This window comes from Panthera tigris, chromosome B4 (genome assembly GCF_018350195.1).
Source record: "Panthera tigris isolate Pti1 chromosome B4, P.tigris_Pti1_mat1.1, whole genome shotgun sequence".
Classification (NCBI taxonomy): Eukaryota; Metazoa; Chordata; class Mammalia; order Carnivora; family Felidae; genus Panthera; species Panthera tigris.
The window spans coordinates 114,726,610-115,298,505 of NC_056666.1; the positions used below are offsets into that span (position 1 = coordinate 114,726,610).

At 42.5% G+C, this 571,896-nt stretch overlaps 4 protein-coding genes and 1 pseudogene across 19 annotated transcripts in view; 1 reads left to right on the plus strand and 4 right to left on the minus strand.

Annotated features, from left to right (window-relative positions):
* Positions 1 to 78,991: 78,991 nt before the first annotated feature.
* Positions 78,992 to 366,829, minus strand: TMCC3 (transmembrane and coiled-coil domain family 3). 7 transcript variants are annotated; one of them, XM_042992904.1, is made up of 4 exons: positions 366,797 to 366,829; positions 91,459 to 92,375; positions 87,496 to 87,631; positions 78,992 to 82,208 (listed from the first exon to the last, which is right to left on the minus strand). In XM_042992904.1, exons 1-4 carry the CDS (start codon positions 366,803 to 366,805, stop codon positions 81,906 to 81,908), a joined length of 1,365 nt encoding a protein of 454 aa, XP_042848838.1. In that variant the 5' UTR covers positions 366,806 to 366,829; the 3' UTR covers positions 78,992 to 81,905. The 7 variants fall into 7 exon arrangements, with proteins under 7 accessions (XP_042848838.1, XP_042848841.1, XP_042848837.1 ...); XM_042992907.1 differs by lacking the exon at positions 366,797 to 366,829 and adding an exon at positions 327,047 to 327,107; XM_042992903.1 differs by lacking the exon at positions 366,797 to 366,829 and adding an exon at positions 231,765 to 231,836.
* LOC102955130 lies at positions 293,335 to 295,624 on the plus strand (annotated as a pseudogene).
* Positions 366,830 to 458,551: 91,722 nt separating the features above from the next.
* On the minus strand, positions 458,552 to 487,829 carry NDUFA12 (NADH:ubiquinone oxidoreductase subunit A12). The gene is made up of 4 exons (XM_007085626.3): positions 487,659 to 487,829; positions 486,672 to 486,754; positions 483,292 to 483,379; positions 458,552 to 458,815 (listed from the first exon to the last, which is right to left on the minus strand). Exons 1-4 carry the CDS (start codon positions 487,742 to 487,744, stop codon positions 458,635 to 458,637), a joined length of 438 nt encoding a protein of 145 aa, XP_007085688.1. The 5' UTR covers positions 487,745 to 487,829; the 3' UTR covers positions 458,552 to 458,634.
* Positions 487,830 to 502,385: 14,556 nt separating this feature from the next.
* On the minus strand, positions 502,386 to 548,160 carry NR2C1 (nuclear receptor subfamily 2 group C member 1). 9 transcript variants are annotated; one of them, XM_042992911.1, is made up of 15 exons: positions 547,955 to 548,160; positions 543,568 to 543,626; positions 537,453 to 537,526; positions 534,564 to 534,794; positions 531,118 to 531,199; positions 529,075 to 529,254; positions 527,894 to 528,041; positions 527,683 to 527,773; positions 524,282 to 524,466; positions 522,150 to 522,315; positions 515,827 to 515,948; positions 509,452 to 509,591; positions 507,176 to 507,313; positions 505,722 to 505,827; positions 502,386 to 502,789 (listed from the first exon to the last, which is right to left on the minus strand). In XM_042992911.1, exons 3-15 carry the CDS (start codon positions 537,504 to 537,506, stop codon positions 502,615 to 502,617), a joined length of 1,818 nt encoding a protein of 605 aa, XP_042848845.1. In that variant the 5' UTR covers positions 537,507 to 537,526; positions 543,568 to 543,626; positions 547,955 to 548,160; the 3' UTR covers positions 502,386 to 502,614. The 9 variants fall into 9 exon arrangements, with proteins under 9 accessions (XP_042848845.1, XP_042848844.1, XP_042848843.1 ...); XM_042992910.1 differs by lacking the exons at positions 543,568 to 543,626; positions 547,955 to 548,160 and adding exons at positions 541,702 to 541,760; positions 547,219 to 547,477; XM_042992909.1 differs by lacking the exon at positions 547,955 to 548,160 and adding an exon at positions 541,702 to 541,760 and having other exon boundaries at positions 543,568 to 543,582.
* A 5,780-nt stretch (positions 548,161 to 553,940) lies between these two features.
* Positions 553,941 to 571,896, minus strand: part of FGD6 (FYVE, RhoGEF and PH domain containing 6) — a 115,597-nt gene continuing 97,641 nt past the window's right edge. For both annotated transcript variants that reach the window (XM_007085631.3, XM_015539087.2), the window contains exons 15-21: positions 567,502 to 567,604; positions 566,876 to 567,022; positions 565,939 to 566,041; positions 563,908 to 564,035; positions 558,828 to 558,956; positions 557,906 to 558,054; positions 553,941 to 554,492 (exon numbers count right to left, since the gene is read on the minus strand). In XM_007085631.3, coding sequence (XP_007085693.2) covers positions 554,456 to 554,492; positions 557,906 to 558,054; positions 558,828 to 558,956; positions 563,908 to 564,035; positions 565,939 to 566,041; positions 566,876 to 567,022; positions 567,502 to 567,604 — 796 coding nt within the window. In that variant the 3' untranslated portion in view covers positions 553,941 to 554,455. The remainder of the gene's footprint in view (positions 554,493 to 557,905; positions 558,055 to 558,827; positions 558,957 to 563,907; positions 564,036 to 565,938; positions 566,042 to 566,875; positions 567,023 to 567,501; positions 567,605 to 571,896) is intronic.

Below are 571,896 nucleotides of genomic sequence, written 5' to 3' on the forward strand. Positions count from 1 at the left end.
TGAATTATACACTTGAATGGATTTTATGGTATGTGGATTATATCAATAAAAAAATTGGAAAGAAGTAAAACTGTAGTCACAGACAACATGATTGTATACATAGAAAAGCCTATGGAATATACAAAAGAGCTACTAGAACTAATAATTTAGCAAGTCATAGGATACAGGGTCAATATACAAAAATCAACCCTACTTCCATATACCAGCAACAAACAATTGACAAATGAAATCGAAAGCAATACCATTTATAATGTATCCCAAAATATTAGAAACCTAGGAATAAACATGACAAAAAAATGTGCAAGACCTCTGTACTGAGAACCACAAAACATAGTGGAGGGAAATTTTAAAAGAAAGAAATGGAGAAAAAATTCATATTTATAGACAGGAAGACTCTATCATTAAGCTCTTCATTCTTCCTAAACTGATTTGTACATTCAATCCAATCCCTATCAGAATTCTAGCAGGCTCTTTTTGGATTTTGTGGGGGTTTTTTTGTTTTTTTTTGTTTTTTGGGGGGAGCATTTTTTTAGGCATAGACAAAGTAATTTTATTTAAAAAAATTTTTTAAACGTTTTTATTTATTTTTGAGACAGAGAGAGACAGAGCATGAGCAGGGGAGGGGCAGAGAGAGAGGGAGACACAGAATCTGAAGCAGGCTCCAGGCTCTGAGCTGTCAGCACAAAGCCCGGCATAGGGCTTGAACTCATGGACTGTGAGATCATGACCTGAGCTGAAGTCAGACACCCAACTGACTGAGCCACCCAGGCACTGCTAGACAAAGTAATTTTAAAATTTATCTTAGGGGTGCCTGGGTGGCTCAGTTGGTTAAGCACCCAACTCTTAATTTTAGCTCAGGTCACAATCTCACCATTCAGGAGTTCAAGCCCCACACTGGGCTCGATGCTGGCAGTGGGGAGCCTGCTTGGGATTCTCTCTCTCTCCCTCTCTCTCTGCCCCTCCCGCACTCACCCTCACACACTCTCTCTAAAAAATAAACTTAAAAAAAAAATTATCTTAAAAGCTGAAGGACCTAGAATAGCCAAACAATATGTAAAAAGGACAATGTTGTAAGACTTATTACCTGATTACAAGATTTCTATAAAGTTACAGTAAGCAAGATAGTGTGTTACTGCATAAGGATAGGCTAGTAAATAAACAGATTCAAGTCTACAAATAGAATGCCACATATGTAGTCATTTCATTTTTTACTAAGGCACTAAAGCAATTAAATGTGAAAGTTGTTGCTGTTGTCTTAAAAAATACTGCTGAAACAATTGTATATCTATTCGCTTTTTTTAAAAAAGAACTTAGGCCCTATTTAACTCCATATACAAAAATTAATTAAAGATGGTTCAAAGGCCTAATATAAAACCCAGACCCATAAAACGTCTAGAAGAAAACATAATTATAACTCTGGAGTAGGTATATATTTCCTGCATGGGGTACAAAAGGCACTAATCACAAAAGAAAAATGTGACAAGTTGGACTTCTATCAAAATTTAAATGTCCGTTCTTCAAAGACAGCATTACACCAAAGGCTGGGAAATATGCACCACCATGTATCTAGCAAAGGACTTGTATCAAAAATATAAAAACTCCTACAAGTTAATAAAAATTAAGTTATGAATAATAACTCACTGTAGCTAATAATATCTCAACAAAGTGGGTATAGAAGGAATGAACCTGAACATAATAAAGGCAATATATGACAAGCCCACAGTTAACATCATACACAACAGTGAAAAGCTGAAAGATCTTCTTCTAAGATCAGGAACAAAACAAAGATGCCCACTCTCAGCACTTTTATTCAACATAGTATTGGAAATCCCAACTAGTAATGAGAAAGTTGCTAGGTGCACCCATACTCAGAACAAACGCAGATATAGGATCCTGAGGGATAAATCCAAACTGCAGAAAAGCTTGATAAGCTATCAAACAACAAATAGATTTGTCTACCACGGCAGGTAAATGAAAGAAATAATTGCTATAAAACTGAAGGCTTTGATATTGTGGAGCTAACGAAGTTCACATTCCAAGTAAGTGGAACAATGAGGTCCTTAGAAACCTAATAGGAAATTGTTTCACAAGTTTAAATTTAAATGAAAAAAAAAAGTGAGAACATTTGGAAAATTTGAGCAAGAAAAGAATGCTCTAGGATATGGGGATTCTTTGAATAAAAAGCAGGCATTCCAGTATTGCTTTTTACATTTAATACTTTGTTGCCAGAGCCAGAAATAATGTAGAGGAATAAGCTTGTATTTCAGAATGTCAAGGGAAAAAAGTTATATGTCATATGGCTCAGTGGTAGACAAAACTATTTTTGTCTTCTTAAAATCTCACATACCTTCTCCTTTTCTCCTCTCTTCTCTCCTTTCCTATTTCACCATTCTACTTTTCCTTCTTGTTCTCTTTCATCCCCTTCATATTTTCTCTTTTTCCTTAAGGTCAGGTTTCTCAACCTTAGTTTCCTTTTTGACTCCTGAAGGAGACAATTAAGATATTCTTTTCCTGATTGCTCCCCTGCTCCCTATGAGATCTTAAGCCACAGATATCCTGTACATCTGTTTATACACTATGGCTCTTTGGAGGACCACAAACAATTCTAATATCTCAGGTTTTTTGCCCATCAAGAATTCATGCTCCATATAATAAGCTCGTTTAAGGGAAGGACAATGTTTGGTTTACCACTGTATACTCTTGTGCTTGATATAATTCTTGGGACATAGTAGGGAATCAATAAATAAGGTGAATTGGGTTAAAAGTGAAAAATGACCTCTGCTACAAATTTATCAGTTGACTGAACTAATATTCTTGGATCATTTTTAGACCGTGTTACCTACTACTGATTACTGCACAACACCTCCACATTCCAAGACTGTCTTCCTTGTGACTTGATGGAAACTTGGAAAGCACTCTAATCACAAAAGCAGTGCATTTGCAGCCGATTCCAAGGGTGGGTTACTTAATACAGCTAATTTCATATATCATAACTGATTTTTCTTTCCTAGTTTCAGTTTCAGATACTGATCACTTCCTAAATTTTTCACTGACTTCTGATGCTATGTAGCCTCTCTGGTACTTATAACCCATTATTCAAGTTTGTCAGTTTCAGTTGAGGTGCAAGAATTCGAGAATGAAAAGAAGGTAAAGGCACTGTAGGAGAGGGAGAAAAGAAATAGAGGTCATTAAACTTTTCTGTTTCTTTTTCATCTGTAAGAGCTCTTCTAGCTCTAAGATTCTGTGATCCCAATGGTTATGCTTTGAGTGGTTCAGAAAGCATTTTGGCAATCTGTGGAGATGTCACTAGTTGCCTCAAGATTAAGGTGGCAGTGCTACCAGCATTTGTGGGTGAGGCCAGGGATGCTAAACATCCTGCAGTACATGGGACTTTGGGCAGTTCAGGTCCTCGGAAAAGAGGACACCAGGACAGAATTAGATGTGCAAGAGATTTATTGGGGAGAATCGCTGTTAAGAATAAAGGAGAGAGGAAGAAGTAGGCCAGGAGTGCCTTCAGACTGACGCAGCTCTGCTACACATGAAAGGAGAGAGAGAAGGAAGCACGGTTAGGTAGGAAGAGCCTCAGGCTGCCATATGACTCTGAGAAAGTCTTAGCCAGGCTAATCGGGAGCCTAAGAGCAAAAACAGATCCCCATTTGACGTCCCAATCTGGGCAGGCATGGCCTCCCACTAATACCATCAGTGGGGAGAAATCAAGGGAGGTAAGGCTGTAGCATAAATGTTGTGGAGAATTCCCAAAGTATGGCACTAAAAGACTGTCAGCTAACCACACGCCTCACTGCAGGCACTCTCGCTCTCTCACTCTTGCTCTCTCTCTCTCTCTCTCTTTTATTTTAGAGATAGAGCATGAGCATGGGAGAGAGACCAAGGGAGAGAAAGAATCTCAAGCAGGCTCCACATGCCGCATGAAGCCTGACAAGGAGCTCAATCCCACAACCTTGGGATCATGACCTGAGCTGAAATCGAGAGTCAGATGCTCAACCGTCTGAGCCACCCAAGTGTCCCTCTTTTTTAAGGAAAACAAAATGACACTTTACCCAGAAACCTTTGCCTGTAAAGCAAGAGAACAAGGTGATATAAACAAGAACATTTGAAACATGCCAAGGTGATTATTTTGATGCTTTTCCTTTCTTCTTTCTTTTTCTTTTCTAGGTTAAAGTTGGAGGCAGAATAAATCTGGGGAGACAAGGCTTGAGATTAGAGATCCAGCATGGAAAATAAGATGAATTAACTTCCTGGGCTACATGAGTATTCACATTTCTGAGTTACAAGGGGTTTGTTTTTTCTTTTGACCTCAAAAGACATTTGGGAACTTTGGGAAAACTACGTGGCATCTTTTAAGTTTTGCTTATGATCGTCAAGAGGGATAGCCTCAAAATTTAAAAGAGGTGGCACCGTCTGGCTTCCAGTATCAATAACCTTATCACAGATCCACCCCTGTGGTTCTTGTTCAGACTTTTTGAGGGTCCCGCCTCACTGTCAACCTCATTCGCATTCATAGTTTTAGCATTATAGCTAACCATTTTTTTAGCTGATGGTCTGCAAACCTTTGCAGATGATATGAAATCTTCATGTCAACATTAACAAATGCTTTACTAGTGTCTCTATTTGACCAGCAGGTGCTTCTGCATAGGCCAGCTTGGGAGGAAATGTCTTGGCATAATTCTTAATTTGTATCTTGACTTTTAGAGGTAAACTAATGTCATTTTTAATCGCTGCTGGAGGCATTTTGCCAAAGGATTCCTTTTTGGTTCCTTCATCTTCATCATCTGCTTCATCTTCTTCATAGGTATCGTTTCCTGATATTTCTGTAGCTTTAAAAGACTTTGCATCTCTTATTTCTTATCCTCTTCATGATTTCTTCACTTCTGTTTTTCCTTTCCCGTCTTTCCAGCAGGTTCTCTCTTGAAGATCTGAGCTGTGCATCCTATGGCCACCGGAAAAGACCCCTTATACCACACTGACACATTTCTCCACTCATGTTCCGGGAGCAGCTCTTCTATGATTTCTCCAGATTCTGTTCCTGAGCTAAAGCTTAGAAGAAGGAGATTCCTGGGACAAACTACACCCCCATCACTCAGCCGGTCTCAGGGCCGCGACTACTACTCATTCTCCTCCTCCACTACCCATTCCACATCCTACTCTCCTTTGCCTGTCACCTCTGCGGCTCTTAGTGGCTTACCTGGGTGTGACTCAAATCCTTATTTCTTATGAGAATGTATTGGTAATTATACCCTTCTCAGGCAGGGATTCCTGCACATGTCCTTCCGTAGTTCTAAGTACGTATCAGGAGACCTTCAAGTGAATCACCTAGGGTCCACATGTATTTTTCCCTGTCCATTATGTGAAAGCAGCCCTTCCTCTTCCTGTTGATCTAGGTCATTTACTCTTGCCAAGATGGGGACTCCTCTTCTTGCCTGCTGGTGGCTGGACACAAAAAGTCCAAAGTGCCCGAACAGTAGCCATAGTTTACAGGTCAGTGGGACTCTTGTGTTCTCTGACAAAAAAAAAAAAAAAAAATGCACTAATTTTGGGGGACCAGAGTTGTGGGAACAGGAAGCACAGTCTCCCAATGACTCATTGAGATGCTAAAGTGGGGCCACTTCTGCTCCCTCCATCTTTTTCCTGGACCCATATTTTCTTCCTATTAGGGGCATTGCCAGTCAGAGGTCTGTGATATAGTGTATATACTGCATCCTGAAGGATGGCACTCAATCCTTGTGGACTGTTGCCTCTAAACTGGCACTGCGGCTGTGCCTTCAGTAGGTTGTCTAGTGCTCTTATCAGGCTGTCTGCTTCCGGGTAGCGCAGTAGGTGGTACAACCAGTAGATGCCCTGGTCATGAGCTTCAAACCCGCATCACCTTTCCTGTGAAGTGGTTCCCCCGTTTGGATGCTACGTTGAGTTAGATCCCGTGCCAGTGGATAGGGCCTTCTGTAAGCTCCTAGAGAGTAGTACAGGCTGAGGCTCTGTAGGCAAAATAGGCAAACCCGTACCCAGATAGGTGTTTGTCCCTGTGAGGATGAACTACTGGTCACTCCAAAATGGAAAGGGCTCAGTGTTGTTGACTTGCCACCAAATGGCTTGTTTATATCAAGTAAAATGCCATACCAGGAGCTTAGTGTTGGTCTCTGTTGCTGGCAAGTTAGACCTCCAGAGAGAGAAGCAGCTAGGTTGGCCTCGGTAAGTGGGAATTCACGCTGTTGGATTCATGTGTAGCCTCTATCTCTGCAAACATTGCCATTCCACTCGTGTGTCCATTGTGCCAGTTTTGGGGCAGACCGTGAGAAAGTGTGGCTAACATCGACTAGTAGAATCTTTGTATCTACTTGGTTGTTCCACACCTTTTTCAAGGTTGATTCTTTCCGGTTGGAATAAACATGGGATGCAGAAAGCTTCACCCTTTGCGACCACACTATTCTGTCTGTCCTGTCCACATGCCTCTACTCCAGAACTCCTTGTCTCCAGTCTCCCAGTCTTTTCTTTCAAAGTCCTGACCAGCTGACCAGGCCATTGCCACTGCCCAGGCAACCATAAAAATTCTCATCACAGGTACTTCTCTCATACAAAGTGGATGGCCAGCTATACTGCTTGAAGCTCTGCCCACTAGGAAGATTTTCTCTCTCCGCTGTCTTTTAGGGACACCACTGAATATGGCTGTGATGTGCTGCCATCCATTTTTTAGTTTCTACCCACATATCAAGCCAACCGATTCATAATCAAGCTTCAGCTTTTTTCTTCTCCCTCAGCTGGCCATACAGCCTGAGGGAGAGGTGCTGGTATAGCGGGTGATACGGGGGCTGGACTACTAGCTTATGCCGTTAACTCATGCCTTGGGATGTGATTTCGAATGCGTCATTTCCATGTTATGATGAACTGCTGTTGGGCCCATCAACTTTATGATTGGGCTTATCTGACAGAATTCAGCTCATGGTGGTACTTCTGGACTTGGTGCCTCACAGTCAAGCTTTCTGCCTCCACTGGGGCCCAATACCAAGCCAGTGGCTGTTTCTTGAGAGGAGTAAAATCTTCTGCTACAGATGGCCTGGCCTTGCTCCAAAATCCCAGAGGACTATCTTGTGATCTCCTACTGGGACTTGCTTTAAATTCCACACTGCTGCAGAGCCCATTGCTGGTGTAGGCTTCACTTAGAACTGGCAACCTTCCATGTCACCCGGGATATGAGCCAGAGTGGTATTGCGAGGTGTGGAATTTGTGCTTTTGGAACCCAAAGAGGCCGACCAGGCATTGTGCTTCATTACAGTACGAGATGCAAGATACAGAAATTTGTCTTTTCCTCTGGAGGGGATGTCTCCACATGCCACTGACTGTTGGACCTCTAAAAAATGTTACTGAATCTTCTTAGGGTTTATCTCCCACCCTCTGGACGCGTGTGTCTTACCAAGTCCTCTAGCCTACAAGCCAACTCTTGCTCTTCCTACTTAACCAGTATATTATTGGCATAACATATCTGTAATGGTCTACAGGGTATCCAGACAGTCCAGATCTCTTCAGACTGTATTACAATAGAGGGTAGAGGAATCAACATAGTCCTTGGACAAAACTGGAAATAAATATGATCTCTTCCACATGAATGTGAATTGCCTCTCATCCATATTTCTGACTGGAATATAAAAGAATGCATTCACCAAATCAGTGGCCACATAACCATGTACCTGAGGTTGTCTTAATGTGCCCTACCAATGACAGCATGTCCAACACAGCTTGAATTGGAACTACTACTTGGTTAAATTTGCTGTGGTGTTCTACATTCACCTATTAGTGCACAGTGGCACTGATCACCACCATCAACCCTGGGACACAGTATCATTTTTTATCATGTTAGCTGGCGTGGGGAACAATTTCAAAGGCTTCCAGTTGGCCTTCCTCACGTGAATCCATGGTGTGATGGTGACACTTTGGATCTCCACTTATCCTACTTCTCTCAGCAACGAGGTCCAAAGCTCCTTGAAATGACTGACATTCCCCTTCCCCCATGGTAAGTGCCCTCCTCAAGTAAGTGCCACGGGTCCCTTCGGGGAGTGATGAAAAATCATTACAATATACACTTTCCACAGTGTTGTAGAGCCCTTCTCGTAGCCACTTATTTTTTTTTTCAACGTTTTTTATTTATTTTTGGGACAGAGAGAGACAGAGCACGAACAGGGGAGGGTCAGAGAGAGAGGGAGACACAGAATCGGAAACAGGCTCCAGGCTCCGAGCCATCAGCCCAGAGCCTGACGCGGGGCTCGAACTCACGGACCGCGAGATCGTGACCTGGCTGAAGTCGGACGCTTAACCGACTGCGCCACCCAGGCGCCCCTCGTAGCCACTTATTAAGTGGACTCCAGATCTGAAAATTGGCTCAAATTCAGGAACCGAGCAACATACCCTGACTTTTTATTGAGATAACTGCCCCTCCATTCTTGCCTGCTGCTGATTATAGATGTTAAGCTGCACCCTTATTAGCTGCTTACCTATTTTGACCCTAAGGTAAGGTGACCATCTTGTCCAGTTTTTTCTAAGTTCCAAGAGAGGTCTTCTTGCTCTCGTAGGCTTTAGCTGTTTGTAAACAGCCCTCAGTTTCTCATTCTCTCTCTGCATGGTATCAGTGCGACTTAGGAATAACTGGCCAACTCCACTGCTTTCTAAGCATTGCTCTCCCCATGTCTTTCAAATCCCCAGAATGTCACACAGGCAAGGATGTCTCCACACTGGGAGAAAACTGTAGTTTGTTTTGTTTGACCTTTACCAGTTGTTTCGCCGTTTTGAAAAATTACATCATCAACAGCAACACTGATATTTGAATCACCAATACAATATGCCTGTATCTGAATTTGTGTATATATCTCATGTATATATATGAATATGCTTTCTTAGCCCTTATTTCAAAATGTAAATATAAATAAAATTGCTATCAATATTCCCTTGAGTACTGTTTTCTCTAAAATCTAAAATCACTTATTTTAAGCATGTGGAATTCTCCACATTCCCATTGTTGGTGGGAATACAAAACAGTATAACTTCTGTAGGCGGAATTTGGCAATATCTAGCAAAATTAAAAGTTCACTTTTAGGGGTGCCTGGGTGGCTCAGTCGGTTAAGCGTCCGACTTCGGCTCAGGTCACGATCTCACGGTCCGTGAGTTCGAGCCCCGCATCGGGCTCTGGGCTGACAGCTCAGAGCCTGGAGCCTGCTTCTGATTCTGTGTCTCCCTCTCTCTCTGCCCCTCCCCCGTTCATGCTCTGTCTCTCTCTGTCTCAAAAATAAATAAACGTTAAAAAAAAAAAAATTTAAAAAAAAAAAAAAAAAGTTCACTTTTACCTTTGACCCAGAATGGTACTTCTAGGAATCAAACCCAAATAAAACATGACAAAAATATCAAATTATGAAAATGCAAGGATATTCATTACAGTAATATTTGTTTATAGTATGAGACTTCTTTCAATCCACATGGTCACCAGTGGCGGATTGGTTTAAATACATTGTAGTAAAGCCACACAGTGGAGTATTATGCAGCTGTAAAAAGGTAATAACTCTATACGTTGTTACAGAATGATCCTAGGACATGTTAAGTTGGAAAAAAAAAAAAAAAGCAAGGTAGAGAATAGTGGTATGTAGTGTGTTCCTTTCATGTAAGAAAGGAAGGACAAAAAATAAAATCCTAAACTTTCTTCAGTTATATTTTTATTAATACTGATACTATTGTTTGGAAAATAGTTCTATGCATACATACAGATAAAGCAAGTAAGTGATTGTTAGTATCACTAAAGAACTATGAATTTTGGTGGTAGAGGAACAATATACAAATATAAAATCAAAGAAGTAAAATTTCTGTAATCTCACTGTAATCTCACACTTAAATTAGAAGCATTAGTATGTTCTTAAGATATAATTTTCTCTTTTAAAACATGTATTTCCTAGCTCTTTCCACTGAAAACAAAGCCTAAGAAAACCAGTCATTGCAATGAGTCCTCCTACCACCCAGGTTATGATTTAAAAACTAATTTCCTGTAAAAGGAACTGAAGAATAGCAGATTATGCCACCCTAAAATATGCCATTTAAGAGTAAGGATGGGGGCGCCTGGGCAGCTCAGTCGATTTGGGCTCAAGTCATGATCTCACAGTTCGTGAGTTCAAGCCCTGCCTCACGCTCCACACTAACAGTGCACAGCCTGCTTGGGATTCTCTCTCTCCCCTCTCTCTGCCCCTCCCCTGCTTGTGCTCACTCATACTCTCTCTGTCTCAAAATAAACTTTAAAAAAGATAATTTTTAGCTGAAGATGAGAAAAAGGAGAAAAAGGAAATATAAGACAAGCTCTCTGCCCTTTCCCTATTTGCCTAAAAGCAGGACAAAAACTTGTAAAAGTGTTCCCTCCCCTTCTTCTCTCCCACCCCATATACCAGAAAAGGCATCAGTCACCAGAGACAACTCCAGACCCTTACCATCCCGAAGAAGGCACCAGAAGTATCATATGGAATAATCTCTGCTAAAACTAGCCCTTATCTACCATTAGTTTGCACATAAGGACCTTCCCACAATTTGCCACCCTTAGAAGCCCAAAGTCCCTTTCCTTTGTCTTGTCACTTCTCCACAAATTATTGTTCTTTTCTAAGATGCTACAAATTCTAGCCAGTCGTTTTGAGTTACTCATCGCTGAGTACTCCCGCAAGGATGGATGGATGATGCACGTTTTAATAAGCTTGTTTGTCTTCCTCTTGCTAAGCTATCTTTTGTGTAAATTTGCAGGGCCTCAGTCGATAAGCCTATGACTGGAGGAAAATTCTTCCCTACAGAACCACGTCTCCTTTAAGAAATAGTTGACTCTAGGGTTGGGGTGGGAAATATAAGATGAGCCTGAAATATCTTTTCATACCCAAAAGCAAGGAAGTCAGCAAAGACTGTTCAAGTCGGGTTGGAAGAACTCAGGAGCCAACTTGAAGAGGCTCCATCTGACCAAAAATGAGCCCACTTAAGCATCATAATGAATAATGACTGAAGCGAATTAAAAATATCAAATACATTAAAATCCACGAGCGCATAATGACACTCAAAAGTAAAAATTTGTAGTGTAAATTTATTTGGAGACTAATTTATAAAGTCAAAGCAATTCAATTGAGCATTTGCATTGCCTTTCCTTGCAAATTGTATTTCCTATACGGATATGTGAAGAAATTTTTTTAAGATTTTATTTTTAAGTAATCTCTACACCCAACCGTGGGGCTCAAACTCACAACCCTGAGGTCAAGAGTTGCATTTCTTTAGATTTCAAATAATAAATGCAGAAAAAAAAAATTATAAAACTTAGGATATCACCATTTTGCAACTCTTCATGAAATAACAGACCAAGGTAATGATTATTAGTGTCTGCTAAGACCATTGGTAAAAGGCTGATAGGAAACTCGCAGAGGACAAAGTATGCTGTCAACACTTGAACCCACAAATCAACCTTTATATCAGAAAAAGAGAAACAGCCAGATATTGATGTGCTTTCTGCTATGACGCAATGAAAAGGGCATGACATTACCTGTGAAATATTCCTGCCCCCCCAAATCAAACCTGAATATCCTGAAGCCTCTAGATCTAACAGCCAGATTATAGTAACTATTACAGAGATAAAAGGAACATGACAAAATGACAACAGAGCGACACAATCAGCAAAATTCTGACTGTAAGAAATTATGTGACAAGTGACCCAGTTTCTTCAACAAATAAATGGTAGGAAACAAAAAAAGAGCAGAATCATTACAGACTGAGAGATTTAAGAGATATATCAACGTAATGCAATGTTTAAACTGATTCAGACAAACAAATCCATCATAAAAAAAAAAACATGCAAATCTGAGAAAATTTTAAACTCTGAATATATTATATTCAGGAATTATAGTTAAACTTTTGTTAAGTGATATAGTGGTATGTGATTATGTTTTTTTAAGTTAAAATAATTATGAATGAAACAATACATCTGGGTACTATCTGGGATTTGCCTTAAAATAATCTGAAAAGCGGGGGAGGGGCCCTGGGTGGCTCAGTCGGGTTAAGCATCTCACTTTGGCTCAGGTCATGATCTCACACTCCATGAGTTCGAGCCCAGCGTCCGGCTCTGTGCTGACAGCTCAGAGACTGGAGCCTGCTTCGGATTCTGTGTCTCCCTCTCTCTCTCTCTGCTCCTCCCCAGTTCGTGCTCTCTCTCTCTCAAAAATAAAATGAACATTAATAATAAAAAAAATGTTTAATGAAACAAATCTGAAAAGGTGGGGATATGATACAGCCCAATAATTCTCAAACTTTAGCGGACCTACAAATCAACTGGAGAGATTGTTAAAACACAGATTCCTGGGCCCTACCTCAGAGATTCTGATCCAGCAGTCTGGGGGGAGTCCACTGAATTTGCATTCCTAACAATCTCCCAGGTGATGCTGATGCTGCTGGTCCAGGGGTCACATTTCATTGGTAAGGATGAAAAAGACTGGTTATTGATAAGTGATCACTGATAAACCTGGGTATTAAACGTTCAGTTCCTTTTTTTTTTTTGTAATGGGTAAAGTCTATACCCATTGTGGGACTTGAACCCATGACCCAGACATCAAGGGTCATATGTTCTACCAACTGAGACAGCCAGGTACTCTAAGCACGTAGTTCATTGTACTTAATATGATTCTGAACCCAATTCCAATATGTGTATGGTGGGGAAGGGTGGGCTTCCCACACCACCAAGCAATTCTCCAGGTACCAGCTGAATGACCTACAGTTCAACTCAATTCTGACACTATCTACCTGGAGATAGCATCAGATTCCACGGGTTCAGGGGTCAGTCCCACAGGACTGAGTCCCCTACCCGATCCCCTTTAGCTGCCAATCACAAGCCTAGGTTATCACCTGTGCTTCTGGCTGACAGGCTATAGATTGGAGGTTCCCAGGACGCCCTCCTTGGGTTTGATGAATTAGTTTGCTAGAGCGGCTCACAAAACTCAGAGAAACTTTTTTTATTTTTATTTTTTATTTTTTTGAGAGAACGGGCAGGCAGGGGAAGGAAAGAGAGCGAGTGAGAGAGAGAGAGAGAGAGAGAGAGAGAGAGAGAAAGAGAAAGAATCCCAAGTAGGCTCTGTCAAACACAACTCAACACAGGGCTCGAACTCATGAACCATGAGATCATGACCTGAGCTGAAACCAAGAGTTGGACACTTAACTGACTGAGCCATCCAGGCGCCTCTGAGAGAACCTTTTTACTTGCTAGATTACTGGCTTATTAAAAAAAGGACATAACTCAGGAATGACCAGATGGAACAGATACACAGGGCAAAGTATGGGGAAGGGGCACAGGGCTTCCTTGCCCTCTCCAGGTGCACCATTCTCCCCACATCTCCACGTGTTCAACTCTTCAACCAAGACAGAAGCTCTCCAAACCCTGCCCTTTTTATGGAGGCTGTATTACATAGACACGACTGATTAAATCACTGGCCATTGGCAAGCGATTCACCCTCCAGCATCTCTCCCCTCCCCAGAGGGACTGAAAGTTCCGACTCTCTAATCACATTAGTTCCTCTGGTGACCAGCCACCGTCCTCAGGTGCTTTGCCACAGTCACCTCATTAATATTAACAAAAGTCACCTTTACTGCTCTCCTACCTTCAAAAATTCCAAGGATTTTAAGAACTCTACGCCAGAAACCAAATATCTGTGTATATGTGTACGCATGTGTGTGGATTGCAATATCACAATACTATTCCCCCTACTTTAGCATATGTTTAACATTCTCCATAATAAACTTTTTTCTATAAAATCCATATGCCAACACCTGACATCTTCATTATGTCTGCCAATTTTTCCCAAGAATCTACATATTGCAGTATGAATTTTTACTATAAAGTAACCTCATTTTATTTATCCTTTATAATACAGTTAGGGCATTATATATGTATATACATATGATATACAGGTAGGTTGCATTCTATACGTGTTCTACTTGAGAATGGTAAAGATGCGTTACAAATGTTTCTTATAAAGTGGAAACGGGGGCGCCTGGGTGGCTCAGTCGGTTGAGTGTCCGACTTTGGCTCAGGTCATGATCTCGTGGTCTGTGAGTTCGAGCCCCGCGTCAGGCTCTGTGCTGACAGCTCAGATCCTGGAGCCTGTTTCAGATTCTGTGTCTCCCTCTCTCTGACCCTCCCCCGTTCATGCTCTGTCTCTGTCTCAAAGATAAATAAACGTTAAAAAAAATTAAAAAAAAAATAAAGTGGAAACTCTGAGTCCAATAAGGGTGAAAACTGCCAAGCCTAAAGCAGTCTGTGGAAAAATGAAGGCTGTGGAGAAAAGCGAGCCCTGGTGGCTGAAAGAGGGGGGCTTCAGTGGTAACCAAAGCAGAGACTCAGACCCGCCAGGATTTCATTTTCCTAATAAAGAGGCTTAACTAATCTGAGGTATACCTGAGTCCTCCCAGGATGTGTTCCTTTTCACCATTTGGGATTTCCTGGCTATCCAAGATGGGAAAACGCATCTGGGAAAGCACATTGATTTTTCTCCAACCAGCAGTAGGCTAGTGATTAGCACTCCAGGAACTTGTCCGAGAACTCCATTTTCACTAAATGGCTGTCCAGCACAGACAAGAATGCAGCTGAGATCCGTTTGAGAAAGACAACCTAAGGCAGTGGCTGCACTTTGGACGCGTCAGGGGGACTTGAGAAAATACTGATAGTCCAGATCCCACCCTCGGAGATTCTGACTTAATGATCTTGGGTAACTCGGCATTGCAGAGTTTACGCTACCCAAGGGATTCTAATATGAGAGCAAAACTGAGAACGACTGCTCTAAGACTGAAGCAGTGGTTCTCGAACTGTAGAGGGAATCAGAACCATCTGGAGGGTGGCAGGTCAAGAGTGGGGCCCAATCATTTGTATTTTTGAACCTCTTCCCAGGTGGTGCTGGTGCCGCTGGCCCAGAGACCTCACTTGGAGAACAGAAAGCACTCTACCACATACCCTAAGCACAACGGTTGTCTCAAGGAAAAGCACTTGTGCAAATGAATTGCTAAACTTGTCACTTTTTTTTATAGAACACCATTTTTACTTGAAAGAATGCTGACACAGTGGCTATTTAGACTTGGGTATTTAGGAGACGTTTTCTCAAAAATAAAGTGAGCCAGTCGCTTCAAGGAAAACAAGTGACGATATCAGATGCCAATGACAAATTCTAGGTTTCAAGTGAAAACTGAAATTTGGAAAACTTGTATCTACCGTAATGAGTTTGAATACATACAAATACTTAAAGATTTTTGCAGGAAAATTGGTAGTGATATTAATGAATGTGATTTGGGGGATATTGTATAATGAAATGTGTTAACATTTGGAGAATCTGTATAACTCGGTGAACCAGTGTTTTCCAAATGAACAGTGCATGTTGCAAAATCACATATGGGTGACAGAACCATTCAAAGAGCAAGGTAGACCAACTGATTTTAATGTAACAGAGTAGTGTATGGTTTCAGATTCCACACTGCAACTAACCTTTAAAAACTACTACCTATGGAGTTCTGGTGTAGTACATATATCCACAGTTAGCTGGAAAGACCACTAAAATACCCCCACCCTTTTTCAACTACGTATCTGTATGGGGCCAGATTTTCTTCGTATACGTTAACCTGTAGGGGTGGAAAACCTATCCCTTTTTTCCTTCCACGTTCTTTGACTGGCCTAATAATTAAATTACCAAGAAGACATTAACAGGAGAACAACAAATTTAATTTTTGCGCTTAGAGGAACCCACAAAGACTTAAGAGACTCCCCAGCAGTCAGGTAACTGAGGCTTATATACCATTCTGAGCTAAGGAGAAGGGGACCTCAAAGGGGAAGAAGACAATTTCACAGGAAGATGAAAAGAGCAGATGTTTGGTAAACAAATGTCTGCTATGCCGTGCAGATAAGTCTTTTCAATCCAGAAAGTTATTTTTGGTAATAGCTGTCCTCCTGGTACAAGTCCACTATCTAAACTCTTTTAGGCAGTTAAGGGGGAAGAACAAGATCTTCCTGAGTCGGTTGGGTCTTGATTGTTTTTAGGCCTAAATAATCCACATGCCAAAGTAGCACATCCTAGGGCAGCCTGCCCTGAACCCCCTCAAGCCAAGGTGACATATCGCAACAGACCGAATGCAGAATCAGATATGAGAATCCCAGTTGCCTCCTATTAAACTGGACATGGCTCAGTTGGTAGAGCATTGGACTCTTGATCTTGGGGTTGTGAGTTCAAGCCCCATGTTAGTCATAGAGCTTACTTTAAAAAAATAAATGGGGGGCGCCTGGCTGGCTCAGTCGGTTAAGCCTCCAACTTCAGCTCAGGTCACGATCTCACGGTCCATGAGTTCGAGCCCCGAGTCAGGCTCTGGGCTGATGGCTCAGAGCCTGGAGCCTGCTTCCGATTCTGTGTCTCCCTCTCTCTCTGCCCCTCCCCCGTTCATGCTCTGTCTCTCTCTGTCTCAAAAATAATAAAATAAACATTAAAAAATAATAAAAAAATAAAAATAAATAAATAAATAAATAGGACTTCAAAGAGATCTGGGAAAAAAGTGAAATAATGTCACTCTTCTAACTTCTTTTTGCTTTGGCAAAGGATGTTTCATTTTCATAAAGTTTTATTTAGGTTAGGATGCAGTAACTTTATTATTATTATTTTAAAGTGAATTAATAGATATCTTTATGAATTCTCAACTTTAATTTCTAATAATACAAGTATTACTAGATATAGGCCATAAACACATAAGCTCATCGTGGTCCTCAATAATTTTTAAAAGCTTTAAGGGAGTCTCAGGACCAAACATGTTGAGAATGTTGTCAAATTCCAGGAATGTTCTGTTTCTTTACGGTGGCTACGTGACTGTGCGTTTTGCGGTTATTTCTTAAAATATGTATAAAAATGTTATGTACTTTTGGAAATGTTACATTTCATGATTTTTTAAATTGCTATTAAGGAAGCTGCCTCCTTGTTTAGTAGAAAGAGCAAGGCTTTGGAAATAAAAATTCATGATTCAAGTTCTCTTATCTGTTAATCTGTTGCATGGTTTGGGGACAAAAAAGAGAGAGAGAGAGAGAAAAAGTGGCAATCCCAGCTTCTGTAAAGCATGGAAGTGCTTTACAAACTGTACGTTGGCCATTATTATCACTACAGAGTAGCAACATGTATCAGTTGAAAAGTTTCTCTCTCCTAATGAACCTGCCTGTGACCTTTAAGCCAAATTTTGACTGCGAATTCCTTAGTGTTTTCCGTTTTCAACTTCCCGAATACTTGGGGTTAGATTCGTTGTGCAGTCTTATTAACTCTATGGTAAGTTTAGTTACAGATTACTTCTCCTCCAAATGGTATTTAATTTCTTGATTTATCTTTTTTAAATGGCCTCAACTTACATGTGTCTCAATATCGTCAAAGACCTCAACTGCTTTGTGGAAAAAGAGAAAGACAAGGAAATTTCACATAAACAATAAAGGGATACTGACAGGAGGCGGGAGAACACGGCCTGTGTGTGTCCTCTTCCTACAGGTTTTGAGGCAACGTCTGTGGCAATCGAATTTCCTTCTTCCTGCAGCACATCACCCTCAGATAAATAAATAAAGCACGGGACTTTCATTTCCAGGCAGTTGTCATAGCAACTTTTGACTATCCAGAGAAGAGGAATTCTCATATCTTAAGCCCTGACTCCAGAAGAGCCAAAAAGACACAAAGACTAAAGGGAACATTAAAGAATGATTTGCAAGATGTGATGAAACTGGCTGTCTGTTATTCAGAACTTTTCCACTAAATATATATACTTTTCTTCCCGACGTATATTTCCCCTTATAGATTTCAGAACGCAACAGCGTCAAGACTAATAACAGCTACCATTTCTCATTTATTATATGTCAGACACATAGAGCATTACATACATTGTGGTGTTTTTTTTTTTAAATACTCACAACAACACTGTAAGCGTGGTACTATTTTTGTCTACATTTTACTGACAAGGAAATCGAGTTTGCAAAGAGAGATGAAACAATGTACCCAAAGCCACACAATAGGTGCTCAAACGTACAGCCTTCAACACAGTTGAGCGCTTGCGTAAACGTTTTCTAGTTTTCTGGATTTCCTCCTGCTTTACAGATCGAATGCTCTGCCAGCTCCTTTGTTTCTGCCTGATCGGTAAATGCCCGCATGTCCAGGACTAAGGTCTGTGCGCTCTTTATCCAGATGATCTCTTCCAGCGCCACAGCTTGACATGCCTTCTATGTGCTGGTAATTCTCAAATGTATATATCCCACCCCAGACATCTCACATGCATTTTGGACTCATGTATGCAATTGCTTGACACCTGGATACCTGATAAACATATTAAAGGTAATAAATCTTGCACAGGTCCTGTCCTTCAGTCCTTCCTGTCTCTGTAAATGACAGCATTGTCCACCTAGATACTCAAACGAAAATCCCTAAGAGTTCTTGATTTCTCGTTCTCCCTCACCCCCCACTGCTAATGTAGAAACAAATTAGTCATATTTATACCCAAAATTGATCTCAAATCTACTTCTCTTTTTTTTTATGTTTATTTATCTTGAGAGAGAGAGAGAGAGAGAAGGAGCACACAAGTGGGGGAGGGGCAGAGAGAGAGGTAGATAGAGGATCTGAAGCAGGCTCTGGGTTCTGAGCTATCTACCCAGAGCCTGGAGAGAGCCTGACACAGGGCTCGAACTCATGAACCATGAGATCATGACCTGAGCCGAAGTCGGTGCTCAATCAACTGAGCCACCCAGGCGCCCCATGCCAAAACTTCTTTTAACTACCTCCTTATTTTTAGCTTTTCAAGGTGATTTCCAGGGGCGCCTGGGTGGCTTAGTCGGTTAAACGTTTGATGCTTCAGTTCAGGTCATGATCTCACAGTCCGTGAGTTCGAGCCCCATGTCAGACAGTGCACTGGCAGTGTAGAGCCTGCTTGGGATTCTCTCTCTCTCCTTCTCTCTCTGCCCCTACCCTGGCTCATGCTCTTCCTCTCTCCCAAAACCAATAAACTTTATTTTTTTAAAAAAGATGATTTCCAGTTATATTATTTTGTTGTAACTCTACACTGTTGCCTGAATCTCTCAAGACCCTAAGTTCGAGATGAGGGGAGAGGAGATACATTATCATCAAATGGAAGTGGAAGGGTCCCCGAACAACCACAAACCTACCTTCTCCTGCAAACTCCTTCAGCTTTTGGGGGTGTAGAACAAAAGACAGAGGCCACTACAGCACAGTGTTTACTCCCAGGAGTGAGGGTTCAATTCCTTGAAAGAAAAATACATATTTCCCCATTACATCCTTCCACACCAAGTTCCCAAGGTGTTCAGGAAGTTGTCTTGGAGCAAACATTATTCCAAAATGTTAACTTTAAGGGTAGAATTGACATTGTCTCTCATTTTCACTCATTAATTATCGGCACTCAAGTTATATGTAAATAACTTATGAACAAGGATAACAAAAGGAAGGCACAGGGTACCAAAACCTGAAGCATCAGGAGAGTAGCCTGTGGAAACTGTTAGATGGAAGGGAGGAAAAACATCTTTTTCCTGTACCTTCTAAGTTCTTGGGGGGGTGGGGGGGGGGACTTGTGAGAAGACAGATTAACAACAGAAAAGCATAGAAACACAGTTAAATAAGTTTTACGTGACACAAGAGCCTTCATAAGGAAATGAAGACCCAACAAAGAGGTTACACCTGAGTATTTTCATGTTAGGTTTAAGGCAGTGTGGTGAGTGGAGGAGAGGTGTGGCAAGACAAAGGGTATAGGCTTGAGGGACACTCAGCAAGGCCAGTTCATTCAGATTCCTCTGTGTCCCTTGTCTTCAGAGACAGGATGCTCCTTTTCTTGCGTGTGGGGAAGGCATACGAGGATTTTAATGAGGGTTTTATGACCTGCTTCTAGAGAAGGTCCTTCCTGCACAAGCTGTTTCTCAAATTTCTGCAGCTTAAAATAGACAATAAGCCAAGGGGCCATATCTTGCATTAGCACGTTCAACCACATCATGGGTGATTCTCACAGCTGAGCCCTCCCTACTGACCCAAAATTGGTTGTAAAGTCCAGTCCCTTAGAGGAGGGAATAGGCAAAAGGATGTTCTTCCACACAGAATACAGCTCCAATTTATACAAGTTTCCAAAGAGTCTGAATCTCAAATACCTCCCTCTACTTCTGGCACCAAAAAGAAGCATGCCAAGACCTGAGAGAAATAATTTGTTATAATTTGCATGTTAGTTGGCTTTCAGGAAGCTTGGCTCCTGAGCCTCTTAAATGTCAAGGATTTTAGCATTAAAACACTTAGCTTTCAACACTTTAGAAACTCTCAATGTTAATGTTTTTGTTTTGTATTTTAACTAACAATTCTTTGGCTGAAGTTTTTCATCTTCAAAGCACTTAACTTCCTAATAAGTTAAAAAAAAAATTGCAGGGGGTTGGAAGAGTTTGGGCCATAATAATAGGCTGAAAATTAATTTTACCCTTGACCTTCATATTGACTTGCTGTGACCTTGCAAAGATCATCTATCTTCCTGTGGTTTCCGTTGTTTCATTATAAAACATAAAAAATAATGTGCATGTTATTTGGGGATCATTGAAGAAAATGGACGAGTCTAGATTATTTGTAGATGTACTCAAATCAAATCCAATTATGTAAATGCTATTTTTAAATATCTTTCTAATTTAGTACTTTGTGATTTATAAGTTTCATACAGTGAAAACAAAATCTAATTTGATACTTTGTCAAAATCTAATATCTCTAGTTTCCTTTCAATTAGGGTGAAAGAGCCATAGTAAAATTGAAATAATAAAGAATCCAGAGTTAATTTTGTGTCTTCTTGCACTGCACAGAACCATGCCTCAGTCTGAAAAGTTCTTATTACTCAGAGTTCTATTCTCATGCCCATGACCTTGGATCTACAAATGCTACAATTTTATAAGAAAAGATATTTTTTAACTTCTTTTTCAAGTTTATTTATTTATTTTGAGAGGGATAGTGCGAGTAGGGGAGGGGCAGAGAAAGAGGGAGAGAGAATCTCAAGCAGGCTCTGCCCTGTCAGCTCAGAGCCGACGCGGGGCTTGAACTCTGGAACCATGAGATCATGACCTGAGCCGAAATCAAGAGCTGAGCCACCCAGTGCCCCTATATGAAAAGATACTTTATATCACAAGCAATACAGACCTCACAAAACCATTAAAACTGTACAATTTCTCCAGTAAACAAAGAACGCAAACTAAAATCAGACAACTTTTACACCTTGCCATTTGACAAGTATCTCAAAAGGATGGTTTTCAGCATTGGCTGAGGTGTAAGGAAACACATTTTCATATACACTGATGGGAGTATAAACTGGTAAGACCTTTCTGAGGACCAATTTAGCAATACCTATCCTAAGTTTCCAATTTGTCTTTGGACAGCACGGTGTTACAAACATACAACATCAAGTATCAATGGGAACGTAAAGGTGTCAGAACACTTCGACACCCGCTGGTGGGAAGAGAAGCTTGCGCGACCACGTTGGAACATTGTGTGATCAGGCTGAGCATGTGTGTATCTTATGACTCAGCAGTTTCACTCCTGCGCGTGCAGTCAAGAGAAACCCTTGCAGGTGTGTTCGTATCCTGCGGTAAGGCCAAGAAAGCTGGAAGGACCCCTACTGTCAATCAACAATGCAATAGAGACATAAACCCAGCAGTGAAAATGAGCGAATTACATCCATTGGCAACCACAGGGGTGATCTCAGGAACGTTGTGTTGTGAGGAAATAGCAAGTTGCAGAATAATGTATACAGCACAAATCCACTTGTGTGAAGTTCGGAAACATGCAAAACCAATTCATACCGCTGCTTAGAGAAACAAATATATGTGGGGAAACTGAAAACAAGATAATGAGAGACATAAATTCAGGGTGGCCATTTTTCCCCTGAGGTAGAGGAGGGCAGAGGAGGATGGAGAGGGGCTCACCGGGGGCTCTAAAGGTAACAAAAATGTTTACTATTTTTTCCTTGGTGATAACTTAAGGATGTTTGGTGATAAGAGTGCTTCTTTTTACTTTATAAACATTTTTTGTATCTATTCAGTGGTTAATTAAACACAAGTTAAAGAACTTAAAATTCCAGAAACCAGTGATAGTCAACATAAATAGAATGCTTTTGCTTATATAAAACTCTATACCTTGGGGTGCCTGGATGGCTCAGTTAGTTAAGCATCCAACTCTTGATTTCAGTGCAGGTCACAATCTCATGGTTCGTGAGATCAAGCCCTGCATCAGGTTCTGCACTGATTGTGGAACCTGCTTGGGATTTTCTCTCTCTCTCTCTCTCTCTTTCTCTCTCTCTCTCTCTCTCTCTCTCTCTCCCCCTCCCATGTTCTCTCTCTCTAAATAAATAAATAAACATTTTTTAAAAACCTCTATACCAATTACGCATATAAACAGCATACAAAGATGTCTGCAAGGACATGCACTGATGTATTGGTCATTATTATCACCTAGTGATTGAATCTGGATGGACTTTGTCCATTGTTTCACTTTACTATGTTGGCTCTTTTGTTCCCATAAAGACAATAAAGCTGTTTTTTTAAAAAGTATTTAACAAGTATTAGGATACTCATCAGAGTATTATATATATATATATATATATATACATATATATATATATATATATATGTTATATGTACATATTGTGTTGTAAAGAATTAAACCTATGCAAAGAGAGGTCTGGCCTTTGTTTTTAGCTTCCGGGAGGTAACCTCTAAGCTCCTAGAATGTCCTGCCTGATAAGGGTGCCTTTGCATACTTGGGGGCTTTGGGCCACACCACATCATCTATGCTAACACAGAATCAATGGTGGGGGCCTGGAGCCCTATGCAATCAGCTCAACGCTGAATGCTAGAAGCTAAGGTCAGCCATGCAAGTAGTAAACCACATCTCTGTGATCAAGCCCCAGTATAAACTCTGGACACCAAGGCTCAGGTGAGCTTCCCCGGTTGGCCACGCTCCATGCATCTTATCATGTGCATTGTTTTTGGGAGGAGTTAAGGCTGCCCACACCTCCACTGGGAGAGGGCAACTGGAAGATTCCCACTTGGGACTCTCTTGGACTCTGGCCCGTAAGCCTGTTCCCATGGTTGTTTTTAATCTGCATCCTTCCACTGTCATAAACATGAGCACAACAGCTTTCAGTAGTCCTGTCAGTCCTTCCGGCAAATTGTTGAAACAGGGTAGTCTTATAGACCCCTGAACTTGCAGTTGCTATCAGAAGTGAGAGTGGTCTTGGGGAGTCCCAAACTTTGTTCATAATGTTATATATTATATATTATAACAGCAAAACAAACAAACAAAACCTTGGAAGCCACCTAAATGTCTATCAATAGAAAATTAGTTAAATGAATTCTGATAATATCCAGACTTTAGAATACTACTGCCATTAAAATCCTATAAAAGAATGCTTAAATGATACATTAAGAAACAGGTACTTGGGGCGCCTGGGTGGCTCAGTCGGTTAAGCGCCCGACTTCAGCTCAGGTTATGATCTCACAGTCCGTGAGTTCGATCCCCGCATCGGGCTCTGTGCTGACAGCTCAGAGCCTGGAGCCTGCTTCAGATTCTGTGTCTCCCTCTCTCTCTGCCCCTCCCCTGTTCATGCTCTGTCTCTCTCTGTCTCAAAAATAAATAAAAACATTTTAAAAATTTTAAAAATGAAACAAGTACTAAGACAATAAGATTTCTTTTTTAGTGAAGTGTGTGTGTGTGTGTGTGTGTGAGAGAGAGAGAGAGAGAGAAAGAGAGAGGGAGGGAGAGACAGAGAGATTCTGTGAGGGATAAATCAGACACAGATTCTGCCTCAGAGTCCAATGAGAGCTATTTTTTTAGGGTGCACATATATTTATCCAAAATCTCCTGAGTTCCCTGTACCTGTACATGGCAGTCCCTTCTTTAGTGAACTTCTTTCCCTTTTACACAAACCACGCGGTTACAGCTACATTACCAAGTTCTTCATGGTCCCACCCCCCTGCCCTTAGTTAGTCCACAGCAGGCAACTGACCTAAGTTGGGCCTGTCACGGAACCCTACCCCCTGGCCACAGCTGACTGGTGAGGAACAGGTGAGTAAATTCCACCATAGAATTCTTTACAACTGAAGGCAGGAAAAAGGACTTGTCCCCACACGGTGAAACTTAGGAACTGCCAGTGGGAGTCAAGCTAGGAAACAATTGGCAGTGAGAGAAAATACTCAGAGACATGCAGTGAAGACAGTTAGAGAGTCAAGGTCATTTTTTTAAGCTGGATCCAGTTTTCCTGAGATACAACTGCTTCCCCTCCCTTTTGCCATATGGTTATAGAACCCTTCAGTTACCTGACTTACCTCAGTACCTTTCCAGTGGGTTTCCCTTTTGCTTCGGCTTTTTGAGATGGAGTTTTGTCACTTGCATTTAAGGGTCTTAATTAATAAGTACATTGGCCGTGTCAGAAGCATCGTATTTCTTTGACTTCTGTCTTTCACATCCCGCATCAAACAATCACCACATCTTGTTTATACCCGCACTTACTACCTCTCCAGCCACTTCAGCCACTTCTCTCCCTCTCGACTGCCATTGCCTCCGTTCAGGTCACCATCTTCTCCTCCTCCTCCCCTTTTTAATTGCAACAGCCTCCTAACTATCTTGCTATTCATTAATTCACTTATTCAGCAAATACGTGCTGAGTGCCCAGCATATACCAAGCACTTTTTCAGATGCTGTAGAGATAAGCAGTGAACAAAACAAAGCCCCTGCCTTCATGAGGGCTCTATTGTCATAAAACGATACAGTTAATATACAAACACGTGCGTAAAATAGTGTCTAACAGTGATAAGTGTTATAAAGAACCAACGGTCCCGTATTGCAGTAATGGTCCCCATCATGTCTTAGGTATTCCTCTCCCACAATGACTCTGGCTCAACTTTAGGACATGTTTTAGCCAATGTGACATTACCAAATGTGGTGTAACCAGGAGCTTAAAAAGTGTTCTTAGGGGTGCGTGGGTGGCTCAGTCGGTTGAGCGTCTGACTCTCGATTCTGGCTCAGCTCATGATCCCAGGGTCATGGGATCAAGCCCCGCGTCAGGCTCCACGCTGAGCACAGAGCCTACTTAGGATTCTCTCTCTCTCCCTCTGTCCTGCTCAGGCTCTCTCTCTCTCTCTCTCTCTCTCTCTCTCAAATTAAAAATTAAATGAATAGATAAATAAGTAAGTTTTGTATATCAGACTTGCTTTCTCTTGCTTTGAGAACACTTCTGCTACCATGTTGACAAGTTCCAACTGTCCCAGCCATTTCAGCTGTCCTCACTGAGATCCTACAATATGAGGAGAGTCACCTAGGTCATCCAGCTCCAGCCAAGCCAGTCCATGCCAAGAGAACTTCCCAGCCACCCCACAGGATGCTAAAAGGATAATAAACATTTCTTGTCTGAGGCCAGTAGGTTTGGGTATGTTTTGTGACATAGCAAAAAGCTAACTGCAAGAGCATTATAATGGAAGAGAGGGTGATGGGAAGTCACGGAGACCTCTGTGAAGATTTGAAGAGATACCATTGGAACAGACAGTTGAATGAAGAGAGGGACTGAACCATTTGGGTGGCTGAGGGAACAGAGTTTCAAGTGGAGAGAATAACATTCCAGGTGGAGGGAACAGTATGTGAAAAGAGCTTTGAGGCAGCAGCAATGTCTGGCGTGTTTAGAAATAGTAAGTTTGTCAGAATAACTTGGGTTTGGTGTTCCAGGGCAAAGAGCAATATGAAATTAGGTCAAAGAGGTGGCTGGGGATGCATCACATCCTACGTAGGTTTTGCGCTTTGGTAGGTCTGGCCAAACTGCCTTTTATTAACGTTGTAACAAATCACCATCCCACTGGTCATATGTTACTTATAATTAGCAAACAGGGTTATCAAGCTATGTGTCTTTGCCAATCGGATAGGTGAAGAGATGGTTTTAATTTGCCTTTTACTTACTATGAGTGAGGTTGAGTAATTATTCACACATTTCAGAGCCAATAGTATTTCTTTTCCGTGAACTGCCTATTTTTATGCTGGGTGTGCAGTCTTTTTGGTTCTTCACCTACTACGAAAACTAGGCTTTTGTCTGGGATTAGACCGATGGGGGCACACAAGGTAGGCAGCAGACCTGATTGGAGGTTGGAGGCTACTTTAATGCTCCAGGTGAAAGGCGATGGTGGTTGAAGCCAGAAATGGAGGGTCGAGGGGTACCTGGGTGACTCAGTCAGTTAAGCATCTGACTCTTCGGTTCACCTCAGGTCGTGATCTCACGGCTCGTGAGTTCCAGCCCCACACGGAGCTCTGGGCTGGGTCAGTGCAGAGCCTGCTTAGAAGTCTCTTTCTCCCAGGGGCGCCTGGGTGGCGCAGTCGGTTAAGCGTCCGACTTCAGCCAGGTCACGATCTCGCGGTCCGTGAGTTCGAGCCCCGCGTCAGGCTCTGGGCTGATGGCTCGGAGCCTGGAGCCTGTTTCCGATTCTGTGTCTCCCTCTCTCTCTGCCCCTCCCCCGTTCATGCTCTGTCTCTCTCTGTCCCAAAAATAAATAAAAAACGTTGAAAAAAAAATTAAAAAAAAAAAAAAGAAGTCTCTTTCTCCCTCTCTCTCTGCCCCTCCCCCCATTCACACTCTTTCTTTCCCTCTCTCTCAAAATAAAATAAACTTTAAAAAAAGAAATGTCCTCAAAAAAACTAAAAAATAGAACTATGACCCAGCAATTGCACTACTAGGTATTTATCTAAGGGCTACAGGTGTCCTGTTTCAAAGGGGCACATGCACCCCAAGGTTTATAGCAGAGCTATCGACAATAGCCAAAGGATGGAAAGAGCCCAAATGTCCATCGATGGATGAATGGATAAAGAAGATGTGGTATACATATACAATGGAGTATTACTCGGCAATCACAAAGAATGAAATCTTGCCATTTGCAATCACATGGATGGAACTGGAGGGTATTATGCTAAGTGAAATTAGTCAGTCAGAGAAAGCCAAATATATGACTTCACTCAAATGAGGACTTTAAGATACAAAACAGATGGGCCTAAGGGAAGGGAAGCAAAAATAATATAAAAACAGGGAGGGGGACAAAACATAAAAGACTCTTAAATGTAGAGAACAAACAGAAGGTTGCTGGAGGGGCTGTGGGAGGGGCGATGGGCTAAATGGGTAAGGGGCATTAAGGAATCTACTCCTGAAATCATTGTTGCACCAATGTAAATTAAACAATAAATAAATTGTAAACACACACACAAAGAAATGGAAGGTCAAGATGGTGACAAGCGGTCAGTGTCAGGATAGTATCATAATAATATCTAATATTCATTGAAAGTTTATTCTGTATTAGGCACTGTGGTAATGGCCCTGTGAGCATTTCCTCATTCTACTTTCCTAATAATTCTATGGGGGAGGTGCTATTTTCTTCCATGTACAGAAGCCAGGGAAGTGGATTTGAGTCCAAATCCCAGGAATTTCCCTGCAATGGCACACTCCTGACAGCTTCTCCAGCCTGTTGTCCTACAGTCCATGCTCTCTGCAGCCGAAGTGATCTTTCTAAAACGCAGGTCTGGGGGCGCCTGAGTGGCTCGGTCGGTTAAGCGTCTGACTCTTGATTTCAGATCAGGTCACGATTTCATGGTTCGCAACACTGAGCCCCTCCTCAGGCTCTGTGCTGACAGCGTGGAGCCTGCTTGGGATTCTCTCTTTCCCTCTCTCTCTCTCTCTGCCCCTCCCCTCCATGCATGTGCACACACACTCTCTCTCTCTCTCAAAATAAAGAAATAAACATTTTTTAAAAATAAAATTAAAAAATATGCAGATATGTTCTTGTCATTCTCTTGCTTAAATGCCTTTAAGTGGCTCCCCCAGCCCGAGGCAACCAGAGTCTACAGAGCTGTCCAGATGTGGCCCCAGTTTCCTGTTGCTGCTCTCCTGCCCTGCACCCTTCCAGCCCCTGACATGGAACTGCTCCCAGCCCGGAGCCCACGGTCCTACACGCCACCCTCACACCCAGTGTGGGGCTTCCATCAACAGCATCCTTTTCACTTCCCACTTGCTTCCCCAGACTAAGTCCCCCTGTCCCTCAGTCTCAGCTTAGACATTAACTCCTTTGGGAACTTCCTGGATTAGATGGTCCTTGTATGTTTCCCCCGAGGGTCCTGCACTGGCCCCTTCGCAGGACCCAGCATGCCAGCATCCATAACTCTGCCACAATCTCTCCCAACTGCACTGTAAACCAAACACACACAATGCTTGTTTTCCTCTTAAATATTTCTTCCATACAATGATTTTAAAAGGCAAAAAGGTTGACATTGCTCATACATCAAAGTATAAAACTGTATACACAAAAACCCTCTCTCCCCTCCTCCCACCTTTCCCCATGCACTTAGTTTTCTTCAACACGTAGCTTTTATAGTTTCTGTTTATCCTCCTGAAAAATGTTTATGCATATTCAAGACCACGTGTGTGTATTCATTTCTCCCGCAAACATTTCACACAAATGGTAGCATGCTATACACATTTTTCTATACCTTTTTTCACTTAGAATGTCTCGGGGATCTTTCTCTATCACTACACAAGAAGCTTCTTCTGTGCATGTACATGGGCTGGGGGGGGGGGGCAAGAAATAGATTTTGTTCACTGTTATATTCCTCATTGCCTCGTCAGAGGGCCTAGCACATGGCAGGAGATTTACAAGACTGTTGAGTTGACTTGAATTAAATTACAATACAGGAAATTGATAATAATAAGTGCCGAGGATATCCCACATGACTAATAAACAGGAAAAACATGCTCATCACCATTATTCTGCAGGGACGTGTGAATTAAAAGTGGTGAGGGGCGCCTGGGTGGCTCAGCTGGTTGAGCATCTGACTCTTGATCTTGGCTCAGGTCATGATCTCCTGGTTTTGTGAGATCGAGCCCCACGGTCAGGGCAGAGCCCGCTTGGGATTCTCTCTCTCCCTCTCTTTCTGCCCCTCCCCTGCTCGCTCATGCGTGCATGTGTGCTCTCTCCCTCTCAAAGTAAGTAAATAAATAAATAAATATCAAACAAAAATTTGTTTTAATAAAAAAATAAAAGCACAGTGAGAATTTACTACCCATCCACAGAACGGCTAAAATTTAAAAAATGAAATATCTGGTAAGAGCAAGTGCTAGAAAAGACACGATGCACCTGAGGCTCTCAAATGCCGCTGGTGACAACGTAAATCAATGCAACCACTTTGGACAACTGTGAAGAAGAAGCACTACAGCGGGACATACGCATGAGCTATGACCCACAACTCTATTCCCAGGTGTATTTCCAACAGAAATGCTACATGTGTTCACCAAGAGACACATACAAATAAGTACACAATAAAGGAGTAATGTTGCCCAAAAAAGGTTGGGTCTATGACCAGCTCCTAGGAGGTAACCACTAAGCCCTTGGAATGTCCTGCTTGATGAAGACTGTCTTTGTTCACATGGGGCCTTTGAGCCACACCAGAGGGTTGATGCCAACAACGTGAGTTATGGTTAGGGCCTTGGGCCATGTGCTATCAGCTTGACCTCTAGAAGAGCGATGGAATGGGGTGCTAGGTGGCTCAGTTGGTTAGAAGAGCGATGGACTAAGGACAGCCACACGTCAGTCTCCATGTCTTCATAACCTATCTCCAATAAAAGCCCTGGACGCAAAGGCTGGGATGAGCTCTGCTGGTTGGTGACAATCCATGCCTGTTGCCACACGCCAGTGCTGAGAGAAGTAAGGGCTGGGAAAGGCCAACTGGAAGCCCCCGCCGGAACCTTCCTAGAATCTGCCCTGTAAACCTATTCCCACTGCTGATTTTAGTCTGTATTCTTTCATTATAGTAAACCGTAATGATGAGTACAACAGCTTCTTTCCTAGTTCTGTGAGCCCTTCCAGTGGGTTGTTGAACCTGAGGGTGGTCTGGAGGGGGAACCTCCCCGATAGCAACAAGAATGTTCATAGAAGCATTATTCATGAGAGATAAAAACTGGAAACAACCCAAATGACCATCGACAGTAGAATATATACATAAGCTGTGACGTGTTCATACAATGGAATTCTCTGCAGGAAGAAAATAAAAGTACAAGTACATATGACAATATGGGTGAATCTCTCAAACATAATATTAAGCAAGAGAAGCTACACAAAGAAGTACCTAGTGTATGATTTTATTTATAGAGGGTTCAAAAACTAATCTATGGCGACTGAAGCCTGAATAAGGTTGCCTTTGGACTGGAGGAGAGAGAGGAAGCAAGCTCTCCAGTGTCTTTTCCTATAAGGCGCTCCTCTTGGTCATGAGGGCTCCACCCTCATGACCCAATCACTTCCCAAAGGGCCCACCTCCTAACGCCATCACCTCAGAGTTAGGATTTCAACATATAAATTTGGGGGGAGGGATACAAACATTCAGCCCATAATACCGAGAGAGGGCACGGGGGTGTTTCTGGGGTACTGGTAATGTTCTGTTTTCTGATCTGGGGGGTGGTTACATGGACCCATTTGCTTTGTAAAAGTTCATCGAGCTTGACACATGACGTGTGCACTGTTCTGTACGTATATTATACCTCAACAAAGTTTGCTTTTCTACATAGTCAATGTACAGTGTCAATGAAAGAAAGAAGGAAAGGGTGAGATGAGAGAGGGAGGCAGAGGGGGAGCGGGAGAGGCACAGGGAATCCCTCTCCTCCCTCCTTGTCCCCCATTCCCTGTGGGGAGGGGGGGTGGGAGGAAGGGCAGTGACTAATAGTAAGGGCCCACAAGGAGGCATAGTCACTGGAATTCTCTGCTGGACAGGCTCACAAAATGGTACAACCTCTCTGGAGAACGGGTTGACATTTTCCTACAAAGTTAAACATGCACTTACCATGTGATCCAGCAATCCCTTCCAAGGAGTCGCTCAAAAGAAAGAAAAACATGTGCACATAAAACCTTGTCTGCAAATGAGCAGCTTTACTCATTAGCTTAAAAAAAACTGAAAGAACCAGGGGTGCCTGGGTGGCTCAGCCGGTTGAACATCCGACTCTTGATCTCAGCTCAGGTCATGATCCCAGTGTCAGGGGATGGAGCCCCATGTCGGGCTCCCTGCTGAGTATGGAGTCTGCAAAGATTCTCTTTCTCGCCCTCTGCCCCTCCCCTGCTCGCGTGCCCGCACTCTCTCTCTCTCAAAAAGAACAAAAACAAAAATTGAAAGAACTTCAATGTCCTTCAAAAGGTGAATGAATAAATGAACTATGTATCGTATACATCCACATTACAGAATACTACAATTCTTTTTTTTTTTTTAATTTTTAAAAAAAATTTTTTAACGTTTATTTATTTTTTTGAGACAGAGAGAGACAGAGCATGAATGGGGGAGGGTCAGAGAGAGGGAGACACAGAATCCGAAACAGGCTCCAGGCTCTGAGCTGTCAGCACAGAGCCCGATGCGGGGCTCGAACTCACGGACCGCAAGATCATGACCTGAGCCGAAGTCGGCCGCCCAACCGACTGAGACACCCAGGCGCCCCCAGAATACTACAATTCTATTCAGCACTAAAAAGGAGCCCGCACAAACCTGGACAGATCTCCAGCGTTATGCTAAGTGAAAGAAGTCAGACTCAAGGGGCTACCCGCTAGATGATTCTGTTTATATGACATTCAGGGAAAGGCGAACTTCAGGGACAGAAAACAGACCACTGGTTGCCTGGGGCTGGGGGTTGCAGGAGGGGTTGACTACAAGGGAAATTATATTCAATTCTCTACAAGGGAATTATTTGGGGTTGGCTATGTTACGTAATGTGACTATGCTGCTGGTGGCAACTGAGAGTGTTTGTCAAAACTCAGAATGGTACACAAAAAAGAATGACTTTTGGGGCGCCTGGGTGGCTCAGTCAGTTAAGTGTCCGACTTCGGCTCAGGCCATCATCTCACGGTTGGCGGGTTTGAGCCCCGCGTCGGGCTCTGTGCTGAACGCTTGCTCAGAGCCTAGGCCCGCTTTGGATTCTGTGTCTCCTTCTCCCTCTGCCCTTCCTTCCCTCACGCTCTGTCTCTCAAAAATAAATAAATGCAAAAAAAAAAAAAAGTTTTTAAAGGATGAGTTTTAACTGTATGCAAAGCATACCTCAATTAACCTAAAAAGATATATAAAAATGTTCAAAGTTTACTTTAAAATGATAATAGGTGGGGTGCCTGGGTGGCTCAGTCGGTTAAGCAGCCGACTTCAGCTCAGGTCATGATCTCACCGCCCGTGAGGGCTGTGAGTTCGAGCCCCGCATCGGGCTCTGTGCTGACAGCTCAGAGCCTGGAGCCTGTTTCAGATTCTGTGTCTCCCTCTCTCTGACCCTCCCCTGTTCATGCTCTGTCTCTCTCTGTCTCAAAAATAAACAAATGTTAAAAAAAAATTTTTTTTTAAATGATAATAGGTGCCACAAGAGACATAAGGACGAAGCACAGAATGCGGAAAATTCATTTCCAAGTGAGAGTATCAGGAAAGTTTCAAGGAAATGTTCATACTGAAGCCAGGCCTGGAGTGTGAAGAACACCTGGGCAGTTACCATCTTGAGGAACGAATTTCTTTTCTTTTTTCTTTTTTTAATGTTTATTTATTTTTGAGAGAGAGAGACAGAGACAGAGTGCGAGTGGGGGAGGGGCAGAGAGAGAGAGGGAGACAGAATCGGAAGCAGGCTCTAGGCTCTGAGCTGTCAGCACAGAGCCCCACGCGGGGCTTGAACTCAAGAACCACTAGATCATGACCTGAGCCAAAGTCGGAAGCTCAACCGACTGAGCCACCCAGGCACCCCTTGAAGAACTAATTTCTAAACACGGATTTCTAGGAGAAAATATCAGACAGAATCCTATTTCTGCACTTTTGCCATTAACACCTCCCCCAGAGACACAAGCCGACTAAAATCTGAGTCACTTAGTCTGATCTACACGTAAGGACAGGCCAGTCACACTGACGCTGGTTAAGAAATAGTGGGGCGCCTGGGTGGCGCAGTCGGTTAAGCGTCCGACTTCAGCCAGGTCACGATCTCGCGGTCCGTGAGTTCGAGCCCTGCGTCAGGCTCTGGGCTGATGGCTCGGAGCCTGGAGCCCGTTTCCGATTCTGTGTCTCCCTCTCTCTCTGTCCCTCCCCCGTTCATGCTCTGTCTCTCTCTGTCCCAAAAATAAATAAAAAACGTTGAAAAAAAATTTTTTAAAAAAGAAATAGTTCGGGGGCTCAGAGAAGTAGAACTCTCGGGTCTCGAGGGAACTTCCAAGCTTCCTCCACAATATTTGCCCCTTGAGAGTAAGAAGGAATGACCCATAACAATAAAAGCTAATACTGTTTTTTCAAGTTTCTTTATTTTGAGAGACAGAGACAGCATGAGTGGGGGGAAGGGCAGAGAGAGAGGGAGAGACGGAGAATCCCAAGCAGGCTCCATGAGGCCAGCGCAGCGCCAAACCCACGAAACTGTGAGATCCTGGACTGAGCCAAAACCAAGAGTCAGGTGCTCAACAAACTGAGCCACCCAGGAGCCCCAGTAAAACCTAATACTCACATTGCCCTTACTATGTGCGATGGCCCTGCTCTGAACTTTTATATATATAAATATATAATATAATATTAACAATCATATATACGTATAAATATATTTTGTATGTAAAACCTGTATGTTTAATATGTATGCTTAAAATAATGGATATGCAATACATAAAATATATATAATTTATCCCTATAGAATGTAGATAGATAAGCATAATCCCTCCTCGCGGCAGCGAGGCGCCTGGTTGATAATTTTGTTATCAACCTCAGTCCACCGATGGGAAACTAAAGAACAGCTGCTCAGGGTACAGAATTAATGAGGGCGGAGCCAGAGCTCAGGCCGAGCAGCGTGGCCCCGGGGCGCCCAGGGTTCTAGCCCCTCTGCAAAGACACACACCCCCCGTCAGGCGAGATCCCGCGTGTGAGCCCTCGCTCTGGGCCTGGCGTGGAAGGAGGCACTCGCTTCCCACCCCTTCCACGGGTGCGAGCAAGAGGCCAGAATGGCCAGGAGATGTCCCTTTCTCCGCGGGGCTGCCGCGGCCCCCTGGGCGACCAGCGATGTCTCCGTCAAGCGCGAAGGAAGCCGGCGTCACCAGGTTGCCCCGGGGCAGTTCAGCAGAGCTGTTCACAAGCGCTAACGTGAGCCAGACAGCCTTCCTTTGCACCCTGGCTTCCCCCTTCGGTAACTAGGAAACCTGGAGCAAATGACTTCTTAACCACCCTCTGCTTCTGCTTCTTGATCCGTAACAGAAGAAAAATAAAACTACCCACGGAGTAAGAGAAATAACACAAGTAAAAACTTAGAATGGTGCCAGGCCCGGTCAGTGCTCCCAAAATGCTCTTGTGGCTAGACTGCTGCTTTTTGCAGACATTTCCCCTATCGTCCTGACACGGTGAAGGCCATCTTTTCTTCCCCCAGCTCTACTGAGATATAACTGATATACAACGTTGTGTAAGTGTAAGGTGTACAACGTGTTGATTCGATTCACTAATACACTGTGATTGACCACAGCAGTGGCTAACACCTCCATCCCATCCCATAATTACCTTTTTGTGTGTGTGGTGAGAAAATGTAAGCTCTACTCTCTTAGCAACTTTCTTTTTTTTATTTAATGTTTATTTTATTTACCGTTGAGAGAGAGAAAGAGAGCAGGGGAGAGGCAGAGGGAGGGAGAGAATCCCAAGCAGGCTCCACACTCAGCACAGAGCCCGACGTGGGGCTCGATGCCACAAACCAGGAGATCATGACCTGACCTATAACCAAGAGTCAAACACTTAATCAACTGAGCCACCCAGGCGCCCGTCTCTTAGCGGCTTTCACGTATATACTACAGGATGATTTGCTGTAGTCACCATGCTGTGCATTAGAGCCCCGGAACCTGCTAATCTCATAACGGGAAGTGTGTACCTTTGAACCAATCTCCACCTTTCCCCCACTCACCAGCCCCTGGTAACCTCCCCTCTACTTTCCGTTTCAATGAGCTCAGCCTGTTTTTTTTTTTAAAGATTCCACACATACATGAGCGAAAGCCACCCTTGCCCTTGCCCTTGCCCTTGCCCTTACCTGCTGTCTTTCCCTTCTCTGCCTCAGTCACAGGCCTTTTCCTGTCCTGCTGTCATTCTAGAGGGGCTTCCCCCCCCCCCCCGGCGTGAGCCAGGCCAGCGGTTTTCTTGGTGACTTCCTACTGCCCGCACGTTTTCTTTTTTCTGGCTCTTATCGTCTGCTTCGGTTCATAAATACAACATTAAAAAATCGTTGGCTCCTCGTCTTTTCCCACCTCACACAGCTGCAACGTGTCCCCCAGGAACAGGAGTCTAGGCCCAACTGCAGGCTGGGATAAGGAATAGGAAAATGACTTCTTTTGTGGTAACATTTTACTTGAAGCCGTTTTTAGGAGGGGAAGCCTGTACTTTCTGTTCCCTGCAGCGTTGTGTCAGGGCTATGATTTCAGGCCTTTTCAAGACCGCCAAGAGGCCTGACCCCTGTGGCAAATCTCTAAGTCAACTTTCCTACGGTGCACCACTGCTCCGGACTGGAGTTATTTCAATTCAACTTTCTCCCTGACCTGGAGGAAGACAAACATCCCAGCGTTGCTGTAAGTGTTCAAACTAAGTCCCGGATGCTGCTGATGAGAGAAGGATGTAAATAGCAGGGGCCGGGAGAGGAGCTGGATCTTCCCCTAGGTCATTTGCACATTGTCCGATGTACGAGAGGGAGGGATTGGGAAGAACCCTTTGAACCTGCAAGGATGTCCCCAGAGTCTGAGTTTTGAAAAATTCTACCTCTTCCTCCTCCTCATTTAGAATCTCCCTGCTCCCTAGGAGGCAGATAAAATCCCTTAACTGTCTCCGCATCTCCCCTTGCCTTCCTCATTGTCAAAATCAAACCATGGGGTCTTTAGAGAGTCTGAAAATTCCATATATTTACTTCCTCAGCCTCCCTTGCAGCCAAGCACGGGCATGTGACCTAATTCCAGGCAATGGAATGTGGGAAAGTCTGACAGAAGGCATCTAAGAAAGGTTTCTTTCCCAGTGGGAAAAGGAAAGACTGGCCTGTCTCCTTGTTCACCGGACAGGTGTCTGCCTGCACGGGACATCTTGGACGCATCTTGTCTTCATCCCTTCCTTTAAATGCAGGGCCCTTCCCCAGGGGCCAGGCCTCACCCTGTGCCCATTCTTAGAAATCCCAGTTACTTTACCTGTTATCTCAGTAACTCAACAAATGTTTCTCAGGCACTTCCCTTGTGCCATGTTCTACAGGGTAGAAGACAAGGCAGACAAGGTCTCTACTCTCACAAAACTTGCGCCCCTCGTGGACGGCCCCCGGCACAATACCATCAATGGTCCCCATTTTGTTTGTTTCCGTTTAGGGCCCCCCCCCCCCATCCCTGACACAACACTTCTGAAGTCAGACTCACTCCCTTCTCTCCAAAACTGACTTCCCTATTTCTGTTAGGTAATCCTAGGCTCAAAGTCATGACATTGTCTTTATCTTTTTGTTCACCCTGTTGCTAGCATACTTCATTTCTATTTAGCCATTCACTCTACCTCTACCGAATGCCAGGAGCTTGAGCTCCAAAGATACACAATCACAACACAGTGTAAGATGCGCAACAGTAGAGGTATGTCCAAGATGGATGGCGGTGGAAAATGTCTTGACTCTTCCATGGGAGCCAAGGGGGGAGCAAATAGGGAGAGTATGAGGCAACCGAACTGAAAATGAAACCTTGGATAATACTGATATGTAAAGGGCAGAACAGTGTCAAACGCAGCAGAGAAGTTGGCTGATGATAAGACCCAGGAAGGAGTTTCAGTTTTACAAACTAGGAGTCATCCTGGTAAGAACAATTTCAAATGGAGTGGTGGGTCGGTCTGGGGTAGGCAGAAGAATGAATGGAAGGGAGTGAGGTTATCCTCAGAAAAACCACCCTCCCTTCCAGAAACACCATCCTGATTTTCCTTTGGGACCACCCCATCCCTCTCTCAGACTCTGCTCGGGTGGAGCCGGCCCCACCTCCAGATCCAGGGCCTCGCCAACTCAGACCACCACATACGCACAGCTATGGAGATTTACTCAGGGATGGGCTCGTGACCAAATCCCAGCCGGTGAGAGGTTGGCCGCTGGAGCTCTGAGGAGAGAGCTGCTCTCGGTCTACACCAGTTCAAAACGCAGGCGCTCGTCTTGTTAGGGCTGGACCACCACACTAGTCCTTTGACTGGTCCCCTTGCCTCCTAAATCTTCATACTGACCAAAGCTCCCACATTATTCAAAAACGTTTGAGCACCCGTCATTAAGTTCCCGGCACCTAATGCTTCCTACTCCACAAGGTGGATCGAATCTCCCTTTCCTTGCACCTTCCTGTCATCAAGGCTTTACTTATCTTTCCGCCTCCTGGGTTGCCCACCCCTTTCCTTGCTACATTCAGACCCTTCTCATCTTTCAGTGTCCCAGCTCAAATGCTGTCTTCCCTGACTCTCGCTTGGTTTCAATATGAATTGACAGCGATTTTTAGAAAACATGACTGATTGTCTGGCTTTATTACCTCTCAGTTTACGTGTTAATTTTTTCCTCTCCCAAATTACCTCTGAAGGAAGTTGGAGACAAAGACCGCGTCAAAATTATTGGTGTACTGTGTAGCATTTATGACAGGGATCTTCTGCACAGTAGACATTTACACATTTTCACAGAATGACTAATAGACATTTCCCAGTTTGGCAGTGGGTGGCAGGAAACGGAGATGAATGTAAAACTACAGTTTAAATGATGAGAAGGCATGTGGTCAGAGGCAAGAGAGGGGAAAGCATTGAATGGATGTGAACAGCCAAGAAGACAGAGTTGTAGGAAGTCAAACTTGACAAGGCAAGGAGGTAAACCCCATACACAGGGCAGGCGCCATGAGGGCGCTGACCCGGCCGAAGGAATCAATGCAGCCACTGCCTTCATTGGCAGGGCCTTGAGCAACTCCAAGGGCGTAGAAGGTGGGAGAACCCTTGGGAGTAGCTCTCATTGGATTTAGGACACTTTCTCACTCTCTTCAACTCTCTCCAGAGATGCTATAGGAAAATAAAGGAAAGCTCCCCAAAACAGCTTCACAAGGAATGTGGAATCATAATGAATAACCACTTTTTTTTTTTAAGTTTATTTATTTATTTTGAGAGAGGGTGTGCGGGAGGGGAGGAAGAGCAGAGAGAGAGAGAGAGAAAGAGAGAATCCGAACCAGGCTCTGCACCCTGATGCGGGGCTCAAACCCACAAACCAGGAGATCATGACCTGAGCTGAAACCAAGAGTCAGATGCTTGACTGAGCCAACCAGGCGCCCCAATAACCATTCTTCGTAAGGTCCCAGAAGACTTCCCCATTGTAATTCTCACCTTACTTGTGATCCCCTTTTCCTGAAACATTCTCTTCACTGACCTTTTCATGGATGTACTCCTAATGGACTGGCCCTTCCTTCTCAGTCTCATTTGCTGGGTCATCTCCATCTCCCTGGCCTCTGAGCAACAGAGAACCCCAGGCCTTCATCCTTAGGCCTCTTCTTGTCTAGATTTGTTCTCAGGCCCCAGAGGATCGTATCTAGATGCAGGGCTCTTATGAGCTGATGGCACCAAATTATGTATGTCAAGCACTAACTTGTCTCCAGTCCCTTGCCTTTTAGACTTGTATATCCATTGTCTATGTTATATCTCCACTTGGAGGTCTAATAATCATTCCAAACTCCAAACTTGGTATGTTCAGAATTAAGTTTCAAACACACATACCACCACGATCACTACCACTAAATCCTGCTTTACCTGCATTCTTGGCCATTGCTATTAATTATGACTTCATGCTACCAGTTCTCAGGCACAACTCCTTGGGTCACCCTCACCTTTACTCTTTCTCATACCTGACGCTCAACCCATCAGCAAATCTGGGTGGCTCTGCCGTCAAAATAAAGCTCGATTCTGAAATGTCCCATCCTCTCCACCACTACCACCCAAACCCAGTCCATTTTCCTCTAGGCGATTATAACACCCTTGTAACTGGTCCTTGTGTTTCCGTCTTTGTTGCCTACAGTCTCTTCCTTCAAAGCATCCGGAGTTATCCTTCTGAAATGTAAGTAAAGGTCTATCACGCCTCAGCTCAAAACCTTCCAATGAAATTCTGACCCATGCTACAAGAATGAACCTTAAGGACATTACGCCTAGGGAAATAAGTCAGATATACAGGACAAATATCGTATGACTCCACTTAGAGGAGGTAGCCAGGAGAGTCAAATTCACAGAGACAGGAAGTAGAACAGTGGTTACCAGGGGCTGAGGGGAAAGGAAATGGAAAGTTATTATTTAATGGGTAGAAACTTTCAATTTGGGATGGCGGAAATGTTCTAGAGATGCACAGTGATGATGGTTGCACAATAATGGGAATGCACTTAATGCCACTGAACGGTATACTTAAAAATGGTTAAAATGGTAAATTTTATCCAAAAAAAATTGTAAAGCCACCAATGGCTTCCTATCTCACTCACCATCAGGTCCAAAGTAAGGTAAGGACCAAAGCCTACAAGGCTCTACATCCTTGGGTCCCTGCTGCACCTCTGACCTTCCCGGCTACCCCTCTCTGCTCCCATCAAACTGACCTCCTTCCGGTTTCTCAGTCAAGACACAGACACTTCCACTCAAACACACCATGCCCTGCCCAGCACTGGGACCCCTGCGTTTGCTGTTCTTTCTGCCAAGAATACTCCCCCCTCAGAAGTCCACATGGTTGTCTCCTTTACTTCATCCAGTTCCCGGCGCAGATGTCACCTCAGGCGCAGCAGTCCCTCACCAAAGTGTCACCCCATCCCACCTGCATTGTTCACAATCCCCCTACCCAGCTTTATTTTTGAAGCACTTATCAAAACTGACCCTTTTTTTTTTTTTTAATTTGCTCAGCTATGGTCTGACCGTCCCCATTAGAATATAAGCTCTCTAGGAATAAGGATGTTGTCTGACAGATTGCAGCTTCCTAGAACAGTGCCTGACATATACTAGGCTCTCAAAATGTATCTGTCAGATGAATAAATGAGTTTTACCTACGCTCAGCAAGTGCCAAGAGATGGTAACTAAGAGATTATTTAGATGCTTCATTTCCAGATAAGTAAAAAGGGTTCTCTTAGAGGAGGTGTGCCAGACCCAGTTGCTTTGTGGGTTTTGTTTTCATTTTGTTTTTCTAGTTGTGAAAAACATGTTCGTTATCGAACATTTGGATCACACCAGAAAGTAAAGAAGAAAACGAAAGCCCCTCACACAGTTCCTGCTACTGATATTAGAAAGTTTCACTCAAGGAGCGCCTGGCTGGCTCCGTCAGAGGAACAAGCAACTCGCTCTTGACTTCAGGGTAGTGAGTTTGAGCCTCACATGAGGTGTAAAGATAAATAAATCAACTTTAAGAAAAAAAAAAGTTTCATTCGAGTTTTTTAACATATGTGTTTTATGCATTTTTCTTAGCCTGGGTGCTCTGCAAAGCAGAAACAAGTACTGAAGTGTTGACGCTGTATTTGGAAAGTCCAAGTTCAGGGTTGCGGGGTGGAGAGAAAAGGGAACGTGAGGCAAGAGAGATGTAAAGTAATTCCCTGTGAGGCACTGTCCTGCTGGCCACCACTTCATGACAAGTCACGATAGAGTCCAAGCACGCTGCTGGGCAGATGTGTTCACACGGCGTGAGGGACTCTGGGAGGTTTGCAAAGGTTTGCATGTGAAAGTAGTCCAAGGAATGGAGAAACACGGGGAATGACTGCCTCACTCCTTTCTGTCTCCTAATTCCTATGGATCAGGCTTCACCATGTGGGACTAACTTTCCATATCTTCCAACTTACATCAAAGCGGCCCCTTAGTGGTGGCATGTGAAACCAGATCCCAGGTCTCATGGTGTGACATTTCAACAGAGTCTGGAAGTGAAGAGGCCACTTAGCGTCATGCACCGACCAACAAAGAAAGAAGGCAGTTGGGAGATTTTCAGAAGGCACACAAGATTCATATCAAATGCAGTATTTTAAACAAAATCGGGACCCTACCGGCCACACAGGTTATTTGAATCATTGAGATATAATCCACGTACCACAAAATCCACCCTTTTCAGGGGCACAATTCTGTGGTCTTTAGTGTATTCACAAAGTCGTGCAACCAGCACCACCATCTAATTCCAGAACATTTTCATCAACTTGAAGAAAGCCCCATATCTATCCGCAATCACCCCCCATCCTCCCTCCCCTCGGATCCCCGGAAATCACTAATCGACATTCTGTCTTTATGGGTTTGCCCATTGGGGCCATTTTCTGTAAATGTAACCACACAATATGTGGCCTTTTGTGTCTGGCTTCTTTCCCTTAGGATGTTCCCCGGGTTCCTCCATGCTGCAGCACGTCTCAGTGCCTCATTCCTTTTCGTGGCTGGGTAGTATTCCATTGTGAGGACGGACGCCTTCCAACTCTCCATTCACCCGCTGATGAAAGTCTGGGTTGTTCCACTTTTTTGGCTATTATAAACAATGTCGCTACGAACACTCACAAACAAGTTTTTATGTGGACATGTTTTCATTTCTCTTGAGTATATACCTAAGAGTGCCATATTTTCTTAGGTTTGTTTTTTGGCATATTTCTCCTTGTGTGTCCCAAACCGAACATCTAAAATGATATAAGGAGATAGCTCTGGAAACCCCAGGTTTTGCTGGTGTCATTGCTTCTGAATGCTGCTGTTTGGTGAGTTTCTTTCTTTTTTTTTTTTTTTAATTTTTTCTTAATGTTTATTTACTTTTGAGAGACAGAGAGTGAGTGGGGAGGGGCAGAGAGAGCGGGAAACACAGGATCTGAAGCAGGCTCCAGGCTCTGAGCTGTCAGCACAGAGCCCGACATGGGGCTCGAACTCATAAGCTCTGAGATCATGACCTGAGCCGACTGAGCCACCCAGGCACCCCGCTGTTTGGTGACCTTCTGATCTCATTCTGTAAAGTCCGTCTATTTTGTTGGGTGTGGTCACGGCAGTGTCTATTTAGCTTAGTGGTCAAGTTCTTTAAATGCCTGGAACCAATATATCATCCAGTTTTTGCTGAGGGCCTCTGTGTGCATATTGAGGGAATGCTTTCAACATTCAGACAGTGGAAGGGCAATTTACAACTCTGCCTCAGCTTTCACATCCTGCTTGCACAGAGCCTTCAGGTTAAGCAGATGGGAGAGCTTAGGCCTTTCTATGTCTCCCTGAGCATGCACACAGCCCTGGTCATATGCACAGCCACATGCACGAACACAGCCTCCTAGACTCCCAGAGATACTTGAAGCTTTGCAAAGTCCCTTATGGGCGCCTACGCATCTGGGCATCTCATTCTCCAGATTTTCCTTTTCAGCTTTTTGGTTGGCCTATTTGTTGGCCCAGTGTTATCCACCAACTAAGGCACCCATCAACGTTAAGCGTCATCTCTGATTGTTCTTGACAAGTGCCCCTGGAGAAAGGCTGTCCGCACTGGGAGGCCTCTGTGTCAAGTCAAATAACGACACAGTCTTGTGAGGGGAGTCTTCCAGGGAAGTCCACCAGACAGGTCAAATAATAACATTTCTCTGGGCATGGGTCTTTTAAGGAGCTCCAATCCTCTTCTGCTCCCTCCGGTGGCTACCAGGCTGCTGGTTTTCAACATGACAGTGAGGTGTTCATTTTCAAGGCTACCGAAGAACTGGGAAGAGCAAGATGAGAATAGGGCAAATTAAAATGCCACAAGGAAAAAAAAAAAACAAAAAAAAAATAAAAAAAAAATAAAAAAAAAAATAAAAAAAAAATAAAAAAATAAAATAAAATGCCACAAGGCTCACCGTTTTTATTGCAGTCCAATCATTTTTCTTGAATTAACATTCTCTGGTTGATTCTGACAATTTTGCCAGTTTTGTCATTGCTTTTATGAAAGAGAGGATTTGGGACATCTTTACTCTGCCATTTTGTCTGGCATCACCAACCCATAGAGTTTTATTTATTTTTTTTTTTCTAAGTAAACTCCAGGTCCGATGTGGGGTTTGAACTCACGACCATGAGAGTTGCATGCTCTCCTGACTGAGCCAGCCAGGGACCCCCTCCCCCATACAGGTTTTTTTACATTAAGAAAAAAAAAGTTTATTTACTTATTTTGAGAGCGAGAAAGAGCACAAGCAGGGAAGGGGCAGCGAGAAAGAGACAGAATCCCACGCAGGCTCCGTGCTGTCAGCGCAGAGCCCAATATAGGGCTCAATCTCACAAACCATGAGATCATGATCTGAGCTGAAATCCAGAGTCAGATGTTCAACTGACTGAGCCACCCAGGCACTGCACCCATATAGTTTTAAATATTAATTTATTATTATGTATGGCCATTTTCCATATTCTTAATCTCTCAAAAAATGAATGTTAACATATGCATAATGTATCATCTTATTGATATTTTACTTAATCATTCTTTTATATTGAACTTTTAGATTGTTTTCTATTTTGCCTCTCTATAGATAATGCTTTGGTCATTTTTTTTTTTTTTTTTTTTTACTACATCTTGGAATCCTTTCTTAATCTAAGTTGATGGATACAGGAATATGGGGCTAAAGACAATAAACATTTTTAAAGCTAAGTCAAAAAGTAATAGCCTCAAGTAACACAAAAGCTAACTAACAACTGGGATGTTTATTACTTGCATAACCAAGAAGTCTGAAAGAAGGTAGGGAGACTCAATGAAGTAGTCAAGAAATCAGACTCATTTTTTTTTGCTCCAACACCCTCAGAATATTGACTCTTTATCTATGTGCTTGCTGCTTCTGATGGCAAGATGGCTCCAAGTTTTCTGTTGTCCCACAAGCAAAGTTCAGGAAAGCAGAGGTGTATGAAGCCACAACAGGGAGAGAGACTCCTCGTAAACCACCATCTCTAATTAGGAAAGAAAATCTTTCCTGCAAACCTCCTAGCAGAATTCCTTACGGGTTATCTCCAATGTGTGTCACATAGCCATCATTAACTGTTAGGGAATCTAGGAAAACAAGGATCTGGCCCCTTCCAGATTCAATCATGAAGTAAGAGGTTTGTTATAGCTGCTGAACAATCAACTGTATTGGAGAGCAAAACTCACAATAGTGGGTGTATGACCAATCGCCCCAACCTTAAGAGTTAGAAAACAATAAGCATTTTTTTTTTCTTGTTCACATCTTGGAACAATTAAAGACTGGCTGAACTAGGCTGGGTTTGGCTAGACTTGCCTATGGGTTGGTTGCATGTGTGGTCATTTTGTTTGTTTTTGTTTTTACCTTTTAGTGTAAAATAAAATATGAATAAAGAAAACAATGCAAAACAAATGTATACCTTAGTGAATTCTTATAAGACAAACACCCCTGTAACTACCACCCAGGTTAAGAAATAGAACTTTGCCAGTTCAATTCCTTCTACCAAACTCTTAAAGGGTGCCTGGCTGGCTGAGTCAGTGGACCATATGACCCTTGGTCTCAGGGTTGTGAGTTCAAGCCCCATGTTGGGTATGGAGCCTACTTTAAAAAAGGAGCGGGGAAGCCACCTGGGTGGCTCAGTGAGTTAAGCATCCGACTTCGGGTCAGGTCATGATCTCAAGGTTTGTAGGTTTGAGCCCTGCATCAGGCCCTGTGCTGACAGCTCAGAGCCTGGAGCCTGTTTCGGATTCTGAGCATCCCTCTCTCTCTGCCCCTCCCCCTCCCTTCAAAAATGAATAAACATTAAAAAAAAAAAGACAAAAAAAAAAAACCCAAAAAACAAAACAAAACTCTCTCTAGTCACTTTGGTTGCCTAAAGCTTGTTCTCTGATAGATTCCTCAGGAAGTACTCATAGGAATAATATTCCCTAAGTTCCTGCATGTTCCTAACAGCTTGTCTGTGCCCTTATACCTGAATGTCACATTTTCTTAAGTATCCAAATATGCTATTCCATTTTTTTTCTGGCAAAGTATAGCATCAAAAAGTCTTCTGACAATCTTCCTTCCTTTATAAGCCACATGTTCTTTTGGCCTAGATGCCTAAAGAGATTTTTCTTTTTTGTAATGTCCAGAAATTTCACTAGTATATGTCTTAGTGTTGGCCATCCACTTCAATATTTTCAGATGCATAGTGTGCTCTTTTAGTAAGTACTTTCAAATCTATTTTATTTCAGAAAGCTTTTCTCGAATTAGAGCAGAGAGTATTTGTTCAAGTCTCTTGCCGCTGTGTCCTTATGTAGGGACTTCTGCTCACCGTATTTTAGATCTTCTTGTCCTGTATTCATTCAGTAGTGTTGTTTTTCAAATCTTTATCTCCTAGTTTTGTGTTTTTTTTTTTTAATTTCCCTTCTTTTCACTTTTTGTTCCTCTTAAGGCATTATCTGTGTGGCTATTCACTGGATTCCTCCATTTATTTTATTTCTGTGTTCTTCTTGATCTCTGTCCCTTCAGTTCTGAGTTTCTCTATTTCTCGTTCATTTTTTCTTTCATGTTTTATATCATTTTCTTCATGACATTTCTTAGTGCCTTTTAGCTCATTTTGAAATAGTTAAATTTCATTTTTCCTTTTTCTTTCTCATTTGTATAATGTTTATTTTTTTTAATTAATTTATTTATTTTTGAGAGAGAGAGAACACAAGCTGGGGAGGGGCAGACAGACAGAGGGACATACGGTATCTGAGGCAGGGTCCAGGCTCTGAGCTGTCAGCACAGAGCCCGACATGGAGCTCAAACCCATGAGTCGTGAGACCATGAGCTGAGCCGAAGTCGGACGCTTAACCGACTGAACCACCCAGGTGCCCCTAATGTTTACTTATTTTTGAGAGAGATAAAGAGAGGCCGAGAGAGTGGGGGGAGGGGCAGAGAGAGAAGGAGAGAGAGAATCCCAAGCAGGCTCTGTGCTGTCAACACAGAGCCCAATGCAGGTCTTAAACTCATAAACCGTGAGATCATGAGCTGGGCTGAAGTCCAATGCTTAACTGATTAAGCCACCGAGGCACCCCTCTTTCTCATTTTTTTAAGCAAGTCTTTCTGCCTGCTTTCATTATCTGGAAGGATATTATTCTCATTTTTCTTATGATAACTTGGCATGAGATTTGGTCTCAATACATTTCTGTTGCTCGTGTTTGTATGAATTAAGTATGAACTTTTAGAAGGAAGCTTTGTTCAGGATAAGTTTTCTGACTGCATAAAGTTACCTATTCTGTTGTTTTTCACATAGTGCAAGATTTGTAAGATCTTCATGTCATGTTCCCCTCTTCCTCTTTTACCCGGACCTTCTTTCCTTCATCTCTACAGTGCCTTTTCTGTTCCCAGCAGTATCCGCAAGGAAGGGAGCCCCACCTGGTGAGCTTCCAGAGTTCACAGGGGTTAGACTGCTCCAGACTTTCAGACCTTCCTGCGGCCCCCTGCACTCACGCGCTAACTGAAGTAGGCAAACAGTTTCAGCTGTTGTTCTAAAATTAGCCTGCTGAGCCTTCCAGGGAATACCTCTTGGATATTTTAGGGGGATTTTGTTCTCCAGTTTGTTAGATGCCCCGCTGCTTTCTTCTGCTTCCTCTTGCACAGATGCTGATACCATGCAGGTCTTGTGCTTGTCAATGACTTATCCTCAGCTGCTTGGTTCAGAGTTCACGGGGATACTCTCTCACCTGGTTTTGTTGGAAATGTCTGTGGATTTCGGTGTTGCTATTTAATTGTCTGTCTGCTCTTATATGGCCATTTGGCGAGTTCTAACACTATTCTGCCACCACGAGTTCATCTTCCCCAAACCCACGTGTTCACTCCGGGGCCCCGGCTGAGGGGCGGGTATACTCAGCGGCTGTAGGGTGGGTATACCCAAGAAGCTGCATTTCTTGCAGAAATGCAAGAGCACAAACTTGAAAGTGGAGGATGCTTAGACCTCTGTTTGCAGCACACATTTGTTAACATTCCTTTGGCCAAAAACAGCCACAAGGCCAATCGCAACAGCAATATGCAAGAAAATATACTTTGCTTCTAGGAGAAGGGACTACAAAATCATGCAAAGAACTGTGATGAGGAATTGGAAACAATAATGCAGTATCCCACACCAACCAACGGCATCTGCCCCAAAAGCTTTTCCTAAATCTTGCTAAAGTGCTTTCCAGAAATGGTTTGTTAATTCGACTTCCATCCTCAGGTATGACAGTGCCCCTCACACTACCACACCCATCATTATTGACGATCTTTACATTGTTGTTAATTTAGCAAGTAAAAAATGTATGTGTGGTTTAATGTTTGGATTACACTTCTTTCACTTTTGTGAGGTTTAGTATTTTGGGTATTAGTTTCGTAGCCATTTCTCTTTCCTCCTTAATGACTTGTCTGCTCCCGTCCTGTATCTATTTCTCTAAGGCCGATGTTGTTTTTCTTGTTGATTTATAAGACCGCGTTACATACTAAAGATTTTAATCTTTATCTTTCATATTTGTTACATGTATCTGTTCCAACTTATCATTTCCCTTTTGTATCATTTATCTAATTCTGCATAACAAATTGCCTTAAAACTTAGTGTTCTAAACAAAAAAAAAAACCCAAAACAAAACATTTACTATTGCTTACAAATCTGTGAGTCAGCAGGATGTATCTGATGACCCGGGCCAGGCTGGGCTGATCTCTGCTGGGCTCATTCATGTATCTGCCATCAGCTGGTGGCACAGTTAGGGAACAGGTGACCTAGGATGATGGTCTCACTCACATATTGGCTGCTGGCTTGCTGTCACTTGGTGCAACAGGGATTACTGGGTCACGTGACCGCCATGCCTTTTTATTTGTGTTGTTTCTTGGTATGCATTTAAACTTTTTATATATTCAAAGTCATTATTTTTTTCCTATGTGATTTCTTTATTGTTGTCATGCTTTAAAAGTTATTCCCCAGATCCAAGGTCTGATAAATACTCACTTAAGTTTTCTTCTACATTTTTGTTCTTTCATTTATTATCTTTAAGTCTTTAATCCATTGGAAATTGTTGAACATGAAGTAAGAATTTAAATGGTTGTTTTTCCACATGTAGTTAACCAATCATCCAAGCACTGTTAATGGAATAGTCTTTCCTTTTCCCATGGATTGATGATATCACCTTTTATCACAGAGTGGATTGTGATGCAGTCCTTGGATCTGGTTCTGGGTTCTTGCCTTTGCTCCACTGATGTGTCCCTCATGGTTTCTTGCATTGCCCAAGTCCATACAGGCAAAGGGTGGAAGGAACTCAGGGTTGGGTGAGTATCGCCATTTTGTCTGCAAATTAAGTTCATCCCGCATAATCCTTCAGAAGCCCAGGATTCAAAATGAGCTCTGAAAGTTCAGGAGAGAGTCACGGGGGGATCGATCCAGACCTCTCAGAGACCAGAAACCTTTGAGCAGAGGGAGGTCACTTAAGAAGATGAGTTTGTCCTAACCTAGCACTTGTTGTGAGAACAGAAGAGCTATAATTACAATCCTGATCAGAAGAGAAATGCTTGGCTTTTTCCACCATTATCTGAGGTACCCAGAATGCTCCCAGAGAGCCCTGTGACCACTACATGCACAAGATGTAACTGCACTGTGTGAAAGGGTGGGCTGCAGTCTTTCACCTGTGGCAGAATATATAATATTTATTGATTTTCCTCTGAGTAACAGGTTTAGCGAAGATTGCCAATTCTCTGGGGGGATAAACATGAAATGGATTCCCCCCCAAAAAAAATCTATCAGTTATGCTCTGTGAAACCTCCCTTTCCCACTGAGTAAGCAGGCTCCATTTGCCATTATATATATATATCAGTCTGATCCTATAACTTTTCATCATTTTAGTTATCAAAATGATTTCTCCTCAGTTATTAAGATTCAGCTCTGTTCAATTTAAAATTTCAATCTTCTATTTGATTCCAAGCCTTCCTCCTTGCCTCTAATGCAGGCTAGGCTGCAGGCTTTAGGGGAACTGGGGGTGGGGAAGGGAGCGAGGACATGGCCTACTGTCTCCCATTCCTCTCCTTCCAGCTTACCCCTCTGGCCCTGGGAAAAAAGGAAGAAAAGGCAAAGTTGAATCTGCCCTTTTGGGATCGCTCGCGCTGACCAAGAGGCCCCAGGGCCGCCCCTGCACTCAGTGGCAGGCAGCTTCTGGCAGTCCCTTGAGAAACCCATCTTCCTCCTCCCGCTTGCCCCCCAGCTGACAGCCTTGTGCAGCATTTCCCCAAGGCGCACCTCTCTGTCCAACATGTGGCCATCTTCCTGCACATCTACAGCCCCCCGACTCTGGGGCCTGTGAGCAGAAGGATCCATCCATATTCTTAACCAGGAGCTTGAGAGGCTAATCCCACTCACCTCACACCATCCTGTTACATTTTCATCCCATCAGCTTCCTTCTGACCCCAGCCCCAGGTTCCTGCAGACCTCAGAGTGGCACAGCCCTGGACCCTATACATCCATCTGGGCTCTTGATGCCTTAAACGTCTCTTAACATTTACTTTATTACACTTATTTTGACGACTTGAGTTGTTAAGTAGCTCGTTATAAGATCCTAAGATTCAACAGAGACGTGCAGTCACTTTCCTAAGACCCCCCAGCAAATCAGCACCATCCTCAAATTAGAAGGTACTTTCAGGGTATTGGACCCAGGTTTTCCCCATCAGGATAGGACTGCTCAGGCTTCCAGAAAGACAAGAGCTGAGAACCTGGGCTTTGCTGTCAGACGGATCTCAGGCTGAGTCCTGCATGAACTACCTCCTTGCTGGGCAATCTTGGACAATTTACTGAACTTAGTTTCCATTTCCTCAACTGTAAAATAAGAAGAATAACAGTATCGATCTTACAGTTTGTGTCGCTGAAATGAGATCATGCGAGCAAAGCCCAGTGCCTGGCATCCAACGAGTTCTCATTTATGGTCGTTGTTTCATTTTGGCTTTTGTTTCTGTTGTTTTAATTGAGGGGTAATTGACATAGAACTTGGTATTAGTTTCAGGCGTACAACTTAATGGTTAGGTATTTGTACATACTGCCAAAGGGTCACCACAATAACATCTGTCACCATACATAGTTACAGTTTTTTTCCTCACGATGAGGACTTTTAACATTTACCGTGAGGGGGCGCCTGGGTGGCTCAGTCGGTTAAGCGTCCGACTTCGGCTCAGGTCATGATCTCACGGTCCGTGAGTTCGAGCCCCGCGTCGCGCTCTGTGCTGACAGCTCAGAGCCTGGAGCCTGCTTCAGATTCTGTGTCTCCCTCTCTCTCTGACCCTCCCCCGTTCATGCTCTGTCTCTCCCTGTCTCAAAAATAAATAAACATTAAAAAAATTAAAAAAAAAAGATTTACCGTGAGCAACTTTCAAATATGCAATACAGTATTATTAACTATAGTCATATGGTAGTTACTGATGTTCTAAATCAGGAAATCTTGAGCCACCACTAAATCTGAATACGTCCAAATGCCGCTGCCTGGCAGATGGTTGAGTCATGCATTATCGGGGGTAAGTCCCACTCAGGGGATCTGGTGCTTTGCTGTTGCCCTTTCACCTCTGTGGGGACGGTTCCACGCAGGTGGTGACACAGGCTGGGAGCGGGTGCGAGGAGGGGCATCTGTGGGTTGGTACGTGTGTGCAGTCACGTTAATTTGCCCAAAGAAAATTATTATTTATGTTTTCCAGTTGCAGAGACCACATACTAGAAAACTCTTAAGGTATTATTTGATGTTTCTTAATACTTAGACCTACCGCTTTATGACAAATTGCCAAGCAGTGGTCAGGAGTCAATTCACATTGAAGAAGAACAAAGATTAGGAGACTATTGACCCTTGAAAAGAACTCATTCGTGGGATGTTCATTATTCACATTGCATCCAGTCTCAACCCACCCTCTGGGCTTCTTATTTTACATTTATTTCCAGATTAATAGCCCAATTAGAAACCTATTGACTAAGGCCGTACTAAAGGCAATGACCCTTCACAGCTGCAAGCTCCCTCGTTTCAAACCACCCTTAAAACCAAAGGCAAGTGGCATTGGCTCTCCCATTCCTGGGCTAACTCTGCCCCCTAGTGCTCACTCACACACTTGGGCACCAGCAACTGAGAGTCGCCTTTGTTATTTTTTTCCTCACAGGACGGGAACAGAGAAGGCCTGTCATCCCCACACCCGGTCTTTTCCAGCCCCTAACCCCCCTCAGTCTGTTCTGTGTAGATAATCAACCCAAAGGCTCAGATGTTTCTGTCCTGTGTATTTGAAATTAATTTAGCACACCAATCTTCTTATGTGTTAAAAAGCATTTCTCAGCAGGTTGGTGAGGATAAACCTCCGTGGGGGAAAGGGAAGGAGAGCTGTGATCGCTCTCGGACCTCCCCGGGGACCGGGGTGACGCCTGTAGCCAGGAGGTAGAGCCCTGGGCAGGCCCCTGACCCGTTCTGAGGTTTGGTTTCCTTGAGTGTAAGAGGAGGGGAGGAGGCCCCACAGTCTCGCGTCTGTTGCACAGGAGAACCAGGTGATGATTGTGTGGGAAGAGGGCTGTGGCTTTCAAGCCCTGCTCTTGGACTAGAAATTGACCTTTGTCAGCCTTGAACTTCCCATCTTACAAAAGGAAATGATGACTTGCCCTGATAGTCGCACCATTTACTTGTGAAGGGTAGCGAGTCCGCAGTGCTTTGCTGGGCACGTTCCAGCCGCCCCCGCTGCGTGGTCAGAGGGGGCCGCTGAAGATGCCGATTCTCACTAGTGCCGGGCAGGGAAGGAGGGTGGGAATCACAGACCTGCATTTCTGATGGCGTCCTGGTGAGACTTTGACGTCCCACTAAATTGTGAAGGCCGGGGGTGTAGTGGAAAAGAGACCGAGGGCCAGGAGGTCTGGGTTCGGTCTCCGCGGCATCATGAATTTTGTGACTTGGACGAAGTCACTTCACCTTGTTGGGCCTCAGTTTCCCCGTCTGTAAAAGGAGGCAGCTGGGCAGGGGATTCTGGAAGGACCCTTCTGACTATAGTATTCTGAGAGTCTGAGAGAAAACAGCAAGGCTCTGAAAAGAGTAAAATCTGCCCAGCGTAGGTCTTATTCCTCGAACCTCCTAGAAGAAAGACAGATTGTTAATTATTTGAGCAGCTAATTTTTCTGCAGCACTTCTGTGTGTCAGATCTTGGTCTAAGCTCTTCGCTTCCACGAACAGCTATCTGTAGCGTTATCTTGGTACAGAAATTATTAACGTGCAATTAATAATTAAGTGCTTTGGGGGAATGATTTCTAAATAGGAGCCTGATCAATAAGCCGGTTGTGGGGGGGGGGGGAGGGGGTGGGCATCTTCAGCTAATGAAGGGGGCTACTCCCTGTCTCTGCTATGAAAAGAAAAATGTCACCAAACATTACACGCAGCCTGAGGGGTACGCGTGGAGGGGGAAGGGGCTGCTGTTGCCAGGCAACTAGCTCCTCATCACTAATCATGTGCATAAAAGCCATGGGTCTTCGTTTTCTGCACAGCTAGTGGGCCTCTCCCCCTTCTCCCACCCCCTGCTCCCCACAGCTGGCCTTCGGGCTCTGGTTCCAGACACTTGGACCTTGAAATAGGCCCAGGACCCCGTCAGTAATCCAGGGCGGGCTCTGCTGCAAGAAAGCAAAATGCAGAAAGATTCTTTGTGTCCATCTTAGAGGAGAGGAAGGCCCAGCACCAATATTCCAGAACACCCTTTCCTCCACTACAGCCTTTTGAGTGAGCCATCACCCCAGAGGCTTGCTCAGATTTGAGGGAAATCCCTTTCTGACCCCCGCATTCAAGGAAGGCTCTTGCTGTTTGCCATGCGGATGCTGAACAAACACGTGGGTCCCTGGGCTAGCTTTCAATGCGCTCTGCAAACACTTCTCTCTGGATGCGGCCAACTGTCCAATTAGGCAAGCTGTAAGCCTCTCCCTCTGGGGATTTGTTGTCTTAAAGAGCAAGGCCCCAGTGTGACCAGAGAGTTTACAGAGCACATGTCCTACAGAGTAAATGCTCCCGCTGGGGCCCGGTCACCTTTCGGAAAAGGAGTGGAGAAGGCTGTTCCGTCCACGGAGTGCACGGGCAGGGGAAGAGCCGATATTATAAATAGGCGTTTGCATCCGTTTCCTTCCAAAGCACACGGGCACTCTAGGAGGACGGAGGACTGTCTGTGCTGTGGGGAATTGGGTTGTGGCTCTGGAATTGTCAGAGAGCTGCTTTGGTCGATTTCAGAGACAAAAGTCATAATAAGTATTGACTTAAAAGATCGCAGCCCAGAATGTGGAATGTACCGGCCCATTGACCTGCCCCAGTTCTACAGCTGTTCCGATCAAGTGTCTGCAGCTCAGAAAGGGGACGCGTCTCCCTCAGGAATCCCGGAAGCGTGGGCACCACCCCCGCAGGCCAGGCAGGCTGTGCTGCTCCTGGAGAGTGGTTGATGTGGGGACAATTTTCAGCCGCCTGTCACGGTCCTCTTCTCTCTCTCTGCTCCAGTCACACTGGCCTCCCTACTAGTCCTCAAAACACCCCTTGTCGGGCCTTGGCACTTGTCCCCTGGATGCTCCTACCCCAGGTACATAGATGACATGACACCTTCTCTGATGCCACCCTGTCTACAATAATAGTTCTGCCATCCCCGCTTACTCTCTCCACATTCCTTTTTTGGTTTATTTTTTTATTTGAGAGAGAGAGAGAGAAAGAGCACGAGCATGAGTGGGAGAGAGACGCAGAGGGAGAGATGGAGGGAGGGAGGGAGGGAGGGAGGGAGAGAGAGAGAGAGAGAGAGAGAGAGAGAGAGAGAGAGAGAATCCCAAGCAGGCTCCACACTCAGAATGAAGCCTGACACAGTGCTTGATGCCACGAGCCTGAGATCATGACCTGAGCTGAAATCAAGAGTCAGACACTCAACCGATTGAGCCACCCAGGCGCCCCTCCACATGCCATTTTTAATATTCTTCAAAGTACCTGAGTTCTCCTTCCTTCCTTCCTTCCTTCCTTCCTTCCTTCCTTCCTTCCTTCCTCTTTCTGTCCATTTTACGAACTCCTGCACCCCCGGCATCTGCCACAGTGTGTGCCCTGCAGCCAGCCCTCCACTAGCATCTACAGAGTCAGTCATGGACCCTGTGGCTCCATTCCGTTCCAGGAACGCATGGGGCTCTCACATTCTCACCCTCCAGGTGCCCGGAGCTCCTCTCTGGAGGAAGTGCCGTGTGACTTTCTGGTATACCTTTACAGATATTTTATGTTGATCCGAACAAGTACACATACAGAGCCATATTCCTCCCATCCATCCTTTGGAAAACAGTAATAGCAGAGGACTTTCCATTTCTACTACGTCTTGCTTTTTCCACTCTGTGTATCTTGAAGATCATTTCAGGTCAGTTCGAATAAAGCATCCTCATTTTTTTTCTAAGGCTGAGGAATATTCCGATGGATGGACTATTCCGATGTACAGTCATTTATCTGGTTCCCCACAGACGGATATGTAGGCTGCCTCTCGTCTTTTGTTTCGGCAGAGTGTTGCAAATAATGCAATATATGACACACTGCGCATATGCGATCACATCCAGAGGGTAAATTCTTAGGCGTCAAACTGCTGAGTCAAAGGGGATGGCACTTGTAGTTTGGATAGATACTATCAAGCCTCTCTCTACAGACATTTACATAGCACCTGTCACACAGCACAGAGCACATGCATCTACACCCCTGCCAACAATCTATGAGGGAGCTTATTCCCTGCAGCCTCACCAAACTTTCTTTTATCTTTGCCAACCAGAGAGTTGAAGAGTGATATTGCAGTGCAATCTCATTTTGCATCTTCTTATTGTGAATAAGGTTCACCATGTCTCCCTCTAAGAGGCGCGTGGATTTCCTTTCTCAGGAACCGCCCATTTTCCTACTAGATGGTTGGTCTTTGAAAAAACAATCGATCAATAGGAACCCCGACATATTAGAAAAATTCATCTTGACTGTGATGTAAGTCACAAATATTTTCCCCTATATGTCATTTGCCTTCGGATAAAACCATAGTTTTCTGCCTTACAGATTATGTGTAGTCAAACACATTCGTATGTACGTGTGAGAGACTGCCACCTTTTAGTTTACTTTTTAAATACTTTATCATGCCATTATGTGTTTAGCAGTATTCTTGGAAGCTGCATCTTTTATTGGTTATTTTTAAAGTGGTGCTTCCCAGACGGGGTTTTAGGATACACTCTTAACTCTTGATGACTTGAGACGCTACCCTATTCCTTGAAGAATCTCGAGATTCTGGGAAAGTGCCCAAACCGTGATAACCCTCATCTGTTTGATGTTGGCTTTTAGAAATCTCTGTTGCAGAGAGTGACATTTTTTTGACTCTTTTTCAGGATTCCCGAATATACCACCTGTTTCGGTCTTTAATCATCTCTCGGCTGGTTACAGGTGCAGAAGGTTGAAGCAGCTGGAAAGCATCTGTTTCCAGAAAAAAGGACCCCCTCCCTCATGCCACCTCCTTAACACACCAAGCAAAGCACACACCATGCCCCCACTGTCAGCTCAGTGGGCCTCCCCGCACCTGGCTTTTCCATGTCCTCCGTCATCAGGGTCCCCCACTCTCTCCCTCTCTCCCTGCCGTGACTCCTCATTTGCTGGCCTCCGCTCCAGGCAGGCTGGCCTTTCCTATCTCTTCCTTGTAGCCTGTGGGTGGGGCGGGGGGGGGGGGGGGGGGGGAGGGACTCACCCAGCTTTACTGGGGCCTGAGTAATGTTCATTCTTTTAAAGAAGATGCATACAGAGTTACCAGTACAAAATTAAATACGAAAATAAATAGAAGGAGAATATAACAAAAACTATAAAGTTTTAAAAGCTGGAAAACACCACAAAAACACAAAATACAGACAAATTACGTATTAGTTTGTATTAATTGTCCGACATGCTTCTAAAATACTTTTTTCCAAGGCGCCTGGCTGTCTCAGTCGATGGGGCATGCAACTCTTGATCTCGGGGTTGTGAGTTTGAGCCCCATGTTGGGTGTGGAGATTACTTAAAAATAAAATCTTTAAATAATAAGATTAAGAATAATAAAGTAAATTAGGGTCACCTTGGTGGCTCGGTTAAGCGTCTGACTTCAGCTCAGGTCATGACCTCGTGGTTTGTGGGTTCGATCCCCATGTCAGGCTCTGTTCTGACCACCCATAGCCTGGAGCCTGCTTCGGGTTCTGTGTCTTCTCCCTCCCTCCCTGCCCCTCCCCTGATCATGCTCTGTCTCTCTCTCAAAAATAAACATTAAAATTTTTTTTAAATAAATTACTTTTTGCCCCTCCTTTTTGGCTTCATACTCTTTGTCTCTTAATATGACGATAAGTTTGAAATACCATTATCCATAGGAAACATAGACTTCAGTCTTTTTTCTAGCAGGGCTGATCATCTAGAAAATGTACTTTAGCATCATAACATGTTATTGGCAGTGTCTTGCTAATACATAGCCCAGCATGTTAGAGTGTACGAATCGTGCAACTTCACATGCAGACATACTCACTGTTGTTTCAATCTTACAGAATTAAATCCACAGGAATCCGAGGAAATTCCACTTTTCACAATTTCCGTCAAAAAAGAAAGGCATGCATAGTATGTTTATATAGCTTTATCTGGTATATCCCTGACAAGGGAGAATTGAAATTTTGGCCAGAAGACAAAAATTCAGTCCCCCTTTTTACAGTTCTACGCATCTGATAACTGGAAGAATTTTTCCACGGACCAACAGCTGGTCCTACGTTTCCAACCTGTTTCTCCTCCGCGCCTCACATATTTCCGGAGGCCACCACTGTGGGACACATTGATATCTGAGACCACCACTAGCCCTGCACCTTGTTGTCACCAGGCCGGGCAAGTCAAGGCCGCGAGAGTCTTCCTAAACACCACTCCGACACCCTGCCAAGAAGCAAACTTAAGAAAACAACTGGAGGCCATATAAATCTATTGCATTTAATACACAGTAAATGTGTCCTCATCTCAATTTCCCCTTTGGTTGCTTTCAAAAATGCCCATGGTCGCAGCAAAGCGAGGGAGAGGGAGGATTCAACAGGGAGGAGGCTGAAATGGAAAGAGACTGATGTGGTCGTATAACTTGCAACTGATGTACCTCCTAAAAATTGTGCAGAAGCACATGAACATGACTCCCAGCCAGGACCGCGGCGGGTCTCCTGTGAGTGAGTGGCCTGAAAGCTTACACTTCCTTAGTTTCAAGACAGGGGCACTTCTGTCCCTGCTGTCCCCACCGCCCCACTGTCTGGCCCTCATTCAAAATAACTTCTGTACGTGTCAACATGGTCTTGATCTCCAGGGACAGAGACCCAAATGAAAGAAACTAAACGGAGGATATACCGGTTCCTAAACTGCCAGCCCCAAGAACAACCGGAACCAGTCCTCTCCACCTGTCCTCTCTCGGCACCTCACTTTCCATCTCGACAAGTACAGAATAAAGCTTCACCCTCACGGAGGCTTGATCTCCAGCAACTCCATACTTGAGTTGCATCGTGTGGCCACCCACCCAAGGGAAACTCAGGCTGGGACTCAGCCTGGGCCAAGTTCAAGGGACTCAGGCTGGGCCAGCTTGCCTCTCTAGCACTGTGGGGGAACACCTAGTGGGGAACATCCCCACTAGACGTTCAAGGCTGGATTAGGGAGGAAGGGAGGGGTGCTATGGTAGACAGGACAACGGCCCCTCAAAGATGTTCAAGCGCTAATCCCTGGAACTGAGAATGTGTTTCCCTACACGGCAAAGGGATTTTGTGAATGTGATTAAGTTAAGGATCAGGGCTTCTTGTTGTTGTTGTTTTGTTTTGTTTTTTAAGTAGGCTTCATACCCAGCAAGCGAGGCTCACCCACTAAGCCTTTTCTCTCCTCCCTCCGAGTCCTACCCTTCTGCTATGGGGCCTGTGTCCCCTGGATCCATAGGTTGAAATCCTAACTCTCGGAATCTCAGGATATTATAGTTAGAGTATGTGGACTGTATGTGGAGAGAAGATCTTTAAAGAGGTAATAAAGGCAAAAATGGGGTCATACCAGTGGCCCCTAGTGCAATGCGACTGGTGTCCTTATAATGAGAGGAGATTAGGACACAGACACGTACAGAGGGAAGAGATACAGAGATGCCGGTAGAAGACAGCCATCCCTAAGCCCAGGAGAGAGGCTTCCAAAGAAACCAACCCCGCAGACAGCTTGATCTCTGACTCCCAGCCTCCAGGATTGTGAGAGACGACATCTCTGTTGAAGTCACCCGGTCTGCAGTATTCGTCATGGCAGCAAAACCAGGCACTGCAAAACCAGGCAGCGGTGAAATCCTACCCCCTTTCTCACACAGCCTTTGGTTAGCCCAGCTCACGGTGCGGCCATTGTCTCCCCATTGTCTCAGAAGGCCTGGAGGCTGAGAGTCGCCAACAGTTTAACACCAGGATCACAAACCCTAACGCCTGCGGGCCAGGAAGAGAACTCACAGCAATTGACGTGGCTAAGTATAAGGAAGCCATAGAAAACCGTTCCCAAAAGTAGCTCCCTCCTAGTCAATCCTGTCGACCTTTAGTTTTCTCACCTCCCACTGAGGACAGATACAAGAAACATTCTTCTCTCTTCCTGTCAGAGCTGCGGGTCAAAGTGGCAATGGGAGGGGAGCTGGGCACCTGTCCTCATCCTCGGGTCCGGGAGCCTGCGAGGAGGGGCCGAGCTGAGCTGGCACATACACTGTGCAAAGGGCAGCCGCTGCTCAGCTCCAGCCCGTTGTCACCAGGGGCCAGTACAGGTACCAGGGCTGCTAGAATTTTCCGGGTTTTCAAAAGAAGCCGGAAATCTTGGTTTAAAACAAAAACAGGAAATCTGATTTTTAAAATACTGACAACTTATTCAAAAATCTTTTAAATCTCTGCTGGCTACTCCACACCTGTCAAGGATAGCTGCTCTCAAAACCCAGAAGTGTTGACAAAGATGTGGAGAATTTGGGGCTCTGGTGCATTGTTGGTGGGAATGGAAAATGGGGCAGCCACTGAGGCAAAGAGTATGGAGCCTCCTCCAAGAATTAAAAATGAGACTACCAGATAATCCAGCAACTCCAGTTCTGGATATATGCTCAAAAGAACTGAGAGCAGAGTCTCAAAGATATCTGCACAGCCATATTCAGAGCCGAAAGGTGGAAACAACCCGTGTGCCCATTGGCAGATGAATGGATAAGCAAAATGTGATACATATACACACACACGTACACACATACACAATGGAATATTCTTCCGCCTTAAAGAGGAAGGAAATGGATGACCACCTCCATTTCAATGAATACAATATGGATGAACCTGGAAGACATTCTGTTAATGAAATAAGCCAGGCTTATTGTTTTATTTCACAAAAAGACAATACTGGGATCTCTGGGCGGCTCCTTCGGTTGAGTGACCAACTCTTGCTGCAGGCTCAGGTCAGGATCCCAGGGCCATGGGATCGGGCCCTGTGTCAGGCTCTGTGCTGGGCCACTCTCTTGGGACTTGGGTCTCTCTCTCTCTCTCTCTCTCTCTCTCTGTCCCTGTCCCCTGCTCATGCACTCTCTCTAAAAGAAAGAAGAAAAAAATTGGGGGCACCTGGGTGACTCAGTCGGTTAAGCGTCCCGGGTCACGATCTCATGGTTTGTGAGTTCGAGCCCCGCATCAGGCTCACTGCTGTCAGTTCAGAGCCCACTTCGGGTCCTCTGTCCCCCTCTCTCTGCACCGCCCCCCACTTTCATGTGCTCTCTCCCTCAAAAATCAATAAACAGAGGGGAAAGTGGGCGATGGGCAGAGAGGAGGGCGCTTGTTGAGATGAGCACAGGAATGATGAGCACAGGAATGATGAGCGCTTGTTGAGATGAGCACAGTATGGAAACCAATCTGACAGTAAACTATATTTAAAAAAAACCCAAAAATCAATAAACATTTTAAAAAATTAAGAAAAAAAAATTTTAATTTTTAAAAATTAAGAAAACAATTTTTAATTTTTAAAAATTAAGAAAATTTTTTTTAATTTTTAAAAATTAAGAAAAAAATTTTTAATTTTTAAAAATTAAGAAAAAAAATTTTAATTTTTAAAAATTAAAAAAAAGACAAATACTGCATGATTCAATTTATAGGAGGTCCCTAGAGTAGTCAAAATTATAGAGGCAGAGAGTAGAGTGCTGGTTGCCAGGGGCTGGGGAGGGAGGGGAGGATGGGGAGTTAGTGTTTAATGGGACATAGTTACAGTTTTGTGACAGGAAGAAAGTTCTGGAGAAGGATGGTGGTGATGGTCGCACCATGGATGTACTTTATAGTACTCAAGTGTACGCTTAAATAGGGTTAAGACAGTGAATCTGATGGTATGTATATTTTATTAGAATAAAAATTTGGCAGGGGGGATCTTTGCCGGCTAGAACTGTTATTGCCAAACAAGACACATTTAAAGGCTAGATTCAGCCCATAGGCCACCAGTTTGCAAGCTCTGGTTTAACACTTCATTTTTTCCAGTTGTTCCATGTGTTCACGTCTTATTTACCCAACCAGAAGGTACTAGAAGGTGAAATTCTGTGGAAGTAGGAGCTGTGTCTTAAAGCCCTTTCCTATCCATCAGAGCAGGTGCTCAGGGCTCTGCAGTGGGCAAGTCACAGGTGCCCTGCCAAATATCTGATCACACACACAGACACACACACACACACACACACACACACACCTACTTAGCATAAAGTTGTGCAGCACACAGAGCGGTGCCCAGAGGAGCTGACTGTGGAAGCTTCGGAGTGGAGAAAGCACAGCCTTTGAAGCAGTGAAAGGAAATCCCTCGTGGAGACGGTGTCAGAAGAGACGAGGCCGAGTGGGTGAGTGAGTCAGAAAAGTGGGCCTTGTACGTTGCATTGAGGAGCCTCACCCCATCCCAGTGGGAGGGGAGGGCACTGAAGACCCTTCAGCGGGAGGTGACAGGACTGGATTTGCTTTTGAGATTAAGTCATGAGAACCAGAGCCCGGAACTCACACTCAGGAAACAGCTAAGCGCCCCTCAGCTACAGCCCTCCAGGGCCTCGCCTGTTCATGTTCAGACAATGAGGACGTGGGAACCCGGAGAAGCCTGAGGGGCTTCAGTGGGAGGGGCGACACTTGAATACAGGCCCTGTTCAGAGCGGGTTGCCGTGTGTGTGCGCGTGTGTATGCGTGTGTGTGCCTGTGCTTGTGTATGTATGTGCACATTGCATGTGCATGTGTGCGCTAGAGGGGGAGGGTATGGATCTCAGCAAGCTGACCGTCCACAGGTTCTGCCTATTTCCTTCCTTTATACCTTCGCTAATGAGTTCCAGGCCTGGTCAGTGAAGGAGGTGCAGCCAACAGATCATCTTTGCACACCACCCCCCCCCCCCCCCCCCCCCCGGGGAACCTGGAGGAGGTATTTACTGAGAGCCCTCGCTTTAACCTGATCCCAGACACCAGTCGCGAGCACTCAGTAACCCGTGGCAACCCCTAGAGGCTGCTACAGGCTCAGTTATGAGGATGGCTACCCAGGGAACCTGCGGGTTCCCCAGACACTGGAAAGGCTGAGCCGCGGGGATCGCGGGGCGCGATCATGAGCTGCCTAGGCATGCGTGGAATTCTCGCACTGACGAGGTCTGAAGGGAGAAATGCCCGTTCCCCTAAGACCCTTCTCTGAGGGAAAGATAAATCTTAGAAGAAATGATGTGAACAAACAGGATCCTTCTCCGGTGGCCAACAGGTAGTCACGGTGCACCGTTTAATAACTGCACGTTTATTAAGCGTATGTCTCTCACTTTGCTCACGGGCAGTTCTTCCAACACTGGGACTTGAAACAGTTTCTTCAGGAAGGACCACAAATAGTGGTGCCTCATAATGACTGGAAAACTGGAAAACACTGGCCAGAGCAGCCACGTGGAAGGGGCAGTTTGGGAAGTGGTGAAGTGTAGGGACGGGGACGATTATTTTTGGAGGTCTGGTGATTAGGAACCAGGTGGCCGCTGGGCTGCCGGGCCCAGGGATTTTGTACTTGGCGATGGAGGCTTCACTCTTTCTTCCCAATCTTGACCATTGGTACAAAGGCCAGGGTGCCCCGCGATTGTCATCAACATATACTCAAATCAAGATGCATTATGCATATGAACAGGGATGCTTCCAAAGGAGCCCAGAGCTCTGCACTGTCCTTTCTTCTCTCCTTTCCCTGCTCGGGATCTCATCTTCACACCCCCTCTGCCTGTGGAACAACTGGGATTCTGCGTGAGGCTTCCCCTAAGCAACCAACAGCAGCCACCAGAAACATCGATCGCTTCAAGACAAGTCTCAGCCCCTGCTTCCAACCAGATCGCTACTCCAACACCCGACGCTGGACTTCAGACCTCGGCGCAGGAGACGGCCGTAGCCCCTGCCTGACACGGGGCGGCCCTGCTATAGATGTCCCATGGGTGACCGAGAGAAGTCACCTAGAGGTGCGCTGAGAACAGAGAAGCTCAATGAGATGGAGCCCAAGAATGCCCCCCCTCCACTTGGGAGAGAAGGGTTCCATCCTCCCTGAGCCCCACATTCCACGTATTCTGCTCCCAGCCTGCTCTCAAATCACCCGTGCTCTGGGCTCCACCGGACCCCCCTCACCCCACCCACTCTCCAGGCTCAAGGCCTGCACGCTCAGCCAAAGCAGACCACTTGCTGCGCCATTTCTGCCTCCACCTGCACATTTGTTGGAGGCATATGCCATGTGACCATTCTGACGCACGTCACGTTTCAAGTGACCATTCTAAAACACCCACCGCGAAGGTACTCAAAGTGTGGCTTCATCTTAAAACGTAAAAGTAGTCCTGAGTGAAAAGGACAAATGAGGGATTGGATAAGGGTTCGTACAGAGAGATGGATATGTTATCTCTTGAACACACTACTCAGCAACCACCACCACAAACTCAATATTTAATCATTCGTTTCTTCCCCCAGCTACCTAAAAATATCCTTCACGCCAGAATAGCTGCTTCAGGATTGCCACATTAGTATGTCACAAGTTTGCTCACCCTGTTTTCTCCAGCTTCCCGATCCCTGAGTCAGTTAGAAATGCCTTATGGCTTAATTAGTGGCCACCAACAGGGACTTAAGCAAGAGAGATATTTATGACTTCACATCACAAGAAGTCTGCAGGTGGATGATTCTTAGCATTGATTCAGCTGCTCAGCAGAGCCAGCTGACAGGGTCCCAGCCTCTTTCCATTTTTCGACTGCCATCCTCAGCGCATTAGCTATGAGTTCTCACTCTTGTCACCTCATGGTTACAAGATGGCTGCCACAGTTCCAGGCATCATATCTTTATACAAGGCATGGCGGCGGGGGGCGGTGCGGGGGGAAGGAAAAGGGGCAGTAGTTAAGAGGCTGTTACAACTGTCCTGGGACAAACTGAATCAGAACCAACCTAGTGGTGGTTGAGATGGAAAGAGGACAGATTTGAGATACACTTAGAAGGCAGACAGGGCACCTGGGTGGCTCAGTCAGTTAAGCGTCCGATTTAGGCTTAGGTCGCGGTCTCAAGGTTCGTGGGTTCAAGCCCTGGGTTGGCTCTGTGCTGACAGCTCAGAGCCTGGAGCCTGCTTCGGATCCTGTGTCTCCCTCTCTCTCTGTCCCTCTCTGCTCTCACCCTGTCTCGCTCTCAAAACTAAACAAACATTTAAAAAAATTTTTCTTTAAGGCAGACTTGGCATGATTCAATCGTGGCAGTGATGAGGAAGATGGCTTCGAGGTTTCTAGCTTGGGTGATAAGGTAGATAGTGGTAGTGGTGGTGGTGGTGATGGAAGGAACAGATCTGGTGTAAGGGAAAAACAGTGATCTTGGTGTTTTTAGTCTGGTGTTTTAGTTCGAGGACCTCTAACATCCAGGTATAGACATTTTATAGAAAACTTAAAAATGAATCTGTAACTCAGAAAAGAGGTAGGTGCTATGTAATTGCGGTAGTATTTGTCACACTGGTGATACCGAAATCACGCAGAGTGTGTAGAAAGGAGGTGGGTTGGAGGTAATGGAGCCAGAGATCTCTGATACATAGAGAAGTAAAAGGAGACCGGGGCGGGGGTGGGGGCCAGGAAATTTCCTGAAGGAGGACAGAGATTCAACAAACAGGAAGAGATCTGCAGTGTTGAGTGATCCAGAGCTGTGAAATATATGCACTGGTTTTGGCTCTTCGATAGCTGATGACCTCACTGAAACCAGTTTATGGGAGGGAGGCACACTCCCTACAAACTCTACTTTATAGGGGTTTGAGACATCTTGGGAAATGAGGAAGTAGAGACTATTCCTGTTGGGGGCTTTATAGAAGAGGTATTCCTCTCTGTAAAAGGCAAGTAGTAAGGAGAGCCTGCAACATCTATTGTGCTTTTCTGTGTGACGATGTGATGGCTGGATCTGAGGCAGCTATCTTGTGACCAGTGGGGGAGACGTTGTTGATACACTGAGGTTAGCAAAGCAGAAGGATGGCATGAGGTTGGTCCTTGGCCTTCACTGAGCTGATGAACTAACCTTGTGGACACCTACCTCTCAACTTCTTTTTAAGTGAGAAAAATAAGAGGTCCCTGGGTGGCTCAGTCGGTTAAGCGTCCGACTTCGGCTCAGGTCATGATCTCACAGTTCGTGAGTTCGAGCCCAGCGTCGGGCTCTGTGCCGACAGCTCAGAGCCTGGAGCCCGCTTTGGATTCTGTTATCTCCCTCTCTCTCTGCCCCTCCCCCACTTGCTCTTTCTCTCTCTCAAAGATAAATAAACATTTAAAAAAAAGTTTTAAAGTGAGAAAAATAAGTCCTTGTTGCCGAAATCACTTTTACTCTTCCTGTGAATGGTGTGTTCAGCACACTGTTCATGAGATGTGATAAAAATGAACTTTATTGTTCCTCACCATCCCTGGAAACTACTTAGTGGAGATCGTATCTCCATACTCCTAGACGAAAGCTCTGGCAGATTCATGACTTTTTTCCTCACCCTTAGGTGACAGACAGTCTGAAGTCACTTTCAATAGCAAATGCAGTCACAGTTCTGGAATTCAAATGGCCCAAGATTCATAAAAATCCCTGCACCTGATTCTGCATCAAATCTCCCCTCCACCACCAGGCCAATGTGAGGCCCAAAGCCTGAGGTGGAGAGGGGCACAGAGCTGGCTTCTTTCGTTTTCTACCTCCTGCTTCTCCTCCTCCCACTCAACTCTTACCTCTACCAGTCTTCTAGGGTACACTGGTCCCTTAGGGTGGGGTGGTCTTTCCTGAACAGGTACTGCTGTAAGCTGGCTGAGGCTCTCTGGGCCAGGCAGATGTGAAAGCTTCTACAGGCTCTTAGAATATTCCCGTCTCTGAGGGCTCTTCTCTGCACGTCCCTTGACCTGAGGGGATGCATTTGTCCTGGGGTCTCCTTCCTCAGTCCCACAGGGATGCTGTGCTCACCCCTAGCTTCCTTCTGCTGAGATCCTCCTACCCAACACACACACACACACACACACACACACACACACACACACACACACACTGGCTCAATCCAATTCATATACCATGCCAGTTTCCCTCCTGTGTGGCCCATTTCAGACCGAGGGAAAACACTGGGCGTCCTGTGGCTGACCCCACCACAGCCCCCTCTGTCTGCCAGCCACAGGCCTCTTGAGCTTTCCCACTTGTCAGTCAAAACTCTCAAGACCTGCTTTAAGGTGAGGGCGGTAGGACACCTACCCCAGGCACTGCAGACGGAATCTGAAGGAAAAACCGTTCAAGAATGTTCTGTCTCTCCCTTCTCAAGCCTTTTGGGTTCCCCATTCCAGGAGTGGTTCAGGAGCTTCTGGAGAAGTTCTCAATCATTCTCTTTGGAAGTTCTGCACAGGATAGCCTGGCCTTGGAACTTGACCTTTTGTATTCTTGCTCAAAATTCTGGTTTCACCACCCGCCTCCAAAATGCTTATTAGAGAGAAAAATTAACCTCTATTGTCTTAGCTAAGAATCTACTACCCCGGCCTGGAAAGCAGCCAGAAAGCTTCGCTGTGCTGAGTGGCTCCGTGACTCTCCTGACACAATCAAGTCAAAGCTGGTAATTTATAAGGGTAAAAAAGTTGTAAATGTCCACCAACAAGAGATTAAACAAATGAAACATGTATATGATGGAAAATGACTCAGCCATTTAAAACAATACTTTGGAAGTATTCAAATATAGCAACATAGGGCAATGTTTCTATTTTGTTAAATTAAATATATGCAGGGGGAAAAGACTAACAGGAAATACGTAAACATTCAAAAGGTCAAAGTTCAATTTGGTTGAAAAAAGTAACACGTATATTACACACACACTGAAAGCAGAAAGTAGCAGGGCAGATCCAGGGGCACCGTATCTGCAGCTGCCTCGGGGGAAGGACCTGGGTGGGGAGGAATATTACTTCTAAAGTTTTCAACCATATACAGATATTCCTTTTTCAACTAAAGAAACCATAGTTTGGGTTCTTTAAAAAAAAAAAAAAAACTTTGACATTTTTGGAGAAAAAAAGATAATAACTTTTTTTTTTCTCGGTGGAAGAGAATTCCTAGACATTTTTAAAAAAACCCTTTTCTTCTTTTCCTCTCTATTTCTAAATCATTATGTATTACTAAAACACATGCACACGATACGATTGCTTCCCCTCTCCCTGTTCCCTTCCTGAACAACTGAGCTCTAAAGCCATGAGTGATGGATGAGCGCAGCAAGGTGGGGATCCTCCGGGGCCGGGGTGGAAGGCGCAGGGTGTGGTTGCAGAGATCAAGCAGGGTGATGAGGATACAGCATGGGGGTAGACTGGCGGAGGTAATGGGACTTCAGAGGGTCGAAGAGGGCTTCCTTGTATTTCCCAGCCTGCACAGGGAAGGGAGGGCATCCATGCAGTGGGGCGACCCAGCCAGAGTGTCTTAGTAGGATGGGAGGGTAGGCCAGCGGAGAGGCAGCTTGGTGATGAGCGTCAGGGCCCCAAACCACCCACGTGGGTGTGGGGCGGGCAGCAGAGATGGAAATGAGTTACACGTAGGGGCAGGCAAACGAGGGAGCATATTAGAGGCAATGAAAACCAGTGTCTCACTGGTGGAGAAGGGAGTTGCAAATACGAAAAGGAAGAAAATGAATAAATTCAGGGGTGTTGGATTGGGATCAGAGGTATTGGTGTGCACCATGGTTTTTCAATATATAGATAGATGCAGAAATAAGCATCGAACTAACTGTGTAGCTGTATGAATTTATAATACACAGAGACAGATGTTGTCTTAGCTTGGGATGCTACAAATAAAATATCACAGACTAGGTGGCTTAAACCATAGGCATTTACTTCTCAGTTCCAGAGTCTGGGAAGTTCAAGAGCAAGGTGTGACAGACCCCTGATGAGGGCGCTCTTCCTGGCTTACAGGCACCACCTTCCCACTCTGTGCTCAACTGGCTTTTCCTCAGCACAGCCATGTGGAGGGAGAGAGAGAGATCTCTCCTCCTCTTTTGATAAGGCCACTAATCCCATCATGAGGGCTCTACTCTATGACCTCATCTAACCCTAATTACCTCCCAGAGACACCATCACATTGGAGGTTATGGCTTCAACATATGAATTTGAGGGGATGCAAACACTCGGCCCATAAGAGATGTATGTGTATGTACATATATCATATCATATCATATATCATATCATTATACACAAGGCACATATCCATATACAAATGCTACAGGGATTCCCTCTTTCTGTCCAATGAGTGGGCCTGGAAGGGGTGATACCTCCAAAGAGAAGAACAAAGCTAGTACCCAAATCTTGGCTTCTAAATACTATTTTCCACTAAAAGAAACGCAGATGCCTCACAGAAATGACCATTTCCAGCTCTGGGAAGGGAAAGCACAAAATGAGCCTGGAACAGAAAGCAAGGTGTGGTCAAAGAATGATGAGGGCCGTCAGAAGGACACAAAGACAACTTGAGTGAGTCCTCACTAGCCAAACAGGGGGCAACATGTCATTGCAATGAAGACTAATACTCATGGGTTATAAAACTTTGAATAAAAGAGGAAGTCATGATTCCATACTGATACAATAAGTGAATAAATTGAAAGTTTGATGAAGACTAGGAGGAACATAGTACCTCCCCAAAAATACTTATTAATTACCAAGGGCGGGGGGGAAGCCTGGCAGACCCCCCCCCCTTAAACCAGTGACCAAAGCAAAATCATCAGTAATGGGATAAACCAAAATAGTGGCCCATATGACCGGGCACGATAACACAGTGTCATTTCTATGATGTTCTTGCCAAAGACGGATAATCTGAATCTAATCATAAGGAAATATTATACAACATAATTGGCCTGGAATGTTCAAAAATGCCAAGATCACAAAAGTCAAGGTGAGTCAGAGGAACTGTTTCAGACAGAAGGAGACAAAAGTGAATGCAACTCATAATTCTGAATGGGCCTTTTAGGCTATGAAGGACATTATTGAGACAACTGGTGAAACTTGAATGAGGTCCAAGGATTCGATGTCAGTAATATATGTTTCTAATTTCCTGATTTTTGATGGTCATATTGTGCTTATGTAGCAGAATATCCTTATCTTTTTTTTAAGTTTCTTTATTTATTTTGAGAGAGAAAGAGTAAGCAAAGGAGGGGCAGAGAGAGGGGGGGACAGAGGATACGAAGCAGGCTCTAAGCTGTCAGCACAGAACCTGATGCAGGGCTTGAACCCACAAACCGTGAGATCATGACCTGAGCCCAAGTCGGACGCTTAACTGACTGAGCCACACAGGTGCCCCGAGAATGTCCTTATCTCTAGGAATTGCAAACTAAAGTATTTGTAGGTGATTGGACATCAGATTGGAAAATTATTCTCAAGTGGTTTGGGAAAAATATAATTTTCTGTACTAAACAGCCAACTTTTTTCTAATTTTGTGATCATTTCAAATTAAAAATATTTTTAAAAGAACCAATAAATTCTATATATATATATATATATGTGTGTGTGTGTGTGTGTGTGTGTGTGTGTGTGAATTAAATATCCCTAAATATATGATATATGTGATTACATACTACATATTTTGTTAATGCACTGATAGCATACAAATATACTACATGTGGGGACACCTTGGGTGGCTCAGTCGGTTAAGCGTCTGACTTTGGCTAGGGTCATGATCTCACAGTTCACGGGTTCGAGCCCCACGTCAGGCTCTGTGCTGACAGCTTGGAGCCTGGAGCCTACTTCGGATTCTGTCTCCCTCTCTCTCAGCAACCCCCTCTTAAAAATAAATAAAATATTAAAAAATTTATATATATATATATATATATATATATATATATATATATATATATATGTCACACACACACACACACACACACACACACACACACACACTACATGTGGAAACATACAGTGCTGGGACCCAGAAGCAGAGGGGGACCTCCTTGTGCCAAAGGGGAGGCGGCAAGCCCCGAGGTTCTGGAGAGGTTCTGGAGAAGTGGGCTGCCCTCAAGAGGGCTGTATGACTGCAGCTGGAGGCCGGGCCCCTCCTATAACACCTAGACACCTCCTCCTGAGATCAAGCCTTCCAAACATCCCAGAAAACTCAGAAATTCAAAATTTCCAATATTCTGTCTCTCTGTCCTCAGAGATCGCTGAAATCCCAGAGACTCTCCTATTTCAGGATCCCCGACACATGCCACAGACGGCCTGGGGCTCTCGGGGTGGCCCCGTTGTGGCCCGAAGGTTGAGAGTCAGAGGAGGGTCTGAGTTCTAGCTCCAGCACGTCTAGTCTGGTGGGTCCTTCTTCCCAGGGCCCTGGTGGGGCTGGAGTCACAGACCCCGTAAAGCCCCCACCCCACCCCCCAAGCCCGATAAATGACAAGCTCAGTGAACAGGAACTATTTTTCTCTATCAGCTAAAAGTTTGTGTCTCCTTGTTTCAAGTCCAGAAATGTGGTTCACAATTCAGATAAAAGTGAAAAGAGCAAAAGCCAGCCTGGGGCTGGGCTCTGCCATGGGCTCTGTTTTTAGCCAGGGTTGACTTCGGACCCCAGCAGGGTTTTATGACACATTCTTTATGGTTCCAGACTTTCTTCTGGGACAGGGTGAGATACAGGGAGGGGGAGGGGAAGGTCAGGTATCGGGGAAAGTGACACCGAAGGGAAGTTTTCCTAGAAGTGCCACTGTTCTAGCTTGATATCCTCAGCCCTTTGCACTGGGAAGAGTTTCTGGTGGAAAGTCTGAGTAAACCCAGCCCACATTCAATAATATTTATTGAACACTAAGTATCTAGCGACGGCAGACAGAGAAAGGGACGCAGCCGCAGCCCAAATGCTCACGAGAGTGGGGAAGAAGGGGCACCTGGGTGACTCAGCCAGTTGAGCGTCCGACTGATTTCAGCTCCGGTCATGATCTCACAGTTCATGAGTTCAAGCTCTGCATCGGGCTCCGCACTAACAGCACAGAATCTGCTTCTGCCTCTGCCCCTCCCCCCCCCCCCACTCTCTCTCAAAAATAAATAAATAAACATTAAAAAAAAAAAAACCCAGAATGGTGAGGAAGGAAAGTAGCCCCACTAAGAGCTTCCATTTTTACGCTTGAGGCTTTTGAGCTCAGCGCCTCTGTTGAACACCACCCACGTGCTTGGCCCTCGGTGAGGTCCCAGGGCGGAGAGCCAGGTGGGTAGGATATGGCTCAGCCATGAGAAGCTCACCGTTTATTACAGGAGAGAGACCGACCCAAACACCTCCCAAGCATTAGGATAAAGGTGTTCTCACAAAGCGTTCCCTTGCAGAGAATGGTGAGGTGGGGGGAACCGTGAGGGGGTCTGGAAGATCACAGGCAGAAGGGGGCGCTCGCGCATTGCCCGGGGGAGTGACACTGCCAGCTGGGTTCACGGGGCCTGTGGGGAGTGGGAGGTGGGAGGATAGGACGAGGCCACGGAGCGCGTTTGGCTCTGGTACCCTGAGGACCTTCCTGGGCCCCACTCAGAAACTCAGACTTGACCCTGTGGGCAGTGGGGAACCACTGAGGGGTTTAAGCAGAGGAATAACGTGGTCCGATTTGCATTTTAGAAAGATCACACTGGCAGGCGCATGGGAGATGGCATGGGGTGGGGCAAAGCCAGACACCGGGCGTACCATTTTGGAGGCCCTTACAACTGTCCCGGGGAGAAATAATGGCGGCCGGAACCATGGTGGTGGCAGGTAGGGTAGACTGAAGTGGGCAGTTTGGGGGGTTACTTAGAAGGGAGAACTGGGGTTGCCTGGGTGGCTCAGCCGGTTAAGTGTCCAACTCTCGGTTTCAGCTCAGGTCATGATCTCGCTGTTTGTGGGTTCGAGACCCACTTTGGGCTTCATGCTGACCATGTGAAACCTGCTTGGGATATTCTCTCTCTCTCTCTCTCTCTCTCTCTCTCTCTCTCTCTGCCCTTCCCCCGCGTTCTCTCTCTCTCAAAACAAGTAAGTAAACTTAAAAAAAATATAAGGGAGAATTGACACCACTTGGTGATGCTGGTGAGGAGGATGGGCGGCTCTGAAGTTTCTAGTTGGGGTAGGGGAGGGGGTGGCGGTGGTGCCTTTAACGGCAGAACAGAAAGAGCAGATTTAAAGACATTTTTTTTTAATGCCTATTTATTTTTGAGAGAGAGAGCGCGCATGTGAACACACGCACTAGCGGGGGAGGGGCAGAGGGAGAGAAATGGGGACAGAGGATCGGACGTGGGCTCTGCATGACAGCACAGATTCCCTAGGCGGGGCTCAAACTCACACGCTGTGAGTTCGTGACCTGAGCCGAAGTTGGACACTTAACTGACTGAGCCCCCCAGGTGCCCTAGAAAGAGCAGATTTGATGCAAGGGCAAAAGAATGAGCTTGGCCGTATACTCTGAGGTGCCCTGTAGAGACCCATGTAGAAACGAAGGACAGGTAAGTAATTGGAAATACGGGTCTGTGGCTGAAAACAGAGGCAGCTACTCACTGCACGAGATGGCGGTTATTAATCAAGGGGATGGCAGCCGAATCGTGGGGGTCCGTACAGAGGTGAAGGGACACAGAGCAGCCGAGGAAAACCAGACAGTGGTCAAGGGGTAGCAGGAGAACCAGAAGAGGGGTGGCAGGGAAAGACTCAACGGGAGCACAACGCTCCAGACCGAAGGGAGCCTCGGCAGCGGCAAACGGGAAGGTACGGGCTGTGATGTGGGTGCCAGAGGAGCAGACAAGTGTTAGGTCAGTTCTGGGGGCTGGATGAGGTTTTAGTAGATGAAGAGGTCTTGGGAGAGAGGAGTAGAGACTATTTCTTTCTCGTTTGTTTTTCTTTTTGTTTATTTTTGAGAGCGCGTGCGCAAGGGAGGGGCAGAGAGAGGGGGGAACAGAGGATCGGAAGCGGTTCCGGGCCGGATAGCGCAGAGCCCGCTGTGGGGCTCGAACCCAATGAACGGTGAGATCATGACCTGAGCCACCCAGGCGCCCCGAGACTATTTCTTTAAAAGACGCGGTGGTGAAGGAGAAGAGAGATGAGGAAAGGCAGGATTCAGGTCACATGGGACCTGGTGACACAGGAGCAGGCAGGCAGGGGGCCTTGCAACGACAGTGATGAAGGGGAGCAGTGGGGAGCCGCGAGGGAAGTTAGGCAGGAGGAGTGGGCCTCCGGTGAGGGAGAGCTAGTAGGGAAGGGGGCTCCAGAAGGGAGTGTTGTCCTTGGCACTTGCTGTGGGGGAAGGCCCCAGGCCCCAGCGGGACCCACGGGCCTGGGCTCAGGTGCGGGGAGCAGCCGGCCTGAAAGGGGGGCAGGGGCGTGCCTGGGCAGGGGCCACGGGTGGGGGGTGCAGAGTGAGGAGCCCGCAGGGGAGGCCGCGTGTGCGCTCAGGGCTCAGCATCCTGCCGAGGGGTTACTCACTGCTGACTCAGACCCAGGTGCTCATTTGCATGTTGTTCATGTCAAGCCAAAATGAGCAGGGATGCCACGGGGGCATCGCATCCCCTTTCTGAACAGAACCGCCCCAGATCTTCGAAGCGCTCCTGCTGTGGTGCCGAGTCTCTGTGACTTAGACATATTTCCTTTGTAAAGGGCTCTGTTCAGTCCTGCCCACGTGGCTGTCTGTGAAATGGAGCTGAGGGGAAAAAAAAACCACTCAGGAAGTTCATTTCCTCCTTAAGGACATGGAGGTAAACTTTAATTTTAGGTTGAATGCTCCGAGCACAGCCCTTCCCGCTGCCAAGTATTTTCCCTTATCATCTATCTCCTCCCCCAGAATGTAACCAGGACGGGAACACTGTTTTGTATGCCTGTGCCTAGAACGGTGCCTGGCACACGGTAGGTGCTTGACAAACACAGGACGTGACTGAACGTCTCGTTCCAAGCACTTTTTCTAAACCTTGCAGCCCTTAGGCACCTCACAGTTTAGGAAAGACTGACTCTGAGAGGTTAAGCGTTTCCCTAGGTCAGGGCACCTGGGTGGCTCAGTCAGTTAAGCGTCTGACTCTTGGTTTCGGCTCGGGTCATGATCTCACGGTTCATGAGTTCGAGCCCCGTGTTGGGCTCTGTGCTGACAGCATGGAGCCTGCTTGGGATTCTCTCTCTTCTTCGCTCTCTGCCCCTCCCTCCCACTCTCTCCCTCTCTCTCTCTCCTTCAAAATAAATAAATAAACTTAAAAAAAAAAAGCCATTTCCCTAGGTCAATCAGACTGCAGGGAAGGGGCAAGTCCCTACCATTTCAAGCAGGACTTCCCACATGTGAAGCAATAGTTCAGAAACTACTTATGAGTTTATTAGGTGACTACTCCTGTGAAACCTATTCATGCTAACCCAACTCTGACAAGAACATCCCTGACAAGAACAAGCAAATGGACTGATTTCCACTCAAATATAAATAGCTTCCAAGGGGCTGAAATGCTCTGGCCAGCTGACTAGCTCAGTCTGTCCCAGTAGGACAGGCCTACTAAGGAAGCCAGACACCCCCCATCCCCCCAGTGGCTAGGAGCCCAAGCGGAGTTAAGTACTCTCAGGGAGGCCATGAACCAGCCCCATGAACTGGACACACAGAAGGCCCGTGGCCATTGGCCAGTCGGGGTGCCTGCCTCCACCAGGGCCAACAGCACACTGCTGGCCACTGGCCACCTAATGGGAGAGCCAGCCACCAGCCTTCAGCCCCCTTGTGTCCTTCCAGCTCTTCCTTTCAGGGAAAATACTTGAGCGACCGAACGATACTTAGGCGAAAATACTGAAAATACTCAAGCGACTGACTCATTCCAGCTCCATACCGGTTTTCGTCGATGCTCTCAGATAATTACATATTGTTGACAAGGGGAAACCCTACACATAGCAGGAAGTCACCTCGCAACAATTCTGACCGTAGTGTCTGGGGAAAGGCACCTCTCTGTGAATCCGGGCCTGTGTTTGGGTCCCTGCTGGCTTGAGCCACTACGCAGGGGGGTGTATGTGTCCTGCCTCTGACCTAAATTTTGGGTGTCTATTTTGTATTTCTGTTCCCTACAGCTAGAGGGCTTTGATTTCAAACCACAAGGGGAGCATGATGAGCAAATAGCTGTCAAAACCATTTTGGGGCGGAAACAGCCAATGGAAGGTTCGGTCAGCATCACTGCTTGTAAGTGGACAGTCCAAGAATCAGAGAAGAATCCAGGCCCCTGAGAGTTTCTTCGGTAAATGGAGTCCCTTAACTGTTAGTACAGGCTTTGTTTCTTCTTCTTTTTTTTCCCCTCTACTACTCAGTAGCTTATTTTCAAGCAGAACAGGGGGGAAAAAAAAAATCCAATCTCCAATGCCTGGGCCAGAGCAATCACCAGCAAAACAGCTGTTAACATGACTGACGCTCATTCCTGTTAACTGCTTTAGTTAAGTTAAAGGACTGGCAGGAGAGAAATTCTGGCTGGCTGAGCAAGGAAAAACATTTCAGAGGTAAGTCACCAAAGATAGTAGCAGATGTCATGGAGCACAGAGCAGAAGCTACCAGGGACTTGACCGTCTCTCAAAGCAAAGCAAAACAGCTGATAAATACTCAGCCAAGCCAACTGCCAATTATACAAGAAGCTCAGGAAGCCAGAGAGGGTGTGAGTTTATTATTTTTTTACTAAAAAAATTTGTTTTAATGTTTGTTTTTGAGAGGGAGAGAGACAGAGACAGAGCATGAGTGTCGGGCGGAGGTGGGGGGGGGTTGCAGAGAGGGAGAGGGAGACACAGAATCCGAAGCAGGCTTCAGGCTCCGAGCTAAAGTCCGACGTGGGGCTCGAACTCACGAACCGTGAGATCGTGACCTGAGCTTCTGAAGTTGGATGCTTAACCGACTGAGCCACCCAGGCGCCCCTAGAAGTTTCTTTAATTAATAGTTCACCATTCTCTTCATCCACAGATCCGTCACCCCACGTCTCTTCAAAGATCTAGGATGTTGCTTCAGGTAACTGCCTCCCCACAGGGAGCCAATCATGCAAACATGTAAATGTACGATTTGCAACTATAGCACTGTTGCAGTCTTAGGGTTACAAGTGGCTCCTAGGGTTCACAGGAGCCAGGAGCTAGTGAGCTAGAGAGCCAGTCGTTCAACCCCTTTTATTACGGCGCAGGGTCATGGCGACCAGGACGGGCTCCAGAGTGACACGAGTGTGGGGCTGAATAGACAGTCCTGCCACTGCTCGTGGCGTGATGCTGCTAGTCATGTAGCCACTCTGAGCCTGTTTCCCCATCTGTGAAGCAGGGATGATAGTCCCTCACTTAACGGGTGATGGAAAAATTACATGTGATCTAACAGGCAAAGCCTTTGGGCACACAGCATCGTACCCAGCAAATGCTCAAAGAATGTGAGCTGTTCTCCCACGTCTATGAAGGCCCAGAAAGGTGCTGTTGGGTATCGCCATGTGGGTCCTATAAATTTCGACATCTCACGGTCATACCTATCAGAAAGTAACTTTGTAAGGAGAATTTGCAGATAAGAAAAGCTATTATGTAACGTTGTTAGGCTGTAACTTTGTCAAGTTGTGGCTATGAACATCCTCAGGCATTTGAGGATGAACAGATTTTTTCTGTTGAGTCCATACGTTACTCAAAATCAGAGAGCACTGCTTTATTCCACAGCATTAGTATTGTTCCGTATTAGCTAGAACCCACTAAACTTTTCTCCCATTTCCATCTCTTTTTTAAGGAAATACAGACTTAGTAAAGCAACATTTGGGACTATGCTGGGCTGGACACACATGTACTGTAATCACTTCCGTGTTCTGTCTTTACCTCTTCAGATATCAGATAACAACGGGTGTGAAAACAACAGTGGACCCTGTAAGACTTCCAGAGTCCCATGCACTGTTTTCTAGGGCAGGGAACGGGCTGATCTATTACGGGCTCTCCCGTCATCTGAGAGCTCTAGTTCTTTTGTCCGTACAAGGCGGTTACTGGATGACCGGGAAATTGCCCACGGCCTGCAGTTGACTGGAAGCAGAGGGCTAACCAGGCAGGATCAGAAGCAAAAGCAACGAGAATCCCGACTCCCTCCTTCACCAGCGATGACCTTGGGAAAAGTACGTGTGCCTGACCTTCAATTCCGTCTATATAATGGGGATGACGGTGTGCCCACATCACAGGACTGGCTCAGGTGAGTTACTGCACTATAAAAAGAAGGTGCTTTGTAAACACCAGAGCACCAGACAAACGAGAAACCCCACTAACCAGACTGCTTCAGCCAGAGGACTCTGCTCACCGTGCTCTGGTCGTGTGCACACCCGAGCAGTGTCCGCACGGCCTCTCAGTCCAGCTCATCATGTCCTCAGCATCCTCCCACATCCCCCCTTTCCATAGCACCGGGACACCTTTCCTAGCATTCCAAGCACCGTGAAGAAACAATCCTTCTCTCTCCCACACATCACACACCAGCAACTTTCTACGGAATAGACGTCAGTTAGTTTAAAAATTTATTACAGGTGGTGGGGCCGGGGGGAGGGACGAATAGGTGAAACACAGAGGAATTTTAGGGCAGTGAAGCTATTCTGTGTGTTACTTAGTAGTATGGTCGACACACCCCGTTATGTATTTGTCTATTCCCATGGGACGTCAAAGAGTGAACCCTTGTGTAACTATAAAGTCATGAGTGATAATGATGTGTCAATGTAGGTTGTAGGCCGTCATTTTAACAAATGTACCCTCTGGGTGGGTGGGGGGTGATAGGAGGGAGGCTATGCATGTGTGGGGCTTGGCAGGGGGCAGTATACAGGAAATTTCTGTACCTTCTGACCAGGTTTGCCATGAACCTAAAACTGCTCTAAAAAGTAAAATCCATTAAAAAATTGATTACACACACACACACACACACACACACCCCTACTACTGAGATGGGCTCTGACAAATATGAAAATTTAAGAAATCTAACTCTTTATTTAACATCAAAGCTAACATCAAGTGTTTATTTAAAAAAATAATGGCACCTGCTTTGAATAGGGTGACAATCTACGCAGAATTTACAATTTTAGGCTGACATGAAACTATATGGTATCTCACCAAATGGAAATTCTAGAAAAGACCTCACAATAAACATACTAGTTTCCATTTTCAGAACTGCTAGCTACGGCCTAAACATATCTTAAACACAGAGCACGTTTTGTTGAAACATTTTTTCTCTTAGGACAAACACAGGAGACATGTTTTAAATAAATTAAAATTGCAACACATAAATTATTCCTAAAACAATCAAGGTACATTACTTTCCAGCTTCTTATAAACAGAGAATTGTACTGACTTTAGAAAATTATAGGTTAGTTCTGCTTTTTATCTTCTGGGTTACCAAACTCTTGTTAACTGTACCTTCTTTTAGCTTCATAACCATTTTTGATGTAAATGGCCAATATTATTCTTTTCAGTGATTTATCCTTTTAGACCAACTCCTTCCTTAGCACGTGTGTTAAACTTCTTGAAACATTTCTCTCCAGCTAAAGCCCTGAATCTTAAATGCCATTTCACCCTACTCCTGGCTCACTCCTCAAAATTATAGAAATATGCAGTAGAGGTTGTTTAATCACACATGCTCATTTTAATAAGCATACCGAAATGCTTTTCCAAACCAATACAATCATACTTAGATTCCATACAAAGATGTTCCTATTTGATGCAAAACAGTTTGGTATTTAAACTTCAATCCAAAAGGACAAAAATAATTAGTTGCTTGAGGGACTCCAATTCCCATCACAGTTATTGATCCCATAATTAAACCTGATATGCTGGAGAAAAGGCAGGGCAGTAAACATACCTAGCAGGGCAATATTCCAATAAAAACAAGAGTGACAGGGGCGCCTGGGTGGCTCAGTCGGTTAAGCGTCCGACTTCACCTCAGGTCACGATCTCGGGGTCCGTGAGTTCGAGCCCCGCGTCAGGCTCTGGGCTGATGGCTCAGAGCCTGGAGCCTGCTTCCAGTTCTGTGTCTCCCTCTCTCTCTGCCCCTCCCCCATTCATGCTCTGTCTCTCTCTGTCTCAAAAATAAATAAACGTTTAAAAAAAAAAAACAAAAAAAACACAAGAATGACAAAGTAGCAGGGCTAATTCCCACGGATGCTAATTGATGGAGAGGGATAACCGCGTTTGGGCCGTAATGGAAGCGGAGATCTCAGTCTGTCAACAGTTCATACTCATCACGTAAGCAAAACCACATGCTAGAAACCGGGGGCTGATCCTACTCTCTGTACAAAATCAGCAGTGGAGTACTTTTATTTACGGCTTCATTGTGGTTTGAATTGGGGTGGGCGGGGGGGGGGGGGAGTTCAATGTTTTGTTCTGGCTTGATCATACTCAAAATGTAAACTGGGATAACTGATTCCAATACCCACATAAGAGGATTTTTAGATTTTTGTTTTGCCCTCAGCGAACTATCATTATCTTGGTGATCATGAAAATAGTATGTCACAAAAAAATCCTGTGCTAGGATGCAATATCCAGTATCTTTTTTTAATTTTCATGTTTATTATTGAGAGAGAGAGAAGAAAAACAAGCACGAGTGGGGGAGGGGCAGAGAGAGAGAGGGAGACACGGATTCCTAAGCAGAGTCGTCAGCACAGAGCCCGATGCAGGGCTTGAACTCATGAACTGCAAGATCATGACCTGAACTGAAGTCGGCACTTAACCGACTGAGCCACCCAGATGCCCCTGCAACGTCCAGTATCTCAAAGCACTAAGTTTGCTGGGTGAGCAGGTGCCTGACCATCCCATGACTGGCTTCATCTTTACTACGAATGAAAGGTGGGGAAAGGGATTAGCTGACTTAAATGTAAATTAAATAACCAATTCCATGATATATCCCAGTTGGATCACTATTTTTAATTGAATAATGTATAAAATTTTATTTAATCTTACCCCTGTGCGGGAAAGGAAATACAATGGGAGGGTTTATTCCTTAAGAGAACAGTAAACCACAGAGGGTAAAGGTCTCCTTGGAGCGTATCAACTTATTAAAAAGCTTCATGAACTTTCAACAAGACTCTAAAATAAGCATGCCATGTAGGTTGAGCATACCCAAGTGAAAACAAAGTTATCTGACGTCTAACGAGAACTGGTGGACATACAGATTCTGTGCAAAAGAAGGCATGATCAAATGGGATGATTTAGACCCTAGATTTCAGAGCAGAGCCAGTTTCTAGCCGCTTCTGTTAACAGCTCCAGACTGGAGGGGGCGGAGTGTGTGGCTTTCCATTTCCTCCCCTACTTCTGCAGCGGAGAGGAGACACGCGGATGCAGGTCTGGGAAGCGTCAAAGCGAATGTCGAGTGGAGCGTGGTGGCCAGTGAAGCAGGCCCACGTCCTGGGTCCTCCCCTGCAACCCTTAACCTCAAAGGGCTAGAAATCTCTCTCCCTCTCTGTAAAAAATAACAGCAGTATCTACTTCCGCCGCAACCTCTGGCATATGCAAAGTGCCTCAGAAAGAGGTGCAGAAATTGAGAGGCGCCCACCAGGACCCAGGGGTGGAAGCTGCATCCAGCCCTCAGCCGAATGGAGACTGACGCCCACAGGTGAAGGAGAATGCTGGCCATTAAAATACAGAAGCAAAAGAAAGCACACCGTTCTTTCTCCCTCCCATCCCTGGATCTGGAACTCTTTTCTGTCCCCAGGGTTTGATGGATCACAGTGTATTTACAGCCAACTTGGCAGAACAAGGGCGAGTCTGATGGTGGAAGGGGACACGGCCATGAGATGGGGGTAGGGCTGCTGACTCCGTCTTCCCTGAATCCAAGATGCTTAACAGCCAAAGATTTCACGAAATGATCGTTACTGGTTTTAAGAAGCTTGAGTCCAGAATTAGATAGTGGGGACAGTTGAAGAAGTTTGTGAATTTACTAAAACCACTGAACTGTCACGTTAAAAGAAGAAAGCTTGAGTTGTCTAAGTCTCACACACACTGGACTTGTGCCAAATGCTCGACTGTTCCACTCTCTCAAACCATGGCGCACTGTCACATTTTTTTTTTCAGGAGATTTCCCCAAGAGCAGCTGTTCGCAAAATATTGCACTTAATTTAAATCCAGGCGATTTGATGTTTTCTGGAAGAAAATGTACACTAACATACATCTTTACGCCTTCAGAGAACAGAGCGGATGGCAGGAGGCAGGACTGAACAGCCGTTTCCATTAAAATCTTCTAACTTCATTTTCAGTAGGTACAGAGAGAAAGAGATTTAAAGGGGAGTATCATCTGGGCTGAAAGTAGTGAGTAGAATCCCTCAAGCAGGTTGAGGATGTTAACTTCTGAATGTTTTCACCTCAGGGGAAGAAGCGCGGCCCCTCTATTACCTGGGCCCTTGTCTCCAGGAAGATCCCGAGAGGTGACAGACAGCCTTCGCTTGGACACTGGATCAATCTATGTGATTCCGGCTGGTCTCACAGGGTCATAAGAGGACCTTCTCAGTCTCCATCCAGGTCGACTGCTCCCCCTGATCCGACTGCCACCCCATTAGACCACACATCCTATTTCCCTCCTGCTTCCAGAGCTCCTACCTCAGAGCACTTTCGCTTTATAAAAGTACAATCCTGTTGTCGTAAAGAAAAACAAAAACCCCACGACACGAGCATCATTTGTTTTCATTTGTGGAGTGAGATTTGCGATCCCTCGCAAGCCAGGGAATAGAGTGAATCACGTCCTCACAGGGGGCCTATCTGTGCTGAAATACAAACCTCCAGAGTAGTGCTTACTGGACCCTGATGTTCAAGCCATGGCTTGATGTGGGATTTGGAAGAATTTCTACATGCTTGAAGGCAAGGCATTCAACGGCCACTTCAGATAAAATCAACGTGTGGCTCCCCGGATGTTAGAAGGTGAAAGCCCCACTCATAAATCTTCGCATCTTACCATTTAAAGTGCAAGACAACATCTAAGTTAGACGTCTGACGGATCAACAGGCGTGTCGTAAGATTTCCGCGTTACTTGTGAGTCACGCACGACTGACCGCTATGGACACTGGGAACAGGTGGGGCCTATGGTCCTCTGGACAAGTGGACTGGATGACACAGGATTTTCTGTACTTTCAAAGGCCACGAGGGTTCACCGTGGCCAATGCGTGTACTTCCCCTCCCCAAGTCCTGCTACATCCTTGCTGCTAACAGGACTCAGGGAAAGAAATACAACCACAAGCAACAGTGAAGCTCGACTGTGATAGAGACTTAAGAGAGAGACAGAGACTTAAAATCCCTTTTCTTCTGGATCATTAATTATGTCAAACGCTCAATAACCAGAGGCTGGCCATGCTGGGCTAGTCAGGTGGGCAGAAGATCTGGTGTGATTAAGGCAGTGAGCGACGTGGGGAGAGCTCTGAAACAGATTCACATTCGCTAAGGATGGGGACTGAGCCGGCAAGTACTACCGTGTGAAGGGAACTGTAGTTATTTACAATGCACAGCCCAGGCCTGGTCACCTCTAGTCAGCACAACCCCGTTCATTTGAAAATTTGGTAGAATGCACAGTTTTCGTTAAAACATAAATCTGAAAGAACCTGAAGACAGGAACCCGCGGCTTCATCTGGGCATTAGGATCCTTTCTAGGGCACACAGAATATGGTCCCAGTTTTTACAAAATATCGCAAGAAGAGTCACGGCGAAGAAAGTGCCGAGAATGTGGAAGCGGCTCTTCATCATGGGCGAGACAAACTTGGCAATGGTAGACACACACACTAGGATGACAGTCATGAAGGCCAGGATCACGTTTATGCACCTCCCCAGGAGCACTTTGGCATTCACGGTGTCTGTCTGCAGGACTTGCTGCTCTTGCTGGTGGAGCTCCAGCTTAGAAATGCGAGTCTGGCAGGATTCCAAGGCTTCCTGTGGGCAAGAGGGAGAGCAAGGGTCACACGCTGTCGGGACCATGGGCGACACGTGAGCACATGCTCGGACGTGCACGGAAGCTCCCTGGCTCGGGACACTCGATGCTGAGGCAGCTTCAAACAGCCAAGCTGACGGTGACGATGATGACAAAGAACGGAAACGAGAATCCCAAGGCTCATTTATTCTGTTATTCACGGACAGGACGAACAACCGTAAAATACCATCAACGGGACTTACGGTTAAGTATTTTGAAACAAAGCACATAAACTATTGGCATCCGTTGGTATCATCAGGACCAAACCAGAGGAGGGGTAGGCCATTGTGGGACAGGCGACTACCCCCAGCCATGGAGTAGGTGGTGCCTGTTTCCACTGCTCAGTGGATGTATGCATCCACTTATATAGGCTGTGGAGGATGAAGGGAGAAGGGATGGGGACAGGACTGACCACGGGTGACTCGGCTCTCACTTGCTCTCTGAATGCTGTTACTCAGGACACTATCCACTGCTGCACATCCTTCCCAGAGCTCGTTCTTTCTAAGGCTTCAGTCGCTAAGACACAGAGGACCCCAAGTGTCTCTCTGGCCAAGTCACCTCCTCTGAGTTTGACTCATGTATCTACATGGCTCCTTGACATCCCCCTCTGAGCTTCTCAGAAGCACCTGGAATGCAACATGTCCAAGTGCGGATTCACATACCGCACCCTCTCCTGCACCTGCCATCGGTCCTGTTTCCCTTCTGGTGCTCCTTTCCTCAGAAAACAGCACCTGGCTCAGCCGGTTCCTCCCACCAGACACTCATTTCCGCTAATCCGTCCCCAGCCCTGTCGATGCGACCTACAGCATCTATCTTTAGGGGCCCATTTCTCTCCCCTCCCAGTCTCCAGCCCCCCCCGCCCCACTCACCATGCTCTGGCCATGCTGGCTTTTTAAAGTTTGGAAAAGGAGCATGTTCGGGACCTTTGTACATGCATATACTGTGCCTGAAACGTTTGGTTCCCCACTCCCTCCCCTCCTCACCGGTGGATCTCCCTCCCCTCTCAGGTCCCACCTAGGAAGCCGTCCCAGCCCCACCGGACGATGTGAAGTTTCCCCCAGCCCTCTCCCCCAACCAGAAGACCACAGCTGCACAAGGATGGGGACTAGGCCACCTGCTGTTACCCCAGCAAAGAGCCGGCCATGAAGCAGGGAGCAGACGGGCGCCAGGAAGGAGGCATGAGGCTCGTGAGAGGAAACTCTGTGCCTCTTGGGAGAACAGGACCTGACTAGAGGTGGTACAACGAGCCCCTTTTTAGTTCACTAGCCTACTGTCGAACTCGTTTCCCAACGTGTGCTTGCTTGGTTACAACACAGCCATCTTGTCAGGTTTTCAACAACCCTAACAGCTGTAACGCTGATTCGCTTTTCTTCCGCTGAATATACTCTATGGGCCAAAGAACAGAGTTCTCTGTTACTATAGTAACTTTCATGACATGGGTTACCAACAGAGAAGGTAAAACTCCTTCAGATTTTCACATTCTAAAAAAGCATTGGCCTCCTAAAAGAGCAGGCACGTGCCCCAGAGATCACGAATTCTTTTCAACTATTTGAGCTCACGGTCTCCTCTTTTTTAGACGCGGCAGGGAAAAGCGGACAGAACAAGACAAAAGACCAACATTTTTGGCAAATCCATTCATCTTTAATTGGGTACACACGCTACATATATAAACAGACTAATCCCAGAACTGAATTCCTTGGAACTGCTATCAAATTTTTTACCAAAAGAAAGATCCAAGAAAATTAAGTAGTGAGTTGCAAGGAATTTTAGTTACAGCACCCACTAAGTGATGGCCCCGTGATTCTTAGCGCTTCTTTGGATCCAGTGTTTAACTTAACTGGGGACAAGGACAGAGGACGGACTGAATTATGCTTAAGCCTGTTTTAATTGGGAATCCTAATAAAACAAAACTCAGTTTCTTAAAACAGTAAAACCCTTGCCTCCCCGCGGACAACAGCCACCCTCACCTTAGCAGCTCTTCCCACTGTAGAACCCTGCCTGTACGAACAAAACAAACGCGAACTGAAGATGAACTTGAGCGGGCCCGATTGTGAAAAGCCCCGAGGAATAGGGCTCCTCACCAATTTAACAGAAAACACAGCCGGCATTTATTTTTTGACTGCCTGCTATGCGTCAGGAAGATTTAAGTACTTTATATATATTATCCATTTAATCCTCCTGACAGCCTTTTGAGGTGAAGCTCACTGATGAGATTTCCATTTCACAGATGAGGAAACGGAGGCCCAGGGAGCTAACTTATCCAGAGTCACACGGTAAGCGGTAGAGCCAGGACTCTCACTATCTGAACAAAGAAGACTCTATAGTCACACAGACAGGTGTCCTCTTTGCATTTGTGAGCTGGAGACGAAACCAGAAAAATGTTCAAATGAACTACTCTATATAGTGAAGCTTGCTTTCTGAAGTCCCTCACTTTATCTTACTCGTTCATCTTTAAAGTATGTTTTTTTTAAAAAAAGAAAAGGAAAAAAGAACACTAACCCAAACTATCCCCTAAATAAGAAAACCACATATTTAGACATAATCCAGTGGCATCCCAGACATGTTCTAAAAACAGAATGTTTTAATAAAACTGACTGCACTGTTCACCCTGCAACACTTAACATTTAAATGGGTCACATTCTTTAAACCAGTCAATGGTGATGCTAAGTCTCCTAACCCAGAGCAAGGGCAAAACCTCCCTAGTGTCTCCCACACCTTGGTCCTCAGAGGTAGAAGGTTTCCCACCAGCTCCGTCTGATGCTCTGGATCCCAGAAACATCCAAGTAGATGCCTGGGATTGGCACAGACTCACAGCCTGCGACACAGAGAAGAACAAAACGTGGGCAGCTGAAACTCCAGCTCACACACTGTGGGGGAAAAAAAATCTCCCTTTATAAGTTTCAGTTTTCTCCCTCATAAAGTATGGCTGGAGAAAATCACCACTGCCTACAAAGACAAGTTGTAAAAATGGAGCTGAGCTCTACTTGGAGAGTGTGCTTTCTTGCTTTTTAATTATTTTTTTTTTGTAAAGTTTATTTATTTTGAGAGAGAGACAGAGAGAAAGAGAGAAAACAAGTAAGCATGAGTGGGGGAGGGGCAGAGAGAGGGAGAAACAGAGAATCTCAAGCAGGCTCTTTCCTATCTGTGCAGAGCCCGATGCGGGGCTCGAATTCACAAATCGTGAGATCGCGACGGGAGCTGAAATGAAGTCGGATGCTTAACCGACTGAGGCACCCAGGTGCCCCTACCTTTTTGCTTTTTTAAAAAAGATGATGACGGTCCCTGGGTGCCTCAGGCGGTTAAGCGTCTGACTCTTCATTTCAGCTCAGGTCACGATCTCATGGTTTGTGAGTTCGAGCCCCGCGTCGGGCTCTGCACAGACAGGAAAGAGCCTGCTTGAGATTCTCTATCTCCCTCTCTCTCTGTCCCTCTCTCCCTTTCTCTTTCAAAAATAAATAAACTTTGAAAAAAGAAAAAAAGAAGATCAATAGGAATGTAAACTGCTGCAGCCACTATGGAAAACAATATAGAAATTCCTTAAAAAATGAAACCTAGAACTCCCTATGATCCAGCAATTCCACTTTTGAGTATATACCCGAAGGAAATGAAACCAGTTTCTAGAAGAGAACCCCCATATTCACAGCAGCATTATTTATAACAGCCAAGACACAGAACAACCTAAGAGTCCATCAACAGATGAATAAAGAAATGTGCTACACATATACATAATGGAATACTATGCGGCCATGTCACTTGTGACACGTGGATGGACTGACGGCATGATGCTAAGTGAGGAGTCAGACGGAGGAAGACAAACAGGCCGTATGATCTCACTTATATGTGGAATTGAAAAAACAAACACACTCATAGAAACAAAGAACAGATTGGTGGTTCCTAGAGGCAGGGGTGGAGGGTAGGGGAAATGGGTGAAAGTGGTCAAAAGGTCCAAACTTCTAGTTATAAGATGAGGATGTGATGTGTAACGCAGCTGACTACAGTTAACAGTACTGTATTACGTATTCGAAAGCTGTTAAGAGAGAAGGTCTCAAAAATTCTCATCGCAAGAAAACAATGTGTTAATTATGTGAGGTGATGGATGTTAACTCACTTAGGTGATCATTTTGCGCGCGCTCGCTCGCGCTCTCTCTCTATATAAATCATTATGTTGTACACTTTAATGCAAAGTTGTATGTCAATTATCTCAGTGAAAGTAGAAGAAAAGAAAGAGACCCTCTAGTAGCAGGAAAAAAAAAAAGCACTCAGGAAGACTAGGGCTGTTTCGCTACAGTGCTGCCATCACATTAATCCTGAGACGTGCTTTTGTTTACACTGACTCAGCAACCCCTTCCATCCATCCATCCATCCATCCATCCATCCATCCAGATCCTACCGATCCCTGCCAAGTCCCACCCTCTCTGGACATTCATTCACATTCATTATTCAAGGACTGTCCGCAAAACCTCGTCCAAGTCACTTAACCTCTCTGCCTTAGTCTCCACAGCTGAGAAATGGGGAAAATAGTAAGAACTGCCCGAAAGGGTTATTGTAAGGAGGAGCTGGAGAGAGAAGGGAGGCATGGCAAGTGCTCTGCTAATGTATGGTATATGGTATGCACTCGAGTCCTTGAAATTCTTACAAATATCCAAGCTATTCTTAGTCTACAGATGAGCAAACATATCCAAGACTTGCTCAGGGTCACATAACTGGTAAATGGCTGACCTGGGACTAAAATCTAGTATCTGACCGCAAAATGACCAACCGTCCCACCCGTTCATAGCTTGTTGGGCACTGTGTGTCTGAATCCTGTGGCTTTTACTGTCTGGGTCACATAATTTGGCCCCTGTTCACGTTTGCTTGAGCCGTTTGGCAGGTTACCCAATCCTGACTCCCCATCTAGTCAGTAAGCTTCTTGAAGGCAAGGTTTGCCTCATATTTAAAAAGTTTTGCAATTTTGGTAGGGGTGGTAGAGGGGGCGGGGAGGGAGGAGAGGTTATAGGCGATGGGCTTGGGTAGATAATAAATATTTGTTAATCAAAATAACTACACAGAGAATAGCCTCTTTACTCAGTGACACCTAGAACATGAGCTAATGGGGTTAATAAGGTAGAGAATGTTTGTGCAGAGAAAACATTTTGCTGCACGTGCCAGGAATCCTGTCGGGTTTATGGGATAATGCATTTAGAGTTCGTTGAACGACTTAAAGGCTGGGAAGAGCCCGCGTTGAGTGCCTGACGGCGAAGGGAACGGTACCTGGATGTCCCGTGAGCGCTCATAGGCCTGGTAGGCCACCTTCTCCTCGATGCTGGCCAGCTCCTGCTTCAGGTTGGCTGTCTCGTGCTGATGCAGATCCGTCAGGTCGTGCAGCTGATCTTCCAGTCGCTCGTACCTTTGCAAAGACAGGAGCTGATTCTGAGTGTGACACTTCAAAGGTCTCCTGGTTTTCATTCCCCGGAAGACTATGCTTCCGAAAGAATACGTCCAGCTACAGGGAACATGCTTTTGGCTAACCGTGAATTCCAGCTAAAAGCACTGGTCTCTGTCACATTAACTTCTGCGTCCTCACTCCTGAGGTTTCACGCACACCGAAGTTGGCTTTCCCACCTCATCAGACAAGCTGAGAAATGGGGAAAATAGTAAGAATTGCCCAAAAGGGCTGCTGTAAGGAGGAGTTGCGGTGATGACACAACAGGCCTGATGCACTCACCAGTGCCGGTCAATGGACAGGGAGGGCTGTCTGGGGTCCGGCTCGAGACAAGGACCTGCTGGTGTCCCCCCACCACCCCTTCTGCCTGCACAGCGCCTTCTGGTTCACAGGCATGGCTCTCAAGCCCAGAGAGCCCGTAAGGAAAGAACCAACTTCTACACTAGAGTTAACTCCATTTCCCAAGGCATACTCTGATTCTGAAAACATGTTTCAATTCTTGGAACTTAGTGCTGATAAAAACATTAAACTCATTAGAAATTATAGGGGAGGCTGGGTGGCTCAGTCAGTTAAGCGACCAAGTTGTCATGATCTCAGGTCATCATCTCATGGTTTGTGAGTTCAAGCCTGGCGTTGGGCTCTGTGCTCCCTGCATGGAGCCTACTTCGGATCTTCTGTCTCCCTTTTTCTGGCCCCTCCCCCACTCAGGCACTCCCTCTCCCTCTCTCTCTCAAAAATAAATAAACTTTAAAAAAAATTTTTTAAAGAAAGAAATTATAAATGACTTACAAGTGGCATTTCCAAAAGTCCAAATCTTTTTTTTAATTTTTTTTTAACATTTATTTATTTTTGAGACAGAGAGAGACAGAGCATGAACGGGGGAGGGTCAGAGAGAGGGAGACACAGAATCTGAAACAGGCTCCAGGCTCTGAGCTGTCAGCCCAGAGCCCGATGCAGGGCTCGAACTCACGGACCGCGAGATCATGACCTGAGCCGAAGTCGGACGCCCAACCGACTGAGCCACCCAGGCGCCCCCAAAAGTCCAAATCTTAAGTAACGGAAGAACAAAGATTGTCATTCCCACCTCCCATTTCCCTCAAAGAAGAGGGATTTGTCTTATATTTGAAAACTTAGAATGTTTATTTGAAAACAGGAAGCACTATTTGGGTAATACATTAGCCTGGAATGACTTCTATCAATGTCAGTGTTAGATGCTTATATAGGTCACCTGACAGAATCATATGAGAGAGAGACAGAGGGAGGGAGACAGATTATATGTCAATTATACCTCAAGAAAAAAAGTGAGATCAAAAAGTAATTTCATGCAGGGGTTCCTGGGTGGCTCAGTCGGTTAAATGTCCGACTTTGGCTGAGGTCATGATCTCACAGTTCGTGAGATTGAGCCCCGTTTCGGGCTCTGTGCTGACAGCTCAGAGCCTGGAGCCTGCTTCGGATTCTGTGTCTCCCTCTCTCTCTGCCTCTCCCCCACACGCTCGCTCATGCTCTCTCTCTCAAAAATAAATACACTTAAAAAAAAAAGTAATTTAATGAAGATTTAATAATTATTCTCAGATAGGACTTCATAGGTACCCAATGTTGGTGTAAAAGCCTTTAAGGATCTCTTACAGCAAACGATACAGTCAGAGGCTAACCCTTGGACAATCACAAACATAACTACACAACAAATGAGGAAACTACCCTAAATTTATATAAGTGGGTATTTGTGAGTTGGAATAAAATTTGGATCTAAAGAGTAGTATATCCCGAACTATTCAGATGGAATTGAAGTCAGTATTTTCTGGAAAACCTGTGACTCAAAAATAGTTATGTGAGAAAGACACTAGAGTCAAAGATGTATGCTGAAAGTTTTAAAAAATGGTTTCATAGAATATAAGAGCTGAAAAAAGCCACATTTACAATTTAATACATTTAAAACCATTTTGAGATATAAAGTATGTAAGTTAAATTTAAAGTTTAACCTTACAATATGTAATGGGCTTTTAATATTTTTTTTTTATATATATTTTTTTAATTTTTTTTTTTTAACGTTTTTTTATTTTTGAGACAGAGAGAGACAGAGCATGAACGGGGGAGGGGCAGAGAGAGAGGGAGACACAGAATCGGAAGCAGGCTCCAGGCTCCGAGCCATCAGCCCAGAGCCCGACGCGGGGCTCGAACTCACGGACCGCGAGATCGTGACCTGAGTTGAAGTCGGACGCTTAACCGACTGAGCCACCCAGGCGCCCCTCTTTTAATATTTTTTTAATTTTTAAAATTCTTATTTATTTTTGAGAGAAAGAAAGACAGCATGTGAGCTGGGGAGGGGCAGAGAAAGAGAGACACAGAATCCAAAGCAGGCTCCAGGCTCTGAGCTGTCAGCACAGAGCCTGATGCAGGGCTTAAACTCACGAACCACCAGATCAGGACGTGAGCCAAACTTGGACGCTTAACTGACTGAGCCACCCAGGTGTCCCATGGGCATTTAACTTTTTCTCTACATTTTTATAAGTTAACATGTTCGTTTTGACTAAAAACAAAAAACAAAACAAACAACCACAATTTTGGGGGCGCCTGGCTGGCTCAGTTGGTAGCAAGCATGTGATTCTTGATCTCAGGGTTGTGGGTTCAAGCCCCACACTAGTACAGAGATTACTTAAAATCTTAAAAAAACAAAACAAAACAAAACAAACTTTGGGGAATCTTTTTACTGACAAACAGTAGAAAATCACTTATTAATATTTTTATTAATTAGTTATAGGCACATAAAATCTAGCCTATAAATACCTTTTAGAAGTAGCTAACATAGGGGTGCCTGGGCGGCGCAGTCAGTTAGGCATTGGACTCTTGATCTCGGCTCAGGCGATGATCTCATAGTTTGTGGGTTCGAGCCCTGCATAGAGATCTGCACTGACAGCGTGGAGCCTGCTTGGGATTCTGTCTCTCCTTCTCTCTGCCCCTCCCCCAATTGTGCATGTGCTCTCTCTCTCAAAATAAATAAACTTTAAAAAGATGAGCTAATATAAAAAAATAAAATTAGCTAATATAATCCACAAGATTTGAATTTATACTTTACTCTTAAGATTTCTTTTGAAAACTATTTATGGTGAAAAGTTTAGTGAGCAAAATATCGTACATAAAAAAAATGTACACTATATAAAAACTTGAAGATTAATGTGCCAAAGAAAATCTACCTTGTTGAACAATGCAGTGATTTCTTTTAAAAATGGTTATTTATTATTTTTGAGAGAGACAGAAACAGAAAGCATACGCGTGCAGGGGAGGGGCAGAGAGAGAGGTAGACAGAGGATCCGAAGTGGGTTCTGTGCTGACCTGATGTGGGCTCAAACTCACAAACCGCGAAATTATGACCTGAGCCGAAGTAGGACGCTTAGCTAACTGAGTCACCCAGGTTCCCCAACCATACAATGGGTCATTTACTTGACAGTTATCGTGGAGGAAAATAAAATACAGATCTACGAATTAGTGTAACAAAACTTTATGACAGAAGTCTACTGGAGCTTAAGAAGGAACTCCACGTGCACATGAGCTACAGACTATACAGCGACATTTTAACAGACTCACACAACTCTCTCTGAAGTATCAACCTGTACGTCACAAACTGTAAAGTTTAGAATCACGAAGTATGGAAAACACTACTGATTTTAAATGTTTTTTTGATCCACATCCATATCCATGGAAAACACAACCACGAGCGTGTCACTTCCAAGCAATCTCTCTGCACTTAGTAAGTCATGCTTCTAGAAGAATTCCAAGAGAACAGTCTGACATACCTGTATCTTTCCTCTTGCAGCGTCTGAGAAATAAAACCGTATTCTCTCTTAAACTGCACCTTCAGCGCCTCGATGTCCTCGGCCAGCTGTGCCTGGGTGTCCTTGATCTCCCTCAGCTCCTCCAGGATCATGGTGAGCTTGCCCTGGCTGTCCAGCGTGCCGGCTCCGCTGGCCCCGAAGGACTGGTTCCCGTTACTGTCGGCGGAGCCTGACGTGCCACTCGAACACTCGTCATCGCTGCCGTACTTGGGTTTGTTCACAATGGTGGCGCTGCCCCCATAGGCCCGCGGACTCCCTTCAGGCCTGAATTCCTCCAGGGAATTTTTTAAGTGAGCGATGTTATCGGCGCTGCCAAACTTATTCCGGATCAGGTTGGCAAACTCCCTGGACTTATTGAAGACGAACACGGGCGGGGTGAGGGACACGCCCGGCATGCCCGATTTCCCGCACTCCGTGCCGTGGGGAGCAGTTCGAGACTTCGCGTGGGCATCTTTCAGGGAGTGCGGCACGTCCTTCAGGTTGTCTTTGGCAATGTCCTTTGTGCTCCTGGAGGCTCCATTCTGCTCGATCTCCCTGAGCTTTCTATGATACTGTTCTAACTTCTTCTGAAGCTGGGCAATGGAGTGAGCGGACTTCTGATTCTTCTTCTCAAAGACTTGCTTGATGCGGCCTGCCTGCTGCTTGTCTGCGCTATTGACTAGTTTCAGATACTCTGCAACATTGCCGTCGCGGGACGTCTGCTCGATCTTGATCTGCTCTGTCACCTTGAGAATTTTTTGTTTCAGGCTGTCCGCACTGAGTTTGACCTTGTGGAAGTCCAGGATGCCATCCGGTACGTCAAAGTTGAGGTTGGTGTCGGACCCCCCTCGGCGAATGTTCAGGGGCAGGCTTAGGGTGTTCATGTCATGTCGCTCTACCTGAAAGAGACAGGGAGGAAGCACTTGAAGACTTGAAGGCAAAGGCACAGTTACTGTGAGAGAATCTGGGCACACACTACAGACATACTTCAGGTCCCAGATCTTTAAACTGCAAGTATTCCTAAGATAAAAACTCCCTACTAGTCTCCCAGTTGAACAGAGGACAGCCCAACTCCTTCCTGCATCCATGTGTACTATGAGATTCAGGTTTCCCAGGGCTTCCAATGTTTTGCCTGATTACATGTAATTGTCAGTTGCCAGGGTGGAAAATGCATAATGGGACAAGGTTACCCTCAGTCCTAGTTTCCCCAGATGCCCAGGTAACTAGGGTGCCTGCCATGCTCCACGCACGGTGAATTTCGACACTGTGGGAAATGCACCCAGTTCAGACCTCAATCACTTAAGAAGAAGAATGAGGGAAAAGTTCCAGCAGGTACATTCATCATCAACACAAGAAATTATTTTCTTACTGGAATCATTAAGCAGATGTGATGGGATAATATGATGCAAAATTAATTTTACTAACTGAGTAACAGTACAGTGTGTACAGGTGGAAATAAACAACCCAACCACAACGGAAGTGATTAAAAAAAAAGAACAGCAAGTGATAATACCCTGTGAAATGGCTTTCTCACTCAAGGGCCACCTGGGGAAGAAGTGCAAAGTATCACTGAGCACCACAGGTTTGTGCCGGGCAAGGGCAAGGGCAAGGGCAAGGGACAGGGACAGGGACAGGGAAAGGGCAAGGGCAAGGGCAAGGGCAAGGGCAAGGGCAAGGGCAAGGGCAAGGGCAACAGATAGGGAAAGGGAAAGGGAAAGGGAAAGGGAAAGGGATAGGGAAAGGGATAGGGAAAGGGATAGGGCAAGGGCAAGGGCAAGGGCAAGGGCAAGGGCAAGGGCAAGGGCAAGGGCAAGGGCAAGGGATAGGGATAGGGATAGGGATAGGGATAGGGATAGGGATAGGGAAAGGGAAAGGGAAAGGGAAAGGGAAAGGGAAAGGGAAAGGGAAAGGGAAAGGGAAAGGGAAAGGGAAAGGGATAGGGATAGGGATAGGGATAGGGATAGGGATAGGGATAGGGATAGGGAAAGGGAAAGGGAAAGGGAAAGGGAAAGGGAAAGGGAAAGGGAAAGGGAAAGGGAAAGGGAAAGGGAAAGGGAAAGGGAAAGGGAAAGGGAAAGGGAAAGGGATAGGGCAAGGGCAAGGGCAAGGGCAAGGGCAAGGGAAAGGGATAGGGACAGGGACAGGGACAGGGACAGGGACAGGGCAAGGGCAAGGGCAAGGGCAAGGGCAAGGGCAAGGGCAAAGGGCAAAGGGCAAGGGCAAAGGGCAAGGGCAAAGGGCAAGGGCAAAGGGCAAGGGAAAGGGAAAAGGAAAGACGAAGGGAGCCTGGGTGCCAGGTACCATGGATATGTGTCTTGTTTGATCCTACCATGCCAAGTAAAGACTATGTTAAACCCATGTATGTATAAACTGAGACATCAAGAGCCAGGATCTGAATTCAAGTCACCCTTATGGGGTTCTCTGTCTGTGTCAGGACACTCTACCAAGGTGTCCCCAAAGGACTAAAGACAAGCCTTTGCAGAGTCTGAACACAACCTCGAAAGATTTGTAACCTCTAAACTGAAACATCTGATTTGTCAAGTTAACTACCTCTTGATTAGAATAATCCCTTGATACAGAGTCTCACTGGAAACCAAATGGGAGACAATATTCAGCACAAGTTATTTTTTTTTTAAAGGAACAGTAGGCAGAAATAGCAAAATATTAATAAGATATTAACACACCTCACCCTGCCTAAGTGACCCAGACTCGAATGTGTTCATTTCCAACAATGAAGTATTAACACTCTGTCCCATGCACAATCCTGCCCAATGCTTTCTCCCAGAGAAGGGAGCCCAATGGCATAGTGGGACACAATCCCAGGCTGGTGAGTCAGTCCTCCTACACAACTTACAAAAGTTTGTTAACATTATTTCTTGGCCCCTCTCTTCCAACACACAATTTTGCTATGAATAAGAGACACTGGGTGTTTTATCTGGCAGAAGAGTGTCACAAAGGAAAGGCTGGAAGTAAATAAATGCCAAGTCACTTGTAAGACTAGAAAAAAGGAGAAAGGAATTCTGACGTCACCTGATCAAGACAGACGGGTGGGCGTAGGGAATAAAGAAGGTATGGGATAATCATCTTCAAGTCCTAGAGAAGACCAGAGGGAGCTCAAGGAAACTCTGTATCTATGGCTCACTAGTGAACCCAAACAGGAATGGGTTCAAATTACATTAACAGAGAACGCACTAAATCTAGAAAATGTTTATCTGGGGCAGACAGGGTAATCTGTGGTAACCACACAATCAGGAGCCTACAAATTTGTATCACTGCAGGGATTCACTGATCTGATCATGCTTTTCTACTTCTCAGAAACTTTCTTTGGCTCCCCAAAGCCTCCCAGATTGAATAATACAACCCAGCCACTATAAGGCCCTAGCTTACCTTTCAGGCCTCACCTTGCACCTAATGGATGCCATTCATCTCAAGTGAACCTTACAACCCAAAGTTCCCAGAATGTAGGGGAATGTCCTATGGATTTTCTCATATGAATGATATTCACAATGCCTGCCACCCATCCACTTCTGGTTATCAAAATCCCACATATTCCAGGGGCGCCTGGGTGGCTCAGTTAAGCCGCTGACTTTGTCTCAGGTCACAAGCTCATGGTGTGTGAGTTCAAGCCCCGCGTAGGGCTCTGCACTGATAGCTCGGAGCCTGGAGCCTGCAGCCTGCTTTGATTCTCTGTCTCCCTCTCTCTCTCTCTGCCCCTTCTCCACTTGTGCCCTCTCTCAAAAATAGATAAACTTAAAACATTTTTTTTAAATCCCACATATTCTTGAAGCTCCACTTGGAAAATCCCACTTATTCCACGAAGCTTTCCCTACTCCATCAGAAAGCTGCCTGTTCTTTCTGTGGTCCTCCATGGTGCTTTCACGGTGCCACATGACTCATCCCCCACCCCCCCCAATCCCGGGTACAGGCTCCTTTAGGGAAGAGACTTGTCATACCTACACCCGGTCTGTAGTGCTAGCACTGTCCCTATTCACAGGAGACTATCGATAATGTTTGCCGAACTCGGATGACATCATTCTTTATTCCAGGAGAGTCACTCCGAAATCACTTAAGTTATATTTTAATAGAACCAAGACAGTGACCTTGGATGTTCTTCCCATACAGACCTGAACATTTCAGGCAGAGATGTTTTCCCCACAGCTGGGTAGTAAGTTCTATACCATTTCAAACAGGTTCAACCAAATGAAAACTTTTCTGGGGCACCTGGATGGTTCAGCAGTTGAGCGTCTGACCCTTGGTTTCGGCTCAGGTCATGATCTCACAGTTCATGGGACTGAACCCTGAACCTGGGAGTTCTCTCTGTCTCTCTGCCCTCTCCCCCACTCGTGCTGTCTCCCAAATTAAAAGGAAAAAAAAATGGAGATTTTTCCGAGAATCAATGTGCAGCAACACAACACAAATACAAATAAGGATTTTTTTTTTTTTTTTAAGTAGGCTCTAGGCCCAGTGAGTGTGGAGCCCAACACAGGGCTTGAACTCACAACCCTAAGATCAAGACCTGAGCCGCGATAAAAAATGAGATGCTTGACTGACCAAACCACTCAGGCACCCCACAAATAAGGACTTTTAAACTTTAAATGAAGTATAACTTACATACAGAAAAGAACACATTTAGTAATAAAACTCAATACTCAATGAACTGTCACAAACTGGACATACTGTATAACCGTGACCTAGTAAAAAACAGTAACAACAACAACAACAACAACCAGAACCGAAGCTCCCCGTGCCCCCTTCCATCACAAGTACATCACCCCCATCTCTAGGGGTAACCGTGAGCCTCACCTCTAAAGGCATGCGTTAGTTTTGACCAATCATCACACACTCTTGTCTTTTTTGCTCCACTTTGTCTGGGACACTCTAAAGACCTCGCTTTTGCCCTCTGGAGCTCGAAGATCAGATTAAGTTATTTTTAAAAATCCACTGAAACCTGCTTGGCTCTGGAGAAGTCCACCAAGTTGGAAGATGCAGAGGCTTTTATACCTTACCTTCCCAAATGCAATAGTAAGTCAGCTCCCGTTCTTCCTTTAATCCTCAGCCCCACGGCAGCTGGCCAGCCAACGCTGGTGTTGCAATGCAACTGCCTCCTCCCTTACAGACTGCTGGGCCAGGACAGCCTCGAACACCCAGGAGCGTTTGCACACAGAGAGCTGGCTGACTTCTGGCTCACTTTAAAACTACAACAATGCTTGGCATGTCCTCGACGGTCCAGGCTGGGGAAAGCAACAGCATTCAGAGCTCAAATCAATCTACCTCACTGCTTGTCAGCAAATCTCAGTTGAAAATGTCTGATGAGGGTAGAAGGTTGAAACTATTGTCGGGTCACACCTTTTTATAGCCTTTTATAGCCCTCGCTCTGCAGGGTAATGAAGGGCGACGTGTACACATCGTTACCAGATGCCCATGCGTTCCCTAAACCCAAAGTGAAATTTCACATACGTGCTGGGGAGAAAGCTGTGGGCGTCCCCCACGTCATCCGGAGCCGGCCCCGAGGGCAAGTGCAAGGTGCAGCTGTCTCAGGGCGGGACCCAGGGCGGGACCCAGGGCGGACAAAGGTTCACGGATCACCCGGAGTCAGCGTGCACGTGAACCGTGCGGATCAGGAGATGCATGTTCCAGTTTCGGCACTGACAGTAACTAGTTACGTCGTTAGCTAAATCAGGTCACGTCTGTGGGCTTCAACTTCCTCATCTATAAAGAGACGGAACCATACAAGTCGCAGCTAACAGTGCAAATTCCATGACCTTTAATCCAAGTTATCTTTACTGTGAGACAGTATTGTGGAATAGTCAAGACCCTGGGCTCCAGAGACAGACTGCTTTTGCTTTCTGTCTAGGCACCGCTTTTACGAGCTGTGTGGCTTTGGGAAAATGATTTAGCCTCTCTGTGCCTCAGTGTCCTCTTCCGTAAAGCGGAGATCATCTTTCTTCAAAGAGTTGTGAATGAATGAATGAGATAATACGCATAAAGTGCTTAAAGAGTTCCTGGCACAGAGAATGGTTTCAAAAAAGGTTTGCTACTGTTGTCATTCCAATTTCATTTAAAAATGTACCTCCATGTAAAAACTGAAAGGAAACAAGCTCCAAACAATGGTTATTTTTGCATGGCGGGGTTTAGAGGAGTCATTCTTGTTTTTATGTTTCCATATTTTCCAATTCAAAAAAAAAAAAAAAAAAAAAGAACATGAAATACCATTTTGGCAGAATAGATGCTATTTTTAAAAATGACTGCTAGCCCCTTTCAGTTCTCTTAGAATGACTTGGCTATTATTAGTTTACGTGAAAGGCAGACCACCGACATCCTAGTGAAAAGCCATCGCTAATAATGTTTTCCTTCCGGCAGCGGCAACATTTCCACGGTCACCTCAATGTTCTGGAACAAAGGCTACAGAAAAGCCTAAGCCCTGGACTAACATCAAAAACCGACACTGAGTCACCTCTGCCAACAATCCAAGGCTCCGATACAACGTAAGCGAGCTCACCTCGCTCACTGGGAAGCCAGGCACAGCACAAAGTAATACAGTGGCTGCGGGAACACACTGTTCCGGCTTCCAAAGAGGGCTCTCTTCGTGACATTTCATATCTACCCCCTAAAAGCTCCAGAGGAAAACGAACAAAAGGGAAGGACAGTCAATGCAGGGGCACACCACCCGAACCCCACCCAAGAGAAGTGGAAAAGGGAACGCAGTGGGGGGGGGGGGGGTTGGGGAGTAGGGAGGGGGGTAGTGGGGGGGGCGGGCCTGTGGGTGCCTGGAGGGCATGGACCGAAGCATTAGTCCCCGGAGGCTCTGGGGGTCACGGAATGGCCCGAACAAGCAGAGGCACAGAGAGATCAGAACGAAGAGGGGATGACAACTGCCTGCCTAGACCCGAGGCCGGATACAATGGACCTTTTGCGTTAAGAAAAGCTGCCTGGGGAAAAAAAGAAAAGAAAAGAAAAGCTGCTTGAGCTCAGTCACACTAGGAAAGAGTCAGTCCTTGAAACCGGCGGCCATTTCCTAGGCAACAGGTATTCCCCAGCGCACACGAGCGTGCTCTCACAGACAGGCCCACAAAGGCACTCACAGGTCTCTGTGGCCTGGGGTCCAGGCCCACACGGCTGACATTCTGTACCCTTACTCATTTTAGCCGGAATCTAATTTCAGGTCCAGAGGCAAGGCTGCTCCTGTGGCATGCCAATCAGAATGTGCTAGGCTTTGCTGTGGCAACAATGCCAAAATCTCAGTGGCTTTTAAAAAAAAAAAAAAGAAAGAAAGAAAAAAAGAAAGGAAGGAAGGAAGAAAGGAAAGGTTCATTCTTGCTCGTGCCAACAAGACTGCTGGGCATCAGCTAAGGGACCCCAGCTGTGAGGGACCCCACCTTCTGCAGTGTTGCTGGCGGCCATGGCAGGGGACTTGGGGAATCGTTCACTGGAGCCTAAAGACTTCCATCAGAAGAGGCACTTATGGCTTCGTCCGCTCACTGTACCGGGCCTACCTAACTTCAAGGGGGCTACAGGACGGGGAAAGACAATCCCACCACATGCCCGGGAGGAAAAATGTCACGTTAGGGACACGTGTGGCATCTCATTTGCTAAACAATTCTGAGATAGGTTCTACCGTTACTGTTTTACAAATGAGAAAACTAGGCACAGAGAAGTTAGATAAGTTGCCTACAGGCACACAACTAGTGAACAGCAGAGTGGGGACTGAAATCCAGGCAGTCTGTCTCCAGAGCCTGCCTCCCGAACAATGACAGGGTACTTTTACTATGAGTCAGGCATTATGCTAAATACTTTTTTTAGCATTCATATATTCTATACACTAACCCTCTTTCATGAGAAAAGCCAGGCTGATAAATAGATTTCTTGAGGTCCTCCACAGATAATGAATAGCTTAGCTGGGGCTACACTCTGACATACGAAACAGGTAAGACTTTGCAGGACCTAAGCTCAGCCACCAATAGCGTGAGAACCTGCTCTGCAGGGGCCCTACCGGGGGCACCAGGACTTGTGTGGACGCCCTGGGTCTGGTTAAGACTGCTCTGTCAGCACGCTTACCCTCCCTCAGTCTGAACTTGAAAAATTCGTCCAGGTTGCTGCCTAACCACAGCGCTCATGTTGCTGGCTGAAACCACACCAATCTCAGGTTTGATACGGCCTGTGACATTCATTCTTCTTCACCCGTGCTTTAAAATAGGCACAGTGGTGCAGACAAAGTAATTCTGAGGACCAAAAAAAAAAAAAGCCTATTGCTTTTACTGAAATCACATGCAGCATTTACAATCACTAAGGGAAGAAAGAGAAGGAGAGAAACAGATGGTAAAAATCAGAGAAGTGAGATAAGAGACCCCTGGAGAAGAAGCCAGCCACGTCTAAGGTCCTAACAACTGAGGGGTTCAGCTCTGGACGCATGTGGGGAAGGCGCTCAGTAGATAAGTCATAGATCTGCCTGGAGACAAGGGAAGACACTCTTCCCTCTGCTGGGTGATAGAGCAGAGAAAACAAGGGACTGCCTGGCATGGCCCTGTAGGGGTACCTTTTTTATGTTTTACCAAAAAATGCGAGCTTTTTATCACTTTGCTGCTAGTAATGCATACAGCACGACTAAGCCATCTTCCATCTTGCTTTGTGGTAACTTGACGTGCGCTTGCAAAATGTCTCCCCACTCAGTGAACCCAGGGAAGCCAACCAAAGCCCTGAACCCCAGCACCAAACGCTTGGTTCTCTTGCTAACTGAGCGAACCTGCACTGGAGAAGTAATTCTGAAAGCTTGTTAAGCAGCCTCATAACGAGATACTAACACATTCATGTTGATACCTACACAAAGTAGTCAATACCTGTATTTTAGAAGAATGCCACTTTCCCTCCCTCTACATGCTAGAAATGAAAAACCTTAGGGAGGCCTGGGTGGCTCAGTCAGTGGAGGGTCTCTTAATTCCAGCTCAGGGTGTGATCTCACAGTTCACGAGTTCAAGCCCCACCACGTTGGGCTCTGCGCTGACGGTGCAGAGCCTGCTTGGAAGTCTCTCTCTCCCTCTCTCTCTCTGCCCCTTCCCTGCTCTTGCTCTGTCTCAAAAATAAACATTAAAAGAAAAATGAAAGACTTAAAGATCTTCACATAGTATCCCAAAGATATTTTATTAGTAAAGTGACTTCATAAAATATTTGTTCTAATTCGCTTAGACAAGGAACACACTTCCTTTTGTAGCTCAAGTCTGACAATAGTACACTACAAACTTTTAAAGAAGTTCATGGTGTACAGAACAGGAACTGAATCACTAGTTTTACCATAAAGGTTTTATTTCCCCTGCCTCTTCCTCTCTTAGCATCATGGACCAAAGAAATTCGACAGCATCAGGAGTTTTAGTCCTTGCCTGCAGGTAAAGTTCACCTCACTACTCCGGGATTAAGGATCGTTTGGAACAGGGGACAGACTACGTGTACCTTTGCTGGCCCAATCCTTTATCCCAACACTGCGAATTAACAGATGCAGGAGATTAGACAAAGTGTTTACGGTTCTCAAAAACAAATTCTTCAAGCATCTTCAAGCACTTATGAACACTTGACACTGTAATTAGAAATAATTATCTTCTCATTAAGCCTCTACCAGGCAACAGTGGTAACCTACTTTGAATTACATGCACTAGAAAATATAGATGTCTTCAAAATAGCTTAGAACTCACTTTCAATTAATACAAACTAATCTCTTACAAAATTAGTCTGACCTGATAAAAATTTACTAGATGCCGTGTAATCTACAGAAGAATTAAATCAGAGGGGGAGAAGAAGCTAGAAGGGACAGGCTAGGGTAACGAAAAGCAAGCAACGTACATTTAAATCCAACCGCAGGTAAAGGACAGCCATGGTCCCCTGGGGAGGAGACTGGAGAGGCATGTGAAGCAACACCAAAAGAGGGCTATTTCTTTTTCTTTTTTAATATTATTTTTGGGAGAGCACAAGTGGGGGAGGGGCAAAGAGAGGGGGGCAGAGGATCCGAAGTGGGCTCTGTGCTGACAGCAGTGAGCCTGATGTGGGGCTGGAACTTATAAAATGCGAGATCATGACCTGAGTCGAAGTCAGATGCTCAACCAACTGAGCCACCCGGTGCCCCCAAAAGAAGGCTATTTCTAAGAGAAAGAGTCTCTGGGCATCCTATCTATCTTGCCTCAAAAACAGGCAAGTCTGGGAAAGGGAAGTGAACACCTAACACCTGCCCCCCATCTCTACAGGTCGGGCACGAAGAACTCGGCCTTCTTGAAGGAAGGGCTCACAGTTCCTTCTGGTGGGGAGATATGGGGTGGGGAGTTCTAAAGGGGAAGCAGGAAACCCCAATTTTAGGACTAAATGCAGAATGAACATCATTGTGGCTTTTAGTTCCTCCACTTAGAAGAAACTTGGGGTGTGTGAGAACCCCTGGGTGCTGAACTAACCACTTCCAGGGTTCTGGAGTCCTTCCTACCATGGGAGTTACTCCCCCACCGGTTTCTGGCAGTGGGAGGGTCAGTAAAACCCTCGCAGGAAAGGGACTGAGCACTTGCCTTGAGGACTAGGGGAGAGGTAGAAATACCACATTATACCCCAAGAGAACCGCCTCGGGAATTGAAGCAGGAGAGACAGCTCTGAAGGAGGAGAAAAATGGGTCTCCGAGGCCCTTAGCCAGTGAGCAGGGTTCTTGGGAGGAACGTGTGCTTAACCTAAGTGTCTGAATGATGACCACACAAAGCCAGCACTGTCCTGCAGTCTTTCAGCATCTCCAATCCGAACGAAGTCTTTGAGGATTTCTTAGGACCCTCTCAGAGGCACATGACAACAGCTAACTTCACCTGAGGGGCACTGATCTGCAACAGAAGTCAGACTGTCGGCACTGGAAGAATCTTCGTAGATCTCACTTGGCTTAATGCCCGTTTTAAAAGGCAATAGCTTCAATACGAACCCAAGTAACTTTCCACTTCAGTCCACATTCTGTTCATGAGAGGTACTCTTCACAGGAAAAGTAATTTTCCCTACAAGGGGAAGTAATTTGTCCACTGAAGTATAGCTTCTTAGCTAAATACATAAAGTAAATATAATAGTCAATATGATAGGGGTGTCCTATCAGATAACAATGTCTCCCTTTTTGCTAGGAAGTTCAGCCCAAATGAATAACTGTTAGACCTGGTGATTAGCATTCCCCTCCTTTTTAATTTTCAATTTTATTTTTGGATATTACTGCTACTCTATTTCCCATGCTTTATCACACCCTCTTAGGATAAAGAGGTAAATGTGCCTCAATCTACAGATGTTAGGTAGGTCACCCTGCCTGGCGGTGAGCACCATACTCTTGCTCCCATATGTAACAGGGGGAATATGGTCAAACACATCCAGCTCATAAGCTGACACAGCTCCTGCTGTCCCCCATTCCCAGGGCACCTGGAGAAAGCCACACTGAAGACTACAACTTGGCTTGTGTCCTTTGAAAAGTTGCTTAGTAAGATTGAGCCAGAACTTGATACTTGGGTCCCAAAGCACATTCCCAAAGCAAACCTAAGCCTCCTTATTAAGTTTTTCTCTGCAGGTCAGGGTTTAATTTGGTTTTGGTACTATAAAAAATATTGCATGCGTACTGGATAATTAGTACAGAATTTTGTTATAAATAGAACTAGTCATCAGATAGGGCTTAGAAATAACATACCTAATTCTGTAGTAGAAAAAAACTGATCCTTACTAGTTTATTTCCCTTTTGCAATATGGAGCTTATTTCCTTTAAGCAATTTTATTTTTCCTAATGTAAGCCAGGAGTATTATCACCAACTAACAATTAGAAATAAAAATCTCCCTTAGTTCTACCAAAATAATAAATAGCATCATATTCAAGGAAAAAAATTTTCATGTCCATGAAAAGAACAATCAACATTTTAGTATTTATTTTTTATATGGAAGTTACGTTAGGCTTCAAAGGAGGCCAAACAATGTAAAAAAACTCTGACTGCCTTGGGCCAAATAAAACTATCTTTTTAAAAGACAAACCAAGTCCTGTTCCTTCTGAAAATCTTTAAAATTCCCTAGACTAAGGGTGCCTGGCTGGCTCAGTCAGTCGAGCATGTGACTCCTAATCTCAGGGTTGTGAATTCAAGCCCCACATTGGGTGTGAAGACTATTTAAAAAAAAAAAAAAATTGGTAATAAAAAAAATTCCCTGAGGCGCCCGGGTGGCTCAGTCGGTTAAGCTTCCCACTCTTGGTTTCGGTTCAGGTCACGATCTCATGGTTCATGAACTCGAGCCCCACATTGGGCTCTGTGCTGACAATGCAGAGTCTGCTTGGGATTCTCTCCCTCCCTCTCTGCATCTCCTGCGCATGCGCTCTCTCTCAGAATAAATAAACTTAAAAAAAAATTGTTAAAAAAGAAACTAATACGTGAAATCCTCAGCAAAGAATTTAGAACTCTCTGGATCAGGGTCCTATCTTGGCCATATTCCAGGAGACTTGCCCATAATGATATTTTGAACGCATCTATTCAAGAGGCACCAGAGTAAGGCTGGAGCTTTGTATACACTCTCATTTCATCCCCACAGCCCCATGAAGTAGGTATCAATAGCTATGCTTTACAGATTTGGAATGGGAAGGCATGAAATAGGTTGTGGTTATAGCTAGTAAGCACAGAACCAGGATTTGTACCAAAGCCTGTAAGCTTTCAGCCTTCATCTTATTCCATTAATCCAACAAGCCTCTGAATGCTTCACGCACTTTCCTATTTCTGTGTGTTAAGTACCTCCTAGCTCCTCACCCTAGCGTGGCCTTGCACGCCTCCACCCCAGTTTACCTTTCCAGGACCAGTTCAAACACTGTCGCTTCCACAAAGCTACCCCTACCCCCACGCTCTGCTAGAACAGACGGCTTCCTTTGTGCTCTCCCCAAAATTTGCATTTACCCCTTGAACAGTGTTTATCCTGCTAGGCATCTAAGTATTTATATAACACTGGATCCCCCTCCCCACCCCCCCCATACTGAAGCCTCAAAGCTCAAAGGGACGCAATGTCTGATAAGCCACGTGTGTCCTGCCCCACATTCCTTCTTCAATAGGACCTTAGTCTCTTGCTCAATCAATGGTAGACAAACAGCCAACTGGGGCAGCCAGCTGTCCCTCCTGTTTACATTCTCTTGGTTGCTGGCCAGGAGGGAATCAAGGAGAACCCGTAGCCAAGAGGTTATTCAGGGTTGTATTCCAGACAGACTGGACTGCAGACGGTTAATGCCTCTCGATTCAAGCAGATCAAAAATTCAGGAAACTGACGTGTCTCATGGCTTTCTGTTGTTCCAAACAACACAGGTGACCAACTAACGCATGACCCACAATGTACAGAATACACAGGCGTACGCTCTTCCTCCCTCAGTGACCTTCTCCCTGCCGGCATCATCCTAACTGTTGCTGAGAATCCACATGCTTGCTCCTTCTTTCACACCATGTTTTAACTCAATACACTATTTGTGATGGCATAAGGATGCAGTCTTAGTATTGCAATAAATGAAAAACTTTTTTTGAAATAACATATCTACTGTGCCAGCAACATTATCAGGTGTAGTTCCCTGTCCCTTAGGAAAACATAATTCAATAGAACGTGAACACAAAAATAAAGAAGTCCTCTTATCCTCCAGAGTCTAAGGAGACAATGACTTATTTTAAAGGACAAAAGGAAAGGGGTGCCTGGGTGACTCAGTCAGCTGAGCACCTGACTCTCGATTTCAGTTCAGGTCATGATCTCACAGTTTGTGGGTTTGAGCCCTGCTTCGGGCAGCCTTGGGATTCTCTGTTTCCCTCTCTCTCTGCCTCTCTCTTGCTCACTTTCTCTCTCTCTCTCTCAAAATCAATAAATAAACATTAAAAAAAATAAAGGACAAAAGGAAGGGCTCCTGGGTGGCTCAGTCAGTTGAATGTGTGACTCTTGATTTTGGCTCAGGTCATGATTCCAGGGACATGGGATCAAGCCCCAAGTTGGGTTCCACACTGAGCACAAACCCTGCTTGAGATTTTCTCTCTCTCTCTCTCTCTCTCTCTCTGCCCCTCCCCTCCTCAGGTGCACTTCTCTCTCTCTCAAAAATAAATAACTACACATAAAAAAGAAAATAAAGGACACGAGCAGGCCTCAAGAAGAATGGTTCAAGAGAGGACAGGATCTTGGCAAAATAGTACAAGTTGATTTTAAAAAGAGAAGCTACTGGTTAAAGACTTAAGCATCATATCATTTTCCACTTGCTTCACATACATTATTTTATTTTTCCTTTCAAGAATATGAGATGAGAATAATTACTTTACAGATGGAAAAAGCAAGTGACTTGTCTGAAGTCACAAAGCCAATAAGTGGGAGAGCTGATTCCAGCCGGCTGCGAGGTCTGCGCTCTAACATTCCCACCTTTCACTGAGAGTCCTGCTGCCTTATGCCAGACCCTTTACTAGACACAAACATGTTTCCCACACCCCTCCAACCCTAAATTTTCGTTCACTTAAAGCACTGTGTATCCATTAAATATTGCAAAGTGGAAAATACGTACCGGAGAGAAACCAGGAGACCAAATACTAACAAACAGCTTTAGGCAGTTCTTGGTGCCACAAGGCAATTAGTGGAGATGTTGCCAATTTAACATTAATGAGTTAGAGAAGAAACTAGCTTAGATCCCAAGATATCTTGAATACAAAATGTAGCCCGCTTCTGTTTTAACCACCGCTACTGACTCTCCATGCCAGTGAAACATGCCAGTTTGTACAGAAAGCCCCTCCTCTGAGTACAGCCCTAGGAGGCAGATAATAATCAGAGGCTCTGCTATGGGGATGAAGCAAAGAGGAGGCTTCTTTCTCCCACAGACACAGCATTTTAAAAGCACTGAAGATTTGTATTTCAGATACAGGACAGTCCTCTAGGAACACACTGCTTTGTAATCTGGAAAAAAGGAAACTACAAAAAAATAAATTGAACTGTAGATTGTGATTTTTAAGATAAACACTATACTGTGACCTTTCTTGGAACCCACGTCTATATTTGGAGTGACGATATTTCCAGAGGGAACAGCCTTCCAGGGCTCACTCACACCTGCAGCAACCAGCCAGCTGAGATTCACAAGAAAGCCCCAATTCCAAAGCCATGTGTCCTAAACAGAGGTTAATTGTATTATGGTGGTAGCATATGTTCATGGTTAAAAGCAGATACAGGGCCAGACTGTGTAGGTTCAAATCCTAGCTCTGTCACGTTAAATGTATCATCGTAGGTGAGCTGCTCATTCTCTCTATGCCTCGGTTTCCTCATCTGTAAAGTGGGGACAGCAGTACCTACTTCACGGGGTGACTGTAAACTTGAGATGAATTAATATGTGTGAAGTGCTTGCAACAGGGCCTCATACAGAGTTAAATGCTCTAAGTATAGGCTATCGCTTATCAAACCCAACATACCCAGACAGGTGGGAACTTGGGAAAAGTCCAGAGCCAAGAGCAATGATGCTGCTGTCACCACGATCACGCTCTTCCCGGAGAAGCTGGTAACTCCCTCCCCACTCCACATCATGGAATCTGCTTATGTGTGCACATGCATCTTGCAGCGGAGACAGGATGGGGAAAGTCAGGCAGAATCTCAAAGCACACAGGAGGTCCCTTCAGAATCAAGTTCCAATGAATCTGAACTAACTGTAAAGAGAATTTTTCAAAAGATGCCCATTCACCCAAAAGCAGAACACCTAAGTATCTGAGTGATCCAACTTTTGAAAAGGTACAAGACCTCAAATGACTAAAACTTAAAATCTCAATATCTGATCCTTAATTTTTTTTTCAGTATCATTAGTCTTCTATGTTGCTACTTAAGTGAAACTAGGACTCTAAATTAAGGCCCTAAAGAGACATTATCTAACATTTCCCTAAGTCTTTAAGCAAAACAAGGAAAAACTGTGTTAGAAAAACCTATCTAATTATTGTAACTTGCTACTTCCTGTAAAAAAATAAAAATAAAAAAGCCTCCCAAAGTAATTCTTGAGAGTATTATGTCATGGAAGCTTGTTTTTACAGATGATGCGTGGGGTTTTTTTGAACTGGGTGATAGTTAACTCCATAACCTTATCTATCAATGGCATCATTTGCTAATTTTGCCCAGGTTCTCTCCACCCCTGACTCAAGCTGTCACCAAATCCTGTTATCTCTTTGTCCAAGAATCTCTCCCTAGATTGACCCTTCCTCGCTCTCCCCAGATCCACCCACTGAATCCAGACCCTCACTTCCTATTTCATCTACACAAAGGGCAAGAGCTTAAATGGGTTTCACTGTGTTCAGTGTTTCATTTCCTCAATGCAGCCACGGAGAGTCATTATACTCACCTTCTTCGCATTATAACGCTGCTCAAGACGAACAACGGCTCTTCCTCTCATAAAGGAATTGGGTTCTTCCTCCTGCCGGTACTTAATCCCTGAGTAATTTTTCCTACTCCAACTTGCCTAGGTCTGTCTTCCTCCTACCACCTCCCTGACAGACTCCACGGCTACGGTGCATTGAATACATTTCTGCACTTTCTTTCCACCCCAATACTTACGTCATTCCTTCTGGGCACACCCATTCCAAGACCTCGGTCTTACCCACATCCTACCATCCCTTCAAGATTTCTTCTATGAGGCCTTTCCAAAGAACTCCTGCCCAAGTTACTTCCGCTCCTCCCGGATCCATTCTGGCCCTTGTTAATACTACTTATTTTATTCTCCTTACTAGATCTTTACGTTGCTGCAAGTATTCACTTTTTTAGATTCTGTACAACAGCACAGAACTAGCAGTATCACTGACTAGCAAACGCTTATTTATGCGGCCAGCTTCTTTATGCTATAAAGCAGTATATTCCAAATTCTGAATGAGACCCACAGTAAGAAATATGTATTTACCAATATATACATACACATGTGTGCATGTATACATGTATGTAACTTTTATGAAATAATACTTGTATTTACTACATGCAATCCAACTTTATAAGCATATTTTTAAAAACAGCTCATTTTTTGGACCACTGCATATTAGGAAATTATAATTAATTTTAATTTAAGGGTATGTTAATTTTATTATGTAGAGAATGTCCCTGGTTTTGTATACATGTCAGAAACCAAGTACCTTAATGTCTACGTGTAACTTACTTTGCAACAGATTACATACACACTACATAAAACAAATATGGAAAATTTAATTGTTGAATCTTGATATGGTAGATGGGTATTTGCTGTACTCTTCCTTCTACTTTTCCATATAAAAATATAAAATGATAGCTCTTATGCATTAAATTTATTCCATGACCAATGAATGGGACTCAATCCTGTTTGAACTAGTGCTTTATAACTGGGAAAAAGACAAGCCACATGTTTCTGTGTCTGATAATTAAAGAGGCTCTAACATACTGAAGAATGTCCTGTGGTTACTTCCTGGCCAGTGGGGTCAATAAAGGATTAAACTTTCCAGTGCTGAGTCCACTAATCTCTCCTACAACATTCTTTCTATGAAACTTTCTATGAATCATTACTAAGAGTAACATATCTGATCAAGGAACAGTTTCTTACTTGCAAAGTTCACAGACTTAGAGTTTACCCTAAAACTTCTCAAGAAAAAGCTTTGTGGTTTTCATCAAGGCTTTAAGAGGACTATACCTGGAAACAGCAGAAGTTCAAGGCTATGCACCGAAACTGCAGAACTCATAATAAGCATGTGCACACCTTAGAATTTTCCCCTTCCTTCTCCTTTAAGAACTGGTTCTCAGGGTGCCTGGGTGGCTCAGTCTTGGGTGTCCGACTTTGGCTCTGGTCATGACCTCATGGCTCGAGGGTTCCAGGCCTGCGTCGGGCTCTGTGGGCTCTGTACTGACAGCTCAGAGCCTGGAGCCTGCTTTGAATTCTGTCTCCCTCTCTCTCTGCCCCTCCCCCACTCATGCTCACTCTCGCGCTCTCTCTCTCTCTCTCTCTCTCTCAAAAATAAACAAACATATAAAAAAGATTAAATAAAAAAAATGGTTCTCATAAAGGAATAATTTCCATGAACAGAGAAACACCTCATTTAATGGATACTGAAAGAGAAGTTTTATAGATGAGTGAATGAAATCTCTAGATAATTAACATTCTTACCATTTAAGGGCCAACATTTTTAAGCCTTGCTGATGTTGGATTTCTAAACTGCTAAATTCCCACGACTTCTTCCCGATTGACTGGGGCCATCCATATGATCAGGTGTGAATTGTGACAGAGCATCGTGAAGTCAGGAAGAATCCTAGACCAGGTCAGTCGGGGACCTGGGGGTCTAGTGAACTCTCCAGTCTTAGGTCCCTCATTTGAGAAAACAAGGTGGATGAAGTCTGTGACCTTTAAGGCCCTGGAGGCTTTTCTACTTAACAGTTCTGTTACTGTTAGGTCTGTGAAGCTCGCAGCCCTCAGCACATACCAAGTAACAAACATCGAATAGGTACCCTTCCTTATTCTCTTACTCTCACTACCAAAATGACGATTAAGCAAGATGCAGTTAAAAACCATATGCGGCAAATAAAAAGAACGAACAGCTATTCACACACAACACAGACGAATCTCATTGTGTCACACTTCATGCTGTATGATTCTTGTGATGTGGAGGTCGGAACCGCTCTTGCTGGGGAGCAGAGGCAGGGAGTGTGATCTGCCAGAAGGTGGCACAAGGGAGCCCTAGGGTGCAGACAATGGTGAGGCGGGTGGTGGTTAACGTGGTACACACAGGTAAAAATCATCCGACTGCACATTTAAGATGTATGTACCTGCAAGTCATTCCTTAAAAAAGTAAAAAATACAAAAAAAAACAAAAAAAACAAAAAAACCTTTAGACAATGAAAATACAGGGGCTGTCAAATTACTATTTTATCTTTACAGTACTTATAACATTGAAAATAAATGAATGTAGACTAATACAGCATTGTATTATATACAATTGTACTGTTCAGTTCTAGCAAAATAAGAACTTTAACTTCATTAGTGTCAATTCATACTGCGTTTTGTCAGCTCTTTAACGTTTTTTAAAAAATGTTTATTTATTTTGAGAGACAGCGAGTGAGCGAGCACTGTGAGTGCAGAGCCCTATGCAGGGCTTGATCTCACAAACTGTGAGATCGTGACCTGAGCTGAAACCAAGAGTCAGACGCTTAACCAACCGAACCACCTAGGAGCTCCCAGCTCTTTAATATTTTTAAAGTTCCTGAAGCTTTCAAGACTCTGCCTAATAAGTATTTATTTTTACTACCAGAATATAGCAGAGCAAATGCACAAAACACAGAAAGCAAAGAAATCTGTATGGTATACTAGCAAAGCACTAATATCTGTGGTTATAACTAATCCCATTAGGTTTAGATACAAAAATATTTAATCTTAAATTCTGCAAAATGTAGCAACATCCAAAACACCATGCTGATGCAGACTGCAAATGACCTGGTTCATTACATAACAGTTATTTAGAAAGCCAATGTTTCTCTAAGAGGCCGAATTTAACTATAAAAGCACACAAAGTCCAATTAGAGCTTATTCACTTACTTTGAACCAAATGTTTTTATGATAGTTAATGGAATTGATTTAGACCAAATGTTTTTATGATAATTAACAGAATTGACTAATTTAGTTTAATGGAACTGATAGTTAATGGAACTGATTTAGGTTCCACCAAGCCCCCCCAAATACAGGATTTCTACTCAAAAAATGTTTCCTTGTCTATCTTTTGTGAGCCGGGCAGTATGCTAAAAGCACCAGAGTCAGAAAGGTAAAAATGACAAACTGTGCCTCTGCCCTAGGAGCTCCCTCTCTGGGCAGGGAGACACATGGAACCACAGAAATGCAGAAAAACGTGAGGAATAAAGAGGCAGAAAAAAGTAACTAGAAGCCTTCAATGAGACGGCTTCTAAGAGGATGATATTTGACTTGGACACAGAAGGGGCAGCTCAAAAATCAGCCAAAAGAACCTAGCAAGGAGCATAATGTGTCCACAGAGGCAAAAAGCAGAATATTTGGGAAACTGTGGTTTCTTGAGGTGTCTAGAATTTAGAAGGACTGAATCAGGGTACAGTTGAGAGGGTTGGGGCAAAAAAGACGTGCAGGGCAAGTATCTGTGAGAGGGAGGCACGGGACAGAACACAGACCCTCCCGCAGCTGGCTGTGTGAGCCACACTAGACTGGACACAATACCAGGTGAAAAGGGGAAGCCAGGGTTTTTAAAGTAAGTTGGGATTTTTTAATCATAAAAATACTGAGAAATAGAGATCTTGAAATATCAAAAATGCAAGGGGAAAAAATCACCCATAACACCCTCCCTTAATTAATTTTTTTTTAACGTTTATTTATTTTTGGGAGACAGAGAGAAACAGAGAACGAGCAGGGGAGGAACAGAGAGATGGGGGAGACACAGAATCCGAAGCAGGCTCCAGGCTCTGAGCTGTCAGCACAGAGCCTGACGCGGGGCTCGAATCTATGAACCGTGAGATCATGACCTGAGCCGAAGTCAGTCGCTCAACCGACTGAGCCACCCAGGCGCCCCAACACCCTCACTTAAATACAGACACTGTTTAGACTCTTAACTTTTTAGAAACACAGAACTGTGGTTATGTTGTACACAGAGATTTCGGATACGGTTCACGTGCTGTGTATACAGAGACATAAGAAGGATCCGCTAATCTGTAGGATTTGGTCAATATATGCCTGTATACTCACACTGCACTGCATACCAACACTAAGCGGGCCTCTGTTGGAGACACAGAGATTCTATAACCAGACCCACTATTTAAAAAAAAAAAATCATTTGAAGCTAAGGATAGCTGAGTTCTCATCTAAAATATTATCTGTCACATAATAAGAAATTGGGCATTTTGCCTCATACACACATGACAGATCATTTATTTCATTTCTACTCTCTCCTCTGGAGACATGAGAGGCTACACACGTTCCAATGATTGCCGCCCTCATGCTTTTTACCAGAGGGCTCGACAGATTACAAAGGATAGAATTTTTACGTAAAATGCAAGAAAAGGCAGGAGTTAAAGATGACTTCCCTGAAGGCTACGATTCCTTTGGTCTTTTATTTATGGATTGAAAGGAGAAATCCTTCAACGTAGGCCACAAATCCTATTCCCCTCACTCTAAGCCATCCATAGTTGGAAAGTATCCCAGATTCTTCTGGCTATAGGAAAACACCACAATGTACCTGTGTATCTACAGTATCTATTATGACTCAGATTCTATCTGAAAAAATTTAAAAATCCAAATTAGATTAGTAAAAGGGGAGAAGAGGCATGTGAAGAATAGAAAGAAAGCCGTCTGGGAAAGTTTCAATGTCAGATGCTTTTTTCTCTTTACTGTCAATGGTAATGAACCAAATCCTGGGTCCATACCTGGCCTAGAACCCTAACTTCCCAATGAGATCACAAGAACTGTCAGACAGGACACCTGTTCTGAGCGTATTACAGAACCACCTATGTGCAGAATTACCGTCGAAAAACTTATTAATTTTATGCCCAGTCGGAAGACTGCCTTTCTTAAGAGGCTTTACTCATACCTAGTTCCCTAAGATACATGAACGATGGGGTTTTCTTTTTGCCTATACTGGGAAAGCTGATGAACTTAGTAAGACTCCAGGGGCTGCTAACTCCATAACAGTATTCCAGTGTGGTGCACTTTATTAATTCAACAGAGTCCACCTACCTTATTCAGCATTTCAAAATGTTAAAGAACCATCTGTTCAAGATTCACCAACTGCGAACATTATGAAACCTCATTCAGCCCAAGATATTACTCTGAATTTGGTGAACTGAAATGTCTTTGATCTCTACACTTGATGCTTCTGATGTCATCTCATTACTCTGGATGTCGTTATGACTGATGTTCTATCAATAAGGCATTGTAAATATATCTGCACGTATGTCCACAATCCTTGTGTCAGAGAAAAAATGCTCAACTGCTTTTCATCCTGGATAAACATGTAGTCAACAATCAGTGAATATACACTTCATATTACAGGATTGACTCAAAGTGTTCAATCATATCTAATCAGAAGCAAGGGTATGTTTATCTTATTAAGGGACACATTTTTCAAAGGAACCAAACTTTATATATAAACAGTGGGAAAGTGACAAACATAATTAGACAAAATTAAACAATAAGCAGATTTGGGCACCATCATTTATTTTCCACTTATATAACATCTTTCATCAAAAATTTCAATAAATCTTGGGGCGCCTGGGTGGCGCAGTCGGTTAAGCGTCCGACTTCAGCCAGGTCACGATCTCGCGGTCCGTGAGTTCGAGCCCCGCGTCGGGCTCTGGGCTGATGGCTCGGAGCCTGGAGCCTGTTTCTGATTCTGTGTCTCCCTCTCTCTCTGCCCCTCCCCCGTTCATGCTCTGTCTCTCTCTGTCCCAAAAATAAATAAAAAAACGTTGAAAAAAAAAAAAAATTTCAATAAATCTTGCCAAGTGTTCAGTGTTTGTGTCCCAACCTGGGATATGATTATCTGAAAGTGTTACAAGTCTACTATGAATTTCACACTCAACAACAGACAGGCATTCAGTGTTTAGAACTCGTTAATTCTTTCCTCCCTCTTGCTTCTCATATCACTAAATCCTCTTTCTTTCCCGATCATCTCTCCAACTCCTAACCCCTCCCTGCCTTCCACCTGACACTGCCCAGTCTAGGTCTTTTATTCTGCACACTGGGCCACTGCAACCACCTCCTTATGCGTCTCACTATCTCAGGCTGCCCCTCCCAGTGGCAGCACTCGGGTTGTCTACAGGAGGAGGTCTAAATTCAGTTCGCTGGAAATCAAGGCCTTCTGTGTCTCAACCTGAACCCGTCTCTCCAGGTTCTGTACTCAGACCCCATTACCTGGACCAAATGGTCTATCCAGGTGACCTTTGACCAGATCAAAAGCGACATGCCCACGTGGTTTCTACTGGCTCGCCTCCCCTTGGCTCATGAGCTCCCCCCCCCAAGGATGCGGTCTCACTACCCCCTCCACCTCCACCATCTACTTGGTGCCTGCCTGTTGGCATGACAGGTGTCTGACATATTTTGTCTCTATTCCTCACCCCAATTCTACAGGTTATGTTTAGTCTATAATAAGGAATATCAAGGAAGTCAAGGACCCTGAAAAGGTCACAAACCAGTGAGTGATGAGCCCGAGTTCCAACTCAGGTCTGAGTCCACAGCCTGTGTTTGTTGTAAAACCTCAGGCTTCCTCGACCGCCACCCCCAACTTTTTACTTACCAAAACCATGGGTTCCCTCAATCTGGCTCATGTTAACCTTTTCCACACAAAGTCATTTATCACCTCCAATCTAGAAACCACTGCTTACTCAGAACTCCTGCCGCTTTGAGTCCTTCCTGCAGCACTACATTTTCTACTGCCTCGTATTATTAGTTATCTTATTCTTTCCCCCACTTTTCTGCAGTCCTAGAGCCTCACAATGTCTTCTGAACACAGCAGGCACACGGCTGTCTTACAACGTTGTTTTGTACTTTGATATTATTTCCTCTGGGTGAAATGCCAAATCAGGTAAAAAGATCAGACGAAAGGGCTAATTTTGGTGACTTAAAAATGTTATCAAAGACCCAAGCTCTCTCCATTTTTCCGTTCCACCACTCTTGGGACATCTGCTTGTTCTCTCACGGAGGCAAAAAGAGCTACTGAGGTTCTAAGAATCACATGCAGACCATTTCTGGCTGCAGACAAGCAAACCACTTTTCTTTCACACTTTATTAAGGAGGAAAACATTTTCTAGAAACTGCCCAGCAGATCTCCTCTTAGGGCCCTTTGGCCAGGGCTGAGTCACAGGTCCATACCCTAGTTGCAAGGGAGGCTGTGGAAGCAGGATCTAACATTTTCAGCCTCTACTTCAGGAGCCGGCTCAGCCAGCCAGAGAGAAAGAGAAAGAATCGTGCTTGCACAGGCAACCTACAGTGTTTGCAAACAACACCGTTAGAGAAAATATTAATGCGATGATAAGCTCTGTAAAAGGAAACCCCTCCATATCCACACAGATGAATCAGCAGAAGTTTGCTAATCGGGTAGAACAGTCCGGTGCTCACTGCACTAGAGGCGGGAGAGAACGGAGCTGGAGTCCCCCAGTTCTTGAAGCAGGAACTTGTGAGCACGTTTCTTTCCCTCAGAAACTTAGATACCACAGTCTCTTCCACCACAAGGAAGGACGGGCAAGGAGGACAAAGAACCTAGTGCTTCTGAGCTTCCTATGTTCTCCAAAGAGCTGCAAAAGGAAAAGAAAAAAGAAAAAAAAAAAAAACCTCAAGAGATTTAAAGAACAGAAGTGATATCCAACTATTTATAGGTCTTTGCCTCTTTTTCCTATTCTTTGCTGTTTTTTAAAAATTTTTTAATGTTTATTTATTTTTGAGAGAGAGAGAGAGAAAAATGAATGAGTGGGGGAGGGGCATAGAGAGAAGGAGACACAGAATCCAAAGCAGGCTCCAGGCTTCGGGCTGTCACCACAGAGCCCAATGCGGGGCTCGAACTCATGAACCGCAAGATCATGACCTGAGCTGAAGTCAGACGCTTAACCACTGAGCCACCCAGCTGCCCACCTCTTTGCTGCTTCTAACTGGACAGTCTCCTTGAACCACCACCACCAGCACTGTCATCTATTTCCAGTTCCAGAATCAACACAGACACCTATCAGAGGGGAGACGCTTAAGAAAATTCCAGCACAATGGAAAACAATGTAGTCACTAAAATGGAGGTGAATGTGAATGGGCTACGCGGACAGCTATCCAAGCCTCATTGTTAGGGGAGAAAAGCAAGATGCACAGCTAGGTCTACACAGGCTCATTTGTGCTTTAAAAGAGATAGAGTTTGGGGGTTTATATAAATATATACAAGCGTACTTTAGTTGTCTGGAAAATTTCCAGAAGGAAATCTCAGGAACTGTGAATGGTGGTTACCTCTGGGAAACAGGGTTGGGAATTTGGGGACAGTGATACTTTTTGTTATATATTGATTTCTGGAAGGGTCTGTTGTTACTCACTTTGATATTATTTTTAACAAAGTTCCCAAGGCTTGTACCCTCAAAGTCAGACTAATATGCAAATACCTTTAAAATTTCATTAGCACTCTCAAGATACTTTCCTGCTCACTCCTCTTAGGCCCTATGATTTTACTAATAGCAAAATAACATATTTTTTAAAAAATAGCAAAATAACTGACCTCAGTATTCAGGATAGTAAGTCGAAGACAGTCACAGAGTGACTACCTGGTGACTGTTTGCATATATACAGCTCATGTGACTCCTGAGGGCTAGACTGCTTTATTTGTGACTCTCAATTTTTTTTTTTTTTTTGAGAAAGAGCGTACACAAGCGGGGGAGGGGCAGAGAGAAGGAGAGACAGAATCCCAAGCAGGCTCTGCATGCAGAGCCTGATGTGGGGCTCAAACTCACGAATCCTGAGATTCACGAATCCAGAGATCAAGAGTTGGACACTCATCTGACTGTACCACCCAGGCACCCCTGTGTTCTCAATTCTTAAAGTTTGGTTTTGCCCTTCAAAAATGGTTTCTGTAACAACTACGAAAAGCAGTAAGGGTATCTCCTTAAGGTTAAAGTGTCTCAGGGGCCAAAATAGGGTGGCCCTACTATTTCAATGTAAAAACATTTTTGATGGCTCCAGGATTTAAACAAAGCAATGCTGAAATCAGATTACAAGATATATTTAAAATGTTCATAATTTAATGAATTCTTAAAACATTAAAAATTGTTTGCCACATGCTCTAGAGACCCAGAAATTCCATTCCTAGGACCAAATGCTCATGTTAAGAAAGTGTATTAAAAATATTCATAGCGGGGCACCTGGGTGGCTCAGTTGGTTGAGTGTCCAACTTCAGCTCAGGTCATTATCTTGCGGTTTGTGGTTCGAGCCCCGCGTCGGGCTCTGTGCTGACAGCTCAGGGCCTGGAGCCTGCTTCAGATTCTGTGTCTCCCTCTCTGTCTGCCCCTCCCCTGCTCATGCTGGGTCTCTCTCTCTCTCAAAAGTAAATAAACATTAAAAAAAAAAAAATTCACAGCACAGGGGCATGCACTTTCAAATGTTCCCTCTGTAAAGAGAGCTTTCTTACTATTCTTCCTTTCTAATCTTATACTCTAATAAACTTTTGCCTGCTGCTAAAAAAAAAAAAAAAAAAAAAAAAAATCATAGCCACAATGTTCACAACAGAAAACCACCACCCAGAAATAACCCAAAGGTCTATAGGCAACAGAATGAATATATATACACTGTGTGCATTTGTTACATGGAAGGAGATGAACCATAGCTACAATGTACAATTAAAATAGATCAATCTTAAAATAACCAAGTGGAAAAAACTACATGCAGTACGAATACTACTTTCTAAAGTTCAAGCACAGGCCAACACTTATTTAGGTATGAACACACAGGTGGTAAAATGATGAAGAAAAAGCAAGAGAATGGTTAACACATACCTTAGGACAGCCAGACCTCAGGGTGGGGGCAGGGGGAGAGGCAGGGGTTGTGATGGAGGGGATATGCAATCCCGGAAAAGGTCATGGGATCAAGTTCAATTTCTTACCCTTGGTTTTAGGTGCAGGAGTGTTTCACATTATTTTTTAAATGCAATCTTTTCTGTTTAGTATTTCACAATCTATAAACATTTAAAAAATAAAAGCCATGGAGTAAGTTACACCGTGTGATAAACTCTGTGTGGGTGCGTATCATTTAAGTTACACATTGAGTGACATCTATCTTTTAATCCTTTTGGTCTATCTCTGGTTCTATGCTTAACTCTTGGGTAATAATGTTAAAATCTAAATTTGAGGACCTGCTTAATGTGACCTGAACTTAAAGGCCTCCTAGCCATCCCCGGAGGGGGTCCTGACTTGGTCCTCCGGGTCACACCCAGGAATGTAAAGGGTATAGTCTAGATAAAGAGAGAGAGAAAGAGAGAGAACGTACACGAGACCAAATTTCCCTCAGGCTACAGACGAACCCCCAGGCAGCCTGCAAACCACCCTGGTCTGCACTTGAGACAACTCCTCGGTCAGCTGCAGGACGGCAATCAGGAGGAGGCAGAGCCGGGAAGGGTCTGCCCACATTGAGGAGGCTTCTCCAGAACAGCCTGGTAGACCAGCAGCTGGCAAGAAGAGACCCCTTCCCACATCCTCTTGAAGAGCGGCCGGCGCAGCTGTATTACAAGCGGTGCCCTCGAGGTCTGGGCGGCCATCTCCCCTTTCATTCCAACCCAAACTGTACGTGACTGTTGCACTCACTCTGCTAGGAGGCTGCTAAGATGCTTTGTTGTTAGAATAGGCTCTCCAATTTTTTTTTTTTTTAATAACAGAAATTTAATCTTCAAGATGCAAAAGATCAAATGATAAGCAGCACACTCCTCCAACTTTCCACACCCCTCCTCCATCACCAATTGTTTGTTTCCAAAGGCTAGGGATCATTATCAACAGTAAGCCCACCTTTGGAATATTCTAGATCAACCTTTGAGACCAAACTAATGTGTTCAAATAGTTTAATGCCCAGGAAATGAAACAGTATAGGCATTTTGTAGCAATGTACAGAAACCTTCCGTGGCCCAGGCACACAAACAAAGTCACAAATTGAATACAATTTCCCAGGAGATCGGGCAGCTCACGGGGGCAGAGCTCGGGTGACATGAACATTCTCCAGCCCACAGGGAGCCCTGCATCCATCACCACAGGGCGGTGTCCCAGGACAGCAGGAGGCGCCCTGCCTACAGATCTACACTTCCCACTGCTGCTCCCTCTCCCGGCCCACAGCCACCACACCCATCTTTCTCATGGGGCACTGACAGTGGCCGACACTGTCACACAAAATCTGTTTTATGGAGTCTGAAGTTTTCAGAAAAGGGAGGATTCAAGGATATCCACTTTTCAAAAGAGCCAAAGTCAGGATACAGAGTTAGACCCAACTCAGTCTGGGTAGAGCCAGGGGAAGTGGATGGAGAACCAGCTCGCTTCGGCCAGGAGCTGGCACACTCAAACACCGCGTGTATTTGCTCATTTCTTAAATCACACAGGCTGCGTTTACATTCTTAAAGGCCCTGGCGAGACGGTTTGGTGGTTCAGGAATTTAGGCAGTTTAAATACCTAGAAAGCCGCTGGGCAATTAGGGAGGATTTGGGGCAAGCACAAAAATAATTTGTATTTCTTTCAAGCACCTCATAAACCATTAATGACCACAAAGCTCTACAGTATATATTTACACAGGCTGCCTGGGATGGGAGAGCGGGTGAAGAGACTTACCGAACACCACACGACAAATCAGAGGGCAGAACAGGGTCAGCAGCCTGCTCACCTTCCTGCCCGAGAGGCATCTGAGGCTGTGAGGCAGACGGGCTTGATATTCCGACAGCACCTACCATATGACTCACCCCGGACTTTGGAGATACTGCTCACATATCTGAGTAGTCCTGTGCTTGTCTCAGGGAAACTCCACACCCTGCAGTGGGACCAATCCAACTGCCAGCAATAATATACTGTGTTCAAGCCACTGCTGGACAAGTGGGCTCTTTGTGCTGCCAGAAGAGGCACATTCTGTATCTGTGCGGGGGGGGGGGGGGGGGGGGGCAGACAAGAAGGGGGTCCTGTCACCACACAGCCCGGGGATGGCAAGAGGACCCCAGAAGACACTCAGTCTGGCGCTCCTGGTTTACTGACGAAGAAATGGGCTCAATTCAACACACTCTGGGAAGAGCCAGGGCAAAGGGGTGAACTGAGCACAAGAAACACCAACATGAATGATTGCGGAGCAAGCAGTGAGTGGCTCCAACGCCGAGGGAAGGGCAGTCGCCGGGATGAAGTGAGGAGTCAGGAGACTCTTTCCTCTGTCGCCTCATTCATGAGACAGATGCTCACTGGTGCCTCTGAGTGTCAGGCACAGCAAGGCGTGCTGGAGTTGTAAGGGGACAGTCCCTCCCCTCCCCCACTCTCAGTCTGGGGGCCAGGAAAACACTGACAGTCTCTGATGAGTGCCCTGGGTGTACCTGTGGCTATAAGGCAGCACTTGGGAAAGGGAGCCCAGGGGGCAGCGAGGAAGGAGAGGGAAAGAGACGAGGTGGATACAAGGCAGGAAGAGACTTGTCAGTCAAAAGGTGCTTCAGGTAAAGTGAGTTCCGAACTGGTCAGCCAGACAGCAGGTAAGGATTTGGAGGACTCAGGGCAAGGTGGAGACTGCAGAAGAACTGGGCTGGCAGAACAGAGGTCAGACCTCGAGAGTTCCCTGAAGTCATGCTAAGGTGTTAGGATTTCATCCAACAGGCCATGTGGCAGTTGCTAAAGGGATTAGGATGACCAGACCGTGGCTTCAGACAAGTCATTCTGAGAAGCAGAAGGGAAAACACGTTTGGTGCAACAGACTGGAGCTTGCTGTAGGCATCTAAGGCAAGAGTCGGTGAAGGCTGGACAGTGGTAGTGGGGAAGGAGGGCAGAGCGCCTGAGGTACCCCAAAGAGGCATCATCAAAAGGATGTGCCACCAACTGGATGTGGAGATTAAAAGGGAGAGTCAAAGAAAATCTCACTTCTTTTGCATTCGTTCTGGTGGCCAGGAAGATCATTTACAAGACAGAAAAACTGGGGAGAGGCAGCAGGAGACTGGGGGCAGAGGATGGATGTGAGGTTCCTGTGGGCCATTCAAGCATAGATACCTAGATGGACGCTCAGAGAAAGGCAGGGCTAAAGAAACAGAACTGGAGCCTATTGGCGACAGCGTCTGGGGGGCCAGTTACTGACGGGATATGCGTGGACTTTAAGGTCCAGCGGATCTGGTCACATCCCAGCTGCCATCTAGTAGCTTGGAGTAGCTTGGATCTTGCCTTAAACTAAATGTTAAATCAATACCATACTTTTAATATAAGAAGAACATACTTTCTTTGCTGAATGCATTTTGCCTATTCTAACTCTTAAGCTTGCCTATTCTAACTCTACTAACTGCCATCTAGCTGCCATCCATGTGACCTTGGGCGATTAAGTTAACGTTCTTGAGACTCTAGTCTCATCTGAGGAAATTCCTCCTAGAAATTAATGAGATCAGAAAAAGAACTTGATGTCATACCAGACACAAGATATTCCTTATTTTTCTCTTGCTCTCTCGTGATCATACACCGGTTCTTATTACGATAACTCGAGTACTAACCCCTGCAACGGATTACAAGCTTTCCTGCTGTCAGTCATTTGTCTTTAAATCCCTTTGACCTTCCTTGTATGAAAAGATTCTCAAATATTTGAATTGCCATAAGCCACAAGAAAAAATCAGGCCAGAATGGTCAGAGGACCAGGGGTTTCCTGCCCTTCACATTAAATAACTAATGCAAAGATCTCAAAACTGCTGTGTGGCTTAAGTGGTATTGATTTAATTCTGTGTCGGGGGCAGGGTGTGACGGAGGACAGAGACACTGGGGTCTGGAAAAGAGATAGAATGTTGTCAGTATAATAAAGCCTAGTCAACAGAACTTGACTCTTTAGGTAAAACTATACTGTAATATTTCAGAGGAAGAGTGTCTACCGAAGTTAATACTGCATCATAAGCTTCTATCCTCTGGCTCTGTTCAAGCAAAAGTCTTAAACAAATGTTAAAGATAAATCTAGCAAATGGATCTTGCCTTAAACTAAATGTTAAATCAATACCATACTTTTAATATAAGAAGAGTATATTTTCTTTGCTGAATACATTCTGTCTATTCTAACTCTTAAAATGAACATCTTAAATTACAATAAGATTTAAAAATCAGACCACTATGGCATACAGAATTCAATTCCACATAGCCAAGCTCATTCGTTTTTCCTCTGGGTTTTGACTTCAAATTTGGGCTCCAATTTGTCTTACCTATTTTTATGGCTGCCTTCCTAGTCTGAGAATACCTTGGTCACTGGATATTTTATGTTATCTCCAACTTACTTGCTAAAAACACATTCACAATCACCTCTTCCTCCCTTCCTAGTCCTTCCCTGGCAGCCTCAGATATCCACTCTTTCATCCATGGCCCAGCTCTGCATACCTACTTCAGGTCTGTGTCCCAGTCATAAATATCTCAAAAAAAAAAAAAAAAAAACCCAAAAACAAAAACAAAAATAAAAACAAAAACAAAAAACCTCTCTCAAGTTTCTAATGTGAAATTACTTGACAATTGCCTTGAGGCTATCTAGTCATTTGGTTCACTTACTAATTTTGATTAAAAATAGAGAATGATTCAATTCACAGCTATAGACTTCAGAACTTGTTTTACTCCTGGCTGTCTTCCACCTGCCCAGGTGTGGCTCGGCTGAAGCATGACCAGTCTGAGAGGGCACTTTGGTCTCTGAGTGCTGAGAAAGAACACACACTCACTCTCCAACATGCCACCTCTAGCCTGAGGTTCTTGCTGCTCCCCGACTGTCTGGACTCTGGATGGCTCCTTTTAACTCACAATCCACCTGGCCATCCCTCTTAGCCAGCTGTAAGGTTTCAACTCTTACTGACATATAGATCCAGGACACCTCTTCATTCTTCTCTGCCTTGAATAGATTTGAATTTCCCAGACTTGAATAAATACAACTAATTTTCTGGGTCTAAAAGATCCCCTCCTATCTTGCTGCCAGTAGGAGGCAAAACGAAGGCAGGTAGATGGCCAGATTAGATGGCATCTGCCACTAAACCAGCAACATCCCCAGGCCACAGGGCTCCTGATTTGTGTTAGTTATCTCTCAGACACTAAGGACACGCACACAGTCTGGGCCAGAAGACTACTGAAAAGTAATTCTTTTAATTTAAACATTACCTTGAAACACACACACACACACACACACACACACACACACCCTAACTAGACTGTGACTTGCATCAGAGGTTATGTAAAATGAACAGCATCTCATCACCACGATGCTTCACTCACAAGTGCCCTACAAGATCTACCAAAGGAGCAGCACCATATCCAGGGAACAGGCCATGGCTTTCTCACAGTATATGATGCTCCAAGATCGTCTTACTTTCTTCAGAACCCAATTCAGGTTCTGGGACCTCATGTGACCCAAAGAATTCTATTGGAAAATTCAGGGTTATTTGCTTTACTAAGCTATTTCTCTATTTTCCTCTCCCAGGGAACACCTTAAGTACCTTTTAATTTTTTTTTTATAAGGTTTATTCATTTTTCAGAGACAGAACGTGAGCAGGGGAGGGGCAGAGAGAGAGCGAGATACAGAATCTGAAACAGGCTCCAGGCTCTGAGCTGTCAGCACAGAGCCCAACACGGGGCCCGAACTCAAGATGGTAAAATCATGTCCTGAACTGAAGTCAGATACCTAACCGACTGAGCCACCCAGGCATACTCCTTAAATACCTTTTAAATTCTTCTCTTTATGAAATATCTCTACTCATCCCTCCAACCAGAGGACCTGAGGTACGTCTCAGGTTTTGTGTAAATAGACAAGGACAGTTAGCTGCTCGCCTGCTCTATTAGAATAAACTGGGACAGGAAAGGCTTTTGAAAATCAAAGATTTCACCAGTTAAATTGGTGAAACCTTTGTAAGGGCACTGTATTCCCATCTTTCCTTATTTAAAAGACACATACCCCTTGACTCAACAATCTCTCTTTTAGAAATCTATCCATACATGGTTACAGAAAAAAGATGTACAAAAATATTCAGTACAGTATTACAAAGCAAACAAACATGGAAAAAAACCATCACCCTAGAAGGCACTTAAATTGTATATCAATAGGAGACTGGTTAAATAAATAATGGATATATATGTTTTGTGTAGAAAACATTTATGTAAAAATACGTAAGAAACATTAACAGTGCTTCTCTCTGGGTTAAAAGTTCTAAGAACATTTTCCACCTTACGTCCTTTATGAGATTTTTCTCCTATAAACTTGCACTTTTTTAGAAGTTTATTTATTTTGAAAGAGTGAGAGCGAGAGAGCAGGGGAGGGGCAAAGAGAGAGGAAGAAAAAGAATCCCAAGCAGGCTCTGCACTGTCACCATAGAGCTGACACAGGGCTCGAACTCATGAACCATGAGGTCATGACCTGCACCGAAATCAAGAGTGAGCCACCCAGGCGCCCCTAAACTTAACAATTTTTTAAGTTAAGCTAGTTAATAGGGGAGAAAAGTAAACCTTCATAAATTCAGGCTTACACCAAAGTTTTACTAAACTCTTCATTTTAACAATGTTATTCCATCTTTGTTAAACAGTAAATAGAACAAACAAAGCAGATACACATTAAAATGTGTTTGCTCCAGCAGCTAATGATTTCATCGTTCAAGTTTAGGAATTTTGTCTTAGAGTCTCAGAAGATCAGTTTTTTTTCCTCAAGCACCTGCTGTATGTATGAGTTACAGACCCTTTTTTAAACTAAATGGCTTGATTTAACCACAGAACTTGTGCTAAACATGTGTTTACACTTAAAATCGGTTTTACTCTGGAAATCGGGGTGAGACTGGGGAGAGAAGCCCACAATGTTTGTCAAACCTAAAAAGAGGGGCGCCTGAGTGGCTCAGTCCATGAAGCATTCGATTCTTGATTTCGGCTCAGGTGACAATCTCACAGTTCATGAGCTCAAGCCTCTGCGTCCCTGCATCCAGCTCTGTGCTGACAGCATGGAGCCTGCTTGGGATTCTCTCTCTGTCCCTCCCCTGCTCGCTTGCTCTCTCTCAAAATACATTTAAAAACAAAAACATGGGAATGCAAGCTGGTGCAGCCACTCTGGAAAACAGTATGGCGGTTCCTCAAGTAACTAACAATAGAACTACCCTATGACCCAGCAATGGCACTACTAGGCATTTATCCACCGATACAGGTGTGCTGTCTCAAAGGGACACATGCACCCCCATGTTTATAGCAGCACTATCCACAACAGCCAAAGTATGGAAAGAGCCCAAATGTCCATCAATGGGTGAATGGATAAAAAAGATGTGGTAAATATATATACAATGGAGTATTACTCGGCAATCAAAAAGAATGAAATCTTGCCATTTGCAACTACATGGATGGAACTGGAGGGTATTATGCTAAGTGAAATTAGAGAAAGACAAAAATCATATGACTTCACCCATATGAGGACTTTAAGAGACAAAAGAGATGAACATAAGGGAAGGGAAGCAAAAATAATATAAAAACAGAAAGGGGGACAAAACAGAAGAGACTCATAAATATGGAGAACAAACCGAGGGTTACTGGAGGGGTTGTGGGAGGGGGGATGAGCTAAATGGGTAAGGGGCACTGAGGCATCTACTCCTGAAATCATTGTTGCACTATATGCTAACTAATTTGGATGTAAATTTAAAAAAACAAAAAATTAAATTAAAAATAAATAAATAACAACAAAAAAAACAAAAAACAAACCTGGGGCAGCTGGGTGGCTCAGTCAATTAAGTGTCTGACTTTGGTTCAGTTTGTGAGTTCAACCCCTGCATTGGGATCTGTGCTTTCAGCCAAGAGCCCCCTTCAATCCTGTCCCCCCCTTCTCTCTCTCCCCTTCCCTTGCCTCACATGTGCTCTCTCTCCCCCTCTCTCAAAAATAAACATTAAAAAAAATTTTTTTTAAAAACCCTAAAAAGAAATACACACACACCCTCAAATAAGGAAAAAAAAAAAGACTGATGCCCAGGCCCTTTTATAGGACTTACAATATCTTTGGGTCTGGGAGTCCAATTTCTATATTTTTAACAAGTTCCCCAGGTAATTCCTATGATGATGGTACTGTCTCGTGCACACTGGATGTAACTATGCTTAGCAAACACTGTCTTATCCAATGGAAACAACACAGCATAGAGTCGAAAATTCTGTGAATTCTGCACAACTCCAAGATTTTAAAGCAAGTAACTTTTACAAAAAGCAATGTGGAGTTTGGAGAATCCTCCAAACCCTGCCATCAACCCACATCTTTGGGCTTATTTGTGGTTGTCATGGGCGACATGTGGAAGGGCTATCTTTGGGGCTAGGAGTGAGCTTGAGTAGTACAGACCAGTGTTTCTCAAATTATGGCCACAATCACCTGACTCCTGGGCCCCGCCTAGACCAATGGTGCAGGGGCAGAACCTGGGGGTCTGCATCCAACCGTCTCCTTTCTCCCTCCCATCTCCACCCACCTTCTTACAACCAAGTCAAGTTTCCTAACTACTAAGTTAGTCTGGTATTTCCTGAACATCTGATTGTAAGTCACCTTGGGCCCCTGCTATGCCAGCCCCACCCCAGACCTAGAGAATCAAAATCTCTAACAGAGATTCCATGTGTTAAACCAGGGCCCCAAGTTAATCCCATAAACAGGGAGGTTTGGGACACACAAATTCAGGTCAAACTCATCTGAAGATAAAGAAACCAAGGCCCAAAGAAGTTAAATAATTTCCCCAAAGACTTAACACCTGATTAATGATTGCCGGGACACCGAAAACCTGGTGAGCTCATTCTTTGCTCTTATACCAATACTACTTATTAATGTTTATCATGAGTACCTGTGTGGTTTCTGATTCATCATGATGAGGCTGTAAGTAAGTGACTCATGAAGTCTGAACCCAGGGAGCATGTCGGAACATCCACCTGCTCTTTGGAGTTTTTCCACTTTCAATGTCAGGATGAGGAGAAATATAAACACAGAACATCTGATAAAAAAGCAAAGACAGTCCTACACATTCATAACTGGGGAAGAGGACTCGAAATTCTTGCTATTTCTTTGCCAAATATTAGAACCTTTAGCAAAAAGGTCTCTAACAAATTACAACACTTTTGGTCAGAACATCAGCCTGCACCTTGCTGTGGGAGAGCACAGAGGGCGTCTCCTACCGAGATTCTACAACCTTATCCTGGAACCCGTACCTCTACACCCATCAACGAGGAACAGGGATGGAAACAAGACCCCCAGCTTGGAATGCACACAGCAAGCTTTAATTCAGGGGGCGTTCAATCGAGTTATAATTGCCTCTAATTGGCCCTCCCACACAGTCTCACAATTTACAGCTGTAATCAGTTGCACAAAGAATGAGCTAAATTTCTTTTCTACCTTTGAAATCAGAATCCTCTCCGGTTAGGTTCTTACCATTACTGTTTTGATTTTTTTTTTTTAATATACCAAGATATAAAAAAGGATGAATGAAGATGCAGGCAGATCTTTTGGAAATAAGCAATGATCCCTATGACCTAATGATAACCCGGTGGGATTCAAATTTGCAACAGAGACTGATGCCAATTCGGGGAAATGTTTCGTTCCAGGGCACGCCATCCAAAAAAACACATTCATCTGGTCAGACATTTTCCATACTCTGATTTTTATCTTTCTTGGCATGCTCGACTCTTCTCTAATAAAGTCACAACCCTTTGTTGCCATGGAACCCAATCAGACATGGAGCCTGTTACTATGACTTCCCTGCAAGTCTAAAAAAAGACCCAGTGACCAAAAGAACAGCCCTTTCTTAAAAAAAAGAAGAAAGAAAGAAAGAAAGAAAGAAAGAAAGAAAGAAAGAAAGAAAGAAAGAAAGAAAGAAAGAAAGAAAGAAAGAAAGAAAGAAAGAAAGAAAGAAAGAAAATGTATTTCCAAGGCAAAGAAGCTCCAAAAAATGACCCAACCCTTTCATACCCATTGAAGTTTAAGATTTTATGCAGGCTAACTTGAACTCTTGAGCCAAAGCTCAGCCAGTGTTTTATAGAAAAATTTTCAGCTGGGTCATTCCATAGAAGACAATTTTATAAATAAGTACCTGGCAAAGAGGGTAACTCTTCTTAGGATTTTTTTTTTTTTTAAATTTCTAGGCAAGCTTCCTGAAATTTGAGTAGCTATTTAGCAAACACATGTCAATCAGCAGCAACCAAACTGCAATATTCATTTCCATCGATACTTAATTTTAGCCAAATGCTCATTATTTCTCTGTGAAGAAAAGATAAGCAAAACAGTACAATCGACCCTGTGGTCGGAGCTGGGCTAAACCTGTAGAGAAAAACATGAGACGAACAGCAGAGCCACTTATGGAAAGTGAATTAACATTTGCTGAGCGCGTACCAGGAGCCAGGCGCTTTTATGTCACCGTGGGAACGCTGCAGCAGAGGCACTTGGTATCTCTCTCTTACAGATAAGGTACCAAGGCTCGGGGAGCTTAATGGCTTGCTCCAGCTGCGATGCTCGAATAGTGTCTGCCTCCCAAAGCCAAAGCAATTCATTCATTAAACCAACATTTACTTTTGGCCTCACAGGTGCTATGCATTTTGTTAGGCTTCTTGTTCTTTAGGAGGGAATCTGCAGGCTGTAAAGCTTGTCTGTAAAGAGGACATGGGAGTCTATGTGTAGTGTTCGGGCTGTACCCATTTATACTCCCCACCCTATCTGCCTGGCAGCAGCTAACCCTTGGGAGAATCAGGAGTAAATGCCCCGGCCAATTACATATGATGACAAGGGGCCGGATACCTACTACCATTCCTCAAAAGGCTGGCTGCTGATGAAGCCTCCCCACCTTCAGCTCTGCAGTGGGAAGGACCCTGACGCTCCAGGCGCCTGTTCTTGTGCAGTTTGAGCAAGGAAGTACAAGCCGCACTATACACACTCACAACTATTCTATCCAACACTGGTTTGGGATGATCGGCTTTGACAAATGACTAGTAAAGAAGGAATAAGGAATGGGGGGGCGCCTGGCTGGCTTAGTTGGAAGAGCACGCAACTCTTGATTTCAGGGTTGTGAGTTCAAGCCCCACGTTGGGAGTAGAGCTTACTTTTCAAGAAGGAATATGTAAAAGTATGGAAGTTAATTTAGAAGTTATATTATTAATTATACCAGCCTTTTCAGCTAGAGATATTTCACTTATTTCCTCATATAATGAACACAACTACTTTGATTAAAAGAAATTTCAAAGGGGCACGCCTGGGAGGCTCAGTCAGCTGAGCATCCGACTCTTGATCTCGGCTCAGGTCATAGTCTCCGGGCCTTAGGATAGAGCCCCGCATCAGGCGCGGCGCTGAGTGTGGAGCCTGCTTCAGATTCTCTCCCTCTGCCCCTCTCCCCTATTTGCTCTCGCTTGCAAATGAAATTAAAAAAAAGAAGAAGAAAGAAAAATGAAATTTCAAAGACCAACACCACAGCACAGAGAGACACCACTTCACACCCACCAGGAAGACTATCATCAGAAGACTGGTTGTAAGCGGCACCGGTGAAGACGTGGAGAAGTCGGGAGCCCTCGTGCACTGCCCGTGCCATGTAAACCGGAGCGGCTGCTGGGGAAGAACACTCTGGCGGTTCCTCAAAAGGTCAAGCACAGAACTACCACGTGAGCCAGCAAATCTACGCCTAGGTAGGTACCCGAGAGATAGGAAAGCATATGCCCGTGCAAAAACCTGCACGCACATGTTGACGGCAACACTGATCCTAAGAGCCCAACACTGGAAACAACCAACCCAAATGTGCGTCAGCTGATGAGCGGATAAACAAAATGTATGGTACAGCCACACCATGGAAGATCATTTCGCAACAGAATGAAATGAAGTGCGGACGGAAGCCACAACACAGACGAACCTTGGAAACTTGATGCCGACTGAAAGAAGGCAGACACAAAAGACCACGTGACATCTGATTCCAGTGTCCACAACAGGCAAATCCAGAGAAACAGAAAGTAAATTAGGGCTGGCTTGGCCTGGGGGTTTGGGAGGGAGGAAATGGAAAGTGATTGCTAATGGGTAGAGAGTTTGTTTTGGGGGCAATGAAAATGTTCCGAAATTGATTGTGGTGGTGACTGCACAATTCTGCAAATATACTAAAAAACCATTAAGTCTACACTTTTAAGTGAGTGAACTGTATGGTATGTGAATTATATCTCAATAAGGCTGTTATTTAAAAGAACAAAAAAGAGGAAAAAAAACAACCAGTTTTTTGTCTGTTCTGTTTTTGGTTATCCTATTAAGAAAAAGACCGATGCCTGGGTGGCTCAGTTGGTTAAGTGTCTGACTTCAGCTCAGGTCGTGTTCTCATGGTTCATGAGTTCAAGCCCCACGTCAGGCTCTGTGTTGACAGCTCAGAGCCTAGAGTCTGCTTCAGATCCTGTGTCTCCCTCTCTCTGCTCCTCCCCTGCTTGCTCTCAGACCCTCGCATTCTCAAAAATAAATAAACATTAAAATAGAAAAAAGAAAAGAAAATAGCCCAAATGACAAGACCACCTGACAAAACAGCCCAAACAAGATGGCCTGACCTTGGACAAGCCTCTGGGGATTCTCTGTGCCTTATTAAGGAAACAAGGCTCACACCTGCACCAGATGCTCTCTTTGAGGTGGAAAAACCACTTGGATGAAAACCTCTCAGTGTTCAAAAACAGGAGAATCAGACCCCATCTGACCCCCCAGGCCAGGACCTATCCTACTCTAGCCCTTGTCTGATTCTTACCTTCACCCCAGGATCCATTCTTCAACCAACTCCTGAGCACCTGCCAGGTACAAGGCTTGATGCTAGACCATTTTCATAACCTCTAGTTCTAAGCCCACAACCCACAGGGGAGAGAAGTATCATTCCGATTCTACAGGCACAAAACAGACTCAGAAAGATTATGCAGTTGGCCAAGTGGCAGAGAGAGCTTTTGAACTCAGAATCAAAGCCTGGGCTGTTTCTCTTATTCCTACATCAGGGTTTTTCAAACTGGCTCCACAGGCACATTCTTGGAAATTCCACAGGTTTGCTACAGATGATTTTAAATGATGTATTTATTTAGATGGCAAAGAATATTAGTTTAACTGTATTTGGGGGATCCCAGCAATAACCAGCTGCTAACCAAGTACTACCCTGAGGTTCCAAGACCTTCCAGACTTCCACTCACACTGGGCCCAGGTATTAATACTTCTTCAGTCAACAGGAAACGTGACGGCTGACTCCAGTTTCCTGGGACCGTACCACAAACTGGGTTACTTAACACAACAGAAACGTATTCTCTCTCAGTTCTGGAAGCCTGAAATCAAGGTGCCAGCAAGGCCATGTTCCTTCTGAAGGTGCTGGGATTAAGGCGTCTCTCCCAGCTTCTGGCGGCCTCATCAGGCATTCCTTGGCCTGTAGACAAATCACACCAATCCTGCCAGTCTTCACATTGTAAGTACTTTCCCTGGGTCTTCACATCATCTTTCTTCTCTGCATGCCTGTCTCCAAATCTCCTCTTTTTGTAAGGACACCAGTCCTACTGGGTTACAGCCCACCCTGATGACCTCTTTTGGACTTCACTACTTCTGTAAAGACCCTATTTCCAAGCAAAGTCACACTCTGAGGTATTGGGAGTTAGGGCTTTTGTAAAGGGCAAACTCACTCCTGTGTCTCCTCTCACAGCTGGTCACCACACAATCCTCCAACACCTGCTGGGTGTCCTATAATTCAGCTCAGTTCTGACACTACCGACAGACAGCATCAGATCACATAGCTGAAGGGTCTGCAGCCCCCTATTTCAGTCACCAATCCTAGTCCAGGTTGTTACCTGTGCTTCTGACCCACCGGCTATAAACTGGAGGTTTCCATGACCCTCTCTCCAGAGTCTATTAATTTGCTAGAGTGGCTCACAGACTCAGGAAAACATTTACTTACTAGACTACCAGTTTATGATCAAAGGATGTATCTCCGGAATAGCCAAATGGAAGATATGCAAAGGTGCACGGAAAGTGTGCAGAGCCTCCATGCCCTCTCTGGGAGCCACTGTCCCTGAATCTCCACGTGGTCATCAATCCAGAAGCTCTCTGAACCACAACCTTCTGGGGTTTTATGGAGGCTTCATTATGAAGGCACTGATAGATTAAACCACCGGCCATTGGCGACTACATCAACCCAGGCCCTCTCCTCTCCTCTCCTAGGAAGTGGAAGGTGGGACTGAAAATTCTAATCTTCAAATCAAGGTCTCTATTCTATTCTACCTGCCCCCCCCCCCACACCCTATCCTCAGGGGCTTCCCAAAAGTAACCTAAATAACACAAATTCCAGTGCGGTTGAAAGGGGCTTGTTATATAAATAACAAAAGACACCCATTTCACTTTCATCATTACAATCACTTAAGAAATTCCCAAGGTTTTAGGAGCTTTGTCAGAAATGGAAACAAAGACCAAATATATACCTTTGCCCCTTGAACAACAGGAGTTGGAAGGACCCAGGTCCACTTAAAGGTGGGTTTTTTTTTATAGTACAGTACTGTATATGTCTTTTCTCATGATTTTCTTAGTAACTTTTTCTTTTCCCTAGCTTACTTTATTGTTAAGAATACAGTATATAATACACATAATCTACAAAATATGTGTTAATCGACTGTTTAGGTTAGTGGTAACCCATCGACAGTAGGGTACTTGTAGTTTTTTTTTTTTGAGCGGGGGCAATTAAAGTTACGCACGGATTTTCCACTGTGTGAATGGGGGTGTCAGTGCCCCCAACCCTTCATTGTTCAAGGGTCAACTACTTCTTATTATAAATTACAATATCACAGACTTCAACATATCTTTTTGAGGGGACACAATTCAACCCATTACCCTGACTTTAAATATAAACGATGCAGCATTTCCCGATGAAGGTCAAAGGGGGTCTCACAGTGAAAGGAGGTGTCATACACAGAATTTTTCTAACAGGGAAGTTAACAGACTGAGCCTTCTCCATATTAAAGAACAGGTAACAGAAGCATTCTAAACGCAAAAGAAAACCTGTCCTGTACTGATTTAGATTATCTGTGTATTAAGCTAGTGTTCAATTGTTACTATCTTTGTATTTTATGTGCACCTGAAAATTTTCATGCTAAAATGTTAGGAAAAATTTCCTTAGACCGTCGATGAAACCTGCTAATGAGGTCTTTGTTCTTAAATTTTTTTTCTTAACGTTTATTTACTTTTGAGACAGAGACAGACAGAGCATGAATGGGGGAGGGTCAGAGAGAGAGGGAGACACAGAATCTGAAACAGGCTCCAGGCTCTGAGCTGTCAGCACAGAGCCGACGCGGGACTCGAACTCACAGACTACGAGATTATGACCTGAGCTGAAGTGGATGCTTAAGGGACTGAGCCGCCCACGCGACCCATGAGGTCTTTATTCTTAAAGAACACCTAAGTAAAAACACCAATTAGCATCTCTGAACAAACACTTCTTTATAAGCCAAAAGCAGGGAAAAGATAAATTTTAAAACACAAAGATAAGTGTACATGTCTTCCTAATTAGACTTATTTAAACAACAAATATGGCCAATGCCTTAACTCATCATTTGAGGTCCTTAAACACTGAACTCCGAAAAAAATAAAGTCCCACCATCTGTTGGAACGTACGAACTCAAATATTACACTAATATCTACAGCGTGGTTTGAAGTGTTGGGGTTTGGAGGCAACGGCCAAGAAAGAATTCTTGAGACAGCTTCGGGGCAAAAGGGTGGTTTTATTAAAACACAGGGGACAGGATCTATGGGCAGAAAGAGTTGCATTATAAGTGTGAGGAGTGATTATATAAGATTTTCTATCCTATGGAGGGGAGGGTGATGGGGTCCCAGAAAATTGTAATTGAATCTACAGGTTTCTGGAAAGTTTGGTTATTGACAAGATTGCTTTTTGCTTGTAAATCATTAAGACAGTTGCAAACTGAGGTGCTTGGGTGGCTTAGTCAGTTGAATGTCTGGCTTTGGCTCAGGTCACGAGCCCACGGTTCATGGGTTCAAGCCTTCGTCGGGCTCTGGGCTGACAGCTGAGAGCCTAGAGCCTGTTTCAGATTCTGTGTCTCCCTCTCTGCCCCTCCCCACTCACACTCTGTCTGTCTCTCTCTCAATAATAAAAACATTGTAAAAAAATTTTTTTAATAAATAAAAAAGTTAGTGGCAAACTGATAGAAACACTCAGGTCCTACATGACTGTGATCTCCCAGAGATAACCACAAGTTTTTCCCTTTCCTTTGTTCTTGGGCAGCCAGGAGTGCCTGAGGAATGTCACACAGATCCCACCTGGGGGGAGGGGAGTGGACGGGGCTGTTAGCTAGCGCTGTGCCTTCAGCTTGCCTTCTGCTCCCTCATTATCTATGCATGAAATTCCTTTTTTTTTTTTTTTTTTTGAGAGTGAGTGCACGTGAGCAGTGGTGGGAGAGGGAGAAAGAGAATCTTAAGCAGCCTCCACACTCAGAACGGACCCCAATGTGAGGCTCAATCCTACAACCCTGGGATGATGTGACCTGAGCAGAAATCAAGAGTGGGACATTCCATCAACTGACCCACCCAGGTGCCGCTATGTATGAATTCTTAACTCATTCTTTTCTTCCTTGCTTCCTTCCATTTCTCTATCCATCCAAACATTTATTGTGCATTTTTGTGCCAAGCACAGGAGTCACAGTCCCTGCCCACCTTCTGGTGGGGAGAGAAACAAGTCAACCACAAGTGACTAGAATATAAAGGCTCACGGCAGACTTGGGCACAGGCAGGGGGGCCGGCCCAGTGGGAGATGAGAAAGGGAGTCTGGGAAGACCCTTTCAGTATGTTATCTCAGAAGCCTTCCACACCCTTCTAAGGAAAGAATTCTCTTTCTTTGTTACATGAGGAAATGATCTAAGATGAGCTCACACAGTGTGTAAGAACTCAAAACCCAAAACCCTGGCCCATCCTCCCAGAGCCCTGGGACCACACTGCCCCTCAGAGCTCTAAGCACACCCTCAGAGGGCGGGGAAAATGCATTTAGAAGACCTGGCCACTCCTCTCCTCACCTCCGCTGCTGCTAGCACCCTCCTCCCAGGCACCGTCACCACTCCCCACCTGTGCCAGCTCATGCCCACCTTTAATCTGGACCCAAGGCAACCTTGGAAAATATAAACTGGCCTCCCACTACCTCTTAGACCTTGTGTCCTCACTCTGCTCCTGCCACAAAGCCTCTGGGATGTGCCTCGCACACAACAGGCATATAACTGTCTCAGGCAGTCTGTACTTGCTGTTCAGGCTCCCTGGATGGCTCTTCCCCTTAGACAGCTGCCCAGCTTACTTCCTCAGATCCTCCCTCACTGACCTCTCTGGGAAGAGCTTTCCTTGAGTTTCCTATTTAAAACTGATTCTTTCTATGGGCCTCCCCAGCCCCCTTTCCTTGGTTTGTCTGTGAACACTTATCACCATTTAACATATTCTATGTTTTCCCTGTTGGTCTGGTCCGTCTACCTGGGCTTATCAGAATATAAGCTTGACGAGGGTGATTTAGTTCATCTGCTTTAGTTCCTGGGACGCCTGGCACGTAGTAGGTGTTCAATACGTATTTGTTGACCTAGGCTGAAAGCAGGATGGTTACAAGCATGATTCATGCCCGGGCTGCTTATGCATGGGCTCTCCCACACACCACACTCCCGGCTTGGTGAGAGGCAGTAATGAGACAACTGGGCGGTACGGGGTGGGAAGAAGCCAGCCCAAGGTTTGCAAGGAAACTCATTTGTCTTGTTTTGTTTTTAATGTTTATTTTTGAGAGAGCGAGCAAGTGGTAAAGGGACAGAGAGAGAGGGGACAGAGGATCCGAAGGGGGCTCATGCTGACAGCACAGAGCCCAACACGGGGCTCGAACTCACGAACTACAGGATAGTGACCTGAGCTAAAGTCGGAGGCTTAACCCACTGAGCCACCCAGGCGCCCTGCAAGGGAACTCATTCTTAAACTCGATGCCACGAAAAGGTGCCTGAGCGACTCCTTCTCCATGCCACAAGCTGTGGAGGTACAGGTACCATCAATCTTGATGCTACTGTCCAAGGAAGCACATTAGAACCAGTGGTCCCACAGCTGTCAATCTCAAGGTGTGGTCCAGGGTGACAGGGACTCAGACAAAGAAATGAGGGGAAGTGGAGAGAGGCCTACATTTTTGCCTTCTCTCAAAGTGCAAATCAACAACAACAAACAAACCTCTGTTAGGGCGCTTGAGAAAGTCCTTGATTTTCCGAGCTGAGCTCTACCTGTTCACAGAAGGGGTATTTTCTTTACACTGGCCTTTTGAGCCCTGGGCCTCTGAAAGCTCACCAGAGCTACTAAGAGAAAAGCACAAGGGTTCAATTCTCCAGAAACTTTTGGACAGCAAAGGGTGGACTCTGAACTTGCCTACATGGCGCCTGGCAGGAGTCAGACAGTCTAAGCAACTAAGCATCTGCTGAGTCTACAGGGTGACGGACGATGAAGCAGCAGCCACAACAGGATCGCACAGGGTCAAACGGCAAAAGCAGTCCGAGGACGACAAACGGAATACTCTTCCGTGGGGAGGACTGTGTGCCACAGAATGCACTTCTGCCAGATTCCAAACTCATCCTCATTCTACTCCCCTGTGAAAAATCCTGGCTGTGTGCCGCAGACCGAGTGGGGGGCAGGAGTGGAAATGGGAGTGACACATAATAGTAACAGGAGATCCACAAGCACCTGACTTTGTAAGGTTCTATGAAAGGCACTAGGGTGCCATTCGGCTCTGAAATTCTACGAAAGAACTAAAGTCACTGCAAGGCTGATTCTGAGAAGCAAATAAAACCCCACTGAAAAATGGTACTATAATTTCTCAAGTTTGCGTCAGTCTGTTCTCTTTAGTGAGAAAAAAGGTGACTGGTTTAAGGTTACAAAGGCAACGTTCCACTATAAAAACCTGCTGGTTGCCATGACAATTAATATCTCTGTTCCTCCCTTTCCTGCAGCATCCTTCTTCCATCTGAGTCAAATCAGAGCAGCTCTGTGACGCCCATGATCTAGTGTTTCCTCTGCACAAGGATATCACAGACGTGCATGGACACAAAACATGTACCAAAAGGTTAATCAGAGGTGAACTTAAAAATCTGTCCTCCTCTGCCAATAGTGTCCTACAAACAACTACCAGGGACGCCCCTGCAGCAGGGTGTGAGAAGGGAGGGTGGCCCAGAAAGGCTTAACAGCGGACACCCACTCTTTTCTTCGGGGTAGGCTCTGGGTCAGTCCTTCCCAGAAGGGTCCACGTGAGGCCAGGGCTCCCTAGAGCACCATCATTATTCGTCTGCAGGCTGTCCTCCCTAGCCTGCGCTCTCTGTGAGCACTGCCCACGTCTGATTCACCTCAGGGCCTAGAGGAGCACTGGGTACGAAATGGAGCACTCAGGACAAGAAGGGGGCTTTGGGATAAAGCAGATGCACCTTACATTTTGTGGTAAGATCTGGAGTTTGGGTCTACCCTGCTTCAAACAGGCCCTGTGGGAGAAAAAAGCCAGAGGAGAATTCTAGATCCACGCTCTAGGGTGCAAAGCTTGGGATATCAACAGCACAGCCCTGGTCCTGGTTTCCACCACTGCAGTCATGAGTCTTGACCGCTGAGCCTTCCCCAGATCCAGGGCAAAACAAAGAGAAAATCAGAAAGTTATGGCCAATAACGTGATTTATCGTCTCGTGATAAAGGTTCTCATCACGTAGCTACCTTCAACTGCAAAAATGTTTGCTTTAGAAAAGGTATGAAAATACGGGAAAGCCAGAGGAAAGAAAACAGAGCACCCATCATTTTACTACCCAGAGGTGACCAGTAGTCTGCGCTTGAGTGTCTGTGTCACCGTCCCCGCTGATGTGGAAGCAGGTCACCTAGTGGTCAGGAACGAAGGCTCTGGAATGCAAACCAAGCTGGGTTCAAGTCCCACACTTCTTGTATGACCCTGCACAAGTCATTTACCTGTTTGGGTTTCCGTTCTCCAACCACAGAATGAGAACAACTCCCATTCGGCACTGTCGTAAGAATTGTTTTAACCCGTGTAAAGCCTGTCACGGTGCTGGCAGAACTTACTTATGCTCGCTCTACTAATATCCTATTTGCACATGCCACTTCATCAACAAAAACGACTGTCTTCTGTGCAAATAGTTTGTAAACCCTTTCAATCGACACAAAAGCACAACCCCCTGACATGTCAATACATACACTTCTACAAACTGATGATTTTAATTCTGCAACAAGAGCTTACATGAGACCAGTGGTTCTTCATCTTTTTTACAGGTCACCTGCCACTGACAATCATTCCAAAGAAAGTTGTGGAACTTCTCCCTAAGAAATACGTACAAATATACAAAGACCACAGAGCCTAGGCTAAGACACAGAACGGCGGCCCCGATCTCATGCACGTTTAATTTAATATTCTGAAGTAATGAAACATTCAAAAGGTAACAGGATTACAAATTCATGTACTGTGGAAATGGATGCTCTACACTTTTCATACTGTGGTAGTGACATGAGAAAAACATAAATTCACTCACATGAGAGGCACAGGATTTAAGTCATTTTTCCTCTCTATTCATACATGCACACTTCAGGACTCCTAAAAATATACTGATTCTACTTATCACTAAAACGGAATAAAGCACTAACACAGGCAATGTGAAAGAATCTTTTTTTTAAAGTTTATTTACTTATTTTTGAAAGAGAGAGCAAGTGAGCACAAGCAGGGGAGGGGCAGAGAGAGGGAAACAGAGAATCCCAAGCAGGCTCTGTGCTGTCAGTGCACAGCCCGAGGCGGGGCTCGATCCCACATACCTTGAGATCATGACCTAAACTAAAATCAGGAGTCTGATGTTCAACAGACGGAGCCACCCAAGCACCCTGCCACAGGAAGGAATCTTAAAAGGATTATCCTTAAGTGAGGGGCGCCTGGGTAGGTCAGTTAAGCGTCTGATTGGCTCAGGTCATAATATCACACTTCATGTGTTCGGGCTCCACAATGGGCTCCACGCTGACAGTGCAGAGCCTGTTTGGAATTCTCTCTCTCTCTCTCTCTCTCTCTCTCTCTCTGCCCCTCCCCTGCTTGTGCTCTCGCTCTCGAAAGAAAGAAAGAAAGAAAGAAAGAAAGAAAGAAAGAAAGAAAGAAAGAAAGAAAAGAAAGCATTATGCTAAGTGAAAGAAGCCACGCTCAGAAAGGCTATATACTGATTCCATTTATAGTGCACTCTGGGAAAGAAAAAAAATCACAAGAATAGAAATCAGACCAATGGCTGCTGGGGCTGGGGACAGCAGAGAAGATGGTCTAAAAGAACAAAAAGGAATTTTCTGGGGTGAGAGAAATATTCTGTATCTTCCCTGGATGGTGATTACAAGACTGTGCTTGTCACAATTCACGCAACTGAACACGTAAAGGGGGAGATTTACTTAACACCCACACAAAATCTAGCATCATTATGAAAATTTCCTGTGAGAGATATTAAAACGGGGCTTTAACAAATCACTCTTATAAGTACAAGTACTTGACAAAGCTACTTAAGAACAGATGGTAAAGTTGAAGATACTCTTTTTCCTCTGCCCCAGTACTGTCACTTCTAGGTAGCTTCCCCAGAGAGACTCTCCCACAGTATACAGACCTCTGAATCAAGCTACCTGTCCACCATGAGGAGAATGGCTATACACACTTTGGTTTGTTCATAAACTGAAATAATGTGCAGCAGTTAAAAAAAAAAAAAAAAAGGGAATGAAGCAGGATAAATTTTAAAAACACCATGCTGGGGGGAGCCTGGCTGGCTCAGTCAGAAGAACATGCAACTCTTGATCTTGGGGTGGTGAGTTCGAGTCCCACCATGGGTATAAAGATTACTTAAATAGAACTTCAAAAAAAAAAAAAAAGGCTAACCCCCCCCCCCCAAAAAAAATAAAATAAAAATAGGAAGTGAAAATAAAATAGCAAGTTACAAAAGAGATGTCATGTGTATAAATATTTAATACAAGAAACAATATTACATATTGCTTATGGGTTCATTCCATGCATAAAAGTTTGCAAAGGAATGAAGCACAACAGTGTCAGGTTATGGAGACCGCTGAGGACACTGGAAGGGAGAACCGTATCTGGGGCCATTTATTTCTTAACAACAAGTGGCAGCAATTGGATGCAAACGTGGCAAAATGTTACCATCTGTTAAATCTAGGACACAGGTAGAGGGGCATCATATTTTTAAAATTGTTTCATGTCTGACTCATTTACTAATTAAAAATATATCTGTCTACTATATAACCAGAACTATGTGGTTAATGATTTGATACGGGTTTTCCTCATGCTCAGAACATCCTCCCCTGTGTGGATCTGGTTTACTTTTTAAATATGGCATAAGCTGAGGTTTCTGATGGGCCGTTTCTTTACCTTATAACCTGAGAAACTGATGTCACTGCATTTACTTCCAGAGAACATACCCAAGCAAGCATAAACTTAAGAAAATGAAAATCCACCAAGAATTTAATAAGCTAGCTGCCTCAGACAAACATCCAGGCTCATTTTAGGCTATTGGGTAAATAAACTAAGGAACAAATATTTTATTTCAGTTTTTTTTAATGTTTATTTATTTTGAGAGAGACAGCATGAGCAGGGGAAGGTCAGAAAGAAGAGGAGAGAAAGAATCCAAAGCAGGCCCTGCACTGTCAGCATGGAGCCCAACATGGGACTTTATCTTACAAACCTTGAGGTCATGACCTGAGCCGCAATCAAGGGCTGGCCACTTAACCGACTGAGCCATCCAGGCTCCCTGGAACAAATATTTTAAAGAATTATTTACTAACAAAGAAACTGTGATTTCTGAAATGTCCAAGTATCAGAAAAAATCATCTTTGTAGATGGATTTAGAGTCTCTGTCTTTCAACAATATGTGTATTATTTAGCAAATCTGTTACCATTAAAATTACCCCGAATGTACAACAAATTACTTCAAAACGGAAGGTTGAGAAGGTATCAACATTTAAAGATAGCCACGTAAAACAAAACCATTTCATTCATTTCCTATTTGCCCAAAGAAATAAAAGCTCCCAACGTCTGCTGGAGTGGGGCTCAGTTTGCAAAACTGTCCTCAAACAGCAACAAGGCTGAAGAGCTCTCATTCTGACTCTAAGACTTCCTTTAAAAATAAGATCTTATGGGGCACCTGCGTGGCTCAGTCCGTTAAGCCTCTGACACTCAATTTTGGCTCAGGTCATGATCTCACAGTTCATGGGTTCAAGCCCTGAAATTAGGCTCTGTTCTAACAGCGTGTGTGTGCACACGCTCTCTCTCAAAATAAATAAAAATAAACTTAAAAAAAAAAATCTTAGGGGCACTTGGTTGGCTCAGTCGATAGAGCATGTGGCTCTTGATCTCAGGGTTGTGAGTTCAAGCCCCATGTTGAGTGAAGAGTTTATTAATAAACAAAAAATAATCTTTTATTTAAAATGTTTAATGTTTATTTATTCTTGAGAGAGAGACAGAGCATGACCAAGGGAGGGGCAGAGAAGGAGACACAGAATCTAAAGCAGGCTCCAGGCTCTGAGCTGTCAGCACAGGGCTCGATGTGGGGCTCAAACCCACAAACCATGAGATTATGACCTGAGCTGAAGTCGGATGCTTAACCATCCGTCTGAGCCACCCAGGTGCTCCAAACAACAACAAAAATGTTTAATAAAATAAAAATAAAAATGAGAGCTTAATTTGAGCCCTCAGTAGATAAAAAAAACTTTCTTGCCATCAGATCATTGTTAGTCAAATTTCTCAATGGTAGGATTTAATGTGCTCCCACTCACCAAATAACAGAGCATTTCTGAGGGCTGAAAACAGACCAAGATTGGGTAGAAGAGCCTTTGGGGCTTCAAGGTGGTCACAGGACATAAATGAATGAAAGAAGACTCTTGCTTCAGGGCACCTAAGTGGCTCAGTCGTTTATGTGTCCAATTTCGGTTGGGGTCATGATCTCATGGTTCACGAGTTCAGGCCCTACATCAGGCTCACTGCTGTGAGCGCAGAGCCTGCTTTGGACCCTCTGTTCCCCTCTCTCTGCCCCTCCCCTGCTCGCTCGCTCTCAAAAATAAACAAACATTAAAAAAAAGAAGAAGAAGATTACCCAACAGATGCCAATTCAGTGAGTAGCTCTAAATTGCTCAGTATAGGAGGTAAACTTTGGCTGGCTTCATACAACAAATATTACTTGGTAATTGCTTAAAGTCAGGAGGCTTTTATAAACATGATGCCTTTCTCAAATGAAAGCACACATGATGAAGGCATATTCATTCCACCATTAATATGCTCTTGGGTCAGGTTATGAAATGGTAAGTGTTAGTTTCTGGACACACACAACAGTTTTAACCTCCTTCCGTGTCATATGTGAAGATGACAAGGCAGGTGAACCTCTCAATAACTAACATACGTGCACAGGACAACCCCTAAATACCTAGTGATATTTAGCAAGCCACAGGGGTAACTTACAAACAAGGATAATCAAGCCAAATAAAGGAACAGCTTGGGGCACCTGGGTGGCTCAGCTGGTTAAACGTCCAACTCTTGGTTTCAGCTCAGGTCATGATCGCGAGGTCCACGATGACAGCGCAGAGCCTGCTTGTGATTCTCTGACTCCCTCTCTCTCTCTCTGCCCCTCCCCCACTCGCTCTCTCAAAACAATAAACTTGGGGCGTCTGGGTGGCTCAGGTCATGATCTCCCGGTTCGTGAGTTCGAGCCCACATCGGGCTCCACATTGATGGCATGAAGTGTGCTTGGGATTGATTCTCTCTCTCTCTCTCTCTCTCTCTCTCTCTCTCTGCCCTTTCCACACACACTCTCTCTCTCTCAAAATAAATAAATAAACTTAAATAAAGAAATAAGCTTTTAAAAAAGCTGGGTACAAACTCTTCTTAAATTCATTATCCTAACATGAGTGACAAATGAACTTAAATGTCCTAGTACGAGGATAGCACGAGGGCACCCGTGTTTACAAAGAGGAGGGCAGGCCCGAAAGAGGCCTGCTGCCCCACAGAGCACGAAGTTGGGCCGAGTCCCTGCCCTTCCATCTCTCCAGCTGGGATGGTCAGCTACAGGTGAGGAGGGCAGCAAAGCCGGTGTAGGAAGCAACAATACACATTCTTCATACTGTAACAGTATGGAGTGGAAGGTCAGGATTCTACAGTAAATAGAACCTGTTGAGAGGCATTATCTAGTTCGAGAGAGAAAGCTGAAAGCAAATGTTTTAAAAAAACAACAAACTTCACCATCTCTTCCCCTCCACCTTTTGGTCTTTCCTTACTACAAATGGCACTAGAATCATGTCTGTTTGAAAGTTTCTTAAATGAATGAGCCAGAGTTTTCAAAATGCTCATTTCCAATCCTGGTTTGAGCAGGGAAGGGGATATCAATCCAGAAAAAATGTACCAAAATTATAAACTTTGATTCACTAGTCTTTTTAAAAAAGTTTTAAAACCCAGAGAAAAAGTAGAAATTTTTAAAAATAAAACTACAGATGTGGACACCAGTATATTTTTAAAGGCAGGTAACTATGCAAAAAATGATAGAGGAATAACTGTCACTTATGTATAGACTTGTTAAAGGGAAAACAAATTCTAAATGGGCCAAAGATTGGGGCACCTGGCTGACACAGCACAGCATGCAACTTTTGATGGTGAGGTCATGAGTCCAAGCCTCATGTTGGGGACAGAGTTTACTTAAATTGTAAAAAATTGGCTAAAGACAAAATTTATAAAAATAATCATAAATAAAATGTCTTAGAAGAACACGGTGTTTGGGTTTTTAAAAGAATCTTAAAGGCCACTGTAAGAATGATACAAATCCTATAAGCCCTCAAATTTTTATATTTCTTTATGGCAAGGTCTGGTTAATATTCATTGTTTGCTACATGCTAGGCTCTATGCTCAGCACACACACAATATATTGTTGAAACGGTGTAGTAGGTAGAATCCTAAGATGATCCCCAAGATTCCCACCTGCTGGTATCCATAACCTATATGATACCCTTCCCTTGTGTGTAAGACTTGTGACTACGAGGAGGCTTCGCTCCCAAGATTAGGTTACATTATACAGCAAACATGAAAATATTTTGCAGATGTAATTAAGGTTCCTAAGCAGCTGACTTTGGTAAATCAAAAGGTGGATTATCTGGGTATACTTGGCCTAATCAGGTAAACCCTTTAAGAGAGGGTCTAGAGGAAGAGACAAAACGCAAGAGAGTTGTTCCATTGGTCTTGAAAAAACAAACTACCACGTTATGAGAGGGCCAAGTGGCAGGGACAAGTGGGCAGCTTCTGGGGCTGAGGGCCACAGTCTTATAGCTGCAAGGATGTTAATTCAGTAAATAACCAGTGAGACTACGGACTAGACTGCAGTCCTGGCTGACACCTTGATTTTAGCCTGATGGAAGTCTGAGCAGTGGATGCATACAGCAAACTCTGAATAAATACGAACCAGACCTTATCATGAACAACGTGGAGGATGCAGATAGGCTGCACCTGCCTTCCTGGTCCACGGAAACTGTGACATGGTCATAGGTTTTTAGGTTGCTAATCTATAGTAATCTGTTACACAATAGTAGAAAATAGAGTCAGGAATGACAAACTGGAGAAGATATGTGGACAAAACAACTTATTTAAGGAGTAAAAATAACTTCTGCAGAACAATTTAAAAAGATTAATAATCCAGTAGATAAATGGCCAGAATTTATTAACAGTTCACAGCCCAATGATGAAATATGTGAAAATATGATCAACCTTTTGTACTAAGTTACATAAGATGTAGCCACTGGGAGAATCTGGGGGAGGGATACATCCCTATACTATTTTTTTGCAACTTCCTGGGGGTCTCTCATTATTCCAAAATAAAAAATGTTTAAATATGACCAACCTAATTTTATCAGGAAAAATATAAATTAAAATGAGCTACCAGTTTTCATGCAGCAGACGGTCAGGATCAAAACATTTTAGAATACACTGTGTCAGAAAGTTTTGAGTTGAGGCATGCTCATACACTGAAGGGTATACAAACTCTTATCAGTTCCATTCACTGCTGTACCCCTAGCTCCTAGCGTGTGACAAAGGAGGTACAGTGTTCAATTCGGCAGTATCATAATTTAAAATACATATACTCTGGGGGGCCTGGGGGGCTCATTCGGTTAAGCATCCAACTTCAGCTCGGGTCATGATCTCAGTTTGTGGGTTCGAGCCCCGCGTTGGGCTCTGTGCTGACAGCTCAGAGTCTGGAACTTGCTGCGGATTCTGTGTCTCCCTCTCTCTCTGCACCTCCCCTGCTCATGCTCTGTCTCTCTCTCTCAAAAATAAACATTAAAAAAAAATTTTTTTTTTAAATACATACACTCTTTGCTGAGCAATTCCACTTTTAACAATTTAGCCTATGGGCACCTGGGTGGCTCAGTCGGTTAAGTGTCCGACTCTTGATCTCGGCTCAAGTCATGATCTCACAGTTTGTGAGTTCAAGCCCTATGTCAGGCTCTGTGCTGACAGCTCAGAGCCTGGGATCTGTGTCTCCCTCTTTCTCTGCCCCTCCACCGCTCACACTCTGTCTCTCTCAAAAAACAAAAACAAACATTAAAAAAAAAATTGTTCTAAAGAAAAAAGAATTTAGCTTAACTAATATATTCTTCACATGTGCACAAGGAGCATGTCCAAGGACAGGCAAGGTAGCCTGGAAGCAATGTATGTGTCCTTCAACAAGGTAGTCATATTAAATAGATTATGGAATACCCATAAACTGGAATCCTGTCAGCAATTAAAATAAGGTAGATTGACCTGCACTGATCTGGCTCAAGAGTAGAGTATCTTTTCCAGCTTCTCAAGTCCCATAGTGCAATTGTGCAACATACCCACATTCACGCATTCATTCCATCGGTATTTACAAAGCCCCGACCGCATACCGAGATCCATGTATAGATAAAAAGAACACAACCATCCCATGTGAAAGGATGGAGCAGGTGTCCACCGGCACAGAGGGGAGCCATGGGAGTCCACAAAGAAGGATGCCAGAGTTCCAAGGGCTGAGAGCGGAAGAAAGACAAAGATCACATGAGAGACTCTGGGCGTCAGGGGAAGAAACTGGCATTCTGTCCTCTTGAAGGATTTAAAGGAAGGATTCACAAGACACCTTGCCAAGCATACGTTGACGGTTTCAAAACCAAACAAAACCAAAAGGAGTGGTCCAGTTCTGAAGAAGTTATAATCTAGAGACCATCTCTGATGTCAACAGAAGTGTCTTAGAGTATCTCAACTTGAGCGCCTGAGGTAAGCTGAGTCACTCGGGCACACCTGTTCAGCTCATGCCTGAAGATGTGCTAATTCCTATAAAACAGGAGGACTGCGTGAAGTCCTCTTCAACCATGCCATCTTCTGGGGTGGATTCAAAGGAGACACTTCAGACACTGTCCTCATCGGGAGAAATATTTACAAGTGGCCCTCTCAAGCGTCTGCACCTGCTTCACTCCACCATGTTCCCTGACTAGCTCTGCGCCCAACAGTGAAGAACTGAATCAAAGCAGCAAACTATTAAGCTCCGTTTCTTCAATCTTCCTCTCAGCCTTCTGTGCTTATGGTTGAAGCTTTCAAGCACTTTGCCTGATGCCAATACACAGCCCGAACAGCTCTTACTGAATGGGCCTCATATTTTCAGATAAACTAAAACCTATGCCAACTAGAGAGTCAGTCTCAAATACAGGCCACCTGTTCCAATTAGTGAGATTAAAATAGTACACCACTATCTGAGATCGAGTTCCACGCCTTCTGGATGATCACAGTATCTTTACAAAGACAGAAAAAAGGGACTTTTGGCCCCAACACAGTTGCACGCACTGGAGTAAATATGCTGAGGTGCTAAAGCAGAGCTCTCACTGAGGGCTTACTTTATTTTTGGACAAGCACTTGTATCAAAATTCCCATGGAAGGCTGCAGCTCAAGGCACCATTTAATTTCCTTACAACAAGCCTACATACACATCTTAATTAAATTCAAGTTTACTTCAGAAAAACAGAGAGCTTAAATTTCATTTCCACCCACTTTCTGTCCTTGCCTGAAATTCCCAGAGTCCTTATTTTCTGACATTCCACTCTTTAGCCTAAGGCCTTCTGTGGCCCCTCAGTTTCTCTCAGGTCGTCAGAAGATGAGACATCTGGCTTGGAACAGGTACGTCTTTCATTTTTCCAACCTCTTCCAAGTATTCCCACCCAGACAAGGCTGCCTTCCAATCACCAGAGTGGGTTTCTGTTCACCTCCAAACACTCAAATTTTCACCAGCCATGAAAAAATATTTCTAAGCATCTTCTAAGTCGTGGGTCTAAAAGAAGTATTTCTAAAAGAATGAGAAGAGATGATACATTAAGACCAGTGTTTTCCAAAAGGATTCTGAATTATTTTAGGTGGCATGAAAAGAAAGCAGTAACACAGAATCACAGTGAGCCAGTAACTTCCTTGAAAACAACCCTCAAGGCCATGCAGGTGATTCATCCAGGAGAAAGTCTCTGTTCAGTGCTAACAGCGCTCTGCTCTAGGAAAGCTCCAGCGTTTGCTAATATTCTTTATCTCAAACTGCAGGCCTTGGGGGCTCAGACAATATTTAGCTAAAACAGGAACACTGATACTTTAAAAATAAAAAAGTTTGAAGGAGTGAACGGATATGGAAATATTAAGTAAATAATAGCACAGGTGGTACAAAGCTCTGTGTAGGTGTGGGAATGACTGAGGTTTGGGGAACTCTGTGGCGGATAACGAGTGACTCAACGTCAGAACAATAAACGCCGCGATGGGTTTCCTAACACCACTTCTCCTGGTTGTTCACATGCCTGGTAAGTGGAGGGCGGACATTCAGGTTTGACTCCATAGTCCATCTCAACCCTTCACTCATCTTCAAATCCCGAAGTAAACTAAGAAAGTGATGCCGGGGATCAAGAGGAAACAGTGGTTGAGAAAACCTAAGAAGTAAACCACTGGATGTGGGGGGTAAGGAGGGGGGGCTGAGGGAGCTCCCAAACATCGGGTTTGGGAATACACTGCACAGGGAAAGTATTATCCAGGTGGGGGGACTTGGGAGAATGAATGAAGTCAGACATGTAGACTTTGAGGTGCCTGTGGAACATCCAAGTAGTAACGTCTTCTATTATGTGAAGCCACACCTTACTTCCTGGCCGTGGAAGGCAGAATTCACAGTTTCCCTTGGGGGAGGCGCTTCTCTGAGGACGGGCAACGTGCCCGACCGACTCTACCCCTGTCTTCCTCCCAGTGTGGGGGCAGATGATTGTTTCTTTGGCTAAGAACCAGATGATGTTTCTGGTTTGTTTAGGGGCTATGCTGCATGAAAATTACGTATGCTAAAAACACCTGGTGCTGGAAGATGCCCTCAATTAGAGTCTCACAGGAACAGAAAGCTTCAGAGGTCTGCATTCTAAGTTAAATGTGTATATAATGTGCTCCGTGACTTACACATCTGGCACATGTGTTTTCCCCAATATCCTATCCCAACAGCGGAAGGTAAAGACAAAGATGAATTCGTTTTGCAAAACTTCACTTTTGGGGTGGATGGAGGGGAAACAACAATAAAATCAGAAAAGGTAATTTTTAAAAGTAGCGAAACATCTAGTGCAGCTACATAGTCTGATGTATGAAATGTCACACCCTCCTCACCCTAGTCCCACCAAAAATTTCCAGGGGCGCCTAGGTGTCTAAGTTGGTTAAGCACCGGACTGTGGCTCAGGTCATGACGTCACGGTTCATGAGTTCGAGCCCCATATCGGGCTCTGTGTTCAGAGCCTGGAGCCTGCTTTGGATTCTGTGTCTCCCTTTCTCTCTGCCCCTCCCCCGCTCGCTCTCACGCTCTCAAAAATAAATATTTTAAAAAAATGTTTTAATAAAAAAAATCTACAAATTCATGAAGATGATGGCCTAACACTAAATCATCCACATTTTTTTCCACCTAGAAAACTCGCAAAATGTAAAATCTGTTCACCAATTAAATCTCTACTGAAAATAATTCCAAATTTCTCCATCTACTTAAATTTCAAGATATTTATCCCATATAACTTAGCAATTAGCTTGGTATCTAAAAATATTTAAAGCAGTTTTCTATTAAGGAATTCTCTTAAGACAGAGACTGGTATAATGGTTAGTCCTAGTCAGCCAGCATTAGTTACGTGGTTTGACTGGTTACAGTCTGGCTGCTGTCACTTTTCTACTCCCACAAAGGGAAAGCTCTGGAGTTCATGACTAAATCCCCTTCCAGTTCTAACAGGTTAAAACCTTTGGGTCTACTTTCCAATACTCTGCCTCACATAGTGAGAAGCATATGCCATCAGTCCAGAGAAGCTAAAGTTCTACTGGGAGATCTGCAGAGGCCAGATTGTGACCAGACTGTCACAAGAAGAACCGCCCTTGTTGTATCCTTCAATTGCTCACGTTCTGGAGACCAAACACCAGGCTAGAAGATGGTTCTTTACTGATAATCATGTTAAATTTTTTTAGGTTTGTTTATTCACTTATTTATTGAGAGAGAGAGAGAGAGAGAGAGAGAGAGAGAGAGAGAGAGAGAGATAGCACAAGTGGGGTGGGGGCAGAGACAGAGGGAGAGAGAGAATTCCAAGCAGGTCCGGCACTGTCCGCGCAGAGTCTGACATGGGGCTCAAACTCATGAACCATGAGAGGATGACCTGAGCCAGACTCAGACCCCTAACTGACTGAGCCACCCACGCGCCCCTTTTTCCTGATGTTGTTAAATCATGAGCTTATTTAACAGCCTTTAAGACTTCTCCAAAATAGTGGCAAAAATCTTGTACTGCAAGCATCATAAAAAGTTCATAAATTATCACTCTACACCATTCATTCAACAAAAGTTTACCAGGCACATAAGACTATATACACCAAAGACTGGCAAAGTGCTGTGTCATAAGAATCCCAAACACAATTTGGCTAGGCACCCTGCAGAAGTTGAACACAACCATCTTCACAAGGACTGGACAGGTTTACTGAGACTGAGAGGCTTTCCAGTATTCATCTGAGACAGAAGACGGGAAGTGGTTAAAATGCAAGTTCTGCAATTAGATCTGGATTCACCAAATCTTAGCTCTACCATTTCCAAACCGCCACGAGACTCTGGACAGATCATTTAAACTGCCCAGGCCTCAACTTCTTCACCTGTAAAATGGAACTATAAATAAGCTTTGTGAGGATTAAGGAGACAGTGCATTCGAAGTGCTTAATTAACACTGTGGCTGGTATACAGTAAGGAACTGGCACATGCTGGCTGTTAACATTGTTCCTGCACTTTTCATTTATGTTCTTTTTGCCTCCTTACAGAGGAATAATCAACAAATACACCGTTTTCCTTCGGTAGCACCCCCCTTTCCCCAATCCAATGGAAGCAGTTGGATCACGCACAGATCATATATCCTGATGTTCCTTTTCCAAGGAATGTAAAGTCCTCATTCTGATTCACAGTAGAGTGATTCATGGTTCTCTTCCTTCTCTCTCACCAACCCCCTCCACTAACAACTTAAAAATGCAATAAGGAAACAGCAGGGCTGAACGCTGCAGCCTGTCCTAAGTCAAGACATGGGCAATTTCCATCCAGAAAGATCAGGTTGGTTTCTGACCTTAAGAGCAGCCCTGGAAATTCAGGCAGTGGCTCTGAAGCAAAACACATCTCGCCACCCAACTCGGGAGCAGCTGTCTCGGTATTCGACAGCAGATGTGACAAGCGGGTGTGCTGGGGGCTGGCAGTTTGCTCTCCTCTGAAGGGAGAACCGGTGAGCCAGCAACACAGCCCAGCTCGAAATACACACCCCACAGCAACCTGTCCGTCCTGAATTTCAGACAAATTGGACTTGAGGCACTCATCATTACTCGCCGTGCTTGTAATGAACTCTTCGAAATATAACACATCACTGATTAAAGGTGGACTCACAAACTACTCAGGTTACCCCTTTGCCAGGTCAGGGCCCCCCCCCCACCCCGAGACGGAAGTCTGTTCCCACTCACTTTTGTTCCTGCCCAGGAAGTAAGTGTGCGATCATCAACTTATTACATCATTGCCCAACCACTTCCACTCTGAGAAGGGCTAGGACAGCCCCTTCTTGAATGCTTTCGGCCATTACTCATCAGGCAACTCAGGATCTATTTCCAAACCACAGAACACTTACACAGGTACTACAGGTAGCCACCGTGCCCAACACAGGTTTTATTTCAGATGTTAGAGACTCCTATACTTACTATCATTTCCTCCTGTAAAATAGGAGGGTATTTCCTGGGGCCACTAGTCTAAATAAAATACAATCACAAAATAAAATACAATTAAGCTTCCAGAGAGAGGCTGCTTCGTTCACCATTATATTCCCGATGCCTAGAATAGCAGCTAGCATATAAAAGGTGCTCAGCAAGCATTTGTTGAATGAATGAAAGCTCTTGTTCCCAAAGTGCCAGCGTCTACAGTTTATAAACATAGCGACAAATATGTAAACAATCAATGTGATAAGGAACGTGTATCACGGAGGAGGAACAAAACGCTAAAAATGCAAGAATCTATTCTATTCACAAAATTAGCAGTTTTCCCATTTTGAAGCTCATGATCACTTCTCATACAGTAATAACAAAAATGGCTACCATCTAAGGGCGCCTGGGTGGCTCAGTTAAGCATCGGACTCTTGATTTTGGCTCAGGTCACGATCACACGGTGGTGAGATCAAGCTCCGTGACGGATTCCACACTGAGCACAGAGCCTGCTTGGGATTCTCTCTCTCTCTCTCTCTCTCTCTCTCTCTCTCTCTCTCTCTCTCTCTCTCTCTCTCTCTGCCCCTCTCCAGCTCAGGCTCTTTCTCTCTCAAGAAAACAAACAAAAAAAACCCTATCAAAATAGCTACCATCTACTGAGTTCTTTCTGGGTACCAGACATTTTATAGATGTTACTGCATTTATTCCTCGTAACACCCCTAGGATGTAGAAGAGGAAACTAAGACAGAGAAGGATCATAGAGTACATGGCATCACTAGTGCAAGACCTGCCTTCTAGGGGGTAGCCTAAGGAAAGCAGTTCTGTAGGCAGAATACTCTGGCCCTTGCGGGCAGGATGGAATAGGGGCTGATGAAATCATAAAGCAATGAGGAAGTGAATACACCATTCTCTCTTCCAGAAGTCATAAGTGGCTACACTAAGGTGGGAGATGACTGGGAACATTGGAGAAAGGAACCAATTCCAGAGAAATGTCAAAGAAAGGCCCAGTGGGACGGCTGACAGATCAGAGATGGAGAGAAGGGAAGTACTCAGGATGACGAGCGATTCTGTTAGTCATTTCTTTCTTTCTTTCTTTCTTTCTTTCTTTCTCTCTCTCTCTCTCTCTCTTTCTTTCTTTCTTTCTTTCTTTCTTTCTTTCTTTTCTCTTTTTTAACAAATGCTCTCTTACTGAAGACTCATGATGCACTCACTCCCTGAAGTAGGGACTATTATCACCTCTGTTACAGAGGGAACTGGAGACTCAGAGAGGTTAGACCTTGCCCCAGTGGTCACTCAGTTGGGAAATGCAAAGAGCCGGGATATGATCCAGGTCACAAGACCGGAGATTCCTAGCTGCTGACCACTATCCACAAGTGGTTCAAAGTGGCATTTTATAACATCTAAAGTTAGAACAAAAATTTGATTCACACATAATTAATAAAAACCAGTTAATCTAGAGCAAAGCAGACTGACTGTGTTCTTAAAATGATGACAGGCTTTAACTATCTAGGGCACAAAAAAAGGTAGGATTCTAATTATGCATGCTTTCTTTTAAAGTAGGGGGATATTTTGTGTGTTGAGTTAACATGCATCATTTCTGAGTTTTACACAGATTAAGCTTAAAACTGTGAATGATCCTGACTTGTCAGCTTAGAGATAATCATGGAATTCATTAGTTATATTACATTTTCACTGCGGGCGGGGGGGAGGGGGGTAAGATATCTAGGTTAATCCACCTGGCTGTAAAAATAGATTTCTGCAATGTTAAAATAGTACACTGCCTCATTATTATTCTAGTCTCAAAGGCTTAACCAAGCTCACCCAGAGAGATGTGTATGTTTCCTGTTATCTCAACACAGTGTTAGTTTTGAACTTAAAAAATGACCATTCGGTAACCAAGAACTTGATCTCTTAGAGTCTTAGAGCCTTCCTGGGAGGAAACTGCCTGTCTCTGAAAGGCTAATCAACTCCTCACATGCACCTCCAGTTCTCCTCATAGTATTTTTAGGTGAGCTAATTTACCAAGAGTCCACAAAAAGGTTCTCATAAAATCCTGTACTAGATAGTTTATTGCCAAGGGGAAGGTGCCATCAAGAAATTAAACCCTAATACTGCCAGATGTTCTCCTTCTGCCTCGCATGTTTTCTGAGTGTAAAGAAAATACGTCTTTATTGTTAACTCTAAAGGAGTTCCACAAAACAGGAGCTAGAATCATCTGATGGGATAAATACCTTCCCGCAGAAGACTGCTGGTACTTTCCCTTCATCACAGCAGGCTTACTGCAGCCTTAAGGACAGACTCAAAATTACATCAGCCTCACCTGAGAAAAGTTGGAGGCGTTTACAAAATTTCCTCCAGTTCTATTCCTTGCCATCTCAACAACAAAACCCTAAAAGTAGACAGTCAAAAAGTTTACACAGGGATCGCAGCATCATTGCAACAGAATGTGTCGTCACTGTCTACTAGAGTTCTAGTCCTCCTTGGTCTGAGTTCCTCTAGTCCTCACTAGACTTCATTTGCCCAACGAGCTAATTTAGCATAATTAGTACATATAATGTCTAACTCACGTTTAATACACAATCTATTTTAAAAAGCAGGTGTCGGGGCATCTGGGTGGCTCAGCTGGTTGAACACTGGCTCTTGATTTCAGCTCAGGTCATGATCTGGCCGTTGGTGATATCGAGCCCCGTGTCGGGGCATGGCAGAGCCTGCTTGGGATTCTCTCTCTCCCTCAGTCTCTGCCCCTCCCCCGCAACCCTCTGAATAAATAAATAAACTTTAAAAAATAAAAACAAAAAATCAGGGGTCCCATGCTAACAAAACAATGTAGTAACTATAACATCACCTGTAGAACTTTCAAGAAAAGAAGAAACCCCTTTCGCATAAGGTTGTGGTACTTTAACAGAAAAGGGGTGTGTGGAAATGGAACACGGGCAGAAACAGCGGAGGCAAACTAAGCCTGCAGTTAAGTTACACGTTTGCTTTGCCACTTTCCATCTAGGTAGCTCAGGTGGGAACTCTATCAGCACCATTTCACAGAATACGAAGAGCGGTTTTGCAAAGGTTCAGTTTTGCCAAATCGCTTAAATGAGCTCACAATGAGCCACCCATCCCTCAAAGATTACTAATCTTGTTGTTTACACAAAGATTATCACAGTTGTGACAAGAGAAACCAAGCTTCCACACTTTTTTTCAAGCCTGAAATTTCTTCTGTCAACTGAAACATTAATAGACTCCTCCAATTACAAATGCATTAGAAAAAGATCTTCACCTTTCTTCCTGGTTAACTCTGTGTTAACCAGCAGACATCCTTCCAAAAATTTCTAACTGTAGGTAACCAATGATCTTTCACCAATGTTTTCTTCCAAATGGAGTTCATGGTCATTTTCGTAACAGACTGCTACAAAACTTTTAAAGAAAATGCAAAACATATCATGGTGAACATTTTGTAGTGTAACTGTCGAATCACTCACTATTCTGTATACCTGAAACTAAATACAACAGTGTATGTTAAAAAACAAAACAAAACCATGTCAGCTACACCTCAATAAAAAACTAAAGCGCAGAACATAAGAATTCTCTTGGGGGAGTGGAGGAGCGTGAAGTGGCTGCAGGAGGTAAGTATTACTCCACCAAATAAGTTCAATCTGTAAAAATTTAAACCATTCTGTTAACTCGATTAACAAGATACTAAAGGAAAAAAGGAAAACAGGAACTAGTTACTTCACTTATAGGGTAACTGATTAGTTCTCCGAATGGTGATTAAACACCCAAATCCTGCAACACAGGCCGAACTGCATTTGTCACTACTGCCGCTTTTCCCATCCAGTGGCCTCTCGACCTCGGGAGATGACAGGCCAGAATTTGAGCAAAACTCTACCTGTGGACTTCATACAGGGAGGCTGACACTCAAATGCTGCGATCTCGAACGAGTAGTTAGCAAAGCACAACTCCAGGTTCCTCCGCCAGAACAAGTGCCAGGGTGGAGGACCTGCGGTTTCTCAAGGGGAGGACGACAGGCCGAGGGCCGAACTGCCCAGGAGAGCCAAGGTCCCCCCCCACCTTCCCGAGCCGACGGGGGCGTCCGCTCCCGGGAGGGACCGGCGCTCAGGCTGCGGCCTCCGTCTTCATCTCGAAGCACTACAGGGCTCGTCTCTGCTGCTTGCTCTGAGAGCTATTTTCGCCCACAGCCAAAATCAGCAACAGCAAATTACACTGCAAACAATGGAGAGGGCGCCCGCTCCGCACGGCTGGGAACTCCGGGACGGCGGCGCGAAGGCTGACTTTTCACACGGGCGGAGTCGGGGCGGCCGCCGCGCGAGACCGGGAAGCCGGCCCGCCGCCTCTGCCCCGCGCCCGCAACCCCGAGCGCCGGGGAGGCGCGGGCAGCACGGGCGGTCAGGAGGGCGAGCGAGCCGTCCCGGCGGGGCCGCGGCTGGCGGGATTCCCTCGCGTCCGGGCGCCGCGCGGCGGGCGCTCCCTGGCGGAGGGCGGCGGAGCGCGGGGCCGTCGGGGAGACCGGGCGCCCAGGTCCGGCAGGCGAGCGGGGACCGAGCAGCGGCGGAGGGCGGGGTACGGCGGGCCCGGCTCTGCTCTGCCCCCGACCCGGGCTCCGACGCCCCTCACCCTTCCCAGGCCCTTCGGCGCGGACCCGTGGCAGCAGGGGAGGGGAGAGAGGCGGGGAGCGAGAGTTGGCTAACACCGGAGCCGAAGCCCACCCGGCCTCGCCCCTCGGCGCGGCGCCCCCACCGCCGCCCTGCGCGCGCCTCTCACCCGGCTCTTGCAGCGGTGGTGCCGGCCCGGGTCGGAGTAGGTCCGGTCCACGGTGAGCGCCGTGTCGCTGCCCGGCATGTCGGCGCTCGCGCCGGCAACTTTCCCGTCTCCCCCGGCCGCCGCGCCACGAGCCGCCGACCGTGCTCCGGCTCGCCCGGGGAGCCGCGGCCGAGGGGGCGGCGCGGGCTGCTGCAGCTGTTGCCGACACCCGCGCGGCAGCCCTGCGCCGCCGCCGCCGCCGCCGCCGCCGCCGGGGGTGGGGGTGGGAAAGGGGGTGGGGGAGGCGGGGCAGGGACGCCAGAGTCTCCTCCCCCTTCCCCTCTCCCCGCCTCCCCCTGCCCACCCGCAGGGCCCAAGACCCTGCCCGGGTGCAACTTCTGCGCCTCCCTCCCTTGCTGAAACTTGAATCCACCCTCTCCCACCCTGGCCTCGTTTCCTTCAAAATTTGATTGACATCTACCCTATCTGTGGGCTTATTTGTATGTTTATGATAAAAGGTGGATTTCTGGCAAGACGTTGAGGCTTGCCTTAAATGCTTTCTTTTATGTTGTTCTATTACTCAACATGCACTTACTGGGCATCTACCATGTGCCACACCCTGGGGCAGGGACCAGAGATTTTTTTTTTTTTTAAGCCCATGTTTTTCTTATCCTACTGAGCACACTCCCATTTAAACAAAGGTCTATGGTGTTGTGTATTTTAATTTTGTGTATCTGGCTCACTATTTTATGTGGAAGTTACTTGGAAGTCAAGATACATCTTTTCATATTAGTATTCCCTATTTCCAGGGAATAGTCCCTGCCCACAAGAAATGTGGAGTCTACAAGAGAAAGCCCTGACTAGTGAACAATTAAATATTTTACCTAAGCCAACATCCAGTTATGGTTTGGTTAGGAAGGGTGTGCTAGTGGGAGACTGAGTGAAAATACTGAGATTGCAGCTGCTCCAAAGAGGGGTTTGGGGGGACAGGTGACAAGCCTAGAAGGAAGGAAGCAAATGCTCCTCCCCTTCAAAGGGTTTAGGGGGAAGGTCTTGCAGGCACAAGAAAAATACTGAGCATAAAAACAAAGGTCCATTGGGAAAACCTCAAGTCACCAGTTTAGGGGGTGTCTTTAGGCACAGGACACGAGCAGAAAAGTAGGTGGAGACCATGTGGTGCTGGGCTTTACCCTCAAGGAGAAGTTCAGTTTTTTCTGTGGGTGCTAGACAGCTGCTGGAGGTTTCTGAACAGGAAAACGACAGTATCAGGATGGAGGTTTAAGGACATCTATCTTATAGCCATGGGAAACACTGACTGATTAGAGATGTGTAAGGGACACTGGTTAGAAGTCCACTGCAAAAGGAGAACAACCTAAATGTCCTTCAGAAGGAGACAGAGTAAGTAAATTATGATATATACATCCCGTAGGGTATTAGGTAACTGTAAGAGAATGAAGCAGCCCTTTATGCATAGCCACAGAAATATCTCTAATATACATGGTTAAGTGAAAGAAAGTCATGTGCAGAATAACATACACAGTATCCCACCATCTATGTAAAAACAGAATATATGTATAGGCTTATATATGCAAGGCATATTTTTCTGAGAGGATAAACAAGAAACGAGGGAAACCGACAAGAAACTGATGGCAGGAGAGGGGCCACATACTAGGTGCTTCCATTTATACCTGTGAATGGATGAATTACTCCCATGAGCAGCAGCCCTCCTGAGTTCAAGCCTGACTCTTGGGGAGGGGAGGCACAGTCCTAAGTCAGTAAAGCAGGAAGAGCCATTCCAATAAAGTCAGAGAAGCCACTGACCAAGGAGAAATTCCCTAGGGACTCCCAGATGCAGGTAAAAGTAATGAACAGAGCAGATGTCCCCACAGAGCCAAAGAAAAGCCATCGGACTGTAAAGACAGGCATCTGTGTTCATTTAAAAAATAGGGGTTCTGCTGAGATCAGGGAAGACTCTGACAGGAACAGAATCTCCACACACAGACTTGAAGATCAAAGGAGAACAGAACAGTTGCAGATAGATGGTTGGACCAAACTGACCTCACTCATGTGTTATTTTTTAAATTTGGGATACGGGCACCTGGCTGGTTCAGTCAGTGGAACATGTGACTCTTGATCTTGGAGTTGTAAATTCAATCCCTACACTGGGTGTAGAGATTACTTAAAAATGAAATCTTAAAGAAACAATCTTTTTAATAAATTCGGCATAAAATGGAAGCCACAATATGCCTACCTAGACAGCTAGAAGAAAGGGATGAGGAAAAGATTTATTTGTCACTGTACATGCTTTTGGAACTTGAACACTTTCATTGTGTGCACATATTAACTATTCAAAAAGTAAAATAAAAAAATATTTTTAGGGGCACCTAGGTGGCTCAGTCAGTTGAGCATCCGACTTTGGCTCAGGTCATGATCTCACTGTGAGTTCAAGCCCCACATCAGGCTCACTGCTGTCTGTGCAGAGCCTGCTTTGGATCCTCTGTCCTCCTCTCTGTCTGCCCCTCCCCTACTTGTGCTCTCTCAAAAATAAATTTAAAAACATTAAAAAATTTTTCAAAATATTTTTTTAAATAAAGAGGGCAAACTTATTAAATCTTAAGAAGAAACAGAAAACCCTATATAGTCCTAAAACCATTCAAAAAATGAAATCAACACTTTAAAACACTGCCCACCACACCCCCTTCCCCAGCCCCCAATTCAAGACACAACTACACAGGTCCTGAAAGTTTTTCAGGCAAGTTCTTCCAAAGCAGAATGCACAGAAGAGAGATATCAAGTGTGTGTATGTGAATTTAGCTAGGGTGAGTAGAGAAGGCCACTCTGATAAAGCGACATATGAGCAGAGACCCGAGAAGTAAGGAAGCCAGCGATGTAGATAAATGAAAATTTCAGACAGAAGGAACAGCAAGTACAAAGGCCCTGGAGCAGGAACATTTTGGGAGTGTTTAAAAAAGCAAGAGGCCAGTATTCACCGTAAACACAGTGGATGAAGTCAGAGACATTTCAGAGGCCTGATCACATAGGACAAAAGATTTAGGCCATTTAAAAAACTTTGACTTTAATTCTGAGGTGCAAGGAAAGATTTAGAAAATTTTAAGCAAAGTAGTGGATGGTCATGCTCTGCCTTTTCACTTGGTGGGGGGGCGGGGTGGGGGGGGAAGGTCCCTACCTCACAGCATACACAAAAATCAATACCAGATAGATTCAAGACCTAAAGTTGAAAAACCACAGCTTCTAAAGCTGCCAGAGGAAAATGGGATAATATCACTATGATCTCAAGTCATAAAAAGCATAAACCTTAAACATTTTTAACTTCTGCTTATGAAAAAAATAATAATAAAAATAAAGATAAACCACAAACAGAACTCAAGCTAAAAGAATCAGTATGGATGAAGTTCACAATCAATACTAAGAAACAAAATAAACAAGCCACATGAATGTACATGAAGATTCATGTAAAGTTAAAAAAGATGAAGAATAATGCCATTCTTATGAGAACAAAGACTTTAAAACTATGGAGAAAAGCAAGAGCTTGAAACATGCAAATTTCAGGACAATATCTCTGGTCAGGGGGGACAAAGGATTCAGACAGGAGAGAGGTATAAGATTATAATATAAATAAGGTTCTATTTAACAAATGACTACTGGTACACTGGATGTGTATTCATTCACACACACACAATGTTTCCAAGTAATTAAAATTTTTAAAGACAGCAAAGACTCAGGGACAGATGTAATAATGGCATCCTTAATCCTGAGAGTAAGTTACCAGTTGGGGTATCTGCTCAAATAAACAAATGTGATAGCACGTTTATAAGTATTAAAACTTGATGGGGGCGCCTGGGTGTCTCAGTTGGTTAAGCATCTGACTTTGGCTCAGGTCATGATCTCACTGTTTGTGAGTTCAAGCACCGAGTCGGTTGTCAGGGCAGACAGAGCCTGCTTTAGATTCTGTCTCCCTCTCTCTCTGCCCCTCCCCCACTTGTGCATGCACACTCTCTCTCTCTCAAAAATAAATAAATTTTTTAAATGTTTATTTATTCTTGAGAGAGAGAGTGCAGGCAGGGGAGGGGCAGAGAGGGAGGGAGACACAGAATCCGAAGCAGGCTCCAGGTTCCGAGCTGTCGGCACAGAGCCCGACATGGGGCTCGAACCCACAGACCGTGAGATCATGACTTGAGCCAAAGTCAGATGCTTACCGACTGAGCCACCCAGGTGTCCCCAAAATAAATAAACTCGTTTAAAAAAGTATTCAGCCTTGCTATAAAAGCAAGAAAGGTGGTCTATTATTAGTAAGTCGTTATGTCAATCTGATCTCACAAAGATCCATTCTGAAAATCTGTGAAAGTCCATCTCTGGGTTTTTCCCCCTCATTTGCCTGACGCCCAATTTTTTTTCCAGCTACTTAAGGCTACACCAGGTGTACTACTCAGGTGCATTTGTATGTGTAGTATGGTGTGCACAACTTTAGAGAGGCCACACCTAAGTGAGGTCCCTGACAAACCAAGGCTGGGCTTTGGTAGTTGTGCCAACAGGCATAAGCTTCCCATATCTATTACTGCCTTGGTGTTCCTTAGAACTCCATCCTGGAAAATGCTGGCCCTCGATGAGAATGATGAATTAAAACTTCATTAGGCTCACTGAAATTTCAATTAGCAGAGGATGTTCTTTTCTAGATCATTTATGTCATAAACTAGTTAACCAAAAGCTGCTCTATGGGACATTCATACAAAATAATGTTTTTTTAAGACACCAATTAAATAGCACAAAAGCAAGTGCCCTCCAAAAGAAAGAAAACAAGCAGCCTCTCGCTGATCACCATTTGGCTCTCCTACTGGGAAGTGGGGTCCAAATAGACCAATGCCTAAGATTTTGTCAGTCTCTAAGAGAGGGAGGGAAAGAGAGAGAGAGAGAGAGAGAACACAAATTTCAAATTTCTCCTGTCAAGATAAGAATTGTCTGTGCCTCTGACACCTCCCCAAGACCTTCTCTCTACCAAAAAGCAAAAAGATTTTTTAGTTTATTTATTTCAAGAGAGAGACAGAGAGTACATGAGCGCATGAGCAGGGGAGGGACAGAAGAGAGTGAGTGAGCACCTGACTCGAGGCTAGACACGGGGCTCGATCCCAGGACTGCGAGATCATGAGCTGAGCGGATATCAAGAGTTGGACACTTAACGGACTGAGTCACCCAGGGGCCCCAAATCACACTTTTAATGTCACAAATACATCCATATCAAGAAGGAATACAAAGGTGCAAACTCTAGGGTGTGAGATAACAATTTACTTCCAGGGGCACCTGGGTGGCTCAGTCGGTCAAGCATCTGACTTCGGCTCACGTCATGATCTCGTGGTTTGTGAGTTTGAGCCCGCATCGGGCTCTGTGCTGACAGCTCATAGCCCGGAGCCTGCTTTGGATTCTGTGTGTCCCTCTCTCTCTGCCCCTCTGCCGCTTGTGCTCTCTTTCTCTGTCTCTCCCCAAAATGAATAAACATTAAAAAAACAAAAAAACAAAAAAAGAATTTACATCCAAAGTGTAAGCAGCACAGTAAGGCAGCTTACTGTGATCCAAAATGGATCCAAAGATTTAGATCCAAAGAAAAGGATCGGGTCATTTGTGCTGCAATAGTTTAAAGTTTAGGATGACAAGAAAAGGCTTTGTGAAAGAGGTAGGATTCCCCTTGACTTCTGTAGTACGAATCTGTTACGTTCGCCGGCCTAGCGGGCGGCCCTTTATTCTCAAAACGGCGCCTGGATTTTCTTTTTGGGCCCTATGCGACACCCATCCTCCACAAGTGGTTTAGGTAAGGCAGCCCACACCCCTCACCTGGCTCCAGGGAGAGGCCAGTTGGAGCCACTGTGACTAATGCAGGAGCAGGCACGTGCCCCAGTCTGAGCCCACAGGAGTCACCCCCGATGCCTGCTGCAGCCACTGGGAAAGAGCTGTGCCCCCGCAGGAAGCACTGCTAAACTGGCGGGATATAAGCCTGCTGCAGTGGTGGGCATCCTCGCCACCATACAAAGACAGCCCCCCTGAAAAAAGGCGAGCCATGAAAGGAGAGATTCATTACTAAATTATTGAGGGACTACATCCAGCTTTTCCCATTATCTATTTCCACATGACAAATCATCCTAAAGTGTATTAGCTTATAACAACTACCGTTCAATTGCCCGTGATTCTGCGATTTGAGCAGGCCCCCAAGGGGGGGTGGCTTTTCTCTGTTCCCGGTGACACTGGCTGGGGCTGGAGAGTCCCGGATGGCGTCACTCAGTCCAGGGGGTGGCTGGAATGCCTCAGGCTGGCCAGGTCTCTGTATTTGTTTTAAATGTTTATCCATTTTTATTTTGAGAGAGAGAGAGTGAATAGGGGAGGGGCAGAGAGAGAGGGAGAGAGCGAATCTCAAGCAGGCTTCAAGCTGTCGGCACAGAGCCCAACATGGGGCTCGGTCTCACAAACTATGAGATCATGACCTGAGCCAAAATCAAGAGTCGGGGCTTAACTGACTGAGCCATCCAGGTGCCTCCTCTGTATTCTTTTTTAATAAAATAATTTTGTATTTTATAGTCTCCTCTTTCCCAAGGCTCCCCTCTCTCCATCAGGGTAGCTGGACTTCTTTACATAGTTGCTGGCTTCCAAAAGAACAAAAACAAAAGCTGCCAAACCCCCTAAGGCCCGGCCCGGAACTGGCAGGGTATCACTTCTGTCACACTGTGTTAGTAAAAAGGAGTCAAAAGTCCAGTCCAGTCCAGACTCAAGGGGAGGAGAAACAGCATCTGCCTCTAGAGAGGAATGGTGTGCACATACAGCGAGGGGAGAAATTGCAGGCTTCCATTCATTATGCAGTCGAGCCATCACACCAGACATGGCTAGCCCCCCATATGAAGAAATGTATTGCTTTTTGGGGGGTAAGCCAGGTTTAAGAATCCTGACTAACATGGCATTAAATGCTGACTAGGGGTAGAAAGAAGACAAGTAGAAGGGTAGCATTTCAAGAGGCGGCAACAGCTATGAACAGCATGAATACAGGAGAGTAAGCAGAGAACTCCGGGGGGCGGGGCAGAGTTTTCTCAGGCTACTAGCTAAACAGCCTTCCTTGGTCAATCCATGCCAGATGACCCCCAGTGGACGATTATCTAACCATGCCTGTATTTCTCTTTTTAACACAAAAGTTCCAGTATCTTACCATATTATTTAAATATTTTTATGTGAGGCCTCCTGGGCGGCTCAGTTGGTTAAGTGTCCCAACTATTGATTACGGCTCTGGTTGTGATCTCAAGGTTTGTGAGTTCAAGCCCTGCATCAGGCTCCACACTGACAGCACAGAGCATGATTGGGATTCTCTCTCTCCCTCCCTTTCTCTCTGCCCTTCCCCCACTCATGCGCATGCTCTCTCTCTCAAAATAAACTTTTTAAAAAATGTATTTTATGTGATAATTAATATGTGATTCCACTAGATTATGGGTTACCTGAAGGACTAGGCCTCTTAGGTAAATGTGTACATTCCTGATGGTCCCTAACACAGCATCACGTATTCAATATATGTTGAATGTATTGTTGAATGATGGATGAACTCAACATTTACTAAATGCCTACTTATTTTCCAAGCGCTGGGGCTTAAAAAACAATAAGACATAAGCAAAAGGTAACTCCTGCCCTCAAGGGGTTGGAATGAATAATATACAGGAATAAAATTTGTTGAATAATAAATATTACCAATTTTCAGATGCTGACTAGTTACGGAAGTTTGTGAATTCTCCAACGATTTATTGAGTGCTGTTGGTGTGACAGTCTCTGTCCATTCTTGGTGCCGGAAATAAAAAATGAATGAGACACGGTCCAGTCTTGAATCCATCCAGACAGGGAGGGACACATTAAAAAGAAAACAAAACAAAACAAAAAAAACAAGCAAACAAACAACAACAAAGAAAGAACGTTGTTATGGATGTAAAGATAGCTATGTCTCAGGTTCAGCGGTGGGGCAAAAAAGGAAGTGGTTCCTCATGAACCTCACCTCCTTAGGTGTTACAGGCTTACATTACAGCAGGGAGAAGGAAATAGACATAAAGAAAAGTCCGACTTTAAAAAGGGATAAAAATGTAAGCCTCTTACAAAGTAAAGGAAAATGTATTTCCTTTCATATTGCATTTTGATTTAATAGTACAAGAACGTGTTCCCTCTGGGAGAAACATTCATAAGACAAAAAGTGCAATAAGCTTCTTTATTTTTTGAGGATTTAAGGAGAGGAAAGAAAAGAATAAATGGTATTTAAAAATTTATACAAGTAGCTTAAGGTGAATGCATAATCAATCATATATATATGTGTATGATATAAACATATATAAACAACCTCAATATAAATGAGGATCAAAGCTTCTAGGCTGATGCATTTCCAACTGGAAATGACCATTCTTCTCTTTTTTTTTTTTTAAGATTTTATTTTTAAGTAATCTCTACACCCAGTGTGGGGCTCAAACTCACAACCCCAAGATCAAGAGTCGCACGCTCCACCGACTAAGCCAGCCAGACCCTCATGGAAATGACCACTGTTAATGTTTATATTTAATTTTTAACATAGGTTCTATATGACTATAAGAAAACAATCACTGCATTTATTTAGCATTAGCAACCATCTGGCAGAGAAGCCCAAAACTTCTAAAACTTTGATAAAAAATAGGGAAGCACAAAGACTCAACTCGAGCTCTACAGGCTGGCAAACTTGTCTTCTAATATTCCCTTTTTTTGCCAATGCAATAATTTCACGCTAGTCATTTCTCAGGAGCAATGAATTTTAAAGAAGATTTTACAGGAAATACGGAAATTGGTCTCTAACGCTGTCTTCCCTATAGACTTGAGGCTGCATTAAGAAGTCCAAAAAAATGCATTTTACCATGTCAAAATGAAACACTTTTGCTTTGTGTTTCTTGTTGAGAGGATGAAAAAGACAAGATACAGATGGGGAGAAAATATTTGCAAAACCACATATCCAACAGACTAGTTGGATTAGTATCTAGAATATGTAAGGAACTCTCAAGACTCGATAGTAAAAAAATACAAACAATCCAACTAAAAATGGACAAAAGACATGAAGAGACATCTCCTCAAAGAAAAAATACAGGTGGCAAATAAACACATAAAAGTTGTTCAGCATCATTAGCCATTAGGGAAATGCAAATGAAAACCACAAGATATCACTACACACCTATCAGAACGGTTAAAATATAGTGATAGCACTAAATGCTGGCAAGGACACAGAGAAATGAGATGATTCATATGATGATTCCTATAAAACTAAACATGCAGGGGTGCCGGGCTGGCTTAGTCAGAAAAGCATGCGACTCTTGGTCTCGGGGTTGTGAGTTTAAGCCCCATGTTGGGTGTGGGGATTACTAAACTAAACTAAACTAAACATAAAGGGGCACCTGGTGGTTCAGTTGGTTAAGCTTCCAACTCTTGATTTCAGCTCAGGTCTTGATCTTTCAGTTGAGAGTCCAAGCCTCACATTGGGCTCTACGCTGGGCATGGAGTCTACTTTAAAAAATAAAATAAGGGGCGCCTGGGTGGCTCAGTTGGTTGGGCGTCCGACTTTGGCTCAGGTCATGATCTCGCAGTCTGTGGGTTCAAGCCCCGCATCAGGCTCTGTGCTGACAGCTCGGAGCCCGGAGCCTGTTTCAGATTCTGTGTCTCCCTCTTTCTGACCCTCCCCCATTCAAGCTCTGTCTCTCTCTGTCTTAAAAGTAAATAAACGTTAAAAAAAAAAAAAATTTTTTTTAATAAAAAAAATAAAAATAAAAAATAAAATAAAATAAAATATGGGGGCCTGGGTGGCTCAGTCAGTTGAGCATCCGACTTCGGCTCAGGTCATGAGTTCGAGTTCAGTTCATGAGTTCGAGCCCCGCATCGGGCTCTGTGCTGACAGCTTAGAGCCTAGAGCCTGCTTCGAATTCTGTGTCTCCCTCTCTCTCTGGTCCTCCCCCACTTATGCTCTGTCTCTCTCTCTTTCAAAAATAAAAATATTAAAAAAAAATTTTTAATACAATACAATAAAATAAAATAAAATAAAATAAAATAAAATAAAATAAGGGCACTTGGGTGGCTCAGTCCGTTAAGCATCCAACTTCGGCTCAGGTCATGATCTCATGGTCCATGAATTTGAGCCCTGCATCGGGCTCTGGGCTGACAGCTCAGAACCTAGGGCCTGCTTTGGATTCTGTGTCTCCCTTGCTCTCCGCCCCTCCCCTGCTTGCACTCTGTTTCTCTCTCGTTCTCTCTCAAAAATAATAAACATTAAAAGATAAAATAAAATAAAAAGTAAACATGCAAATACCATATGACCCAGAAACTGCACCCTTAGGCATTTATCCCAGATTGAAAAGAAAATGTATGCTCACACAAAAGCCAGCGCACGAATATTCATGTTAGTTTTCTTCACAGAAGCCCAAAACTGGAACCAGCTCACATGTGCTTCAATACGTGAATAGACTGTGGGGCATCCATCTTACAGACTATGGCTCAATAGTAAAAAGGAACAAGCTACCGCTAGACAATAACTTGGGTGAGTATCAGGGCAATTATACTGAGTGAAAAAGCCAATCCCCAATTCCATTTATGTAGCAATCTTGAAATGACAAAACTACAGAAATGTTGAAGAAACTGGTGTTTGCCAAGAACGGGGAACGAGGTGGGGCGGGGAGGCCACCGCAGGAGGGGATGGACATGGCTATCAAAGAGTGACACGAGGCGATGGAACGTGCTGTATCTAAATTGTGGTGGTGGACAGGGCCCACTCGTGCAAAATAACTACAGAGAACTAAATGCACAAATGAATACAAGAGAAACTGGGGAAATCTGAATAAGATCACAGATTGTATCACTGTTAATATATTTGAATTACTATACAGGTTCTGCAAGATGTTGCCTTTGGGGAAACTAGGTAAGGGGTACACGATCTCTTTCTGTATTACTCCTTATAGCTGCATGTGAATCTACAATAATCTCAAAATTAAAATTCTAATTAAAAATCTATTTTCAACTTAGGCGCAACTGTGATAACTTTCACGGGAAAAACTTTGGGTTTTGGAAGGGGGAACACTACAGCAGATAGGAGTGGGCGGTATAGGGATTTTTTTCTCTGGAGAAATTGTCTACAGAACAGAGTTCTTCCAGGTCTGGCCCCTTGTGACATCGGAGGAGGGGCCAGCTGTTGAAACTGAAGGGAAAGGAGAGATGACAGGTGGTGCCATTATGCAGTGAGTCTATAAGGTTTTTGTTGAACAAACAACTGACAATTAAGTCCTGATTTGGTCAGAAGAATGTATTACAGTTCACAGATTTGGTTCAGGTTCATTACATACTGAGTTGTTTACTAAAAATTTACATTGGAAATTGAGCAGAGAATTCCACAAATTTTTGGGCTTTGTTCTCTTGTGGGCTTCCCATATTGGTTTGAGCCTTTGTTTTCCTTTTATATTTACTTATTTATTTTGAAAGAGAGAGAGAGAGAGAGAGAGAGCGAGCATGAGCAGGGGGAGGGACAGAAAGAGAGGGAGAGAGAATCCCAAGCAGGCTCCACACTCAGCACAGAGCCTGACACGCGGCTGGATCTCACGCACCTTGAGATCATGACCTGAGCTGAAATCAAGAGTCAGACCCTAAACTGACTGAGCCACCCAGGCGCTGCTGAGCCTTTTTTTTCTATCACGTACACATGGATTAGAACTTACTGGGCTTTGTTATTTCTCTCCTTTTGATCCTACCGTTCACTACGAAAGGGTTTGACCACCTAATGACTGCACAGGACGCTGGGCTGCTTGCTACTGCATTTTCCCACAAGTCCATAACAAGGTCAGAGAACACCCTCTTTGGCACGAGGCACAGAGCGTTCCATTCAGTTAAGTCATTTGCTGGAGCCGTGACGCTCAGAGCTCCTACTTCACTGGACCTCAGAGGAAGCGGTTCTCTGGAAATCTCTAGCTGACTCCACTCTACGCATGGCCGGCCCAGGAGAATTTTTTCATCAAGCACATCCTGAATCTGAAGGAAGAGCTAGCTACACCTCAGGAACACACTGTCCGTGAATTCACTCTGTGTTTTATCAGTTCACTTTGCAAGATAAGGATGGTGGGAGGTGAAACTGCCAGAGAAATCTGATGTGATGTCTGAAAAAACAGCCCGAGTCCCAGTTCTATCAAAAGAGGAAGCTGCTTGCTGAAGCCTTCCTTGTGCACCCAGTCCACACTCACTTCTCCCTTCTTTGAATTCTGACAAGTATCTGCTGCTTCTCTCACATAAACACCTAAGTATAAATGATCCTGCACTCTTACAGGGAGGCAGTATGGTGTGCTGGAAACCGACTGCCTGAATTCAAATCTTGGTGCCGCCACCTACCAGCTACAAAGCTTTGGTGCTCTCATTTGTAAGCTCAGGACAATAACGGAACCCACCTCGGGTCACTGCTGAGAATTAAAGGAGGTAGTAAGGTACAGCACTTCCAAGTAGGAGCTCAACGAATGTCTGCAAACAAACAGAACAAAACCTAAAATCTGTCTTCCTGTGTTCTCTTTTCTTCCTTACCAGTGAGACTTCCAGGATTTATGCTGTTATCCTGGAGAAGGTGACATTCCAATTCCTTTCCTCATTGTCACAAATTTGGAAAATAGAACTAGAAAGAAAGTAGAAGCCTCTGGCTAAGCTCTGGGCCCTGACTCTGTTCCCTGCCCTCCCGCTTCTGCAGCCGCTGTGGCCACCACCTGGCTGGGCCAACTCTCAGGACCTAGAAAGGCAAACTTCCTCCCTGTACATCCGTCTTCAATTCCTCTCACCCCCAAGGCGACTGTGCCCACAGTTTCTTTTTACTTGTCAACTGTGACCGTACAATTCTACTGTAGAAATTGACCCTAAAGAAATAATACAACACAGGAAACGTTTTATAGGCAAAGATTGTCCGTCACAGTGTTTTATCATGCTGAAAAGTTTGAAAAAAAAAATCTAAAGGACTGTTTATGAAACAACCGTTCGAGAAAATTAAGGGGCTGATTACACAAATTATGAGACATAAATACTGTACATATATTGCGAATTATACTTAGAATTTGTTGGGGCACCTGAGTGGCGCAGTCGGTTAAGCGTCCGACTTCAGCCAGGTCACGATCTCACGGTCCGTGAGTTTGAGCCCGCGTCGGGCTCTGGGCTGATGGCTCGGAGCCTGGAGCCTGTTTCCGATTCTGTGTCTCCCTCTCTCTCTGCCCCTCCCCTGTTCATGCTCTGTCTCTCTCTGCCCCAAAAATAAATAAAAAACGTTGAAAAAAAAATTTTATACATAGAATTTGTAACCATATGGGGAAATGTTTATGCAGTGATGTTATACCCGCCCCCCCCCCCCCACACACACACAAAAACAACCTGAGATTGACAAAAAGTATTACGATACTTGGTGCTGGCAATGATGTGGAGTAAGCAGGAACTCTCACACATTACAGGCGGAGCATAAACAGGTGCATCCCCCCCGGAAGCATGATTTGGCATTACTTCATAAAGTTGAAGCTACGTGTGCCCTATGGCCCAGCCACTCCACTCTTAGTACCCCAGAATACACAAGTGGACCAGAACAAGGATGTTCCTAGGAGTAACAGTCCCCATCTGGAAACAACTCTATTGTCATCAACAGTAGAATGGATAAATACACTGTAGGACAGTTCATTTCCCAATTAACATCAGCAGCCTGTTGTCGAAAATCAAGTGCTCTGCATGAAAATGCTAGCCACGGCCCTTTTCCCATTATCTTAACTCATTTTACAAAGTAGGATTTTTCTTTCATATGGAGGCAAAGCTGATCTGACAGAGCCTAACGAAATGCCGAAGATGAAGTATCACAAATGTTGACGCTTCCTGCCCCTCCCTACCTCACCCCTCCAAACATTCGGGGCAAACGATGGAGAGAAACTCAAAATGTTCTACTACTGCAGAATAAGAAAAATATCTTTATCCATATTTTTGTGTCTCCCTACAACATCTCTAGTATTCTGTACAGATTCAGCAAGTGATAATAGCTATTATTTAGGTCTGTGCCAGGAACTTTAAATATGCCGACTCTGAGTTACTGCCAAACCCCTTCCCCAACCTGGCCTCTATGATAGGAGGTGCTATAATTTTCCCATTTGACTGAGCAGCAATCAGAATCTCTGAATAGATGAAGTGATTTGACCAAGGGTCCCTAAGCTAATAGATGGCAAAAGTGGACTCCAAATTCCAGGCTTACCTGACTCCAATACTCATTTACTAGGTATGTATCCTTGGATGACTTATTTAACCTTTACAGGCCTCATTTTCCTCCCCTGTAGAATGGGAATAATTGCACCCATTAAACAATAACTGTCTTGGGGCCCCTGGGTGGCTTAGTCTGTCAAGCATCTGACTTTGGCTCAGGTCATGATCTCTTGGTTCGTGAGTTCGAGTCCCACATCGGGCTCTGTGCCGAAAGTGGAGAGCCTGCTTGGGATTCTCTCTCTCTCTCTCTCTCTCTCTCTCTCTCTCTCTGTCCCTCCCACACTTGGTCTCTCTCAAAATAAATAATCTTTAAAAACAAAAAACAAACAAAAACAATAACAGTCTCTCTCTCTTAATCAAAGGCCAAAGTTGGCACTACGGAGAATATGAATGGGAAAGAACTTTAATGCATCTGGAAACTCCACTCACATAACATTTACCTGACATGACTTTCACCTGCCCCCACCCCCTGCTCCACCTTTCCCTGCTTCGCTCAAACAGTTTGATGAACATCCAGCATTCCTAATAACCCCATGAAGATGATCTCAATATTCTAAGCCTTTTGTTGCCTGTTCTCTTCCTGAAGAAACCAAACAGGGCTTTTTAAATTCAAAATTATATCATTATGACTTTATCCCCCATCTGAAGGCTCCTTGTAAGTCTTTTTTTTTTTTTTAATCATTTCCAAGCATTTCCAGATTTTCAGCTTTGCATTTCAAGTTTCACAAAATGAGAAATCCATTCTCCTATCACTTTGGAAGTGAAGGTTACATTCTTGCAAGTATTTAGAAGGACTCACCATCCTGGCTGACACTTCCAAGAGATACTGTTCTATTATTTCTCATTGCCTCACATCCCAGATCAGCTGTGGCTGATACACTCCCAGTTAGTATTTCTGACATTGCATTGATTTTTCCTTCCATTAGAAGGAATATCTTTCATGAAAGGAGAAAACTGTCATATCAGGAACAAGTATCGAATATAATCTCATGGTGTATACAGAGTACCCAGAAGGCAGGCACACCACTCACATACATGAGCATGCACTTAACACACATATATGCAGGAATTATCAGAAGTTACCAGGAACGGGGCACCTAGGTGGCTCAGTTGGTTCAGCATTGGACTCTTGATTTCGGCTCAGGTCACGATCTCACGGTTAATGAGTTTCAAGCCCCGCATCGGGCTCTGAGCTGGCAGCACAGAGCCTGCTTGGAATTCTCTATCTCTCCTTCTCTCTCTGCCCTTTCCCCTGCTCTGTCTCTCTCTCTCTCTCTCAAAATAAATAAATAAACATTAAAAAAAATTTTTTTTTTAAGTTACCAGGAATGCAATAGGTTTTTCAAAATATTAGCAGGGTTTGGAGTTAAATATTCCTTTCAACAGCTAAAAGGGACTCTTGGAGGCAATAAGCCGGAAAATAAACAAATAAAAGATCTGGGAAGAGACCAAATAGCTTATAAAGCTCAATTTTGAATTTCTGCTCCACCCAAAGAGGCAGAAAATCCATAAATTTCACTGTAGCCTCCCAACACTCCTAACTGCAAAACTATTCTCTAGACAACACTCTACTGAGATGAGGCTTTTTCCCATTCTTGATTACTTCCATCTGATCTTTTTGCAAATGGAATTACATTTTCTTCAATCTAAAATCAGGATGTTTTAGATATCATCAATTAGAATACAAATCATCAGTTAGAATCTGCATTACTCATAAAACCTCAGCCTAGAGACACCTACTTAAATGACTGCATTTCAGGGGCACCTGGCTGGCTCAGTCGCTGGAACATGTGACCCTTGATCTCAAGGTCGTGAGTTCGAGTACACTGGGTGTAGGGATTACGTAAAAATCTTGTGGTCTGGGTGGTTCAGTCAATTAAACATCCGACTCTTGCTTTCGGCTGCGGTCGTGACCTCATGGTCGTGAGACGGAGCCCAGAGTCTGGCTCTGCACCGGGCACGGAGACTGCTTGGGACTCTCTCTCCCTCTCTCTGTGCTCCTCCCCCACGGGCGTGCGTGACAGCTGGCACTCTTTCTCTCTGTCTCAAAATCAATCTTAAGGGGCGCCTGGCTGGCTCTGTCAGAGGAGCATGTGACTCCTCATTTCAGGGTTGCGAGGTTGAGCCCCATACATATGTTGTATGTACATATTACTTAAAATCCTTTAAAAAATATAATAATAAAATCAAGCTATTAAAAAAAATGGCTGCACTATAGATATTTTCCTCATTTAGATACCAAAATTAATTATGTAATAAATGATCGTCTAAAGCTGCACTATCCAACACAGTAGACGCTAGCCACACGTAACCAATGAGCACTTGAAATGTGCTTACTAGGACCGAGGAACTGAATTTTTTATTTTTAAGTAGGCTCCACACCCAACACGGGGCTTGAACTCATGACCCTGATGTCAAGGGTCACATGCTCAACCGAATGAGCCAGCCCAACAGTCTAATTTATATTAAATAAACTGTGTATATGTCAACCATTCTCTTTCCTATCAGATTGTGACATTTTTAAAATAGAGGACTACCTTGCTCATTTTATTTATTTATTTATTTATTTAATTTTTTAAAAGTTTACTTATTTATTTTGAGAGAAAGCAAGGGGCAGGAGCAAAGAGAGAGAGAGAGACAGAGAGAGAGAGAGAGAGAGAGAGAGAGAGAGAGAGAGAGAGAATCCCAAGCAGGCTCAACGCTATCAGGGCAGAGCCCGACTCCGGGCTTGAACTCACAAACTGTGAGATCATGACGTGGGCTGAGATCAAGAGTGAGATGCCGGCACCCTTACCTTGCACATTGTAAAAATGCATCAAAGCCCAGCACAGTCCCTGCAATGGAAATCCTTCCATAAATATCTGAGTTTTGAACACAGTATACTCTACCATTTTTTTTTAATTCATTGTCTTTTTTTTTTTTTTTTAACGTTTATTTATTTTTGAGACAGAGAAAGACAGAGCATGAACGGGGGAGGGGCAGAGAGAGAGGGAGACACAGAATCGGAAGCAGGCTCCAGGCTCCGAGCCATCAGCTCAGAGCCCGACGCGGGGCTCGAACTCCTGGACCGTGAGATCGTGACCTGAGCTGAAGTCGGACGCCTAACCGACTGAGCCACCCAGGCGCCCCTTTAATGCATTGTTTTATAAACAAAGCCTAAAACTAATAATGTGGCATTCCATGCTCATGGAGAGAGAGATGCTGTATTGACTAGATATGAATTTTCCCTCAATCAATTGATAAATGAAACAGAACCCAATCGAAAAGGTTTGTTCCTAAGCTTGACAAACATTTTAAAATGCAAAAGAAGAAAACGTAACTTTGGGGAAAAATATGGTGAGTGAGGGCAAGCCAGGCAAGTTCTCTTTACCAGATATCGAGACATTTTACAAGCAATAATCACCAGTTAGCATGACCGAGAACAGGCATGTAGACCAATGAGTGCAAAGCTCAGAAGACCCATGCACACTTGAAAGCATAATGTATGACAGAAGCAACGTTATACATCAAGGGGAAAAGGAGAAAACTGGTGGCCGACATGGAAAAAAGTAACACTGCAGCAGATCCCTATTTCACACCAACATGAAAAGTTCAGGTGCGGGGCGCCTGGGTGGCTCAGTCCATTAAGCGTCTGACTTCAATTCAGCTCAGGTCATGATCTCATGGTCCGTGGGTTCAAGCCTCGCGTCGGGCTCTGTGCTGACAGCTCAGAGCCTAGAGCCTGGAGCCTGTTTCAGTTTCTGGGTCTCCCTCTCTCTCTCTCTGCCCCTCCCCCACTCTCACTGTGTTTTTCTCTCTCAAAAAATAAACATTAAAAAAAAAAGTTCAGGTGCAATTGATCTTTGAAAATTATGTCATATATTCTATTATTGATGATTCAGTGAGAACTCCAAGTGGACGATGCAATCCATGAATTATACATTGTTAAAACACTGTTCCCACCCAACAGAAATAAAAAGAACAGAAATGATAGTTTTTAAGAACTTATTTTAAAGATGCCCACACAACAGGATACGTAAACCGCATTTTTTTTTTTTCTTCTTTAATGTACTGAAACAAGCCAGAAGCCACTGGGGCTTTATAAAGGTCAAAATTTCAGAACTGAGGTGGAGGCCAACATGGAGGGACTCAGTTACTGTACAAAGTACTTCTGAAGGCTTCTTTGAAGCTGACTCCATAAAGCTAAAGCCAAAATCCAGCTGAACAGGGACAGGGCTCCCGTGCTATTGAACAGCGTGTCTGACTCACCTCCATCTGGTTGTTGTTAACTAAGGCAGAGCTCGGTTTTATCCTCACTTCCCTAGATCTGAGCAAGGTAACCCCCCACATCAGACACGCAGAGCATCGGCACACAGGCGGCTCTCTCTGGACGCGACAGGGCCTTTGCTTGCACTTCTGAGCCTGTGGTGAAATTTCCCCCCCCGCCCCGACTTCCAGGGAGACCAGAAACCCAAAACCGGGCTTTGATCGAGAAGAACGTTTCGAACGTGTTCCACATCACGTGTGTTCCAGATGGTCTCTCAAATGAGTTTATTTCCCCGTTTTCTAGATCCCGGATCTTGGATTCTCCTGTTTGAGCCTGTGGCCATCTCCAAACACAGAGGAGGTACAGCTGTGACCATGGGTGTTACTAGTCTGCTAGGGAGGCCATCATAAAACACCAGAGTCGGGGGCCAAAATCAGTGAAATGTCCTCACAGTTCTGGAGTCTGGACACCCAGGATGAAGATGAGCCAGAGGGTTGGTCTCCTCTGAGGCCTCCACCCTCAGCTTGCAGACGGCCACCCTCCTGAGCATACCTGTGCCCTGGCCTGTGCCTCAGTGTGTTCAAGCTTCCTCTTCTTAGGAGGACACCAGCCAGACTGGATTAGCCCCAACCTAATGGCCTCATTTCAACTTAAAGACCCCATCTCCAAACACGGTCACAATGGAGGTGCAGCTTCAAGTTGGGAATTTTAGAGGAACACAAACCAGCCCAGACGCCATTTATGTGATGACTAATTTGACAAACGCATGCAAGCAGGAGTGCTGTGGGGCCAGGAGGCGCAGCAGCCGGGAGGCAAAGAGAAGGGATCTCTAGACCCACAGAGACACTCCGCATCCCTGGGAAAACGAAACCCCGATTTCTTTTGTTGAAAACTGCTCCTTTTGATTAGGTACTCTCTTAAACTCCTTCTTTAATTTCACACAGAGAGAATTTCATAAAGAATTTCACTCAAAGAGATCACGAGAGGGGTAATGATTCACTAAATGTCTTTAACAGCTCCCGCAAAATATCCCGTCTTCGCCTTCTGAGCAGCAACAGCTCTCTGAATGCCACCCCACTGTGTACAATGCATGTGCAGGGCTGGTGGCAAATGGGCAGAAAGTGAGAGTGTGGGGAGAGGAACAGACTGATGGGAGAAAAGAGAAACCCGCGAGTTGAGGTGGTTTTTTTTTTTTAAGTTTATTTATTTATTTTGAGAGAGAGCAAGCCCGAGTGGGGGAGGGGCAGAGAGAGAGGGAGAGAGAGAATCCCAAGCAGGCTCTGCACTGTCAGCAGAGAGCCTGACGTGGGGCTCGATCTCATGGACCTCATGAACTGTGAGATGATGACCTGAGCCGAAATGAAGAGTTGGTGTCCCCCGACTCCGAGTTTTTAAAGGAAGAAGTATAGGAAGAAAAACAGACACACTATAAGAACAAACTGCATGGTTTGCCTCAGAATGAAATGCAAGGACAGGATTATGAAAAAGAGGTAATGGGCAGGAAAAAAAGTGCCAAGTCTTTATCAGACTCAGTGGTTCATTTTTTTAAAAATATTTATAAAATACTGGGTGTACTCTGGCCGCCTGATGTGGGGCTCAAATTCTCAAGAGTCACTAGCCCTTTCACCTGAGCCGGTCAGGCACCCCCTTCGGTGATTCATGTTTGCAATGAGATGTATCCTACTGAGAAGGACTCGGGACACAAGAAGAGCATGGAGTTATCGGGGCAGATGATGCCACAGCAACTGGGGGACAGCAGAAAGTTCTGCCATTGCCATTGGGTCAAATGAGGAGTGGGTTTTTGGGGTCAAACAGTATCCCTGAAGATGTGAACCTGAGATTAGCAAAGGACCCAACAGTCCCTGATCCTAGTGGTAAAAGTCGACACCATGCCTAAAGAAGTATGTCTAAGGAGCTGTGGCCAAAGACAGGATTTTATAATTACATATTGATTTATACTGGATTTCTTGGTCTACTGCAGAGTATGGAATCTCTCCAGGATTACATCGCTGCCAATTTCTAGGTAGCTTATAGCAATTTGAAAGTACCTCCCAATATACATTTTCAACAGATGGGATTATTAAACGCTTAGTGCAAACAATGATCCATAGAAGTGTTACCACCCACCAGGAGACAAAGCAGATCCTCTCTGTCCCACTCTTCCTTCCAATAAATATTTACATCCTTCCATGTACTCATTTCATGACTGCAAAAGATGGAATATCATTGCTCTTTTGAGGTGAATAAAAGGCATTATCGGTGCTTTTTGGATTTTTCAATTAATTGCTCTCAGAAGAATTTATTTCTAGCATAAAGAACAGCTAGTTCATGGTCTGTAGATACTTTCACTTACATATCAGTCATACTTCTAAGCATGGTGTGCATATTTTTTTTCCAAGTAGGAACCATTTTTTAAAAATCTATACTTTTTTTTAAGATTTCATTTTTAAGCAATCTCCACAACCAATGTGGGGCTCAGACTTACAACCCTGAGAGCGAGTCGCATGCTCCACCAACTAATCCAGCCAGACAGCCCAGCATTTGTACTTTCAAAGCCCGGAACGGTACACTTTTTCAGAACCTTCAAGAGTATATAGTCCAGGGGTACCTGGATGGCTCAGTCAGTGGAGCTTCCGACTCTTGATTTCGACTCAGGTCATGAACTCATGGTTGGTGGGACTGAGCCCTGCTGCTAGCATAGAGCCTGCTTGGGATTCTCTCTCTCCCCCTCTCTCTCTGCCCCTCTCCAGTGCAAATCTCTTTCTCACAAAATAAGTAAGTAAACATTAAAAAAAGAAAAAAAAGAGTGTATGGTCCAGCCTTCTTTTTTACATGACGAAAGTGAAGCACAGATATATGAAATGACTTGCTAATCACCACCGGAGGACGAGGTGGGAGAAGAGGGAGGAGAGGGACTCTGCAGTCACTTTGGACATCTATGGTGGCCAGGTCTCCCTGCACTTTCACACCTCCTTCCCCCAAAGCATCCCAGTCATAGTCATAGGACAGTGCCGCTGAGACCCAGAGGGGTTAGGAAACCTGCCCACTGTCACTGGGAGCAACTGATTTAAACCCAAATCTGTCTGGTATCACACACCAACCCTTTCCCATTTCCCTACACTTTCAAAGAAAATACACAGAACCAAGTTATATTATTAAGTTCAAAGCTGATATTTATAATGGCATTATAGAAAATCAGACTTAATAGCCTCTCAAAACCTTGGGTTTATTTCCTCCTACTCAATCTCTGTATTATTATTGGTTTCTATTGTGGCAATATAATTGATATTTACTTAAGAAAGTATGAATTAGAACATATTTAAGTGGAAATCAACTTAAATTCTGGCTGTTTGACCTTAATAAATCAGGGTTGAAAATTCCTTAGAGTGCTTTTCTTTTGAATGCGATTATATGAATAAAAATGCAATGCAGTAGGGGTGCCTGGCAGGCTCCGTGGGTAGAACAAGGACTCTTGATCTCTCTGGGTGGGGAGTTCAAGCCCCACACTGAGCATACATCTTACAATAAAAGGGGAAGGGGAAGGGGAAGGGGAAGGGGAAGGGGAAGGGGAAGGGAAGGGGGAAGGGAAGGGAAGGGGGAAGGGAAGGGAAGGGAAGGGAAGGGAAGGGAAGGGAAGGGAAGGGAATGGAGAAGGGAAGGGGGAAGGGAAGGGGGAAGGGAAGGGGGAAGGGAAGGGGGAAGGGAAGGGGGAAGGGAAGGGGGAAGGGAAGGGGGAAGGGAAGGGGGAAGGGAAGGGGGAAGGGAAGGGGGAAGGGAAGGGGGAAGGGAGGGGAGAAAGAAGGGAGAAAGGGGGGTGCCTGGCTGACTCAGCTAGTGGAGTGTGTGACTCTTGATCTCAGCGTTGTGAGGTTTGAGCCTTATATTTGCTGTAGAGAAAACTTAAAAAAAATACATTAAAAGGAAAGAAAGAGGAGGAAGGAGGGAGGAAGGGATCCCTTTACTTGGCAGAGAGAATAAATAATTCTTATTTGATATTGTTTGCTGACCACTTATCTACAACTAAACTTGCAGCTGAACACCAATAAGCCACAGGGCTAATGAAATGCTTCACACCTATTGCCCCAAAGTTCTGAAAACACCAAGGTCATCCTTAAATAATCCCCATATGGTGAATGTGAAATGCATGAGCAACTAGGTAAGAGTGTGACCTATTACCACTGCCATGGAAACAGCTCAGAGGGCACGTGGTATAGTATCTGTAGGAGTCCAGTGGCATTGTATTAGTTTTCAATAGACCAGCAAGTCACATTTATTGGCAGACTTTTTGTGTCCTTCTGCTCACGTTTAATGAACAAGGTTAGAGTCTACGTTGTTTTTACTTAACATTACTCAGGTTTCTTCTGGATCACTTAGAAAATCCAAGTGTGCCCTTAAGTCACTCTCGGTAGAATGGAAACTGGAAAGGGAATGAACTGCTTTTGCCTTCTATGTCATCACGTCCATAATTAGGCAGTGTTTTCATAAGAAAACAACCAGAAAGTTCCAGGCAAAATAACCTTATAACCTCATGCAATTTTGTAATCTCAAGTGGTCTACTGACAGCCTGCTTATTATTCTTTTTGAATCTCAGATAGCCTTCCCTCAGTTGCCAAGGGTATGTTCGGCAAATCAAATTGACTTCCTTCAGTATTTTAAATCTCATTTGTACCCTGGCAGAAACACACATTTCCTGAAAAAAAAAAAAAAAAAAAAAAAGGAGCCATGTCTTTAAAAAGGAAGTTGGAAGTCTTTAAGCTTGAGATAAGTCTTTTCAAAAGAGAAAGAAACTTTTGGCAGGACTCGAGTGCATCTTACACCAGTGGAAAGTGGAAACCTGTCCCTTATTTCATGGACGTTACTATACACATTATGAAATACACCAGAACCACAGCAACCACCTCCACAGAATGTATTTGCAGCTTCAAATGGCAACCTCATCCGCGGGGGGGGGGGGGGGGGGGGGGGGGCAGGGGCGAAATTTTGGTCTGGGGAGTCTGTGAAGATACTTTCTATCTTCACTATGCCTGACTCCCCTCAGCCCTCAACTCAGGGAGAGCACATTATGAATATTCATTCAAGTCTAGATTGAGAAGAACCCCATGCTACTGGAGCAGGCATTTGAACTCATTAGAGTTTATGAAGCAGGACCAAATGAAATGGAGCCCATAAAAAAGCTGCTGTAAGAGCCACAGGATTACCTCAGCCTTTCTGCTCTCGGAGTTCCCCACCATCCCCCTTGAAAACTCTATTTCCGTTTTTTTAAGAGGTACAGTTCCTACAACCACTGTACCTGTCTCTGTGAATAAAACGGATCACCAAATAACGAGAGTGGCAATTCAATTTCAATCTTCACTTGGAAAACATTTTGTTTTATAAGCTACCCTGAGACTTACCGCAAACCAGCCAGCTGATATTTATCGAGGACCCACCCACTGTATGTCAGGCTTTGGCCAGGTTGCGGGGGGGGGGGGGGGGGGGGGGGGGGGGGGGGGGGGGGGGGGGGGGACAGCAGCTGGATGAGACTACCGATGGAGCCCTGCCAAATGGAGCAGAGCACTGATCAGGGAAGACAGACACTAAACAAGTCAAGTCTGATTTGGGCTCTGAGGAGGAAACACAGGGTGCACGTGACAGAGAGACCTAACCAGATCTGCAGGTTGGGAAGGATTCCCTGATAAAGAGACTTTTAAGTTGAAGCATAAAGGAAGACCAATTCTTAAGTGGGTGCAGAAGGAGCAGAGAAAGACAGCTGAGGGGAGAGCAGGGTGAAGATCTTCTTCAACCTACAGTGGGGTTGCGTCCTGACGAACCCACCGTAACTTGGAAATACTGTTAAGTTGCAAATGCTCTCAGTACACCTACCCTACCGAACATCAGAGCTTAACCTCGCCTACCCTGACCGGCGCTCAGAACACTTACATTAGCCTACGGCTGGGCAAGATCATCTCACACAAAGCCTACTTTATAAGAAAGAGTTGAATAGCTCATATATTGTATTGAACACTGTACCGAAAGTGAGAAACAGAAGGGTTGCAAGTGTATCAGTAGAGAGACCGATAAGTAAGGCTGGAAGGCAGACGAGAGACAGGCAAGAGAGTCCAGTTTGAGAGTTGTGGGCGCAGAGATGCTACCTAATGCCAAGCACGGGCGAGGAGAGAGAGCAGGGGCGGGGAGCAAGGGTCCGGGACAGACCCAGAGGTGTGCTGGACGATTTCAACAGCCTCCTATCCTGCTCCCTGCTTCCAGCCTTGCCCCCAAGTAGTCTATTCTCCACCCAGAAACCTGGGTGATTACTTATTAAAACTAATGTCATTGTTTTGCTCAAAACCCTACAATGGCCTCTGATTTCACTCAGAGTAAAGCAAAGTCCTTACTGTGTCTGGAAAAGGCCACATGGTCTGCTCTGCCCCTCTCCTAACCCTAGCCTACTTCTCTAACCTCATCTCCACCTCTACTACCCTCCCACTGGACTCACTCTGCTCTAGTCATACTGGTTTTTTGCTGTTCCTCAAATGTACCAACTACTCCTGAGCCTCCGGGCCTTTGTACTTTCTGCTTCCTTTGTCTGGAATTGTCTTCTTCTAGGTATTCTACATGTATTAGTCTCTCACTTCCCTGAGGTCTCTAGTTAAATATCATCCAATCAGAAGAAGATGTGAATATTTTTTCAAAGAAGATACACAGATGGCCAACAGACACATGAAAAGATGCTCAACACCACTTATCATCAAGGAGATGCAAATCAAAATCACAATGAGGAACGCCTGGATGGCTCAGTCAGTTAACCTTCTGACTTTGGCTCACGTCATGATCTCATGGTCTGTGAGTTCGAGCCCACATTCAATTTTCTCTTGGAGGTTGGGACACTCTCTCTCTCTCACTCAAAATAAATAAATCAACTTAAAAAAAAAAAGAAACTACAATGAGATATTACTTCACACCCATCAGAATGGCTAAAGTCACCAACACAAGAAACAGCAGGTTGTTGGTGAGGATGTGGAGAAAGGGGGAACCCTCTTACACTGTTGGGGGGAATGCAAACTGGTGCAGCCACTGTGGAAAACAGGACAGAGTTTCACAAAAAGCTAAAAATAGAACTACCCAACAGTCCAGCAATTGAACTACTAGGTATTTACTCAAAATGCAAATTCAAAGGGATACACGTACCCTGATACATATAGCAGCGTTATCTACAATAGCCAAATTATGGAAACAGCCCAAGTATCCATCAATTGATGAATAAAGAAAACACGGTACATACATATACCATGGAATATTACACAGCTATAGAAAGAATGAGCTCTTGCCATTTGCAATGACATGGATGGAGCTAGAGAGTATTATTCTAAGAGAAATAAGTCAGAGAAAGACAAATACCGTATGATTTCACTCATATGTGGAATTTAAGAAACAAAACAAACAAGTAAAGGAAAAAAAGAGAGACAAACCTTGAAACAGACTCTTAACTACAGAGAACAAACTGATGGTTACCAGAGGGGAGGGGGTGGGAGGATGGGTGAAGTGGGTGAAGGGGATCAAGGAGGGAACTTGTGATGAGCCCCAGGTGATGAATGGAAGTGATGAATCACTGACTGGTACACCTGAAACTAGTATTACACCGTAGGCTAACTGGAATTTAAATAAAAATTTTTTTAATTAAAAAAAAAAAAATAGCAGCCAATCAGTGAGGACTTCCCTGAGCACCTATTCTAAATTGCAACATCCAAGGGGCAACCTAGGTGACTCAGTCGGTTGAGCGTCCGACTTGGACTCAGGTCATGATCTCACGGTTCGTGGGTTCCAGCCCCACATCGGGCTCTGTGCTGACAGCTTGGAGGCTGCTTCAGATTCTGTGTCTCCCTCTCTCTCTCTCTGCCCCTCCCCTGCTCATGCTGTCTCTCTCTCTCTCTCTCTCGCTCAAAAAAATAAATAAATATTAAAAAAATATTTTCATTGCAACATCCATCCACCCATTCATCCCCCTTTCCCTACTTTCTGAAACTTATTAGTGTCTGATATGTCCACTTGACATATAGTTTATAATATATAATATGGTATTGTATATTTGTATGTTATGTGCTACATTTATATTTAATATGTGTCAACCATCACCTGATGTATTATGTGTTAACTGTTATAATTTCCCACCCCAGAATGTAACTCCATGACGGCAGCAACTTGATTTTGTTCACTGCTGTATATATACCTCAAGTCACAAAAATTTCCTGGTATGAACATGTACTTGCTAAGTTATTTGTGGAACAAATTCCAACATTTCATGATACCGCAGAAGAGTAAAAGGACCACGGGTGTAGCAGGAAAATAAGAAAACACAAGTGTCATAGAAAGCAAGGGAAGAACATACTGATACGGGCAATGGTTAGCATTTATTGCCGCTTATCACAGTAGCTGATACGTGCTCACCACTTCCCACAAAATATCTCATTTAGCCATTGCTACAATCTTACCAGGAAGGTCCTACCCTCCCTTTATAAATAATTTAGAGAAGCTAAGTAACTTTCCCAAGGTCACCATATATGCTAAATCCTGCTAAGAGAGGCATTTAATTGAGTCCTAAAAACTCTCCACTGAATTGGTTCACACGGAGACCTTAATACTGGTGACCTTAACAAAAACCTGGTCAATGTCCAAGCGAAGAAAAGTGAGATACAGAAGGGAGGGGAGGAAATGAGGACAGGGAGGTGGCCAGCTCTCTCCAAAGTTGGCTTGCGAAGAGCAGAATAGGAGAGAGAGCTAGACCAGGGGTTAAAGGGAAAGAAGGTTCTATTTTCAGTGACAACCAAATGATTTGAATTTCTAAAACCCAACCTCTTTTCAGAGTTTTGGTTAGCATATCTATACGAGCAATCAGCATAGATAAGGTGTTGTTTTCCTGTTTCCAAAGAAATTCAGATTTTGCTTATCACTTTGGTTTTAAAAAAAATTCCTAGCTATGCACAGAATTTGCTTTCCACATCCCAGAGGATGGAGAGAAATCTATAGAAAAGAAGATGTGTAATTGGGTCAACATAACAAAGAAACAAAAAGATGACCTACTCCAGTTCTCTGGGGAAGCTGAATCAGGGCTTTAGAAAAATCAATCAAGCCACACAATTCTGTGACACTGTGTGGGAGAGGCCCACGCTGAGTCTGGAGGCCGAAAACCTAGCTGGCTGAGCAGTCTGGGCTGGCCACTGTTTGTCACCTTGTGCAAGTCGCTCAACTTCAGTGTCGGCGTAACATTTACAATGCCTCTCTTGGTCCTGGGCCGACTCCAACGAGGTGGAGACAAGAAAAATGCTTTATACGAATGCAAGATACTCCCAGTATCTCTCGTGATTGAAGTTAAGCATTAAAAGCCACCTATTATAACACGTGCAGCCAAGAAGCAGTCTGTTTGGATATGTGTACAAACATTCACCAACTGATTCAAGGGGAAAAAAAGAGTGAGTGATTAACAATTCCACATGCTGTATATTTAGAAACACCTGCATGTTTGCTTTTCATTCCTACAACTGGTGCTGTTGAAGCAGGCTCACTGTGAATCAGGTTAAGCCATGCCTAGGCTTGAGGCAATGTCTACTCTTAAAATGCTCAAAGTGTGACTTATTTTCAGTTTGCTCTGGATCTGACAATGTAACAACTCAGAAAAACTGGTACAGCCAGTCTAATTATAGACCTGCCAAGGTTTGGGACTCTTCCTTAAACACTTGAGAAGCCAGGCCTCACTTAGGGCAAGATCACACAGGACTCCAGCCCTGTACCGATTCCCCAAGTGCGTCCATTTCTTACGGAGACAAGGACATGGTCATCTCCAAATGGAGACACAAAGAAGAGAACCAACCTTCAGGAGTTTACTTTTAATGTTTTAAATGTTGAAACATTCAAGTCCTGCCCTTTAGCCATCGCTGAAGATTACAAATATTGAACATGTTGGAATGGGGGTGGAGGCGGTGGATTAAGTGTTACAGAGACCAAATGCATCAGGTGTGTCTCACTTATGGAACATTCTGGGCTCCTGGAGCCTCTGAGCGGGAGTGAATCATTCCCACATCCAGCAGACAGCAGCTAAAATCACTGCCTCAGCACAATTCTTCAGGGACACCTCTTTCATCGCAGCAGACCTAGATGGGCCCCCTGCCTCCCCCGGACTCCCAGCACCTGGGGGCGGGGGCTGCCCAGTGACAGGAACACCTGCACTGTCCCCTGGGCTGGGCACCTGTGGCTGAGGGGACAGTGGAGCTCTCATGACCTATAAAAGGGTTGAGAGTCATGTGCCTTCAAGAGTACTCCTTGTAGCCTCCTAAGTCAGGCAGGGACCTCTTCTTACCCCCACCCCCTTGCTTCTGATCAGCCCTGGCCAGGATCCTAACAATTACAAATACAAAAACGAAAACAAAAATGATGAAAAAACAGTGCAGCTCTTCTTTATAGCGGGTATTAGCCCCCAAGACTGAGGTGCGGACTGGGAGATGAACATCATCATCTCCATGTGAGACCTTCCCCAAGCTCCCTGTTGCCCAGTCCTTCCCTCCTCCCTTCCCGCAGGGCGCTGGCCCTCGCATCACCGCCATTCCCCCCACACCCCTGCCTGCCCCGGCTCCTTGGCAGGTTGCCTTCCTGCTGGATGGAATCACCACTCTTCTCACACAAACTCCTCCCTTCAGAGCCCAGATCAAATGCTCCTCCTCAAGAGAAGTCCTTCCTCCGTTACCAGAAGCAATATTTCCTTCTTCCTACCACAGATAATATTTTGTTTAAAACAGTGATAAGAGCTGGTAATAAGATTACTGAGCACACGGGGACAGGAATTGCGTGAGGGGCTTATAAATTTCATTTCATTTAGTGCTCCCGATGCCCTCCTTGGGAACATGCTACTATTATTCCCTTTCATAGATGAGAGAACCAGGGTGGAGAAAGGTGAAGTACTTTAAATGTTTTTTTTGTTTTGTTTTGTGTTTTGTTTTTGTTTTTTTAGTGTTTACTTATTTTTGAGAGACAGAGACAGAGACAGAATGCAAGTGGGTTAGGGGCAGAGAGAGACGGAGACACAGAATCCAAAGCAGGCTCCAGGCTCTGAGCTGTCAGCACAAAGCCCGACACAGGGCTTTAAATCATGAGTTGTGAGATCGTGACCTGAGCTGAAGTCAGACACTTAACCGACTGAGCCACCCAGGCGCAGTACTTTATTTAAAAAGGCAATGGGAGCGCTGGACGATGGCAATGGGGGTGTGGGGAGTGGGACAGGCAGTCTGACTCCAGAGCTCACTCTACCTGTTGCTTTATATTCTAATGATTTGTGCATAGGTCCCAACTGCTGTATGAATTTCTGAGGCCGCATATCCTTGGAAATCCCATTATATTAACTCTGGGCCTAGCTCAAAGTGGGTCCTTGAATTTAAGCAAAAGTAATGTGGTGTGGTTTTATGCATTTCTAGACAGAGCACTGCGGCTGATTTTTCCAGGCTTGCTATCCTTCTCTACTCCGTCCTTAATCTAGCAGAAGGCTTTGCAACAGGTCACAAGCAGCAACCGTAGGTGGCCATCCAAAACTGAAAATCCAAGACCGGGGGAAGTAAGAGAAATCTAACCTACCTTCTAGAAGCAAAGAAGGGGCCTTAATTTTGGTGACCAGGTACCTGAGACATAAAAGACCTGCCTCCGTGCACAGCAGAAAAGAGCTCTTAGAATAACAAATCCGGGTCACAGAGGAGGAGGGTGTCTTTCTCTTTAGGGTAGATTTATTACAAAGTTCTGTGTGTTGCAGTCAGTGTTTCTCCAGATTCTCTGATTTTAGTCTTGTGGGGAATAATAATAAATTCTTGTTGAGAGAATAAGGCAGTATGGCTCAAAGGTTAAAAGCAGATGGGCTTTGATGTTAAATGGACCTGGTGGGAACAAGTCCTACAGGGAAAAGTTTTCCTTGACCTTCTAAAGGTCCCTGGCTGGGTTTGAAAAGTAAACTGAGGAAGGAGTTAAACCTGAGGGTTTTTTTTGTTTTTGTTTTAATGTTTATTCATTTTTGAGACAAGAGAGTGAGTGGGGAAGGGGCAGAGAGAGAGGCTCCAGGCTCTGTCAGCACAGAGCCCAGCATAGGGCTCGAACTCATGGAGTGCAAGATCATGACCTGAGCTGAAGTTGAACGCTTAACCAACTGAGCCACCCAGGTGCCCCTTAACCTGAATACTTCTAATGCTACGTCTGATGAAGAGTGGACGGTCATGGAGGGATTGACAGGTTACACAGTATGAGGTATGTGTAATAACCCGGGGGAAGTTTAGCAAGGCCTGTTTGTTAGGAATTTTCCAGGTGTCCCCTTGTCTTCAGAGATAAAGATGCTTCTTTCCTCAGGGTATAGGGAGGGCATCTTTCATAGAAGGTTTTATGACCTGTTTGGGGGTGGGGGTGGGGGTGGGGGTGGGGAAAGGTCAGAGCAAACTTTCTGCTTCTCCTGTAGTCTCAAATTCCTTCAGCTTAAAATATTCAATACGCCAAGATGCCATATTTAGGGGTAGCGTGTCCTGAACCCCATCAACTCCAACCCTGCCTCCACATTTGTGATGTGGGACAAGTTATTTGACGTCTGTGTGTCAGCCTCCTCGTCTGATAATGGAAATAACATCAGCACCTATTAATTTGTAAGGTGACTGAAAGGACAGAATGGGATAATGCAGACAGAGTGCCTAGTACAGTGCATTTGGTAAACATTAGCTATTATTATTTAATGATTACCGTTATAAATATTGATTGCTACTGTTGGTAGTCCTGGTTTATGGCTCACAAGAGCAATTTTTTCATCTGGAAATTCTTTACTGAAGGGTAGTGGTTAGTGCTATTCTTTTCTGCTCTATAGCACCCACCCCTCCGAACATAAAGGGTGAGGACATGTAGACTGCAAAGGTACTAACAATTATTTTTTTTAATGTTTATTTACTTTTGGGGGGGGGAGGGGTAGAGAGAGAGGGAGACACAGAATCTGAAGCAGGCTCCAGGCTCTGAGCTGTCAGCACAGAGCCTGACGCAGGACTCAAACTCTCAAACTGCAAGATCATGACCTGACTCGAAGTCAGACGCTTAAGGGACTGAGCTGCCCCGGTACTGTCCAACAATTAAGGCTGCCTGAAAGCTGGGATTGTGAGCTTCCCCCTTTCCCTATCCATCGGAAATGTCTCCTATGGGTGTTGCCTTCGGTTCAACTTAAGACATCAAGGTCCTGCTTCTAAGATATTAGCCAATTTTCCCCAGCTACTCACAATGGTGACTCCCAAACTTGAGTGAACGTAAGAATCACTATGGGTTGGGTGCCTGGGTGGCTCAGTCACTTAAGCGTCTGACTCTTGATTTCAGCCTGGGTCAGGACCTCAAGGTTGTGAGATCGAGCCCTGCGTTGTCAAGCTCTACGCCGAACGTGGAGCCTGCTTAAGATTCTATTTCTCCCTCTCTCTCTGCCCCTCCGTGTGCTCTCCCTCAAAAGAAAAAAAAAAAAGTCACATAGGGTATTCACCAAATGCATATTCTTGGGCCCACTGCAAGAAAAAATTATGATTTAATAAAAAGTATCCCAGGTGATTTCAATACCAGCGGTCCTAGGAACCACACTCTGAAAAACAAGGACACTAACTGACATGTTAGAAATATTTATCCCATGTAAGTTTATTTCCTGAATCAGAAAAGAACCAAAAAACTTCTAATTTTCCAACTCTCTCTCTGCATTTTTAAAACTAATGTCCATTTCAAGCCCAATCCTTGGATTCCACAGTAATGAGTTTATCTTTTGTTCCTTCCTGAAGTTGTTTACTGGCATAAACTTTTTTTTTTTTTTTAAGATTTTATTTTTAAGTAGTCTCTACACCCAACACAGGGCTCAAACTTACAACCCCAAGACCAAGAGTCACATGCTCTACCGACTGAACCAGGTAGGTGCCTGTGGCATAACTTCTTCAGACTGACCAGGATCTAGACATAGCTCAAATTCTAGAAAGGAGGAATGAGGCTTCCTTTCCAAATGGCTACAGTCAGGATGTTGGTGATTACAGAGAACAAGATGCAGAGATGGCTGTAGTCTCTGAGGTGGAGGGTGCTCTCAAAGCCTTCTAAAAGTCTTCAGCATCTGATATGATACATATCTGACATCCTCAAAGACAGTCTGGAGCACAGGCTGTCAGGAGAGAATGCAGTTGCAAAATGGGATCTGCTCCAGGACCAGCCAGTCAGGACATGCCTTTCCCTTCACTCTAGTGACTGGAAGCAGCAGAGCATTTAAGACCAGTAAGCCCGTAAATTCCAGGGGCAGACGACCTGAGTTTCAAGCCACAGCTCCTACACACACTACCGGTGGATCCTGAGCAAGTTATTTAACCTCTCTGTGCCTTGATTTCTTCATCTATAAAATGGGATGTTGCAAGAATAAAGTTGGTTCCTAGTAAGTGTTATTATTCTTAACGGTTATGTGACCCAAACCAACCCAATGACATGTCATCCCAGGTTTTGCTGGAGATGTTTCTGCTGAAGTTGCAAAATTGGTAAAAAAAAAAATCTGAGAAATGCCATGAGCCACCTGTGGAGAAAGTCTTCCTGAGAGTGAAGCTACCACAGAGGAGAGACAGCTGACAGATGGACGGGAGCATCTCGGGTCTAATGGTATTGTTTGAGACTGGATCTGGTCACGCATGGATGTCTCGTGTGGGACTCTCCAATGGCATGGGCTATTAACTCCCCCTTTTAAAGCTTCCGTCAGTTTCAGTTGGTTTCTGTCGCCTGCAAACAAAAGAATTCTGACCTAGTTTTTTAAAGATATAATGCACACACCATACAATTCACCCGTCTAAAATGTACAATCCAAAGGTTTTTAGTACATTCGCAGAGTTGTGCAACCGTCTGTATAATGTAGGATTTTTGATCCAAAACTCTTCAGAGATGGCTCAATAGGTGTAGAATGTGGATGGTAGTGGGGATGGACAGGTGCAAATCTGCTTCCAAAGCCACCACAATTTTGAAACCACTTTTAAAGTTGGAATCACCAACTTTTCGAGTTAGAAGTAGCTTAAAGCTCAGCACAGTCTAATGGAAAAGGAAGACGCTAGGCATCAGAACCCCTGGTTTCCTTTGAGGGAAATTAGAAAATCCCTCTGAACCCTTCATACTCTGTAGAATTGTACAGGTTTAGTCAAATGCCCTCATTTTTCGAGATAAAACCGAGGGCCAGAGAGACTAAGCCAACTGCCTACGTTGACAGAGGTACTTTCGGTCAGACACATTCAAAAGCACAGTTCAGTCTTCTGTGTTGCTAGTTTTAAACACTTCCTGCTTCTTCTGCAGGATTTCATACTCGAGTCCAGGTCAGTCTCTTGAAATGGTGGCAGGTAAAGAGCCTCTTCATAACACCAATCCAATCTCCATCCGTTCGTTCAAGAGTACACTGTGACTAAGGGTCTTCCCTGTATTTACGTCCAATTCTTATCTTTGGATAAGATAGTGTTCTGCCTACAACCTAGTAGGCTTTCCTTGAAGCGGGACAGGTTAGGGAATTTCAAAAACATTCTATGGTGTTTTAGTGTGTCAGGCAGAGGAGATTTGCGAACTTCTACATACGTTTGTGCAATAATCTTGGTTTGCCGGATCAGGAGCTTTAATTACAAAGAAGGACTGCTGGGGATAAGATGAATGACAGTTAAGGGAATAACTGTGCTCTTTAATAAAAACAGGTATTTGATAACCAAACTGGGAAATTTCGAATCATTTCACTTCTAACAGCCCTTGAGGCTTCAGATGACTTAGCAAAGACATAAAGAACCCTTTAGCTCTTAGTAATCACAAATCTGTGTATCTGGGCACATAAGAACTCTCTATATAGGCTTTGGAAATTTTTAGAAACACACTTCCTGGAAGAACCTGGGCGGTTTGGATCTGGCCAACAAAATGTAATACGGTCTGGGGCAGGATGCATTGTACTTAGCCGTATTCAAGGACAGAAAGGCATTTGCCTTATCTGGGATATCCTGTGAAAACACATTAAGAACACCCAGGGAAATGTCATCAACAGGGGTATTATTTGTGGTCACTGTTGTTTTTAATACGTGGTTTTTCCTTTGTGAATCTAGACAAAGTAAACTGAACCCTGTAGAAACATACTGGATGTCTTATTTAAATTACAAGCAAGAGGTGGTAGCATTGTTATTTGTTCTTAAAAAACACTCTCACATTAGTCTGTGAGGTTCTTTTTTTTAATGTTTATTTATTTTTGAGAGGGACAGCATGAGCGGGGGAAGCTCAGGGAGAAAGAGGGGGACAGGGGATCCAAAGCAGACTCTGTGCTGACAGCAGTGAGCCTGACACAGGGCTCGACCTCACGAACTGTGAGATCGTGACCTGAGCTGAAGTCTGATGCTCAACTGACTGAACCACCCAGGAGCCTCGAAGTGGTAGAATTTTTAAGCTGAGTTCAGTGGTGAGGTCCTTATATTCACTGTATATAGCTGCAATTGGAGGTAACAAAGCTCTGTGATGTCCTGGGACCCTCCCCCACCACACCTACATTCTCAGCCTTCAAAACCAGCAAGACCCATCCCACCAAGACCTTTACCCTTGCTAAGGTCGGTCAATACATACCCAGGATCTCTAGGGGTGCAGCAAATAGATAATCGTCACCAGGCTGCCACCCCCAAAAGTCCTGACAGCTCAAAGCCCCAAACCTTTCCAGTTTGTCCTCAGAACCCATCAGAGGGGCAGAGAGAGAGGGAGAGGGATGGAGGGAGGAAGAGAGAGAGAGAGAGCAAGAGCGAGAACAAGAGAATCTTAAGCAGGCTCCATGCTCAGCATGGAACCTGACTTGGGGCTCAATCCCATGACCCCAGGGATCATGACCTGATACAAAAGCAAGAGTCAGATGCTCAACCAACTGAGCCACCCAGTGGCTCAGTTTTTGTTCTAACTGAAACCTGGCTTTTCCCTGAGGACACTGCTTCCTCTGCTATTTCCTCCCCTACTCCTGTACCACAGGCTCAAGTCAACCTCCATGTCAGTGACTGTCCTTTCTCTCTACCTGCGCCAACTTCTGAGAATTGTCATGAGGCTATACCCTAGGCTTGCCCCTCCTTGTGGCAGTTATCAGTGGAACTGCCCCCCCCCCACCTCCCAACCATCACTCTCCTCTTATTCCTTGAAGATTTTAGCCCCTGATTCACTGTTACCTTTACCAATGTTACTCATGTTATAAAATGCTTGGTGATTTCAACATCCACAGAGGATCCTCCCAGCTTCCCTGCCTCTACTTCCTTGACCAGTTCTCCATCATGTACGTATCATGTTCTCTTCCCTACCTCAGCTTCCCCCATGGTCCCGTCATTCCTGTCGGACCACGTCATTACCAAACCTGCACTGTGCCCATTACCCAATTCAAGCATCCCAACCACCGCTTCCTCGGTTGCCAACCCCCTCCAAGGAGACCTGAGGCATGGATCCTACCACCTTTTCACCATTATCCATATCCTCCCTTAACTTCTTATCACCACTCACTTTCCTATACCTCCAACTCCCTGGCCTCTCCTTCCCGTCACTATATTCACCCAGCAAAACCCCCACCTTGGTTAAATCGGACTCTCCACTTGTACTGTGCCTGCCTTCTTACATCTCAACATGGCCGGCTTAAAATATACCCAAGTGGCTGTAAAATTGTGGAGTCAAGACCAGGAACCACAACCGCCACCTGGTAATCCTACTACATACATCTCCCTGGTCCAGTTACTCTCCTTCTCTCCTGGATGGCTGCTTCACACCCTCTCTTCTCAAACCTCCAACACCTCCTTCACCCCCCCCACACACACACCCCACCCCCGCCCCAACCCCGGCTAGGAAAAGCTCACAATCCTGCTCTCTGCTTCTCTGGAAAATCCTGGAGCAATCAGAAGAGAACTTGAGGAGTTCTCACCTTCATGGGTCTGTGCCTTCCTTCCTATAGTCCTGGCTGACCTGTCTGCGACCCTGGGGCCAAACCCCTCTCTTCCTGCTCTACGTCCCAACCAGCCTTCCCTAGTCAAGGGCCTCCCACCAGCAATTCTTCCCTCTCTTTCCTACGACATCACATTTTCTCTGGGCATTGTTTCCAATGGAACAGCAACATGCTGTTAATTTTTCCCCATCTTTAAAAATCCCTCTCTTGACCAGTTAACCTCTGTGAAAATCAAGTCACATCTTTTCAGTCCTGCTCAAACCCTTTCGTGGGTCCCATCTCAGTGAAAAGCCCAAACCCTACAGGGACCTACACAGTCAGACCTCACCTCTTACCTTACCCTCTCCGGCCAAGCTGGGGAGACCTTCCCAGGACACACACCAGGCCGACTTTCTCAGGGCTGCGTACCGGCTGTTCCCTCTGACTGGGACACTCTCTCTCAAGATACCTGAACGCTCGTTCCATCTCTTCATGTCTTTAACCAAATGTCACCCTCTCAGTGATGCTTTCCTCAGCCTCCCTGAGTAAAGCTGCATTGTAACCGCACGCCGATTCTCCCTCTCTCTCTACCCTGATTTAACTTCTTAGCACTTATCGCTGTGTAACATACCAGACAATTTACTTACTTAGGTGTATCGATTGTTTCTTCCAGCCAATATTCACGGTTCTATAAGAGCAAGACTTTTTTGTCTGCTTTGTTTACCGACTGATGTATCCCCAGCACTGCGGTGTTTGGCACATAGAAAGTACTCGATAGCTATCAGTTGAATGTATGGATGATTAGAATTAAACACACAATGTCTTACAAATTTTAAATTTTTTTTTTTAACGTTTTACTTATTTTTGAGACAGAGAGAGACAGAGCATGAATGGGGGAGGGGCAGAGAGAGAGGGAGACACAGAATCGGAAGCAGGCTCCAGGCTCTGAGCCATCAGCCCAGAGCCTGACGCGGGGCTCGAACTCACGGACCGCGAGATCATGACCTGAGCTGAAGTTGGAGGCTTAACCGACTGAGCCACCCAGGCGCCCCAATAATGTCTGACAAATTTTAAAGTTTGCACAATCACGCTTATACAAGATTCTTCTATAGCCTCTGCATTCGAGTTCTCTGAATCAAACACGGTCGGACCTTTGTTTTATCATGTTCTAACTGTAAACACGTCTGTCTTTCAAATAGAATTTGACTTCAGAATCAAAATGGGTAAAATCCTGGAGCACCAGTAGCAATTCAGTGAGTCTCTTTCTTTGCTTTCGTTTTGGTTTACGCTTAACTTGGTTTGGAGGAAGGAGGCCTTTGTGTCAGGTGTGGAGAGGGAGCAGAGAAGATCTTGGGGAGACCTCAGAAGAGAGTATCTGGCAACAGAAAGCATCATTCAGAGGTTAGACGTGATACCCATTCAGAAGCTAAGGGGAAAAAATAGAAGCTGGAGAAAGAAGGCGAATCGGTCATATTGCCTGAGACTATGGTCCTCTGCGTCACAAGGACATTGTGGCCCCAAACAGCCTCCAAGGATCAGAGGAAAAGTGGCAATCCACAGCAGAGATAAAGATTTTAGCCATGATGAAAAGTCAAAACAAAAGCAAAGCCACAAGGGGATGGAGAGTCCAAAACAAGAGGGGAAGACAGTCAGCTCTGGAATAGGAAAGACCCCAGTCTGAGGCCGTCCCCACCACCGTCCAGCGCTGGGGCACAGTTCTCAGGTGGACGGGGATTCGACACAAAGCCCAAGTCACCATGTGGCAAAGGCAGGGGCTTGGTGGACGTGAGCTGCCCCGCCACCCCAACTCCCACAGAGTCCCCCAGAGCCCAGCACAATGGGAGACACAGAGCGGGTGCCGAACCGACAGCACTTTGACGAACACATGCGTGGGACTCAGGAGGGGCAACTTCTCAGACTCAGCTGTCTCTGCCCCGGTGCCAGATTTCACAGAACTGGCTTGTTTTTTTCTCACTGTACTGTACCCTCACCTCTTTCTGCCCTACTCCCGGGATCACCTTCCCGTTTATTGTTGGTGTCCCGGACTCAGCGACGTCAATCCCCAACCGAGCTGCCAGACATTAATTTCCATTTGAAAACATAGCATGTGGGCAGAGAGTCCTGGAGCGAGGAGGCACCGTGCAGACTGGGAGGCACCGCGCAGACTGCGGGCTCCAGTTATATGGGCTGACGGAAGTTTTTAGCAGGTCCTTGTTGTCCTCCTCGGGAGGAAAGCTGGTTTCCAAGAAGGATTTCCCCCCTTTGTGTTCACTCTTTGTTCACAGTTTTAATGTTTATTTTCGCTTTTTATCTTTGCATATTCCTTGCCCTTTCAGAACCTGAAGAGACTCTGGACCAGAATCCCTCACCCTTCCCTGAAAATATCTCTGGTTCGTGCCAGTGGAGGCTGACACATTTTCCTCGTTTCCCTTTCACATCATTGTGATGTGAAAGGATGCTGGTAAATCATGTGAACAATCCTGATTATTTGTTTAAGGAATTTTTTTGTGTGTGTGGGTCATCAGTCAAGATTTTGTGCAACAGTAAGTTCATTTCAATGGAGTTCCTGGAGAGAGGGGTCCAGATCAGTACAGTTTCCAGAACCACTGATCCATGTAGAAGTCCAGCAAGGCTAAGACATGGAGGGCCTCCTTGCTTAGAAGGCAAGGAAGCCCCATAGTCAAAGAACAGCTATGCCCACTAACGCAAGTGGCTGACCTCCCGGACCAGCTCATAAGCAACGGGGGACAGGGACTGAGAATTCCCTGGTAAAACTGGGGCAAGAGAAGCAACACACTGAGGGTACCCCCAGCACAACATAATCCCCATGAATGAAGAAGGAGGCCTCTTTTTGTTTGTTCACGATATCCTCAGCACTTAGCTGTAGGTGGAAGTTATGACTGGTATTCAGTAAATACTTGTGGAATGAATGAATGAATGAATAAGGTACCATAAGAATCCTCTTCAATAAAAAGAAAGTTTTGAAAAAGGTTAAACCTGTTGTCATGTTTAATTTTACTAGAAAATATTTGTAATTCTGTTGAAACCCCAGTTTGGCGTGGCCGTGGAGAATAAAACATGAGTCACCAAAGCTTCTTTTCTTCTTCTTCTTCTTTTTTTTGCTATATATGACAAACCAAAAAAAAAAAAAAAAAAAGAACTTTAGGCAAAAATCATGGGGCCTAGTGTGTGCCAACTAGGGTACTAGGTAGGAGATGAAAACCTAATAAGATAATGAGTACAAAGGGGTGCCTGGCTGGCTCAGTCAGTAGAGCATGCGGCTCTTGATCTCAGGGTCATGAGTTCAAGCCCCACATCGGGCGCAGAGATTACTTTAAAAAAGAGATAATGAGTACATACAGCTGTATCTACATGAGTTATTATGCATGTGTATGTAGAAAGTAATTGAGTTACAATTTACTGAGTACTTGCCTCATGTCAGACACTATTTTTTTAATCGAACTACAGTTGACATATATTATTTTCAGGTGTGTCAGGCACTAATTCTTCTAATGTCATTAAGATGTTAGAGCATTGTTATTTCCATTTTATAGATGCAGAAATTAAGGCTCTGAGAAGTTGAAAAAAATTAATATAAGGCAACTTGAAAATAAGGCGATCCTTCCTTTTCCCAATGAAAAAAACTATTGCCTTCCAAAGATATGTGATATATAGATAGAGGTATGGCATCTGTATCACATAAGATGATATAGAACATCTTTATCCATTCATCGATAGACAGACACTTGGGCTGCTTCCATATCTTGGCTATTGTAAATAACGCTTTTACAAACATAGGGATACATGCATCTTTTCAAATTAGTGTTTCTGTTTTCTCTGAATAAATACCCAATAGTGCAATTGCTGGATCGTACGGTATTTCTATTTTTAATTTTTTGAGGAACCTCCATGCTGTTTTCCACCGTGGCTGCACCCGTTTGCATTCATTCCCACCGACAGTGCAAGAGGAAGAGGGTTCCTTTTTCTCCACGTCCTCACCAATACCTGTTATTTCTTATCTTTTTACTTTCAGCCATTCTGACAGGTGTGAGGTGGTATCTCATTGTGGCTTTGATTTGCATTTTCCTGATGGTTAGTGATATTGAGCATCTTTTCATGCATCTGTGGAAAACTATGTATCTTCTTTAGAAAAACGTCTATCCAGATCCTCTGCCGATTTTTAAGTCAGATTATTTGATTTTTTTTTTTTTGGTGTTGTTATAGAAGTTCTTCATATATTTTGGATATTAATCCCTTATCAGACATATCACTTGTGAATATCTTCTCTCATTCAGTAGGCTGCCTTTTCATTTTGTTGATTGTTTCATTTGCTGCACAAAAGCCTTTTATTTTGGTGTAGTCCTAATTGTTTATTTTTGCTTTTGTTTTCTTTGTCTGAGAAGACATACCGATGAACATACTGCTATGGCCAATGTCAGAGAAATTACTGCTTGCGTTTTCTTTTAGGTGTTTTATGGTTTCAGGTCTCATATTTAGGTCTTTAATTCATTTTTAGTTTATGTTTGTGTATGGTGTAAGAAAGTGGTCCAGTTTCATTCTTTTGCATGTACTTGTCCAGTTTTCCCAGCACCATTTGTTGAAGATGTTGTCTTTTTCCAATTGTGTATTCTTGCCTCCTTTGTCTGGATTAATTGACCACATAGGTGTCGGTTTCTATCTGACTCTATACTGTTCCATTGATCTATGTATCTTTTTTATGCCTGTACCCTACTGTTTTCATTACTAAAGCTTTGTAAGTTTAGCTTGAAATTTGGTAATGTAATACTTCCAGATTTGTTCTTTTTTTCTCAGGCCTAGAGTTTCTTTACCCAGCAATTGCCAGAAAGAAAAACTAAAGTTTTAGGCCATAGACAAGATTTAATTTGTTGAATTTGAGTCAGAAACAGAGACTGATCTAAGGCTAAACCAAAGAATATGAGACTATATAGATTAAAGGAAGAAATGTAAGGCCTGTAATATTTTTTCTTCCAGGGAGGTGAATAATACACAATCCGATATCTATTAATACCTATCAACTTGGTTCCTATACATATTTCAAACATGTTCATCATCTCTAGAGCTATTTTTGGGTAAACTAACAGTTTCCTGGAGTCTTTACTAGGTCTATCTTGTTTCCTCAGTAGAAACACACACAAATACAAACATAGCCCCTTTCCCACCATGTTGTTTAAATAGCTGCATATTATCACAGCGTATTTACCCATTCTCAAAATTGAACACTGGATTGTTTCCAAATGCTCAACATTTAAAAAAGGGCACCTGAAATGAACACCCTGATGGATAAACCTGTACCTATGTTCTTAATGATTTCTATAGGATATTGCTAGGTCAAAAGTGTCAAAGGTCAAAACCTTATTCCTATGGTGTTTGTTTTTTTAAGGATTAAGAAAAAATTTTTAAGTACAATTTACTCCCCAACATGGGGCTCGAACTCTTGACCCCAAGATCAAGAGTTGCGTGCTCTACCAACTGAGCCAGTCATGCGCCCCTCCTAAAGTTTTTTAATCCACAGTGACAAACTCTCCAAAAAGAATTGTATCTCTATGCATACTCTGAAGTAAGGTAAATGTTTCATTGTGTTTTCCTAGTATTATCATTGCTACATCTGTCAAGGTTTGGCTTTAACACTCAATATACTTTCTAAAACAAACAAGCGTTTTTATTTAAGTATATTATATAGGAAGCTAAGCAGGTAAAGTTCACAATGTAAAAGTATGCAATCTGAAGAATTTTTATATAGGTATACCTCTGTGACACCATCCATATCAAAATATAAGACATTTTCAGCTCCCCAGAAGGTTTCATTATGTCTTCTAAATCAATACCTCCCTACCCCCATCCCAGCACAAGATATAATCTTTTTTTTTTCCCTTTTTTTAATTTGAGAGAAAGAGCAAGCAAGCAGGTGAGAGGGGTAGAGAGAGAAAAAAAGAATTTTTTTTTCTTAATGTTTGTTTACTTTTGAGAGAGAGACAGAACGTGAGTGGGGGAGGGGTCAAGAGAGGGGGAGACACAGAATCTGACTCAGGCTCCAGGCACCCAGCTGTCAGCACAGAACCCAACGTGAGGCTCGAACGCATGAACAGCGAGATCATGACCCGAGCTGACATGTAACCATCTGAACCACCGCCCCAGAGAGAGAATCTTAAGCAGCCTCCGCACTAAGCGCAGACAGGGGGCTTAATCCCACAACCCCGGGATCATGACCTGAGCTGAAATCAAGAGCTGTCCGCTTAACAGGCTGAGCCACCCAGGTGTACCCTCTCCTTTATTTATTTTTTTTTTTAACTTCTATCACCATCAATTCATTTTACCTGTCTCTGAACTTCATACAGTTCCTCTTTTTGTGTCTGGCTTCTTTTACCCAAACATAATATCTTTGAAATTCACCCACTGTTTTATAGGTGTCATTAGCTCATTATTTTAATAATTAATTCATTACTTTTATTGCTGTGAAGTATTTCACTGTATGAATGTACCACAACTTATTTTACCCATTTCCCTGTTTATATCTATTTGGGTTATTAGTTTGGAGCTTTTAGGAACAAGGGTGCTATAAATACTCTTGTGCATATCTTTTTGGTGGATATGTGCACTCATTTCTCTTGCCTATATACCTAAGAACTGCTGTTGATGGCATAGGTATTTGTACGGCTTTAGTGGAAAGTGCCAGTTATTCAAAACCGCTGACCTTATTGACATTCCCAAGAGAAAAGTGTTAAGTCCCACTTATTCCACATGGTTATCAATATATTGTCTAAATCTTAAGGTGCGTGGCAGATATGTCATGACAGTCCTTACATGTTCAATTTATATGTCAGTAATTTATTCTGAATTTCACCTGTAGTACGCAGACTACAATAATAAAGGAGAACAGGTGATTCCAGTGGTTGACTCTTGGTAGAAAGTGCCCCAATTATCATGTTGGTCAGCATGTTCTGAGACCATCTAACATGCAAAAAGATCGGAGAAAAACCCGTTCAAGTCAAGCTACTTATCTCCAGGATGAACCCCTAAGATGGATAGTCCACAATATGCCACAGAGGCAGCAATCTAAGGTCAAGGGCACTTTTATCTCAAATCTAAGTAACTTAAGAGATTCATACCTAATTACTATTACATAGTGTACTCACCATAAGACTTCTCATCTCCATGAGAAATCTCAAAAAAGCGTACAGACTACTAGAAGCCACGTCTGTCTCTGACAAGACGTATTACTATGTTTATTTTATGTAAGTGGGCGGCGATTTTGAAGAGGTATGGCTAATGTGATAGTGAATCAGCCTCAAAAGCTATTTGGAAGTACCAACTCCAGTTCTTTGTCCTCCAACTAAAGCACTGTCAGAGATGTTCCTTTCACATGTGCATTTATAAGAAGTAATCTGTAACTGTCTACCCTGGTGGGTCTAGCCATCTGTTCAACAGCTGGAGCAAAGAACATGTGAATCTGCACAACCACAAGGAAGTGTGGTCCTGGTGAGCAATGCAGTTCTCTCACCATTTCCCAGTCATGCGCAGGGGCCACAGCAACCGAGTATCTTCCACCTGCCCCCCAGGACTGCTCCGCCTTCTCTGGGAACCCCATCTGCACACACCGCATCTAGGGGCTTACAGCTGGGCTTGCCCATGGAGAACACTGGAGGGGAGAGGGGAGGGAGGGAGGGAGGGGGCTGAGTATTCATCCCTTCATGTTTCTGGTCCATGTCTCGCTCCGGCTGGCTGCATCCCTTAACCAAAGGTCACAGATCTGGTCAGGCCACCCCCTCAGCACAGCTTCTTATCACTAGGTTCTGGTAACCACTCCCTCCCTCTGTGGGTCTGGGGCTGGTGTCAGCACTTCTGTTACCAGACTAGAGTAGCCCTGCTCTATCTCCTGCGTTTTCCCTCCCCCTTTGTACGGAGCTTCTTTATTAATTCTCTTTAAATTATCTGATTTGTGTGTATCATCCGGCTTCTGTTTGGACTCTGATACTGTAGTCTTGTCAAAGGTCCAAGGCGAGGCCTTGTATCAATGACTAGAAAGCATCATTAGAGACCTCCTAGGGGACGTACCTAATCTTAGGAGGTCTGGAGTAAGAAAAAGGAATGAATGGGCTTTGCCTACCAACCCACAGACAAACTACCTACAGAGAGCTGACGGTCTCCTTTACAGCTGCTGCTATGCAGGATATGGCAGAGGTGGGGGCATAAAGGGACTTCATGTATGAAGTTCACATGGATTGAGCACCTGTACGTGCCAGGCCTGCTGTGGCGATCTTCACATACACCACACAATCATGTGCTGTGTAACCTGAGCAGACTTGTAATGTCTCTTCATCCCAGTTTTTCTTCTGTAAAATGGGAATAATAATAATAGGACCTACCTTGTGTTACTGAGAGAATTAAATAATACATGTAAAGTGTCTAAGATAGGACATAATATGTGTTCAATAAATGCTAGCTACTAATAATATTAGTAATAGTGATGAGAAGAATTAACACTTACAATCTTTTTTTTTTTTTAAGAGACAGAGCAGGTGTGCACACATGTGTGAACAGGGGAGGGGCAGAGGGAGAGGAGGAGAGAAAATCCTAAGCAGCTTCCAGGCCCGGCATGGAGTCCAACATGAGGCTTGATCTCAAGACCATGAGATCATGACCTGAGTGGAAATCAAGAGTCAGATGCTTAACTGACTGAGCCACCCAGGCGCTCCAACCCTTATAACAATCTTCTGAAGTAGAAATCATTTCCCCCGCTTTATTTATTTTATTTTTATTTTGCAGGCTCCATGCCCAGCATGGAGCCCAACATGGGACTTGAACTCAGTATACTGAGATCAACATCGGAGCTGAGATCAAGGACTGGACATTTAACCAACTGAGCCACCCAGATGCCCCCATTTCACCTATTTTAAAGATAAGAAAACTGAGGCCTCATGAGCTATGTAAAGAAGAGGCAGAAATTAGTTTTTGTTTTTGTTTTTGTTTTTTAGGAATTCGGTTTTAAGTTATCTCTACTCCCAATGTGGGGCTCAAACACACAACCCTGAGATCAAGAGTCACATACTCTACCGACTGAGCCAGTCAGGTGCCCCAAGAAATTAGTTCTTGATAGCAGGGATACAAAAGACTGCAATGATCTGCTGATTTTGCTTTCTATGTAAGTGGAAATTCTTCTATGAGCCATAATTTCCAAAAGACAACTAATGGGTTGGTCAACTGAAATGTAAACACACATGAACATACACAATACATACACATATACATAAAAACCAAAAATAAAAACCATGGTACCTTTTAACTAAGTACCCTTGATTTTTTTGAGTCCCTGGTTAACAAAATACCCTATGCCTACTGAATTCAGCCACCAAGGGCACTTGCATAGAACGATTTGGTTGATGCCTTCTTCAAATATTCTGTGAAGAGCTATGGCACCACACGTCTTAGATCTTTAACTGAGAAAGGATAAAAGTATCCTCAGGGAGTTACAGGAAGTCTATAATTTTATAACCGTGTAAGATAGAAAAAACACTTACGTAGAAAGTAATGCCATTCTTTAAAATTGATCAATGTCTTCTCATTGTTCAATACAACATTTAATTACCCCTAAAGAAGTCTGACTACTTCTGTTTCCCATAGATTTACAATCTTAAAATCTCCTGTCACTTTACATATACCTATTTCTATTAAAGGCCAGTAATAAAATATTTAAGAATCTTCTGCTATCCTCCTTTAAACAAAAGCGAATTAATTTTTTTAAAGGAAAGAAATTAATCTGAACCCTGACACCAGATCTGTATCTATTCTACCATCACCACGTCACCCTCCCCGTCAGCTGCCGACCCTGGGCCGGGATTCATAACCCACATAAGAGAGACCACGTATGTGACCATTTGCTCTCACACCCTTCTCCCCAACTGAACGACAGAAGAAAGGAGTTCTCTTTCTAGATGATCCTCAGAATGCCTCCTAACATGCTACCCACAGCAGCCACTGGCAATCAATCGGAGTTGCCTTGTGAGGTGAAACTCGTTTGCCAGCCCTGCAGGAAAACATGACTTCAGATGAACAGGACAAAATCAGAGTCAGCAAAGAATGTGCTCCATAGATCAGGAACTTTGCTTTGATCACTCCTAGGCTTCAGGGCCTAGGACAATGCATGGTACATAAGAAGCGCTCAGTAAATATTTGTTGAATGAGTGAACGAATGAAAGCTGTGATCTATAGAGCCAGTGTCATACCTTCAGGAAATTTACAGAAAATGAAGACAGACAACACTTAAAAAAAAAAAATTTTTTTTTAAAGTCGGGGCAGGGGGGCACCTGGCCGGTTAAGTGCCGGACTTCAGCTCAGGTCATGATCTACGGTCTGTGGGTTCGAGCCCCACGTCCGGCTCTGAGCTGACCACTCAGAGCCTGGAGCCTGCTTCAGATTCTGTGTCTCCTTTTCTCTCTACCCCTCTGCCTCTCATGCTCTGTCCCTCTCTCTTTCTCTCTCAAAAATAAACATTAAAAAAAATTTTTTTAGAAAATGCAGACAGACAAGAACAAAAACAATCCTAATGCAAATTACCCTAAGATAGTACCATAAAACTTTGTGGGTAAAATGAAAAAAGAGAGTAGTCTGAATTAGTCTGAGTAACACAGCATTTAAAAAGAAATATGGTGGGGCACCTGGGTGGCTCAGTCAGTTAAGCATCCGACTTTGGCTCAGGTCATGATCTCATGGTTCCTGAGTTCAGGCCCCAGGTTGGGCTCTGTGCTGACAGCTCAGAGCCTGGATCCTGCTTTGTATTCTGTGTCTCCTTCTCTCTCTCTCTGCCCCTTCCCCAGCTCATGCTTTGTCTCTCTCAAAAATAAATAAACATTGAAAAAAATTACTTTTAAATTTTAAAAAATATGGTAATGCTTTCAAGAAACTAAATCTAGGCTCACAGTCTTCTCAGTCCAATGGGCCTGCTTTAATAAGCAGATGAAAATATTTATAATTAGTAACACCATTTGCCTTACACTGTTTACAACTTAAGTTAGTAAATAAATGTCTTCTTTTTGGAGTCAGCAAATAGGACCTTTAGCCCAAATTCTGAGTGGGTGAGTCTAAATGAATGACATCTTGAAGTATTTGAACATGAGCCCCAAGGGCTATCACATGTCCTTTTCTCACTGAAATTAGCAGAGCCCTTGTACAGAGACTTTTTTTTCCTTTGACTCTAACACGGACGTATCTTTAATTTTCCTATTGTAATATCCATACATAGATGTTCTTAAAAGTTCCAAGAATACAAACATTCAGAACGTAGAGGGCACAGGGCACCTGGCTGGCTCAGTCAGAAGAGCATGTGACTCTTGATCTCAGGGTCATGAGTTCGAACCCCATGTTGGGTGTAGAGATTACTTAAATAAATAAATAAAAGAAAAGAAACTAGAGGGCGGAAAGCAAGCCATTTCCTCTCCCCCCCAATCATTCAACTCTTCCGCCACCCAAATGACAACAAGGTCAGCAAACTATGGCCTATGGGCCAGATCTGGCCTGCTGTTTGTTTTTATCCACTTGGGAGCTAAAAATGGTTTTTATGTTTTTAAATGGTTGACAAAAATCAAAAGAAAAATATTTTATGGCATGTGAAAATTACATGAAACTCAGTTTTCAATGTCCATAAAGGTTTATTGGCACATGGCCATGGCCATGAGTTCATGTGTTGTCTGTGGCTGCTTTCTCACCAGAGTTGCAGACTGTAGCAACCCTGCTCTATCAGAGTATGTCTGGTCAGCCTTTCTGAAAAACACCGTTTTCAAACTCGCGATCTTTTATCCATCCATCTGTATGCCAAACAAATTGCTTGACACAACACCCCTTGTTTGTCAATCTGCTTTTTTGTCTTTCGAGTACATACTGTGGCCATCTTAAGTTTTCCTAAGCCCATCAACTTTCTAATAGGTATTTCAGGGGCGCCTGGGTGGCGCAGTCGGTTAAGCGTCCGACTTCAGCCAGGTCACGATCTCGCGGTCCGTGAGTTCGAGCCCCGCGTCGGGCTCTGGGCTGATGGCTCAGAGCCTGGAGCCTGTTTCCGACTCTGTGTCTCCCTCTCTCTCTGCCCCTCCCCCATTCATGCTCTGTCTCTCTCTGTCCCAAAAATAAATAAAAAACGCTAATAGGTATTTCACCACCAGCCATAACCCTATCAAGTTCCTCAAAGACATTTTACCACCAGCCATGCATTCAAGGGCATTTCTCCCCTTCCCTGCTTATCTTATAGAGAATACTGAGCACAGGGAGTACAAATTGGAAAGGACCCAGAAGAAATGAGAGCGATAATCCCATGACTTCCCTTCGCATAAACATGCCACCCTGGTAATCAATCACTCTCCACCTTGGCCTGGCAGAACACACCCTACGTAATTGTGCTGTCTTGTTGGGAAAATATTTGCCAACAAATGTCTTGGGTGAGTAGGGAGCCCCAAAGAAAAATGTTAGATGTTATTCTTCTGTCCTTTTAACGAATGTGAGGAACTAACTTTAGACTCTATAGCTCTTATACCTAATTTCCAGTGACTCACAGATTCATATGGAGTTGATTTTATGTTGATTCAGCTCCACAGTTACTCTGATGGCACTTTGTTGACATTCCACCAGCAAATGCTTTTTCTTAGAAGATTCCAATTTAGTCAGTAAACGCATACTAATGTGGGTGGTCTTCGGTATTTGCTTTAGTGAGGACACAGGAAAAAAAACATTTTTAACTATGCAAAAAAAAAAAAAAATAGTTTCTGGGACTGATTCTCAGGGATGGTTTGAATTGAGAGTTAAGTTTTTCCTAGAGGAGACTTCCTGTGATAGACTAATATTAAAGGAAGTGAAATTCTTTGAGCTCACATTTCATCTAGCTTATATTGGTTCAGCAAAGCGGACACATGTTCCATTTACCCACGGGTGCATAACATACCATCCCCAAATTTAGTGGCTTAAACAATAACAGCCATTTCTTTTCTTTGTGAAATCTGCAATTTGGGCAGTGCTCAGTGGAGACAGCTCACCTCTGCTCCACGTGGCATTAACTGGGGTCACTCAACTGAGGCTGGAGGATCCACCCACAAGACAGCTCACGCACATGATTGGTAAATTGGTGCAGGCTGCAGGCTGGGAGCTCAGCTGGGGCTGTCGGCCAGCATCCTTACTTCCTTTCCCTATGGGCCTCCTGATGGAGCTCCTTGGGCTTCCTCACATCATGGCAGCTGGAATCTAAGGGCCAGTGATCAAGGAAGCCAAGGCAGATGTCGCAAGTCTTCTTTTCTTATAGCTCACCTCGTAAGTCACACTGCATTCTAACAATTAAGCAAATCATCAAAGCTTGAATTCAAAAGGAGGGGAATCTGATCGCACACCTCAACAGGAGGAGTTGCAAAAAACGTACAGCCATCTTTAATCTACCATAGCACATGAAAGAAATAATGTAAATGTGTCTCTGAAAATCATGCTTTGGATACTTAAGTGGTAGCACAGAGAAGCTAAGAATAGAATTAGAGTGCCTCCAGACTGAACAAACTCTCCTGGTGTGAAGCAAGCCATAGTGGTCAAGAGCAGAGGCCGCCTGGGTATGATTTAAGCTTGGCCATTGACCTGCTGTATGAGCATGGACAAATTGCTTGACCTTTCCATGTCCCCATACCCTCATCTACAAAAAAGAGAAAATAATGATGTCTACTGCATAAGGTTTGTCTGGGGGAAATCCAGATTCTGCTTTTTAAGCAATTAAAATACTTTTAAAAACTGATGAACACTATGCATAGAAAAATACACAAGTAGTAAGTACTCTGAATTTTCACAAAATGAATGCACTCATCTGACCACCATCCAGACCAAGAAACAGGAACTCTGCCAAGATTGGAACAACAGTGGGTGGTAGGCACTTTGCTCCCTCTAATGGAGACACCAGACTCTTGGCTTTTGGTGCCCCGGATGCATAAAAGTGGCATGGCAAGCTGAACAAACATAGCAGAGGGCCAGACTTAGCCCCCAGGCACCTGTTTAGAACTTTGCAGGAGGGTCTGGAACAGTGGGAAGGGGGTGGGGAGATGGGAGGAGACAGAAGCACAATAAGGGGATGTCAGCACAGAAGTCAACAAGTCAGGTGTAGCTAAGCGTGGCAGGGGTAATGGGTATGGAATGGGCTCAAGGTTCCAGAAGGAACCTTGGCTTGAAGTTGTTCTAATACAGGAAGAAGGTTTCCTGATTCTGGGAAAGACTCAGAGACAAACTTGACACAAAGCCAAGTGCTCCCCCTTCACACAGACCACCTATTTTAATCACTAAACATCCATGACCAACTGTCCTGAGTCTATCTCCCTCATGCACCCCCTTCCCGCCTTTCCACTCAGAGGGACACTTTTACTTTCCTTCCTTTCCTGTCTTGTCTTGATTTTTTATATACTGCCCTTCTGCATGGAATTCCTACAGTTCTCCCTCTTCTGAAAGGTCTCACAGCACACATACTGTTGGAAGATTTGGGCACTTCTGATCCTTTTTGGAAAGAGACAGATACAGGTAGTGAAATGAAAACAAAGTCCTGGTCACAACTCTGTCTCCTTGCATCTGGTGGGCCTCTTCAAATAACCCCAAGCCCTCCGCACCCTGGCTGGGGCACATGGTATAAGCAGTGGCTGATGGAAAGCCTAGTTGTGGCAGGAGGAGAGAAATCTGGAATTGCTAGCAACGAACTGCACAACCGGCAGATCTGGGGAATGGCTGCCCACGGGATGCAGCTGGTAAGAGCAACATCAGAAAGAGGCTTGACTTACTCAGAACTATTTAGACTGAACGACCACCTGAACACTGTAAATACGTGCCTGCAACATCCTAAATAAGAGAGTGCCCAGTCAGAGTTGAGCTTAGTGCCTGGCAAAGAGCAGGTGAGCTCTAAACCTTTTCCCCCTCCCCACCCCCTTTCCTCTCTTCCAGGATTCCACCAGGCTGTATGTGGTTACATGAAGCTTTATTTACGTATCAATCCTGCTAGTTACAGTGGGTTCTTATTCTCCAGCTCTTTTACTGCCTGACTGATCTGAACTGCATGGCCACGCTGGTATTCTGTGGACCTGGGAAGAATGGTGATTTTGAATCATTTCATACATGTGTTAAAGCTGAAGTCTCTAGTTCAGAGATGTTGAGTGTTTCTGGAAGCATGTTTTGTCTTTTACAAACTGTCATTACCTTGGAGGCAGTATAATGGTACAGCTGGTTTGTTCATGTGCTCGGCACACGTTCTGTTGGGATATCCAGGTACTTTGAATACATTCAGAAAGAGGCAAGACAGAAATTAATAAATGAAAGTGAAAAAGGAGGTTTCTTTCTCCTTCTGAAATCTCATTTTTTTCCACCCAGTATCCTTAAGTATAGCGCTTTTGACAAAACACTGTCTTGAGTATTTTAACTATTGTAGCACAACATAAAACTAAAAAATAACTATGTATCGGTTTCTCATTGGTTAAGAGAGCACTAGATTCTTCTTCACACTGGCAATAAAAATCCTTAAATAATTGACAATGAGCTGTAACTTTTATATAGGAAAGTCGGGATTATTTAGGAGAAGGAGAGTATGAGTGGTGATGGGAACATGTTTTAGGTTCTACAAATAGTAGTAATTTATGAGACAAATATAGTTTATAACACTCAAAATTTGGCATGGAGAATCTATATTTTGGTTTATATTTTAAAATATTTTTATTTGCATCTACATTTTGAAGGCATTTAAGTGTAGGCATGTTATTCTAGAAACACAAATGCACACATATGTTTTTATATAAACTGGACTATAAATTCATTTTGAAATATGTTTTTTTCAAAAACTTAATAATGCAAACCTTTACATTATAATAGTTACATCTGCCACGTTAAAATTATTAACTCCAGGGGCTCTCAGCTGGCTTAGTCGGTAGAGCATGTGATTCTTGATTTCGGGGTTGTGAGTTCAAGCCCCATGTTGGGCATGGAGCCTACTTAAAGAAAAAATTAACTCTATGGTTAGATATTAGGTCCAGTATTTCACTATTTTAAACAATCATAATGTACATGTATCTTTACATGCCTATCCCAGTATTTCCTTAGAACAGTCTCTGTTAGAAGTGGAATAACTGGAACAAAGAACTTTTACTTCACCTCATTTTTTTTTAATTTTTTTTAATGTTTATTTATTTTTGAGACAGAGAGAGACAGAGCATGAATGGGGGAGGGGCAGAGAGAGAGGGAGACACAGAATCGGAAGCAGGCTCCAGGCTCTGAGCCATCAGCCCAGAGCCTGACTCGGGGCTTGAACTCATGAACCGTGAGATCGTGACCTGAGCTGAAGTCGGATGCTCAACCGACTGAGCCACCCAGGCGCCCCACCTCATTTTTTAAAGTAGACTTCATGCCCAGCGCAGAGCCTAATGCAGAGCTTAGTGTAGGGCTTGAACTCACGACCCTGAGATCAAGACCTGAGCTGAGATCAAGAAGAGTTGGATGCTTAACTGACTAAGCCACCCAGGCACCCCAGAATATACACATTTTAAAGCTTGGAATATAGACTCCAAACTTCCCTCCCAAAAGATCTTTTTCATGTACCCACCAGAGTGTACCCACCAGAGTGTTCATGTACCCACCAGAGTGGTCTTCCCCGTACCCTTGCCAGCAAAGGATCTTCCATTTCTTTACTATCCTTACCATCTCATTGGAATATATTTTTAATTACGTATCTTTGACTGTTTGTGAGGTTTATTTTTCTCACACGTTTACTGCCATCTGAATTTCTTCTGCTGGGAGCTGCCTATTCATGGCCTATGCAGGTATGGGGTCTTGGCTGTGGTTCTACCATCCACACTGTTAACGCACAGCTGACCTCACGGGCCTCCACAGGCCTGTGCACTTCTGAAACAACTCTGGCTGTAAAATGTAAACAGGGCGAGACAGAAGCAATGATTCAAACAAAGCTTTTAACTTCTTGTGTGAAGTAAACAAAACGTGCTCTCGGGGCGCAGGTCAATACAATGAGTACTTGTTGCTAAAGAAAAAGGGCTGGCTCCAGCTGCTAAGTCACTTAAATAATGTTCCACTTGGCAACATGACTTTGATTCCTTTTGCAAGTAAAAGGGGCTTATAGCTACCCAACCTCCAAGCAATACATTAATGACAACAGGATAAATATATTCACACAGATATATATCTATATTATGTAGACACACGCATATATACATATATATGAGCTCATATATATATGAAAAGTCCAGTTTTTTACACAAAGTCTAATCAGTATCTTATTATTTAATCCAGTTAATTTTTCTTTCTTAAATTGGGGTTTAAATGTCAAATACTGCTAGGCTGAAGATCCTTTTTTTTAAGTTTATTTATTTTGAGAGAGAGAGAGAGCGCGCACACACGCACGTGAGCAAGAGAGGGGCAGAGAGAGGGGGAGAGAGAGAATCCCAAGCAGACTCTGCACTGTCAGCACAGAGCCTGACTCTGGCCTCGAACTCACCAACCGTGAGATCATGACATGAGCTGAAACCAAAGGCTGAAGGCTCCTTTTAAACAAAACATCTGAAATCCAAAATCTCGTTCCAAATATTTTACTACTTTAAGTGTTAAACAGTATCTCATAATCAAGGATGTCCCTGGTACTCCAAGTTCATTATTTCCTATTCCAAGCCAATTTACCTCCTCTATTCACTCTTTCTGTCCAATGGCATGGCTATCTTCTCTGGTATTAGACTGAAGACTCTGATATAACTTTTATTTCTTTATTTTTCCTTCTCCCTTGTCCTCCATGCCTAGCCAACTACCAAACTGGAGATTTCTCTCTCTCTCTCTCCCCATACATACACACACACACACACACACACACACACACACACACACACACACACACGAGTATATATTTATACTCACACACGTATATATATCAGCTTTTAATTTTAAAAGTCTTACATTCACAGCAAAATTGCAAAGATAGCCCAGAGTTGCTGTAACCTGCTAACCTAGAGACACCCCCTCCCCCTGCCAATGTTGACACCTTACATTACCGTGGTACATCTGTCACAACTAAGGAACCAACACTGATCCAATACTCTTAATGAAACTCCACATATCGTTCAGATGCCACCAGTTTTTTCCTAATACTGTCTCAGGATCCCATCTCCAGGACATATTACACGTACTCATCATGTCTCCTTAGTCTCCTTTGGTCTGTGACAGTTTCTCATGTTTTCTGTGTGTGTGTGTGTGTGTGTGTGTGTGTGTGTGTGTGTGTGTTTTACCCACACTTCCTTGTTTCTGATGACCTGTACAATGTTGAAGAACACTGGTCAGGTATTTTGGAGAATGTCCCTCAATCTGGGTTTGTCTGATGTTTTTCTCATGAGGTAATGGGTTTTCTAGAGGACAGCCACAGAAGTGAAGTGCCACTGTCATCCCCTATCAGGGGTATGTGCCACCACCATGACTTGACTCACATTAACCCCCATCACCTGGCAGAGGTAGTGTTTGCCAGGTTTCTTCCTTCTCAAGTTACTCCCCCACCCACCCCATGCTGCTTTCCATACTCATTTTGCAGATGAGGAAAGGAAGGTCAGAAGTTAAATGACTACGTCACTGCTAAAAAGTAGCAAAACTGAAATTGGCACCTAAGGCTTTTTACTCCTGCTTCTGCATTTCTTCTTCAATACCAGGACTTGGCAAACTGTCATGGTCTGTGGGCCAAATCTAGTCTACCACCTGTTTTTATAAGGCCCACAAGCTAAGCAGGGTTTTTATATTTTCAAATGGTTAAAAAAATCAGAAGAGTAATATTTTATGACACGTTAAAACTTATGTGAAATTCAAATCTCAAACAAAGTTTACTGGGTGTGACGATGCTCCTTGTTCGAGTATTACCTATAGCCACTTTTATAATACAATGGCCAAGTTCAGTAGGGGTGACAGAGATTGTATAGCTCAGAAAGCTTAATATTTATGATCTGGCCCTTTACAGAAAACGATGGTTGACCCTGTACAACACCATCGTGCTAACTACTCACCAAGCAGCCTCCTTTTTTGCCACAGGATGGAGAAAAGAAGACCGTCATCCCTAAGAAGATCAGTTAATTGCACAATTCACAAAGTGTAAAACACGAGACCCTCTAAAATGTTTCTTTGGGGGCCCAGGTTTGAGGTTTGCTGTGCTTTCCCACTCTTAGCGATAAAATCATATACATGGGATGGAGGGCTTGGGGATGGGAGAGAGGCAGAGATGCAGATCTAGGGACAGAGAACAGAGAGAAACAGAAACATATACTACTCTGGACATCAGAACTGGTCATTGGAGGAAAGACTCCCTCAATTAGCAGAAGATACATTAAATTTCTGCAAAGAGCCAAAAATCTATACCCCGAGAGAGTATGACAGACAGGGTCTTTAATTCTTTTTTTTTTTTTTTTTTTGGTTTATTTATTTTGAGAGACAGAGAGAGAGAGAGAGAGAGGGAGCGAGCAAGTGAGCTGGGGAGGAGCAGAGAGAGAGGGAGAGACAGAGAATCCCAAGCAGGCCTCACGCTGTCAGTGTGGACAAGGGGCGTGGACCCACAAACCGTGGGATCATGACCTGAGTTGAGATCAAGAGTCAGATCCTTAACTGACTGAGCCACAGATTGAGCCACCCAGGGGCCCCACAGCTTGAGCATCTTCTAAGGGCAAATCTGCCACTCAGTCCCCTGTAGAACGAAGAGAGAGACTGAACATCCCATTTCTTAAGCATTTTAAGTTAATTCCACTTTAGGGAGTGGATTATATTAATCTCAAAAGGCAAATGTAGACATCACATTATTTATAGAGGATTGGTATTTATAGAGAAGATGCTACTTTCTAATAATTGTTTTTTCAATATATTGTTAAATTGGTTTCCATACAATACCCAGTGCTCATCCCAACAAGTGCCCTCCTCCCTGCCCATCACCCACCTTCCCCTCTCCCTCACACCCCATCTACCCTTAGTTTGTTCTCAGTCCTTAAGAGTCTCTTATGGTTTGCTTCCCTCCCTCTCTGTAACTTTTTTCCCCCTTCCCCTCCCCCATGGTCTTTGTTACGTTTCTCAAGATCCACATGAGTGAAAACATACGGTATCTGTCTTTCTCTGCCTGGCTTATTTCACTTAGCATAATACCCTCCAGTTCCATCCACATTACCGCAAATGGCCAGATTTCATTCTTTCTCATTGCCAAGTAGTATTCCATTGTATACATAAACCACATCTTCTTTATCCATTCATCAGTTGATGGACATTTAGGATCTTTCCATAATTTGGCTATGGTTGAAAGTGCTGTGCTGCTATAAACATTGGGTTACATGTGCCCCTATGCATCAACACTCCTGTATTCTTTGGGTAGATTCCTAGTGCTATTGCTGGGTCATAGGGTAGTTCTATTTTTAATTTTTTGAGGAACCTCCACACTGTTTTCCAGACAGGCTGCACCAACAGTGCATTCCCACCAACAGTGCAGGAGGGTTTCCATCTCTCCACATCCTCACCAGCATCTATAGTCTTCTAACTTGTTCATTTTAGCCACTCTGACCGGCGTGAGGTGACATCTCATTGCAGTTTTGCTTTGTATTTACCTGACGATGAGTGACGTTGAGCATCTTTTCATGGGCCTGTTGGCCATCTGGATATCTTTTTTGGAAAAGTGTCTATTCACGTCTTCTACCTTCTAATAATTAAGTCTTAAAGTTGCTTTCCAAGCTTATGGATGGGACTGGCTTTACTTAACAGTTTAGCAATGATAAAGGAGATGAGAATTCTGCAGAATTCTTTAGCATTCTGGTAAGTCACATCTGTTTAATAAAAGGGAAAATGCACAAAAAAAGCAGAAGAAAAATCCAGCTGGTTTTTTGTTATTTTCTCATAAAAACAGCCAAACTCGCAATCACAGTATATTCTGTACAACTGATTCATTAACCCCTATCTGCATAAAGACACAAGTGTTTTGAGGCCACAACTTTCCTTGCAGGAGGCATGGCTAAAAGCAAATGCCATCACAATGCTACACAAAGTATGGAGATGCCCAGTGGGCAGTGTCATGGGCTTTCGGAGCCCCTTTCAAAAATCTTCCCCTTTAAATCTCTGAAATGAACAGGGGCTTTCTGATAATGCCATCTAAGTTTGTATTTTAGGGACATATTGGGGATAACAAGGCATGAAATTGCTTTGCACAAGAAATCATTTTTCTGATCCAGAAGTGGTGGCTGAGGGGTGGGCTGGAGGGGGAGGGGGTCCATTCAGTACCTGATCTGAATTAGGGAGAGCAAAGAAAATATTTCGTGCTATTTGGGTTAGTCCTGGACTGAGATATTGGTTCTGAGCGATGATAAGAGTTTATTTAAGAAGAAAACCAAAAGAGCAGAGAGACTGCTTTTGTTATTCCCAAGAAAACAGTATATTGTCCTCAGAATTTGGTGATAGGCCACCCTGCTATGATGGGATAACTAAATAATAAAGCCTAGTGTCTGCGAAAAGCAAATTGGCTCCTTAGGCAAAGCAGTAATAAGTCACTGGCTGGATGGTGAAAGCAGCTAAGACAACAGAGAGCTCGTAGTCCCCAGAGGGAAAAGTTATTTTCTTGCCAATATTGGTCAAAAGTGCAATTCTTTAGGAATAATTCAGCAAAGGCTACCTCCCCCCACTCCACCAAGGCAGGCAATAGAAATGTATTTCTAAAGTGAATGAATGTTTTAGTAATACTTATGGGTTTTGATAAATGTGATCACATAGGTTGACTCCCCTTTGCCTTATGAAATGGAGAGAAACTGGAACCGATTGCTGGGGGGGGATTCTGTTGGTTTCATATCCTTCTATATATGCTATGAAATCTCAAGCAGGAACTTGGAGAGGTCACTGATCTGTGTGGATCACTGTTTGCGAATCATCCCCCTGATTTTCAGTGTGGCCCTCAGAGCAGCAGCAGCACCTGAAATGCGGAATCTCAGGCTCCTTCTTGGATCTTATTAATTATTTATAATTAATTTATTTATTTACTTACTTTAGATTACTTTTTTAAAAAAATTTATTTTTTAAATTTACATCCAAATTAGTGCATATAGTGCAACAATGATTTCAGGAGTAGATTCCTTAATGCCCCTTACTCATTGAGCCCATCCCCCTTCCCACAACCCCTCCTGTTACCCTCTGTTTGTTCTCCATATTTAAGAGTCTCTTATGTTCTGTCTCCCTCCCTGTTTTCATATTATTTTTGTTTCCCTTCCCTTATGTTCATCTGTTCTGTGTCTTAAAGTCCTCATATGAGTGAAGTCATATGATATTTGTCTTTCTCTGACTAATTTTGCTTAGTATAATACCTTCTAGTTCCATCCACATAGTTAGCTGCAAATGGCAAGACTTCATTCTTTTTGATTGCCGAATAATACTCCATTGTGTGTATGTATATATGTGTGTGTGTGTGTGTGTGTGTGTGTGTGTGTGTGTGTGTGTATACACACACATATATACACACCACATCTTCTTTATCCATTCATCCATCGATGGACATTTGGGCTCTTCCCATACTTTGGCTATTGTTGATAGTGCTGCTATAAACATTGGGGTGCATGTGTCCCTTCAAACAGCATACCTGTATCCCTTGGATAAATACCTAGTAGTGCAATTGCTGGGTCATAGGGTAGTTCTATTTTTAATTGTTTGAGGAACCTCTGTACTGTTTTCCAGAGTGGCTGCACCAGTTTGCATTCCCACCAACAATGCAAAAGAGATCTCTCTCCGCATCCTCGCCAACATCTGTCGTTGCCTGAGTTGTTAATGTTAGCCCTTCTGACAGGTGTGAGGTGGTATCTCATTGTGGTTTTGATTTGTATTTCCCTGGTGATGAGTGACATGGAGCATTTTTTCATGTGTCAGTTGGTCATCTGGATGTCTTTGGAGAAGTGTCTATTCATGTCTTTTGCCCATTTCTTCCCTGGATTATTTGTTTTTTGGGTGTTGAGTTGGACAAGTTCTTTATAGATTTTAGATACTAAGCCTTTATTTGATATGTCATTTGCAAATATCTTCTCCCATTCCGTCGGTTGCCTTTTAGTTTTGCTGATTAGTTTCCTTCACTGTGCAGAAGCTTTTTATTTTGATGAAGTCCCAGTAGTTCATTTTTGCTTTTGTTTCCCTTGCCTCCGGAGACGTGTTGAGTAAGAAGTTGCTGTGGCCAAGATCAAAGAGGTTTTTGCCTGCTTTCTCCTCGAGGATTTTGATGGCTTCCTGTCTTACATTGAGGTCTTTCATCCATTTTGAGTATATTTTTGCGTATGGTGTAAGAAAGTGGTCCAGGTTCATTCTTCTGCATGTCGCTGTCTGGTTTTCCCAGCACCACTTGCTGAAGAGACTGTCTTTATTCCATTGGATATTCTTTCCTGCTTTGTCAAAGATTAGTTGGCCATACGTTTGTGGGTCCATTTCTGGGTTCTCTATTCTGTTCCATTGATCCAAGTGTCTGTTTTTGTGCCATAGAACCGCTTTAATACAAGATCTCTAGGTGGTTTGTATTATACTCACATCCCCTCTTTTTCAATCTGAGAAGCACTCATCTAGCCTTCAGATGGTTGGTGGTGGTTTTCGATCTGAAAAAAAGAACTGCTTTGGCCATTGGTAGGATGGGTGCCTGGGTGGTGGTAAAACCAACAACAAATAGAGACCAGCCCTGAAAATTCCCAGTGCAGACAAAACCTGTTCAGTCATTCAGACAAACCTTCATTTAATTTATTTTCTGCAAGGCTAACTTGACCTGAGACACGGTTCACTTACATTTCTGGAAACCATAAGCAGAACTTAAACAATTTCCCAAGGTTGATAGGAGGTAACCACCATTCAATTCCGTATCATTTAAGAAAATTCTAACATTATAATCAGTCATTGTAAAAAATGGTCACAGCTTTCTCACTATATAAGCTGCTTTATAACAATATCCCCCTGAACCTCATTCCATGTTTTGGTCTGAATGCTCCCAGTTGGCCAACTGTCTCTTTGGTGTTGCAAAATAAACTTTTACCAATGACTACTTCAGTGATTCACTGGTTTTACTTCTGTTATTTCTGAACTTTTGACAGTAGCGCGCTCATCCCTAGAGGACTGAAGAGCTGAGGGAGAAAATCAATCGAGGTGCTCTTATCCGAAGAACAGGGGATGGATGACGAGCAAGCAAATCAAAAGACATTCCCAGAAGTGACCAGTTGTTAGGGATGAGCATCTGACCCAAGCCAGGTCAATGGGTCTCATCTGTGGGATTTTTGCTGTCTGTAGAGAAGGGAAAGCTCTCTGTTCTGAGGTTATAAAGTTGATGAAACAAAGGCAGAGCTCCGGGGGCTACTCCTTGGGGAAGGCCTGCCTGAGAATAAAGCAAACTCCAAGCAAACAGTGCTAAGAAGTAGAGACAGACCAACTCTTCACGACTTCAGCCGTGCACCTACACTTGGGCCCCTCATTCCAGGGGCACCATCACAATGTTTCCCAGCACAATGTGAATGCGCCCCCTGGAGATGTGCGACAACACAGCAGCTCCTCCTGGACGCATCTCTGCTTAATCCAAATTTGACTCTGGACTTCTGTTTTATGTGGCAATAAACTCCTCCATTTAAAATTTTTGTTGTTGTTGCTTTAAGATACACTGAGGTAGATTTTCTGTGACTTGTAACTATCTGCAGGGGTGACTTTTCAAAATACTTGTGTTCATATCCAGCCCCCAACCTCCTCCCCTATGATAGGCCAGCTCTGATATGGCCTTGGTGGGGATGGGGACAGGAAAGGCAGTTAGGGGTAAGCACTCTGGGAAGGTATACATGACTAAATCCTGTACAGGAAGGCAACTGGACAACTTTTATTGACACAAAAAGGATATACCATTAGGCCTAGTAATTCTACTTCTGCAAACTGATTCAACAGATAAATCAGCACATGTGCCAAAAGATACGTGTTCAAGGATATTCGGTTAAGTACTGTTGGGATGGCAAAAGATTATATAGCCAAAAATATCCAACAATAAAAGACTAAGTAAATAACGATCCCTCTAAACAATAGAATAAACACTCTATTAAGAAAGAACATGGAGGGGTGCCTGGGTGGCTCAGTTGGTTAAGCATCAGACTTCGGCTCAGATCATGACCTCACAGTTGATGAGTTCGAGCCCCACATCGGGCTCTGTGCTGACAGCTCAGAGCCTGGAGCCTGCTTTGGATTCTGTGTCTCCCTCTCTCTCTCCACTCCTCCTCCACTTATGCTCTGTCTGTCCATCTCTCTCAAAAATAAACATTTAAAAAAATTTAAAAAAAAGAACATGGCATCTCCACATGTGTTATCCTGAAACAATTCCCAAGATCAATGAGAAAAAGTAATGAATGGAACAATATGTATAGTATGCTACCATTTGTGCAAATAAAGAGGATAATTAAATAAATCTATGTGTATATATATGTATACACAATATGCATAAGCATTTATATATGAATAGAATATCTTTATTTTTTTAAGTAAACTCTACCCCCACAATGTGGGGCTCGAACTCATGACCCCAAGATCAAGAGTCGCATGCTCTACCGAATGAGCCAGCCAGCTGCTTCCACATATGAATAAAGTATCTTTACAGGAACAGACAGAAACTTAATAGTGGTTGTTTCTGGAGAGGGGACGGGTTGAGAAACAGAGCTACTTTATATCCTTTAAATTTTGTAACTATTATATGCATCCATTAAATACTTACTACTCTGACCTGTCTGGAATTGTTCCCTCCTTCCTTCTTGGGAACCGCTGGCCTGGGGAAGACGAAATGCATGCCTCAGGCAAGAAGTCCAGAGACTGAGTGATCAGCAGTCTCCTCTTCTGGAACCAGTCCAGGGGCTGATCGGATCACAGCCTCAAAAATACTAAACACCACGGCGAGAACTGGATGCAGTGGGTGCGGATGGAGCTACAAGGAGCAGGAGTTATTTGCCCGGGGAGCAGACGTGCCTGGAGACTGGGCCCTGGGAGCACCAGCGTTGCCGTCCGGCTGCCGCAGGGCAGGAGGGGCTCCCGGCTGCCATCCAGCAAAGCAGTCCTACCAGTGATTTCTTTCTCTCACGTGGCCTGAGTTCCCTCTGGCCGCTGGCCTGTCCTACTGGCCACTTAGAATTACAGGTGTCCCTGCTTATCGGTGTCCCTGCACATCATGCCACCTTGCTTTTACAAAAGACCTACGTCAGTACCTGTTTTCAATAACCCAAAGAAATGTGACGAGGATTTTTTTTCGCTTTTAAGAAAAAAGGCGAACAGTGCAGTGAAAACAGCAGTGTTCAGCATTTGTTTTGCAGCAAGCTGTTAGCGAGGCAGGAGAACGCGCCCCCCGCCCCCAGCTCCTTCCCCGGGGACTCCCTCAGCATCTCAGCATCCAGCACCACAGCCTTGAACTCTGTGAGCACCTGTGCTTTATGTGGATTTATTTTGTGTAGCCGCTAACAAGATGTGTCCTCAGGTATCGGAAAAGCCTTAGAGAGGTTATTTTTTGAGTCTGGGAATGCTAAAAAGTGTTTTCCATATAAATTAATGGCAATTGCTTCTCCACTTTACATCATTTTAGCTTATGAAAGGTTTAACAGGAAACCTTTTGAATGGCGGGAGAAACCTCAAAGCCCTCCTTCAGAACATTGCATTCGTTTCTGAAGACCTTCCCTTCTAATATGTGTGTAGATGGAAACATTTAAAGCTTCAAGCACAGTGCAAATGACAAGTGTAAGCAAGTCTGTGTGTTGAAGCTCTGACTCTCCTGCTTACCTTGAGGGTCCGGTGGCCTCTGCTGTGAGTCTGGGACTCCCAGCAGCCACCACTGTGTGCTAATTGACAATGAAACACAAATGCAAGAGCACATCAGGGTGACCGGAGACAAGCAGCCAAGTCTGCCCACACAGTGACAGCTGCTGTTGGGGGAAGCTCGGGGACTGGTATTTGAGTTCACTGTCGTTTTACTGCTTTAAAATGTGCAACCCAAGCACGATGATGGTGTTGTTTCCACTGAACTATAAATCACCTACAAATTAATCTCTGCTGCACTGATTCTGTTAAGCCATGGTTTTTTTAATATTTGTTTTTGAGAGAGAGAGAGAGAGAGGGAGAGACAGAGACAGCGTGAGCGGGGGAGAGGCAAAGTGAGAGGGAGACACAGAATCCGAAGCAGGCTCCAGGCTCTGAGCTGTCAGCACAGAGCCCGACATGGGGCTCGAACTCACAAACCATGAGATCATGACCTGAGCCGACGTCAGACGCTTTAACTGACTGAGCCACCCAGGTGCCCCTTAACCATGTTTTAGAAAACAGTTCCAATCCCAGCTTTGGGAAAGAGACACTCATCCTTCTCCTCCTTTTCCTCAGCAAAGTCTGTCCCCATCACTACACCAAATTACATATTCTGCTGCTTATGAGAATAATTGCTGGTAGCCTTCCCAAACTGATGTGGGTTAATTCGTGTATACATATGGGGCGGTAGGGGGTGAGTGGGGAAGGTGGCACGTTTGCCATCAGAGAACACAGAAGGCATCCTAATACTCTCTCTAACGAACGCTCAAACTTGGCACGTTATACCTTTCCACGGCCTCAGACTTCTCATCTGCCCACCCTGGGGCATTCGATAGATGGTAAGAGTTTCCTGCACTGCACGATGTACCCAGAGAGGAGGGGTAGCATCCCTGTTTTGATTATTACTGTTGGACCTGAGTGTGTGCGTTCTGACCTTTCACAATGCCTCTCCTAGGAAACGCTTAGTAAACACTCGCTGAACTGAGTAACCTTTGACTCCATTCCAGCTATCCTTAGGATTGTCTGTGTGTTCAGCTTAAACATTAAAAAAAAAAAAGTGCAATTGTGAAATTTTGCAGAACACACAATTTAAATGCATTAAAAATGGACTATAGTTCACTATTCATTATTATTTGTTGGTGAGTGCAGAGGAAAATGCTGTCCTTTTCACTTTGGGGAGTTTAAAGACCTACACGGGCAGTTCCAATTTAAACAAACTGGCCAACGGGGCATCTGGCGAGGGGCCTCTTAAGTTTGGGCAGACTATGACGAAGCCCAAAGAGAGCCACATGTCGTGCCCTGGGTTTCTGGAGAAATGGCTTCACCCTGGCTTCAGTCTAAGCCTACCTCAGCCCTCATTCACTGCACAGGACAAAATGCAAAGTCACAACAGGTGCTGGATGTCCCATCTGCCCAGAGATTTCTTTATGCACGTCAGTCTGGGCAGCCCCAGACAGAATGTGACCCTGTTCACTTTACATGGGGTCAGCCAGCATGTAGTTGGGTTAGACTGGATTACAGACAACAATCCTAACCAAAAGAATGTCTTGAACAGCCTGTGAGCAAGTCTGAGTCATGGTAACACCTCTGGTAACAATGCCAATGCTGGGGATAGAGTAGGTACTCAATAAAAGTTAGTTGAGTGAGTGAATGAAGTAAAAACCAGAACTAAATTCTTTTTTTTTTTTTTAAAGTAGATTCCACACCCAACATGGGGCTTGAACTCATGACCCTGAGATCAACAGTCGCCTGATCTACTGACTGAACCAGCCAGCTGCCCCTGGTACCAAACCCTTTTTAAAGCATCTGTTAAACCAGACTCATAGCAACATCTAGTTTTCATCTCAAGGAATGACTTTGAAAAGTTCACTGTGGATGGGAGATGTGGGGGTGATGAGAGTACCGGCTAATAATTCCTCACATGTGTGCAGTACTTACTTGGTCCTTCCATGTCCATCATCTCATCTAACACCCACAACAACCTGACAATGTAGGTTACGTTCATTCTACAGATGAGCAAACTAAGGCTCAAACAAACCGTGATTTGTTTACTGTCTTTACATCAAACAGAGCCACGACACAAGCTCTAAGGTCTTAGAGAGATTCTACTTCACCAGTTGCAGAGGAAGCTATAGTTACTGTTGTTTACCTTTTCACACTAAACGAAATACAAACATACTCTCAGCCATGTGTATGCTGCTCTGAACACCTTCCTTCTTTCATCAGTGGCTGCCTCAGTGTTTCCACACAGGAAATCCACTAACCCCGGAGGCAGGCAAACCTGGGATTATGTCCCCACTTATGTCTATGTGACTTTGGACAAGTAACCCTGCTAAGCCTTGGCTTCTTCATCTATAAAATGGGAATAGCAATACTTATGGCCAAGGGTTATTCTGTATGAAAAGAGATAATACGGGTAAAGTGCTTCCATATGAAGTTGGCCACAAAGCCAACATCCATCGAGTGACAGCTCTCATCACAATTAGAACGAGATGAAGGGGAGGAGAAGTCATCGGGGGCTCTGAGTTGGAACGAATAATTACACAGCCCAGCTCTTAGTAACGCATGCAGGCCTATTCATGCATGTGTACACACTTAGGCACAATGGAGAAATACACCCTTTCACACATTAAAAGCAAACTTCAAGATACATAACTAAAAGTCACAAAATCAATGGATTTCTTTTTCACCACAAGCAATACTGAAAGTAACAGAGTAAGATTCATTCTTTTTATTTTTAATTTTTTTAATGTTTATTTTTGAGAGAGAGAGAGAGAGAGAGAGAGAGAGCGCGCGCGCATGTGAGTGGGGAAGGGCAGAGAGAGAGGGAGACACAGAATCTGAAGCAGGCTCCAGGCTCTGAGCACAGAGAGCGACACGGGACTTGAACCCACAAACTGTCAGATCATCTTCCTGAGCCGAAGTTGGAAGCTTAACCACCTGAGCCACCTAGGCACACCTGGAGTAAACTCACTCGGATAGGACTGTAGGCTTACTACAGGTAAATTTTCATCCCCTGAAAGTACCAACACACAGTAAAAAAAAGTCTGAACAATTTTCTTTAAGTCTACAAGTTAGTTCCGACCCCCAACTGCAATATGATATGTCACTGTTGAAAGCTCTTCAATGCATTTCACAGCTTGAAAATTCAGTAGTCTCCAGGGATACTCCTATCGATGGCTAACAATAATTAACCATCTTTTTCCTTTTTAAAAACCAGAAGCCACCAACAGAATGTATCAATGAGCCAACTGATTCCTCAGTAATATTTCCATAATGAGCACAGATTCTGGAGTTGGACTGCCTGAGTTTAAATGGAGATTGTTCCACTTTTTACTGTGTGACTTCTAGCAAATTATTTAATGTCTCTGTGCTTCGGTCTCCTACCTATAAAAGGGGTACAAGAGTACATACTTCTTACGGTTTGCTGTGAGTATGAAATATGGCAGCTGACATGAAACTTTTAGAAAGGCATTTGACACATGGTAATATATCATGTACCTATGATTATTGTGCATGTACCCAAAACATAGCCATTTAACAAACACTCCCTGCTCTAACCCTAGATCTATCCCTCCTCAATGCCCAACCCTGGTATTTCCACCCAGACAACAATTGTGCAGAAACTAATTTATCTTGCTTTCCCTGCTCCCACGGGCCTGGTACTGTGACTGGCACAGAGTAGTCAGTCTGAAAATATTTGATAAGAGAATGAAATGATGTTAGTATTTTAAAGCATTTTGAAAATATGTTATGAAAAGCATGATATTCACAGTGCTCCTTAGGGGTAAGGGAGAAAGAGGAGGTATTCTAAGCTTAGATCATCTCTCTCCCATGGGACAAAAAAGAAATGAACAATAGCACATACTGGAAGGTGCACTAGAATTCAATTGTGTCAATTTCCCAGCAGGATAATAATGGAAAGCTCCACCACGGAGCCAAGGCTGGTCAACTATTCATCTACTGTATTCTTTTAAAAAACAAACCTCTCTCTCACACAAATCCTCTGTCTCACCAACGTGCATGAACTACTAAGAATTCACATTCTATAAAACCACAGAAAAGCAACAGGAATAACAATGCTTTTCCAGATTTCACAAATGTTTGGCTTCCCAACCAGCAGGCAACAGAGAGCACTGAATTTCCAATGGATTTTACAATTGCCGACAGCAAAATTCTGCGGATGCTTCCCATGGGGAGAGTGTGCCAGGAAAGATTCATAACCAGATAAGTGAGAACTGCCCAAGAGTCACGCTTAAAGCTCTGGTGGAAGCCCAGAGGAACTCCCGGCTTCAAACGCAGGTATTCCCCCACAAAACGCTGAAATTATCCCCCAGGGTGCAGAGACTGCAATGCTACAAAAGCAAAGGATTTTGTTCTCTTTAGGGGGGAAAAAAAACATCAATTCTCCTTGATATACTGTGCTCCCCGCCCAAAAAGAGAAAGTTGTAGACCAACAGAAGTAATGAATCCATTTAATTAAATAAAACCAAAACCAAACCTCCATTACCCTTCATTGTCTCTGTAATTTACATATTAAAATTTTCTAGAAAAATGTATATGTCAAATTGTTAATACTGCTTACTACTGGAAAGTAAGTAGAGATTTTTACTATTATTTAACCTTTTATCAAAGAAAAAAAAGCAGATTAATGAACTCCTATGTGCCCATTATTACTCAGCTTCAGCAATCAACTCCTGACCAGTTCACTTCCTCTCTTCTGTATTATTTTGGAGCAAATCCCAGATATCATATTATTTCATATTTCAATATGTATTGCTAATAGACAAAGACTCTTCTTTAAAAACATAAAAATAGGGGCACTTGGGTGGCATAGTCAGTTAAGCGTCCGACTTCCACTCAGGTCAGGATCTCATAGTTTGTGGGTTCGAGCCCTGTGTCAGCTCTGTGCTGACAGCTCAGAGCCTGGAGCCTGCTTCGGATTCTGTGTCTCCCTCTCTCTCTGCCCCTCCCCCACTTGTGCTCTGTCTCTCCCTCTCTCTCAAAAATAAATAATAAACATTAAAAAAATAATTTATAAAAAACCATACAAGCAACACCATTATTATATCTGAAAGATCAACACCTTAATGCTTCAAATATCCAGTGCTTACATTTCATATGAATCTTGTTTGAGGGGCGCCTGGGTGACTCAGTCAGTTAGCATCCAACTCTTAATTTAGGCTCAGGTCATGATCTCGTGGTTCATGAGATTGAGCCCTGCGTCGGGCTCTGTGCTGACAGCGCAGAGCCTGCTTGGGATCTTTTCTTTTCCCTCTCTCTGTCCCTCCCCTACTCTTTCTCTCTCAAAAATAAACAAATAAACTAATTAATTTGTTTGAATCAATCTTCATATAAGGTCCACATATAGTGAATGAATATGTTTTTAAGTATCTCAGTCTATCAGTCTCCTTCCATCTTATTTTTCCTAGCAATTTGTTACATTTTGTTTTACATATCTATTGATTTGAAAAATGACCATGAGTATGTATTTTTTAGTGTGTTTTTTTTTTTTTTTGGAGAGAGAGTGGGGGAGGGGCAGAGAGAGAAGGAGGCAGGTTATGAAGTGAGCCCTGTGCTAACAGCAGAGAGCCCGATGACAGGCTTGAACTCACGAACCGTGAAATCATGACCTGAGTTGAAGTTGGACGCTTAACCAACTGAACCACCCAGGCGCCCCTCAAGTATGTAATTTTTTAATAAGTCAAGAGGAGGGGACAAAATGGCTGACAGCACAGCACTGAGTTCCTTCGCTGCCCCAAACACAGGAAAGTAAGCAGCGGTAAAAGGTTTAGTTTCACTAGATGGGTCCTTCTCTGTCCTCCAAGATGCAATTAGATAGGAGTACACCAATATATAAAACTTGTTTAAAAAGCAAATGGACAAAATCAGTGGATTACCAAGAGTACAATAACATAGGTGGTGGTGCAAGAAGTCATCAGCAATATCACCGGAGATCCATCCAAAGCAATAGGCAGACTCGCTTAGTTCACACAAGTGCATCTTGGTTTAGCCCTGGTAAGAATGTCTACTTCCCTAGACACATAACCTCCAGCCAACGTAGATGCTATGATTACATGTTACGAGACTTTTTTGTTATGTTTCATTACAGAAGTAATCCATGCTAACTACAGACAGTTTGGCAAATACAGCTAAATAACAGATAAAATGAAGCCTGTAACTCCCACTACCTCAAAATAACCACCATACTGATCACTAAGGCATCTTTTGGTTCCAAGTCAAAGAAGATGTAAGTGAAACTGACTTAAATATAAAGTGAACTTATATATTTGAAAAGTCCAGGAGTAGTTTTGACCCTAGGCAAAGTTTAATCCAGCAGCCAGGTGATATCACCAGAACCTGATTTTGATTTTCTCTATTTCTTAACCTGTTTTTCTTAGCGTCAGCTCATTCTGAAACTAGCCTTAACATAGTTGCATGATAGCTACTACCTACAGCTCCTGGACCACAAATTTCTTGCTCAAGTCAAGCAAGGAAAAGAGTATGTCTTCATCCCAGCCTTCTCAGGGAGAATCCTGAAATATACTCTGATTGGTCCAGGTTGGATCATGTGCCTGCCTTTAACCTCACAGTAGCAAGAAGAATACAGTGTATGAATCACCTTAGCCTAACACACATTCTCCACTTCCTGATCAAGGTATAGTCAGGTATGTGTTTTCCCAGAAACACATAGATCCCTATAATACAGAAACGGGGGCTATTAGGAATGCAGAATGGAGAAATCATGTTGGGGAAGCAAGCAATAGGTGTCCAGCACCATCACTGTTTGTATTTGTTGTGCTGTGACTCCGTTTTACAATGTGGAAGATGCTGCCAATGCTGAGATTAATTTCTGATACGGAGAAGTCTGGGGAGAAGAGATGTTCAACAAAGTACAAGATGATGCCTCACATTTGCTAGGTACCAAAGATATGATGAGTTGAATATAAACTAGCATAAAAGGTTTAAAGGCAGAATGCCCAAAGATGCTTCCCAAAGTTCAAGACCAAGAGAAATAAACTTACAGACTATCTCTGTCACTCCACCTGTGTTAAAATGCATAGTCCTTATTTACACGAACGTTTGAATTTCTTGGTTGGTTATGCAAACAAGTAGTACTCAGTTATTCAAATATCTGTCATGGTTTCTTTCCTTATAGTAGAAATCGAAGAATCATAACGATCCAAGTTTCTTATACTTTGGTGGTGGTGGGGAGATAAAAATGTACTCTAACACTTTTTTTTTAATGTTTATTTTAGAGAGAGTGAGAGACAGAGCATAAACAGGGAGGGACAGAAAGGGAGACTCAGAATCAGAAGCAGGCTCAGGCTCCAAGCTGTCAGCACAGAGCTGACAGTGGGCTCGAACCCACGAACCTCAAGAGCATGACCTGAGTGGAAGTCGGACATTTAACCAAATGAGCCACCCAGGCGCCCCTGTACTCCAACACTTTAAATACAAGTTTGGTTGAATGGATCCTGCCCTACTTCCACTTTAGACAAGTAACTCTTAATGTCAGGGGAGTATGTCTAGTGACAGGGACTTTACCATCTCACAAGACAGAGTCTTACTCTAATTTCAATTCCTGATGCTAAAACAATTTCTCACTATTGAACAAAAGTGTGATTCCCTGTAAAGTCTAGTCAGGGGTCCCAAGCACCCTTCTACGAGCTGATATTTCAACTGTCCAATGAGGGTTCCCATCCCGCTCAGCTGTCCAGCCTTCTCTAGGGCAATGTTCTCAGTTCCTCCACTACTGCTTGCTGGTTGTGAGCTCCGTTCCTTTTGTCATCCTGCTCACCTTCCACTGGGCCTTCTGTTGAGGCTTTAAGAATATGCCCTTGACCCAGGGAAGTGTACCGATTGCTCAATGTCTGTGGAATTTATTTCTCAACTGTTTTCTAACAACACATGCATGTGCTACCTCTGTCATTCAACTCTGTTAGTATCTTTCAGTGTTTGTGTCTCAGCAGCATGGAGAGTGCTCATGGAAACTCAGCTCCCGATCCCATGCTCCACCTCCTGAACTTGAAGTGTCTTCTCCCCTCCACACTGTGCTCTCCACAGACGAATTCATGACAAACATCTTGTGTCTGATCTGCTCCAGCCGACAGTGACGCCTGGGCTGACACTGCCACTCTTCCCAACTCCGTCCAAAGGCCTGTAAGGGACTGTGTCTGCTCTCATCTGCGTATCTCCTGAGGAGCAATGCAACTTCAGATGTGCCTTGACCGGCTCAGAGTTCAGGGGGCCTGTCCTTCAATGCAGTGCTTCTTTTTAAGCAGACGGGTGGTATTAGTGAATGTGCTTGTGGTTTTTTAGCAGCTTCCTTTCTCCGTTGGCTCATCTGAAGCTCAAAGTCAGTCGGAGACTGTCAGTCTCCACTAGGCACGGCCCCACCCAGCTGTCTCCAGTGAGCTGGCCACCTGCAGATTTAGTGAGGCCCTGAGCCAGTGACAACCAAGATTGATAACATAGTAAGACAAAGGCTCTCAGAGCTGGCTGCACATTAGAATCACCAGGAGACCTTTAAGAACTATCAATGCCTTGTTCTAACTCCCAAGATTCTGATTCAATTGATCTGGGTATCCATTTAAAAATCAGTGTTGTTGTTGTTGTTTTAAAAAGCCCCTGAAGTAATCATGATGTACAGACAGAATTCAGAGTCACCACAGGACATCCCTAACAGCTCCCCGTGTGGAAATAGAGCCCACGATGCCTGACAGAACTTCTACCGCACAATTCAGGAACTGCACTAAGATTTCACAAACCACATTTAATTCTCCCAGCAATTGTGGGAAGCAGATATTACAACTATCCCCACCGAACAGATCCACAAAAACAAGCCTCAGAAATGTCAAGTAACCTGTTCCAGGCACACACAGGAAAAAAAGAGATGGACAGAGAATATTTTGGCGGAATCCAAAGGCAGCATCCCTAACACTGGTACGCTTTCTTCAATGGAGCACCATTCCTTGGCCTTGTTGAAGCGCTTAGCACTTCCTCCCAGAGCCCTGAGAGCTGGCTCCCCTTAATTCTTGGAGGGGACTGGAGTCTAATCTTAAACCACTACCTACTTCCTACCAGCCCTTCTTGCTTCTGATACCAATTTTCTTCACCTTGAAGGAGTAGTGGACCCTTCTTTTTTTTTTTTTTTTTTTTAAGTTTATTTATTTTGAGAGAGACAGAGACAGAGACAGTGCAAGGGGGGGAGGAGTAGAGAGAGAGGGAGACAGAGACAGAGCCAAGCAGGCTCCATGCTCCCAGTGCGGAGCCCGATGCAGGGCTCGAACCTACAATACCGTGAGATTGTGACTTGAGCTGAAACCAAGAGTCAGACACTTAACTGACTGAGACACCCGGGCACCAAAGGAGCGGTGGACCTTATGGCTTGGATACCTCAGTATCTAGCCATAGGTCACTCCCTTGTGTACAGCTCCCTCTGGCCACTGACCTCCTGCCCCTACCTCCAATCCGATCTATCATTTTCTCCCAGCCTCCGCCCATGGTCAGTCCTGGTTTACCCACAGTTGCACACATGCTAATGTGGCAAGGACTGGCCTATTACAGTATCAATTAAATCCCTCTGATTTTTTTTTTCCATATGAACTACGATGAAGCCGTTTCTCTTTTTTCCTAACTTTGTAGTGACAGGAATGATACTTTCTAATTTTAAGTATCTACAGGACAGCTTTCATTTGAGTATTAAACTGTCACCAGCATTTTTAGCTATGTTAATGCTTTGAAATGTCCCCTAGTAATCTTTTTAAGAAACAGAATCACATCCTATACCTCTTTTAGATTTAGAGTCACTGCTGTACCTGACTCTCCCATCACCCATGCTTCCCAGATGCTTTGTCTAAACCAAGGACCGGCCCTTTTTCTACATAGTAGCAGAGAGTAAATATTTCAGGCTCTATGGTCAAGACTACCTTCCTCGCAACTGACCCCTCAACTCTGCCACAGCGCGCGATATGTAAATGAAGGGGCGTGGCTTGTGCCAGTGGGACTATAAAAACCAGTGACTGAGGAGCAGTTGCCAACCCCTGGTCTAAGCCAATCATGGTAATTCCCTTTCCTCAGCAAGTGACTGGTTTATAAGTGGGCTTGTGACTCAATCCTAGTGCATGGGACATAAAAAAGTCAGCTGAGGGGCTACTAGGAAAAGATTATTTTACATTTAAGACACATGGGGGAGGCCCCTGGGTGGCTCACAGTTGGTTAAGTTTTCAACTTTGGCTCAGGTCATGATCTCATAGTTTGTGAGTTCCAGCCCTGCACTGGGGCTCTGTGCAACAGCCTGCTTCGGATCCTCTGTCTCCCCCTCCTTTGCCCCTCTCCTACTTGTACCCTCTCTCTCTCAAAAATAAAAATAAAACCATTAAAAAAAAAAAAAAGACACACAAGGAAGAGACAACCTTTCTTTTTCCTTTGGATATTATCAGATCTGGATGTGAATCACAGCAGCCATCTTGCTCCTGAACAAAAGATGAAGCCATCGGAACCAAGAGGGCGGAGCCATGAGACCCACAAAGGAGAGCGGACACTGGACATCGTGTGTTTGGAGGCTGCCCTACTTCTTATGTCAGACAACACATTTCCTTACTGCCTGAGCCAGTGAAGTGGCCAAAGAGCATCCTCATTACTGTGCCCCCTTTCCTGCTTAGCAAAGTACCTCCCAGAGAAAACATGTCCAGTAAACAACATTTTGTTGGGCTGGCTCACAATCTGAACCATATACACATGCAACTCAGAATTCTTTCCACTGTAAATAACAACCTGGCTCCTCTTAGAATACAAGTTCATTTTTCTATTAAAAAAAAAAAAACACCAATGAGAGGAAATAATAGTAAACCTTATATTACAGATGAATAGAAAATATTTGACAAGTTTTCATTTTTCTGAAAATAAATATGTTTCAAAGACTATCTCCTCACTGTACTTTTCCTCCCCTTACTCTACACCTTCCTCTTCCCGCCTGGCCCTGAAAGGTATGTTGTGTGCAAATGTGCATAGACTCATCAGTCTTACTAGGCAGAGTTCCAACCGGCCACCCCACATGAACACAATTAAAAGTTAAACATCAATTAAAATTCATGAAATCCATTTAGCTCTCTGAAAAAGCACTAAATAACTGCACACATTTGGGGCACAGATTAATCTAGATTGTTTTTCATTACTCTTTAAATATCAAACATATTGGGCCTCATTTTAGCCTCTGTTAATTGTTCATTCAGCTTACGCTGAGTAAGCAATAAAAAAATGAGCCCAGGACAAAAGATGAAATACATGGAATGAAATGCCACACGGGGTCAAGTTCAGCCAGCCAGGTAGTCTGTGAGTGACCACGGCACTAGAGATACTCTCGGAGGGCAAGCACCATCCGGGGCTGAAGGCATGTGCAGATAATCTCTCTTCTGAGACTTCTGCTGATATGCTCATCTGCTTGTTCCACACCGACGTGGATGTCCACCAGGCATCGAGTCTTAACATGTCCAGAACAGAACATATAACTTGCCCCTAAACCAAGCTCTTGTCCCATCTTCCCCCATTTCGATAAATGGCACTGAACCGTATTAAGCCCAAATTCAGCATCACCCTTGATTTTTTTCCATCTCCCCACAAACCATGCCATCAGCAATTCCCATGGGCTCTGTAACCAAAATCTGTTCACCCCACTTGCTCTATTGCACCCCCTTAATCTGGCCCTCTATTGTGTCTCTCTCCTAAGATTTCTGCCTCTGCCTCCTAACTGGGCTCCCTGCTGCCCCTCGGGCCTCCCAACAACCCATTCTTTTTATTTTTTTTAAGTTGATTTATTTTGAGAGAGAAAACCAGTGGGGGAGGGGCAGAGAGAAAGGGAGACAGAGGATCCCAAGCAGGCTCTACACTGACAGCAGAGAGCCTGATGAGGGCCATGAACTAACCAACAGTGAGATCATGACCTGAGCTGAAGTCAGACACTTAACCAACTGAGCCACCCAGGTGTCCTCAACAATCCATTCTTTAAAAAACTAAGGGGCACCTGGGTGGCTCAGTTGGTTGAGCAGCTGACTTCGGCTCAGGTCATGATCTTACAGCTCGTGAGTCAGAGCCCCATGTCGGGCTCTGTGCTGACAGCTCACAGCCTGGGGCCTGCTTCGGATTCTGTGTGTCTCTTTTCTTTCTCTCTGCCCCAACCCCCCACTCGTACTCGGTGTCTCTCTCTCTCTCTCTCTCTCTCTCTCTCTCTCTCTCTCTCTCTCTCTCAAAAATAAATAAACATTAAAATTAAAACCAAACAAAAACAAAACTAAATACGATTCCATCCCTCCCCTACTTAAAATGCTCCCCAATGCATTTCAGAATTAGAAGCCTCTACCAGTTTCCCACCGCTGCTGTGACAAACGTAATCTCTTACTGTTCTGGACATCAGAAGTCTTCAAATCAAGGTGTGAGTAGGGCTGCGCTCCTTCTGGAGGCTTCAGAGAAGAACCTTTTTCCTTTCCTTTTTTAGCTTCTAGGGGCTGCCTGCATTCCTTGGCTTGTGGCCCCTTCCTCATTTCTCTGACTCTGACCCTCCTGCCTTCCTTTTACGAGGACCTTTGTGATGACAATGGACCCACTGGGCAATCCAGGATAACTGCCCTGCCTCAAGATCTCAATCACATCTGCAAAGTCCCTTTTACCATGCAAGGTAACATATTTACAGATTCTAAAAATAGGACACAGCCATTTTGGGGGAGTCTTTTGTCAGCCCACCACGAAACCCAAACCAGAAGACAACACAAAGAACAGCTCCTCACCAGGGCTGACCAGCCCTACAGGAGCCCGCCTGTCTCCTACCGCCTTCTCTCCTCTCTTATATTCTCCTTCTACACTAACCTTCAGTCTGTCCCCTCAAATGCCATGCCTGCTCTCGCCTCACCCTCTTGTCTTCAAGTCACCCTCAAGTCTTCACCCTCTTGCTACCTCCACCTGCGGCATTCTTCCCCATTCTTGAGAGCTCAACCATCATCTCCTCACTTAGCCCCATCCGAGATCATCTCGTTGACTTACATTCTCCTGGCCAACAAGTGAACTCCAGGGCCAGATTCCTTGCCTGTCCTGCTCACACTGTCTCCTAGAACAGCGACTGACACATGTAGCAATGTAATATTTGTGGAAGGAATGAACTATATATGACTTCAAAATGTTAGTGATTTCCCCATAATGCACCTTCATAACCCATTCTGGTTTTATAATCTGTAGGTTCATATAAATGTTTTTTAAACTCAGCAACATGTTCATCCTCGATCAGTTCTTAGGGTAAGACTACACAAGATAAAATGTGATAAAAACAGCCACAAAATATTGAGGGGTTAGGAGACAGGGTAGAGTAGAGTGAGCGGATAGGGCTGAGAAAAATAGGAATAACGTAATATAGAGAGAAGACTCAGAGGGATTAATTGACTCTTAACAGGGCTTGTTAGCATGACACATTCTGCGCAATGGAGAGTTTCAAGCAAAAAAGAGCAAAACTACTTCTTGGACATGAGTTTGTTAACTAAAATTGCAGCATTTACCAAGAGTATAATATGAACTTGACACTACAGTAAGAGCTTTACATGAAATATCCCATTTAATCCCCAAATACTGTTACGGAGGGGGCACTAAAAATTCTTCTCATGTCACAAATGAGAGAGGTATAGCTCCAAGAAGTCAGGGAACTTGCTTCAATTTACAAACTGAGGATGTGTTACTTAGGATTCATGATTCCAAAGCCTGGTGCACCAGCTGTATTAATGCTCTATGGCACCAGCTTTTAATGGTCATGCTGGACGTAACTAAGGGCCGCTCTCCAGAAGCCATGGGATTTCAGAATCTGAGCAGCCCTATGCTGCCTGCTGAAGCTTATGACCCATGAGCTAGAAGATGACTTACAACTACAGAATATCAACGTGCTGGTTGGCTCCCAAAACACCACCACCTCTTAATCATTCAGGCTTCACACTTCAAAATCATCTCTTCCTTATATTTCATTCTCTGTCTCCAGTGGGTCATAAAGTCATGCCTGGTTTGGGCACCTGGCTTGATAATGGTGCCATTTCACTGAAACAGGAACATGAAGGATCAGTTCCTGAGTTCAGGTTAAAATGCATTCATGCTGTCTAGGGGAGGTAGTAGACAGACGGAAATGAAGGTCTCACGCTCAAGAGAGAGGTTAGGCTGCGCTGCTGAAGTCAAGTTCACTCAGGGAGACCTCAGTGCCTAAGCGGAGTAAAAGCAAAACTAAATTGACAGATGGGCAGAGGAAGCACCACCTCCAGGGTCATCACCACTGCACGGACAACAGCGGACTTGTCCTTCCTGGTCTGCCAGAAACCTATTTTTATCCGGAGACAGATTTTGACACTTGCTTATTTTCAGTCCCGTTTTGCTCTTCTATTATTTCGTATGTGTATGCCCTGCTGTCTTGCAACATTTGCAATCCTTTCAAAAATTGAGATTTGGCAGGTTTCACACATAAGGGATGCAGCTTTTTTTTGCATTTCAGTCACATTTTCTTAAATTAGGATATGTAGATGCTTGCGGAAAGGCTGTGTTCAAGCAACACAACATGTGGAGGGCTGAAATGCACATGTACCGTCCAGTCTGCTGTCTGGGTCTGCTGCCACTGGCAGACAGCTGCCCCGGTCCAGCCTGGCACCCAAAACGGGCGTGGATGGGGCAGAGCCAGCCCAGCTGACCCGCAAACCTGTCCAAGAGAAGTAAACGTTTATTGTCTAGTATGTGCCCCTGAGAGGCTGTTATGCAACATTTGTTCATTTCATCTTTATGGAAGTATAATTTATACACAAATGTTCAAATCTTAAATATGAATCAGTTTTGACAAATATGGTCACTTGTGTAATCCACATCCTTAACAAGACACAGGATATTGCCATAAACTCCGGAAAACTACCTGCTGGTCCCTTTGAGTAAATCCCCACCTCACTCCCAGAAGCAAACAATGATTGACTTCTATCGTTATAGCCTGGTTTTGCGGTAAACTGATGAAGACCAGGGGTCAGCCCAGTCCAGCCCACCGCCTGTGTTTGTATGACCTATGAGCTAAGAATGGTTTTTACATTTTCAGGCAGTTGAAAGAAAAATTCAAAGAGGAATAATACCTTGTGACACGCCAAAATTTTATGAAATTCACATTTCAGTGCCTGTAACGAAAGTTTTTTTGGCACACAGCCACCTCCATTTGTTTACATATTATCTACAGCTACTTTTCAAGTGCAGCCACAGAGTTGGAGAGCTGAGGTAGAGACCACATGCCTACAAAGCCTGAAGTATTTACCACCCGGCCCACTGTAGAAGTCTCTTGATCCCGGACTATTGCCTCTATCTCCACCATGCATACGGATCCAAGTGCCGGAGTCAATGCTGAGAACTAGGTGTTCTGAGTGCTGTTTTAATTACTTTCATACGAGCCATACATAAAAACCATACATGTTTATGAAAAGCCTAAATATTATCAGAGTAGGCAATGCGAAAGTGAGAACCTCTCTTAGGGACAGCTCCTAATGAGGAACCCGCTAAGGTTTCAAAGAAAACTAAATCAAAAGTTACAGCGAATGCTTCATTGTTATTGTCCTGTATTGTTTTCGTATGAAAGTCAACCCCACTAAGATGTTATTCTTGAAACTGCAACAGTGTAAACAGGAACAGGCCAATATCAGAAAGAAAAGGTAGGGAGAGTGCCAACATTTCATGTGTAAGATGCAAGGAGAGAAAGGAAACGGAGCCAGATCCCTGGAGGATCACTGCATGAAATGTCCAATTCGAGCCAGCCTAGATTCAAAAGCCCTCGGCAGATGAGGCTAAGAAAGGAGGCACAGAAAGAGTCCCCGCAGGGCAGGGGAGAGAGCTGGAACCACCACACATGGTGCTGGCTTGGGTTTGCCAGGGTGGAGGTGTGCGTGGCTGCCTCATAAACAGCTGGAGTCTTACCCTAGAATGCAACGTTTGCTCCCTCTTGGCCAATAAAGTGCAATGCTATTCCTCTGCTGGGAACACTGAGAGCATTTCTATTATGCTGGTAGGAATAGCACCATCTGGAGTTGTCCTTGAAGAATATGGCTTTGGTCAGCAACTCCAACTCTCGAAGCCCGTTTCTTCAAGCTGTGCCTCACTACCTCAGCCTTCGTTAATACAAATACCTCTCCTGTGCATGAATGAGTTCTCCTCTGAGTAAGAACCCTTTGGATACTAGAGAAGGAAAGGGGGTGTGGGGGTAATGATACATCTGGATATCTGCAGGGTTTTTGTTATACCAACCAGCAAACACAAGTAGGGATCAGAGTTGAGTTTCATGGGACAAGAGTGAAAAGCTGAGTGTCAACTTCTCAGGTCATCTCTTTAAAACATTTTTTTTTTTAATGTTTATTTTTATTTATTTTTGAGAGAGAGAGTGAGCACATGTGGAGAAGGGGCAGAGAGTGGGGGTAGGGAGAGAGAATCCCAAGCAGGCTTCTGCCCTGTCAGCACAAAGCCCGACACGGGACTTGATATCACGAACCATGACATCATGACCTGAGCTGAAATCAAGAATCACACGCTTAACCGACTAAGACTAAGCCACCCAAGCGTTCCTCTCTTTAAAACATTGTATTTATTTAAGTAATCTCTGTACCCAACATGGGGCTTGAACTCGTGACCCCAAGATCAAGAGTCTCACGCTCTACCGACTGAGCCAGCCGGGCACCACTCACGTCATCTCTTTAAGTATGTGCTACACAAGTATTACAAAATATCATGTCAGAGGGTGTCAAATTATGAGCCAGCTGTGGATGCCCACACGTGTGTGACCCCCTGAAAGCTATGGACCCTTTCCCCAGAGCAGTCCACACGCACACGCCCAAAGTCACGGGGCTCTGGGACTCCTGGTGCACGGCTAGGGATCCCAAGGTGAAAATCTTACCATACAGTAAGCGAGCATACCCTGAGGGGCTGCAGGAGAGACATCCTAAAATGTCCACGTTCTCACAGTCTGACTACTTGGTGGAGTTGGCCCTGGATGGACTATGCCCTGGGGGAGGGAGGGTTGATAAAAGGAAAAAAGCCGTTTTTAGTTTTTAGGCTTTCCGATTGTGACAGAGCTGGTCTTTGGGGAAAGATTGCAGTATCTGACTTGAGGGTAGGTATTCGACTATTGTGTGTGTATGTGTATTGTGTATGTTGTACATATGCGGGCTTATGCACATTCGCCCCCAAGAGATGAATCACCCATTTCCTGGTTTGCCAGACTGCAGGGAACCCACCTGGGGAACGGCCAGCCTGTGGGTCCCCAGGCAGCCTGCCCCAGGAGAATGCTGTTAATTCTTCCCATCTACAACTGCCCCAGGACACTAGGCCACACCGGAGGCTTTTCAGCAGCTCTCGATAGTCCAATACCTTCTTATCACAGAGGGCTGATCTGCTGCTTCTGGCTAAATCTCCTTCAACTCCATCCCACTGTGATGCCTGAAGGGGATTACCAGCTGTCATGTAGCTTTATCTTTCCACCTACCCAGCAGCAGACAGGAGAGCTCAAAATGTGACAGAAATAAGAACTAAGAGTAAAGGAATTCCCAAAGGGGTGACTCTGTGTCTCTCCGAGGCAGTGAGAGCATCCTACGCAAAATGTAAAACATGAATCTTAGGCTTTCCTGAATTCTCCTGTCTTTTCTTGCCTGAAAGCATGAGGCCGGGAAATCAGTGTCAGCCAACTGCTAGCTCTGACCAACAGAGGAAAGCAAATCCGGAGAGGAGGGCGCCTGGGATGGGCCTGCACGCGGGCAAACACACACAGGCCCCGGACCCAGGGAGAAAGCAGAGCGAAGGCCACCGCCCTTCCTGAATTTTCACAGACAGACCTCTAATTGTTCCCGAGGGTGGTCTGAACAACACAGGATATCCTGAGAGTTCACCCAAGGAAAGAGAACATTTTCATTTCACAGCAGCATCAGATACTGGGGCTATTTCTATGTACACGTATTCACCGCGACGAGCAAATCATTCTGCTGTCCTAGGCCAGCAAAAGTCAGTCTGCTGACCAGCACTCTCTCCCAGGTCTGATACCTATTTCAGTAACCCTTGAGATCAATAGAATGATCAGCAGAGTAAGACAAAACCTTTTTTTTTTTTTTTTTAAAGTAAGCTCTATACCCAACGTGGGGCCCGAGCTCCCGACCCCGAGATCAAGAGTCACAGGCTCCACTGACTGAGCCAGCCAGGTGCCCCAGCAAAACAACTGTTTTATTGTGTAAAACCAAGTGACTTTAATCACCCCAGATAAAATTTTAAGATGTGTATTGTTTAAAATCTTTCAATGGATTCCCTAGCACTTCCTTAGCACTCCCCTAAGGATAAATTCTCAGTTCCCCAAACTGGCCTTTAGGTAGGGTAGACTACATACTTCAATGGCTGAAATTGGGACGTTCTGAGAGTGAAAAGAGGGTGCTCCTGACAACAATGCGTAAAGCAGACTGTTTACCCCGAGCCGGCAGACTGGGGCTCCTGCCTGAGGGTAACCTGGCCTTGCCCTGCCATCCACTCTCTTCTCCTTCGCCACCTGTTTGCCAGCTCTCTCCTCCAGCCACACCTGCGTCTGTTCTTTGAAACTGGCAGGCTTCCTCTAGCCTCCTGACCTTTGTCATGCGCTTTCCTCTCCCTGTTCCACCCACTGGCTGCTTCTTCACTCTCCTACTCACTCCTTCTCCGGGTCTGTCTCCCCACAACCTCCTCCGACCCCCGAGGCAAAGCCGGCTCCCACAGCATCTAGAACACACCGCATCACATCTGCAGTCGTTTCTTGAGCGGGGGCTGCCACCTTCTACGATGCACAGGGGGCCTCTGGGCAGGGACGGGGCTGTCCTTACCGCTGAATCCTCAGTCCCCAGCACCACGCCTGATCAAAGGAGGTGCTGGAATCTTCCAGTCCCACCTCAGGAATCCCCTTTCTTTCCTTCACCTCACAACCCTTCTGTACCCTACAGAGCTCAGGGCTGTCCTGAGTGCTCCCTGGACCCCAGGCTGCCCCTGACGGTAGCTGACATCAATCCGCTCAGCGCTCTGCGAGGTCCTTCAGGGCAGATTGTACTCCATTCATCCAGGTGCAGGGTGGTTGATGAGGGGGATCCTGGTAAACATGAGCACAGGGCCATAAGCCCTCATTTAAAACCTTGGGCCCAGATGCATTTCAGAATTCAGAACTTTTCATCTGAAAACGGTCATAGCACGTAATATTTGCCAGTAGAGCTGGGGCAGCACCCTGCTATCTACCTCGCTGTTTCTGCAGCTACCGGTGCGAATATTCACACCTAGTGGCTAAATCAAGCCTCAAAATGTCCCCACATGCCTTCAGGTCAGGCTCTGCAAGTCATTTAGTTCGGACCAGGTCAGAATTTTCTGCCAAAGTTTTGAAGAAATTTTGGTGGTTAAGAGCTTTTGGATTTTTAGAATTGTGCAAAGGGACTGCAGACTCATAACAGCTGACATTTCATTAATATTCCTTCGCCAGGCACTGTTCCAAGTTTATACACAACTGTATACAATGGAACATATATCCTACACATACCACATTAATACATATTATATATAATACACATAGAACGTATATATAAAATCACGTTGAATCCTCAAAACAATCCCATGAAGTATTATCATTTTACTCATTTTGCAAATAAGGAAACTGAGGCATACAGGGTATAGGTAACACACAGGGTAAGTAACAGACCACAAAACTAGACACGGGGTCCGCAGCTGATGTCCAATGGCCACTGTGTAAATGAGTGGATGAAATGTGGGTGTGTATGTGTTAAACACAGAGAGGGGGGCTTGAAGTAGTGGAAGAGCAGAACCACTGAAGTGGCTTTGTTGAAAACCTCTTTTCCAGGCATTGCTTCTACCCCCACTTAAATGTTCACAAAAATAGCACTAAATGTGGCCCACCCTCCTGCCTGGAGCAGGGGTAAGGTCCTGACCCAAGTTAGGGCCATCAGAACAATTCCCAGGGACCTGGGAAGTGGAATCAGGAAGTCGTTCTCTTTCTGGTGGCCTGGATTATATAAAACAAAAACGTTTCAGAGGAAAACAGAACCACCATATATAGCCTAAATATCCGAATACAGTCTGACGTATTCTAAAATTTTTTTTTAACGTTTTTATTTATTTTTGAGACAGAGAGAGACAGAGCATGAAGAGGGGAGGGGTCAAAGAGAGAGGGAGACACAGAATCGGAAGCAGGCTCCAGGCTCTGAGCCGTCAGCCCAGAGCCTGACGTGGGGCTCGAACTCGCAGACCGCGAGATCATGACCTGAGCTGAAGTCGGACGCTTAACCGACTGAGCCACCCAGGCGCCCCACAGCCTGACATATTCTAGGGTGTAATCTACGTTTCCTACTTTTTCTTTTAAAATGAAACATTAGCTGGCACACAGGAAATAGGCCAGTTAGGACGGCTTCAGCTCCTGGTACACAGCTGATTATTGTCGGGAGTCATCTGGTAATTCAATTATTCGACCAATGTTTACTGGGTGCCTCCTATGGGTCAAGCACTCTGTTAAGCGGGTGATAAACCAGACAGATATGGTTCCTGTTGCAGGAGCCATGGGCAGGTTGCCCTAAGTGAGAACACTTTGGCATGAAGGTTATTCTGAGCCCTCCCTTAACCACATGATAGAACCTAAATTGGGGTCCTTCTCAGAATAAGGATCATAAGCAGAGATAAATTTTACCCAAGTGACCCATCTGTGTAGCAGGACAAACATCTAATTACCAAACATCTGCTCTTCTTACGGCCTCGCGAGATGCATCCTTTCCTCTGGAGTCTCATACCCCTATACCCCTTCTCCTTAGTTCTGGATGACCCTTCTGCTTCATTTTGCCTGTCTTTGGAATTTCCCATTCCTGTCGGTGCAGATTCCCCATACAAATGTTACTACATTTTATTTTCTCCTGTTAATCTGATATCAATTGGATTCTCAGTCCAGCTAGAAGGCCCTTGAAGAGGGGAGGAACTCTTGCTCCCCTACACTGTCCTCCCAGGTCAATACAATTGTAGTGGTAAGTAAATGAGCATCATGATCCAGGATAAATGTGAAGAACAGAGAAAATACACAACAGTACCTTTAAATCAATTAGCAATTAGAACTGGAGTGTAACAAAACTAATTATACTATTTATGAGCTTTCGAGTTTAATTCCAACAAATTTATATCACAAAACCAAACAATTATGAAGAATTATTGATACGAGGAGTAAAGATACGAATGAAGTCTCCACGCACACCCTGAGTCACTCTAATGCTTCTATGTCAAATATAGACCATCCAGACTTACTATTATCAACAGATTAACAAGATTTGCATACATATTATGAACGTCTGATTAAATAGCTTGTTAGTGGAAAAACTAATTGAATTTAGGGAGTGTGGTTTCCAGGGTACACTTAGTCCAACCAATGACTTTTGCCCATTTTTTTTTAAAACCTAGCCCTGGCCCTGGTCCTAACCCTATTTTTTGCCCATTTAAAGCCAGGGCTCTCCAATGTAAAACTGCATTCTGCAGAAAGTACTTTGCAAAAGTACGGGAACACGATTGAATTTGAAGAGATAAAAGATTAGCACTAATGGGATTTCAACAACAGTAAATGTGATGCGTTAACGACGGCAACAAAAATACATTTGGTGCAATATATGACAGACCCTGGTAGGTGTGAGTACCCTAATCCTCACTCCTTTTTACCTTGTTAACATAACCTCAATTCTGTTCAGTACTTTAACACACCCTACTAAATATATTTTCCCAGAGTCCCTGGGAGTCATTGATGGCTGGGTATTGTGATTCTAGTGAATAAAACCTAAGGAAAAGTCTGTTTCTGGTTCCCAATAAAAGGAGACAGAGTTGGTGAAGGGAATCTTCTTCCTACCCTTCTTCTCCCCTCGAACGTAGACCTGATGGCTGGAGCTGCAGCCATCAAGTTGTCACCACAAGGATACAAGTTGCCTACCTCTACATTCCATACTATGTGGGGAAAAAAACACCACTCCTAATTGTTTAAACCACTGTTCTTTAATTTTTGTTATTTGCAACCAAGCATTCCTAATAGAACAGTCCAAGACAGAAGATTATACTTAAAAGTTTGAACCTTGGGGGACACCTGGGTGGCTCAGTCGGTTGAGCGTCCAACTTTGGCTCAGGTCGCGATCTCACGGTTCGTGAGTTCCGGTCCCACATCAGGCTCGCTACTGTCAGCACGGAGCCCACTTCAGATCCTCTCTCCCCCTCTCTCTACCCCTCCCCTGCTTGCGTACGCTCTCTCTTTCAAAAATAAATAAACTTAAAAAAAAAAAAAAAGTTTGAACCCCGGGGAACTGTGGCCATGAAGACGGAGAATTCTATCTGATTGGCACCTCGGGGCAGATACTAGGAAGTAACCAGTCTGGTGTGGAGCAGCGTGAAATACCAATCATCATGGGACAACAAAGCAGGATTTTGGCAGAGGGCTGGTGGTTGTTTACTCAACATATGTTCCCCATCTTCTTTCTCACCCACATGTCCTTTCCCTGCCCCAGAGCAAGTTCCATTTCAGTTCACTGCCACCTAGGCAAAGCCTATTAGACTTAAGTGCTCTGCCAGCTGTGTAGACAGATAAGCATCTTCCAACCTCCACCTTAGATGCAAGACATTTCGATATGGCATACAGATTTAATGTGGTTTACCTTAAGGCATGTCCAACGACATTGTCCAAACCTTCCGGTCTTTTTTGGTTTGGGGTAGAAGTAGCTTCTATGTGCCTGGTATATCTGATACAGTGTTGATGAAGGACCATAAGGCAAGCTGAGGGCCAAGCACCAGCTAGCACAACACTCGCCCCTCCCAGGTGGGATATGTGTGATATTCCTCAGGCCCTCCCGACTGCCCAAGAACAAAGGAAAGGAAAGAAAACAAATGGTTAACTGATAGAGATCACAGTCATGCAGGACTTGAGTCTCATCAGTTTACAAATGTCTTAGTAAATTACAAGAAAAAGGCAATCTTAACAAGAGCCTAACCTCCAAAAAACTATGGACTCAGTTTCATGGGGCCCTAACATCCCCCTCCCCTCCATAGTGATGTGGGGAACAAAGGCAAAAGGAAATGGTAAGTGCAATTAAATTTCTTTATAACCTGCAGCCCACTAACAAATACTTGAGGCAAATACACAGTATACGGGTTCTCCAGGACCGCCCTACTGTCATAATGTTAATGCCTTACTAGAGAGAAAACAATAACAAGACAATAGCAAGACCCCTAGCACCTTATGAGCCCTCTTTAGCATATCAAAGTCCTTCTGGAGGCCTCCCTTTGGCCTTTACCTCCCCCAACTCTGTAATATATAACCACTCACCCTTCACAATCCCAGTGCAGTTCTTTCTGCCCAGGGGCCCTGTCCCCATGCTTTAATAAAATCATCTTTTTGCACCAAAGACATCTCAAGAATTCTTTCTTGCTTGGCTGCTGGCTCTGAACCCCACCACCACTCCCAAACCTCATCAGTGTTACCACTATTCTTGCACTCAACAGCAGCTTTTTAATAGACCACACAGAGGTAGATGTATTTCCCCTGAATCTAATGATCTCATCTTTCCCCTTTTGAATTTAAGTAGTCTATACTTTACTATTATGTTACGCTTCATTTGTAAATTACAAGACTTTATTTTTTTCTGAAAAGACAGACATGAAGGGGAGTCTTTGAGAACAAGGCACATTCAGAAACTACAAGGCTGGAATCAAGAGGTGAAGTTGCAGAGACAGGTGAGTGAAGACAGGTAAGTTTTGTGTATCACACATTTGAGTTTTATTCCAATGGCAACGAGTAAGCACTAAAGAACTGTAAGCAAGGGGCTTACATAACCAGAGTTTTCTTCAGAAAGGTCACCTGGGCTGCACAATGGGGAAGCAAATTGCAAGGTGGCACCAGGAAGCTAGTTACAAGATAATAAGAAATTACACAGGCCTAAATTAAGCAGGGGACAGATTTGAGGTGTTTGGGAGGCAAGATGAAAAGCGTTTAGTGCCGGACTGGATTTATGCAGAACAGGAAGATGTTAAGGTGACTCCCGGATGTGACAGGAGGTGGCTGGTGATACCAGGTACAGAGACAGAGAATGCGGGTGGGTCAGGTGAATGGGGTGGCAGGGAGGGGTGACTGGCAGATGATCCACACAGGCTTTTTTTGTGCGCTGTGGGACACGTCACGGAGATGACCAATAGACAGCAGAATGTATGGGTCAGGCACTCGGGTCTGAGCAGTTAATATGATGAGTGCAAACAGATAACAAGTGAAGCCACGGGACTGAGATTATCTAAAGAAAACGAACAAAATGAGAAGATGCCTAAGTGAAAGCACAGAGAACTCTGATAATATCCGAGATGGATGAAAGCAGCAGCATTTCTTCCACCAAGAAGAAAATGAAGAGATGGCCAGAGAAGCAGAGGATATAGGACAGGGAGCAGGGTGGAAAGCCCAGGGAAGAAGCTGGAAGGACTGAGTGGTTTGAAGTGTCCAGTGCCACAGAGAGCCCAGCTCACACTGACCCCTCAAGGGCTTCTCGTCCCCAGAATGCGGGGACCTTGGCCCGCCCCAAGTGAACCTGTGATCCCGGTCCCCCAGGCCGCAGCTAATTGGTCAAGGGGCGATCGCTGACCCACGCGGCACAGAAACCACTCCTGAGAGCTTGGATGCCATCTGCCACACGGCCTGGGCAGCAGAGCAGAGAAGAGGAAGCAGGAATAGAGCAGGGAACCATCCTGGTCTGGGAAGACATCCGTATTCCGATAAACACCTTTATGCTAAAGCTGGCTCCTCCAGTTGATTTCTCTTACTTGGAACTATAAAGATCCCAATATTTATCCAACAACAGAGGCAGGAATATAAACGGCTGTAGTAGCTGACAGAATGAAGTATGTGCTAAGTGGAGATGCGAGGAGGGGGCTCGAGGAGTTCGGGAGGAGGAGAGATTAATTTTGGCTGGGTGGAGGGAATGCTTCCAGAAGGGAGGTGGCATCTGGGCTGGTACTTGAAGGCTCAGGATTTTAGGGGGAAAGAAGGGAGAGTGTGTACTCTGGCTGAAGGACGAGCGTCAGCAAACGTGGAGAGCATAATGGAGCTGTAAGGCCAACGCGGGCACTGCCCGTCTCCGGTCAGGGGCTGGCACATCCTCCGGGCCCTGGGAAAGGCCTCCCGCCCTCCCACAGGGTCAGCTAGGATGCACAGGGAATTACTCCACCACGGGGCTGAAAGCTACCAGCGGGAGAGAGGAGGGGAAGGGACCAAGGCAGGGAAGGCAGGTGTTTTGTTTCACAGAACCAACAGTTTCAGAAAAGGAGAGGCCCAGCTAGGTGTTTCACCTGACGGCCCCCCAGGTGAGCCAGTCTGAGCTGCATTGGAGCTGAGGACCTGCACAGAAGCCCCGCCCCTGGAACAGTCCCCCAAGTTAGGCTTTAGTTCATTCTAATACAAAGATCTCTTAGGGGCACAGGGTTGTTTTTTGTTTTTTGTTTTCTGCCATTTTTGAACATATGGTGCATATAACTAGCATGCTGATGTGCTAGGTACTGAATCAAAGTGCCCAGGCCCCCCTCTAACACACTGAATAAAAACTTCCTGTACTAACCCCATGGACAGACAGTGCTTTGTGAGCTAGCTCCCTGTCTCCTCACCTGTAACAAGTAAATGTAACGATGTAAGTGTAACAAGTAAATGTTCTCTGCTTTCAATAGTTCTTTGGGTTGCGGCCATTTGAGGCAGTGAACCCGTGGAGTTAGGTTACCCAGCACACCGCCACCCTGTGGTAGGCCCTCCCACACGATACTGCAATGGTCTGTGCACGTGCACCCTCGCCAGACTGGAGGCACCCACCCATTTACCTGTGTACGTCCTGCACCTGGCACGGAGCCTGGCATGAGTGAGCGCTCCGTGCAGACTTGGTAATCTCAAGCTGCCTCTACTCAACTGGTGCATTTAGAGGAGGGGTCTACGTAAGACTGAGAAGGGAGAGCTGATTAGGTCGGCTTGTGAAGACTCTCAGTTGTAGGGGCAGTAAAACAACTTGCTTTTTTTTTTAATTTTTTTTTTTTTTTAACGTTTATTCATTGTTGAGACAGAGAGAGACAGAGCATGAATGGGGGAAGGTCAGAGAGAGGGAGACACAGAATCTGAAACAGGCTCCAAGCTCTGAGCTGTCAGCACAGAGCCTGACGCGGGGCTCGAACTCACGGACTGCGAGATCATGACCTGAGCCGAAGTCGGACGCCCAACCGACTGAGCCACCCGGGCGCCCCTGCTTTTCTTTTTTTAATGTGGTGAAATAAACATAAAATCTACCAGTTCAACCATTTTTAAGTCTATGTTCAGTGGCATTGTGTATTCATATTGTTATGCAGCCATCACCACCATCTATCTCCAGAACTTTTTCATCTTCTCACGCAGAAACGGTGTACCCATCAAACACGACCTCCCATTCCTGCCTCCCCCAGCCCCTGGCAACCACCAAGCTACTTTCTGTCTCTATGAATTTTATAACCCTGGGTACTTCAGTAAGTGGAATCATAACAGTATTTGACCTTTTGAAAACAACTTCCTTTTAAATGTGCTTTCAACTTGTAAACATTTACCAATTGTGCTCACTTCCTCCCCACAAAGCAGGCAGGACAAAGACTATGGGTCTGGTTTGGAGGCTAAGAAAGCAGAGGCCCAGGAAGGTTAGAGGATTCCTCCAAGCCTGGGCTCCTGGGGATCACAAATGTCCCGGGGCTACTTGAGGTGCCAAGCTCAGCTGACCCTCTTACACACTCCTCGGAGGCTGCTTCAGAATCTGGATTGTTGGAGGGCCCTTACCTCAACCCACTTCCCACACCAGCTGGCCTTCCTGTGCCTGAGGACAGATGGTTTGAGCACCTCACTACAGATTAGCAATGGGAGCAGAAATAACCAATGCAGTGGAGTGGAGTCAAACAAAGGTTTGACCTTAGGTCAGGGTGTGTCTTTCTTTCTCTCTTTTAATGTTTGTTTATTTTTGAGAGGGAGGTGGGATAGAGGGTCCAAAGCAGGTTCTGTGAGGAGGGCAGAGAGCCCGATGCCCCATGCGGGGCTTGAACTCAAACCGTGAGATCATAACCTGAGCCGAAGTCAGACACTTAACCAACTGAGCCACCCAGGAGCCCCCAGGGTGTCTATGGTCGGGTGCTCTCTGTTCTTCAGGAGGCAGCTCACACAGGTCAAAGCCTTTGCCAGCATGAATTATTAATCCACATACCTGTTTGGAGTCCACTGGAGCAGGCAGCACAGTAGAGTCACAGCAGAAAACGCTAAATGATTAATCCTCCTCCTGCCCAAGGATGTGGCACCTGGGTCAGCTCCCTTTCTCCAGAATATCAGGAGAAAGGGTTTGTTTTCCACAATCAGGTCAAAAGGTTTGCTCAACTTTGGTTTTCTGCACAGTGATGTTCAACGCTAATAACCAGTTCGCAAACTGCCAAGAGACTGTGGGGTTTCTTCAGGGTTGGTTGTTTGCTGGAATTAGAAATGTTTCAAACTGTGCATTATCTTCTAAATCAATATGAAAAGCTCTTAGTGAGTCTGAAGAAAATGAGTCTCATGCATTTTGTTCTCATCAATACCTACTAAAATAACTTATCAGGTGTGTGTGTGTGTGTATACATACAGGATCTAATGTTAGAAGCTGGAGATGTTAACACCTGTTTAAAACATGCTTGCACTTTTCCTTTACCTCTAAATGTACCTGTAGGGCAGAATCACAAGCTAATTAGTTTGACCCCATGTGGCTCAGTATGTGGAAACCCTATCAAGATTATGTCACAGAATTTAAGACTCTCCCTTTGGGCTGGTTTAAAGACAGAAATCCTGGGCATGCCTGGGTGGCTCAGTTAAGCAGCCGGCTCTTGATCGGGGCTCAAGTCATGATCTCACAGTTCAGGAGTTTGAACCCCACAGTGGGCTCTGTACTGATACAGCATGGAGCCTGCTTGTGATTCTGTCTCTCCTTCTCTCTGCCCCTCCCCAGCTTGTCCTCTCTCTCTCTCTTTCAAAATAAATGGATAAACTAAAAAAAAAAAAAAAAAGATGGAAACCCTGTCACACGTGAAGACTCTGTAAATGAACAGGTGGGGGGAGGGGACAGGTATGACAAGGAACCAGGGAGACTCAAACAGAAGGAGCCTGGGAAGCGGAGCAGTACGACCTAGATTCGCAACCTGCTCTCCGGGGCCACTTTATCTGAGGCTCAGTTTCCTCATCTGTGAAAAGGGATCATGACTTTACCAGAGACAGTACAGAGATTAAATAATAGCTGCAACTCGGGGCGCCTGGGTGGCTCAGTCAGTTAAGCGTCCGACTTCGGCTCAGGTCACGATCTCACAGTCTGTGAGTTCGAGCCCTGCGTCGGGCTCTGTGCTGACAGCTCAGAGCCTGGAGCTTGCTTCACATTCTGTGTCTCCCTCTCTCTCTGCCCTTCCCTGCTAATGCTCTGTCTCTGTCTCAAAAATAAATAAACATTAAAAAAAATAATGATAGCTGTAACAGCAGCAACATTTCACTGAGTGCTTACAATGGGTCAGGCACTGTGCCGGAAAAATTACTGTAAGGCACTTAACAAACGTTAGCTGTAATAACAATTTTATTATTGTTGTCATTTACTGACAATTCCTAGGGCTTCAATCAATTTAGGTGGGCAGGTTTCTTCCACCTTATTATTTTAAAAGCTTAAAATCCTATACTGCTTCAGTACCAAGTGTCTTATCTCCCAAATGCTGCTTTGAGCCCATAAGGATGTGCCTGCCTTCTCTCCCCACTTCAAGGGAAGAGATGAGAAATGAGACCAGAAGGAAGAGAACAGGGAGCTAATATATATTAATCAAGGCACCAAACATCTGTGGTCAGAAACTTTTCCAAATGTGGGGTGTACAAAGATAATAAATAGGACTAATGTCAAAACGTATCACTATGCTCTCCCTTCTGTATGTGAGGGGGGACGGGTGGGCAACGTGCAGGGGGCTTGGAGGCTGGTGGCCAATGGCCAGCCCCACGGCTTCCTCTGCTTGTTGCCAACAGGACCTTCTGAAAAGCCAGGCAGCACCAGATGTGTTTCGGCCACTTCCCTCCAGGAGGAGCCCAGACAGGGCTCAGACAGGGACAGAAGGGTCGGGGGTTTGAGGCCCCACTCTCCCAGCCACTAGGCAGTCATGCAAACCACTCTTCCCACTATACTCAGGCTTCATTTTACACAGCAACTGGAGTGGGGACAGGACTCTGAAAGACTGAAACAGCCAAACAAAAACTAAGTTACCTAAAGAGCTCATTTCAGTTATATGAGACGAAGTTATCAGATTAGAATAAAACTTGGTTTTCCTCTGCCATCCAGCTTGCAAGACAAGAAGGGGCTCAAACGAAGACTGAGTTAGCTGTAGAAAACTAAGTCACACTTTCTTTGCAAATATGAGTGCAGTCTGAGTACATTTTCTGACCTGTTATCAGACTAGAGGTTACTGAGAAACCTCTTTGCTGGATCCTTCACATACATCCTCCCTTCTCAGCATCACAACATTCCTGTGTTGGGAGCCACTATCACCTCCTCATTTACAGGTGAGCAACCTAAGGCACAGGTTAAGATTAAGCGCTTTTCCAAAGGTTACACAGATAACAAGAGCCGGGGGGGGGGCCCTTCCAGGAGCTTACAGACTGATGAAGCACAAAACACATAAAGAGGAGATATCTACGTGCGGAGTGCAACGGCAGAGATGTGTGCAGGGAGTTAGGGACCCTACAGAGAGGCTTAACTCCAGCCAAAGCAGGCCAGGGAAAGCTTTCTGGAGAGAATCATGCCCACGCCTTTGTCTTTGTTTTTTTTTTTAAGGTATTATTAACATACAACAAAATGCACACATGATAAATATTCAGCTTGGTAAGTTTTAACAATTGAATAAATTCATTTAGTCACTATCAAAAACAAGATTTAGAACATTTCCATCATCCCAGAATGTTCTCTCATGCCTCTTTCCAGTCAACCCTTCCCCCTTTGCCAGTTTCTGACTTCTAACACCATACACTAGTCTTGTGTGTTCTTGGACTTCATAAAAACACAATCATCTGTATGTTGGTTTTTGTTCTGCCTTTTTTGCTAAGCTGAGTCTTAAACACTGAATGGAATGTTAGGTGAGCCAAGGGGCAGTAAAACAGAAGCACAGAGGTGAGAAGCAGCCGGGGGATGTGGCTGGAGTCTGGAGTACTGGGCAGGAAGTGACTGGGATGGAATGGGAGACAAGGGGAGAGGGCCCGTCACAAAGGGCCTGAGACCCTGGGTTTCCATCTAAGGGGCTTAGACTTTATTTCATAAGCAAAGGCGAGCTGATAAAGCCTTAGACAGCTCCTGAGCACCTATGATGCTCCAGGTGTACCCAATGCTTTGTACATGTTATAATATTTCAAACTCCATAATCTTAGGAGATAGATAATCATTCCCATTTTATAGATAATCCCAGTGAGGCTGGTGGAGGTGAAGTAAAACTTCCTAAGTGACAAGCCGGGACTCAAACCCAGCCTGATTCCAAATATCCTGCTTGTTCTACCTGTTGAAAGCTCCTGGAAGGAAAGGGAGGAACATCAGTTTAAACCGTGAAGAGCCCTAGGACAAAGGCAGTGACGAGGCCTGGGGAGCATTAAACGTTACTCTGCATGTGACATTGGGCACTGGAAAGAGCCAGAACACTTACTGGAAGATAACAGGCTGGAATCCTGGCAAAACCAGGGACATCAAGATCCAGACACTTCCCGGTATTCCTTCTTTCTCTTCTTTCGGGGGGCTATTTATTACTCAACTAAACATCTTCAGAGAGTTGAGGGGCTGGCTTGCCCAGGTGGAACAAATCTAAAGAGATGTACCATCTCTTACTTTGCTGGAATCTCCTGGTTTCTCATATGAAACCCAGGTGTATGCTTATGTTGGTGGCTCAGTTGGTTTAGCGTCCGACTCTTGATTCCAGTTCAGGTCATGATTTCCCAGTTTGGTTCGTGAGCCCAAGCCCTGCATCGTCAGGCTCTGTGCTGACAGCATGGAGCCTGCTTGGGATTCTGTGTCCCTCTCTCTGTCCCTCCCCTGATCGGGCATGTGCACGTGCACTCTCTCTCAAAATAAACTTAATAAATAAACCACTCTCCACTGATACAGAATACCCTGCAACACTTGCAAAAAACAAAAAAAGAAAAAAAAAGTAAAACCCCCAGGATTACTAAACATTCTTCCAAATCTGTATTTACTAAATTGTTAAAACCAATGTATGCTCTTTTTAAAAAATTTTTTAAATGTTTATTTTTGAGAGAGAGAAAAAGAGAGCGTGAACAGTGGAGGGGCAGAGAGGAGACACAGAATCTGAAACAGGTCCAGGCTCTGAGCTGTCAGCACAGAGCCCGACGTGCAGCTTGGACTCACGAGCAGTGAGATCATGGCCTGAGCCGAAGTTGGACGCTTAACTGACTGAGCCACCCAGGTTCCCCCAATGTATGCTCTTTTTAAAATAAGGGTTTTTTTGTTTGTTTGTTTTGTTTTTGTTTTTTTAGTTTATTTATTTTGAGGGATGTGTGCACCCAAGCAGAGGACAGGCAGAGAGACAGGCCCAAGCAGTCTTGGTGCCATAAGCGCGGGGCCTGATGTGGGGCTCGATCTCCCGAGTAGTAAGATCATGACCTGAGCTGAAATCAAGAGTCAGACGTTTAACCGACTGAGCCACCGAGGCACCCCCAAACCAATTTACGCTTTTATCCCTCGTGTCTTATTTCTTCACATCATTCCTTGTATGGCAAACCTAGGGCAACACTGAGAGCCCATGTCCAGATAATGTCCTCAGGATGACCCTTCCCCCAAGTCCAAACTTAAAATCTGCCTGAACATGTGATAAAAAGTAACAGTGACCCAAAAAAGAGCTGGTGATATTTTTAAATTAAAAATCAGGAAAAAAATGAATTCATCTATGTCACAATTCAATGACACTCAATAGACCGACTAAACATTACACACCCCAAAAGCTCTACAGAAAAGCAGATTGATAAGATGGCGTGTGGAAAAAAAGAGCTGAGGGACAGTTTGGGACACGCAAAAACCCGTTAAGCTCCCTTAACTTTATTTTACTTTAATACCTCTTTTCCAGGAAAAATATTAGTATCCCTCAGCCCTCAGACATGCTTTAGGAAAGGCTGTAACTACTTTCCTTTGCCCGGAAAGCAATTCCTTTGCTCATCCCTCTGCACACCTCTTCCTAGTTAGTACCCATTTCTTTTTCAGATCTCTGTGTCGAGTGACCTCCTTATGGAAACCTTCCGTGGAACACGCTCTCCCCACAAGGCCAGGTGAGTGCCCCCTGCCCCACCCGATCCCTTTATCAAAGCAGGGGTCCCTCCGTGTTGTAACTGCTTATTTGCTTGTCTGCCTCCCCAGCCGATGCAAACTTCTTCGAGTCAAGGACTGCGTCGTGGTCACCATTATGTTCCTAGTGCCCGACAGTCTGATAACAAATGTTTGTTCGGTACCGATTGCCAACTGACTGACTGATGACCCTGCAATGAACATGTACAACTGTAAGTATCAACAGTCTGTGTGTGGGAAGACAATTACCTGCCAGGGATGGCCAAACATAATACAGGAGGAAGAAGGGGAAACTAGGATGTGGTTGGTTAGGGGGTTTTAAAATTCCATGCTTATTTGGAAGAGGGTCCAGAAAACTAAACCAATGATTTTTTTTTTTTTTTTTTTTTTTAGTACAAATCCCTATACAGGCCACATGTGAGGCCTGGCCATGCTCTGCCTCTAACTGGATGTTGAGACTTGGGATAAGCTCCTTACCACTTACCTGAGTTTCATTTTACACCTAAGCACATCAGCCAGAGCTTCAGGGCTTTTAAGGGGGTGGTAGAGATTAAAGAGAGAATTACTTTAACTCTGTATTGTAAACTTTGGAAATGTAAAACAATGCCACTCAGAAATAAAATTTGGGGGGGGGGGCACCTGGGTGGCTCAGTTGTTGAGCATCCGACTCTTGATTTTGGCTCAGGTCATGATCTGACAGTTCGTGAGTTCGAGCCCAACATCAGGCTCTGCGCTTACAGAACAGAGCCAGCTTGGGATTCCCTCTCCCTCTCTCTCTGCCCCTCCCCTGCACGCGCACGCTGTCTCTCTCTCTCAAAAATAAAATAACATTAGAATAAAAATAACATTAGGAAAAAAAAAGTTTTGGAGTATGTCTTTCTAGTTTTTTGTTTTCAAATTCATCAACTATCCATTTTATTTTATATATTCTAATGGGACTGTGTTGTAAATGTGGTTCTGCCAACTATCTTTGCCACTTAATATTGTGTGTCACTGTGTGTTCTGTGACCTAATACTCATTTCCAACCTTCATCTCCCTGTCTGCCTATACTCTACAGTTCTGAAAAGCTAGATACTCACTTTATTAGCATCCTTTGCAAACAGAGGTGCCCATGTGACATGGTTTGGGCCAGTAAGGGGAAAGAGACTCCACTGGGAGCATGGAGGAAAGGTTTTGCTTTCCTGAGTAAAGGTAGATATAGCAAGACCATATACTGGGACACAAATCAGCCCTAAGTAAGTACAAAAAGATCGAGATCATACTGTGCATATTTTCAGACCACAACGCTATGAAACTTGAAATCAACCACAAAAAAAAATTTGGAAATGTAACAAATACTTGGAGACTGAAAACATCCTACTAAGGAATGAGTGGGCTAACCAAGCAGTTAAAGAGGAAATTAAAAAGTATATGGAAGTCAATGAAAATGATAACACCACAACCCCAAACCTCTGGGACGCAGCAAAGGTGGTCATAAGAGGAAAGTATATAGCAATCCAGGGCTTCCTAAAGAACGAAGAAAGGTCTCAGATACACAACCTAACCTTACACCTTAAAGAGCTAGAAAAAGAACAGCAAATAAAACCCGAAACCAGCAGAAGACAGGAAATAATAAAGATCAGAGCAGAAATTAATGCTATCGAAACAACAACGACAAAAAAACAGTAGAACAGATGAAACCAGAAGCTGGTTCTTTGAAAGAATTAACAAAATTGATAAACCACTAGCCAGTTTGATCAAGAAGAAAAAGGAAAGGACCCAAATAAATAAAATCAAGAATGAAAGAGGAGAGATCACAACCAACACAACAGAAATAAAAACAATAATAAGAGAATATTATGAGCAATTATATGTCAATAAAATGGGTAATCTGGAAGAAATGGACAAATTCCTAGAAACATATACACTACCAAAACTGAAACAGGAAGAAATAGAAAATTTGAACTGACCCATAACCAGTAAGGAAGTCAAATTAGTAACCAAAAATCTGCCAAAAAACAAGAGTCCAGGGTCAGATGGCTTTCCAGGGGAATTCTACTAAACATTTAAGGAAGAGTTAACACCTATTCTCTTGAAACTGTTCCAAAAAATAGAAATGAAAGGAAAACTTCCAAATTCTTTCTATGAAGCCAGCATTACCCTGATTGCAAAACCAGACAGAGACCCCGCTAAAAAGGAGAACTACAGACCAATTTCCCTGATGAACATGGATGCAAAAGTCCTCAACAAGATATTAGCCAACTGGATCCAACAATACATTAAAAAAAATTATTCACCACGACCAAGTGGGATTTATACCTGTGATGTAGGGCTGGTTCAATATCCATAGAACAATTAATGTGATTCATCCTATCAATAAAAGAAAGGACAAGAACCATATGATCCTCTCAATAGATGCAGAGAAAGCATATGACAAAATACAGCATCCTTTCTTGATAAAAACCCTCAAGAAAGTAGGGAGAGAAGGAGCATACCTCAAGATCATAAAAGCCATATATGAACGACCCAACACTAATATCATCCTCAATGGGGAAAAACTGAAAGCTTTCTCCCTAAAGTCAGGGACAACACAGGGATGTCCACTCTCGCCACTGTTATTCAACATAGTATTGGGAAGTCTTAGCCTCTACAGACAACACAAAGAAATAAAAGGCATCCAAATTGGCCAGGAGGAGGTCAAACTTTCACTCTTCACAGATGACATGATCCTCTATATGGAAAACCCAAAAGATTCCACCAAAAAACTGCTAGAATTGACTCATGAATTCAGCAAAGTTGCAGGATATAAAATCAATGCACAGAAATCGGCTGCATTCCCATACACCAACAATGAAGCGACAGAGAAATCAAGGAATTGATCCCATTTACAATTGCACCAAAAACTATAAAATACCTAGAAATAAATCTAACCAAAGAGGTGAAAAATCTATACACTGAAAACTACTGAAAGCTTATGAAAGAAATGGAAGAAGACACAAAAAAATGGAAAAAGATTCCATGCTCCTGGATAGGAAGAACAAATATTGTTAAAATGTCAATACTACCCAAAGCAATTTACATATTCAATGCAATCCCTATCAAAATAACACTAGCATTCTTCACAGAGCTAGAACAAATAATCCTAAAATCTGCATGGAATCAGAAAAGACCCCGAATAGCCAAAGCAATCTTGAAAAAGAAAACCAAAGCAGGAGGCATCACAATCCCAGACTTCAAGCTATACTACAAAGCTGTAATCATCAAGACAGTATGGTACTGGCACAAGAACAGACACCCCAATAATGGAACAGAATAGAGAATCCAGAAATGGACCCACAAACGTATGGCCAACTAATCTTTGACAAAGCAGGAAAGAATATCCAATGGAATAAAGACAGTCTCTTCAGCAAGTGGTGCTGGGAAAACCGGACAGAGACATGCAGAATGAACCTGGACCACTTTCTTACACCATACACAAAAATAAACTCAAAATGGATGAAAGACCTCAGTAAGACAGGAAGCCATCAAAATCCTCGAGGAGAAAGCAGGCAAAAACCTCTTTGATCTTGGCCACAGCAACTTCTTACTCAACACGTCTCCGGAGGCAAGGGAAACAAAAGCAAAAATGAACTACTGGGACCTCATCAAAATAAAAACCTTCTGCACAGTGAAGGAAACAATCAGCAAAACTAAAAGACAACTGACGGAATGGGAGAAGATAGTTACAAATGACATATCAGATAAAGGCTTAATACGCAAAATCTATAAAGAACTTAATCAAACTCAACACCCAAAAAACAAATAATCCAGGGAAGAAATGGGCAAAAGACATGAATAGACACTTCTCCGAAGAAGACATGCAGATGGCCATCACCAGGGAAATACAAATCAAAACCACAATGAGATACCACCTCACACCTGTCAGAAGGGCTAACATTAACAACTCGGGCAACGACAGGTGTTGGCAAGGATGCAGAGAAAGAGGATCTCTTTTGCATTGTTAGTGGCATTGCAAGCTGGTGTAGCCACTCTGGAAAACAGTATGGAGGCTCCTCAAAAAACTAAAAATAGAACTACCCTATGACCCAGCAATTGCACTACTGGGCATTTATCTATGGGATAAAGGTGTACTGTTTCGAAGGGACACACGCACCCCCATGTTTATAGCAGCACTATCAACAATAGCCCAAGTATGGAAAGAGCCCAAATGTCCATCGATGGATGAGTGGATAAAGAAGATGTGGTATATATATACAATGGAGTATTACTTGGCAATCAAAAAGAATGAAATCTTGCCATTTGCAACTAGGTGGATGGAACTGGAGGTGATTATGCTAAGTGAAATTAGTCAGAGAAAGACAAAAATCATGACTTCACTCATATGAGGACTTTAAGAGACAAAACAGATGAACATAAGGGAAGGGAAACAAAAATAATATAAAAACAGGAAGGGGGACAAAACAGAAGAGACTCATAAATATGGAGAAAAAACTGAGGGTTACTGCAGGGGTTGTGGGAGGGGGGATGGGCTAAATGGGTAAGGGGCATTAAGGAATCTACTCCTGAAATCATTGTTTCACTGTATGCTAACTAATTTGGATGTAAATTTAAAAAAATTAAAAAGTAAATTTTAAAAAAGGTAGATATAGCAGTTATCACCTCCACACCTTCTCTGCTCTAGAGGTGGACTCAATGCCTGAAGCTGAAGCAGCCCTCTTGCGACCATGAGGTATCTGTCAAGCATTAGAAAATTCTCAGAGGGGCACCTGGCTGACTCAGTCGGTACAGCACTTGACTCTTGATCTCGGGGTTGAGTCCAATCCCCACATTGGGTATAGAGATTACTCAAAAAAATAAAATCGTAAAAAAAAAAAAAAAAAAAGTTCACAGATACTGCAGGGATGATGTTGCTTAACCACTGAACCAATGCCAGTAGCTGACTACATTCCAACTTCTTGTTATATGAGAAAAATAAATCCCTACTTAACTCACCCACTGAAAATAACTGTTTTTTTACTAAGTGTGGTCGAAAGTATTCCTGACATAAAATATAAACAGCTTCCCATACAATTAAACTTACTCTACAGTATCATTTTAAATGGCTATGCAGTATTCTAGCAAAGACGAACCACAGATCATTTTCTATGGTTCAACATTTAGATCATTTCCCATTTAACACAATGACGAAGATTTTTACAGACAAGCCTTTGCACACAAAGCTGATACTCTCTTAGAATAAACTCCTAGAGATGGAATTTCCTGGTCAAAAGGCATATACAACACCAATGTATACTCTAACCAGCAGCACATGAGTAGTCGTCTCGCTTTTCAACTCAATATGGGTAACAGTCATCTTTTAACATTAAAAATCACCCCTCCCCCCCCAAATACACCTCACTACTACATAACGTCTAAGGTTCCCTTCACAACTAACATCTCTGATTCAACCTGTGAAAAATGAGAGATCTGAATGTGGGCTTTAAAGGACTGGGCCGGCTGACTTCTGACTTGCCCTTTATCTATGAAGCGAGGACAACACGGCCGCCGGTGGGGAGCCCCTCACATCTTCCCCACTGCTGTGAGCATGCTCTCCTTTCAGGAGCTTAGGGCCCCCCGACCAAAAGTCAATGTCGAACATGGTGGGCAGGGGGCTCAGGGACAACCCACAAAGACAAACAGTGGAAAATGGAACCCAGAAAGAGAAACTGATCTATGGGGAACACAGAATTTTAAAGAGAATAAGGAGAAAGGGAGTGAGAGAAAACGAAAGCTACCAAAGACAGGGCCCACGCCTCACCTTCAGGGTGCTCACATTCTGTTTTACCAACCATGTCAAGGTTGCCTTCCCTTCTCCGCACTTCCCTGTTGGGAAAGTGTTCCCCTTGGATATCACCAGCTGGCTCTTTCTTGTCATTCTTTTTTTTTTTTTTTTAATTTTTTTTTACGTTTATTTATTTTTGAGACAGAGAGAGACAGAGCATGAACGGGGGAGGGTCAGAGAGAGAGGGAGACACAAAATCTGAAACAGGCTCCAGGCTCTGAGCTGTCAGCACAGAGCCCGACGCGGGGCTCGAACTCACGAACCGTGAGATCATGACCTGAGCCTAAGTCAGACGTCCAACCAACTGAGCCACCCAGGTGCCCCAACTTTCTTGTCATTCTTGACTCACCTCAAATTGCACCTCAGTCAGCAGGGTCGTCTCTAATCCCCCAAAATAAAGTAGTTCAGGTGTCTTCCCTGACTTTCACAAGGTCCTGAGTAAGGGTTGTCGTGGCACTCACGCCCACTGGAAATGGTCATGTTCATTTATATGTGTATGTGTGGGTTTTTTTTTTTTCTAATGTTTATTTATTTGAGAGAGAAGGAGAGCACGAGCAGGGGAGGGGCAGAGAGAAAGAGAGAGATCCCAAGCAAGCTCTGTGCTGTCAGCACGGAGCCCGACACAGGGTTAGAGCTCATGAACTGTGAGATCATGATCTGGGCCAAAATCAAGAGTCAGATGCTTAACTGACTGAGCCACCCAGGCGACCCTATATGTGTACATGTTAATCATCACTCTCCCCACAGTGGAACGTATCCTCAACTTGAGCATAAACCTCACTGCTTTTAAGAACATCCTAAGCTTTTAGAACAATGCTCAGTCAGTATTTGCTGAAGAATGAATGAACAAACAAGCTAACGGTTTCCTAACCTCTAACCGAACAATCAGAGACCATGATGGAAAGCAATGGATGAAGTAACTGTTGTGGGGAGCTGGTAAGTCTACAGTTCTTGAAATCACTCCCAAAGCCGAGGGAAGCCTAATCTCCACTGACAGCTGCCACCTTCAGGCATCTCTGCTTCCTCTGGCCTGTCAGCTCCTACTCCACTGAACTCTGGGGTCCAAGGACCCCAAAGGTATCAGAGGGTGTATTGTCATGGAGGGCTTTTCACATTTCCAGTAAGTCATTTGTTATCAGTCTCTTAAATGCTATTTAAGATTTTTTTCTTATGAAAACTTTCAAATTAACAAGGTAAAAGGAATAGTATAAAGAACCCCATATATCCATCACCCTTCTTATTTCATATCCTTCCAAATGCTCGGTGTGTATGTTGGAGCATTTTATTTTTTTTTTTAAATTTTTTTTTTCAACGTTTTTTATTTATTTTTTTGGGACAGAGAGAGACAGAGCATGAACGGGGGAGGGGCAGAGAGAGAGGGAGACACAGAATCGGAAACAGGCTCCAGCCTCCGAGCCATCAGCCCAGAGCCTGACGCGGGGCTCGAACTCACGGACCGCGAGATCGTGACCTGGCTGAAGTCGGACGCTTAACCGACTGCGCCACCCAGGCGCCCCTCATTTTAAAGCAAATACCATATGTTATATCTTAAATATAATTTTTAAGTGTCCCCGTGTCTTGAGGAAGCTTTCAGAAGGGCCAGAACCTTAGAAATGCCCAGAACATATATAAAGACTCCCAACAGATAAAGGCTGCTGGCTGATTCCTGATCTAACAGCACATGCTGCCTTTTGATCAACGTGCATGAAAGGGAAAGTTTCCAACTAAATGCTTTAAAAACACGATCAGAGGGAACAAAGCCTTTGATCCCTGTGAAAACTTAGAAGGGGCCAGGCAATTTTCCAAAAGCACCAGATTCCACAAACACTTACAAGCCAGGTCAAACGGACACTTCTGCCTGATACCCTGTCATTTCAGTTGTCACGTCTCTGGTTACTCATTACTTATTGTTATTACCACTTCATTCCTTCTGGATCCTGGAAGGAGCCTTGTTCTCTAACTGGCATTGCCTTTGCCTTTTCCTCACCTGGACAAAAGGAGAGTATTAATTAGCAGTATTTCTGAGAGCAAGTGTTTTTGTGCAGCCACAGAGGGAGGGGGTCTCTGAGGCCAGGGGTTGCTGAGCTCTCTGAGAGCTGATTCGGTCAGGGATGGACACACAGACACAACTGATACCTGATCAAGCACAGCGCCTGGAACGTGGCAAACATGATGGCTGAATTAATGACTCAGAACTAAACAGACCGGAGACCCACTGGAACGGCCGGAACCCTGACGGCCTAGGAGGCGTAATGGGAGCAGTGCACATAGACACGCAAAACACAAAATACGAATACAAAACAAGTAAAACAAAACCTACAAAGTAACACATTAAAGTGAGTTTTTAAAATATATCACCTTAACACGAGAGTTATTTTCCTTCTTCCACTTAACTTCGAAGTCTTCGCCATCTGTAGATTTCATTTTACACAGCTGAAATCATGGCCAACGGGCAATTATACATACACTTCCTCACTTAACATACCAAACACATTCCCACGCTGTTAGTTTTCCTCAGAATTATTTCAAATGGCCACATGGTCTGTAGGTACGTCTATGAATCCAAACTTAATTCTCTGCTCTATTCCTTTTTCTTCATTCATCTCCTTTGTGGGCGGGGGAAGGGGAGTAGGGTTCTGGGAAACTGCTCTTTTGCCTTAGGTGTGTGCTCAGCGCCATCCCCTCTTGCCAAGAGGCGCCCCACCGCCAAGGTCTCCCTGCCTCGAGGAACTGGTGCTGCCGTAGCCCGCTCTGCCTGGCCGAGTCCCACCTACGGTTCACTACCGAGTGTCACTACCGCCAGGAAGGCTTCTCCTACCTGCCTTTACACGCTGTACCTCAGGGTCCAAGGCACACATCATACTCTGTACTGTAATTGTTTGCCTGGAGATCTGTTTGTCCACCTGACTGCGAGCAGAAGCCATTGTTCTGAGCGTTAGCTGAGTGCTCATGGTCTCCCTTGAGCTTCAGTTTCCTCACCTGTAAAAGGGGACAATTAGGCAGTCCCTCTCGCCTACCAACAAGAATGCTGTGCAGATCACAGAAGGCAGTATTACGAAGATGCTTTGTACAGCATCAAGGGCTATAAAAATGTTAATAATTCTCACTGGGCACATATGTGCTACCTGATTCTAAGGAATAAAGGCAGTCACATATTTTTCACCTTTGAGGATCACAGATTCAGACAAATAATGATAGCTAATATTTACTGAATGTTTATGGATACTATACTACGCACTTACTCATTGTAGCTTCATTCAAATGGGGCACCTGAGTAGCTCAGTCGGTTAAGGATCTGACTTCAGCTCAAGTAATGATCTTGCAGTTTGTGAGTTCAAGCCCCACGCTGGGCTCTATGCTGACAGCTCAGAGCCTGGAGCCTGCTTCCAATTCTGTGTCTCCTTCTCTCTGTCCGTCCCCACTCATTCTCTCTCTCTCTCTCTCAAAACTAAACATTAAAAACTTTTTTTTCATTTAAATGAATGGGGTAAGATCTACCATCATTCTCATTTTCCAGAGGCTCAGAAGACTCAGCAGTTTTCTTGTACTTTACACTATTACACTGAGAATCCAGTGCAAGCCTCTCCCCACAAAAAAAATGCTTGCATATACATTCATACAAAATAGTCCAGAGGTTCATGGATCCTAAAGCCCATCTTCTTCAGGCTCCTGTTCAAGGCCCTGCGTACCAAAAGTGAATTCTGCAGAAAAGTTCAAAGATTTATTCACCCCACAGATCAGGCAGATAAAGGGAACAGACCATGTCAGCAAGAATTCTACAGAAAACCTCATAGCCTAAGAACAGGTCATAAATCCTGAGGTCTCACTAGACATTGTTTCCTTGGCAATTTAAGTCACTGGGCTGATTGAAGACTCCTGGCCCAGGAAGAGCCACATGGCATGAATACTGGTATAAATCAGGTACCGGGAGAAGCTGATGGTACCAGCTGTCAAACTCCAGTCACCAGCGACAACAGCCAGACGCTTCATGGTATAAATAGTTTCTGAAGACACTCATTGCTTGATGTACTCCACAAACTGGAAAAGCAATAGCTAAACAGAACATAAGAGGCCTCAAGGAACCAGAATGGAAGCAGGAACAAGAGTTTGTCAAACCATCTGGCTTTGGCCTGTTAATCTCAGAATGGCTTTGAAAACTATAAGGCACCATCGCGGGAGTAAGAAGTGTGTGTGTCTCACACCAGGCAGGGTGAGAGACAGCAGCCTGGTCACCAGGCATGGTGACACCCATCCCTCTGCAGAAAAATCCTCGGGATCGTGCCACGAGCCAAAATAAGCAGTTAAGACGTGAAAAGTAAACCTGTGGGCCAGACTGCATTTTTTGGTGTGGCACTGTGTGGGCAAAGCCTCAGAGACCACCTGGGAATGGAATGAGATGAGCCAAAATGGTTTCCATAGAGAAGGCTCCCCAAAACCAAGGAACAAAAGCTGAGGGAGTGTGCGGCATCCGGAAAAGCAGCCTGCTGAGTCGTGTGAAGCGTGGCTGGTCCTCACAGAGATGATGATGGAAATGGACCACTCTCCAGATCTACTTGGGAGAGGGCACAGGAATGTGGCTGAAGGAACCGGTTTGGGTGGAGACCAGGGAGAGAGCATCCTGAGCACTGTCAGGGTTGGAACTGAGCTTTCAAAGGGGCACACACAAGAATGGTGCCAAGCGGCCCCTGAACGACAGGGAGGCCGACCCTTCCGGGGAAACAAATTTTATTTTGCTTTTAACAAGGAGTAAGAGGTTCCTCTATCAGACATTCTGTTGGTGATGCAAAAAAGGAGAAAATTACGGGTCCACAATCCTTTGTCTGTAATTCTGAAACCCTAAAAGTTCTGAAAACTGCAAGTTTTTTCCCAAGTGTATGCAAATCATTTGGTAACGAAAATCTGACCTGACATTAATCTCATGGTTCAAGCCCCACATTGGGATTCTCTCCCTCTCTCTGTCTCTCCCCTGCCCATGCTGTCTCTGTCTCTCTCAAAATACACTAAAAAAAAAACCAAAAAACAAAAAACAAAAACTTACCTGAAATGCTTATAGTCTTTACTTATTCCATCTAATGTAAGAATAAGCAATACTGTATGGATATTAACACATCTGATTGCACGGTGCCAGCCCAGTCAGTCCCCTGGGGGTCTGATGCAAAATAAAGTGTAATAAGCAAAGAATTTCCTTTAAAATTTCAGATAAGTGATTATGGACATGGATCTACTTTTCTACACTTCAGTAAAAATGAGAGAAATGTTTGACCATTGGGGATGGGGTGAATATAATCAGAAAGAAACCTGCAGGATCCTATTTAGTCTCTGGGTAGGAACATGGCTTTGGAGCAATCTGTTTCTCCCTCTGGAGACCACTGACGGGCCTACCCTTAAGTTTCTGCTTCTAGTTTATAGTTTACCTATGATGTTTAATACTCTTAAACTCTATTTTATTATTTTTTATTATTTTTTAAATGTTTATTTATCTTTGAGAGAGAGAGACAGACAGAACACAAGCTGGGGAGAGGCAGAGAGAGAGAGGGAGACACAGAATCTGAAGCAGGCTCCGGGCTCTGAACTGTCAGCACAGAGCCCGACACGGGGCTTGAACTCATAACCGTGAGATCGTGACCTGAGCCAAAGTCAGACACTGAACAGACTGAGCCACCCAGGTGCCCCTAATTCTGTTAAACTCCATACCTACATAAGCCCAAAGCAACACCAGACTTTTCATTCATGCAGCAGAATCTGGAAGCCTTTCTATGGTGAAGGTGAGAATGGGCACCAGTCATGGGGTCACAGGCTCCTCCCCCAGCAGAATATGAACCGGTGAACCTGATCCCTTTCATCTCCAGGGGTCTGTGATTTTAGAAGAGGACAATAAAACTATGTTAAAAATGAAAAGTTTTCTTGAGGATTCACAAAGTGTTTTCAACGAACAGGAGAGAGGACTCCAGGCTTTTCTAGCAGATGATCTACTTTTCCTCTTCCATGGCAAAAGCACCATTTTGTGGGCTAAGGAACAAGGAAAGAAGATGAAAAAAGGGAGTCAAGATAGTCTGTAAGCAAAAGGGATTCAAAGCCAGTCACTACCACTTAATAGCTGTATAACCTTGGAAAGTTTACCTGGGGCTGATCATCATCTGGAACCAGAAGAAAAACAATACTTTCCCCCATAGGGTTTTTATCATATTTTATATTAAGTGACATGTAAAACATTCCATACATGGTAGGTATTCAAGATAGGGCAGTTATTATTGTTGCTGCTGTTAGGTTCTGGAACCTGAACAGCGCCTGGCTTCACTGCTTATTTCACCAGATTGCCTGGCTCAGCAGAATGCAGGGGATATTGACTTGATGAACCCAGAGCCAGTGGATAATAAACACACATAGCAACAAATCACACTGGAAAACCAATCTCCCTCAGCTAATAACTGCTTCCCAGGCTCCTGCATTTATTTGCTTTGTTAGAGGAACTAAATAGATCCTGATGCCTATGAAACCAAATCATCTAGAAAAGGGTAAGTTTCATCAGCATTCGAGTTTCCGTGAGAGTCTGGCACTGAGGAAGAGTCCATGCAAAGCCACCCCTTTTTAAAGGAGACTAAGAAAGAAAAACCTATCCATACATCACACCAGTATCCATTAGAGGTGCTTATATCCTCTGCCATGTTTTCTTAGGTTCGTCTTACTCTCTGTTCTTCCGGGTAACAAACATTTACTGAGGATGCACTAGGTGCCAACGCATATTAAGTGCTGGGGCACAAAGATGAAAAGGCATGCCCCTTCCCTCCAGGAACTCAGGCTTGTGGGTGAGACAGATGTGTATCTCAGAATGGTACACGCTCTAAGTGCTAAAGAGAGCATGCTGGGCGAGAAGCACAGATGAAGATTATCTGAAATACAGAGATTTAAATTTGTTTTTTAATTTTAATTCCAGTGTGGTTAACATACAGTGTTATGTTAGTTTCAGGTGTACAATATAGTGATGTAATAGTTCCATATATCACTCAGTGCTCTTCAAGGTAACTATATTCTCAATCCCCTTCACCATTTTCACCCATCCCCCCACCCCGCCATCTCCTCTCTGGTAACCATCTGTTTGTTCGGTCTCTTTTTTTCCCCCTTTATTGGCCATTTTGTTTCTTAAATTCCACACAAGTGAAATCATATGGTATTTGTCTTTCACTGACTGACTTACTTCACTTAGCATTATACTCTCTAGATCCAACCACATTGCTGCAAATGGCAAAATTTCATTCTTTTTTGTGGCTGAATAATATTCCATCATGTATATATAACACGTCTTTTTTATCCATTCATCAATCAATGGACGCCTGGGCTGCTTCCATATTGTGGCTATTATAAATTAGTGAGTTAGTGTTTTCATATTCTAAAAAGACAGATATTTTATATTTCCTTAACATAAGGTATTTCCCTGATGTTGGAATTTTATATAGCTAACATGGGTTACTTTTGAAATCAGAGAAAAAGTTAAAAGGAAAAATAAAGATGGTGGTGATAGGACACAGATTATTTAACAAATATTCAAAAAATGGAATGAGCACCCAACATCACGCATCATCCCGGAAATACAAATCAAAACCACAATGAGATACCACCTCACACCTGTCAGAATGGCTAACATTAACAACTCAGGCAACGACAGATGTTGGCCAGGATGCAGAGAAAGAGGATCTCTTTTGCATTGTTGGTGGCAATGCAAGCTGGTGCAGCCCCTCTGGAAAACAGTATGGAGGCTCCTCAAAAAACTAAAAATAGAACCACCCTATGACCCAGCAATTGCACTACTAGGCATTTATCCACGGGACACAGGTGTGCTACTTCAAAGGGGCACATGCACCTCGATATTTATAGCAGCACTATCAACAATAGCCAAAGTATGGGAAGAGCCCAAATGTCCATCGATGGATGAATGGATAAAGATGATGTGGTATATATATATACAATGAATTATTACACAGGGATCAAAAAGAATGAAGTCTTGCCATTTGCAACTGTGAGGATGGAACCAGAGGATGTTATGCTAAGTGAAATTAGAGAAAAACAAATATCATAGGACTTCACTCATATGAGGACTTTAAGAAACAAAACAGATGAACATAAGGGAAGGGAAGCAAAAATAATATAAAAACAGGGAGGGGGACAAAACATAAGAGACTCTTAAATATGGAGAACAAACACAGGGTTACTAGAGGAGTTGTGGGAAGGGGGATGGGCTAAATGGGTAAGGGGCATTAAGGAATCTACTCCTGAAATCATTGTTGCACTATATGATAACTAACTTGGATATAAATTTTAAAAAATGAAATGAACACTTCAAAAAATAAAATAAAATAAAATAAAAAATGGAATGAGCACCAAAATTCAGGAATACAGTAGGACTTTAGGGCAACACTGGAGTAGAAAGGAGGGGTACCCCACAATACCTGGAGGTAAAAGTGACAAGTCAGGCTTCCCTAAAAAGGTGACCCTTCAGGTGAGACTTGAAGACTGGATGAGGGTTTGCCAATGGGAGCATAAATTAGCGTTAAGTACCACCTCTCTTGAGGGCAATCTGGGAATATTTATTAGTATTTAAAATGTGCATACCCTTTGAACCAGATGTTCCTTTCCTATGGAGAAGAATGCCAGGAGTCGTACACAAAGGTCTATGTAAAAAGATGTTTACTGCATCACTGTATATAACAAGAGGACACTGGAAATAATATAAACACCCAACAATAAGGGATTATTTACATAAATTATGATGTAGCCATACAGCAGAACAATACAGCCATCAAGAAGAATGAAATAAAATTTATATATAGCATACCACATTTTATTGTATTTTTGTTTCATTTCATTTAAATACAAGTTAGTTAACATAGAGTGTACTAATGTTTTCAGGAGTAGAACTTAGTGATTCATCACTTACATATAACACTCAGTGTTCATCCCAAAAGTGCCCTCCTTAATGCCTATCACCCATTTAGCACATCCCCCTACCCAACACCTCTCCAGCAACCCTCAGTTCGTTCTCTGTATTTAAGAGTCTCTTATGGTTTGCCTCCCACTGTTTTTACCTTATTTTTCCTTCCCTTCCCCTTAGATTTGTTTTGTTTCTTAAATTCCACAGACGAGTGAAATCATATATTTATCTTTCTTTGACTGACTTATTTTGCTTAGCATAATACATTCTAGTTCTAGCCATGTTGTTGCAAATGACAAGATTTCATTCTTTTTTATCGTAAGGTAAGAGGCTTAACTTTAATCAGAAACAGTGGAATTTGGTAGCGTGTTTTTTTCTTTTTTTAAATAATTTATTGTCAAGTTAGCTAACATACAGAGTATACAGTGTAGTCTTGGCTTTGGGAGTAGATTTCCGTGATTCCTCATACATACAACACCCAGTAGCATACCACATTTTAAAAGACAAGTCAGTGTGTGATTTTTTTTTTGTAGAAATAATTTTGTATATTTTTTACACATAAAAATGTTAGTATATGAATAGGAAAAGTCTGAAAAGATACACAACCAACCATATTAGACATATTAAAGCTGGTGCAGTGGGGATGGAGAGAGGGAATTTCATTTTCTCATTGACCCTAAATTTACATTTTTTACAATAATACATTTCACATATGTGTGTGTGTGTGTGTGTGTATACACATACATATAATATATATAACTTTTAAGTAATCTCTACACCCAAAGTGGGGCTCAAACTCACAACCCTGAGATCAAGAGTCTCATGTTTGATCGACTGACACCACTGACTAAGCCAGCCAGGCACCCCGATTGTTTTTATATTTTAAAAAGAGGTTCTTGTAGAGGCACCTAGGTGGCTCAGTCGGTTAAGCGTCAGGTCATGACCTCGCAGTTCGTGGGTTCGACCTCCGCGTTGGGCTCTGTGCTGATGGCTCAGAGTCTGGAGTGTGCTTCGGATTCTGTGTCTCCCTCTCTCTCTGCCCCTCCCCATTCATGCCCTGTCTCTTTCTCTTTCAAACATAAATAAACATTAAAATGTTTTTTAAAAAGAGGGGGTTATTGCAGTTTTTTTTTTTAAAGAGTTTACTAATTGGACATTTATGGATGCAAAAGAACAGGGATTTTAAAGAAAGTGTGCATTCAGTTTAGCGCTGCTTGACCACAGGAGGCATCAGAGTCTAGAAGACGGGATTTAAGGCAGACTCTGGAGAAGAAAGAAACCGCAGCAGGGGCTTTGGTGTGGAGGACTGAGAGCAGCAGCAAAGGCAACACAGTGAGGGCGGCAGAGCAGGGAGGAAACAGCCCAGGGACGGGAGCTGGGGATACCGTCCAGAGAGACTAGAGCATTGCAGAGTACAGTGGTCTTGCTTCCAAGAGTGGAAAACAGCTGCCTCACTCAGTAGGAAGCATCTGAACAGCAGATGGACATTCTTTCAAAGGAGAGCATCTCATAAAGAATTAGAAACCAAATGTTCACTCAATACCTATCATACCTTTGTTAGCACAGCCAGAGAGGGAGGCAGAGGGAGAAAATTCTTCTTCACAACAGGACAAGATAGATGAAATAATTAAAACGCCAATTTATTCACAAGTTGTTCCATTACAAATACCAGTGACACATGGGAAAGGCCCCTGAAAAGCATATCTGTCATCCAAAGTGCATTTTCCACCAAACTGTGCTGCTCTATACCCTGGATTCTCCTTTCTGGTTCTTTCTTCTTGATGAATCTTACTCACCTCATCCTGTTTTGGGGGCCCAGCCCTCTTCTGAGAAAGATCTAACGTAAGTCACTTACACTTTAGTGTGAACTTACAGCCATTCTTACCTTTCAATGCATTCTAATTTTAGGCCCTAGCTCAAAATGCAAATCTCTTAAGAGCAAGCCCATCTTTTTTTTTTTTTTTTAATATATTTTTTAATGTTTATTTCTGAGAGAGAGAGATACAGTGTGAGTGGGGGAGGGGCAGAGAAAGAGGGAAATACAGAAGCAGGCTCCAGGCTCTGAGCTGTCAGCACAGAGCCCGATGCGGGGCTCAAACCCATGAACTGTGAGATCATGGCCTGAGCTGAAGTTGGACGCTTAACCGACTGAGCCACCCAGGCACCTCGGGAGCCTATCTTATTTAAAGCCATTGTGGGCAACAGGGAGAGGGAGGGAGAGGGAGGGGGAGGGAGGGGGAGGGAGGGGGAGGGAGGGGGAGGGAGGGAGGGGGAGGGAGGGGGAGGGAGGGAGGGAGGGGGAGGGAGGGGGAGGGAGGGGGAGGGAGGGAGGGGGAGGGAGGGGGAGGGAGGGGGAGGGAGGGAGAGGATTCTTGGTGGCCACAGAGTAGAGGGTCACCTGCCTTTGGAAGCCAGTTCTCTTTTCATATGCCTAAACAACTTAGAAACCTCTCAGAACTTCGATTTTGGTCCAGTATTTACATGCTGACTTCTAAAACACTAATGAGGTAGAAGGAAATACTCCTTTGCACCACACTTCCCCAAAACACATCAGCAGATGAACTTAAGATATAGCAATTTTCTGGTTAGTCAATTGTAGACAAGAAAACTAGATAATTCTGCTGAAAAAGTATCCCTCTGTGGTTAAATGGTCTCTTTGGCTGTCTGCATCCTTCAAATTAATTCAATAACTCTAAGTTCTCATTTCATATTGTGTTACAGAAATACTACTTTGGCAGGTTTAAATGCTGACACCCAAGCATCTTACCATCATCTCTGAACAGTCTGGCAGCTACAAAGTATCTTTACCCATTCCTAAAAGAAGTCTAAAACAATACCCAACTAATCCTGGGGCCAGTACCAGAAATGGCACCATTGAAACACGGCCCTACTTTAGGACAGGGACTTCAATTAGGAAAATGTAATGGCCGAAAATGCTTTAAGTTGACTTTATGCTTCCCTTTCTAAAGAATAATTTTAAGGCATTTGGCGACAGAAGGAGTAAATGTACAGCAGACTGATTTTCCTAAACTACAAATATTTGAAACAATAATAAAAGGAGAAGTTAAAGAGCAAATACATTTTTTAAAGTCCAACCTAATAAGATTAACATGAGTGACCTTTTTTTTTTTTTTTAACCTATCAGATGGGTAAATATTTTTCTTTAATATTCTTCCCAGGGTAGGAGAGTATTTAAGAAAGCAGATGCTGGTGGGAGTACAGATTGCTACACTTTTCCCAAAGACTAATTTGAAGTTTTGTTTTAAACATTTTTTTTTAATGTGCATACCCTATGATTCAGCAATTCTATTTCTAGGAATGTATCCTAATAAACAAGTACACAAAGAAACAAGGACAAAGACAATCTTTAGAGAGAGGTCTATAATGGTAAATAGCTGTAAAAAATCACAAGTGCCCATTGCAGTGAGCTGTAAATTATAAAATGGAACACCATATAGTCATTAAAACTAATAATGCATAAGTATATATACACATTTGGAAATATATTCTTAACATGTTACTAATGACAATGGTAGCCCCCAAAAAATGTATAGCTTTTGTTTACTTTTGCTAAGCAATATAAACAAAGAATATAAATTTAAAAGTGTTAAGCAATTTATATATACACGCACATATGTGTGTGTATGTATGTATGTGTCTACACATACATAAAGTGAAAAAGTATCTCTAATTCTCTTCAAGAAACTCCAGCATAAACCGTGATATAGAAATGTATGAATTTTAAATTATACCCTAGGGGTGGCTATTTAGCATCTGAATGACTCTAATCAAAAGCTGACACCCCAGAGATGGTTAAGGTTTCAACTACCTTTATGTTTGATCAGTATCAGAGGGTTTAATTAGCAAAATGGGTATTAGAAATGATTTTTATTGATAAAAAGATGGGTTTCAAAATGTATGGATCAGCCTGAAATGCTGTACAGGCAATTCTGCTTCTTGTGACCCGCATGTGAGAACTGAGTGAGCCCAGCAGCCCAAGTCCTTCCAGAGCTGTGTCATGGTGGGTGCTGTGGTCTGAGCCCATCCCCGAGGCTGCTGAATCCTACTGCCCCAACGCTGCCGCAGCGTGGACCACAGTGTTCTCCTGAGCACCTAGAAGGCCGGAGGCCGGGGCCACACCAGCCGTGTGCCTGCTTCAGGGCTGCGTGCCTACTTCAGGCAGGTTTACCCCCGTGAAAGGACTGGTTCTGAGAACTGCTTTTACTTTACCTGTCTGCTCTTCAGGGAGGTTGTGGAAGTGGAGGCCCATGGGCCCACACCTCCGACGATCTGTAATCACCAGAGACTACTGAAATCTACCAAAAATGACTATTGCCTACATAGCAGGAATTATGTACAGGGGAGCAATTATGTCACTCCTCCCACCCATCCCCAACGTGCTTTGTAAGTTTAACAGGTAGTGTGTCTGCAAATGATACATAAATAACGAAAAGGACATGGAAACTGCAAGACAGCACTGTCACCACCTGCTGGCAGACACTGAGAAGGGCCACTCAGTTCAATGCAGGCTGATTCACCGCACAGACAGCCCATTTGCAATTCTTCTCATTGGTTTCTGCTTGTTGTTAAATTAAAAGTGGAACATTTGTTTTCTTTTGGGAAAAGATCACCTCTTACAATGGAAAACATACTTCAATATAGGAAGCTATCTTTAGGCATGTACAATAAAGAATTCCGACTTTCAAAAGCAGAATACAGTTCTGCTGATCATGATGTAAAGTACCAGAGAAAATTGTACTCTGCTGGACATTACTCATTCAGTCATCTGTCATACAGTCAACATGTTCTTAAACTCATGCCCCCAAATATAAAAATGTAAAGCTAAGTATATGTCTACTGGACGCTTCTTTACAAAGATGTTTATTAACTGAGGACCGTAAATTAGGTTTAAATTCTTCCAGTGGTCTACCTTCACTGCCTCCTGACCTTTGCCCATCACCTGGGGCACTCGCACCCACTGCTGTGTGCGCCCCACTCCCCCAGCAGAAAAGGCGAAGGTATTCCCTGGCCATACCATGACCCATGTACCATGAGATAATCTACAGGTTCGCTTCACAGCACCACTCCCTAGGCAAAACTCTCCCCACCTCTTTATTCATGTTTTGTTATCTTTACCAGCTCCCCTCTACCCCACGCCATCTTCTTAGGGCCCAGATCAAATGTCCCTTCAGTAAGGCCTCCGTTCATTTCTCCACCTAGAATTAAATGCTTCTTCCTCTGTGATCCTTGAGCATTTTGTGGATCCTTGACTTAGAGCCCTTGTTTAACTGTAACTTACATGATAACTGTAACTTACATGTAACTGTAACTTAATCATACGCATGAGTAGACATGGACACCTACCGTACACAGAGCATGATGCCCCCCATGACGCTCGGCAAATAATAAGTGCTCCACAAATACCCACTGAGTATCTGTTGAGTTGAAGGTGCTGACTTTTGATGACACGGCACAGATGCACAATCGACAGGAGCCACAGACTTGGATATGTGTGAGCACACATGTGCACGCACACATACACCAAGGAAAACTGGCTCACATGGCGACAGATGATAGTGATCACAAAAACAATGTTACCAAGGGCAGCAGCTTCAAATGCAAAGCAAGAACACTGACCAGGGGTTACATCCAGTTTAAGTTACCTGGTCTGGTCCTCTGCATGTTTTTAATCAAGCAGTTGTCAAAAGTGACATGATCAGTAAGGCCATAATCTCTCCAGTCTTAGTATCTCTGCTGAATTTCTAATGGACACGTATGAGTCTTAGCCCTAGGGTCTGGATTTTTATAAGAAAAGCAAATTGAGGACAGAGGCGAACAGCAGGAAAAGGCAGCAGTTACAACACGCTCAACCAGCCAACATCTTTTCAGGTTGCTGCCTGGTGGCAGAGGCCTCCTGGTGCTCGGCGGCCCTTGCCTTTTGGATCCTTACACAGATGGCCAGCCTATGTCTCCCCTGCTAACCCCAGTCCCTGACAACCCACCTCAGAAAATGGGGGGGCTGCTGCTCTCAGAACATCCATCAGCCACCACCCTCAGATGCCTCCCATCCCTTTCCTGTCTCCGGTGGAAGAAGCCACTACAAGAACATCCACCCCCACCCAGCTCCCAACCATCTCTCTCTCCCACTGTACCCTTCATACACGACTGATAACTTCTGTAAGTGACTTACACACCATCTCTCATTAGAAATATGGTACAATACATGACTCACAATAGTTCAATTTACGATTTTTCTACTTTATGATGGTGAAATACACATTCAGTAGAAACTGTGCTTCAAATTTTGAGTTGTCTTTTCCCAGGCTAGCAACACATGACATGACATTCTCTGGTGATGCTGGGCAGAAGCAGGGAGCCACGCCTACCAATCATCCATGCGATCTCAAGGGTCAACAACCTCTACCCTCACGACCCTCTGAACCCATCCTTACACCCATTCTGTTTCCCACTTTCAGGTCAATAAATTCCATGATTTATCCAATACTTTCTTATAAAATCGGCTTTGTGTGAGATGCCCTTGCCCAGCTGCAGGCAAGCGTAAGTGTTCTGGGCACAGTTAAGGTAGGCGAGGCTAAGCTATGATGTTCCACCGGGTAGGCATATTGAATGAGTTTTTATTTTAAATAACATTTTCAAGTTAGGATGAGTTATCCAGAGAGAACCCCACAGTAAGTCAAGGATAATCTGTGCTTGGAATCCCTATGTGAAATAACAGAAAATGCACAAATCCTTTTAACAGAAAGGGTGGTATAAAACATGTGCACGTGCTCTGGGGAGCAGTGTGCACATCCACATACATGGGGACTTTCTGCTGTCACAGCTATTCACACTGAGGGCAAACGAGATCTCACCTCCAACTGTTAAAAGCACTCTCCACACTGGAAGGAACCACAAAGGTCCTCTAACGGCGGTGGAGCCTGGACTTCTGGATTCCAAAGCAGGTGACATTGTCTCTCCCACACTATCATCCCTACATAACAACATGGGCCTGCAAGCACTTTACTTTGCCAAGTGAGACTTTTTTTTTTTTTAAACATTTATTTTTGAAGGAGCGAGAGAGAGTGTGAGCAGGGTTGGGGCAGAGAGAGGGAGACAAAGAATCTGAAGCAGCCTCCAGGCTCTGAGCTGTCATCACAGAGCCTGATGCAGGGCTCAGACTCACGAGCCATGAGTTCATGACCTGAGCCAAAGGTCATGGCTTAATGACCTTAACCAACTGAGCCACCCAGGCCCCCCAAGTGAAAATTTTTTTAAGTCAGAATTTTCTTTTTAAATCACCATCTATTTTAGAAAAGAGTACTTTAATATTTAAAAAGGACACACTATCACAATGACAATGAATACATTTGGCTTTATGAAACTCTCACTTAATTGCATTTCTGTTGCCATGAACCTGAACTAGTCTGGGGATGAACTAGGTTGTTCCAAAATTTCAGACCCTTCGGCAACCAAAATTTCAGTAATTCAAGAACCACTGTCACTACCATTAACTGTACTACTTATTTAATGTTACTCATCAAAGAAAATCACATTTTTACTTATAGATTTTATTTTTTTAATGTCTGTTTATTTCTGAGAGCCAGCCAGCAAGCACGCACATGCATAAGTGGGAGAGGAGCACAGCAGATAGCCCGATGCAGGGCTCAAAATTATGACCTGAGCTGAAGTCGGATGCTTAACCAACTGAGCCACCCAGGAGCCTCTACAAACTTATTTTAAAAGAAAACTTCAGATCCCCTCCATAAAGTAAAAATCAATCTCATCACAAATAAAAGGCAACCTACGAATGAATATGATGATAACACAACATGTTATTAAATTCCAGCTAGACTGTGTCGCTTGCTGAGGCCTGATCTCTCACTGCATTGACAAGAGAGATTGGCAGGTGACAGACTGGCAGTTACAGACTGTCACCAAACCAAACTGTTCTCTTTGACAAAATCAGAAGGACTGAAAGTGAAAAGAAATCACTGTCACACAAGGTGATACAGCATTATTTGGTTCTAGATCCAGGGCCCATGCAAAACCTCTCCTAGTGGTTCATGTCCCACTCTCACGGTATACTAATCAAGACACTTTGGTGCACAAATCTCATTAATTCATTCATGCATTAATATGTTTAATGAGCACCTACCATGTTTCAAGTGCTGAACACAAGAGAATCCAGGAATGAAAAAGACAGGGTACCTTCTGCAAAGCTTATCTTCTTGTGGTGAAACATACATTAAACAAATGGTTATACAAATTACATTTGTATTCTTTTATATAAATGTGTGTGTGTATGTGTGTGTGTGTGTGTGTGTACATGCGAGATACAGGATAGCACCTAAATTTGGCAAGTGCTATAAACGAAAAATGTAAGACATTATGGTACAGTTTTAACAGGAAGATCTTCCTTAGACAAGAGGGTCAGGAAGGACCTGTATGAGGATGAGACCATTACACTGAGACCTCAAGAAAGAGCAAGATTTCACAGGCTGATGATGGTGCGAGGGACATGGGCATCCCAGACAGAGGTCACAACAGTGTGGAGAAGAGCTTGGCTCCTTTGGGGATCTGAAAAGAGTTGTGGCTGGAGTGTAGCAAGCAAGAGGAAGATACAATCAGAAGGGAGGTCAGGGAGTCTCCCTGCCTCTGTCTAGTGACCAGAAACTTTCTGCCTCTAGGTGCAAAGATCTCTTTCCATCTTTGTATAGCTCCCAGAAATGTCTTCTTACACTAAAGAGAAATCTCCCTCTAGAGGTTTCACACACTAACATACCAGTTCAACCCCTGTGCCTCACACACAGCAAAAATTTAATCCCTCCTCTACATGACAGCCAGTGTGCTTGTTAATCCTGAACCTTCTCTTCCAAGCTGAACACCACCAAAGCTCCTATTGTGCATGTTGTCTGCGTCACTCTTTTGAGGAAGACAGATTTCCCAAGGGCCATTTCTGTTATGGGACTGGAATTCCCTTCTCTACAAATAATTCAAAATTGACTTTTGACCTTGGATGTTGTTTCATTTTTCTCTCTTTTTTTTATTATTAATTTTTTTAACATTTTTGAGAGAGCGAGAGCGCGCGCGCGAGAGAGAGAGAGAGAGAGAGAGAGAGAGAGAGAACGAGTGGGGGAGGGGCAGAGAGAGAGGGAGACACAGAATCTGAAGCAGGTTCCAGGCTCTAAACTGGCAGCACAGAGCCTGACTCAGGGCTTGAACTCACAGACCGTAAGATCATGACCTAAGTCAAAGTCAGGTGCTTAACCGACTGAGCCATCCAGGCCCCTCTATTTTTCTTTGCTTCTAACTGCTTTTCTCAGTAACACCCAAGTAAGTTATGGTCACGCCTGAATTTCTTGAGAACTAGGAAGTCCCAAATGCATGCCACCACCAAGATTTACTCCTCCTTTCATGTCTCTTTCCTGCATTCTGGGAGACAAATTCTATTTGTCGGGGTGGGCTAGGGATCTTTTTCAAATAATGGAATGGCACTGGACATTTATCTAAGCTAAATTCAAGAAAATCACATTCAGGGGTGCCTGGGTAGCTCAGTTGGTTTTGGCTCAGGTCATGACCTCATGGTCGTGAGACTGAGCTTCATGCAGGGCTCTGTGCTAGGCATGGAGCCTGCTTGAGATATTCTCTCTCTCTCTCTCTCTCTCTCTCTCTCTCTCTCCCCTTCTCTGCCCCCCTCCCCATGGGCATGGATAGGCGTGCTCTCTCTCTCTCTCTCTCTCTCTCTCTCTCTCTCAAAAAGACAAAGAGAAAAAACAAAATCACACTCAAAGTTTGTGGTAGAAAAAGATAAATACAGTATTTACAATTTGAACTGACCTTCCATTTATTTGGAAGGGGTATGGGAATGTTACTTTCGGGGAAGGTTAGTACAATGAGGAAAAACTGCTCTTAGTTGATTCAGCTACAGACCCAGATTCCCCTGAAACTAGGGCCAGGTTACAGGGATGGTGTGTAAGCAGGGCATTCTGCCAGGCAGGGGTCATACATCTCCACCTCAAAACTGGACTGGAAAAAGACATGTAGAATTTCATGAATAAATATAGCAGCTCTGGCATGCTGAATAAAGGTTCAATGGACTTTATTGACACATTTTATCCAAATAAGTGAAAGTCTCTCGATATTCCTATGCTCTGCCTGTTCTCTCGCCTCTTTTACCACATTAGGTCAGATTTCTATTTTTTTTTTAAGTTTATTTGTTTGTTTGTTTGTTTATTTATTTATTTAGTAATCTCTACATCCAACGCGGGGCTTGAACTCACAACCCTGAGATCAAGAGCCCCCCCACCCCGAGCCAGCCAGGTGCCCCGAGATTTCCAGGATTTCTTGATGCTTCCTGTTGCAAGGTGGACTGTCCCAGCAAAGAAGGGCTAGCTTCCAGATGATCTGTTACTCCTAAAGTTCTCTCCCCTCTGTCAGCCATTCCATCTGTGGCTGTCATATTGCCCATTAGGCTTTAGTCAGTCAGAATGGCAGGGGTGGCAGTGCAGCTTGAAAATGAGCAGGAGAGAGTCACAGACACAAGATGCTTCTCCCTACCAGTTCAGGTGCGGTTAGGGTAGGTGGTCGAAGAAATTAATATTAACAGGCAAAGTCTACCCTTTCCTCATTAGCGCACGAGAGCCCTACTTCTACACATAATTCACGGGAAAAGTCTTCAAACACAAGCAACATTACATCACAAATGGCATTAAAACTCTGCAGATTTAAGCGACAGATGGAAGGACTTCTCTCTCTCATGGGAAGTACCTGATGTGTGTAACTATAGGAAACAGTATTTACCATTAAATTACCAATTCCTGGAGGGCAGAGACCGCGTTTACCCACCTTTATACTCCTTCAATGGTCAACACAACCTACAGATTAGTTGTTCAACCAAATATGCTCCATGAATTTGATTCTTAAAAACAGTAACATATATAAGCATTGAAAAACATTAAGAGTTACCTTCTGGATGGTAGAACTAAGGTGATTTTTATTTGATTTTGTCTTTCCACATGGTTCCTGATTTTCTCTAGTGAACATGAATATAATTAGTCAGAAAGTTACCATTAAAAATAATATCTTGGGAGGGGCACCTGGCTGGTTCAGCCAGTGCAACATGCGACCCCTGATCATGGGGTTGTGGGTTTGAGGCCCATGTTGGGTGGGGAGATTACTTACAAATAATAATAACAATAATACAATTTCAGAATTCAAAGAGATTGCCTCCCTTACACATGGAAATTGAGGCTCAGAGAAGCTAAAAGACAAAGCCGCACAGCTTGCTAGGGAGAAAGCTGAAATAAATAAAACCCTCATTCGTGTTTCCCAGCCCAGTACTGGGCTGGAAAGTCCCACTAACCAAAGCCCTCACCGAGGCCATTCTGGGCTGTGGGCTCCTGTGATACAGCCCCTAACCCTGTTTGATCAGAACATCCCAGATTCCACCAGGAAGAAGGCTTATTATTAGACAGACTTCCTGCAAGAATCAGATGGCAAACTCAAATTGCATAATTAGAGGTGAGATTAATAAAGGGATTGTTTACAAAGGTGTGGGTAGGGTGTAGAGAAACTTCAAGAGGGAGTGCAGGCCTCAGGACTCATAACCAAAGGGACTCTCACCACCCCCAGGTCTGCCAGGTTGAAGGGAGGGAACATTTACTGACCCTGGAAGGAGTGAGTAAGATTGACAGAAGGTGAAACCTGTGGTCAAGGGACTCAGGAGCCAGAGGTGACTTAACAGATGAAGGTGGGGGAAAGTTACCCCAATACCACTCTTCTCCCTCCAACCACTCTCACTGGCCTCCCCACTGGGTGAAACCAATGGGCAACAAGAGGGTGAGAGAGTCTGTATCTGGTTCACACCAATGAACCTCCCAGGGCCCAGAGCAGGATGCGGAAGAGGGATCTGGAGCAGCCAGTGGAAGCTGTCCAGCACCTAGGGGCTCTCAGCCACCTTCCGGACTATATTGAGCAACGGCTTAACTGCACAGATACTCAGCAGTGCCAAGGATTCCAGCTCTCCAAACACTTCAATAAGCAGCCCTCTCTGCACAAAGACTTTCCAGGATTGTCCTTGACCCCTGTGATTGCTGGTCAAGTCTGGGGCAGCTGGTGCATTCGAGGACACTTTAGTAGTTGTTCTCTGGGTCTGAGCCTGCTCCCAGAGACCCCCCTCCCCAGACCTTGGGGAGAAGAATCACGTCCTTTTCCATCTACTCCCACATGCAACATACACCAAGTTTGTATCTCTGACTATGGTGGCTCAGAGCAGTCAGGGTGATCGGATCATGCCAGTTTTCAATTTAAAATCCTCTAGCAGTTTCCACCTCATTTAGAATAAAATCCAAAGTCCTAACATGGGCTGACTTGCACAGTCTTCAGTGATCTGGCTCCTGCCTACCTCTCTAACCTTATTGCCTGACTCACATGAGCAAACACTGGTATCTGCTGAATGAATTAAAGTACACATGCAGACAGGAGAAACAGAACAGCTTTGTTTCAGCTGAGCTCCACTCTTGAATTCTCATCTCACTGGTCCAAAGCACTTGACCAAGACCCTTAGGCAAGCTGTCCTCTTACTAGGTCTATTTTAATGCCTTTTCATAACTACAAAGGTAATTCACGTTCACTGTAGAAAGTCTGGAAATACACAAAGAACAAAAATTTGAACATTAAAGTAATTCAGAGATAGCCACTGTCAACACTGTTTTTTATACATTTAATATACAAAATTGGAATTCTATTCTTACTGCTTTGTGACCCACTCTTTTAACAATGTGGCATTAACTAAACTGTCTTCCAAAGCACATTGTTGTAAGACTGCACTGTGTCCCACCTTATGTCCAGACAAGCTGGTCACTACTTCCCTACACTGCTGGACAATTCATTTGTTTCCCCTTTTTTGGCTATCATAAAAAACAGTAATAAACATTCTTACACATTACGTACATTTCCATTACTAAATGCTCCAGATAGATTCCTATAAGTGGAATTGCTTGACAAATGGAAATATAAATTAGAGCAATTTTAAGTGTTATTAAATTGCTCTCCAGAGCAACTGGATCAATCAATACTCCCAGGATCAATACTGAAAGAATATTCATCTCCTTTTTCCCTAACACTGGGTGTTAATATATATATTCTGTTTACTTCTGATATGCAGCATTTGTCAATGGATGAATGGACAGATGCATGAATGGACAGAAGAACTGGATGGATGGATGGACAGACAGATGGATGGGTGGGTGGGATAAATAAATTTTGTCAAGGAGTATCATGAAAGACACAGAGTCACATGAACAAGTTGTCTTTTTCCAGTTTCTAGGACTCTCCTGAGCAGTTTGTGTGTTTACCATGGGCCCAGTCCCTCCTCCCTCATTAAATTCTGCTGAGCATCCCTTGACTTTTGGGCCTAGAGCATTAGGCTCACATCCCACCAGATCTGGCTCTCACTCCCATTTGGCACCAGCAGAAGAGATATTAAAATTACTAATTCTGGCTTACATGATGCTTACTGTCTCAAGTAGAACTAATTAATGTTTTAATAGCAGAGTGACAAGTCCCAGACTTCCCTTAGCAAAGCAAACCTGAAAGTAAACACCACACTGGATTTCTCCATAAGGATCCAAACCTACCAGCTGGAAAGATACAATCACCAGGGGCTGAATATGACCCAGAATCTGTGTTAAGAAAAATTTAACCCCATAATGCTGTGCTGGAGAGCTGCCGGATACCCACTCACCCCACGTGTTGACCCTAACTTGTCACTCCTCAGAAATCCCTATAGACAGGACCAGGTTTTGTTTGATGGCATAGCCCCTGTACTTGGCATGTTCGACATATGGTAAATACCTATTAAATGTCTACTGAATAAGTAGAGGGAATGTGGGATAAGAAGATTCATGGAAGCCTGGTTACATGAGTGAGTGGCTATATACCTCATAAATTCTAGAATCTAGATTTGGACCTGTGTCAGACACAATCCCATTCACTTTCTCTGTGATATGTTGCTTTCCAGCATTAAAGTGTTCAATGCCCACAGTATGAGAATTTGTATTGCAATAAATAATCTGAAGCATAGTTTTGAATTTAAAATGCCTAATGGGGGGGCGCCTGGGTAGCTCAGTCGGTTAAGCATCCGACTTCAGCTCAGGTCACGATCTCACGGTCCATGAGTTCGAGCCCCGCGTTGGGCTCTGGGCTGATGGCTCAGAGCCTGGAGCCTGCTTCCGATTCTGTGTCTCCCTCTCTCTCTGCCCCTCCCCCATTCATGCTCTGTCTCTCTCTGTCTCAAAAATAAATAAACGTTAAAAAAAATAAAATAAAATAAAACAAAATGCCTAATGGGTGCGTGGGTGGCTCAGTAGGTTAAGCTTCTGACTTTTGATTTCAGCTCAGGTCATGATCTCACAGTTTGTGGGTTCAAGCCACTGTCAGGCTCTGTGCTGACAGTGCGGGGCCTGCTTGGGATTCTGTCTCCTCTCTCTGCTCCTCCTCTGCTCGCTATCTCTCTTTCAGAATAAATAAATAAACACCTAAAAACAAATAAATAAAAATAAAATGCTTCAAATAATCAACTATATTTTACCTACTGAAGATGTTCTCATAGCAACATTCCCCTTGAACTTCTAAATGGTCTCTATAGGCTCAAAAGATATGGAAGTGAGAACAATTATGAACCCACAGTAAAATCATAGTTTCTTGGGATGGAAAGGCAGAGAGCAAAATGAACAAGGGACTCTCCAGTTTGCTCTTCTTTTTAATATGTACCCTCTTTGGCTGGAGACAGGAGTTAATTTTAATTACATAAGTTAATTATAATTAAGTACCAATATCAACTTATGGGCAAATATATCACATGAAGTTGTATAACTTATCCATTCATTTATCTGGTGTTAGGAAGTATGGAAATAAAGACCATAAGTTCCTTCCTTTGTTCGTAAAGCTTATTGCTGACTAGTGAGATCCATAAGCAATCTACCATAGCATAACATGGTAAGAGCTAAAAGAGACCCATGCTCATGGTGTAACAGCAAGTTCTTTATCAGGTTTCTCTAGGAAGTGAGAAGTTGTGGCAATAGGAGAAAAGAATGGATTGAGGAAAAAAGAGGAACTATGAATTATGTTAGTTGAGAATATTAACACGACTGGTTACCTATTTACTGAGTGCCTTACTATGAACCAGGCACCTAAAACAACTCATTGAGGTAGAATCTATTATTATCCCCATTTTAGAGAAGAAGAAACTGAAGCTTAGATGGTTGAAATAATTTAACCAGCTAGGAAGTTCCTAAACAAGAATAAACTGGAAGTCAATGAAACTAGCGTACAACAATCATTGCCCCAAATAGTACTCAAAAATTAGTTATGCACCCATATTGATTATCTATTGCTACGTAACAATTTACTCCCAAAACTTAGGGGTCTAAAGCAACAAGCATTTATATAATCTCACAGTTCCTGTGTGTCAAAATTCAGAAGCAATTTAGCTGGGTTGCTCTAGCTCAGGATCTCAAGAGTCTGCAGTCAAGATACTAACTGGGGCAGTGTTCATCTGAAGGCTTGACTGGGGCTGGAAGAAGTACTTCCAAGATGGCTTAGTCTCGTGGCTGTTGGTAGGATGCCTCCATTCCCTTGCCAGGTGAGCCTCTCGGTAGGGTTGAGCATCCTCATAAAATGGTAATTGGCTTCCCCCAGAACTAGTAATCTAAAAAAAGAGCAAAATAGGGGCGCCTGGGTGGCTCAGTCGGTTAAGCCGCTGACTTCGGCTCAGGTCATGATTTCGCGGTCCGTGAGTTCAAGCCCCGCGTCGGGCTCTGTGCTGCCAGCTCAGAGCCTGGAGCCTGTCTCAGATTCTGTGTCTCCCTCTCTCTGACCCTCCCCCGTTCATGCTCTGTCTCTCTCTGTCTCAAAAATAAATAAACGTTAAAAAAAAATTTTTTTTAAATAAAAAAAATAAAAAAAGAGCAAAATAGAGGCTGCAATGCCTTTATGACCTAGTCTCCAAAATCTAATGCCATCACTTCCTCTACTTTCTATTAATTAGAAGTGAGTCATCAAACACAGCCTATACTCAAGAGAAAGAAAGTTTATCTCAACCTTTTAAACTACGGAGATTTTGTGAATATATTTTACTAAGTTTATTTGAGAGAAAGAGAGAGCAAGCAGGGGAGGGGCAGAGAGAGAGGGAGAGAGAGAATCCCAAGCAAGCCTCACCATCAGCACAAAGCCCAACACAGGGCTCAATCTCATGAATCATGAGATCCTGACCTGAGCCGAAATCAAGAGTCAGACACTTAACCAACTGAGCCACCCTGGTGCCCTGTCAATATATTTTTAAACTATCACTATACTTCAGGCTGGAAACTAGAATCAATTGTGAGGACCCAATCCAGAGAAAAAGGTTTGCATTTCAAAAAGTGGGTGGCAAATAAATCAGATCTCAGATGCTGGGAAAAGAAAATGGCATCTACAGGCCAGCAAAGGGCTAGGAGTCTGCTCACATCCATTAAGTGCTGAAAGGGGTTGGGGGCTCAGTAAAATCCATAGTTTTAGAAACAAAAATATGAAGTGAAAACACACTTCTGTTATTAATTTCTTTTGGTTTTCCCTCCTGAGCACAAGTTCTTTTGAAACTGCCAATTTCCTGTTTAGATGTGCCTTAAGAAAGGGGTCTGGGCTAGAGAGAAAAGTAGAAATTGGGATCTCCAATGGGCCAGAGGAGGGGGGTGGCAGCAAGGATCAAAGGGAAGGTGACCAAGAGGGGAGAGGAGGAAGAACAGGGTCCCTCAGTAAGCTGCTCCCACCAGACTCTCCTTCAGGCCTCATACTTCTGAAAATTCTGTGCTCTGTTCAAAAGAGGGAGGCTCCTCCTTTTCAGAGCATAAAGGAATTGGATGGACATGAACCTCCTAGCACAGAAAGCCATTCACAGGATTTCACCAGTGCAAAATACAAAGCATGAAATGGTCTTAATGTTTTACAGGCAGCATTTGCACTGTGGAATTAGGGAAGAATTGAGGATGGAAAGCCAGGGGACAGTCAGCATCACGGCTAAATCAATGATGTGGCAGTTGGACCTGGGTTCAAATTCCAGTGTGTCTCTTACTAGCTGTGACACCGTGGGAAAGTTCATCTTTCTCAAATTTGGTTTCCTCTTTGTAAAGATGGGAGTACTATTAATTTCCTCATAGCGCTGTGAGGTTTAATGAGAAATCTAAGAGCTTAATGAGTATCAGCTATTATTAACGCATGGCAGGGACAAGGCCATGAAAAGCTGACCTTGAGGAATAAAAACAGAGAACATTTGTTCATTTTCTGCAACTCAATGTACAGTTTATGAGAATCCTCTGGATCATTGTTCAGAGAACAGAAGGTGAACCACTACACCTCCTCTCCCTCCTCAACCTCTCTGAACTCCAATCTCTTTGCTCGCCAGGATAAGGGAGGGTCCCTACCACTCTGAGCTGCCATGGGAAAACACAAGGAGCTGCTGTCACCTGAACACCAGCCGCGTTTCCAGATACAGTAAGTCTCGGGAAGGTGCTGTAGCACAGATTTCCCATAGCGCTTCCATTCCCATCTTTATGAGACCCCGTGGGGCTTCTGTGTACAGCAATAGTCCCGTACGATGGCAGCTTTCCAAATTCCCAAAATTAGGTATAGGGGCACCACAACGGGGCTCCTGGAATTCTAGGGAAAGGGACCCTGGGACAGGTGTAAAGGTTGGTGAGGAGCCTCCCTGGAGCAAAGGGTGGGAAATCATCCCTACAGGACTATCATCAACTAAGCTTCACAACACAAGCCACAGAACAATACCAGCTCAAGGCCAGCAGGGTTGTGTGCTTGTGTCCAGCAGCACAGTTCCGAGGCCCTTACAAAGAAGAAAACAATTGTACAGGTATTATAAAGTACATGAAAAGAAGCTGATGAAAGAGTAACTGCCATTTCCCACCCTGCATGACCAAATGTGAACAGGTTAAATGATCACGTCGGTCTCTCGCTCCCACTTTCCAGTAGGGAAGGAGATGAGCTGACACCTCAGGCTGACCAGAACACCCATGTCAGAAACATTGGCTAAAATTTCCCTTCCAGATCTAGCCCTTTAATGTTTTCCACATCTCACTGGGGAAACACTCCTTGGTGTTCCTAAGCGCCTTGCGAGCCAACCAGGTAACCTGAGGCCCATGCAGCCTCACTCAGTTAATAAGTGAAGCGCTCTCCTAAAAGCAGGTAAGCCCAACTTTATGAAGGGTCAATCAGCAAATCTAAAACTTTCATAAACTATTCACACCTCTCTGGAACTTAAATAGGACTTCCAGAGAACAGTAGGAGGGACTTAGTACTTAATTACAAACCTTGCTTAGAAAATCAATTTATTCTGGATTCTTGAAAGAAAAATAGAGTGTGTTGGTATTTACTTTTAATAATAAAACTGCTCAGCATCTTAAGACTGTCTCCGGCCTTCACTGGACACACTGCCAGCTACACGTGGTCACACACCCATAAGGCTTCTGAGACTGATTCTGGGCCACCAGCCTTGGCCCTTACCAAGCAGCCATGAAAATTTGAAGTTCTCTGGCAATATCCTCTACAGCCTCAGTAACAGTAATAGCAACAACTCCCAACACTTACTGAGCCTTTACTATGTGCCAGGCAGTGTTCTCAGTATTTATGAGTATTAAATCTTTCAAAAATTTTCACAGCTACCCTGAAGGGTAGGTTCTAATATAATCCCTGCATTTTACAAATGCAGAAACTGAGGCATGGAGAAGATAAATAAGGAAGCTGTCCAAGGTCCTACAACTGACAAGGCTGTAAATCAGGGGTCCAAGCCCACAGTCTCAGATGCTGTCTCAGATGCTGTGCACCTGCCACTGTGTTATTCAAACTGGCTTGCTGCATTCTGTATGTCTTCCTGGTGCTTCTCACGACACTGCAGGATGAAGCTCCTCTCCCCTCACTGGCATCCTAGCAAAACACCAGTCTGGCTTAGATTGGGGTCATCTAATAATACCCAGTGTCTACACCTCAGTTGTTTCTACACTGGAAAGGATGGCTGTTTCATGCTTTTTTTTTCTTTTTAACCCAGACTCTCTTAGATTTCTCACCCCACACTCTTTTTTTTTTAATTTTTTTTAATGTTTATTTAGTTTTGAGAGAGACAGAAGACAAGCAGGGGAGGTGCAGAGAAAGAGGGAGACACAGAAACCAAAGCAGGCTCCAGGCTCTGAGCTGTCGGCACAGAGCCCAACACAGGGCTCAAACCCATGAACCACATGACCTGAGCTGAAGTCAGATGCTTAACTGACTGGTGCCCCTACTTTCTTTTTTTTAAGTTTATTTATTTATTTATTTTTAAGAGAGAGCAAGCAGGGAAGGGGCAGAGAGAGAGAGAGAGAGACAGAGAGAGAGAGACAGAGAAGGAGACAGAGAATCCCAAGCAGGTTCCACACTCTCAGTGCAGAGCCCAATCCGGGGGTCCATCCCGCAAACCATGAGATCATGACCTGAGCTGAAATCAAGAGTCGGACACTTAACCAACTGAGCCACCCAGGTGCCCTCTCACATGCTGTTTTCTAGTGATGACCAAAACTTCATTTCCCTCAAGGAGAGTAAAATAGTAGAACATGTGTATTGAAGACAAAAAGCTAGGTTTCACCTGCCCTTCTACGAGTTCCCAATGAGTGACCTTGGGCAAGTTATTTAACATCTCTGAGTCTTGGATTTTTTTGCCTGTAAAATATGAGTAACTACATTTATCTTTTAATATTATTATGAGAAACAAAGGACAGAAAGTATATAAAGCACCTATGATAAGCAGTAAAGAGTAACTCCCTAAGGTTCTTTCCTGTTCTTAAAGTCTATAACTATTTGAGTGTTATTGTTTGGGTGGTTATATTATCTCCAAGGAAGAAAAGGCTTAGGTTTGTGGGCTTATTTCATTCTAAAGTATGTCCCTTGGGTGTGGAAAATCAACAAGCGACTTTCCATTACCTACCAGTCAAGCAGCCCTGAGTTCTAAGGCCAAGGAACTTAGTTAGATCCCAGGGAGCAATAAAACACCTGTGCATGGAAAGAAAACCAAGTGTTCCAAGAGGCGAACAACTGAACAGGACACTTCCCACTGAGCCCTGTGTGAGGTTAGAGGAGAGACATTTTTGAGAAAGAACAGTTTGGAACAGGCAGAGAGGACGGGGAGAAAAATTCCAGGAAGGGCTCAGAGAGAGAGAGGGAGCAAGCAGCAAGGTCTGAGATAGGAAGAAGGAACATCACCCAATGTATGCAGTCAATCCTAAGGCAGCCGGCTGGGCAACAGAGCTTATGGTAGGAAGTCAGGATTAAATAATTAGTTGATGGTGGACACATTATCATTGCATTCTGCTAAACCATTTGCCAAGTGCTTCACGTGTGCGACCCTTACTTAATCCTGACCAGGGCTGTGTTAAGCTGGCATTCCCTCTATTTTGCAGTTGAGAAAACACAGCAATTCACATTATTTCCACATCTGATCCTCAAATATAATTCCGAGAGATGGCCAGAGCAGTTGTTATCTCCATTTCAGAAAAAGGCAAATTAAGGCTCAGAGAGCCCAGTCATCTAACCCAGGTGGTTCTCAACACTAAAACTAAAGATCCACCACCACCTTTTCGTAATCAGTATTTACAATACCACCTTTATTAACCTGAAGTGAATAAAACTCATAAATAATGTCATACTCATAACTGTAACAACTAAAACTGCTCCCACAAATATCCAAAGTAGGGGACAGGATTCCTTAGGCTAAGACTCCTCCAAGTCAAAGGCAGGGCCTGGTCTCAAACTCGGCTGTCTGGACTTCTGGAGCAAGACCCTTCCTCCTTGAGAAGGTGGGATGTGGCCAGAACAGAGGACACAGACGGGAAGGGTAGATACCCGTACTGTCAGGCCTTCAGTTTCTTACCCCCCTCACGATGGCCACCAGTGCTATGATGGCAACAACAGCCGGCACATCCACTTAACTCCTCCATTGTTTAATCTCTCAAACTCATCTTGCTGAAACAGAAATTAAACCTTTGTCTTCTGCTCTCTGATGGTAAATATTCCACCGTCTACTTCTAAGAGCAATAGCCAAAAAAAGTAGCAACTTGAGAAAAATCACTTACATTCTTCGTGGCCAGCGCAAATCATGCTACAGTAGGAAACAAGACGTCAGGAAACAAGGTATTTGTTTTAAAAGTGCGTGCGCGGCTCTGGATTAGGTTTATCTTTCTCTTGGTTAAAGCACTAACAGAACTGATGTCTTTGATCTACCCCGCCAACAAAAACCAAAAAGTCATTCAGAGCTCGCATTCCAGAGGTGCCTTTGGGAGACTCTGCACTGACAAATTTCATGCACAGATTGTCAGGAAGAAAAGTCAAACGTTATTTTCATGCTTGTGGTTTAATTCTTGTGCTTTAACCATGTTGGCATGCTTATAAACCTATGTCATGAGCAATCAAACAGTAAGCAGCATGCATTTTTCTCAGCGGGTTGTGTACATTCTTTTAGCAGACATTAAAAAATAAAACAAAGTTACCGCACGGAAACTGCTTTTCTATGGCTCACATCTTTAAGTTCTACATAGAATTATTCACACAGCAAACGATTACTAAGCACCTACACAGTGCAAGGCACTGTGACAGATTTAAAGCAGGCACTGGTCTTCCCACAATTCCTCAATCAATGAGCCAGGTACCTAGATACAAATCCCGGCGGGGGGGTGGGGGGGCGCTGTGTGCGGGGCAGGATGGGAGGGCAATGGGAACTAAGAGTTAAAGGAGAGGCCAGCAGAGTTTGGCCACATGTTAACCAAAGCCAGGAATAGTGCAGATAAATAAAATCTACATACAATCCCAAATTTAAATTAACAGGTATTTTCCAAGGCATAACAAGCAAATCTCTCTCAATTAGCCTTAACCACACCTGCTGGTAGACTAAGAACAACTTATTAGAGAGAAGAGGGACTGTTGGTTTATAAAAAGTCAGTTGAGTATTAGGGGCCAAACACCAACTGAAGAAGAGAATCATGTGCGAAAAGGAGGTAACTGCAGGCGGGAAGTGCAGACATGCAGTCATACGGGTGCCCACCGCCTCGCCTACAAAGTCAGAGGCAGAAAGGCTTACATGCCAAGGGAAAGACGGAAAAAAAATATCTTTAAAGTTTGTTAAAGTTCTGTGATGCAAAGCTCAATTTCATTAATCGTCTCTATTTGTAAAAGGAAAAAAATGCTACATTTTTAGGAAATGGATAAATATTGTCAAAAATCTGTTTTATTTCTTGCAACCATGGGAAACAAAACAGTTTAATTTTCTTTTTTCTTCATAGCTCCTTTTTTTTTTTTTTTTTTAGGTATTATGTATTTTTTTTGAGGTGTGGGCAGAGAGGACAGGATTGGAAGTGATACTGCACTGACAGCAGTGAGCCCAGTGCAGGCTCCAACGAACGCAAACCATGAGATCATGAGCCGAAGTCGAACGAACGCTCAAACGACACACCCAGGAGCCCCTTCTTTCCTATTTTCAATGGCAAGTCTCTAATCTATCCTTATTCTATTTTATGGAGGGTGAGAAAAACGACTGCTTTAATGATAGCACATCATCCTGTGGAATGCTAGGATCCCACCGCTTAAAGTTTTTAACACCTTTTTTAAAAAATTTTTAAAAATGTTTATTTTTTTAATATAATTTATTGTCAAATTGGCTTACATACAACACCCAGTGCTCATCCCAACAAGTGCCTCCTCCATGCCCATCACCTATTTTCCCCCTTTTCCCCCACCATCCACCCTGTTTGTTCTCCATATTTAAGCGTCTCTTGCGGTTTGCCTCCTTCCCTCTCTTTTTGTAACTATTTTTTCCTCTTCCCCTCCCCCATGGTCTTGTTCAGTTTCTCAAGATCCACATATGAGTGAAAACATATGATACCTGTCCTTCTCTGACTGATTTCACTCAGCATAATACCTTCCAGTTCCATCCACATTGCTGCAAATGGAATGATTTCATTCTTTATTTTTTGAGAGAGGGAGACAGCATGAGCCTGGGAGGGGCAGAGAGAGAGAGGCACACAGAATCTGAAGCAGGCTCCAGGCTCTGAATTGTCAGCACAGGGTCCAACGTGGGGCTCAAACTCACAGACTGCAAGATCATGACCTGAGCCAAAGTCAGACGCTTAACCAACTGAGCCACTCAGGTGCCCTGTCACCTTTATTGAGATATTACTCATATACCATAAAGTTCACGATTTAAAGTATACAACTCAATAATTTTTAATGTATTAATATATTACAATCCTCACCATGATCTAATTTTAGAATATTTTCATCATTCCCAAATTAAATCTTAACACACATATTAGCAATCGCTCTCCATTCTCCCCTGACACCTGCCCACTTCCCCCGCCCTAGGAAATTATTTATCTATTTTCTGTTTCTATAGAGTTGCCTAGTCTGGACATTTCATATAAACAGAATCACACACTATGTGGTCTTCTGTGACTGGCTTCTTTCACATAGCATAATGTTTCTGACGTTCATTCAGGTTATAGAATGTATCAGTATTTCTTTTGACTGCCAAATAATATTCCATTATAAAAATATACCTCATCTTATCTGTATACCAGTTGAAGGACATTTGGGCTATTTCCAGTTTTTAGATATTATGATTAGAGTTGCTATGAATATTTTCAGACAAGTTTTTATATGGACATCTTTCACTTCTCTTGGATATATACTACCTAGGAGTGGAACTGCCGTGTTATATAGCTTTATGTTCAGCATTTTGAGGAAGTGTCAAACTGTACTCCAAAGTGGCTGTCCCATTTCCCATTCCCACCAGAACTCCACTTTCTCCACATCCTTGCCAACACTTGTTGTCTTTGTTTATTATTGTCATCCTAGTTGACGTGTTTGGATCTGTATGCCAATAAGTAACGGTGTTGAGCATTTCTTTGTACTCGTTGGCCACCATTTGTATATCTTCAGCAAAATGTCTACTTAAGTCCTTTGCCCATTTTTAACTGGATTATTTGGGGGGGTGCTCCTTGTTATTGTTGAGTTATAAGGGTTCTTTACATATTTTAGAAATAAGTCATTGAGATATGTGATTCACAAATACTTCCTCCCACCCTATGAGTTGTCTTTTCATTTTCTTGATGGTGTCCTTTGAAGCACAAATTTTTAATTCTGATGATGCTAAAGGATTTTTAAGTTGCTCTTGGATGCATACCCTTTGCAGAGGGGGCGGTGAAATTAAGAGGCGGGCCTATTTCTACACCCATATTCATAGCAGCGTTTTCACAAAGCTAAAAAAGCACAAAGTGCCCTTTGACTGATGAATGCATAAATAGACATAACTCAACCTTAAATAGCAAGGACATTCTGACATATGCTACAACATGAATGAAACTTTAAGATACTATGCTAATGTGAAATAAGCCAGTCAAAAAAGGACAAATACTGCACGATTCCACCTAAAATAGTCAAGTGCGTACATTCATAGAGACAGAAAGCAGAATGGTGTGAAAGCAGACAGGGGCTGCAGGGAGGGGATGCAGGAGTTACTGTTTAATGGGGACAGAGTGTCATCAGTTTGGGAAGATGAAGAGTTCTGCAGATGGATGGTGGGGTCTCTGAACAACAATGTCACTGTACTTAACGCCCCTCAACAGTACACTTTAAAAATAGTTAAATTAGCTAAACAAACAAACAAACAAACCTGAGGGCAGCAGTTAGTTCCCCATCCTTGGCTTCTGGTTTCATCACCTTGCTCTTTCCTGGCAATTTCTATGCCAATAGGTAAATAGGCCAATAGCACAAAAGTGAAAGGCTCAAACAATCTAAGAATGAGCAGCCTTCTAAGTTAAATGAGACAGCAGATGATTCCTCCTGTTGATGCCCATATTTGATTGAGGAGGCTCTATACAATGTCAAGGACTGCACTGAATGTTGGGGATTCAAAGATACAGAAAATGAGGACCCTGTGCCCTATAGGAATTTACAGTTAAGAAATAATTTTCAATCCCATGAATGGGAGTCAATTAATTCAACCTCTCTGAATGACAATTCGGTAAAGGCTGGACTGAACAACGATGCATCAGTCTGACTACCCAGGAAGCTCTAGTTTCTTCCCTCCTCTGACACGACAGCACATCTTTTGACAATACGAAAAGCCGAAACCGCTTATTTATCCTATCCATTAAATACGAAAAGAGGGTAATTATGTAATTTGGGATCCAGGCAGTCATTTTTCTGAATGAATTTATGCATATGTGTGTTCGCAACTATCTCATTTTTCTCCTGACTGCATGGAAAAGGTCACTGCGGTCTATTAGTACACAAGTGGATTCATACTGTGGAATCATTAACAGCAGAGCCATCCCACTGAGAAGTAAGAGGAAATGTCACATATGACCAAAGGCTAAATTATCTATTAAATCAAGTCTTTGAAAATTACAGACACATTTAGTAGGTGCAAGACTATGCCAGAACAAGAAAAATTCTAGCAGACTAGTCAGAATAATCTGTGCCAAAAAACAACTTTTAAAAAGTAACAAAAACATCTTTTGGACAGCAACAGGAGTTCATTCAACAACTCAACAAATATTTATTCAGCATCTCTTATGTGCCAAGCGCCGTGCTAAGTTCTAGGGCTATGATAAAGAATGAGACTCAATCTTTCCACAGGACCTCAGTGTCTAACCACGGGAAATAAATATCACGTTCAGGAAGATGTGATAAATGCTGTGAGAGAAGATATATACAGTGCTGTGGTGGCGACAGGATCATGGAATGGCACAGAGAAATCAAGGAATGCTTGCCGGAGAAGAGGAAACTCAGGGTGCATAGAAGCAGCTAGGCCAAGAAGGTAGAGGGAGGGCTGGTGTTTCCGGAAGAGAGAACAGCACATGGAAGGAGACGGCACAGGTGAGACGCTGGGCCGTAGAGTCAGGAAGATCCAGGATACGTTGCAGCTCCACCACTGGTTACATAAGTGACCCTGCAAGTTAATTAATCGTTTCCAGCCTCATCTTTTTTATCTGTAAAATGGAAATAGCAAATTGTACCTCCTCATAGGGGATTCGATGAGGTAAGCACATAAGCAAAGCCTAATAAACACAGCTATTCTCATCAAGATGATTTTAATACAAAGGGGTACAAGAATTGAGAAAAACATTTGATCTTTGCACTTTGCCTTGAATTTGATCTCAACTTTCAGCCTTATCGTCCAATATTCACGTCCAATAAAATGATGATGTCTGGGAATGTAAACTGATGTAACCTCTTATATATAAATACACGTGTTACAGCTAGGGTTAGATTCATTTGTGAGGAACCAAGACCCAAAATGATGACTTTTGTATGTCAAAGTCCAGAGGTAGGCAGTGCAGCACCAAGGAAGCCAGCTCTGGTCCATAAAGTCCTCACAGAACCAAAAGTCCTCCAGGACACGGTGCCCACATCCTTCGAGGAGGCCCTTGTTCTCATGATCCAATGTGGTGGCTAGAGCTCGGGTGACCATAACTGTGTTCCAGGCAGAAGGATGGAGGAAGAGGTAAACAAGAAAGAGAAGGCAAAGGGCACACACCAGTTTTTCAAAAGGATCCGAGAGGTTCCCCAACAACCCTTGCACTCACATTCTATCAGCCAGAACTAGCCACCTAACCTCCTCTGGTGACCAGGAAGGCTGGGAAACATAGTCTTTATTCTGGACGGCTATGTACCAGCTAAAACTGGTGGGTTCTGAAAAAGAGAGAATGAATGTTGAGCACAACTGGCAGTTGCTCCCACAACATTCCATATACCAGAAACTCAAAATATAATAAATGGATATTTTAAAAGGAGGGCATCACTGACATCACTAAATGCTAATTATGAGAATTTGCTGCCAGGAATGCCAAGCCTATCGGGAGAACTGGATACACAGAGGTGAGCCACAAAGGAGATGGAAAGAGCTGTTCATAAGTTGCTTGGAGATAACTAGTTTATCAACAGCTCTTTTTCTCCTCTTTGTGGGTGAGAATGTGAAAAAGTTAACTGATGCTTTCAGAGAATAATACAATGGTCAAGGTAGGCATATTCTTTGATCTAGTAAACCATCACTTGTATTTTCTTCAACAGTGAAATGTACTATATGCACATAAGTTTGCTGAAAAATATTCACTGAGAAAACAGATACTTAAATATACTGTAGGACTGAATTACCATACAAAACACTGGCATATATTATATAGCCATTAAAAATTAAAAAAACATGTATGGGGTGCCTCAGTCGGTTAAAAGTCCAACTCCTGATTTTGGCTCAGGTCATCATCTCATGGTTCTTGAGTTCAAGCTCCATACTGGGCTCTGTGCTGACAGTGCAGAGCCTACTTGGGATTCTTTCTTTCCCTCTCTCTACCCCTGCCCCCACTGGTACACACACACTCTCTTTCTCAAAATAAATACACTTAAAAAAATGTTCAAAAATTTTCTTCTGAAGCTAACAAATTTTTTTGATTATACTACTTTAGATTATTATAGATGTACATTAAATGTATAAAGGTGTGGACATGAATTTAACTTTTTAACACTGACAGACTGATTAAGGGTTCCAATCCCCAGCCCAGTGAAAAGCTAGATGGGTTTATATAAAGTTACAGGGATTTAAAAAATATAAATAATTCTCTGTTCTGTGTTCTCAAAGAACAAAAAAAAAAAAAAAAAAGTCATCAACAGTGCAAACTTAGTTAAAATGACATCATGTATGACTTTAACCACAATAGTAACTAACTACAAATCTGACTATTCTGAATTCACCTCCTTTCCTGTCTCTGTATCCTTGATGGAACTAATGAGTAGATTACTGACAATATGGAAACTACAAAGCAAAGGAGTAACTATAACAGTTAAAAAAAACAACAGGGGACATAAGTAAGTAAACCAAATGATCAAAATAAATCCTCAGTTTCAAAATAATAATAATTAAAACTGCAATCTTTTCTTTTTTTATTAACTAAAAAACTTTTTTTTTTCTTGTTTTATTTTATATTTGAGAGAGACAGAGCACAAGTAGGGGCGGGGCAGAGAGACGGAGACAGAATCTGAAACAGGCCCCAGGCTCGAGCTGTCAACACAGAACCCGGGGTGGGGCTTGAACTCATGAGCAGTGAGATCATGACCTGAGCCGAAGTCAGACGCCTAACTGACTGAGCCACCCAGACGTCCCTATTTTTTTTAATGTCTACTTATTTTTTGAGAGAAAGAGAGAGAAAGAGAGACAGTGTGAGCTGGGGAGGTGCAGAGAGAGGGAGACACAGAATCCGAAGCAGGCTCCAGGCTCCGAGCTGTCAGCCATCTCACAGAGGCCATCCAACAGAGACAGTGAGATCATGACCCAAGCCGAAGTGAGACGTTTAACCGACTGAGCCGTCCAGGCGTCCCCAAACTGCAATCTTTTAGAAAAGGGTTGCTTCCTCTGAAAAACTCACATGCTCTCTTCTCTCCAAGAGTGTGAGTTACGTACCTTATCATGACTCCCTTTGGCCATGGCTGCCAGGAAGTTCTCCATAACAATCAAAGAGCCTACCTTCGCTCTTTCTCTTCAATGAGGCAGCTGAGCGGTTTGGCAGTGGCGGTGGCCTTGTGCAGATGCAGAGACACAGATCTTTGTGAAGACCCTGATGGGCAAAGCCACCACCCTTGAGGTCAAGCCCAGTGACACCACTGAGAACGTCAAAGTCAAAATCCAAGACAAAGAGGGCACCCCACCTGTCCAGCAGCATCCGATTTTCGCGGGCAAACAGCTGGAGGCTGGCCACACTCTGTCAGACTGCAATATCCAGAAAGAGTCCACCCTGCACTGGTGCTTCGCCCATGGGGCGGCATCATGGAGCTTTCCCTCCACCAGCCGGCCCAGAAACACACCTGTGACAAGAGGATCGGCTGCAAGCCTCATGCTCACCTGCACCCTTGCGCGATCAACTGCCGCAAGAAGAGCAGCGGCCACACTGACAACCTGCACCCCAAGAAGGTCAAGTAAGGTCCCTCCACTGGCTCTTCCTTTGCCCACGGGGAAGCCTCCTGCCTGAGCCCCAAGGCCCTGGGGCCTCAATAAAGTTTCCCTTAAGCACCATGGACACATAACAGTTTGCATTCTCTTTCCCTTGGTTCTGATTTTTCATTTTCTAGACCCACTTCATTAATGTCATTATTATACATCTGTTGAAAATCACTTCAATTTTTTTTTAAAGGAGTAGCGTAAGTCAAAGAAATTCTCTAGAATCTTTTACGTTCCATCAAAAATTGCATATACTTTAGCTCCTCCTAAGAGAGCTCGTCAGAACTATCCACTATTCCCAAGCTCCTATGACATGCACTTTTTTTTCCACTGGGATTAGTCTGGTATTCAAAGGCCATAGAAGTTTTATTCGTTATAGAACAGATACTGCTTGACTTGGCCAAGCCGGCTGCTGCCTTCATCATCACCACAAAGAGACATTCTGCCTTAACACATAAACACCATGTTTCATCCCGATACCGTGCCTGCGGTTACAAAGTGATCGCTATCATTTTCTCAGCAGAAAAAGTACATTCTATTGCAATTCTCCATCACAGATATTTCAAGCCACCTAATATATGCCCCCTTAAAACACTGAACTAGCTGCCTTTGTAAAAGACTGTTGATTTTTATCCTGCATGAATTTTACAAGATAGACAACAAAGGTAAAAATACCAGGAGATTCAACAGCTCTCTCTGGTTTTATTTAAAGGAAAAATTATTCTTTTCTCTCTACAAGGACATCTTGTTTTTCCTTTCCTATCCATACCACCATTTCACGTTTTGAAAATCACATAATATACAAATAATCCCAAACCCAGCAAAACGCAAGGTTCTCATGGAAATTAACTCTTGTATCCCAAAGGGAGGATTTCTGATACACTGTTTCATGGCACGTGCATTTATAAATTCTCTCAGGAATATCTGTCAAGCACCTGCTGTGTGCCTGGCACCAGGCAAGGTCTACACTCTACCTGCCCTTTTCCTACACAATGCCGTTGTGGGGAACACAAACACATCAGCCGAGTTGATTTTCTGCTTGCTCACTACGGTACGGTTGCACCGGCTTAAGTTTTTAAGGATTCTTGTACCTCCAGCCTCTTCAGTGTTCTCACGCAACCGGCGTCTTCTCCGGCACCCAGACCTCCCCCATGAATTCATGCCTGCACACCAGCAACTCTTGGGGCACTGTTCCAGTGCCGCGGCCCGTAGCAGTTACGGGGTGGTACCTGTTTTGTACCAGCTGGTAAGTATCTGCAACAGCGTCCCTGGTGGGCTCCACCTTATTCCAGGTTTGGCCCACAGAGCCAACGCTGCAGCCCCATTTGCCCACCTCACCCGTTTCTCCCCGTCTTCTCGTGCCCCCTCCACCCTTTGGCTGTACACAGCAAACTCTGCAGATCAAAGACTCCCTCTTCGTTTCTCTCCAGAGGATCGAGGTCTCAGCTTCTCCATTCTGTGACAACTGAAGATGACCAGCTGGGGCTTGTGCCCCTCCCCACAAGGGGATGTTCAAAATGTCCACTTTGTAGGTAGCACCAAGTATGTAAGAGCATTCTCTCTTTTATTATCGTGACAAATCTGGAATCATCACAAGGACGCTGCTTAAAGCAAAAATGTGCCACAAAGAAAATGCAACTGTGGGTAACTAGACAATCCACACCAGGGTTTGAAAATTATTCCAACTAGTGACTAGCACTTTGTGCAAGCAGCATCCCCAAATGAAGGCACTGGAGGATGAGGGTACCAGGTGCAGAATCTGAGAAACTGCTCCAGCAATGCTCATGCAAAGCGCTGGCCTTCATGCTTTGATGGTAATGCACTCATTTCTCCAACTTCTAGCACACTAAACGCAAGTGCAGTTTAATGATGGCAACTGGATTGAAAGGTAATTGGAAGCTGAAAATAGACACTTTGCTTCATTATAATAATCCTCTACCAGAAATGTTTGTTGTGTAAAAAAAAAAAAAAAAAAAAGCACTATTCCCTAGGCACCTGTTTACAAAGGAATTGCCATTCAAGATTTTAAGGGTATAACCATTAACACTTTTTAAGTCATGAATGCTAATAAGCCTATAAAAAAAACAAACACATCTGCATTTATTTAAAAATTTTTATTTTGATCAAGGACCCAATATGACTGAATCCTATTTCAGGTACATAAAAATGTGAGAGCAATAAATTCAAACCATAAGCCTATTCTGCTCACCTGATTTCTTTCTAATGCCATTTTCTTCTCTCTTGTTTAAGTAGGCATCATGCCCAGCACAGAGCCCAGTGTGATGCTTAAACTCAGACCCTGAGATCAAGAGTCAGACACTCAACTAACTAAGCCCCCCAGGTGTCCCAAAGCAATTTTTTTCTACTCCTCTTTTCATTCCTATTCATTCCCCAAAATCAGGCACCCTACCATGCTTCATACAACTTCTTATGAGAGGCAAGATGTGAACAGCTAATATCATCCGAAATGGGGAAAAACTGACAGCCTTCTCTCTATAGTCAGGAACAAGACAGGGATGTCCACTCTCACCACTTTTATTCACCACAGTACTGGAAGCCCTAGCCACAGCAATCAGACAACAAAAAGAAACACAAGGAGTCCCAATCAGGAAAGAAGAAGTAAAACTTTCACTATTTGCAGAAAACATGACAATATATAGAGAAAACCTGAAAGACTCCACCAAAAAACTGCCAGAACTGATAAATTCAGTAAAGTGGCAGGATACAAAATCAACATACAGAAATCTGTTGCATTTCTGTACACCAATAACGAAGCAGCAGAAAGAAAAATTAAGGATTCAATCCCCTTTACAATTGCACCAAAAATAATAAGATATCTAGGAATAAACTTAACCACAGAGGCGCAAGACCTGTACTCTGAAAACTATAAAACACTGATGAAAGAAACTGAAAAGGACACAAAGAAATGGAAAAACATCCCATGTTCATGGACTGGAAAAACAAATATTGTTAAGATGTCAATACTACTCAAAGCAATGTACAAGTTTAATGCAATCCATATAAAAATACCAACAGCATTTTCACAGAGCTACAAAAACAACCCTGAAGTTTGTATATATATTACAAAAAGACTTTTAATAGCCAAAGCAATCCTGAAAAAGAAAGCAAAGCTGGAGGCATCACAATTCTGAACTTCAAGTTATATTACAAAGCTATAATATTCAAACCAGTATACTACTGGCATAAAAACAGACACAAAGATCAATGAAACAGAAGATCCATAAATGAACCCACAACTAATGGTCAATTAATCTTTGACAAAGCAAGAAAGACTACCTACTAGGGAAAAGACAATCTCTTCAACAAATGATGTGGGAAAAACTGGACAGCAACACACAGAAGAATGAAACTGGACCACTTTCTCACACCATACACAACAATAATTCAAAATGGATTAAAGTCCTAAATGTGAGACCTGAAACCATAAAAATCCTAGAAGAGAAGACAGGCAATAACTTCTTTGACATCGGCTGTAGCGACATATTTATGGATATGTCTCCTGAGGCAAGAGAAACAAAATAAAAAATAAACTGTTGGGACTACATCAAAATAAAAAGCTTCCGCACAGCAAAGAAAACAATCAACAAAACTAAAAGGTAACCTACTAAATGGGAGAAGATATCTGCAGGTGACAGATCTAATAAAGGGTTAGTATCCAAAGTATATATAAAGAACTTATAAAACTCAACACCCAAAAAATGAATAATCCAATTAAAAATGGGCAGAAGACATGAATATATATTTTTCCAAAAGAAAAATACAGATTGCCAACATACACATAAAAAGATGCTCAAAAAAGAAAAAAAAAAGATGCCCAACATCCCTTATTATCAGGGAAATGTAAATCAAAACCACAATGACATATTACCTCACACCAATCATAATGGCTAAAATCAGTAACACAAAAAACAACAGGTGTTAGGATGTGGAGAAGGGGGACCCTCTTGCATTACTGGTGGGAATTTAAACTGGTGCAGCCATTCTGGAAAACAGTATGGGGGTTCTTCAAAAAGTTAAAAATAGAACTACCCTATGATCCAGCAATCCACACTGCTAGGTATTTATCCAAAGAATACAAAAACACTAATTCAAAGGGATATATGCACCACGATATTTATAGTAGCTTTACTTCCAATAGCCAAATTATGGAAACCGTCCAGATATCCATTGACTGATGAATGGATAAAGAAGAGGTGGTGTATGTAAATGTGTGTGTGTACATATATACATACATACAATGGAGTATTACTCAGCCATAAAAAGAATGAAATCTTGCCATTTGCAACACCATGGATGGAGCTAGAGTGTTATGCTAAGTGAAATAAGTCAGTCAGAGAAAGACAAATACCTTATTTCACTCATATGTGGAATTTAAGAAACAAATAAGGGGCACTGGGTGGCTCAGCTGGCTAAACATCCAACTTCAACTCGGGTCACAATCTCATAGTTCATGAGTTCCAGCCCCACGTTGGGCTCTGAGCTGACAGCTCTGAGCCTGCTTCAAATTCTCTAACTCTCTGCCCTTCCCCCACTCGCATGTGCGCACGCTTTCTCTCTCTGAAAAAAAATTTTTTTTTAAATGAGCAAAGAAAAAAGAAGAGATAAACCAAGAAACAGACTCTTAACTACAGAGAACTGATGATTACCAGAGGGGAGGGGTGATGGGTGAAGAGGTGATGGGGATTAAGGAGCGCACTTGCTGTGATGAGCACCAGGCGATTTATGGAACTGCTGAATCATTATATTGTACACCTGTAACTAACAGTACTCTGTATGTTAACGAATTTAACTAAAAACTTAAGAGGCACCTGGTTGGCTCAGTCGGTAGAGCGTGTGACTCTTGATCTCAGGGTTGTAAATTCAAGCCCCACACTAGGTGTAGAGATTGCCTAAAAATAAAATTTTTTTTTAACGTTTATTTATTTTTGAGACAGAGAGAGACAGAGCATGAACAGGGGAGGGGCAGAAGAGAGAGGGAGACACAGAATCGGAAGGAGGCTCCAGGCTCTGACCCATCAGCCCAGAGCCCGACGCGGGGCTCGAACTCACGGACGCGAGATCGTGACCTGAGCTGAAGTCGGACGCTTAACCGACTGAGCCACCCAGGCGCCCCAAAAAATAAAATCTTAAAAAAGAGAGAGAAAGAAAAACTTAAAAAAAAAAAAAAAGAGGCTGGGTGCACAGAGTAAGGGAAGAGACAAAATCGTCCAACATTTTTTTCTCTTATGCTACCCCTACAGTCTGCCCAGCCTGTGGAGGTACACTGGGCGGTGATGGTGATGTGATGGTCAGAAAATGACGACAGCAGCTACAATTATGTATCTACTCTGTTCCAGACATGTCAAAAATATATTCTAACTCTCTCTCTCTCTCTCTCTCTCTCTCTCTCTCACACACACACACACACACACACACACACACACAAACACACACACACCAATAAGGAATACTTTTAAAATCATTTTTGGGGGGACACCTGGGTGGTTCAGTCAGTTAAGTGTCTGATTCTTGATCTCGGCTCAGGTCAAAACTCTTGGTTCATGAGATTCAGCCCTGCATCAGCTCTGCATTGACAGTGCAAAGCCTGCTTGAGATTCTCTCTCCTTCCTGCTCCCATGTTCACGCACACGTGCTCTCTCTCTCTCTCTCTCTCTCTCTCTCTCTCTCTCTCAAAGTAAATAAATTCAAAAAACACTTTAAAAATATAATTTTTTGATTGCAAGTAACAGAAAACATGGCTAACTGTAGCTTACAGAAATGGGGCTCTATTTTCCTTGTGTAACAAGAAATCTGGATATAAAGAATTCCAGGGATGCTTGGGAGCATGCTTAGGCCAAGGGGTTGCTGTCTCTGTGACTCTCCGGGTCCCCCCCATCACAGTCATGAAGTGGCTGCAGTGGTTTCCACATATCACATCCAAGCACGGCTACATTCAGAGCAGGAAGCAAGAAGGAGCACAGGAGGAGGTTCTCCTCCCCAACCCCCCTCTTGCCCAGGAAGAAAATCTCCCAGGAGCCCCCCTGCAGACTTCCCCTACATCTCAGACCAGAAGGCACTCACATACTTGTCTCTAAGCCCAGGGGCATGGCCCATTTTCCTGAGTTTAAGTGACTTTTGCCTGATTTTGGTAGTGGCTTTGGGGCAAACAAGATACAGCCTGACACAGTGCTATCATCTCTAACCTATAGCTGAGCAGACCAGATCTCAGTGAGGTGAGGTGACCGTGACCTGCCAAAGGTCACAGGTGGTAAGTGGCGGAGCAGGGATTCAAAACCAGGGATCAGGCTGTTTGTTATTCCACCGAACGGCCTCTCTGACTCCAGTGGTCCCTCCCGCTGGGACCCAATCATCTCTGCTTAGGAAGCCCCCCTCTTTTTTTCTTTCATTTTTTTTTAAGATAACCACACTAAGTCTGTGAATTCAACAGAAGAACTAAGTCCAAATCGGTTGCGTCAAAAGCACCTGAGGTATGGATGTTTCTGCTCTGCAGAGAACAGTCACACCCTAATCACCTGGGTCAGGGGTTGGAACCCTTTAACCCAAAGGTCACCAGGGGAGCAGCCATCCTGTTAAGGGAGCCACAGGGACTGCAGGTAACAGAGACATGGGGCAAGCGAAGCCTAACAAAGACGTCATCCTCAAGAGTGAGGAGCAAAGCCTTTTGTAAGACTGCAGGCGTCCAGCGTGCGCCTCCACCTCGGTCCCAGGCGGCACTGGGCATTACTTAGCGTTTTACTGCAGGCGCCGGGAGGCAGCAGGGGGGGCAGACAATGAAAGGTTCCCAGGGCACACACTACTGCCTGGGCAGCTTTCTTAACCCCTCGGAGCTCCGCTGCCCTTAACCATACAACGGAAATAACAGCAGAACGTAGGTCACAGCACTTCTTTGAGAATTAAAAGATACAATACACGTTAGAGGATTAACAAAACGCTCACTGGAAGAACATCAGTACAGGAGCGGTGGAGTGATACTGGCAGGAGAAACAAACGAATGCTTGCCCCGTAACCTCCAGGGTTTTAAAGATTTCAAGGCACTATCAATTTGCCTCACTATCCTCTCAGCTCTGAGCTTAAAAGTCTGCCTACCTTCTCCCTAAACTCACTCAACTGTGAACAATCACCCCCCAAAACAACCCACAGATAAAGTGTAAAATTTGATATCACGCATCTTGTTTCATTTGTATTCTGTGTATATGATTTCTTGTGTATTTGTGTGTGTGTATAAAGTATCCCAAGGAATCAAGAGAATGTACATACATTTTATGTGCATTTTACATAAAAACAGAATAATGAAACACCCACATACCCACCCCATAATTTACAAAAATGAGTGATATCAGTATATTTGAAGCCCCTTGTGTCTTTCTAGAATTCCTGGGCCCTTCCTCCCTCCCCCACGACCCCCTCCCTGCATAGGTAAACATCAATCTGAATTCTGAGTTAATCATTCTGCTTTCTTTATAGCTTCATCACATATATATGTATTTGTAAGCAATAAATCATGTAATTTTGCTTTATTAAACTTCACGTAAGTGAAATTACATAGAAGGTATTCTTCTGCAACTTGCTTTTTCATTGAATATTCATTTTTTTAGTTTTACGTGTTTATACACATAATTATACTTCATTCATTTTCACTGCTATTATAATATAGCAATATAATCTGTTGTAGGAATATGTCACTCTTTACTCACCCATTCTCCTGTTTTTGGATATTGCCTTGTTAACCTCAAGATAGACAGGCTCACACAGATCCTAAATATTTAGCATAACCATACAATTTACTCTCTAAACTGAGCCACGCTTGAGAGTGAAGGGGAATGCTATTAATAATTATACCAAGGGGTGCCTGGGTGGCTCAGCTGGTTAAGCGTCTGACTCTGGATTTCAGCTCAGGTCATGAGGTCACTGTGGGACTGAGCCCTGCGTTGGGCTCTGCACTGAAGGCACAGAGCCTACTTGGGATTCTCTGTCTCCCTCTCTCTCTGCCCCTCCCCCACTTGTGCTTTCTTTCTCTCTCTCAAAATAAATAAAAAATTACAAAATATATACAAAGACAGCAGGCATAAACAAGATTGCATGTCACACCATAAATACTGAATATTTTTTTTTTTAATTTTTTCAATGTTTATTCATTTTTGAGACAGTGAGAGAGTGAGAACACAAGCCACGAGCAGAGGAAGGGCAGAGAGGGAGACACAGAATCCGAAGCAGGCTCCAGGATCTTAGCTGTCAGCACAGAGCCCGACACAGGGCTCAAACCCACAAACCATGAGATCATGACCTGAGCTGAAGTTGGACACTCAACTGACTGAGCCACCCAGGTGCCCCGATTTTCTCAGGATTTCTTAAGCATTCTCCTAAAGTGAAGACTGAGGCATTTAAGGCCAAGCCTGCTTCACTGTGGTTAGTTCACACTTCAGAAGTTGTTAGATTCTGCATTTGGTATATAACCCTGAAGGAAAGTCCTAACAATTATTCTTTCTATCCTGGGAAGAAGAAAAGCAAATTCTTTAGGAGGTAGATGGGAAAAATGCACAGCTTCCCAGCCTCTGCTATCTCAGGTATTCAGTTTATCATCATGGTTTGAAGAAAATTCCAACTACAATGATAACAGCAAAAATAAAATTTTATTTTTTTAATGTTTATTCATTTTTGAGAGAGAGAGAGAGAGAGAGAGAGAGAGCACGCAAGTGCGAGCACATGAGCGGGGGAGGGGTAGAGAGAGTGGAGGACAGAGGATCTGAAGCAGGCTCTGCCCTGACAACAGTGAGCCCAATGCGGGGCTTGAACTCATGAACCATAAGATCATGACCTGAGCCAAAGTTAGATACTCAACCAACTGAGCCACCCAGGTGCCCCAAAGATAGAATTGTAAAGGCCTTAAAATCCAAGTCCTTGTTCTGAGCCAGGACAGGAATAAGGGCCTAGTACCTACTGCCTCACTTAATCTTGACTACAACCCTGTGTGGCAGATGTGGAAAATGAAGCTCAGAGAGGTAGAGGAACTTGTCTAAGGTCACACTGCACAAAAGGGATAGATATCAAACACCGTCTCTGAGTAGGTAACCATACAATTTATTACACACCCATTTTGTATAATAAATGACATGTTGGGGAGTGAAAAGGGGATGTTGTTACAGCAACGCCACCAGGAAGACAGGTGTAAACCGGGACTGTCCAAGGCACACGAGGACATGTGATCACTCCAGTTCTAGCTTTCCAAGGCGCTGTTGTAACCTTCCAGGTTTAGACACAAGTGACTGGAGGGGCTGGTCAGATTTTGGATCCAAATTTCTGCTGTTCACATTCCTTCTGGGTGGAGATGCATCTCCCCTGAAGGATATTTATAGTCCCTTACCCCTTCCTCTTCAGGACAGCTGCAAGACCTGGGAAGCATCCCAGTAGCATCCTTGCATCCAGCACAGCAGGTTGGAGAGGATCATAGTATGCATCCCCGAGATTCATAATTAAATTAGAGCAACACTCCTCCCCCCAAAGCATCTGAACAAGCATCGCCTGTTCAGGGCTGCCAGCAGCAGAATTAATGTCCCATTCACTGGAGCAGTCACAGCTCTGAGAGGCCGAGACCACATTCTCTGACTGGGGGATCTGCAGCCCCCTCCTTCAGCAGGTCCCTTGAGACCCCCAGCCTCACTCCTATCTGCCCACATGTATGCTCACACTCTGTCTCCCCCTACCCTCTCTCACACACATACACACACACGATAGTTTTTTTTTTTAAAGAAACGTTTTGTCATTCATCAAGAAACACCACTGAAGATATGTTCACTTTTCTGTATGTTTCTTGTAAGATTTTATTTTTAAGTAATCTCTACACTCAACGTGGGGCTTGAACTCCCAACCCAGAGATCAAGAGTCACACATTCCACTGAATGGGCCAGACAGGTGTCCCTTTATATATGTTATACTTGAAGATAAAAGGTTTACTTTCTAAAAGTCTAAAACAAAACAAAACAAAACAAAAACCTAAAACTAAAGCCTCTTTTAGTCAAGTACTCTGTTACCTGTACCAAAATTATTTTCACTGCTAAACTGTGTGACCTTGGACCTTGGGCAAGTCCCTTAATTTCCGTGTGTCTATTTATCTGTAATATCACCTAATGTTGTAGAGTGGACATAAGAAGCACTGGATACAAATCCACGAAACATGCTTAGCGAGTGCTTGGCACACAAGTAAGCCCTGAAAAAATGTTAGCTGTCTGACTTAGTGGTATTCCACCCTGGGACTTCTATCTCTATCATCTTCTCTGGGCAGGGCAAGGGCGAGGGCATACTGAAATGGACAAATTCATCTAACCCTACTGGGGGGCAAAGGAAAGGAATGGGTGAACCCCTTCTGGAGGACAATCTGGCCATATGTACCAAGACCCCAAAAATGTGCGTACCCAGTAATCACGCTCTAGGAATCTATCCTAAGGAGATGAGGCATGCAAACAAGATTCATGTCCGGCATCGCTGTTACTTATGTGCACTTGCATGTTATATATAAAAGTCAATATGTGGAAACAGTTTTTATACCAGGAAATCGTTAAAGAACTTCAAATGACATGGGAAAGTTGAACATAAAAGCAAGAGGACAGGGCGCCTGTCTAACTCAGTGGGAAGAGCATGTAACTCTTGATCTCAGGGGATGTGTGTTCAAGCCCCATGTTGGAGACAGAGCTCACTAAAAACAAAATAAACTTTAAAAGCAAGAGGCCTATCCATACCCATTAAAAAACAGTAATATGCATAAAAAAGATTAGAAGAAATTAAACCAAAATTTAAGCTAATTAGGAGGATAGTGCTACAGTAATCTACATTTTTTCCTTATACTTTTCTGTATTTTTAATATTCTGTAAGTTTATATTACCATTTATAACCAGAAATATAAATGTTAAACAAAGAATTTGTGTCCTCCCAAGGCCTCTGAGGTTATGGCCAACTGCAAACGATCATATCTGACGAAGGACACTACACAATGGAAGATGCCTGAAGGAAGGTGACTGACAGTCTGGCAAAAGGCTTGAACAACAAGCCACAGAAGAATGGCAGAAGGAACGGGATGTGCACCCTGAGGAAGCTGTCATGTGGAAGAAGGATTACACTCACTCCACTAGGCTCCAGGGGGTCGAACCAAGACTATGGGCCAAAGGTGTGAGAAGGGGAGCACGAAGATTCAGCTCACGAAGCACACACACTGTGTGATCATGCTATCAACCTCAGGCTTCCTTCCTGCCCACCAGTAAGGAGCTCCGCCAGAGGTGGCCAGTGGATTCTTTTGTGAGCATGTGGGCAACAACACAACACCGTCCTGAGTCCGTCCTCTACCAGCCTCCCAGACCAGTGCACTGTGTGCACAACCAACTACATGAGTCAGGATCCCTGAAATTCATACAATGAACATGAGCCTGGGCTTAAGTACCTGGCTCTCCTTTTAATCTCTCTCCCATGCCCTGTAAGCAAGTGTCCTCAGATTTTACACATATTGGGCCATTTCTCTCCATTTTTTCTGCCTGACCATCTTAGCCCAAGCTGCCATCACCTCTCTCTTCCATGGACCACTAAAAATGGCTTCCTAACTAGTTTCTCTTCTCTTTCCACCTGTGCCTCCAGTCCATTTGCTACACAGAAGCTCGAATGGTTTTCTTAGGCTAAAGTAAAAAAATGTTTCACACGACCACAAGACTCACACTGGAGACTCCAGACTTTAACAGGGCCCTTTCTCACTGCCCCCCGCACTCCAACCAAATTGGCCACCTTTTAGGTTCCTCTTTTGCACTCAACTCTTTCCACATGCCAAACTACTCCATCCCCAACTGTCTTGACCCCTCTGGAACTCAAACTTCAGGTATCATTCCCTAGTTTAAATCTCACAATGGCATCTCAATGCCCTAAGGATCCTTCACATGGCTTATAGGATTTCTGTGAGCTAGCCACAACTAACCAGTCAGCACCTATAGCCTCCAGGCTCTCAATGAAAGAGAATGCCTCGGAGTCCTTCAAATGCACCAGCATTCCCTTGTCCCTTGGGTTTTATGCATGTTGCTTCTTATGCCTGGAAAAATCTTGTGGCTAATTCCTATCACCTTTAGGGTTCAGCCTAAATGTTACTTCCTCAGGAAGCTGTCCCTTAGCTCCAGATACTGGCTTAAGTGTCTCTGTGTGTGTGCCTACACCACCTGTAATTATTCCATCATATCATTTATTATACGCCACTGTAATTTTATTTCCTGCTATTTGGTAAACTATATGCTGGCAGGGACGGCATCTGTATTGCTCAGAACTGTTGAGTTAATGACTTCATTAAATACACGACTTTCCCTCCATGAATGAGCAAGTTAAGGTAAAAAAAAAAAAAATAGGAAAATAACAGATCTCAATAGGAAATATTCTAATAAGTGGTACTGTCTTCCTAGAATAATGAAGCAAATCTGATTTCACTCAATTACCTTGTCCTAAACAAAGGTTCATGGGTTGTCACTTTTATTTTCACTACTTGGCACAGTAATTATTTTCCACCAGCATCTGAATGCCCTGGGGCAATCTTCAGTATGCACACAAAAGAATCAATAGGTACTAAACAGACTAAAAAGATGTATAACACTGAATTCATAAAATGGCAGGATATACAAGGAAAGTAAATCAGGAAAACACTGCTAGACATAGGAGTAATAAGCAAAAAATAAATCTTCCATAGTCTGCTTCCCTAAAGCCATAAATAGCTCCTATGAATTCGATAAAATTATTCATGCGAAAGACCTTCAGAATCCCAAACCCTGGTCTGGGTCCTGGCATGGATTCAGGGTCAAAGTTACAACAAACAGGGCCACTGCCCTGTGTGCCTGTACCTGATGACCTTATGGAGCCATCATAACTAACTCTGGATTGCCTACCTCCAAACCTCTTTGTATTTGAGAAAAATACACTTCCATCTCATTTCATAGTGGACAGTTTTGTGAGAAACATTGTCCTTTCCACTTATCCCAAGTCAGTCTATTTCAATGCACTGGTCCTAGCTCTCTACTCTGGAGCAAGGCATCCCAGTTTGCCCCCCTTTACACCTCAGCCCTACAAGTGTCTAGAAACGCCGTGGGATCCACCCTCACGGAGGAAAACCTCAGTGTCCATGTAACCTTGGGCAAGTTGCCTAAGTGTTCTGTGCCTCATTCTTCACCTACAAGGTAAAGGAAGACTCCTTCCTTTTCTCTCTCTTTTCTCAGAAATATTGCTCACAGGTGGGGCGCCTAGGTGGCTCAGTCAGTTAAGCATCTGACTCTTAATCTCAGCTCAGGTCTTGATCTCAGGGTCATGAGTTCAAGCCCCACACTGGGCATGAAGCCTACTTAAAAAAATATACATATATACGTGTGTGTGTGTGTGTGTGTGTGTGTGTGTGTGTGTGTGTGTGTGTACACAGAGAGAAGAGCAAAAGTTCTTGAGTCAGATGGAGGTTCAAATCACTGCATGGCTATGTGATCTTGGGCAAGCACTTAACCTCCACGAGCCAGTTCTCTCATCTTTAAAATGCCTTGCTTTGCAGGGCACTGTAAGGATCGGATGAGATAGTGAACGTGAAGCACTTGCCATAGAGGCTGATATTCGTAGGCCCAGGAGCTCTCACCACAAAACAGCAGCTATTATCATCTCCTTTTCCTCCGTGTAGTACTGTCAGCTATGGCAACAGCAGCTAACAATTACTAAGCACTCGTCTCGGGCACTGCCTAAGCATATTTGACAAACATAAGTCATTTAATTCCCACATCCAGGCAAGCACTAATATAATCTCCATTCTACAGATGAGGAAACTGAGGCATGAGATGCCAACTACCTTGCCGAGGTCACACAGCTTAGAGAGGCGAGTCCAGTCAATGTGACTCCAGAGCCCCTGCTGTTACTGCCAGAATACGCCATACTGCTGGCTATCTATAGGCACTGTCATGTCTCCCCAAGCAATGTGAGAGGTTCCTCAGGGCATGGCCTCCACCGTCTACTTCTCAGTGTCCTCCATAGCAGCCACCAGGGAATCTTACCCACCACAAGCCCTTCGAGTCCCTGTGGTAACAGATTAGCAGACAAGTGACAACAGAATCAATTAACCAGTTTCCAAAACACCTATATTGTCAGATGACCTCGCGGTAGACCATTTGTCTCCTGAACCAAGATGGGCCTAAAGTGAGGCACCAAAGGGTCTGTGCCACAGGAATGGAAGATCCCTCCACCCAGAGCACAGCTCTTGGACGTTAAGAATGAGATCCCTAAAGCCTTGACAAACTCTGAAAACAATTCTGACCAGTGTTTATATGCTTCTAGAGTCTGAACTGTCTGAGTTTAAGGCCTCTGTCTTTCGTTTAAATTAAAATACCTGCCAGAGAGAATGAAATGCGCCCCAGAGTTTCCCCCTTGGCACTGATGGACCACGGAACTATTCATGCTGTTATTATCAGGGACATTTCTGAGTATATCACCATGCAAATAAGGGGCTAGGGAATGCAGGTGACAGGACACAAACCTCATCAATACAGAATCTATTAATTTGGAACATTATCATTCATAGTTCTGAATTTTATTTTAAATTATCTATAAAGAAAAATGACATGAATAACTGAATAAACACAATCAATTCATCCATTCTATTAATACTTATGTGAATCTATCATGGGCCAGCACTAGAGTAATAGTCATAGATGTTATTCCATATAATTCTCTTTAAAAGAGAACTCTTTAGTGCAGAAAGTTATGTCTACAATTCAAAATAAGTTTTAAGTCCAGAAAATTAAATTGTGGTATATTCACACAATGGAATGCTATGGTAACATATTCATAAGAAACTGCTGAACAGAAAAAGCAAGAGGTGGAACTCTCTTTAAGTATCCCATTTGTACTAAAAAAAAAAAAAAGATGATGAAGAAGATACATACACAAGTGAATATGCAGTGATATGATTGGGAAGGCTAGTCAAGAACATCCAATGGTCTGAGATGAAAAAGGAATTTTTTTTGTTGTTGTACTACTGTAATGTGGAGTTTACCATTTTCACGTTGTTTTCATAATATTAAAGTTTACTAAAAGAGGCTAGCATGAGTTATTATTTATTGGCTCATGCTGAGCACAGCATCTGGCACATAATTGGAATTTTAGTATTTAGTGCACAAATGTAAATAAATGATGCTATTCATTACCATTTAACACATTTACATTTTCTATTCACTATATCAGGTTCCCACTCTAGTCGTGCAAGTGAAAACACACTGGAGTGAGTCCAAGTCCCTGTATGTGTTTAAAGAAATACAATTGCAGTGAATCTGAAAAATATTCTGTAACTCACACTTTTCCTTTATGCTCCCAGCCCTATTCTCTCTCAAGCTCTGCTCTACACTCTACACACACACACACACACACACACACACACACACACTCACTCTCTCTCTCTCTCTCTCTCTCTCTCTCTCTCTCTCTCAGGAAAACAGTTCACTGACAAAAGAAAAAGAATTAAGAAATGCTTTGCTGCTGTTACTAAAAATTCAGGTTGGTCAGTAATGTTTTTTTAACCAGATGCTGATTTGAGGAAGGCAAATCTATAAATATGCATTACCACTTAATTGGCTCTACCAATTAATTTTTCATGTATCTTTCGAAAAGCGTTGGTACAGATTCCTTTGGAAAAAATCTGCACCATTCCTAACAGTAAGCACACAGACGTTCTGAGCACTGAGAGGAACCCTTAATGCACCCTGCAGGCCTATCAACAGCACTACACTCCGGGTTAAGAAGTTCTTAAGGTACCCGGACAGGACCAGGCTCTCCTGCTGCAGCAGTGACAGCAAGCCGGGAAAATGAAAACTGACAGTGCTTGTTTTTTTCAGTGATGATAAAGGTAGAACAAATTATGTATCTGCTGTGAGTGTGCATTAGGTTGGTTTTTTTTGTTGGACTTCCTCTCCCAGTAACAGCAACTAGGGGGGAAAAAAAGACATCTGGTAACTTCTTTAGGGAAAATCATAACAGATTTGTGGGTGTAACTCTACTCAATCTGTTTTGTAAATAAACCCCAGGCAATGGCATCAATGAAAAATCTTTTAAAAGATAATTTTAATAAGAGCAACGTCCTGGAAACTAAAGTTTTGATATCCCAGTAACTGTAAGAACCATCCTGTATGGAATTCATTACGTACTGGCACAGTGCAAAGCACTGGGTAGGCAAGTGAAAGTTTAATTCTCACAACTCCATGAGGTGTCACTACTATCCCCATTTTGTCGATGAAGAAACTGAGGCACACTGAGATGAACTTATCTGCCCAAACTCACACAGCTAGTGAGCAAAAGAACTGGAATTCAAACCCAGTTTGGAAGAACCACAGGGCATTCTGGAGCATAACATTCCAACAAGCTCAACAAGCCTATCAGAGAGAGAACAGTAAGAATTAGAGGGACAAGGAAGGAGCTCTCTTTATGCACTGAGAGAGCAAAAGGCAAGCCTAACCCTGCAAACCACCCCACCCCCTAAAGTGGAATATATATAACATTCCTCAGGTACTAAGAACAAAGGCAGGGGAAAAACAAAATGTTCAGCTGATAAAGATCACAGTCATGTAGGACATGAAACTCCACAACTGTCTGTAACTGTCTTACTGATCTACAAGAAAAACACAATCTCAATAACAGTCAGACCTCCAGGAACCTATAGACTTGGTTTCCTGGAGCCCTATCATCACCTTCACCTCCACAGGACAGAAAACCCTGTGAAAAATCAGTCACTCCTCATAATCACAAGGCAGTTCTTTCTGCCCACGGGTCCTGTCCCAGTGCTATAATCAAAACACCTTTTTGCACTGTAAAACGTCTCAAGAATTCTTTTTTGACTGTTGGTCTTGACGATTCCACATTACTATGACTTCGGCACTTAAGCACAGCAGGCCAGGTATGGCAGGCAGAACAGCAGGCCTGGCACTCGGAAGCCTGGGGTCATCTGGCTCTACAATGAGCAGACCTGCTTGCACCACTTAGCCTGTCCAAGCCTTGTTCTCTTCAGCTGTAAGACAAGGCAGCTGGGCTGGAATACACTTCAGCTCTAAAACTGCACATCAAGTATAAACACAAGTATACAGAAATGATCTGGCCGCAATGGTAGAGAAGAAAGTTGAACTGTACAGAGCATACAATTGAGCACATCATGTCAACTTTGCGAGAAAAACCCTGGCAGATGGCATCCATCAGCAGTCAGCCTCCAATATAATTGCAACAATGACCTCCAGTGGCCACGGCTAAATCCAGCTGTCAATTTTTGGTCATCTCTGACTGATCAGCGGCATCTGATAGAGCACACTACTCTTTGAAACCTTTTCTTCACCCGACTTCTAAGAAACTAGCCTCTCCTCAATTTTCCCCTACATCACTGGCTGTTCCTTCAAGTCTTCTCTGCTACTCGATACTCACAGTCCCAGCCTGTGCAGGGCCCCAGGGTCTAGTCCCAGACCTCTTTGCTCTAACATTCTTGCAATCCACATGCTGATGACTCGCATGTATCTATCTCCATCCCGGAACTCCTGGCTCTTACATTCAGCTGCCTACTCAGCACCTCTGCTAGGATGTCCAACTGGCTGTGTCCCCAGATGAGCTCCTACATTTCCCGAGTAAAGGGTCACTGCAGGAAATGAACACTTCGTTCTTTTGGGAGCTCAGACTAGGGGATCTTAAACCCGAAGTCTTTACAATAGTTTGCCAGTCCTTCTTGGACATATCCCTGCTCACTCCCCAGTTATCTCTCAGATCTCTTCTGCAGTTACTCTTCTCCACTCCCAGCCACTCTAGCCAGCCAAGCTTATGCTCTTACCATACTTGGTACTTAGAACACTCCCCTCCCCCACCCCCAGCCCCATGGAGTCCCACTGGCTCATTCCCTCGCCTTCTCAGGAATTTGTTCAAACATCACCTTTCAGTGAGGACTTTCTATTTTAAATTGCAACCTGCCAGGGGCACCTGGTGGCTCAGTTGGTTAAGCATCCAACTTTGGCTCAGGTCATGATCTCACGGTTGGTGGATTCGAGCCTAGTGTCAGGCTCTGTGCTGACAGCTCAGAGCCTGGAGCCTGCTTCAGATTCTGTGTCTCTCTCTCTCTCTGCCCCTCCCCTGCTCATGCTCTGTCTCTGCCTCTCAAAAATAATAAATAAACGCTAAAAAAAATTTTAGTTGCAATGTGCCCTTAGGGCACTCTTTTTGCCTGTTCTTGTTTTATATTTTTTTCATATTTTTTCTTAAGTTAGTTAACATACACTATAGTTTTGGCTTCAGTGGAATCCAGTGATTCTTCACTCACATATAACACCCAGTGTTCATCCCAACAAGTGCCCTCCGTAATGCCCATCACCCATTTTCCCCACCCCCATCGACCTCAGTTTGTTCTCTGTACTTAAGAGTCTCTGATGGTTTGTCTCCCTCTGTTTTTATCTTATTTTTTTTCTTCGTAAACGTCTACCATGTGATAAATACTATATTCCTGTATTCCATTACTGCCTATATTCTCTAACTACCACATAAGATCCAAGAAGGGGGAAGGGTCCGTCTTGTTCACCGATTATCTCCAATACCTAGAAGAGTACACACAACGTAGTAGGCATCCCTTCTGGAAAAAAATGCTTCAAACTACTATCTCCACGCATAGTTTGTGAAGGGTAGCAGAATATGCCACCCCAAAATATGCTACTTTAGAACAAGGATTATTTTTGAGCTGAAGACAACTGAGAAGAAGCAGATACAGAAAAAAACTCTCTGCTTTCCCCCTATTTGCCTAAAAAGAGGACCTGAATTTGTCAAGGTGCCCCCATCCCCTCTTTACCAGGAGGAATGGAAGTTAATCGCCAGAGGCACTAGACCCTCACCAGCCCAGAGAAGGCACCAGAGGAATCTGTATTAACAACCTTACTAAAACTAACCCTTCTCTACCATCAGTTTCCCCGTAGATTTGCCTTCCCACAACTCGCCACAGTAGAAGCTCAAAGACCTTTTGTCTAGCTGCTTCTCTAAACATGTACTGTTCTTTGGTAAGATGGTACATAACCCCAAGTTCTAAGTGCCTCTTTCAGTTACTCATCTGCAGGGCTCCCATATGTATGCATAATGCTGAGGGTAACATACTCGTTTTTCTCTTGTTCGTCTGTCTTTTGTCAGTCTGACATGCAGGGCCCCAGCTGGAGATCCTATGAGGGAAGGAGGAAAGTTTCCCACACCCTTACATTTGGGTACATCAGAGAACACACCGAGAAACAGAGGAAAATGATGAAAGCCTGTCCTGTCCCAGACGCTAGTTTCTTTTCCTCTCCTCTAAAAATAGTGACCACTTTGGGTTCAAGGAGAAGTGTATACTGTGGTGTCCCAATTAGACTTCACAGTCCCAAATAATAAAGAAGTATAGTATCTTTAAAATAATGTTTTAAAAGTATCTAAAGTAGGATCAGTATGTTATCACACACCGATTGACTTTTAACATGTGTATGACATCATACACACATTTTTTCAAGTAAAGTTGGGGAACTTGGATTCCTACAGCAATCCTGAAACTGTCTTTACATATCAATAGCCTATAATGCTATATAACTGTAGCAGATCATAGTGTCTGATTTTTCTTTTGTTTTTGTTTTGTTTTGGTTTTTCAAATTTGAAATCTGTCTTTCACACATCAGGGTTCTGTAATGGCAAATGATGGTCACCAAGTAAGCGGTCAAAGTTCAAACACACCATGAAAGAGCCTGGGTCTAAGTCCCAGGTCCACAACTAGACCAGGTCTTACTATCTAGAAGAACTCTGCCAACACACTGGGCTTTTCTGACCTTTGGCTTGCTCACCTGTGGAATGGAGGCGTTAGACCCCTAGTACGATTTCCATGAGGATGAATGAAATGCTCCACATCACACACTCAGGCAAGTGCTTGGCAAACAGGAAGCACTCAACACATAACAATTTGTCATCTTCAGACTTCACCTGCAGACTCTGGCTCTCAAAGAAAGACCTTGTAGGCCCCAAACTGAAGTCCTACCCATTGCAGTAAAATATTCCCTTCTTCAGTTTATGCCTAATGAAAATGCATCCATTTTACAGTAAAGATAAACAAATCAAATCACCTTAAGTGCCCTAATAAGATATATGAATGCAGATCTTAAAGATAAAATTCTTGAGGGTTAAGAACTGGCCAATGGGTAAATGAACCAGTTCTTCCCAAATAACAAAGAGGAACTATGACAATATCTTTAAAATAATGCTTTAAAAGTATCCGAATTAGGATCAGTGTGTTGTTTTCATATGCAGAAGGAAGTAGAGAACAGGAAGAAAAGAGGAATCGTAAGAAGAAGGTATTTGCAAATGATGTATCCAATAAGGAGTTAATATCCAAAATACAGAAAGAACTTATGCAACTCAACACCCAAAAAACAACTCGATTAAAAAGTGGGCATAAGACCCAAATAGACATTTCTCCAGAGAAAAGATACAGATGGCCAACAGACACATAAAAGAAACTCAACACCACTCATCATAAGGGAAATGCAAATCAAAACTACAGTGAGGTATTACCTGACATCTGTCAGAACGGCTAAAATCAAAAACACAAGAAATAACAAGGGTTGACAAGGATGTGGAGAAAAAGGAGCCTTCCGTGCACTGCTGGTACGAACACAAATTGATGCGCGGTGGAAAACAGTATGGAGGTGCCTCATAAAGTTAAAAACAGAATTACCATACTATCCGATAATTCCACTACTGGGTATTTACCCAAAGAAGATGAAAACATGAATTCAAAAAGATACATGTACCCCTCCGTTTAATGCAGCACTATTTACAATAGCCAAGATATGGAAACAGCCCACATGTCCATCCACAGGTGAATGGATAAAGAAGATATGGCGCACATATACAACGGAATATTACTTAGTCAGAAAAAAGAATGAGATCTTGCCATTTGTAACAACATGGATGGAGCTAGAGAATATAATGCTTAGTGAAAAAAGCCAGAGAAAGAAAAATACCACATGATTTCACTTAGAGTGGAATCCGAGAAACAAAACAAAGAAAAAAGAGACAGACTCAAATACAGACAACTGGTGGTTTCCAAAGGGGTGGTAGGTGGGTGTAGGGGTGAAATAAAGGGGATGAAGAAAACACTTATCTTGATGAGCACTGAATAATGTATGGAATTGTTAAATCATTATATTGGATGCCTGAACCTAACACAACACTGTGTGTTAATTATACTTCAATTAAAAAAGAAGAAGAGGAAGAAGGAAGAGGAAGAGGAGGAGGAGGAGAAAAAGAAAAGACACTATGTAGAAAAAGTGTGAATTTGAAAGGATTACTTCAGCATTCAGGCCAGTGTCAACCTTATTCTTTTTTTAAGTAGGGTTATCGTAGAGATAAATCAGGAGGAAGCTATATATTCCATAATACCAATTTACTAATTGGTACACCTGAAACTAACGTAACATTGTGTGTCAACTACACTCAAAACAAAACAAAAAAACCCACCAACTACAATAAATAGCACCCACATAGCTTGCATCTACTATGTGCCATGCACTGTTCCAAGTGCTTCATGTGTCCTGTCCCATTTCACATCCTCACAACATCCTCTGAGTGGGTAGGAAACTAGGGCACAGAGAGTAACATGCACAATGTCCAACAGCTGGCAAGTGGCAGAGTCAGGACTCCAACCCAGGCAGTGCAGTTCTAGGGTCTGTGCTCAGAGCCACTCTGGTACACTATCCCTGATTCATGTTCCCTGATTTCAGAGAGGGACGGGTCTTTTGCTCCTAACCCTATGTGATTCTGAAAGAGGTAAATTTGCCCCCTACCCTACTCTCAGCCACAAGTGTAGTCATATATTGTGACTCAGAGTAACCAGGCAGAGTCTACCTCTGAGATTTATTCTGCTGAAGCTAGGGGAAAAAAACTATCCTTCTCCTCTCTTGGACTGAGAGCTGCAAGGTTATGACCCCAATGCGGTGAGGTCCCTTGTACCCCACTACGTGGAGGCACAAGGAAATGCTTAGAGCATGGGACCAGCCATAGACAGGGACCAAAATGGGAGATGGATAGATAGAAAGAGGGGTGGGGTAGGCTATGTGAGTCCCTGGATCTGGCTGTATCTGAGGCACACTACTTCCTGCTTTTCTAAGTTCTGGTAGGCACAGGGGAATAATAACCAATAAGACACCATCTTTATTCTTGAGGAGCTCACGGTCTAAGGTAGGAGAGCACATATGAAAACAAATAATTACACTACAGTGAGCTAGCTGGTTAACAGAATTCCTGCCATGGGGCTTTTGCACTTGCTATTTCCTCTCCTGGAAACAGTATACTCCAAGATCCATACACTGGTATATGAAGTTCCTAAGGCTGTTGTCAAAAACTATCACAAACTGGGTGGCTTCAACAACAGAAATTTATTGTCTCAAATTTCTGAAGGCTCAAAGTCCAAGGTCACAGTGTCTCTTTGAGGGCTATGAGAGAGACTCTGTTCCATCCTGCCCTCCTACCTTCCAGTTGTTTGCTGGCAATCTTTGGAATCCATTGGCTTATAGATCTCTGCCATCATCATCACGTGGCATCATCCCTGTCTGTCTCTAGATTTCTTTTTTAAATTTTTTTAAAGTTTATTTGAGAGACAGCAAACATGAGTGGGGGAGGGGCAGAGAGAGAGAGAATCAGAAGCAGGCCTCACGCTGTCAACATAGAGCCCAACACAGGGCTCAAACTCACCAACTGTGAGATCATGACCTGAGCCAAAATCAAGAGTCGGACACCTAACCAACTGTGCCACTCAGGCGCCCCAATATCTCCTTTTTAATAAGGGTACCACTCACATTGGATTAGAGGCCTATCCTACTCCAGTATGACCTCATCTTGACTAGTTTCATCTGCCACTACCCTATCCCCAAATAAAGTCACATCCTCAGGTACTGGGGGCTAGAACTTCAACATGATTTTCTTACGGGACATAATTCACACCATAACATCTGGCCTCTTCTTACCATTCAAGTCTCGATCCAAGTATTATCTCCACAGACAGGCTGTTCCTGATCTCCAAATTGAAAGTGGCTCTCCCCCAGGAACCAGTCACTCTACCTAACTGCCCTATTTGATTTTCTTCATATACTTAGCACTACCAGAAATTACTTGTTCATTTGGTTTTGGTTTGTCTCTCCACACTAGAATGTAAACCCTATGAAATCAAGGATTTTGTCTTGTCCATTTATCCAGCACCTAGAGCAGTGCCTAACACATGGGGGTGGTTCAATCAGTACCCGTTGAATAAATGAATACATGTACCAATAAATACCACTTGTCCATTCATAAACATAATGCCAGAGAGTGCACGACTATGAATGAAAATAAAGCAAGGTAAGAGGACAAAGACGTGCCACTTTGAATGGGGTGGCAGGGAAGGCTTCAGAGACACAACAATGAAGCAAACCAGAGATGGTTTCAAAGACAGTGAGGATGACTGTGAGTTGACAGCGTGACTGGAGTGAGCTCCAGGCATGACTAAGATATGAGGAAGAGTGGGGACAGCGAGGAGAGGAGGCGTGCCATAAAGGAAGCCGCGAGTAAAGGTGCCTGCATTTACTACCCTGTCTGGACCTTCGGCTTACAAAGCACTTTGATATTCCTGGCCACATAAAGTGCTCCCTTATTCGTGAAGTTGTCACAAGAGTCCTGAACCCCTCCCTCTCTGTCCCCTGGCATTTTGTTCTTGCCTCTGCCACAGCATTTCCAGCACTTTTGCGCAATTGTTAAGTTTTCTATCTTACGTGCCTCTTGGCCCCCTCCAGTGAGCTCCTTGAGGGCAGACGTGGAAGGAAGGGAACTTTTGGCTGGCACTCCTCCTCCCTGTGGACGCTCCTTCTCCATACAGACCAAGTTTTTCCCGTTTAAAAACAAGGCTTTGGGGAGTGACCTCATGCAAAATGGCACAGCAGGAAGCTCTAGGAGTCGTCCCTCCACCAACATGGAAGGAGGTGACTAGAACCAACTACCTGGGAACCCTGGAGCCTGACAGACGCGTATGACAAGTGGGGCACAGGCTGCTGACCTTTTCTAGGCGAGCAGGGTGGGTGAACCAGCCACTGCCGCCACTCCTCAGCCCTGCGCAGCTGTGGGGAGGGAAGGGCAGCCCACGGTGCCAGAACGGCTGGCTGGTGCAGGGTGGACGGTGAGGACCTCGCCTCCTAACAATCTGGGGTTGTGCATTTTGGTTGGAAAGCCTGTGTCGTCACTGCTGCTACCACAGGATATGTGACAGGAGATAAACTGTCATGTTGCTACCCAGAGAGCCAAAATGTTTAGCCATGGGATTTATACATTATTAACTCATTTTTTCCCAACAAATACTGAGTAGCTTTAATGTGCCAAGCACTGGAAATACAGGAATAAACAAAACGGACAAAAATCGGAATTTACATTCTAATAGGGAAAGTGATGGTTCGCTGAAGCGTGAGGAAGGGTGGAGGCAGGAAGGGGTGTATCGTTCTTATCTTGAGTCACTCCAGGCCCCTCTGATTTGGGACCATATTATCATATCACATTTTACTCATGCCAGGTCTCCTGGCCTAAACGTAAAGACCATGCAAGTTAATTCCTTAGGTCTCTAGTTGCTTCTCACCCCAACACCCAGGCCAGAGACCCAGAAACCAAACGTGACTCGCAGTCTCTTGGTCAGGTCCGGAAACAATCACATAATTTCTCCAACAATAAAGATGATATTTTGTTTCTTTGTTTAATTAGAGCTGTGTACCTATATATTTTTTTTCTTAAAAAAAAAAAAAAGATCTCCATCTTCCCAGGATGATTTAACTGGATTCCTGCCTGAGGCAGAAGCTAAAACCACTGTCCTCCAAAAGCCGACTTCCTGATGTGAGCCTTGGTTCAGACAAGTCATTCAAGCTGAGGGTCGGTTTCCTAGTCTGTTAAGTGGGACAGTAAAGTGTCACCTCATAGGGCTGTGTAGATGCTTCGATAAGGCAAGGATGTGAAAATGCTTAGAGCAACACCTGGCACATACGAAGAACTCAATATACGTTACTGGAAAAAAAAAAAAAAGAAATAAAAAGGAAAAGCTTCCCAACATCCTTCCAGCCCATCATTTTACTGAGAGAGCATCACTATCTGTCAAGTCACACAACCCAACAAAAGAATATTTCATTATCACAGCACACTAAGCAGCAAGGCAGATTTGGGGAGTGGGGGTCAGGGGAAGCAGGTTCCAGGTGATAGTGAACGTCTGGGGTGGCTGCTAGATTTGGCTTCTCCAACAGCCCAGGGCCCTGCTTACCAACTTGAAATGTACCTTTGTGCAGAATCTCCCAGGGAGACTCTTGCCTCCTCCCCTTCTCTCCTCCTGTTTTCCTTTAAAGCTGATTCAACCAAGGGAAGCAAGGCCTCATTTTTCATAAGAGCATTCTCCCCACACCTTGACTTTCTTCTTTTCATTTGCATTAGGAACAGTACATCTGACCCTTTATTAAGGCAATGCTGGTGGCTCCTTTCGCAGCATGTGATTCCCTCTCCCTGATAGTCCCTCTCCCCAGCAGCCAGAAGCCTGAGTTCAAGAGTAGCATGAAGCTATGACCTGAGGCTGACTGCTTTGGGAGGAATCAAGCAAGGGCTGCAGAGCAACTCAAAAGTCATCTGATGGACCCATTATGCTAGGAGAAAGAAGTCAGAAAAAGACCAAGTGTGTTCTCACTTACACGTAGAATCTAAAAAAAGCCAAAGTCATAGGAAAAGAGAGTAGAACGGTGACTGCCAGAGAGTGGGGAATTGGGGAGAGGTTGATCAAAGGGCACACACTTCTAGCTGTAAGATGTGTAAGTTCTGGGGATCTAAGGTACAGCACAGTGACTGTGTCTAACACTAATGGATTATATGCTTGACAGTTGCTGAGAGTAGATTTTTTTTTTAAGGTTTATTCATTTTTCTGAGAGAAAAAGTGTGAGTGGGGGAGGGGCAGAGAGAGAGGGAGACATAGAATGTGAAGCAGGCTCCAGACTCCGAGCTGTCAGCACAGAGCCTGACACCGGGCTCAAACTCACAGGCTGCAAGATCATGACCTGAGCTGAAGTGGGACACTTAACTGACTGAGCCACCCAGGGGCCCCAAGTAGATTTTTTTAATGTTGATTTATTTTTGAGAAAGAGCACGAGAGGGGGAGTGGCAGAGAGAGAGAGAAATAGAGAATCTGAAGCAGGCTCCAGGCTCTGAGATGTCAGCAACAGAGCCAGATGTGGGGTTCAAACTCACAAACTAGGAGATCAAGACCTGAGCCGAAGTCAGATGCTTAACCAACTGAGCCACCCAGGTGCCCCAAGAGTAGATCTTAAATGTTATCACCACACACGCAAAAAAGTAACTGTGTAAGGGGATCAAGGTGCTAACTAACCTTATTTTGGTAGTTATTTTACAATACATACACTTATCAAATCATCACACTGTACACCTTAAATTTACATGTATATCAATATCTCAATAAAGCTGGGGAGAAAAAAATCATCCAAGACATGTGGCATCTCCCCAGCTTCTTGTCCCACCGCAGCCTACAGACCTTTTCGGTTAGACTTTTTTTTTTTTTTTAAATAAAATGCAAGGGGCGCCTGGGTGGCTCAGTCGGTTGGGCGGCCGACTTCGGCTCAGGTCATGATCTCGCGCTCCGTGAGTTCGAGCCCCGTGTCGGGCCCTGTGCCGACAGCTCAGAGCCTGGAGCCTGCTTCAGATTCTGTGTCTCCCTCTCTCTGACCCTCCCCCGTTCATGCTCTGTCTCTCTCTGTCTCAAAAATAAACATTAATAAATAAAATAAAATAAAATAAAATAAAATGAAATAAAATGAAATAAAACGCAAGAAACCACCTTCCCTGTCATGGCCTAAGAAATGACAACTGTTGGGAGGATTACACCTCCTCCCCAAGTGATAACATCTCTATGAGAACAGGGTTGGGGGCTCAGTCATTAAACACAGAAACTGGCCCGAGAACAGTCTGTTGAAAAAAACACGTTAAGTAAATTCCATTTTTATAGCATCGGCTGACATCTAAAAATTCCAAATTAGAAGCTATAAAATGTATGACAGGTATCTTCAGAACAAATTAACTGTGGGGTGGTTCAGTCAGCTAAGCATAGGACTCTTGATTTCAGCTCAGGTCATGATTGTACGGTTCATAATTCAAGCCCTGAATCAGGCTCCACAGACAGTGTGGAGCTTGCTTGGGCTTCTCTCCCTCCCTCCCTCTCTCTCTACCCTTCCCCCCTTCACGTGCACATGTCAGTACTCTCCTTCTCCCAAAATAAATAAATAAACTTAAAAAAAAAAAAAAAGAACGTATTCATTGCAAAATCAATTATGTGCCACACACCACTTGGGATTTTATGAAAATTAGCACGATCTCAAAATTGAAGAAAATGTACTATACAGTATGCTTTGTTATTTTCATTGGTATGAATACAGACCCAATACTTAATACTCGCCTTCACTATTATAAAGTGCCTACAGTATTTTCCCATTTTAAAGTGAGGAAAATAACAGCTACCTCACTGCATTTTTGTGAAGATTAAATGAGTTACCATATTTATATCCTCAGAACAGGGCCTGTCAGATGGTGACTACTTATGAAACGTTAGCTATTATTGTTGCTGTTGTTATCAGGCACTAGCCTGGCTAACACTATTAGACCAAGTTAAATAGAAGTTCATTTACTTAATCTGCTCAAAAAAGTATTAATAGAAGCAAGACACACATATAATCCATGGTCCTGACAACAAAATTTGTCCTCAGAGCTTCAGATGTCTTCTAAAAGCCATTACCAGATCCTCATCACAGAGGAATTGCCTATAAGTTGCTTATTTCTTAGAATGTGATTGTACCTTGAAGCAGAAACATAGATTTAGTAGACCCGAAATGTACGCCAGAGAGAAATGAATTAGCAACTTCACTAAAAGGCTCCTTTAAAAAAGGAAAAAAAAAAAAAAAAGACAGCAATTTTTACCTTCTCTTCATGCCAGATGATGTTCCTGATTCCATAAGATTTGGGGCACCTTTATCTGATAAGGGCCCAAGAGTTTATGAGAGCTTCAAACGACCACGCTCTGGGTTAAAAATAATCAGTGAGAAACAAAAACTGAGAAACAAGTGAGAAACGAAAAGCAGAAGTATGCTCAAGACTGCTCCATTTGCACTCTCCCACAGTGGGTGTTTTCCTGTCTATCAGATACCATCCTCCAGCCCAGCAGTTCCCTAATGGGTGACCTACAGGCCACAAAACCACAGGATGCCGGGCCACATAAGGGTTTTAGGGTCTGGTGAGCTTCTCCTCCTGGAAAGCTACAGTGCCGACGGAAACCACAGACCCCCTTTTCCAAGGAACATTACTAGAATCCAGGTTTTGGAAATGCTGAAACAGCCTAAAATTAATCACTTCATTCCACTGAGGAATGACTGTGGGCTCATTCACCTGGCCAGGCAAAGCCAACACTCACTTAAAAGCAGATGGAGAAGAATGTTAACCCCATCCATACACACGGCCCCTCATTCGTTGCATGATTTCACATTTTGGATCAAGTCAAAAAGAAACTATCCTCAGGATTGATCTGGGAAGGTATAAATTATAGGAATGGTTTACGAGAAGCCATTCTCATAAAAGAAGTGATTTTAGAAGATGTGTAGAATAATGGGGCTCAGTCGGTTAAGCATCCGTCTTCGGCTCAGGTCATGATCTCACGGTTCATCGGTTCAAGCCCCACATCAGGCTCTGTGCTGACAGCTCAGAGACTGGGGCCTGCTTTGGATTCTGTGTCTCCTCTCTCTGCCCCTCTCCCACTCACGCTCTGCCACTCTCTCTCAAAAATAAATAAACATTAAAAATTATTTTTTTAAAAAGATTTGTAGATTAAGAGAAAGGAAGAAGATGTAAGAGCAAACCTGTCAACAAAATGAATTTAATTCTCCTGTTTTTTGTGGGTTTTTTTTGTTTATTTATTTCAACAGAGCAGGGAAGGGGCAGAGAGGGAGGGAGGGAGGGAGGGAGGGAAAGAGAGGGATAAAGAGAATCCCAAGCAGGCTCCACACAGCACAGAGCTCACCAAGGGGCTTGATTTCATGAACTGTGAGATCATAACCTAAGCTGAACCCAAGAGTCAAACACTTAACTGACTGAGCCACCCAGGTGCCCCTCTCCTACTGTTAATTTTTAAGTCAAAGAGAAGACTGCACGTGCATGGCAACCTGATCAGAGTATGTCCAAAGTCATCAGGAAGAAATCTACTGATGTTAGTTTAGTGGGGTGACAAACGGAGAGGAATATTCAGGATTCTTTGTCAAACTTTGTCTGGAAAAAAATTCCAGAATCCGAAATATCTGTTTATATTATAGGGTTCCCTTTTTTTTTTTCTAGCACCCGATACATCACAGAAAATTAGGGATTTGGGGAAACATCTTGCCACCCCTCAGGCCACAGTGGTATTCACCCAACCATAACTGCCCAAAATGGCTCCACTTGTACCCTTCCTAATGACCAAATGTACGAAGGCACAGCATCAGCAGAGGGGAAGCTGAAATTCCTGAAATAATAAGAACACAGAATAAAGCCATCTTGGGTTATGTAGTTGTTTCCCAGGATTCAAAACCACTCAGAATCTTAAGCCTGGGTCCCCTAAGTAGGGCAGGAGAGGAGCTGGGAAGGGGCTGCTTAGCTGAGGTTATAGAAAAGCTTTATTCCACAGGCTCTGCAGTTGAACAGAAAGTCATATAAAAGTGCCCATTTTGTTCCAGCACTGTCCAACTGAACCTTCAGTGACAATGAAAATGTTCTGTACAAACAGCGTTTAACATGGTAGCCACGAGCCACATGTGGCTATCCAGCACTTGAAATGTAACCAGTTTAACTGAGGAACTAAATTTTTTTATTTTAATTCATTTTAGCTTAAATAATCACATGTAGCCTGTGGCTTCTGTATTTGGTAGTGCAACTAGCTCATACATTTAATATTCCAACAACATGAATTCCACAAAAATGGAGATGGTTGGGGACCAAGAAAGGTTCTCCGGAAGTCCTGGGAAACGGACTATTTGCCTTATCAAAGAAGTAGGGAAGAATCAAGTCTATTATCTCATGAATCTCTAAGTATACTAGATTTAAGACAAGCATCACTCCCATCTTACTAAATGGGGAAACTGAGATAGAGATTCAACTAATTGATATAAACAGGAACTGCTATTTGTGGAATCTCTACATGTATGCAGGTTTTTACATGCAATCGTTTACAACCATCTTCCAAGGCAAACATTACTGCCTCTCTTCTCCTGGTGTGGTGACTGAAGTTCACTAAGGTTAAATGCTTAGGAAAAGCCACACAGCAAGTGAAGCTGAGATTTGAACTCAGAACTATTTTTAAAGCCCAAACAAAATACAGCAAAAATCAATTCTCCCTTCCAGATTTAGTCAACAAGTATTTTTTGAGCCTCTGTTATATGCACAACAGCATGCTAAGTGCTTGGGAGGGGGGAATACAAAGATGAGGAAAGAAAACCATTGATATCACTGAACCTCATAGTTGTGTGGGCTTGCTATTCTTCTCTAACAAGGGCCATGAATTATTCAATTACTCACAGCTAGCTCCTCTTGTATATTACAGCAATCAACTGGTCTGGAATAAAAAATAAGCTAATATTTTTAGCACTTCAAAAACACGCAGAACTAAAAGCACATGTGACGACAGAAAAAAACAGATAAAATAGACTTCATCAGAATTAAAAACTTTGGGGCACCAAAGGACACCAGCAACGAAATGAAAAGATAATCCAGAGAATGAGAGGAAATACCGGCCAATCACGTATCTGACAAGGGACTCGTATCTACACTGTGTTTTTTAAAAAACTCTTACAACATAATAATAAAAAGACAAATAACCTGCACACATTTTTGGGTGTCCAGCTCTTTTTGGTCTAGGAGTGGAATACCAGATCACACAGTAACTCTATGTTTGGTATTTTGAGGAAGTGCCAAACTGTTAGCAAAGTGACTGCACCATTCAACAACCACAACAGCAAGGTATGAGGGCTCAAACTTCCGTGCAACCTCACCAACACTTGCAGTTGCCTGTCTTTTTCATCTTAGCCATTCCTGATGGTAGGAAATAATATCTCAGTATGGGTTCATACGCATTTTCCTAACAACCAGTGATGCTGAACATCACTTCTTGTGTTTACTGACCATTTACTTATCTTCTTTGGAGAAATGCCTGCTTAAATCCCATGCCCCTTTAATCATATTCATTACATAAGTCCTATTCAGTTCAAAGAAACATAATGGAGAGGAAAAACACATTTTTTCTTCTATTTATCAATACAATTTCTTCAGGTATCTCAAAATGTGAAGCTATAAATGCCCAGATTCTCTTATAATGTGCCAGGTTGAAGGTGGGGACTGTGGGCTCACCTGAGTCTAAAGCCCAGTTCTCCTGCTTCTAGGTGACCTGGAGCAAGTGACTTAATCTGAGCCTCAGTTTCTCATTCCTGCAAAACACAATTCACACACACACCTCAGAGATGTCTAAATCAGCAGGCTATCTAGCACGTGGTGAGTACTCAACAAATGCCAATGTTACTGTTTTATCAACAACATGGCATCATTACTGTTGTTACAACCCCAGTTCCCAAAGGAAGCCTGAAAATGTGACTGACACAAATGTTTTCCGTGTACATTTAGTGCTTCATTACTGCTCTACTCAATTTAGTTCAGACTCCCAATGCCCAAACATAAACAGGGTTCACTGTCACCACCACTTGTTATCCCAGGGACTTAGACTTTGAAATAAGGCCCCCAAATATCTCACTGGATAGAACAAAGGCTGCCCTATCCCCTGGCAAAAGCAACAGGGGATATTTCCCAAGTCAACAATAGAAAAAAAATTTTTTTTAATTTTTAAAAAATGTTTATTTATTTTTGAGAGAGACAGAGACAGAATGCGAGTGGTTTAGGGGCAGAGAGAGAGGGAGACACAGAATCTGGCAGGCTCCAGGCTCAGAGCTGGCAGCACAGAGCCCGATGTGGGGCTCGAACCCACCAGCTGTGAGATCATGACCTGAGCTGAAGTCGGACACCTAACCGACTGAGCCACCCAGGTGCCCCAGAAAAAAAAATTTTTTTTTAATAGGTATGCTTTTGTTGTTTCTAGGAGAACTGAATGAAGAAGAAAATGTCCACATCTCCTCAGAGATGGCTGGCAAACAGGGGGAAAGAACACTAGAAAATGAAGCTGCCAGGGGGAGCTGGCAGAGGAACATGAGTACCACCAGTCTCTGTACCAGAGGATCACCAACACCCACGGAGCAAAGTAAGGGGCTGTGATATAGCTGGAAGCCAACCAAGTTCAGGAACCCCCTTTTTTTTTCTTTAAGTCTACATGAAAAAGGAAGAGAAACTGCACAGGAGTGAACTCTCTCCTCTGTAGGACAAAACATCCGGTTCTCCTTTCCCTTTTGCCGAGCAAGGGTGGTGGAACAGGAGCCTGGAGAAGTATCTGCGGTTCCAAGCGGACCACACCTCCTTACCAACGTCAGGGAAAGTGCAGCAGTGACCTCGGGCTTGCCCAGGCCACCCCACCAGCCCAGCCACACACACTGCCCGCCGAAGAGCCCAAATCTTCCAATAGCTCCTTCTAGCCACACATCTCCAAAAACATCTGGGAAGAGACAGCAACACTGTGCACTAGTGAGGAGCACGTGTGCTTTGGTCTCCACACTTGTTGGTTAGGCACAAGAGCCCCAAATCTCAAAATATTAAAAGGAAGTATGTCATGGGATTTGCCTATCACAAGGACCTCTTTTAGCACCCACGAAAACCTCACAGTCTCTGTGGGGACTTCTCCTGGTCACTATCTACCTCCTCCTCAGTAAAATAGGGAGAAGTTAAACAACTTCCTCACAGGAATGTCTGCTGGGGCCAAATGTAAGTGCTCCTGAGATCTGAGTGGATAATAATGTTCTTGTCCTTCCGGGTCTGTCCCTGAATGCTGCCTCTGTTTTGCGTTTTTCCACAATAAAGGCATAGAACTTGAGAGCTGAGAAGGCCCACAGGAGCTGAGAAAGCTGAAATAACTTACCACAGGTCACAGAGAATGGAAGGGGCCGAGACAACACTTAACAATCAGCTTTATCCATAAAAACTGGAAAGTACATTGTTCAGATTATAATCCACTTTCTTCATAAAGAGTATGTCCCTGACCCGGAACTTAAGTGCTCACAAGGGAAATGTCAAGGGAATTAGGAATATGGATTCTGAACCAATAACAAGGTTCAAATTCAGTTCTGTCCCTTCCAAAAGTGTGAGGCTTCAAGCAAGTTCCTAAACCTTGCTTTCCTGATCCATCACAAGGGGCTAATAAAGGCACCAACCCTGTAGACTACTCTGAGAATGAATGTACCAATATAATCTCCAGAATAGTGTCTGATGTAAATACTAGATAACTCATCATCATCACCATCACCCTAAAACAGAGGGGAAAGGAGAGTGAAAACATTGGGGATTACATGAGAAAAGACAGAAAGTGTGTGGTCACTAAGTAGGTAGAGCACCATTTAACTTAAAAAATGTAAACATACACCAAAAGTCATCTTAACCGTGGCTAGTGGAACAGTGAAACAAGAACAGGTTATAAAACGTTAGGTACAATACGACTCCAATGATGTTAAATAATCATATCCGCACACATACGTATTCTCCAAAAAGAAAGTGAAAACAACAAATGACATGTTAGCAACAACTATCTGGGCAGTGGGACATGGATGGCCCTTACTGTCTTCTCTATTTCCAAAGTCTTACGCAGCAGATGTGTATTACTTCGGAAGTCAAAATAAATGTATGTTTTAAAGATTATTTTTATTTTTTAATTTTTTTTAAAGTTTATCTGTTTTAGTAATCTGTATATCCCATGTGGGGCTTGAACTCACAACCCTGAGATCAAGAGTCGCACTTTCTACTGACTAAGCCAGCCAGGCACCAGTAAAGATTATTTTTAAAGAAGAAACTTGATAACAAGCCAGGTCTCAAATGGCTGAAGGGCTATTATAAGCAGATGCAATGGGATAGGTGGAATCCCTTAGAAGCAGTGTTTGGGAGGGGAGACCAAGAGAGGGGGAGTAGGGGGAAACCTCAAACCACTATGCAAATATGGAAGGTGATGCTGGAAAGTAGCTGGTCGGGAGGGGCAGGAACGAATTTTAAACAGAAAAGGAGAGTCATGATTTCCTCAGTCCCTCATTTACATGAGAGAGATTATGAAGACCTAGAAAAAAGGCCAAAAGAGAATCCTGGAGAAAGCTTATCAGCAACCCACTTGCTTTCCCTGGCTAACACAGAACAGTCACCAAAATAAAAAGCAAAGATCAAAATGGCTGGAAAAAAAGGAACCGTGGGTCCCCACTGGGAGCAAGGCTGGGATACACCATCTGGGTTTGGTGCTCTGAGCCACTCTCCAAGTCTGAAATCATCGCCTGATCCCAGGAAAGACCAAGAATTTCCTTCTTTTCAGCATCCAGATGGAGGAAAGAGACCTGCCAACCCCAGACTACTGACAGACACAAACCAGGGCCCAGAAAGAACTCACCGTGGGGTCTAAGAAGGCTGAGGTAACTGTGGCATCTTTCTCTGGAAATCTCCCTGGCTTGTCTTCAGTCCCCAATTCTAGTGTGGGTTTTCGACTTACCTCTTTTGCAGAGACTCCTTGTAGCTCATATGAAGGGGCAGAAACATGACAGTAAAGCAGAAGAGACAAAACAGAACACACAGAAGAGATGGCAGAGCAGCAAGAGGACCCTCCCAGCTTCATTTGGTTCAAGGTCCCTCTCTCCTCTGACAAGCCCCCAACGCTGTGGGAATAAGCACCCTTCCCACTGCCCCCCCCCTCCCCCCCCGCCCAGCACCTCTGTATCTTTCCCACCAGTTGTCTTTTTTGAACAGTAACCTAGGATCATAGCATGTTAAGGTTCATCCAGGTCACCAAACCAGTTCCCCTATTTCAGAGATGAGGAAAATGAGGCAGAAAAAAGAGGACGATGCGTCTCCGCCTATCAAAGTCAGATGAGAATACACACTAGCCCAAGGTCTGTTCAGGGTCTTGCCAAGGTGATAAATCTTTGTACTAACAGAACCAGGGCAAGGAGGGAGCTGTTGGGAACAACTGTTGCTGTCCCGGCACTCACTGCTGCCTGCGAACTGGACTGCACTCCCCACTGTTCACTGGGAAAGCCCCAATCCAATCTACAGGCGCCTCCTGGACAGATGTCAACACATAAAATAACCCAGAAGGCTAAATCAAATTCAGGCGTAATGGACAGGAGTGACTCTGCCCTTCTCATAAGGGGTAATTACAACAGAAATATCTCAATATAGGGGCACTTGGGTGGCTCAGTCAAGTTAAGCGTCTGACTCTTGGGTTTCGGCTAAGGTCATGATCTTACGGTTTTGTGGGATCGAGCCCCATGTCAGGCTCTGCATTAGAAGTGCGGAGCCTGCTTGGGATTCTCTCTCCCCTCTCTTTCTACCCTCCCCCCCCTTGCACTATCTCTGTCTCTCTCAAAATAAATTTAAGAAAAAAAAAAAGAAACATCTCAATACAAAAAGTGACCCTGCAATAGTGGACTATTAGGACCTATGATGACCTATGGGTGATCATTTATGGATATTTGCATAGTCTAAAAGAAATCTTCCCCAAAATATTAATAAATATGAATAAAAATACCAATCACTGTGGTGGTTTTAAGATATGCCCACATATCCTTTGATACTCTTCCCTCCAGGAGGTGGAACTTAAATTCCCTCCCTCCCCTTCAGTGTGGGCTGGACTCAGTGATTTTTTTTTTTTTTTTTAATGTGAAAGAAAGAGAGAGAGAGAAAAGGTGCATGCACAAGCAAGGGAAAGGAGTTGAGGGAAGGAGAGAGAAAGAGAGGGAGAGAAGAAGGGAGGATGGATGGATCTTAAGCAGGAGCCCGATGCAGGGCTTGACTCAAGGACCCCGGGATCAAGACCTGAGCCGAAATCAAGAGTCGGACACTCAACCCGCTGAGCCGCCCAGGCACCCTCAGTGATTCTCTTCTAGTGAATAGATCACAGAAAGGAAAAACTAGTAAGTTTACAGTAGTGAAACCTGGTAGACCCCATAACCAAGGGATCAAAGTTAATATCATCAGTGGTTAAGTCATGCTGACATCATGTATTCCCTGATATGGCATGATGACAAGGGCGTATCACCCCTACTATGCTCTTCCCAAAAATCCATAACCTGTTTAATCACAGACTAGTGAGACCCAAATCAATAGACATTCTACAAAGCACATAATCACTACTCTTCAAAAGTGTCAAGGTCACATAACGCAAGATAAAACTGTCGTAAGTTGGAGGAGTATAAGAAGGGATGATAACTAAGTGCAACATGAACTAGATCCCGCAACAGAATAGTAGTAGAAAACCAGGGAAAACTGAATAAAGTCTGTAGTTAATAACTAAAGTTAACAATTATACCGATATAAATTTCTTACTTTTGAAAAATGTGCCGTGGTTATGTAAAATGTTAATATTAGGGGAAGGCAAGTGAAAGATATACAAGAATTCTCTAAATTGTATTTCCAACTTTTCTGTGAGATTCTATTACTTCAAAATAAAAAGTTTTAAAATGAAACAAAACAAAAGTGATGCTCCAGGAAGATGCATCATGCTTACACTAAGGCTTCTTCAGGTCCCCACAAAACCCCTAAGTGTGCCCATCGCCCCCAGTTTGAGAAGCATCACAGGATCTTTCGGTTATCAACCACTTACTAATGCTACTGCCATGACAATTGCACATCAAGAAGGAATGGCATGTATGATCATAATTACTCAGTTGTCTTAAGTAAAGACCTCTTCTTCTAAATTCCATTTATATGAGGAGCAAGATGGAAACAGAGTGATAAGTCTCTGAGTATGGGGAGATTCCAGTCTGCTCTTTCTGGCCCATCACTCCACACTTTGCTTAAGACCTACACAGGAATACACCCAAAGGACAAATTCGGAGTGTGCATCAATATTAATTCATTTATAGAGAAAACTTTGCTTTCCCCCGTCTCTTTCTAAAAACAGCTTGATTTAAATGCCTACTTCTACCTCAAAAGATAAGTTGTCACTAGACTCTCAACCATCCATGAGTGACAAGATAAAATCTATCCAATAACCTTCAAGGAAAACATTTAAAAGTTCTCATCACCTAAATGTTTGCATTTTACTTCATAGTTCTATTTCTGTGATTTGGAGGTAGAGTTTTTTTGTTTTGTTTTGTTTTCCTTCATTTTTTAAGATGCAGCAACAGATTGCTTTGCAAAAGTGGCTCCAAATGGTGCACCTCTCTTATATCCACGTCCTTTATTCAACATGATTGTATGGCTTCTTCCATCAAGGGCACAGGGGTGGAGAGTGTTACTTCCCTACCCCTTGGAACTGGCTGGCCTTGTAACTTGCTCTGACGAACAGAATAAGGCAGAATTGACAGTGTGCCAATTCTGAACCGAGGCCCAAAGGGATTTGTTTACTTCTGCTCACTCCATTGGAACCCTGCTCTACAGCCATGAAACCAATCCAGGGCTGGTCTGCTATAGGACAAGAAAATCAGAGGCTTAAAGATGAGGCCCCCCCACCTAGCCCCCAGCCAACCCAGCAGTTGACTCAGATACATGAACAACCTCAGCCAAGAAGAGCCCACCCCAGCCTAGCCCAAACTGTTGATCTGTCAGATCATGAGCTAAGCAAATAAATCACTAAACTTGAGGGGTAGTTTGTTACACAGAAAAAGTGCCTCAGTGGCTCAATCGGTTAAGTGTCTGACTCTTGATTTTGGCTCAGGTCATGATCTCACAGTTGGTGGGTTCAAGCCCTGCATCAGGCTCTGAGCTGACAGTGCAGAGCCTGCTTGGGATTCTCTTTCTCCCTCTCTTTCTCTCTGTCTCTCTCTCTCTGCCCCTCCCCTGCAAATGAGCACTCTCTCGCTTGCTCTCTCTTGCTCTCTCTCACACACACACAAAATAAACAAAAAAAAAACAACTATTAAAAAAATCTGATTCAATGCAAACGTGTGACTTCAATGCTATTAATTTTTCTGATCTTAAAAGTACTGCACACTTATTGTAGAAAGCTCAGCCAATACAGAAAAGGAGAAAATTACCCATAATTCACCACTAGAAGAAAACCAGTACTCTGGTGTATTTCTTCCCAATCTTCAGCATGTATGAGTAAATGAAAATGGGACCAGTTTAGTTCTAATTCTATATCTTGCTTACCCCTTGCAAACATTCTATATTTTTTTTTAGTGCTGTGAAAACATGATTTTTGATGATTTCACATTATCATGAATGTATAATAATTTAAATTTGTACCATATATTTTTGTCGTTTTTATATTACTAATGAAGGTATTTTTTGTTACTGTAAATATATTGCTCATTTGAGTACTGAAAGCTTTATCCACTTCTACAGTTGTTTATTTTTTATTTTTTTATTTTTTAAGTAAACTCTATCCCCAACGTGGGGCTTGAACTCATGACCTTGAGATCAAGAATCACATGCTCTACTGACTGAGCCAGTCAGGCATCCTTACTTACGATTATTTCTTTAGAATAAACTTCTAAAACTTCTAAAATTCTCGAGTCAAGGAGTATGGACCACTGGTCACCTACTCAAAGCCAGTCCCATCATAGTCATGGGCACACATGCGCATACACATACACACACACACACACACACACACACACACACCCTCTCTCGTTGGCAGAGACCCATTTTGCTCAGCTGTTCACCATATTCTCTACCTGTGCTCAGGGTGGGGCCTCTCTCCAGCAAAGGAAAGAGACTCTTGATTAGTCTAACCTGCAGGCCAAATCCAGCCCACCACTGGTTTTTGAATGGAATATTTCGTACCATGAGACACAAGGAAAAGTTTTGGGGGAAGCTTTGAGAAAGGTTTTCCTTATAAAAGATACCTGTGCAGGAAAGGATGGTTCCTATTCCCAACTTTAAATATTCATGTGTGAGGATATGTTACGTGAAACTAATGCAGCCATCTTGTGACCACCAGCAGCCAAGCCTGTGGAGAAGAGCCAACACACTGAGGATGGCAGAGCAGGAAAAGGAAAGAACCTGTGTCCTTTGTGGTGGTGTTAAGCCTCTGAACTCTCCGGAAGCACCCTACACCCTCCCACACCTTTACTCCATACCTTATCCGGCCTCAAGTCACATTGCACTTGCCTTCAGGTAAGGGAATTTGCAGAAGACTAAACTCAATCTATTGCCAGAAGATGGAATAATCATATGTCTCCTGTCTGCCCTGGAGACAAGTTGATTTTAAGAAGATCTACAGTAGGAGGTGCCTGGGTGGCTCAGTCAGTTCAGCATCTGTTGATTTCAGCTTGGGCCATGACCTCACTATTCGTGGGATTTGAGCCCCATGCGTCCAGCTCCATGCTGTCAGCATGGACCCTTCTCGGGATTCTCTCTCTCCTTCTCTCTCTGTCCCTCCCCTGCTCTCTCTCTCTCTCTCAAAATAAATAAACTTTAAAAACATTTCTAAAAAAGAAGATCTATAGTCAGGTAAACATCACTTTTTTTGTGTGCTGAAGATCCTGGATCACTGTCAATAGTCTATTAGAACTAAGTTTCTTATGGGGCGTCTGGGTGGCTCAGTTGGTTAAGCGTCTGACTTCAGCTCAGGTCATGATCTCACAGTTTGTGAGTTCGAGCCCCGCGTCGGGCTCTGTGCTGACAGCTCAGAGCCTGGAGCACCTCTCTCTCTGCCCCTCCCCTGCTCATGCTCTGTCTCTCTCTGTCTCAAAAATAAATAAACGTTAAAAAAAAAATTTTTTTTTTAAATTAAAAATGGAACTACCCTATGATCCAGTAATTCTACTACTGGATATTTACCCAAAGAATAGAAAAACACTAATTCTAAAGGATATATGTGTAATAGGCCAACTTATAAGATATAGAAAGCTTATTGTATATAAGTTCGGCTTAAACTCACCTTTCATGAATAGTTGAGATAAAAGGCTTATGTAGTTCCCTATTAGGGTTATCGGAAATTACTAACCACCCTATATCGCTTCTGTGACCTCGCCTGCTTCTAAATAGGTAACTTAGGATGCAAAACGCTCCCCCACCCCTTCTACCAAGATCTGGCCTAGGCAAGAACAACATGTAAAAAGTCACGTAGTCGCGGCCCTACGGAATCTCAGGTGTCTAACTATGATTGGTCATTTTAAACCCTCTTAGGACAAAGACCTTTAAATTGATAGGTTCCCACCAAAACTAATGTCTGTGTGTCACCATATAATTGGCTACCATGAAATGCTGTAAATTGTAATTGGTTAACCAAATAATGACATATTCTGACTTGCTAAAATCCATATAAGCTCACTGCTGCCTTTGTTCGGAGCCATTCTCTGCACTTTTCTCCATAAGATCAGGAGATCAGGTTTGGCCCGGCCGTGAATAAAATCTTGCCTCGCTTCTACTCGGCGTCTGGTGGTTTTCTCGGCAGCATCCTGTTTCAATATGCATCACTATGTTTACTGCAGCACTACTTACGGTGGTCAAATTGTGGAAGCAGCCCAAGTGTCCACTGATAGATGAACGGATAAAGAAGACATGGTTTACACACACATGCATAGATACATACACAAGATAATATTATTCAGCCATAAAAAAGAATGAAATCTTGTCATCTGCAACAACATGGATGGGGCAATAGAGTATAATGCTAAACGAAGTAAGCCAGTCAGAGAAAGACAAATCCCCTAAGATTTCACTCCTATGTGGAATTTAAGAAACAAAACAAATGAGCAGGGGCACCTGTGTGGCTCAGTCAGCTGAGCGTTCTGACTTCAGCTCAGATCATGATCTCATAGTTGATGAGTTCGAGCCCCACATCAAGCCCATTGCTGTCAGCGTAGAGCCTGCTTCGGATCCTGTGTCCCCCTCTCTCTCTGCCCCTCCCCTGTTCATGCTCTCTCAAAAATAAATAAACATTACAAAAAAAAAGGGGGGGGAGAAGGACACCAAAAAACAAACTCTTAACACTTATCTTGATGAACACTGAGTAATATACGGAACGGCTGAGTCACTATATTGTACACCTGGAACTAATATAACACTGTATGTTAACTACACTAGAATTAAAATAAAATAAATAAACCTAAGCCTCTTCTTGTTTATACCATGGTTAGCCAGGTTTTCCATTACTTGAGGCCAAAACAATAGAGACTCTTTAAAGGCTATCAACTCACACATTACCAAATTGAAAGACTGTAGGACTGAACCTCTTTTTCAGCACCCTATCGGTTTTATATAAAATCTATGAATTAACTGGAGAAAAAGAACAAATGTAAAATATTCACTATTCTAATATCCAGAAACATGATGTAGTTTTCATTTGTTCAAATTAAAAACTACCTGCTAGTAAATTCCTTTTACAATGTGTTGTAAGAGTTTTTCTATAGGTCTTATGCTTTCTGTTGCTATTAAGAATGGAAGCATCTTTCCCATTATAGCTAACAGATTATTGCTAGTACACAACTATTGTTCCTCATGTATATACCCACAAGTTGAGCTCCCATAAATTCTAGGAGTGTTACCAGACTTGTTTTTTTTTTCTTCCCAGTTTTTATTTAAATTCCGGTTGACATTTAGTGTAATATTAGTTTCAGGAGTAGGATTTAGTGATTCAACACTTACATACAATACCCAGCCCTCATCACAAGTGCCCTCTTTAATAGCCATCACCCATTTATCCCATCCCCCTGCCCACTTCCCTTCCAACAACCCTCAGTTTGTTCTCTATAGTTAAAAGCCTGCTTTATAGTTTGCCTCTCTTTTTTTTTATCCCTCCTAAGTTCATCTGTTTTGTTTCTTAAATTCCACATATGAATTAAATCATATGGTATTTGTCCTTCTGACTTACTTCACTTAGCATAATACTCTCTAGCTCCATCCACATCATTGCAAATAGCAAGATTTCATTTTTTTTGATGGCTGAATAATATTCCATTGTATACACAACTGTGTGTATGAATATATATACGTATCACTTTTGGATATTCACAAACGGATATTTCTTTATCCATTTGTCAGTCAATGGACATTGCTCTTTATATAATTTGGCTACTGTTGATAATATTGCTCTAAACATCGGGGCACACATATCCCTTCCAATCAGTATTTTCGTATCCTTTGGGCCAATACCCAGTAATCATACTTATTTTTTACTGGTATGTAATTATGTTATTTTAAAAACCTGTTTTTCTTCCTATAACCAGCTACACTTTAAATACACGTTTCATGCTTTATTGTGCTGGCAAGCAATGCCAGAACAATAATGAGTATTATTTTAAGGGTTTTTTTTTTAATGGAAATCTCTAGTGTTTCCTACTAAGTATGATGTTAGAGGCTGGTTTAAAATATATGTACATGCTGTGGATACACATACACACTTTTTTTTGTTTACAATACACTTTAATCATCATGCTAAAGAAATATTCTACTTTCCTAAGAATTTTATTTTTTAAATTAAAAATTTTTTTAACGTTTTTTTATTTTTGAGACAGAGAGAGACAGAGCATGAATGGGGGAGGGTCAGAGAGAGCGGGAGACACAGAATCCGAAACAGGCTCCAGGCTCTGAGCTGTCAGCACAGAGCCCGACGCGGGGCTCGAACTCACAGACCACGAGATCATGACCCGAGCCAAAGTCGGACGCTTAACCGACTGAGCCACCCAGGCACCCCAAGAGTTTTATTTTTTAAATTAAGAGTGGGTATACTAAAGTTTATCTTACTGGGACAACTGACTATAGGGTTTACTTATAGACTTCCTAAAAAACATGATTATATTCCTGGAAAAAAATGTTATCCCAACACCCTGAATGATTCCATTAGAGTCTCTTTTTAATTTTTTTCAAATGCTTCATCAGGTTTTTAAAATCACATGACTAGGGTAGCTCTTCTACTTCAGTGTGATAGCAATTACATACATGGGAATTACCTGATTATTTGGAAATTTAAGTAAGTTCTTTAGTAAAATTCCAATACCAACTCATTATCTCATGGTAAGAGGGGGGAAATTCCAACAGATTAAGTTAAACAGTTTATAGAGAAGGAAAGCAGGGCCGTCTTTGAAATACTTGCATTACAATGCACTAACATTTCTTCAGCACAGGCTAGATATAGCCCTGCCTAAGGGATCACTTACCCTTTGTACTCCTGCATCAACTCTACAATACTTTCCTGAGGCTGGGACTACTTAGCCCTGACTTCGTTGTTTTGCTTTGTTCTACTTTGTTCCAGAAACACTTCTCCATCTTTTCAAACAGTGTTACATAGGAAGGGAAAGAAAATCTTGGTTTTTCCATTTCTAAACACAAAGCCAACCACTTGTCTGTTTCCCCCCATACCCATGTGCATATATTTGCACAATAATGCTGCACAGAAAGCAAGGTAAAGATGTCCCTGGCATACAACAGTAGATGCTTACAGCTCTTACTGTTAGGCGTGGTGGTCAGTTACATGGCTCTGCTGATCTTGGCTAGGATCACTTACCCTACTGTAATTATCACCCTGGAGTCAGCTGGTTGTTTTGATTTAGGGGACCCAAGGAAGCCCATGGGTCTTATGGTCAGGGTAAGGAGCAAGAATTGCTAAGGGAGCCATTTAAACATGTCTCAGGTGAGAGGGGAGGGAAAAGGGAGAAGAGAGACTCCATGGCCAACTACAGAGATATGGCTGGGTATGACTCAGGGGAGAGTGATGGTTCGGAAACCTTGTTCCACATCTCTGCCTTTTAGTGAGTCAGGAATATAGCAAAATAGAGGATGAGACTATACACAATAACACCCATTAGAGCCTTCTGTATGTCAACAGTATATGTGAGGTTGGGGTAAGTCTGAGTTAAAGGTTTTACCATCACCAGGTGCCTCCCCTTGGGCAGGCTCTATACCTCTTAAGACACTGATAAAAATAAAATAAAAATAAAAACCCAAGGGGTTGGACAAGTCTCAATGAACCTTCTAGCACCAATACTCCATGGCTATGGAAATTATTTTATTACCAAGCTAAACTTTGCATCATTCTTCAGGTCACCTTATAGTATGGCTGCTTACAGTTTAAAACATTTTTGTGATGTTTATTTATTTTTAAGAAAGAAAAAGAGACAGAGTGCAAGCAGGGGTGGGGCAGAGAGAGAGGGAGATACAGAATCCGAAGCAGGCTCCAGGCTCCAAACTGTCAGCATAGAGCCCGACGTGGGGCTCGAACTCACAGACTGTGAGATCATGACCTGAGCTGAAGTCAACGCTTTAGCAACTGAGCCACCCAGGTGCCCTTGCTCACAATTTTAAAAATCAGAAGGAACAATATCAACAGCAGAACCTTAAACCCAACTTCTAGAGATGGGTATTCTACCATCTTCGATTATCAAAAGCTGAAAAAGGATTATTATTCTGTCAAAGTGCCTTTGTGTGAAGAGAACCAGATGTGTACATGTCAGGGCAGCGTGGGTTCACTTGTGATTAAAGAAAGATTTAAATCCATTTCAAGTAACAATATCTTTGAATTCACTCATATTGAGAATTATCGTTACTTTCTCCATTGCAGTTCTTTTTTAAAAATTCAATTTTTTGAGTAGCTGATACATGCACATGACATTAAACTCATAAGCTACAAATAATATAAAGTTAAAAGTTCCCTATCATCCTTATTCCTAAAATACTCAAATTACCCTCCTCAATGATAACCATAGTTACTAGTATTCTATAGGTATAATAAGTGCAAGCACTTGTGTGTACGTGTGTAACCACAGGCATGCACACACATTTTTCTTTTTACACTAATAAATGGCATTGTTCTAAAAACACTGTTTTGCACTTTGCTATTCTCTGTCTTAATGGTATATCTGAGGCATTATTCCATATAGAGCTGCCTTGTTCTTTTAAAAGACTCTATCATACTCTATGTGGACATGTTGTTATTGAACCAGTTCCTATCAATGGATATTTAGGTTGCTTCCAGTGTTTTGGTATCTCAAACAATGCTATTATTAGTAACTTTGTACATGGGCCATTTTTCACAGATGTAAGCCTATCTGTACGATAAATTCCAGCAAGGGATCGCTCAGTCTATGGAAAACTGTGCATTTGTAACTCAGATAACATCAAACCACCTTCCAGATACACAAGATCAGGGATTGGCAAATTATCCACAGGTCAAATCCAGCCCATCAGCTAAAAATGTTTTTGCATTTTTGGGGTGCCTGGGTGGCTCCAGTCGGTTGGGCATCCGACTTCAGCTCAGGTCATGAGTTTGAGCCCCATATCGGGCTCTGTGCTGACAGCAGGCCTGGAGCCTGCCTCAGATTCTGTGTTTCCTCTCTTCTCTGCCCCTCCCCACCCCCTCTCTCTCTTTCTCTCTCTCTCAAAATAAATATATATTAAAAAAATTTTTAATGTTTTTTGCATTTTTAAAGAGTTTTTTAAAAAAAGAAAGAGGAGGGGAAGAGGAGAAGAATCTGTGACAGAGACTTCAATGTGACCTGTAAAGCTTAAAATATTTACTGTCTGGTCCTTCACAGAAAGTTTGCTGATCCCTCCACTAGGCCAATTCACACTGCCATTAGCAATGTCTGCCAGTGTTTCTCCACTATTTCAGTTCTAGTCTTTGGTCAAATTGAGATTTAATGTAATAGTTCAACCACCTGGGTGGCTAGGTTGGTTAAGTGTCTGCCTCTTGACTTAGGTTCAGGTATGATCTCAACAATTTGTGGGTTCCAGGCTCACATCGGGCTGCACACTGACAGCCCTGGAACCTGCTTGGGACTCTCTCTCTCTCTCTCTCTCTCTCTCTCTCTCTCTCTCTCTCTCTGACCCTTCCCTGCTCCCGCACTCATGTGCATGCTCTCTCTCTCAAAAATAAATAAATAAACATTAAAAAAAATAAAGTACTGCTTCACGTTCTGTGTCAGTTGAAGGAAAAGTTGAAGCATCTGTAACACTTACGTACTGGCACTGTGATTTTTCCAGGCCAAAACACAGTCTGTTTCAGGATGCAAACATCAACTGACACTTGAGTTTGTCACCTCGCGGTCACAAGTGGCAAGAAAAGGTTAGAATCCCCAACTGTCAGAGCTGAAAGCAACTTTAAAGGTTATCTGCTCTGAATATTATGGATTGTGTGTGCCGTTAGAATTTCAAGAAGAATTTCAAGGATTAAAACAATGTTGCCAATTTTCATCTTGCCAAGTCATTAAAAGATAAAACAATCCAACCACCATCTACTGTCACCATCGCTTCATAAGAGAAAGGAATTTAACACCAAAAACTAGGACATACTCAATCCTAGCATAAAGGAGAATCCATCACGCTGAGTACCCTTAGCTTCATGACAAGCCGACCAGAGTCATTTTTGTTCTGTCAATTTTGCCTCAGACTGAGGAAAATTCCATGTCAAACCCATGTGTGGGAACCAACCTCATTGTTTTCTAAACAATCGAAGCTTCCACATCCAAATGGCATGCTCCAGATTCAATTCTGGTGACGATAAATTAGTGATCGATTCAGAACAAGAACTCAGGACTCTGCCACCCGCCCCCGCACCCCCCGTCTCCTATGTTCCTATCTTCTCCCTAAACCACAATTCCTCATGTGTCCAGAATCACAAAACAGCGCAACTAGTCCAACACCCCAGCCATTTGCTGCCTTCCACTTCTCACTGTCTTTAGGTCTTAGGTCTGACCTGCTCATGTCTCATCCAAAATGTGTTTTTAGTCCTCTTCACAGAGGGGGAGGGGATACAACAAACAACAGCATACAGAAAACTTCCTCTATTCTGAGTAGCTGGAGAATTCTACAATCATGTAGGCCCAAACCACACTCATCCACCAGCTGTAAATGTGTCTCTCTTCCAACCATCCTTATAAACAGCCTTTACCTCGCTCTCTTCCTTTATGCTGTCAGAGCCTGGCCTTCCCTACAGTGCCCATGGTAGACAGGGAGAGGGGAGTCCAGAAGTACATGCATGAGTTTTTACCAAAATTAATCTGTTGTGATGGTTAATTTTTTTTTTTTTTTACATTTAGTTTTGACAGAGTGAGACAAAGTGAGAGTGGGGGAGGGGCAGAGAGAGAGGGAGACACAGGATCGGAAGCAGGCTCCAGGCTCTGAGCTGTCGGCACAGAGCCTGACGCGGGGCTTGAACTCACGGACTGCGAGATCATGACCTGAGTCGAAGTCAGATGCTCAACCGACTGAGCCACCCAGGCGCCCCATGTGATGGTTAATTTTACATATCAACTTGACGGGGCTACAGGATGCTCAGACAGCTGGTGCTTCTGGAGAAGATGAATGGGCATCACCCAATCAGTTGAGGGCCAGGATGGCACAGAAAGTCAGAGGAAGGGTAAATTCATGCTCTCCACTGGAGCTGAGACACCCATCTTATCCTGCTCTTGGACATCACATCGGCACTCCCGATTCTCTGGATTTCACACTCAGTTCAAGACTTACACCATCAGCCGACTGCCAGGCCTTCGGACTCGGACTGAATTACACCACAGGCTTTCCTGGTTCTCCAGCCTGCAGACAGCAGATCACAGGACTTCTCAGCTCCACAACTACACGAGCCACTCCTTTAATAAATCTCATGTATGTATTTATACATATCCTATGGGTCTGTTTCTCTGGAGAAGCCTAATATGTCAGAGCCAGGAAAACGTCAATGGTTTTGAACACGGAGAGAAACATGATGACGTCTACAACCACATCTGAGCCCTCACCTTCCTCTGCCCTCCCTGGGCCCCGTTCATTCAATATTCCACTTTCTTCCGTGTGCCAGGCACTGCTGGGTTTCCCGTGACTGCTCACCCACATCCTGACATCAAGTCAGCCTCCTTCTGCACCACCTGCTATGTGGGCAAAACACTTCTTCTGGCACAGCTACATCGGCCTCTGCCACTTAGCCAGACCCTGATCCTTGCCCTGTCATCTCCAGTAGGCCCTGAAGCTAAAGCTAAATGATGCTCAGGGCTGCCATGCTTCCTGCAGTCCTTCCGGCATCACGCAAAGAATGCATTCGAGCAGTCAGCACGAACAGTCACTTCAGTAAGTACAATAGTGGCTCAATCCATTTTCTTTTCAATTAAGATTTTAGCTTTCACACAGCAGGGCTTTAACAGAAGTCTCAAGCCTGGGAGTAGGTCACCGAGAATGTACAATACCTATTTTAATGAGCCAAATAGCAGGACTTTTGCTGCCATTCCAGACGTTTTTCTCCTCAAGTCTTCCTGTCGCTCATGGTTCTGGTGCACAGCTGAAAATAATTTTCTTCCTTCCCAACACCTTGTTACTCCTTCCTCTCCAGTAATTACTACCTCAGTTTTTTATTCCCTTATAAAGCATTTTAATAAGACTAGTAATCCAAGGGAGAAACCAAGTAGTGGACGGAATTCTTTGTTCTTTGTAAAATAAGCTGTGGTGAAAAACACGCAAATTCTCACCAAGAAATGAAACAGGTATCACAAGGAGATGGGACACAGGGAGAAGGGATGTGATCCCTGCCGGTGCTTCATGCTCTCTGCAAAATGACCTCTTCCTGTTTTGGCAGCAGGCTCTGGATAACATCACGTCTCTATAAATCACCTCAGTCATGCAGATATGATTCAGTCATTTATCCCCCAGAACCACAGGATGTGGATTGATTCAGATTTGACGTTTGGAGATAAATGAGGAAGTCAGGCCTACAGACTGTCTGCTTCCTTGTCGGGGTGCAAAAAAATCCATCTTGCCCACTACACCCAGGTGTTCGCTTCCTGGCTTGGGGCTCACATTTCCCAGGCATCTCCCATTAAACAGATGAGGGAGATGGCATGGTTTAAACAAGCCACCAAAGCCATGCAATGGTAGAGGTAGAAGATACCACAGAAGCTATAAGAAAAGCAGTGAGCTACATGAACACATTAACAGAACAGTGAATAAAACAGGGCAGGTATGTATATGTAAATGAAGTAAAAGCATAAATGCAGTTCCGTCTGTCCAGGTGTGTGACATGCCGCATGGTCAGGTGCCTTTTCACAAAGTTCCATTCAGGCACCGATTCGCTCATTCAGCAAACGACTAGTGAGTGCTTGCTGGTGTCAGGCACACGTCTGAAGCCCCGGCGATATGATGGTGAGCCAGATATCCCTTCGCATAGCCTATAATCCAGGGTTTACAGTTTACTTAAGCGTAATTACAACAGCTTCCCACTAAAAAATAATAAACTGACATCCTGGACAACTGAGAATTACCATATAGAGCTGACCCTTGAGCAACAACACACACGGGTTTGAAGTGCACAGCCCCACTTACAGATTTTTTTCGATACAGTACAGCACTTGTAAATGTGTTTTCCTTATGATTTTCTTTTTTTTTTTTTAACGTTTATTTATTTTTGAGACAGGGAGAGACAGAGCATGAACAGGGGAGGGTCAGAGAGAGAGGGAGACACAGAATCTGAAGTAGGCTCCAGGCTCTGAGCTGTCAGCACAGAGCCCGACGCGGGGCTAGAACTCACGGACCACGAGATCATGACCTGAGCCGAAGTCGGCCGCTTAACCGACTGAGCCACCCAGGCGCCCCCCCTTATGATTTTCTTAATAGTTTTCTTTTCTCTAGCTTACTGTATTGTGAGAATACATAATACATATAAGATACAAATTACGTGTTAATTGACTGTTTATGTTACCACTAAGGTTTCTGATCAACAGTAGGCTATTAGTAGTTTTGGGGAAGTCAAAAGTTATGCACAAATTTTTGTGGGAGGTATCAGTGCCCTTCACCCCTACGTTGTTCAAGGGTCAACAGTACACCATAAATGGATTCTCAATTTAAAAATAAGTAGACTTACAGGGCACCTACGTGGCTTAGTCGGTTAAGCGTCCAACTGGCTCAGGTCATGATCTCACAGTTGGTGGGTTCAAGTCCTATGTCAGACTCTGTGCTGACAGCTCAGAGCCTGGAGCCTGCTTCAGATTCTCTCTCTCTCTCTCTCTCTCTCTCTCTCTCTGCTCTTCCTCTGCTTGTGCTCTGTCTCTGTCTCTCAAAAATAAATAAACGTTAAAAAAAAAAAAATTAAGTGGCGCCTGGGTGGTTCAGCTGGTTAAGCGTCTGACTTCAGCTCAGGTCGCGATCTCATGGTTCATGGGTTAGAGACCTGAATCCGGCTCTGTGCTGACGGCTCAGAGCCTGGAGCCTGCTTCAGATTCTGTGTCTCCCTCTCTCTCTCTCTGTCCCTCCCCTGCTTACACTGTCTCTCTCTCTCTCTCTCAAAAATAAAATAAACATTAAAAACATTTTTTTTTTCAAAAAAACTTTAAAAAAATAAGTAGACTTACCTATAAGTACTCCACTTGTACTTATGAGTAACCAAAATAATAACCCTGTTCATTCAGAAAACGTTTATTGAGGACCAGCTACGTGCTAGTCACTGTATCAAATGCCCGGTTACCCAACTCACAAAATTCCTATCCTTAATGAGCTCACAACCTAAGTGAGAAGATAAAATAACAAAGAGCAGCGCCTGAGTGGTTCAGTCAGTTAAGCATCTGACTCTTGATTTCAGCTCAGGACACGATCTCACAGTTTGTGAGTTCAAGCCCCATGTCGGGCTCTGTGCTGACAGTGCAGAGACTGCTTGGGATTCTCTCTCCCTCTCTCTGCCCCTTCCCTGCTCGGTCTCAAAATAAATAAAATAAAATAAAAATTAACAAAGAGCTTCTATATAAGTGACAAAGGCTTTAATGAAGGGTGGAAGACATTCTGAAGGAATGGTGGGGGGAGGGGCGGGGACGACAGGCACCAAGGTCTGAAGGAGAGCAGCACTGAAAGACTTGGACTGAGGTCTGATGACCGAGTAAGGCAATGCCAGGCAGGCACGGGGTTGGGGAGTTCATTTCAGATGGAAGGAACAACAAGTACGTTCTCAACTGAAAATAGTGCCTTCGGGGTGAGCAGAAAGTGCATCTGGGCAGCAGCCAAAGATAAGCCTAGAAAGGGAAACAGAAGCCATGTCTTGAAGGGCTCTGAATGCCCTGACTGCGGAGCTGGGCTTTATCTCGCAGGTGATGGACAGCCTCTGCTGTATTTTCGGCATGATTAGATTAAATGATTAGATTTGCCTGTTGAAACATTGCTCAGGCTGAGGTACACTTCACATACTTCTGAAGGTGTGACTGAAGGCAGAGAGAACAGAGATGGGGGTAACAGTCTGGGCAAGCAATGACAGAAGGGTGGCAGAAGCGGGATCGTCATCATTCGTTCCTTCTACTTAGATTCCAAATCAAAAAGAGTTTAACTGAAAACAAAAGACACTTATCTAAAAGAGATCATACATTACAGCTCAGCCTGGTCTTTTCATTTAAATTAAAAAAAAAAAACTAGAATATTATTACAAGAGGAATAAAACTGCTTGTGCTTTTTGACCTGGTAATTCCATTAAGGGATTCCTAAGAAAACCTAAATGAGAGAAAAATAACTTTCTTCAAAGATGTTTCTAAATGTACTACTCAACTAGCCAACAAATGAAAATAATCCAAACATCTAAAAATAAGGGATGGTTTAAATCAAATGTCATCTATCAACATAACTAAATACTACACAGATATGAAAATAACCAGAGCCATCCATGAGAATGTGTATGTGAGGAAAATATCAGACTCCAAAACAATACACAGTTGACCCTTGATCAACAACACAACATGCGTTTGAACTGCACAGGCCCATTTACGGGCAGATTTTTTTTTATAAATACAATACGGTAAATGTATTTTCTCTTCCTTATGATTTTCTTAATGATATTTTCTTTTCTCTAGTTTACTGTATTGCAAGAATAAATTACATAACACATAATATACAAAATATATACTGTGTATGTTATTGGTTAAGTTTTTGGAGAGTCAAAGGTTATACATAGATTTTCAACTGCATGGGGGCAGGTGTCAGTGTCCCCTGCATTGTTCAAGGGTCAGCTGTACATACAATGACAACAACCGTAAGTACCTACTATGTGCTGGGCCCAAGGCTAGGTTTAGGGAATACAAAAATAAGCCAGACATGGTCCCTGTCCTCTAAGATCTCAGAGTCCACTGGGAAAGCCAGACGCACATTACTGCAACAACGTGAGGAGTTCTCGACAAAGCTGGGCACCATGAGAGCGCAGAAGAAAACTTGCCCAACTTAGAGCCAACACATAAACACAACACAAATGTGGATATTAAAATCAGTGGCAGAACTCAGTTGCAAATCTGGAAGACCCCAAACATGTACTTGTTCATTCTGTTTGATCATCCTGGGCATGAATAGAAACTGTGAAACTTATGGTGAAGAACACTCAAATCCCCAAGAGTATCTGCATGGAGCCCCTTAAGAATCCTTGGACCCTGGTTTGAGAAACAAGATCTAAAAATGGGAGGGTAGCAGTGGAAGGGAAAGACAAAGACATGCCCAACAGTATTTAGCTCCTGAAGAGGATCGAGAAAGTCAGAGACAATGTCAAAGATTGAAGCCTCAGCATCTGGAAGAATGACAATGAGGCTCCCTGAAATAAGAAACTCAAGAACAGGATCAGGTGTGAAAGTAAGAAATAAGTTCCGTTTTTGACACTGAGTTTGAGGAACTCTGGGAAGAAGAAAGGTAGAGGTATTTAAGACTTTGCTGGAAATTTATCTCTAGAGATTTGGAGCCACAGGGTAGAGACTCAGTATCCAAAGTCATCTTCTGCAGACAGCTGAAGCTAGAAATGGATGTTGAACAACAGCTATGAACATATTTAACATTACTAAATGTAGAAGATCTACCCCATTTAGTCCCTCAAATATCTGTTAAGCATTTACTTACTTTCAAAGTAGTATTTCCATCAAATTAATAAAATTATGGAATGAATACAAGATAATAAATTATATTAACGAACTATGGAATTAAAGGATCGGGCTATACACAGAGTAGATACATCAGTCTCGTGTTTTTCCATGGGAAAAACCCTCTACTTTTAAAATAAATGTAATTTGGAAATACAATTTGATTAATATAATTAAATGAAAGCTAACTTTTTCTACAGTGATATATTCATGACCATCTTGCTACCAAGCCTGTGAGCCTGAGATAAGAACTCTGGGGATTTATGCCTTCTGTAAATGTATAACAAGGTATCTGGAAAAACAGCAAACACCTAACACTTGCGAAGGAATTTTGCAAGTAGGGGAATACTTAAACATTAGGAAATTGCAAAGTCCTAGAAGAGAGCATTTGTGCGTATGTACACACTGCAGAGCTCTGCTGTTGAAAACAGTCTGGGCTGCCAACGGTGGAGGTGGCTGCTTTCACTCATTTGAAATCTACAATTACTCCTATGTAAATTAGAGGCAAGGCAGAAAATGTGAGAAATTCAGAATCAATTTATCTTCTTAGTACTGCTGAGATTCTTTTTGTGTTTGTGATCTGTATGTGCCAACATTACAATTCAGTTATTTCCAGAAATAATTAAAAAAAAAAAAAACATTTTCAATGATGAGTTTTGAGTAGCAAAACTGGAAAGCATAGTGTCAATCTGTTGTACATTCATGGAGTGCTGACTCTCACACTCTTCCTTTTGCAAACAGGCTTCAACACACAGAAAAAAGTGAAAACCACGCTGTAAATAACAGGGCTCCAGAGGGAGAGGTAAAGGAGGAGAAACACAATTTGGGTTCAAACACCGGGTTGACATCAAAACATGAGTGCTCCTATTTCCACTTGCTGAGACAGACATTCTCGAGAAGATAAAGTGAAGATAATTCTTGCTCTTCCTCACCTTCACTCTTCTGACTGCCTTACTGTCTGTGAAGACAAACGGCACAAGCCATTTTAGAGGGAAAGTCCAAGCTAGGATTTAGAGGGAAGCATGTATATGGTTTTCTTAAATCCATCAGCCGAAGCTTATGAACAAAGCAAAGCCTCCCAAACATATCTTAATTAACTAGGGGGCCTATTAAAAATATAGACTTCGGGGCACCTGGGTGACTCAGTCGGCTGAGCGTCTGACTTGAGCTCAGAGCATGATCTCAGCGTTCATGAGTTCAAGTCCTGCATCCGGTCCTCTGCTGTTGGTGCAGAGCTCACTTCGGATCCTCTGTCCCTCCCTCTCTGCACCTTCCCCGCTCAGGTGCTCTCTCTCAAAAATAAATAAAAACATTATTTAAAAAATATATCTATTTCTAGGTCCTCTCACAGAAATTCCGATTCAGCAAGTCTGGGGTGAGACTGGAAATGTGTGTTTTCCCAAAGCCCCACCAACCCCATCGACTCCCACAAGTGACTCTATTAGCTAGCCAGGTTTGTGAATCATGAACAAGAGACCGCACTGAGACTTAGTTGCTCTGGAAGGAGTGATGGTTTCCATAAGGGCAGCAGTTCAGAGTTTACGAAAAGCGCTTTCACATCAACTATTTCATCTCCAGTTCACAGATGAGGAAAATGAGGCTCAGAGTGGTCCAAGGTCAGACCTCACTTCAGAGGCCACGGTACAACGTTGTCTCCACTACACCATCATTCAAGCACCAAATTTGTGAGCAATGGTGAACTCTTACCTGACCTCAGCTCTTACTTCACAGGGGAGCCACACAAACAACCAACAACTGTGGTGCACCCGGGCAATTCCTGCACCTGTCCACAGTTCAGAAAGACCATCGGCATCCTCATTAACCACTTTTTACTATCTATTCAAATGGAACTTTAATAAATTGTAATGCATAACTTGTAACACAATTTCACTGTATAAATGTAATGAGAAATTATCTGAAGATTAAAAGTGTATCCACTTCTACAAAGAAAGAAATGTCCATACTCTCACTAATTTCTGTAACATTCTGCTGAAAGCCAATTGCTTTATTTTTATTTCAATGCATAATTCTAAATTTCTAGTTAATATAACTTATCAGGAACCTCAAAGGATAGGAACAAGACCCCTTGCAATTGGGAAAGGGTGCCATGAACATAAAAAAAAAAAAAAAAAAAAAAAATGGTAGGGGTGTGTGTCTATGAGAAGGCAGCAAGAGAGGCAGGCAGGAAACTGAAATATCTGGGTTTGGAAGAGGTTTCTGGTTTTCTGTCCATGTAGCTTTGTGTAACCTATTGAGTATGAGGATGGGCTATGGGAGAAAAGGTTGGTTCACATACCAGAAAACAAATTGCAGACATACTGGAACACAAGGGAATCTCTAATTATAAATTATGGCCCACAGGCCAAATCCAGTGACCTGTTTTTTAACGGCCTAAAAGTTAAGAATGGTTTCAACATTTAAGGGTTGCCTGGGGGGGGGGGGGCACCTGGGTGGCTCAGTTGGTTAAGCGGCAGACTTCAGCTCAGGTCATGATCTCACGGTCCGTGAGTTCGAGCCCTGCGTCGGGCTCTGTGCTGACAGCTCAGAGCCTGGAGCCTGTTTCAGATTCTGTGTCTCCCTCTCTCTGATCCTCTCCCGTTCATGCTCTGTCTCTGTCTCAAAAATAAATAAATGTTTAAAAAAAAAAAAAAGGGTTGCCTGGGTGGCTCAGTCAGTTAAGTGTCTGACTTCAGCTCAGGTCATGATCTTGTGATTCGTGAGTTTGAGCCCTGAGTCGGGCTCTGTGCTGACAGCTAGGAGCCTGGAGCCTGCTTCAGATCCTGTCTCCCTCTTTCTCTGCCCCTCTCCTGCTCACGCTCTGCCTCTCTCTCTCAAAAATAACTTTAAAAAAAATTTTTTAGGGGTGCCTGGGTGGCTCAGTCGGTTGAGCGTCCAACTTCGGCTCAGGTCATGATCTCACGGTCCATGGGTTCAAGCCCCACGTCGGGCTCTGTGCTGACAGCTCAGAGCCTGGAGCCTGTTTCAGATTCTGTGTCTTCCTCTCTCTCTGTCCCTCCCCTACTCATGCCCTGTCTCTCTCTCTCTGTCAAAAATAAACATTAAAAAAAAATTTTTTTTTAATTTTTAAAGAACGTTTTTAACACTTTTAAATAATTGAAAAAACCTGCATAATATTTTATGACATGAGAAAATTATAGGAAATTCATATTTTAGTGTCCCTAAATAAAGTTTTATTGGGACACAGCCATACTTACTCATTTTATGTATTCTCCATGGCTGTCTTCACACTATAATGGCAGAGTTAAGTAGTTGTGACAAGGATCCATATGACCCATAGAGCCTAAAATATTTATAATCTGCCCTTCAAAGAAAGTCTGCCAATCCCTGCTTTAAGGGAGGTGTTTGGCTGCTTCCTGAAAACTGATTTTGATCTAGTCTTTGTTTGCTGAATATGAAATAAAATACTGAACTTAGAATCTCCTCACATTTTCTTTGATACTGACCTAAAAAGCATACCACAGTCTAGATACCTCTGCCTGAGTATCCCAGTACTGAAGTGACATTACTCCTGTGGTTTCCTAACCCAGAAGCAGGGGCAGGGAAGGGCTTCTGCACATTCAATTCTATTATCAGAATGACGGATGTATAAAGAGAAGCAGCCAGGCATACTAATCCTGCAGGGCCCTCTGCATGAGCCATGTCTGAGCCTTCCTTTTATTGAGGAATGGAGAGCTTTACCCTGTCAACAAATACTGTTGCCATTTTCCCAGAATTAATATTCGAAAATAGGAAATGCAGCACATAAAGCATAATTCAAAGTACAATGGCAGGAGCTGCTGCTGTCCTCATTCCACTGAAGGCAGGAGGCTCGCCTATCAGAGTCCAGACGGTTCTGGTCCATTATCAGCAGCCCAGTTTTTGCCATTTCTGAAGGCAACACGAATTATAAAGCATTTGCTATTGTTGCACCAATCGGCTAATTCAATGGTCAGAACATTTCAAACCTCATAATTTACACTGGAAAAAGTGGGAGTCTCACTCTTTTGAACTGCCTGTTAGACTACCCCATGTCACAGCTTGCCTGGCACTAGGAACAAGAAAAATTCTCCGTTAGGAAATTAATGTTTATAAATACCCTGGAAAGCCAAATAAGAAGCATCATGATTTAAAATAAAAGTAATCAGAATGGCTTATATTATTAACTTTGCAAGTACATATTTTCATTTGTGACTTTATCACACACATTGATTGTTGGCTCAACTTTTTTAAGCACTCGACATTAGGTTTTTTGTTTAAACTGGTCCAACCCTTAAAGTATTTTGCTCACATTTCAAGCAACACTGAATCCAGAAAAGAGAGAAATGGTTTAAAGAGGCAATGAAATATCTTGTATAAGCACAGTGCCTTGTGCCTTGAATGTGCCTTGCTTGCGTAAAAAGCATTAAGTAAATGGTGGCTCTTTTTATATCAGTAACAAAACATGCCAGGGTGCCTGTGTGACTCAGTCGGTTCAGTGTCAGACTCTTGATTTCGGCTCAGGTCATGATTTCACAGTTCATGAGTTCGAGCCCCACATCAGACTCTGCACTGACAGTGTGGACCCTTGCCTGGGATTTTGTCTCTCTCCTTCCCTCTCTCTGCCCCTCCTGCACTCTCTCTCTCTCTCTCAAAAAAAATAAATAAGCAACAACAAAAAACATGCTAAAGAGAGAAGTCTATTTTGAAGCAACACTAGCCTACAAAATATAGATGTTCAAATGCAAAGAAGACCTAATCTGAGGTGACCCCCTGTTCTGTTTCCAAGGCTTAAGGGCCTAGTTACTGGACAAATTTCAAAAGACCTCACAGAACTATTTACCATCTGTGATCAAGGTCACAATCAGCAGCCACCCAACTCTCACTAAACCTTGCACTCGGCAGGCTATAGCCATACTGGTAGTGGTTGGGTTTGTTGGGGATTTGTTCCTCAAGATTCTGTTCTGAACGAGAAGGGACAAAAGGCAACCAAGAGCAAGGGAGAAGAGAAACAAGAGACAGTAATTCCCACCTGCCTCCTCTTCCTCTCCCCAAAGGGCGAATACTGTCCAGCACGTCAGGGAACTGCTGGGCTACTTATTCAGCTAGTACAAGATGAGATACCTTCAGTCACTCAACAGGTGCTTACAGAGCCCCTACTAAGGGCCTGCTGTTGTTCTGAGCATTGGATACATCAGTGAATAAAACAAACACACTCAAGCACAAAAAAGTGGGGTGACTCTACCTATCTGACATTAAGATGTAATCAGTAGTAACTAAGATCCGAATAAAGAGCTTGCACACTCACGCATATGGAAACTGGCCGTATGACAAAGGCGGCGTGGCATGGCACATTGGTGGGGAAAGGACAGTACTCAGTAAGTGTTGCTGGAATACCTGGTTATCTATCTGGAAAAGAAAAGTGAACCCCTACCTCGCTTAATACATTAAATTTAATTCCAATTGGATTAATGGTCTAAATATTAAAGGCAAAACTTGAACTCTCATTAGAAAACAGGTAAATATCTTTAGCCAGCAGACAATGGAAAGATTCCTTATGAAACAAAAAGCACAAATCACACACACACACACACAAATAACTTCCAATACATTAAAATTCATCAAAATATTCCGTTTAGAAAAAGACACAAATTGGAAAAATATATTTGCAGCTCGGTAAGAAAAAGTACAAGAGAGAAACGAGCAAAAGATATGAACTGACAATTCACAGAAGTAAAAACTCAAATGGCCAATGAATACCTAAAAATATGTTGGACCAAAGGTGCCTGGGTGGCTCAGTCGGTTAAGCCTCCAACTCTTGGTTTCAGCTCAGGTCATGAACTCACGGTTCATGAGATGGAGCCCCGTGTTGGTCTCTGTGCTGATAGCATGGAACCTGCTTGAGATTCTCTCTCTCTCCCTCTCTCTGTCCCTCCCCTGAGCATATGCATGCTCTCTCTCAAAATAAATAAATAAATAATTTTTTAATATGTTGGACCACACTTGAATACATAAAAATATGTTCAACCATCCGAGAACCACAAACTAAAAGCATGATGAGCTATCCCACCTCTGTCAGATCTGCAAATAAATGTAAAGTCTGACAGTACCACGTGTTTGGTAAAAATACAGGCCATTCATAAACTTCTCATAAACCTGTCTGGAGGAGAATATGGCAATATTTAGCTGAATTGACAATATGCTTACCCTACAGCCCCACTACCCCACCCCTACATGCCCTGGCACTCACAAACAAGCACATACGCAAAATCAGAGCAGCACTGCTTTAAAACAACCAAAATATATGGCAAAAACAGAAAGAACAACTTAACTATGTAGTATTCCACTACATAAATATACTTAGCTCCAAAAATGCATGCTGAGCTACTGGTATCAGATGGTTAAATCTCACATATACAAGTGTTATGCAAAAAACCAATATGGGCATGTATATATGTGGTGATTTATATACATATAAAGTTTCAAGACATGCAAAATAATGGCATATCTTGCTTAAGGATATATGCATATGTAATAAAACTATTAAAGCGCACAGATATGTTAAATTCAGGACAGAAGCTTCCTCTGCTGGCAGGAAAGTATGGGGAGAGTACCATCTCTACTGGGGTTTTTCTTCCTTTGTAGTAGGGTCTTTTATTGAGGTATAATTTACATATAGTGATATAGATGTCAAGTGTACAGTTCGAGTCTGACACATACACCCATGTGAACCTCAAGCCTATCGAGAAGTAGAAAATCTCCATCACACCAGAAAATTTCTTCACGCCCCCTTCTAGTCAGTCCCCACCAGCAACCACTATTTTGATTCCTGTCACCACAATTTGGTTTTTCCTGCTCTAGAACTTCATGTAAATGGAATTATACAGTATGTACTCTTTTGTGTCTAGTTTGAGATCCGTCCATGTTCATGCATAAACAGTAGCCTGTTTCCTTTTTATGGCTGAGTAGTATGCATTCCATTTTATAAATACACTACAGCTTTTCTTAGTCATTTTTTAAGTTGTGGTAGATACATGAATGCCAATGTATTATTCTTTACACCTTTTTTTATATATTAAGTATTTCCTTCTTTAAAAAGTGTAGGTCCCAGAGTGCTAGAGATTCTCTAGAACATACACCTAAGGGTAAAATAACTGTGGTGTAGGTTACGTATATTGTCAACCCTATTAGACACTGCAGATTCTACTTTAAGACCACAGACCTACTGAATCAGCAGCTTAGGAGGTGCTGTTCAGGAATCTGCATTTTTAACAAGTTCCCCAAGTGACTCTTATGTAAAACATGTTTTGTAAACCAGCTTATAAATACATTATGTATATTCTCTGTGTTCTGTAACTCCAATGGCTTCAATTATTACCACTTATATGCCAATAACTCATAAATTTGTATCTTTCAATAAAACTTCCTCCTAAACTACAGACCTCTGCTATAAATATCTCTACATGAAGGGCCCACTGGTGCCTCTGTACAAAACTTCCCAAGTCCTACTCCTTGGTTTTCCCTCCAGTTTTATGTCTCAGTTCACGGCACCACTGTACATCTGGTTTCACCAAACCAGAAATCTGAGAGTATGCCACTCTGAACTCCTCTCCTCCCTTATTTTCCACATCCTATTGGTTACTAAGTCCTCTTCATTACACTAAAATACGTCTTGAATAGAACAGGTCTCTCCATTCCCTTTACCATCTCCTAGTCTAGGTCATCTGGATCACTGTAATGGCCTCCTAACCAGTCCTGCCCCCTCCAGTCTTGTCCCTCCAGCCCATTCCCTACCTTGCAGCCAAAGGAACCTTCTGAAACAAATATCTGATTTTCAAAACTGCTTATTTAGAATCTCTCAATGGTTTTTATTTTTATTTATTTATTTATTTATTTGAGAGAGAGAGAGAGAGAGAGAGAGAGAGAGAGAGAGAGAGAGAGAGCGCGCGCGCGAGCATGCACACAAGCTGGGAGAAGGGCAGAGGAAGAAAAAGAAAGAATCCCAAGCAGGCTCCATGCTGAATGTGGAGTCCAATGTGTGGCTCGATCCCACAACCCTGGGATCATGACCTAAGATGAAATAAAGAGGCAGACATTCAACCAACTGAGCCACTCAGGCACCCCTCTCCATGGCTTTTTTTCATTGCCTTTGGGACACTCAAGATGGTTTACACAGCCTTTCATGATCTGGCTTCTCCTGACTTTTCCAACCTCAGCTCTTGCCATTACCCTCTTGCTCTGTATCCATTTAGCTGCTCTGAATGCACCTCACTTCCTTAAATGTGCCATTCTTCACTCTTCCTTTGCATAAACTGTTCATTCTACCTAGAATGCAACCCTCCTTCTCTTTCCCTGGCTGCCCTTGCTTGCCCTTCAAGTCTCAGCTAAACAGTCACTTCATCTAGAAGGCTTTTATGAACCCGCCAGATTACATTAGAAACTCCCACTACAATACCCTAGCAACTTATTTTCCCTTTGCAACAGATTATGCCATAATTCACAGAACTGTTCATCTTCTCAGACAGACTACAAATTCTGTGAGATCAGGGCCATGCAGAGCTTGCTAACCCACAACAGATTCCTAGCATACAGTAGGAGGTTCATTTTAAGTATTTGTTTCATGAGTGTTACCATATTACATTTAGTCTACATGCAAAGAAACCTTATCAAATAGCCTCAGTTATTTCTTTCAATTGAAGATGTGAATAATTCTAAGTTCGGAAAGTTATATATTATATGCAATATTTATGTTTTACTCTCCTGTTGCTTTGGCAAACACAATCTGCCACCAGAGAAACAGTCCGTCAAAAGGAGCAAGAAGTACATGCAAAAGAATGAGACTGAACCACTTGCTTTCACCATGCACACAAATAAACCCAAAATCCAGTACAGACCTAAATGTGAGACCTGAAATCATAAAAATCCTTGAAGAAAAACAATCCGTAATCTCTCTGACATCGGCTATAGCAACATTTTTCTAGATACGACTCCTGAGGCAAGGAAAACAGAAGCAAAAATAAACTACTGGGACTATACCAAAATAAATAATCAACAAAATTAAAAGGCAACTTACTATGGGGGCACCTGGCTGGCTCAGTCGGTTAAGCATCCAACTTTGGTTTAGGTCTTGATCTCACAGTTCGTGAGTTCAAGCCCTGTGTCAGGTTCTGTGCTGACAACTCAGAGCCTGGAGCCCGCTTCAGATTGTGTCTCCCTCCCTCTTTTTGCCCCTACCCCGCTCATGCATGTGCATCCGTGTGTGCGTGTTCCCTCTCTCTCAAGAATCAACATTTTTTAATTAAAAATAGACCTACCCTATGACCCAGCAATAGCACTGCTAGGAATTTACCCAAGGGATACAGGAGTACTGATGCATAGGTGCACTTGTACCCCAATGTTTATAGCAGCACTCTCAACAATAGCCACATTATGGAAAGAGCCTAAATGTCCATCACCTGATGAATGGATAAAGAAATTGTGGTTTATATACACAATGGAGTACTACGTGGCAATGAGAAAGAATGAAATATGGCCCTTTAGTAGCAATGTGGATGGAACCGGAGAGTGTGATGCTAAGTGAAATAAGCCATACAGAGAAAGACAGATACCATATGGTTTCACTCTTATGTGGATCCTGAGAAACTTAACAGAAACCCATGGGGGAGGGGAGGGAAAAAAAAAAAAAAGAGGTTAGAGTGGGAGAGAGCCAAAGCAGAAGAGACTCTTAAAAACTGAGAACAAACTGAGGGTTGATGGGGGGTGGGAGGGAGGGGAGGGTGGGTGGGTATTGAGGAGGGCACCTTTTGGTATGAGCACTGGGTGTTGTATGGAAACCAATCTGACAATAAATTTCATATATTGAAAAAAAAAGAATAAACATTTTTTAAAAAGGCAGCTTACTAAATGGGAAAAGATATTTGCAAATTACATATCCAATAAAGGGCTAGTTTCCAAAATATATAAAGAACTTATACAATGCAACACACACACAAACAATCCAATTAAAAACTGGGCAGAAGACATGAACAGACATTTCTCCAAAGAAGACATACAGAAGGTCTATAGACACATGAAAAGAAGCACAACACATTTGGGAAATGCAAATCAAAACTACAATGGATATCACCTCACATCTGTCAGAATGGCGAAAATCAAAAACACAAGAAACAAATGTGTTGACAAAGATATGCAGAAAAAGAAACGCTCTTCGCTGTTGGTGGGAATGTAAACAGGTACCACCACTGTGGAAAACAATATGGAGGTTCCTCAAAATGTTAAAAATAGAACTATCCTATGATCCAGTAATCACACTTGTGGGTACTTACCCAAAGAATACAACAACACTAATCCAAAGGGATACATGCAACCTTAGGTTTATTGCAACATCACTTACAACAGCCAAATTATGGAAGCAGCCCAAGTGTCCATCGAATGATGAACGGATAAAGAAGTGGTATACGTATACAATGGAATATTATCCAGCCATAAGAAAGAATGAAATCTTGCCATTTGCAACGACATGGATGGAGCTAGAGTGTATTATGCTAAGCAAAATAAGTCAGTCAGTGCAAGACAAATACCACATGATTTCACTCATACATGAAATTTAAGAAACAAAACAAAACAAATGAGCAAAGGAAAAAAGAAAAAAGAAAGAGAACCCAAGAAACAGACTCTTAAATACAAATTGGTGGTTGCCAGAGGGGAGGTAGGTGGCGGGATGGGAGAAATAGGTGATGGGGATTAAGAGTACATTTCTCATGACGAGCACTGAATAATGTAAAGAATTGTTAAATCACTATATTGTACACCTGAAACTAATATAACACTATGGGTTAACTATACTGGAATTAAAATTTTAAACTTTAAAAAAAAAAAAAAGGAGTAAGAAGTGGCAAGACTCAGAACTGGCCAGCTTGAGTCTCAAACCTTAAAAAAAAAAAAAAAAGCCCCATGTATTTTTCAACAGTGTTGCACCTGTCACACCTCAGTTACAAGGGAGGCACAATGCTTGAAATCTTGTTAGGTTTATAATAATTGAAGTGGAAAGGCTTTTGGCAAAAGGATTGAAAGTGTGTATTTTTTGTTCTGGGATTTTCAGTCTAAGGCACAGCTGGGTACACTCGGCTGTTGCCAAGGATGGAGGCTGCGTGCAAATTCGCCGGCAGTTTACCTACAGCAAAAGCTCTCAATTTTAACTCTCCAACCTTCCACCCACTTTTTGAGGGATATAAATATTAAAAACACAAACTCTGATGCCAGAATGCCTGGTTTAAAATCCCTGCTACATCATTTATTAGTTGTGGTATGCTGAACAAATTACCCAGCCATTCAGTATTTAACTTCCTCATTTGAAAATGGGAATAAAACAGAATTTACTTCATAGGTTTGTTGTGAGGACTGAACGAGTTAATCACACATAAGGCACTCAGAGTAAGGGCTCAGTAAGTTTTCCATACATCTAGGGGTAGAGGAACAGGTTTGCAGGAGAAAGCAGGGGAGACGGACAGGGAAAACAGAAGCAAAAGAAATGTGCTATGTAATTTGAATAATCTTTTGAACCTCAGACAAGTCCTTTTAATGTACATTAACTAATCCAAGTCGCACAGCTAGTAAACAGCTGAGCTGGATTTGGAGTCAGGGAGTTCGTCTCCAGAGACCAAGCCCTGAACCACTAAGAAATACTGTCTCCTGTCTTCACATCTGGCCCTTGGGGAACAGAATTCCTGTCTTGTAAAGGAGGAAGGGAAACAAAATGATGCAAGGAATGGAAAGGAAGAAAGAATAAGTAAAATAAGGCCAGACTCATTTATTTTCTCAATTTAAGAAAGGTAAAGTGACAAGTTTCCCTTTATCCTCCCTTTGCAGACCTGAGAGAGCCCAACATATTTGTGGACGCTTTGCTTTCAATTCGGGAAGCCGGGTTGAAATCAAAATCACTGTCAAAGACTCCAACAGATTGACAGATCCTTCTGAACATAAATCCAAATGTGAAATGGAAATACGGGACACGAAATCCAAGAGTGAGCAAGAGAGCAGCGGACAGAAGGGTTACAGAAACCATACTTCTGTCTAGAGTGGAGAGACAAGGTGAGGTGTTCTAGAGTCAGACAAAGTATTCATATTCTTGTCTGGCCTGTAACATCAGAAAAACAACATCCCTGAGCATCACTTTTTTCACCTGTAAAAAAGGAACAAGAACATCTGCCTCTCCATGGATAATACCTGCCTCTCCATGGATAAATAACTCTGATGCAGTTTTAGGAAGAAACAGAGGGACAGGCACCCTCATACATGAAAACTGAGGGTAATTTGGCACTCTCTTTCTTTTCAATTTAACAAACTTATATAGCACTTACAATATGCCAGGCGCGATGCTAGTCACTTTAAATATATTAACTTGGGGTGCCTGGATGGCTCAATCAGTTAAACATCCAACTCCTGATTTCAGCTCAAGTCATGATCTCACAGTTCGTGGGTTCGAGCCCTGCATCAGCCTCTGCACTAACAGTGCAGAGCCTGCTTGGGATTCTCTGTCTCCCTCTCTCTCTGCCCCTCCCCTGCTTGCTCTCTTCGCGCACGTGTGGCTCACTCTCTCTCTCTCTCAAAATAAATAAACTTAAAAAATGAAAATATTAACTTATTCAACGTTTATGGTAGACTGTCTGCAAAAATGGTGCCAATGATTCTCTTCACTGTATCCTTGTCCTTGGAGAGTCCCCTCCCACACAGACTCAGTGCTTTGTGCTCTGGGCTTTGCCCTCTCTTGCTGCCTTTGGAACCCTGAGGCTACCACGTAAAGAAGCCTGAGCTAACTGGCACATGAGAGATCACACGCCATCCCATGAGCTCCCTACAAGCCAACTCGTCCGTCAACTACCAGGCAGGTGGGCGAGGCAGCCTAGATCGTCCAGCTACCAGCTGACCCACCAGGTAACCACAGAAGCGTGAAAGAACCCGGCAGAGCTCAGCTGGGCTGGCCCAGATAAGAAGAGCCACCCAGACAGCCTACCAACTCATGAGCTAAGCAAAACAGATATTGTTTGAAGCCAGTAAGTTTTGGGGTGATTTGTTACGCAACACAAACTAGTAACAATCCTCACAGCAATCCTTTAGGTAGGTACTATTATTATTCCTATTTCACAAATGAGACAACTGAGGCAAAGAGAGGTTGACTTGCAAAGCCTGTAAATAGCAGTCAAGATTCAACCCCAGATAATCTGGCTCCAAGTCCACGCTATTATGTGGAGATTTTATTTATAAAGATATATGTAATAGATACAAAGATATCTCTAACATATATAGCTAAGTATATATACATAAATACACATATGCATATACATATCTCCTCTATACTATGCTGCTTCACCTAACAAAAGGTGTTTTTTCATATTAGCTGACTCAGAAATTTATCATACAGATATACTCACACAAATGTAAAATCACGTATGTATAAGATTATTCCCTGCAGCACTGTTGATAATAGCAAAAGACTGGTACAATCCTAGTACATCCACATAAAGGTATCCCATATGCAGCCATAAAAAGAACTGAACTGACAGATCTACAAATACTGATCTTGTGTACAAGGAAAAAAAGCAAAGTGTACTTACATACTACATTTACATTTGTATGTCAAAAAAAAGGGAGAAAGTATGAATATATAACTGCTTGTATATGCACAGATTATGTCTAGAAAGACACAATAAGTGGGTTTAAAATCAATTACTTCTGGCTAAAGGGAACCAGCTGGCTGGGCAACAGAATATGAGGAATGATTTTCACTGTAAATATTTTCATGTATTTTGAATTTTTATACTGTATGAATGTATCATCCATTAATTTTTTATTTATTTATTTATTTATTTTTTGCTTAGAGAGAGAGAAAAAGAGCACACACGGGGGAGAGTGAATCTTTTTTTTGTTTAGCATTTTTTTTAAGTTTGTTTATTTAGAGAGGGAGCACATGTACACACAAGCAGGAGAGTGGCAGAGACAGAGGAAGGGAGAGAGAGAATCCCAAGCAGCCTCCACACTGTCAGCTCAGAGCCCAACCCAGGGCTCGAATCCACAAACTGGCAGGTCGTGACCCAAGCTGAAACCAAGAGTCAGATGCTCAACTGACTGAGCCACCGAGGCATCCCAAGCATTTTTTTTTTTTTTGAGAGACAGAGAGTGTGAGGAGTGGGGCAGAGAGAGAAAGAGAAAAAGAGAGAGAGAGAGAGAGAGAGAGAGAGAGAGAGAGAGAATATGAATCTCAAGCATGTTGCATGCTCAACACAGAGCTCAATGTGGGGGCTCAATCCCCTGATCATGACCTGAGCTGAAATCAAAAGTCAGAGGTTTAACCGACTGAGCCACCCAGGCACCCCAATCACCTATTAATTTTAATTTAAAATGTTATTATGAACATTAAGGGAGACCATAAATGCGTGGAACAGAGAAAGCAATAAATAGTATTGTTACAATAATTATATACAATATTTAAAAATTATAATTACATATATTATAAATATTATAATTTAATTATTATAGTTATTTTTCCACAAATGACTTCTAACTCTAAAGCAAATAATTTCTTAAAGTAGCCAATCCTCGGGGTACCTGGCTGGCTCAGTCAGTAGAGTATGCGACTCTTGATATCGGGGTTGTGAGTATGAGCCCCACATTGGATGTAAAAATGAAAAAGAAAATCTCTAAAAAATATATATAATAAAAAAAAGTTGCCAATCCTCTGAAACTCCTGGCTCTGTACAGGAAAGAACTCGTTTGGGATGCAAAAGTAAAGAAGGAAATATTTACTAGCTATGAGAACAGGTGAAAGAAGAATCGAAAACGTGGCTTCCCTGGTGGTCATGACATAAGGTCAAAGCACAGGGCAGAGTGGTAATGCCCCATTTCTGCCTCTCTTCAGAGAAGCCCAATTATTGGGCATCTTCTGTGCTCTGACTTTGTACATTCTCTGTGCACCTTTTCTTTCTTTCAGCATCAAATGAAAACAATTACTTTCTATTCTAATAGTGTGTCTGCCCTCCCTCTGCAGTTACTCATCTACAAAAGTTGAAATGCTGCCACATGCATTTGCCAAACTGCTAAATTATCTGCTTCTCCAGAACCAGAAATGATCTGGGGCAGGAGCAGGCAGTCTGTAGCAAGCAAAGAGTAATGCCAAGAGCCAGGGCTTTGGAGTCAGGTAAACAGGTACAAATCCCAGCTCCAACACTTAGCTGAGTGGCCAAAGCAACATATCAACCTTTCAGAGCTTAGCCCATCTGCAAAACAGGTGACTACAGTTCCTATTTTACAGGACTCCTGTGAGCACATATACCACAGTACCAAGTACAGAGTAAATGCTCACTAAATGTTAGCTATATTTATTATCATTGGGGACATTCCAACTGAGGTCCAACCACCTGCCTTTCTCCATCTCTCCCCGCCCCTCTCTCTCTCACACACACAGACATCAACGATCAGCAAGTTTAGGTGTATGCTAGAGGATTCCCAACTCACCGTCCCACATCAGCAAGTTCAAATGACCGTACCTCCAAAATCCATCCAGTCTAACTCTCTCCATCACCCCTGCACACAAAGGTGGTCTCTCTTTACATGACCATCCCCATTCCATAATTCATTCTACACACAATAGCCGTGTAGATCTTCGAAAAAGTAAACCAGACCATATCATTCTATTCCTCTGCTTAAAATTCTCTAAATAACATTCCTCTGCATTTAGGCGGAAATCCAAATTTCTTACCATGGCCAACAAGTCCCTATAGAACTTGGCCTCTATCTCTCCAACCTCTCACTTCATCCCACTCGCTCCACCCCATGGACACTCCACTCCGCTTCAGCCCCAGTACTGTTCCTGCCTCAGAGCCTTTGCTCACACAGGCCAAGTCTGTTCCTGCCTCAGAGCCTTTGCATCTGATGTTCCTCGGTCTGGAACACTCTTTCCCCAAATTTTCACACAGGTAACTTCTTTTCATCATGTAATTCATAGTTCAAATACCAACTGTCTAGAAATGTCTTCCCTGACCATGGAAATGAAAATGGCTTCCCTCCCTGATTTGCTCCCCATTTCATTATCCTGCTTTATTTTCTTCCTAGCACTCATCACTATCTAACATCACTTGTGTATGGGTTTACTTTTTTATTATTTAATTTCTCAACTAGAATGTAGCCTCCAAAAGAACAAGGATCTTTCGCCATCATCTCCCCACTACTCCTAGAGCTTAGAATGGTCCCTGCACACAGTAAGTGCTTAATACATAGCCCTTATGATGGTGGCAGTGGTGTTTAAAATGCAAAGTGCAAGCTTCAGTCCAAGGGATTCTGATTTAATAGGTCCGAAGTACAGCTCAAGAATCTGAACTTCTAGCAAGCATCCGTCTTTTTCATCCTAAAACAAGCAGGACACAAATCACTGTTTTAAGATATTCTGGTCAATTCCTCCATTACCAAATCTCACTTCTCCCTCTAACACTCCCTTGCTTAGGCCTACAGATCCCTTCCCAGCTGCTTTTCTTAATTAACCCAATGACACTAAGGTAAAAAAAAAAAAAAAAAAAAAGGCTGCTGACCCCTGAATTTGGAGTTCAAACAAATAACCCCGCCCGTTTCCATTTCTGCTGCTCCATCAACACCAGGAATGCCAAACTAGCTGCCCAGCCTGGCTGGAATCCTGTCCTCCCCAGAAACACCTGAGCAGGTCTGGACTAACTCCAAAAGGTAAGCCAGGTAAATTTCCATGTCAGCTCACTAATAGACTTTCCAGAGGCAGCTGGGACCAATTCATACTTGCTCTACAAGCCCTCCAAATACACCCCCCCGCCCATCAACATATCCAGAAGACTTAACTCTGGCACCACCTGCAAAACGACGGCCAGAATTCCCTTTGAAGCAACCTAGCAGCTGAGAGGAAGAAATCTTTGAAAGGGCTACTCACTCAGGTGACCAAACAGGCACATACATGCCATTGTACAAGGCAACCCCTAACTCCAACGCAGAGAAACTCACAGGCTCTGGCGACCAACAGTCGTGTTTTGTTTTTCCCATTTATTCTCAGACTTGTCTCTTCAGAAAACATCCAACACCCTTTCCCTAACGCCTAAACTGTCACTGGGCTTGGCCTCAGGGTGTCTGGGAAAATGTCAAGGGTACCTACTTGGAGTTCCCTAAAGTTTCCTGTACTGCTACCCAGTCTGAGATCCCGCATTTGATTAAAGCAGCCCCCACCCCCCCACCCCCAGGTTAAAATCCAAACTGCATACTGGGACTGGTAACTTAGAATCACCAACACTTATGCGTGCATTAGCTCCCCAAGAGGATAAGATCAAGCTGCGCGGGGGCCTGCGTGCGTGCTCTTCCTGGCTGACCGCAAGCAGCACCAATCTTCCAGGCTGTTCCTTCAAGGGGAATAAACCCTGTAGAGGGGAGTTTTTCCGCCAAGAGCCACCAGCGCAGGGGCCTCTCACCCCTGCAGTTCGGGGAGCAGCCGCTGCCCCGGACTCCCCCAAGCGCACGTGCTGAAAGTCCGCCTCGGGACTCCGCGGGTTCACGTCGCAGCAGCGCCCGGCTCGCTAGCACAGCCGAGGGAGCAACTCGAGTCCACACGCCCTCGCGCCTTCCAAACGCCGAAGCGAGGGCCTTTCCGCAGACGAGGCGTGAGGCCCACCTCTCCGAAACACACACACACCCCTCCACCCGCCACCCACCCAACTCGGAATGGGGCCCGCCTATCCCTGGGACTTGCGCCTAGGGAGCCCAACAGACGGCTCCGGCAAAGTTTACGAGGCTCTCGAACTGGGAGCGCGGCGCTAAGCAGCAGAACGCAGCGGCCAGACCAGCCGAGCGGGCGGCGGGGGCGCCGGGAAGGGACTCCCCTAAAAGCTGGAAGCGAAGGTGCTGGGAATAGCCTGCCCCGGCCTCGAGGAGGCGCAGGCGCTAACAGAGAGCCCCGACGTGTCCGCGCTGCCGCTGGGAGTGCTGGGCCCCGCGGGCGCCCTCCGGCTGCAAGTCGCCCACGGCTCCCCCGGCCCCACCCCCCAGAGTCGTCCGCGGAGTGTCCCCCGGCCCTCCCCGGCTGCGGCCGCGGCCCCGCGAGGCCCCGCCTCGACCCCCACCCTCAACCCTTCCCTCCAGCTACACGGGCCCGGCTCCCCGCCGCCTCCCGTAGCCCGGAGCCGGGCGAGGGAGACGCGCTCTCACGTTCGCCCGGCACACTGGCCGCCTGCCCCCCTCGCGCCCCCGGGCGACGCACACTCACCCTCCGCATGGTGCCGGGACGGGCCGGGCTCGGCGGCGCGGGCGCGGGCTCGGGCTCTAGTCTGGCAGGGACGGCGGCGGCGCACAGGCGGCCGGGGAGAGCCGCGCTGCCCCCTCCCGCACACGCGTGCGCCGCGGCCGGCGAGCGGGCGACGGCCTCCACGGGGGCGGGGCGGGGGCGCGCCGGCCGTGGGGTCCCCGGGCCCGCCCCCGGCGTGCGGAGTTCTGGGCCCTCCCAGCCCCGAGGCTCCTCGTTCCCCGTCGTGGCGTTCCCCACCTTCCCCGGCCCGCTTCGCTCCTCTCCTCCCCCTCGAGTTCCCGCCCGACAAGGTTGGAGTTGAACGCAGGTGCAGACCCTGTGGGGAACCAAGTTCAAGGAGCCAGAGGAAATTGATGGCCTGCGGTGGGAGTTCTCACCCCCCTTAAAAGTACATCTCTTCTCCCCGTTGGATGGGAGGAGGCCCGCTGGTGTCCCATCCCTCTCTTTAGATTCTGTGATTGTCTTTTGGAAATCCCGAGCATTCATAAACCTTTTTTGGAAGAGGGATGGGGTGAGAGTTAAGGGTGGGAAACAGCAGATCAACCCAGGGCGGGAGGAAGGACAGCTTCATGGAACATTAATGGTCTAGTTTTACTCAGGTAGAGGAACTCAGCAGGGGTCTGCATCCCCGTTACTGCAGAACCCACAATTCTTCCAGACAAACCTTTGCGTGCAAAGCTTCCTCTTCACAAACGAACTCCCCAACTTCTCCAAACAACAGGGAAATCCCATCCCAAATGCTAATGCCTCTGAGAAAATGATGAGGCAGGATATATTCCTCCTAATCAGGAAAACCGCTGAGCCAGGGGGAATGCAAGACCCAAATCCTCAAGAACAAGAGTAGGATGGAATGATGTGAGAGTCTCCCTGGACTTCTGGACTTCTCCCGATTTGGCTTCGGCTGAACAAAGTAAATGAATAGCACAAAATTCAAGGCAGACTGAATTCAATGTGAGGGGGGACAAAAACCCTTGTTTACCAAAGGATCCTTTGAACAGCACACAAGGACGCCTGCGTTTTCAAACCGGGCCGTGACAGGTGAACAGGCAGACAGCAATGGAAACACCAAGGCTTGTGCTGGGTAAACACTTACGACGAATGTTTCAGCTTTTACATTGCTCGGCTGCCAAGTATCCTGGCAGATCACCACTTATCAGCGCTGTCGAAGGAATATGGTTATAATTGCCTAACATTGATAGAGTGTCAGCAGTGCTATCGAGACCAAATGTTAAACAGACTAAGTATCTTTATGATCTAATGAATAAAAAGTTTCTCTGGATTTCTCTTTGGTGCCTACCAGCATAGATAAAAGGAGGGGTAGCAGATATATTAGGGAAAAAAATGAAGGAAATGAATGAAGCCTGTTAACCCCCTTTTGACTTTAACTTATCTGCATACAATGGGTTTTTTCTTCTCTTGATATGAATCTCTTCAGATTGGCCTTTGATGTTTTGCTTTTGGAGAAATAACAAGTTTTAGTAAGTATACTTACTTATGATGCACCATGGGCTTGATCTATGTTATCACGTTCAGTCCACACAACCCTGTGAAGTAAGTACTGTGATTTTATGGTTTTTCTTTTCTTTAAAAAAAAAAATTTTTTAACATTTATTTATTTTTGAGAGACAGAGAGAGTCAGAGTATGAGCAGGGGAGGGGCAGAGGGAGAGGGAGACACAGAATTCGAGGCAGGCTGCAGGCTCCGAGCTGTCAGCACAGAGCCCGTCACGGGGCTGAACTCACAAACTATGAGATCATGACCTGAGCCGAAGTCGGACGCTCAACTGACTGAGCCATCAGGCGCCCCTGATTTTATGGTTTCTCAGAGATACCAAGGCTCGGAGAGGGTAGGTAATTTGCCAAAGGTCACACAGCTTGTTAGTGGCACAGCTAGAATTTGAAATCAGGTCTAGCCACTTAACGCCCATACTTTACTGCCCTCCTGTGCTCTACCTCATAGAAAAGGTACAGCAGAGTAAAAACATGAGCTCTTGAAATAAATCAGTGGCTTCCCATCTCTGGGCCTTAGCTTCCTCATCTGTAAAATGACAGTTAGGCTAAATAGGTGGGAGGACCTATCCAGAAGTAAAGTTTTCTAGTTTTAGAGTGTAACCATGTGAATATTCTATTTTTAGTATTGTGGGAAATCCTAACCTGGAGGTACAATGTTAGTAACTTCATTGGTTTGTATAATTTCTTGCCACAGCCCCTGGTCTTACACTGCTTATGCTGCTTTCTGTGACACTACCTTTTCCTCCTCCTTCTAATTAATGTTCTTCCCTTTGTGAATCCACTAATCCAATTAATGTTAATTTCTTATTTAACTCGACTAACACCCCTAGTGTGAGGGGGGCAGTGTCCAGGAAGGAATTGTTGGGTTATCTTCGAGTGTTAGTTAGCCTGAATAATTTTTAAACTCCCTTCAGAAACCAAAACAATTGTTCAGCTGTACAAAATAAATGACAACACATCAGATGTTAAAAACAGCATACTGCTCATCTACGGAAATCCCCATGTTTCCAATGCTATTGTGAACTCACTTGAAGAACCAATTTCAAAGTGAAACTAGACTGGAACAGATTTTTGTTTTTTGAGGGTGAGGAGGAGGGTCTCTATCTCCTCCTAGGTTTAAAGGATCTTCAATGATAAGAATTATGTCTCCAGTTATTATCACAGCTTGACTAGCCTTCTAAACTCTGGCATTATTGTTTCCTTGAAAACCGCCAAATAATTGAGAACATAGTACTTTTTTTTTTACTTTTTTTTTTTCATTTTTCTTAATTGTGTAACAACATCTTCACTGGTTACAAACATCTCCACCACTTACAAGAGGGCACAGATCAGCCCTCTTGATCTGTAGGGTGAATTCATAGGTCTCCGTCTAAAATACAGCAGGAAGTACACTAGGTCAACCTAACTTCTTTCATTAGTTATTAACATAAATAGGCATTCTGATATACCATTGAGTAAAAATGAACCAGTTTACAATTTTACATAAATAGTAAAAAAGCAATGAAAAAGTTGGTCGGCTTTTCATAGATAAGAAATGTTACCAATTAACATAACTTCTCAGTCTGTCATCCTCCATTTGGTAACGCGTTAGTAATGAAACGTTGTTTTTCTTTGCCATGTTCTTAAGTTAGAACCCTTGAGAAGTCATCTATCAAATACTTACTACAGGGGACATAATTAATGGTTGAATCAATTAGTATTTTCCCGCAATAGATTGAAAATAATTTCAAGGGAACGTAACGATCACATCTACATGTATTGAGCACATTATATGTCCCAAGGACTGTGACAAGCCATTTTACATGTATCAGTCTGTTTCATCTTCACAAAACCCTACTAGATATTTGTTATTATCTCCATGTGATAGATTAGAAAACTAAGATTTATTGAAATTAAACACTTTCCAAAGGTTACATGGCTAATAAGTGATGTAGATCTAACCCAAATCCGTCTGACTCCAGAACCTATGAGATTGACCAATCATAGGTGGATGTTCATGTATCACCAACTCCTCTCTCTAGAACTTCTTCAAAGCAGTGAGCCAGGAATTTTATATCCAATAAAACTGAATTTCCACTGTTTATGCTAGAATAGAATGGAATTAGGTGAGAAAGGATTCTTAAAGAAAATGAATCCTTAGCTTTAAAAAATGTACAAGATTTTTGAGTTGGAAGAACGAAGACTACTCTTGATAGGAGACAGCCCCATGACCCACAGCACAGAAGTCATGACAGTAAAAAGACTAGATCTCCTAGAGAATCCTGGGGCACATGACTAGGGAAGCAAGCCTAGTGGCCAGTTAATGAGGGGCTGGGGATATCCATTAGGGTACCATTATACATATTCCCTTCAAATTTTTTATTGCATTATTACAGTCACTCAAAAATATTCATGTATTTTGCTATAGAAGGTCTGCATGGTTGCTATGCCATTTCTCCTCCTCATGCCCTTGTCAGGGTCTATTGGAATTCCCTGAGCACTCCATTGATCCATGGGGGGGGGGGGGGCCTGAAGGCAGGGGTGGAGTGAGAAGAGCTTACCTGGAGCTGTGTGTAGTCTTTGTCAGAGGAACCTGATACTGCTCTTCCCTCTGAGGTTTTGTGCCAGAGTTTACCCCCTAACAGATACTTAGACAAAATTCACCCACACTTCCACCGCTAATACTATTTCCATATTCCTTCCTACTCTTTGTCCAAATGCATATCTATTTACATGGCTATCTTTCCAGCTAGACTCTGACTTCCTTTAAAGAAGGGATTATCTTAATAATTTTTATATCTCTAGGGCCTGTCACAAAATAGGTGCTCAATACATGTTTAATAAATGAGTGAGGGTCGCCTGGGTGGCTCAGTCGGTTAAGCGTCCGACTTCGGCTCAGGTCATGATCTCGAGGTCCATGAGTTCAATCCCCGCGTCCGGCTCTGTGCTGACCGCTCAGAGCCTGGAGCCTGTTTCGGATTCTGTGTCTCCCTCTCTCTCTGCCCCTCCCCCATTCATGCTCTGTGTCTCTCTGTCTCAAAAATAAATAAACGTTAAAAAAAAATTTTAAGAAAAATGAATGAATGATGTTAAAACCATATTGTAGTCTGCTATTTCCCCTCAACAAATAGTTTTCCATATTTTCAACTTTTTTTTTTTTTTTTTTTTTTTTTTTGGGACAGAGAGAGACAGAGCATGAACGGGGGAGGGGCAGAGAGAGAGGGAGACACAGAATCGGAAACAGGCTCCGAGCCATCAGCCCAGAGCCCGACGCGGCGCTCGAACTCACAGACCGCGAGATCGTGACCTGGCTGAAGTCAGACGCTTAACCGACTGCGCCACCCAGTCGCCCCTAGTTTTCTATATTTTTATATGGTCTTAATAATTACCTAATTATTATGCTTAATATGCATGTCATTGATATGTTATCATGTAACCATGTGACCATTTGAGTTGTTTCTACTCTTTTGAAATTCCTTGTCAATCAGTAATTAGGGACATGACTTGATATGAAGAAATATTTGAGAGGATAATGTGAAGGTGGGGAATCAAATGGTCCAGAGGTAGGGACACCAGTTCGGAGGGTGACCTCAGTCACACAAAATGAACCCAATGAGGTGGCCAAGGCCAGGACTAGGATGGTGGTTGTGGAAATGGGAAGGGAAAGACAGTTTCTATATTCACAATAAAAAGATGTAATCATGGATTTACCCCGTAATGGGGCTAAATGTATGCCAGATGGTGGAGGCTGTCCTGTGACGAAGAGCATTGTTTTAGCACCATGGACAGGCCCTGGGTTGTCAGGGAGGGGCTCTGGGTGGTATGGGGCCATAATTGCTGTCAGAGCAACAGTAATAAATTAATAAATACAAATAACCAAAAAACATTTATTCAGCATGTGCTCAATGACAACTTCACATGCATTTATTTAATTCTCATAAGGAAACAGGCACAGAAATGTTACACAATGGCCCCAAAGTCATACAGATAGTAAGTGGCAGAGGTAATTTCTGAACCCCAGATAGCTGGGCTTCAGAACCCATTACACCATACTCTAAGAGGAAGCTCTAATCAAGTGTGGAAAATGTTATAAGAGAAAGGCACAAAAGAGGGGTTTCTGAAGTACTTGGAGGACAAAGAAGGGAAGTGTATTCTGGGGAAGCTTCTCAGAGAAGAGAACACTGCAACTAAGTTTTGAAGGATGAATGGGATTTAACTAGAGAAGAGGGCCAATAAGGCCACCTGGAGCCCCGTGTTGTAAAGGGTTCTGAGGCCAGATGTAGGCTCAGCAAAAAGCTTCCTGTGATCAATTAGCAAATGAGGTGGAGAATGGTGGGAGACCTAAGACTAGGGAGGTAGGTGAGCCAAACAGTGAAGGATCTTGCATGCAAATTAAGAAGTTTAGACATCTCCCCTAAAAGCTGTGTGAAACCACTGAAGTGAAGAGATTTAAGCAATATGTGGCAGGATAAAATCTGCATTTTAGAAAAATCATCTTAAGATTTTAGGGTAAAGATAGCAGAATAAAGCATGATCACAGATTCCCCTTTTCCTAATACTTAATGTCACGAACAAAGGCTAGCTTGGAGAGAGGGCAAGGGGGTAAGGGGGCCAAGGAGACTTCATCCACACTATATAACAGTGGAGCTACCCCTCTTAAACAAAAATGAGAAGAAAGAAATTACATGGTGATCATGTAATTGTGGTATAGTCAAAAGAGGGAAGGATAGGGAGGAAGGAGGATAATGGGTGAACTATGAAGAAACCAGTCCGGAAGACAACATAACCTGAAGATACAGGAGACCCCCAGGGGGTGCCTTGCCCTATAAAGACCTTAATAAGAACATGAACCTCAGAAAATAAGACCTCAAAATTGAGCTGATAAAATGGCAGAGGGAGAGTGAAAAGGAGATTTCAGAACTAAGGAAATGAATCAAGAACTGAAACAAAACCATTATATATCTAATACATAAATTAGATATGCCAAATAGCAGGAAAGACATGATTGAAAATTGAATTAATGGCATGGATAAAAGGCTTGAGATAATTATGGCAAATACAAAGGGAAAACGCAGAGGGACTAAAGCAATTAGGGGGAAGATAATAAGAGAACCAAGAGATAATCAAACATAAAGATAACTGGTGTCTAATTGGTGTAGAGAATCCAATAAATGCAACAAAATACGCGTTCAGAAACACAACACAGGAACGTTTTTCCTTTAATGAAGGACAAACTAAATCTGCAAAGGAAAATTTTTACTGTATGCCAGGGAAAAACAACTTTGACTAAACATCAAGATATGCCTTAGTTAAGTTCCTGATTTTCAAAGGAAAATAATTATTTAAACATCTGAGCAGAAAAGGCAAATTATCCACGAAGCTGAACACAAACATTTCCAAACAACCTCAATGCCAGAAGACAATGAGGCAATGTCTACAGAGTTTGGAGAGAAGAAAGTATGACCTAGGAATATGATACCTAGCCACAGGTAGATGTCTTAAGCATGAAAGAACTCAAGAGAGTAAAACATCCATGAGTCCTTGAAAAAACATCTAACCAATTAGGACCAAGGGACGAATTTTTAAAAGGTGGAGAGGGGGAGCGGGGGTGGGGGGGAACACCTGGGTGGCTCAGTCAGTTAAGCGTCCTACTCTTGATTTCAGCTCAGGTCATGATCTCAGGGTTCGTGGGATCAAGCCCCACTTCAGGCTCTGGGCTGACAGTGTGGCTCCTGCTTGGGATTCTCTGTGTCCCTCTCTCTCTGCGTCTCCCCCACTCGTGCTCTCTCTTTCAAAACAAATAAATAAATGTTCAAAAAATCAAGAATTCAGAAACAAAAGATACCAAAATAAGAGGTAAAAGTGCTGCAGATAGGCAGGTAAGCTATTTAAAAACAGGAATTCTAGCTGTGGAACAAAATGTAAATGTGATGAATCCTGACAAAGTAAAAACAATAGAAAGATTTTTTAAATCAGGAGCGGGGAGAAGGAGAGAGGGAAGAAATAAAATGCTAATGGCTTCATCTTTTATCTGCGAGAGGAACCAATTGCTATCACCTAAAATTGAAACATAATCGGGGCACCTGGGCGGCTCAGTCTGTTAACCCTCCAACTTCAGCTCAGGTCAGAATCTCACAGTTTGTGGGTCTGAGCCCTGCATCAGGCTCTGTGCTGACAGCTCAGAACCTGAAGCCTGCTGTGGATGCCATGTCTCCCTCTCTCTCTCTCTGCCCCTCCCCAGCTTGTGCTCTCTCTCTCTCCCAAAAATAAATAAACATCTAAAAATTTTTAATAAAATAAAATTGAAACATAATCAATTATACTTAAATAAAAAATAAAAATCAAAGTTTTTAAAAATGAAATTGAAACATAAATCAAGAAAAATATAACTTCAACCTCTTAACAATTCCCTAATTTTTTTCTTAGCCTGAGGAATGTCTTGTAAAACACTCCTTCCATAGTGGGAAAAGTTATCTGAAGCTGAATTACTTTGGGGTGCTGGGGTGGCTCAGTCGGTTAAGCATCTGACTTCAGCTCATGTCATGATTTCATGGTTCGTGAGTTCTAGCCCTGCATCAGGCTCTGTGCTGACAGCTTGGAGCTCAGAGTCTGCTTCTGATTCTGTGTCTCCCTCTCTCTCTGCCCCTCCCTTGCTCTCTTTTTCTCTCTCTCAAAAATAAATAAACATTTTTAAAAATTAAAAAAAAAGAGAGATGAAGCTGAATTACTTAAAATTTCTCCCCCCCCCCTTATTTTGCTTTTATGTATAAGTACAAACTCCAGATCCTGAGATCAAGAGTCACATGCTTTACCGACTACACCAGCCAGGCATCTCGAAAGACTTCTTAAATTACGATAACATTCATTATTTCCGGGTGGTGAGATTCTTCTTCCAGTTTTACTGAGATATGACATAACACTATATTGGCTTAAGGTGTACAACATACTGATTTTATATATATATATATATATATATATATATATATATATATGTATGTATATATATATTAACATATATATATGTTACAAAATTATTATCACGATAATTTTAGTTAATATCCATCATCTCACATTATTACAATGGCAGGATTTCCTTCTTTTGGGGTGGTGAGATTTTTGTGCTGCTTTTCTCCTGGTACTTTCCATATTGTTGAAGATTTTGTCAAGGAACAGATATTTTTATTTAAGAATAATTACTTTTTTGGGGTGCCTGGGTGGCTCAGTCGGTTGAGTATCTGGCTTCGGCTCAGATCATGATCTCACCGGACGTGAGTTCGAGCCCCGCATCTGTGCTGACAGCTCAGAGCCTGGAGCCTGCTTCAGATTCTGTGTCCCTCTCTCTCTCCGCCCCACCCCCCTCTCTCTCTCCCCTCTCTCTCCGCTTGTGCTCTGTCTCTCGCTGTCTTTCAAAAATGAATAAACAACAAAAAAATTAAAAGAAAAAAAAGAATAATTACTTTTTTATATAAATGTTACTCTATACGATTTGACATGGAAAGATGTCCATGATATATTGCTGAGTGAAAATTGCATCTGCCATATAATCTCATTTAGGCAAAACCTACAATATCATACGTGCTTATGCATGCATTAAAAAGTCTGGAAAGACAAATGCCAAAAATGTTAACAGTACTTATCTCTGAAGTTGGGATAGACAATTAAGGGGACGGTTTATCATTTCTCAGTATCATTTTTTAGATCTTTTTATTTGAAAATAAAACACAGACACACAAACAAAACACAAATATGTGATTTATTAAGTTCTAAGGTGAAGATCCTTGCAACCACACCCCAGTTAATAAATACAAACTTGTCAGATAACCCAGAAACTCTTCTTGTTCCCCATCTTCTTCCCTCCCCACAAAAATAAACATTATCCTGACGTTTTAAGTACTAATTTCTTATGTTTCTTTATAGTCTTATCACTCAATACACATACATTTCTGGATGTTGTACCAATTTTTTCCATTTTTGATATGTTAAGTCTCTTTTTTTAAAAAGATTAGCTTTTTTTGAATTTTTATTTATTTATATTTAGAGAGAGAGTGAGACAGAGAGAGAGGGTGAGAGAGAATCCCAAGCAGGTTCTGCACTGTCAGTGCAGAGCCCGATGCTGGTCTCGATCCCACGCACCATGAGACCATGACCTGAACTGAAATCAAGAGTTGGACGCTTAACGGACTGAGTCACCCAGGAAACCCTGAGATTTTGTAACTTTTAAAATTAATCTCTACACCCGATGTGGGGCTCAAACTCATAGCCCTGAGATCAAGAGTTACATGCTCCACCAACCGAGCCATCCAGGCACCCCTGTTTAAGTCTTTTTAATCTACAGTTCCCCCCTCCATTCGTTTCTTTTCCTGTATCTGTTGAAGAACACCAGGGCATTTGTCTTCTCCAGTTTCCCAAAGTGTGGATTTTGCTGCTTGCACAGTTATGTTGCATTTCAGTTTGTTCCCTGATCCTCTGTATTTCCTACAAAATGGCAGCTGGATCCAGATTCTCCTTGGCGAGACCACAGGAGGTGCTGCTTTTTTATCAAGTCATATCATGTCTGGTTGTCTCTCTTTTGGTGACGTTGATTAACAACCTCAATCCATTTTAAGGATTGCAAAATAAAGATTTCTGATTTTACATTTCTTTTTCTTTCATTACTTGAATTGCTTTTATAAAAAGGTAATCTCCCCCTATTGGTTACCTGGTATTACAGTTTATAGAGAGAAGGCAAGACTCTATGCTTAATTCTATTTCTTTCTTTGTCAGTTTTCAAGATAATAAATTGGTTCTCTATCCCTATTCCAATGAAGTGGAACCCCACTGATTCCCCTGAAGGTAATGAATTTTTTTTAATATTCGTATGAATTCAAGGATTTAAGCATATTAGATGGATTTCAATCAATAGTAACTATTATGTTCCATCTTTAGCCAGTGAGAGTTTCTTCAATTTGGCTTCTGAGGGTTGGTTTTGTTTTGTTTTATTTTGCTATGTCCCTAGAAGTGTTTGACACTTTCTTTGCTGCCAGGTATAACAAAATGTTCTGGATTCATTTTGCATATTTTCCTTTATTTTAAAATTTTTTAATGTTTGTTTTTGAGAGAGAGAAAGAGCACAAGCAGGGGAGGGGCAGAGAGAGAAGGGGAAACACAGAATCCGAACCAGGCTCCAGGTTCTGAGCTGTCAGAACAGGGCCCAATGCGGGGCTCGAACTCATACCATGAGATCATGACCTGAGCTGAAGTCGGATGCTTAACCGACTGAGCCACCCAGGCACCCTTCATTTTGCATATTTTCTCTCCCAGGTAGCAATTAGCTATTTCTCTGAGAATCATCCAGTTTTCCAAGAAGGCTTAATTTCATTTAGTGGTAAATGGTATCTCCAAACCATAATATTGATATTTGGGATGCTCCATGCTGCTGTGGTTTTTGGGGTTTTTTTTTTTTTTTTTAATTTACATCCAAGTTAGTTAGCATATAGAGCAATAATGATTTCAGGAGTAGAATCCAGTGATTCATCCCCTATATATAACACCCAGTGCTCATCCCAACAAGTGTCCTCCTTAATGCCTTTGCCCATTTAGCCCATCTCCCCACCCACAGCCCCTCCAGCAACCCTCAGTTTATTCTCTGTATTTAAGAGTCTCTTATATTTTGTCCCCCTTCCTGTTTTTATATTATTTTTGCTTCCCTTCCCTTATGTTCATCTGTTTTGTATCTTAAATTCCACATATGAGTGAAGTCATATGATATTTGTCTTTCTCTAATTTTGCTTAGCTTAATACACTCCAGTTCCATCCATGTTGTTGCAAATGGCAAGATTTCATTCTTTTTGATTGCTGAGTAATACTTCATTTTGTGTGTGTGTGTGTGTGTGTGTGTGTGTGTGTGTGTGTATCACATCTTCTTTATCCATTCATCTGCCAATGGACATCTGGGCTCTTTCCATACTTTGGCTATTGTCAATAGTGCTGCTATAAACATTGGGATGGATATACCCCCTTTGAAACAGCACACCTGTATCCTTTGGATAAATACCTAGTAGTGCAGTTGCTGGGTCATAGGGTAGTTCTATTTTTTATTTTTTGAGGAACTTCTATACTGTTTTCCAGAGTAGCTACACCAGTTTGCATTCCCACCAGCAGTGCAAAAAAGTTCCTCTTTCTCCATATCCTCACCAACACCTGTTGTTGCTTGAGTTGTTAATTTTTCCATGCTGCTGTCTTGATCACAAATTTTAGACTTCTTCAGGAAACAGAGCTAAGTTTATACACACATACACATAGACATATGGTATTTATATGTGTGTATATGCATACACACACATGCTATATAGTATATATATATATATATATATATATATATATAGTCTTAGCTTTGTATATGTATATATGCATATTTACACATACACATACTATATATACTGTATATATACACATATTTATATGTATATATACACACACTCACATGCTATAGACTACACTGTATGCATAGAGAGACAGAGTGTATCTTCTGTGATATAGATAGATGTAAACACAGACAGAGATACAAACACATATAGATATCATACAAATACTTCCAGTTTAAATTTGTGTTTGTTTTGGGGGCGCCTGGGTGACTCAGTTAAGCGTCCAGCTTCGGCTCATGTCATGATCTCACGGTTCGTGAGTTTGAGCCCTGCATCAGACTCCGTGCTGACAACTCAGATCCTGGCACCTGCTTCGGATTCTGTATTTCCTTCTCTCTGCCCTGCCCCCACTCACACTGTCTCTCTCTCTCTCTCTCTCTCTCTCAAAAATAAATAAACATTAAAAAAATAAAATTTTTTAATGTTTATTTTTGAGGGCAGGGGGGAGACAGAGTGTGAGCTGGAGAGGGGCAGAGAGAGAGAGGGAGACACACAATCTGAAGCAGGCTCCAGGCTCCCAGCTGTCAGCGCAGAGCCGGATGCGGGCTCGAACCCACGAACTGTGAGATCATGACCTGAGCCGAAGTTGGACACTTAACTGACTGAGCCACCCAGGCGCCCCTAAAAAATTATATTTTTAAAAATTGTGTCTGTTTTTCCTTAACTTGTTTTGTATTATATTCATACATTCATTCTTCCAAATGAGAATCTGGTTCTTAAGAATGCAGTTGATAGAATATCCTATAATTGCTCATTTACTTCATCCCACAACTATCTCAAAATAGCAATATTAATACGCTCAATATTACTGAAAACATTTGGGGACGTTTTTGTATTTTACTTTCCGTCCTGCCCCCTCAGTTTTAAATAGTTGTACTATATCTATAGACCATAGTCTCTTCCTTTTTTTTTTTTTTAATGTAAGCTCTATACCCAATGGAGGGCTCGAACTCATGACCCCAATATTAAGAGTTGCATGCTCTACTGACTGAGCCAGCCAGACACCACTATACTCTTCCTTTTAACACCTGTTTCATCTTAATCAAAAACAACTGCATTTTTAATTCTCACCACCAGTCTCTCTTGTCTGAAGCTTGTTCTCAAGTAGAGTCCTTTGAAAGGGAACAATATTCCCTGAGTTCTTAAATGTTGAGAACGTTTGTCTATAGATAACAGCTGTCACGTAAAATACATACTTGAAAGTCAGTTTTACTGTATACTATTTTAATATTTTCCTTCCTTAAATTAGTTTAATACATTATTCTATTTTCTTCTAGGGAAAATCATTGCTCTCAAAAAGTCCAATACTAATATAATTTTCTTTCCCTTGCTGTTTTACCTAAATGCTCAAAGGAATTTTTTCTTTTTCTTTAAAGGCCATTTTACCAGAATATGTCTAAGAGTTGGTAGTTTGGGTATTATATTCTCAAAGGTGCAGTATGTTGTTTTCACATGTAATTTCAAATCTTTTTTTTAACTTTGTGAAAATTTTCTTGAATTATAATTTTAGTATGTGTTCTATTCCCTCCCTCTAGTTTTTGTCTTCTGGAATTCCTATTGTCTGTATGTTGGATCTTCTTTTCCTATCTTCAGTATTTGTCACTTTCTTTTAAAATCTTATCATTCCTTAATTTCTTTTTTTAGTTTTATTTTTTTTAAGTAATCTCTACATCCAGCAACCCCAAGATCAAGAGTCACATGCTCTACTGACTGAGCCAATCAGGTGCCCCTCTTAATTTCTTTCTGACTTAAAAAATCCTTCTTTCATATTCTGTTTTTCTTAAAGGCATACCTATTACATTCATTTGTCTTTAGTTTTTTGTGTAGTCTTCATTTTACTCATAATTCTTTCTTAAGTCCTATCACCTCATTTAAAATGTTTCTTCTAGGGGTGCCTGGGTGGCTCAGTCGGTTGAGCGTCAGACTTCAGCTCAGGTCACGGTCTTGCTCTTCGTGAGTTTGAGCCCCGCGTGGGGCTCTGTACTGACAGCTCAGAGCCTGAAGCCTGCTTCAGATTCTGTGTCTCCCTCTCTCTCTCCCCCTCCCCTGCTCATGCTCTGCCTCTCTCTGTCTCTCAAAAATAAATAAATGTTTAAAAAATAATAATAATAAATAAAATGTTTCTTCTAGTTTAGGTTATTCTTTCATATCACTTTTGTATCTTTAGCTGGCTTTTAAATAGAAGGTTATAGTTTTGATCTAGTCTGTGGGCATGTCTTTCTGGTGTGATTTCATTGTCTCAACAGGTGCTCTATTCCACATACCTTTTTTCTTAAAATGACCTGGTGTGGAATTCCATCTCGATACTTTTTACTGCTTCTTTTCACGTACAATTAGTTTTCCTGAAAATTGAGAAAGAAGGGTGGCCCAAGGTAGCTTATTTTTTTTTTTTTTCCTTCACAGAACTCCCTCTTCTGATGTTTTTATGAAGATCTGAAAAAGATGGCAGCTTGCTTTCTGACATTTCCTGGCCCTCTTTCCTTCCTCCACTTACGGCTGAGCTTTTCCCCCATCTCCACTGTTTACTTCCACAGTTTCTCCTCAAGACAGAAGCCTATCCTGAAAAGGATCCCTGGCTGGTCAGTTTGGAAAGTTCACAGAGGCTGGACTATTCCAGCTCCTTCCATTTTTACCCCAAACCCATTCCACTCTCCTGCTACTGGAGTTGGCAAATCTCTTCCAGTTACAGCTGCTGTTCTCAGAGTGGCCTCTGCCGTGCTTTCCAGTGAACGCCTGCTGATTGCTTTTGAGATTCTTCTGTTTTCAGGCCCATCGGCTGTCCCACTGCTTCCCTCTCTTCTGCATAGATGTTGATATAGCCAGGTCTTTGTGTATTTGGGGGCTTGGGGGATCTCTAGTCACCTAGTTTTGTTATAAACGTTTCTTTAAATGCGTATTTATTTGTTTTGAGAGAGAGAGAGAGAGCACAAGAGGAGGAGGAGGAGGAGAAAAAGATGGAGAGAGAGAGAATCGCAAGCAGGCCCTGTGCTCAGCGTGGAGCCCAACGCTGGGCTCCATCTCACAACTGTGAGGTCATGACCTGAGCCGGAATCAACAGTCGGATGTTTAACCAACTGAACCACCCAGACTCCCCTTGTTGTAAATGTGTCTGGGGAGTTTAGTTTTGCCATCTAGTTGCTCTGTCTGTATCTAGAGACTCAAAGAAATTTCAAAAACTCTGCTGCAGCTACCATCTTCCCAGCTTGCGTTCTTCTATTTTTACAACAATAGTGTTGATCTTGGGAGAAAAGCAATGATATGTCCATGTTGGGAGGAAAAGATGTCTGGCTGCATTGTACTGGATGGCTATGGGAGAATTAAACAGGGACGGTCAGCTGATATTCACTAGTACAGCTGTCCCATTATTACAATATTTAAATGCAGGGACTATCTGGCTGGCTCAGTCGGTAGAACACGAGACTCTTGATATCAGGATCATGAGTTCAAGCCCCATGTTGAGCGTGGAGCCTACTTTTAAAAAAATGATAAAATATTTAAGTACTTCCATTTCAACTGATAAGTAGCCACTGCTCTAACCCCTGCTCCCCTTCCCTTGGGTGTCCCATCTCTACAGCCCCCTGAGTGAAACAAGAGCTAAAGAGTTAATGTCTATCCCAGGAGGGGTCCTTCAGGATCCTGTTCTCGCCCAAAGGCTGACTGGTCAGTGCCCATGCTGAGCTGTGGGTTAAATATATTGAATATTTCCTCTGAAGACACACCATTGATTTGGAGACTGATGGTATTTGGGAAGTGAGAGAGAAGATGACACTTGTGTGTACCTTCTAAATGGGTTTCAGTTGAGGGGCGCCTGGGTGGCTTGGTCAGTTAAGCATCCCACTTCAGTTCAACTCATGATCTCAGAGTTTGTGGGTTCGAGACCCGCGACAGGCTCCGTGCTGACAGCTCAGAGCCTGGAGCCTGCTTCGGATTCTGTGTCTCCCTCTCTCTGCCCCTACCCCACTTATGCTCTGTCTCTGTCTCAAAAATAAATAAACATTTAAATGAGCTTCAGTCGAATAGTTCAACCAACATTTCAGCACCTCCTGTGTGCTAGGGGGATACAAAGACAGCAAGACTAAGTTCTTGCCACTGAAGAGCCCAGAACATAGTGCTCTGTCTCAGGGGCCACTTAGCCACTGGGAGGATGCCAATTTGCCATATTAGATTATATAGAGCCCAGTCCCTGAGCAGAAACGAGAAGAGGAAGAAAAATGCCTAATGACAAAGCTTTTACTTAAGCCATCACCTTAACAAGCTCAAATCCCTCTACCTTTAGAAATCAGGACGGCCGTAAAAGGCCTGGCAGCTAATTAAAACAACGTGGCAAATAAGCAGGCAAGGAACGCTCTGTCCTTGTACACAATGAACCAAGCAGTCTCCTCAGACACAAAAGACTGTATCCTTATCTATAGAGTGAATCAATTACTTAACAATCATCTTCTATGTCCTAATTGGACTGGCAGTACTTTCTTTGAATATGGAAGAAAAAGAGATCTAGAAGAAAAGCAGGCCGGAAACATAGTGTGTCTAAATAATGACAACGGTGCCTCTTAAAGATTTTTTTTTTTTTTTTACACTCAGGAATGCAATACAATTGAGGAGATGATCGAATTTTTGTTTGCCCAGTTACGGGGAAGCACAAATCTCTTGAAGGAAAAAAAATCAAATAGGACTAGCACTCATTGTCAGAGCTCAGAAAGCACCAGAAGGGAAAATAAATCCCTTGACATCTTCGTTCCCCCAAAGCCAATAAATCCCAACTGGTCACATGTATTAGGTAAATAGGTATTAGCACCTGAGTCCCTGCTATTACCAAATTCCACCTTACCCGGCAAGAGAGTTAATATGCAGAAATCTTTGGTGTAAAGCTCAACTTTGCCCCTGTCGAAAAGTTCAAGAAATTCAATAGTTCCCACAGCAGAGGTAATACTTGAGCAGGAACCAGATACATACTGTGAGTAGGACATTACTGTGTGTACCTTCAGATGGGACTTCTGAGAGAACGAACACAGTCCAAGCAGCTTGATTATCTGTAGGAGTTTATGACGCGGTCGGGAGCCCCCACCTCAGAGCCTGTTTCTGAAGCAGAAGAATCGGACACTACAAATTCTCAGAGGACAAAATGAGAATATTACATTGGCAGCTGCTACCATTAACTTCTAGTAGTATAGTGTCTTGCAACATGGGAGGAGGAGGCATCAGAAATCTTGGTGGGGAGGCCGGGAGAAATAAAAGCAGCATTTTCCGATTACAGATCCCTTCTTAATAAGAGATTTTTACACGGAAATGGTTGAAAGCACAGGCTTTGGAGCCAGACTAAGTTCGAACTCTGGCTCTGATGCTTCTTAGTTGTGTGACTCTGGATAAATTATGTAGCCATAAATGACTCATTTTGTGCATCTGTAAAATGGGAACGATGACATTCGTGGCACCTGCGCATTCATCACTTTTGAAGGTGAAATGAATTAACATATGCAAATCACTCAGAAAAGGGCAGCTCTCCCAGGTCCTATTGCTGCCTCTTGTTGACCTAAGTCAACCATCCTAGGAAGCGCTCCAAGCCTCAGACCATGATAGAATCAAGAGGGGGAAGGAATCTTGGAGCTCTCCGCCCTTATCCATTTTGGAATCCCCTCTCCGAAATCTTGGCCAAGTCATCTGGTCCCTACTTGAAAGTACCGTAATGACAGGGTTTCTGTCTCTACCGTTCTGTACTATTCTGTACTGAAAAACCTGTCCCATCTCTGGGCATGTGAAAGGTTTCCCTCGCATTGAACAGAAGTCTGTTTCCCTGTTTCCTCTGGCTGTTGCTCTGTCTCATGGAATCAGAGATAATAAGATTATTAATATCCTTTTAAATAACGGAGGACAGCTAATGGTATACAATTAAGCTCATGGGCTCTAGAGGCAGATTGCATGGATTGAATCTCAGCTGCCCTGTTTATTGGTTGTGCGATCTTGGGTAATTTAATCTTTCTATGCCACAGTTTCCTCATTTGCAAAATGGGCGTACCAATACTACCAGTTTCATAGGGTTGTGGTGAGGACTGAATGGGATGAGCTTGGTCCCTCCCTGAATGGGAGGACTTAATGAGCTTGGTCCACAAGTCTCAGTGAATGTCATCAAGAACTGATGCTGTTGATATCCCTCTTGGGCATTTGCTTCTTCAGGCTAAACATTCCTATTTCCTTTGTTCCTGACACAATTCCCAGTACCCTTCAGCCCTCTCCTATTAGTCTGGTAGCCTGTATTCCTCTTTAACGGCATCCCCAGTAACGGAGTCCGGGACTCTGGTGGGTTCTGATCCCCAAAAACCAGGATAGACCATTCTCCCTCTTGATGGTTTGTTCATTCACTGATTCATTCGCACATGATTTTAAGCATCTATATTTTTATAAATAGCTCCCAAGAGAGAACTGGCATTTTTTTACTACATACATCCCACTCTTGACTTAACACTGAACTCACAGTGGGCTAGACCAGGGGACAGCAAACTTTTGTCAAGAGCCAGATGGTAAATATTTTTGACTTTGCAGTCTCTACAATCTCTGTTGCAACTATGCAACTCTGCTGCTGTGGCATGAAAGCAGCCATAGACAATACAGAAGACTTTATTACAGAAGCAGGCAACTAGCTGAATTTGGCTGATGAGCCATAGTTTGCCAACTTCTGAACTAAAACATATAGTACGAATAAGTGTGTTTCACCATTTGATCCAGCAATTCCATTTCTGGTTATTTACCCAAAGGAAACAAAACCTCTATCTTGAAAAGATACCTGCATCCCCATGTTCATTGCAGCACTATTTGTAACGGCCAAGACATAGAAACAGCCTAAGTGTGGGGCGCCTGGGTGGCTCAGTCGGTTAAGCGTTAAGCGTCCGACTTCAGCTCAGGTCACGATCTCGCGGTCTGTGAGTTCGAGCCCCGCGTCGGACTCTGGGCTGATGGCTCAGAGCCTGGAGCCTGCTTCCGATTCTGTGTCTCCCTCTCTCTCTGCCCCTCCCCCGTTCATGCGCTGTCTCTCTCTGTCTCAAAAATAAATAAACGTTAAAAAAAATTAAAAAAGAAACAACCTAAGTGTCCATCGATGGATGAACGGAAAAAAGAATGTATTTTATTTGTTACATAAAATGGAAAATTTTCATCCATAAAAAAGAAAGACATCTTGCCATTTGTGACAACATGGATGGACCTTGAGAGCATTACACTAAGTAAGATAAGTCAGAGAAAGACAAATACTGTGTGATCTCATTTACATGTGGAATCTAAAATCAAAAAGAAAAAAAAAAAAAAACCTTCACAGGTACAGAGAACACACTGGTGGTTGCCAGGGGTGAGGATAGGGAGTTGGAAAAATGGGTAAAGGAAATCAAAAGGTACAAGTTTCCAGTTATAAGATAAATAAGTCCTAGGGACGTAACATACAGTATGATGACTATTGTTAACGATGCTGTATTTATTAGAAAATTGCTAAGAGAGTAGATCTTAAAAGTTTTCATCACACGCACAAAAAATTGTAACTGTATGGTGATAGATGTTACCTAAACATACTGTGGTTGTATACATCTCAAATGTGTGTGTGTGTGTGTGTGTGTGTGTGTGTGTGTATACACACACACACACACACACGTCTCAAATCATATATTATCTATCTATATAGACATATCAAATCATTATGTTGTATGCCTAAAACCAATACAATGTTATATGTCAATATCTCAATAAACAACAATTAAAAAATTATTTTCCCCACCTCTCACTCCCTGCCCAGCTTGTTTTTGTTGTCATTTTGTTTTGTTTTTTAACACAAGTGTAAGGATTTCCATTTACTCCAGCTTTATTTTTTTGGACTCGGCCCAGCCTCTACCCTGCCAAGATCTGAGCGCTGATTTTGCTACTGTCCAAAGTAATTCCCATATCCCGTAAGTTTGTTTCATCTGCCAGTAATAAATGAGCCTTTCATACGTTCATCCAAGTAATTGATTAAAGTTTTGAACTGGAAAGATCTGAGGACAGAGCCTGTCTGTCCATTGAAACATGCAATCAGAATATCCCTCCTTGTCATCTCTGCTGTATTCTTCAGAATTCAGCCCAATGTTCGCTTTCAGGAAGCTATCCTGACAACTCCCGTCTCTTCCCAAGCCTTCCTGCCCCAGGCTGAACAGGATTCCTGAATTAAGTCTGGGTTCTCCAGAGAAACAGAACCGACAGGATAGCTATCTGTCTCTCTACCTACCTACCCACCTGCTTATCTACCTACTTGTCTAAAGAGATTTACTATAAGGAATTGGTTCACGCCATTATGGAGACCCAGAAGTCCAAGATCTGTAGATAGAAAGCTTGTGATGCAGGAAAGTCAATAGTTTCGTTGCAGTCTGAGTCCAAAGGCCTGATGACCAGGACAGCCAATGATGCAAGTTCCAGTCTGAGTCCAAGTCCAAAGACAGGAAGATACTGATGTCCCAGCTCAAAGACAATCAGGCAAAGAGAAGATTTTTCTTAGCCTTTTCTTCTATTCAGGCTCCAACAGATTGGAGGAGGGCCACTCACACCAGGAGGGCCATCTGCTCTACTCAGTCTACAGATTCAAATGATAATCTTATCTAGATACAACCTCACAGATACCCCAAAGTAATGTGTAAGTAAATATCTGGCACCCTGTGGCTCAGTCAAGTTGATATACACAATTAACCATCATGATGCCTTTTGAATTTGGCCCGTTAGTAACCAACACATCCCTCTACCACAGCACTCTCACTCCTCTATAATTATTGTTTCTCCAACTAGACTACATCTTCCACCCCAGGGCATGGCACAGAGTCAGTGCTCAATGAATGTTGGCAGGATGAATGAATGAATGAATGAATGTGTGGCTTTGAGAATGTATCTTCCTTAGTTTCTTCTTTCATCAAAAGTGACTTCCCTCTCACTTGTTGGGATGAACATTGGGTATTATACATAAGTGATGAATCCCTAGGTTCTACTCCTGAAACCAATACTTCATGATATGTTAACGAATTTGAATTTAAAGAAATAAATTTAAAAAACAAAAACAAAAAAATGACTTCCTTCTTATTGTCTTCTTTTGAAAACCAGCTAGGTATAAGTGAGAAGTAACAACTCAATGTACCATTTCTTCTGGGCTTCCAGGGAGGTGATGTTTTAAGAAGGGGGTCTACACCCTTATTGCAAAGGTCTGAGTAGCATGGCAATTTCAGGCACAATGGAAAAGAGACTTTGGAAGATGTGAATACATTGTCATTCTCCCCAAATCATACCATGTTGTCTTTTCCTTACTATGCCTTTGTATAAGAAAAGCCTCACTAAACACAGTCTCTTTGAAGAATATACGTTAATGATTGTTGATTACAAATAATATTAATAAATACCATCTGTGGCCCACAGAGTTCTTTCAGGCTTGGCTCCTGAGAATCTCTGACAAAGCAACTCACATCCTCACTTTTGAAACCATTATCATTCTGTTCAATGACCAGAAAAAATGCCTATCTCGAAATCTAGTCTCATCCGGAGAATAAACAACAATAAAGATAGAGCTGCTGTTATGTTACTGTCATGGATAATAAATTATTGAAAACTATTGACTATCTCATTCACACTGGTTATAGGGTAAAGCGATCCTTTACCCTGAAATATTCAGAGTGGCCTGATTCCTCTTTGGGTAGAAATTTGTTGGGGTGCCTGGGTGGCTCAGTTGGTTGAGTATCGGACTCGATTTTGGCTCAGGTCATGATCTCATGGTTCTTAGATCAAGCCCTGCCTCAGACGAACTTGCTTGGGATTCTCTCTCTCTCTGCTCCTCCCCTGCTCATGTGTGCTTTCTCTCTCTCATTCTTAAATAAATAAGTAAATATTAATATTTTTTTGATAGGGAGTTTCCTTTGTCACTAACAGTTGAAAACTGAGAACATCCTAAGACAAATCCTACAACCTGAGATTCGTTTCCCTAACGGAGCTCACTCAGCTCCTTTATATCAGAGCTAGGGTTACAAACTAGGGCCAAATCCAGCCAGCCAACATGTACGATGTTATCTTCTTTCCTCCCTCCCTCCCTCCGTTCCTCTCCTTTCCTTTCAGTTATAAGATTTGACTTTCTTTTAGCAGATCATGTGCTCCCCCTACTTCATCATGGATGAGCCCATTCCCAAAGCCCCAAACCAGTTAGCTTTATACATTTAAATTACCTTCCTGGCTCCTGCAGACATTTGAGTTTTAGAGCCCTGCATTTGGGACATTGAGCAATTTGCAAAAGGGAGGGATAGTTATAATAGTCATTACTTTAGAGCATTTACCCTGGACAGGCACTGTGCTATATGCACTTTCCATATACCCTACAACTTTATAAAGCTAAGAAAGATTAACCAGCCCAGAGCCACAGAGCTGATAAATAACCTGGTACCCAGGCAGCCCTCTCCAGGGCAAGCCACCATGACACTACATGAAAATGGATACTATTCTGAAGCAGTCACAGCCAGTCCTGTTTATTCTTAAACTTTTAAGGAAATACCTACAGAGGCTTTAACAGGGCAGCAAATGGAAGTCCCAGGAGCAGAATACGTCACCCCCAAATATGCCACTTTGCATGCTGACTTGTCCACCTTAAAATGGCCAGTTATTTTACCAGCAAACTGGGTTTATTCAGAAATAACAGAGGACTTGTAATTCAGCTTGTAATTCAAGCTATAACAAAAGTCATAGGCAAGTGCAACAAGCAAAGGAAAGGAACATTAGCTTATAGAGAAAGAGGAGGAAGTGGGAGGGGTTATTCTGAGTGGAAGTTCACTGGAGGCAGGCAAGGGTTCAAAGCAGTGATGGCTTCTCATTGGCTGAGTTCCTGGGCAAGGAAGGGAATCTCTCTTCCTCCTGCTGACACAGAAAAGTGGTATCAGCTTGCAAGGTGAGTCGCTCTCCGCTCTCCGTTGAGCTGCGCTGGGTGTGGACCCCGCTTCCTGTTGCCGGCTGGAATCCATGTCCAGGGGTAGTGCGTGAGGGCTCCCCCTTCTGGCATCCTGATTCCGTTTTCAATGAGGTTTCCTTTGATTCATTTTCAAATTATTTTGAATTAAAATTATTTGAGAGTCAGTGCAAGAAGAACACTCCGATCCGCCTTTGTCCCCCTGAAAGCAGGAGACGAATCTCCCATGTGAAAGATGTACCAGGAGAGTAGAAGGGATCCTTATCACCAAAAATAGGGAATTTAGGGCTGAGAAGGCTATATAAACAAAACTTGTTATTTCTTCACTAATTTACTACCCCAAGCCCAAACCCCTTTATCTTGCTAATTCTTTATAAATTTACTGTTTCTCTATCTAAAAGGTATAGGGGCGCCTCAGTGGCTCAGTCGGTTAAACGTCCGACTTGGGCTCAGGTCATGATCTCACAGCTCCTGAGTTCCAGCCCCGAGTGGGGCTCTGTGCTGACAGCTCAGAGCCTGCAGCCTGCTTCTGATTCTGTGTCTCCCCCTCTCTCTGCCCCTCCCCTGCTCATGCTCTGTCTCTCTCTGTCTCAAAAATAAATAAAAACATTTAAACATTTTTTAAATAAATAAACATTTAAAAAATTAAGAAAATATATAAAAGGCATAAAAACTGTCTGCTTGAGTCACTTTTTTGAGTCTCATAGCTTTATGGGGCTCTTTTATGCATGAAATTAAATTTGTTTTCCTCCTGTTAATCCGTCTTACATCAATTTAATTATTTGGCCAGCCAAAGAACCTAGAAGAGAAGAAGGAAAAATGTTTCTGCACCTACAAAACTGTGACTGAATCTGAAATCCAAAACCCGGAAAAAAGAAAAAGCAGGCAAGCCCCTGAACAAAACTGTAAACGCTGAGCTAGATTTTAGGAAGAAATCCTAAGACACACGAAAATGAGAGCTTTTCTGAGGCTATTTTTAAAGCAACTGATCATGTGTGCAGGTGTGTATATATTTTATTTTGTTAAATAAAATGCTCTTGTTACACGGTATCTCAAGTGCAGGACTTTATTTCCCAGAAGACAGGGCAGACAGAGCAACAGACCTGATTATTAGCAGCCGTGTCTTCAGAACCAGGACGAGACAGGAGAAGCAGGAAACTGCCTCTTAAAAATTCAGGCAAATCACCCCTCAGTGACAACAGGGAGTGTCCACCCTCCCTTGTTTTTCCAACAGGGATCAAATGAAGCTCGGATAATAATGCCTCTCAAACCACTGATCTTTGTACATCTCTAGGGAAGTCCGTCTTTCCTCAATTCATGTGTTTCTCGGGGCCAACTGCTGATCTCAGAGGCACAGTCCCTGCCCTCACGGAGCTTCCAATCCACAGGCAATGTAATTTCTTTCCTCCTGAATCCCACTTACCTAGAATTTCAAATACTTTTTTTTTTTAATTTTTTTTTTAATTTTTCTTTTTTTTTTTTTTAAGCTTATTTTGAGAGAGAGAGTGGGAGAGCATGCAGGAGGGGCAGAGAGAGAGGGAGACAGAGAATCCCAAGGCGGCTCTGCACTGACAGTGCACTGACATGGGGCTCAAACCAACGAACCACGAGATCATGACCTGAGCCAAAATCAAGACTCAGACGCTCGACCGACTGAGCCACCCAGGCGCCCCTCAGATATTTCTGACTATCATTTTCAAGCATGAAGTGTCTCTCAGAGCACTGAGATTTTTGTAGAACAGAGGTAAACTGTATCTTCGAAAAAGTATCTAGCTCTCAGGATGCTATGGGCTGGATTGTGTCCCTTCAGAATTCACATGTTGAAGCCCTCGTCCCCCATGTGACGGTGCTGAGGCCTTTAAGGGGGATTGAGGCTAAATGAGGGCATCAGGGTAGAGTCCTGATCCAATAGAACCAATGTCCTGTTTACAACAAGAAAAGACACCAGAGCCCCCTGCACGCACTGAGGATGAGAAGAGGCCATGGGGGCACACAGGCAGCCACCTGCGAACCAGGAAGAAGGCCCTCACCAGAACTCAACCATGCGGCACCCAAATGGCAGACTTCCAGCCTTCAGAACTGTGACAGGTGAATTTCTGCTGTTGATAAGTTACCCAGTCTGTAGTATTTTTTTACGGCAGCCCCAGCAAACTAGTAAGTGTGGTATATGGGATCATTGTCATGTTTAGAGTAATTAGGGGCACAAAAGGATCACTATGAAGGTGGCATCTCTCAGATTCTCCTTGTCAGTTCCAGGGCCTAGTGGGCATCTGTTATTTTGTCTGCTCTGCCTCCCTGATTCCCTTGGGGAACTCCTTCAGCCCGTCTATCTAGTGCACGTAGAATCATCCATCACAATTTGCTGCCCTGCATTGACCACGGGCTCACTCGTCACCGTACCCTCTCACCCCGACAATGGTGATCATACCTGGTACAGTGGCATGGTGCTATACCAACAGGACTTATCCGAGCCCTTCTCTACAGTTATATTCAGTGCCTGCCATGTATATTTAATATTCACTGAGACAACCTGCTTTTTCTGCAAGTCTTGCTGAGCTAGGATCATAAAAGCCTGGTTGAGTGTAGAAAGCCTGACTGTAATGGGAGAGGATGAGGCCGAGACACAGAGGAGAGGGAGGAAGAGAGCAAGGGAGTGTTATTTAAATGCCTGATTCCAGCTGTGAGTCACGCCTCTGCCAGCCCCAGTTGGATGAGCCAGTAGATTTCTTCTCATTAAGCTTAAGTTAGCTTGGGTTTGATTTCTGTCACGTGCACCCAAGAATCTTGACTTACACAAGAGGCTCACAAGTCTCTTTGTGTCCTTTGTGGACCAGATTTGGCCAGAACCCAGGCTGAGGGCTGTTTTCATCCTCCCAAATGGACATCCGATCCTTTTCTTTTCAGACAACAGGAAGGGGAGGGGTTATTATCCCCAAACTTCCCATGGCCAGATATATGCTTTCCCTGCTCTAGCCTTAGGGTTTCCCTGGCTAAAACTCTCAACTTTTTATCTTTGAAATGGGAAGAACTGCTGTGAAATAATTTCATAAAGTACTTAGCACATTGTTTGGCAGTAGTAGGTGCTTGGGGATATTAGCTCCTATCATGGAAAGTTCTTTGCATGGTAACTGAGGCTCTCCCCCAGCCTTCCATGTAACAATCTTTTCCTCTTTCTCATGAAAAGCAGAAGCAATGAATAGATTGAGATCAATATCTATTGTTTTTGCAATAAGATCTCTATCCTCTCCCAGGGAAAGTTGCCTATCTGCAACCAGGGAGGAGAACATATGTTCATAAATCCTCTGCTTAAAATCACACTCTGTTTAGAAATCATTCTTGCCCGCTTTTCTTGTTTCAATTCAAGAATGGGAAGAAACCATCAGTGTCCAGTAAGGAGTGTTGAAATGAAATGTCACCATGGGTGCTCAATTTCTGCTCTGAGAAAACTAATGAAGAGACTTAGCAAGGCTTCCTTCCCCGGCACAGTCACTCGGATGGGCTTGCAGACTTGCAACCATCCCCACCAAATGGGAGATATTACCCCTGGGGTGAGGACGGCTTGCAAAACTGCAGAAGCCCGCATTCAGGCTGAAGACAGAAGCAACGGGGCACTTACCTGGAGGATTGCACCTGGTATGATAAGGGATAAGGGGGATACAAAACCCTTCTGACTGGTCTTGGCCTCCTGAGATCCTGCCATTTCCATTATTTGGGATGGAAAAGAACTGCCGCACAGAGGAGAAGCTTCTGTCATCAGCCTTGTCTTGCTCAACAACCAACCAGAACAGGGCGACGCTCACACCAACTTGGCAAACCATCAAACTATCGCACTTGTGAGCCAGCCTCGGCCTAGGCCTACTTCAGGGCCTCCCCTGCCATGGATAAAGGTCTGAGTGACACTGCCACTCAGGCAAAACCTCCCGTCACCCCTGACGGCAACATCACCCCATGGCAGCCTGAGACTTTCACTTCCCCTCCGTTCCGGCCCCAGCAGCCTTGGGAAACCAGCACTGTCCGTCCCAGACATTGTTGCACAGGCACTTAGCACGTTTGGTCCCCACCCTATGAAGTGCATACCTGCCCCCATTATAGGGTGGAAGAAACCGAGCCTCAGAGACATTAAATCACCAGTTGATAAGTGGAAGAGCTTGCAGGTCTGTGTGACTACAATACCCACGTTCTTCCCCACTGCAGGAGAAAGTTTCCACATATTTAAGACTCTTGTTCCTATGGCCTGAGAAGAGCAGAATAGGCCAGCACATTCTGGCTCATTGAATGGGCTTCACGTCCCTCACTCTTCAATAGGAAGATATCCTATTAGCACCATTCAAAATATCTACTCTCTCGGGAGAGGACAGGCTGTCTGTCCCCCAGGCTTCCTCAATTAACCCTAAGAGTGCCCGGCACATCATTCCTCAGTCATCACAAACTGCTTTCATTCTCAGCTGTGTATTCACTAAACGGTCAGACTTCTTTGTGCGATGCCCTGCTGTCCTCAGAGTGGCCGGCAGCCCTTATTATTATCCCTCATTTGGCCTGGCCCAGAGCCCAGAGCAAATGGTCCAGCTCCAGGGGCCAAGCTCCCCTGGTTTCCTCACTTGAAGACCAGTTGGTCACCTGCCATACCCATTCCGCCTGCTGCTCTATGCAGATGATTCTTAAATGGACATTTCCCTTTTTATTTTTTTTCAAATGCACCATGCTTCTTTTTAAAGTTTTTAAATATTTATTTATTTTTGAGAGAGAGAGAGAGAGAGAGAGAGAGAGAGAGAGAGAGTAGGGGAAGGGCAGAGAGAGAGGGAGACACAGAATCTGAAGCAGGCTCCAGGCTCCGAGCTGTCAGCAGCACGGGGCTCGAACCTACAAGTGGTGAGATGGTGACCTGAGCCGAAGTCAGACGCTTAACTGACACTCAACACCACATTTCTTGAGAAACCCCTGGTTTACAAGGCTTTGAAGAATTTTCAAACAGGGGCTTTTATTGTGCCCCTGGAGTATCAGCCAGGAAGGACAGAGAATCGGGGCCACATTTGTTGTCCTGTAATGACTATCAATTTCAGTAATTTCAGGTATTGGCAGCAAGAGGGGATAAAGCCTTGTGTGTTTGCTTCTTATTGGCTTAAGGCCTTTGCTCATGCCATGTCCAGTCTCGTTAATCAGTAACTGCAGACAGCTGTCTATGAAGGATGTTTTTATGGTGTTTTAACGTCATTTTATTTTCCTAAAATGTCAGTAGACAGCCAGGGAAATTTCCCTCCAGAGTCCTTGGAGGTCGTTTTGAACTGAAGTCACCACTACCATGGTCGGCTGAGCAGCAAATGAAAAACAGTGTTATATGTCAAATTAATATTTTAGGGAAGAAATTGTGCAAACCTGCACGGGCAGGTCTGCCCACACGATCTCCAGCTTTAGCCACAAAGCTGTGCAGTGATGACCGAGAGGCCGGAGCCAGATGTGGCCATCAGTCAGGAAGCTAAAATCAGAGATGGGAAGAAAGAATAATGATGAATGGGGTCTCTATTCATCAACTGTGGCAGACTAGCGGGACAAGAGAAGGCAGGAGTGGTGACATTTTTAAATGGATTCATTTTGAGAGGACCGCTGGGTGAAAAGCAGTACTTATTGGAAACCACTGCCGAAGCCTTAAGAAAAAATAAGATATTGTAGAAGAATAATGAGCGATAAGGCAACTCGATAAAAGCAGGTTACAAAACCAAATGTACAATATTACTCAATTTTTGAGAACTGTATGAGGGAGAAAGAGAGCACATGTATGAGTGAGTGGCAGGATTTTTATGCCTGATTTTACAATAGAATGTTCTGGAGTTTTAAAAAAACATGTTGTTTAATGTTTTATTTGAGAGACAGCGAGCAAGCAGGGAAGAGGCAGAGAGAGACGGAGAGAGAAAAAGAATCCCAAGCAGGCTTCACACTGTCAGCTCAGAGCCTGATGCAGAGTTCGATCCCATGACCCCTGAGATCATGACCTGAGCTGAAATTGAGTTGGAGACTTAACCGATTGAGCCACCCAGGTGCTCTTAGAATTTTTTTTTTTAATACAGAGCCCTTGCCCCTGCTCCTAGAGGTTCTGATTTTTTAGATTTGGTTTGGGGCCCAGGTATTTGTATTTTTAAATCTTCCTAGGTGGTTCTGATGCACTGTCAGCATTGAGACCACTTATACCGAGAAAAGAAAAAGATCAGAGAGAGCTCTTTTTTAAAAGATCAGAGAGAGATTTACGAAGTATTTCTGATTTAATATTTTTCCTGTGGTTTTTCTATATTCTTACATACTGGTCTATGCACACACATTCTGTCTACCATCAGAAAAGGTTATTAATAAAAATTATAACTGAACTGGTTAGGAAAAATTGTCCCAAGCAACAATGACAATGACTAACATTCATTAAGTGCTTCCCGGGAGTCAGACACAGTTTTATTAATGTCATTTAGTCCTTATAATAACTCTGTGACATAGTATTTCAGCCATTTTATAGATGAAGAAGGCAGAGGTCCAAGAGGTTCTAATCCAGACAACCAAAGAGTGAGGGACACAGTATGAACCCAGGAACTGTTACTTGAGGGACTGAGGCTTACCCCCACGTGCTTCTTTGTTCCAGTTGGAAGAAGTCCTGTGGTCCAGACGCCCACACCATCCCCAGCCCTCTGGATGCTGGGCCTCACCTGTGCCTGCCGTGAGCTTCCCAGGAGTTGGAGTTATGGGAAATTTCCTCTCTGCTTTCCCACTGAGTTTGCTTCTCATCTAAAAGGAAGAATTCTGTCGCCACGCAAGCTAGAGAGAGGGAGAAAGGAGAAATTGAACACCACAGGATGCTGGCTGGCTATTAAGGCACATCATAAGAATCCTTTGAAACAATTCTTAATTGGTTTTTTACTGGAGTGGAGAATGAAGTTCTATGAAGTGCCCCAGGCCATTATGCGTGTGGATGAGGATGTGAAATTCTCCAGGGTTTTCCCCTCCTCTGAGAGGACAGAATCAGATTATTTCCCCATTTCACAGATGGTGGTGCCAAGTCATTAAGGGATTTCCTGAAAGAAAAGAATGAGCTGACACCTCCAGCCAGAGCCACAGATCTTGGCTAGTCCAAAAGGGGTTGGGGAATGTTAAAGATTTTTAAAAATCGGCAGGGGTTTAAATTCTTTGTCTTCATGGTAAGGCTGCCAGATAAAATACAACATGCCCAGTTAGGTTTGAATTTCAGATAGCAAATAATTTTTCGTAAAAGACGTCCCAAACATTGCACAGAACATAATGATACTAAAAAATTATTCATTGTTTATCTGAAATTCAAATTTAACTGGGAGGCTTGTGTTTTTGTTTGCTAAACATGGCAGCTCTATTTCATGGGAAAGAATTTTATTTTCTCCTTGGGGATTGCTTTCCCTTCTGAGTGTCATTGGCTCAATGATTTGAAGAAGTATAAGCCAGAAAATTAATCCCAGCTCATCCTTTTGTGCCAAGCACCCAGAGAGCCACCTCCTTTGGTAGCCAGTAAGTATTCCATATTCCAAACGCACATGCGCGTGCACAGCCTATGCACGTACACGTACGTACACCATGCACGTATCATTTGCATATGCTCACATACCTTCAAATACACTCGCTAACACGCTTTCACATATACATATGCAAATGCATAATGCAGGGTGCAAACGGACTTCTCCGAACATTCTAAAATGCAAATCTCTCACTCTGTAATTTTCCTTTTTGGTCAGTTCTTGCCTATTCAAGAAGAAAGTCATATGCCTGGCTTGCTTTATATGCCCAGCTACACTGACTGGCTTCCCACAGGAAAGGTTGGCAGTAAGACCTTATCTCTTGTATTTCAGAAATTTTGAACTTTTCTTTCCTTGCCATTGCATTTAATTGCTTCTTTTAAGTATAGAGGGGATGACAATTGTCTTAGCATCAGATAATGAGTGTAATTTACTAACGAGGAAAAATACAAAACTACAAATTGAAACCTTGAGCCGTTGAATAAAAATACTTGAAAATAAGAGAGAAGAAAACAGTTTTTTAAAGATTTGTTCATCTTTGAGAGAGAGAGAGCGCAAGCAGGGAAGGGGCAGAGAGAGAGGGGAACAGAAGATCCGAAGCGGGCTCTGTGCTGACAGCGGTGAGCTGGATGCGGGGCTCCAACTTACAGCCGTGAGACCATGACCTGAACTGAAGTCAGACGCTCAACCAACTGAGCCACCCAGGTGCCCCGAGAAGAAAATGTTTAAAGTATTCTCAAGAAGCAATATAGCATAGTGGCCAAATGAATAATTCCTGGAGTCAGGCTGCTTGAGGTACCAGCGGGCCAAGTTATTTAACCTCATCTGTAAAGTGGAAACAATAAAGAGATGCATGAAATAGTGCCTGGCACACAGTATTTACTATGATAATTACCTCTTACTCGCTAGACACAGGGGTAACCTCTTTACCCATGTAATCCCATTTGGTTGTCAAAATAAGCCTGTGAAATATATGGACATGAGGAAACTGAGGCTCAGAGAGGTTAAGAGACTTGCCCAGTGTCACACAGCTAACATGCAGGAAAACCAAGGTTTAAGTACCAGTCTCAGTATTAAGCCACTGTTCTCTTGATTACCCAATGTTAAGATGACAACGAGTGGAAAGCACAGAGGTGGCAAGGTGGTAGGTCCTCAGGGAGGGGAAAGAAGGTCATTGCTTCTGTAGAATAGGGCTGGGCAGGTGTCAGGAGAAGTTTGGACTGGTGTATTTGGTAGAGAGGACGGTACCCGTAGTAGTTATAATACAGTAGTGCAGTTACAGACCTTACACAAACATTTGCCAAGCATACCAAGACCTCACTCTCTTGTGACCTCTCCAAGCAAATCCCCAGGAGATGGAAAGCCCTGACCCAGGACTCTGCCTGACCCTCCATCATGAAAAAAAAAATTTTTTTTTTAATGTTTATTTATTTTTGAGAGAAAGAGAGAGAGTGCGAGCAGGGGAGGGCAGAGAGAGAGCGAGACATAGAATCCGAAGCAGGCTCCAGGCTCTGAGCCATCAGCACAGAGCCCGACATGGGGCTTGAAATCATGAACCATGAAATCACGACCTGAGCTGAAGTCAGAAGCTCAACCGACTGAGTCCCCCAGGCGCCCCCTGACTCTCCACCATTAAGGCAATACAAGCACTGGGTCCACCAGCACTGGGCATGTTCTAGCAGCAGCCCCAGGACTCTATCCTCAACTTTCTTCATTTACACACTCACCCTGGAAAATTCCATCCAGTCCCTTTAATAACATCTATAAACTGATGAATTCCACATTTATGGCCCTACCTAGACCTCTCCTCTGAACTCACACTCACAACTGCCTAATCAGCCTCTCCTTGGATATCAAATAAAGATCCCAGGCTTAACAAGTTCAAAACAGGATTTTACCCCCAAACCAGGCTTTGCCTCCAGTGCCCCGGACTCAACATTTGACAACTCCATTCCTCCGGCTGTGCACGCCTAAAGATTTGGAGGGGCCCTTCCCTCCCCATTTCTTGTGCCCCTGCGATCCAGTCCACCAGCTCCCCCTCCTCCAGTCCCATTGGCTCCACCCACAATCAAACCACCTCCCACCTCCCACCCTTACCAGCCTGGGCTGTGCCGCCTTGTCTCCATCAGGACCACCGCAGCTGCCCCCCAGCTGCCTCCCTGCTCCCATTCTCGCTGGGACATGGTGTGTTCTTCACACCACAGTGGGAGCATCCGCATTAAACTGTGCTGCAGGGGGGGCACCTGGGTGGCTCAGTCGGTTAAGGACTTTGGCTCAGGTCACGATCTCATGCTTTATGGTTCCAGCCCTGCATCGAGCTCTGCACTGACAGCTCGGAGCCTGGAGCCTGCTTCGGATTCTGTGTCTCCTTCTCTCTCTGCCCCTCCCCGACTTGCACTCAGTCTCTCTCTCTCTCTGTCTCTCAAAAATAAACATTAAAAAAAAATGTGGTGAGGATCACCTCACTCCATTCTCAGACCCCCCCCCCAAACCCCGTCATCTCAGGAAAAGCAAAGTCCTTACAATGACCCCAAAAGCACACCACAAACTGAAGCCCTCCCCCAGCTGTCTCGGACCCCTGCCCCACCACTGTTCCCAGCTCCATCTGCTCTAGCCACGAGGCCACCAAGTCAGTCTTTGCCACACGGGCTCATGCACGAGGGCCTTTGCACTTGCTCTTCTCTCTCCAGGACACACCCCCACCATCGAGTCCCTGGGACTCACTTCAAATCTCCATACTTTTCAGTCTCACCCTATCACCCTCCTTTGATAAGACTACCCTGTCCCCACGCTGCCCTCAGCCTGGGCACTCGCTCTCCCTCAACCTGACTCTTGTTTCTTACAGCATTTATCACATGTCCCTCTCTGATGTGAGCTATTCATTTATTTGCTTATGTGGAGAGGGATTTTGTCTGTTGTATTGACTGCTATTTCCTTCATATCCTCAATGTCCAGAAGCCTACACTCACCCAGTAGGTGCTCAATAAATATTTGGTGAGTGAGTGAGTGGAAGGAGCCCCCTGGACATTCTCAGGCCGGCTGAACAGAATACCTCTGCTGACTGCCTCAGCGTCCCCTCCCAAAAGCCCGGCTTTCACAAGACCCTCCACTCGGCACTCCTTTCCACCTCAGCAGTCAAAATTCCAGGATGATCCTCAACAAATCTTTTCTGGCTGGCTTGCTTTTTGTGTTGTGTATTTCTGCTTGGTTTGCTTTGGCAGACGAGACTCGTGGGCAAAGGCACGTGCAAGTCTCCCCACGTGTCTCTGGCTCCCCGTGTGCTCTTGATGACAATGTGTCTGGGGACACTGTTCTAAAGGCTCAAGCAGAGAGGGAAGCAGATCCATCTACCCTGACGGCCACTTCCATGGAAACTCCAAATGAGTTCAAAAGGCCAGTGCTGGCAAGACTTTCTGCTGTTATGATCCCTTCTTGTGGTTCCAGGGTTGTGTCTGCAGGCACACGCTGAGAGGAGGCCTTTTGAATCAAAGGCACCAAGAAGGAAGCTTTCCAAAACCCAAATTAATTATCTTCAGCAGCACTGAAACAATTATTATTACGTGACGAGTTTGCCAGTCAGACCCTCTGGCACATCCACTAGGAACCCTCAAACCATGCCAAGTGCTCAGCCTCTCGGCTGCAGAAATCCCTTCACCCCCAAAATAAGCAAGGCTATTAGAAAAAGGCTGTGCTGATTCGGCTGGGAGGCCTCGTCCACTCCTCTGGCATCTGCAGTGTCTCCTAACAGCTAAAGTGTCACCTACAGAAGCCTGGGATGAACCCCGAACATTCCAGGTGTTCAACACACAACATTTAAATGTACATGGTATCTTTTCCTAAAAGGATCCAGGTAATCCAATCACAGCCGTGATTAGCCATTTCTCCAGAATTATACCGGCCAGACTGCCTATTCTTAATGGGTCCCAGTTTCTTTTAAATTAAAAAAAAATTTTTTTTAATGTTCATTTATCTTTGAGAGAGAGAGTGCAAGGGAGGGGCAGAGAGAGAGGGAGACACAGAATCTGCAGCAGGCTCCAGGCTCTGAGCTCATGCCAGCTGAACAGAGCGCTGGAACCCACAAAATGTGAGATCATGACCTGAGCCGAAGTCGGAGACTCAACTGAGCCACCAGTCTCCCCCGGGTCCCAGTTTCAAGGATGCGCATTCTATTCAGATAAAGAGGACGATGTCCCCATGGAGTTGAACTCTGCTTTTTTCCGACACTGAGATCAGTCATGACCTCTTTAATATTTCTGAACATGCAACCGGCACAAATTTCTAGGTCATCCTTTAAGTACATATATGTCTATGTACACCATACCTTCATTTGTCATCCATTTCAAGATGCACCACTATGTTACATAAAGCTAAGAAAGAAAATGATGCTGTCAATTAAATTAGAATCAGACTTTGATAATAAGATGTGTCCTGATCAGAGATGTTACGTTGTAATCAATTGTGAACTATTTGTGTGTCTGTGTGTGTGTGTGTGTGTGTGTGTGTGTGTGTGTGTGTGTGGTGTAGGGAGAGAGAGAAAGATGTAGTCGGAGGAAAAAAAAACTCATGTAAGTGGTTTGAAACAATTTTAATAGAATTTTAAAATTAAGAAGTGTAGGGGTACCTGGGTGGCTCAGTCAGTTAAGCGTTCGATTTTGGCTAAGGTCACGATCTCGCAGTTTGTGAGTTCGAGCCCCGCGTCGGACTCTGTGCTGACAGCTTGGAGCCTGGAGCCTGCTTCGGATTCTGTGTCTCCCTCTCTCTCGGTCCCTCCCCAGCTCGTGCTCTGTCTCTCTCTGTCTCTCTCTCAAAAATAAATAAACATTAAAAAAAAGAATTTAAAAAAATAAATAAAATTAAGAACTGTATGAAGTTATTTCTATTTCAGACTCCAGTGAGCACACGCTGACTTCTCTAACTCAGAAGTCAGGCGATGGCTCTTCCGCTCGCTCTGTTTGCAAAGGACCACACCAGGTAGGGTCGGGTGCTGCTTCAGCAGAGCACACAGTTAAGTGATGTGGCAAAACGGCTATCCTTCTGAGATCTCGCATTCACTCACGCACCCACTCACTCTTCCATAACCGCCTTTGAGCCAGTGTTCTCAGTGGTAATTTTCTGGGTTTACCACTCATTTCTCACTTGCTGAACGAGAAGCTAGAACGAGATTGATTTGTAAACTTTAATGTCTGGCTTTATATTCCACTTTTATTTTGAAAATCTAAGAGTCAGCTGGAAAACATTTAATGGGCATACTATGACAAGAGAGTCAAACTTTTTTGAGCACTTACTATGTGCAAGGTGCTATAGTAATTGCTTTCCATACAGTATGTCACTTAATCCATGAAGCGGCTTTGAGGTAGATGTTACGATACCCATTTGACAGATGTAGAAGCTGTAAATTCATGCCAAGTAGGGCCTTTTTTTTCTGTTACAGATTTGTTAAGATAGGCTTCACATACCGTATACATCACACTTTAAAATTAACATTCGGATTCTGTGTCTCCCTCTCTCTCTGCCCCTCCCCAACTTGTGCTCAGTCTCTGTCTCTCGAAAATAAATAAAACATCAAAAAAAATTTTTTTTGAAGCTTAAAAAATTAACATTCAAGGGGCGCCTGGGTGGCTCAGTTGGTTTAGTGTCTGACTTCAGCCAGGTCATGATCTTACTGTTGGTGGGTTCGAGCCCCACATCAGGCTCTGTGCGGACAGCTCAGATCCTGGAGCCTGCTTTGAATTCTGGGTCTCCCTCTCTCTCTCTCCCCCTCCCCTGCTTGCTCTCTCTCTCTCTCTCTCTCAAAAATAAATAAACATTAAAAAAAATTAACATTCAAGTGGCTCAGGAAGGTGAGCATCTGACTCGGCTCAGGTCATGATTTCGTGGTTCATGAGTTTCAGCCCTGCATGAAGCTCTCTGCTGTCAGCGTGGAGCCTGCTTTGGATCCTCTTTCTCCCTTCCTGCTCCTCCCCCGCTTGCACTCGCACGCTCTCTCTCTCTCCCTCTCTCAAAAATAAAAAAATTTTTTAGGGGCGCCTGGGTGGCTCAGTCGGTTAAGCATCCAACTTCAGCTCAGGTCATGATCTCATGCTCCATGGGTTCGAGCCCCGCGTCGGGCTCTGTGCTGACAGCTCGGAGCCTGGAGCCTGCTTCGGATTCTATGTCCTCCCCCCCCCCCCCCCCGCCCCGTCCCTCCCCTGCTCATGTTCTGTCTCTCTCTGTCTCAAAAATAAATAAAAACATTTAAAAAATAAATAAAAATATATATTTTTTTAATTAATATTCAAGGCGTGCCTGGGTGGCTCAGTCTGTTCAGCGTCAGACTCTTGATTTTGGCTCAGGTCATGATCTCATGGTTTGTGAGTTTAAGCCCTGAATGGGGCTCTGGGCTGACAGTGGGGAGTCTGCTTCTCTCTCTCCCTCCCTCTGCCCCCCCCCAAAATAAATAAATAAACACTTTTAAAAAATTAAATTAAATTACCGTTCGATGGTTTTAATATATTCAGAGTTGTGCAAGCAGCACCACATTCGATTTGAGAACGTTTTCATCACCCCAGAAGGAAACCTCATACCCTTTAGCAGCCATTCCCCATTCCCCACCGTCCCAGCCCCTGACAACCATTGGTCTACTCTATGTCTCTGTAGGGTCGCCGATTCAGGACGTTTCCTATAAATGAAATCACACGATATGTGGTCTTTCCAAGCAGAGTCCCGACCCCGAATATTCTGGACTGCAATGCCATAGCTATCCCGCCTCAGAGCTAGCTAGGTGTTTGAGGGACAAAGACAAAGTAGGAAACTAAATGCCTGCTCAAGTCTGGGGGGAGAAAACATGGGTTCAAAATAATAGCGGACCATACGAGACCACATACAATCCACATCTGGATTCAGAAAGAGGAGACAGAGGGCGAAGACAGCTCGCCCTGGCTTCCCCGCTCTGCTCGGGCTTTACCTGCTCGCCCCTGCTCGCACGCAGGTGGTAGAAACCTGCACGGAGGCTCGTGTGTTCCGAGCAGCCGGCCATCCGCTCACTCTTGCACACTCTGTTTGTAGCTCACCGGACAGCTCTAAAACAGAGGAAAGGGGAAAAGCAGCTGACTTTCCGCGCCCTCCCTGACCAGAGAGGGGACAGGGGGTGGTCTTGTTTCTGCCCCGAGTCTGGGGCTGACGGAGCTCTCCTCAGTCATTTACAAGCCGCAGCTGGGGCCCCTCCCCTCCCGTAGCCCTGCTGGAAGTTTAGCCTTTCTTTCAAGTCAAACTGCTGCAGATTCTTTCACCAGCTCGCCCTGGTAGGTGGAAAGACGCAGGGCTCAGGGGCACCTGCTCAGGTGACTCTCTGCTGGATATTCCCCATGTGTCCTCAACTGTCCTCTGCCCTCCTCTCCTGGCTCAGGGCCCCTGGAAGGCCCGTCTCTAGGGCTGCATCACCCAGGCTCCCTTGCCCCCAGTGTGACCCCGGGGGGGCTGCCCGCAAAAGGGAGGGCAGGAGGAGAGAGAGGCTGGCCCCATCGCTGGCCCCTCTCTCTCCCTTTGAGGCCAGGGCTGAGAGCAGCTGCCTTCTGTTGCTAGCTTCTGGATGTCTCCTCATCCCTTTACGGTTGCCTCTACAAGTCCCTTCATCTTTCCCAGACCTTCGAAAATAATCTCTCCATCAACTTCTTTTCAGTTAAGTTCTTCCGAGAGTGCCATCTGTTTCCGCTCGGCCCCTGACAGCCCCAGTAGCCTTCTAAGATTGATGCCAAAAGGGGAGAGGCAGAGCTTACTAATCCTACCCCACTATCGACTTTCCTTCTGCCTTAATAAAGTAACACTTCATTTCTAGCTGGGCAGGTGGCTACCCTTAATAAAGATCTCTTTTCCCAGACTCCTTTGCACCTAGCTGTGGCCATGTGGCTTAGTTCTGGTAAGACGGAAGCAGAAGTCAAATGTAGCAGCCTCGGGGAGACCTTAAAAGATAGCTAGATCATAGGTATCTGACCTTTTCTTCTGTGTTTCTTCCTCTATCCTACTGCTTGGAACATGATTATGATGGTTGGCGCTCCAGCAGCTGTCTTAGACCATGAGAATGAAGTTTCACCTTAGGGATGGTGGGATGGAAAGCCTGAAGGAGCTTGGGCCCTGCCTCTATAGAGTCTCCATACCAGCCTGGATTGCCTACTTCTGATCCTCTTTTACAAGCCACTCTGGCTTCGGCCATTATTATTTTTGACTGCCTGTGCTACGCAGCTGAATTCAATCCTAAAACGGGTGAATTAAATTGGAAGAAAAATGTGGTTGAGGAGAAAGAACCCTAGACCTCAGAGCAGCAGATGTAGGTCCCAAAGCTGCCTCCACCACTTACTAGCTGTGTGCCTTTGGGAAAGTCATTTGACCTCTCTGAGCCTCAGCTCTCTCATCTTTTAAAGTGCATGATAATAATACCTGCTTCCTAGGACTCTGCAGATAAAATTAGAGAAGGCACGTAATGGTCTTATTGCCTAGCACCTATTTAGTACTCATGAAACACATAACTACTCTGTTATGGTCGTTATAACTATTATTTTCTAATCATTATTATTCTCCAATTACATGATTGTTATCATTTTAAGTCTCGAGATCTCATATTCCCTCAAGAGCAATGGTTTATATAGCATTATAGCCTCCAAATTTCCTAGCTCGGTGCCAGCTGCAGAAGTAAGCAATCAAACAGAAGACAAATCATCTTGGATGATTCAGCTAAAGAAGCCCAGTTCTGGAGTGGGGTTGAGATTCCTGTTCTTAAATTTTTTTTAAAGTAGGCTCCATGCCCAGCGTGGGACCTGAACTCATAACCCTGAGATAAAGAGTTGCATGCTCTACCATCTGAGCCAGACAGGCACCCAAGAGATTCCTGTTCTTAGACAAAGCTCCATGTACCAAAGACGAAGGGTATGGGGTGGGGTGGGGTGGGAGAAGAGGTTGAGAAGCTGGTGAGAGTTCGGAATTAGTAGGACACCACACGAATTAAAGTTCTCGGTTGTAGACAACAGAATTCATTCCAGCTGGTTTAACCAGAAATAAATATGTGAAAGGAACGAGAAAGCTCACAGAATCTTTGGGAAGACCAGAGAACCAGGCTTGAATGCCACACAATGAGAAAAAAACGCCCTACTTCAACATGGAACTGTTTTAACGCATGCCCCAGAAGAACCAAGTGCCTCTACTGCTGAGCGTAGCAGGGAATCTGCTCTCTTTCTCTCTGGGCTCAGCTGCCATCGTGCCTCTAAGCTTTGCAGGTTGCAGAAACTATGTCTCAAACCTCAATCTAAATGGAAGGGAATTTAAGAATATAGTTTTTAGCTTTCCTGAAAGAAAGGGGTTGGAATATGTGTTGAGTAAGCCAACCTACAGTATTTGCCACATGAATTTTAGAGCTTTCTATGTGCCTATGGCTTTATCCATAGGACTTGCATCAGAAAGACCATGAGGTACAGTGCAAAGATTATGGGCCACGATGCCAGATAAATGTACGTTCTTTCTTCTCTTTGGACGCACCAGATCTCTTCCTACCCTAGGGTCATTGCATTTGTTCTCTGTTAACTGGGAACTCTCTGCCCCTGACGATTTATCCCTTCTGGTCATTCAAGTTCCAGCATAAATGTCACCTCCTCAGAAAAGCCTTGTCTGACCATCTGACTTATGGTGTCCCATCTGACCCAGGCTCCCATCATACCACACTTTTTAATTTTCTTTTTGGCATTTATCTCCTAGTTTCTTGTCTGTTTGTTTTTGTTTTTGCTTTTGCTGTTGTTGTTGTTGTTGTCATGGTTTATGGTATGTCCTCCCCTCACCTCAAAACAGAATGGAAATTTCCTTAGAGCAGGGATTTGGTCTATCTTGTTCACAGCTGTATCCCTATAGTCCAGAAGAGTGGCTGAGATAGGATGATAATATCATTTGTGATATAATTACCATGGCCATATACTGTTTGATCCTCATGAAGTAATTACTGTTATTATTGCCATTTTACAGATGAGGAAACAGAAGCCCAGAGAGGGTAATATCTTGCCCAAGGTCATACAGCAAGTAAATTGTGGGACTGTCGTTCAAATTTGGGCAGTCTGGCTCCAGAGCCTGATGTGTTCATAGCTAACACGTGCTGAGCATAGTAGCTGCTCAATAAATACTTTATGGCTAAATGAATGACTGGACATGTTAGTCATCCCACTGACACCCTGTTGTATTTAACACTGCTAACTATCTCTTCTTCTCTCTCTTTCATGGGCTTCTCCTCCTCAAAGCCTTCTTCTCCCTCCCTTTAAACGTGGGTATTCACCAGCCTTCCATCCTGTGTCAACTACTTTTCCTAATACATGTTCTCCTTGGGTTCTGTTACTCACTACCATGATTGAACAACCATATTACATGGTGACAAGTCCCAGATCTACCATAAACCTGCAGTGCTGCCTCTCCCAGAGTGACAGAATTAAATGTTCGTGGCACCTGGACATTACTATGTGAGCGTCCTTTAGGCATCCTAAACTCAACAAGCACAAGGTTGATTTAATTTGCTATTTGTACAGTCAGGTTAATCCCCTCCAGGCTGTGAAGAAATGTGCCATTTTACCTCTCCCCAAACAAAATCTGCTTCTTTTCCCACATCCCCCATTTCAGTCCATATCACTACCATTCTCCTGGTAAGGCCAACAACCTGGCAGTCTTAGAATTTCCTCCCTCTCCTCACAGCCAATTTATGACCAAGTCCTATGGATTCTACCTCTTAGACATTTTCCAACCCATCCTTTCCTCTCTGTTCCTGCTCCCAGCAGGACTTCTGAGACTCCTTCCAAGACTATATATTGTGATAGTGTCCTAACTACCCAAATCCCTCAAATCCATTCTCTGAATACCACCAGCACGAACTAGAATTTTGTTTGTTCTACTCTACACTCTTCAGTGGCTCTGCCATTCATTGCCTTTAACATAAAGTTCCAGCTTGATAAAAATCAACCTTGATCTGGCCTTCCCCCACATCCCCAAAATCTACATCAGCCTCTCCTCTACTCCCCACCTTCACCATCCCCTTATGCTTCAGAAGTGGCCAGTTCACTGCATTTCTCCCCACAAAGCCCACATAGAGCCCTATTTTTCTCCATGTGGAGTAGGGATCAGGGAAAGCCAGTCAACTCAAGAGGAGAGGGAAACATAACTTTTCAGTCCCCTAAATTTTATTCTTGAGGCCCAGCTGCAGTCCTGCCATTTCATTTCAGCAGACACTCCGAGAGCTTTATAATTCAGCCCTCTTATTCACTTCTGGCTCCAGCCGATGTCTGCTATTTGAAATCAAAAGAGTTACAACAAACGCACTGATGAACTGGAAGAAAAGGCATCTGTTTACATGAAATGATTTGCATGAGAGGAAGAAAAGAGTCCTTTCACAGGAAGAGGGAGAGGACTGGGGAGGACCCCTGGCCAGCCCCAGAGGGTTCGTGTCTGAGCAGTGTGGTAAGCCTCTATGTTACAAAGTCTCCTTCCTGAATTGGGCACAGCTTTCGTGCCTAAGTGACAAAGTGCCAGAGGGGCTGGGCCTTCTCCCTCTTCGATGAGGGCTGCAGCCCAGCTCCAGCACATTTCAAGTTCATATTTAGGGTTCAGCACATTTGAGAAACATGGGACGGCTCTGACATCTCAAGGGCTGGCTGGCCGGGAGTCACTGAACAATGGCATTCTTGGCACGACCTTTTGTGCTGTCCCCATGGACACCAGTAGGCATGAGTGGTGGAAACACACCATCCTCAAATAGCTCAGTGGGCAACAGATATCAATGGGAAAGGTGGTCAGGGCATGGGAAGAACACATCATGGATGCCCCATGGTAACTGTAGTGGACAGAAGTATTTGTAGTATACCACCCCCGGAGACCCTCAAAAATAAGCGAGTTAGGGGGCGCCTGGGTGGCTCAGTCGGTTAAGCGTCCGACTTCAGCTCAGGTCACGATCTCGTGGTCCGTGGGTTCGTGCCCCGCGTCGGGCTCTGGGCTGATGGCTCAGAGCCTGGAGCTTGCTTCTGATTCTGTGTCTCCCTCTCTCTCTCCCCCTCCCCCGTTCATGCTGTGTCTCTCTCTGTCTCAAAAATAAATAAACGTTAAAAAAAATTTTTTTTTAAATAATAAAAAAAAAATAAGCGAGTTAGATGTGAATTGGGGGGATTGGGGTGGGGAGATGAGCCTCTGAAACTTAAAGATGCAAGACAAAGTCAGCGAAATGTGGGTTATTTATCACCACTTATGTGACACCATTTCGACCCACAGCCCAGGAAGATCTGAGAAAACGCAGGATCATAGCATTAGATTTACTTTAAAAAGTTAAAAAGTGAAGGAATAAAATACCCTGGGAAAACTAAAATGGAATTCCCTACGGGACTTTCCTTCAAAGCCCTCTCTACAACAAGATATTTATGACACGTCATCTACTAAAAGAAATAGCTTATAATTTAGCATGCTGAGATTTTTCTAGTAACTCAACCAAGTAGAATGGAACAACAGAAAGCTTCCAGGGTTATAGGTCTGAAAGTCACCTTTATAAAATCAGTGGCTTTGGGGAGATAGGCACAGAAATCTTGCCAGTTTGGCTTGAGCTCATTTGAGAAAGAGGGGGACCAGCATTTTCAAAAGCTTACTCTTAGCTCTGCATTTCCCACGGAGCGCTTGACCCAATTGTGAAATGACACATTTTCCACAGCCTGGTTGGGATTAACACGACTGGATATATAGCAAATCAATTCATCCATGGAATGGACATCAACCTAGCCAAGATCTTGTCCATTCTTATACGTGATGAGGTACTGAGTTTTAAATTGAAGCTGATTACTCATTAAAAAAAAACACAAAACTTAAAACATCTTAACTATGTTTACAGATACTCTTATGACACCCAGGAGACATGAAATGAAGGATCGTTTGTTCACTGGAAGATGAAGACTTGGGGAATTAAATGTTTTTCAAACATAAACTTTCAAGGAAACTAAATCCAGTAACCAAACTTCCTATGTGATAGGAATTGTCCAAAACGGTGAACAAAACCTTTGGAGATAGACACTGTTGTTATCCCTATTTCATAGATGAAGAAATGGAAGCTTGGCAAGCTTAAGTCACTTGCCTAAGATCCCACAGCTAGTAAGTGGCGGGCCAGGGATTGAAGGCAACGCGACTAGAGAACCCACGTGGGAAACCAGGGTAACTAGATAGCTTCCTAGTTTCTACTACCTCTTTTCTTTACCTAGCGTGTAAAGGACTGTCTTAGTGTCACCTCTGGTCCCATCTATCTCTGCTCTTACCTTTCAAGTACCTACCTCCTTCTCTAGAAGTAAAGTCTGACTGGCTTAGCTTGGATCAGTGTCCACATTTCAGTTGTGGGGATGTGGGCCAGAAAGCCCCTCAGAGGCACCTACATCTTAATGAGTTCTTTATAGTCAGGATGTGAATAACAACCATAAACAATACTTTTAGGGAAAGGACAAGTGGGGAGGATCACCAGCATTGATAAGCTGTCATGTGCCAAGCACTCTGCTAAGTGTTTTAAATACAGTACCTCACTTATTTTTATAACACAAGGAATAAATGAGATTGAAGATTATCAAACACAATTGCCAGCGTCGGGGCACGTGGCTGGCTCAGTTGGTAGAGGATGTGAGTTTCACGCTTGGGGTTGTAAGTTGAAGCCCTACGTTGGGTGCAGAGGTTACTTAAAAATAAAATCTTTATAAAAAAAAAAAAAAGAAAGAAAGAAAAGACGATTGCCAGTGTGAAAGAACAAGGACAATGCAGGACAGCAGAATCTGCCAATGGCCTAACGGGAGTGAGGAAAAGAAGGAGGATCCAAAGGAGGAGTACTGAAAATTTACATTAGATTTAGAAATTTACATTAATTTTAGAAAATTTACATTAGATTAAGAAAAACTTAATTTATATTTTGAACAGGTATTGTACACAATGGTAGAAATTTCAAAAGGTACCACAGAGGGCATTTTCTGTATGTTGATTTATCTGGTTTATATAGTCAAAATAATTTATTCATTGGGACCATAAGCTTTTTTTTCATAAGAATTTTGTAGTAGATATCTGTCGTTTGGGTGTGCCCCAAATCTTTCCTTGGTAGTTCTTCTATATCATGAACTCTCTTTTCCATAGATAGAAGCAAACAAACAAGGACAAGACATTTCTCAACATCCTTTGCTGTCAGGATATAGACATTTGACTATCTTCTAGCAAACCCCCACAAACTACGCATGACTTGGAATATGTGCAAAAGGTTGCAAACACATCATTCTTTTAATAAGCGTGGACATAGGGGCATGTGGTTTTCTGCAAGAATTGTAATGGGAATGGGGTCCTGCTCAGTCCTGGCTTTACAGACGTGGAGCATCACCTGGAAGCCATACCAGGATTTCTGCGATAGCAGAAATCATGTGTTTGGACATCTGTGGCGCAGTGGGACATTATTCCTGGCTGCTTTGCTTCAGACTGTGTGACATCCAGCTTTGTTTCTTGGCTTTCCCAGAAATTCTGATTAATATCATGTAATAAGTTTCTACTGAAATTAGCTAGAGGGGATTCTTTCTCTGAAAGAGACCCCAAAGTACTGGGAAGCTGGGATTGAAAAAGTGACCCGGTTGGATTTGAAAGCAGTAAGGATGAGAAACAGGTAACATGCCGGTACCGAGTGGCAAAAAAAGTCACTATAACTATTGTAATAGAAGGCAGGGCCATATTACCCCTGCCTCACTTTAGACAGATGCACCAACAGATTATCCTGGGACGCCAAAATTACAGTGAGACCAACCCCCTGCTCCCCAATCTCCTCTCTGCTCCCCAGGATTTAAATTTTTTTTTAACGTTTTTATTTTATTTTATTTTTTTGAGACAGAGAGAGACAGAGCATGAACGGGGGAGGGTCAGAGAGAGGGAGACACAGAATCTGAAACAGGCTCCAGGCTCTGAGCTGTCAGCACAGAGCCCGACGCGGGGCTCGTACTCACGGACCGTGAGATGATGACCTGAGCCGAAGCGACCGCTTAACCGACTGAGCCACCCAGGCGCCCCTCTGCTCCCCAGGATTTATAATGGGAATGAAGGAGAACCTGTTCCACGTCTCCCGGAGCTCTGAGTGAAATCCAAGAATATAAAAGGGGGTCAAAGAGAGGATTTGGAGAAGATAGTCCAGATTTTTTTGCAGAGGCTTTTGCTCTGCTTTAACCCCTCTCCTCTTTGAACTTCAGCCAAAAGAGGCTAGGCACACACAGCTGGATATCCAGGGGCATTGTTGAAAGACACCACCCAGAATAGACAGCCATCCACTTGAATCAAGGGAACTGCAGGAGAGGGGCCTGCAGGGGACCTCCAAAATTCCTATGCAAGAGGCCTGAGACAAAGAATTAGCTTGAGCCATCCTAAAGGCTCTGAGGAGTCACCAGCTTTAATCATTTCCAAGGCCCAGAGAACATGAAGCCACAACTCACTTGCCCTTCTCTCCATCTCATCTCTACCCTACCTTCATTCAGCCTTGGAGGAGAAAGAACACGACAGCCAGCAGGTGGAGGTGAAGGTAAGTGGGGGAGAGAAAAAGCCTTAGAGGCTGTCAGAAGTTTCATCCTGGTGGAGAGGAGGATCTTCTTCTCCTCCAGCCTCTGAATGAAGTTTAAAGAATTAGTGGAAAGTACATATAAAACTGTGTTTTTTAAAAGTAATGTCTCTACCCAACACGGGGCTCGAAATCACAACCCCAAGATCAAGAGTCTCATGCTCTACCGACTCTGCCAGCCAGGCATCCCAACATAAAATTGCATTTTGATTATATCATGAGTTGTGCTCATAGTAGTCCGTGGCACCCAGTGGCGGAACAGCAGAAATATCCCCTCTAGTCACACAGCGTGAAGTGCCTGGGAAAAGCAAGACTCTGGTGGATGGCAGCAGGAGGAAGATAAATGCTATGAGGTGAGTGGTTTCACCTAACTGCAAGATCACATTTAAAGAAAAAAGAAGGGGCGCCTGGGTGGCGCAGTCGGTTAAGCGTCCGACTTCAGCCAGGTCACGATCTCGCGGTCCGTGAGTTCGAGCCCCGCGTCAGGCTATGGGCTGATGGCTCGGAGCCTGGAGCCTGTTTCCGATTCTGTGTCTCCCTCTCTCTCTGCCCCTCCCCCGTTCATGCTCTGTCTCTCTCTGTCCCAAAAATAAATAAAAAATGTTGAAAAAAAAAATTAAAAAAAAAAATAAAGAAAGAAAAAAGAAATCACAGGCTTAGGGTTTAAATTCTGGCTTCAAAGCATGATCGGTGAATGAGGAAGCTTCTGTGACTACCCTAAAATACTTTTTATGTCACTCAGGCAGAGGGCTAATGAAACCAAAAATCAGAGGAGATGGATCCTGAAGGCTGATGAATTACAAAACAGATTGGATGCACAGTCGAAACAGGCCTTTCATGGTATTTATTTGGAAAAAGTGGTTCTTCCCCTGAGTACTGGGATGGAGATGCTTCGTAGTGTCAGATAACCCTGAAACTCACAGAGCCTCCTGTGCTAACAAAAGCAGCCTTTCCTCCCATTCTGATGAGGCTGGCCCTGTCGTATTCAAAAACACCGCAAGTGCATCGAGTGGTCCCCTTGCAAGGGGAGATCCTTATGGCCCACCCCACCTCTGTTCACTGACTCCAGACACACCACTAGAGTCAGATTCCAGCGTGCCCTGAAGTCAAAATCAGACCTGGGGGAAGAAGGCTTATACACCCAACGCATCGTGAGGTGATGGGCAAGAAGAATTCTGAGAGTGTTGGCAAGAGAAGAAAATGATTTCAGATCATATCAAATTTCTCTAATAGGTGCCCTCACCAAAACTTCTGGATTCAACATGCTAGATGAAACAACCGGAACAGGTTTAAATCTCTTGCTTGGTTGTCAGACACTGAGTGTTTGTGGTGGCCCGTGCACATCAAGTTCAGATGCTGTACTTCCTTAATGAGAAGGGAATCCAAAGACTTAAGGAGAAAGGAATATTAGAGTGGATTTATAATACCTGAACTACGCACCCAGCTTCAGAAAGAGGGGGAAAAAAACAAAACAAAACAAAACACAGCGCCCACATAGTGGGGAGAAGAGTATTAACATTCTGGAAAAATACTGGCCCTCTGCAGGCCAAGGATGATAGTGGGAGATACTTCTATGGAAAACGGTTTCCTGAAGAGGTCCACGTGAGCCTTAACCTTCAGAGGCAGCCAGGTCCTGATTCCCGAAACACAGGCAGAAGGCTTAGGTGTGACTGAGGGTACCTAACAGATCCTAGGGTCTTTAGGGCTAAAATGTTTGCTTTTTTTTTTTTTTTTTTTTTTTTTTGCATTAACTTGTCAAACAACAACGCAATCTAAGTTTGGGGAACAGTGAACTGACTTGAGCCATGATGATGCAGAGTCGGTCTTCATCCAATTCCCAGACCTGAGTCACCTTCCAGACCCAGAGCCCCTTGAATAAAGGGAAGACCAGAGGCTCTTGAGGACATCCCCACAATAGCACCTCAAGGGTAGACCAACGACTTCCTCCTTTTCTTTAATAAAGGCACTTGGAACCATTTGCCAGGGCAACTGGGCCCTGAGCAAAGGGACTTAAACAGGCCTCACAGGGTCATTCTTGTCTCCGAGCTAATGCTAATCCCCAAAGACTCCAAACGCCACCTCTGTTTATCTGGTAAGTATAAGCAAATTTATGGCAAACAGGTACCAACAGGGCTCACTCACAGTAGTGAGCACTAGTGGATCCTCGAACCCATTGTGTAGTTATTTCCTTGGTTCTTGAGTAGTTGCAGTCGAAGTCCGAGCAGAATAGTCACACTGGCTCCCTGATCTGCGATGTGAATCTTACCATGGTAGGAAGGGTTAAATGGAAGCCTCTGGAATGATCCCTCTGTACTGAAATAATAAAGATGTTTTGGGGGCACCTGGGCGGCTCAGTCCGTTAAGCATCCGACTCTTGATTTCGGCTCAGGTCACGATCTCACAATTTGTAAGATGGAACCCCGCATCGGGCTCCACACTGACAGCACAGAGCCTGTTTGGGATTCTCTCTCTCTCCTTCTCTCTCTGCTCCACCCCCACTCGTTCTCTCCCTCTCTCAAAATAAATAAATATTTAAAAAATAATAAAGATGCTTTGTACATGTTAAGTCATGTGATCTTCACAATAATCCTACGATATAGGGTCTGTTATCATCTCCTTTGGCAGATGAGGAAACTGAGGCGCAGAGAAGCTAAGTAATTTGCCCGAACTGACATAGCTGGTAAGACTGGATTCAAACCAGGCAGACCCTCCTCCGAGTAAAGATCCCTAGTCAGCTGAGAAGCCCGCTGCTGAGAAAAGGAATAGGAAACAGGTGGTAGAGGAAGGGTGCGGTAAACACCGATGGCGCGTTTGTGAATGCCATAGAAGCAAGGGTAGTGGGGCCTGTTCACAGTGACAGGAATATGGAGAAGTGGTTAAACACACAGAATTGGAAGTCAGGCTGCATGGGTTCAGATCTCAGATTCATTGCAGAAGACTCTGGGCAAGTTTCTTCTCTCTGGCTCAATTTCCCCCATTTGTAAAATGATAGTCCCTGCTTAGTAGAGTTATTACGAAGAGTAAATGAGTTAACAGATAAATAAAGTACCGGAGGGTAGTGTTTGCTGTTATCACCCTCCTTGATTTATCATGCATACTTTTACCCAATTAGGTGATTTTATATTTTATATCCTTTCGTTCTTCTATTAGTTTATATAGGTTGTATTAATGATGATTAACCTTAAACTTTAGTCCATAGGTCATGGAAATAACAAAATGGGCTCGTTATTCACCTTAAGAAAGAATGTCCAGTAGTCAGAAATCCTGAACTTAGAGCCAGAATCAGACTTGGCTCTGACTTTAGTTCCCTCCTCCTGGAGAGAAGGTATGTTCTCATTTTTACAAGGAATAGTGGCATTATCTCAGGTTACGGGAAACTGCATGGCTTAACAGCAGATTTTCTATGGATGCTTCACTGAAAAAAGCAATTATGATTATGGCAGGTATTCAATGATATGAATCCATAGTATCCAACTCATTATGATACTGGTCACTGACTGAAATGCCGATGGTAGGATTAAAGTGCAGAGTTTATATGGTAATTATTGGTTTAATATCTTTCCGATGTGTTTTTTCCAACACCATCCACCAATTCTCCAATTCTCAGCAGACGCTGACTGGGTGTTCTACAAATTTAACTCAATTCTGACACTATCTACCTGCAGATAAGCGTTACATCTCACAGGTTAAGGGTTCAGTCCCACAAGACTGCCCCCACTTCAGACGCCAATTGAAGGTCTAGGCTTTTGCCCGAGCTTCTGACCAACTAGCTATAAATTAGAGAGTCCCATAGCTCCTTCCTCAAGTCTAATTTGCTAGAAGAGCTCACAGTACTCAGAGAAACATTTCCTTACATTTCCCAACTTATTATAAAGGATAGGAATGAACAGCCAGATGAAGAGGTACATAGGGGGAGATCTGAAGGGTCCTGATCTCAGGAGCTTCTTTCCCCATGGAACTGGGGTGCACCACACTCCCAGAATGTGAATATGTCCACCAATCATCAAATCTTGTTGCTTAGCAGTATTCATAGAGCTTAATCTGCAATAACCCCTCCTCTCCTTCGCAGAGGTCGATGGGTGGGGCTGAAGTTTCCAAACTTTTAATCACTTGATCTTTCTGGTGGCATCGCCATCCTGAGGCAATTTAGGGGGTCCCACCCTTAGTCACCTCATTGACATAAACTCAGGTGTGCTTAAAAGGGGCTCCTTCTGAATAACAAGACACTCCTATCGCTCAGGAAATTCTAAGTGGTTTAGAAGCTCTGTGCTAGGAACCAGAGATGAAGACCAAATACATACTTCTTGGTCACAATACCACAGTCATTTATTTCATTAGATTGCAAGTTCCACGAAGACCCATTTTTTTCTCTCGTTCACCAAGGTATCTCCAGAGCTAGTGCAGGGTTCTGCACATGTCATTATCTCAATAAATTTTGGCATTGATGACCCATTGGTTTGAATATAATAATAATATTATCTATTGCCGGATAACAGATTACTGCAAATTTAGCAGCTTAGAACAGCATACATTTATTATCTCACGATTTCTGTGGGTCAGGGGTCCAGGCATGGATTCGTTGAGTCCTCTATGCCAGGGACTCATCTGAAAGCTACAATCATAATTTCGGCAAGAGCTGCCATCTTACTTCAACATGGGGAACAATCCACACGATTTCTGGCAGAACTCAGCTCCTTGTGGATGGTTGGGCTGAGGGCCCCAGTTTCTTACTGGCTGTCGGTTGAAGATTCCCCTCCATTCCTGCTATGTGGCTCTCTTGGTAGGAGAGCTCACAGTGTGGCAACTTGCTTCATCAAAGCCAGCAAGGAAAAGGGGCTGTCAGTAAGGTGGACATTGCAATCTTATGTAGCATACCAATGTACATATTCTCACATACACTCCATTACCCGTTGGTTAGAGGCAAGTCACGGGACCCACCCACACTCAAGGGCAGAGAATTATACAGGAGCATGGACACCAGGAGGCAGGGGTCATTGGGTGTCATCTTAGAGTCTGTCTGCTTCAATAGCTCACCAGTAAACACCCTCATCAAATGAGCTAAGCTGTAGCCAGCCTTTCTTTAAAGAAGGGAGGATAGTTAATGTCTGTGAAATGCCAGAGGGTCCTCATTAGCTCAGCCTTCACTATCTAAGTCCCCGCTGTTTTCGGGTTGCATTGGGAAGCAAAGGCCATCTTAAGCAGAAAATATTCACTAATATCAAATTGGTCCCCACTAAACAAACATTTCTCCTTATGACGCTGGTAAACGTCCTTGCACGTCTCATTTTGCCAAAGCTGCCTCTTGCTACTTGTGTGAATCTGTGATGCAAATACTAGGGAGCCAATTGCACAGGTGCTATAAAAGAAAATTGTCTCAATACCAGAAGCGTAGGAGAGGCTCTTGGGAAAACTGATGAAGCCTTCAAATAATTTTGCAAAACTGATTCTTGTTTTGATCATCTTGGGCAATTTGAGTATAAAAGACTATACATAGGTGGTGCCTGGGTGGCTCAGTTGGTTGAGCATTCGTTCGACTCTTGGTTTTGGTTCAGGTCATGATCTCATGACTCATGGGTTAGAGCCCCACATCAGCACAGAGCCTGCTTCAGATCCTCTGTCTGCCTCCCTCTCTGCCCCCCACACCCCTTAAAAATAAACAAACATTTAAAAAAGGCTATATATCCTACTATCATACCATTTTTGGATAAATATAAGGAAAAAAATCAGCAGAATGTATCTCTTTTTTTCATTCTGAGAAAATTTCCTGGATACAAAATAACCTAACCTTAAATATGAGAGAAAACAACACTGTCCCATGATTTTTTGTTATTTTTACTAATTACAAATTTGGGTCTGATGTGAGCTGTGCCTGGGTTCAGATCCTATGTCAATTACTAGCCGTATGATGTTAGACAAGTGATTTAACTTTTCTGTGCCTGTTTACACAAATGTAACACGGAGAGGCTTGTAATAAGGTACCAATGTCACCTACCATGCCATTTGATCCTACTGACAATCCTGTGAGGCCAGTGTCGATGCAGGTGCCTTTGACAAAGTAAGTGACTTGCAGTTGGGGTGAGATGTCCAGATGTCCTTTTTTGCCTCCAAAAGGCTGGGCTTCGGCAGCACAAAGCAGAGTGGCCAAGTAATTAAGGTCAGGGGATCTGCAAAGTTTAGGATACCTTCCTTTCTAACTGGTTTTGGGAAAAGTCCATCTAACATGAATCTACCTATAACAAAGACCAAATAATACGCTGCACTTCACAAGATGCGAGAGCGTGTAAATAACTTGTCAAAGGTCAATAGATTGGAAGTGGTGGATTCAAAGCCAGGTGTAAGAAGCTCCAAAGCCCAATCTGATGCTTTTATTCCTACACTGCTCCTGGCACAGCCCTATGGATTGGAGGATGGGCAGGGAGCACGGGCCTGACTCGGAGAAATGCAACAGCATTTGGAAAATAAAGGGTCAGATCAATAGCTAACCCAAGAAAATCACTAGCCTTGCTTTCCCCTCCCCTCCTCAACTATCCCTTTCATCTTTTAGCTTTCCCCTGCCTCCACCCCCACTGCTTATGTTGTTCCAGGATGCTGCTTGAGAAGGTTTTTGAACAGCACCCTTGAGATCTTAGGAAAAGAGAAACAATCTAAATCAAAACAGCAAATAAATCAATATCAAACCATCTTCCAGCCGTTCTGTTTGAATAGAGAGAGAAACCCAAAACGAGGCCCAGGAGTGTTGGAGTTCATCTTCAAAACACAGTGCACGCAGTGTTCATTCTTACTGAACCAATGGAGGGAGACAGAATCTAAAGGAACTGAGGGGAGGGTCATTGCTTGATGGATCAATGACACAAACATAAGCGGCCGAATCCACACAACACGCAACACAGGAGACTGAGGTGCTGTTTGGGGCTATGAAGGATCCACGGCACCTTTGGAACTTGGGATTCTGAGCATGAAGATAGGCCTTCCTCTCGGCAAGTTACAGCATCTCTGCTTCTTCAGACGTGAAGTAGAGAATAAACAAAATCCTTGGAGGTCAAGCTTGGAACGGAAAAGGAAATGCAATGCTGGAATCCAAGTGGTATCGCCTTGGAATACAGTCATTCCATGGCTGCTGCAGGTACAATCTGAAGGCTAAAATTAACTCCTGCTGCTGCGGGGATAATCTGATTCAGCTTTGACTGAAACTAAGCGACTATAGGTAACATGCTACATGGTATTTACTTCTGTCTCATTGACAAAAGCACACGGAGAATTCAAAATCCTGGGCTTAGACTGCGGTTCTCAATAAAATGATGAAAGGGGATTGGAGAATCTTTACACCCCAGAAACCTCAGAAAAACAAAGAGCAATGGATAAATGGGCAAATGGGCAAATGGATAGTGGGCAAATATCTTAGGTTAAAAATTCTTAGGTTAAAAATATCTTAGGTTAGAAGAATTTCTAACCTAAGATCACCACAGTTTGACTATTTCGAATAACCTGATGACTAGTTTGAATATTTAAGGATAAAAAAACTCTTCAATATAGCTACAGTTAATTACACATGTGTTAAAACTTTCAAAACTATACCCTCTAGGGGCTCAGTCAGTAGAACATACAACTCTTGATCTCGGGGTTGTGAGTTTGAACCCCAATGTTGGATGTAGAGACTACCTTAAAAATAAAAATCTTAAAAAATAAAATATTTAAATGTATATATATAACCTTTAAATATAAATCTATATTTATATATATATATATATATATATATATATATAACCTTTAACCCTCAATATATAATGTCTACAAAGTTTGTAAGATATGTTTGTTATATGTATTAAATTATAAACTACATGTATTAGAATATGATAGGAAATTAGATTTTCTTACTATCATATCCCCTAGAAGCACGGGACTGGGATGTGCACGGTTTGCTGAAGGAGTACACTCGGGAAAGGGAGCGAGGGAGGACAGGGCAGGAGAAAGAGCTAAGCAAAGGCAGGGTCTCAGCTGGAGATGAGCTTCAAGAATGATCCCACAGGGAGCTCGGCAGCATAAACGGGTTCTCAGAATTGGTCCCATGTTGCGGTGAGGGAGCCAGTCTTCCATACCTCTATGTCAATCAGTCATTGGATGCTGGTTACCACTAGGGACGGGTGTAATTTCCTGGGTGGGGTGGTTCCCTGTGGGCTGAGGGCCCCTTATTTGGAGAAGGGGGAAGCTGTGAATGTTTAGCAGCTCAAACTCATAGTACCTGGGGGCTAGGGGCACGAGCCAGGAAAAGGCATGTGGCCAGTGCACCAGCAGCATTAGTATAACCTCGTTATAGCTGCAAAATAAACTCACTTGCCTTGGGATGATTAACCCACTGTCTAGAACCTTCATTAGCTTTGTGTTAAGGAATCTTACCTCACTGTCAGTACATTATAGATTTCTTGGTGGTCAGTCACTGGTATTAGCTTCCTCCATTTAAGCCTGTTTGAGAGGTGCCTGGGTGACTCAGCCAGTTAAGCATCTGACTCTTGACTTCAGCTCAGGTCACCATCTCACAGTTTGTGGGTTCAAGTCCCGCATTGGGCTCTGCACTGACAGTGCTGAGTCTGCTTGGGATTCTCTCTCCTCTCTCACTCTCTCTCTCTCTCGGCCCTTCCCTTGCTCACATTCTCTCCCAAAATAAATAAATAAACTTAAATATTAAAAAAGCCTGTTAGAGATAAATACTTTGGCAGATTCCAATCCAAATACAATAGGACTCTATTTTTCCACAGCTATAGACAAAAACAATTCAAAAGGGGGAAGAGTAATATTAAAAATCAGACAGTGAAAAAACTGGATGAAAATAAAATTAAGTATTTACCATCATTCTCAAAGGGGGGATGATTTTTTGAGCTTGGAAGTAAGGAGAAAAAAAATCATAAAGGAAAAGATTCAGTAGTTTTTACTGCATAAAAACATAAAACTTCTATCCACCCGGGAAAAAGAAACCACTCTGCATAGACAAAGTGAAATAGTAAACAATAATTAGGAAAGAATGTTTCTGCAAATTTGAAAAAAAGAGAAATCTGACAAATAAAGATTACTAATTTGGCAAGGGGAGCATTTCACAACATGCTCCTTGCCAGATTCTGGAATAAAATCCTCACCCAGCAAAAGGGTTTGAAAAGGGATTAAAATATCCCTTTTCAAGTGCAACCTGGGACTAACCTCGCATGAGTTACTTCATTGTTCTCCACCTCAGTTTTTTTATCTGCAATATGGGGATAATGATAAGATGGGGATAATAACAATACCTACCTCTTTTTTGTTATTGTTCTTGGGGCTGCAAGAACCAGATGGTCTACTAAAAATCAACTGCCCATGCTTATAAAAAGAGGGAGGCAAGAGTTAGAAAGAGAAAAGGGAGCTACTGTGGGCGCCAGAGCACAAGTACCAGGGAAAATGATCAGAGGGCCGTGTATCCTGCTAGATTCCACCAGGCCCTGGCGTGAAGCTGTCCTTGGCAGAGCTAAAGCTCTAGAACTTAGGTCAGGGAGCTGCCACAGGACCCTTGACACCCAGAGAGAATTCCTCCTTACCTACTATGACACACACAAAATCTGTTTCTTATCAGGCTCCCTTTTTGTTAGATGCAATCATGAAACCAAATCCCACTCTATAGAGTATGACAGGAAGTGATGTGTACCATTTGTGGGCAGGCACACATCATGTTCTTTCACATTCTCCTTTCCTTTTCAACAGCTGGAAACTGGATGTTAGTGACTCAACTTGGGCCGCGCAGCTGAGAACAGGTCCTGTGATAGGGCAGAGCCACGAGGTGGAAAGAGTTTAAGTCCCAGATTACTCTGCGGAGCAGAGCTACCACCGACTGGGAACACACACACCAGTTTCATGAACTTCCATATTCATGCCACTGAATTACTGGGAGTTGGGACTGGTTACAATTTGGTCTGCCTTAACACAGCAACGTTGAGCTAAACCTGTTCATAAATGATGCTCAAAGCCTTTCCTACAGAAACATCCTGGGCACTGCAGAACAGTGACCCTACCAACAAAAAGTAGGCAACGACACACGCATGTTGAAGGCCAAACGTACAATTCGAAGGGTGTTGTCAAAAGAGTTTTGGCCCCAAATATTTCCGCTCTTGGCCTATAAAAAAGATTGACGAACTTATTCTACAAAAGGACAGAGAGTAGATGTTGTAGGTGGCTTTGTGAACTATACAGTCTCTGTTGAAACTATTCATCTCTGCCATTTTGTAGCACAAAGATTGTCACAGGCAATGCCTGAAACAATGGCCATGGCTGAGTTCCAGCAAGTCCTTATTTACAAGAGCGGGATGCAGGGTGTATTCGGCAGCAGGCCACAGCTTGCTGACCTCTAGCCTACAAGGATCCCTAGAATTCCCACTGTTAGAGAACCATTTGTTTGGCTTATACCTAGCAAAGTTATTAAAATATAAATAGGTAGTAAAGCAAATGGTGAATGGTTCCACTCTTGGTGTTTTAATGACCGCCTTATGGCGTACCTCCTTTTCTCGAGGAAGCTACATTATAACAGGTGGACATTCCTGATAAGAGCCTAAAACTAAACTTTTATTAAAATGATGAGCATCAAATTTAATTAGTAACTCTTTAATTGCCTAGCTTAAAGCTTTCTAAGATAGAGAAACATCAATTTCACAGGACAACTGTTGGAAACGTACCAGTGTTATTTAAGATATTTCTGGAGAAAGTCATGATAATGGGTTGGCCAATGCGGTCCAGATGCTGATCTAGGTACTTTAAATGCATTATATCTAGTCATCACATAAACTCCCAAGACACCTTCCAGAGGGGGAAATTGAGACTTAGAGAGGTAAGCAATTTGTCTAAGATAGCATAACTGATAAATTGCAGAGGTAAATGTGTTTAGCTTCAAAGCCTCTATGCTCATATCACAGCCTCCTGGCTTGGAAATTGAAGGACATGGGCAAAAATTCTGATGGAAAACTAGTGGCTGGCCAGGAGAGAAGGCCACTTGGTTCTGGACCTTGAAGTATAGGTTTCTGTGGTCAAGAGCATCGGGAAGCAGAAGTGTGGTCACTCTGTGTTGTGAAAAGGTCATACCATGAATAACTAGCTGAATATTCCAAGTGTGGGTTGTTTTAAATATAATGGGGGGCCTACAAAGAGCAGATATGAAATTGTTACATTTCCTGAGTACCTACTATGTGTCAGGCATCATTCCAAGTACTTTACATGGATTTACACCGATTCTATCGTGCAATCCGCACAAGACCCTTCTGATGTAAGTACTATGATTATCTCCACTGTATAGTTCAGGAATTGAGGCACAGAGAGATGAAGCAATTTATCCAAGGTTTAGAAATAGCAGAGCTAGGGGCACCTGGGTGACTCAACCCGGTTAAGCCTCCGACTTCAGCTCAGGTCATAATCACACGATCTGTGAGTTTGAGCCCCGCATCAGGCTCCATGCTGACAGCTCAGAGCCTAGAGCCTACTTCAGATTCTGTGTCTCCCTCTCTCTCTGCCCCTCCGCCGCTCACACCCTCTCTCTCTTTCTCTTTCTCTCAAAAATAAATAAACATTAAAAAAAAAAGAAAGAAATGGCAGAGTTAATGTTAACTTTGTCAAGTCTCAAAGCTCACATCTTAATTCCTATGCTATATGGCTCCCCAAAACAGCAAATAGCAAACCTCCATGTGGCTGTAATCATTATCACTGTCTTGCACAGCAGGTGCCCATTCCTACATCCAATTGGCCTGGAGTCTTTACTACACTTGGGAAAACCTCTCTCTCATTTTTATGTCTCATAGATGTAGATAGCTAGCATGATGTAACGCTAAGAGGAAGGATAGCGGGACTGTGGAGCCAGCCTTAGAGATGAATTCTGCCTCTTTAAATTACTGGCTTAGGAATTACTTAACTTTCCTGAGAGTCCATTTTCTCAGCTGAAGAATAGGTTCATATCAACTTATTAAGGTAACACTATATGCCATGTAATACCTATTAGGTCAGCAGGTAACACCTAACAGTTAATACCTATTAAGGTGATTTAAATATCATGCCTAGCACGTAGCTACATGTTCCATACATGTCTGTTTTCTTCCCTCATCCACAATTCTAGTCCTGTACCTCACCTACCCCAAGAGAGCAGAAATTGCTGAGTTGCATGTATTCTGCTGGCTGGGTTTGAGATGTCAGAGGTCAGCACTCTCCTTTCTTTTGCTAGCACTGTTACAGTTTGCATCCTTTATGTTTGTATGCCCCTCCGCTGAAAATCTCTAAGGATTCGGAAGACTCCAGAGGGAAACATAAACCATCTTTATTTTACTAAGAGGAAAGCTAGGACACAATGCAACACCAATGGCTTTTCCAGAAAAATTCGAGAGAAATTCCAAATTTCCTTCCCTTCCCACAGTCCTTCCCACCATTTGAACTGCTCCCCTGGAAGCCGGATGAAAGCGGCTGGCAATCAGGAACCCCCTGCATGGCCCACAATTTTAGCAAGAGCCCGCTGGGCCTGTTTTTTCAGTCATCACATCTTCTGAAACCCTCTCAAACTGCCTCTCCTGCATGACGGTGGTTTCAACTCAAGGGTCCATTTCATTCTGAAACAATTGCCAAGCACTAGGCGTACCCAGCGTGTGGCGTTGGATAGGAGTGAGTGACGTGCTTCCTCTGATTTATGTCCGTCCAGCCCTTTGAGAAAACGCTTATTGCTAGTGATGTTGACCTCTTGTATCATACTCTATTCTTAGCCTTCAAGTGACTGATGAATCAGGCTATAATCTGACAGTAGGCTTACAGACATATTAGAGGCAAATTAAATTATGGTGCCTCAGACATCACATACATTACTAAAGAATAGAGCCAGAAAGCATTATTCCTGCCCAGCTTCACTCTGCACCCATTACAACCTAAATTTTTTTCTAAAGGACTCATTATACACACTGTCAAATACAGCTCTAACATTTCCTCTGATTTTAATCAAACCTCACATGCCCACGTAGCTTATTCCAAAAACCGGAGCCAGAAATGATTTCTCTTGGATATTATTACGCTGTGAGCTCAGATACTGCTGGTAGAAACAATATTTTCAATCATTCAGATACATATGGAGCATCTACTCTGTGACAGGTACTGTCTTGGCACTGGGGAGACAATGGTGAACAAAAACAAGACATAATTCTTACCCCGTGGAGCTAGTTTAGTGAGAGGATAGATGGTAACCAAATAATGCAATAAATACATGGTAAAGGTTGAGTGCTGAAATTATGTTATTAGGTCTCTGATTCTGACTCTCTCCACCCATCTCTTGACTCTGCTGCCTTCTATTTGGCCTCCTCTTCCAGCATCCTCTCCCTATGTGGCCACTCCCTAAGATGGCCACTTCCAGCTCCTGACTACTCTAGTGCTAATAAATAATGATCCTAGAGGGACGACTGTCCCTAAAGTTCCAGCAAGGTCCCAGGGAAGATGCTGATTGGCTTGGTCGGAATCACATGCTCATTCTTATACTCATATGGAGACCTGGGAAAGGAATAGTCTGATTGGCCAGCCCAGGTCACGTGCCTACTCTCGGGCTGGGGAAGGGAGGGGCAGTATGGCTAAGCAGGATTTCTATGGCATGGGAGAAGGTAGTTTCCCCAATGAAAGGATGATGGGCTAATAAATTGTCCACCAAAATGTCAGAGGGATGATGTTTAAAGTCAGTCAAGTAAAAGAAGAAAAGAAGTAGCATTTTAAGTTATGCTTTCTCTGTGTTCCATCTGGCTCCTCTAAGGTCCAGAGATGGAGGCAAGCAGCATGTTAGAGAAAGGCTTTCAGAACCACACAGACATGCTCTCAAATCCTACCTCCCTGATGTCTTAGTGTCTATGTGGCCTTGGATAAGTCATCTACTGTCTCTAAGACAGTTCCTTCACTGGTAGCATGAGGATAATAACTCCACTGTAAACAAAGAAGTACAGTGCTGGGGGAATTGGAGGTGCTTGGTGGATATGGGTATTTAGGAATCTCCCGGAAGTATCATGTTGTACAGCAAACATTACAGACAGGCTCCTAACTCGTGGGGTGGAGGGAGGGAGTGGCATTTGGAGACAAGAGGAAGAAAAAAATATATAGACACATTAACAAGCATATATTCATATTCTGGAAAGTTCTCTGGTAGGAATAAACAAGAAAACCAACAACAAAAAAAATCGGATAAGTGGAAGCCTCCTTTAGATAGGATAGACGAGGAGGGACAACCTAAGAAGGTGACGTGTGAAGTGAGTCCTGAAGGATAAGAGAGATTACCACACAAAGAGTTTGGGGAGGGGGTTCTAGACAGAGAGAACAGTGAGGGCAATGGTCCTGCGGCAGGAAAGGGATGAGTGTGTCCAAGGAACAGAGGGAAGATCAGTGGTTGGAATGGTGAGATTAAAGAGTTGGGTAAGCAACATTCAGAGAGACCTTCCAAGCAATAGTACGAGTTTCAAGCTCCATTCCCAATGACATACCTGGTTAAAAGTCTAGTAGGACAATTAGAATTGTCGAGTGTAGAATAGAATGGATAATGGTATGTGTAGGGAGACCATCTAGAAGACCACTGCAATAGTTTAGATGATAGACAATGGGCACTGAACCTAAGGCAGTGGTAGTAGAAATGGGGAGAAATGGAGGGACTGGAGATATGTTTTGGTTGTAGGACCAGGAAGCTTCTGGGATGAATTTGTATGTGGAAGAAGAGGGAAAGGGAGGAATTAAAGATTGATCTTGACTCGGGTTTGAGCAACTACTTGGGCGAATGTGAGACCATTTACTGAGATGGAGAAACCTTGGGAAGTAACAGGTTTAAGATACTGATTTTGAGGTGCCTATAGGGACCAAGTGGCAGGTGATGAGGCAGTTAGATGAACAAGTCTGGGTCTCAAGTGAGAGGTCAGGGCTGGGGTACAAATTGGAAGTCGTGGGACCAGATGAGATCATCAGGATAGATGGGAGATAAGAGAAGGGGGAAAGCCCCAGCCTTGAGGCTCTCCTGCACAAGTCTGCAACTCATAGAAGAAGATTCAGCAAGGAAGAGAAGCCATGACCCAGGAGGGAAATGAGAAGAGTCGAGGTGATAGCAAGGGAGAAAAATACTTCAAAAAGAAGGACGTGGTCAGCTCTGCTGAGGGCTGTGATTTGTAAAATGAGGACGAGACATGAACTTTACATTTAGAACAAAAAAAAATCCACTCTTTACAGCAGTGTTCTCAGACTGATCTCTTTCTAAAACAGATCTGGTCTGCGCCGCCCTGGGGGGCTCAGTCAGTTGAGCATCCAACTTCAGCTCAGGTCATGATCTCTCCATTCACGAGTTTCGAGCCCCATGTTGGGCTCTGTGCTGACAGCTCCGAGCCTGGAGCCTGTTTGGGATTCTGTGTCTCCCTCTCTCTCTGCCCCTCCCCCACTCATACTCTGTCTCTTTCTCAAAATTAAATAAACCTTTTTTAAAAATTAAGGGGCGCCTGGATGGCTCAGTCGGTTGAGCGTCCAACTTTGGCTCAACTCATGATCTCATGGTCTGTGAGTTCAAACCACGCATCGGGCTCTGTGCTGACAGCTCAGAGCCTGGAGCCTGCTTCGGATTCTGTGTCTCCCTCTCTCTCTGCCCTCCCCCACTCATGCTCTGTCTCTCTCTCTCTCTCTCTCTCTCTCTCTCTCTGTCAAAAACAAATTTAAAAAAATTTTTTTTAATTAAAAATAAAATAAATTTAAAATACGGCACAAAAACAGACACTCAGATCACTGGAACAGAATAGAGAACCCAGAAATGGACCCACAAACGTATGGCCAACTAATAAGCAGGAAAGAATATCCAATGAAACAAAGTCTGTTCATCAAGTGGTGCTGGGAAAACTGGACAGCGACATGTCCAGTTGAACAAAAGAACCTGGACCACTTTCTTACACCATACACAAAAATAAACTCGAAATGGATGAAAGACCTCAATGTAAGACAGGAAGCCATCAAAATCCTTGAGGTGAAAGCAGGTAAAAACTTCTTTGACCTCAGCCACAGTAACTTCTTACTCACCATGTCTCCAGAGGCAAGGGAAACAAAAGCAAAAATGACCTACGGGGACCTCATCAAAATAAAAAGCTTCTGCACAGCGAAGGAAACAATCAGCAAAACTAAAAGGCAACCGATGGAATGGGAGAAGATAATTGCAAATGACATATCAAATAAAGGCTTAGTGTCCAAAATCTATAAAGAACTTATCCAACTCAACACCCAAAACACAAATAATCCAGGGAAGAAATGGGCAAAAGATATGAATAGATACTTCTCCAAAGACATCTAGATGGCCAACCGACACATGAAAAAAATGCTCCAGATCACTCATCACCAGGGAAATACAAATCAAAACCACAATGAGATACCACCTCACACCTGTCAGAAGGGCTAACATTGACAACTCAGGCAACGACAGATGTTGGCGAGGATGCAGAGAAAGAGGGTCTCTTTTGCATTGCTGGTGGGAATGCAAGCTGGTGCAGCCACTCTGGAAAACCGTATGGAGGTTCCTCAAATAATTAAAAATAGAACTACCCTATGACCCAGCAATTGCACTACTAGGTATTTATCCAAGAGATATAGGTATGCTGTTTCGAAGGGGCACATGCACCCCCCATGTTTATAGCAGCACTATCAATAATAGCCAAGGTATGGAAAGAGCCCAAATGTCCATCGATGGATGAATGGATAAAGAAGATGTGGTATACACACACACACACACACACACACACACACACACAAAGGAGTATTATTCAGCGATCAAAAAGAATGAAATCTTGCCATTTGCAACTACGCGGATGGAACTGGAGGGTATTACGCTAAGTGAAATTAGTCAGAGAAAAACAAAAATCGTATGACTTCACTCATATGAGGACTTTAAGACATAGAACAGATGACCATAAGAGAAGGGAAGCAAAAATAATATAAAAACAGGGAGGGGGACAAAACATAAGAGACTCTTAAATATGGAGAACAGAGGGTTACTGGAGGGCTTGTGGGAGGGGGGATGGGCTAAATGGGTAAGGGGCATTAAGGAATCTACTCCTGAAATCATTGTTGCACTATATGCTAACTAATTTGGACGTAAATTTAAATAAATAAATAAATAAATAAATAATAAAATAAAAATTTTAAAAATTAAAAAGAAAAGAGATCTGGTAATGTTGCTCCCTTGACTACAAGATTCAGTGGCTCACCACCAACTCCCTAGCAGGGCATATTGGTCTGCTTCTTCGCAGCTTGGCCTCCATCTGCTCTCCCCACTCCTTTGCCCGCGCTTCACAGACGGGTCCTGCCTCTCTTAGCAACACCGCTCCCTGGGTCTGTGCAGTTTCTCAGACCTGTGCTGCCCTGCCTTCCCCCCAGTGGATGCCGCACCCCTGACCCAGCCCTGATTCCACTTCCAGACTGTGTTGTTTGAGCCATTCTCTAGGATCTCACAAATCCCCTGCTGGGATCTCTAATACAACACACTCCAGATTGCATTAGAATGATTCCTGCTTGGTTTCCCCCATTAGACTATGAATTCTGTTACAGGTAGGACCTGTGGTTTGTGTATCCTTAGTGCCCAGAATAATACCTAATCTATAGTAGATGCCTACTAGGCATTTGTGGGATAAATTTCTTAAAGGCTATTATTCCAAATAGAAGTTCTAACAATTATTGACGGAAAAGCAAAGTAAAGGTATCTTTTGTACCTGCATACACATACAAGTTCCCTTGCTCAAAAAATCATCTTAGGGGCGCCTGAGTGGCTCAGTCGATTAAGCATCTGACTTTGGCTCAGGTCATGATCTCTTGGTTCATGAGTTTGAGCCCTGCGTTAGGCTCTATGCAGACAGCTCAGGGCCTGGAGGCCTACTTCAGATTCTGTGTCTCTCTCTCTCTCTCTGCCCTCCCCCACTCATGCTCTGTCTCTCTCTCTCTCTCTCAAAAATAAACATTGAGATTTTTTAAAAAATACATCATCTTAAAACGTACAAACACTCCCAGTTAAGGGCTGAATTGTGTCCTTAACCCCCAACCACCCCCAAATATGTTGAAGTCCTAACTCCAATACCTCAGAACAGACCTTATTTGGAAATAGGGTCTTTACAGAGGTAATCAAGTTAAAATGAGGCCAGTAGGGTAGGCCCTAATCCAACATAACTGGCGTCCTTAGATAAAGGAAAACTTTGGACACAGAGGCAGACACACACAGAGGGAAGCCATGTGAAGGCACAGGGAGAGTGCCTTGGGAAGATGGAATATTGACACAATGCGTCTATAAGCCACGGAGGGTCAGAGGCTGCCAGAAGCTAGAAGAGGCCTGAAATGTTCTTTCCTAACGCCTTCAGAGGGAGCGTGGTCTTGCTGACACCTTGATTTAGGACTTCTGGCCTCCAGAACTGTGAGGCAATATGTTTCTGTTGTTTTAAGCCACCCAGTTTTGGATACTTTATTATGGCACCCTGGGAAATTGAATGCATCCCCCAACATGGAGACAGCCCCAAATGTATTCTCTTTGCTTTGTCACTCTGGCACTCCATGAACTTAACTCAGTCTTTACGCTGAAGAGTGAAAAAATACAGGGAAAAAATTTTGCCCAACAGGGAATTGAGGAGAATCTCCAAAGACTTCCTCTAATCAGGTTTAAATTAATCTACATTTTGTATTTATAGTGATATTAAATTAACAGAATGTGTTTTGATAATAATGTATTCTGAAGGGTGGAATTGATTATATTAATTTGAATGCTATATTTTTATTCAGTAAAGGAAAGTTAAGCATTTCTTCTGCTCATTTTATAAACTTGGGTGAGTCTCGTTATAAAATAAAATAGTTTATTAATTAAAAAGTTACTTATGGGGGCTCCTGGCTGGTTCAGTCAATACAGCACGCAACTCTTGATCTTGGGGTTGTGACTTAGAGTCCCATGTTGGGTGCAGCGATTACTTAAAAATAAAATTTTGGGGCCCCATTGGTCAAGTGTGACTGTTGATTTAGGCTCAAGGCATGATCTCACAGTTTGTGAGTTTGAACCCCATGTTAGGCTCTGCACTGTCGGCACAGATGATGCTCTGTCTCCCTCTCTCTCTGCTTGGGATTCTCTGTCTCCTTCTCTCTCTGTGTCCCTCCCCCACTTGCTCTCTATCACTCTCTCTCAAAAATAAACATTAAAAAATTTTCGTTTTAATCTTTAAAAAATAAAAATAAAAAATAAACAGTTATTTATGAAAACTCTAAAGGTCTGGACTGAAACAGTGGGGTGGTGTGATGGTCAAGTTTATGTGTCAAGTGGACTGAGCTAAGAGATGCCCAGATAGGTGGTAAAACATTATCTCTGGGTATGTCTATGAGGGTGCTTCTGGAAGAGATTAGTACTTGAATCAGTAGACTGAGTAAAGCAGTCACCAAAGCAGGTGGCATCCAATCCATTGAGGGCCCAAGTAAAACAAAAAGGCAGAGGAAGGGCAACTTTGCTCTTTGCTCGAGCTGGGATGTCTATCTTCTCCTGCCCTCGGACACTGAGGCTCCTGGTTCTTGGGCCTTTGGACTCTGCCCACTGGCTTTCATGGTTCTGTAGCTTGCAGACAGCAGATTAGGGGATTTCTCAGCCTCCATAACTGCATAAACCAATTCCAACAATAAATCTTCTTTTATATATAGGTATCTTTATACATATCCTATTTTTTTCTGTTTCTCTGGAGAACTCTGACTAATACATATGGGGAGATGAAAATTTCCAGAATCCATGGGAAGGTGGCAGAGAAATTATCACTGACAGATTTGAACAGAAAAGAAAAAAGAAAAGAAGTTCATACTTTGGGGAGGCATTACTCAATCTAACCAAGAAAACAGAAGCCACGTTGAGTGTTTACATAGGGGGGATTTAATACAGGGAATTGATCACACATAAAGGAAGAGCTAAGCACCAAACAGCACAATGAAGCAAACCTGAAATTAACAACCGAAGGAGCCACTACTGCCTTAGGCTGGAGCAGGTTTCTCCATATGGGCTCTATTGACAATTTGGGACAGATAATCCTGTTGTGGAGACCTGTCCTGTGCATCATAGAATGTTTAGCCTTTATCTCTGGCCTTTACCCACAAGATGCTTAGAAGCCTTGCCTACACAAGTTGTAACAACCAAAAAGGTTTCTGGACATTGCTAAAAGTCCCTTGAGTTGGGGGAGGGGGGAGGAGAGAGAAGGGGTAGACAGAAATGTTCCTGGTTGAGAACCACTGAGCTAAAGGGACAAAAGGAGGAGGTGGTGTCACCAGAACCTGGGGTCATCCAGCATCACCCAGGAAAAGCTGGAATCATGAGGCAGAGAGGTCTGTCCAGTAAGAGAGGCAGGGAAAAGAGGCCCCAAGCAGGAAGGGAAAGGGACAAATATCCTGGCTTCTCTCTTGCCCCCTCGATCTCCTGCAGGCTGGTGCTGCCTTCCTGACATGGAGAGCAAAGGAGAGGCATGGAATGGTTTTGAGAATGCAGGCCCAGGATCAGCACAGGGACTGACTTTCAAACTGTAGCTCTCAATGAGGACAAGATTTTAAATCTGAGGACGAACTCTGAGATTAGTGCTCATTCAATGTGCCAGATCACCAAATGATTGCTGCACACCGTCCAGAGGCAGCTTATTTGTGACACCAAGAAATCCCTCACTTGTGCTGGTAACTTCCAAGGCCTCGGAAGGGCCCTAGGAAAGTGTTCAACATTCTCTCACTTTTTTGTAAAATTTGTATCACGCTTCCCCTCATGTTGGGTGGAACTGGAGTGGGTGTGGATATTTTGAAGAGCTGGTTAAAGAAAAGTTGAGGTGGGTATCAGCCTTACCCTTGGGCTTGGACAACAGGGGCTCCTATCCGGGGCCCGTACTTCAGAGGGCCTCAATCTGGTTCTTCTGCTGTACCCTTCCCTGGAAATGAGAAGTCTGCAGGGTCAAGGGGATATGTCCACTCAGAATTTATGCCCTCCCATTCTTGCCCATACTTTGAGTACCTAGGACCCTAGAATTTCCTGCCCAAATGGCCCTGAGCCTGCTTCCAGAATCTACATGGGCCTCTCTCCTCAGTCCAGCCTTCTGAGAATGGGCCATGATGTAGGAATGCATGCCTCTAGGCCCAAGAGGAGGCCAAGACATGGCTGATTGCTGGAGGTTATGGATAAATCTTGGATGTGTGGACTAGAGTGTCCACAGAAGTTTGTGAGAGGTCTCTCATGGTATGGAATGAAGTTAGGAATGGGAACAGAAGGGGGGGGGTCATAAATAAACAATGATAACATCAATAGAAGACACTCTGACATAGAGACACACATTGTAAGGCAAAATAATAAATTGTTTCAAATTATATCCAAAGTAGGAATTCAATTAAGAGGAAAAAACACATTTTGAGTAGAAGTAAAAAATGGACGTTTATATTGTTTGATAATCTATTTCTTCTTGATCTAACATGAAATAGTGACATCATAATCCACCATCACAATGGGGTTACATTGACAAACTGGTTAATAAGAGTCATCAGTTCAAAAAGTATCTAAGATTAGTTCTTGTGCAAGAAAACATGAAACGTGCATGAAATCTTAACAGCTCGTATATGAAAGAAACTCAATATAGGGCTTCCCAAATTTGACAATTTTAAAAAATTAACAAGACTTACCAATAACCAGTTCTGAAGCTGAAAACCCTTTTCTAATATAACAACAATTTCAAAAAATTAGTCAATCATTCTAAGGGAAAAAAGTGATTTATCTTTCTATAGAAAATGCTATTACAAAATCACTATCATGTAAAGGAGTGTATACAGGCATGTCACCAAAAAATATAGAGATAATGATATTCAAGAGATACGTCAAGCTGTCAAATAATAAAAATATTATTTTTCTAGATTTTTGTAGCATTTGTGAGCTTTTCAAATTCTGTAATTTGCTATCATTTCTCTTTCCATTTCAAGTATATATTCAATTTCATACTTAATTTTATATTCACAATTTTCCATTCTCTTCCCTAAGGAAGGAACCTGTTCCCAAGCTGTATGAGCTTTAGTTTCCACAAAACCCAGATTTTGTCCTGGCGTCTGATTTATCATGTGGTGTTTGGGCGTGGACAGGTAAATCAAGAGTTGTTGAAAAATGACCTCTGCTTTTCGGAGCCAAAGACAGTTTGGGATAAAGAGGAACAATAGCTTTATTGCTTTGCCAGGCAAAGGAGGCTGAGCAGGCTATGGACTTCAAAAACTGCAAGCCAGGGCAGAGGGAGAGGCAGGGGTGGGGTGGGGGTGGGGGTGTTATAGGGAAATACGTGATCAAGCCGGTTTGGACAGGAATTGTGTAAGTGCTGCCAGCCTTGTTAGTCGTTTTCAGGGTGGTCCTGGGTTCCTGAAATAAAAGGTTAAGAATGGGGGGGGGGTTGTGTTTGTGGAAGAGAGCAAAAAGGTCACTTTAAAATGAAGATTTGGGGCACCTGGATGGTCCAGTTGGCTCAGGGCATGATCTCACAGTTTGTGAGTTCGAGCCCCATATTGGGCTCTGCCCTGGTGGCTTGGAGCCTGCTTGGGATTCTGTTTCTACTACTCTCTTCCCCTCCCCCTTCTTGTTCTCTCTTTCTCTCTCTCTATCTCTCTCTCTCTCTCTTTCTCCCTCTGTCTCTCTTTCTCCCTCCCTCTCTCTCTTTCAAAATAAATAATAAAAATAAACTTAAAAAAGTAAAATAAAATGGAGCTTTGCTGAAGCATTAGTGCAGCCTTTTGATTTTTGTTCAACTTTATGCTTGTAAGCATAAAGGTTTTAAGGTTTCCAGAGGGGCTTGGTGGTTACGCCAGGAGAAATGTATAGAAAATTATCTGAGTGGGCAGCTCATCCTAACCCCCAAAATGTCAAGATGTATTATTTTAAGGTAAACGAGTCAGCAACTGGCACTTCCTGAATGCCATTTTCAGATGACTGAACTATGTCTTCGTTTCTCCTTGTTTCTGTTCTGTAGTCTCGGAGGCAGCTGATACAGGAGGGAGAACTGGGCAAGGGGCAGATGACTGTTGGGCTGTGACTGCACAGCTTCTCTCAAGGTACAGAGCAAAGAAAGACAGTGGTTAAAAAACAAAGCCAAAAAAGTAACCCACAGTCTATCAGAACACGCCATCAATCCTGACAAAGAGCTGGTATGTTTGGGAGTCCCGAGAACAATCCCCAAAGCAGACAAAGGAGTGGGTAGGAGGCACCAGGAGCCACAGCAAACTGGTTTCATTTGCAAGACTATAGGCTGCGGGGCCAGACCCTTCTTCTCCTTGAACAAAGCACAGGGATTAATTCTTACTACGGAGTTTATTATTTCCTTTAAAGTAAAGACATTTCACTCTGAAGTGTGTTAGGTTTCTGAGTGTTCACATTTCCTCAAAAATAGTTATCAGGATTTGAGGATGTAACTTCTACCCACATTGGTGTACTTTAGGGACCGGTAAAAGACGGGCTGCCTGGGGCAATGCTGCTTGTCCATTTTCCAGCAAAGTTCTTTTAATTCCTCAAAAACCTTATGATTAAATAAAGTGGGTTGAACACAATTTTCATCTCTTCCCCCTTCTGAAATCCCAATAACACGACTGTAAAAGAATAAACTAGGTGTAAGTCCACAAGGACAAAAAGAATGAGAGAGGAGCTGACAGCCAGCTAACGATTCAACAACATCTGGAAGCTGTCGTCCTGAGAAGTGGGACTCGGCAGGACAGAGGGAGCTGGATCAGAAATCCTGGCTCGGCTCCTATCACTTCAGAACAGAGCAGACAGCTTTCACAAATTAATCTTGACTTTATTTATTATGGGAGTATTTTCTTTTATAAAGTGGATCACTTAAATTATAAAATGAGCTTTGAGGGGCCCCTGGGTGGCTCAGTCCGTTAAGCATCTGACTTTGGCTCAAGTCATGACGTCAGGGTTTGTGAGTTCGAGCCCAGCATCTCTGCTATCAGCACAGAGCCTGCATCTGATCCTCTCTGCCCCTGCCTCTCCCCGGCTCGTGCTCTCTCTCTCTCTCAAAAATAAATAAACATTAAAAAATAAAATAAAATAAAATGAGCTTTGATTTACTAAACAGTGGCAGTTAACCAAAGGCAAGTCAACTGTTACCCTGGATCCACTCCCTGGCCAAGTTTTCTTCCCGGGGAGATTGGGCCAGCAAATCCCCCGCTCAGGCAGGGCTTGGGTGCCAGACGGCAAGCCAAGCCGAGGTAAAAGTGAAGCAGCTCTCTCTGAATCACATAGGCTGAGGGAAGAAGGGAAGAGCGGTTTCTCTAGGGGAAAATGGGGGTAACAGTAAGAACAGCTCTTTATACACATTAACTCAGTTAATTCTCATAACAATCATGTGCTGGAGGTACACATATCCCTTCACTTTACGTGTAAAGACCTGAGACACAGCGTTTAGGTACATTCCCCAAGGTCAGTTAGTGAGTGGCAGAGCTGGGGATGAACCCAGTCTGGCTACAGTGAGAAGGAGACACGGACCCCGGGTGGCAAAACCATAACAGGTCTACCACAGACGGAGCCATGAATTATGTTCCAAAATTTTCATTAAATTGTGTGCACTGTATACAGCGTTATCATATTGCCGACAGTTACAGTGTGGGACAAGAAAATGACATAATGCTAAGCCTGTTCTTCCTGAGCAGCAGCAGGACCCCAACAGACACAAGTCTGTGACAGTCTGAATAATGGCCCCCAAAGATGTGTCCCAATCCCCGGAACCTATTCTCTTATATGATATAAGGGACTCTGCAGTGTGATTAATTAAGCTTCTTGAGATGGGGATTCTCTCATACTCACAGAAGACTCTGGGCCCCCTTGCACCTTCTACAGCCCAGACCACGAGGAGCTCACAGACTAAGACACACCCTTCTGCAAATGCTACATCACTTTCCAATCACTAGTGAGAACTTGTTCACAAAGGTGAGGGGAATCTCAAACAAATCTGTCCCTGAGCTGTGATACTAAGTGAAAGTTGGCACTCATCATACACTACGTTGGATACCCATATGAGAAATAGTTGATAATCACAAGACAGAAAGTTCTCCCATTAAAAACAGGACAAATATAGTAAGGCACTTGTAGGGTTCAAATGCCAATAAAAATTGATTTTGTTCAGGGATCAGAATTTCTACACTGCTAAAGACTTTGCTGTGGTTTTGAAGAAAGAATCATGAATAACGTCTGGGTCGGTTATGCCTAGAAAAAGGATGAATCTTGATTAGTCATGGATGGGGGTTGGTGTGTGATAAACAGTCCACATGTTCTCTTGGTAGAAATCATGTCTATTTGTGCTTAAGCTATTTTTATATTGTAAGTTTATAATTCTAAGATGAACTTCGTAGCTGGGAGAAAAGGGGAGGAACCCCACTGGAACACTTGAATGAGCCACCAGGCACTTGAGCAGATGGAAGGAGCAAATAATACACACCAGGAAGGGTTTGCCTTAGGAAAGGTCAATCATTTCAGTCTGCAAGAGGACTGTGAACTCAAAGTGTTCCTTAGACAAGGAGCAAAAGCTTATTGGGTGCACCCATAAGAGTCATGAACCCGGAAAGGAGACATTTAATCACTGGGAGGCCATGTGACTACTAGAAGAGCAAGGCTCAAACCTTGACTAAGAACAGTGATACCCAGGGGCACCTGGGTGGCCCAGTCAGTTGAGCATCCGACTCCTGATATCGGCTCAGGTCGTGATCTCAAGGTTGTGAGATTGAGCCCCTCAACAGGCTCTGCACTGACAGTGCGGAGCCTGCTTGGGATTCTCTCTCTCTCTCTCTCTCTCTCCATCTCTCTCTACCCCTCCCCGGATCATGTATGCTCTCTCTCTCAAAAATAAATAAGTAAACATTTTTTAAAAAAAGAACAGTGATACCCAAGATATGAGGTATACATGGTCACTCTCCATTCCACTCACGTGGCAGACATTACTAAGTGATCATCACACCTTTTCTTGCTGAAGCCAGAGGCATCCTCATAATCTTTCTCAGCACAGATCCCAGAAAACGAATACTTACGGATCAGGACCCACGTGATAAAACCTATTTGCTATCCCTGGTTTAGAATAAGAGGTAAAGGAACCAAACGTTAGTTAGAATAGAATCTGCATTAATATCTGTCTTTAGAAAGCACTAGAGGCACACTGAGTAGGACAGAGAGAGATCTGGACATGAAAATAAGGGAGGACTTCCAGGGGCTGAAGCCAAGGCATCTGTAAAGTTGCAAGAGATGATAAAGAACTTCAGCAAATATTTCCTCATGTCTTTTTGGCCTTAATAGGGTCATGCGCCCATCCTGAACCAATCACTGTAGTCCGACGTGTGAATCAGAGCCCACCTGTGGAGCTAAGGGCCTTCCTGCCCAAAGCACATGAGTACACGTTGGGGAGAGGTGTCTCCAGCCGGGTACTCTCACCTTGAAGGAAGAAACTTAAGGCCGAGGAATAAACAATAGGTGTTATTTACACTAGGGTAGGATTTCCAAGGGCCAGAGCTGGAGAGCTCTCCAGAGGGCCGATGAGGTATCTATAAGGTAGGTGCAGAGCATGCGGAGGAGGTCAGAAGTGCTTCCGTCCTCTAAGGAGACCTAGAAATCCACACCTGCTGCAAAAATGAGGAAGCAAGTTTAGGTTGCAACTTAATATGTCCCCAGAACTAGTAAAGGCACAAGCTTCCATTATCCTGAACTAATCCATTTAGGACAATTATCTGTTGTCATATAAGGGGAAAACCTTGGAACCAGCCAGGAACTAGGTCCTACAGCCCAAAGACAAAAATAGCCAAGTGCTTTCTGCAACCCATGCAAACACCCCATGTTTACAATTTTGTTTCCCCAAATGTTTTCCCCCAGCGGTTAGCAGCAAGCTCGACTCAGAAAGATCCTGAGTGCTTGCCTTCTAAGGAAAGAAGAAGGAAACTGGGGGATTGTGTCCCATTTCTTTGTTACTTCTGGAAACAGAAGATCTCCCAGGGAGAAGGAGCTGGGGGCTTTGAAAAGAAAAGGAGGCTGGCTGGTTGCTTGGGACGTATGGAAAAAAAGGAGAGGTGCATAAAGGCAGTAATGAGAAGCAGCTCTGTAGGCTTAAGGGGCGGAAACCCATGGGTTACTGAGGAGGAAGAATTTGTAAATAAGAAGAGTGTCAACGGAAAGAAGGCTGGAAACTATACCACCTATAGTTTCTTCACAAATGGCATCAGCTAGTTTAGGGATCTTTCAGCTGTAAGCATTTCTAGAAAAATCTTTCCCAAACTGGCTTAGACAGAAAAAGAATTTATTGGCTCACAGATTTGAAAGGGACAAATGTAATGTGGACTTGGGGAAGATTTGATCCAGCAGCCCAAAGGAGGAGATGCTTTCTCATTACAGTCTTCTCTTATCAGGAGGGGATATGTTCAGAGACCCCCAGAGGATGTTTTTCCATATACGTACACCCCATGATAAAGTTTGACTTATACATTCGGCACCGTAAGAGATTAGCAATAATAACCAATGATAAAATAGAACAATTACAACAACATACTGTAATAAAAGCTGTGTGAATGTGGTCCCTCTTTCTCTCAAAATAGCTTACTTTTCTGTGCTCACCTTTCCCCTTGTGATGACGGGAGGTGATAAAATGCCTATGTGGTAAGATCAGGGGAGGTGAATGACGTAGGTGCCATGTTATGTATGTTATGTTTGGCTACCACTGACCTTATGACAATCCGTCAGAAGGAGGATCCTCTACTCTGGGACTGCAGTCTGGAGTAACTGAAACCTCTGAAAGGGAAACCATGGATAAGAGGGGGAACTACTGAACTATCAAATAGGAGAGAATGGACTCTGTACCCCAGAACCCCAGAATCCCAGTCAAAGGACCTCTGATTGGACTAGCTTAGGTGCTGTGACCAACTCTGAGCCAATCACTGCGTCCGGTGGGAAGGAAATCAGGTTCTAATCAGAGGTGGCTGTGGAGTCCCTCACATAAATTCTCCGTGGCTGAGGATGGTGGGGGTGATGGTTTCCTAAGGTAAATAGGATATTATTACTATGAAGGAGGGGGAATAATGGCTGGATAGCCAATAATAGGTCACTGAATATCAGATGTACAGGAAAAGGAGAAATGTGTGTAATATACATTCTCAATCAAAGAGAAAGGCAAATAGGGAAAGTCTCTCTCCTGAACGTGGCTTTTGCTTAAAAAAAGGGTGGGGTGGGGGGGAGGTGTACTGGGACGGAAGACTGGAAGAGAAGGCATGCTCAGCTGGCTAGCAGCTGCTCCATCACATGAAATGAGACATAGGAAAACAACCCCCATGAATAATCTCTGAAGATGGATCTTGATACATATACTTTACCCGGTGTTCTTGGAAGGACTCATGGGGCACACCCCAAAGAGCAAGTTAATGTTCTGTTAAGTTCTTGCTTTATTTATTATCAAGGATGGCTGCTTCCTGAAACCCAGCACTACATTAGCATTCTGCGTGTCACTGTGGTTCAAGTATGCCATGGGAAAATGGATCGCCATTCATTCACTGAAGAATTTCCCAAGTTAGAGATACAATTAATAATGTTAGCATAGCTCAGTTCAAAACTCTAATGTTGCCTAATATGGAAGATAGAAAATAATGAGAACAATCCTTCCTTTGTGCTTGGAAGAGAAAAGTAAAATAGTTTTGGTAGGATGATTGTTCAATAGATTTCTTCTTACTTCCTGAGCTATGTTCTTGATTCATGCCAGGGGTCTGCCGGGCTGACAGAGCCAATATATTTATCTGAAATAAAAGTCTCCAACTAGTATGTCAGAACATAGCAGATTTCAAAATCTTGTCTGGTAATCAGGTTAACGGTTTAAATAAATTATGATACATCTCTATAATAGAACTATTATTTATTTATTTATTTTTTTTTTTTTTAATTTTTATTTTTTAAAGTAGGCTCTACACTCGGCTTGAACTCATGACTCTGAGATCAAGACCTGAGCTAAGATCAAGAGCCAGACGCTTGGGGCACCTGGGTGGCTCAGTTGGTTAAGCTTCTGACTCTTGATTTCCGGTCAGGCTGTGAGATTGAACCCTGCAGCACACTGAGCGGGGAGCCTGCTTAAGATTTTCTCTCTGACACTCCCCTCCTCACTCTCTCTCAAAAAATAAAAAAATTAAATAAAAAGAGTCAGATGCTTAACCAACTGAGCAACCCAGGTGCCCCTCTATGATAATGGAATATATAATGGCATTCTATTCAGTCATTTAAAATGATGCTGTAGGGGTACCTGGGTGGCTCAGTCGATTAAGTGCCCAACTCTCGATTTTGGCTCAGGTCATGATCTCACAGTTCGTGAGATCGAGCCCACGTCAGGCTCTGCACTGAGCATGGAGCCTGCTTGGGATTCTCTCTCTCCCTCTCTCTCTGCCCCTCCCTCCTTTGTGCTCTCTCTAAGATAAATAAATATTAACAATAAATAAAATAAAACAAAACGATGCTGTAGATGAAAATGTATTTGCATAATATTCATAATAAATTGTTGAATGAAAAAAGTTATAAAACAACATGGAGGTTATAATTACACTTATAAAATACTAAAATATTTACATTTTTTGCACCAAAAGCATCCCATAAAGTGCTTCTAGTGGTTTTCTCTGGGTGGTGGGATAATGCATATTCTTTTTTTTTATTTTTTTATTTTTTATGAATATTCTTTTCGAATATTTCTCTTGTTATATTATCTAAGTTTTATACAACACTCATTTATTGCCTTTGTAATAAGAAAAATACAGCAGAGATATTTTTAATTAAAAAATTATACCCACTGCATCTGTAAACCTCTAAGTGTACTTATATTTTACTCCTTAAAAATTTTGGTATTCTTCTTGTAAGCAGCCACAAATCCTCTGTGAAATGAGGTAAGGGAAGAAATGCATACATGCATGTAAAAATGAGTGAATGAATAAACACAGAACCAATTAGATCAGTAAAGGGAACTCTGGGGACTCCCAAGGCTGACTGGTTTTTCCCTTACTTCACATCTAAATGAGATCCCATTGTAGGAGAACAGTCCCAGGCCCAGCCATGTGGGGCATTTTCGTGTTTCTGGGTCTGGAGATGGAGTTTCCTTGCTCTCAGGAGTGGCATCTCAAGAGTCTAGGGTCTCCTACTCTAGTAAGGGGGCAGTCACCTTCCCCCTTCACCCCATGTGGAATTTTTCTTCTCACAATCCCTAGATCCTTCCAGTCCTCAACCCCCACCAGGAGGGAATGCTACGCTGACCTCAGGGGCTCCTTGACCACTCATGCCAGGGTTTCAGGTGCTGTCCATTGCTTCAACCACCTTCTCCAGAACTGCCACCCCTACACAGCCCACATTAGTGCCCACCATCACTGCAGCCACCATGCCCCAGGTGTGTTAGAGATCACTCCCTTCTTGAGTTCAGAGCAAAACAGACAAAGAAACTCCCTCTCAACAGACTCCAGAGTGTAGAAATGCAAAGGTCCCCATCACAGGGCTTTTCCCAAGTAGGGAAGGAGGTAAACACATCAAGCTTCTGGCTCAGTCCCTCAATGCCTCTCCTTTCTGCTCACCAGCCTGCTGGACTGGGGGACAAAAAGTAACAAAACAGAGGTGAAAGAGGCTCAAAAGCCTGTAAGTAACACAAATTAGTTATCCACCAGTGGTCGGGCTGTAGCAGATTGTCACCAAGGGTAATACAGGCCCGGGGTTGATAGGTTTGTTTCTCAAGAGAAAGCAGAAATCTAGATTATTATGTATAACCACCCAATTTTTAAATACTGGCAAATAGTTTATTTTTTTTAATCCCAGTAGAGGTTAGGAATTCTGTTAGGGATTCCTGGTTAGGAATAGGTTAGGAATTCTGTTCAGCTGCTGTAAAAGAGATGAGAAATAATATAGCTTAAGATAGAGCCTTGGTACTCTATCTTGGTGAGAACCTGAAAGTAGTTCAAAGGTGGAGAGTCCAGGGCTATGTGCAGCTCCATGAGGCCATCAAGTTCAAATCATGTTTCTTTCTAGTGGTTGCTAGAATGCCCTGGAACTTGAATTCAAAATCAACTAGCTGAGTGCCCCTGGGCACAGCCATTTACCTTGCTATGCCTCTGTTACCTCATTTTGTGAGATAAGCACCTTGCCTCACAGGGTGGTTTTGAGAATTGAATGAGATACACAGGGAAAAAGCACTCAGCACAGAGCCTTACAGAGCACTTAGCACAGCAAGCTCCCAAAATGTTGACGTGAGACGAAATGAACACAAACCTGGGCCTTTATACACTCTAATGACGAAGCAAAATTCTTAGATATGCAAAGAGAGTTGGATATAGGATAGATGAAAACTGAATTGCTCTGTATTATGTAAATGAGAACTCATTTTCCTTTCCTTTTTTTTTTTTTTTTTTTTTTTTTTAGCTCCTTACAGAACAGGAAATAACAGGAGAAGAGGAAAAGCGAGCAACACAACAGATTTGAGGAGGACATTTACAAATACCTGATGTTAATGTTGAGATTGATAATCTTTTTGAAGAATAAGACCATCGGTCACCCCAAATTGTCTTTTTGAAGTCTGCTGGGCAGAAAAATATCTATTGTGAGTAATTTTTTATGGAAATTAGGAGAAGGGGCTGAGGTCTATATCCATGCTGATGTAGAATTGCAATGGATAGCATATATAGGACTCTATATTCTATTGAATGGACTAATTCTGAATGGATTAGTTCAACAGAAATGGGAATCTGGAGTCAGAGCTTAATCTGTATGAACATAAACTGTACGCTTCCCCGAATCTTTGGATAGATTACTGGATTTTGTTCAAATGTGAAAGGAACAGGGAGGGTTTAAGTCCAATTTTTTTCAAATCTGAAGGACCAGGAAGATCCTACCCAACGTTTGAGTCTCTGGGCTAGAGCACCTGCCCTCCCCAAGGCCCCAACAACATTCCTAATGACCCTTCACAAAATCAAATGGGAATCTTCTGACATTGCCTCTGCTTTTGCAATACTGAGAAGTCAGGAAAAGCTTGAGTTGGCTGTAATTCTAAAGGATGAATGGATGCTGATGGCGTATCCTAGCAACGGCTGAAAAGAAATCAACGTCAAGTGATACAAGCTCCATGAGTGGAAGCAAAAGATCCACTGCAACACAGTCAGAAGTAACATGGCCTAGGTAGTGACTGTCAGTCCCATACTGGCATTTGGAAGCTGACCTGTCGTTAGGAGGCTGCAAAGATCAAGCAAGAGCAAAAGGCTGAGTTGGGCTAATGGAGGCCTCATACAAATGACCCAAAATAACAATGCTCAATCAAAGTCCAGGTTTGGAGTGACAACTTAGCCAGAGAAAGCCATCTGTAGAAAACTGAAGGTCAGTGAAGGCTGTCAAACACATCCCTTTAATCTAATTACAAATGACATTTATTCCTTTAAAGACACATAGCATTAAATAAGACACTAATAATCCTATCTCACAAGAATGAAAATGAAAATTGCTCTTTTCCATAACCTGCTTTATAAGCTTGGAAAGCACTGATTGTTAGCCAAGTACCACTGAAGACTACTAATGCCCTCTTTTATTTGTCAGGGCTGTTTTTCCTGCCAGTAAAAGAAATTCAGCTGGAACTTCATTTGAGCAAAAAGGGACTTGTGGGAAGGAGAAAGTCATAGAATCAAAGGAAGACATCCAGGAATTGGGCAGCCCTAAGGCTCTCCAGAGCTAGGAATCAGGGACTTAACACACCTAGGACTCTTTTCGTTCTTTCTTTCTTTAATTTTTTAAACTATTTTTTAAAAAATTGAAGTATAATTGACATACAATACCTTCTTCACTTTAGGTATATATCATAGTGATTCAATATTTTTATACATTATGAAATGACCCCTACCACCTGTCGCCATACAAAATAATTACAAATTATTGATTATATTCCTTATGCTGTACATCACATCCCCATGACTTATTTATTTTATAAGTGGAAGTTTATACCTTTTAATCCCCTTCACCTATTTTGCCTGCTCCCTGACCCCTCCCTGCTCTAGTAACCAACAGTTTATTTCCTGTATCTATGAGTCTGTTTCTGTTTTGTTTTGTTTGTTTGTTGGTTTCGTTTGGTTTTTAGATTCCACATATAAGTGAAATCATAGGATATTTGTCTTTCTCTGTCTGACTTATTTCACTTAGCAAAATGCCCTCTAGTTTCATCCATGTTGTTGCAAATGGCAAGATTTCACTCTTTTCTATAGCTGAGTAATATTCCATCATATATATATAGTAAATATATGTATGTAAATATATACATATATATGTATATATATACATATGTGTTTGTGACCGTGGTCGGACAGAGTAATTTCTCTACCAGTTTCACTTAGAAAAATTCCTAGAGAAGGATTTGATTAGCCTGGTATGGGTCACATGCTTATTTCTGGGCCACTAATTGAGGATGGTCCTAGGATTGGCCCGGCCTCAGTCATATACTCACTCCTGGTGTAAGGATAGGAGGTGGGTACTCTGGGACTGGGATGGAAAGAACTTCCTCAAAGGAAGGGGATACTATTTTCAAAGAGAAAAAACTGGTGCTGAGTGGATAAAGAACAAATGTACACCACTGTCATTGGATTAGTTATTAAAGTCATTTTCATAACCTGCCACTATCCTAAGCTGGTCTAAGTTGTCTTGGCAAAAGCAAAACATTACAGAATTACAGCTGTCTGGAATGTACTATGGATTTGGTTTGATCTTCCTAAAGCATTTAATTAGCCCCCATAGGAGGTGGGAAATTAACTGTACATTACTGAAAATATCAAATATAAATTTCCCATAAATTAAAGGAGATACTAAAAAGATAAAAGCTAATATCATAGCTATATTTTGATCTTTATTTCCAAATATAAGTTACATTTATTATGGATTTTTTAATCAGTAAAATAATAATTCAAAATTAAGTTTTTATTAAAACTTAAAGGAGGGGTGCCTGGGTGGTTCTGTTGGTTGACTGAGTGACAAACTCTTGATTTCAGCTCAGATCGTGATCTCATGGTTGGTGGGTTTGAGCCTGTGTGGGGCTCTGTGCTGCTGGTGCGGAGCCTGCTTGGGATTCTCTCTCTCTCTCTCTCTCTCTCTCTCTCTCTCTCTCTCTCTCTTTCTCTCTCCCCCACCCTGTCTGCCCCTCCCCGACTCATGTACAAGCGTGCATGCACATGCTGTCTACCTCTCAAAAGAAGTAAAATAAACTTAAAAAAATACTTAAAGGAATATTGCATGAAAAAACTTTTAAAAGTATCTCTAAGTCATTCTTGTATAGGTGACCCATATTTTTTTATTAAGTTTAAAATTTTAATTCCAGGAGAGTTAACCTACAGTGTTATATTAATTTCAGGTGTACAATATCGTGATTCTATACATTACTCAGTGCCATCATGGTAAGTGTACTGCCTAGTGACCTATATTGACATCTAATATAAGGTTTAGTTGAACTAGTTAGTATTTATATGATTCTATTTATTAAAAATAAGTAATAGTAAAAAGGCCTAAAATTGGTCATACTTTTGAGAACTACTCATCAGTAAACCAAATTATCATTATGCTAGAATTTTTGTTAGGTGTTTGGATCTTTTGCCTGTGAGCCTATTTTTTTTTAACATTGTTTTAGACGTTCATTTATTTTTGAGAAAAAGAGAGTGTGAGAAGGGGAGGGGCAAGAGAGAGGGGGACAGAGGATCTGAGGTGGGCTCTGTGCTGACAGCAGGGTTTAAACTCATGAACCACGAGATCATGACCTGAGCCGGAGCCAGGAGTCGGAGACTTAACCAACTGAGCCACCCAGGCGTCCCTGCCTGTGAGCCGTTTACAATAATTAAGGTATGCCCTCTGGAGATTCACTATACAGCATAATGCCTGTAGCTAACAACGCTAGATTCCATACTTAAAATTTGTTATGAAAGTACATCTTGGGGTACCTGGGTGGCTTGGATGAGCATCTGACTTTGGCTCAGGTCATGATCTCACGGTTCAGTTCGTGAGTTTGAGCCCCACCACAGGCTCTGTGCTGACAGCTCAGAGCCTGTTGCCTGCTTCAGACTCTGTGTCTCCCTCTCTCTCTGCCTCTACCCCTCTCTCACTCTATCTCTCTCTCTCTCTCAAAAACTAAACATTAAAAAAAAAAAACTTCAAAAAAAAAGAAAGTACATCCTATGTTAAGCATTGTTACCACAGAAAATTATAATAATAACAATAAAGAGTTGGGAGGTGATGGATATGTTTATAGTCTTGATGATGATGATGGTTTCATGGGTGTATACTTATTGCTAAGTTCATCGAGTAGTATACAATAAATATGTACAGCTTTTTATCTGTCAATCCAACCTCAATAAAGTGGTTTAAAAACAAATAAAATTAAATTACCAAAAAAAAAAAAAAAGGTATGATAATAACAGTAATGGCTACCATATATCAGGTACTTTACCTGACAACTCCGTGAGGAGGGTTTTATTATTCATGTGTTGTAAATGAGGAAACTGAGTTCCTAGAAGTTAATTGTTCAAAGCTACATGGCTAGTAACCTCTAGGGTGGTCTTAGGTCCACTCTAGAACCGATTGTCCCTCTAATCTGTCACCTTGCTTCCTGGACTAAGCAATGCTGGAGAGAAGAACAAAACCATGCAGGGTGTTTGTTAATAAAATAGGAATCTAACAACCAAGTGTTCTAAAATAATCATTGAATCATTAATTGTATAAATATGCTATAAAGTTGGGCAAAGAAGTTTATTTCTTAGATTCCAAGATGTTCTCCAAAATACGGTGTGCAAAATGAAAGAGTGGCTAATTCTAGGACCCTACAAGAAATTTCAACATCAAACTCAATCAGCAAACACAGATGAACAAGAAACAAGAAGGCAAGGCAGCCATTACTCAGTCAAAAGTCAGGGAGAAACTGCTCTAAGGGACCATGAGGGAAAATATGAGATTTTTGCTCTTCTTCAACAATGGAAAATTAGTTAAGGGTTTTAATTTACTGTGTGAGGACAATAAGGAACTGGAGCAAGCACAGTCATGTGACAGTATTAATGGTCATCTCAATTCTCAAACTGAAACATATCCAGGTCAGCCTGCAGGGCAAGCTGTCTCCAAATGCAACCGCCTTGAGATTCTCTGGTAAAGCCGACCTAAGTAAGGGAGGTCGTCTGAGGTCACCTGTAAGTACATAGTTCAAAATAAAAAGGTTTTTGTCAAAAGAGCTTTACATTTTTGGACAAAGCCCCAGAAAAATAGTATTTTTTCCAGCAGACGAGGCCGCTTTTCTCCATTATGACACCACGAGAGCCAGTAGGGCACCACCAAGCTCAGATTAGGATTCTCCATGACAGATATCATTAGTGCAAACCGAGAGATATTCCTTCAGCCTTTGCTAACAGAACCTTAATTTTGTTTGCCTTTCATGTCTTTCAACAAAGCTGAGTCCTTGTCTGGCCTCTGGGGATGACTGTTGGTTAATAAATCAGACTTGGTCATCTCATGATCCTTGTCCAGTGACTGACTGACATGGGCAAGAGGTGCAATTCCGACCAAGAGAATGCTGGAAGTTCCTGGGAAGATTTTTTGTCCTTTCAAAAAAGGGTAGAAGACAGGGGCATCCCCCTTCTTCTGCCTCTGGATGTTGTCATCTGCATGTGATGTCCAGAACTGCAGTGGTCAGGACTATGAAAGGAGCCAAACTAAGAGAAGACATCACCATAGTGAGGGTGGGTAGAGATGGGAAAAACCAGAGTCCTTGATAATGGTATTAAGCCACTGAACTTAGAAACTACCTATTTGCTAAAGTCTAACTATAGATTCTTTAATATGTGTATTATTAAATCTTATTATTATTAATGGGTTTTTTTTTTGAGGGACAGAGTGCTAGTGGGGGGAGGGGCAGAGAGAGAGAGGGGGACACAGAATCTGAAGCAGGCTCCAGGCTCCGAGCTGTCAGCACAGAGCCTGATGCGGGGCTCTAACTCAAGAACCACAAGATCATGACCTGAGCCAAAGTCTGACACTTAACCGACTGAGACACCCAGGTGCCCCTAAATGCCTTATTACTGAAGGCACTTTTAAATTGGTTTTGTTTTTAGCCAAAGTTTCCTGAGATTCTCTCCTAGCCAGAGGTATCAAAATCTAATATCAGGACATCCTGGTCAGATCAGCATCCAGCCCTCCCCAGTGGCTATCCAACTTCTATATGGTCTTATAATGCTTAGGCATTTGGCATCCTCACTTACCTTTTTCTCGTTCCCTTCCTTTCCGTTCCCCTCCCACACCTTTACTCCATACCTTATCCGGCCTCAAGTCACATTGCACTTGCCTTCAGGTAAGGGAATTTGCAGAAGACTAAACTCAACCTATTGCCAGAAGATGGAATAATCATATGTCTCCTGTCTGCCCTGGAGACAAGTTGATTTTAAGAAGATCTACAGTAGGAGGTGCCTGGGTGGCTCAGTCAGTTAAGCGTCTGACTGTTGATTTCGGCTTGGGCCATGACCTCACTATTCGTGGGATTTGAGCCCCATGCATCCAGCTCCATGCTGTCAGCATGGACCCTTCTCGGGATTCTCTCTCTCCTTCTCTCTCTGTCCCTTCCCTGCTCTCTCTCTCTCTCAAAATAAATAAACTTTAAAAACATTTCTAAAAAAGAAGATCTATAGTCAGGTAAACATCACTTTTTTTGTGTGCTGAAGATCCTGGATCACTGTCAATAGTCTATTAGAACTAAGTTTCTTATGGGGCGTCTGGGTGGCTCAGTTGGTTAAGCGTCTGACTTCAGCTCAGGTCATGATCTCACAGTCTGTGAGTTCGAGCCCCGCATCGGGCTCTGTGCTGACAGCTCAGAGCCTGGAGCCTCCTTCGGATTCTATGTCTCCCTCTCTCTCTGCCCCTCCCCCACTCACACTCTGTCTCTCTCTCCTTCAAAAATAAATAAACATTAAAAAAAAAATTTAAGAACTAAGTTTCTTAGACCTTTTTTAAAAATCACATGGCATAAATTTTAAAGTGTATAACTCAGTAGTTCTTAGTATATTCACAATGCTGTGCAACCATTATCACTAACTGATTTTAGGATATTTCCAATCACCTTGGAAAGAAACCCTATACCTATTAGCAGTTGATCCTAGTTCTCAATTTTCTTTTTAACTCACATGTCTGAACAGCCACGAATTTGACTGAGGTTTGTTCCTTGCAGTTTGTATCATGAAAATAATACGGTGGATTGTTCTATTCATTTTACCAATGCAAAATTATGTTTTAATATTATATATTCATCTTTAAAATATAGATTCCTCCCAGATTCTGAAAACCAACACCCTCCCCCATAGGCATCCTCTCTTAGCCCTTATTGCTCTGTTTGATTAGATAATACTTGTGAGATATGCATATTTTGTGTGGATGCCTTCTATATAGCAAACTGCTTCTTCTATGAGTAATTTTTTGACATTAACATTGTAAATTTATTAATCCTACCTGCAAACAGACAGCTTTTCATGAATGAGAAAATAATTTTTTATGGCAACTTAATTTAAATTTCAAATTAGGATGCAGATTTTCTGGTACATAATTTTTCATCCTCCCATTGCTTTGAAAAGAGCATTATAAATCACTTAAAATTGTGGGGCTGATGCTTAGCCTCATTTAGTGACATAAAAATGATTGTCCATTTAAAAAAATTTTTTTTTACTGTTTATTTATTTTTGATAGAGTGAGAGAGAGACAGAGCACGAATGGGGGAGGGGCAGAGAGAGAGGGAGACACAGAATCCGAAGCAGGCTCCAGGCTCCGAGCTGTCAGCACAGAGCCCGACGTGGGGCTCCGACCCACAGACTGCGAGATCATGACCTGAGCTGAAGTCGGGACACTTCACTGACTGAGCCACCCAGGTGCCCCATGATTGTCCATTTTTTAGCGATTTTATTGTGGCTCAAAGTTCCAACTCCAGACTCCATGTAGCTGAATCTGCAAATCCACAGACCTCTCCAACTGGAATCATCCAGTTGAGCCATCACATACAGGAATTTCAAAGACCTGGACATATCCTCAAACGCATATGCAGGAGCCTCACGGAATGTATGTACCCACCTCAGCACAAATTTTAGAAATCTTAAAGCTATTAGTTTACAGTAATAAATCCTAACAACCACTGGCCCACGATATACCCACATTTACGAGTCAGCAAATTCATACTCAGGGCTATATCTGACAAGAAAGATGGTGCATACCAATAACAAATTTCATGACTATAGAGAAGTAATAAAGTCATACAGATGTCATGTCAGTGAGGACAGTCAGTTGCAAGCGGGAGAACCCTACGTCATCTAGATTCAGGAGAAAACGTTAGGGAAATTTCTTGGTCCACTTTCCTGAGAAGTCTAAGTGAGTTCTAGCTTCAGGCTCATCTGGAGCCAGGTGCCGAACAGTCATCAGGAATCTGTCTCGTTCCTTCTCTTGGCTCCACTTTCCTTCACACTGACTTTACTTTCAGGCTGCCTTCCTTAGCGGAGTGCCTCCCGGCCCCACCTGGCACATATCTTCAAACCTAGCTTCAAATCTTATAGAATGAAGAATTCTAGGGGCGCCTGGGAGGCGCAGTCGGTTAAGCGTCCGACTTCAGCCAGGTCACGATCTCGCGGTCCGTGAGTTCGAGCCCCGCGTCAGGCTCTGGGCTGATGGCTCCGAGCCTGGAGCCTGTTTCCGATTCTGTGTCTCCCTCTCTCTCTGCCCCTCCCCCGTTCATGCTCTGCCTCTCTCTGTCCCAAAAATAAATAAAAAACGTTGAAAAAAAATTAAAAAAAAAAAATGAAGAATTCTATTCTCCAGTATTTCCAACTAATGTCATGTACTTGAGTTTCATTGGCATGTCTTGGGTCGTGTATTCTTTCCTGAATCAATCACTGAAGCCAGTGGGATACATACAATATTTTGAGAATTGGAGAGTGGGTAAAAATCCACTGATTCATATAGACTAAAAGTAGGGGAAGGATGGTCCCCATGAGAAATCAGGATTCTATGACAGAAGACAAGAAAAGCAATGCTGGGCAAGCACAAACAACAGATGCCCAGACATATGCTTTCCAGGAACTGGATTCTCTGACACATCCTGGTGAGTAACCCAGAACTAATGCATTGTGCATGCAGGGGGCACCATTCACACCCTATGCACGTAGGTGAGACATGCACGGTGTCCCTTGCTCTGGCACAGGAGGGTTGGACATCAGCCTGGGAAACAACTTTCCTTTCTTATTTTTTCTTTTTTAATGTTTATTTATTTTTGAGAGGATGAGAGCGTGAGCAGGGGAGGGGCAGAGAGAGAGGGAGACACGGAATCTGAAGCTGTCTCCAGCCTCTGAGCTGTCAGCGCAGAGCCGGATGTGGGGTTTGAACTCACAAGCTGCGAGATCCATGACCTGAGCCGAAGTCGGATGCCCAGCCAACTGAGCCACCCAGGTGCCCCGGGAAACAACTTTTCTAAGGCCTGTTCTATCCCAGCGGATTTGTTAAACAATCCACCACAGGTCCACTTCTGTCATTTCGTTATTTGCTTCAATCTTAGACATTGCCTTGCTGGAGCCAGAGCTGGCAAATGTGGCTTGATTACTGTGCACTTAGGATGCAACAGCATTTCATACTAGTGCACAGCAGGGTATGGATTCCATTGCATGTGAGGAGAATATTATAGATGGGGTTTCTCCCCATGTAGGAGTGAGATTTAAAGCTGTGAAGCAGGCCTAGAGATCTTTGCAGGCCGATCACACGAGTGACCACAAACCCTGAAAATAATTACCCGTCTTTCTGGAAATGCGGCACAACATCGTGGCAATGAGTGTACTTTTTTCTTTCTCTTATAAAAATTGGTCGATGCGAGTTTTTTGGTTTCCTATTTGTAACTATTTGCATGCTCTGCTGTTATTCTCCACAAGGGTTTTTACCTCCTGAAATCACAGAATTAGCATGCTGTTCAAGGCTGCTGCTACTTAATTTCAGTTGTTATCTCTCCTGTAGCAAACTTATTAAATCTGATCAGTACTAGATTATTTTAGTATGTCTATATGTATAGTGCCTTCACAGGTGTATTCAGTAATGCTTAACACACAGAGTATTTACTGGAATTCTTTACTGGATTTACAGATTATTTACTGGGATAATTTTATTCATGCCTTTTCTCAAAAAGAAACAGTAAGTACTATGAAGAAGGTAAAGCAAGCAAATTTATATAACTGAAACTGTAAAATAATAGGATGTTTCACGGGAGCCCCTTTAGGTTAGGCAGACCCAGGACATCTTATTGAGGCGATATTGGTAAACTGAGGCATCAATGATAAAAAGGAGGAAGCAGTACAAAGATGTTACTGTTCCAGGCAGGAGGAAGAGCAAAGGCAAAGGCCCTGAGACCAGAGTGAACCTGGCTGTTTACAGAATAGAAAGGCTGATGTGGCATACAAAATGGGTGATAGAGGGAGAATGGAGAAAGAGGAGGTCTGAGAAAGAGACGAGGGCACCTCATGAACACAAGCGGGGACTCCAGCAGACACGGGTTCATTGCCTCTCGTCTTTTCTGTGAAGAGAGTTTCTTGGCCAGGGGCACTCTCCTGTGTATGATGAAACAGAAGGCTTTTTTTGTTGTTTTTTGTCTTGAAAGTTTATTTGCTTTGAGAGAGAGAGAGAGTGCACACATGCGCACGTGTGGGGGAGGGGCGGAGAGAGAGGGCGAGGATCCCAAGACTCTGAGCTAAGCACAGAGCCTGACATAGGGCCTGAACTCACAAACTCTTGAGATCATGACCTGAACCGAAATCACGAGTTGGTTGCTTAACCAGCTGAGCCACCCAGGCGTCCCAAACAGAAGGCTTTCTAAGCCAAAGAATGTTGGTGCTGACCCAGATATACCAGACAAGGAAAGCAGATCCTCATTTAGAGTAAGTGCCTATTTCCTTGGAAACAAATCAAGCTCCCTCCAAAATGGAAGCAATCCAATGAAATGAACTTGCCGTGATGAGGCTGCTGGTCTTAGATGTGTGTTTTATGTTGGCTTTCCCCAGAAGCTGGCATAGAGGCAAGGGTTTGTGCTCAGGAGGTGATCCCTATAAACACTTAGCTGCTTTGCTCTAATCTTCCTGGACTGTGGGTCCAATTCTGAAGGTCCATTTGCAAAGCTTGTCCCAAAACCTTCACACCGATTTTCAATGTTGTTTTTTTCAAGTCTTTGACCATATAATCAGTGATTGGTTATGTAACCGGACTCAGATCATGTTTCCTTCAAGTCAAAGTACATGATGCAAGGCATTGCTTGAAATCCTGCCTACTGAGTGAGATTTGCCTTCTGCTGTCCTTCAAGATAACTGCTCACAGGGGCTGTGGTATACCAGAGCACGCTTGCAGCTGGCAGTGAATATTGTTCCACAATACCCAAGCCAGGCTTGACTTTCTGGATTCTCAGTTAATTAGCCAACAACTCTCCACAAGAGCAAAGAGACAGATCGGTAGCAGCAGGTGTGGGAATAGGGTGGCACAGAGTGGGGACAGAGTGGGGAGAATTCTGCTCCCACAAACTAGAAGTGCCTTCCTGGCCTGCTCTGTTACCATATGAGGTGATACAGTGCTATGGTAACTTAATCAGTAGGTGGATTAGAGCATACATGGTGTCCCATGGTCTCTAACATACCAGAACAAATGGAAGCTGTTTCTCAAAGGGAAAAGAGTAATCTTCCAAAATGGGGTCATGGCTGAGCTCCGCAGTCCTGTGGGCTTCCACTGTGACTCCTGCAGTTTCTGACTTCAGTGAGCATCCCGATCATCCCAATACTTTGAGAGCTAAGCAGCAGAGCTGCTTGGACTGAAGCCACCGAGAGAGACTATTTTTGCACTGCCAGGTTCTCAGGTCACCCGGTAAATACATAAGTGCAAGACACCTGTGTGCTCTACGCTGTCTCTAAAATCCAGGGCGCCACAAAGTACCATGCCTTTCTTAGTTGTAGCAATTTGTCCTTAACACTGGAGGGGCCATCTCAACATGTGCCAGGCTACTGAATCCCTGAGGATTTTACCAAGGAGTCAAGTCCCTACATTTCTGGAAGAATCAGATTCATCTTTTGGTATATGTGTGTCTCACCGAGGCTTTAGGGTTTCCGGTATTGTCTGTTCTGCATCAACACAGTAGACTAATGTAACATCTTATGGTCCGGTGAGGCATTATGTGTCCTTGTGTAGCAGATGGCTGGACTTGACATCCGTGGGACAGATTTATAAAGCTATTTCTGTCCCTGCCATGTAAAAGCAAACAGCTGCTGATGGATTCTACAAACCAAAATGGATAAAAATGCAGTGGTTAGACCCATAGTTACCTCTCCAATGCCAGAGGCTGTATTAAGCTGCTCCAATAAAGAGACCATTTCAGGAACAGCAGCTACAGTTTAGATCGCCTTAAGATTAGTTTTATCGTACAGCCCACTGTCATTCTCCAAGACGATCACTCTTACTTACCAGTCAAATGGAAGTACACTGTCCCTTTGGGGATATGACAGGAATGATCCGCATCTTTCTACCCTCTGATGGTTGTACTGACGTTGCACCCCAAAGAGATTCTGCTTTTTCACTTACTCTGGCAGGGAAGGAACACAGAATGGCTTCTCCTTGTCCTTCTGCCACTGGAGCACTTACTCCTCAGGGCAGAGACCTAATGCTGAGGTTCTGCAAAGCATGTCCAGCCCATCTACACTTAGGAACTGAGGAAATAAACCAAGGGATGGATGGGGTGAAGACAGAAGAGTTCATGTTCCGGTGAAATGAGGGTCCCATCTGCCTCCCATGGTCTCTATTCTGACCAGTGAGTGGGCTATAGTGTTCTCTCTTCCCCCTAAAGTTGGGGCTAACTTGGAGCAAGTATCCGCGGATCCCTGAACACTTTAGATATTTCTCCATTCCAAGTATACATCACCTGAAGAAGCAGCTGGGCAGAAGGTTCATAGCACACATATCTACTATTATGGCACGGCTCTTAAGTCTAGGGTTCTGGTCCTAAGAATTACCTCACGTCTAGGAGTTATGGGAGAAACTGTGATCTTCTAGCTTGACTCAAGTGTTCCTTACCTAGATCTGTCAAGTTGTTTACACACACACACACAAATCAGGTTAAGGTAGCTGCCAGGTGCTCTCCTACTGGGAAGTCCTAAGATTACTTAAACATAGCCAGAGATTGCTGCAGCTCAGGTCATTTCCCAATTATCACCTCTTTCTACCTTTCCCCTCCCCATAAGTACTACACCCATTTTTCTCCAACAGGTGAACCTCCAGCATATCTGATCCATAAAGAATAGCAGCCAGGACAGAATGTCTAATTGCTCACAAGTCTGATGTGTCCCTAATGGCATTAGAAAACAATGTTTTGGGCCCTGACGGAACAGTTAGTGAAGTGGCAGACGGACAGAGCGTAGGAAATCCAATCTAGCACAGGCCAGCTTTTAGTGTTTGGTTCTGCTCTTCATTAATTGGCAAACTGCCCAACATAGCACAATGAATACAGTATCTCTTGAGGGCACCAAATATAATCTGATCCAGCTAAGTAAGGGATATTGAACAGTGAGGCTGTGAGCAACCTCTAGTGTCTTATGATTGAGAATGTTTCAGAAGAATGTTTGGTGTATTGATTTCTTTAGCTTAGTAATTCACAACCTTGGCTGCAAATGGATTCATCAGGTGGGGGAACACTGTGGGGAATGTTAAAAAATACTGGTGCCTGGATCCCAGCCTCAGAGATGATTTAGTAACTTGGATCTCTGTATTAAAAAAACAAAACCAGAACCAAAACCACCGCAGGTAACCCTAATGTGTAGCCAATGACATTCTAACTTCTTCCAGATGTCCCTATATCAACAGTCAGTCCATTCTATCCCTTCATTTTCATATAAGAACCTGAGGAGGTTAGCAAGGTCATGTAATTGCCCTGAGTTTTACTCAATGCCTGGAGTTGCGATTTGGGAATGGAGGTTCACTTTCTCCTGTAAGTTCTCCAGTGCTCTTGCAAGCAACCATCTGGTTTCAAATTCCTAGCATTTTTCTCCTCTCACTGTTAAATTGTTCCGTGGTGGCTGCTAACCAATATCCAAAGGCCTTCTCAGGGAGCTCATGGAAGCTGGTGACTAAAGGCAATAATCTGATAGGCTGTCTGATCACCGAAGCTGCTAGCTTTCCATCCAGAATACAGAAGGGTGTTGCACTGCCTTTCCTAGTACCCAGATATGACCAATTCCGAAGATTCCACATTTCCCTGAAGGTCTTTTGTCTACAGCCCATTCTCTGGAACCAACCTGGATATTAGCTAAAGTTCTTTTATGTGCAAACAACAAGAAAATCAATGATGCCAGTTAGCTTAAGGAAATCAGAATATGCTGGAATGGATCCTGTGATAGTTCACAGGTCCAAATAAACAGTGAAAGAACCAAAACTCAGTAAATAGGAAATCCCTGATAACCTTCCCCTTAGAGAGCTACCATCAAAGCCATTCAGCTCTGATGACTCAGCCTGTGTCCCAGCATGTTTCAGATTCCCACAATAAAGTCTGCTGGACTCAGCTCAGCTTTAGGCCTTCCCCTGTCGGTCAACTATGTGAGGCAATGTCCTGAAGCACAGCCATGCCCGCGGCAGCAAGGGGGGAATACACCCCAACAGAGGTCTACTTCAATTACACATGTTTGTAAGCTTCTATTTTGCAGTTCATGAATGACAAAGGTAAGGGCAAAAAGGCATAAAAGACATTGCTTAATCAAACAATTTTAATCAGTAAAAGTGCAATTACACGAAGAGCCCCATATTATACATGTTTAAATTATTTTCCATCGTCTTTACTTGTAAGGTGTTGAAGGTGGGACCCACTCTTGAATCTTCTTTCTAGTGGTAGAATAAGGTACATATTGTTCTGGAGTGCCACTCACATTGAACTTATGGTTTGTCCAAATGAATTTACGAGCGGTAGGTGGTTTTGTTGTTGGAGGATCATCAGTCATAGAGTGAAGCCAACGATGCCTTAAAGAGGAAAAGAAAGACAGTTATGAAGAGGCAGGATGGTGTGGTGGCAGGTGAGCTAAGCGGGCAGCTCTGGGGCTATTCTGTGGCTTGAGCTCAAATCTCAGCTCCCTCACTTACTAGCTGCACTTCTATGCCTTAGCTTTTTCAACTGAGCATCCTGACTTCTGAAAGATGGCATAAGGATGAAATGAGATAATACACATAAAGCCCCTAGAAAAATTCTTGTGCACAGTAGGTACTCAAAAGATGTTAGCTATTGCTTTTATTGTTACTATATTTCATCGTATCTACGACACTATCAATTTTCAAATATACACCATTTTATATGTTATCTCTAAGAAAAACATGCTGCCAATTAATTCATGATACTATTGATTATAATATGTACCCTAATTTTAGAGGTAAAAATGTATTTCAGAATTGATGAAATACAGCACTGCTATTAGATGCTAGAGGCTGATCTGGAGTTTTGGTATGCTCAGGCTGCTCTGGCTGATGAAGCTCTAGTTTAAAACTGAGAGGCTCTTGCTGAAGAAGAGATCTCTGCAAGCACCTTAAATTCAAGCTTCAGATGAATACTACAGAACATACAATTTGTTATATTAAAAACATTAAATCACAGCCTAAAGTTCACAAGTATTTCAGTTTTTAAGTGTTTAACAATTTAAAGGAAGCTGGGTGCATGGAGTAGAAAGGAAAAAGACAGTGAAGCTGTCACTAAGGACAGAAAAAGGAGGGATCAAAGTCCAAGGGACAAATAGAAGAACTGAGCAGGAAGCAACACTGAGTTTATATGGGACAGGAAGCGGAAAGAGGATTCGTACCAGATTCCGCAAGGCTGGAAGCTCACAAGAAAGGATGATGTTATGGGAAAAGGGAATGAGGGGAGGGAACAGGCAGAGAAAGGCAGCTCCAAGAAAAAAAAAAAAAAGGGAGGGGGGATTTCCTAGCTATAGAGAAAAGGACAAGTAGAAGAGGTTTCAGTAAAATAAGACTACATTAATGAGAAAAGTTTATGACGCTACTTATGTTTAAGAATATCTGTTAGTAGTAATTGATAGATATAGCTAGGTATTGGCTAAAACCAAAAACAGAGGAGATAAATTATTATTACTATTGCTATATTTGTGTCTGAAGACATTGTATCATGATCAGCTAACACAATAAAGAATGAAGACATCTGTACACACAGGGTTGGTGTCTCTCTCACATCCTCCAACAGAAACTGGGGATTAGGGAAAATGACGTGGACCAGTAAACTGCGACTATGAACATGAGCCCCAACTGAGATGCTGGCAGGCAATGAGACAGGCTCTACTAGCCACTCAAAGGAGGGATTAGTTGTCAAAACTAAGGCTGATACTTATCAAGGGGCTTTATGTAAGCTTAAGGCACAACAGAAATATTTAACTTTTACCTTGCTGAGGCAGCTTAAGAAACTGATTTATGTGAACAAAATAACAGAAAAATTTTATTTAAATAATTGCTGTCAAGACTCTTGAAGGTTAAAATGATATTTAAGAAAACAGAGTCCAAACCTGATATATGTCTATCCAGTTACTTAAATGAGGGACTGAAGATCTCAGGGAGACATAGAAAATGCTCAAGAAAACTAAAAAATATTTTTACCACAATACATAAAATCTGAAAATGTTTATCCAGCAAGGCTACAGGCAAGAATCAAGGAATGAGTGAGCAACAATTTATTCTCATGATGGCAGTATAAAGAGCTATAAGAAACAAGAAAATGTTTATAATCTGCTAGATTGATGTAACCTTTCTGTTGTTGTTGGTATGGTATTATTAAATAAAGGCTAAATAAATCATACCTTCTAGATTTCCACACCAAACAGTTTTTGCAAAGCAGATTTTCAGCTGGGTCATTAAATTTTTTTTTAGTATTTGTTTGTTCATGCATTCATCTTTTAGAGAAAGAGAGAGAGCACACAAGTGAGGGAGAGGGGGAGAGACAGAATCCTAAGCAGACTCTGTGCTGTCAGCACAGAGCCAGACACGAGGCTCCAACTCCTGAAACGTGAGATCATGACCTGAGCCAAAATCAAGAGTCAGACACTCAACTGACTAAGCCACCCAGGCATTAAATAATGTTTTGGTTTTTTTTTTCAACTTTTTTTTTTTTTTTTTTTAATTTATTTTTGGGACAGAGAGAGACAGAGCATGAACGGGGGAGGGGCAGAGAGAGAGGGAGACACAGAATCGGAAGCAGGCTCCAGGCTCCGAGCCATCAGCCCAGAGCCTGACGCGGGGCTCGAACTCACGGACCGCGAGATCGTGACCTGGCTGAAGTCGGACGCTTAACCGACTGCGCCACCCAGGTGCCCCAAATAATGTTTTTTTTAAATGGATATGAAAGACTAAAGAAAAACATGATTGTTTTTTGAGGTAAAAATGTTCATCATACTAAAACTAGTATTCTTTCCCACTTTAGTTTATGAAGCATATCCACACATACCATTCAGTTACTTACTTCATACTAATCTAAGTATCTCATATTTCAAAACTGAGTAAACAGAATTGAAATGACTTTCCCAAGGTCCCAAAGCACATATGCCACCAAGCTGAGGCTTGAACACAGCTTCTCAATGGTTGAAGAGAACCTTTTGGTCAAGAAACTTAAATTACAATCAAGAGATGAAATAGGGTTAGGATTATGATAGCATCTAAGTATCTGCCAAAATCCTGAGAGCTATCTAAATAACCCCAGGATGGGAATGATAAATCTAACATTTAAAAGACAAAAATAGTTCATCACAAGATAGCCAACTCAAACCTTGTTGGCTCAGTAACTGTTATTTCTAAATGCAAGCTGAATCAAAATCCCAACGGGGTTTGACAATTATATTTCTATGGATCAGCTGAAAGCCTACCCAAGAAAATTTTGAAAACCCCTAACAATCAGGAAGATGGGCATTATCAGACATTAAAGGTTGCAAACATTAGAATGGTATAAAAACTGGTAAAAAAGAACAATACTATGGAATAAAATTCTCCAAACAGACTAAAGTATATATAAGGTAAGGCTGGCATTTCAAATTATTGGGGCAACTAAATATTTTTCAACAAATTATGCTAGAATAATGAATTTTGTTGAAAAGAAATCAAGTTAGATTTCCCTAGGCATACATCAAAATAGATTCCAGACAGATTAATAATGCTCAGATACAACATGAGTGAATATTTATATTCATAAAATATTGATATCTATAGAATGTGAAGAACCATTTCTAAGATTAACATTAAAAGCAAAAAGGCATAAAGAAAAAGTGTTAATTCTACCACATAAAAACTGAAATGTCTATGTCAAACAAGATTAAAGGATAAAACAAATGGGGAAATATTTGTCATATACAGAAAAGTAGTTCACCTATCATTACAAATCAGAAAGAAAAAGTCAAATGTCCAAAGGAAAAATGGACGAAAGCCATTAAAGGATGAATCATAAAAGAAAAAAGTAAAAATGGCAAACACAAAAAGCTCAATCAAGGCAATGCAAAATAAAATCAGATATATTTTTATTTGCTGAACTGGCAAAGATTTTAAAAAGTAATAATACCCAACACTGGTGAAATTATAGAGACTAACACTCACATACAACTGAATGTATATACACTAAGAATGTAAATCGAGGGCAATTTGGCAAGAAGTACCGAACACTTTCAAAACATGTTCATTCGTGGATGCAACAATTTTACCCACAGAAATGTGCCTTAAGGAAATGGAGACATGTGGGTAAATGTTTAAGAACAAGGTCACTGACCACAGCTTTATTTATATTAGTGAAAAAAATGGAAAGAATAAAACCAAGAATGAAACGGAATACTTAAATAATTCATGACATAGGGGCGCCTGAGTGGCTCAGTCAGTTGAGCATCCGACTTTGGCTCAGGTCACGATCTCACAGTTCCTGAGTTTGAGCCCTGCATCGGGTTCTGTGCTGACAGCTCAGAGCCTGGAGCCTGCTTCGGATTCTGTATCCCCCTCTCTCTCAGCCCCACCCCTACTTGTGCTCTGTCTCTCTCTCTGTCTTTCAAAAATGAATAAACATAAAAAAAATTTTTTTAAAATAATTCATGACATATACATGACAGAAGACTAAAACATCATTAAAAATTGTATTACAGAGAATATTTTATGACTTTGAGAAAATGTTCACCGTATGTTAAGTTTAAATGGCAGATTATTCACTTAATTTATTTAACAGTATTTACATAGCATTTATAAGTCATGGATACCATTCTAAATACTTTTTTTTTTTTTTTAACGTTTTATTTATTTTTGAGACAGGGAGAGACAGAGCATGAACAGGGGAGGGTCAGAGAGAGGGAGACATAGAACCTGAAACAGGCACCAGGTTCTGAGCTGTCAGCACAGAGCCTGACGCGGGGCCGAACTCACGGACCGTGAGATCATGACCTGAGCCAAAGTCGGCCGCTCAACCGACTGAGCCACCCAGGCGCCCCTCTAAATACTTTACAAATACTAACTCCTTTAATCCTTATAACAACTCTATGAGATAGATATTATTATCCTAATTTAATAAATGAGGAAACTGGGGAATTATTAAAAACTTGCCCAAGGTAGTAGAGCCAGAATTTAAACCCAGGCTACTTCTTCAAAAGGCCTACTTAACATTAAAAACAAAAACAAAAGGATTTGTATGAATAGAAAAAGAGATCAGAAGAATATATATCAAAGTGTTGAGGTGCCTGGGTGGCTCAGTCGGTTAAGCTCCAACTCTTGATTTCAACTCAGGTCATGATCTCATGGTTCATGAGCTTGAACCTTGTGTCAGGCTCTGTGCTGACAATGTGGAGCCTGCTTGGGATTCTCTCTTTCCCTCTCTCTCTCTGCCCCTCCCCCACTCATGCTCACTCACTCTGTCTCTCAAAATAAATACTTTAAAAAATATGTCAAAATGTTAACAGTGATTTGTGTGAATGGTTTGTCTGCGTGATAGGATAATAGGTTATTTTTGTTTCCTTTGTTACTTTCTGAATTTCCTATAATGAAAATGTACTACTTTATAAGAAGAAATTAAGCTATTAAAAAGAAAAATCCTTCTTCTAATTCAGACCAATTAGAGGCAGTTTTAAAATCTTCCCCAAGTCATTTGTCTTTTATTTTGAGACCATAAATAGGTTCTGTCCATTTCTAATCTAACTCCATTTCATACCACTTAAGCCACCATTTCTTTTGTTAAAAAATCACTCAATCTAGGGGCACTTGGGTGGCTCGGTCGGTTAAACATCCAACTTCAGCTCAGGTCATGATCTCACGTTTCATGGATTCAAGCTCCACATCCAGGTCTGTGATGACAGCTCAGAGCCTTGAGCCTGCTTCACATTCTGTGTCCCCTTCTCTCTCTCTGCTCCTTCCCACTCGCACTTTGTCTCTCTCTCCCCCTCAAAAATAATAAACATTAAAAAAAAAAAAAATTTTTTAATCACTCAATCTAAAGTATTCCCAGATGTTTCAGTGGCAGACAGACTTTCTCTCAGTCAACCTTAATGGAATTTTTTTCTAAGCCAACTCCATCATGCAAAGTCATTCACTGAAATTACATGGAAAAAGTTCAAATAATGAACTTTTAATCTAGAAACCTCAAATTTTCTACATGAGACTATCTCTAGCATGTACTATATACACTGACAACCTTTGAACACAATAAAGATTTATTCTGGAAACTGAAATTAAAAGCAGTTCCTTCTGCCCCAAGACTAATAGGTAGTTTATTTCCTTATTTCCAGCTATGAAAGTTGCCAACAACTCATCTTTGAAAAATGTTAGAATCACCAAATACCATAAAATACCTAGGAATAAATCAAACCAGGAAGGTGAAAAATCTATACACTGAAAACTACTGAAAGCTTATGAAAGAAATTGAATAAGACACAAAAAAATGGAAAAAAGATTCCATGCTCCTGGATAGGAAGAACAAATATTGTTAAAATGTTGATACTACCCAAAGCAATCTACGTATTCAATGCAATCCCTATCAAAATAACACCAGCATTCTTCACAGAGCTAGAACAATCCTAAAATTTGTATGGAACCAGAAAAGACCCCAAATAGTCAAAGCAATCTTGAAAAACAAAACCAAAGCAGGAGGCATCACAATCCCGTAATTCAAGCTATACTACAAAGCTGTAATCATCAAGATGGTATAGAACTGGCACAAAAACAGACACTTGGATCAATGGAACAGAATAGAGAACTCAGAAATGGACCCACAAATGTATGGCCAACTAATCTTTGACAAAGCAGGAAAGAACATCCAATGGAAAAAGACAGTCTCTTCAGCAAGTGGTGCTGGGAAAACTGGACAGCAACATACAGAAAAATGAATCTGGACCACTTTCTTACCCCATACACAAAAAGAAACTCAAAATGGATTAAAGACCTCAATGTAAGACAGGAAGCCATCAAAATCCTCGAGGAGAAAGCAGGCAAAAACCTCTTTGATCTTGGCCACAGCAACTTCTTACTCAACACGTCTCTGGAGGCAAGGGAAACAAAAGCAAAAATGAACTACTGGGACCTCATCAAAATAAAAAGCTTCTGCACAGTGAAGGAAACAATCAGCAAAACTAAAAGGCAACCGACGGAATGGGAGAAGATAGTTGCAAATGACATATCAGATAAAGGCTTAGTATCTAAAATCTATAAAGAACTTATCCAACTCAACACCCAAAAAACAAATAATCCAGTGAAGAAATGGGCAAAAGACATGAATAGACACTTCTCCAAAGACATCCAGATGGCCAACCAACACATGAAAAAATGCTCCACGTCACTCATCACCAGGGAAATACAAATCAAAACCACAATGAGATACCACCTCACACCTGTCAGAAGGGCTAACATTGACAACTCAGGCAACGACAGATGTTGGCGAGGATGCAGAGAAAGATCTCTTTTGCATTGTTGGTGGGAATGCAAACTGGTGCAGCCACTCTGGAAAACAGTACAGAGGTTCTCAAACAATTAAAAATAGAACTACCCTATGACCCAGCAATTGCACTACTAGGTATTTATCCAAGGGACACAGGTATGCTGTTTCGAAGGGACACATGCACCCCAATGTTTATAGCAGCACTGCAAACAATAGCCAAAGTATGGGAAGAGCCCACATGTCCATCGATGGATGAATGGATAAAGAAGATGTGGTACGTACACACACACACACACACACACACACACACACAATGGAGTATTATTCGGCAATCAAAAAGAATGAAATCTTGCCATTTGCAACTAACTATGTGGATGGAACTAGAGGGTATTACGCTAAGCAAAATTAGAGAAAGACAAATATCATATGACTTCACTCATATGAGGACTTTAAGATACAAAACAGATGAACATAAGGGAAGGGAGGCAAAAATAATATAAAAACAGTGAGGGGTACAAAACATAAGACAGTCTTAAATACTGAGAACAAACAGAGGGTTATTGGAGGGGTTGTGGGAGGGGGATGGGCTAAATGGGTAAGTGGCATTAAGGAATCTATTCCTGAAATCATTGTTGCACTATATGATAACTTGGATGTAAATTAAAAAAATAAATTAAATTAAAAAAAAAGTGAGAATTGACCTTAAATGAAGCACTGAATAGTAAGTGAAATGTATTCAACAAAAGCTGAACTTTAAAAATCAAAATCTTGTCTTCTGCGTATAATTAATACACTTTAACAGAGAAATGTTATAGAGTAACATTCTGTAAACACAGGAAAATCTACCTAAGCAGGCAGTCTGCAGTTCTTAGAGCACAGTGGCTTAATATTCTGATTTTCTGGAGCAGAAAATAAAACACTAGGAAGGATCTGTTTTGAAAAGAATCTCGCAGCACAGTGTGCTGAATAACACTCATTTCGGTTCAGGTCAAGTAGTATTTTACACAACACCCCTGACCCGAAAGAGGCTGGATTAAGCAGATGCACCCAAAGGAAGACATCCTCTGCTGCTGATAGCTGGCAACTTATTCAGGGGAATATTTTTAAAAGACTATAACAAAACAAACGATTCAGTGGGAAAAGGTATTAGAAAGGACAGGTTGGGGCACCTGGGTGGCTCAGTTGGTTAAGTGTCTGTCTCTTGATTTTTGGCTCAGATCATGATCTCATGATTTATGAGTTCGAGCCCTGCATCAGGCTCCACACTTACAGTGCAACAGCCTGCTTGGGATTCTCTCTCCCTTTATCTCTGCCTCTCCCCTAATCACCTGCAGGCTCATGCAAAGACAGGTTAAAGTCAGAATAGAATTCATATGTAAATCTACCTTCAAATTCAAATACAAGTTGTAAAAGAAGTGACAGACATAGCATTTATGGATCAACTAGAAGAAGCAAAGACAATTACTGTATTCAAATTACAAAATTAGGGGCGTCTGGGTGGCTCAGCTGGTTAAGTATCCAACCCTTGATCGCAGCTCAGGTCTTGATAACAGGGTCATGAGTTCAAGCCCTGCATTGGGCTCTGCGCTGTGTGTGAAGTGTACTTTAAGAAAAAACAAAACAAAAAACAAAGGTTGTTTCAAGTAAGACAGTATATCTACATTCATTCGACAATTTTTTTTTTAATTTTTGAAATGTTTTTATTTATTTTTGGGAGACAGAGAGAGACAAAGACAGAGTGCCGGCAGGGGAGGAGCAGAGAAAGAGGGAGACACAGAATTTCAACCAGGCTCCAGCGTCTGAGATGTCAGCACAGAGCCTGACGCGGGGCTTGAACCCACAAACTGTGAGATCATGACCTGAGCCAAAGTCGAACACTTAACCGAATGAGCCAGCCAGGCACCCCTCATCCAACAAATATTTATTGAGCATCCACTATGTGTTAAACACCATTTTAGGCATTAGCGACACAGCAGTGAACAAAGTTGCTATGATCAAGAAGCATGGTAGTTGGGGAAACAATAAATTAAATACTCTATAACAAAACACCAGGCAGAGATAAGTGCTACCAAGGAAAACACTAGAGCAGGGGAAGAGGACACAGTGTGAAAGGAAAGGGCTCTTCTGGATAGGGTAGACTGAGGAGCCACCAGAGGACGCACTTGTATAAGGTAAAGGTGTGACCTATGTTGCATCTGGGAAAACAGCTGGTACAGAGCGACTGAGGTGGGCATGCTCACCATTCAAGGGAAAGTGAGGACAGAGTGGCTACATCAAGAGTTGGCGGGGCAGTGAACAGGACAGTGTATGCAGAGCCTGGCAGGGCCAACAGCACACAAGGCCTTGTAAGGAGTTGGGGTTTTCACTGTCATCATGACGGGAAACTGATGTAGAGTTCTGAGCAGAGATTTGTAAAATAACCACTCCAATCACTGAGTATGTGGAGAATACTAGTGCGCTGCAAGAATGTACAGACCAGTTGGAAGGTTGTGGTAGAAGTTTCCAGCAAGAGTTAACTGTGGTTTGGACCAGGGTAATAGTGACAGAAGTAGTGATCAGATGTGGGACATATTCGGAAAGTAATCACATGGAACCTGCTGATTGACTGGATATTAGAGAAAAAAGACCTGTGAGGACGACCCTTAAGTTTCTAGCGTGATTAAACATGAGTCATTTAAGGGCTTAAGAACATTTTGCTTGATAGGTCTGTTCATCTATCTACTTTGGGCATTTGAAGATATTGAAAAAATATATATCCTACATTTATAATTGTGACCTAAAATGTTGAAAGGAATGTAATTAACTAAACTGGAAAAAGGAGATAATTGTTTAGGAGATTTTAATCCTTTCCATTTGAGTTTATCAAACAAGAGAAAATAATTGTTCTTTATTTTTATGCAAAAATGTTCAATTTACTAATCTTGTTATCCTATTTGTAAATTGGACCTCAAGGCTGAAGAACAAGTAGGTTTTAAAAATTGCAGCTGTAACTCTTAATTACAGAGAACAATCGGATGGTTACCAGAGGGGAGTTGGTCGGGGGATGTGTTGAACAGGTGATGAGGATTAAGGAGTGCATTTGTGATGAGCACAGGCTGGTGTAGGGAGGAGCTGAATCACTATACTGTACCCCTGAAACTAACAGTTCACCGTATGCTAACTATACTGGAACTAAAATAAAAAATGGTAATAGATTGCTGCTGTAATAAACAGTATATTCATTTTAAATCCAAATTTCCATTAATCTTTATACATCAAAAGCCCCTTAGATGCTAAAAATCTCAAACTGACAAGCAGAATATTTAGTGAAATGGGGAAAATGTTTGTGATTTATTAAGTGAGAAAAGGAGGCCAGCAAACAAAATACTGTTACACACACATATCTATATATAGTTATTTATAATCACAAACCTTCTTCTAAAGAGGGTATGATCAACAAATCGTAATCTGTTCTCCACACTGTGATCCATTTGAAATATTCCTTCTCTTTAAATGCAGATCCTCAGGGGTGCCTGGGTGGCTCAGTGAGTTAAACGTCTGACTTCAGCTCAGGTCATGATCTCATGGCTCATGGGTTCGAGCCCCGTGTTGAGCTCTGTGCTGACAGCTCAGAGCCTGGAGCCTGCTTTGGATTCTGTGTCTCCCTCTCTCTCTGCCCCTCCCCCGTTCATGCTCTGTATCTCTCTCTGTCAAAAATAAATAAACATTAAAAAAAAAAAAAAAATGAAAAAAAAGAAATGTTAACAGTGTTTATTTCTAGGCCAAGGAGTTTATTTTTATTTCCACTTCATGTATCTCTGGGTTTTCCAAATTTGCTATAACAATTACACATTTTTATAATTAGAAAAAAATTAACAGTAATTGTACTGATTGTTTTAATAACCTGGAAATTTGCTTATAATATTAAGAGAAAAAAAACTGAGTATGATTATGGACACAACAATGACATAAAAAATTATTTAAAAGGACTAAAGGAAATATGCCAAATGTCGACAGTTGTCTCTCAGGGGTTATGTAGATTATCCCTGGCCCCTGCCAGATTCTTTAAACTTTTCTGGTCTCTCACATTCTTAAGAACAGATCCCATTTAGACTCAATGAACTTCATACTGCCAAACCAAATGGATGCTTCTCTGTCCTTACTTATCTCAAGCAATCTCTCAGCATCAATCAATTCAGCTAGCCTTCTCATCTTTGTTGAAACACTATTCTCTCTTGCCTTCCCTCTTACCTTGCTAGGTACTTCTCATTTTTCTTTGCCAGCTCAACCTCTGTCCTAAACTCCAGATTTATATACCAGCTGGTCACCTGACACATCTATTCTCTTGGATTTCTGATAGGTATCTCAAATTTACTATATCCAAAGAGAATCTGACCGTAATCCTCCACTCCCCATCCTACTCTTCTCCCAGTCTTCCCATCCCAGTGAATGGTGACACCATCCAACCTCTCAAACCTAAACCTATGAAGCAACTTTGATTCCTATCACGCTCAGTCTCCCTAACTTGCACCCTATTTTTCTACAAAGGCATCTAGAACATCATATGCTAACTGAAAAAAAGCTGACCACAAGGAAAAGGGATCCTCACAAGAGTAAAAACGTGTTAATTACGCTATGGCTATGGAAAAATCTTCAAGGCAAAAATAATTTTCTGTTAAAAATAGGAAATTTTCAACATACACTATTATTTGGAAAATAGTGTATTTATTTTATTACCTCAGTAATTTAACCATTAATCTTAATAAGAAAAATCAATATACAAGGAGAGACTGGCTGTACTACATTGAGGGAGAAAAGATGTTACTTAGAAATGAACAGAAGGTGCCACCAAGTGGAGAAAAAAGTATATACATAGTAGAGAAATATCTAGGTAAGCCATATTTGGTTAACTTGATTTAAAGGATTTCAGGGTTCCAACACTTCAAAAAACTCTTGATAGAAGTAGAAACAGTAATTTTATACTATTATGCATAAAAGAGCCCAAATTTTCCACCATTTTACTCTCAACATTTTCCTTTGTCAAATTTTATATAGATACTAACTACTTACTTGGTTTATCTGTCACTAATTCTTTTGTTTTTAATTTTTTTTAACATTTATTTATTATTGAGAGACAGAGAGACACAGACATGAGCAGGGGAGGGGTACAGAGAGGGGGAGACACAGAATCTAAAATAGGCTCCAGGTTCTGAGCTGTCAGCACAGAGCCCGATGTGGGGCTCAAACTCACAAACTGTGAGATCATGACCTGAGCAGAAGTCAGTCACCCAACCAACTGAGCCACCCAGGCACCCCAATCTGTCACTAATTCTAGGCAAAAGCTAACAAGCATAAAAATGAAAATAAAGGGGGCACCTGGTGCTCAGTCAGTTGAGTGTTCCACACTTGATTTCAGCTCAGGTCACGATCCCAGGGTCATGGGATCAAGCCCCATGGCTCCGTGCTGAGTGTGGAAGCTGCTTAAGATTTTCTCTGTCTCAAAATAGGAAGGAAGGAAGGAAATGAAGGAAGGATGGAAGGGAGGAAGGAAGAAGGAAGGAAATAAAGACTTTGGTGCATTACTGTGGCTATAGAGATAAAATTAAGGATAATCAAAATGGTTAAGAGTATAATGGCATAAAAGACTATTTGTGATCTACTGAAATACTTTGAGTATTCTGTTCAGTCAGGTTAAGCTCATATAAACTCCTGAAAAAGAAATTAAAATCTCACTGCTGATTCTATAAGAGAATAGAACTTACATAAGAAAATAAACGTATTATAAGGGGCACCCGGGTGGCTCAATCGGTTGAGCATCCAACTTCAGCTCAGGTCATGATGTCACGGTTCGTGGGTTCAAGCCCTGCATTGGGCTCTGTGCTGACAGCTCAGAGCCGGGAGCCTGCTTCAAATTCTGTGTCTCCCCCTCTCTCTCTCTGTCCCTCCCCTGCTCATGCTCTTCTGACTCTCTCTCTCTCTCTCTCAAAATGAATAAACATTAAAAAAGATTTTTTTAAGAAAATAAAAGTACTGTAACAAAGAAAAATAACAGACACTCAGTTATAGTACAGTCTACCAGCTAGCATTCATTAAATGACTATAAACTCCAAGATAGCAAGGACCATCTATTTTGTTTACCACTGTGAATGTGTAAATCTATCAGTGCGTGATACATACTGGGATGCTTAACATTTGTTGAATAAGTGATTTGTAAGCTGAGTACTGTGCTAGGTTCTAGGCATTCAGTTTTTCATTTTCAAGGTACATGGAGCTCCACTGCCCATCCCAGACATTCACATCAGCACATACACCTTTTGTTTATCTACTGGTAGACCCAACAGCCTCACTAGCTGCTGACAGTCAAAGAAATGAAAGCCTTGCGATGAGATAAAGTGAACTCTCTTTCCCACAAGATTTCTAATGTTCCCACTAGATTAGGGAACAGTATGTGAACCACAGAAGTTTATTGAAGAAATTCCCTGTTTCTAGGATAAACACTTGACACTTCAGAAGGGAATCCTTCTCTAGTTGAGATTATGCAGCTACCCTACAGATTCATATACTATCACGGGCCATCTCCAGCACCAGACGTCTCAGAAAGAGGACAGAACTACAGCTCACCCCATAGGCAACATCAGGTGTTCCTCTCATTGGGAGACTTTGCGATAGTTCGTGCAGGTGACAGCTGCTCACCCTGCTGTTCAGGACCCATTTTCTTGGACTCCCTAGGCTCAAGTGAGAGGAGAGCCACATCAGGTGCAGGAGCTGCCCTGACTTAAAGGCTTCATGCTCTACAAAAACTAACACCTCTAATAACAACAACTCCACAGGCGCAGCTTCAGGATTCCCATTCTCACAAGGGACATCCCAGATCTAAGAGCAGCAATACACAAGGAAGCTCAAACAGCTAACTCACCAGGCATTTATAATTGCTCTCATCCAGATGCAATGTACCAATCAAGGATCAATTTTGTCTAGCAGTATATAGTAGTCCCCCTCCTTGTTTGCAGGGGTGAAGTTCTAAGATCCCCAGTGCATGCCTGAAACTGTGGATAGTACCAACCCTTATAAATACTATCCTTTTTCCTACATTTACACACCTGGGATAAAGATTAATTTATAAATTAGTCACAGTAAGAGTCTAACAACAATAACTAATAGTAAAATAGAACAACTGTAATATAGTAAGTTATGTGAATATAGTTCCCTCCTCTCAAAATATTTTTGTACCATTCTCACCCTTCCTCTTGTGATGTGAGATGATAAAACACTTTTCTGATGAGAGGAAGTGCAGTAAATGACGCAGGCATTGTGACATAGTGTTAGGCTACTACTGACCTTCTGACCATACATCAGGAGATCACCTGCTTCTAAACCATGGGTGACCAGGGGTGACTGAAACCATGGAAAGCAAAACCGTGGATAAGAGGGGACTCCTGTAGTTGCTACAATCAAATCTGGTTTCCAGGGAAACAAAGCTAGGCATTTAACTGAAGATCAGATTCACTTAACCCTTTTACCTACAATTCACTAAGTTCCATTGTATACTACACTAGGTAAAATGACAATGAAGTCCTATCTCCATCACCAACCTCTATCCTGACCTAAAGACTAGTGTTTAACTGTCTACCCACCATTCCCACTTGGTTTTCTAACAGGCATCTCCTACTTAACATAGACAAAGTAGAATTCTTCATTACCTCTTCCAGTTCTGCTTCCCCCACCCTACCCGATCTTCCTCACCTCAGTTACCACCAGTAGTTCAGGCCAAAAATCTTGAAGTCATCCTTGACTTTTTTCTCTCAAAATTCACTCCATCAGCAAATCCTCCATTTTACTTCAAAATATATCCCTGTGGTAGGCAGTCTCTAGGATGGCCTCCATGACCACAGCCTCTGGGTATACATACCCTGTGTAATCCTCTATGGATAACAGAAAATATATATACTGGTTTCTGTACCCAACTCCTGGCACAAAGCTCCTGAGACTTTTGCAACTTCCTAATGATAACACTAGGAGCATCTATTGTTTTAATATTTGTCTTTTTTTTTTTTTTTTTTTTAAGATTTTATTTTTTTGGCACTTGGGTGGCTCAGTTGGTTAAGTGTCTGACTTCGGTTCAGGTCATGACCTCTCTGTTTGTGAGTTCGAGCCCTGCATCAGGCTCTCTGCTGTCAGCATAGGGCCCACTTTGGATGCTTTGTCTCCCTCTCTCTGCCCCTGCCCCTCTGCCTTGCACATGCTCTCTCTCTCAAACATAAATATTAAAAAAATATTTTTTTAAAGATTTTTTAAGTAATGTCCACACCTAACATGGGGCTGGAACCCACGACCCTGAAGTCAAGAATCACACATTCCACCGACTGAGCCAGCCAGGCGCCCCTTAATATCTGTCTTTGATCTGACCCTGACACAGGGCTCCCAACACTCTCATAAATTCCTGAGTAATAAGAGCAGTAGGAGCATCTCTTGTTCTAATGAGGTGACTCTAGATAGGCTTCAAGATGGTCCTGGATGAGGGTAGTCACCAGGAAGACCAAACCATGATCAAAAGCTTGGAATTTCCAGCTTCACCCCCTAACCTCCTGACCAATCTATAGCTGGCTGCTCAGAAGCACTGGGCTTGTGAGTGGCATCAGAGGAAGAGGTAGAGGGGGCAGTCCTGTGGGACTGAAACCTTACCTGTTGTGGGATCTGACACTATCTCCAGACAGACAGTGTCAAAAATGAGTTAAACTGTAGGACACCCAGCTGCTGTCAGAGACTTTCTTGTTGTTGGGGGGGGGGGGGGGGTTGGGGGGGGCGGGAATCCCTACACATTTGGTAACCGCAAGTGTCAGAAGTGAAGTGTCTAGTATGTAAAGGAGACTCACAAGAGAAACACACAGCAGGGAAGAGTTTTTCCCTACTAGGGAAGAAAGAAACTGAGGTTTTTTTCCCTCACTTTCATCCACTTTCCATGAGTATGGGCTGTATTTACTGACTCATTTCTAATAAAAAGAACGCAGCATTAAGTGTAGGATGTTACTTCTGAGATTAGGTTTTAAAAGACTGGCCTAATGTAACACCATGTTAACTATACTTCCAAAAAAAAAAAAAAAAGGAAAAATACACACGCACACACGCACACGACTGTGGCTTCCATCTCAGGTGTTCTCTTCACTTGCTCTTAAGCCAGCTGCCACAAGAGATGGCTTTGTGGAGAGGCCCACATGAGTGAGCGCGGAAGCAAATCTCTGAAGTCTGTCTACAGCCACGTGAATGAGATATCAAACGATATCTCGAGGGCAGCCTCGTGAAAGACCCTAAACCAGAGGCATCTAGCTAAGTTGCATTCAATTCCTTACCCACAGAAATCATGAGAGATACTGTTTATTGTTTTAAGCTAAATTTAAGATAAAATGGGTAACTGGTACAGTCCCCAAACTCACAACTCGCAGCACTAGCACGTTAGTCCAGCAATCAGCCTGCTCCAACACTGCCCCCCCTTCCTCATTCTTCACGGCAATGACACAGATGCTTTAAAAATGTAAATCACAGGGGGCTCTTGGGTGGCTCAGTCGGTTAAGTGTCTGACTTCGGCTCAGGTCACGATCACCTGGTTCATGGGTTCAAGCCCTGTGTCGGGCTCTGTGTTGACAGCTCAGAGCCTAGAGCCTGCTTCGGATTCTGAGTCTCCCTTTCTCTGCTCCTTCCCCACTCATGCTTTGTCTCTCTCTCTCTCAAAAATAAAATAAAATGGTCAACAGACACACAAAAAGATGCCCAACATCATTAATCATCAGGAAAATGCAAATCAAAACCAAATGAGATATCATCTTAGAGCTGTCAGAATGGCTAGCAACAAAAAGATGAGAAATAACAAGTGTTAGCGAGGATATGGAGAAAAAGGAACTCTTGTACACTGTTGGTAGAAATAAAATTGGTACAACTACAGTGGAAAACAGTATGGAGCTTCCTCAAAAAATTAAAAATTAAATTACCACATGATCCAGTAATTCCACTACTGGATACTCACCCAACAAAAACAAAAACACTAATTGAAAAAGACATATGCACCCCTACGTTAAGTGCAGCATCATTTACAATAGCCAAGACATGGAAGCAACTCAAGTGCCCATCCAAAGATGAATGGACAAAAAAGATGTGGTGTACAAATGCAGTAGAATATTACTCGGTCATAAAAAAAGGAATGTGATCTTACCATCTGTGACAACAGATGGGACGGACCCAGAGGGTATTATGTTCAGCAAAATAAGTCAGACTGGAAAAGACAAATACCATATGATTTCACATATAAGTAACTAAAATATAAAAAACATACAAAAAACAAAACAAACAAAAAGCAGAAATGGACCCAAAAATACAGAGAACAAACTGACGGTTGCCAGAGAGTATGGGGGTAGGGCAATAAGCGATATAGGTGAAGAAGAGCAGGAAAATAAGTTAAGTCAGTAAATAAATAAACAAATGGAACAAGCATAGTAATGAATTGTAACTCATTGGTTATAACAGGAGTTCATACTGATACAATAAATGAGTAGACTGAAAGTTTGATGAGTAATGGGATACTTAAATAACTTCAAAGTACCTCTACATAAAATGCTAATTAATTGCAAAGGGAAAACTTTAGAAAGGAGAAACTTCGCAGATATACCCTATTCAAGTGAGAAGATACCATCAGTAATGGGACTAATCAAAATAGGGTGCCACCTAATGGGACACTGCTTCTGTGAAATTTCTGCCAAAGACATAGTCTGAATCTAGTCATGAGAAAACACTTGACAGACCCACACTGAAGGACTTTCTACAATATAACTGGCCTGTAGGGGCGCCTGGGTGGCTCAGTTGGTTAAGCGTCCAACTTCGGCTCAGGTCACAATCTCAGGGTTCGTAAGTTCCAGCCCTGCATCGGGCTTTGTGCTGACAGCTCAGAGCCTGGAGCCTGCTTCGGATTCTGTGTCTCCCTCTCTCTCTGCTCCTCCCCCACTCATGCTCTGTCTCTCTCTCTCTCCTTCAAAAATAAATAAAAACATTAAAAAAATAATAACTGGCCTGTAACTTTCAAAAGTGTGAAGGTCATGAAAATTAAGGAAAAGTTAAAGAGACTAGAGAGAAATGTGCTCCACATGAAATGCACAATTAGACCCTCTGGCTATAAAAGACATTTGTTGGCACAACTGATGAAAACTAAATGGGATCTGAAGATGATATGACTCTTAATTTCCCGACTTTGACGGTTAAATTGTGGTTACATAGGAGAATATCCTTGTTTGTAGGAATTACACACTGGAGTATTCAGGACATCCTTTGGGAACTTACTTTGAAATGATTCATATACTTCCAACTCTTCAGGAAGTTTAGGATTGCTCCTAATTTAAAAAAAAAAATTATAAAACAGATCACATCCTACTTTACCTTCCAGTGACTTTCAAAGAAATTTAGGGGAAAAAAGCCAAAAAAGCATGGCTTACCACATGTACATGATCCAGGCCCTAGCTATTTCTCCTAGTTACCTAAAATCTTCCCTGTGGTCATTCCATTCCAGCCAAACTGGCCACACTGCTGTTCTTTGAATACATGCAAATATATCTCAACAGACAGGCTTTTGCACTGTGGTTTCTACTGCCTGGAGCTCTTTGTCCCCTTCCCTGGTTTGCTCCCTCCCCTCTTCAAATGTCATTTCCTCAAGGAAGCCTTTTCTAACTTCCAGAGAAGACAGCCACTCCATTACTCTTTATCTTTTTATGAATGCCAGCTTCATATTATCTTCCTTGCATTTACCATTACCTAAAATATAGAATACATTTGTTCTTCTGTCTCCATTCAATGAGAGCAAGAACTCTCATTATTTACTATTGTATTCCCAGTGTCTATAACAGTTCTAGGCATCTGGTAGGCATGCAATAGTTATTTGAACGTCACCTGGGTGGCTCCGTTGGTTGAGCATCCAAATGCAGCTCAGGTCATGACCTCACGGTTCGTAAGTTCAAGCCTCGGGTCGGGCTCTGTGCTGACAGCTCAGAGCGTGGAGCCTGATTTGGAGTTTGTGTCTCCCATTCTTTCTGCCTCTCCCCTGCTCACACTCTCTCTCTCTCTCCCTCTCTCAAAAATAAGTAAACATTAAAAACCAACCAAACAAAAATGGTTATTTGAATAACAATGATAAACTGTTTGCTATTTGCTACTTTGTATATAATACCTGTCTCTCTAATTAAAACTGAATCGGGGCACCCTGGGAGGCTCAGTCAGTTAGGCTCCAACTTTGGCTCAGGTCATGATCTCATGGTTGGTGAGAGCCCACATTGGGCTCTCTGCTGTCAGCATAGAGCCTGCTTCAGATCCTCTGTCCCCCTCTCTTTCTGCCCCTCCCCTGCTTGTGCTATTTCTCTTTCAAAAATAAACAAACATTAAAAATTAAAAAAAAAAAAAAAATCAACCCAACTACAAATTTACTCATGGATCAAATCAAAGGTAAGACTCCACAAATTTAGAATTCCACAATGTATTACACTTAGCAAAGAGGGGGTCTTCTTGAGAAACAAACAGCTAAACTTGTCCGACAACACTTCTCCCTACATCATAAGCCTTTAAGCTTCCCTTATAAACAAGGGTCATCAAAGGTACTCAGCCATTAGGAGGCTGCTCTCCACAAAGAAATTCAGCTTTATATCCTCAATTGTCCTCAGGCACCTGCTGGAATGATGTTATCTTCTACAGCTTTCTACCTCTTTTTCATGTGATCTCAGATCATATGAAAGAACTTGCTTGGCAGAATAGTACTTTTATCTTTTCATAGTTTTTACCACGTTATCATTTCAAATATGTTTCATCACATAATTTAAATCCGTTCCCTCCCGCACCTCCCCTCACATTCTCCCAAAATATAGACCATGAGCGCTGAGTAGAGATGAGTGCTTTGAAGGAAATAGATCTCAATCTATCTGAGATCTGAAAGAGATAGCCACAGGTCTTCTGCATCCTCCTAGGACCAATTCCACCCCAAAACAATCAACCAAACAAATAACTTGGACACCTTACCTCCTAAAGCCAAATTCCACTTTTGAGTCCTGGGTCTCAAATAGTGCCCCTAACATATAAAATGCCCCTCAGTGAAAGTAGACAGCTCTTGATCTAAAATCACAGTCCCTTGGATCTTAAAAGAATGATACGCTATGGTAACATGTAATATCACTGCTGCTTTCTCACAATCACAGCCAATGAGTATAAAGACAATTCATTACAAGCATACCTTGGAGATATTGCAGGCTTGGTTCCAAACTAACACAATAAAGTAAATATTGCAATAAAACAAGTCAAACGAATTTTTGTTTTCCAGTGCATATAAAAGTTATGTTTATACTACACTATAGTCTATTAAGTGTACAACAGTAGTATATCTAAAAAAAAAACACAACATATGCCTTGATTAAAAAATACTTTATTGCTTGCTGAAAATACTAACCATCATCTGAGCTTTTAGGGAGTTTTTAATTTTTTGGCTCATGGAGGGTTCTTGCCTTGAAGTTGATGGCTGCTGACTGACCAGAGTGGTGGGGTGACAGTGGCGATTTCTTAAAATAAGACAACAATGAAGTTTATCACACTGATCCACTCTTCCTTCTCATTAAGGATTTCTCTGTAGCCATGTAATGCTATTTGATAGCCTTTACACACAGTAAAACTTCTTTCAAAATTGGAGTCAATCCTCTCAAGCCTGCCACTACCGTATCAACTAAGTTTATATTATATTCTAAATCCTTTGTCATTTCAACAATCTTCACAGTATCTCTGCCAGGAGTAGATTCTAGATCAACAAACCACTTTCTTTGCTCATCCATGAGAAGGAACTCCTCATCCATTCAAGTTTGATCATAAAACTGCAACAATTCAGTCACGTCTTCAGGCTCCACTTCTCGTTCTCTTGCAATTTCTACATTTACTTCCATAATTACTTTATCCACTGAAGTGATAAACCCCTCAAAATCATCCATGATCAATGGGTTGGAATCAACTTCTTCTAAACTCCTGTTAATGATGGTATTTTGACCTCTTCCCATGAAATCACAAATGTTTTTAATGGCATCTAGAATGATTGAATCCTTTTGAGAAGATTTTCCATTTACTTTGCCCAGATCCAGCAGAGGCAGCTATAGCCTTATGCAAGGTCTCTCTTAAATAATACTTGAAAATCAAAATTACTCCTTCATCTGTGGGCTAAAGATATTGTGTTAGCAGGTATGAAACATGAATCTCACTGTACATCTCCATCAGAGCTGCTGGGTAACCAGGTGCATTGACAATGAACACTAATATTTTGAAAGGAATCTTTTTTTCTGAGCAGTAGGTCCCAACAGCAGGCTTAAAATATCCAGTAAACCATGCTGTAAACAGATGTGTGGTCACTCAGGCTTTGTTGTTCCATTGGTAGAGCATAAGATTTAGCATAATTCTTAAGGGCCATGGGATTTTCTGAACAGTGAATGAATATAGGCCTCAACTAAAAATCACCGGCTGCATTAGCCCCTAACAAGAGAGTCAGCCTGTCCTTTGAAGCTCTGAAGCCAGGCACGGACTTTTCTCTAGCTATGAAAGTCCTAGATGGCATCTTTTTCCAATAGAGTGCTGTTTCGTCTACATTGAAAATCTGTTGTTTAGTGTAGCCACCTTCACTAATTATCTTCGCTAGATCTTCTGAATAACTTGCTGCAACTTTCATATCAGCACTTGCTGCTTTACCTTGCACTCTTGTTATGGAAACAGTGTCTTTCCTTAAACTTTATGAACCAAACTCTGCTAGCTTCACTTTTCTTTTGCAGCTTCCTCACCTCTCAGCCTTCACAGAATTGAAGAGGTAGGGATTTGCTCTAGACTAAGCTTTGGCTTAGGAAATGCTGTGGTTGGTTTGATCTTCTGTCCAGAACACAAAAACGTACTCCGTATCAGCAATAAGGCTGTTTCACTTTCTCATCATTCTTGTGTTCACTGGAGTAGCACTTTTAACTTCCTTCAAGAACTTTTCTTTTGCATTCACAACGTGGCTAACTGTTTGACACAAGAGGCCTAGCATTCAGCCTATCTTGGCTTTCAACATGCCTTCCTCACTAAGCTTTATCACTTTTAGCTTTTGATTTAAAGTGACAGGGGCGCCTGGGTGGCTCAGTCGGTTGGGCGGCCGACTTCAGCTCAGGTCACAATCTCGCGGTCCGTGGGTTCGTGCCCCGCGTCGGGCTCTGGGCTGATGGCTCAGAGCCTGGAGCCTGCTTCTGATTCTGTGTCTCCCTCTCTCTCTGCCCCTCCCCTGTTCATGCTCTGTCTCTCTCTGTCTCAAAAATAAATAAACGTTAAAAAAAAATTTTAAAAAAAAGTGACAGATGTGTGCTCACTTCAGCAGCACATTTAATAAAGTGACAGATGTGCAACTCTTCCTTTCTCTTGAACACTCAAAGGCCTTTGAAGGGTTATTGATTGGCCTAATTTCAATATTGTGTTTCAGGGAACAGGGAGGCCTGGGGAGAGGAAGACAGGGGAATGGCCAGTTGGTGGAGCAGTCTGAACATAACATTTACTAAGTTCACCATCTTATATAGGTGTGGTTCATGGCACCCCAAAAGAATTACAACAGTAAGCTCAAAGATCACTTGATTACGGGTCACCATAACAAACATAACAACAATGAAAAGTTTGAAATATTGTGAGAATTACCAAAATGTGATACACAGACACAATGTGAGCATATGGTGTTGGAAAAATGGCACCGACAGACTTGCTCATGGCAGGGTTGCCTCAAACCTTCAATTTGTAAAAAACTTCTCTGATTTGTGCAGCACAGTAAAGCAAAGCATAATGAAACTAGGTATGTCTGCATCGTGGCCTTCAAACTACATCACTGATATAGGTCAATGCTCCTAATTTGTCCAAGTAGTAGAAGCTGAGAATTGGTTGTAGGTGAAATGTGATATATGTGCTTAATTCACAATATATATATTTTTAAAATTTACTTAAATTCAAGTTAGTTAACAACACAGTGCAGTACTGGTTTCAGTAGTTCGCAATATACTCTTAAAAAACTGTTCTGTTCAATCAAGTAGCCTATTAATTTAAATAAAATAAAAACTTTAATTTGGTCACATTAGCTAAATTTCACAGTGTCCTGGGCCAGATGTGACTAGTGGCTACCTTATTGGACAGCACAAACATATAATATTTCTATGATCATGAAAAGTTCTACTGGATAGTGCCATATTTAGGGTGACAAATATTTTAAATTATCATTTAAAAAACAAGAAATCTCACCATTGAAATACACATTTCCACTTTCTCTTGAAAAATCCTATCTAGAAACCGTTGACCAAATTCTCAGCTGATGGAACCAGGGAGTGATGAATAGCACTGCTGCCCTCTTTGATGGAATGTGTGCTTTTCAGTCCTTTACAGTCCCCACTACTCCCTACTGTCTCACACTGTACTTCATTAACTTATGTTATATGCCTGGATTTCTAATCGAGTCTTTATAATACCCTTGAGATTATTCCAGTTCCTACACAACAGAGCCTCAAGCAGTTTCTGATGATCAAGTTCAATTAAATAAAATGTCACAGGTAACCTAATACACTTATTTCTAGTTTTCTGGTGAAATTTTCTAGACAAACTATAACAGATACCTAGAGTTTAATTATGTATCAAACAAGTGGTATTATTTTAGCAATCTATGAAACAGACAGAAGTACTTTGCTTTGAAATATTTTACACAAAATTTGATAATCCACGTAAGACCATTTAGAATTTCATTTCAAAACAGATATATTATAAAATTACTTTTTAGAGACCTAAGGAATTTGAGGGCTCTCATTTTACAGATGAAAAAACTAAGCCCCAGAGAGGTTAAGGAACTTGCTTAAAGTCCAATTGCCAAATATTCAGAGTCAGAATTCGTTTTGCTTTTCCCTTCACCCATAGCCACGTGATAATGTGGCATACTGTTTTTCCCCAAAGACAGCCACACCATCATATACGCCAACGTGTAATGTGATGTTGACATGCCTCCATTAAGACACAGGGTTTATGTTCTCTTTCATTAAGCTTGGGCAGAGTTTTCAAACTGCCTCAACCAACAGAATGCAGAAACAATACAGGATAATTTCCAAGACTAAGTCAGTTAAGGCCACATGGCTTTCTGCCTGGTGCTTTCTCTTACAGCACTTGCCTGAAGCAGTGCAGGCCACTGGAGGGTGTACCAGCCCAAAGCCCCAGCTGTGCTCCCTGGTGACATCCAGCACCTGCTGCCAGATACCAAATGAACAAGTCTTCAGATGATTCTGGTATCCAGCCTTTGAGTCTCCGACCTGACATTCTAGAGCCGAGATAAGCTAGTCTGACTATGACTTGCCTAAACTCCTGACCCATAAGAACTGAGAAATAAATGCTTGTTGTTTTAAGACCCTAACTTTTAGGGTTATTTGTTACAGTCACCGTAACTAGGACAGACGCTTTCAGATCACTGACTGTTTTACAAACAGATATTCAATAAATATTTGTGTAATTGCCAAGCCAAATAAAATAACATGTTGACTTAGCTTACCATTCAGGGGGGACCATGCTTCCATCCACATCCCAAAACGTGTTCTTGCCATTCATTTCAGTTGTATATATAACCCATCGGTGACGACCTGAGTGGAAAGATCAACATTTGTAAAGATGTGAGGAAATAAACACAACCTTAAAAAAAAAAAAAAAAGTATAATTCTATATCAAAGAAGACTTTTTTTTTTTAATAAGAGACTTTTATGTGCTTTCACATAAAAGAAACGTTAAAGGAATAGCACCCCGGGTATATCAGTGAGGACAAGCCTCAGGAAGTGTATCGCGAGCTTTCATCAATAGCCCGGCAGCTGCCAGAGCAAAATCCCTACACTGGGACTCAGCCTCACTCTATGGGTGGGACTCAGGCATTTCCCACAGTGGAGAACTCTTGCTTCTCCCCCTGTACCGCTGCCAAGGGAGAAAGTAAAGGAATGTGTTTCCAACTGTTAAGGGTATTCAGGAAATAAACTGTTCTTCCTGAGACTGGGGCAGGAGAAATGTATTCACAGCAATCATACTTGAATTATATGTTTCCATATAAATATTTTTAAATGACCACCAGAGATCCTCTTGGAAACTGGTGATCACACATAATAAGCAAACATTATAAATGATGGTTAGATAAATAGGATAGCTCCTGTCACCAAAACAGTATGGCTGCATTTTTTTATTTAACAAATTTCTGTGAAATAGTTGGGGATCTAACTACAATTTACACAACTGTTTCTTGGAGCACCTTGGTGGTTCAGTCAGTTAAGAGTCTTAATTTTAAGGCTCAGGTCATGATTTCATGGTTAGTAAGTTCAAGCCTCACACTGGGCTCTGCACTGACAGCATGGAGCCTGCTTGGGATTCTGTCTCCCTCTCTCTGCCTCTCTCCTGTGTACTATCTCTCTCTCAAAATAAATTTCAAAAATAAACTTTAAATAAATAAATAAATAAATAAATAAATAACTATTTCTATTGGGTCCTTAAGTTGAGCATCAACCTGGATTCTAATCAATACTCTGTCACTTATTATTAATGAGTTTTAGGCAAATTTTATGAGCCTCAGTTTTTTTACCTATCAAAAGTGGATGAATACAGGGCAGTTGGCTGGCTCAGTCAGTACAGCATGAGACTCTTGAACTCAGAGTTGTGAGTTTGAGCCCCATGATGGGCACAGAGCTTACCTTAAAAAAAAAAAAAAAAAAAAAAAAAAAAAAGTGGGAGGGTGCTGCCTGGCTGGCTGAGTTGGTAGAGCATGGGACTCTTGATCTCAGGGTTTTAAGTTCAAGATCCTCACTGGATGTAGAGGTTATTGAAAAATAAAATCTTTAGGAGCAACCGGGTGGCTCAGTTGCTTAAGCGTCCAACTCTTGGTTTCAGCTCAAGTCATGATCTCATGGTTCACGGGTTTGAGCCCTGAGTCCAGCTCTGTGCTGACAGGGCACAGCCTGCTTGGGATTCTCTCTCTCCCTCTCTCTCTCTGCCTGTCCATCCCCTGCTTGAATAAATAAAAAACATTAAAAAAATCTTTAAGAAAATGTTTTTTAAAAAAATCTTAAAAAACAAAAGTAGAGGATTATACTTACATCTTAAGGTTGCTATGAAAATTAAATATCACACAGACACCTAGTTTAGCATTGGGCAAAAAAGCGCATAATATTAATTCCTTCCACCCCTCCCTTATTGCCCCTAACCCCACAAATAGAAAATACTGAATTCATCCCTATAATGGGTTTTAAGGCAATAAACAAAAAGCAATCTGCATTTACTTTACAGAATTTTCCTGGGTAAATACATAATCAACAAACATCAAGGAATGCTATTTAAATATGACCTTCTCAGGGCGCCTGGGTGGCTCAGTCAGTTAAGTGTCCAACTTCAGCTCAGGTCATGATCTCACAGTTTGTCAGTTCAAGCCCCCAATCTGGCTCTCTGCTGTCAGCGCAGAGCCCACTTCTATCCCCCTCTCTGCCCCTTTCCAGATCATGCTTGTGCACATGCTCTCTCTCTCTCAAAAGTAAATAAACATTTTAAAAAGATAAAAATAGGTGCACCTGGGTGGCTCAGTTGGTTAGGCGTCCGACTTTGGCTCACGTTATGGTCTCACGGCTCATGAGTTCAGACCCCGCATCAGGCTCTATACTGACAGCTCAGAGCCTGGAACCTGCTTCAGATTCTGGGTCTCCCTCTCTCTGCCCCTCCCCACTCATGCTCTGTCTGTCTCTCTCGCAAAAATAAATAAACATGAAAAAAAAAGTCTTGTTAAAAAAGATCAAAATAAATGTGACCTTATCTATTAAAGGAAATACAGATTTCAAGCGCAACTAAGAGCCTCTGGGGCCCATGCCTTTGAGGGCGCTCCTCTAGCATGCCTGAGCCTCTCCTGGAAGCCACTAGGTTGCTTCTACACCATCCTGGAGCCTTCTCCCAAGCCCTGGATCAAATGGAAACAATAGAGCTTTCTGCAGAAAAAAATAAAATTTCAAGATTTGCTTCTTCCATTAGAGAAATCAATTTTGAGAATAAGTAACTAATAGTAAAGTGTAATCCAACGAGGCAGGGGAATGGGAATGTGAAGGCACATGGAGAAACCTTGGAAAAGATTTCACAGTTAGGCCATGATGACAGAGAAGAGCCTTAACAATCTCACAATATATACATCAAAATTTTAAATGTGCATACTTAGACTCAGCAATTCCACTCCTAGGAATTTATTCTTGGAATATTTAAACAAATGAATGTGGATGTAGTTACCAGCAAGTCACTGCAGCATTGTTTCTAATAGCAAAAGGTTGAAGGCAATCAATCTAAATGTCTATCAATAGTGAAGTGTTTGAAAAAATAACGATTCTTCCATACAGCTGAGAACTGTGTTGCTATTAAAATGAATGTTGCTGGACGCCTGGGTGGCTCAGTCGGTTGAGCACTGGACTTTGGCTCAGGTCATGATCTCACAGTCTGTGAGTTCAAGCCCAGCGTCGGGCTTTGCCCTGACAGTGAGGAGCCTGTTTGGAACTCTCTGTCCCAATCTCTCTCCACCCCTCCCCTACTCACTCTCTCTCTCTCAAACAAAAACCAACATTAAAAAAAAAAAAAAAAAAAAAAGAATGCTAAATTTTTTTTAAATGAAAAAACACAAACAAATATCCAAAGAATGCTGTAGATATAGCCAACTTAGTAATATGGAGAAATGGGCCATTATTTTTAAGTAAAAATATTTCTGTTTACACACAACATACATAATCCCATGAAATTAAAAAGAAAGTGTATGTTGGTTTATACACTCATTAAAGAAGCTCCTAGTATAGGAATTTCTATATTATAGAAAACAGAGTCAAATCCAGTCTCAATCTCACTCCCATTATTTATATCAAAAAGTATTGTACTCACCAAAAAATTGCTTGTTGTCCTCATAGTATTTGTTTCCATATTTGTCTTCCCCCACTAATGTACCAACCCTCACATCATTTGCCCTGTTAATATCAAAAGAAAACATATTTTAGAATGATTCTTTGTTCAAAACACAAAATACAGTGAGTATAACAACTTTCAGTCGGTCAAGGCTGCTGCACCAACGAGAAAAATGAAGAAATCTGGGGATGGTCACTAGTTGTTCACTTCTAGCCTTCATCTCCAGGATTAAGCCACCCACTGTTGAAGAATCAAGCTTTCAGGTAAGAGCTCTAGAATCCCTACTCATGTGGCCCCCAGCACCACGTAGACAGGTAAGACAGATCAAAAAAGACAGATCGACTCAACCGATATGCTTAAATTACACTAAATATACAGACGCAATATCTTCAAGTTACAAGACTACTTTTATCTATTATCCCTACTAGACCTTCAGGACTGGAGTTAGCAAAAACCCTCAGGAAATCAGGAGGCCAAAGTATTTCATCTGAAAATGATTCGAATGTCTCCAGGCTTTCATTCGATTGTGGGTCTCCAATTCGGTTTCCGCGAACAATGTTGCTCCCCCAATTCAAACAATGTGAGGACTAGCAGGGACCATTATGATCTTAACTGCACAGAGGAAACTGAAGGCCAGTGAAGGGAAAAACTTTCCCAAGGTCACACTGTGAATACTGGACAAAGCTCACTCCTCTCCAGGAAGCCGGCCGGGCAGCCCACACGCCCTCGACTCTTACAGCTCGGTCTCTAAACCTGGTTTTGATCTTGTCTCAAGGAGACAGCTCCCTCCCCCCCCCACCCCCACAACACACACTTCGTCTTGGGGAAGCCGGGTAGAGACTGGGTGGATTGTCCTTGACAAAAATTGCGAATTCTCCAAGGGGACCCAAGCCCAGGACTCTTTCCAAGAAACCAGCTAACTCAAGTCCAGTCCCGGAGGCCAAGAGCATGGCTCTGGCCACCCACCTGAAGAAAACTCGTAGATAGCCGCGGAGGCCACCGTGGCCGCTGAGCTGCTGCAGCCCGCGTTTCAGGACCTGCAGGAACTCCATCTTGTCCCGTAGGACCAGCCCCCCGGGTGCTACGCTCAAAGTGCACCGGGAGGAAGCGAACACTGCAGCACTGTACGGACCACAAAAAATTCCGACTCGCGCACGCGCGCGAGATACGCAGAGATGGTTCTACGCATGTGCGGGGTTGGCGCCCCTCTGCGCGATCACTTTACGGTTTCCGGGAAAACGCTCGGCCAGTTTCCCCGGGAAGCAAAGGCGCGATGAACTTTGAACAGCCGTCGGGGTCTTTATTTAGAGCGCGGGGCAGCTGGTGGTGAGCTCATGTAGACTAGGCTTCCGCAGATGGAGGTTCTTTCTATGGGGACCTCAGTTTCCTCATCTAAAAGGATTGGCTCAGGCTACTTCAGAAATTCTAGCGCAAAGATTCTTAATTTTTTTTAATGTTTATTTATTTTTGACACAGAGAGAGACAGAGCATGAACGGGGGAGGGGCAGAGAGAGCGGGAGACACAGAATCCTAAGCAGGCTCCAGGCTCTGAGCTGTCAGCACAAAGCCCAATGCGGGGCTCGAACCTACAGACTGAGATCAAGACCTAAGCCGAAGTCGGGCGCTCAACCGACTGAGCCACCCAGGCGCCCCATCTAGCGCCAAGATTCTTTAGAAACAAAATACCAATAACGAATTCAATATTGAGCACAAATGATATTGAGTACATTCAATACTAAGTACATATACTAGCGTTGTGTCGTTGTGTAAGCAGGGGAGCGAGGAGAAGGTATAGAAAAGTATAAGGTTAAATCTGCTCTCAAGAATTTAGTTGAAAAGTTAAAATTCAAAACTTAAACACTTAAAATATATTAGAAAACTAAATCGTGCATGAGACTTAAAATTGTTAAATAATAAAGAAGGATATTTAATGAATATTATAATTTTCCAGTGGCGATTTTATGATTTTACATAATACGCTTTTAAACCTGTATTCCCATCAATTAACATTCTCCTTGATTCTCAGCTATTTGAGATGTACATGGGCACTTCCTTCACCTCTTCTCATTCTTTCCTCTTCCAGAATCTAGTCTGCCATATCATTTCTTTAAAAAGGTCAAGGTTTGTAAGATTTACATTCAAATCTGTAACTACGAGCTTTCATAATTGTCTATAAGAATTAAAAAATTGAAACAATAGTATTTCTTGAAAGGACCAAGTAACATGACTAGACCCAGAGAAGGGATTTAATTATATGCTATTAAATCTTTAACCTCAAAGCAGAAACTTCCAAATATCAGAATCAGATTTTTTTAGATTCCATCAATTCCTCAAAATCATGTCACATTTGAATTTGTTCAACTGTGACTTTTCATGCACTTTTTTGTTTTGAGAAAAATTCCATGTGATACATTTCTATATACCTATGAGCTTTTTAAAAAACAATCATGGCCAGTTGGGGGGGTTGGAACCATAACCATCTGGGTGCACCTGGGTGGCTGTTGAGGGTGGGACTTCAGCTCAGGTCACCATCTCACAGTTAATGAGTTAGAGCCTACATCGGGCTTGATGCTGTCAGTGCAGAACCCACTTCAGATCCTCTGTCCCCCTCTCTGCACCTCCTCCACTCACACTCTCTCAAAAATGAATAAACATTTATAAAAATAAATAACCATCTTACCATTATCTCACCTCAAGAAGTTAATAATTTTTATATAATCAAATATCCTCTGAGGAGTGTTTATATTTCAGCAATTGTTTCATAATATGTATTTTTAAAGATGTTATTTTTTAAGTAATCTCTACATCCAATATAGGCCTTGAACTCACAACCCCAAGATCATGAGTTGCCTGCTCCACTGACTGAGTCAGCCAGGCTCCCCTACAATATTTTTACTTAGTCCAAATAAGGTCCATATATTGTAGCATCTTTTTTTTTTTCTTTTGTGTCAAAAAACACAGCATAAAATGGATTACCTTAACCATTTTTTTTTTTTTGAGAAAGGGTGGGGAGGGGAAGAAAGAGAGGGGGACAGAGGATTGAAACCCTCTCTGTGCTGACAGCAGAGAGCCCTATGTGGGGCTTGAACTCATGAACCGTGAGCTCATGAGCTGAGCCGAAGTCAGATGCTTAACTGACTAAGCCACCCAGGTGCCCTTTGACCCTTCTTAAGTGTACTGTACTTACACTTACATACAGTTAACACTATACGCACATTGTTGTTCAGCAGATCTCTAGAAACTTTGCATCTTGCAAAACTGAAACTCTGTGTGCATTGAACAACTCCCCTTTCCCTCTATCTCCAACCCCCAGCAACCACCATTCTGTCTTCTGTTTCTAAAAGTTTGGTCACTTCAGATCCCTGCTATAAGTAGAATCATGTAGTACTTGTCTTCCTGCAGCTAGCTTATTTTACTGAGCAAAACGTCCTTAAATTTAATCCATGTTGTAGCGTATGTCAGGATTTCCTTCTTTTTAAAGGCTGAATAATATTCTATTGCATGTACATATCACATTTTCTTTATCCATTCATCTTTTGATGGACATTTCAGGTTACTTCTATTGCTTGGCTAATGTAGATAATGCTGCGATAAACATAGGAGTACAAATATCTCTTCCAGATTCTGTTTTCCAGTCTTTTGGATGGATCCCCAGCATACTACGTGTGTTTTCTGCTCTATACCTAGGGAGCCCTTCCCTAGGGTTTCTTGCTTCTTCAAATCTTGGCTCTGTCACTTACTAGCTATACTGGGCAAGTTACTTAGCTTCTCTAAGCCCTACTTTACTCATTTGTAAAATGGGATTAATAATATTGCCTACATTATGGGATCATTGTAAGGATTAAATAAGAGCAGGCACATAAAATACTTAACCCAGTGCCTGGTATTATTATAAGTACTCAACAAACATTAGTTTGATAAATTACTTTAAAAAATTTTTTTTAGACACAGCACGTGAGCAGAGGAGAAGGGCAGAGGCAGAGAGGGAGAAAATCTTAAGTAGGCTTCACACTCAGTGAGGAGCTCGATAAGGGGTTTGATTTCACAACTGTGAGATAATGACCTGAGCTGAAATCAAGAGTTGGATGCTTAACTGAGCCACCCAGGCACCCCTTGAGGCATTAAAAAAAAAATGTATGTAGGAAATAAAATTTCCCTTTTGACTGATCATTTACTTGGACATAGAATTTTAGGCTCAAAATGAATTCTAGGACATGGAATTCTTATAGAACCTTGGAAATACTGTTCCATTGCCTCCTAATATCTGTTATCATTGATAAAAGTCTTTCTGCCAATCTGATGCAGTGACCCTTGAACAACACAGGTCAGAGGTGCTGACCACCTCCCCTCCATGCAGTTGAAAATCCACATATAACTTTTGACTCCCTAAAAACTTAACTACTAATAACCTACTGTTGACTGGAAGCCTTACCGATAATATAAACAGCCAGTTAACACAAGCTTATATGTATTATATAATTTATTCTTACACTAAAGTAAGCTAGAGAAAAGAAAATATCAATAAAATCATGAAGAAAATACATTTACAGTACTGTAAAAAATTGGCATTTAGGGCGGCCGGGTGGCTCAGTCAGTTGAGTGTCTGAATTCAGCTCAGGTCATGAACTCATGGTTCATGGGTTCGAGCCCCACATCGGGCTCTGTGCTGACAGCTTGGAGCCTGGAGCCTGCTTTAGATTCTGTGTCTCCTTCTCTCTCTCTGCCCCTCCCCTGCTCACACACACACACTCTCTCTCTCAAAAATAAATATTAAAAAAATTTTTTTAATTGACATTTAAATGGACCCTTGTAGTTTAAACCTGTGTTGTTCAAGGGTCAACAATTATTTATTCCTTTGCAAGAAACTTGTTTTTCAGATTTTTCTGTTTGTCTTTAAAGTTCTGAAATTTCTTGGGGTGCCTGGGTGGCTCAGTTGGTTGAGTGCCCAATTCTTGATTTCTACTCAGGTTGTGATCTCACGGTCCATGAGTTCAAGCCCCACATAGGGCTCAGTGCTGACAGTGCAGAATCTACCTTGGATTCTCTCTCTCTCCTTCTCTCTCTGTTCCCCCCGTGTGCACTTGCGCGCTGTTTCTCTCACTCTCTCTCTCTCCCTCTCTCAAAATAAGTAAATGAACATTTTTTTTTTTAAGTTCTGAAATTTCATGTAGATGTATCTTGGGCTTTTTCTGGTTGATCCTTGGTGGAATTCAACAGCATCTTTAAATTTGGAGATGTGTCATTGTTAGTTGTAGAAATTGTTCTTTTGATACTTTCCCCTATCCATTTCTGGAATCTGGATATTAGGTGACTATTTGTCCTTCTGGATCGATCTTTTATGTTTTAAATTTTTACCTGCATATTTTCCATTTCTATGTTCGCATTTTACATTCTGAGCCACTCCTTCACCTTTATGTAGCAGTCCACTAATTTGTTCCTTATGTGGGTGCAGTCAAGACTGTCTTGGTAGATCTTTTTCCATTTCAACATTTTTGTATTTGATTTCAAGGACTCTTTCTTAATGTCTGATTGCTTTTTTTGTCATAGTACCCTGTTCTGATTTTTGTCATTAGATTGATATTAATTTTATTATTACAGAGCCAAAGAAACCTGGAGAGATATGTAGAATCCATTCAAATAATACTTTACTGCTCATGTGAACAAAAATATTGCCAAAACCCTTCATTCTGTCTTTAACAATCTAATTTGCTGTTTAGCCCTTCCATTTTTTTTCTTTTTAAGAATTTAATACATTGAACATATGTACATGGTCAGAAGAATCATATAGGACTGCTTCCTTATGCAATTTCCAACTCCCAAAATCAGTCTAGGAGTCATTTCAACCATTTAGCTGTCTATTTTGCTATTCACTAACATATTGCTAGATTACATTCTTACATTGTTTCTAGATTTTTAAAATTTTAGCTAGAAGATAAGAATTTAGGTCTTTGATAACACCACACACACACACACACACACACACCACATATATTCATGTTCCATTCTCCCAATACAATTTACTGAATTTTCTGGTACGTATCTATTTAAGGGCCAATTTGTGCTTAACAATCTCTGAAGGACTTATTTCCCTCCTCTAGATACAGGAAATTGTAGAAATGTAGAAATGTCTAAGAGTGCTTCATTTTTTTCCCATTTAAGGACTGTTTTTCTATCAAATATTGTGAAATATACATATAAAACTGTCCAATCTTAAAGGTCTACAACCAAGCCTATGAGAACACTATATGTGATGGATTATTTTCCAAAAGTGGCAGCAAAAAAAATTCTGGTTCCTTACATTGTTCCAGAATTTTGCCACTGTCTCATCAAGAGGTATAGTTTATTTTATCTCCCTCTGAACTTGAGAGGCCTTTGTGTCTGCCTCAATGAATAAAATGACACAGAAGCAATGAGGGTGGAACCCTCATGGATGAGATTAGTATCTCCAGAAGAGGTTCCAGAGAGATCCTTAGCCCCTTCCATTATGTGAGGACACTGTGAGAAGTCAGCAATCTGCAACCCGTGGCAAGAAGTCACTAGAACTTGACCAGACTGGCACTCAGATCTCGGACTTTAAGCCTCCAAAACTGTGAGAAATGTATGTTTGTTGTTTATAAGCCACCTGTTGTTGAAAGCCAACCTCTGTGCTCCAGAGCCAAAGCATAACACAAAGACATAGTATGGGGACACAGAGGAACGATAGTTTATTACCTTGCCAGGCAAAGGAGGCTGCAGCTGGCTAATGCCTTCAAAAGTGCACACCTGCCCTTTATTATAGGAAAATATAGGATCTGGGCGGTTTTGAGAGGAATCTGGTACATGCTGCCAGCCACATTTGTCATGTCTTTAAGGTGGTTTCATGACCAGTGCTGGTGCTGGCCATCCGAGTCTCGTTACTAAGTATACGTTGAGGTCAGCAAGATGCCAATACAGATACTGAGTTCCTGGAACAAATGATTCTACAGAAAAACAAGTGAAAGGGAGGAGGAGGCTTCAAGAATGAGGAAGAGAAAAGTTTGTTCAGTTTAAAGTCAAGCCTTGCCTGGGACGCCTGGGTCGCTTAGTCGGTTAAGCATCCAACTCTTGATTTGGGCCCCGGTCATGATCTCACAGTTCGTGAGTTCCGGTTCTGTGCTGAAAGTGGGGAGCCTGGTTGGGATTCTCTTTCCCTCTCTCTTTGTCCCTCCCTCACTCACACATGCTCTCTCGTTCATTCTCTTTCTCTCAAAATAAATAAACTTTAAAGTCAAGCCCTGCTAAAGTGTTAGCATGTCCATCTTAATTTCCATCCATCTTTACATCTATAGTGGTTTCACACCCAGTCTGGTATTTTGTTAGAGTAGCCCAAACAGAGGAAGACAAGCTAGGTTACAGGACTGTCTGGCTTCTGTCTGTCTCTCCCCTTTCTGTCTCTCTCATCACTTGTGCCAATAGCCACATGGAAATTATCTTTCATTTCTCACAAAGAGAGGAGTCCATGTCTATAGCTGAGTAGTTTTCTTAGCCCTTCACCCCCCCATAAGTTTAAAGGTTCAAAAGGTCTCTTTTGTACTGTTCTGTATCTTTTAGTCCAAAATGATACAATTGTTACAACTTCTTACAATTTATTTTTTTTAACTATTACATTTATTTATTTTTAAATGTTTATTTATTTTTGAGAGGGGGTGAGAGAGTGGTGGAAGAACACAGAGAGAGGGAGACAGAGAATCCCAAGCAAGCTCCATGCTGTCAGCACGGAGCCCCATGTGGGGCTGGAACTCATGAACTGTGAGATCATGACCTGAGCAGAGACCGAGTCAGAAGCTCAACAGACTGAACCACCCAGGTTCCCCTGTTTAATTATTTTTTTAATTTAAATTTTAGTTAACATACAGCGCAATATTGTTTTTAGGAGCAGAATTCAGTGATTCATCACTTACATACAACACCCAGTGCTTATCACAAGTACCCTCCTTAGTATCCATCACCCATCTAGCCCATCTCCCACCAATCTCCCTCCAATAACCCATAGTTTGTTCTCTATTATTAAGAGTCCCTTGTGGTTTGTTTCCCTCTTTCCTGTTTTCTCCCCCCCTTCCCATATGTTCATCTGTTGTTTCTTAAATTCCACATATGAATGTAATCATATGGTATTTGTCTTTCCCTGATTGACTTATTTTGCTTAGCATTATATATTCTACCTCCATCCGTGTCATTGCAAATGGCAACATTTCATTCTTCTTGATGGCTGAGTAATATTCTATTGTATATATTTATCCATTCATCAGTTGATGGACATTTGGGCTCTCTCCATAGTTTGGCTATTATTGATAATGCTGATAAAAACATTGGGGTGCATGTACTCCTTCGAATCTGTATTTTTTTAATCCTTTGGGTTAATATCTAATAGTGCAATTGCTGTAGTTCTATTTTTAGTTTCTTCAGGAAACATCACACTGTTCTCCAGAGCGGCTGCACCAGTTTGCATTCCCACCAACAGTGCAAGAGGGTTCCCTTTTCTCTGCATCCTCACCAAAACCTGTTGTTTGTGTTGTTAATTTCAGCCCTTCTGACAGGTGTGAGGTGATATCACATTGTGGTTTTAATTTGTATTTCCCTGATGATGAGTGATGTTGAGCATCTTTTCATGTGTCTGTTAACTATCTGGATGTCTTCTTTGGAAAAGTGTCTATTCATGTCTTTTGCCCATTTCTTAACTGGACTATTTGTTTTCTGGATGTTGAGTTGGATAAGTTCTTTAAAGATTTTGGATACTCTTTATCAGATATGTCGCTTGCAAATATCTTCTCCCATTTTGTCGGTTGCCTTTCAGTTGTATTGTTTCCTTCACTATGCAGACGCTTTTTATCTTGATGAAGTTCCAATAGTTCCTGTTTGCTTTTGTTTCCCTTACCTCGCCAATGTGTCTAATAAGAAGTTCCTGAGGCCGAGGTCAAAGAGGTTGCTGCCCATTTTCTCCCCTAGGATTTTGATGGTTTCATGTCTCACATATAGGTCTTTCATTCATTTTGAATTTATTTTTGTGTATGATGTTAGCAAGTGATCCAGTTTCTTTTTTTTTTTTTTTAATTTTTTTTTAACGTTTATTTATTTTTGAGACAGAGAGAGACAGAGCATGAATGGGGGAGGATCAGAGAGAGGGAGACACAGAATCTGAAACAGGCTCCAGGCTCTGAGCTGTCAGCACAGAGCCCGACGCGGGGCTCGAACTCACGGACCGTGAGATCATGACCTGAGCCGAAGTCAGCCGCTTAACCGACTGAGCCACCCAGGCACCCCAGAAGTGGTCCAGTTTCATTCTTCTGCATGTCGCTGTCCAGTTTTCCCAGCACCATTTTGTTGAAGAGACTTTTTTCCATTGGATATTCTTTCCTTTTTGTCAAAAATGAGTTGACCATATAGTTGTGGGCCCATTTCTGGGGTTTCTATTCCATTCCATTGATCTATGTGTCTGCTTTTGTGCCAGTACCATACTATCTTGATGACTACAGCTTTGTGATTTAGCTTGAAATCTGAAATCATGATGCCTCTAGTTTTTTCTTTTTCAGTGTTGCTTTGGCTATTTGGGGGTCTTTTGTGGTTCCATACAGATTTTAGGATTGTTTGTTCTAGCTCTGGTGGTATTTAGAAAGAGATTGCATTGATTGTGTAGATTGCTTTGGGTAGTATACACATTTTAACAATGCTTGTTCTTCCAATCCATGACCATGGAATGCTTTTCCATTTCTTTGTGCCCTCTTCAATTTCTTTCTATAGTTTTCAGAATATAGATATTTTACCTCTTTAGTGGAGTTTATTCCTAGGTAGCTTATTGTTTCTTATGTATCAATTTATGAACAACTCTATGAGACAAAGACCCATCAGGAAATCTTGTCAAGATGGGCTCTTCTCTACACTGGGCTTCTCCTGAGGCTGCTGAGCTATATCCTTTCTCAAGAATGGCTGCAACATTTCTGGTTCTGCATGCTCTTCCAGATGTTTGCCACTCCTGCACAACAGCCACTATCAACCTCCAGATGTGTGTGATTCCAAAAATTCCAACCCCACCCTTTGAGCTGACCCAGCTGTGACTGTAATGGAGCAGAAAAGTGGCCCATGCCGAGCTCTGACCTCATTGTAGATCCCTAAGCATAACAAGTATTTTAAATCACTAAGTTTGAGTGGTTTGTTACAAAGCAAGAGAATTAAACACTATTAATGCTTTGAAAGCCCCTTGTATGTTCCTCGTTTGTATCTTCTTCCTAATCCTCTAGAAGTAACTAGTATTCTAAATTAAGTACTAATAGGGGTGCCTGGGTGGCTCAGTAGGTTAAGCAGCTGGCTCTTGGTTTCAACTCGGGTCATGATTTCACAGTCCGTGAGTTGGAGCCTTGCAGCAGGGTCTGGGCTGACAGCCAAAACCTGCTTGGGATTCTCTCTATCTGCCCCTCTGGTGCTTGTGTTCTCTCTCACTCTCAAAATAAATAAGCTTAAAAAAACTAAGTACTAATAATCCCTCACTTTTTATTGATTTTTAAAAGTTTTATTTAAGTAATCTCTACACCCAACATTGAGCTTGAACTGAGGACCCTAAGATCAAGAGTCACACGCTCTTCCAACTGAGCCAGCCAGGTGCCCTTCCTTTGTTTTTTAAGTTAATTTCACCACATATATCAGTAACTCTCAACAATGTTATTGTATTTACCTGTTTTCAATAAACAGGTTAAATCATACTTTTGGGCTTGCTTTTTTGTACATGACTTTTGGGATTCATTGACATTGGTATTTTGTTCCTTTTTGTGTGTTACATAATAGGCCATTGGGTGTTTGCACTGCAATTTACTTATTCATTATCCTGTCAATGGGTATTTGGACAGTTTTCCTTTTTTTTTTTTTTTTTTTGCTCTTACAGTGCAGACATGAAGACTTTAGCATGCCTCCTGGCACATGTACAAGAGCTTCTGTAGGGTAAATAAGCAGATATGTGCACATACTTTACAATGTAATGTAAGTTTACATTCTGGAGATGGTTATTATCAACAGACACTCCCACCTTCAACACACATCCTGTTGCTTCACATACTCTGCACTTGGTAATTCAACTTCAAATTCTATCATTCCAGTGAGTTTCTGCCTATTTAACAGACTTTTAAAAATCTCTTATTTCCCCTTCCCAAGTAGATGCTGCAAATCCTAGAGCATTCTGGAGGATGTGTGGTGCAAATCAGGCTGCTTCTCAGCTTTCTCTACTGTAGGCTAGGTCAGCCTTCTCAGGTTTGCTAAAATGATCACCACTAATGTGTTTTCCACCATTCAAAATTTTGTGGCTTTCATTTATTTCTCTCCCATTATTTTTGTCTTTATGAGATAATGCCTTGAACAAACTTTTGGCTGTTTTAATGACGTCTAAGGGAGTTAGAATTAAATGTATGTGTTGGAGGCATGATCTTCCACCATGGATTTTTAAAATTTGTTTTTCATTTCTAAATATTGTTTTGGCTTGCTTTCATAATTTACTTGGTCTTTTTTGCTATTCCCTTTTCTTGCTTACTTTCTGATCCTATTTTTTTCCCCTTAAAACCTATCATAATTATAATCTGGATGTGACAATTTCAGTATCTCACACTGTCTTTCAGGGTCTATGTGTCGTGCTTATCTCTGACTTGTTCAAGTGGCTTGTTTCCTTGTGTTTGGTAATTTCATCATCTCATATGGGTGAGCTTAATTAGGGGTGAGGTTCTAAATTACGGGTCAGCAAACTATGCCCCAAGGGCCAAGTTTGGTCCATTACCTGCTTTTGTAAGTGTTCTACTACACTATAGCCAGGCCCATTCATTTATGGACTGTCTATAGCTGCTTTTGCACAATAGAGTTGACTAGTTGCTAGACACTGGATGGCCCACAAAGTAAAACAAATATTTACTTCCTGGCCCTTCACAAAAAAGTGTGCCAACTTCTGATCTAAATTATGGATATTTTTTGGGGGGGGCCTGGGTGGCTCAGTTAAGTGTCCAATGTTGGCTCAGGTCATGATCTCGTGGTTGGGGAGTTCATGCCCCCACGTTGGGCTCTGTGCTGAAAGCTCAGAGCCTGGAGCCTGCTTCAGATTCTGTCTCCCTCTCTCTCTGCCCCTCCTCCACTCACACTCTGTCTCTGAAGAATAAATGTTAAAAAAAAATTACGGATACTTTTTCCAGAAAAGATGCCTATTTGCTTCTGCCAGAACAGGGAGTGGGGTAGGGGGTGAGGGGCAGAACTCAGGACCTGCACCAACTTTAGGCTTCTTTGAAAACTCATGTCAGACTCATGAGCCCAGCAACAGATCAAAGGCCTTCACGGTACCTACTGATTCCACTATATTGCTAGAAGCAGCAATATGGTATCTTCTCTGACTATATTGTTCTGATATTAAGACAGTAAGGATGTTTTTCATTTAAAGCGTGGATCCTTTCAACCTAGGGACACATATCCCTTTGTGGACCTTTTCTTGTATTATCTAATAATTTCCTTACCTCAAGCCTTTGTTTTCTTTCTTTAACTCTTGTTATTATAAAATGTTAGGCCTCCTGATTTGATGCTCTAATTTTATTTTTTCTTACTTTATCTTTTGGTTATACTTTCAGGGGGGAGTTTCTCAAAAACTTTATCTTCCAACCCTTCTAATGAATCACTTTGGCTATCATTTTTAATTTCCAGGGACAGTTACTTGCCCCAAATTTCCCTTTTCTTTAATGTTTATTCATATTTGAGAGAAAGAGAGAGTGTGAGCGGGGGAGGGGCAGAAAGGGAGGACACACAGACCAAATTTCCCTTTTCAAAGCATCCTGTTCTCATTTAATGGATACAACATCTTTCAAAATATTACCTCTGGAAGTGGATATTTTTCTTTAAAAATATTTTTTAATGTTTATTTTTGAGAGAGAGAGAGACAGAGCATGAGCAGGGGAGGGGCAGAGACAGAGGAAGATACAAATCTGAACCAGGTTCCAGGCTCTGAGCTGTCAGCATAGAACTCACAGTGAGATCATGACCTGAGCTGAAGTCAGATGCTTAATCAACTGAGCCACCCAGGTGCCCCTGGAGGTGGATATTTTTCTGATCCCTGGATTATATTTGCCTCCCCTGGGACCTAAGAATGTCTGTTCTTTTAGGTACTGGAGATTTTCCTCAATTATCTAGTGATCCTGGTTCTAAATTCATATTTAATAGTAGGTACTAAAGATCTGAACAGAAACCCCACATATATGTATGTATGTATGTATGTATGTATGTATGTATGTATATGTATGTATGTGTATATGTATGTTTATATATATACATATATATAATTTGGAAATTAGTTTGGCTTCACTGAAGAGTGATAAAGTAGCAAAGAGGCTTTTCATCAAGGTACAACAAAAAGTGAGTACCTGGAGATCTTTTCTCTAAGGCCAATTAATTTCTCTGAAGATAAAAGTCCTGGCAGAGAAGCCTATTCCAATGGCCAGCATTGTGGGAACATGATTAGGGAGCCCATATTCAGAATGCAGATTTTCACTTAATCTGTATTTTCAACCCTTAATATAACTAATCCAAGCTGTTATCCCTGGTACCCTGGAAATCCTTGGATCTTCCAGTTCATTTCTAAAGAGAATTAACCTCTGCCTCCTGCTCAAAAAGCTGGAAGGACAAAAGTGGTCACCTGACCTAAGGGTAGAAAAAGATAATTCAATAATTCTGTACACAGACCTGCAACCAATCTTTTTTTTTTTTTTTTAAATGTCCCAAGCATCATCTCTGAATATGAACACCAGTTCTTCCAGATACCGAGCATCTTTTCTGGCTACTGGCATCTTTCTCACTGAACTGCCTTTTGCAGGCACTCTGATTAGAGCTTCCTTGATTCTGGCTCTGCTAATAAGTCAGTTAGTCTCTCTCTACCTCCATTTTGTTTTCTAAGAATTTACTGAATTTGCTTTCCTTTGATTTCTTGTTTCCTGTTTCATTTCTCATTGTGTGGTTACACTTTACACATTGTGTTATTTTACTAAGACTTCAGGAGAGAAAATAAATTAATAGTTAATCTGCAGTTTTAGTTGAAAGTCTTCAAACTGAGTTGTAAATAATCCTAAAATACTGGATATGGAAATGTTTTCCATGCATTTCCCTTCCTAGAAGTACTTTAATAAATTCTGTTAGAGATTTGTTAACAGAACAAACAAATGGATGACCAAACACTCTGAAATCAAATAAATTGACATTTTTAATGCAGGTCACATTTTAATAGAGTTTTAAAAATACTTCCAAATATAACTACAAATTTATTCAGGAAAAATACCTGAAAGAAAAATGCATCTTAATTAACCATTAGTATATTATTTTAAAGAATTATTTTCCTGAATCCTTGGCTTACTTCAATGGGTTTATAAAGATATAAACCTACTGATTTTTCCATTTGAATATTTTATACTAAATGTAGTTTTTCCCAGTTGATAAATTATAAATAAAACTGTTGATAAAAATTACATTTAAAATAGGGGAAAAAATTTCCCTTAATAAGTTGGTAAAGACTGGAAGTTGATACTTTTAAACTTCTGATTTACTATAAAGTAACTATTAGTAAAATCCACATCCTCCCCTAAATTCAGCTTTTCTTCTGTTGCAAAAATCTTTATAAAAATGTACTCTGAGTGCAATAAAATCTCCATATTTTTTTAAAAATCAACAAATAGATAAACCAAAATTCATTATGACAATCAGAGCAAGGAAAGATTTAACAGTTAATCAGGTTTGCTGAGGAAAACATTACTGTGGAAGGCATCCAGGGAGTCTAAAATGGTTTTGTTGTGGCAACAAGGCTTCAGGTTGATGTGCATACTCTTGTTAAAACAGCTTTCCCTCCTTTAGGGTGAAATATCAAATATCAGTGCATATTCCTTTACATGTTAAAAAACGTAAATTTTTGAAAATTACCAATTTGCTTTAAAATAATTGTTTAACTCACCTTGAAAACACAGATTGGATATGAGAAATCCATTATTTAACAAACTGGGTATTTCTAAGGCCCTAAAAGAAACTGGCTAAAACTCACGGAAGGGTCAGGAAGTTATAATGCAGGTCAGGAAAGAGGGAGAGAAGTCAAATGCCGTTTGTGGAATGGAAAAGCAATAATTTTAATATCCATTTTGAAATACTGAAACATTTGGGGCTCAGTCTCTACTACTTTAAAATATAGCAGTAAACCAAAAATATTAAAACATGAATCCTACCTCATTCTCAAAAACATTTTCTGCTACATACATAAATAAAAAGTGCTTGTAACTAATAATATACAACACTAAAAAAAGTCTTGAGATCATAAATGGCCTATGTCTCATTGCCAGCAATGAGAGTGGTATATGCTAAAGGTACCATAATATTTACAAAAGACAAAAAATATATATATTCAGTAATTATTTCCTATGGTTCTAATGTTATTATGCCACTGAGAATAAAAGAATCTTCTTTTACGTGGTAATTAAAACAGATTATATATTAAGAGTAAAATGCAAGGAAATCCTCCTTAGGTATTTCTGACAATTAAGTGTTTGTACTAGTTCATAATGAAAAATATGAATAGAACACAATTCTGGAAAAAAAAAGACTAATTTATTTGTTTTATAAGATAAAATATAATAAGAGATCTTAGTGTAGATGCCAAGAAGTGACAGCTTAAGGTGTCCTCTTAACCCAGAATAAATTCATAATATTTCTTATTCACTTAAATAAGGCAGGAAAGGAAATTCTGATTCCTGATACCTGCCCAGTCACTTCAAAAATTCTTAAGAAGTTAAAATAAAAACACCTTGGTTTTTGGTTACTCTTTAAAGTCAAAATTTCCAGGTACCCTGGAAGTAACTAGTTTAATTTGGTGTCATTTTGTGTTCCGGGAAAGAACAGTAAGTTTACACTGATATCTCAGATTTCAAATGCTGTGACCAATTATTTGTGAGTTATAATCTGCAGGTTCCATTTTTAAAATATGTGGGATGACACTGTCAATTCGTACATTGCCAATGAGGCCTTTGAAAAACAATTCTTCAGTGATAGTAGCATTCATCAATCGCAAAGCTGGTAATCTAAGTAGTAGTCTGGACAACCTGAAAAATAAAGGGGAAGGAAAAAACAAGGGGTAAATAAAAAAGAGATTTAGTAGAAAACTAGGAGCAGTTTCTGCATGTACCTGGTTGAAGTCTAATTTAATAAAGTTCTAATTTTCAACAGTTAAAATAAAAACTTAAATAAAATAAAAACTTAAATAACTTAAAATAAAATAAACTTAAAATAAATAACTTAAAATAAAACTTAAAATAAAAACTTATTCTCGGGGCGCCTCGGTGGCTCAATTGGTTAAGTGTCCGACTTTAGCTCAAGTCATGATCTCACGGTTTGTGAGTTCGAGCCCCGCGTCAGGCTCTGTGCTGACAACTTGAAGCCTGCTTTGAATTCTGTATCTCCCTCTCTCTTCCCCATCCCTGCTCATGCTCTGTCCTCTTTCTCAAAAATGAATAAACATTAAAACAAAACAAAACAAAACTTAAGTATTCTCAAGCCTCAGAATACATGACAATCATCTGGCTATAAGTGCAGTCTGACAGACTTCACTGGAAAGCCTTGCTCTTAACTGCTACACTGTGTTGCCTCCACTTGGTCAGATGGACCATGGAACTAAGTTATTAAAACACAGATCACATTATACATTTAAGGATGGCTTAGAAACTTGGGGCACCTGGGTGGCTCGGTGGGTTAAGCATCCAACTCTTGATCTCGGCTCAGGTCGTAATCTCACAGTTCGTGGGATTGAGCCCCACATTGGGCTCTGTGCTGACAGTACAGAGCCTGCTTGGTATTCTCTCTGTCTCTCTCCCTCTTTCTCTGCCCCTCCCCTCCATGTGCATGTTCTCTCTCTCTCAAAATAAATAAATAAACTTAAAAAAAAAAGTGGCTTAGAAACGCAGTTGAGGTTATAAGAACAACAATATTCTGTGTTATCAGGACACATGGGACTCAATGGTAATCAGAAAGACAAATGGAAATGGTAAAGCAGGCAACAGTTACTACTGGGAAGAGCACAGAATATGGAATCAAGACCACTGGGTTCAAATCTTAATTCACCTGCTCCCCTACCTCTGTGAATGTGTGTTAGCCATCTCTCTGTGTTATGATGAAGATTAATGAAATGATCCCTGCCAGTTTCTATGCTATTGAGGATCTTAAAGGCAGGCCCATACCTTGCATGAAGGCATATTATAAGTTGAAAACTGCTGCTAATTTATTATTATTTTTAAGTCTATTTTTGAGAGAGAGCATATGCATGTAAGAGGGGGAGGGGCAGAGAGACAGGGAGAGAGAGAGAATCCCAAGCAGGCTCTGTGCTGTCAGCACAGAGCCCCATGTGTGGCTTGATCTCCTGACTGTGAGATCATGACCTGAACTGAAATCAAGAGTCAGACACTTAACTGACCAAACCACCCAGGTGCTCTGATAATTTATTATTTTTAAATAAATCAGAATGTAAGAAACTGAGAAAGAGTTCCAGCGATCAGTCAAAGGACCTGGAACCTAATGGAAGAGAGGTCAGCAAAAACTATATGTCAAAGAGGAGGAACAATTTAATTTGTATAATGAGGTATAAAACAAGTTTTGAAACATTAAAAAACTGAAAGCAATCACAACAAAACCAACAACAACAATAAAAACCATTCCAAGAAGCTTGGGTATGTTTATCCTGCCCATAGTCTAAGGTCTTGAACACAAACATTTGAGACCAACTGAAACCAGGATTAAGTCACCTTCCTGTAGCCAATACTCTCCTCCTCAAATTACTCAGTTCCTGTTTGTTCCCAACAGCTGAGCTGCAGCAATAAAGCTGGTAGGAAGCAGGGTAGGAAAACCGGTTAGATAAACTAAGGCTGATTTTCAAGGTGGAACTGGCTTATAAATCTATTACATACGATCTATAAAATGTTATTTTATTTTTTAAAAATGTCTATTTTTGAGAGACAGAGCACAAGTGGAAGAGGGGCAGAGAGAGAGGGAGACACAGACTCTGAAGCAAGCTCCAGGCTCTGAGCTGTCAGCAGAGCCTGATGTGGGGCTTGAACCCATGGACCGCAAGATCATGACCCGAGCTGAAGTTGGACACTTAACCAACTAAGCCACCCAGGCACCCCTGTAAAAAAATTATTTTATGCAAAACATTCTTTTATTAGTTTGAAGCATGTAAAATTAAGAATAATATTAGTAAACACATTTATATAGCCCTTACTATAAATATATATACTATATATTATGTTACATATATGTATACTATATATGTAACATACTATGTAGTAGGCACTGTCCTAGGCTATTTACATATATGAACTGATTCAACCACTATACCAATTGTAAAATGTGGGTACTGCCTACATTTAATAGAGAAACTGAAACACAGAAGTTGAATAACTTGCCCAAGGTCACACAGCTAGGGTCAAGAGTCAAACCCTGCCTGGTATTCTGGCTCTGAAAGCCACGTGCTTCACTACTACTCTCCAAGATGGTTCCTCTTCAAAAACTGAGTTGGATCTTCCAAAAATTTTTTTCAAAGGATGTTATCAAGAAATACCTTGGTAGAAATATCATAAACCAAATTTCTAAATTACCTATAAAATAGTCGAATGGTGTTTTTATTCATTCATTCCTATTTTTTCCCTTTTACTAATAAAATCCCTTATTTCAGTTGAAGAAAACAGAGTTTGGGCACTAGAGTTATACAACCTGGATTCACAGGCAGGCCCTGCCATTTATGTGTAACCTTGAGTAAGTTATTTAACCTCTCTCTTCAGTCTCCCTATAGCATTGTAAGAATTGTGTGAAATACTACCTGTAAATCACTCACAACAATGCACTATTGCTTTTAAAAGCATTAGCTATTTCAAAGGTCCATGGTGACCAAAACACTGAATTACTCTTGGGATGGAAAAAAAAAAAATAACAGAGTCACAAAAAATTTTAGGATGTATTTAATTAACTAATTTAACTTGTAGATACCTGTAGGTGTCATCTGGGTATGTTTTGGTTATATAATCTTGGAATTCCACATATGCCTTTTCCTGAAATTTCTCAATTTGTTCCATGTTTTCTAGGCCTGGATGATCTGAAACATCGAAGAATATATTGTTACCCTAGTTCTAAATGCTCATTTAGTAAGGTACAGAGCGGGGCACCTGGGTGGCTCAGTCAGTTAAGTGTCTGACTCCTGGTTTTGGCTCAGGTCATGTTCTCAAGGTTCGTGAGTGTGAGCCCTACATCAGGCTCCGTGCTGACAGTGTGTAGAACCTGCTTAGGATTCTCTCTCTGCCCCTCCCGTATGTGCTCTCTCTCTCTCAAAAAAAAAAAAAAAAAAAAAAAAAAAAAAAAAAAAAAAAAATTGAGAATATTTAATAAAATAAAATTACATTGTATCAAATCTGTGTTCTCTCAAACTTAAGGAAAATGAAGGTGGCAAATTGGTTGTGATTAAAATGTAGATATATATTATTAACTTACGTGAAACATTATAAGAAACGGTTAAAAGAAAAAAAGCTTTAATCATCTTATTGGAATCACTGAGTGTAAAAAGCAGGTTTTCTCAGATAATTTTATTATGATGCACAGGAACAGAAATACATACCAAAATAAAAAACAGAATCTAAAAGAACAGTTAATTTTCCTTATTCAGAAATTGATCATTGAACTTACTGTCATTTTACCATACGTGAAAGCTAGAAACTGTCAGGAAAACAGGAGACATTTTTTTACCTGTTGGTAACTCTAATCAGATGTTTAGAAGCTTAACCCATTAACAAAACAATACTCATCTTTCATTTGCCTATTAGTGATGCCTAGCAAAATATGCCAAAGAATTCAAATGCTGATGTGACCATAACTATGTCATTTCGATGATTTCTTCAACTTTCTTTCTCATACTTAAATGTCTAACACCCATAAAATTCACTGATTTAAAGTGTATAATTCAATAGTTTTTAGTATATTCACAGTTATGCAACCATCATCCCAAAACATTTAGAACACTTTAGATTTTTGTTACCCCAAAAGAAACTCTGTGCCTGTTAGTAGTCACTTTCCATGCTCCTCGCTCCTTAGTCCCTGGTAACCACCAATCTATTTTATGTCTCTACAGACTTGCTTATTCTAGACATTTCATAGAAATGGAATCATATAAAATGTGATCTTTTGTAACTGGCCTCTTTCACTTAGGATACTGTTTTCAACCATGGTGTAGCATGTATCAGAATTTCATTCCTTTTAATGGCACAATGATATTCTGCTGTATGTGGATATGTAGATGTTACATTTTGTTTATTCATTTGTTGATGGACACTTGGGCTGTTTCCACTTTAACTGCATCATTTTACATTCCCATCAGCAATGTATGAGGGTTCCCATTTCCCCATACCCCCAGCCACTGTATGGTAAATAAGAAGTAAATGTTTATGTAGTACCTGGACTGAAGAGTACTATTGCCTTCAGGTAGGCATACTCATATCCATCAATGCAGAGTTTAACCATGCTGTTGCAGAACTCCTGTAGTTTAAAGATGTGCTCCATCAATAATTTTCTTCTTTCTGTTGACATTTTATCTTTAATTAAAAACAAACAGACAAAAGCTTCTAGTTTTTGGCTAAAATGTATATCTATTTTTACCCAAGACATTTCCTTCTCAATAATTTCCAGTTTTGAATACAGCCAATCTATAAATGTTTAAAATTCTGTATCACTGCAAAGATGAAACTAATTAATGATCTTCAGATAGTGCTCATTCAAGAAAAAAAACAAGCTGTTAGTAAACAAAACAAAAACCTCAACAAATTTAGTGTTTCCTTTCAAGATACATCTTTGAGAAGATAAGCTGTAAAGATAACCTCCTGAAAAACTGGCCTACAAGACTCAGATTTTGATAACGAGATTTAATTTAAGCTTAGAGTTTTTAAAAGTTACCAACACTACTAAAATAGAAACAAATACCTAGCAAAAAACACTACCAAGACCAAAAGAAAAGTTGAATAGTTTTATAAGAACTTTTAAAATTTATAGTGTTTAAAACACATCTGATTAGTCAACCACAGCTTTAGTGAAGGTAGGCTGTGTATAACTCATTACAAATTCATGAGAAATGAATCAAGACCAGGAGTCCATAAGTAAGATAGGAATGTAGTGCTACCTTCTAGCAGGATCTATTGTTGATAACATTAAGGTGATTTTTCTGCCCTCAAACAGGAAATGGAAGATGACTTAAAAATAATGTATGGGAATGCAAGCTGCTGCAGCCACTCTGGAAAACAGTATGGAGGTTCCTCAAAAAACTAAAAATAGAACTACCCTACAACCCAGCAATTGCACTACTAGGCATTTATCCATGGGATACAGGTGTGCTGTTTTGAAGGGACACATGCACCCCCATGTTTATAGCAGAACTATCAACAACAGCCAAAGTATGGAAAGAGCCCAAATGTCCATCGATGGATGAATGGATAAAGAAAATGTGGCATATACACACACACACACACACACACACACACATATATATATATATATATATATATATATATACACACACACACACACACACACATACATACACACAATGGAGTATTACTCGGCAATCAAAAAGAATAAAATCTTGCCATTTGCAACTATGTGGATGGAACTGAAGGGAGGGTATTATGCTAAGTGAAATTAGTCAGGGAAAGACAAAAATCATATGACTTCACTCATATGAGGACTTTAAGAGACAAAACAGATGAACATAAGGGAGGGGAAACAAAAATAATATAAAAACAGGGAGGCGGACAAAACAGAAGAGACTCATAAATATGGAGAACAAACTGAGGGTTACTGGAGGGATTGTGGGAGGGGGGATGGGCTAAATGGGTAAGGGGCACTAAGGAATCTACTCCTGAAATCATTGTTGCACTATATGCTAATTTGGATGTAAATTTTAAAAACTAAAAAATAAAAATTAAAAAAAAGCACACACACACAAAAGAGTTGGCACTCAAAAAAAATAACTAAATAAAAATAATGTAAAACATGCTAAGGAAATATCACACGACTCCCAATTTGTAAATTATTCCTGAATGCAAAAAGCAGTTCTTCCCATTTGAGGATGGGGCATGCTTGTGGTTAGTCACAAGCCAACCTGAAGTTAAACATTTGTAAATCAATGAGTGCCTATCTCCTCATATAAATGAAAGCTGTAATCATCTTGGCATCAAGAAAAGGAAAGAGAGGGGCGCCTGGGTGGCTCAGTCGGTTAAGCGTCCGACTTCAGCTCAGGTCACAGGTCACGATCTCGCGGTCTGCGAGTTCGAGCCCCGCGTCGGGCTCTGGGCTGATGGCTCAGAGCATGGAGCTTGCTTCCGATTCTGTGTCTCCCTCTCTCTCTGCCCCTCCCCCGTTCATGCTGTGTCTCTCTCTGTCTCAAAAATAAAATAAACGTTAAAAAAAAAAAAATTTAAAGAAAAGGAAAGAGAGTCAAGATTGTTCTGGGACTGTTTAAGTGAGAGAATATATCCCAATGAACAATTTTGTTGTGCTCTGATTTGAAAATATTTTTGGGTGATTAATGGATGAATTTATCAAAATGTAGAAATTATCTCACGCAAAAAGGGTGCTGGTACCTAAAACATTAATCAGATATTTAACTTCTACTTTATAAAACTGATGCTCTCCCCTCCTCTTATCTCCTAGAAAAGGAAATAAATAAAATGCTCCTTACCTTGCTGAAGGCTACCGTGAAGACAATTGACAAATGTTGCTAATATAGTTGCCACATTCATCACTTGCCAGCACTGGGCAAGACCAAGAGTAAAAAGTTCATTCCAATAAGCTTTCACCAAAGATATGCTATTTTCTTGCCTATTAAAATAAACACAACACATATCAGATATTAATATGTATTTTATAAACTTTACAACTGATTCATCTATTTAAAAATAAAATATTACTTAACTAAAATTATTCTAGAAGGACCAACTGGGCATGGACCTGGTCAATTCTGTCTTATATAATGAATAGCAACTGATGAGGAAGGCTTATAAATTTAAATATTAGCTAGCTTACTAATTAATCAGCCAGTTTATAAGAACAGTTGTAGGTAGTATTGCAAACTAAAAGTTAGGGCCTTAATCCCACATTTCATGGAAACAGATGGAATATAGATTATTTTAAAAAATATTAAAAGCAAAAGCATACACTTAAAAACTCTCCCAAGTTTTCTTTTGGTTTAAATTCAGGTAAGTGCTTTTTTATGTAAGGGTAACTAGAATGATTTGATGATAGGTAAGCAACCAACTTCCTGGGAGAAATGGTTTGTTCTGTATGTTTCAGATAGGATATTAGTATCCCTATAAATGAGATACCTAGGGGTGCCTGCTCATGCTCTGTCTCTCAAAAATAAATAAATGTTAAAAAACTTTTTTATTTTTAATTTAGTTTTATTTATTTAAAAACAAAATTTTTTTAGTGTTTATTTATTTGTGAGAGACAGAGTGTGAGTGGGGGAGGAGCAGAGAGAGAGAGGAAGACAAAGAATCCGAAAGCAGGCTCCAGGCTCTGAACTGTCAGCACAGAGCCTGACGCAGGGCTCAAACTCACAAACCACAAGATCATGACCTGAGCCGAAGTTGGATGCTTACTGACTGAGCCGCCCAGGTGCCCCCCAACTGCAATTTTTTTTTTAAATGAGATAACGAGGATTTTACTAGGAATAATGAAAATAAGGTCCTTTCCTGAACTTCTGAATAAGAAATTTCAAGAGCATGAGGGAGTAGAAAAAAATATTGGAATAGAAGTCAACCAAGGTTTTTAAACCTACATCATCCACTGATTATCCATTTGAAATCTGGCTAATAAGATTCTCAGGTCTCAGCTGCTTAACTATATAAAATGAAGAGACACTGTATGTCCTACACCCTGCTCAGTTACTACAAGATGCAAACTTAAGAGTTAGTTGAGTAGGGCAAAAAATAGAGTTAGAGTTAGGTGAGTAGGGCAAAAAATAAAGTATATGCCAGGTAGTATTCAAGGCACTGGAAAAATAGCAATACATAGGATGGATTAAGTCTACCTCCACGAAAAAGATAAACATAGTAAAGAAATATTATTTCACATATTTCATATAAATATTATACACACATGCATATAGTTATACACACATTAAGTTAGTTTCAGGTAATAAAAATTCTCCATTACTATAATAGGATGATGCATCAAAAAATGGGGAGTGTTCAGATAAGGTGGCTAGAGAAGGTCTGTCTGAAGGGCTGACATGTGAGTAGAGAAAGCTGGGAAAGAACTTAAAAAACAAAAACATGTAGGGCAGTGCCAATTTGTTTTGCAAATCAAAATTTATTTGAAAGTGAAGTTTAAATAAAAAGAAAATCAGTATTTTCAAATGTCCTTATAAAAAATGATGTAAAATTTCAATCTTAAAATCGAACAAAATAAAAGAGAACAAAATACTATTTTCATGTATCAGAAAACAAGGATAAAATCCAGAATTGAGGAGGGTATGAGAAAATAAGAATTCATTCTCACACAAGCACTGCTGATGTATTAACTGGCTCAACATCTTTTTGGAGGACAATTTAATAGTACCTATCTTTCAAAAAAATAGAACCTATTTTTCTATAGGTTCAGCAACCTCTTCGACTCAGCAACTCCTTTTGTAAGAACATATTTTATAGAACTACTCAAAGCAGGCAAAAGTATACATACAATGCAACAATGCTTATTGTAGCAGTGGATAGAATAACAAAGAAAACTAGCAAGAACCTAAATGTCTACTAATAAGGAAGAAGTACGTAAATAATAAATCCTGTAAAAGGGAATACTAGGCAACCACTAAGAATAAATTTACATGTGTTGACATAGGAAGAAATCCATCATCTAAGTGTAAAAAGAAAGGCAAAGCATATGATATGTAAGTATATATATGATTATTATTTCCGCATGGAAAAGATGCGGTAGGATGCCAAACTGTTAATATTGGGGTTAGTTATCTCTGGAGAATGAAATTTTACTTTATGTTTCTATACTCCAGTATTTATTTTTTTGTTCATTTATTGATTTTGAGAGAGGGAGAGAATCCCAACCAGGCTCTGTGCTAACAGCACAGAGCCTGACATGAGGCTTGATCTTGATCCCACGAACCATGACATTATGACCTGAGCTGAAATCATGAGTCTGATGCTTAACCAACAGAGCTACCCAGGCACCCCCTGAAGTTTTATCTTTATTTATTTTCTTTTAAAATATTTATTTTGCGAGAGAGTGCATGTGGGGGAGGGGCAGAAAGACAGGGAGAGAATCCCAAGCAGGCTCTGTGCTCTCAGCAGAGCCCAATAGGGGGGGTTGATCCCACATGCCATATGGAGTTGGATGCTTAACTGACTGAGTCACCAAGTGCGCCTGATTCTGAAGTTTCCAAGAGGAAACAGTTAACCAAAGTAATTAGTGGACACAAGAAAGGAAAATGAATACAGCCAACAGACCAAAAAAAAAAAAAAGGAAAAAAAAAAAAAAAGAAAATCAAAGCTCTTACTGGCCTGTGCTATACCTAGTACTAAGAAAGTACTTTGACATTGTCGTAGGAGATTCAGAGAAAAGGTTAAGGAGTAACTTTGCAGAGGGTGAGGAATAACAAAATTGTTTTGAATACCTTAAGGGAAAAATGATAAGTGGCAATTGAGAAATAAGCCATATTATTTTGTTTCCAAAGGAAAAGAGCTAAATATGGAGATTAATTCTGGAAAGATATCTATATTTACATCTTCATCCAAAACAAAACCCAAAATATCCTTGTATTATAGTTAGCCATGCTTTTCAAATATGTTTTCAGAAAGTTCATTAGGAAAGGAAAACAGGAAGTCCTTTTTAAAAGGAAGTTCCTGAAAGAACGAAGGAAAATGAGCACTGATAATCTACTTTGCAGCAGTACTGCAAAGTACTGGGTCAGGTAATTTACATTCATCATTCTCAGCTAAGTAGCCTATCCAGCAAGAAAGCATTTCTGCTTCTAATTTACAGATGTAGAAATGGAGCTGTTAATTAAGTAGCAAAGCTAGCAGATAAATAAATCCAGCATTTGAACCCAGGTGTTCAGGTGTTCAAAGTCTATGTTTTTGTGTAATTCACAACAAATTTTAGCAAGTAAGATGCTAAAGTGCAATTTCACAGTAGACTCCCCATTTATAGTTAATATTTTGTGATGGTAAGGGCATGTTTGCTGTCAACTTTCTTCAGTTAAAAACAAATGATTATTATAATCACATAATAGTACCTATTTTCAAAACATCTTTCCTTTGGAAAGCAAAAGGAGCTGGACAGAAGTAATTAATGTATCAGGTACACCAAAAGCAATGCCCGTGTTGATAAATAAAAACACTAGGTTGCATAACAGTAAGTGGGTCAACTTCTTTTACAAATAGGTAGAGGTACTTGTCTCTAACTATTGTACTATACTGTTAAGTTCATTAAAATATGTACATAGTACTCATAATTAGAGATCAGATCATCGTTTACACTATTTATTTTGATAAAGTAACAGGACTTTGGAAGTCACTTATGCCCGGGGATAACATAACCATTTGTCTTCTTCACAAATAAACCCAAGGCATTGTACTTTACCTAGCAGCATTTGTTTGAAAGGAAGGCATGGTCCTTAGAGAAAAGTAGTCAGTGATAGGGCAATAGAACTGGTTTTAAACCCACAGCCATAGTAAACATTACTTTGTTTCAACGGGATTTAAAAAGATTCAACTTTAAGGCTCAGCATTTAATGGAAGGTTTCTTGAGTTACTCAGAAAATAAAATCTCCTATAGCAAATAGTGATGGTTTAGAACTTTTGGTTATATGACAAGAATCTAGGTAGACGGGACTGCTGACAAATCATGCCAAGTGCCCATAACTGAACCTACTACTGTGTAGTCATCTAAATTATGCAGATAGAAGTGAAAAACAACTGAATCCCTGTAAGTACTGAGACTTCAAATCTTGTAACAGAAAAGTAATATCCTTGTAAAGCATAAAGTACTATAAAATACAAACAGTATTAACCACCTACTGTTTAAGATTCTTGAAACTACTGTTTCCTTCCATTCAAGTAAGTTATCAACACAAACTCAACTTTTAGAAAATGATTAATGTTGCTTATCTGTTTCTGTCTGTATAATTAGGGCTTTGTTTCCAAATTTTGTGTCTATAAATAAAAATGCAACGAATGTCAGTTTCTAGGAGATTCAGAGTAGTGTTTATTACCACACAACAGGATTTTCCACCATTAGTACCTAGCCTTCTTCCATCTGATTAAATCAAATCACAAATTAGATGCGTATAGTTAAGAGTTTCTGTAGCAATTAATGGCCTCAAATACTATACCAATGGTTAATTCTAATTGCAAGGAATCCTGTGGCTGTTACATTGAAACCAATTTTCAGTACAGGTCACAGGGAAATGTGGCTGCCAATGTAAAATTGTATTATGATTGGAAATCTCAGGCTTTATTTTTGGTTTCTTTAACATTTGGAGAATGTTTCCATAGGATAATCAAACTTAATTTAACAGAAGTACTTAAGATCAACAGTGTTATAAGATCAATGGTGTTATATGTAAATTTATATATTTTAATTTTTTGTTAAAAAAGACTGAAGTAATTCTGAAAACTCTGTTATTTTGAGAGAAAGGGCTAACAACGGTTTTTTTTTTTTTTTAATTTTTTTTTAACGTCTTATTTATTTTTGAGACAGAGAGAGACAGAGCATGAACGGGGGAGGGGCAGAGAGAGAGGGAGTCATAGCATCTGAAGCAGGCTCCAGGCTCTGAGCCATCAGCCCAGAGCCCGACGCGGGGCTCGAACTCAGGGACCGCGAGATCGTGACCTGAGCTGAAGTTGGACGCCCAACCGACTGAGCCACCCAGGCGCCCCTTAAAGGTTAACCATTTAAATCCGGCTTTCAATCTATGTAATTGTATTAGTTAAGTACTGTGGTTTAACTCATGGTATATCCAACACTAAATTATAAACCAAATTATGGTGGGGTTTCTATGTATGCTTTTGTTTTTTTTAAATCTTTATTTATTTTTGAGAGAGAGACAGCTTGTGAGCAGGGGAGGAGCAGAGAGAGAGAGGGAGACACAGAATTGGAAGCAGGCTCCAGGCTCCAAGCTGTCAGCACAGAGCCCGACGCGGGGCTCAAACTCACGAGATGTGAGATCATGACCTGAGCTGAAGTTGGACGCCCAAACAACTGAGCCACCCAGGTGCCCCTCTACGTATGTTTTTTAAAGTCATGACTGAGATATGCTTCTTAGTTACATTAAAAAATATTCTTTAAGAATAAAGGATGGGAAGTCATTGCTCCTATTTGGCAAATGGGAGAACAGATGTATAGGATATGAAAGTGTATTGTTTACGAAATCATATTGGTGAGTAAGGTCCTGTGACTAGAAAAACACTTTTTTAACTATGAGCTTATTTTTCCATGGTCTCTTTGTCTCTTCATACTAGTTACTTTAAAGCAATCTAAATAAGCCTGGCAAATTTTAGGTAATATTGATGGAATACAGATTATTGATATGTTCCTCAGTGGTAGGTACTTCTAAATTATCAGAGTGGTACTATGGGGTTTACATTTTCTTCCCCTTCCCCACTTTTTGTAACCACAGTTGGAAAACAACTTTTTCTACTTTTAAACATATTCACTGTACGCAAGTTTCAGCTCCTTATTAACATGCCTGAGATGAACACTAAACAGGGGGTGGGAGGGAAACAACAGCCCAAGACATACCTACAGCCTCCCAATCTTCAGGTCAAAGATGGCCTATTTCAAATGCTGGCCATGATTTATCAGCTCCACTGCACACATTTCATTTGAATTATTAACTCAAATTATGAAACATGGATACCGTTCCTACATAAAAAATAATATAATACTAATTGCCATAATTTGTCATATAAATAACAAAACTTTAAGTTATAATGTTATACCATTTTCTTCCCTTAATGCAAATCCATCCAATAAAAAAGTTCTTGCTTAGTGTATATTTGTGCTATAAAACCACATTTATACTCAAGGACTTTAAAACACTTACCCTAGAGCCTGGAAGGAAGGAATCGAAAGTGCCCAATGCATTGATAAGAACAGCAGTCTGGAAGCAGACTCCCCAATGTAGTGCACATTCAGGTACTCAGGCATAGGAGAAGGCATGGTGAGCTAGCGTGAACAGGGACTGAGGTAAATGATCTTATGACAGTTCTAAATTATAATTTCTTTGAAAAATATAAACATATCACATAAGCTTGATATAGTCACCAAAGGCAAATCTTGAAATAATCCAAGTCACTGAATTTTACAGCTAAAAACAGGATTTAGAATGAGTAGATCATAGCTGCTAACAAAGCAATATTTAGATAAGCAGAATCCTACTTAATATCAATTGTGATATTCTTCGGTTGTGTTTTTATTAAAAAAACTTTAATGTTTATTTTTGAGAGAGAGGGACAGAGTGTGAGCAGGGGAGGGGCAGAGAGAGGGAGACACAGAATCCCAAGCAGGCTCCAGGCTCTGAGGTATCTGCACAGAGCCTGACATCCTGATGTGGGGCTCGAACTCATGAACCGCAAGATCATGACCTGAGCAGAAGTCGGACGCTTAAATGACTGAGCCACCCAGGCGCCCTTCTGGTTGCGTTTTTAAAAGTTACTTTCTGTCTTGGTCTAGCAATGTGCTTTTTTTTTTTTCTTCTCTTCCTTTATTAATAATGATATACCACAAATTCAGTTGAATGAGCAATCTTGTATGTTAAATATTCCTTTCATTCAGGCTGTGGGGAATAACAAATTTAAATCTTACACAATCAGGAGAATAATAAGTGAACTGGGCCTGCTGGTGCCATCTGGGCAGTGCCTACTCCCAGATAAAGGGCAAGCTGTGACTCGAATTCCATACATTGAAAACATATGTCAGTTTGGGCTAAAGACTGCCTGCTCTATTTTTCAAAGAGCAGGTCCTGTGTGAAATCTCCCCACTTAATAACTACAGGTAAAACAAAATGTGTCTGTGGCTATAATACAGTCAGTTTGTACTGCTGACCTTAGGTAGTGATTTTATTTTATTTTTTAAAGTTTATTTATTTATGAGAGAGAGAAAGAGTGCGATCGAGAGTGCATGAGCAGGGGAGGGGCACAGAGAGAGGGAGAGAGAGAATCCCATGCAGGCTCTGCACTGATAGTGCATGACCTGAGCCAAAGTCAGATGCTTAACCAACTGAGCCACCCAGGTGCCCCTCAGGTAGTTATTTTAAATGCACGCCAACGGTTGAAAATAAAGATCCCACATTAAAACACTTCTAGGGGTGCCTGGGTGGCTCAGTCGGTTAAGCATCTGACTTCGGCTCAGGTCATGATCTCACGGTCCATAAGTTCGAGCCCAGCGTCAGGCTCTGTGCTGGCAGCTCAGAGCCTGGAGCCTGCTTAGGATTCTGTGTCTCCCTCTCTCTCTGACCCTCCCCCATTCATGCTCTGTCTCTCTCTCTGTCTCAAAAATAAACGTTAAAAACACACACACACACATTTAAAACACTTCTAAAAGTATTTTTGAAAATCTTGTTAAAGAGCACTTTTGGGGCTCCTGGGTCACTCAGTTGAGTGTCTGACTCTTGATCTTGATTCAGGTCATGAGGTCTGTGGGTTCAAGCCTCATGTCAGGTTCCGTGCTGACAGTACAGAGAATGCTTGGGATTCACTCTCTCCCTCTCTCTCTGCTCCTTCCCCACTAGGGCTCTCTCAAAATAAACCTAAAAAAAAAAAAGAGCACTTTCACTGCTATAAATGAAATGTAATTTCACCCATAAGAAACACTAACCTAAATTTCTATTACTAAAGAAAATCCTCTATGCTATAGACAGTCTACTCTGTAGACAATTAAAATTAGTGAGATAAACTGAGATGTAATAGCATTGAAAAAAAGTACCTCACAGACATCTAAGTAGAAACAACTGTGAAACAGTCTCTAGATGACCCAATATATGTTAAAGAGAGAGGGACAGTGTGTGTGTATGTGCACATACATACATATGTATATACAAAAAGGACAGGAGGAAATCTACCACACACTTAACAGTGGCTACCTTGGCAGGGGTGGGGTAGGTGGATGTACCCATATGTATTTTTCTGGGGAATGGATATATAACTTTAATCAGATTCTCAAAGTTGTCTGTGATGACAAATGATCAAGAAGTTTTCATTAAAATGATATAAAAGTTCTCCATTTTTATAAAAATGTAAAAATATGAACTGCCTTTGTTCATTAGTATCAACAATTGGCTTACCTATTTACAAATGGTGCCAACTAATAAAACAAGAGAAATTAACAGTTGAAATTCTATGCATGGGAAGAATGAATTCATGTATGTATGTATGTATGCATGTCTGTCTGTATTTATTAAAAAAATATTTTAAAGTAATCTCTATACCCAACATGGGGCTCAAACTCACAACCTTGAGATCAAGAATTGCATGCTCCATTGACCGAGTCAGCCAGGAACCCCAAGAATATTTTTTAAATGCTTGAGAAATGTTTACTGGAGTAGTCAATTAAAATGCCATTATTTAAGACAATTCTTAAGAGAACTGTAGGCAAGCAGATATTAAACATTTTAAATGTAATTATTAGGATGCAACTGTTTCTACACATAAGTATACAAAACACAAACTGGGAACTATCATACCTTTTCAGAATTGCCCAAGGTGATTAGGGGGGAAAAAAGCCTGAAAGATTAGGGGAATTACCAATGATTACTAGTTTTAGGGGGGGAGGTGTAAGATGCAAAACAGTAATTGTTTAAACAAAACAAATAGATTAAAATCACTTTAAAAAAGGTAAAATAGTTACAGTACTAAAATTAGATATAAGGGCTAAAAGATACAGATGGACCTCGATTGATACAATAGTGGTGGTAATGTTGAGAATTTTTTGTGCTTTAATCAGAAAATTGAAATCATTTGCAATATAAACTAGAGGAATTCACTATTTAAAGTACTGCCATGTTGTGTCATAAAGAGAAGACATATCTTATATCTGTTTCACATACTTAATTTTCTTAAAGCAAGATATACCTCTAGCATTATGAATCAGTCAGTTATGGCTGAAGAAACAAGAATTTATTTGACAAGTCTTTTAAATTGCAAAGACAAAGATATCTTCCTCTATATAGAGAAGATAAGTTTCTACTATAAAGATGTTAAAGAGATTCCCAAAAATGCCTATGAAATTTTAGGTTTATAAATGAATCATACACATTGAATTTATTCACATTTAATATATTGAGATGATTTTTAAAACTGTTGACATCAACTAGGCTACTCATTTTAGAAGTTCCTTGTCTACAATTATCTTTCTAGTAGTTTCTGTAATTCTGATAATAGGCTAAATGATAGCTTTTAAAACATCGTTTGAATTGAGTTAGGAGATCTGAATTCTACTTCCTAGCAGTCACTAATTAGTTGTGTGACCCTGGATTACACATTATAATATTATAATTCAGTAACCACTCGCTGAGATCTTGACAACCCCAAGATCAAGAGTCACATACTCTACCAATTGAGCCAGCCAGGCACCCCAACTGAGATTTCATTGTGACGTATGAAGTTAAGTGCTCAAGTCTCAATATAAGAATAAAATGGAAACAAAATAAGCTATAGAAAGGGCTAAAAAAGGGATGGCACGCCTAAGAAATGACAGGCAACAGAATCAGAATGTGGAACGTCCTAAAATGTCATGAGCTTGGATCTCAAATGGGTAATGGGAAGCTAAAGAAGGCTTGCTGGGTAGCAGAGTAACATAACCGGATTGATTTTTAACACACATCACTTTGCTACCAGGGCACAGGACAAGATGAAGAGACTGGAAGCAGAAATATTACTGTAACAGTTTAAGTAAGAAATTTTAAAAGGCCTTGAAATATGGTGATAAAAATGAAGAGGAAGGGAGAAATTAAAACAAAAGAATAGTTAGGATTCAACTAGGGAATGGAGGGGAGTAGGATGGGGGGGGGGGTGGAGAATGATGACTCCTAAACATCAAACATGGTGACCAGAAGGATTGTGATTTTCATACTGAGATGATACAGAGCAGAGAACAGTTTTGAAAATCACCTACCTCTCCCTCACACACTTATTTCTAACTGCAAATTCTATCCACCTTGATTCTTTGTGTAATCACAATGCAAGAATCAAGAATAAAGTACACGAAATCACACCAAAAACTGAGTTTAATAAAAATGTTAAATATTTCTATTGTCTTAGATTCTCTGGAACCAAAATCCAAGTTGCATTATTAGACTATTTCTCCTTTCTGTTTTGATTGCTTTGAATAAGACTCTGAAAACCTCCAAATCGTTTTTCATTCACAAAATGACAATAAAAATCCGAACCTTAACAATGCACACATGAAAGCACGCTGCAAACTACACAGTACATAAAAATGCAAGACAGGAACAAAATGTTACTTAGCCCAGACATTAAGAGATTAAGTGAGTTTCTGATTACAGATGTCAGGTTTTGAAACTCATGACCATAAAACCTCAATGAGAAAGCCAACCATGACAAAGTGCTGAGCTGGGAAGTGTGGGAAAACGGAAAATCTGCAAACAAGACTTTCACAAAGTCTGCAAACAAGAATCAGAAAAAAAAGGAGCTGTTTTTTGTCTGGGGAGCAAGAAATTCCAGTGCTTATTCTGAGGATACTGAGCACAGCAGGTCAAAAACTGCACAGAAAAAAACCGATTCTGGAGAGAGGAAAAAAAAGTTCTAATTTGCCTAATTTGTCTGTCCATATCAAATATTTGAAAGGAAAATTTTGAGGACCAACAACAGTAAAAAAAAAAGGACTACTTCTACATTTCTATACACTTTTTCCTTGTAATCTTCTTCCTTTTACCCACCCTTTCTTCCCATTTAAATCCAAAGGTAGAAAATAAAACTAAGATGACAAAAGCAGGTATTTTATTTAGAATAAGAAAGAGCAATGGTGGGGGGGGGGGGTGCTGGGTGGCTCAGTTGCTTAGGCATCAGATTCTTGATCTCAGCTCACTTCATTATCTCATGGTTTGTGAGATGGAGCCCCAAGTCAGGCTCTGTGCTGACAGCGTGGAACCTGCTCTCTCTCTCAGAAAAAAAAAAAAAAAAAAAAAAAAAAAAGAGCAATGTGGAAAAAATCAGTTTTGCTTTGCTCCACCTTTGTCCATAACTCCTGCTATAATTTTTTAAGGATAGCGTTGATTATTCCTATTGTAATTTTTAATAGTCCCCATAAGAAGTTTTTGTTTACAGTACAAATAAAGCATTTCTAATTTTTTTCATATAGATTATCTTTGGTAAAATTTTACATGAAGATTGGTTTCACTGATATGTTTTACTGATTATATAAAGTTACAGCAATTATTAAGTCACTGTGAGTTTTCTCTGTGGCTATTTCTACCAAATCAAATTTTATAAATGTAAATTTAAAAATATGCAGTTTTAGCCAATGCTAGATTTGTGTTATTTCTACCAGTCACACAAACATTTATTTGATAACTGTGTATATTTTCATTAGAAATCCATGGAAACTTATAATCTACAGTAAAGTTAGTAGCAATTTCCTTCAGATATTCCAGGACTTGCTATGATTGCTTTAAATCACTTTGCATATGATTTTCTAACAGTACTCATAGCTAGTAAAGATAAAGAATGGTTAAAATGGAGGGATCAAAACATCAAGATCTTAATGTAGGGCCTCAATGGTTAGTATTGCTATAGCTGTAGTCCCAACATTATCTGCATGACAAATCAAACACTACAAAATTATTTTCTAATATTCTACATGTATTGTTTCCATCCTACATGTATTTAGGAGAGTAAAAAAGGAACTACAAATGTACCTCCTCCAAAATGGTTAAAAGCCAAAAGTTAAAATGTGTTAACTAATTTTTACCTTCTTAAAATAATACTGAAAGCTAGCTAATTGGGGCAATACATAATAATGGAGTTCTCTCTGGGTCTTACATATGGCTTTGCACTAAAGTAGTAGGAGGTGGGCACTGAACAAAACCAGGGTATTCAATACATCATGAATGACAATACTAGTGTTAACAACAACAGCAACACCCAAAATTTATGTCTAAATGTTCTAAAACCTAGCTTTTATAGACTTAAAATCATGAAACGATATTATAACCATGATTTATAAACAGGATGCTTTAATGAGCTATTCTTTTATAGAGTCAGATGTGTATGTTTTAGCTGCTATTTTGAATTCTATCAGGAATATTTCTGACTTTAAAAGCACAACAAATATACTTTGATTTTTGAAAGGAAGATTAAAATCAAAATGGTAACACAACATAAAAATTACATAAAAAATATATGGAAATACCCTGAAAGCTACGTGTGAATCGCTGAGAAGTGGCCCCTCTTTTTCGATGTAATTTATGCTTGAGTCTCCGGCAATTAGGTGTACGCTTCCTTCCATGCCTTCTACTGCGTTCTGACAGGCTGTGCTCTCTCCAGGATTCAATGCTTTTGCAAGAGTATCAAATGCCCTATAAGGAAACATCAGATGCTGTGAGCGTGGCCAATCTCCACAATAAAATAAAAATTCTACATAAAATTCTGGAATTAAGATTTAGGCCTTAAAAAAAGAGTTTAGAAAACAAACCTTTGGAGTAGCACTGAGTACTCTATTTCAGTGATAGCTATGATTGTCTCCAAAAGCAACAAATTAAATTTCAATATGTATACTATGAAAAACTATATTAATGTATTATCAGAGAACTAAAGTCTTTAAGAAATCTTATGTAATTATGAGGAAAAACCCTTATACTTTGGTCTAAAAATATGCTTTTATGTTATATGTTATGTTATACATATGATAGTACAAGATATTAGCCCATTTACAGTACAGAAGTTATTTAGAAAGAACAAGGGCAAGAACTTATGTCAACTTTACTATATTCTACACGACACAAAGTTAGATTTTATTTAAAAATTCAGAGAATATTTTAAAATTGTGTTAACACAGCTACATCTGAACTGTAAGAATTTGAGATTACGATGGCAAATAATGAACTAATGTTAGCAAATAATTACTTAAAATAGCCCTCCATATTTTTCAACGAGAGGCCTTTTAGAGTTTCTTAAGATTTCAGGTTCAACAAAGTACTTATTGAGACTCTTAAGTGCAATTTCCTCAACATTTAGATAACGAGCAGTGTAAAAAAGCCTGAAGAGATCTGGGTTCTACATCTCATGTATTAATATCAAGAGAATGAAAAACAGAATTCTGATACAAGTTTCCTGAAGCATAATTTAAAATTGTAGTTTATTCAATGAAGTCATTTATTTATTTATTTTTAAGTAAGCTCCATGCCCAGCGTGGAGTTCAATGCAGGGCCTGAACTCACAACTCTGAGATCAAGACCTGAGCCACCCACGCACCCCTCAATCAAGTCTTTTAAATCTATTTTCATCATTAGAAAGTGGTGGGGAAAATGAACATGACTGCCTGGGGTAAGACAAATGTTTAAATACACAGAAAATAAAATAACTGAAATGTCAAACCCAGATTATCATCTTTAGTAAAAGAAAAATTCCTAAGTTTTATGATTACATTTCTAATCTTATAATATTCATTTATTGCTCATTATTTATTTTTTTTTATAAATTTTTTTTTTTTTTAACGTTTATTTTTGGGACAGAGAGAGACAGAGCATGAACTGGGGAGGGGCAGAGAGAGAGGGAGACACAGAATCGGAAGCAGGCTCCAGGCTCTGAGCCGTCAGCCCAGAGCCTGACGCGGGGCTCGAACTCACGGACGTGAGATTGTGACCTGAGCCGAAGTTGGACGCTTAACCGACTGAGCCACCCAGGCGCCCCTATTGCTCATTATTTAGAATGCAACCTGCTAGATAACATTTTACACTGAATGTAGTTCATTCAGTTAAAACTTACTATGCTTTAAATTTTGTAAGTCTAATAGAAATATCTGTTTTCTGAAACTTCTGTAAACGGTATTCAACATAAAAATATTGTGGGGTGCCTGGGGGGCTCAGTCCATTAAGTGCCCGACTCCCGTCTTCAGCTCGGGTCATGACCTCATGGTTCATGAGTCTGAGCCTCACATTGGGCTCCATGCTGACAGTGTGGAGCCTGCTTGGGATTCTCTCTCTCCTCTCTCTGCCTATCTCTTCCTCTCAAAATAAATAAATAGACTTAAAGAAAAACATAAAAAATACTGTAAGAAATACTAATAATTGAGATCAAAACAGGGGCGCCTGGGTGGCTCAGTCAGTTGGGCGTCCGACTTCGGCTCAGGTCATGATCTCGCGGTCTGTGAGTTCGAGCCCCGCATCGGGCTCTGGGCTGACAGCTCAGAGCCTGGAGCCTGTTTCGGATTCTGTGTCTCCCTCTCTCTCTGACCCTCCCCTGCTCATGCTCTGTCTCTGTCTCAAAAAATAAATAAATGTTAAAAAAAAAAAAATGTTTTTAAAAGATCAAAACAGACCTTACCTTGAAACATCACCATTAGTCTGCATTTCTTGATGAAATTCACACAAAGAGGTATCACCATTACTTAAGCTTTCAATCATAGATATTTCATTACTATTCTGAGAAAGATCTTTACTTTTTCCAAGGTTTGCTAATGATGTAACCACACTGGCCAATGTACTTAAATCTCCCTGACATGATTCAGCCTTAAAAACAAAAAAACAAACAAACAAACAAAAAAGATTAAAATCTGCAAACTGGTACTGGTGAACATTTGAGTCTGAAATACCCAATTCTAGATTATAAAGTGCCAAAAGTAAAGAACTCTAATTAAGATGAATGAAACCTAGAAAGTAAAACCAAAGAGTTTTGAGGTTTTAGAAACTTTTGAGGAAAATATAAATTTAAAAACATCAGGTACATTCCCTAGGAAATGTTTATACACAAAAATTACATTAAAACCAAAAACCGCACTTAATGACTAATCTATTCACATCAACAATCCCTTCCTCTGTAAAAGGATATTAGATGATCTTTTAAGTTCTTTTTAGTATTAAAATCCTGACAATTTCCAGAACTTAAACTATACAAACAAAAATTGTATAGAATGTATTAAAATTATTACTGAAAAGAGAAAAAAAGTAAATGTATTATTGAACAGAATTCCTAGATACCAACTATTACCAGCCACTTTGTTAAATGTGTTAAATACCAGGGACCAGGTAGGTGAAAAATCTCTTTACTAAGATAATATTGGCTTTTGGTATACATTGTATATTTTCCCATGTCTTTAGTTTTTATTTTTGTTAATGACATATATATTCTTTATTCACTAATTAGCTATAATTATTTGTCAAAAAGAATTTTCTTTCCTTAACTCTTTGACTATCCAGAGATACAATTTCTGTACGAAAGGCAGGTAAGTGCTTGATTGTTCTTCCTTTTATCAATTTTTAGAGCAATGAGCCAATGCCCTTAGTAACCTCTAATGGTGACAGATGAATTTTAAGTACCATTTTAAATTCAAAGATTTTTATATATTTGCTATGTTTAAATGCATTATTTTTTTCAATGTTCAAATTATCCCATCCTAACCTAATGAGAGTCCTTTCAATTGCCTTCTATGGCCTATTGACAGAATCCTTTAATGAAATTTTAATTCTTCTTTTATGGTTTTTAGTTTTAGTGTTTTAATCCTAAGAAAAGACAGGTTTCCTTGATGTTTCATGTTATATCAATTCTTTATGTAAAATTGATTTTGGTGAACAGAATGACAAAATGTTTGCATTCCCTAAATTAATGAATGGTCCCAGAATCATTCAGAGTAACCTACCAGTTGCAGAGTTCTTAAATGGTTACTACTCATATATGTATTTTATTTAAACCTCAAAACAACCCTGTGAAATAGGAATCATCATCCCTTTATTACAGACAGGAAGAATTATCCACTGTCACTCCAGTCTGATGGAGAAGACTATGCTCTAACCACTGTTCCAGGCTTCTTAGAACATAAGTAAAAAGAATTAACATTTTTAAGTGTTTTTTCAACTAAAACTTCAACAATTATACATTCTCTTGTATTTCATTACAGGTCTATTGAACTAGATTTTTAAGTTTTTGCCACTGAAGACTCTTAGGCAATGTGAAAAGACCTCATCTTGTGACTTGCCGGTTTTGAGACTGCTTGTCAGAAACTTCCCACAGAAGGTTGTTATTACAATTTTAATACAAAGACATACAGAGAAGTAGTGTCTGGGCAAATAGTAATTTCTCAACAAAACTTAGTTCCCTTCTTCTCCTAAAAGAGTTAATCATGTCAGTGCAATGGTAACTACCATCCTAAGCTTGAATCATGTGCACAAGGCTAAGTGCAAAACATATGGTAAAAGGCCAAATCTCCCCACTCAATAACAACATGCTATAAAGCCCAACCTGTAAGGTCGACACTCCTATCGGCCCTATTTTACAGATGAAGAAGGAAAGTAAAACACTGAGAGGTCAAATAACTTGCCCAAGGTTATGCACCTACTAAGTGGCAGATGAAATTTGATTCTAGAGCTCAAGTATGAAGAGTGCCTTAAAAGTATCAAATAACAAAGGGGCCCCTAGGTGGCTCAGTCAGTTAAGCATCTGACTTTGGCTCAGGTTCTGATCTCCTGGCTTGTAGGTTGGAGCCCGGGTGTTGGGAGTCTGTGCTGATAGCAGGGAGCCTGGAGCCTGCTATGTCCTGTCTCCCTCTCTCCGTGCCCCCTCCTGCGCTCACACCCTGAGCTCTCTCAAAAGTAAATGAATGTTTAAAAAAAAATTTTTTTTTTGATACTTTTTAGTATCAAACAACAAATGTATGATAAATCTGGCCATAATTAGGATGACCAGATCACATTACAGGCTGAGAGAAATACTAGTCGTAGGCTCCCTAAAATCTGTTTATAGACATGAGTCTTCAGGAGAAATTTTTGATTTTTGTTCTCAGAAGGGTTTCTGAACACTACAGAAACTCTACATGTTCCATCTAAATACACAAACTTTTTTTCCTTTAGACCTCTTGCTCAATAAAGAGGCGTCCCAACCTCTAAGAGAACCCAGATAACTTAGATATATAATGAGTGCTCTTGGACTTCTATTCCTACTCTTGACTCAAGTCAATGTTTTGAATAACGCGTGCTAGAAATTTCCCTTCACTTGAAATATTTTAAGTATTTTGTTACTATAAAATCTGTAGGGCAACATAAAAGGAATATTACGAATTTTGTACTTAATATAAATTATTCTGAGGCTTTCTATTTCAAGGTGAAAGAAGCCTAGAAGACTTTTGTCTGTCACTCTCACATTGAAGCTGTACTTGTCCTCCTGGAATAATGAACATTTCTACTGATAGTTATTCGTATACGAGGACCCACAAAATGGAGGCCATCCTGGTTACAAATCTAAACCCAAGTCAGCATGCACATACAGGAAACACCTGTCAAGGAAACCTAACATACACCAATCACGATCTTGCAACTCTGCCAAGTTAGCTCTCCTCACCCTAGAAAACAAGACCCACTAGCCTTAGTAGGAAACCTTCAACTTCCTAGGCAATAAGACCATTTCCACATTCTGCTTCTAATGCTCTGTAAAACTCACTCTTGCCCAAAATCCCTTGGCAAGAGTGCTCCACTGTTTATGAGGCACTGTGCTCTGCTGATCTATGGATTCTTTTGCCTTGAATAAAGGCATCAAACTTGTTCCTAAATTGTTTTAGTTTTGTCATTTGACACTATCAAATAGTTGATAATTTATGTTAAAAAAAAACACAACAATTTGTAATAGGGAATATTTAAGACCAGATCAACTGACCAAATTAATGGAAATTAAGAAAAGGAAAAAATATTAAAAGCTTAAAAAAAATTTAAGCTTTAAATTAATTGCACTACACACACCTTATCTGGTGTCATCAGCACAGTTGACTCAGTTTTTATTCCAGACTGGTGAATATTCACAAACATTCCTGAATCTAACAGTCCTGCTGACCTGTAACAAACAAGTATAAATTTTAGCCTTAGTTTCACTGGGAAGAAAAACAAATGACCAGCTACTTAATGTGGTTGTTTGTGTGTGTGGTTTTGTTTTTGTTTTTTTTTTTTACTATACCTTGCAGTTTCACTATCTGTTACAAAAGTTGGAGTTGCAGCTAATGGGCTTCGAAGGTCTTTTCGGATGTAGATTTTTTCTGTTGAAGCGGCACAGTTGGAAGATTTTTCTCGAGATACTTCAATGGGTTTTCTTTCACACTGAACAGCTACAAAAATGCATTAAACTATTACATCACAATGCAGAATTTATAGGCAATTTTAAATGTAACCTTTCGGTCAGCAATTCTGCTCATGGGAGACAGTTACCATAACTGAACTCTAAAGACAATCATAATCTTTAGAAATTCTTTCCAAGCCCAACAAAGTTGCTTCAGAATAGTAATTTGCATCTCTCATTCTCTTTTCTCTTCCTGATGTAGCTGTGGTAGAAATGTAGAGAAACTCTTATTTTTTAAAAGCTCACTGTCAAGAAGGTAAAACTAAAGTCAGGAGTCTCTCACCTATCTATATGAGAGTTAAAAATATTTAATTAAAAACAAGACTAATAGAGAGCCACAAAAGACTAAAATTAAATCTTATTTTAGTTAAGGGCAGGGAGATTTTTGAGAACTAATTCAAGTGTTTAATCTTAATTTATAAAATATAGGTAATACATTTCACTTATTTATAGGAATTTTATTTCATAACACTTAAGAGACAGTATAATGTAGTTGTTAAATGTATATTTTCTGAGGGAAAAAACTGCCAAGATTCAGATCCAAGTTTTGCCACTTATTAGTTGTGTGACCTTGGGCAAGTTATTAAATCTGTTTACTCTGATCAAATGTAAAATGTGTAACAGTTGTACGTACTGCAGAGAATACGTACGTTCTGCTATGAGAATAAATAAGTTAACTCATATGTTATACACAGAGTTAGGCATGGTAAGAGCTCAATCAATATCAGCTATCCTGTTTATCATTTTAGGAGTTTAATCAAAAGCTAGACTGGTATCTAGTTAGTTGTGCTTTTTTTTTTAAAAAACCGTATTCAAACATACATACATACATGCAAAGCGGATAGGAACTCAACATCTGTTGAACGAATAAATATTACATGCATATGTACACATTTCTATGTTGTTAGTTGGGAAACTGTAAATGAAAAAGCACATATATTTGACATACTGTGTTAATTTTGACATACTTCTAGTTTGCCTGAATCCTTAAAATTATTCTCTCCTTTAAAGCTAATACATACAGTCTTGTCTCATTCCAAACGCAATACATCTCTGTAACCTGCAGTATTGACAGCGATTTCGATGGTGTTTATTAATAATACAGTCCTTTGATCCTCGACACGAATAAACTAAATTTTTTCGGATGCTTCTTTTAAAAAATCCTTTGCAGCCTTCACAGGTTACTGCTCCATAATGACGCCCTAGAAACAAGATGTTTAAGAAAACACAAAAGTCACATATTTTAGAACAGAAATGGAAGTAAGCCCATTTCTTCCCTTTAAGTAACAATATATGTGATGAGACAGATTTTTGAGTTTCTGACATGAAAAAAAAATTTAAGGAGTTACTAAACAGAATGAAACCACCATATTCTTTGATAAATATATTAACCAGTATGAATTTTTAATTTTGGTATTTTTTTAAGTTTATTTATTTTGAGAGAGAGAGAAAAGAGAGCATGAGTGGGGTAAAGGCAGAGAGAGAGAGGGAGAGAAAGAAACCCAAGCAGGCTCCGCACTGACAGTGCGGCTGATGTGGGGCTTGAACCCACAAACCGTGAGATCATGACCTGAGCTGAAATCAAGAGTCAGATGCTTAACTGACTGAGCCACCCATATGCCCTATGAATTTTTATTTTGTAAGTAACCTTAACAACAGTATGGAAAATTTCGCAAAGAAAAGAAGCAAAACCATCCATAACACCATGATATGTAAAAACTATTTTCACTTCTGAGATCACTTACAAATTATAATTCTCATATATTACATAAGGATATTTTATTCTGAGAACTATGCTCTAAAACAAGCACACTAATTAGTATTTGAGCTAATCTCTTCTCATTGTGGGTTCCACTCTTTAAATTTCTGGAGAAATGTTATACTTTGATTAACCTACCATTTTATAAACGATTTCTTTGGCACAACATTTATTTATTTATTTAAAGTTTATTTATTTTTGCAGAGAGAGAGAGAGCGAGAGAGCGAGGGAGCATGAGTGGGGGAGGGGCAGAGAGAGAGGGAGACACAGAATCTGAAACAGGCTCTAGCCTCTGAGCTGTCAACACAGAGCCCGATGGGCTCGAACTCACGGACAGCGAGATCATGACCTAAGCCAAAGTCGGATGCTCAACCGACGGAGCTACCCAGACGCCCCTGGCACAACATTTATTAAATTGAACATACTCTTGGGAAAAGCTGTAGTGGAAACTTTTGTAATGACGCTATGGAAAAGATCAAAGATTACAAAAAACAAACGAGGCCCTTAAAGTATATCCCACTGGCACATGGGTGCTTTCCTAGCATAAAGTAGCAATAAACATAACTACAATGACATAACCCTGATATTAGACTTGGAGAAATGTCCGCTCAGCTGTGCACAAAATTAAATAAAGGGTAACCAGAAATTTTTCATCTTAGTAATTCAAGTTACTCTCTATCCCTGGATTAGCAACAGGACTCAACAGGTAAGTTAACAACTTAACATTTATATTATTAAGGACCACAACTCATTTTTAAGCAATTCCTTTGACAAACCGGTTTTATATTTAAAAAAAATTCCACTTATTCATTCAGTTTACATTTTAAAGGAAAAACTGCTTTTCCTAATTCTTCAAAATATGCATTTTATGTCATTGCAAGACCAAGTCAAACTGCATTCAAGTGAAAAAAAAACCTTAGGTGAATAAAAAACTTGGGGATAAAATTGGTTACATTTCATAGGCTTCAAATATGGACCATAACAATGACATCCTCTTGGGGCGCCTGCGTGACTCAGTCTGTTAAGTGTCTGACTTCAGTGCAGGTCATGATCTCTCCATTAGTGGGTTCAACGCCCACATCAGGCTCTGTGCTGACAGCTCAAAGCCTGGAGCCTGCTAAGTAAGGTTCTGTGTCTCCCTCTCTCTCTGCCCCTCCCCTGCTCAGCTCCGTCTCTCTCTCTCTCAATAGTAAACATTAAAAAAAAAAAAACAAAACAACGGACATGCTCTTTTTACTTTCAGAAGAAGAAACGTGGTAGTGTGGTAGTTACAACACAATATATATAGGTTATTTTTAAATGTTACCTGATGCTTTGTCTCCACATACTACGCAAAGATCAAAAACCTTATTTGGTCCTTGGTCTGGAGAAGAATTATCTGTTAAGAGCTAAAGAAACCCCCCCCAAACAAAAAACAAAACAATAGTGTGTTAATAATGCTTGTAAGTAAAAAGTAGAAGAATATTCAGTCTTAATTATTGCTTTCTTTCAAGTTATTCTGAAACTTTGAACTCTATTATACATATATATCAATTAAACTATTCTTATTTTTCTTTAAGTAAAAATATCAATGTTATTACACACAAAGATAGGAAGAATACCTTTTAAATTTACTCTATAACACGCTAATTTAACAGACTATTAAACACACAAATAAATGCATGAGTATTTAATGTATCTTACCCATTAAGCACTTATTATTCATTCAACACATCAAATGATTGCAGAAGCTATCAGCCCCATCATGACATCTGTCTTTGAACAGCTCAAAAATTTCCCACATGACTAAAATAAGCTATAATAGCATAAAAAAGATAACTGATTTTTAATAAATAAATATTTATTTTGAGAGAGAGAAAGAGAAAGGGGCAGAAAGAATCCCAAGGAGATTCCATGCTCTCAGCACAGAGCCGGATGTGGAGCTTGATCCCGTGAACCCTGAGATTATGACCTGAGCCAATATCATGAGTCAGATGCTTAACCAACTGAGCCACCCTGGTGCCGCTGAACTCTTAAATGGAAAAGGGGTTAAAGTTTTTGTTAAAGTATTTAACTTATAATTATGGAAATATGATTGATCTACGAAATATAAAATTTTCATCAATGAGTTGTCTAGGATTAGGTGGAGTGGTGGACAGCATGGGTTGTGGAGTCTGGTAAATGGTAGAAGGTCAGTGAGACTGAGCGGGGAAGCCTTGGGCAAATTACAAACGCTCCTTAAATTATATAAAGGGCTATATATCACTAGGTATAGCTACTATGATGCTGGCAAAGAAATACACTAGTCTCTTCTTTTAGATTTATTTTCTAATATTTTCATCATTTTCTTTCAATCTTTTGGAATGTGAATGAATTAATTTAATCCCAAAAATGTGATAGGGCATTCCCTATGATAGTGGCATCATTCTTTTAAAAAAATTTTTCTTTAATGTTTATTTTTGAGAGAGAGAGAGAGAGAGAGAGAGAGAGAGAGAATGAGTGGGGGAGGGGCAGAGAGAGAGGCAGACAGAGGATTCAAAGCAGGCTGGGCACTGACAGCAGAGAGCCCCATGTAGGGCTCAAACTCACAAACCGCGAGATTGTGACCTGAGCCAAAGTCGGATGCTTAACTAACTGGGCCACTCAAGTGCCCTGGCATTATTCCTTCTTATATCACTATAAAAATTAGTCTTCAACAGAAACGTAAGAAAAAACCTTCTGGTACTAGCTGTCCCTTGAAAACATCTATGAAGAGTATCACTCCTTTCCTTAATAGCACATCTACAGCAAATGGTGTTAATCTTTTATCCTCTATTATTCTTATGGGTAGAAGAAATATTGAGAGATTAAGGGACACTAGATCAGAAATCCAATCTTTTTGGCCCAGGGGAATTCTATCCTATACCTGTTTCTCTTTCTTTGCCCTGAGAAGTGCTCCATAAAGTAAGCAAAGTACCAATATTATCTTTTCTTCTGGAAACAGAATTTTTCTTTTATTTTAAGAGTAACTTTATAGTGGAAAAAAGTGACACACACTGCTTCAGCCAGGTGGTCAAGATCAGTGTCACCAGTTATCAAACATGATGATACTAAGTACACTTGATACAATGTGATGAAAATGGCACTCTGTGATCCTCCTTACCCAAACCAACAAGCCCAGTCTAACCATGAGATGTCGAAGTCCCATAGCAGGGTCACCTATAATATACCTGAACAGTATACCTCAAAACTGTCAAGGTCATCAAATACAAGAAAAGTTTGAGAAACTGTTACTGCTAACAGTAATCTAAGGAGACATGATGATTAAATGTAATATGGTACCCTGGAATCAAAAAGAATATTAGGTAAAAATTAGGGAAAGCTAAAAACATTTATGGATTTTAGTTAATTATCAAAATTAGTTCATTATCAAAATAAAGGTATCATATTAATGTAAAATGTTAATAGGAGAAATTGTGTGTTGAGAGGTTATAAGAGAACCCTGTACTTCCTGATATTTCTTTAACTATTGGGGAGTCTGGGTGGCTCAGTTGGTTAAGCATCCAACTCTTGATTTCAGCTCAGGTCATGATCTTACAGTTGTGAGATGGAGCCCTATACCCAGCACGGAGCCTGCTTAGGATTCTCTCTCTCCCTCTGTCCCTCCCTGCTTGTGTTCTCTTAAAAAAAACAAAACAAAACAAAACAAAACAAAACAAAACAAAACAAAACTGTTAACTATAAAACTTGTAAAAAATCAAATCTGTTAATAAGGAAAAAAAAAGGTATTCATAATGTTATAAACTTTTTGGGACTTCTGTCTTGTTGATAAAATAACTTCTTGTAAATCCCATCTATTTTTTACCTTAGCCATTCCTAAAAATAATACAGATGATGTAATCAGAAGAATAATAGAATCAGGCAAAATTTTGTATTTATGAATTAGTTTCTCAATCCTAAAAGGAACTTTCCTTGATCAGGTTTTCAGCACAAAACATAGAATTCAATTTTAAGTGGGTACTCCACCAAAAAGTCTCCAAAGGCAAACTTAGGGGGTTGCTGAATTTGTATTCAATCATAGCAACCAGCAGTGAAAACATCTATGTAACCACGGGTATGCATTGTGTATAAGCCTTAACTGGCTCTTTGAAAAACAGTGCATAACTTGCAAAAATTAAAATGATGTGAAGTTAATCTAGACTACTGACTGACTTCCAGTGCTAAAGCAGACCATGAGGGTAAACCACCTGTTACATCAAGGAAGACATAGATGACAACCAAGGAGGCACAGTGACAAAGCTGCAGCCATAAAACCACCTTCTTGATCTGGCAGCTTGTTTGAGGCCTAGGCAGTGTGCTCCTGGGAAATGCTGCTACCACAGAACAGGCTCTTGATTTGGCAGTTTCCTAACCGAGCAGAAGCAGCAAGTCTCTTAGAAGCCAGTTCTGCAGCACATCCAAGTGGTTTTTCTCGGAAACTGACCTAGAGCTGTTTCTTCAGCCTTCCTGACAATTCTATGAGTTCTCCATATCCTTTATTAAACCCCTCCCTGGACAAACTAGCCAGAGTGAATCTTGCTGTATGTAAGAGCCCTCCAAAATACACGGAAGGGAGGGTGTGTGAGGAAAAGTACAGTGGCATATAGGAGAGGGCAGTCACCACAGACGTAATTTTATGCAAGATTTTTTTTTTCTATGGACCATGCAGGATATAAAGTCTTAACACCAGGACTTACACTTATGACATGCTTTTAATTCTTTCAAGTGTGATGAAGACACTGTAAAGTTATTTACCTGGAGATGTTGTGCAGACAGATCAGGAGTTGTAAAAAATAACTGATTAACACCTGCTGCATCTGGAGTAGTGAGGAATACTTTCCCTGGAGTGGAATCTTGCCTGGCCAGAATGACTTTGCTTGGAGTAGAGCCATCATGATTTGTCAGAATGAACTGCTTCCCTTGTGTATTATGATCAAGTGCTGTCACGATCTGGATTTTCTGGCCAGTTTGCTGCTCGGTAACAATCTAACACAACCGTGTCATATCAGTAATCGATTCGACTTAATCTTTTTTTTTTTTTTTTTTAAACTCTAAGGACACAATTTTCTCCTACCTTCGGACAAAGTTAAAAAAGTATAACATTACTTATATATTCAATACATTACACATAGACACACACCTTTTAAACTAGCAATTCCACTCCCACAAAATCCTATCCTATAGAAAAACAAATGTGCAAATGAAGGTACAATCACTATTCTGATTCGTTCCTTCCTTCTCCTTCCCACCCACCTTCCATTTACACAAACCTATATTGGGTGCCTTCTATTTGCCAAGCACTATTTGTTCTGGTCCTGGAATACAGCAATAAATAAAACAAAACCTTTTTTCTCATCAAGCTTTTATTTTAGTGAGGAAAGGCAGATAAAAAACAAGCAAATACTGTTGTCAGACGGTATTAAGTGCTATAAAGAATAGATAAAACAGGGTAGAGATGGTGAGAGTCACTGACAGAATAAAAGCCATGAGGAGATGACATTTTTGCACAGACTTAAGTGCAGTAACAGACCAAAGCTTAGGACTAGCTAGGGGTAATGCATCCCAGGTAGAGAAAAAGAAACATGAAAGAAGGCTGTGGGGCAGGAGGAGTGTGTCTGAGGCAAGAGGCACTACAAGAGAACTATGTGAGTCAAAGAGTGGCAGAAAGGATTATGGTAAAAGACAGGATCTGAGAGACAGCAGGAGCCAGATGGTATAGGGCTACACAGGGACTACAAAGTCTGGATCTCCTCCTGTGTGAAATGGAGATCCACCTTCCTCTGGAAGGTCAGAGAGCAGAGTGGCAAGATCTTTTTCAAAGAGGGTGTTCTAGATTTAGTGTGTAGACTAGCCTGTGAATGTTGAAGAGAAGAATACTCAGACACTGGCAATATCTGGGAATTATATATGGGCAGAGATGCTGGTGGGGAACAGGGTAGCAGCCATGTCAGAGGAGAAAAATAATTGGATTTGGGATATTTTATGAAGGGAAATGTGACAGGATATGCCAACTGCCTGGATGTGGAATATGAGGAGAGAAGAGTAAAGGATGACTATCAAATTTTGGTCTGAGCACATGAGAGGACAGAAATGCCATCCACTTAGTTGGAGGAGTCTGGAGAAGTGCAAGTTCATGACTAAAGAGAACTAGCCAGTGTTGAGGGCTTTGGTTGTTGAGCAAATATTTTACAGAGTAAACTCATTAAGGCAATTTAATCCCTTGATTCAAATTTAAAATGGCAAATTTGGTTTGTTTCCAACTTTTTCTCCATTTCCCTGAAATTATTTTCATCAAGATTCTTTTCTATGCAAAATTTACAACAAAATGCTGAATTACTAATCAGTTTTTGTCTAGGGCAGATTGTACTGACTATAGCTGCTGCCAACTCAAGTTTTCTTTGTTGACCATTATTTCTAGCATGTCCTATTTTCCTGGGTATACTTTTCACCATTGTCAATTTTATTTTACACATAGATTATTTACACCAAGTCTAGTCTCCATCTTCCCTAACAATTTTTGCAATTTCCTTAAAAAAACTTTTTTTGGGGGGTGCTTGGGTGGCTCAGTCCGTTAAGTGGCCGACTTTGGCTCAGGTCATGATCTCGCTGTTCGTGAGTTCCAGTCCCGCATTGGGCTCTGTGCTGACAGCTCAGAGCCTGGAGCCCACTTCAGATTCTGTGTCTCCCTCTCTCTCTGCCCCTCCCCTGCTTGTGCTCTGTCTCTCTCACTCTCAATAATAAATAATAAAACAAAAAAAAAAATTTTTTTTTTTTTTAAAGAGAGAGAGACAGAGAACACAAGAGAGACAGAAAGTATGGGGTAGAGGGAGGGAGGGGGAGGGAGGGAGAGGGTGGGTGAGAGAGAGAGAGAGAGAGAGAGAGAGAGAGAGAGAAAATCTTAAGCAGGCTCCACACTCAGTGCTGAGCCTGATGCAAGGCTCAATCACACAACCCTGGGATCGTGACCTGAGCTCAAATCAGACGCTCAACCAACTGAGCCACCCAAGCTCCCCAAGAAACTGTATTAAGATCTATTGGTCTATCCTGCAATTTGAATGGATCCTTTACTTATCAGTAATTTTGTAACATCACACACTGGTCCACTGATTTATATACATCTTTTATATGTTGACATGTTTCATCATACAATATCATCACATGTCATGTAGCCTCTGGGGAAGAAAAGGTAACTAATGTTCCAGTATTATTATGAAAACAGTTTCGACCTTGCTGACTCTCTGAAAGAATCCCTAGATGATACTTTGAAAACCTCTGGGTTATGGTACCTCTTCCTAAGAAATAGGGCATAAGATCTGTTATTTGACATGGATCTCCTCCCACTGGTCCATTAAGACTGGCCTCAGATTCTGTACCTCCAAAAATATTCCATGACCAGATCTCCACAACCCTCTGTGACTCTTCATTAGCTGTTTTTCTTCTGTGCTCCCATAACACCATATACAATAATCTATTACAGCCCTTACCACTGTATTGTGACTGTCAGATGATTCAACTATGTCTTACTAGATTTAAAAATATCTTAATGTTGAGGGTATCTTTTATCTCTGTACCTCCAGAACCTAGCATATACATTTGATGTAAATAGGTTGATGGATCAGCAAATGAACTGTAAATCAAACATACCTCTCCCATTTGTTGTTCAATAATTTGATGTGCAATTTCTTCTATGGTTGCCATGTTCTAACTGCCAGAATGTCCTGCCAAGATAAAAAGACACTTTTCACAAAATAAAACATATTTACTGAAGAATTTACAAATGAAATCACATGCTGGTGCCTGGGTAGCTCAGTCGGTTAAGCATCAAAGACTCTTGATTTCCGTTCAGGTCATGATCTCACAGTCATGAGATCAAGCCCCTTAAGATTCTCTGCCCGTCCTTGGCGTGTGGTTCTCTCTCTCAAAAAAATAAACTAAAAACGCAACCCTCCCAAACAAATGAAATCACATGATAGCTAAGATCTGCTTCAAAAATAATCTAGTTGGGGTGGGTGGTGGTAGGAGGGAATAAACAAAACAAGGTTGGCCATGAACTGACAGTTGCTGAAAAGTGTTGTTTATACAGGGGTTCATAACAGTATTCTCTGTTTTTATATATTTTGAAAATATCTACTTAGAAAAATCATTCAGGGTGACTGAGTTAAGTGTCCAACTCTTCATTCTCAGCTCAGGTCATGATCTCATGATTCATGAGATTGAGAACTGAATTGGGCTCTGCGCTGACAGTGTGGAGCCTGCTTGGGGATTCCTCTCTGTCCCTTACCTGTTTGCTCGCACATGCACATTCTCTCTCTCAAAATAACAAATTTAAAAAAAAAAAAAAAAAAAAAAAGGATTCAATACCAAACAATTTCACTTTTCAAAGATATTGAAGCCTAACCAGGACAACTCTACAGATCAGGAGTTTATTAATTTAAATAAGGGTAACCCTATCTGTAAACAAATACATCATGGTAACCACTTAACATACTCTTTTTACCAATACATTGTAAAAACTGGCATTCGTTCAAAAGGAAAGAAGATTTCTCTAGAATCTTGTAACTGTTATTCATTAGTGGAAGTTTCTTATAGATTAAGGTTAATTTGAATTTAATGTAAAACTTTCTCCAAATGGATCTGAGAGCCTGAAAGATCAGTGGGTTGACTCTGATTTTTGCTTTTTTTCTGTATCAGTAGATAAGAACACAAAAATCATTTCTGACTTTATCACATTATATAATGTCTGTCATAAATTCACTAATAGTCTACAATTATAAATAACATTAATTGCCAAATTATCTGAATTTTTTCTTTCAATTACTTTAAAAATTTTAAATGTTTCAATTAGTTGTGCCAAAAGCAGTATTTAATATTTAGCTTCATTATTCAACTATCTCTTACTAGATTGAAAAGCAGTGGCTTCAACCATTCTGGGACCAACTGAGGAAACAGAGCTGCTCCTCAGGTTTGTGTCCTCTGGGGCCAGAGTAGCAGTGACAGCCCTGACGACCTCTGACCCATCTTTGAGGTCTTCCTTCCTTTTCCCTGAAGGATAACTTATGTTTAAAACTGAATAGCTCTACTGGCCCATCCAGGAGAATCCCACAAGTTCGACAGCTTTTCTTCATTTCATCCCATATATGTCCCCCTCGGTCCAAGCTGGCAACGTTTCTGCTGATATAAAATTCTCAGAAATCTTGTTGCCTTGCTTGCAACTCATGGGGCTTTAGGCCATCAGATATAAGAGTCCTATACAGATCTCTCCCGAATAACCCCATCTCTATTCCTGGCTTCTGTTGAGATGGCTGCCTGGATCCATAAATCACATGTCCCTAATTCTCTTTAGCAAATTGTTGGTTATCCAGTCATACCCAAGAGAGTCTCTTAAGAACACACTTTCTCTTTTTTTGCAATATGGATAGGTTATTTTTCAAATCTTTAAGTCCTGATTCCATTTTTCTAAACAATTCTTTCTTCAATTTACCTCTTTCCTCTCACATTTTACTGTACGCAGCAAGGAGAAATGGCCATGTCTCTAACACTTTGCTTAGAAATCTCCACAGACAAATAGCTTACAAGTTCTGCTTTCCACAGAACGCTGGAACACAAGGACAAGTTCTTTGCCTTTCATCATAAGGTTCATTTTCCTCTAGTTACCAAAACTGTAACATGTTCCTCATTTCTGAGCCCTCACCAGAAGCATTGTTAATGTCTATTATTTCTATCAACATTCTATTTATGAAACTATATGTGTATCTCTAAGATGATAGCAGCTTTTTCTACAGTTCTCTTTTCTTTCTGAACCCTCACCAAAATTGCCTTTGATATTCGTATTTCTACCAATGATCTCTTCAAAGCAATCTAGGCTTTTTCTAGCATGCATCTCAAAACTCTTCCAGCCTCTACCCATTTTCCAGTTCCAAATTTTTAGGTATTTGTTTATAGCAGTACTCCACTTCCCAGTACCAAAATCTGCACTGGTTTGCTAGGGCTGACTTAACCAAGACTAACAGGGCTAATTTTGGCTGGGTGGTTCAAACAACAAAAATTAATTTTCTCACAATTCTGGAGGCTAGACATCTGAGACAAGCTGTCAGTAGAGTTGATTTTTTCTGAGACCTCTCTCCTTGTCTTCTCTGTCTCTTCACAAGTCTTCCTTTTGTTTGTGCCTGTGTTGTAATCTCTTTTAATAGGGACAACACTCATATTGGATTAGGGCCGACCCTAATGACCTCATTCTAACTCAATTACAAAGGCCTCATGGCCAAATATGGTCACATTCTGAGGTCTTGGGGGCAGGACTTCAATATCAATTTTGGGGGGAGACAATCCAGCCCATAACACTTAGACACAAATCTAACAAGAAATGTGCAAGCTATATGTAAGGAAAGCTTTAAAATGACACCTAGAGGGGCGCCTGGTGGCTCAGTCAGTTAACCACCTGACTTCAGCTCAGGCCATGATCTCAAAGTTGGTGGGTCCGAGCCCAGCATCGGGCTCTATGCTGACAGCTTGGAGCCTGGAGCCTGATTCAGATTCTGTGTCTGTCTGTCTGTCTGTCTCTGCCCCTTCCCTGCTTGCGTTGTGTCTTTTTCTCTTAAAAATAAACAAACATTAAAAAAATATATTAAAATGATACCTAGAGAGAGGAAAAACTAGCTGAAAGAACACAAAAGAAAATGTTTATAGTGACTATCTCCAGGGAGAACTGGAAGTTTGGGAACAGGGATGGAATGCAGACTTTTCAGTGAGTAAGTGTCTGTTCTTTTTAAGTTTTACTTATTATTATTATTATTTGAGTGAGAGAGCAAGCATGTGTGCTAACACAAGTGGGGAAGGGGAAGGGGAAGTGGGAGAGGGAGAGAGAGAATCTCAAGCAGGCTCCATGCGCTGCACTGAGCAGGGCTCAATCTCAGGACTGTGAGATCATGACCAGAGCAGAAATCAAAGAGTCAGACACTTAACTGACTGAACCCACCCAGGCACCCCAGTGTGTATTCCTTTCAAATTTTAAGTATTACCACAAAAAAATGAATTGTAAGTAGAAAAAAAAAAAAAAAAAAAAAGCCAAACAGTTTAAAGGAATCTTGTCTAGAAATCCTAAAATCAGGCAGCATTATCGGCACATCAGACCCAAAGAAGCTAATTCATAATGAAAACTTACCATGATATCATGACTGGAGCCAAAATCAAGAGTCGGACACTCAACCGACTGAGCCACCCAGGTGCCACTAAATCAACTATTATTTTAGCCAAAAAGACCAAAGACTATGAGGGTATATGTGATACACATATATGCCTGGTATATATGCCTGTAGAGGTTCATGCTTAATTGTATACTTTGCCTTTAGCAGCGTTACAGGTAATACAATGTTAAAGGATTTGAATGCTGATACTCTTGAAACAGAATTCTTGAATACTGAATTCAGGGATATTTGGATTTTTTTTCTGTTTCAGAAGAAAAGAGCAGGAAATGGCAAGGGATTCCTAATTTTTGGAGTTAAAAACTTCTAGGAGAATCTGACTAAAGCTACACAACCTCTTCAGAAAAATATACACACACATATATATTTGGTAGATTCCGATTTGTGATTCACCATATCAATTTTCTACTTCTTTCTATATAAACTCTCTGCATTACTGCAGTAGCCTAGAACCCTTATCTCCTACCGTTCTATAGATCCATATAATCCAAACTGGTTTGCAAAAGAATGCTTGGGGAAAGTTTTTAGAATACTTACCTCAGTGATCATACACCTTAATTTGTATGGAATGAAACACAAATGAGAGGAATTTAGGGAATAGATTTGACCAGAAAGGTGGAGTAAGAACAACTTTTTCCCTCTGGACCCTCTCCAACCAACCATATCTTCCACTGCAATCTCAAACTATTTACCTTATCCTGCTTGTAAAGCCTGTTAGGTGTCTGTCAAGCTGGTTCGTTAAGATTTAAGTCTAGAAAGGCACAGACACAGGATATAAAGTCAAATCCATAATCCCATTTTCCTTATTACTTACTTCTCTCATTAAACTATCCACTAATATAATACATCTTTATATGCAAATAAATCCATGAAATAACTCACGTACATCCTACAATCTTGTTGATCAAAAATTTTTTTCCACCATTTACAAAAAGGATGCAGACTATCTAAATTAATTACATAATTACAAATCATATCCAAGTGTATTAAGTTTTACTAAAATTCAGAGATTCCCAGAGGTTAGTATTTTATTCACTCTGATAAACAAAAGTATTAGCAAGGGGGAAATGATGAAAATTAGTAAGAATGAAACAGTTATTTAGCATCAAAGCAAGGATTTATGACAATGTATTAGTCACTTTGGTTGTGATAAAAGCTCAACTACTGCTAGTTTAAGCAAAAAGGAAATGGCTGGGGTGGTGGGGAACAGGATAGACACTGCTAGGATCCAAGTAGAGCTGACCTTGGGAAAAACTGGAGTTAGTTTTCCGATGCTGTCAGGAATCTCCTTATCTCTATTTTTTTTTTTTTCCCCTTATTGCTGTCCTTATTCTCCCTATGTGGCTTCTTATTTTCTACTTTGTAGTAAAGCACCAGGAAAGTAAAAGCAGTCTTCTCTAATTTCAATTTTAAAATGCTGGTAATAGATTCTGATTGGGCCAGCTTAGGTTATGTGCTTATCTCTGGAATTAATCACTGTAGGCGGGCCAGGAAGAAGGAAAGGAAGGCTAATATGATTCTAGCATTGGCAGCTTCTACTTTTGGAAGGTCTAGTTATCAAAAGATGAAGACTAGTTGGGGTGCCTGGGTGGCTCAGTCGGTTAGGTGTCTGACTTCGGCCCAGGTCATGATCCCGTACTTCGTGGGTTCAAGCCCGTGTCAGGCTCTGTGCTGACAGCTCAGAGCCTGGAGCCTGCTTCCGATTCTGTGTCTCCCTCTCTCTCTGCTCCTTCCTCCTTGCACTCTGTCCCCGTTTCCCAAGAAATAAATACTAAATAAATAAATAAAATAAATAAAGACTAGCATAGACATGGCTCCTGATAAAATCACCATGAGCCAGGCAACCACCTCAATTTGTTTCTACTACAGACACACAGAATTCTTCAACCAGAAGTCCACTGAACACTACACTACTCAAAACATTTAATTCAGCATTGACTCCAATTTTCTGTTGTCAGTTGGATAAATCCCAAAAAGGAGAAAGAATGCTTACTCAAATAACATACTGTCAAAAGTTTTCCTTTTGGCTACTTCCAGATTAAAGTTCTTCTAATTTCTTGCTCTGTGAGTTCTTTAGTAAAAGACAAATTTAGTTTTACAGCCATTTCTTTTTTTCAATCTTAAAAAAATGTTTTTAAGTTTATTCACTTTTGAGAGAGAGAGCATGAGTGGGGGAGAGGCAAAGAGAGAGGGAGACACAGAATCCCAAGAAGGCTCCAGGTTCTGAGCTATCAGTACAAAGTCAGATGTGGGGCTCAAACCCATAAACCGTGAAGATCATGACCTGAGCTGAAGCTGGATGCTTAACTAAGCCACCCAAACGCCCCTACGGCCATATTGTTTTAAACAATCTCCAGAGTTTCTAGAGAATTCATAAAATTTTTGTTGAATTTTTTCCCAACATCCCCAATTTTTTTTTGTTTGTGTTAAGCTGGTAAAAAGGCATAAGGAGTGAGGGCAGGGCAGCCTTTGAATCCTTAATATTAAAAACGTGAGGCCTGGAGTCTTCAGGACTGGAGGCTGTTAGACTAATGAAACAAAAAGATAACAGGAGTTACCGGTTACCCTGATGTACTGATAAACAGAATCTTTCTGATGAGAGACTACTGACAGAGTTCTGAAAAGAATCAAATTAGTTTTGGATTACCAGTCCAGATTTTATTCCCAGACTTATTTTTTTAAACAATTTTTTAAAGTTTATTTATTTATTTTTGATAGAACGAGAGTGAGCAAGGGAGGGACACAAAGAGACGGAGAGAGAATCCCAAGCAGGCTCTGCACTATCAGCATGGAGTCCACAAACTGTGATATGAATCAACAGTTGGATGTGTGGTGCCTGGGTGGCTCAGTCAGTTTAAATGGCCGACTTCAGCTCAGGTCATGATCTCACGGTTTGTGAGTTTGACCCCACATTGGGCTGTGTGCTGACACCTCAGAGCCTGGAACCTGCGTTGGATTCTGTGTCTTCCTCTCTCTCTGCCCCTCCCCTGCTCTGTCTCTATCAAAAATAAACATTAAGCATTTACGTAAGAAACAAAATTTTATTTACAACTGATTTTAACTATGCAAAAACACACAAGGACTAAAAAGAAACATTCTCATATGTTTAGGTGAGATTTATAGGCCACTTATTTTCTTCTGCTTTTTGAATGGGTATCTATGGTTGTAATCAGAAGTAAGCATTCTCTCATTTTTAGCTCATCGTATCTTGTGCCTATTTACCTTCTAGAGCACCCTGTCCTTACTTGCATAGACAACCCATCTCTAATAGACTTCTAAGGAAAAGAACCGTAGTTTCCCTTGATTTCGGCTCAGGTCATGATCTCAAGCGTTCATGAGTTCGAGTCCCACATTGGGCTCCATGTTGACAGTGCAGAGACTCCTTGGGATTCTCTATCTGACTCTCCCCACTCTCTCTCAGAATAAATAAATAAACTTAAAAAAAAAAAAAAAAGAAAAATGGTAGCTTTCAATGGACTAATTTTTTCAGTGAACCTCTAGTATTTAACAGTGCCCAGTATTCACATCTAACTTCAGAAAGTATTTACTGAAACACATTTACCAGGCACTATGAGACTTTGGGACTCAACAGTGAACAAGACTGAAAAGATCTCTGCCCCACAGAGCTTATATTTTTGGGGGAAAACAGATTTTAAAAAATTATCATCAACTAAATGCTATGAAGCGAACTAGGAAGAAGTGATAAAGAGAAAAACAAAGAGAAGGAGGAAGTTTATATAGGTAATAGTGTCCTACACCACAAATCAATAAATCAGAGCTTCAATCCCATTATTACTATTTATTAAATGCATTACTAAATGTCAGTCACTGTGAGGCTCAGTTTCCTCACAAATGAAATAGATTCAATACAATCTACTTCAAAAGGTTGTAAAACGTCAGTGTCAGGGAAAATATCTATACCAATGGTTAACAGTTTCTTTAAAGGTAATAGGTATTTCCTGAAAGTTAGCTGAATGAACAAAGTGCCCATAAATGAACAAGAGGAGCTCAGAACCACTGCACTAGAGATGGAGTCTCTGGAAAAACCTTATCGAAGAGACATCCGAGTTAGGCACTGCTGGTTAGGTTTGTTCACCAGCCCAAGGGACAAAGCAAGAAGCTTGAGGATGTGGTCTTTACTTCTCTAGAGCTAATTAACATACAAAAGACAAAACAGTCTTACATTTTTGGCCCTGATTTTTTTTTCAATTTACCATGATCTCACTTCAACTTATCTTCACCACAGAAGACAGCAAACTATGAATGGTGCTATCCTTCTTCCATTCAGATTCAAAATTTTTAGTGTGTGCTCTCTGACTACATCAGAAACAATTCATTCTTTCCTCACCAGCCCCACTACCATCAACTGAATGTTAGGCTGCTGTCATCCAAAGCACACTTTGTGTTGTGAGCCACTTATGGATGGGGAAATTAATTTAGTAGGTCAGACTTTAAGTTAAATAGAAAACAGTGCATCAGATATAGTCAGGGTAACAATGGTCTCAGGAAGACTTGATTTCAGTTTAATCTCTGAGTGTGCTGAGCTATGGTGCAAAATGTATTTCCTTCTGGGGGAGGCAAAATTTGAAAATATGATATAAAACAACGATTTTTTTTCCTGTGGAGCAGATCTTTGAAAATTTTTGGAAGTTAAGGTTTCTCTCACCAGAAAACACATATTCACATTCACCCACACTACAAATGAATATGCTGAATTTCAAGGGGGTCATAAAACTTCAGTAGCCTGGTGGCCTTCAAGTTAACCCTTCTGGTAAAATTGCAGCTACTGTTGAGTTTCCTGAACACATATTTAATATATATAACTTTGGGGCGCCTGGGTGGCTCAGTCGGTTAAGCGTCCGGCTTCGGCTCGGGTCATGATCTCACAGTCTGTGAGTTCGAGCCCCGTGTCGGGCTCTGTGCTGTCGTTGGGCTCTGTGCTGACAGCTCTGAGCCTGGAGCCTGCTTCCGATTCTGTGTCTCCCTCTCTCTCTGCCCCTCCCCTGCTCATGCTCTGCCTCTCTCTGTCTCAAAAATAAATAAAAACATTAAAAAAAATTAATATATATGACTTTGTGTACATTAGGCAAGAACCATCTTTGTGTGAAGTGCCAATAAGGCATAAACTACCTGTGGGTCAGCACCTCTGACAAGCAGCAATACTAAATATCTCAAAGCTCACAGAACTGAAATATCCTTATTCTCCTGCTTCGGAACCATCAACGTCTCTTTAATGGCCAAAGGATGAAGTTTCGGTCCTTCTATTTTTTCAATATTTATTACACCTCTGAAGCATGCCTGCCACTGTGGACGTAGAGGGTTCCTTTATAGTCTGACTTGCTCATCTTCCCACTTTAGCTCCTATCCTCCCAAGAGGGGCCTCTCTTCAAGTCAAAGTGGGATGTTCTTTATACCCACCATTCCAAGTTCCTCTTCCCTCACTTAAATACCACCTGGCCTTTCAGACTCGGTTGAAATTTTTAAAAATCCAATCCTTTGAGATGGGTTCAGCATCGATTTTGAATGCTAAAGCTCTTAATTACAATTTACTAACAGACTTTTTTTAACTTCTGATATCATGTCCAAAATTTATGTAAAGATGCATTTTTCCAGCGCTTTCATAAAAGATTTCCAGATTGCAAAGGGTACTACGAATCAAAAAAAAAAGGTAATGATATTTATATCATCAATTCTTTATGCTGCTTCTTTTGTCTTTTCTATTCCCCAAGGAATTAAAACTCGTTAATTCGCAGGAATTAAACTCGTTGGGTGACAGAAACAACAACGGTACCATATCTTGGGAATGTTTGGTGCCTTTGATTTGTGTCTCCCTCAAAACCCTTCCAGAAAACTGAAATGCCCCTACCAAAAAAAAAAAAAAAAAAAAAAAAAAAAGAAATTCGTTACATTTATATGCGATCCACCTTTTTTATTAGAATGGAATGATCTTATCATGTCCACCTTATCAACTGGACACAAGCAAAATTTTAAAACTGTCATCGTGTACCAACCAACCAACAACAGACACAGATGAAAAATGATCAAAATCAAAGGCCTGTTTAGAACATCCAGAGGAACAAAAGCCCCAAAGGCCTTAATTTCCAGTCTTGTTTGCTTTTCCTTCCCATTTATTTATTTTTTTAAAACAGGCCGACCTACTTAGTGAAGGTTACGAGACAACTTGGCAACAAGGTTATGAGACAACCAACCTGGCAACATTTGTAATTGTAATCATAAAACGGTACGTGCGGGAGTCGGAGGCAGGGGTTCTCAACAAAAGAACTTAGAAGTTTAGACTTGCCCAGGGCAGTGAGGCCCCTGGACCGTTCCATTTTTCTCAAAAGATACGAGTCCAAAGACAGCGGCTGCTGTCGCCCGATTTGTCGTGAAAGTTGAGCAACCCGTTGCTCGTCCCGTGTAGGCACGAGAATTACTAAGCGTCCTCCGAAAGGAACGGAGGCCTCGGCTTGCGGGCGCTCGAGCCCCCGCTGCGACCCCCGGGCCCCGCCGCGCCGCGCGGCTCTCCGAGGCGGGGGGGAGCGGCGGCGGCAACGCCGAGACGGAAGCTTTTCCTGTAGGTGAAAGGTCAGAGGCGCCGCAGGAGGCGCCGCGGGAGAGGCTGCCGTGCTCGCCGAGCCGCTCGCGTACTTGCCTTTCGCGCCCCGACCCCGCTCCGGGCTCCGCGCTCCCGCGCCGCACCCCGGCCCCGGCTACTGCCTCAGCCTCCCGCAGGGACCCACACGTTCGGCCATTCTGCGCGCCCCGAGCCCAACCCGAACAGCCTGCCGCCGCGCTGCCGGGCGGGCCGGCCCTGCCGGCCGAGGTCAGCGGGCTGTCGGGGGAACAAGGGGTGCGTCCGTTGGCTGTTGGGAAGAAGGGACACCCCATCCACCCCCGTCCCAGGCGCGGCCACGGCTGCTTTTCTCCCCACCCGGGACTTCTTACCGGTGCTTCTCCGACGAGCTACGTCCCGCGTCGGGCTTAGACCGGACAGTCCCGTTGCGGTGGTCGCTTGGGGTTCCGGGAAGAGACAGGTTAGAGAAAGCTGAAAGGGATGGGGTAAAGAAAAGTGGGGGCAGGGAGCTTTCTGGGTTTGTGTATTTGGGGGGGGGTCAGAGTTCGTGACCCCTCCCTCGGCTCTGCGGTGCGTGCTCCCATCCGCGCCTGCGCATTACTAGTGGAGCAGCAGTAAGGAGGTCGTGACGTTCCCTGGGTGGAGGAATGAGAAAACCGAGCCTCTGAAAGTCCACTGCCCTCTATCAGCTGGGAGGGAAACTGCCCCGCCAGAGCGGCCCTATCAGGGACCTTCCGAAATCGCGTGCCCTTAGCATCCCAGTTTGCCAAAGGCGGTCTTTAAAGGAAGTTTGAGACTTTTCAGATTTGAGTAATACTAGATAACCTTATCAGTTTTAGGCGGTTAGAAACTTGTGGCAAATTGGACTCTGTTTTAGGGTATCTCTTACCTTAGACTAAAGTTTATTGGAAGAGGTAAGTCTGGGGAGGTTCCAATAAAATATTTAAAATTCCCTTAAATAAAGGAAGCTAGGGTAGAATTCTCCACAGTAAGGCAGAGATTTACTATGAACTCTTGTGGGTAAATAGGTATAGTGGCTAAACGGAGCAAGAATTATCACTTAGAATGTAAACTTCTTGAAGGCTGGCTTTTTTGTTCGGTGGTGTGTTTCCAAGCATTTAGGACAATAGCTGGTGGTCAATAAAGATTCATGAAACAAAGAGGCATTGACAGAACATCATGACAGTGACCACCTGTGGCACTGAAGTGTGGCAGAAGAGCTGTCCTGTGTGTAAAGCACTGTATGGTTTGGACTTGAGAGAAAGGGTCCTTGAAATTTCTTTAGTACCGACCAACATTAGAAAAGCAGTCATGGGGGCGCCTGGGTGGCTCAGTCGGTTAAGCGTCTGGCTTCGGCTCAGGTCATGATCTCATGGTCCGTGGGTTCGAGCCCCGCGTGGGGCTCTGTGCTGACAGCTCAGAGCCTGGAGCCTGCTTCGGATTCTGTGTCTCCCTCTGTCTCTCTGCCCCTCCCCTGCGCATACTCTGTCTCTCTCTGTCTCAAAAATAAATAAAACATTAAAAAAATTAAAAAAGAGAAGAAAAGCAGTCATGGATTCAGGCCAGAAACCCAAGTCAGGAAAAACAAAAGTGCGCTGGGAAGAACATTTCCTCTATCATTTCCCTCTGGAACTAGGCGGCTGGACACAGAAAAATTCCCCAAGAAGAGGAATATGCTTCATGTCTCAGTCTCTGAAAACAGGTCTGTGTGGTTCATCTTTAAATATGTGACTCTAAAAATACATATGGCTTAGGGGCGCCTGGGTGGCTCAGTCGGTTGGGCGACCGACTTTGGTCCGTGGGTTCAAGCCCTGCGTCGGGCTCTGTGCTGACAGCTCAGAGCCTGGAGCCTGCTTCAGATTCTGTGTCTCTCTCTCTGTCTGCTCCTCCCCTGCTCATGCTCTCTCTCTGTCTTAAAAAAAACAAAAAACAAAAAAACATAAAAAAAAAAAATTAAAGGATTAAAAAAATATATATATATGGCTTAAAAGACATCATCACACCAAAAGTAGATACAGTAAATTTATTTTGTATAAATACATATTGACACTATTTACAATATTTATAAGGGATCTATATATGGACGATAAGATACAAACTATTACCACTTTAAGTAAAACATGTTTCTAGAAACTCATGTTATTTAAAAAAACAATATAGTATTTCAAGATTGGTTCTTAACATGCTATGACCGACTCATATAAAAGAGAAACTTGTCCCTTTCTCTCCCCTCACCATGGGAATTTGATATTGAGACTTCTTGAAAATTTTCTATTATATAATATCTTAAAAAAAAATAAAATCCTACTAGAAATTATCTTTCTTATAAAAGGGAAAGTCATAGATGATTTTCCTTTACAGAATATTAAATGTGGCATAGGCCCCAGAACATTTGTATTTTGAAAGCACTTAAAAAAATAAAAACCAGAAGGGATCCATTTGGAGTAATTTAATTCACCAAACAAATGCTGAGTGTCCAGAGCACGCAAGGTACTCTGCCAGATGCTGAGGAGTCTCAAAATCTCAAGAATAGAATGTGATAGGCACCATAAAAAAGTGTGTTTCCTAGTTAAAAGGCTATAGAGGCATAGAAAAGGAGAGACTAGATGTGGTCTGGAGGAGTAGTGGGGGGGGGGCGGGATATGGGAGAAAAGGACTAGGACCAACTGTTGCAAAAAGAAAAGTCTTGGATAAACAGGCAGAAGTGGGTTGGGAAGAGAATGAGAAGTAAACCTTATAAACAGAGAAGGGTTGGGGTGGTTTTAGCTGGAGTGTGTGATACCTGAGGAAAAATATTCTATGCCAAGCCACTGGAAAGCCATTGGAAGTTGCAAAGAGCACGGATGAAACTAGGTTAGAGCTCCGCTTAGAAGATGGCTCTGGCAGAGTTGAAAATGGGACCATGCAAAGATGGCACTGGAATTAGAGGAAGAGTTATTCTAATCATTGGGAAGAGGTAACAAGGACTTGAGCCAGGGTCTGTGCAATAAAAGTGGTGAAGATGGAAAGGATCCAAGAGCAATAGCAGAGGGTCTTGTTGAGACTTAGAAGCAGATTCTAGAGCCTAGAGTGGTGTTTTTCCATTACAGAAGAAGATAAACAGATCTGAATGAAAAATGAAGTCTTGTAAAGTTTAAAATGCCTAAAAAGGACTCATGTGTAGATGTCCAGCAGGTAGTTGCAAATATGGCCTTGCAGGATGGGGTAAAAAGTAGGTCTAAGATCTGAGTTATAATGAGGGCATTGGGAGGGCTGTGTTTGAGTTGTAGATGACAAGAATCCAGTCCTCACATTCTGTGTATTTCAACAAATATTTTGTCTTAAAAGACACAGGATAGGTATTTTGTGAGGCCTAACAGGAGAAATAGGATTTATCTCTCTGAAAATCTCAATGACTACATTTGACTATGGTAGATCTCAGACTTCAAAAATGGGAGTGCAAATGGATGCATATTCCCAAGACATATCAACATATGTTGTAGTAACATTTACATTTTAACTAAATTTCTAAATAGCAGGCTTTCCCTATTTCCTGCCAACACCTGGCTAACAAAACTATACTGTGTGTATTTTTCTAATGTTTATTTATTTTTGAGAGAGAGACACAGAGTATGAGCAGGGGAGGGGCAGAGAGAGAGGGAGACACAGAATCGGAAGCAGGCTCCAGGCTCTGAGCCATCAGCCCAGAGCCCGACGCGGGGCTTGAACTCACAGACTGCGAGATCATGACCTGGGCTGAGGTTGGATGCTTAACCAACTGAGCCACCCAGGTGTGCCAAAACTACACTTTAAAGTTATCTTCCTTGGATGGAGCTAGAATGTATTATGCTAAATGAAATAAGTCAATCAAAGATAGATAAATAACATAGGATTTCATTCATATGTGGAATTTAAGAAACAAAACAGATGAACATATGGGAAGTGGGCAGGGGGATGGTGCAGGGAAGAGAAGAGAGGGAAACAAACCACAAGACTCTTAACAGAGAACAAACTGAGGGGAGGCGGGTGGGGGATAGGCTAGATGGGTGATTGGTATTAAGGGGGGCACTTGCTGTGATGAACGCTGGGTGTTGTTTATAAGTGGCGAACCACTGATTTCTATTCCTAACACCAATATTGCACTATATGTTACCTAAAATTTAAATTAAAAAAAATTATGTTATCTTCATTTAGTTGTTTCATTACTGTTTTATATTAAACAGAGTTGCTCTGATGATCTCATTTTTAGGAATGCTACTACATACTCAAAGGATCAAGCTTTTGGTTGAAGAGAGAATTAAATATCTTGGGCAGAGGGTAAATAGGAGGATACGGGGTACATTAGGGAACAGGGGAAAAGAGGTGGGAGAGTGGTTCAGAAATGTGGGATGATGCCCAAGATAACCTTTCTCATTTTTCTAGGACTCTGGTGGATCCTCTACATTTACAGCTTCACAGCTAAAGAGGAAGCTTGATTGAGGGGACACACTAAGAACACCAGCCTTCCCCCAGTTTAACCTGGCATTTCTTGCCTAGGTTACTTTTAGTGCCTTTTTGCTTAGCTTTACAAGTGCTCTTCTTTCTCCTCCTTATGAATAAAAGGAGAAACTTGAACAGAGTGTGATGGAAACACATGTATAAGAAATACATGTTGGGATTTGGGTACTGTGTATATTTTCTCATAGAATGCACCAAATAATACCATTTTTTCCTCTAAAATGTTAGCTATCAAGAGATATTTTTTTAAAGTAGCCTGACAACAAAATGTATATAATTAGGTTTCTCAGTTGATATTGAATGAGCCAGATTAAATAAATAATTGAGCAGCTTTACTATGTTATGAAGGATTGATGAAGGGATAAGGGAATGTAATACTATTCCACATTTAAAATACCTTTTGGGGAGGGGTTGGTAATCTGATAGCTTCCTCAAAAAGCTATATGTATTTTATATTTTTCAAAACCCTCCATGGGGCTAAGCCAATAGGGACTACAATCATACAGGAGTTTCACATACAATCAGAATTACTAGAAGTTTGTGCAGTTTTTTTGTATTTCGATTTATAACTGGTTCTTGAATGAGCCAGCTGTTGGAAGACAAAATAGCCTGGCTGGTATTTTTTAGATTCTGAGGTTTAAGTCAAACCTTGCAGTCAGAAGTTTGAGAGCTCAAGAGGAAGGGGGAAGAACTCCAAATGACTTGTCATGTGCAAAGTCCTAGACCCAAAGAAGCAGAAGGAAACACTTTCTAAGGTATAACCTTGGTCTCCAAAAAGGATACACTAAAAACTGCAAGGATTTTAACATGGAAGCCTTATTTATACTGTCTTGTTAAAATTAGTGAGCTGCAAAGAAGTATTAGTTTACTTACTGTGACAGAAAGGCTGGGGAGACAGTGAGGATTGTGTGTGAGGGTGCAACAGGGTTTAAAAATGATTCCACAGCATGAAACGGCCAGAAAAAACTACAGCAGCCAACTCTAGATTTAGTAGAGACTCTGGTGCTGGAACAAACAACATTCAAAAGGCTTCAGAAAGGCACTCAGTAATTCTCTTGACGAATGTAAACATCACACCGAATTAGGAAATCCTTTATATAAAAGCAGTAAGGAAAATTCCTGTGCCCTTTAAGATAATTTGCATTTAAAGTTCAGTCAATAAGTGTAAATTATGAACATCAAGAATGACTTTAATCACTGTGTGAATTTCATTTTTCAAACTATTCATCAACAATTTTATGTACAAAGCAGTTCACGTTAGTAGTAAGTGCACCAGAATTATGAATATAATTCTTTCCTAATGAGGTGCGCATTGGCAACTGGTTACAGAAATAAAGGATTTGTTTTAATTACCAGGGAGGACATAACACAAAGTAGTATTAAATAACCTTTAAAAATGAATACAATTTCAGTAAACACTGGCTTAGAATATGTGCTTTTTTTTTTTTTTTTGATATGGTAATTCCAGTTCATTTTTTAAAGCACAATATTATAGGAAATGGAACATTTAGATGCAACCACCACCACTGACTTGGGCTCAGAACACTTATAATAGCAAAGGATATTGTGGAATATGATGCTTACCATATTTTGCTTTAAAAAAATAATAGTTATGTTTCTAGCTTTAAAAAAAGGATTAGACTTAATAGAAAGACCACAGAGTTAATTATTTGTATTCCTCTGCAAATGAAAACATCCTCTTTCCTACTACTCATAGCTCAGTTCAATGAAAACTTTCAGAATCTATCCCTTTGCTATAATTCCTTGATGATGTAACATTATCTCATGCCAAAAGAGGTATAACAGAAATACTCTAGATAATTTACTGGAATTTCATTTCACAGTTTCTGAGGTAGAAGTTGGCCACGTATTTTTCCATTAAAAGATACAAAAATTCATCTAAGTTTATTGATTCAAAAACATACATTTTTTTTCTATCAGCAGTATTATAATAATTTCTAAACCAAACACTGCATGGAAATTTTCTCCTTGATGTGTATTTTTGTATTTACAAAGACTTATTACCTCAGGTGAGAATGTTACAATGAAACACTATAAACACATGGAGAAATCTGTGTCACAAACGGTTAATACAGTATACAGTATTAAGATAAGTTTTCTGGTTTCTAAAGAAAAGGTACTTTAGAATTCAGTGTGAGTCTCAGAAATAATTCTGACAATTAAGTAAACATCAAAATTTAATAAATAACATACATGAAAAACCAAACATTCAAAAAAAACCCCTTATACCCAACAAAATAATTTCTAATATTTGATGAAGATTTTGGCTGGATTTTCTTGGCAGTGTTCATTTATATACAATCTTTGTACTGCATTTACTCCATTCTGATGAAATTCCACCACGTGAAATCACAGAAGAGATGAAACCAGTATCACTACAATATTGTGCCTTCCTGAAATGCTTCTATCCACCTATTGGTAAGAGAAATTTGTTAGAATTATAAAATGCAATCATCTGGTACACGTTAAGACAATATACATAATAGCTGTACCTGTGGATCCAATTACCCTGCCTGTATATTTAAGATCTTTCCTATACTATTGGGTGGCTCAGTCAGTTAAGCAACCAACTTCGGCTTGGGTCATGATCTCGCATTTTGTCAGGCTCTGTGCTCACAGCTCAGAGCCTGGAGCCTGCTTTGGATTTTGTGTCTCCCTCTCTCTCTGCCCTTCTCCTGCTCACACTCTGTCTCTCTCAAGAATAAGTAAACAATTGGGAATGCAAGCTGGTGCAACCCCTCTGGAAAACAGTATGGAGTTTCCTCAAAAAACTAAAAATAGAACTACCCTATGACCCAGCAATTGCACTACTAGGCATTTATCCACGGGATTATAGGGGTACTGTTTCGAAGGGAGACATGCACCCCCATGTTTATAGCAGCACTATCAACAATAGCCAAAGTATGGAAAGAGCCCAAATATGTCCATCGATGGATGAATGGATAAAGAAAATGTGGTGTGTGTGTGTGTGTGTGTGTGTGTGTGTATATACACACACACATATATACATATATACACATATATATGTGTATGTATATATGTGTATGTATGTATGTATGTATGTATATATATGTGTATATATGTGTATGTGTGTATATACATATATACATGTGTATATGTACCCATACACATGTATATATGTATATACATACATACATATGTTAGATCAAAATAGGTGTATATATATGTATATATATATATGTATATACACACATACATACATACATACATACAATGGAGTATTACTCGGCACTCAAAAAGAATGAAATCTTGCCATTTGCAACTACATGGATGGAAACTGGAGGGTATTATACTAAGTGAAATTAGTCAGAGAAAGACAAAAATCATATGACTTCACTCATGTGAGGACTTTAAGAGACAAAACAGATGAACGTAAGGGAAGGGAAACAAAAATAATATAAAAACAGGGAGGGGGACAAAACATAAGAGACTCATAAATACGAAGAACAAACTGAGGGTTACTGGAGGGGTTATGGGAGGGGGGATGGGCTAAATGGGTAAGGGGGACTAAGGAATCTACTCCTGAAATCATTGTTGCACTATATGCTAACTAATTTGGATGTAAATTTAAAAAATAAAAGAATAAAAAAAAGTAAAAAAAAAATTTTTTTTTAAAGAAATAGACACTTAAATATAGAGAACAACCTGGGGGTTGGTTGAGGGGAGGTGGGGGGGGGGATGGGTTAAATGGGTGATGGGTATTAAGGAAAGCATATGTGATGAGCCCCGGGTATTGTATGTCAGTGATGAATCAGCTAAATTCTACTACTGAAAGTAATATTACACTGTATGTGAATTAACTGAATTTAAATAAAAACTTGAAAAAAAAAGATCTTTCCTATACTAAACTAGAATTCTGTGTATATGGAATTATACTTTATTTGGTAATATGGCCCAAAATCTGGCCTGACAAGTGCATCTTCTATTTCTATGAGGAGTGAGAAGGGACTATTTCATAAAAAGCTCTATGAAGTCCTGATAATCCCATATAATTGGTTTTGGAAATGAATACATCTGCAAACCTTTATTTCAACCTCCTTCCTGGTTTAAGGAACACTATCTTTGCCTCTGTTTCCTTCTCTCTTAACTCCCTGGGGATCCGTAATTGAAACCTGTTTTAGTGTTTTCAGTGAAAGAGAATCTATATCTGGTCTACTTCCAGTTGATCAAAATTTTGTATGTAATATAAAGTGTCTCAAAAAGAAAAAGAAATGTGTCTCAGAGTTTCATAGAAGTCTTCCCAGAATTCATTAGTCTCAAAGTTTATCTGACAATACCCACAGTTTCAATTATTCAGAAGACACTTGGAGGTAGTCACTTTGTATCTCCCTAGGACTGTAATTGCTTCTGTGAACATCTAAAACCACTCAGTTAATAGAAGCAGCCTATAACAGATATAGCTCAAATTTCAAGGACAGAATTTTCAAAAATTTAAAATTTAAATGCAAATGGCATGTTGTATCATGATAAAGAGACTTTTAAAAAGTTAAAAATTTTCATTAAAATTAACACATTTTAATATTCTATACTATGCAAAAAAACCCCATTACATTAGTGACTTCAAAGAGAAACTTGTAATTTATCCTGTATTAATTCTCAATTACAAGAGGGCAGATTCCCTTTACTTACCTACATTCAATTGTCTTAAGGTTTTTCTACCTTGTTGACTTAATGATATAAACAAAAGATGTATATTCAAAAGCCATAATTTTTATCAGTTTGATGATGAATACAGATAAAAATCATGAGAAGTGTAATACCTAACAGAATATTAGAGCAATTACTCTTTTACCCAAGTAGTTTTTACAGAAAAAATAATGGTTAAGTGACAATTTTAAATATTCTTCAATTCAAAACAATTTATTTATAGTAATAGATATACATAGTAGATGTCCTAACATAGACTGGAAAAAAGAAAAAAGTGTTCCAGAGTATTTGCAACATTGTACCTGATTAATATGCAAGAGCATATGCAATTCGGGTACATTAATTCTAACTGCATTAAGAAAAGATAAGCCTTGCTGACTTAAAGCATTCTTTTTTTTATCTGCATGCACCGTTTTAAGCCTATGGAGAAAACATAAGCACATCTTAGTGAAAACAAAAACATGTAACGTGTGAGACTAAAATAAAAATCAAGTGAAAGATTTGGTTAAAGGTTATCTGCTCTATTTTGTTTACAAAGGACCTGGGTTCCACAGAGATATGCTTCTCTATATCAAACCACGTCATGACATCAAAACAAATATTCTTGTTGGAATTTTGAAGAGATTGTTTAAAAACCTTTACCATCTAAAATGATATCCATTTCCTTTTACTCAGTTATTGGGAACAGCATGGGAGCCTCTTAATGTGTTTGACCTTTTTCCCAAAGAAGTAAGTTAGCAAGCAGCTGTTTAAACTCCTGCTGTTCCATGGCACAATTGAGTCACTGGATTGCCAAAGTCCTGGAATGTTTCAAGAGATGATCCTCACCCTCACTGAAGGAGAGGTCAAATGCCTCGGCTTCCTTTCCTTGCAGCAGAGCAGTTTCATGCTGCTTCCTCAGAGGTCAGTATAGACAAAATATTTTGGACAGAACTACCTATTTTCTTTTCCCCTCTGCCTCCTGAAAATATTCCAGATCCTCTTGCTTGTCCTTAAAACAATTCTAAAGAGTTTGAAAAATATGTTAAATCTTCCTAATTTGGATCTTGGATTTAAATTCTTAATTGTCCCCATGCATGAAAGTAGGTTATTTTAAAATCAATCATGTAACAACTTGAAACTCATGTATAAAAGAAAAATATGCCTAAATTACTTACTTCTGAGCTGAGTGAGCATCATCTGCTTTGAACAGATAAAATAACATGTTTTTGTGCAGCAACTGGAACACTCTAGACTCTGAATTCTCATCTTTGACTTGAGTGACAGTGAATCCTAGTAAAGGCTGACTCTCCAAAGCTGCCACATCCTAATTTAAAAAGACACAAAGGGAGATGGGACTTTAAATTGATACAAAATTCAGATTTGCAAACTCTTAAAACTATACAGCTTTAATTTTATATGCACACTATATAGAAAACAATGATAATTCTAACAACTTACTTACTTTTCACTTATTCAACAATATTAAGATGTCCCCCCACCTCTGAAGCTACCCCATGAGCCAGACACTGTGCTAAACAGTTTTCCTTGGGTTCACACTCATCTAAGTTCACATATTTCCCCACAACCATGGGAGGCAATTATATTACTTTCATTTTATGGATGCAGAAAACAAGCTCAGAAAGAAAAGTGATTTACCCGGTCCCACTAAGGAAAAGCTTGGCTCTTAGAGCAGTGGTTTTTATAGCCAGCCAGGAATTGTTTCTAACCCAAACAAAGTCTATCTTATCGAAGTTTGAAGCCTGATCAATACAATCTGGGGATAGTCAAGGGACTGTCTTCCATGAGAGCTTGGCAGAAAGGGTAAGAACCTTTGCCTTTAATGAAGTTGTTAGTAGTCACATGACACCAAAAAAAGTTACATCTTAATACTATGGAAAATTCCTAACATTTTTTGAGTAAGAGCTCTAGGACATTGTTGACATTAAAGATAATAGCAAGAAGAATCTCCCCCTCCAAAAGCAATGCAAAACAAAAAAATACACAAAACGAATAGATCAAACAAATATTGTGATTATTTCTAATTGGCATTATAAAACCAGACTCCCAAATAATTCATCTTTAGATTTCAGATCTTACCTCACTTGCAGCATATGTATACAGCACTTTATTTTTTATGACAAACCACAAGTGTTTCCAGGGTTTTTTATTGCCCTTTGATCTGTACAAATAGCCACTCATGGAAGAATCTTCTGTATTTGCTGATACCTAGTAAGTAAACCCCATACATAGTTTAATGGTTTTCAGACAGCAACAAAATGTAAAGTAACAAAACTGCTTTTGATCATTGGTGCTGAAAGCAATAACCATAATACTATAATGTTTCAGAATGAAATTGTTTACGTTCAAAGTCTGCTACTGTACAAATTGAATACTGCCATTACCATGGGCATAAAAACCCCTTTCGTTTAGAAGCAATTCCAGCATTCTGCTTGGTTTAATTGTGCTTCCATGTATGTATTTCTTTGTGGTGCCACCTGTGTTTTCCTGGTTTCCAGAAAAAGAAAAATAATTCTAAAGATCAAAAATGCTTTTTGAAAGCTGCATTTTTGGGAACCGTGTATGTTGTTCTTCGTATTTTGCAATGTTAGGGAAAATTACTTAAACCTTTAACTCTTTCTGAAATAGCTTTTTGGACTTATAAAACCTGTATTAGGGGCGCCTGAATGGCTCAGGTCATGATCTCACAATTTGTGAGATCGAGCCCCATGTCAGATTCTGCACAGACAGCACGGAGCTGGCTTAGGTTTTTCTCTCTCCCTCGCTCTCTGCCTCTCCCCCACCCAGACTCCCTCTCTCTCTTTCTCTCAAAATAAATAAATAATTAACAATAAATAATAAAGTTTACATTAAACAATAATATTTGATCCTCCTCATAAAATTTGTAAGAAATTGATACAATTCATACATGATTAAAGGCAGACTTTAAAAATTCATAGAATCCACTTGTATTTGTTTTCTGTTGTCACATACAAATTACCACCAACTTAGTGGGTTAAAACAACATACATGTGTTGTCTCAGGAGTCCGGGCACAGCTTAGCTGGAATCTCTGCAGGGCCCCAGTCAAGGTGTTGGCCGGCACTGAGTTCTCATCTGACAGCTGACGAGGGAAGGGTCTACTTCCAAGTGGATTCAGGTTTTTAGCAGTATTCATTTCCTTGAAGTTATGAAACTGAGGGCCCTGGCCTCTTGCTGGCTTTTGCCTGGAGCTCATCCTCATTTCCAAGCCTCCCAAGACAACTACTTACTTCTTCAAAGCCCGCATGAGAGAAAGTCTCTAGAGCCCATCTACAGCAATATGGAGTCTTCCATAACATAACATAATCATGGGAGTGACATGCCATCATCTTCCCCATATTCTGTTGGTTCAGAGCAAGTCACAGGTCCTTGCCCCACACAACGGGGAGGAGACTGTACAAAAGTGTGACCATCAGAGGAAGGGATCATGGAACCACCTTAAAAGTCTGCTCACCATTCTACTAATAACACAATCCCTAAATTTGGTCTTATGTTTCTCTCCTGTTCCTATGTTAAAAACAAAAGTTTCAACTGCCAGATTACAATCATTGAAACCTTACTACCTTTTGGCCTAGAGATTAAAACATTTTCATCCTTTTATGAAGCAAACTAAGTTTTGCTCAGACCAAAATTTGAGGATCAGAAACTGATCCTTAAAATCACCATAAATAATAGAATTTCCATTTACCTCTCTGTTAATACAGTTTTGTTTTTTAATGTTTATTTAATTTGAGAGCGCATGCATGCAAGCGGGGGAGGGGCAGAGAGAATCCCAAGCAGGCTCCATGGGATCTCACAAATTGTGAGATGTGACCTGAGCTGAAACCAAGCCACCCAGGTGTCCCAGCTAGTGGGAACTTTAATATTAAGTGCAAACAAATTTATATAAAAAAATAACATCCTTGTAGAAGATTACAAATAACTTTTTTTCAATTAGAATGTCTATGTTCAAATGAAATTTTGCTGGAAATGTAGTTATATTGGGATGCCACTATGTACTTAAGTGTTACTATCATTGCTCAAAATATTTTGTATGTTCCTTTTTTGGAATATTCTTAAATTAGTTTTTTAGCTATGAAAGAATACCAATCACAATCCTGAGTCGAGAATAGTCCTCTATTATCTTTTTAAAAATAAAATTGGTCTTAACCAAATTAATCATATGATTCATAAAACTTTCCAACGATATATATATATATATATATTTTTTATATATATATATATATTTTTTTTTTAAGTTTATTTATTTATTTTGGGAGAAAGAGAGAGAAAGACAGCACAAATGGGAGAAGGGCAGAGAGAAGGAGACACAGAATCCCAAGCAGGCTACTCAACATCAGTGCAGAGCCCGATACAGGGCTTGAACTCATGAACTCTGAGATCACGACCTGAGCCAAGATCAAGAGTTGGATGCTTAACCAAATGTGCCACCCAGGCACCCCTGATTTGATTATTTAAAACATAAATCAAATCTAACTCAAGAGACATAGCCTGCCATTACTGAGGGTACTGAGAATCTGAATGTAATTCTAAAATAATGAGTTTCTGAAAATGTATTGAACATTTTTACTGGAATAAAAACTCCTCCCAATCCTTAAAAAGTTAAACATAAAATTATCATGTGACCAAGCAATTCCACTCCTAGGTGTATAACTAAGACAAATGATATTTATAATAACCCAAAGGCAGCAACAACCCAGATGTCTATTAACAGATGAATGGATAAATTCTGATATATACATACAATGGAGTATTATTCAGATATAAAAAGAAACAAAGTACTGATAATGCTATATAACTTAGCTTCTAAAATATTGTACTAAGTGAAAATAGCCAGACACAAAAGGTCACATATTGTAGGATTCCTTTTTTTTTTTTTAATGTTTATTCATTTTTGAGAGAGAGAGAGAGACAGAGAGAGAGAGAGAGACAGAGCATGAGTGGGGAAGGGGAAGAGAGAGAGGGAGACACAGAATTCGAAGCAGGCTCCAGGCTCTGAAATGTCAGCCCAGAGCCTGACGCGGGGCTCGAACTCACTAACTGTGAGATCATGACCTGAGCCGAAGTCGGACACTCAACCGACTGAGCCACACAGGTGGCCCTGCAGGATTCCTTTTATATGAGATATCTAGAATAGGCATACATAGAGACAGAGAGCAGATTAGTGGTTACCAGAGAGGGTGGAGAGAAGGGACAAGGGGATTGATTATTTAATTGATACAGGGTGTTTTTATGGGGCGATGAAAAAGTTTTGAAACTAGAGCAATATGGTGGTTGCACAATATCGTGAATACACTAAATATCAATGAATTGTATTGCTTTATTTTTTTTAAAAAAAGATTTTATTTATTTTTAAAGTAAACTCTACATCCAATGTGGGGCTCAAACTTACGATCCCAAGATCAAGAGTTGCAGGCTCTACCGACTGAACGAGCCAGGTGCCCCTGAATTGTATACTTTAAATGGTTAATTATAAATTAGGTGAATTTCAACTCAATTACAGATAAAAAGACAAAAACCACAGCTTCCCAAGTACAACACTTTTACTTTTATAGCACTTAATTAGATAAATTAATTTTCCCAGTTTGATTTCAAAGGAGCAAAGCAGTGGTTCTCAAACTTTAGCATACACCTGAATCACAGAGAATGCTTATTGAAATTTCTGATTCTGTAGACCTTGGGTGGGGCCTAAGAATATCCATTCCTAGTAAGTTTCCATGTGGTGCTTTTGTGCTGCTCTGGAGGACACTTTGAGGACCAGTGGAGTAAAGGAAGAAATGGCTGCAGTCAGGAAGTAGAGGTTTGACAGCAGAAGGTCTGTTTGTATGGCTGGTTGGAAAGATACACAAAATGGGATTGGAGTTAGGCTGGCTCTAGTCAAGAGCAGAAAGAGTTCTGCAACCAGTGCTGTAGAGTTTAGACTGACAAGGGGAGTAAGTGTAACAACTGTATCTATAAATTGTGACATCAGCATGGAGAGGCAAACAGTTATTGAGAACTGAAAATTACTTCAGTTTGTTAAGAACCTTAAAGTTCTGAAAGTCAGTTTAGATTTAGGAACTGAGTGATGGAAAGGAGAGTTGAGAGTACTAAATCCCCTTAACTAGGGTGGCTCAGTCAGTTGAGCATCTGACCTCAGCTCAGGTCACGATCACACAGTTCTTGAGTTCAAGCACAGAGCCCACTTTGGATCCTCTGTTTCCCCCTCTCTCTGCCCCTTTCCCGCTTGTGCTCTCTCTCTCTCAAAAGTAAATAAATATTAAAAAATAAATAAATCATCTTAAGTAGCTTAAGAAACTTGGCAATTAGAACTTTAAGTCCTAGTCTTACTATTTCATGAGATTGGCTATAAATCATTTCCTAGTGTTTTAACTGCCATGATGGAATACATTCAACTTTACATAAAGAACACAATCTTGGTCAAATTTTTAGAGTTGTCTGCTTCCACACTCCACAGAACACCTCCAGAGTATCCAAGGAAGAGAACAAAATTCAAAATTCTGCTGGCCAAAAAACTGGCCGGAAGTGGAACTAATTAATAAACTAATCAAAATGGTGGTAGATATGCAGTGCTGTGTGTTACATGACACTGGCTGACTGAACATTTGAATTTGAGGAGATGGGATAGGATATTGGTGATGCCTGTGGATTATACCACTGGCAGTCTAACTGTGTAGACAGACTATCCTAACTTTTTAAAGTTTTCTTTTCAGTTGAAAGGAAAGACAATTTACTATCAGTGCAGCTGTATATAGCCAATGAATCCTTACAAATAACAAACTGTGCAGATCAGGAAATGCTAATAAAACACCCCAAATATTCTATAGACTCTTCCCTCTGGTAAGGGTTTTCCTCAAAGTAATTTTAAAAATTCACATGTGTCTAAATTATCTTTTACTTTCTATCATTGCTATAAAATGTTCTCCAAACCTTTCAACTGCCATTTTCTAAATGACTCAGGTCATACGGGAGACCAAGCAAGAGAGTGAGGCATCAGCCACATCCATCACCAGTATTAAAATGCCATGTCTTAATAGTAGTGGGAAATGACATCTTCCTTTATGAAAGAAAAACAGTGTATTATATGCATATGAATAATTCAGCCTGTATCAGGTTGCAAGTTTAATGGAAACACTTACTTCCTTGAGAGCAGCTGGGATTTTTTTCTGTTTCCTCCCTGATGGAATACTATGGAAGACTGATGATAAGGCACTTGAAGGAGATTTGTGATTTCCAGGAGATCCAATCTTAGGAGAATGCTGGTGATCTAAAACAAATCAGATGCACTCATGTAGCCAATGGTAAGCATTTTGCAATTCAAGTTAATTCATATCAATAAACACTGTTGCATAAAATATCCATGGAAGGATACTTGAGAAACCGAGGACACTGAGACCCCTGGGAAAAAAAAGACAGCTGGGTGCAAGCTGAGTGAGAGAAAGACTTTCTACTGTCTAGGAATTTAAGCTTTTTCAGGTGTGAACCATGGTAAAGGAATACCCTTTTGTGCCTTCACAATTCTGAAACATGTTAATATACTACTTAATGTACTAACCATGTCAATGTACTAACTGAAATTAATTCTATAAATTTTCCTTAATGTTTACTTTTGCGAGAGAGAAACAGAGTGGGTACGGGGGAGTGGCAGAGAGACAAGGAGACACAGAATCCCGAGCAGGCTCCAGGCTCTGAGCTGTCAGCTCAGAGCCCAACACGGGGCTCAAACTCACAAACCGTGAGATCATGACCTGAGCCGAAGTTGGACACTTAACCAACTGAGCCACCTAGGTGCCCCCTAAACTAATTCCATAAACTTCTGAAAAAAAGCTCCTGACTTAAAAAAACCCCCAAAAACCTAAAAGCACTGTTTAGTATTGAGATATATGTTGAAATAAGAATATTATAATGAACAAAATGCTAGAAAGGGGGCTATAAGACAAGATAAGGAAGCCATTATATTTGACTGTAGAAGTTCAGTGAAAGCTGGGAAGAGAGTAAGATGTTTGAGTTGGCCATTAAGGTATAAGTATGAGTTTGCCAAGTCAAAAAGAGGAGGAAAAACACTCCCTGAAGGCAGCATAAGCAAAAGCAGAGGTATGAAATTAGATCATCTATTTGGAGAATAATAGAGCTGAGGAAAAAAAAAGGCTGGTTCTAAGGAACATGGACTGTTGTTTAAGTCATGGGAAATTAATGGTCTTTTAAGCTGGGAAGTGACATGAGCAGACTGAATTTAGGAGAAAAAAAAAAATCTGGCAGCAGGAAGGAAGAAGGATTTGCAGCAGAAAACCTGTTAGGAAACTATTACAGTAGACCAGATGAAAGATAGGGCTGAAATGAAGGACAACCTTTTTGCAATTTAGATCCTATAGGTTTCAGGAATTTAACCAAATCTCTCTTTTCAAAATGTAGACCTGAGCAGTCCTGCTAGCTGCATTCATCTTAACTGTGGGAATGGATACCTGCAAATAATGAGTAGGCAGATATGAGTTATCATTTTGTATTTGGTGAAAAGCTGAACATGTAGATATACCATAGAATCTCACCAAATCAGTCCAAGTGATTAGAAATAAACTAACAAAGTGCCACCTAGTATATTTCCATAGAGAATTATTTTACAGATAGACAAAAATGATTTGTTAATGAGCAGGCAGTTGTAAAACTGAAAACTTCAAAATTACTTGAAAGTTAAAGTTCCCTTGTAACTGTTTTAATGCATTTCATCCTGTAATTGCATTTCTACAATTAGTACTCTATGAGTTAAGAAAGCTTAATTGAATTAAGAAAGCAAAATTCTTTCTTTTTTTTTAATTTTTAATTTTACTTTTGAGAGAAAGAGAAAGAGAGCGAGTACACATGCATGCACGGGTGTAGGTGGGGGAGGGGCAGAAAGAGAGAGGGATACACAGAATCCGAAGCAGACTCCAGGCTCTGAGCTGTCAGCACAGAGCCCAGTGCGGGGCTCGAACCCACGAACGTGAGGTAATGACCTGCGCAGAAGACGCTCAACCAACTGAGCCACCCAGGTGCCCCAAGAAAGCAAAATTCTTAATATTTTGAGATGAGTATCACCAATCATCTTGCTCACTTGTCTAAGATGATTCTTTTGGAAGGTTGTGTGAAAGCGTCTGGGAATAAAGGAATTTGTTAAATCTTTACTTATATATTACCTAGTTTCTGCAGTTCTTGGAAACAATGTTCACATACTCTTGCTGGTTGATTTTTCAGGTAATCTAAACCATACTTATTTGATGAACAAGCTTGGCATACAATCTGAAAACACATTGGAATTATTTCATTTAGAATAACAGTATCAAACCATCTAGTTTGCTACAATTTATAATGCTGTCTACCTATAGTGTTTTCTAAACCTTTTCACAACCACTGACTCTCAATTACACCGCTATGGAGTTCAGGCCCGTAGTGAACTCACACACTGGAAGATGAAGAGGCCACAGATTATTATGACTGTGTGCTAAGTCCATAAAATAAAATGCTAACAGTGTTAATGTGTGCAAAATATTTGGAACCATGTATGGCAAGCACTAAGTCCTCTGGTCGCCATATTTGTCATCATCGACATTGCCCCTGTCATCATTCCTGCTGTAACCATAACCATGTCTGCTGCACTTCTACCAAGCATTTGGCCCTGTACGAAATGCTCTCGAAACAGACCTTGTTTAATCTTCATGGTAACTCTCTGACGTCATTGCCATTTATGCTCATTTTACTAATGAGGCCATGAAGGTCTAGAAACGTCACTGGTGATAACTTCAATACTTAAAGTATCTCTATTAAATACTTAATACTTAAATAATATCTCTATTAAATACTTAGTATCTATGTAGTTTAAACAAATATCAGTAAATATGGGAGTCTAACTGTGAATTTTATTTTAGTGACAATTATCTATCATTGACATTCTACAATAACCTTGGTAGACACGGTAACGACTGACCTATGCCTAAATATTTAGAGAAAGTATCATCCATGATTCAGTATCTTTTTTCCCCCTGCCATGATTTACAAGAGGAAATATGCTTCCTCACTATGTACAGCCTGGAGCTATAAAAATTCACAACGGAGATGGGTGTCATCTTCTCCAACCTTTCCGCAGGCCCGGCAGTGGTGTCGTCGCCAGGTCAGAGTAAATTCACTTGTGCAGATCATACACATTGTGGCTCTGGTATCAGGGATCCAGATGGGAGCCTTTGATCCAAGAGGACTAACTTCCTCTTTATTTTCTGCATCAGCCTGGGGAAGAACAACTTTTCATTATCTCCATGCACATTGAGTGCTAAAGATTCAAGTCTTTTTTTTTGGGGGGGGGGGGCAATGCTGATGGAATTATCAAGGATGTGGGACAAATCATGGGCCATTATATTTTTCATGTTCTCAGGATATTAAGATTAGCTATATTCTAATAACGCTTTAATGCAAAATTAACTTAAAAATACGTCTGTGGTAGTGCCATGAGAGCTGATTAGTTTCTTCCTTAAATTATGTTATTTCCCAAATTTTTTACAATGAAGTTTTACAACCAGAAAAAATAAAATGTGCTGCATGTTATCACAGACTTAGTTAGACATTAAGAGGATATTTAGTTCTGAAATTATACACACACATGTATCTTTCTGTGAAACGCATGTTGCTTTTCTAAACCCCTAGAAAAGTTTAAGGCAAAAACTGTTTGAAATGCACTGAAAAAAAAAATAAGAAGGAAAAGACAATACCTCATCAAGACTCCTACTAGGACAGAATGTGATTCTTTTTTTGGCATACTCTTCTATTGACCTGGAAATCGCTTCTAGCCATTCATCCCTTTCTGTGGCAGAACTATTGGGGGCAAAAGAAGGTTCCATCAACCAGATGTCAGCGTTTATTCTTTGCCTTCTTCTTACTTCTTTTCCTTCTGCCATGGCGACAGATTCCACTACCCTCCAACAATGCTAGTGGCAGGCAGCAGCTCGGAGATTTTTTTGCACAAATAATCAGAGCAGGCATTACAGCACACATGGCATTTTACCAAACACAATGTTTGTTTTCTTCCCCAATGTACTGCTTTATACTTTTGAAGTCTCTTAAATTTGGAGGTTTTTTTGCTTGGCTTAAAAGCTAGTCATACAATTAATAATTAGGGTTATTTCCATAACCTGAGATATTATCCTAGAATTTAAAAATTTTCCAAGGAATCAAGTTTCAAATCCAAACTTACAGCATAGCATACTAGCTATTTTTAGGTTATTAATTACTAAAAATTTCTACAAAGGACACTGGAGTAAAGGAAACATGTATCTGGCATCATAAACAAATGTTTAGGAAGTGTTAACAAGGAAAATAGACTGTAGTTGTTGTTAGGGCTCCCCTAAACTCTTCATGTTTTTTGTTTCTACCCTCAGGTCATCAGGAGCCACAGGATTCAAATCTAGACAGAAATGGGCCAAACAGGGGGAAAGCTTGTTCAGAAAAAGGCATTCTCGTTCTGCTTTTTTTGCAACTACACCTCCTCCAAAAAACTCTGATGAGTGGCATTAGCACATTTAGTTTTGTATACTCAAGAGTGAGAGGCACATTTTAGGTAGTGCGTGTGTGTGTATACATAATAATCTCTCAAAATAAAATCTACCATTATGATGGGAATGGGACTGTGTAAGGAAATGTGTGTTTTAGAGAGGCATATGAAGTATGTATATAGGAGTAAAATGACCTGATACCTGCAATCTGCTTTGAAATACTTTAGGAAAAAAAATTTGTGGCAGAATCTGGATAAGATTTGAATCTGGGTGAGTGAATATGGAGTTTCATTGTATTATTCACTCTAAGTTTAAGAATATTTGAGCTTTTAATTTAAAGTTTATTTATTTATTTTGAGAGGCAGTGCGCGCATGCACATGAAAGGCAGCAGGGGAAGGGCAGAGAGAGAGAGAGGGAGAGAGAGAATCCCAAGCAGCCATCGCCTGGCTGCATTTCACAAACTGAGATCATGGCCTGGGCCAAAATCAAGAGTCAGATGCTTAACTGACTGACCATCCACACGCCCCTAAATAATGTTTTTATAATTAAAAATCCCATTATGCAAATGGTATGAATGGGCATATTCTGTTGTATTTTGCTGAGCACAGAGCCAAGTCAAGGAGATACTAAAAAATCACTCACCTTCCCCATAATAATTATACTCAGAAATGTACCTTCCTACTAAATGGCTTAAGTGTCATTTAGAATATACACTCACATGGTTATTAAAAAGTAGAAATCCACTTTTAAAAATAAAAATTTAAAACCAGTATAGTTCTCAAATTTTCATTATATATCAGGAATAAAATAAAATAGAATAGCTCTTATTTCTCTAATCCAAACAAAACTTGCCTCACTTACCTCTACTGCTCTACCATTACTGCCCCAGCTAGCTGCCATTTACTTAACGGTTACTACATGCCAGCCAACTGTGCTAAGTGCTTTGCAAATGTCATTATATCTCACCCTCAGAGCTACCCCATGGACTATATTACTGGATCTTACACTCCTTGTCCCCAGTCCCATCACTCCCACCAGTCAGCATCATTTACAGATAAGCAGTCTGAGGATTTGAAATGTTAGGCAATTTTCTTTAGCCAACAACATGACTTGGTATCAGACCCAAGTGTGGCTAAAGATTGAACCCTTAACCACCATGCCATTCATCTCTGTTCTCTTAACTAAGCTCTGAAAATACATGCTCAAGCTTCCAAGGAAACATTCATAGAATCTTACTGTCCCTCTTTTTCTCTTCCCTTCCTCTACTGTTCAGTGGAAGAGGTAAGAGAAAGTAGAGAGGCAGATGGCTAATTTGAGCTTTGCCGTCTGATTTTTCTGGAGCCCTGGGAGCATGTGGAATGTGATTTGACTGTGCAAATCATGTCACATATGCTGTTCTTTCATTTAATCATTCCTGGCTCTCTCTTGTGTGGGGATCTGCCAAAACAATGTTTACCAGCTCTTGATAACACATTTTTCACAGACCACACACATTTGTCTGCAGTACTGAGTAGAGACATTCTAGCCCTTCTTTTGTAACATGGTTAGCAGAAGAATCAGCATCTTCCTCAGTTAAACCAACTTAAAATGCAGTTAAACCAAGTATTCTTTTCTTTATGGAATGTGCCTATTGCCTAGAAAGCAAATTTGTATTAAACAAGCACATTCTCCCATTGACTGGGATGAATTTCCAAAGGGAAAAACCTCCAATAGAAGAGATTTCAGGTATGTTAAGATCTTGCCATGCTATCTAGTACCTGTGTAACTGTGGAATGCTATTCCGGCGTCTAAAGTCCACATCACTTCATTTCAATTCATCTGAGTAGCATTTAGCAGGAGCCTGCTGAAGGCCAGGTACTAAGCTATGAACTTACATAGCATACAAAACACACACTTGTCAGGGCTCATATCTAATTAATTGAGTTGAGACATAAAAACAAGTAATTACCACATTATACAATAAAGGCAAAGTAGATGAGTAACATAGAAGCAGTAAACTACCTTATTCAGGTAGCAGGAAGGCTCTACAGAGGTGATGACTAAGTTAGGACTAGAAGAATTTAGGTGTCGACATAAACTCTGCAGTGTCTCTGTGCATCCTCATTTGCTCTCCTAGCTTTGCTTATCTTCTCTAAGCTGATGACTCCCAAATATATGCCAAGTCTGGGCCCCCTTCTGACCTCCAGATCCTTACAGACACTGTCTCATTGATGGCTCCATCTTGATGATTGATAGGCACCTCACATTCAACATGCACCTCTGAAACTATATTCCTGATTGTTCCCCCAAAGCTGCTTTTCTCCCAGTGTTCCTTAACACAGGGAATGACCCCACTATCCGACACAGTGTGCAAGCTGAAGACTCGCTCGTAATGCCTCCCTCTCTCAATCCCCATGTCCACTTAATCACTTTACTTCCCCTCCCAAACCATTCTCCACCCAGCAACCAACTTTTAAAAAGGCCAATCTGATCACATCAATCCCTAGTACAAACTTTTCAGTGGTTCATCATCCCCTAGTACAAGCTTTTCAGCTCAAGACCCAAATCCACAAGCTCTTTCCCCTGTCCCTCCAGGCTTACCTTTGATCACTCTCCCCCTCATTCTCTATTTTCATGCCATTCTGGTCTTTCAGTTCTTTGAATATGCCATGCCCCTTTCCACCTCAGCACCTTTGTACACATTATTCCTAATGAGAGCCTCCTTTCCCCTTTGCCTTGCTATCCAACTCCTACTTACCCTTCGTAACTCGGTGGACACAGCAGGTCTTTCAGGAAGCTAACCTTGACTTCCCTTTCTCTACTAAAATTAGTTCAAGTTTCCTTGTTTTACAGCCTCATAGCATCTGGTATTTTCCTGTGCAATACTTAATCATAATAATAACTGATTGTGTTGACATTTTGTTAAGTGTATGTCTTCCCTAACGGACTGCAAGTTCAGGAAAGGAAGGGCCCTTTTAATTCTCCACTGTATCCTGATGCTTAAAACACTGCCTGGCCCAGGGAAGAGGCTCCATATTACTTACTGAATGAGGGAATGAATTCCAGGCGGAAGCAGCTGCCTGTGCAAGGCAAAAGGATGTGAGGTAGGCTGGCATGCATGGAGAATACGTAGATCCGTCTGGCAGAACATGCCATGTTTTGGTGGGGGTGGAGACAGGGAGAATGGATGGAAATCAGGCTGGTGAGGTAGACAGGAACCAGATCACAGGAGACCTTCTCAACTCCTTCCTACATGTTACAGAGTACCCAGCTCTCTGTGGTTGGGGGAACTCAGAAGAAGAGCATGGCACACTGGTGGCATTCAGTATGTGTCAGTTCTCCTTCCCCCAGGCCATCTTAATCCTTCCTTGGAAACTTACTTTCCCCCTACCTAGAACTTTCCAGTTTATCATTTCTCCTGAATAACCCACATTCAATCCATCAATAATCCTATTAACTCTGATTCTGAGCATTTCTACCATTCTAGTACAAGAAAGCATCATCTAGTTTCCTGCCTGGTCTCCCAACTTCTACACTAGACTATAATGGTTTATCTTCCACAAAGAAGCCGGTGTCCTCTTTTTAAAATATACATTAGATCATACCAACTCTTAGCTTAAGACACTCGGATGGTT

Coding starts and splice junctions, on each gene's coding strand:
- TMCC3 (XM_042992902.1), bottom strand. CDS start 156,194: ATGCCGGGCAGCGACACGGCGCTCACCGTGGACCGGACCTACTCCGAC. Junction 92,376..156,116: donor ACCACCGCTGCAAGAGCCGG/GTGAGAGGCGCG, acceptor TGTCTCTTTCAG/GTAGAGCGACATGACATGAA. Junction 82,209..87,495: donor AGCGCTCACGGGACATCCAG/GTACCGTTCCCT, acceptor TCTTGCCCACAG/GAAGCCTTGGAATCCTGCCA.
- NDUFA12 (XM_007085626.3), bottom strand. CDS start 487,744: ATGGAGTTCCTGCAGGTCCTGAAACGCGGGCTGCAGCAGCTCAGCGGC. Junction 486,755..487,658: donor TATCTACGAGTTTTCTTCAG/GTGGGTGGCCAG, acceptor TGATATTAACAG/GGCAAATGATGTGAGGGTTG. Junction 483,380..486,671: donor GGACAACAAGCAATTTTTTG/GTGAGTACAATA, acceptor CTTTCCACTCAG/GTCGTCACCGATGGGTTATA.
- NR2C1 (XM_007085627.3), bottom strand. CDS start 537,506: ATGGCAACCATAGAAGAAATTGCACATCAAATTATTGAACAACAAATG. Junction 524,467..527,682: donor TGCTGATGACACCAGATAAG/GTGTGTGTAGTG, acceptor TTTGTTTTTAAG/GCTGAATCATGTCAGGGAGA. Junction 522,316..524,281: donor ACTAATGGTGATGTTTCAAG/GTAAGGTCTGTT, acceptor GTTTCCTTATAG/GGCATTTGATACTCTTGCAA.